Source organism: Lacerta agilis, chromosome 10, assembly GCF_009819535.1.
Source record: "Lacerta agilis isolate rLacAgi1 chromosome 10, rLacAgi1.pri, whole genome shotgun sequence".
In the NCBI taxonomy this organism is placed as follows: domain Eukaryota; kingdom Metazoa; phylum Chordata; class Lepidosauria; order Squamata; family Lacertidae; genus Lacerta; species Lacerta agilis.
This window is the reverse complement of record NC_046321.1, coordinates 5,098,053-5,602,064: the sequence shown is the minus strand read 5'-3', so window position 1 is coordinate 5,602,064 and position 504,012 is coordinate 5,098,053. Positions and strand designations below refer to the sequence as shown.

Sequence of the window (504,012 nt, the reverse complement as noted above, 5' to 3'; positions counted from 1 at the left end):
GAAGGAATTAAATAGGAAACTGTTTGAAGCTGTCATTAAACTGTCAACAAGGAAGTACGGCACAGCTAATGCAGTTTACGAGTGAAAATTTTGTATATATAATAATACAATACAATAATAAAGAATACAATGAGGGAAAGGATGTGTGGTCTGTAATTTCAATGAGTTCTGCAGTCTAAATCTGAACAATCACGTAATTCCCCCCCCTAAAAATATATTTTATATAAAAAATATACCCTTGGCTTGTACTAAATCCTATCACTTGTTTTTTTAAGGATTACTCTCCACCCCACCCCCCACTCCTCCCTAGGTTTTTAGCTCTTTCTATTTTAGCTGTAAGCCACATGTCAGGGAAGGAGGCAGAATAATAATAATAATAATAATAATAATAATAATAATAATACCTGTCTCTCCTGAGCCAATAGCGCAAATTGCTAAGTCCAGGTAATTGAGATCAGAAGTCTTCCAAAACTGCCATTGTGACTAGGGCCCCTGCCAAAATATGCGAGATCAGCGCCTTGTTATATAGATATCGGTCCAAATCTTTTTTATTACTACATTTACACCCCATCCAGAGATCTCAGGATGCCTACATGGCCCCACCTCCTCTTCATGCCACCCTCCCAGCAAGCTTGTGAGGTAGGTTAGGCAGAGAGAGAGAGTGACTAAACCCAAGGTCACCCAGTTAACTTAACGGCAGAGTGGGGATTTGAACCCTAGTCTCCTAGGTCCCAGTCCAGCAATCTAACCACTAAGCCACACTGACAAGCTCTGAAGCAGCAATGCTATATAAATGAACATAACAGGACCCACTGAGTAAACAGGCATTGGATTGCATTGCAAGGACACATACCATACATTTAAAGCACATGCATGCCCCCAAAGAATCCTGGGAACTGTAGTTTGTTCAGGGTGCTGGGAATTGTAGCTCTGTTAGAGGGAAATTACAGTTCCTAAGAACTGCAGGGGCCCATGTGCTTTAACTGTATGGTGTGGGCTGCATAAGTACTAGGGAGGAAACCCCTGTTGGACACAGTGGAACTTACTTCTGAGTAAGAATGCACAAAATCAGGCTGCAGTCTTGGGCACGCTATTGTGGCACCAGACTTCTGATTAAGCATGCTTTAGGTTCATGCTGCAGATGTTCCAAAAACAGGTCTTCTTACAGACCCTCCAGGTGTCCCAATTTTCCAGGGACCGTCCCTGATTTACAGAAGCCGTCCCGGGTTGATGCCAGAATGTCCTGCTTTTCCTTAAAGGTAAAGGTAAAGGGTACCCCTGATCATTAGGTCCAGTCGTGTCCGACTCTGGGGTTGCAGCGCTCGTCTCGCATTACTGGCCAAGGGAGCCGGCGTACAGCTTCCAGGTCATGTGACCAGCATGACAAAGCCGCTTCTGGCGAACCAGAGCAGCGCACGAAAATGCCGTTTACCTTCCCGCCGGAGCAGTACCTATTTATCTACTTGCACTTTGACATGCTTTCAAACTGCTAGGTAGGCAGGAGCTGGGACCGAGCAACAGCAGATGCCCCTTATTCTGAAGGAAATATCACTGAACAAATTGGAACAAAATTTTCAGCCTGATCCAGCGGGCTAGATCTCTTCTAATGGGACAGAAGACCCAGTTGAAAGCCAAAAATATTTGGTTGGAGTGGGTGAGACTCCTTTAGCCGTACTTCAACAGGAAAGTTTCCAAAGGGAGCTGCTGACTTGGAGCTGCTGATTTGGAGTTAATTGATAGATTTGATACTATCAGACTTGGGCTGAAGAGATACTGGAGCTCAGAGCTGGCTCTGCTCTCCTCATAAACTGAGAGGGATCTCGGTGGAGGAAAGCAAGTTGCAGGCAAGTTGCATCCTTCATCTGCCGCATAAAAGCATGGAAGGGAAGTTGGACTCATCCTCTAGAAGATGGAAAACATGCCTGTTCCTGTTTTAGGTGTATCTGCTCCCCCTTAGCCCCAGATGCACACCCATCTGCAATATGACCTAAATAATACTGGCCTCCTTTGCAGGGTTGTTGTGATGATTATGTGGTCCTGTATGCGAAGTGCTTACAAGGCTGCAACGCTGTACATACATGCTAAATACTATTTGTTGTCAGCAGGTCCCTGTTTACCAGTGAAACAAGACTGGACATTTCCCCACCCAACCTTGTTTACTGGTGTACTTTTTCTTTCTCACAGTTAATTAATTGTTTCCCCTTACACCTGTCGACCCTCTTACTGTGCTTTGAAGCAATGCAAAAAATCTGATCACTTGTGCTAACAGCACTCCATCTGTGTCCTCGATGCATTCCCAAGTCATTTTGCATTTGTTTGGATGCCGAGTGCCTGGCAGAGGATGCTTCAGCAAAGCTGCCTTCCTTGGGCCTTAAGATATTGTTGCAAATTGCATGCCACTCCAATCTCTGGTGTGAGATTCCAAGGGTTTCAGGCGCTCACCCAGGGTTCATGTTTCCTTTTGGGAATGAGGCACAGTAGAGACTGTGGTGTCTTTATGATATATGGGTATATTTACACATATATACAACCTGAGCCTTTGATGGAGGCGTTCGTAACATGAACATCTCAAAATGGACTTGTTTCTTCCATAGCCGCAGCCTTGGATTCAAACAGGAATCAGCCATTGCGCTCTGCCTCTCCAATCTGCAGCTTTACATACTAATGCATTTCAGCTCTAAACTCTGGGCATTTGTCCTTCTCACTATCTAAGAGCTGGAGGGGGGGCTCCACCCTTTTGCCATCTGGCACAGAGCCCCCTTTCCTTGGTTCTCTTAATAGCCCATCGCCTTTCCCGGTTCTTTCTGAATGGCCCATTAACCTTCCTTTGTTCTCTCTTAATGGCCCATCACCCCAAGCAATTACCTCGACACAGGAAACTAGCCTGGCTTCTTTAGGTTTTAACAGTTCCTGGACCCAGGGATTAAAGAGGTCTGGCACCCAAGCCTTGATTAAATTCCAGCATTTACTGGGTCCAGGAATTATAGGTGCCTGGCACCCGCAAACTCATATCAACAGATGCGCTGGGACACTTTACTACCACGTTTAATGTGTCTTCAAAATAAACCAAGGGCCTCTGCATGATGCCTGCATGTCTGCCAGAGGTTGCCCTTGGTGACTACTTAGCAGCTTCAGCTCATGCCAGATGCATCCGGGTGCCTCCTGATAAGGTTGGGCAGCCAAAAGCACATTACACTAAGCTACCTACCACCCTAACAGGTTGTAATGAATCAGATCTAAGTTAGGGGATGTTCAGAAACCCACGGTGTTTTAGGAGTTAATGGGCACCCCAGTTTGAGTGGCAGATGCCCCTTGGGAGGCGGGACATTCCGCTCTTTAAAAGGAGGGAGCAGCCGTTAGTGTGGGGGAGAGTGGTGACTGGAAGAAGGAGGGTGTGGGGCCAGGTTAGGTTTAGGTTAGGATCGTTGAAGGTGTGTATATGTTGCTGAAAGAAAGAGTTTACACTGTTATGAAACCAAGCTTATGAACCATCACTGAAACCGTTATGTTCTGTAAGAAATAAAGACCTCTTATTGTTGAGCTAAGAAAATATCGTCGTTCATTTGGTCCAGCGAGTTATATAGGCTCTTGAGGAGGTGAACTCAGGGAAAGGACAAAACTAACCTGAAAGGAGATAGTTTGTGTCTTGGAGTTCCCTCAGGAGGGGCTAGCAGGCGGAAACCCTGGTATTGCCACAGAGTTGCTAAGAGGGCTTAGCCAACTGGTATAGTGAGGGGATCTAATAAAGAGACGCCCCGAACTGTAGGCAAAGGAGAGGTTAACCCCTGAAGCCCAGAGCAGAGGATATAACCGGCCACGGCCGCTGGACAGGAAAACTCCCGTTACTAAGGGATCCCCAGATTATAGATAAAAGGGAATTGAAATAACAGACGGACCTCAGAGGGACAGGTGGGGTGCATTGTAATTTGACCCAGAACACCTGATTAAAAATTCACTTAGTAACGAGGGGAGAGTCTGAAGTGGAGGTTCGTTGCACAGGTACACTGCCTTCCCTGTTCTGTGCAGGAATAAGGCTGAGGGCATATTGACAAGGGCAAAAAACGGAAATGTGGGCATGAACTAATAGCACATCAAACAAACATGCATTCCAAGGAAGGAAGGAAGGAAGGAAGGAAGGAAGGAAGGAAGGAAGGAAGGAAGCAAGCAAGCAAGCCTTGGCACGACTGAATTGCAAAACGATTCCCACCCAACCCACACACATAGGCCCAGTATTACAGAGAGACCTCTCGTCAGCATAAACGCAAGGGAGTCTCTTCTTGGCACCCGGAGCAAATTGATGCATGAAGCAGGAAAGCAGGCATGCCATGATGTTAAGAACCGAGGCACCAGGTGGCGAAGATAAGGTTCAACAGAAGCTCGAGGGGGAAAACCTATTAGCGGTGGATTGTGGCATTGTGTCTCCCTCATTTACCGCAAACAGAAACCAACTTTTGATTGAGTACGAGGCCACACACACACACCCCGGCGCACGATGAACCTCTTTGGGATTTAAAGGCTATGTGGAAACAGTTCGTTTATGGTTTATGTTTATGGTTTATATGGAAACAGTTGGTTTATGTATTGAAAACACCAAGGCTTGCAGGGGTGCTAATTTAGGTACAAATCAAGGCTCTTGAAGAGAAAAGTCATAGCCAGGGGTCGGCAAGGTTTAGCTCGGCTGAGCCGGTTCACTCCACTGGAGATCCCTCCGTGGGCCAGATTGCACGCATGCGCCTGGGATTTCCGGTGTCTGCGTTTGCACAGATGCGATTTCTAGCGCCGCGGAAGCGAGTCCCCGCGCTGTGCTGTGCCACTTTAGCGCTGTGCTGTGCCGCTTTAGCGCTGTGCCGCGCCACTTTAGCGCTGTGCTGCGCCGCTTTAGCACGGCGCATGGGTACTTGCCAAGCGGGTGGCTCAGTTCGGGGGCAGCTTGTGGGCCGGTTAAACGACCCCCGTGGGCCACAGGTTGCCAACCCCTGGTCATAGCCAAAGAGCAAAGAGGATTCCACACACACCGACAGCCATTTAAACAATCAGCCAGTTTCTGGAGAAATCCAGCCCACCTCATGAGGAAAATGGTGTGTTTTTTTGTTTTTGGTTGGGTTTTTTAGGGTTCAATCTCCAGTTTAAAAAATCAAACAAGCAGCAGCTGAATGGAAAGACTTGTTGTCTCTGAGACCCTATATTTTGATGTTTTCCTCTGGTAAGTTCAAGTTTGCTTTTCAATTATAATCCCATGCCTCGAGATCGCAAAGCCTCATCCCACCAAACAATATCGGGAACCTATTGTAGAAAGTTATTTCTCTCCAGCTGCCAATTTAAATGCTGAGTGGCCTCGGCTAATTGGACCTATATTAGAGTTCTTACCTGCCATTCACCGGAAAGTCCCAGGGCTGGCTACAACAATGTAAAAATACAATCCTTTATTACTTCGGGGGGCTCCTTGGCAATCTAGAAAATCACCGGAAAAATATGAACACACACAAACCCGCACACTTGCCACGACACGGAATGGAACGGAACTTCCAAAAGTATTTAATACCTCGTGTCGCGTGCAATGACGTTTTAGCATCCAGTTGTATTTAGAAGCTGAGAACACAGGCACTTCTTGCGCTAACAAATGTCGTACGGTCCACTAAATCTTCATGCCATCATTTTATTGTCATTATTATTCGTGAAGGTGCCACGGCACTCTTTGGTGTTTTGCTGCGACCACCTAAAATGGCTACCCCCCTAGAACGTGGCAGTGTTGGCTTGAAACAGTATTTCTAACACCTTGAGCAGCATCCAGCACACTCGTCAGGGAACATTCACTGCACCCCTTTGCCCTAGACCACCCTTGTTTGAGGACTGGGACATTCGCAGGGAAACCAAAATGCTTGTTTACAAAGCTATGGTACTACCAACCTTGCTGTATGCTTGTGAAACATGGACCACTTATAAATGCCATCTCCAACTCCTCAAAAGATTCCATCAACGGCAGAGCTGTCAACCTTCCTTTTTTGCATTGGGAAATGGCCATAGCTGTCAACTTTCCATTTTTTTGCAATGGAGTAAGGGAATTACCCGCGCAAAAAAAGGAAAGTTGAAGGCTATGATCAACGGTGCCTCCGAAAAATTTTACACATCACTTTGGAAGACAGGCAGACTAATGACAGTGTACTGGAAGAAGCAAAGATCACCAGTGTCAATGTCAAAGAGATGATTCTTCAACATCAACTTCGTTGGACTGGTCATGTTGTGCGGATGCCTGATTATCGTCTTCCAAAGCAACTACTCTATTCCGAACTTGAACATGGAAAGCGTAATGCTGGTGGTCAACAAAAGAGGTTTAAAGGCAAATCTTTAAAAAATGTAGTATAAACACCGACAACTGGGAAACACTGGCCTGCGAACACTGCAGTTGGAGAACAGCCTTTACCAAAGGTGTTGTGGGCTTTGAAGACACTCGAACTCAGGACGCAAGGGAGAAATGCGCTAAGAGGAAGGCATGCTTGACAAGCCCTCACTGTGATCAATTCCCATCCGGAAACCTATGTGCCCACTGTCCATTTTGTCAGTTGTGTGAAGTGTTGATTGAAAACTCATGCGATAATAAATTCCGTAGTCTTTGAGGTGCTACAGGACTCTGTTGTTTTTGCTGCAAAAAAAAAGCTATTCCTCTGCAAATTGTTAGACTTCAACAGTATTTGATCATTAGCGCGTAACGGTATTTTCTATCAACAGTATTTAATAGTTGGCATACAGCAGTATTTTGACTTTCACAATTGTTGATATTTGGCATGCAATGGTATTTTGCATGTGGCTGTTGGCATGCAATGGTATTTAGAATTCGGCCGTACAGTACTTGATAGCTGGCATGCAGTGCTATTTTTTATCCGACAGCTGACGTACGAAACTTTACAAATATTTGGTGCCTTCCACAAATCAAAAGATGCAAGGAAAGGCAATGAATCCAAAGAACTAAAATTTCAAAGGCTTAGGCTGAAATGCGATGCGATGTGAAAAGCTAAAACCTGAACTTGGTATTTTGAATATCTACAATTATTTGAAATTTCCCACTGCCCCCACTAGGCATGGATATGGATATTAGATTACAATGCGGTCCAGGGTTAGGTAGCATGGTGCCCTCCAGTGGTCAAGGATGATGGGCTTTGTAGTCCAACAACATCTGGAAAAGAACACATTGGCTCCCCCAGGCACTACACCATTGTCCCAGCTCTGAATTAAGACATCTCCTTGTGCATTTTTGAGAGTTAAAAGCTTGTTGCTGCTTTTGAAATGCTGGCTTTCATAAACAGTCAGATTCTGGGAAAGTTAAGTGCAGGATCCACTATTGCCAAGCAGAAACTCAAAGGAGGCTTGCGGCCAGAAACCGCCCCGGACTCATCTCCCCAACGGAGACTGGAGACTGGGGCTGGCCGGCTGTGGACGGGGCCCTCCCTGCACCACAGCCAGTTTAGTAAATAGATGCTTGGCAAGGGAGAGCTCCAGCCTGTCCTGCCACTTCAGAGTACGAAGCAAGAGGGAATTTAGCATTTAACATCAATGTCAGCAGAAATGTTTCATGACCTTCAACAGGCCTCCTGCTCCCCGCAGAGTTATTCATCAGGAGGGGGGGGGAACATGACCAAGCTGTAGAATCATCTCAGACACATTTGAGGGCCTCCTGCCGAGAGCATCAAGGGCCGGCAGCAGCAGCAGGCGTGATTAGTCTCTCCACCCCAGCTGGAGCTGCAAGGATGCTCTCCCCAAAAAGACGCTTTTGATCAGGCCGTTCAGTCTTGTCTGGGAGTGGGAGAGAGAGAGAGAGAGAGAGAGAGAGAGAAGGGCCTTTCTCAGTGATTAAAAAACAGATTTCAGCACAAGGCTCCCTCCTTGGTCCAAGTAGCGTGATATCTTGCCTCTGCGTAATGGGCTGGGAATGGTAATTTGTTCTCTCTCACACACACACACAGAGAGAGAAATAGAGATGTGATTTCTGGAGAGGGAAAGGGGAGAGGCGTTTGAAAAAGAAAACCCCACAAACAGAGGGGGAATAATTCACAAAATGACAGGACGATGCTGGGCTGAAGGGGGGTGGTGGCATGGGAGACAGCCTACTGCTTTGGCCGTGTTTTAAGCTACACATCTACCCTTGCGCTTGAATGCGACAGTGCACAAGACTTACCCTGCAAAGTCTTACAATGGGGTGGGGAATCTCGGTCCTGGGGGCCGAATACAGTCCTCCAGGCCTCTCTCTCTCTCTCTAGGTCTTAAACCTCCGCCTCCGCTACCCGCTGCCAGCCAAACTCCTCCATGGCTCTGCCTCATAGACATCCCTGGACTCACATGCCAACTGCCTGCTTCCCTGGATGGAGTTTAGAGATGGGTGTGTACAGTATAGAAAAACAGCCTATTTCACAAATATTGGGGGGGGGCAGGACTGTTATTGTGAGTTTTTCAGTGACCGTTTTATTGCAGACCCTCCAATTGTCCCTATTTTCCTGGGACACCCCTGATTTAGAGAAGCAGTCCCGGTTTCTGATTTGATCCCGGAATGTCCCGCATTGCCTCAGGACGTCCTTATTCTCATCAGAGAAATGATGGAGGGTATGGAGCCATCCGACCCCTGAGCTTTCTAAAGGCAATCCTGTTGCCCAGGAAAAAAAGTCTCCATGAGCTTGGGGGGGGGGGGGAACGGTTCCCCAACATAGGGGAGGAGGTTTCAAAGGTAAGTCGAGCTGTTTAAGAACATTATCGGTTCATTCCAGGGTCTTGAATTATGCCAGTGGATTTGTGCTGAAGAATAGGAGACCAGATGCTGAAGTGCAGCTATTATGGGATATTATATTCACTACACAGTTCTGCTCAATTCCAGGAGCAAACTTCTCTGCACGGCTCTTTTTTTGACCCACTGGGGTTCTCACGTTTGTGCTGACGGCGTCTTTGCTGCTCCAGGTGTAATTCCAGCAGTTTCATCAGCTTCCACTGCCGGGGAAAGCAAGGAGTTCGGTTAACTGCTTGCGTGAACAGAAACCAGCCGGTCGGCTCCTTGCTCCTTGCTCCTTGCCTACGGGAAGTTCAGGGTTTGCCAATTCCCCTGCGAAACAGCAAATTGATTAATTGTATGTGACTAGCACGGGTTATTTACTCGGCAAGGGACCAGCGTGGCGATCGCTATCTCTTTTCTGCAGAAGCATTGTTAAGTCTCTTTGATCCGGCACTTTGATAAATAAACAACAGGTTAATGCGATTTCGGAGTATGAAGCTTGTGTGACAGTGACAGCAGATCATGCAAAATGCAGAGCAGATGGCGCCTCTTTTTCTTCCACGCTCTTGCCAGCAGGAAAAAAAACAAACAAACAGCAAGTAAATGGACAACGATGCGACGGTATGCGGCTTGCAGGCAAAATGGGAAATAGGAGGAAAGCTTTAGAGGTTGCAGTGCTTGAGCTTCCGAGGTCCTTTGCATGCAGAAGGTCCCAGGCAGGATTAGGTCCCAGGCAGGATTAGGTCCCAGGCAGGATTAGGAATCCCCTAATGTCACTGCTGGTTAGTGCAGGCAACACGAAGGGCTCCGCTACATTAGTCAGAATACAGCGTTACAAATGCTTTATAACACTGTGACACCAGGTGGCGCTGCAGAGCTGAAATCGCAACTCAGTGATATTTCAATTGTGAACTTTACAAGTTTTTCCCCCCAGAGTGTTTCTAGAGTGTATATAATACATACACACACACACACACACACACACACACACACACACACAGCTGTGTATATCTAGCCTTTGCTAGATGGACCCCAGCATCTGACTGGGTGTAACTGTAAGGCAACTTCCTGTGTTCTGTTTTGCAATGTGGAGCCACTCATAGAATCATAGAGTTGGAAGAGACCACAAGGGCCATCCAGTCCAACCCCCTGACAAGCAGGAAACACCATCAAAGCATTCCTGACAGATGGCTGTCAAGCCTCCGCTTAAAGACCTCCAAAGAAGGAGACTCCACCACACTCCTTGGCAGCAAATTCCACTGTCGAACAGCTCTTACTGTCAGGAAGTTCTTCACTGCTACAGTGCAGTGAAGGCAGCAATCCATTTCTGGACATAGCTAAGACAACCGAGCAAAAGGAGGCATTATTGGACACAGAACACTGAGTCAGATGTCCTGCCTTGGAATGCACCCCTGATTTTTACCTAGGCCACTTGCCTTTCCCCATGGGCCCAAGTTATAGGAAAACTACCTCCCTACCTGCTCCCAAATGCCTGCCTGATTTTCACCATTGTCCAGCTATCCAAGTGGCCCTGACCCTCTTCAGCCTGCAAACTGTCCACGGAGGAATGTCCCCATCTGCTAAAGCTCATGGATTCACGGTGACTCAGCTAGAAGCAACGAGGATTCTAGTATTTCATGACCAGGAACAGCCTACATTGGGGAGGCTCACAGGTGCCATAAGATGCCATTATTTTATCCTCCTCTGTGTAACGGATGCCCAGAGAGATCTCCTCCATCACGGAGGTCTGCAGAGACTCCACAGCCAGACGTTATGTAAATTCTGCATCTATTTTAATACTTTTGAGGTAGCCATCAGCAGATGGTGTGCTGAAACGCTCGTAATTTTAGCCAGTGGAATTGCAATTACCAACTGTCTTCTTTAGCGTGCCACGATTAGATATATTGCTATTAATAATCCCTAATAATGAAACGCAACGGCCGGTGCCTGAAGCCCTTGTTCCCAACAGGAGAGAGAAACTGCCATGTTGGTGCCACACTTGCTTATGACAGTCTCTGCAATGGGGAAGTACCGGTATCTGTTTGAATCAACTGCTTCTTTCGTAGCTATATTTTGAGCACACAGGAACTAAGAGACAAGGAGTCAGTGGTTTTGAACGACACCGTTTCCAAACTAAATAAAGCACCCCAGAGGACAGGATCACTCTTCAAAATGACCTTAACAGATTAGAGAACTGGGCCAAAGCAAACAAGATGAATTTTAACAGGGAGAAATGTAAAGTACTACACTTGGGCAAAAAAAATAAAAATGAAAGGCACAAATACAGGATGGGTGACACCTGGCTTGAGAGCAGTACATGTGAAAAGGATCTAGGAGTCTTGGTAGACCACAAACGTGACATGAGTCAACAGTGTGATGCAGCAGCTAAAAAAAGCCAATGCAATTCTGGGCTGCATCAATAGGACTATAACATCTAGATCAAGGGAAGTAATAGTACCACTGTATTCCGCTCTGGTCAGACCTCACCTGGAATACTGTGTCCAGTTCTGGGCACCACAGTTCAAGAAGGATACTGACAAGCTGGAATGTGTCCAGAGGAGGGCAACCAAAATGGTCCAAGGCCTGGAAACGATGCCTTATGAGGAACGGCTTAGGGAGCTGGGTATGTTTAGCCTGGAGAAGAGAAGGTTGAGGGGTGATATGATAGCCATGTTCAAATATATCAAAGGATGTCATCTAGAGGAGGGAGAAAGGTTGTTTTCTGCTGCTCCAGAGAAGCGGACACTGGGCAATGGATTCAAACTACAAGAAAGAAGATTCCACCTAAACATGAGGAAGAACTTCCTGACAGTAAGAGCTGTTTGGCAGTGGAATTTGCTGCCAAGGAGTGTGGTGGAGTCTCCTTCTTTGGAGGTCTTTAAGCGGAGGCTTGACAGCCATCTGTCAGGAATGCTTTGGTGGCATTTCCTGCTTGGCAGGGGGTTGGACTGGATGGCCCTTGTAGTCTCTTCCAACTCTATGATTCTATGATTCTATGATTCACTTCCGGAGTAATAAACAAGCAGGAACCAAGACACCAGGGCTACAATATGGAGCAGCTCCTTGACAACAAAGAATTCCCAGGTGGCATGATCCTAGGAACGTAGAAGGCTGTCTTGTATGGAGTCAAACCATTGGTCCATGTAGCTTAGTATTGTCTACACTAACTGGCAGCAGCCCTTCAGGATTTCAGACAGGATGTTCTCCGAGCCGTACCTGAGATGCTGGGGATTTGAACCTCAGACCTTCTGCATTCATAGCAGAAGCAGCAGTAGTAGAAGTAAATGAAGGCAGAGCTTGCAGGTGTAGAATCTTGCTTTGAAAATCACTTATGGGGTATTACAGCCCAGTTTTAGCTGTCCAGTCTCCTACCGTGGAAGCAAAAGCGTGGAGAGGAGTCAGAGGATGCTATCAAGACCTGCCACCTCCAAGCACGTTATCTTTGCATGCCAACCAGGCTGGAAGGTGCAAGGAGAGTGAGTTCCACCTAGCTTTTCAGCTGCTGGGAGGTGGATGCCACATCAATCAATCAATACAATAGCTAAGGGGCCCATAGAGATATAATAGGGGCACATAGAGATATAATAGGGGCACAAACTCTGAGACTTCAACTTACGTACAGATTCCTAGCAGCAGCCACCACCTTTGGATCAGTGTTTTCCGACAGCGAGAAAGCAGCAAACATGCGTCACTATGGCAAACTGATTTGTATTCCACATGGAACGCTCGGTGGAGAGTTGGAGGTAATCGCAGATGAGAGATGCTTTTTATTTTTTTTAAAAAGAAATGTTTGTTTTTCTGCCCACCCTCTCTTTTCCTGCACATCACTTCAAGGGTTTTTAATTAAGCCAACACCTGATTATGACTTTGGCAGCCAAATTATAGTTTGCAGGGTCTTTATCACGAGAGATGATTGTTCTCCAGGGCTAGCATCTATTCTGTGCTGCTCACTGCTAAAATCTAAGTGACAGGCATGTGTTTAATTCCACGTGCCCATAAGAGGGAGGAGGGGAACAGAAGTTTCTTTTTTTAAATACACCCCCCCCCAATACACACACACCCAGGCATGCATTTTTGCTTCCCTCCTCAGCATTTAACTGTAGGAGAAATTCTATATGGGATGTATACTGGCTAAGGGGGATTTAGGAATCTGCAGTGGTGCCGCTCCTTTGGGGCAACACCAGCTACAACGGCAGCACGAGCAAAACACCAACATAACACTCTCAGTGTGCCAGTATATTGACTAAAGGGAGCAGGACTGGGGTGGGACAACAGAGAAGCCCACATACTCCATATCCTTTTGCTTCTTTGCGACACCACTGTGAATGGCACCAGGCCTGGTGCTGGAATTCCTTTTCCATTCAAAAACGGCTGCCGTTGCCTTGAGGATGACACCCCTGCCCACATCGACGCCACTCAGTAATGTTTTGTTGTTGTTGTTCAGTTGTGTACGACTCTTCGTGACCCCATGGACCAGAGCATGCCAGGCCCCCCTATCCTCCACTGCCTCCCGCAGTTTGGTCAGACTCATGCCAGTCGCTTCGAGAACACTGTCCAACCATCTCATCCTCTGTTGTCCCCTTCTCCTTGTGCCCTCCATCTTTCCCAACATCAGGGTCTTTTCTAGGGAGTCTTCCCTTCTCCCTGTCTGGCATGAGTAATGTCTGGCAGCCCCCAAAATAGGGGCAAAGTGTGGGGTGGGTTTTAAGGGGTGGAAGAGGATACATTAATTGCAATATATCCCTCTAGGAGTTTCAACATCCCATCCTCGGCAGCAAAATTAAAAGCATAGGGATTGGGCAGCAAGTCCAGCTACGAAGTCCACTTACCTCTGTATAGCTAGACAAAATTTTATTTGCATCAGCTGATGGTCATAGAAACAATAAAACATTACAGTATACACAAGAAAAAGGAAGTTTAGTATAAAAGCACCGTTTAGGGTCCTGAATCAACAGTCAGAAAGTGGCCCTTATTCTGATTGCCCCTGCTAAGAAACTAGCAACCTTTGCTGTTATCTGCTCCATTTGGTGTGACAGGAGAAAAGACACTGGCACAGTGGTTGTGCGCCCTGGGGTGGTCATTACAAGAGAGGGGTGAAGATCTCGTTCCTCAGGTCTTTGTAGAGAGTGCAAGAGAGGAGGACGTGAGCCCCTGTTTCAGTGCTACCATCTCCACAGGGGCAAAGGTGTTTCTCATGCGGGATCTTTTGGAATTGGCCCTCAAGTAAGGCAGATGGCAGAACATTCAGTCTTGCTAGTGTGAAAGCATGTCTGTATTTTGGGATAACTAGTAAAGGTAATGCTTTTGAATTATGAATTATGAATTGTCCTTCCAGTGAGCACTCAGGGCTGATTTCTTTAAGGATGGATAGGTTTGATCTTCTTGCAGTCCATGGGACTCTCAAGAGTCTCCTCCAGCACCATAATTCAAAAGCATCCATTCTTCGGCCTTCTTTATGGTCCAGCTCTCACTTCCATACATTACTACTGGGAAAACCATAGCTTTAACTATACGGACCTTTGTCGGCAAGGTGATGTCTCTGCTTTTTAAGATGCTGTCTAGGTTTGTCATTGCTTTCCTCCCAAGAAGCAGGCGTCTTCTAATTTCGTGACTGCTGTCACCATCTGCAGTGATCACAGAGCCCAAGAAAGTACGGTAAAATCTCTCACTGCCTCCATTTCTTCTCCTTCTATTTGCCAGGAGGTGATGGGACCAGTGGCCATGATCTTAGTTTTTTTTTATGTTGCGCTTCAGAAAAACAGTGACTTACATAGACTTACAAAAACATACATCCTGAGAAGGCAAGATTTATAGCATGGTGGGTGTTCAGACATTCATCCCTTTTGGCATTTATGGCTCACTTCTGTGACACAATTCCTGTTTTCATCTTTAAGCAGCTGAGCCAAATGCAAGGTGGCTTCAGTTTCCTCTTTTTATTTTTCAGGCACAAAACATTTGTGCGAACTGAAAACCAATCCAAAACTCGGTGCAGCGCCACAGACGTATCCACCTGAAAGCATACCATGCATCATGGAGTCATCCGTGAGCAATTTTCACAACTGCCCTTCATTCTTTTAAGTGTCTCCATTGACCTGATGTTCCCTACACACTCATAAAATAAGGTCTTGCCACACGGCATAGAATGAATTCGGGTCCTTGTGCCCTTTAACGGCTTTTACCTGACAGGCTGGTTTCCCTGCTAATCCAATTGTCCTCGCGGCTCAGGCTACGTCTCTACGGAAATCCCGTCAAACGTCTGCCAACACCTCACCGTTCCTGTCTTCCGTTTTCTCGCGCATGCCTCGTGCAAATCACCTCACCCTTCCCACCACGAGCCTCAACAATTCCATATTAAAGTGATAAATTTATGCCATTAAACATTTAAAGAATGATATGACAGGAAAAGGAGAAATGCTGAATGCATATATACTGTTTAAGCATCAAACGCTTACTGTATATGTTCCAATTAAAAATGTTGCATTAAGCTTGATGATGCTGGGCTTTCCATATCTTACTGCTTTCGCTTTTGGAAAGAATGCTCTGTAATTACCACGTATATTAAAAAGGCACCACCTTGTCATTTTTTTGTTCCATCTCTGTTGTCTCCCCTTGAATTTTATGGCACCATGAGTTTGTCAGTGCTTCTAAGTATGCAATATTTAATTTTTACCTCTTCTGAACCCTGCTCAATTTTAAAGACTCCTTTTTCTTTCTGGATTTCCTGCAGCTTAAAAGCCTTTCAGGGATTATTCCTTGCAAACGGATAACCGTCAGGATCTGTCAGCTACCAAGGCCTGAATCAGACAGGACCAGGGCTGGCCCAGCCATTAGGTGGTGGAAGCTCCAAGGCAGCGCTCCCACAGAGAGCCGGTGTGGTGGAGTGGTTAGAGTGTTGGACCTGGGAGAGACCAGGGTTCGAATGCCCACTCAGCCATGAAGCTCATTGGGTAACCTTGGGCCCATCAGCCTCACCTACCATGAGAGATAGCTCAGTTGGTAAAGCATGAGACTCTTAATCTCATGGTTTGTGGTTTGAGCCCCACATTGGGGGGGGGGGAGAAGAAGAAGAAGAAGAAGAAGAAGAAGAAGAAGAAGTTTGGATTTGATATCCCGCTTTATCACTTCCCGAAGGAGTCTCAAAGCGGCTAACACTCTCCTTCCCCTTCCTCCCCCACAACAAACACTCTGTGAGGTGAGTGGGGCTGAGAGACTTCAGAGAAGTGTGACTAGCCCAAGGTCACCCAGCAGCTGCATGTGGAGGAGCGGAGACACGAACCCGGTTCCCCAGATTACGAGTCTACCGCTCTTAACCACTACACCACACTGGCTCTCTGGGAAAGATTCCCACTGTGATGGCCTGGGAGTCAGACTCTGATGCTGAACCTGAGGGATCCCAGCCTGCACAGGATTCCCCGCCTCCAGAACCAGCTGAGCCGGGGCCAGGGCTTGAGCCTGAAGGATCCCCACCTGTGCTGGATCCCCAGGTGCAGGCATCAGCAGAGTCTGCTCTGGCTCCTGATGGGAGGGAGGACCCATTGCCTGCAGGTGCTCCACTCCAAGCCGCTTCAGAGGAAGCTGAGGCATCCCCTGGGTCCAGTAACCCACCAGCCTCTCCTGAGCTACAGAGGCTCAGGGCAGAGAGGCGAAGGGAGTTAAGTGTCTGCAGGAGGAGTGCTCGCCTCCAGGCCCGGAGGAGAGGCGAGTATCCAGAGGATCGGGGCGGCCCTAAGCATAGGGCCAGATAAAAGCCAGCCAGACCCAGCCCAAGTTGCGTGAGCAACTTAGTTGCAAGCGTGTGCTCAACCTGCAACCTTGTGCCTGAACCTGCCTTGGACCTTGACCTGCTCCCTGCCTTGCTCCCCGCCGGACTGACCTCCTTTGGACCCCTAGACCCAGGACTGGACTTGGACCTCGCTTCATGGACAAACCCTTGGGGCCAGCACAGTTTGCTCACGCCACACCCGCACTCCCCCTTCGCTGGGGTGCGTTCGGGAGGAACTACTAGCCATGGCTGACCCAGCGGCTGCGCTGGTGGCATTGGCCCAGGAGAACCAGGCCTTGACCCACACCGTGCAGCAGCTAAGCAATGTGGTTACGGCGCTTCAGCAGCGTTTGGATGCCTTACCGGCTCCTGGGGCCGCCGCCCCAGCTCCTGGCAAGTACCCAGTGGCCCTGCCAGAGAAATTTGATGGGTCCCCAGCCAGCTTTCCCATGTTTCTCGCCCAGGCCAAGCTGTATATTCAGGGGCGAGCTCGGGATTTCCCCGACGACCGCACCAAGGTGCACTTCCTGATCAGCTTGCTGAAGGACCAGGCGGCCAAGTGGGCGCTGCCGCTGCTCCGGCAAGACTCCCCCTTGCTGACAGACTATATGGGGTTTTGCAAACATCTGGAAACCACGTTTGCCAACCCTCAGAAGGGGAGTCAAGCCAATCGGGCAATTCGGCGGTTGAAACAGGGCAAGTCCACAGTGGCCACCTACGCCACAGAATTTCGGCTGCTGGCGCAGGACTTGACCTGGAACGACTCTGCACTGCGGGACCAGTATCTCGAGGGACTTTCAGACGAGATACTGGATCAGCTGGCCACGTTGGATCGCCCTGCCACACTGGATGCCCTCATCCAACGGAGTCTGCAGATAGATGATCGGTTGGAGGACCGTCGCCAGGCCCGGGGCCGCCGGCACTCCGGCCTCCCAGCGCCGGTGCTTCCCTGCAGTTCCGTGGCCAGAGCTGAGTCATTGGAGGAGCCGATGCAGCTCGGGGCAGCGCGGCCTCGCCTTTCCCCCTCGGAAAAGACTCGGCGTCGGGAGGGGAACCTGTGTCTCTACTGCGGTGGGAGTGGACACTACGCCCGAACCTGCCCTGAGAAACGCCAGCCGCAGGTGAAACGGCCAACCCCAGTAGCCGATGGCCCAGGCTACCTGGGGCCCCAAGCATCGCATGATGGGCCCTCACCAGTGGAATTGCAACACCTCATGATACCGGTGCGTTTATACCCCCCCGGTGGGCCCTGGATTCTCACTCACGCTCTGGTGGATTCGGGGGCAACCCGCTCCTATATGGACTCTGCCTTCGCCACTCAGCATCAGGTGCCGCTTCAGAACAAGCCAGAACCAGTACAGGTGGAGGCAATTGACGGACGGCTCCTACGCTCGGGCGCGGTTACTCGGGAGACCCAGCCCTTGGTCCCGTGCTACCAGCAGCACCGGGAGGTGCGAACCCTGGACATTGCCACCATGCCCCGGTTTCCCCTGGTGCTTGGGATGGACTGGCTGGAGTCGCACAATGTTCAGATCGACTGGGTCAATCGGACTGTACGCTTCCCAGACCCGGGTCCCCATGCTCAGTCCGAGTTAGTAGCAGCTGCCCCCATGGGGCAGGCTGTGTCAACGCTCCCTGCCGTGTACCAGGATTATTTAGACGTGTTCGAGGAACAGGGAGCAGACCAGCTGCCACCTCATCGGTCCTTCGACTGCGGCATAGACCTCCAGCCTGGGGCGCCCCTGCCTGTAAGCCGCCTATATTCTCTTTCGGAGCCAGAGCGTGAAGCCTTGCAGGACTTCCTTCGCAAGAACCTGGAACGCGGGTTCATTAGGCCCTCTACCTCACCCACTGCCGCTCCTGTACTCTTCGTTAAGAAGAAGTGTGGGGAGCTTCGCCTCTGCCATGACTACCGGGCCCTGAATAAGATCACCATCCCAGACCGGTACCCCTTGCCCCTTATTGCAGAATTGCTGGAGCGGGTGCAGGGGGCGCAGATGTTCACCAAACTGGACCTCCGAGGGGCCTACAACTTGATTCGGATCCGTGCCGGGGACGAGTGGAAGACAGCATTCGGGACCCGGTATGGGCAGTTTGAATACCTGGTTATGCCGTTCGGATTATGCAACGCGCCCGCCGTGTTTCAACGGTACATCAACCATGTGTTCCAGGACTTGCTAGACAAATACGTGGTGGTGTACCTAGATGATATTCTGATTTATTCCCGTGACCCAGCCCGTCACGAGAGTCATGTTCGGTCCGTGTTGCAGCGCTTGCGGGAGCACCGCCTGTATGCCAAGCTCAGCAAGTGCGAGTTCCACCAGCGGTCAGTGGACTTCCTTGGACACCGACTCTCCCCTGACGGGGTGCAGATGGACCCTGGGAAGGTGGCTGCGGTTCGAGAGTGGGCAGCACCCCGGAACCGCAAGGACTTACAGCGGTTCCTAGGGTTCGCCAACTATTACCGGACCTTCATTGCAGATTATGCTCATCGCACCACCCCATTAACCCGACTGCTGCGCCCCAAGACGCCCTTCTCCTGGGATGAGGAGGCTGAAGTGGCATTTCAGGGGTTGAAAGCCTGTTTCCAGAGGGCGCCGATTTTACAGCATCCTGATCCCTCTCGTCCCTTCGTGGTGGAGACTGATGCCTCCAGTACGGCTCTCGGTGCCATCCTGTCTCAGCAACGCGGACCCGATGCGCCGCTGTTACCCTGCGCCTACTACTCCCGGCAGCTTCTTCCGGCGGAGCGTAACTATACCGTGTGGGAGCGGGAACTACTGGCCATCAAGGTGGCCTTTGAGGTCTGGCGCCATCATCTTGAGGGGGCACGACACCCGGTGGAAGTGAGAACGGACCACCGGAATCTGGAGTACCTCCAGACCACCCGCAAGTTGAACCAAAGGCAGATCCGGTGGGCGCTGTTTTTCTCCCGGTTCCAGTTCCGGATCCGCTACATCCCTAGCTCCCAAAACCGGAAAGCGGATGCCCTGTCCCGGAAACCCGAGGACGTCGCAGACACTGTACAGCAGGCAGTACCGACGACTATCTTACCACCAGCCACCTTCCTGGCCACTCAGGAGGCCAAGCCACTGCAGGCTCGGGTGCGAGAACAGCAACGGGTCGACGCTTGGGCTCAGGAACGGCTCCGGGAACTGTCTGACGGGTCATGCCCTCGATATCCAGGGCTGGCCCTGCACCAGGGCCTACTGCTGCACCAGGGTCGTCTATACATCCCACCAGGACCATTGCGGGCTGAGGTTCTCCAGATGTCCCACGATGCCCCAGCAGCAGGGCACTTTGGGCGGTACCGGACCACTCATCTGGTAAGCCGGGAGTTCTGGTGGCCCCGCCTGAAGGCTGATGTGGCACGCTATGTTGCTGGTTGCGATGTCTGCCGGCGGGCCAAGGGTCCTACTGGGCGACCCCCCGGTCTGCTCCAGCCATTACCAGTCCCACCACGTCCCTGGCACACGGTCTCACTGGACTTTGTGGTCGACTTGCCCCCATCTCGTCACTGTACCTGCCTCCTGGTTTTCACGGACCATTTCACTAAGATGGTGCACTGTGCCCCCTGCCCGTCCATACCCACAGCTAAGGAGACGGCTCAACTGTACTTGCAGCACATCTTCCGCCTGCATGGCCTTCCCGAGCGTGTGGTTTCTGACCGCGGCGTCCAGTTCACATCCCACTTCTGGCGAGCCCTGCACCAGACCCTTGGGACGGAGGTCTGTCTATCTTCGGCCCACCACCCGCAGACCGATGGCCAGACGGAACGGGCAAATGCGGTGCTGGAGCAGTACCTCCGGTGTTACTGCAGCTTCCAGCAGGATGACTGGGTCGATCACTTGCCATTGGCGGAGTTCGCCTACAACAACGCAGTGAACGCCTCCACCCAGCAGACCCCGTTCCAGGCCTCCTACGGCTACCATCCACGTTTGTTCCCGGACGTGCTGCCAGCTTCCGCGGTCCCCGCAGTGACAGACTGGCTTCAGGAGCTTCAGTCCCAGCAACAATTATTGATGGAGCAACTGCGCCAGGCCAAGGACGCATACAAGGCCCAGGCTGACCGACATCGTCAGGAGGGGCCAGAACTCCATGTTGGTGATCGGGTGTGGCTCTCTACCCGTCACCTGCATCCTTCTCGGCCCTCACGAAAGCTGGATGCACGGTTTGCCGGCCCATTCACCATCACTGCGCAGGTGTCACCGGTGGCGTTTCGCCTCCAGTTACCTCCATCACTCAAGGTTCACCCAGTATTCCACCGGTCCCTACTTAGTCCAGTCGCCCCGCCCGACGAGTTCCACCCAGACAATCCACGACCGCAGCCAGTTTTGGTTGAGGGGGAGCCTGAGTACGAGGTGGAGCGCATTCTCGACTCACGATACCGCAGGGGGAAGCTCCAATACCTCATCGACTGGAAGGGGTATGGGCCTGAGGATCGTTCATGGGAACCAGCGGAAAACGTCCACGCACCTGCCTGCCTCCGTGATTTCCATGCAGCTTACCCCAGTAAGCCTGGTCCGGCCCCTCGGTTGAGGGGGAGGCCTGGGAGGGGGGATGGTGTGATGGCCTGGGAGTCAGACTCTGATGCTGAACCTGAGGGATCCCAGCCTGCACAGGATTCCCCGCCTCCAGAACCAGCTGAGCCGGGGCCAGGGCTTGAGCCTGAAGGATCCCCACCTGTGCTGGATCCCCAGGTGCAGGCATCAGCAGAGTCTGCTCTGGCTCCTGATGGGAGGGAGGACCCATTGCCTGCAGGTGCTCCACTCCAAGCCGCTTCAGAGGAAGCTGAGGCATCCCCTGGGTCCAGTAACCCACCAGCCTCTCCTGAGCTACAGAGGCTCAGGGCAGAGAGGCGAAGGGAGTTAAGTGTCTGCAGGAGGAGTGCTCGCCTCCAGGCCCGGAGGAGAGGCGAGTATCCAGAGGATCGGGGCGGCCCTAAGCATAGGGCCAGATAAAAGCCAGCCAGACCCAGCCCAAGTTGCGTGAGCAACTTAGTTGCAAGCGTGTGCTCAACCTGCAACCTTGTGCCTGAACCTGCCTTGGACCTTGACCTGCTCCCTGCCTTGCTCCCCGCCGGACTGACCTCCTTTGGACCCCTAGACCCAGGACTGGACTTGGACCTCGCTTCATGGACAAACCCTTGGGGCCAGCACACCCACGTTGCAGGAGGTCAGGCTAGATGACCTGCATGGACCCTCTCAACCAGGGGCAACTTACCCTTGGAGGCTAGTGGCACAGAGCGCCAGGGCGCCAAGTTCTGGAGGACGCCAGGGAAGAGGCAGAGGCTGGACGCGGCATCTCCTGGCATCAGATCGCCGCCCTCGCCAGCCTCTGCCATGCCGGACTGCAGCAGCACCGTGCCCGGAGCCTCCGTCTGCCGTGGCCACCGCAACACAAAGCAGCCAGCTGAGCTGGGAGGCAACATGTCCAGCCTCTGCCTCTTCCCCGCCGGAGGAGCCGCCCTCCAGCTGCTGCCCGCCTCCTCCAGCCCCGACGGCAGCGCTGTCCTCCCTAAAAAAAACTCTGGGAAATGGGGGGAGGGTGCTGGAGGGAGCTTTGCACCAAGGCGCCGGATATGTTTAAGACGGCCCTGCTTCCAACTCTACAGTTCCTTCAGATCTACAGGGCCGAGGCCACTTAAGGGCCTTAAGCACTTTGAATTGTGCTCGGAAACGTACTGGGAGTCAATGTGGCCTTCTCTGCAGTGGCTCCCCGATTGTGGAATGCTCTCCCCAGGGAAGTTTGCCTGGCACCTTCATTATACACCTTTAGGCACTAGGCAAAAATGTTCCCTTTAAACCAGGCCTTTGGTTGATCTGATTTACATTTTCTGCCCTTTTAAAATGTGGGGGTTGGGGGTTGGGGGGAGGGTGTTATTGTTTTGTTATTGTTGTTTTAATTTTGATTATATATTGTCAGGATCTTCCCCAGTACTGCTCATGAGTAACGACAGAGCCTCTTTTGAAAACTAAGGCTATTTATTAAGCATTGCTATTTACAAGCGGAGATGGTCAAAAACATGACCTATCAGAATCCGGAAGTACATTCCTACGGCTACCTGCCCAACACCAAATTTTCGGCACCCTGAAACAATGTCTCCTGGGTCCCCTAGCCCCCCTGCTCTGTGCCTGTGTCGGAAGCTGTGAGCTTCTTTCCGATCTCGTCTGGCTGGTGGTGCTGGGTCTTTCTGCAGCATCACGGAGCCCTTGCTTCGCCCCCTCGCATGGAGACAATTCCTGGGATAGGCTGGAGGAGGAGGAGGAGGAGGAGGAATCCGTTTGCAAAAGGGGCTCGGGTTCCCTATAGCTTAGCGAGCTATCTTCCCTTGAAGAGCAGGCCTCCCTCTCTCACTCTCCTCGCGAGGAGCCGGGCTACTCCTGACATATATTTTGTGGTTTTATGTTCTTCTGATTTTGTTCTGTGAACCGCCCTGAGACTTCCGGGTATAGGGTGGTATATACATTCAATAAATGATAATGATGGTGATGTAGGTCTTTCAGGACTGGTGTTATATGGTCCTGGCGGCTGCTCCCAGCCACCAGTCGGGCAGCCGCATTCTGGATAAGTTGTAGTTTCTGCAGGATGAATGCCTTTCTCCATATAGGAACACAGGAAGGTTCTTTATTCCGAGTCTGACCCTTAGTCAATGTATCTCAGCATCGTCTTCACAGACTGGCAGTGGCTCTTCGAGGTTTCAGGTGGGTGTGCATTCCCAGTTCTAACTGGTGAACGAACCAGGAAACTTCTGCATCCAAACCAGATTCCCTCTCTTTAAGTTGGAGTTCTTCCCTAGGTTGCCCCCTTGCTGGAATAAACAGCCCCAGCCTTGACGAAACAATGTTATGGCTCAAAAAACAAAAAAACCCTGCTGCTGATTCTTGTTCCAGCCTGATATAATTAGGAGAGGAAAAATGTTTCTAATAGCACCAAGCGCCGTTCTCTTTCCCCTGGCCTCCCGCTAATATTTTTCTCCAGCTTTTGAACTCGACTGCTTTGCGCCGTATCAAGTTCAGTACATAGATTTAAATATAATAAGGAGGGCTGCGTGAATTGATTTTCTGTGGAGGTCAGGTTGATAAGATTATATGGGCAGCGAATAAACACAGAGTTTTATTAAAGAGGAGGGGGAGAAATCAAACGCCTATCTGTGTTAGATTAATTAAAGATCCGCTGCAAAGGAAACATCCAAAAGAACATGGAATTTTCCCCAGTGCAGGCAAGCTAATAGCTGAACCTCCTGCAAGATCAAAAGGCGAGCGCTGCGGGCCGAACAATATACAAATTCCTCTCGGAGAAATCGCAGCAGCAGGCAGTGCTGTTCACAAGCACAAAGGTTACTTTGCCCTTCCCCTATTTCAAGGAGAAACCACCATGTAAAATAAACAAACTTTGCAGCAGAACAGCCACTACTAGACTGCTTAATTTTTTACCAGCATTTAACAAGGCAGCGCGAGGGGGCAGGGAGGTTGAAAATGGGGTTTAAATGCTGAGTCACTCCTCATATTTCCAGCTATCCAGCACTATCATAGAATTGTAGAGTCAGAAGGGTCCCCAGTGGTCATCTAGTCCAACCCCCCCACTATGCAGGAATCCCAGCTAAAGAATCCCTGACAGGTGGCCATGTAAACTCTAGTTCCAACAATGTTAATTACGCTAATGCAGGGCTTGATGCACAGGTCTGGGCAGGGATTGCCCCCAAAACCTATTAACAACAACAACAACAACAACAACATTTTTGCAACAACAAGGATGCTCTTAGCCCAGAAGATGGCAAGAAGAAAAAGTACCGACCAGAGAAGAGTGGCAGACCAAGCTGATGGAATATGACGAAATGTTAAGATTGATGGGAAAGGTCAGAAACCAGGAAGACCAAATATTTGTGAAACACTGAAATAACTTTTTAACGTATCTGCGAGACCACTGTTAACAGTTGAAATCATTGGCAGGAATACAGTGACACTTGTAAAGTAACATGAACTTTGGATCCTATGGATATATAATAGATAGATTACAGTAAAACATGCAGGAATAAAATTTAGAAATGGAACCCAGGGAGGGAGGGAGGGAGGTCTGAAGGTTCGAGAGAACCTCCCCCCCCCTGTTTCTTTTCTGTTTTTTCTTTGGAATTGTTATGCTTGTGGTGTATAATCTCTATGTAAAACTAATACAAATTATAAGTAATAACAATAATAATATTTTATTCTTTTTCCATATTGAACGTTACATTTGTTACTCAACAGTTATATCCCAATTCAACAAAACTGGTGACTTCTCACTCCCTCAACATCAATGTTTATAACCCAAATTACATACAATTGTGTTATAAGGTTACGCCTTATCCAATTTCACCCTCTTCAACACGTTTCTTAATATATTCTGCTATTTTCTTACACTTCAAGCCCTGCTGTGGTCTTTGCATATGGGAAATAACTTTTTTTAATGAACTATAAAGTGTTTCTTTAAAGGATTCTAAATTTGTGTCTCTTACCAGTGACATCAGTTTTGCCATCTCTGCATCTTCCAAGATTGTCATCAAGCATTTTCCCTTCGAGGGTGTTCTCTCCTCCTTCCCTTTCTGTGCGCAGAGAATCCTTGACCCCAAACCTGTTTCCAGAGCTGCTTATTTTCACTGGTCCTGATCTTGTGCCATTAGCAGAGCCTAGGGCTTGCCGATCAGAAGGTTGGCGGTTCGAATCCCCGTGACGGTGTGAGCTCCCGTTGCTCAGTCCCTGCTCTTGCCAACCTAGCAGTTCAAAGGCACGTCAAAGTGCAAGTAGATAAATAGGTACCGCTCCGGCGGGAAGGTAAACAGTGTTTCTGTGTGCTGTTCTGGTTCGCCAGAAGCGGCTTAGTCTTGCTGGCCACATGACCCATAAGCTGTACACCGGCTCCCTCAGCCAATAAAGCGAGATGAGCGCCGCAACCCCAGAGTCATCCGTGACTGGACCTAATGGTCAGGGGTCCCTTTACCTCTAAACCAGACAGACACCTAACAGGGGAATTTTTTTCATCACCCTACTAGGAGCATGTGTGATGGGCTGCTGCCAAAGGCACAGGAGCAGAGTAAATTTTTAAAAGTGGTACCCTAATAGAAAGAAAAAAAAGAGGGGAATTCCTTTTCTCATATTCTGGGCAAGGTAAGGAAACAGGACCATGGAGAGCGACGAGTGACTCTGAACAGAAACCAGGCAAGAGGAGAGCACACATTGGACCAGTGTATCTCAACCTTTTTCCGACCGTGGCCCCCTCCCGACCTTGTTTCCTTCCTGCTCCCCTCCCATATCTATAGTCAAGGGGGGCATGGGGGGCAGCTGCCGCCCATTAAGTAAAAATCAATACAAATCCAAGGTTCTGCCCCCCCAAAAAAGTCTGCCCCCTAACAAAAATCCTGGCTACGCCCATGCCCCCGTCCCGTCTTACCTGTAGAAAGGTAGCTATTAGGACGTTTTGTCCCACTTACCAACCTGGCAGCTGCATTCTGTTAGGATTCTTTTCCCGTGTTGCAGTCATGGGATTGCTTTTGTCACGTGACGGTGTATGTTTTCATTCCACATTGTGGGAAGTGACGGAGACAGGATGTTTGGATTACTGTGTTTCTGTGATGTAGGACATTTGTCCTTTGTTCTTTCTCTTTGCTGTCAGATGCTGAAGAGAAGAAGAAGAAGAGTTTGGATTTGATATCCCACTTTATCACTACCCTAAGGAGTCTCAAAGCGGTTAACATTCTCCTTTTCCCTTCCTCCCCCACAACAAACACTCTGTGAGGTGAGTGGGGCTGAGAGACTTCAAAGAAGTGTGACTAGCCCAAGGTCACCCAGCAGCTGCATGTGGAGGAGCGGAGACGCGAACCCGGTTCACCAGATTACAAGTCTACCGCTCTTTACCACTACACCACACTGGCTCTCATAAGAGGAAGGAGCTGAGTTACGATGCTCCAAGTGTGTATATGTAAATAAACGTAGGTTAGCCAAAATGCTGCGCTACTGAGTCTGTACACTGACTGCCTATACTCTGCTGATCCTGAAGTGTGCTGATGCTTCTGAGGTATCAGTCGCTATGATGTTCGGGCTGGAGAAAGATATCCCGAACAAACAACCAGGAGGGAGAGAACATGTCAGTCGGGCATGTGTCTCTGCCGGACTCCTACTCGTGTGTAGGACCTCTAGCTGCAGCTTCCAGCCTGTCTTCAAGGACAGCCCCAAGTACAGTGCACTGCAGCAGTCAAGGTGGGAGGTCACCAAAGGGGAAGGGCCATAGTTCAGTGGTTAGAGAATCTGCTTAGCCTGCAGAACTTCCTAGGTTCATTCCCCAGCATCGCTAGGTAAGATGGGGAGGGAACCCTGTTTCTGAAACCCTGGAGAGCTGCTGAGCTTCGTGGACCAGTTTTCTGACTTGGTACATGGAAGCTTTCTATGTTCTGTACCTATTGCCACCATGACTTGTAGGCACTGAAAAATTTCTTCATCGTAAGAATTTTGTCAATGCCAACTGGACTCTCCTTCCTTGAAGGTTTTGTATGCAGAGGTTGGATGGCCAACTGTCGTTGATGCTTTGGTTGAGATTCCTGCATTGCAGGGGGTTGGACTAGATGACCCTTGGGGATCCCTTCCAACTTTACAGTTCTATGATTCTATAATTAAGTGTAGTGTTTGTTCATTTTAACACAGGCTGGACACAGTGCTGGATAAACACAATGCCACATAATCTTCATGTATACAGGGTGATGTGCATGAAAGCAGAACAGCAGGATTTCGGTCCAGCTCTCACTTCCAGAATATCTAATAGTGCTGGTCATGGGATCCTTCCAGCGGAAATGCTCAACAGTGATTAGAGGAGCTGCTCAGGGAGGGAGAAATTGCATGGAGAGAAAAAAACAAACACATTCAAAGCAGAGTCATTTTAACATGATAATTCGGGGACAATGCATCGTTTCGCATAGCCACAAGGGTACCCATACCACGTGGTTATGACAATAAATAATGTGGCTTTTGTATAGGCATTGCTAATTAATTGGAACAAATATTTGTTGCATTAGATCTAATGTGAGCATGCAAAGAGAGAAAAGGCACTTCACAGCTGGGATACAAACTAAGAATATCTTGTCTGCTTTGAGGAGCAGCTGTGAAGGGGGAAAGGAAAAGGGGAGACACGGAAGCAGTTCTTATTAAACCAAAACACCCTTGACTGCATTGAGAGATTTATTTTTGGGAATACTAACAGCATAGGGAGATAGGAAGGCACCTTGGTATAAATCAGGCTGTTGGACCACCTAGTTCAGCATCATCTGCAGTGATTGATTTTTGTTCTCCAGGGTTTCAGACTGGGGACACTCCCAGTTCTGCTGCAGATGGTTAGTTCTGAACCTGGGAACTTCTGAAGGCAAGGTTTCCTGATAGGTTCTGCCTTCCATGAAGATGTGGGGGAATCCAGAAACTTCCCCACATTGCGTAGACCCAAATCAGCAATAAATAAATAATGCCGCTTTTCCACGAAAGTGATTCCAAGTGACTTACAGAAACAATTCCGCACATACCTGACAACAGAGAAGCAGCAATGAAGTTTGCTGTGTCTTGGCTGAATCCAGCGGTCTCCATCATGCTATCAAATCATGGTGCTCTGTGTCTGCCGACACCCAGTCTGAAACTGAGAGTTTGAGACTGTGTGCGGGCAAAATGGATTTGCTGTTTGGCTGAATGCATCTCCAAATCATCCACATAGAACACACTGGTTTGAACAATCCATCCTTTTTCCCAAGGAATTCTGGAAATCGTAGCTCTGTGGGGGGAATAGTGGTCTCCTCACTAAGTTCAACATCCTAAGCAAGCTATAAAAGGTAAAGGTAAAGAACCCCCGGACGATTGAGTCCGTGCAAAAGTGACTATGGGGTTGCTGCACTCATCACACTTTTCAGGCCAAGGGAGCAGGCATTTGTCCACAGACAGCTTTCCAGGACATGTGGCCAGCATGACTAAACCAATTCTGGCACAACAGGACACCGTGACAGAAGTCAGAGTGCACGGAAATGCTGTTTACCTTCCCGCCGCAGCGGTACCTATTTATCTAGCACCACTGTGCTTTCCAACTGCTAGGTTGGCAGAAGTTGGGATAGAGCAGGGGTCCCCAAACTAAGGCCCGGGGGCTGGATGTGGCCCAATCGCCCATGGATGGTCCAGGAATCAGTGTGTTTTTACATGAGTAGAATGTGTGCTTTTATTTAAAATGCATCTCTGCGTTATTTGTGGGGCATAGGAATTTGTTCATTATTTTTTTTCAAAATATAGTCCAGCCCCCCACAAGGTCTGAGGGACAGTGGACCGGCCCCCTGCTGAAAAAGTTTGCTGACCCATGGGATAGAGCAATGGGAGCTCACCCCATTGCGTGGATTCGAACCGCTGACCTTCCGATCGGCAAGCACAAGGGGCTCAGGGGTTTAGACCACAGCGCCACGCATGTCCCTACAATCCATAACAGCGTTTTAAATGTAGGGCGTGTGGTTGTGGCCTGGCCCTCCAGACAGAGACACGTTCGGGGACCGAGGTGCTTGTTGGAACATTTCTTGCAAAGCTCCTCTTAGATTTCAGTTGGCCCTGCACAGCAGAAGTTCTCAGCCGATTGTGCCCTCAAGATTTTGGTTCATTTCAAAAACTGTGAACTTGGGACTAAGACCAAGAGAGACAAAAGTAGGATTTATTCATCCTGCTCTGCAATAAGTAAGCAACTCCTAACACTGAGGCTGCTCCATTGCACAAAGGCCACTGATGGTTGGAAAAAATTGCTGTCATTGCACTGGGCATTTGCAAACGAACATGGCTGAAATGAAGAAAGGAAGGGAATATAAAGATATAGATATTTGCCTGCAACACGCAAACTGTGGATGGCAGGGGGGGGGCGCAAGGCATTGGGTTGAAACAATGAGCATACTTGAGCCTGCGGTGGACCAAGGCAGAACACTAAATAGTTCTGATTTAACTGGAGTTGCCAGTATATCCGACTCAAAAATACACGATTGTAACAGCTCCTTAGTGTGTCTTTCCATTTTCATTTTGAAAAAAAGGGATGGCGGATAATAAACCACAGCAACATCCCATGAGCTCAGAGGGTTTAATGAAGAATTAAGGCGGTTGTAACCGCACAGCTGAAATAATAGGAAGGAAATTGAATTATTCTCCCCATATTAAATGCATATATTCTTGAGCAATTCTGCCAAAATTACTTTGCTAACCCGCGGTGTGAAATATAGGCTGTTTTCGCTGGGGTGCATTAAACAAAGAAGGCTGCTTCTGTGCAAGTGGATTTGGAGGGGATGGAAGAGGAGGAGGAGGAGGGGGGGGTGCACTCAGGATGAAGAAGCACACCCAGCTTATGGTTATATCGGCTCTAAATTGTCTCACAGCTGTTTCTGGCTCCATTAGACGGAAGACCGGGTTAATTTATGGAAGTCATTTTTAACAATTTGATTGTTGGTATATATCTGCTGAATTGATTGGTTGGGGAGACAGATCTTTATTTTTATAATAGCAATAACATCCTTTGCACATTGCTGCTCAATTTATCCCCGATGTTAACAGTGCCAGCCCGCATCTATCAATTTATAATGGGGAGGGGGGGAGAAATACGCTGCTATTTCTTAATTAGCTGTCTAATTGTGAGGGAGCAGGCCCACTGCACCAGCAGATCAGCCTGGCCGGACAAACTTGGAAGCTCACATAAAACCACTGGGTATGCATGCAAAGAGAAGGCAGTAGTCCTCACTGGACTGTGCTGGGGTCCATAGAATGCTTACCGGTATTCCTCAGTGGGAAAATCAGCAATAGGCGATAAACTGCCCATGAAAGGCAACTTATCCAGAATGCGGCAGCTAGACTGGTGGCTGGGAGTGGCCACCAAGACCATATAACACCGGTCCTGAAAGACCTACATTGGCTCCCATTATGTTTCCAAGCACAATTCAAAATGTTGGTGCTGACCTTGAAAGCCCTAAACGACCTCGGCGCAGCAGACCTGAAGGAGCATCTCCACCCTCATCGTCCAGCCCAGATGCTGAGGTCCAGCTCCGAGGGCCTTCTGGCGCTTCCCTCATTGCAGGTAGTGAAGTTGCCCTGTGGAATGCTTTCCTGTCATTTCATTCATTCATTCATTGAATTTATATACTGCCCTATACCAAGAGGTCTCAGGGCAGTTCATAAAAAAAATCATAATCTATAAAATCACAATAAAAACAATACTTCAATAATGCAGCCCCCCCAAAAAGAGACACATTTTAAAGTGTATAAGGTGTTAATCAGGTCAGCCAAAGGCCTGGTTAAAAAGGAATGTTTTTGCCTGGCGCCTAAAGGTGTATAATGAAGGTGCCAGGCGAACTTCCCAGGGGAGAGCATCCCACAGATGGGGAGCCACTGCAGAGAAGGCCCCGTTCTCGTGTTGGCACCCTCCAGACCTCTTGAGGAGAAGGCACACAAAGGAGGGCCTCAGAAGATGATCTCAGGGTCTGGGTAGGTTCAAATGGGAAGAGGCGGTCAGATGTCTAGGAGATAATAACTTTTATATGACTTTTAGAAGACATCTGCAGGCAGCCCTGTATATGAAGGTTTTGGTGTTTGATGTTTTATTATGCTTTTGTATGTGTTGGAAGCCACCCAGAGTGGCTGGGGCAACCCCAGTCAGATGGGCAGGGTACATGTAATAGAATTATTATTGCCCCGTTACTCATCTTCCCCTACAACATGCAGCCACAGGATGGTGTTGGGTGCATTCTAGGTCACACTGACCATAGGAAGCTCCTTTATACTAAGGCAGGCCATTGGTCCATCTAGCTCAGTACTGCTTACACTGACCGGCAGCAGCTCTCAGACGTTTCAGACAGGGGTGTCTCTTAGCCCTACCTGGAAACCCTGGGTGTTGTCCCTGGAGCATTCTGTGCGCAAACTTGTGCATCAGTTCTTAAACTGAGTCAGTCTGTGCAGACAGTGAGACCCAACCAGTTTGAAGAGGGAGTGTGTCCGAGCACAGAGATTTCCAAACTTCCTACCTTCAGGAAATCCTTTCCACAGTAGCTTCTGAAGAACACCTGAACATTTCCCCTAGAGCCTGCTGCATGCTGTATCTTTCAGGGCTCAAGCTCAGTTGGTAGCAAGCTTCCAGGATCTCCAGGAACACCATTTTCAAACTACTGCCCAAACTATTGCCCCATACAATGCTGCAGCCCATTGAACTATGGTTATAGAATTCAAACTGTACGCACTCTTGTAATGGGACCTGGTGTTATTAACAGGACTATAAGATATGCAGATGACACAACTTTGATGGCAGAAAGTGAGGAGGAATTAAAGAACCTTTTAATAAGGGTGAAAGAGGAGAGCGCAAAATATGGTGTGAAGTTCAACATTAAAAATACTAAGATCATGGCCACTGGTCCCATCACCTCCTGGCAAATAGAAGGGGAAGAAATGGAGGCAGTGAGAGATTTTACTTTCTTGGGCTCCATGATCACTGCAGATGGTGACAGCAGTCACAAAATTAAAAAGATGCCTGCTTCTTGGGAGAAAAGTGATGACAAACCTAGACAGCATCTTAAAAAGCAGAGACATCACCTTGCTGACAAAAATCCGTATAGTTAAAGTTATGGTTATCCCAGTAGTAATGTATGGAAGTGAAAGCAGGACCATATAGAAGGCTGATCGCTGAAGAATTGATGCTTTTGAGTTGTGGTGCTGGAGGAGACTCTTGAGAGTCCCATGGACTGCAAGAAGATCAAACCTATCCATTCTGAAGGAAATCAGCCCTGTGTGCTCACTGGAAGGACTGATCCTGAAGCTGAGGCTCCAATAGTTTGGCCACCTCATGAGAAGAAAAGACTCCCTGGAAAAGACCCTGATGTTGGGAAAGATGGAGGGCACAAGGAGAAGCGGATGAGAGAAGATGAAATGGTTGGACAGTGTTCTCAAAGCTACCAACATGAGTTTGACCAAACTGTGGGAGGCAGTGGAAGACAGGAGTGCCTGGCGTGCTCTGGTCCATGGGGTAACGAAGAGTCAGACACGACTGAATGACTAAACAACAACAACAACAAAGGTAGGAATGTTTATACAGGTTTGCCAAGCAGGGCTTATTAACAGGGCTATATGCACCTCATTGGCAGAGGTCTTCATACAGAACCACCAGAAGCAAGCGAAGGCATTTCTATATCACAAAATCTTTCCTGGGCACATGCGTGTATTTTCCCACTCCCTTATGCTGTGGATATATTGACTTCTTTCCATGTGTTACCCAGCCACCCACAAAATTGGTTTGTTTTAATGGACTCATAGAATTGTAGAGCTGGAAGGGACCATGAGGGTCATCTAGCCCAAACCCCCTGTTATGCGGGATCCTTTTGCCTGATCTTGGGCTCAAACCCAAATCCCTGTGCTCCACTGACTGAGCTATCCCAGCTGGCTTCGATTGCTTTGAGTGTGTATCTAAAGAAAGAAAGAGAGGAAGGGAGGCAGGGAGGGAGTCTAAGAGACTTCATATAACAACAAGCTTTTCGGAGATAGGCCAAGAGGTGATCTGTAAAACTGCAGGATATTAACATGTTGTTTATCTAAAGATTTTTATCCTACCTTTTCACCCTGAATACAGAGTGCTCAGAGCAAGTCACATCAGATTAAAAAACAAGATGCAACAATAACAGATCTATTGATTTGCAACGTGCTTTGTATTTGGCTTGTTTTATTGTGTGTGCAGTTTTATTGTTGATATTAGGCTGTTTGCCACCATAATAATTTTTTTATTAATTTGGGAAGTGTATATGTGTGTGTGTGTATCCCTTTAATGAACAGCAATTATTTGTGTTAGGGATGAATAATTTGTATCATACATGCATACATAATTTTATTTGCAGGCTCAAGGTAGCTTACATCATAAAAACAATGCATTTTAAAAGTAGTGAAACAATAAATAAAACATTAAAAAATACAAAACCAAACTGAACAACTGTTTACTTACAAGCTCTTCAAAGGTCAGATTCATGTGCTTTATCCATACAGCAGTCAGAAAACACAAGCAGTAAAACTTGACTTATTTACAGTGGTGAAAGTTCCTAAGTTATTGGTATAGGCACATAAGAATGGCTTGTAAAAGCTGTGTAATCTGAGCTAGGAGCAACCAGCTCAAAGCTCTTTACACACTGAGCTTCTCAGGTAGACTGAGGTACAACAATATGCATGATTACCTTCTTCCCAATGTTAGGGTGAGTGACTTAGTTAAGCCTGGCAGGACAGCTTACTCTATGGCATTAACCCCTTCATGCATTAACTACATTTAAGCATATTGGTTGCATAAGGCCATATCCCACACAAATGCCAATTCAGGATTTCAACCAGTAGCCATTTGCTCCAACTGAGCTTTAAAGAGCAGATTTTCATAGGGAAAGCTCTGGAGCTAAAAAAGAAGAAGAAGAAGAAAAAGGGGAGGTTCTCAGACACAGAGCTTTAAACTGCAGACCATGTCTAAAAGGAATGGAGGACAGGGAAGTGTGCATAAGCCCTCAGATAAGTTCAGAGCCCTTCTGAGACCTGTTCATTTAACTGCTCCCTGGGTTTCTGGCAGAGAGTCTCTCCCACCCCTACCTGGAGATGCCAGGGATTGAATTTGGGGCCTCCTGCCACTGAGCTGCACTCCCAGCAGGCTCACCTTCCCTAGAGCTATTTAAGCAGAGGCTGGGCGGTCATCTGTGCTTGCAAGATTCCAACACTGGGCATAGGGCGGATGACCCGCACGGTCCCTTCCAACTCCAGAGTGCTCCCATCCTAAGCAAACATTGGCACCTGAGAAAGCTTATACAGTCATACCTCGGGTTACGATAGCTGTGGGTTGTGTTTTTTCACGTTACGAACGCGGAAAACGCGGAAAACCGGGTTTCGCTGCGTGCGCATACACAAAAACGTTCTGCGCGGTCTGCACAGAAGCATTCTGCGCAGTTTGTGCATGCGAAGAAGCACGATATCATGCTTTTGCACATGCGCGATATCGCCGCTCGGGTTGCAGACTTTTCGGGGTGCGAACGGCACCCCGGAATGGATCATGTCCACAACCCGAGGTACCACTGTACGTTTCTGCATCCCCCTCCCCAAAGTTCTGTTGGATCCGTGTTGGCGGCTTCCCTCCCGAGCGATGCTATTATCTCTCCCTGAATATTTAGATTGGGGCCAGCACTTCTGGGGCTTGTCAGAGCGAATCAGAACTAGCCGTCCTTCAGCTTGCAATGTGTGGCTTGTAAGCGCCTCTCAAATCTAATTTATTAAAAACACATTTGTCTTTGAGAGCATCAGAACCCTGATTAATTTTCCAGCGCCCGGGCTTTATTTAACGCCGCAGGTTGGATTGTCATTTCTGATTTTTCCAAAGAATGCCTGATTGATAGAAGCTACTGAGAAGGTGTTCATGGGCTGCATTGTTCTTGTCAAGGAAGGAAAGGGGGGGGGGGGACGACTTGTTGATGAAAATAGCAGAGTGTCTTTTGTTATTGGGCTAAGTCATCATACTAATGGTTCCAGGAAGGGGAGGGGGGAGGGGGGGACACGACGATATAAGTAAGTAAGTAAATCACACACCGCGTTAATGTTGTGCAAGAGGTACGGTGAGCAATTTAATTGCTCTGTTCACACGGCACCGTTCTGTTTCTTTAATTTATCTTTACCCCCCACAATGCGAAGACATTGCTCTGTTCTCCTTGGCGCATCCTCTTGCTGGGGTGTAAATCCATGTAAATGAGGGTTTTCATCTGAAAAAATAACTCTCCGCTTTAATGGCTAGCTCCCTTAAAAGGAATTTTTCATGCCTCTCGTAGCTGGGCCCTTTAACTCCCCCAACACAAACTGCAGCAGTTCCCTTCGCTTAAAAGTGAGGCATGATGTTGTCATCGTCTGTCTCGGGGGACAATGGAGTGTGCCTCTGGGGGTCAAACTGTTGCATTAGCAGCACCAGAGTGACTTCCCTGGGGCGCAAGCTCCGACGAACCCCACCCCTCAATTACTAAAATCATGTCCAAAAGGGTACAGGGGTGGAACCAACCCCCCCTCCAACTCGGTTCGCCTCAAAACAAACCCCTCTGACTTCAAGGCCTTATTAGTACAGTGGTGCCCCGCTAGACGAATGCCTCACTAGGCGAAAAACTCGCTAGACGAAGGCATTCGTCTAGCGGGAGGCTGCCCCGCAAGACGAAAACGTCTATGGGGCTGCCTCGCAAGACGAAAATTTTTCATCTTTTTTTTTTCGTCTAGCGAAAACCGCGGTTACATTGCCGCTTCGCTAGACGAAAAACCCACTAGACGAAAATACTCGCAGAACGAATTATTTTCGTCTAGCGGGGCACCACTGTAATGAGAGTCTTTTCCCAGCTTTCGTGGCCTGGTATCCTCACTACTCTGGGTTACTGAAATGAACAACCTCTTGCCTACAGTAAAGGGCCTCCCTCAGCTCGGATCCCCACTGTCTCGATTTGCCTCACCTCTCTGGCAACCTCGTGGCACTCTAGGTTTTCACCATCTAACCCTTTTCTCTGTGACTCTAGGACACAAACTATCACCTCCCTTTCCTCAGGTAAGTTTTGCCCTTTCTTGAGTCCAAACCTCTGTGAGATTTGATACCCTGCTAGACCAATCATGATGATTCCTCCTTGGCACCAAAAAGAACTGAACTTTATTTTCTAGAGAACATAGCTGATGTAAAGATTCATGCATTCACAATCTTAGTTGTAGTAATACAGAAACATCTTTCAATCTATAGTTTCATGTTAAACTAATCCTAACCTAAACCACCACTATCCTGGCCCCACACCCTTCTTCTTCCCTGGCTCCACACACACCTTCCCTCTTCTCAACTGTCAAAACGGCTGTTCCCTCCCGTCCTGCCCCCAGTTGAAGGTGGATTAACTCCTTCTGAGCCAGGAGGTAATAACTCCTCCACCCTAGGACCAATCCGTCACACAAGCCTGGCCAGTGTGTGTGGAGGTCCTGATTTGCCCAGACAACAAGCGCTCCCTCCCGGCCTTGTTGGTGTGGTCCAAAGAAAAGCAGAGCAATACATTTGGCAGCAGCTTGGAGTTGCTGTAAGGAGGTGTACAATGCACCATCCAACCACCTTAGGGACTCCACTCCAGATTTGTGTAGGGTTTACTCCTTAGCCATTACTTCTCCTGAAGATAGCCTGCAAGGCAGCGGAGGTTTAGGACCAGAGTTTCCTTCTCCTGGATGGGATGCCTTCCCAGGCTCTTTGGCCTCATCCGGCCCTCACTTCCCTCTATGGCACGTGAAGAAACTGCCTCCTTGGCCACTGGACCCACTATTGATCTGGTCCTCTCCGGAGCCTGTCTTCACATGCAGGGGAAGTCCCTAACTCACCGAGGGTTGGGGACCCGATTAGTGGGACATAAATGTAAAAATCAAGAATGAATATAAATGAATATAAAATCTGGGATTCGTTTGATTATCGGATAATTTGTATAATTTGGTTTGATTGGAATTTTTAAAATAAATATTATTATTTTAAAAAAAGAAAGAAAGAATGAATATAAATGAATTGGCATGGAGTTGAATATAATGAATGAATTGAATGAATATAAATGAATTGGCATGGCCTACCTGAGAGCCAGGAAGGGGTGGAGCCTCCAGCTCCCACAGCAGTCTTCGCTGCTGAAGCCACACAGCTCCAAGTGGCAGTGCAAAGTCTTCCTGACCAGGGGTAGATTGAAAGGTCTTTGGGCTGATTCAGAAGAGCTCTTCTGATGTGACCTCCTGTCCGGGGCATGCCCATTTCCTCATCAAATTGGCTGTGTTGCAAAGGTCACACACACACCTGAAGCGGAATTAGGAGGGAGAGATTTCTTTCAGAAACACAGCCTAGAGATGTTTTTAATAGCAGAGGAAATAGCCTATGCATAGAAATGGGCATCTTTACAGGTAATCAGCCAGTCACATCCTGATGGGCCGCAGAAGAGAACATTTCCCCCCCAGGTAGGAGATCGCAGCGGTTTGCATAGCCTGCGGTGTGAGCTTAGTATTAGCGGAGCATGGTTCTCAAAGAGTCCGGAGCTCCGAACACTTTATAGCCTGGACCCCTGTGCTAAATGAACTCTGCAAGTTGATACAATCAATGCAAATGCCCTTATTTGCATAACCCTTTCCCTTTCATTTGCATATCCTCACCTCTTCAGAGTTGCCGTCCCTTTTTCTTAAGAACAAGATGGGTAGCCATCTATCCCAGGGGTCAGCAAACTTTTTCAGCAGTGGGACGGTCCACTGTCCCTCAGACCTTGTGGGGGGCTGGACTATATTTTGAAGGGGAAAAAATGAACGAATTCCTATGCCCCACTTATTTGCACTTATTTGCAAAGCTGATAAAGGATTGTCACATCGCCACACAATGCAGGCAAGGACTATAGGGCAAAGGAGAGAAGGCAGCTGCTGTCTTGCGTGAAAATTCTAATCTGATTAATATAGAAATTGCAGTAAGATAATCACATACGGAATCACGCCATTCGTTGTGGCTGTTGGAGGCAGCAACAGCTACCAGATTAGGGCCAAACAAGTGTTTGGACCTTCTGGTGTCTATATATATATATATATATATATATATATATATATATATATATATATATAATATTCTGTTTTCTGCTTTGGGGATGTTGGGCCAAAAAGCAATATACGAATAAAATTAAAAAAATAAAAACTTGTGATCCCCAGCAACTGGTATACACAGATAGGAAATACGAGTTGGTGCACAGGAAGCTTGATACAGGATTAGGCATTCCTCAATGTACCTGGACTCCAACCCATTGATGTGCAGGAGGAGGGGTGGCCAACTTGATGCTGCTTTCAACTTGCTGCAATAGTATTTCATTATGTTCTTTAGCTTTGGTTTATTTTGTTAATTAAAAGAATAAAAGTTATTCAAACAACAATACAGATAAAATACGAAAAGCTAGAAACATATAAAAATGTCATCTTTAAAAAGTAATTAAGCCCTAGCAGAATTAAAACAATATTTTTAAATGTTTTTTTTAAATTAAAATCCAGATAATTAAAACAGCACAGCACTATCAAAACCCTTTGCTTAAAAAACAACAACAGTCAGTTCCCATAGGCCTGCCGGAATAAAATGGTCCTCACCTGCCAGCGGAAAGAAAGCAAGGAAGGCACCAGTCTAGCTTCTTTAGGGAGGCAGTTCCAAAGTCTGGGAGGAGCCAACACCAAGAAGGCCCTCTCCTTCGTTCCCATCAAGGTTGGGACTGAGAGAAAGGTGCCCCCTGAAAACCTCAGAGTCTGGGCAGGTTCATATGGGAGACTACAGCAGGGCTTACTTAGTTGAGATTCCTGCATTGCAGGGGGTTGGATTAGATGACCCTTGGGGTCCCTTCCAGCTCTACAATTCTATGATTCTACTTCTTGTGCTGTGACTGCCTCTTTGTAGGAGAATGCATACCCCCTTTAACTTTGTGTACCCCACACATAACTTGGACCGACCGTGTTTCCTCTATCATGAGGCCCTCGGAGACCAATGCTCCTGAAGGGCCCTGCAAAATCTGGAGCCAGTCCTCACATCCTAAATTTTTCCTGGAGCTTACAGCTAATGGTACGGAAGATTAAAAACCGATGAAACAAAGGAAAAACCAAACAGCAGCATACCTTTGCTGTTCAACTAGTTGGGGCGCTGGCAAGGAACACTCTGTTTCTCTATTAACGTTAAATGAGCTCATTCAATCAGCTAATTATGCACAATATACACAGATCTCCGCACCCAGAGCAAGCAAGCATGACAAGGGCAGGCTGCTCAGCTGCATGTAGTTTGAGCAAGCCGCTTTCCAAGGTGAGGAATTCTGGAATTCTGGCCCCGTTTGATTCAATCAGATCTTGGCACGAGTCCAGGAGTCTGCTTTTGCCACTGGCTGGTATCCAACGCTTTGCAGAAATATTAATGACATCTTAGGCTAACATGGCAATATTTTCAAAACTCTCAGACAGGCTAGTAAAAATATCAAAAGTACATTTATTATTATTATTATTTTAAATAGCTGCTTGCTGATGCAAAGAACCAGCCTTGATGACCAAGTTATCTTCCCTGCACTAATTTACACTATCTTAGAAAACAAAAACAGCAAAATTAATGCAAGTCAATTTTTCCAGTGGCTATAATGTACAGAACTGCCCCTGTGATTGTGACCAAGTGTGTCCAGATTTGCCTTGGAAGTACCCTACTCACATCCCGGAATTGTTATGTGTACATTTAAAATTACTGGCATACAGCTAAGCCATACGACAGCATGTACATAGGAATAGAGGAAGAGGAAGGTGAGTCAGACCATTTGGTCCATCTTTGCCAGTACAGTCGTAGCTTGGTTCTCGAATGCCTTGGTACTCATCCGTTTTGGCTCCCGAATGCTGCAGACCCGGAAGTGAGTGTTCCAGTTTGCAAAAGTTTTTAGGAAGCTGAATGTCCGACGTGGCTGACACAACTTCTGTTGAGTGCAGGAAGTTCCTGCAGCCAATCGGAAGCCACGCCTTAGTTTTTGAACTTTTTCGGAAGTCGAACGGACTTCCGGAACGGATTCTGTTCAAGAACCAAGGTACGACTGCACTGTAAACACTGGCCGGCAGCAGCTCTCCAGGGTGTGAGGGCCATACTCAGCACTACCAGCAGATGTCAAGGACTGAACCCAAGACATTCTGCACAGAAAGCAGAGGCACTGTTACTGAGCTACTGCAGCCCTTCTGTAGGAGTCTTAGGACTTTGATAGTCCTTCTCACTTGCTGGATCTTAGCAAACCGTCCTTAGGACCAGTAGTCATGAAGGAGGGATTGCAAGGGGGGATAGCAAAGCTCCTTTTGCAAAGGGGGAAAAGCAAAGAGGAAAAGCCCCATTTTTATGGGGTTCAACTCACATTTCTGCAGCTTCTAAAGGAAAGGGAGCCTTTTCTACAGTTTCCAGACAGATAATCTAATCAGCCAGTCACATGTCGCTGGGGAAACAAACAATCTGCAGCACATTCAACAATGGAGGGCGGGGCTGAAAGGGAGCAGGGACTCTTATCTCTCTCCCGATCTCTTGCTGATCAGCTGCTGAGCGGGGTCCTTTCAACACCCCCCTTTCTCTTTGTAAAATAAAAAGCATGATCCTCTTTTGGCCCCTGGGCAATTCAGCTCCAGGGACCACCATTCGCTCCATAAGACGCACAGATATTTCCCCATACTTTTTAGGAGAAAAAAAAGTGTGTCTTATGGAGCGAAAAATACGGTATATGTAAATTCGGCACTGATTCTAAACCACTCATAAAGATTTATTTTTTAGGAATCCTTAACCCTCTCATAGAATTATAGCTCCGATAGCTAATTTGCAACTAGATGAGTAGGTGGCTGTGGAGTTATAAAATCTTGGCAGGTCTATTGTTCGCAGTGTGGGCATGTGTTATATTTGGGGGGGACATTTCTAAATGATTTTTCTCCTCCCCCTTGGAATGTTGAATTATTTGTTTTGCAAATAAATAATAATAATAATGCCCATCAAACTCACTCCCAATTCATTAACGTAAATCAATAATTCCTAAAGTTATTAACTGGTTGGATGTTATCCATCGCGTTGCTTCCCCTCACCCCCAACCCAGTCAAATGTTCCCCTCATCATTTTGCCAACACTTCCGCTGCAAATTTACACTTCCACAGAACTGTGAAGGGAAACAAATCTCATTATTATTCCCCCCCACCCGCACTTTCCTTTCAAAGCAATCGCTGTGCCATTGTGCCAGCTTACCTGGTATGCAAATGCGATTTTAAAAATCCCTGCCACAGCACCCTGCGGAGAGAACATATGCCGCAGCCTCCAAGTGTGAAGCTAGCAGCTGTGCGGCAGATCGAAATGAAGTCCAGATATGCCAAAATCGCCCAACAAACAAGCCATTGAGAGATCTTTTCAAACCCCCCACTACCGTTGCAATAAGGTTTAATGACAGCAGCTAGCAGGTTGATGCAAAGGTGGGTTTCCTGTAGAAGTTGACAGACACCTTCTTCTCTGTTGCATTCTGGGATTACTGTGTTCCAGTACGTTTCCAGGCACAATTCAAAGTGTTGGTGCTGACCTTGAAAGCCCTAAACGGCCTTGGCCCAGCAGACCTGAAGAAACGTCTCCACCCCCATCGTTCTGCCCGGACACTGAGGCCCAGCGCCGAGGTCCTTCTGTGGCGGTTCCCTCCCTGCGAGAAGTGAGGTTACAGGGAACCAGGCTGAGGGCCTTCTCGGTGGTGGCACCCGCCCTGTGGAATGCCTTCCCACCAGATGTCAAAGAGAAAAACAACTACCAGGCCTTTAGAAGACACCTGAAGGCAGCCCTGTTTAGGGAAGCTTTTAATGTTTGACGGACTATTGTATTTTAATATTTTGTTGGAAGCTGCCCAGAGTGGCTGGGGGAACCCAGCCAGATGGGCGGGGTATAAATTGTTGTTGTTGTTGTTGTTGTTGTTGTTGTTGTTGTTGTTATTCCTGCTCTGCGAATGGCACTGAAAGAGATGAAAATTCGGTGGTGGCCAACTTTTCATTTTCTTTCTACAAGTGTAGCTCCACACGTCAAGCTGAAAGTGTTAGAAAAGGGATGGGGAGGTGAAAAAGTAAAAAAGTAGAGGACCCCTGGGTGGTTAAGTCCTGTCAAAGGCAACTCTGGGGTGCGGCACTCATCCCGCTTCAGGCCGAGGCTTTTGTCCACAGACAGAGAAGTCACCCACGATGCCGAAGGATGCATGACTCTGTAGCTGACCAAAACATGAGAGGGCGATGGAGTGTTCCAAGCTGTAATTTCAGCCACATCAGGCACAGAGAGGATGGCTCAGTCAATCCTAGCACCATCTGCCAAGATACATGTGTAGGGGGGAATCCGGCAGTTTATAAGGTCAGGGCAAGAGACCCACTGACCTTGTTTGCTGATCCAAAGCATATGGGCTCAATAAACGAAGCAATAATTAAGGTTACTACAGCATGTCATTGACCTAGCTGCTTAGCACCAACACTGGGCTTTGGTTCCCTTGAAGCAAGGGCATTTGTAAGGTTTCAGGTGCCAAGAGACACGGAACAGCTAGCTGGCTGTTGCTGTTGCTTCAGTTTCAGCAGCTTGGTGGAAACATGCACATACTAAAGATCCAGAACAGGGGTGGGCAACCTAAGGCCCGTGGGCAGGATGCGGTCCAATCGCCTTCTCAATCCGGCCCGTGGACAGTCCGGGAATTGGCGTGTTTTTACATGAGTAGAATGTGTGATTTTATTTAAAATGCATCTCTGGGTTATTTGTGGGGCATAGAAATTCGTTCATTCCCAGCTCCCCCCCTCCCAATATAGTCCGGCCCCCCACAAGGTTTGAGGGACAGTGGACCAGCCCACGGCTGAAAAAGGTGGCTGGCCCCTGATCCAGAATGTTCAAGTTCATGCACATTTCCTCACGCAAAGCGAAAAGGAGACAAAAGAGCGCATCTTGCACTCATTTAACCTGTGCGATTTCAACCGTATGTGGGTTGGTTGAAATTGCGCAAGTTAAATCCAAGCAAGGCAGAGAGCTTAAAAGTTCTTTTTGCGCCAGTTACCTGATGTACGCGAGATGAGCGCCGCAACCCCAGAGTCGGACACGACTGGACCTAACGGTCAGGGGTCCCTTTACCTTTACCTTAGGGATGCGGGTGGCGCTGTGGGTTAAACCACAGAGCCTAGGGCTTGCTGATCAGAAGGTTGGTGGTTCGAATCCCCGCGATGGGGTGAGCTCCCATTGCTCGGTCCCTGCTCCTGCCCACCTAGCAGTTCAAAAGCACGTCAAAGTGCAAGTAGATAAATGGTTACCGCTCTGGCAGGAAGGTAAACAGCATTTCAATGCGCTGCTCTGGTTCGCCAGATGCGGCTTAGTCATGCTGGCCACATGACCCAGAAGCTGTACGCCGGCTTCCTTGGCCAGTAAAGCGAGATGAGCGCCGCAACCCCAGAGTCGTCCGCGACTGGACCTAAAAGTCAGGGGTCCCTTTACCTTTACCTTACCCGTTGTGGAATATGTTTTTTTTTTCTTTTTAACTCTCTGCTTTGCTTGGGAAGTAGAGGGCAAGGTCCATTTGGTACACTGGCTCTGGGAAGCTCTCGCAAGATCTCGTGGGCCCCTCTTGAGTTCCTGCGATATCTTGCGTAACCATCCCTGGCCTTCCAGAGCTGGTTTTGCTTCCCAAGCAAGATGAGATATGAAATGAAATGAAATGAAATGTGTAGACGCTATATTCTCATCCTTTGCTTTGTGACAAACCAGCCTCTGTTTATTTATTTATTTGGAGTGTTTGCTTTCTCCCGCCCCTGGGGAACAATCCTGTGCACACTCACACCTATCTTGGTGGTAAATACATGGCGTGCCAGGTTTGATCACCAGTATCTGCAGGTAGAGCTGAGAAAGTCTGAAAACTAAGGGGAGGCGCTGTCAGTCAATGCAGGAAATATTGAAGTGTATGGGCCAATTGTCTGAGCCAGTGTAAGATAGCTTCCTATGTAGGTCACTGTGGGAAACCAAGATGCAGGATTAGATGGGCCTTTGCTGTGATGGAGCAGGGCCCTTGTGCTTCCATTTCATTATTCTTCATATCCCATCGTTCCTTCCCGAAGGGAGACCAAAGCAGCTAACAGCAAAGCAGAAAACACCACGAAACTACAGCAGAGTGAAAGTCAATAACAAAACATAGTTTATATCAAGTAAAAACTAAAGGCATGTCAAACAGTCACAGATACAACTTATTAAGTCCAAAAAGTAATAGGACAAAATTCCCACTTCTGGCATAAACGTCGCACACCCCATACTTGTCTTCCTAAGGACAGCAGGAACCTTCTCCGCTGTGCAAATCTCTGCAAAGGCAGCGGCAACAGGTTGGCCTGAGCAGAAAAGAAAAAAAAGTTGCTCTTCCCTATGATTCCTGAGCCAATCTAATCACCAGAGCTTAATTTCTAAAGAAAGAATGAAGCAAATGCTTGCTTGAAAAGGCACACTTTTTTGGTAACACCTGCTCTCATTGGCTGAGGCTGAGTGGGCAGGCTGTAGTTATTTTATAGGGATGGGAAAGCACTCTGTACGTGCTTATAGCTACACCTCTATTTTTGCTTTATTAGAATACTAGCTGGCCCGGCCACGCCTTGCTGTGGCTCCCCCCCCCTGTTCTCCCCTGGTTTCCCACAGCTTATCCCCACGAACTTCCGTGTGGCCCATTTCAGTCTTCCCGCTCCCCCCGTTTTCGCCTGGTTTCCCACACGTTATCCCGATGAACTTAAGCCTGCCTCCTCTCAGTCTTTCTCTCCCGTTTTCGCCTGGTTTCCCACAGCTTATCCTGATGAACTTCTGCCTGCCTCCTCTCAGCCCCCCCTTTTCGTCTTCCTCCCACTCACGCGGCGTGATTTGTTCCCCTCCCCCGCACTCTCCGTGGTCACTCCAAAACTGAGTTGATCTCCTACCTCCCTTCTCTCCGGTCCCCCCCCCCCCAGTTTTGCCTGTCTCTCCACAGCTTGTTCTGTTGAACTCCTGTGCTGTGATTTGTTCAGTCACCTCCGCACTCTCATGTCTGTTGCTCACTGTTTTAAAATGGGAATTGGCCAAGCCTGAGGCAAGGAGTTGTTATGGCGGTGGTAGCTAAAGGTTGATTCGGCCCCTCCCCCGCCAACAGCCTATTGGCTGAGGCGACCTCAAGTTCCGCTCCCCCTCCCACCCTCTTCTGAAGTCTGTTGTTGTAAAGCGTGTGTTCCTTTGACGTCCACTGAAGGGCGCTGGTTTTTTTGGCACAAATCCACCGATTTACCTGGGAAAGGTGTGATATTTTTGCAATCTAGGTACCTAAGAACCTTCCCATATGGCCAAGGAATATTGTGTCCAAAATTGAAGGCAACCGGTCAAGCAGTTACGGAGCAAGGCCTTCGCATCCACGCACCCATCTTGAACATTTATATATACCATATATACTTGAGTATAAGCCTAGTTTTTCAGCACACTTTTTGTGCTTTAAAAGCTGCCCTCGGCTTATACTCAAGTCAACCATTCCTTAAGATGTGTACAAGAACGGTGGTTCTTTACTCTCCCCAGGCAGCTTGTTCCATTCCTGAACTGCTCACATAAATGCAAACTTTAGATCCCAGAAGGCAGAAAGCCTATCAGTTAAGGAAGTATTAAAACCCCACAGGTGCTCACTTTCCCTGGCTCCTGCTTAAACAGGACAGGATCCCAGCCTTCTCTGTATAACACAAGGGAACATTGCGCTGTGAGTTAAACCACAGAGCCCTAGGGCTTGCTGATCAGAAGAATGGCGGTTCGAAACCCTGTGATGGGGTGAGCTCCACAGCAGCAAAGGAGGAAGAGGAAGGAGCAGCCCAAAGGGCTGCTTTGGGCTGCTCGTTCCTCCTCTACCACAGTGGCAAAGGTGAACCGGCTTATACTTGAGTCAATAAGCTTTCCCACATTTTTGTAGGGAAATTAGGTGCCTCGGCTTATATTTGGGTCGACTTATACTCGAGTATATACGGTATATAGATGTGCCCCGGGACTACTGAAAAAAGGAATGAAATTAAGCAGCAACAGAGTCTGCTGCAGAAAGAGCTCTCTGCCCAGTCCCCCTAAAAAAGCTGCATTAGCAACAGCATTTTTTTCCAAAGGTTTCTGTAGCATATTTGGCTTGTAATGTCTGCAGCCAATTGACGAAGACGCGATTGAACGATCAAGGAGATGTTCATAACCCAGGGCTATGCACTTATTGCTTTTTCCCGTGGAAAATAAAAGTCAATATAGGTTTTATTACATCCTCTCCAGTCCCTCTTCTCCTCACTCAGTTGAGAAGGGGGTAAAAATCACACTGACAGTCGTGTTGTTCACCCTTGTGCTGCTATTGATTATTTTCTGTTTATCTTCTTGGATTCATGGTCTGTTACCTGCAGCTTATCTGATCTATTGCTTGCTTGCTTGGATGCTGCACGGCCCAAATAGCCCACGAGGAGGAAGGCATTGCGATGGATGCTTCCTTTCCATCAAATGGCAGCTTATACCTAAGGAAGTCACATATTGGCTTCCCCTGGGCCAACCCATCCCTGAAATGGGAGCGCAATTTGCCACTTCCCTGCTTGCTCAGAGCAAACAGCAAATGGCCACTAGGTGAAGAAAAAGTGCCTGAATTATTATAGCACTGACTGGGGGGAAGGGAGGGGGGAATGCCCTGATAAACAGTATGGTGCAGTGGTCCCCAAACTTGTTTGGGCTCATCCCCATTATTCATAATAGTGGTTTGCATGACCTATTAAGCAAGATAATAACACAATAAAATTCAAAACAGTAAGAATCAATTGCACGTTTAATCAAAATCCAATTTAAATTGTTTGTTTTAATTAATTTCAACAAAATTGATGAACTTCATCCAGTGTTACCAGGTTTTCAAAGTCTGAAAGTCTTTATACTGCAGGCACACACACACACACACACACACACACACACCCGCTGCCCCCTTGCTTCTTAACACCCCCCTAGCAATCCCATTAACCCTTGGGGAACCACTCAATTGGAGTGTCAGGCTTGGACCAGGGACGCCCGGGTTCAAATCTCCACTCAGCCATGGAACTCACAGGGTGAGTTGGAGCCAGTCATTTCCTCATAGCCAAGCCTACCTTAGAAAGGCTTATCTTGCAAGCCTGCGGGCAGGGACTGTCTTTTTTTTAATTGATTTTATGTAAACCACTCTGGGAGCGCTTTGGGCTGAAGGGCCCTGAACAAACGCTCTAAATAAATAAATAGGGAAAAAAAACTGTTGTGGGAATCCCTTGTGCTTCCCTGAGCTCCTTTGAGGAAGAGCGAGGCGGAAAAATACAATAAATAAATGGTCCTTGGTGGATTTCGCAATCGCTTGTAAAATCTGAAGAAGTACACCTCAGTTTCTGCATCCCTGATGGATTTTGCAAGACTAGTCTCTAATGCATAAAGAGAAATAATATAGATAGAAAATCCAGGGGATCAATATGGCTCAGTCAGATGCTGTAGTGCAGGGAAGGAAACCTCAGCTCTGGGGCCTAAATGCGGCCCTCCAGGTCTCTCTGTCTGGCCCTTGGGACTTTCCTCAGACCACACCCCCTCTTTTCAGGTCACACCTCTTCCCAGACCAGTTTTGCATCCTCCTTGAGTGCTTTTGCCTGCCTGGAATGTGGATTTGAACTCTGATAATGCTTCTTACTAGCCTGAATGGAGTGTGTAAGTATGTATATACCGGTACTGCACAAAGCCAAGTTCCACGTTTGTTGCTTTGGCCCGCTTTGCCTCCATCAATCCTTTGATACACACTGCTTCCCTAGTTCAAGGGTGCAAAAGCTGATGGTGTAAAAACTGACGTAGTTTGGCAACATCTGGACCAAGGCTACCCTCTGCCCCACCTCTCAAGATGAACTCAGTGCTGAAACTAGTCAGTCACATTTGAAAGATTTCTTTACGTATAACCATTTGAACAATAACTTGTCTTATTTTCTATTTATCAAAATTTATATGCTACTTATTCAAGTGGTAATTAAAAAAGCCTCTTAGTACTATATTCAAAAAAAATATAGTTTCAATTCTATTAATGTTTGTTTTTTAATCATTGTCCCCCCCCCCCCGTTTTTAGCTGTTCCTATTTTATCTGTAAGCTGCCTTGAGTCCTTGCCATGAGTCCCTGTCAGGGAAACAGGAGGGGTGTGTGTATATATATATATATGTGTGTGTGTGTGTGTAAACATCTACTACTACTACCACCACCACTACTACAAATAATAACAATTGATAAAACAGAATTAAAAATGGTAGATGTAATAACATTATCAAACTGTAAACAAAATCAATAGTTTTAAAAACAAACATTCCTAAAAAAATTGCATGTTTGTGTAGGCTCGCCTAAACAGAATAGTTTAGCAAGCATCAGGAAAGCTACAATGAAGGCAGCTGCCTAAAATTAATAAAAATGTAATATTATTAATAACGTTAATTGCTTGTTGCCTTTTTATTGTTACGACCACGAGGGGTTTCTTCTTTTCCATCTTACCTCAAAGTGTTTTATGAATTTCTCATCATAATAAAAAAATCAACAAATGCCCGCATCACCACCAGCGCTGCCCACTGCAATATGTGAAAAGCAACAACCCAAAATTGCTATTCCGCTTCTCTCGCTGCGGCCGCCTCCATCCTTGGTCCATTTGCCTCCCTCGCCTCTCCCACCTGTCAGCCTCCACCTGGGAAGCCGCTGGCAACTACAAGCCCCAGAGTGCACCGCGCGAAGTCGCGCAGCGCCCCGTAGGCGTCCTCCCCGCCTCTCCGCGGCCGCCATAGGGCGATTGGTGGCTAGCCTGCGCGCGGATTGGCTGGAAGGCGGAGCGCGCGGGGGGGGGCGAGCTCGACCCTTGTCGGAGGCTGAGCCCAAGATGGCGGCGTCCGAGGCGACTGGCCGGTACAGGAGCAGCATGAGCAAAAGCAAGGACCCTTCCGGCCTGCTCATCTCCGTCATCAGGTAGCGGGGCCGGCCCCTCTCCCCAGGGCCTGAGGGGAGGTCGGGGAGTGGGGAGCCGCCCCTCCCTCCCCCCCACCCCCTCACCTTCGCTGCTGCTGCTGCTGCACCTGAGAGGCCCTCAAAGGGGCCCGCGCGTGAGGGAGGGATGCTCTGGAGGGGGAGTGTGAGAGAGTCCGTGGCGGAGGCAGGAGAGCCAGCTGGGCCTTGGCAACGGCGTTCGTGGGTGTTTGTGTGTGTGTCGTGGGTGCTCGGGCACCCCAGGGAATTGGCACCTGTGCGGTCAGGGAGTGTGTGCCTGAGAGGAGGGAGTGTGTCTGTGAGAGACAGTGAGATTGGGATGGATTAATGCGTGTATGTGTGACAGTGTGTGTGTGTGAATGTGCCTGTGTGTCAGAGATTGTGTCTCAGAGGAGGAGTGTGTGTGTGTGTGTGTCAGAGAGTATGTCTCAGAGGTAGAGATAACGAGCAAGTGTGGTTTGTGTGTGTGTGTGTGTGAGAGAGAGAGAGAGAGGGTGTGTGTTTGAGGGAGATGTGCCTGTGTGTCAGAAAGTGTGTCTCAGAAGGGGAGTGTGTGTGTGTGAGAGAGAGAGATTGTGAGGGATTTATGTCTGTAAGTGTGACAGAAAGTGTGTGTGTGTGTGTGTGTCAGAGAGTATGTCTCGAGCAACTGTGTTTTGTGTGTGTGTGTGTGTGAGAGAGAGAGAGAGAGAGAGAGTAAGAGTGTGTGTGTGTTTGAGGGAGATGTGCCTGTGTGTCAGAGAGTGTGTCTCAGAGGGGGAGTGTGTGTGTGTGTGTGTGTGAGAGAGAGAGAGAGAGAGAGAGATTGTGAGGGATTAATGTCTGTAAGTGTGACAGAAAGTGTGTGTGTTTGTGTGAGAGAGAGAGAGAGAGAGAGATTGTGATGGATAGTTGTGTGTGTGTGTGTGAGAGAGAGAGAGAGAGTGTGATGGATAGTGTGTGTGTGTGTGTGAATGAGGGGGGAGAGATGTGTGTGAGAGTCAGAGAGTATGTCTCAGAGAGCGAGAGGGAGAGTTTGAGGGAGAGTGTGTGTGTGCAAGAGAGTGTAGGTCTGTGAGGAGCAGTCTGTGATGGAGAGTGTCAGTCCTAAAGACACAATGATCCCTGGAACCCCTTGCATTATTGGGGTTCTCCCCCTTTAACTCTGCTCTAGAGATACCCAGCTCTGGCTTTTGTCACCGAAACCCGGTTTGATGAGTATTTGTGTTACCTTCTCCCAAATGTGATCACCTGGTTGTTGGTTGTCTGTTGTTGTTACATACAGTGGAACCTTGGTTGTCGAATGTAATCTGTTCCGGAAGACTGTTCAACTTCCAAGACATTTGACAACCGAGGCACAATTGCCAGCCGGCAAAATACATTGAAAAAATGGAGAAATGTGGTTTGGAAGCCATTCGACTTCCGAAGCGCGTTCGAAAACAGAAGCATTCACTTCCGGGTTGTCTGTGTTCAAAAGCTGAAATGTTCGACTTCCGAAGCATTTGACAACCGAGGTTTCTTTATACCCCACCTTTTCCCCTGGCAGCGATTCAAGGCGGCTTTCAGATAAAAATAAGAACTGCTAAAAACCTGAGGAAACAATAATTTAAAACAATTAAACATGGCTAGAATTTAAACTGTATATATCCATGTAAAACCTATTAAAACAATACAGATAATTACAATAGAAATAACAGCACACCAACTCCTTCATTAAAAGCAGTCAGTTTTCAAAAGCCTGTTGAAACAAGAAGATCTTCTTAACCTGCCAGTGGAAAGATAACAAGGAGGGAGACAGTGTGGCTTCTGTAGGGAGGGAGTTCCAACATGTGGGAGCAGACACTGAGAAGGCAGGTGGCATGGGAAGTTGCCTAATACAGAATCAGTCCATTGGTCCATCTTGCTCAATATTGTCTGCACTGACTGGCAGCAGCTCCTCATTCTTTCAGGCAGAAGACATTCCCAGCCTTACCTGGAGATGACACTGGGGATTGAACTGGGATCCTCCCACATTTAAGGGCACTGAGCTACTGCCCCTTCCCCAAGTAAAACAGCTAAGCAAATATAAGTCATGTTTGATATGATGTCATTTAACATCGGTTTTAGGAACATAGGCCCTGTGCTGAGACCAGTAGTCCATCTTGAACAGTATTGTTTACACTGAGTGGCTCTCCAGGCTTTCAGACAGGGAGTCTTACCTGGCCCTACCTGGAGATGCCAAGAATTGAACCTAAGAAATTCAATCCAGCGTTGGTTCAGAAGTTGCTTGACTACAACTCCCCTTTGTTCCTGACCATTTGCCTTGCTGGCTAGGGTTGGTGGGAATTGGTGGGAGATGTTCCTACCACTGATCAGGTACCCTGCCCAACAATTGGCCACTTGAGCCGCTCTACCTAGCTTTTTTCTTGGGGGGGGGGGTCCTCAGAAAAGGGTGCCACAGTTGTCCGCTCTGTTCTAGCAGTATTTCTGCTTGAATTGGTGGAAGTGAAGCCAGTGTGGTGTAGTGGTTAAGAGCGGCAGACTCGTTATCTGGGGAACGGGGTTCGCGTCTCCACTCCTCCACATGCAGCTGCTGGGTGACCTTGGGCTAGTCACACTTCTCTGAGGTCTCTCAGCCCCACTCACCTCACAGAGTGTTTGTTGTGGGGGAGGAAGGGAAAGGAGAATGTGAGCCGCTTTGAGACTCCTTCGGGTAGTGATAAAGCGGGATATCAAATCCAAACTCTTCTTCTTCTTCTCCTTCGGGTAGTGAAAAGCGGAACATCAAATCCAAACTCTTCTTCTTCTTCTTCTTCTTCTTCTTCTTCTTCTTCTTCTAGCCACAGGAAAGTGTAATATTAATGCCTAGACTAGGAGTTCATTGCAGAGGGGTTGGACTAGATTACCCTTGGGTTCCCTTCCAACTGTATAGTTCTATGAGTCCAGGAAGAATAAGGCTGTATTCATGATCCTCTTCCCTCCAGTTTATCTTTACGACAACCCCGTGAGGCAGGTTAGTCTGAAAGAGAGAGCGACTGTCCCAAGGTCACCCAGTAAGCTTCATGACTGACTGCATATTTGAACTGGGGTCTCTCCAGGCTTGTCTAATACTCAGTCTAGGTGCAGCAGGGCACATGTTGATTCTTTTGTGCTGGATTAAGGGGAAATGGTGTTAGATGCAACTACATCAAACACTCCCAATTGTACAGATAAGTACCTGGAAAAGTAGAGGGCTGTGTTAGCACCCCTCCTTGGCTGAGTCTGTTTGTGTAGAAGTGAATGTTCTGAATCAAAATCAGAGTGGCTTTACATCTGCAGAGGTAAAAGAAAAAAATTAAGGGACCGGCTATAAAGGGCCTTAGCTTCTCCCATGGACTTTTAATTTGAGAGACTCCTTTCAATGCAGTGGAGAATGCAAAGTAGTAACAAGAAAGCCATTGAGTGGGCTGAGATTATATTGAGAGTGGGCATTAGTTACTCAGTGATGTAGAAAGGCAGAGGTAATACTTGCATTCATGCATTTTAGAAATGGAATGAGTCTTCTCACATCTTCTGGTCATATTCGTATATGGGTCTGTCAGGTTTTCTTTCATCTATTTCTTTAGGCCCAGATTCAACTAAATAGGTGCGTTAGCGGAAGCCAGTCCAACAAGTCCCACAAATGTAACTCGCCATTTCCCGCTTTTCTCTTCCTGTGCACTCCCCCTACAAATTGGCTTTGGGAGGGGGTCAGGAGAACCCCTAGGACAGAGTGTAGGAGGAGAGTAGATATTGTTCCATCTGGCAAGCAGAAATGCTTGCGCTGTTGAATCCCACCCTCAATTACATTTATGAATCACTATGAAATATCCAGAAGCAATTTAATAAAACCATCAACAATAAAAACATATATAAAACAATTTCATATATATAAAAACAATTTCATATCCAATACAGTTGTTGATGGAATAAAATGGTCCTCTTTGAGGGAAGCTGATATTAGTTGATTTCATCTGTGCTGCCTACGTCTTGTGAGTAGGCTGGTTGGAACCTTCCCACACTGTTGCTTTCTGAAATCAGCCTTTCCCAAATTTTGTTTTCTAATTTGTTGTCCCTGCCCACTTTTGGAGTATTGTAAGTTTCCATCTGGGGGGGACGCGGGTGGCACTGTGGTCTAAACCACTGAGCCTAGGGCTTGCTGATTGGAAGGTTGGCAGTTCGAATCCCCGCGACGGGGTGAGCTCCCGTTGCTCTGTCCCAGCTCTTGCCAACCTAGCAGTTTGAAAGAACGTCAAAGTGCAAGTAGATAAATAGGTACAGTGGTACCCCGTGTTATGTACGCGCTCCGTTCCGGGTCGCGCCACGTAACCCGGGCGTACTTAACACAAATGAACAAAAAAGAAAAAAGAAAAAACCCAGAAGTTCTTGGGTTTTTGCGCATGTGCGAAGTGTGCAGAATGCTTCTGCGCACACCCACACGTCGCGTGTGTTCCGCGTAGTACTTGTGGATCATGGAGGTGTGTAACCCAAACATATGCAACATGGAGCGTACGCAACACGAGGTATGACTGTACAGCTCTGGCGGGAAGGTAAACGGCTTTTCCGTGCACTGCTCTGGTTTTGCCAGAAGCGGCTTAGTCATGCTGGCCACATGAGCCAGAAAAACTGCGGACAAACGTCGGCTCCCTCGGCCAGTAAAGCGAGATGAGCGCCGCAACCCCAGAATTGTTCGTGGCTGGACTTAACTGTCAGGGGTCCTTTACCTTTACCTTTTTAACTTTCCATCTGCACCATGTTGCTGTTGTGTTCACATTCCTTTCTAAAATACGGGTTGATAGTATGGCACTTATGATCACATACTTGGTTGGAATAAATTCATGTGTCAGCCTATATTTATGCAGAATCTCTTAGTTATGAATGGGGGTGGATTGGTGTAACTTTTTTTTTGCACCTGTGAAGTTTCTCTCTGTTTAATTTTGCAATGCAGTAAAGTGGGAATCTTAAACTGATGTGGATAGGGTCCCCCTCCCCCACAACACCTCCAAAATCATATCCCAGAGAGTTAAGAGGATCACCCACTCTCTGGAGCTTTTTTATAGGGTAGGTGGGGATCTGGAGAAGCAGGACATAAAAAGGAAGCTCCACTATGTGTCTGTTGTGTAAACGGAGCTGCAGCGGTTGGATATATTCCTGTGCCTCCACAAGATGATCTCACCTGAACTACCTTTAATCAGTGAGACCATACAATTGAAAAAACATTCCTGGGGTGAACGCTTTATTCTGCAATAACTTTGTACAGTGGTACCTCGACTTATGAATTTAATCCGTTCCGAATGCACATTCGTAGGTCGAAAAATTCATAAGTTGAAAAAAGCGATTTCCCCATAGGAATGCATTGGAAACGAAAAATTCGGAAAAATTTGTATGTCGAGTAAACCGCATCTAAAATTCGTAAGTCACATTTATTTATTACTTTTACACAAGCCCTTTTTTCCAAGGAGACCAGGGTGCTGCTTTTAGTTACCTTGTTTTATTCTTACAGTAATGGTCAGATGGTGATTTCTGAACTGCATAAATGGACAAATTACCTTGTATTTTGCCAACCCCTGAATGTGGGGTTGAGAGACCTAATCTAAGATAGTTCATTTCTGTAGCTTGGGTTGTAAATGTAAGTTAGAAGATTATACAACAGAGCTGTTAATGAAAACTGATCTCATGAGTTCTGACATTTAGGATACAAAAGAAATCGATTGAAATAGTTCTTGTGTGGGCACTGAAAGCTTGCTCCTGCCGTGTTTGCTATCAAGGCATTGCAGTGCTGAGCTACAATATGAGGTTTTGAAAGTAAAACTGACTGGAAATGAAAGGTGACCTATTAATTTTATTGTCCAAGCTGACTGCAAAAAGTAAATGGCACAAAGGAAATTAAAGTGGATGCTCTTTTAGCAGGAGCTTGGTTTTTTTTTTTTTTTAAAAAAAAGAAAGACTGTTCTGAATAGGCACCATTTTTTCCTTCCTATTCTGAAATTCTGAAAAAAGGATGTTCTTAATCATGATTGGATTTCTGGTGGAGTTGAATGAATTTATTTGCTGCTGAGGGGCTCAGTGAAATCGAGCATATTCTGGAGGCTTGAGGATGACATATCTTTTGCTAAAATTTACTGCAAATTGGATTCATAGATGTGGCTAGACTGCTGATGAGGCAACCAGCCAAGCAACATACAACACCTCTGGTCTAAAACATCTGCACTGGCTGCCCATATGCTACTGCATCTTGGGCCCTGGGTACCTTATGTACCCTGAGCCCTTATATCCCACCTTGATCGCAGAGATGATCCGGAGGAGTGCTATTAGTTGTCATCAGTGTTATAGAGGCTTGACTGGTCTCAACTAGAAGTTAGGCGTTTGGTGTGGGAAACTGTTCCAGCAGTGATTCGTCACATATCCTCACTTTTGACTTTCAGGCATCTCTTGACCTTTTTATGCCAGCAGGCCTTTGCAGTTGTTTAATATTTAATTTATTGATTAACCAGTCACTTTAATTAGTATTTGCATTATTTTTAATGGTGTTTTTATTGTTACACTCTACCCTAGTATTTTATGATATGACGGTATAGAAATAGCTAGTAGCTAAATGAATGAATGAATGAATGATGCCACTGCTTCTTCAAATAGGCCCATTACTTTTTACTTTATCGCCTAGCATTTCATTCGGGAAAACAACTAATGACTTTTTTTGGAAACAATAATGGGGTATTTTCCGCAGCTGAGATTTTAAAGTCAGAAGTGTCTCCTGCTTTTTGGTCCAAGGGCTACATGCATCCATCTCCAGCTCCCCTGGGATCTCATTCCAATCCATAATCCTTTGTGCATGCAGGCACTCACAGCAGCACATCACCTCCCATAGCTGATCTGTACAGATCAGCTGAGGAGGGGGTTATTGTCCCACTCCACTAATTAAATAATCAACTTGATCTGTATCCCTACTGGGGTGCTGGGTTGGCAGAGAGGTGTACTTATTTATTTATTTCTACTACCAAAATTGGTGGGGGCTGGGGAGGACAGAAAAAATTGCTTGGAGGGATCAGCTCAGCTCCTGCTTTAAATTATTTCAGATAATAATGCAGGCCCCTTTTTTAGTGGACAGAACTTCTGAATAGACAGAGATTCTTGCAGATGTGCCATTTGTCAAGTCCCAAGGAAGATATAGTCATGCTACTCTTAAAAAAAATAGCAAGTGTGACAGAAGTAGGGGGGGAAAGAAAGTCAGCTCACTTCAACAATAAGAATAATCCATCAAAAAGATAAATAATCCATCAAACATAATGTAAACAAGGGACGTGTGTGGCGCTGTGGTCTAAACCACTGAGCCGCTTAGGCTTGCCGATCGGAAGGTCGGCGGTTTGAATCCCCACGACGGGGGAGCTCCTGTTGCTTGGTCCCAGCTCCTGCCAACCTATCTGTTCGAAAGCACGCCAAAGTGCAAGTAGATAAATAGGTACCGCTCCAGTGGGAAGGTAAACAGCGTTTCTGTGTGCTGCTCTGGTTTTGCCAGAAGCGGCTTAGTCATGCTGGCCACATGACGTGGAAAAACTGTCTGCGGAGTGGACAAACGGTGGCTCCCTCGGCCAGTAAAGCAAGATGAGCACCGCAACCCCAGAGTCGTTCGCGACTGGACTTCACTGTCAGGGGTCCTTTACCTTTACCTTTACCTTTACCTAATGTAAACATATATATTGCCATAAGCTCTCCCATAAGTCCAAATAGGAAATTGGCAATGCATTCAAATAAAATCAGGTAAAATCTTCAGACTATTGAGGAATGGATAGTGGGTGTTTGTCTTTCCAACCTTGAAGTATACCGTATATAGATCTCTTTGCAGCAATAAAAACTTGCAGGATCCATTTTTGTTGTCCATCTGTTAGTCCCCTCATCACAAGAATCCACAAATATCAAAGTTAATATGGACAACAATTTCTGACCAAACGAGCAACACCAGAGGACATACCCACCTCATAAGCCTCTTCATGTCACTCTTAGTGGATGCTATACTACTTAAACATCTTGCCATCCTATGTGCCTTGAGATGGTTTAACACTCTGGTAAGCAAAAAAGGCTCAGGAAAGAGGTGTGTCTCTTCTTACCCAGAGTCAGCTTTGGAGAAGAACTGAGACAGGTGTCCCCCCTCCCCCCCATCTTTCTGCAGAGAAGAAAGACTTCTTCTCTTTGCCCAGTCCTTCAGTAGGCACGGAGGGTTTGATTGGAAGGCTGCCTTAGGCTGCCGTGGGTCTAGTGCCTTTATTTTGCCCAGCTGTCTAGATCCCTCATTCTGTGTCACTTGCAAAACTAATGTATGGGGAAATAGAAAATCATAGACCTCCTGTCTTTGAAGTGTTGCCATGAATTAGAAAAAAATGCATCTTGGCAGATCCTGAAGTTGAGGCTCCAATACTTTGGCCACCTCATGAGAAGAGAAGACTCCCTGGAAAAGACCCTGATGTTGGGAAAGATGGAGGGCACAAGGAGAAGTGGACGACAGAGGATGAAATGGTTGGACAGTGTTCTCGAAGCGACTGGCATGAGTTTGGCAAAACTGCGGGAGGCAGTGAAGGATAGGGGTGCCTGGTGTGCTCTGGTCCATGGGGTCCATGGGGTCACAAAGAGTCGGACACGACTGAATGACTAAACAGCAACAAAGTGAATAATCCACTGACCATTTCTTAGGTATCTGTTAAAGTATCAACATTTCTTCAGGGATTTTTTAATGCACCAATTTACAGTGAAATAAAATTGTGCTAGGTATAGTTTTAAAAGCATGGTTGACAACTACCTAATGGATGTAAAAATTCTAAAGGCCATAATTGTAGCTGCTGTCTAAAAACCTCTTGGTGGACTGAATGTTTGAGATGCAACTTGATCTGTATTTGTATCTTTAAAATGTAGTGTACTGGGTGGAGAAATCTAGCCAACTGGTGAAGGACGAACTGGACAATATTGTCTTCTAGAGGGATATGTTTATGTGCTTCTATTGATTTCTTTCTCTCCCCTCCACCTCCTCCTAACCTTTTGTTTTGCCCATACTTGGTTGGAACGGCTTTTGTATTCTGAAACAAGCTATCTGGCATTTAGCAAATGCTATATCTAGGTGAGAGCTTGTCAGAATTTTTTTAATTGGTGAATGTATCTGCCTTTATTTATTGTTAGGATTTTTGTTATCTAGTTCAGGCTGCAGCCCTATGCACGCTTACTTGGAAGTAAGCCTCACTGAACACAGTGGGACTTCTGAAAAAACTTGCATAACGCTGGACTCGTAAGGATTGCTTTAAAAATGACAACCCCACCAACCTTTTATCTTAAAGGCCTTCTTTAATTGGGAAAACAAAGTTTGGTTGTTACGTAATGAGACTGTTTTTGTCATTGGGACACACTCTGAATGTCAGGAAGGATTATCTGGTTTTTGTATGTGGTTATGCTTTGTTTCTTCAATAAAGTTCGAATTTCAGAAAGAAAATAGTTTGTAGTTTATTAAATTTGTGAGGTCCATGCCTTTACACAAAATACCATAAAACATTATTAAAAAGATAAACAATAAAATTATAAAAATAAGCTAAAATTCATGCCATGCTGTCCCAGCAAAGGAAACTACCCAAAAACCCCCACCATTCAGGAAAGAAGATACAGCAACAGGTTAGGAGAGCAATGGGAGGGACCTCACCATTTCATCCAAGAACCATACCCTAGTTTTCATAGCCTTCACCACAAAGACCGCTACCACGTGAGAAATCCGTGGATCAGCGTCCACCAGCAAAAACTTTACTTGGTCCTCAGAGTTGACTATTGACTATTGATGTTGTATTGTCCCATCTATTCGGCCTTCAGGGATGCGATGTTACAAACTATTCCCAAATCAAGCAATAGAAAGAAAATAGGGAAATAGTATAGAAAGGTATCCATTAATACTGAAATGCACACGAGAGCAAATCCTGTTGAACTAATTTGGACTTACTAGTAAGTAATGAGCGAGTTTATATGTGTGTGTGTGTGTGTAAATACTGAAGGAGAAGGTAGTCATAGCTTACAAATACTGATGGATGTTCTTATAGGATAGTGAAAGTAGTACAGTAGAGGCCCAGTTCACTAGGCTAAACCATGGCTGAGCATGAATGCATGAGTATGCAGGGATGCACAGGAAAAAATGCAGCTTCTTTGTTCCTCCTTCATTTCTGCTGCCACCTCACTACCCCACACTAAGCCATTGTTTGGCTTACTGTTGTATCTGAAGCTGGGCTGATAGTTTGTCTTGCTCTAGAAAAAGCATGAGCCATAACCCAGGCTTGTTCTTGGCTTACCAGTTACCACTTGAGGTTAGTCTGTGGGAGATAAACCATGCATCCAGGTTGGGACCTAACACTTAAGCTACATACACTATGACTTAGCTCTTGGTGACAGCAGCAGGAGCAGAAGAATAAGGCAGCCATGTCCCCCCCCCCCCACCCAGTGAGTGCTCACGTGTTCATACTTAGCCTTGGTTTAGTTTAGCATAACGTCTGAAACAGCCCAGTTTCATGTTAAGAGCGTTTTCGGGTTACAAACGGACCTCCGGAACAGATTACCGGTAAGTTCGTAACCGGAGGTACCACTGTAATACAATTCAAGTGTTCTGTGTACCTCATCTTAATTTGGATAGCAGTCATGTCTTATCATTCCAATATTGTTGGGGGTAAGGATAGGTTGGAAGCTGAGGCTGAAGGAAGCGGCATTTTCCTGAGGTACCTTGTTGAGTATGTGGTTAAGCTGGGTTTGCTTTGCTCAGAGGAGCAAACAAGCATAGTTAGTGCCTTATAATAGAACTAAAAATTCAAGTCCATCTCTACTGACGAATCAGCTTCTCCCATTGAGCCTGATGCAACGAACTGAGAGCTTCCTAGTTTGGCAGTGTGATAACAATTGACAGCACAGCTGTATCACAAATTCCACTGAGGGAAGGATTTTAGTTGTGTCTGGGCACTTGTCAGTTCTTGCTGTTGATATCCCTGGTTCCCACAGTCCATCTCTATTAACAGGTACAAACTGATATACCTTCCAGCAAATGGCTGGTTCCCCAGGTGCATATTTTATCTCCCATATATTTTAATCTGTAGCCTTTTCAGCTCCCCCTTTTTGTTCCACATGCCCTGCTTTCTAAATAGGTGTGCTCAGCGAAATTGAAGAAATAATGAGATAATGTGTTATGCATTTTAGGTTAAATCACTAAATATCCCTATTTCATTTATCTTGAGTATATTTCAGCTTATCCCCCCGCCAATTTGTGTAATTGCTTCAATGGGATTTCAGAATGTATTATCAGATATCTATTTTGAGGTTAAGTACTGCCAGAAGCTGTAGATAATTTCATATGGGAGTTGTCCTTAAAAATAACTTTTCAATTATAACATTCAAATAAGATTTCTTACATTCTGAAAGCAGTGAACATACACATCTCTGGACACTTACTAGAATATATTCCATGTCCAAACATGGGATTTACATAATGTTTATTTATTGTTTATTTGAGAATGCTTAAATTACCAAAGTTTCTATCTAAGCAGTGTACATAAAAATTAAAAAGCACGCAGTGGAAAACTTGTGGCGATGCTACTCTTTTTGGATAAAAACCAGTGGCTGTTGTCAGTGATGACTGGTTATCAAATGCACTTTTATTGTTTAGGGTTGACAGAGTGAAATGCAGCCCTGCTCCCTAGACATATATAAGCTGAGATAAAGATTTTGGAAGGCTTGTTGAAAGAGGAGTGTCTTTTTCAGAAGCCAAAGACAATAGAGAAGAAACAGAGTTTTCCTAGTTTTCCTTTCTATTCAATTCACTTCACACATTCTCATCCAGCACAGCTTTAGCATAGTGAATGTGCTATGGTATGTAACTCCATATGTATGTTTTAATAAATTTCTTTTTTATGGATAAGCTAATTCCTGTCAAAAGGTGTTTCTTCACCCTTTTAAAATGAACGGCTAGATGGGCTTTGAAGGCTCTCTCCCAAGAGAGGCCACCACAGAAAGAATCCTGTTCTGCTTCCTCTTAGATTTTACAGCGTGAATAAATGTTGCCTGAAGTAGACCTTTTTTGGATTATCCCAACAAGCTTATATGTGAAGTGATCCTTAGGACTACCTCATTACACAAAAGCTCCATCTAGTCCACTGTTCTTTATCTCAGTGTTTTTCAACCACTGTTCCGCGGCACACTAGTGTGCCGCGAGATGTTGCCTGGTGTGCCGTGGGAAAAATTGAAAAATTACTTTATATATAGTCAATATAGGCACAGAGTTAATTTTTTTTAACATTTTCTAATGGTGGTGTGCCTCATGATTTTTTTCATGAAACAAGTGTGCCTTTGCCCAAAAAAGGTTGAAAAACACTGCTTTATCTAACAGTTCCATTAGGTTTCCAGTTTTTTTGTGCATGACCGGAGATCCCTGTCAGCGCCAGTATCTGAACTACGTAGTACTATAAATGCTCAGAATTATGTAACAAGGCAAAAAAAAAAAAAGCTCATTCAGATAATATCGAAACATTTGTTCTCCTGTGAGTTCATGTGAAGTTGTTTAGATCTCTGTGCTTCTAATGCAAAAGAAGCAACCCTGTCCATGATGGATCTTTCTGTTCTAGCAAAAAATTGATTTTATGCAGATTAAACTATGAGCCAGAGTTCAGGTAGCGGAGGAAAGAATTTAGCTGTAACTGCTTTGTGAATGGGACAGTCTTGGATAATGAGGAATATTGTTTATGGAATCAGAGACATAGGTACAGTGCCCCTAGCCAAAAATGTATTTTCTCTAATGGCCATCTAACATGGCCAAAGGCATTTGCTGAAACCTTAGGTGTGTCTTTCTGGCAGAATACAGTAGTAAGGTTGGAAAAATACACATTCATGTTTAAAGTTGAACATTAAACCATGGAGCAGATTTAACTTAACAAAACCATGCTATAGCTTGTAGAATAAATATATCTTAGTTGATGTTTACAATTGAACTTTAATGAAACTCTATGGTAAAATATGTGAAAACAAATTAACAAAAAGCCTAAGGAATCATATTCCTCCCCAATTTTCCCATTTAGATGTGGAATGGAAAGGAAAAAAATATGGCACACAAGGACAGATGACATCACATGTATGGCACATGTAGTCGGTCTGAGGATGCTGCTTTTATGTTCTTTGCGTGGTATCTTTCTCCACATGTAATTGTTGTGATGACAATCTTATGGCAGAAGTTAACTTCCAGCATGTGTTTTTTTAGAGTAGAAGGTTGTCAGGGCTGGCGAATTATCAAATTCTTTTCTGATTGATTGCCTAATATTGCAGACTGGTGCAGTAATTATCTGTTGTTCCTCTGTACCACGCAATAGAGTGGAGTCTGTAGATTTTTCTTGTGAGGTCTTAATTCAGTGTTGCTTCTCTCCACTGCTATGAATTGGGGTTGTCAACTGATCAAATGTTTTAGTCGATTAAGTGTCGTGCTTTAACTCATTAATCAAAGTAAATATTGTATTACCTCAATGAAAGTGATATTTCTGAGGACATGCAATGAAGACAGCAGTTGCTTTCAAGTAAATAAAACTGACAAATTGTTTATTCCCAGGAAAATGATTTCAGATGTCTGAATCAATTCTGAGATGTATAAAAATGGTTCAGGGCAGCACTAAACCACCCTTAAAAAACACAACCCAGCCACCTTGTTTCTTGCAACGGGCAGAGCTGCTTCCATGGATTCAGTTCCAGCTCAATTTAAAGTTCATTGTGAGTGCTGGTTTAGCCAGGCAGTCTTTGTGAGTTTTGTTCAAGAAATGATCTAACCAGACAGTGCTAGATCTACAGATTTTGCCATGGGACAGTTGTCTGCGCTGCTGTCCCCACTGTCCCTAATTATGAACTCACGATAAGGGCTGCTGTCCCCAATTCAATAAATATGATTAATTGTATTAAAGCTGGCTTTTCAGCTATGCAGGATACACACACACACACATAGAATCATATAATTGTAGAGTTGGAAGGGAACCCAAGAGTCTTATAGTCACCTGCAATGAAGGAATCACAGCTAAATATTCCCTGACCACTCAACCTCTGTTTAAAAACCTCCAATGAAGGATAGTCCACCGCCTTCAGAGGTAGTCCACAATAAAACATGCCATTCTAAACTAATAAAGGTGACCAAAAAGAAAATTAGAGGCTAACCAAGAAAAATATCATGGTGGTTTTTTTTTTAAAGTGCTGCCCACTTCCTTTGGGAGTCCCTCCATATTCTTCCCTTCTCAGCTTCCTGAGTGTGGTGATGGTATCATTCCCTGCCAGCAGCCCTACTCCTTAGCCCAATGGGATTGGCTGACTTACTCCCAAGTAAGGAGTAAGGGCAGCAAGACACCTCCTCCTACAGCAGAGACCCACCCAAGGGCACCCTTCCCCATATACTTAATTGGGTCTGGGAGTCCATGGAGCCTGCCCAGGGAGAGGTGTGGACTCCACCAGTGCAATTGAGTATGCTTCGGAGCGCTCCTTTCTGCCCGATTTGCAGTACATCCCTCCCTCTCTCCTTTTAGTGGCTACAGCTACACCGTTGAGGCAGGATGTGTGGGGGCAGTGTGCTTGCAGCAGAGAAGAAGAAGAAGAAGAGTTTGGATTTGATACCCCGCTTTATCACTACCCGGAGCCTCAAAGCGGCTAACGTTCCCCTTTCCCTTCCTCCCCCACAACAAACACTCTGTGAGGTGAGTGGGGCTGAGAGACTTCAGAGAAGTGTGACTAGCTCAAGGTCACCCAGCAGCTGCATGTGAAGGAGCGGAGACGCGAACCCGGTTCACCAGATTACAAGTCCACCGCTCTTAACCACTACACCACACTGGGGAGCCCGACTAGGATCTCACTGTACCCTCCTATCTTTTCTTCCTAGGACCCCTCATCTGCCCTGCCTGCCTTCCACAGGGCTGTGCAGAGGGGGCTTCCAAGGACAAGAGGGTCCCTCAGAGGCTCTTATGCTTGCTTCACTAGAAGAGCAGGGGAGGGCAGTTTTACTGCCCCCTCTAAACTTCAACCTGGAGCACATGCCTCTTTTCGCCTCTGCTAGATCCAGACCTGTAATCAGCCCCTAGTAGCTTGAAATTCTTAGAGGAGTTAAAATTCTTAGAAGCCAATATTAGACTTTTTTTTTTTTAAGTGCCTGTCACATAAAGTATCAAACATTTTGCTTCTAAATTGATAGGCACCCAACCACCTGAGCTGGTTTTTAGAAGGGAGTGATTGCTCTCTATGGAAATGCTGCTTCAGTACATTTACCCACATTTGTTATTTTAGGTGAATCTTGTTGTCACTAGTATTTTCTGACATGGCAAAAAGCAGCAATGGAGAGTGAGGAATCATTTTTGTCGTTTGCAACTCCCCTCTATTTGCATGAAGCACATAAGGCACATAACCTGGATCTCACCCATTCCTCCTTGATCTTACTTGGTAGCTGAAACCTAGAGACATCTTGTCCTGCCTTTTCAGCTTCTTGTCGATTTCTTGGCCTTTAACAAATTAGCCCAAATGAAAGGTACACACTTTAATGCCTTTAAAAAACAAAACAAAAACCTCAACCTTCTATTTCTTTGTTGCTACTCAGCCTGGATGAGTAGCCAAGTGGCAAATTGCATGGCTGTTTGCATGTTCTCTTACACTCCCATTAAAAGTAACTTTGTGTTTTAAAAACATTGCATCTTATTGCAGTTCTTGAGTTGGCAGGCTTGTCCCCCTTCATTTATAAATGCATATATCCATTTTTCACAAAAAGGTTTCACAGAAGAATACAATAAAATCACAATAGTGCAGCCGAAATAAACATTTAAAACATAGGGTTGTATCTAGCTAAATTCTGCTTGTAGGCCCATTGAAATTAATGGACCCAAGTTTAGTCATTCTCGTTAATGCCAGTGGGTCTACTCTGACTAGTTCTGGATGCAACCCAAATAGATTATCCAGTCTATGCAATGGCAAAACAAGAGGTATTGTTGAGAATACCTTGAAATATTTTTAATGTATTTTAATATTTGTTGGAAGCCGCCCAGAGTGGCTTGGGGGACCTAGCCAGATGGGCGGGGTACAAATAATAATAATAATAATAATAATAATAATAATAATCTTTAAAGATTAAGCATAATTAATGCTTGCCTAAATAGAAAGGACTTAAATGCCTGCCTGAATGGAGCAAGGTCCTAGATTTAGATAATGTACTAGCAGGGCATTGGAACGCGGGTGGCGCTGTGGTCTAAACCACTGAGCCTAGGGCTTGCCGATCGGCTATTCGAATCCCCACGACAGTGTGAGCTCCTGTTGTTCGGTCCCAGCTCCTGCCCACCTAGCAGTTCGAAAGCACATCGAAGTGCATGTAGATAAATAGGTACCGCTCCGGTGGGAAGGTAAACGGTATTTCTGTGCGCTGCTCTGGTTCGCCAGAAGTGGCTTAGTCATGCTGGCCACATGACCCGGACACTGTCTGTGGACAAACACCGGCTCCTTCAGCCTATAGAGCGAGATGAGCGCCGCACCCCCAGAGTTCTCCACGACTGGACCTAACGGTCAGGGGTACCTTTACCTTTACCTTTACTAGCAGGGCATTGTACATGACTTGACTTCAGTATGTACCGGTACATGCCAGAGGTAGTTTTAAAACTGAAGGGTGGCAAATAAATGTGTTTCTGAAATATAAGTTCCAGTGCATACAGTTTCAAGATACTATCCTGCTTTGGATGGCATTGCATGGTCAATGTTGTTTTGTCTTTGTGGCCAGATCTAGTCCGAGAGGGGCAGATTTAATATGAACAACACACAGTTAACCTCTCAGAGGAGCTGCAGGAGATGAGGCCTTTTGGAAAATGCGGTGCTGCTGGTTTTGAAAAAGTGACAATTGCTAGAACAATGGGGTTGCTAGTTATCATAAGATAGATTTTTGAGTGATTTGTAGTAGATCTTCAAGATTTTTGACTTACTGTTGTTTAAGAATAGTAACCCCCTCTTTTTTTTTTTAAACAAAAAGCCCTCCCTCTCTTTCTAAATTGAGTTGGCATCCCCTAGCATGGCCTTTCTGGGCCTGTGGGCAGGTTTGCAAACTGGAGAAGCTGTTGTGGACATTGTGCATGCTCTGCACCCTTGCGCACTCATTCCCTGCCCATCAGCAATTACCTAACAGGGGAATCACTGTTGTAAAGAAAGGGTTGCAACCCCTGAAATTACCGGTACTGTTCTCCACCCATGCTGCAGTTGGGCTTGAGAAAACAACAATAGGTATCTTTCAAGCCTAATTTCAGCAGTGTGGGTGGGTGGGAGACAGGACGCTGCAGGTGTCAGGGAATGTGCCCCATGGACTGGAGGGATCATGAAGGTTTGGATGAAAAACCAAGAGTGGATTTTTGTGTGACAGGACTGTCAGCTTAGTTCTGATACTGAAAGCAAATTCCTGGGCTTAATTCTAAGAGAATGGTGCCACCTCTGAACCACTTGCTGGTGAGTTTTTTTGCGGGTTCTAGTACCCCCCCCCCCAGATCCCACAAGCCTGAAGGCTGCTCACCCTTTATCTAGGTAATTAATGCAGTATAGCTTATTATTTTCTGAGTTGTGTGGTTGCCAGCAGATCAAGTTGAAATATACACCAGCTTTTTAATATTTATGTATTTATTATCCTGCCTTCTGTTTGCAGTAGTGTTTTCATAAGTTTGAAAGCAGAAAAGTTTTTTGTTTTGTTTTTTTTGGCTAGGGCAAACACTTCATTTCTCCTCCCCACCTCCTTTGCAAACATTATGTTGACTTTGCTCCAACAAACATTTTAATGGGACCACAGTGAGTGTTCAGATTCCCTTCATTTACTTTTCTGCAATCTCAGCAGGAATGTATGTAGAGTCCTGAGAATATTAAGTATCTCTTGCCTTGCTCTGAAGGAACATAATGTTTGGATCTGCTCAGGCACACCTGGTGACTTTTTCGGAGGCTTTTTGCTAGGCTCTGACTGAAAAGAGCATGGTAACAGTCTGAATGTGAAGAAAAACTTTTGTCATAATAATAATAATAATAGTTCCCAGCTAGATTGAGGGAGGATTTTTATCAATGAGGAGAAGGATAACTATTAATATGGAACAAAATATTTTGGACTAATAAAAATAGAGTCTTGTGAAAAAGGTTCATAGTTTAATGGGAGCATTGGTGGAAATGGGCCCTGGAAGATGCATGCCCCGCATAAGCCATTTCCTCCTCCCATGTAGTCCTTTTTACTGTGGGGTGGGGTGGGGGGATTCCCTTCCTTACAGTTTAAAGCAGGGGTCCCCAAACTAAGGCCCCGGGGTCAGATGCGACCCAATCGCCTTCTAAATCCGGCCTGCGGATGGTCTGGGAATCAGCGTGTTTTTTTAGTAGAATGTGTCCTTTTATTTAAAATGCATCTCTGGGTTATTTGTGGGCCTGCCTGGTGTTTTTACGTGAGTAGAATGTGTGCTTTTATTTAAAATGCATCTCTGGGTTATTTGTGGGGCATAGGAATTCATTCATATTTTTTTTAAAAAAATATAGTCCGGCCCCCCACAAGGTCTGAGGGACAGTGGACCGCCCCCCTGCTGAAAAAGTTTGCTGACCCCTGGTTTAAAGGATTCTATGGAGAGAAGAACTGGGCTTGAGTCCCATTGCTCAAACTGCACACTTCTCAGTTCAAGAAAAGAGGCTGCAACAATGCAGTTGTTACCTCTGCCTGATCCAAGTCTTTCCCCAGAAGCTTATTGTGTGGCTCTCAGGCTGAGAAAAGCCCTCTGCCTGGTCTATATATTAATGGTGCAAATGAGGAGATGCAGGATGCTGATGACACTTATCAGGAGACCAGAGGCTTCTGACTCACAACTTCCTCCTGCCAAAGAAAAGAGGAAAACATGTGTTTTCATTGTATTCTTTTGGTGACTGTTCTACAGAATAATGACTGGAGGCCTTTCAGCTCCTACATATATTGAAGGCTTCCTCTTCCTTTATAACATATGCTACTATGAAATATTGCTTAAGAGTCAGGAACCTGTTTGAAAGTGTCCTCCCTGTGTAAAAAAATAGGCACCTACAGTAGCTGAATGTTATTGACACTTGTTTCACAGCTTTTTACTTCCGTTTTAAGTCTTGCTAAGACACAAAAGATGATTATCCAGATATGAGTGTCCTCCTTTCATTTGGTCAGCATTTAGTGTCATGAGTTAAGTAGTTGTTGTTGTTGTTGTTCAGTCATTCAGTCGTGTCCGACTCTTCGTGACCCCATGGACCAGAGCACGCCAGGCACGCCTATCCTTCACTGCCTCTCGTAGTTTGGCCAAACTCATGTTAGTAGCTTCGAGGACACTGTCCAACCATCTCATCCTCTGTCGTCCCCTTCTCCTTGTGCCCTCCATGTTTCCCAAGTAGTTATTAAGTGTTTGTTATTTTCTGGTTATTGTTAATGTTCTAAGTTCTCTGATCAGTGCTGTGAGGTTTCTGTAGTGGTTTCTCATGAGTAAACATGCTGGACTCTGGTCTGTCCGTTTACAGGTTTATTGTGCAAGTATTTACAGTGCAGAGCTCAAAGGTTCATGTCCATCTTAGTCACTCTCAGATTCCGGAAGTGGCGCTTTTCTGGAGCGCCCCCCAGCAAAGGAACTTGTGCACCCCCAGTCTCCTTCTTCCCTCCTTGCATTTCACCCCTCTACATAAGTGGTGCGACGGAAACGTCCTTGCTCCCTCCTTGCTAGTCTGGCTGGGTGAGTGTCTGGGCTCTGGAACATCCCCCAGCCCTCTCCCCTCCAGGCTTCCCTCCTGCCTTTCATTCCCGCAGGATGCTGCCCTGCTCTCCTCACGGTGCTGGGGCTCTGTGTCATTGACAGCCCCTGCACCACCCCGCTGGTCTCTGACAGTTCCCTGACAATTGCTTTCTTATGAATGTGATAGGTCCAAAGCCATCACTTTGGAAGAGAGGCTTGTGCACTTGAGTATTTCTGATTTGGGACTTATTATTAAGAAGGTCTTGCATTCTGCTCCCACTGTTCTTCTTCCCAGTGTCTGTACTGAAAGCTTTTGGGCACACTTGAGAAATAATTTCCTTCTTGTTTTCTCAACCATATAATTATTATAGGCCTATTTCCATTTATTCTTCTGCAGGTACTGTTACTTCCAAAAAAAGGACTTATTATTTCACTGTAATTCATTCTCGCTTTCTCCTGTGCTTCTTCACTGTGTCAGAGGTGAAATCTACACACATATAAAAAATGTTGTGAAAATGCTTTTTAAAAAATGTTTTGAAAAATATATTGAATTTGCCATAGCTCAGTTTCGCCATCTAGTGTCACATTTGTATATTGTACTTTACAACACATTTAAAATGTTTTATTTGCAGCTGTATAGCTGAGTCCCTAGTCTTAGGTGGGCATAGTTTCAGTTGTTTCAACAAATTCAGAATTGAAAGGCAAATTGTACAAGAGTAGAGAGCTATGTTGACCTTCAGTGATTTTCCTTTCAAAACACTTGACCTATTGCTCAAAACTATCTGAGCAGACCTTGAAAAGGAAATAGACAAACACTTTTGCTTCCACACATGGGCTATTGGCAAGTCAGAAAGGTGAGAGCCAGGACTGTTCTGACATTCTATTAAAAATAGTGGGATAAAATTCTAGCTGTTTGGAATAGTTGAGACCTGCTGCCACTGCTAGTTCCAAGAGTTCAGGATCATAGTGAACTTTGGGGAGGGGAAAAATCATTATAGAGGTTTTAAAGTAACGAGAGTCAATTTTGGGGGGAAAAAACAACCAGTACAAGAGTCACTTAGGCACTTTGTACAGTTGTTGTTCAGTCATTCAGTTGTGTCCGACTCTTCGTATGTTGTTACATACGGTCAGTACCATGTAGGCAGCAAAAACCTTCTGCTGTCTAGTCTTGTGACAAAATAAATATGCTGCCTATGTTCATTTTTTCTACTCAGAAACTCTTATTTGTTTTGAAAGTTCATGCCTAATAATTAAACTGATAGGGACAGTCTTTAATGGTTTGTAACTATCCTGTATAGTAGCAATGAGACTGTTAGGGAGGAGCAGGCATGTGTGGGCTCTTAGCGTTTGCAATATATTTCCGCATGGCAAGAGAATGTATCTTTTCTTAAAGGCCCCTAAATTTGTCTGATCAGCCCCACTTGCTCCAGAGTGAAAGTCTTTCTGCATGGTTGAATGTAGGGTACAGATTCAGGCTTTCCTTTGTTCTCCCCTTTGTTTTCCCAGGATCTGATTATTATCTGTTGTACAATATGAACTCTTTGCTGGATATTGAGCCTTCCATTTCACATAATAGGGCTAATAAAACCCTGAAATCATGAGACAGAGTAGGATAAGAATGAATACATAAATTATAATAAGATACACACAGGTGATGATGGTGGGAGGTCTTTTCAGATCCGATGAGTGCTGACCTCATTAGTCCTTTCATACAATAGCTAATGAGGATTTTAAAGGACCTCTGGCTTATGCAGTGTGCGATGCTAGTGACAGGTCGTCTGCGTGCAGTTCTGAGATCTGAAAATAATATTCATTGAATTATAAGGAACAATAAAGTAGTGGCAGCTTTCCAGGATGGAGGCCTTCTGTGTTATGAAGCCATTTCTTCTATTTCTTTTCTTCTTTTTTTAGGACTCTGTCCACCAGTGATGATGTTGAGGACAGGGAAAATGAGAAGGGTCGCCTGGAAGAAGCATACGAGAAGTGTGATCATGATTTGGATGAGCTGATTGTTCAGCACTACACTGAGCTTACTACTGCCATCCGCACCTACCAGAGCATCACGGAGCGCATCACCAACTCGCGCAACAAGATTAAGCAGGTGAAGGGCTGTGCAGTGCAAAAGAGAAAATGCTTCATTTCCGCAATATGCATTTGGTTTTTCCCACACAGTGCAAGCCTGGATTTAATTTACTTACTTATTTACCTGCTGTTCTGTTTTTACAATTAACCAGAGTTATATGCACTACAAAAATCATGAAGCACTCCATTAACCATAGTGAAATCAACACCATTCCCTATTCATTTCAGGGGTGAGTCCCAATGCTTTGGTCTGCTTGCTTAAATAGGCTTGTAAAGCCCTAGGTTCACCCACCAGACTGACCAGGCCTACCTTTCCTGGGTCTGATGTTATAAGTTGTCAGGTGCTGGAAAGTTTAAACCATGGGTAAACAGAAGAAGAATTGAGGGCATGCTCTTAAATGTACTCCTGATTCTTCCTGTACATCCCTGGCTTGTGTTTTTATATTGTAAACAGTGATGTGATCTTCAAATGAAAGGTGGTGTTTAAATTTAATTAACGGAAGCAACAGCACATTTCCTTTTCAGCCATGGCTTGAACTCATAAGAAACTGCACCTGCAAAGGAAGAATAGCAAGCACACTTAAGAGTATTCTCCCAATTCTTTTGGTAATGTCATGGTGAATCAGGTGATTGACATGTAGGCAGCTTTTCCCACTTGTCAAGGGTGCCAACAGGAAGAAGCTCAGGATCTGGCCTCCTAGATGGATTCTTTTTTCCAGCACTGCAATAAAGCATCAGGAGCTGCTGAACATTGCTTCATGTGGCAAACTACTGCTTATCTAGGACTGACTGTGCCCAGGCTGGACATTGGCTCTTCCTGGGTGGAAAGGAGTATAAGACTGGTTATTGTCTCAGTGGTGCTTTGCTTGAGTGATAATATCTTGTGTTTTGATCTTACTCTTTGTTCCTCGTCCCTTCCCTGTTCTACTGGTTCTGCTCCCTGTATTGCCCCTTGATCCTGACTCTTGGCTTTTGTGGGTGTGGGCTGGTGGTGGAGGAGAAGCCAGAGAGCAGGAATTTCTTCCACCCACTCGAGGAACGTTTTGTCGCAGTGTGAAAATTTACACTCAGAAAACCAAACTAAAACTCAGCTCTAGAGTCAATAGCAGGTCCAGTCCTTGAATAGAAACCCCAACAACAGCCTTTAGGGAGCAGAAAAGGCTTCTTGAACTTTTTTTTTTACTTGGCAACAGAAACTAGTTAGGGCCGACTTTCCTTGGAGTGAATTCCATAAAGTAGGTGCTATGATAGGGAAGGCCCTCCTCACCATGCAAATATTATTTCTGTGCAGAGCCTCTCCAGTGGATAATCACTGAATAAGGAATTTGAACTTCCTCTTTTCTTGCTAGCTGCTTGAAATACTTTGATGGTGTCTGAAGAAATTTTAGCTTGGTTATTGTTTCATAATTCATTTGAATTTAATGGTTAAGAATTATACTGAAAACATCAACATGGAACCGATCTGCACATCACAGGCATGTGTAAAAATCGGGCAGCATTTTCTAAAATAGTGCTTCCTATAGACCAGTGAGCGGTGCTTACGTTGGTTTAAGAGTTGTCAGGTGGACTGTGGTTACTCAGTAGTGTGGGAAAGAGTCCGCACATAGGTTGGAAGTTGCCCATTTCAGTATTACTTTTTGTGTCCTTGGTTGAGCTTTGGGATTCATTAGAGGGAGGGAACCATACCTTGGTGTCAGAGTAGAGTTAGAATGTTCACAGAGGCAAGGGTTAAGTTATGACTCCAACTCGGGGGAGGGGAGGTACAAGCCAGTCCTCACGAGGAGGTTAGAAAAAGAGCGGGGAAAGCCTTTTGAGAGTTGCTGGTCAGGGGAGAAGCAGAGCTCAGAAGGTATCTGAACTGAATGACTCTGTGGAGTGATAGTTGAAGTTAAGAACTATTTATAAATACTGTTTGTGAATTCTTAATAAAAATTATAAAGACCAAGAGACGTTTGTGTGGTAATGTGAAGAGGAATCGACCAGCCCTGACACTTGGTGTGCAAGAACATGTCTTCCATCTTTAAACTTTTGGTTTTATTGCCTAACAATAATTTTAAAAGAGCACAGTTAGCATTGTTTCGGAAAGATCTCTCATTAAGCTCGTTGTCCAGTAGAGACCAACTAAGTTTGTTCTTGGTATAAGCTTTTGTGTGCATGCACACTTCTTCAGATACACTTCAGATACACTTGTGTGAGTATGTGTTTAAGGTAAAAAAGGTAAAGGACCCCGGACAGTTAAGTCCAGTCAAAGACAACTATAGGGTTGCGGCGCTCATCTCACTTTCAGGCTGAGGGAGCCAGTGTTTGTCCACAGACAGCTTTCCAGGTCATGTGGCCAGCATGACTAAACTGCTTCTGGCGCAGTGGAACACCGTGACAGAAACCAGAGTGCACAGAAATGCTGTTTGCCCAAATAGTTCAGGAGGCCTGACTTTTCAGCTCAGGCACATCATCATCCAGCTGTTTAACAACATGGTGGTGGCTTCTAGAATTGTAGAATTACTTCTTCAGCCTCATTAGGGCTTGTGAATAGAAATGTGATACAACCTTGCTAAATAGTGATGGCAATATTTCTTCACTCCTTTCTGGAAGCTAAGGGTGTCTGCATTTACATATATGTGCATCGGTTTCTGTGAACAAGGAATAGGATTGTGAGATTCTGCAGCTGCTTGTGATTCCTGCGGAAAATCAATAAACGTTGCAGAAAGCAGATGGATGGGTATACACAGGTGTGCAGAATGGAGTGAACCCTGTCTGGAAGCATAGGCATGCATGGTAGAGTACCTGAGTAGGTAAAGGCTGGGCTGAGCATATTATGCATATAATGGAATGTCCTGCTTCCCAGGCAGAGAGGAGGGCTCCTTTCAAACTGGCAGTCTGTGAAGAGAAGGGCATCACTCCTCTGGAGACTGTGAATGGCAACCCCTTTGAACTTTCAAATTCATTTAGTATTTTCAAAGAGGAGTGAGGCTAGCCTGATCCCTTCCAAGGGTAGGAGTTCATTTCAGGGATTTATGTACAAAGCTCAGCTCTCTGTGAAGGCAGAGATCAATTACACGAAATTTGAAATAAACCATAGTCCAGGCTTACTCAATACAATTAAGCTCTGCACAGGTCAAAACCAAATGTATAGGCGTAGTGACCTTGAGATACCACCTTAAAATAACCACAGAGGATGAAGGGCCTTTTGGTATTTACTGTTCCTGATTAGATTCAGTCAACATGTATTGAAAGAGCTTTCCTTTAACCTCTTGGAAAGTGACAGTCAGCATACTAGGTCTGATTTCTTTTCCTCTCTCTTTTTTCTTCCTGATTGCCCTGTTAAATTAGCAGTCTTACCGTTTTTGTGTCCCCTGTCTTGCCCTCGCAGATATAAGGTGACAGATTTTATAGACCTGGAGAGACTTCTTCCATCATAATACATACTTGATTCAGACTTTATTTTGTCTGCCTTTGTCCTTGGAGCGATTGGTTTGGGATTGAAAACAACTCTGATACAACTTTTTCTTTCCTTTTGAATTTTCTTAGAATTGTACACTGCTTTATCACCCAAAGGTCATTGAGGCTTATTAATCTTTTCTTACATTATTAATTTACTCATCAGCCTTGAGAGGTAGGTTAGTAATTGTGTGTATGAGAGATAGAGTTTCAAACCATGTTTCTAAGTGCTAAAGGTTGATTCTTTGTTCAAAGCATTCTCTAGTCTAGCGTCTTAAGTTTTAGAACCAGCGTGGGGGGGGGGGAATGATCTGTGAACTGGTTAAATTCAATGCTTTTTTCTGAGGGGATGCAGGTGTACACATACCCCTAAACATTTTGTGAATCTAAGTTTGGCCTCATTGAGGGGAAGTATTTCAATATGAGTAAGAAAATGAGAGTACCCCTAAACATTTTTTTAAAAGCACTGGTTAAATTGTTCAAAATATTGTTGTACTTTACTTTGCAATTATTATAACACCTGGCTTTCTTTTGAACAGAACTCAGCATTTTTTTGCTTAGGGACACGATCCCTCAGATCATCAAGGGCAACATCTGAGAAAGCTTGTGTTCCTATTCAGAATTTTCTCTTACTAGCAACAAGGATGCAAATAGCACAACACTCAGTGGAGACTGGGCTACTGGGGCATAGCTCTCTCAAGAAGAATATCAAGCAATTTAAAAGAAAACATTTTCTCCAAAATCTCACAGCCACAAACTCTTTCCTACTCCACACACATTTGTTAAGAGAACAATGGTGGCTGCTTTTTCCTAGTCCACTTGATATCCTTCCACACTTACCAAAAGGTTGGCCCCCACTGGTTTAAACTTTCTTCCCATAAATGTAGCCACAGTTTGCACACCACTAAAAACATTCATTGCAGTTGTGGAATTGGCACCTGAGTCTTGAGAGCTATGCATAGGCTAAGGTGCGAAACTTTGAAGCCAGATTAGAAGAGAACTTACTCAGCAGCTCTAAGGTTGATCTCTGGACCTATTTTCCCTTTATGTGTTAGTATTGTGTGGGCATTTGGATTTTAGCATTCTGTTACATATATGGGGCTTGTATGATTGGTGCTATAGTAGCATCCAGGGGTAGGGAACCTGTGGTCCTCTGGATGTTGCTGGATCACAAGACCCATCACCCCTGACCATTGGCCATGTTAGCAGAGGTTGATGGGAATTGGAGTCCTACAACATCTAGTGGGAGATTACTCACCCTTGCTGTAAAATCCAGTAGCTGGAATCCAAATAACTACTACGCTCCTCCACATGCAGCTGCTGGGTGACCTTGGGCTAGTCACACTTCTCTGAAGTCTCTCAGCCCCACTCACCTCACAGAGTGTTTGTTGTGGGGGAGGAAGGGAAAGGAGAATGTTAGCCGCTTTGAGACTCCCTAGGGTAGTGATAAAGCGGGATATCAAATCCAAACTCTTCTTCTTCTTCTTGTTCTTCTTCTTCTTCTTCAGGAATGTTGAGTGGAATATGTGACTCTCCCAGCCCCAAGTGCGCTTTAGATAACAGAGTCCTCTGGCTAGCAACAATCTGGCTTTGCATGTTCCTGCAGTGTTAAAAGCAGCTGGCCATGTGATATGGCTCACCTCTTGTGGGTATAAAACTAGTACTGTATAGTAGTTCTCTGAAAGTAGTGTAGTTCTCTGGATCCTGGCCAATGCAAGAGAAAGCTCTGGCCTTTTGTTTTTATTGTTGGCCTTTCCCACAGAAAGCAAGCTACATTTTGCAGGCTTTCGCAGCAGCAGCAGCAGCAGTGTGGAGGTGTACAAGATCAGATTCCCTTAAAACACATTTTTGTGCATAGACATGTCTCCATTTGTGCTTCAACCTGTTTCATTTCCCGCCTACTGATAACAACCCCACTCGGGAGGTGTTGCTTGCCTGTCAGCCACCTGTTAGAGGAGGGGATCTGCATTCTATGCAAGACCAGAAGGGGGAGAACTGAAGTTTCTGAGTTAGAAAGAATTGGCCATAATCCAGCAAAAGTTAGGGAAATCAATTCCATTGCTTGCTGGGCTTAGTACTAATTCTTAGTGAGCTGTGTACATTGTGTTGCTGCTACTTAATTAATTTATAAGAACTCTCTTAAGCAGCACATGCACAACCAACCGTCTTTGCTGTTCACTGCTGTTTGTAAGAAAAAGTGTTTGTACCATGTTGGGGATATACCAGTGTATAGCTGCTGCTTCCAGAAGTCAGTTGTCTGCATCTGTGTTTGGAGAGCAGGAATTTGCAGAGAGATGTCTGGTGTTTATGTGTGTTTTAAATCCTTCCAATGCAAATTTGCTAAAGCATAAGTTTTTTTTAAACTGTTTCATTCAGGTTTTTGTAATTCAGTTATGACCAGAAGCTTGCAGACTCAGGCTAGAAATTGATGTGTAGTTCATCACTTCTGCATCTCTACTCTTTTCTTATTCTGTTTTCTTCGAAGCCTTCCTCTGACCTCATTTTAGAAAGTAACTTTGTTTTTCAGAATGGAAGCTACCTCCATTTTTCTGAAGAACTATCTAGCTAAATTCCTACCCTTCATTTCTTAAAACTTCCTTGGTCCTTGGTCTACTGCCTTCTCAGGTCACTCTGAGCTTCTGTTTTCCTATCCTCCTGCTGCTTCAACTCTCCATTCCATCTAGACTTTGCCTGTTCTGCCTGTCTAGGACTGGAGGAACTTGGACAATGACAACCAAAGGCTGCCCCATCTCTCTGACGTAAGGGCAGCTAAGCCAACCATTGGTTTCACCTTTCTCACCTAATCCATAATCACTGGCAGTTTTTAACCCGTTGCTACCTACCCTGAACCTTCTTGGAATGGCAGGCTATAGATTTGAAAAAAGTATCAGGTGTGTGTGTGTGTGTGTTTTCCTGTTAGTCTAGGTTGCAGCATATCGTGGTCTGGAGTGTGGAGGCTGATGCATAGATAATTCTAATTTGTAGTGGCAAGTCAACCTTGATGGCCTTCATATACTTTACATGTGGGGCCTGAAAAATCATGTTGTAATGTGGAGTACTCACAGCTAGCTTGAACTCTTTCCAGGATATTACATTTCATTCACCCTCTCTCTTGGTTTTCTATAGCGTGGACCACAAACTCAGTCAGTATTCCATGACCAATGGGCATGTTCAGTTACAGGGATGTTTTGGAGGGTCTCCCCCCTGCTTGAGGGCCCACCAATACCTTTTTGTACCTTTGCAAACTTTGGGGTTCCCCCAAGCATGCTCATACCTCCCCCTTGTGCACTTGGTGGTTACTTTAGGGCTATAAAAGGGCTGGACCGTAGAACCAAAATCTCTGTTAACATATATGTTAGTACTGTGATTTGACATGGGTAAAGGTAAAGGTAAAGGGACCCCTGACCATTAGGTCCAGTCGTGTCCGACTCTGGGGTTGCGGCGCTCATCTCGCTCTATAGGCCAAGGGAGGTGGTGTTTGTCCGCAGACAGCTTCTGGGTCATGTGGCCAGCATGACAAAGCCGCTTTCTGGCGAACCAGAGCAGCGCACAGAAACACCGTTTACCTTCCCGCCAGAGCGGTCCCTATTTATCTACTTGCACTTTGATGTGCTTTCGAACTGCTAGGTGGGCAGGAGCTGGGACCGAACAACAGGAGCTCACCCCGTCGCAGGGATTCGAACCGCCGACCTTCTGATTGGCAAGTCCTAGACTCTGTGGTTTAACCCACAGGTAGGCTGGCTCTAACCAGAAGTTTGTTGATTAACTTGAGCTGCTGTGGTGTATTTTTTCCAGGTCAAGGAGAATTTGCTTTCCTGCAAGATGCTTCTGCACTGCAAGCGGGATGAGCTGCGCAAGTTGTGGATTGAAGGCATTGAGCACAAGCACGTCTTGAATTTGCTGGATGAGATTGAGAACATCAAGCAAGTGCCCCAGAAGCTGCAGCAGTGCATGGCTAGCAAGCACTACCTCACGGCCACGGATATGCTGGTAAGAGGTGATAGCTGGTGCTTGACAGACAGCTGTCCGATAAGTGTCTGCTAGATTTGCTATCTGGGTCTGAGTAATTAGATCTGCCATTTACACACCTACTGTATTGTTCTCTCTGCCTGTCTCTTTTACCCTCTTCTGTCACTCACTCCTTTTTTTATCTTCAGTCTATTAACCTCTTTGGTTGCTTTGAAAGCTCTGCTGACTTTGACCCTGTGTCCTTAACCTTGATTCATGCCTTCTCAGCCCTTGGCTGCTGTTTCTGCTTTAAAAAATTCTGTCTCACTTGTGTCCGTATTCCAGGCGTCACTCTAATAGACTATTACAGACTCTTCCATTTTGTTACCTCTCACTTTGCCATAATTGTAATTTCAGAATGACTCTTCTTCTGCAGTTGTAATGATCACATCTGCATTGTCCCTGCACTCTCTCCTGTTGCTTTCCTTGTTTGTCCCAAGATCCTCATTTGAACAGTATTTGCCTTTAACTCAGGATATATTTAGGCAACAGGCTTTCTGTAATTATGTTCCCTCAGTGATATCCTTAATGAGTATGGAAGAAGTCTAGTGTTATTGTAGAAAACTAGATTGTTGTGGTTGATCAGAAATCTGGTGCTTTCCATGGTACATTGAGAAGTAAGCCTTTTATTGATGATCCAGTTCCTCAGTGCTGCAGGTATCCTTGTGAAAAGGGAAAGTAGTAATTTGAGTGCACCACAATTTTTTGCTCCCCTCTTTACTCAATTTGCTCTTCTGTGTTCACATCTCCCGCTTTCACCTTGCGTGATGCTCCCTTCCTCTACTAAATTAACTTACCCTGTCCTCCTAATTTTGGTTTCAAAGCATTCGAAAGAATATGATGCTCAAAGAATTAAACCTCTGCTTATCCCATATGTGTCAGTGCCTTATTAAAGATCATCTATCACTGTTGTTATGTGAATTTAAGTTGCACATGTCTGTTCAAAATTATGGCTGAAGAACTCCCAGTCTCCTGATAGAGAGCAGCCATAGCACTGTCAGCTTTTGACATATCGGGAAGCATCAGATAAATTACTTAATTTTGGGTTCTCCTTTAAAAAAACAGTTTTGATGGTCACTCCATCCATTTCATATTGGAAATACTTTAAAAAATATGCAGCTAATAATGTAATATGTGGCTGCAACTGACACAGATTTTTAGACGTTTCATCATAGTACACTGACCACCAAAAATGACTGACTGAAGTCTTTGTTGAAGGTACCCTTGATGGCAAACCTGTGTAATATGTAAGATGGCCCTGGGTGTTGCAGTGTGATACTTGTGACCAGTCAACAACTGACATCTTCAGTTTACTCATTATTAAATAACACTTTTAATTTCCAAAGTTCCTTTTCAAATGTTGCTGTTTCCCTTCAACTATGAAGCTATGAAGATGTTGTGATACTGCTTAGGTGCAATGCAGATCTTCCACGTTCAAGTCCTGGTCTTAGTCCACAGTCATTAACTATTATGCATTTCGTAGCTATATATCGCCTTACCCCCACATGTGCCCACTTGGCTACTTTGATCTGCATAATTGGCACTGCTACATGTGCCACATAATAACAGCATTTGTAAGAACTCAATTGTTTAGTTACACTTTGGAACTCCCTGCCTATTCAGATCAAGCAGGCTTCTTCACTATACTCTTTCTGGCATCTGCTGAAAACATTCTTGTTTAGACAAGCCTACCCAGATGCTTAGAAAGTTGAGGTAATTTTTAGCATGTTGACTTTTGTATGTTTTACAGTGTGGTTGTGATTCCTCCCCCCCCCCAAAAGTTTATTGTTTTATCTTTTGGTAAATTCCATCAAGGCTTTTTTATAATCAGGTAGTGAATAAATTTTATGAAATTAAAAAAATAAATAGTTCAGTCAGTAGAGCATGAGGCTCTTAATCTCAGGGCCGTGGGTTCGAATTCCACGTTGGGCAAAAGACACCTGAATTGCAGGGGTTGGACTAGATGGCCCTTGTGGTTCCAATTCCACAGTTCTATGATTCTATGAAAAGTGAGGCAGACTTCAGATTGGTTTATCTCTTGGTGCTATTGTGGACTGACTTCAAATTGAACCCTTCTCTGATTTGTGGAAATGCACTTGCTCTCTACTGACTCAGCAGTGTAGGCTTGCAACCCCTTCTTTCTGATAGCACAGATACCGGTAATTTTTGCTGTATCAGTGTGTTAAATGCCTCTAGAGTGGAGCTCCTTGGCGTCAGCCTTCTTTAGCCTGCCTCTGTCTCCACATCAGAAAGATGCAGTAATTGTGCTCTAGCTGTTGGGTAGTTCCATTCTCTTTCATTGTATGATCTGAGTAGTGTATAAAATAATTATTAAACTGTCAGGAATGCATAGTGTTTCTTGTCCTTCGTCCTCAAGGTAAACAGCTGTTGGCTTATCAAAAGCCTAAAGTGATCCAACAAAGACACTGATATCTCATGTGTTGAATTGGGATTGCTGATAAATATTGTTGCCTGTAGCTCGGTGATATGTGCAGTCTAAATTAGACCTTTGCAGTCATTGTGTGGGCTTGATGCAAGCGCATTAATGGCATAATTTCTGGTTGCTGCATCACATTTCTGCAGTCTGTTCTTTGTATTCCACTCACATTAATTGAAGTAATTTTGCCACTGAAGCGTGTTTCCAACCTCTGCATTTAAATTGAAATTTTAATTCCCTTATTGTTTGGCAAAGACGTCTGAAGATGGCTTGTTACAGGTTTCATTATCACTCAAAACACTCCAGCTGGTTCTAATGTACAATGATTAATTCTGGAAAGACTTATTAATGTAAGAAAGGCAACCTTTTCCCAGAAGCAGGAGCATAGCAGCAAAGGTATTTTGGTGACGGCTGGTGTTTATATGAAGCTAGATGAAGAAAAATATGTGTTTGCTGCTGGCTTGTGATCTTTGCAGATTATCTGGGTAAAGTTCTGTACATTTATAAATGAATGGACCCAGCAAAAATAATTTTGGAATTTTGAATGTCCTGCAGTTAGGCTGGAAAATAAATCCTGAAGGACAAACTTGCTAACTATGAAACGTCATGTTATGCTGGCGTGCGGGGACAGGGACTCCATCTTTTATTACTGGTACCTCAAGGAGGAGCAGAAATTAATGTTAGGTTCCTGGTGAGTTGGATGTGAATGGGGAGGCTGGAATTAGCTAGACCATCCTATTCCCACCTCCTTACTTATTTTGTGTGCCCTACTCTCTGTTTGCACCCAATGTTCATGTGTGAGTGTGCATTCTTCTGCATATTGCTTGCATGAATCATCTTGGGCTGTTGTATCTATAACGATTTATCCATAGTGCATTTCCTTCCTGTAACACCCTGTGGCCTGGGATGCATTGACAGGGGCCTGTCTCATTCAAGGCGTTGTGTTGGACTTTTTGTGCTGTATTTTGCCGCAGGGAAGCAAGAACAAAAAAGAATGCTTGCTCAGGGCATGACTCTCAGCAGACTTGGAAGAGAAGAAAATATAAAGGCAGCTGGGGGTGGGGGGGGGAGAGGGATTACTGAGTAGGAAGTAGTGCTTCTGAAATGGGTTTGGGAACTCTAGGGGAATAACAGATGGAATATGAATCAACAGTGTGATGCTTTGGATGAAAACTCAATCTTTTTTTCCAGTTGCATCAATAGAAGTGATTTTGTTTCCAAGCCAGTTTCTCACCCAACATCTTCACTCCATAGTCAGTATACACAATGAAGTACAGCAAGGGTAGTAAACGTAGTGCCCTCCAGATGTTGTTGGACTCCAGTTCCCAGCAGCCCCAGCAGCATGACCAATGGTAAGGATTTGTAGTCCCAACAATATCCAGAGAGCACCATGTTTGCTACCCCAGAGATACAGGGAAATGTGTCATGCTCATGCATATGCCCTACCCACTGTGTGCATAGCAACATGTATATCTCTGTATGCATATAACCAATGTGCATAATCTATATTTTGCAAAATTGGGGAGGGGAATGGATAGCATGGTTGTATGATATACCGCCGTGTATATAAAGTCTCGATAACTGGGTGGATAGGAGTAGGGACATCTAGGTGAGCTGGCTCCAGAACTTAGGAAGCTTTCATACTACTCCCTTTAACCCGGATGATATTTTCTTTGAAATCCTGTTTTGTGCAGCATAGTTGGAGAATGATAATTACTGATCTGAAAGGATTCCAAGAGCAGCCAAGGTGATTAAGGGGTCTGAATCTTGTGTGGAGTTGCTAATGTAATCAGGGCTATATATAAAAATAAAAGATTTGGTGCTACATTTACCCAAGAGAAGCTAGGTTTGATGAACTGTTAAAAACTAAGCAAGCCATCACATATTTTGCATAATTCTGCTGCTTTGGTTGAAGAGGGGCAAATAATCACTGCTGCGTTTGGTTTCTGAATGATTCTGGCTGGTTCTTCAGCCTTCCTGTGTTGACTGTCATTGTTGTGGCTTTTTTTGCATCTGTACAAATAGCACATAGCTCTTTATTTCTGCATCTGAAGGTGAATAATAGCATTCAGAGTTCCCCCCTGAGTTAGATGTTTGCTTCTTGGACCAAAGCCTGCATTGCTGCCACCTTCTGTTTCATTCTCAGAACTGAACAGGTGCAGCCATCAGTTTTCTATTGCTTTCGATTGGAATGTGTTCAGCCAAAGATAATTTGTTCAGAACGGGAGCCTTGTTTGCAGTCAAATTAGCTCATTTCCTATTGTTGTGCTGACACGGCAGCCCCTGAAGCATGGCAGATTTCCCCACTGCACCTTTTTGTTGCTATATCTGAACCTTGGCTTCAGAGCCTACTTTATTAAGCTGCAAGATATTTCTACCAGTTTGGGTCAAGCAGAGTCTATTTGCTTGGTGCTGTGAAAAAGAAATTGGAAAGCGGCTGGATTGTCCAGAAGCTTTCATCCATTCTTAATGGCAAAGGATTGTTTGTTTGGGCCTGGTGGGGTCAGAGACAAATGTGTTCAGGCAGTTCAGGTTCAGGAGCAGTCAGAGGATAATCAGTCCAGAAGAAATTGACATGATCTAAGATGGCCTGGTGGTCAGGTTCTAGAGCAGTCAGACAAGAGGGCAAGTCAACACAGAAGAGCTGCTCTGACTGTGGAGCCAAGCCTAATACTTTCTTTAGATAAGATTAGTGGGTCCCCTATTGGCTCCTCAAGTCACCTGAATCTGCTGGGAGGGAAGCCTCCCTTGCTGCCACTGTTAGAAAGATGCTGTGGAGCAGTAAGGCTCAGGCCAGCCATTCCTTCCCTCCATGAGCTGTGAATTGTGTCTCTTGACACTGAACTGGGGAATGGGTGCTAGGCCCCAATTTGACCCCTCCCTTGTTGAATGTGTTGGTTGTTCTGGCCAGAGTGATTGGAGTAGGATGATAGTACCTTGTTATCCCCCTTCATGGATCACTGCCTTGTCGTGGCGAAGGGGCTTGAATTACTCAGGCAAGCTATGGACAGGTCAAGATGGACAGGTCATAGCGGAGAGTTTGGACCAAACGTGATCCACCTGGAGAAGGAACTGGCAAGCCGCTCCAGTATCCCTGCCAAGAAAACTCCATGGACAAAGACAACAGGCATATAAAAGATATGACGCTGGAAGATGAGCCCCTCAGGTCGGAAGGCGTCCAACTTGCTACTGGGGAAGAGCGGAGGACAAGTACAAGTAGATCCAGAGCTGATGAAGCGGCTGGGCCAAAGCCGAAAGGACGCTCAGTTGCGGATATGCCTGGAAGCGAAAGGAAAGTCCAATGCTGTAAAGAAAAGTATTGCATAGGAACCTGGAATGTAAGAACCATGAACCTTGGTAAGCTGGATGTGGTAAAAAATGAGATGGCAAGAATAAACATTGACATCCTAGGCATCAGTGAACTAAAATGGACAGGAATGGGCGAATTCAGTTCGGATGACTATCATATCTACTACTGTGGGCAGGAATCCCGTAAAAGAAATGGAGTGGCCCTCATAGTCAACAAAAGAGTGGCGAAAGCTGTACTGGGATGCAACTTCAAAAATGATAGAATGATCTCGATACGAATCCAAGGCAGTCCTTTTAACATCACAGTAATCCAAGTTTATGCACCAACTACCAGTGCTGAAGAAACCGAAATTGATCAATTCTATGAAGACTTACAACACCTTATACAAATGACACCAAAGAAGGATGTTCTTCTCATTATAGGGGATTGGAATGCTAAAGTAGGAAGTCAAGAGATAAAAGGAACAACTGGCAAGTTTGGCCTTGGAGATCAAAATGAAGCAGGGCAAAGGCTAATAGAGTTCTGTCAAGAGAACAAGCTGGTCATCACAAACACTCTTTTCCAACAACACAAGAGACGACTCTACACATGGACATCACCAGATGGGCAACATCGAAATCAGATTGATTATATTCTCTGCAGCCAAAGATGGAGAAGCTCTATACACTCAGCAAAAACAAGACCTGGAGCTGACTGTGGCTCAGATCATCAGCTTCTTATAGCAAAATTCCAGCTTAAACTGAAGAAAGTAGGAAAAACCACTGGGCCAGTAAGATTCAATCTAAATCAAATTCCTTATGAATACACAGTTGAAGTGAAGAACAGGTTCAAGGATTTAGATTTGGTGGATAGAGTACCTGAAGAACTGTGGATGGAGGCTCGTAACATTATACAGGAGACAGCAACGAAAACCATCCCAATGAAAAAGAAATGCAAGAAAGCAAAGTGGCTGACCAATGAGGCCTTACAAATAGCGGGGGAGAGAAGACAAGCAAAATGCGAAGGAGATCGTGAAAGATACAGGAAATTGAATGCAGATTTCCAAAGAATAGCAAGGAGAGACAAGAGGGCCTTTCTAAACGAGCAATGCAAAGAAATAGAGGAAAATAACAGAATGGGAAAAACCAGAGATTTATTCAAGAAAATTGGAGATATGAAAGGAACATTTCGTACAAAGATTACCACAATTAAGGACAAAAGTGGAAAGGACCTAACAGAAGCAGAAGACATCAAGAAGAGGTGGCAAGAATACACAGAGGAATTATACCAGAAAGATATGGAGGTCTCATACACCCCAGGAAATGTGGTTGCTGACCTTGAGCCAGACATCCTGGAGAGTGAAGTCAAATGGGCCTTAGAAAGCCTTGCCAACAACAAGGCCAGTGGAAGTGATGATATTCCAGCTGAACTATTTAAAATTTTAAAAGAGGATGCTGTTAAGGTGCTGCACTCAATATGCCAGCAAGTCTGGAAAACTCAGCAGTGGCCAGAGGATTGGAGAAGATCAGTCTACATCCCAATCCCAAAGAAGGGCAGTGCCAAAGAATGCTCCAACTACCGCACAATTGCACTCATTTCACACGCTAGCAAGGTTATGCTTAAAATTCTACAAGGCAGGCTTAAGCAGTATGTGGACCGAGAACTCCCAGAAGTGCAAGCTGGATTTCGAAGGGGCAGAGGAACCAGAGACCAAATTGCAAACATGCGCTGGATTATGGAGAAAGCCAGAGAGTTCCAGAAAAACATCTACTTCTGCTTCATTGATTATGCAAAAGCATTTGACTGTGTCGACCACAGCAAACTATGGCAAGTTCTTAAAGAAATGGGAGTGCCGGATCACCTCATTTGCCTCCTGAGAAATCTCTATGTGGGACAAGAAGCTACAGTTAGAACTGGATATGGAACAACTGATTGGTTCAAAATTGGGAAAGGAGTACGACAAGGCTGTATATTGTCTCCCTGCTTATTTAACTTATATGCAGAATACATCATGCGAAAGGCTGGACTGGATGAATCCCCAACTGGAATTAAGATTGCCGGAAAAAATATCAACAACCTCAGATATGCTGATGATACTACCTTGATGGCAGAAAGTGAGGAAGAATTGAAGAACCTTTTAATGAGGGTGAAAGAAGAGAGCGCAAAATATGGTCTGAAGCTCAACATCAAAAAAACTAAGATCATGGCCACTGGTCCCATCACCTCCTGGCAAATAGAAGGGGAAGAAATGGAGGCAGTGAGAGATTTCACTTTCTTGGGTTCCATGATCACTGCAGATGGTGACAGCAGTCACGAAATCAGAAGACGCCTGCTTCTTGGGAGAAAAGCAATGACAACCCTAGACAGCATCTTAAAAAGCAAAGACATCACCTTGCCGACAAAAGTCCGTATAGTTAAAGCTATGGTTTTCCCAGTAGTAATGTACGGAAGTGAGAGCTGGACCATAAAGAAGGCTGATCGCCGTAGAATTGATGCTTTTGAATTATGGTGCTGGAGGAGACTCTTGAGAGTCCCGTGGACTGCAAGAAGATCAAACCTATCCATTCTCAAAGAAATCAGCCCTGAGTACTCACTAGAAGGACAGATCCTGAAGTTGAGGCTCCAGTACTTTGGCCACCTCATGAGAAGAGAAGAATCCCTAGAAAAGACCCTGATGTTGGGAAAGATGGAGGGCACAAGGAGAAGGGGACGACAGAGGATGAGATGGTTGGACAGTGTTCTTGAAGCTACTAACATGAGTTTGGCCAAACTGCGAGAGGCAGTGAAGGATAGGCGTGCCTGGCGTACTCTGGTCCATGGGGTCACGAAGAGTCGGACACGACTGAACGACTGAACAACAAACAACAACAACCTTGTTATCCTCAAGGTCCCTTATTGTCCCCCATGGGCGCACACATGTGGGCAGACAAGGTGTATAGGTGCATAGAGACCCTCATCTGATCTGTGCTCTCCTCCTGTTTTCTGACTGCTGATTTTCTCCAGCATCTCCTACTCCCACCAACTTCCAACCATACTCCTCTCCTCACATTCCAAACTTCCCAATGACGAGGTGCAACATGAGATGAACCCTGTTTAACTGAGCAATCAGCACGGTTCCTTTTTGTGTGCTGTTGTGTGCTTAAAGACATAGGACATAGCCACTGCCACCTCCCACCTTCCTGCAATGAAAATAATGAGTGGCATTTCTTTTAGCTATTTGAAAAGAGATTGTAACGGATCTTAACAAGCACAGTGTGAGAGATAAATGTAGTTGAAATAATAACCTGGGAGTGGACCTTCAACTCCTCTGCCTCTGCTGCTGTTTTAATGCAATCGCCTCTTTACATAGGTTTCCTCAGTTTCCCCCATATGCTGAATGGGGATAGTTCTTAATGAGACACTCTAAATGTTCAAATAACGAACAGCCAGCAACACTTTATGGGCATGTATATCTTTAAAGTGCTCAGCATTATACTCAGCCAGATTTTTCATTATTGCTTCTAATCCCATTTTCTGATCCTGTTCAAGTTTTGTTTTGTTAATTTCATCACCGAGATGTAAAGATATTTTGAAAGCAGGAGCGCACAAGCAGAGAGAGGATTTCTTTCCCTTTGTAACATCTTATCGCCTTTTCTTCCTTTAATATACTTATCAATAACTTCATCTCTTTCCTTTTAATCTTGTAAATTCCATTATCTGAGGCATTTTGTTGCATTAAACCATTAGTGCCTCCCATTGCCTCATTTGCATTGACACGTGCTTGACCTCGGCCCCTCTCCTCTTTTCGTTAATGCATCAACAAGCACTGATATCTCTCTGGAGCATTATCATTTGGCTGTTAGCTCAACTAATAACAACCATTCATTTAAGCTGATGGAGGTTTATTAAATAAAAATGGGCCGTAATGAAGGTGGTGGAGGAGCAATAGCTAGCATCCTCATTTTTTATGGTGAGGGCTTTCAGTCTCTCCATAAAGTGTTCTAGGTTTGGTGGAGGTGTCTTGGCATTCAAAGGCAGGTGTTATTGGCGTCTGGGACAAGATCAAGATTTATTAACTTGTCACAGGGCTACTCCCCCCAGCAGCAATCTTGCATCTAGTTCTTCCTGTGAGGTTTTATAAGGAAAATGTGTTAGAAGCCACCATGGAGAGAGGGGCAGAAAAAAGTTGTGCTGTTACAACCCTGGGGCCAGGCTTCCTTTCTTCAAGGGTTGAAGCTAGACATATGAAGTGGGAGAAGGGATTTTTTTCCGGGGCAGCCACAGGAATACAAAACCAACCAGAAGAGGAGTCCATGGTGTTAGTATCTCTCCAGCTTGAGGACTTTGCATTACTTTCCTCTGACTCAGAGGACTCCACCTCAGAAGTTCTAATGGAATCATGATCTCCCTTGCTCTGTCAGCTGACAACTGCTGAAGTGGCCTCGACCCCTTTAAATGAAGAGGCTGGTCATACCAAAGGCAGAACTTTGGATATAGCAAAAGCCCCTCTCTTGTCACCCCCTGCCACAGACCTAGAATCGTGCGGGGGGGGGGGAGGCTTGCTCTGGCATAGTGCGGCTGGGGTACTCCTGACTCACGTGGAGATCCGCTGGATCCTAAACCTCATCTCAGGGGATCTTACCTTAGGATTGTGCCACAGCTATTCTTCAGACCAATATGAAAAAACGTTGTGCGATGTTTTCTAAATGTGGATCATTCAGAAGCTAGCTTCCTCTGGCTGTTTTTGTATTCCAGATGCTGGAGAGGATTGGCTATCATAGCACTGAAGCTTTCCTAACAGACTGGATGGTTCATCACTGCTGATTACTTGCATTTTAGTTGAGCTGGAAGATGTCAGATTGCTAGCCAGCATCATCCATAAGAATTTTTTTTTAATGAAAAGCCACCTTCTGCCACAGGGACTTCTGAGAGATTTTATTATGAAGTTAATTTGTTAAGGCTTCTGTTATGAGACATCTTCACATTTGTAACTACTTCAATTTCTCCTAGACTGCAGCCGAAAAAGAACATTTTCTAGAACTCTGATATTATTTTGATTGTTTCTCAAGCTCTGATTTACGGGCTTATAATTTAGTCCCTTGTAAACTAATGAAACTCTTACAAAGGGACAGGAAATGCTCATGATCTTGGGGATAATGGAGCAACAAAGAACAAAATTCTGTCAGAGAAACTAGATTGCATTTCTAAATGTAAAGTTGCACAGTTTTTATAACCCCCAGAGGGACCAGGAGAAATAGTAAGAGTTGGATTAAAAACATGTATAGAATCGCAGTTGGAAGGAGGATTCTGTGGGTCATCTATTCCAGCCCCCTTCCATAAAACAGGGTCACCCCACCCCAATGTACTGCAGATAACGGTAGTTTCTTGTGCAAACGCCTGGTTTTAATCTCTTCTTACAGAAAGGAATAATTTATCATTAGATGAGCAAATATTCCATTACCTCATCACCCTAATGGGGCATTATGTTTTCTTCCAGTGCTGATCTACTCTTATGCCAATGAAGAAATTCCTAAAGTTTAGCACATTTCCAGATGTGTATTTTTGTGTGCAGTGTCTTTTCGGCTATTCTTCCTTCCCGCTTTCCCCCTCTCAACTTCATGCTATAGTTACAAAATTCCCTTATGCCTGCTCTTCTCTACGTAAACCATTCTCGCTGTTGGTGCATTCCCACTGCATTCCTGTCCCATTGCCTTTCATGCTCACTTGTTAAGCTTCTGCACAGTTCACGAAAATGGTATGACACATGAGCAATTAAGCCAATGGTTAGGATAATCTTACTTCAATCTGGTAAAGCCAGAGCTCTTATAGTCAACTGCTGAAGTCTGTGTTTACTTCATTTCGACAACCTCTTGTGATGAATTTATTATTTATGAATGTTTTATATGTACTGATTTATCTGATAGTTATGTGTTTCTCTGTAAGGGGCAAGGGATTGGCCAGCTGGCTGTCTTTTCATTTGTGCGCCTAACTTTGATACAGTCATACCTCGGGTTACATGTGCTTCGGGTTGCATTTTTTCGGGTTCCGAACGCGGCAAACCCGGAAGTGTTTACTTCCGTGTTTCACCCAGCGAGCATGCGCAGAAGCGTTCTGTGCAGTTTGCACATGTGCAGAAGCATTCTGTGCAGTTTGTGCGTGCACGGAAGCGCTCTGTGCAGTTTGCACATGCACAGAAGCGCAATATCGTGCTTTTGCGCATGCGTGATATCGCCTCTCAGGTTACGGACTTTTTGGGGTGCGAACAGCATCCCAGAATGGATCAGGTCCGTAACCCGAGGTACCACTGTATATCATTTATCAGTAGCTGTGGTAACCCTCTATCTGTCTACCTATCTATCTGTCTAATCTCCCAAGTTGCAAAACCAGCTTTTTTAACTTTAAAGCTATTGTTTGTTTGTTTTTATTCTACATTTATACTCCATCTTTCTTACATCTTGGAACTCAAGGTGGGCTCCCAACAAAGCGCTGAGGAGACCCAGACCTGCTTAGTTACAACAAGGTGATTGTGACATGTGTCCTTCCTGTGTTTTTCTTATCATCCCTTAAAATATATTAAAACAGACAATTTTTCCTTCTTTCTCAAGTTCCAGATTTGTAGTGGCAATACTGATTGTTCCATCTTTGGATTTCCGGATGCATGTCAGTTTATGGTGGCCAAACTCAAATATTTTTTTTTGAAGTCTTTATCTAATGCAAAAATACAGCTTTCCACTTGTTTCTCTATGGGACTTTCCGACATGGAGATTCATAGTAACAATGATGGTGCCTCTCTTCTGGGAAATATAGTTTATTTTATTTATGCTTTTCAAAATTTTAATACATACAATTTACAATTTTGTTTATTTATCCCATATCCCCTGACGGGGCGCCATCTTGTCTTCAGGATTATGGGGACCCGTCGCTGCAACACGGACATTCAATGTCACACACACCACGTGCAGGGGTGTGTGTGTGTGTGTGTGTGACAGTGCACGCCCACATTGCTGCGAGCAGGGACAGCAACTCCTCTTCCTCCTACTTTCCACAACCAGCAAGGCACCCTATTCCATGGGGAGGGGCTCGGCCTCAGAGGCAGAGAGACTCTGCCTCCGCATCTGAGCCCCACCCCCTATAAAAGAGTGCCTTGCTTGCTGGCTGCGGAGGACAGAGCTGAACTGCTGTCTTGGAGGCAGCGCTGTCGTCGCATGCCAGCTTTTTAATTGACCTTGTGATGTCACACTCACTATGTGCAGGCGTGTGTGTGTGATGGCGCACATCTTGGTTGCCACGGCGGCCACTCCTCTTCCTCTCTGCAGCTAGTGAGGCATCCTTTTCCATGGGGAGGGGCTTAGACTCGGATGCATGGAGACTCTGCCTCTGCATCTGAGCCTCCCCCCCCGAAAAGTGTGCCTCGCTGGCTGGCTGCGGACGATGGAGCTGAGCTGTTTCTCTCCCCACAAATACAGTTATTCAGAATAGAATATCAGTTTTTCTGTTGTATTTTATTTGAACTCTCAGAGGAATATTAGAAGACCAGGCTGGCTGATGGGGCATCACACATTATCTTCAGGGGTTGCTGAATGTACTAAGAGCATATACCCTGTTGCCACTTCTCAGGAGGCTGACAGTCTCCTGAGCAGTAACTAGTTTTGCAGGAGAACTACTTCAAAGAGGGTGTGGAAGGAAGCTGTGAGCACAGCCACAATTTTTTCATCCACAATTTATTCTGCACAATTTATTCTACTCCTCCTGCTTCTATGTTGGCAACTTGGGGAAGATAGCTGTATTTGATCCTAAGACCTCCAATGGCTGATTCATAATGTATTATGCCCATGCAAGCAAACATAACGATAAAGTAATATTTTTGCTAGAGCCGCATTGGCTCAGTCAAATCGCAGTTTTAGGTCTGGCCTGCTGCCAAAAGTTATGAGGATCTTGTCTGTTCTTCCTAACCTTCATGAATGTTTCAACTGCCATGTGTTCTGGAGCAAAGTAGTACTACTTGTTCAGTAGCGTGTGTTACTTTGATATCTCTCAGTAAAAATACTTGACCTGTGGGATGCACTTGTGGCATTAGGATTATTCATTTCGAAAACACTGGAAAAAATAATGACATTGACTCCATTTAATATTACTATATTGCACCTAAAACAAAGACTCCTTTGTTGAATTGTGGAAGGTAGTTTTTGCTAAGTTCTGCATATCTGTAACGTCCTTTTAACATTGACTTGCAATGGTTCTGGATTTTCAGGAGAGGAGGATTGTTAGGAAGACTGTCTTCCCCTAGATTTCGAGCTGTGGGAAATATTCTTCCTCTCCTCTTTCTTCTGGAGCGGGGATATATGACATCTCTAAAGCGGTTCAGCAGAAACAGTAATCTGAATGTGGTCTGTAAGATTGTTAGTACCTGCCAGTTGGGAACCGGAAATCTTAGCAGTCTTCTGTCTTAATTGCACTACCTTTTCACTTCACAGAAAAACCCACCCTCTATTTTCTACCTAGTATGGAATCTTTTCCACCCTTATTCATTGGATCTTCAAAGTAAAAGTGATTTCTTGTTGACCAACTGTAGCAATGTGGTGGCTAGTACCTTTCAAAATAATTGGATTGTGTTTGTTTATCTGTTGCCTAAGCAACAGGTTATACTGCACTTAAGGGTTATTTTTCTTTACTGGACCTTTCCTGCCTACCCACCTGCTCCTGCTCCCTTCTATCCATCCTAGTCTTTGCACCATTCCATTTGCTTATCTCTCATATCAAACTGATCTCTTGATGCACTCTGAATACTGTTCATGTCTTTTTTCTTGGATTCTCTGCACCTTGCCTTCATGGCATAAGATAACCTTCCCCAACCCCCGGCGCCCTCCAAATGTTTTGGGCTACAATCCCCAAAAGCCCAGCAGTAGTTGTAGTCTCAAACAACTGAAGGGCACCAGGCTGGGGAAGGCTAATGTCAATCTTTCCTGTTGACATTGTGCCCTTGGTTCTGGGTATATGCAGCAGCAGCAGCAGGAGGAGGAGGGAACACTTCCTGACGACACATGCTCTTGCTGCTAATCCTTGTACTTCCTTCCAGGGCTGAAAGTGTCTTATCTTGAGATTGGGAAGGCGAAGTTCAAGAAATGGAAACTCAGCATTCTGTAGACTTCTAACTCAGTGACTAGTTAAGCAAAATGTCCAGACATTCAGTGAAACAGCTGGACTACTGCCAAACAGAAGCATTCCCTTGACAGCTGATGCATGGCTTCACTGCTCCGGAACAGCCTGTGTCTCAACTAATTCACAGGATTAATAGAACAATGCACATTCTATTTGGTACTCTGGGTACAAGAATAGGGTACCCTGAGAGCAATCTTGATGGAATTTGGTCAATGTGTCTCCATGTTTGCACAGCAGATTACTCTCAGCCAACTGGCTCTTAACACTTGCCATTCTGTGCGAAGGGGAAAATACTTGTGTCCAGGACATTATTCTTTGGTCAAGAATCTGCTGCATTTGTTATCCCTACACCATTACAAGTGGGCATGTAACTGAATACATATGCCAAATGATTTTGCACTGGGGAGAGGCAATTAAATGTATGCACTGACAGTAATGGAAGATTATGCTCCATTCTGCCATCAGAGCTACTCTTGATTGCCCAAAGGTCAGTTCTGATAGAAGCTCCTATAATGTTAAATCCTGGTGTCCATCTGTGAACTTTGAAATACTATTCTAATATGGACACCTGCTGAGAAGGGTAAACGAGTTGAGCATGTGAATCCTTTGTCTAAGTTCTCAGGATAGGATAAATATCCAGATAAAATCTTTCAAGATATTTAGGACCAACTTCACATGGCTGCAGACCAGTTGGATATGTTGCACTGGACACTGAGGGAATCAGTAACTGAAGTGGCATGTTGAGCTGATTTTTTAATTTTGATAAACCCATAAATAAACACCCATGCCTTCATCATGTGATAATTGGGAATAACAGGGTTACAAGGCCATTTTATACCTTAAGACATTTGTGGAAATGTTGAGTGGATGTATTTCAGCAGCTCCAAAACAGCTATATTTAAAAGTGGATCTAAATTATTCCACTTCAGTGTGATGATCTGAGTTCCCGAAGTAGGCTTGGCTTCCTTTTCTGGCTATCCATGTTTTCTCAAGAGAATTGTTTTGCTTTAAACATAAGTGTCTTGGTAATGGGCAGTAATGAAGAATGAAATATGTGGCTCGGGGAATAAAGAATGTTTAAATGGGGTTTGCTGAAGTGTAGCTTTGATTCTTAAGAAGCCTTCTAAGCCTGTGTAACATTGCACCTTGACTGTTTACCTCGAGAATTCAATCACTTTAAAAGCGGCATTTCCAAGGCCATAACTCCCCAGCATGTGTCTCAACAAATATGAAGTGTCACATAGGCAATTTTTTAGAAAAAAGATGGCTGCGTTTTTCACCAAAGGGAGAAAATTAAAGCTCCATTGGCGTCTCCCCCGCCATATTTTAATACTACAGTAAATGATTGACACTTCTGTTGTTGTTGTTGTTTTTATCAAGGCTTGCCTGAGAGCTTTATGTTGATATAATAGTTTAGTTTTTGTGTATCGTCATTCTAAAGCAAGTGAAAAATGGGGCGTTGGCATTTAATAGCGCTTTTGATGGAGACCACAAGAGCCTCACCTGCCTTTTAAACTCTGATTTTCCATATCCTTTTTGATCCTCCAAATCAGGGCCACTAAGAACGAGTTCAGGCACTGTAGTAACCCATTCCCAGCCAGAATGTCCAAGAAGGCCATCCTGAGTGGGGAAGCTTTGCATTGGTATCTGTGGCCAAACAGAATGCTGGACTTAATGTCGTTGGAACCCTTAGTAAGCCCTTGTAGATCAGACTTCATAGGATGAAAGAGCCTCTGGCATCCTTGAACTCCTTGATGATGCTACAATTAATTAGTTTGAATAGGGCTTGAATCAGAATCTGTGTTACAGTAATGAATTATCTCTGAGCATGTGACGTTGCATCTGAGGATGCTCATATTTCCCTTCCAAATGAGTAAATCACAGCCAGCCCCAACACCTCTGAAATTAGTGAGCAAGAATTTTTGTCAAGAAGGTCACAGCTTAGAGGTAGACTTGACAGTTCTTTAAAAAAAGAAGAAATGAGTCTCTAGACAAGAGTCTACGTTTTGGTAAATGCTCCCAAATCCAGTTTTTGGTATCTGTCTCCATTATTGTCTTACCATTGATGCTCAGTGAACTTAAAACCTGTGTGTCAAAACAAAGCTCATTTCTCACACTAACGATGCCTTGGATTTTTAAATGAAATATTGTTTAACTTGCTTCAAGCTATTTATGCTCTCTGCTTACCTCTTGCGGTTCTTAAGATGTGAGCGCTGAATTCCTGCAAAACGAGATTTTCTTTTTTGTTGCCGGTCACCTTTGTTTTAATTGCTTCGTGATGAAGTATTTCCAGTGCTGCAGGGGAATCATGAACTGATAAAATTAAACAGAATTGCTGGAGCATTTGTCAGCCATTGGTTTTATTAAACCATGTCTCATAGAAGGGCACCTTAAACATTGTGTCAAATGTACATTTGTAGTGTAATTGTAGCCACTGGTTTGGCCCTTTTCTGCGCTTGAGATTTCTGTTTACTTCCAAGGCTATAGAAATTCCTATAGATTTCTACTTCTACAAGGTGTAGAAATTCCTATAGATTGTAGTTGGTGAGCAAATCTCTTTTGCATCTTGATGTCTTTGATTGCCATGCAGCAATGGCAAAAATAGATTTAGGGCAGGAGTGGCTAACCTGTGACTCTACAGGTGTTCTTGGACTGCCGTTCCCATCAGCTGCAGCCATCACAGCCAGTGATCAGGATGATAAGAGTTGTGATTCATTAACATCTGGCAGGCCACATGGAGCTGCTCTTTGTGTAGATGTTAAGAGCAAGCCTACAGTGTGGGAAGAACCTTTTGTTCTGGCAGCCTTGATCTCTACCTCCCCAACACAGGACCAACCATCTATCAATCATCTGAGTATAGTTTCGAGTTAGAGGAGGAGATCCAGGTTTAAGTCCTGTTGCTTTGGCTGTGTGCCATTTCTTGGTGGGGCAGGCTTAACCATTGTAGAATTGCATTCATCAGTTGGTGTCACCCAGTGATGACAGTTGATTGGCAGGTGGGAAAATGGCCTTATGGGCCATCTTGGACCCCCATGGGGGTCCAAGATTATATTGCAGGCTGGTGGTTCCCCAACCCTGTTTTACCATGACAAGCAAATAAATATATTGTCAAAATGCACTTTCCCATCAAAACTTGACTTAACTCCTTGCTGCTTACTGAAATTAAGGCTTAGTATCTGTACTTGAACATCCATTTCTTGCTCCTTGGGACAGAGTCCTTCATTTTTGCTTGTTTCTCTTTAAAATATAATAATTGATGTTGGCATAATAATTTGACCAAAGGAGAAACTTGGAACACTGGGTACTGAGAATTCAGAGTAGTGGTTAAAATATATCATGGATTCTCTTCACAGGTTTCAGCAGTGGATTCCCTGGAGGGACCCCTCCTTCAGGTGGAGGGACTTAGCGATCTGAGACTGGAGCTTCACAGTAAGAAGATGAATATGCACTTGGTGCTAATAGACGAACTGCACCGCCATCTTTACATTAAATCCACCAATAGGGTTGGACAACGGAACAAAGAAAAATGGCAAAAAAGGTTAGTCCGTTCTGATGCAGTAGAGAAGGCTTTGTTCTTGTGATGAGCAGGAGGTTGTTTGGGAAAGAGCTGTCTAGACTAAGTCAAACATGAATAAATATTCAGTTGCTCAGAGAGAAACATGAGCTTGCTGCAGCTTTCAAGAGGCAATGTAGAAAAGCATTTTTATGGCTAGCCAAGTGCTCTAGGACAATTTTAAGATATTTGAAGGTAATTTAATACCAAACTGGCACACTGGTCCATCTTGCCTAGTCCTCTCTATGAAAACCAGCAGAGGACTTCCAGGGTCTGGGGCAAACTTATTTTCTCATCCTTCTATTTGAGATGTCAGGGAATGAAGCTGGGACCTTATGATTGACTGGTTATTTAATTTCTACACCTCTTAATATATTAAGAATATAAGAGGTGACAGAAAACTGAAGAAACAACAGACAGCTTAAACAAAATATTACAAAAATACAGTTGCATATAAAAATACACATTAATACAAAGTTACTAATATATGTATAAATCAACATCAATTCATTTTCCTCCTGACACACTCTCCCTCTCAGCCTCTGGGTTCTCACCCAGGGTCCATCAAACTCTCAGCTCACCCACAAAAGTCTCACAATGAGAAGAGATCATGGAAACAGTATACATCACCCTAGTCTCTCACTCTAGACTTGCTTTTTATGGGCTGGCTCAAGGTGGGTGGTACTGCCTCAGGTTCCCCACAGCTGTGTTCCATTCAGCTGCACTCTCCACACCCAGTTCCAGGTACAGCAGGTTTGATGAGTTTCCCAGGGGATCCAAAGGATGGGAAGAGGGGCCCTCTCCACTCACAGTTCTTTCTTCACCCTCTGTCCTCTCCTCCTCCTCCTCCAGCTGCTTTGCCACTGAGCCTTTTCTCTTTACTGTTTGAGTATCTATCCTATGATTGTAAGAACATAAGAAGAGCCTGCTGGATCAGCTATCTAGTCCAGCATCTTGTTCTCACAGTGATCAGCCAGATGCCTGTGGGAAGCCTGCAAAGTAGCTTTCTGCCAATCTGGAATTCTCAGCAACTGGTATTCAAATTCATAATGCCTCTGGCCATGGTGGTAGAACAATAGCCACTGTGACTAGTAGCTGTTGATAGCCTTGTTAATAAAGACAATGCAGAATTTGACAATTTTCCCTGAAATAAAGCTTCAAAGTGAGAGCCCTCCTTCATATTTTCCTGGTCATGGGATTGAGAGGGGAGACAGAAAAATGGCACTCTGTAGATTCTGGTGTCTGAAATACAGTATCTGCTTCATGTCACCTGATGGTAAGACCAGTTCTGGTCATAGAGCTTTGTACCTGAATTGGGCACTTTTACTTTTGATTCCACCATGAGTGGGGAGCGTCCATGGGGGAAGGATCTGGTTTGTGAAGAGCAGTTGTCTTTCCATTTGCACCTCCACTTGTTGACTATGTCTGCTTCAGGAGTTATTTCAAGTTTCATTTTTCTCTGCCTACAGTTTGCTTGTGAAGGATGCCTCCCCTCTGCTTGATGTGACTAGCCTGTCTACTCCTCGCAAGTATCTTGACTCCTCCCAGTTCAGCACTTCTGGAAGCTCCAGTGGTGAGTGGCAAAATAATAAAAGACGTTTCCATATGCCTTTTCCGTTAAGTATGTGTGTGGTTTTATCCAACCACATTGATAAATTTTGGAGATGGTTGAGGTAATTGTGAATATCAGGCCCGGAGATGACCCAAGCTGTAGTAAGGGGGTTGTGATAACAGTTTTCTAATCTCATGTGTTTGCTTACAGTCACTTTCAGTTGTGCTTCCAAGGCTGTCCCCAGTGCAGGCATATAACAGGAGCAGCTACATATTAGGTGCAAATGCTACAACCCTAACCCATTGTTGTTTGTAAAAAACCCTTTTTTTGGAACAAGAAGAGTTTGGATTTGATATCCCGCTTTATCACTACCCTAAGGAGCCTCAAAGCGGCTAACATTCTCCTTTCCCTTCCTCCCCCACAACAAACACTCTGTGAGGTGAGTGGGGCTGAGAGACTTCAGAGAAGTGTGACTAGCCCAAGGTCACCCAGCAGCTGCATGTGGAGGAGTGGAGACGCGAACCCGGTTCCCCAGATTATGAGTCTGCCGCTCCTAACCACTACACCACTCTGGAAGGGGTGTGTGAGATGGAGAACGAGTAGTGGAGAGGGGGAAATGAACAGAACCTTAGTTTAAATTGTGGAATTCATAATTTCTGAGTAGAACATGTGTGTGTGTTCCCAGTTTGCATCTGTTTTGGAGATGTTTTAAAGATGCTATTGTTTTATCATTTCTTTTTTTGCCACACTGGACTCCTTTGGGAGGAAGGGTGTGATATAAATGTAATAAACAAATAACTAAATAACAGTGGAGCACACTGCCACATCCTAATTATTTTGTTGGTCCCTTTCTACACCTTTTCCAGTCCCACAGTACACTTCCCCCCGCCCAGTGGGATGAGCAACACTGTATGCAGTATAGCAGATGTGGATTCAGCATTGTATAGCATAGCATTGTAGTTTTACTTAAGTCATGATAATACTGGCTGGCTCATTTTCAATCAATTTCCTAATAATCCCTTACATGGATTTTGCCTTTTTTTCTTCGCCACTTCACATTGATTTGATGTGTTCAGTGAGCTATATATAATCTCTCTATATAGATTACTGCAATGTGTTATACGTAGGGCTGCCTTTGAAGACGGTTCAGAAACTTCAGCAGGTGCAGAATTTGTCAGGCAGATGGCTAACCAGGGCAAGATGGTTTGAGCATATTACACTGATCTTGGCCCTACTGCGCTGGCTGTCAATTAGTTTCTGGTTCCAGTTCAAAGTGCTGGTTTTGAGCTATAAGGCCTTAAACAGCTCAGGACCCCAATACCTCAAGGACCACCTCTCCCCATATGAACTGACCTGGACCCTTCAATCATCATCTGAGGCCCTTCTTTGTGTGCCTCCTCCACAAGAGGTTTGGAGGGTGACAACACGAGAATGGGCCTTTTCTTTGGTGGCTCCTCATTTGTGGAATGCTCTCCCCAAGGAGGTTCACCTGGTGCCTTCATTATGTATCTTTAGGTGCCAGGCAAAATTGTTTCTCTGTAACCAGGACCCAGGTGGCGCTGTGGGTTAAACCACAGAGTCTAGGGCTTGCTGATCAGAAGGTCGGCGGTTCGAATCCCTGCCACGGGGTGAGCTCCCATTGCTCGGTCCCAGCTCCTACCCACCTACCCAGTTCGAAAGCATGTCAAAGTGCAAGTAGATAAATAGGGACCGCTCCAGTGGGAAGGTAAACGGCATTTCTCTGCGCTGCTCTGGTTCGCCAGAAGCGGCTTTGTCATGCTGGCCACATGACCCGGAAGCTGTCTGCGGACAAACGCCAGCTCCCTCGGCCTATAGAGCGAGATGAGTGCCGCAACCCCAGAGACGGACACGACTGGACCTGATGGTCAGGGGTCCCTTTACCTTTAGCTTTACCTAGGCCAGGCATAGGGAACCTTCGGCTCTCCAGATGTTTTGGACTACAATTCCCATCATCCCTGACCACTGGTCCTGTTAGCTAGGGATCATGGGAGTTGTAGGCCAAAACATCTGGAGAGCCGAAGGTTCCCTATGCCTGACCTAGGCCTTGGGGTGATTATTATTCTACAACCCTTTATATTTGTTTGTTTTTGTTTTATTATGCCTTTTGTCTTCTCAGTTTGTATATGTTGTGGACCACCCTGTGATCTTCAGATGAAGGGTGGTATACAAATTTAATTAATATCAACAACAGTAATCACAGCCCTAAGATATCTTTCTTGATTAATCACTACCACTTCTGACCCCATCAATCTCTGTGTGTGAAATTTAGGGTTTTTGCCCCATTGAATTTCCTTCTCCATTTTGCTATTTTGCCTAAGGTAAATATTATGGAGCTGATTCCATGATTCAAATTTTTTGAGAGATTGTCCTTGCATATGATTGGGCAGAGTACTGTTTAGAAGTGTGAAAAGACAAGAAATTATTGAGAGTCTTTACAGTGCTCCTTCTCCTACCTAGTTGCTTATTAGCGATGCAAATTGGTGCAAGGGAAAGTTCAGCAATGGGAATTCTGCTGGAGGTGGAGTTTCATGAACTCTCAAAGTAGCCTAGTGGGGCCCCATGAAACTCTGTCCTTTGAGATAAAAAGATGCAGTAGAAGCAGGGCATAATACAGAGAAGCATACATTATGCAGAGTGTGGCATAAAATTTTACTACCTGCTCGTAAAAAGCAGGCAGCTAGTGAAATACACTCTGATAAATAGTAGCAAAATTTGATCACTCACATGACCATAAAAAAACAAAACCCAAGAGGGTGTTCCTTATCTGATATATTCTATGATTTGGGCAGTGGGATGGGACTCGAGTGGTTTAATGCTGCCTTGCCCAAATGGTGCATCATACAGATTAGTCTGACATCGAATTAGAAAGTTCGTTTTTATGGGATGAATCATTGACTTGGGAAAGGACTTAGAGAAATCATTAGTTAGAGGGTGATTAATCTGCAGAGGTCAATGCTTTCAATTCCTAGGGTGTTAAAATTCTTTGTAAACACCTCTTGGTTCAGGTTTGTTTTGTTTATGCTTTGAAGTGGTGAAAACTGTTATTTTTTTTCCCTGAAACAACTTGTATTGAAGCAGGAATATGCATGCACGGCCCAGAGGATTTTTCTAAATTCTGGAGTGCCATTAAACCCCTGGTGCGCCCTACATATCTGTCTAGGTTGGTAAATTTTGGCAGGTGGGATGAGAAAAGAGGCAAGGGAATATCAGGTGGCAGAAAAGTTTTGAATAGGTGCCCCTTTTCCTAACATGGAAATGCAGCAGTGGCAACAAAGTTTGGCAGTTTTATTTCTGGCTGTTGTGCATCTATTAAAAGATATAGGAGTCCTTCCAGGAAATAGTTGTGTCACCACCCTCCATTTATCAGAAAAGGATAATATGTATTTTAAATAAAATAAAATGAGCACATACCCCCCAAACATAAAATAATGTTATAGGAGAAAAAGGAAAAGATGTTGGGCTCAGGCCACTTTGCTGTTTCTACTCTCTGGGTAGTCATGTGGCGAGGGGCTGGCCTGGTCTGCAGGGCCCTGGACATTGGTCCTGAGGTCTAGACTGCCCCGGGCACATAATAACCACTGAGATCCAGCACCGAGGGCCTTCTGGCGGTTCCCTCATTACGAGAGGTGAGGTTACAAGGAACCAGACAGAGGGCCTTTTTGGTAGTGGCGCCCACCCTGTGGAACACCCTTCCATCAGATGTCAAGGAAATAAGCAGCTATCCTATTTTTAAGAGACATCTGAAGGCAGCCCTGTTTAGGGATGTTTTTAATATCTAATGCTGTATTGTTTTAACATTCGTTTGGGAGCAGCCCAGAGTGGCTGGGGAAGCTCAGCCAGATGGGCGGGGTACAAATAATAAATTATTACTATATTAATTATAATAACCACCTCTTTAGTAATTCCCCCACCTCTATATTTTCCAGGGAGGGATATTAGCTTGACGGAGATCAAGGAAGATTTAGAGATGGATCCTGAGGAGAACAGCTCTATCTTTATGGGCATCCTCATCAAAGGCCTGGCCAAACTGAGGAAGATTCCAGAGACTGTGAAGGCCATCCAGGATCGCCTGGAGCAGGAGCTGAAGCAAATCGTCAAGAGATCTACCACTCAGGTGGCAGATAGTGGCTACCAGAGGGGAGAGAACATAGTCCAGGAAAACCAGCCGAGGTAAGAGCATTGCATTAAAGAAGGCCTCAAAATAAAGAGCATTCCTGGTGTTAATTCACACCAGTTTTGCACATCCACTCATTTTAATATTGATGGTTATGCTGATTATTTCATGGTGTCCTGCATAAAGAATGATTCTTGATTGTATGTATGTATGTATGTATGTGTATGTGTGGTTGTAAATGTATAAATGCATGTATGTGGCTGTAAATGTGGGATGGCATTCAGTTTTGTTGTACTATGTACAATGACAATAAAGCATCTATCTATCTATCATCTATCTATCTATCTATCTATCTATCTATCTATCTATCTATTATATGAGTGGAAGAAAACATTCTGTAACCACTTTTTCCATTCCATGCAGAATTCTTAAAACATTTTTTTATGTGCTCTCCTATTTACCTTTATAAATCTCCAATTGTTTTAGCATTTCCTCACAGGGAAAGTGCTTCCACCTGTTGATCATTTCATACCCTTTACATTTAACTTGTGGGTGTTCAGATGAACAGGACTGCTGGAATTAATACTGGGATTGAAATAAGCCAAAAGCTCCACAGGTGGGGAAGTTATTCCCCTCTCCCCCACCTGGTAGAGAAGTGCGAATTGGCTAAGATATCATAACATGCCAAGGAGAGTCTCTTTACTGTTCTTAGCAACTGCCTTGTTTCCCCATCTCACATTTTTGACAACTTTGAATTTTGAAGAGGAGGAATTCGACTCTGAATGCTTGTTTCTTCCTTTAAAAGGCTCAGATTTTTTACCTGTTTAAAGTTAACCAAGAGCTTTGCAAATGCATTCTGATTTTTAAACATCCCCCCCCCCCGCCATTTTTCTACCCTTCTGACTGCTGCAGTGTTGCTCTTTCCTGGAGCAGAATATTGTCTCATGGTTCTAACACGGGGGTGGGGGTGGGGGGAGCGGACAGCTGCTTGGGCTAGAAGAGGCAGCTGTGACAAGTGTGTTGCCCTTATGTTAATGTTTTCTATGCAAGATAGGGACCCATGTGAGAAAACAGTTTTGAGAAAAGTTATTTAGAACTTTAAACAATCAGAATATTTTGTGTATGCATATGTTTTAGTAATTGATATCTTACTAGTTTGGGCCCACAAAAAACCTTGATAACACGGCTAGATAAAAAAGCTTTAAAAATATGAAAGATCAGCACCTAACAGAGCAAAAATCTCACGACAAATGGGGCAATATTTCATTGGCCTCCAAGATAATCAGTCAACAGGAGGGAGGGCCAGATATGTTTAATCCTTGTATGCTCAAACAGAGGGTGACAGTCAAGGTACTCAGTAATGCCTCACTCATCCTTGACTCACCTATGAATGGTTAAGGAAAAATATCTGTAGTGAGGTCATGTGGGTATCTGACCTATAGGAATCTCCTGGGACCCTATTAGCATTATGTGAGTAGGCTACGTGTTTAGAAGGGGCAGGGTTGGATAAAGGATATAAAAGTGGGAATTCCTATATGAAAGGATTATGTCCCAGCGAGGAATTCTGATCCTACTGGAAGGAGTTTCCAGCAAGAGACAAGGTTTGTGAGCCAAGAGAGAGATCTCTAGGGCAGGAATCACTGCATCAAATAGAAGCAGAGTAATTGCTCTTGGAATCAAAGCTCAGTTGTGTCAAGTTTACGCTAAGGGTTTTTTGTTTCACCAGTGAAAGCTGAATTTGATATGTTAATGTTTCAAACTCGATAAGTTTAAACTTGAGCAGGGTGAACTAACACCCTCCTTGAATTTTTTAACAAGGGGTTTGGGTTTTTGGCCCTTGTGGCTAATGACCTCAAGACTTGGCAGGGTTTGAGTTTTAGATCATCTGTGAACCAGCACCCTGTGTAATGCCTCTAGGTCTTTGATAGTCAGTGAGCACATTGTCTGTCTGGCTTTCTGCTACTGTACTTAAAACCATAAAATTATTATTGGTGCCTAATAAAAATGACTAATAAAACGTGACAGACCCAAAGGGGTCTTATCACCTTGCTGAGCTGAAATCCAGGCAGCTTGTTAGCACTGCTCAGTTTGCTCCAGTCAAAATGGTACTTAGTGGTATTTCAGCCTGGTCAGTGTAGTAACTCTTTGGTACCCAGCAAACCTTTCTGGAAGGCTTCCAGATATGACCAACCTTTTGCCCCTGAGAAGGTTGTGAAAATAATTTGCCATACTGCCCTGGGGCCAGGGCATTTAAGGATGTGTCTGACCTATTCCTGCTGCAGCAGTATACTTTCCCTGCATAGAGATGTGGAGGGAAAATGCTGTTTGGTTTGTGAACTTGACCTTAGTAGGGCAAATGCTGATGCAGTGGCAGACCCCTCTGATGGTAAGAGTACATGGTTCTGACCATCGGGCTCATTCTTGGCAGTCTGTGCTGATGGTTGGGAAACTCCTTTTCTCTCCTTCCTCTGGCAGCAAGCCTGTCTGCTCCCTCAGAAGACAGAGCATGAGCTCCTATTGTGATGTGTTTGTGGACTTTTAAATAGCAATGGTCTTCTCTCATTCTGCAGTACGACACTAGTAGGTGGATGTTTGTCTAACTCCTTTCAACACATTTGGGCAGTATACAGCCTGGTTGGGTGTAAGAAGACGAACATTGAGGGAATGTGTAACCCATAGTGGTAGGCCATGTGCATGGAGTGCTTTTTAATTGGATCATTTCTGTTCTTTAATTCTATGTCTGAAGTCCAGTCCCACCAGATCTATATTGTTTATGTCACTTTGGGTTTCGGGAAGTAAGTTCACCTTTGGTTTTCATTGTTCTCATTAGCAAGTGTTAAAACCATTTTATGAGGCCAGCTTCCATTTTTATTTGCTTTCAGTGTGAAGGGACAGTAGTTTATAAAGTTTACATGGTTGAAAATCAGTTGCACACCTCTGCTCCTCTAACGTTAAGAACAATGTAGAGGTCTTCTTGCATACAAAAGTGAGAAACCAAAATGCAAAGGAAAAAAGGAAATAAAAGCAATTTCAAATGTAATATCTTTAGATATTTCACAGCACCACATACTTGTTAAGAACAACTATTAAAACAATCCATCTCCATTAGCCATAAGATCAATTTTGACTTGCCAAATATATTTATACCATATGGCCTTTGCTGTTGACTCATATTTAAATAGCTTTCAGAAAAAATGTAGAATTTGCAAAATTCACTGTGGCTGCTGATTACTTTCTAAAGTTACTCAAAGACATTGTTCTGCCTTAGAAATTTCTCAATTTTGGGGAGGGGTGCTGGGGGGGGGGGGAGAAAGCCCCATTGTGCAAGTGGATGTGCTTTTGCTGACAAGGTTCAAAAGATTGACCCCACCCTTAGTTAGCAAAATTAATGTGTATAAAGAAGTTTTTTGAAGTTTCAGTGTTGTGTTAAGAGTTACAGGATGCACATTTCATGGGAAAGGCCCTGTAGATGTGTGAGAGATATGTATACATTCACATTTTTAAGGATGCACAGTTTTAAAAATCTCAGGAATATATCAGGGGGTGGGGGAATGTAGTGTGTGAAGAAGCAGTGTACAGAGTGCCCCATGATGGCCTCATAATTTAGTTCCTTGCAACCTGGAGAGGCTGGATGACTTCATGAGTTTGAAGGGGTTGGAAAGCACACAAGTTGCTCATGTCCCCTGCTCTGAGGGGACCTGAGTTTAGTCCTGAGAGGGTCATCATTTTAAACAGGGACAGTTGTTCCAGCCGGTGCTCACAGGGTAACCATTATCCAGATGCATCAACCAAATTTTTTGCAACCTGTGTCAACTTTTTGTTACTTCTTCAATTTGAGTTATGTGCCCCTTTCCAACTTTTGTTGAGGAAGGTTAGCCTGATCCAGAAAAGCTTGTTGATGAATGCAGCGTGCGTGAATCACCATTGGTGACCTTGTTCCAAGTATCAGCAGTCATATTGCATCATGCTATGCCCACTTACTGGCCAAATATGAGCGGCCTCGGGGCCTGTGTCACTTTCTGTCGACATATTTACTGTGCTTTTGTAGTGATGCTATGAACTTGGACTGTCAAAACTGCCCAAGTGGACCTTTGTCAGTGTAGGCAGATGTGCTGTGGAGGTCACTCGTCCTTAAAAGAAATAAATGTGCCACTGGGTAGGCAAAAGAGAAGGAAATGCTGCTTTTTACAGAAGCCTTTTGTTTCCTTCTGCACCCCAACTGCATTTGGTCTTCGGTCACCTTGTCTCAAAAATGGAATAACAGATTTAGAAAAGGTCCAGAGAACAGGGACTGCAAAATTAAGCCACAAGGTTTAGGGGCATTTCACTATGGAGAGTGTTGGGATAAAGTGAGAACAGTAACAATAATAAGCTTGGCCGTAGTTCAGAGCTGCAGGATTTATAGTCTAAAGTCTGGAGTAATAAATGTTCTGGCAACACAAGCTTATGGCACCGGGGTGTGACACTTGAGCAGCACTTACAACTGTAACAAGGGTCTAATGTGACATCAGAAGGCCTGTTGCATTTGCAGGCTGAAAATGAGTTGAGATATCTCATCAGCGCTAAGTAATTTTCTGGAATTCAATTGAGCAAAAGTAGGCAAGTGGACCAAACAGAGGGACAAGGCATGAGGCAGGTAGTGCAGGGCTGTTGTACTGGTAAATCAAAACAATATTTGGAGCAGTTCCTTGCAAGTAAAAGTTACATTTCAGATTGCTCAAATTGTCTTCTTATTACTACAGCCAATTAAAATAAAGGCCTATGTGATTTGTGTACGTCTAAGCAATTGCACATTGAAACATCTGCACTAACATTGGATGCAATTCTTCTTTATGCTCACAATTCACTGTCTATACAGCTAGCCACAATAATATTGATGCCAGGTGTCTGGCACTCCATTGATATCAAAACCATTTCTGTTACCTTGCATCTTGCATCTGTCCATCTAACAATGTAAGCAGCAACAGACACTGGAAATTTTCTGTTTTCTAAGTAATGTTGAATTTTCAGTGTGGCAAGTTGCTGCCTTGGCCACAGAACAGTTATGGGTTTTGTCATGGTACATTAGTTGCAATAACTGGACCATTAAAAAGGCATAGGGACAGTTAATGAGAGAGCCATTTTGATTAGAATCTAGCCATAAGCACCTGATGTATAATAGGATATCTTGGTAATTGGTACAGTTGATGAGGCTTGAGGTTTTTTGAATTTGCAGGTTTGGTTTTAAGGCTCCTCCCCAGATGTTTCTATGGAGATACCATATAAAAGTGCAAATGGGATTTCTTCAGTTCCAGTGTAAGAATGTTATGTACTTTCAAACACTGAACTCTCTTCATAAACCTGAAGCGTAACATTTATTGCATTTGACCAACTTTTCCTGTTACCGGTAATTAAAAATGCTTTGAAATGGTGTGAAGCAACAATAAGTTATGCATAGAACTGTGTACATGAAGGTCCGGAAATGTTTTATTTGGGTGGGAGGGTGGGATGAGTTTTGTTTTGTTTTTTTGAGTGTGTGAGGACATTTTCTAATGAAAAATGGGAAGTTGGACAGAAAGTAGAAAACTAAATTTTGAATCTGGTTCATTGAATTAGTCTTCAGACTATATAAATAAGCACAGATAGTTTGAAGTAGATGGATTAATAATTACATACATCAAATAATTAAACTTAAAAACTCAGTTTCAAAATGTCCATGGTATAAGAAAACACATACATACACTTATGAGCTACTCTCTCTTTAAGAATGATGAATGAAATGCTCCATAAGGCAAGGTGTTAAAATTTGTTGTTAGCTGCCTGTTAGCCCTTCAGATTGCTTTCTAATAATTATATACAACAATTAAAGTTTGGCAACAATCTAAAGTTAGGCAACTAAAATTCTCATATACTATGAGAATGTATGACTCTCAAATCCTCTTGCTGGTTTTAGATTCTTCCATCTTCTCCAGCATGCAAAATAAATTAATCCGTGCTTGAAAATGTACACACATGTGAAAGAGCAGAGAAGCTTATTTTGGTCTGTGTAAACCTTCAGTTCTCTGAAGTCTGTCAGTAGAAAAATGAAAGTGAACTCAGACATTTATATACTTGAAATGTTCATAAATATACCAAAGAATGCATTTTTGCATGCCGAACTATACATAATGTGACAGGATGATTAGACAGCTGTGTAGTAAGGCGACTATATTCATTTGTGTTATATTCCTTAAGTAGCAAAGTAAATTTAGATTTGATCAGAAAAGAAACATTGCATATTGTGTACACACACACACACACACACTTCCAGTTTTGTCTGGGTGGGTGGAGGAGTGGAAAGGAAGAAAAAGTCTGGCTTCAGAATTTCTCCATACTACAGAAACTGCATTTTAGCAGCGTGCACAGCTTCTCATTTCCTTCAGCTGAAGTCTATTAGCAAACACCTAGAACTTCCAATGTAAGATGAGCCAGCAGAGGAGAAATTGGCTATTAAAACAACTGATGCGATTCATTGTTTTTTGACATCCTTGATGATGGCCAGTGATGGCCTGTGTTTGGTGCATGTGCCTATTTTTCTGACTCTGGTCTAGGAGCTGGAAGTGTGCATTTTGCCTCATAAACTGACTCCATCACAAGCTGTCAGGCTCTCCAATGCAGTTGGCTCCATCTGATACTAAGGGCTTCAATCTTAATGAGCATGTGCATTCAAGCATTACAAGAAAAACCCAAAGAGAAAATTTCACTGAATATCTCCATAAAAATTTCCATCTTGCTTTTGGTTGGCTTTTCACCATCTTGTGTCAATGCCCAGGTCACTGCTTGGAGTTGGGGGTCATGGCAGGACTTCCGTAATGCTGCTTTATGTATTTAATGCCCTTGAAATGTGAACAGTAATAAGTGATGAATTATATGTTTTTTCTCATCCCTCTAAATGATCATTAGATTACTTCTGGAACTTCTGGAGCTTCTCTTTGATAAGTTCAATGCTGTTGCTGCTGCTCATGCTGTTGTCCTGGGCCATCTTCAGCAGACGGTGGCTTCTCCCTCCAGTCAGTATGATGGCGATATCAAGTTATATGACATGGCGGATGTGTGGGTAAAGATTCAGGATGTCTTGCAGGTAAGAACCTTCGATGTGTATAAAGGTAAAGAGTAAAGTGACCCCTGACCGTTAGGTCCAGTCGCAGACGACTCTAGGGTTGCGGCGCTCATCTTGCTTTATTGGCCGAGGGAGCCGGCATACAGCTTCTGGGTCATGTGGCCAGCATGACTAAGCCGCTTCTGGCGAACCAGAGCAGCGCACGGAAACGCCGTTTACCTTCCTGCTGGAGCGGTACCTATTTATCTACTTGCACTGCGTGCTTTCGAACTGCTAGGTTGGCAGGAGCAGGGACCGAGCAACAGGAGTTCACCCCGTCACAGGGATTCGAACCGCCGACCTGATCAGCAAGCCCTAGGCTCTGTGGTTTAACCCACAGCCCCACACGTGTCCCATTGGATGTGTATACATCTTTGTTAATTTCACATCTGCCTTTCCTTGTGGACCAGTGACAGGGATCCAGCGTACGAGAGCAGGATTTTATTAGTTTTTAAATAATAGTGAAGATGAAGGGTTGAGCTATATAAGCCACAGAGATGCCTTTAAAAAACCCCAGCATCTTTGTGGTGAATCCCTCCTCTGCAATGTTTAGGAATACCTACGAATGCAAGAAGAGCTTGCTGAATCAGGCTAGTGTCCCATCTAGTCCATAATCCTGTTCTCACAGTGGCCAACCAGATGCCTGTGGGAAACCAGCAAGCAGGATTCAAGCACAAGACCACTTTTCCCTCTTGCGATTCCCAGCAACTGGTATTCAGAAGCATTGCTGCCTCCAACTGCAGTGACAGAGCATAGCCATCGATCAACTTGTGCTATGACTTGGTGCCTTTAGGTTGTGAACATATCTGCCACCATTCCGCTGGTTGGAGTCACGGAAACTTAACCATGTGATGATGTCACATTCTTGGTAGTCAGGATAATCCCAAGACTAAGTGATAGTTGCTGAACAAATAAGCTCACATATGTTTGTTCACTCGATTTGATATATGCCAATTGGCTTGCTTTGATGCTATGTTTATCTTTGGGCTTGAGGCGCTTGGTCATTGATCTAGGGAAAGGAGCTATCTGTAGTTCTTGGATATTTGCCACCTATGCCTTCATTGGCAGGTGGACCAATGGGAAGTTCTGGCCAAAATGATGCGTGCTGGGCTTTTTTGTATAAGTACAGGAAATGCTTGTATTGCGCTGGGGTAAATGGAATACGCAAGATAACAAAGTGTACAGTATGAGCAGATCAAGACATTCAAGCAGTGCTTCCCTTAAAGTAAAGGTAAAGGGGCCCCCGACAGTTAAGTCCAGTCACGAACGACTCTGGGGTTGTGGTGCTCATCTCGCTTTACTGGCCGAGGGAGCTGGCATTTGTCCGCAGAAAGCTTCCGGGTCATGTGGCCAGCATGACTAAGCCGCTTCTGGCGAACCAGAGCAGCGCACGGAAACGCCGTTTACCTTCCCGCCGGAGCGGTATCTATTTATCTACTTGCACTTTGACGTGCTTTCAAACTGCTAGGTTGGCAGGAGCAGGGACCGAACAATGGGAGCTCACCCTTAGAACACCCCCAAATACAATTCTGGGTCTCATTGTGGAATCACATGTAATTTACAAGCTGACACCTTGTAGACCCAAGTCTCTGTGTGTCTGGACCATAGGAATTAAATGAGCATTTCAGATTCCATCTTACATGTGGATATGTGCTCTGTGATGTCTCCTGTGATGTAACTTGCATTCACCAAGCACTGTAAATATACATGATGCAGCTGTTGTATGGAAAAGAAATGTTCAGGTTTTCGAGAGTCTTAAATGTTGAAAACTTTCCTTGATGACACTGTTCGAGTTTGCATTCTGTGCACAAAGTCTTTTGCATGTCTTTCTGAAATAAAGTTTAGAATGTGGAGAGTCCTGTCTTCTTTAAAACTGACTGACGTCCCAAGTGTTTAAATGCCCTCAATGTCTTCCTTTGCTTTGTCCTAACATCTGAAGAGCATGAGGGAAATGCTTGCTAAGTTATCAAATGTTGCATAAGCAGATTTCAACCTTCTTGTACTTGAAGGTGGGACTGCCTCTATCTCTTGTAAAAATGCCGCAGTTCAAAAACATCTGTCTCTTTCTGTCATCATGCCTCAGGTAGAGCTGCTGGATAGATTCCTGCTGGGATTTCCAGTGGAGAATTTATTTGGGCTCTTTTCCAAAATGGTTCTTGCGGAGATCCTGTGTGGTTCTGGCCAGTCTTTTCCTTAAATACAAGTGCATAACTGAACCAAGACAACAAAGGGGCATACAACCAAAGATCACAATGGGTTTATATCCTGTATAGGTCTCATTGTTCATATGCTTTACATCAAGAATGTAACATCTGTGGCCTTTCTCATTGTGGCCACAACCACTGGCTGTGCTGACTGGGACGGATGGAAGTTGGGAGTTCAACAAGATTAGGAGGGGCACAGCTTCCCCCTTCCTGCCTTTCATAAATATCTGGTCAATGGCTATAAAGATATGCAGTGAAATTGATACCAGGAGCATGTTGTTGTTGTTGTTGTTTAGTCGTGTCCGACTCTTGGTGACCCCATGGACCAGAGCACACCAGGCACTCCTGTCTTCCACTGCCTCCCGCAGTTTGGTCAGACTCATGTTGGTAGCTTCGAGAACACTGCATACTGTCTCCAATATTGGGGGGTAGTACAAAGCGGAATTGCAGAATCTTGATTGTGAGGACAGTCTGTATATGCACTTTTGGCCAGTGCCCTATTCCCTTGACCCCCACTGGTCCACTCTGAAGCCAGAGAGACCCTTAGAATAACACATCATTTCTTGCAGCAAAACAACTTGCTGCTATTAACATTATTTTAATGCAGAACTGTTAGCTTCGTTTCGAGCACTCATAATTTGAGGAAGAAGAGGAAGAAGAAGAAGAGTTTGGATTTGATATCCCGCTTTTCACTACCCGAAGGAGTCTCAAAGCAGCTAACATTCTCCTTTCCCTTCCTCCCCCACAACAAACACTCTGTGAGGTGAGTGAGGCCGAGAGACTTCAAAGAAGTGTGACTAGCCCAAGGTCACCGAGCAGCTGCATGTGGAGGAGTGGAGACACGAACCCGGTTCCCCAGATTACAAGTCTACCGCTCTTAACCACTAACTCTTTTAAAACCCTAACTCTTTTAAAAGTGAGAGTACCGTAAAGCATAGCTCAGACATGTGAGATTGGTTTTGTGGGTGTCTGAATCGTTCCCAAACACTGATGTGTTGATGCATTTTGTGAGCAGATGGGAGTAGTGGGCAGAAATTGGGTGAAGAAGCAATTGTCAAGATTAGTGCAATCACGCCTACATGGTGTGCCGTGTGCTTTACCTCATGGCTGTGTTCCTTCAGCTTAGAGATTGTTGCAAGAGATATCTTGACCTATTAATACCCATTTTATTTTTGTAACTGTTTTTAAGTGGAGGGCTTTGAGTAGTGGAAGAAACCTTAGAGTGCCGTTAAATCAAATAAATAATGAAGGTTTTAACTAAGTAACTAACAGATGGGAGAAATAATACTAGGATGAAGGAAAGGAAAACCAAGGTATTGATGCTGTTAAAAATGAATGGAACTTTTCCATCTCCCTTCTCTTTTTGTACCTTTTAATCCTCTGTGTCCCACGCATCCATGTGTGCAGTCATTTTAGAAGGAATGTTTGTGGGACCGTCCTTCTTCTTTGATTTTCTCTTTTATAGAACACTAGGTTAAATGCTTTCCAGAGTAGGCATGTTGGGTGTGCCTCACCATTGAGACTTGGGAAGCTTGGTAAACCTTCTTTGAAAATCAGGCAGATGAGAACTGATCTTCTTGATGTGTGTCTATTTTTGTTTGTCTGGAAACATTTTTATTTTATAGCTAGTGGCAGATGGATTTGGGGCAAGAGCTAATTAAATCTAAGCCCCTGTAAGTCTGGTTGATTTCAAGATTTAAGTGTGTTCAGATAGGGTTACCATATTTTGAAGAGCAGTCAAGAGGACACATTTGCCAACTTCTAGTTTTAACTATGGATTGCTTTGACGACTCTCATTTTACATACCCATGAGAAAGAGGACGTGTCCTGGAAAAAGAGGACATATGGCAACCCTATGTGGCACAACCGAAAGGACATTGGGCTCAACTGTTGTGCAACTCTAAGGAGGAGGAGGAGCAACATCTCCTGGCAGAGATTTATCTTGAAGTTTTCACTGTGATTTGCCCCAGATCACGTATTTTGCCCTTCCTAACATTAAAATAAAAGGTGCAGTAACTTACCTTTTATTCTGAGCAAATGTTCCTATGTGTTTGCAGCAGCCTCTCAGGTGCATCCCTGCATCTGCACTCTCTAGTAACAGAGACATTAGATTTCTCTCTCTGACATTTTAGGCATGTTACTAATTTAGTTCTTTAATTTAGCAGTTCGTTGAGAGCATAATTACTGCAGTACTAAATATTTGATTGAAAAGAACAATAAGACACCTCCAGTTAAAGATGTAATAGCACGTATAAGCTACTCCAGGATAAAATGATTAATGGAGTTGTAGGCTCTTTTGGCACAATTAAGGTGCTTCTCTGAAATTTTTTGCATGCCAAGTTGCAGAAAGTGCTGCTGTTTCAGGTGGTGTTTGGGGAAGAAGGATCAGATGCAGCACAGACTCAGCTTCTTGCTGAATCTGGATTTGTCTACAACAGGGTGAGGGGGTTGCTGTGTCCCTCGTTGGTTAGGGGTTTACATGTTAACAACAAAAGCTTGAACTTAGTTCAGTAGGTAATAAGCAGGCAGTGCAGCACTTTCAATCCTGGTGTATATGTGTAAACCTGGCTATCCAACGGTGCACTCCAGCAACTGCATTTTGCACTACCTGCAGCTTCCAAACTAGGCATAAGAGCAACCCCACATACAGTGAATTATGACTGACCAGTTGTGGAGTTACCAGTGTTTGCCCAGGCCTGTCCTGCATAAAATGTGAAATGACCCTTAACCAACTCCTTATTTTGCCATTAGCTTACTGTCCATTAGGTCACATATAATAATATTTTAGAGGCAGGAGAAAACTCCAAAATGGGTTACAACCCTGAGCTATTAGACATCATGATTCTTTCCTTTCCAAACCAGGTAATGGTATATTTCATTCCTCTTCTTTTCCTCTGCTTTCACATGACTTTTTGTTAAGTTCCCTTGAAATATCAAAGTACCTGGTAGAATCAGTTCTGTGAACATGGACAAAATAGGCCTTCCGGGAAAGAACAAAGGAGTCAACATCATCTAAGGCTGAGAGGACAATGCCTAATTCAGATTCCAGATCAGTCTTACAGTTGCAAATTGAAGGAACCCCTCCTTTCTAGAAGAGTGGATTTGATACCCCGCTTTATCACTACTCGAAGGAGTCTCAAAGCGGCTAACATTCTCCTTTCCCTTCCTCCCCCACAACAAACACTCTGTGAGGTGAGTGGGGCTGAGAGACTTCAGAGAAGTGTGACTAGCCCAAGGTCACCCAGCAGCTGCATGTGGAGGAGCGGAGACGCGAACCCGGTTCACCAGATTACAAGTCTACCGCTCTTAACCACTACACCACACTGGCTCTTCTAACTCAAGTATAGGGTTCAATTCCCTGCAGTGGGGTGATAGGGCGTTTGGTATTGGTGAGTTGTGGCAGCTTGGCTAAAATGTTTGATTTGCAAGCACCCTTTTGCCCATGTTGTGCATTAAAAAAACATATTGCAAAGCCATACGAAGGTATATTACCTGTGGGGGCTGATTCTGTACTGCCAATTCTGTACTGTCAAGTCAGGAAAAATTGCTCATCATGGGTTCAGGACAAAATGCCCAGAAACCCCTTGGCATTCAGTTTTGCAGGCCAGATGGTCAAATTCTGCTAGAGACCTGGATTTTTATAGGCCTGGTTTATGCTATCCAATTTGTTTTCTTGTCCTTTCCCCTCTACAATCTAGTTTTACAAAATCTCTGTTGGAGAGCTTAGGCTCTAGGCTGCCTCAATGAATCGCTCTGTGCAGTACACAACACTCTCTTCAGTAAAAATTTTGCAGATGTGAAAGGTTTGATGCACATGGGGTATATGGCCACAAAATATGTTTGATATGTATGGGAAGGGTGATGGTGGGAGACAAGGGTGACATGGGAGTGAGTTGCTTGGTGGGAAGAGCTGGGGGTGGGTGCAGTTGAAGATGAGTGGGGGCTCTAGCCACTACTGCTCACAAGCACATGTTAGTATAAATTCTAATGCACAGTTTTGTTTTGTTTTTTTAACAAAATTTTATTAGCATTTTCATAATATAACACAAACCCAACCCCACACCTACAAATACAAAAACAAATACAAATACACATAAAGTCAGGATTTTTCTTCTTGCTTATATACCTTACACAAAAAAAAAATTCTAGTTCTGGATCTTGACATTTGACTTCCCCCGCCTTTTCACCTTCGGTTTTAATTCAATATACTATTTCCTTAACAACTTTTTTCTATAAAAAGATTTAACTTTACTTAAAAAAAGAAAACATACTTATCTCGATCTTTGCATTATAACCTAAATCATGACCAAATATTCTTATAGCTAAACTTATTTCTTCTGTCCTTTATCATGCTGCTTTTAACTTAAAATTCAATATCTCCTTACTTAATTAAAATAAACTTGTAATTAACAGACTTCACACTCCGATTTCGGATACCATGGCAGACCATTTAAATTATACATTTAGTACTTCAACCCACTCCCCCTCTATCCATTGTCTTTTCCTGTCTTTCTCCACAGCCAAATCTCCCTTTGTCTTCCTCTGAGTGTCCACAGATCCAGGCAACGTCCACAACAAACCCAGCATCGAGCCTCAGGGCGTTCCTCATCTCCAATCTGGGCTCCTCCGATTTTTTTCCTCCTTCTTCTTGTAAAAATCTTAATTCCATGTCCCTTGCCCCCGAGCTGCCACCTCGGGGTCTGGATATTGTAAATTTTCCCGTTTCAAGTTCCTTTTCCTGTCGGGTCCGCCCAGCCATTTCAGACCATTCTCCAAGCGCCCCTCCCAGCTCTTTGCCAAGGCTTGATTCCATTGTGTAAAACTTTTGAAAGGCCTCCTCTGTGGAAAGTACATCCTTTTTATGAATAATTCCACTCAAGACCTGTAGTTTCCGATTAAGCAATTCCATCTGCAAGATAGTGAGCATTTCCTCATCCCTTAAATCAGAGTTCGATGCCAGCGCAATCACAAAGTCCAGCATTTTAAGAGAGAGTGAGTATCAAATTTCAGTTCCTGTCTCTTCCTTCCTTTGTTTCAATTTTTTCCCACGACAAACCAAGTCGCCGCCATTTCTCCGAAGCCGGAGGATAAAGACCAAAACTTCAAACGGAGATATTTTTTCCCCAGTTAACCCCCGAAGGGAGATCTCAACAGACTCAGTTTTCAAATTCCAAGTACTTTCTATTGATTGTTGTAGCAGCAGTCACTTAAAGGGTTAATCTCTTTCCCCACTCGAAGGGAGGGAGGCGGGCTGCCTTTCTTCTTTCCCCCAGAGCGTTCCAGGAATACAAAGAGTCAATCAATTACTCACAGCCTCTGGGTTCTTATCAGCTCCTTAATGACAGGTAGAACTTAGACGCTCATCACAGGCTTTGCCGCCGCATTTCCATCCTGGTTGGGGCATGTCCCCTATAGCCCGGCTCCGTCGTCCCTTCACCCCCACTCCCCCTTTACAGGGGGCGCGGGGGAAGGGTTCGGAGCCACAACGGACACAGCCGGGGAGCCCAGGGTGCGGGACGCTCTTCCCGCACCCCAACCGGAGCCCCGCTATGCGGCTGCAGGGCTCCTGACCCCCGGGATGAACTGGGTGCTTCGCAGCCGAAGCAACCCACGACCACCCATAATGGCGTCCGCCGCCGGAAGTCTAATGCACAGTTTTGCAGCATTCCAAGAGTTTAAAAATATTTAATGCCCAGACTGTGTTAAGCTTGAAAACAGTGCAGTTAATGTGATTAATGCCATGAGGGTATGTTGGTTTAATAACAGCACAAACCTTTTCCAGAGGCCACAAAAATCCCTGGCATTGCAGTTTCCTCCAAAACTGAAGGGTTTGTCCTCCCTGTTGCCTTCCATGTGGCCTCAAGTGTGCTGCATCAATGTCCTTGAAATTCTGATTGCAGTGGTCTCATTAACATTGTTCTTCCATTTAATTTGGAGGATAGCTGGCGGATGGTGATTGGCAGCTGCTGCGGTTGAAGGATGCTGCTGAAGGAAAGCTTGACTCGGTTGAGAACAAAATAATACTCCTGAGGCTATCAGGCTCTTTAAAGTGAGACTTTCAAACTTTTAGCCCTTGCTTCTTTGATATTTTTCATTTCATTTGTTAAAAGAACACACTTGCTTCTTTGCTTCCCCCCCCCCCATTGCTTTAGCAAACTAACAGTGATACTTAAAACAATGGCTGCTTCTTTAGATCGGGTGACTTTATTCTTTGTAAAAAGTTAAAATAGACAATGACCTTTAAAGAATTGTGTGACGTTCTTGAATCTAAGGAATACAAGTTCCCTTTAGAGAAAGATTAAAAATAAAATTTGACCCTTCCTAAAATGTTTTTCATTAACTTCTGAAGCTCCAGTATACAGAGAAGGATTCTCCATCTTCTTTTGTCCTGCACCTTGAATTCAGAAATAGTTGGTCTATTAGTTCATTCATGGACTTTAGTTTTGGGGATCACTATCATATTTTTCAAAAGTGTCCTGTACTTGCCTAGCTTTGGACACTTAGAGAAAGTTCATAAGGTACATGAGCTATGTAATATGTAATGTAATAATTAAAAAGGATGAAGTAGCAGAAGTTTATAGGAAAGACCTGCAGGAGACTTCGGACAATTGCTACCAGTTGGGGTGGGCAGTACTGGGATAGGTGGACCTAGTGGTCTCATTACAAGACAGCTTCATGTATTTCACATGTCCTAGTATAAGCCCTCCCAATTTAGATGGAATAGCTTTGATTTTCAGACGCCCATCAAGGTGAAACTCTCAGTTTTTGGTCAACCTCTGTTTCAGGCAGCAGTTGTTTTCTGTTTTTATATTTTATGTATATACCACCTTTCATGTAGAATCCCAAGGTTTTTGGAATAGTAAACATAACCAGCCTCAACACACATTTAATTGAAGAAAGTAAGAGCTGAGCCTGGCTGTGTGAGGACAAGGATAGATGGATCAATGGCTTTTTATTCAGAAATATTGTGTAAATATCATTTCCAACTGCTGCTTTGTTCCCTGTTTATAGGATTAATATTTCTTAAAATTCCCTCCCAAACCTGAATCCAAAGTGATGCAAGATTAGTCGCATGATGTAGAAGTGAAGTGTTCTTAAGGCTTTCTAAGAGTACCTGAGTTTAATTTGGCCAATGTTTAGTTGTTTTTTAATGATCATTTTTTCTATAAAAAAAAAATCCTTCTGGTAGCACCTTAGAGACCAACTAAGTTTGTTCTTGGTATGAGCTTTCGTGTGCATGCACACTTCTTCAGATACACTGAAATAGAAGTCACCAGACCCTTAAATATAGTGAGGGAGTGGGGAGGGGTATTACTCAGAAGGGTGGTGGGAATGGGTGATCAGCTGATAGGTGTGGAAAACCTGTTGACTGTTAACGACTGCAATTTTTACAGGGAAAGGCAAGGGGTGAGATGGCTAAAGATGGCTTTGTCATGTATAATGAGATAAGAATCCAGTGTCTCTATTCAGACCAGGTCTCTCCATGGTTTTAAGTTTGGCAATAAGTTGCAATTCAGCAACTTCTCTTTCCAGTCTATTTCTGAAATTCCTTTGTAATAAGACAGCTACTTTGAGATCTTGTACAGAATGTCCTGGGAGACTGAAGTGTTCTCCTACTGGTTTCTTTGTCTTGTGATTCCTGATATCAGATTTATGTCCATTTATCCTTTGGTGTAGGGTTTGGCTTGTTTGTCCAATATAGAGAGTTGAAGGGCACTGTTGGCATTTGATGGCATACACATTAGAGGTTGAGCAATTAAATAGTCCTGAGATGGTCTGTTTGATGTTGTTGGGGCCAGTAACATAGCTGTCAACTTTTCCCTTTTCTTGCGAGGAATCCTATTCAGAATAAGGGAATTTCCCTTAAAAAAAGGGAAAAGTTGACACCTATGGCCAGTAATGGTGCTTTCCGGGTGTATGTGGCAGCAAAATTGGCATCTGGGTTTATTGCAGGCTCTGGTACCAGTGTCCATGTTAAGTCTGGTTGTTGTATTATTGTGGGTTAGGAGTTGTTTAAGATTGGGTGGCTGTTTTTAGTGGTTCTTATTTTTATCTGTAAGTTGTCTTGAATCCCTGTTAGGAAAAAATGCGGAGTATAAATAGATTAACAACAAAAACAACAATTTGGCAATGGAATATAAAGGATGTTGTTGGTCAATGTGGCTTATACAAAATATAGTATTGTGAGTTGTTACCTGAAATACTTGAGACAAATTCTTCTGGGCTATGAGAAAGAAAGATGCCCCTGTGGTGAACCAGGAACTATTTGGTAACTAAAAATTAGTTGGATAAATGGCAGAATATTATAGTGGTGCAATTTAACTAACAGACATCTTAGGCTGTCTTTCCACTTACTAAATTCAGAGTCCCTGCAGTGATGATTCAGCAGCTGGCTATTTCCTGAAAGTGGTGTGCATATTAACTAAATTCAAGTTACAAATTCAAGTCTACAAATTGTAGCAGTGCTAGTCTAACACATTCTGCAATAAAAACATTATTGCAAAGAAAAAAAGACAGACAGAAAGACAGAAAGCAAGCAAAAAGCAGTAAGATGCAACAAATCCCCTTGTCAACCTATGGTGTCAGCGAGATGTTCCATTCCATTATTTATTCTAGTATCTGTTTCCCGTTTTACAAAAGTGAGGATGAGAAAGTAAATATGGAAAAAGCTTTTTGCACATTATGAGTGCTATATAAATGATTGATAATAATAGAAGCCCCTGGTTCCTTTTCATTTGAAAAGCCAGCATAGCTACAAAATGATTAACTTTTTTGTCCATTTGTAGAACCTCTCTCTCATCACGAGGGCGTCAGTGTACCATCTATGCACTGAACACAAAAGTCATATTAATTTTAAGCTCCATTAGAGATGCAAGAAGGAAGAGAAAGATGTTCATCAAATGGGAAAGGACTAAATTAGTAAGGGATTTTTTTTAATTTCAAGGTTCAGGAGAGTAGCACAAATAATGGAGTTCTTCTTTGTTTTGTTTAGGGAAAAGTCTCCATCAAAATGTATCTGTTTCTGTCCTTGTAAATTGAAGTTCATTTATATTGCTGTTGTTCCTACAACTCTCATCTGATATCAAGGCTGTACAAGCATGCAGTAAGAAATACTTTTCTTCCTGTAGAGTTTGCAGTATTAAAGGCAAATAGAGGTTTATAGTTGAGGGGGAAAGGGCCGTTCATCTGGTAATGGGAAAAATAGTTCTGGTCAATTGAATCAACTTTGTTACTCCTTCTCTGGGTTGTGTGTTTTCTGCAGAAAATGCTGTGCTTGAAATTCATTGCTGGTTGCAGTACTCAGCTTTATTTTTTAAGAGCACGCTTCCATCCCTTTAACATTGCAGTAGTCTTGTGTGGTCACTATCTGCCACAATGGAGCCTTGAATGCACAGGATAAAGGGGGATTATAAATGCTAACCAAAGAACTCTTAAAGGTCAAGTAGGACTTCCAACGCTCACTGGGTGGGCCTTCAGTGCTTATTGCTTGAAGAAATACGACTATATTCTGCAAAGTTAACTACTATGGCAAGTGTGCATAATTCACTCAAGTTGCATTTTTGGATCTCTTCTTGACTTACTTCTTGTGGTTTGGGGGGGAGAAACCACAAACGTGGGTTAGGGTTAGCACATAACGTTAAACCAAAACATGGCTTAGCTTGTGGTAGTGCGGCAGCAGTGGGTGTGGGGTAGGAGTGAAGTAGCCACAGCTTTTGCTCCATGCAGCAGTGTACTTGCTTGTTCACTCTTAGCCATTGTCTGGCTTAGAGTTATGTGCCAATGAGGCCAGTATAGTATAGTGGCTCTCAAATTTTAACAGGCAACAGGTTTCCTTGACTTCAGTTTTGCACTTGCATTTTCCTGCATACAGTCATACCTTAATCGAAACAAAATAGAAAATTCTTTTCAGTAGCACCTTAGAGACCAACTGTGTTTGTTCTTGGTATGAGCTTTCGTGTGCATGCACACTTCTTCAGATACAGTCATACCTTGTTATGCATCTGGGATCCGTTCTGGAGCCCCGGCCACTAGCCGAAAAGGATGCAGGGCAAAGCTCCGTGTTTGCGCACATGCGCGTAGCGGTTTGCGCTTCTGCGCAAGCGTGAAGCGCGATCTAGCACTTCTGCGCATGTGGGAGCAGCAAACCCAGAAGTAACATGTTCCGGTACTTCCGGGTTTGCCGTGGACGTTCGCTGGAATGGACGCTAGACAAGGCGGACGTTCGTGGAGGTATTACTGTACATGAAAAATGTACAAAGCCATAGCTTTATTCTTTTTGCATTATAATCCAGAGCTTTTATTGGCCGCAAAGATTGGAGCTGGAATCTGCAGAAGAGTGTAATTATGTTTCCTTAAAGAGGTTTTTTTTCCCTTGGCAGCCTGAGAATTCTCCTTGTTTTCCAGTTTATCAGCGTCCGTTGACTGTCAGAAAACAAACTAGGCAAGGCATTGAGCAATTAATCAGCATTTGTGGTCAGGGTTTATTAGGATCATAAAATCTCAGTCATTTTGATGGTCTGAGCTAATTCATGTTTAGGCTGCTGGTGATTAGATTACAAGGTGATGAGACCTACACTTCCCGGCATCACAAGCACTGCAGATGAAGAAATGATTCTGCCTGGCCTTTTCCATGTTGCTGTCAGCCTCTCTGGGCAGCTGACCATGTGGGCGCAATGCCCATTGAATCTCTAGCACCAGAGCTGTACAGGCAGCTGTTTTTGCTCCCCAAAATAGGGAAACTTTGTATTATCCCATCACTGTCTTGCTTCTTCCCCATGTTTGGCCATTGTTCTCTCACCTCTTCCTGTATTCCAGGTGGCTGCTAGCTCTCTAATCCCCAACATATTGTGTCCATCCTGACAGTATGTGCTATATTTGTCCAACCTACATGAATTATATATGAATTATCAAACCTCCAAATCTCTAAGTGGTGATTAATTTCTGGCGTTGTTACCCTTCATGTTGATTATTTTAGCTGCTCTGGCCTAAAAGGGGAATGGTATTTAAGAACTTAGGAAATACTCTTTATCTCACAAGGAGCCTACAGAAATTGTAATGGTATCTATTAAATTGCAGAGGAAGGTTGTTGGCTTCAAGCATTGGGTTTGCAAATGTTGATATGAACTGTAGAGTGGAATAAAATTGGCAAGGCTGCGGCAGCTAGTCTGCTTTTTTGAACTATTGCAGGACATTGATATACAGCTTTCTTCCTGCCCCACACAGCAGAGAATGGTTTAGTTCACACATGCATATTTTCAAGGGATGTCTTTCATGTAGGGTTGAGCCAGCACAAACCAAACACCATGAATATAACTTTCATATCAACTTGCATCATCTGCAACATGGTGGGCTGGTTCCCACTATCAATCGAGAGTTTCAGTTCGAATATGTAACAATCAAGGACAATTATTTCAGCCTCAAGGTAATAATTGAGGCAAATTAAATGATTTATTGATACACAATGCTTAATACAGGAACAGAACTTACCGTAAATGTGACCACACAAGAACAGAAGAGAAAATCCATCCAGGCAGTACAATGTGATAATCAACAGCATCGTGGAACAGTGAATAAATGAAGAACTAATACTATAGCAACGTGAACAAAGAAATCAGTATAATAATGGAATAAGAACACAAAACAAAGCTACTTTAAAAAAGCAGTGAGAATATAATCAATCTCTGTATTGTCAGCTCTACACTTAATGTTCCTACTAAAATGTCCTCCAACCCTTTAATTCAAAGCATGCTACGTTTGCTAGCTGTTGAAACTGCATCACATTTTAGCATTGTTCAATATAAATTCATAGATATTTCATTGTAGCTGGTCAGACAGTCCAAAGAACTCTCCAACAGACCAGAGCAAAGCAGTGAAGCGAGAGGGCAAAAGGGAGTACAATCAGAAGCGCAGTGAGACTGTGTTTCACTAGTGTCAAAAGTGGGTGGGGGAAGGGAAAACTCAAATGCACAAGAGTGGGTCACCTCAAGCTGGTCAAAGATGGGACCAGACCTTTATGTCAGTTTGGAACCAAGCCCAAAGAGGGACACCAGAACTTCTTTATTCTTCATTAATGCTCAGAATTTTTCAGGGAAACGTGTAACAGGCATTTTAACAATATACAGGCATTTCTACAATATACTTATTGTCACATATGTAATATAAAATGAACTCAGGTTAGCATCTTTTCAAAACCAAACCGAGTGTCTTATACTTTCCCCAGCTCTGATGTGTAACCATGTTCTCCTCCTCCTCTTATTGGGTACAGTGTACAATTATCACACATGAAATGCCAAAACTATGGTTTGGCATGATGGAAATGAGCCTTGTACTTGCTAACTCCAGGTCAACGAGTTGCTTCCTCTTGTGTGCAAATCATTTGCTGATGTATCTGATCTGGCAAAATGTGGTTTGCATACCTCTGCAAACCATGTTGGGACACCAGCTTTGAACCACGGTTTGTAATCCTGGCTTACAAGGCAGGAGGGAAACATACTTTGCTAGTTCAAATGTAATGGCACACTCTGGTTTGTGTTGAAGAAGTAAACAAATGAATGAAGAGTATGAAGGAGGGGAGTATGGAGACCAAGCAGTTGGTTCACTTATTTAGCATCAAGTTGTAGTTTGGCTTGACTCACTCATCCTTTCTGGATTTATAGCCCCAGCTTTCTGAAAATAAAACCACTTTAAAAAAAATGCAGTCATTTTTTAAATCTGATGTGTATAAGCTGTCTTGGTTTTTTCCATTTACGGTACTCAAAACATCCTAGTATGTTTTTTTCAGTATTTTTGACAGTGTGCTTTAATAGTCTTGACCATTTATATTACTGTTATTTTTAAGGCAAATAACTTTGGGAGAGGACAATCACAGTGCTTGTAATGAGAGCTACACTGGATGTGGTTTCACCCAATGGCGATGGGTGGGTAGGGAATTAGTTAATTAAAGTGAACTGTATGCTGTCACTGGTGTAATTAAATGACTTGCAAAGCTCTTTTGAGGTCCAGGGTTACCAGGAAAGATGGTAGGACAGCCTAATTTATTGGCAGCAGGGTCTCTCCCGAGTCACAATGCAGCTCTAGTGCTCAGAGGTCAACAGTTGACATGATTTTTTTCACTGAGTCAGCTGCAGGAAAATTCTGAGAGCATAGACGCCCCTTGTACATCACTTTCATAGACCTGATGAAGGCGTTTGACCTCACCAGCCAAAAGGACTCTTCACACTAAGCTGCACAAGATGATCATCCTTGGATGCCTTACCTATAAAGAGCGGTGTGAAACAGGGCTATGTTCTTGCCCCAACTCTCTTTGGCATATTCTTTTCAGTGCTGTCATATGCCTTCAGCATGACTGAAGACGGTGTGTACATCCGTTCAAGAAGTGCAGGGTTCTGTTCAATCTAACACATCTCCATGCCAGGACAAAAGTGCAATGGGTAGTTATCCAAGAGATGCTGTTTGCACATGTTGCAGTCTTGACAGCGCATTCTGAGGAAGCTTTACAGAATCTTGCAAGCCTGCATAGAGTTTGGCCTTACCAGCAGCCTGAGGAAGACCAACTTCCTGGGTGAGGACATCACCAGCACTCCGTGCATCAGCATTGGTGGCCACATACTTGAAGGGGTAGACTCTGGGCTCCACCATAACCAGCAACCATTCCATCAACGCTAAGTTGGACAAGCGTATTGGCAAGGCAGCTACGGCAACATCTCACATCCCCAAAAGGATATGGGAGAATGTAATGCTAATGACCAATAACAAGATGAAGGTGTACCAGACTTGCGTGTTGACTACACTGCTTTATGGTAGTGAGATGTGGGCAGCTTACACCGGTCAGGAGCAACACCGCAATGACTTCCATGTGCCCTGTGTCAGGAAGATTTTGGCCATCACAAGGCAGAACAGAGTCTCAAACAAAGATGTGCTTTCCCAAGTCCATCTTCCCAGCATGTTCAAACTGCTGTCTCAGTGATTGTCTAAGCTGGCTGGGTCATGTCTACAGAATGGAAGATGGCAGGATCCCCAAGGACATGCTCTATAGGGAGCTGGCTTCAGGCACCAGGCCCATTGGTAGACCAGCTCTGTGTTGCAAATATGTCTGCAAACATGACATGAAGGCTGGCAACGTAAGCTGTGCCATATGGGAATCCCTTGCAGACAAACGCAGTGCCTGGAGTCAAGATGTGTGTCCATAGCAGAGACGAGAGGAGGAATGACCGCTGGGAGGGGCTCAGAGAGAACAAATGCCATGGTGCACCTGCATCAGCACAACTAGATGCCTTCAGCTGCCCCAGCTGCAACAAAACATGCCTCTCCCGTATCAGTCTCTACAGTTGCAGCAGATGCTGTAACTCTCCAGTGGTTTGACTTTACAGCTGAAGTCACACTCTTTCACTGTCTGCCAAGATAGATGCCAACCAGTCTTGGTAAGCATCCGTGAAATATTGAGCTGGAAAGAGTTGGCCAAACACTATTATTTATCATTGTAATAGAAGTTGTGCTGCATCTCGGGGGGTTTAAAGGTTTCAAAAAAAATATAACCAGGATATGATCATCATCGTGATCCAGGGCACTGTTTCGATCTGTTTGTTCAATATGTTGCTATGGCCCCAGTAATTTTACTCACTTAGAACTTTTCCTAATTATATTCAGTTACTTATCTGTGGCCAAATTCAGGCTATCAATGGCTACTGGCCATGATGGCGATGCTCTGTCTCCACACTTGGAGGCAGGAATGTTTCTTTATACCAGTTGCTGGAAACCACAGGAGGGGAGAGTGCTCTTGTGCTTGGGTCCTGCTTGTGAGTTTCTCAGAGGCGCCTGGTTGGCCACTGTGAGAACAGGGTGCTAGAACAGATCAGCCGCCGGCCTGATCTAGCAGGCTCTTCTTACGTTTTTAGTCTGAAACATCGTTACTGGATGGGTCTCTGAAGAAAAATTAACAAAACACCCTGATTAAAGTGATTTGTAAGCAGCAGCAGAGATGGGAGAGGGGAACAAAGGTGAAAGAAGCCAGAATCTGGACAACTTGATTTTGTTGTCACAGGTTTAATCTTAGTCAGCATATTTGCCCTCTTGCCTTAAACTGCGGAAGGGCTTCTGCATATGGAACATTTGTATTGTCCAAATCAGATAAAGCTTCCCAGCAGGTTGGTAAATAGATAAATCATTCTCCTCCCTTAAGCATAATATTCCCAGCCTTCCCCTATTGCTCACAAAAGGCTGTAAAAAATGAACCAGCAGATTTACAAATGATTAGCTGGGACACAATAAATGGATGATCTCACTTTATTACAGTGATTTGGTGCTGCATTTCCTTGCCGTTTAATCAGAATGTCACATGTCTGATACCCTGTTAGAAAAATTGCGTTTCCCACTCGCATTAGCTGCCAAAGTGATAAATGGCGGTGCACACTTGGAATTATTCTCCCTTGCAAGCTACTCATGATAGCTTACCTTTATTGGTAGTGATGTCTCTTCCTTCCAGCCAGGGTGTCCTGTTTTTGAATAGGCTTTCATAATTTGGGGCCACATACAACTTTATTGCTAAAGATGGAATGAGTGCATTTTGGGCGCTGATTGTTTTGGGTCATGGGAATGAGAGGCTTCTCAACCTGTGCTGTCATATGCTGTTCAAATCCTATTCAGGGGCAGGAGATTCTAGATTCTTTCCTGAATTCTTAGCTTTCTACCTTTTTTTTTTTAAATGCCATTTACTTATGGAGGTATAAGTAAGAAAAAATTGGAGCCTTCTATGTTGGCCCCTTCTTTCCGTGGCTTTTGGCAAGTACATATATTCAGATTCAGCCGTTAATATGTTTTTAAAATCTGCTACCTGAATCAGGGCTGAATTCTATTTGATCAAAAGTTGATTAATGAACCAAGGATTCTGTCGCCTTCCCCCATTTCTTTGGTCCCATTTATAGATGTGTGATAACTGTTTAAACATTATTTCTGCAGATGGCCCCAGTTTGCCAAAAAGTGATGTCATGTGATCAGGATGCTTATCCTTAAACATGCTTATGCAATTTTAATATGATTAGGTTGTTATAAATTTGCACTAGGAGACATAGTTTACATTGTGGCACAAGTTCCACATTCAAGGCTTTCTATGGCATGTGTTGTGGAGTTTTTCCAGATTTCTTTCCAATGTCCTTGAAATTTCAATAGGGCCTAATCTGATTTAGCATGCTTACGTGACTTATTTCATAAGAGGATGCAATGTTATTTTTACGTGCTGTTATACAAGGATCTCAAAGAGCTTTTTATAGCCTAAACTGAAGTATTTGATAAGGGCGGGAAAGTGCACTTAAAGTGCTTTAATTGCTATTTCAACCAAAGCTTTATCTGGAAATTTATTTTTTGGGAATACAGTATTTTAAAACGCTTTAAACTAGGAATTGGGAGCTGTTGGATTGTGAAATTAGGCATAGCCTGGCTTCCAGTTTGACCCACAAAGTCATTCCCTACTACCACCACCACCTGGCATCAGGTTTGGGGCCATAGAGATGTTTCAGTATGTTACTGATCACGGTAATTTTTATGAAACAATTTATTTTTAGAAATAGAATATTCCATGGGAAAATATTGTGGCAAAGAGATTGAGTAATTAAACTTCAGTGTCCATGTGTTTGTAGGATTCCAGCCTTAATTGTGCAACATCACACCCCCCCCCGATCTATAAGGAATGATTTCAAACGTATTAATTTATTGAGGCACCGAAATAGAATCATAGAATTGTAGAGTTGGAAGGGACCACGTGGATCATCTAGTCCAACCTCCTACAATGCAGGAATCATTTGCCCTGTGTGGGTCTCGAACCTACAATCCTGAGATTAAGAGTCTCATGCTCTACTACTGACTGGGCTATCCAATGTAGTAGTTAATGTGTGGGCTTCACTTTGGAAATAGAAAATAAGGTGTATCAATTGAACCTTCTTTCTTGCCATCCTTGATAAAGTCTATCCTGGATGAATTACTCCAAGTTGCCTTTGCAGTCATATCTTCTGATTCAAGGAGGTGAAAATCCTTAGCATAGTTTTATCCACATAAGTCTGTCAGCATTTTAACTAAATCTCTGTAGAATGATATTCAGAATGAGTCTTCTTTACACAGGGGTTGCCAGGATAAAGTGTGGATCTTGAAACAGCTCCTCAGAGCTGTTTTGGGACAAATATTAGGTCCTGTTGGATAGCATGTCACCTTGTTGGTTAATAACATATTATAGGAATGCACTGATTGGCAAAAGAAACAACCCTGCTTGGATGAGGCATGTACTGTAAATCTGATCTATGCATTCAGTTGCAAATTGCTTACACTTGTTGGGAGAGTTTTTGCTCTGCACTCCAGATACAATCTGTGGCCCTGCAATAGCAGATTAAATTTATTCTCTGTGCTCCAGTGGCAGTGAAAAAGGATAACGATTTCTTACAGTCAATTTAAACACATATTGATGTTCCTTGTGAAGTCATTTGAATGAAAATCCTAACATCGCATGCTGGAGCAAAGGCACCTGCACGTGGCCAAGATTGTGAGCAGATTAGCAGACTTATCTCTAAGGTCACACAAGTGTTGCTCTGGGTTCTTGAAAAGGGTATGTGTAATGTCAAATGTGATGTTCCATCAATAGGCCCCCTTAGAGCTTTCTGGACTGACCAGTACAACCAGCTAACTCAGCCATCTCATTAATGGCCATAATGAAGCCACAGATGTTATTTATATCAGTGTGATTCAGATTTTGCCTGTGGTAATGCACAGTTACAAGGAAGGTTACAGTTTCCTGGACACATAACAAGGAGGCCAGAATTAACCATTTTTCTAAGTCTGCTACAGATTGGTAACTTCCTGCTTTATGGGATGAGATTGAACCCTTTTCTGGCCAGCTCCAGTGTTGGTTCTAAAGCATAGCAGAGAGCCAATTGGCGTTACCACCTCTGGCAAGGAGCTACAACTAGAGATGCCTACCACAGAATGCTCAAAATGGAGCATGGTATCCTAAATGTATCACGACTCGTTATGGTGTATGATTGATGAGAACAGGGCTCAGGTTGATTTTTCATGGTAGAACCATCAGTATCTTAATTGGGGACATCTTGCTGCAGACACAGCTCTACTGTATAACCAACATCAGATTTCAAGGATGAGTCCCCTGCAATATTTTTATTTCTCCAGCCTCATAAAAGTCCAAGACTGCAAATTCGGGTGATGAGCCTTTAACAACCTAGACAGCTTCTCAGAAGGTGGAACCACCCACTTTCTAATTCATGTTAGTTTACATAAGGTTTCAGTTGTCTTGAGCTCTTTGCTGAGACAGCATCCTCCTATATCTGTCTTAAGAGGCGAGAACTTAAGCTATCAAGGTCCACTTGGAGTTGTTGAAAGTCCTTTTCTTGTCTGCACTCTGTTTAAGAGACTTTTGGCTTGGCTTTGTCCACCTTTCACTTTTTTGACTTTTGACTTTGAGTTGACTTTGCTTGTGTTCAGACTTTCCTTGCTTGATCTGACCTTGCCTGGCCTTTATCTGCCTTCATTAGATGCTATTTGCTTCCTCTGTAAGCCTCAAGCGCCTCTGAAGCAAACAAAGTGAAGCATTATCCATGCAAAGTAGTGTATAATTAGTGATGGAATGAATCATTTCCATAACTAAGCACATTTACCCTGAATTATGTATATCATAGAATCTTAGAGTTGGAAGGGACCCCAAGGGGCATCTAGTCCACAAGGGTCACATAGTCTTTTAAAAGAGTAAGTCAGAGTACTTACTTGCCATAATTAGCTTTGGAAAGTAATGGGAGCATACTGGGAATGTCTCCCACACAAACTGATGAAATGAATGAGTTGAGGAAGAACAGGGTTATTTTAGTGGAGCAAATGCAGGAGACATTGCTTGCGTCTCTGTGCATGGTCAGCAGGAGGGAAAAATACCATCATATACACATGTTGTATCCCAAAGCTGTTGTTTTGCTTCTGGCATTATTGGACTGTTTATATAGAAAACAGTAAGACTGCATTTTTCTATTCACGCTCTTGAAAAACAACAATGAAGGCCATTGGTTACAGGTTGGAGGTCTCATTGAACATTTTCTCCTTTGTGTTGGTGCTTTTCCACTGACAGTGTAATTAACAACCCCCTTAAAGATCTGGCCGATAGATTCATACTTATTAACTGAAGCTATGGAATCTGGTCCTCCAATTGGGTATTCATCATGTCCTTTAGATTACACGATGATCTATTTACTCCTGATGCGTCACATCCCTGACACATTAATAACCCCCTGAATTTCTATTTCTCATCCCAAAGCACTCCATAAATTTAACACACAGGCACACAGAGATCACTGTAAGTGCCAGAGAATTTGTAGGTGCTTGCAAGCAGAGCTTCGTTGCTATTTAACAGAGTTCAGTGGAGAACAGTGTTTAAGAACATAAGCTCTTGCTGGGTCAGGCCAGTGACCCATCTAGTCCAGCATTCAGTTCTCTCAGTGTCCAACCAGATGCCTATGGGAAGCCGGCAAGCAGAACCCGTGTGCAACCCAACCGCCCACACTTGTGATTCCTAGCAACCGGTATTCAGAGGCTTACACTGACAATGAAAGCAAAGCATATCCATCATGTCTAGTAGCCCCTGATAGCCCAATCCTCCATGAATTTCACTAATCCTCTTTCAAAACTGCTCAAGTTGCTAGCCATTACTTCCTCTTGTGGGAGCGAATTCCATAGTTTACTATGCACTGTGTGAAGAACTACTTTATTTTGTCTTGGCAATTGTCCTGTTGCATATTTACTGAATACTATGTTCGTTGTTCCCAGGTCAACAACACTTGCATCTCACAACAAGATACAAAGAATGCTGTTCTCAATTTTAGCTAGACATGGAATTTAAGGAGCCTGATAGTACAATACTGGAAAAAAAGGGTTTTGCTTGGTTCCAAAAGATAATTGAAGTGTAAGTAAGGAACTGCAAACCTCCACTAGGCAGAGAACCTTGGGCTATTTAAACATCTCAAGAATATGCTTAGAAGGCTTAATTTCAAAATATTTTGAATGTTGTAGGAGTTGGAAACCTTATAGCCTAGGCAAAGGTAAAAGCTGGTACAGATAAGCACAAGATGTGCTGGCTGTTGCTTATCAGTGCCATTCTAACTTGTATCAGATAATAATTCATTTCAGGATAAAACAGTCTATGAGCAAAACTGATGTGTCATGTTCTGTACTAAACATGATAGGCTGCCACCAGTGTGTACTTTGGAGATGTGCCATCAGTTGTATTTAGATATTCAACTATGATAAGATACATTCTTAGCAAGTGATTTCAATATCTGTAATTATGGATTGATTGTATCATTGGCTAATCAGTTATATGTGTATGTATGCCTTTAAAAAACATGTTAATAAAAAACTTGCAGAAGTGGTGGAGTCCCTAACATTTGGGCACTGGAGAGGTACTGCCAGGTGTCAAAGTGGTTTTTTTTTAAAAAAAAAATATCAAGAGAGCAACAATATGATATTCCCACCCTATATCTGCAAGTCACACAATTGTCCTGTTTGTCAAGGCTCAGGGTCCTCCTTGCACCAAGAGACTATACAAAGTACTCTGTGCAGAAGAGGAGGCTTTTGCTTATCTGTAGCATTGCAGGTGGGCCAGAGCCACCAGTTGCATTCTTGGAGAGGTGTTGAATCCCAGTTCTCAGGGTTTCCCCTGCTTCTTGAGGGTTAACAAAATAGTTTGGTTTTAAAGCACTGGTAATAATATATACAGTGGTGCCCTGCTAGATGAAAATAATTCATTCTACGAGTGTCTTCGTACAGCGAATTTTTCGTCTAGCGAAGCGGCAATGGAGCGCGGAGGTTTTCGCGCCCAAAAAATAATAATTTTTTTCCGTCTTGCAAGGCAGCCCCATTGACATTTTCGTCTTGCGGGGCAGCCTTCCGCTAGCGAATGCCGTTCGTCTAGCGAGTTTTTCGTCTAGCGAGGCATTTGTCTAGCGGTGCACCACTGTACTACTTACAATACAGATGAACTCTCAGTTTCATACACCATTGATATTCCTTTTTAACATTTACTTTGACGTAAGGAAAGGATGTCCTTTGACTATTTGTCATTTTGTGGCTTAGTTCTCCAAATAAGGATGGAAGCTTTCCTGATGATCTGGGCCAGTATGTTGAAAGAATTCTTTTAAGTAAAACACATTCTTGTGGCTTTCTTTTGCAGGGGAAGTGTAAAAAGCTAGTGTGTATTGTGCTCCCTGACAACCTCAGTCTGAGCAAGTGTGCTGTGGAGTAGCAGGCTTCATTCAGCAACGGATACTAAGAGTGCATTTGTGGCGCTTTGTATTTCTATTTGGGGAACACGTTTATTCAGCATTGAACGGAAGCAACACCCGTGTTTAATTTGAATAGTCACTAGAAATGCAAGTATTTAATCTGAACAAACCAGCAGGCAACCATTATCTTGGTTTTGTGAACAGATGTGGTGTTAAGTATGCACATTTGTGCATCTCTCTACCAGTTTGGGCTTGGTTTTGTAGATGTTGATTCATGTGTGCACTCTGTTTCCAACATACCTTGTTCTGTTTTGGGACTTTTATTTAATGACTGCACCCCCCAGATGCAGATAGGAAGGTCTGATTATGCTGCTCTTTATGTTGATTGCTGGCATTCTAAGATTTATTTTTTAATTTTTGCATGTAGCAATATCAAATATTTACCACCTGCCAAGTGTCAGCTCTTGGCACAGCGTGGAGGATTGACTTTACAAGGAAAGCGTCAATTTGAGACAAAAAATAATTTGTGCAAATTATTTTTTATATGATGGCAGCACAAGCAACAACCCAGCCAATCTTACTGATTGTTTTCATCATTTGTATAGTGGGGCTGTGCACAATTATCCACACCAGGTCAGTGCAAAAGGGTAATTTTTATACAAATGTAGATTCGTATCTGATTGAGTATGTGGTAGATGTAAGCCCTACCAATCAAGACAAACTGAGAGGTGGAATGTTTTTAAAATCTCAAGTGCAAGAGTGTTGTTCGAATATCCCTCATGCAGGCAGCACAGGAAAATAATGATTAGAACTGGCTTGGTCCACGTAATCTATTTCCTTTTAAAGAACTCCTTCCCTGCGGTGGTTTGTGATGAAAAATATTTGGCACCAAGGCTCAAACCTGCCTGGAAATCAGAGCCTCTGGCCTGGAAGATTCCTAATCTGAGATATGTAGATTTAGTTTCTTGGTGCTGAAGGAAAGTGCTCTGCACAGTCTCTCTATACATTTTAACATAAATGTTAAAAACAGTGGTGCCTCGGATTATAAACACTTCGGGTTACAAACACTTCGGGTTACAAACCTCGCTAACCTGGAAGTAGTACCTCGGGTTGAGAACTTTGCCCCAGGATGAGAATGGAAATCGTGCAGTGGCGGCGCAGTGCCAGCTGGAGGCCCCATTAACAAAAGCGAGCTCAGGTTAAGAACAGTTTCGGGTTAAGAACAGACCTCCGGAACGAATTAAGTTCGTAACCCGAGGTACCACTGTACCTGATTTTTACATAGTTGCACCTTAAAGTAGTTTCATCTCATCTTGGCCTGGCCTAAAGCCAAATATATAGGTTCCTGGTTAGGAAATAAATATTAAACCAGAGTTCTCTGCTTCGTATTTAATGGAGCACCCTAGTTCAAGCAGACCAGGATTGCAGCTCCAAAACCAGTGTGGGGAGACCAGGGAAGGGGCAGTGGCGCCACACATGTTCTCAGCTTACTCAACTATGGTTTAGTCAGCTAGGATCACTATGCCCGAAAGGGTCCTGCTGTTTCATCCTTCCTGCTTCCCCAAGTGGTGGGGCATTTCAAGGGCAGCTTTTCCCAGGGTCATTACCAGAGGCACAAGGAGCACAATCCAGTCCAAATCATGCACTTCTTAAGTGCAATGGCTTTCAACGTAAGAATTATGCACACGGTTGCAATTGTCTCATTGAATTAAGTGGGACCCAAAAGAGCCCAGGGTTGACTGGATTGAGCCCATTATATTTCTGTTGTATCATGGGGTTCTTGTTGTTTTTTTACATGCCTACAAATTGGGGAGGGAAGTTAGTTAGCAAGCCAGAGAAATATATTGCAAGTTTTTCAAAGTAGAACCAGTTCTTCAAAAACAACAGCATGCAGCCTATCAGGCTTCTGTTTCCTTCAAAACTGCCAAACTCTTGTTTTCCTGCCATAGACAGAGACAACACTGGTCTTTGCTTCGTCTCCACCCATCCCTGCAGGTAGGAGTGGCTTGCATCTATGGCTGTGGAATAGTAAGTGTTCATCAGTCAAGCACTCTGTTCTTTGTTAAAAAAAAAAATTGCTATTAATGATAACTTTTAAATACAAGACTGTTCTCTCTGCAAATAACACATTTCCAGAACACTGAGGTTATTGGGTCTCCCCCTGGCTGCGCTGAGCTAGTTTGACACATTTCAAAAAGTGCTCCCCCCGCCCCAACTTCTCTCTCTCTCTTTTTTAAAAAAGAGACTGACTTTGAGCATATCATAAGCTGAAGTAAAATGACTGAAATGAGTATTTTGCCAAGATTGTGCACTGGAATGTAAGTAGCAATTAAAGAAGACAGAAGACACGTTCCTTCTAATAAAACTGGAGATAAGATGACAGGCTGACCTGACACGTTCAGGGAGCAGTAGGAAAAATCTTCCTTTGACTGCCTTTAAAAAAGAAAGAAAGAAAAGAAATAAGACAAGTTTAACAAAAGACGTTAACATGAACAATGAATTCCCTCCTGCAAATATATCTCAAACATATTCTGTTGAACAGAGTAGAATATTAATAATAGAAATGGAGAAACCCAAACGTAGTGTGGGTCTTTGCAAACATATATATTTAAAGAGTGGAATAACATATCGCATGGAATTGGGGTTTGCTGCAGAAAACGACATTTGTGTATTTAAGAAGTGATTTGTAGGACAACATTGCCTCTGTCCTTTTGTCATCCCACCATTGGCTGCTGCTGGCAAGAACAGGGGACCACGACACACAAATGGAGGACCCCAGGACCCCAAATAAGTTTTACTGCTCATAATTGTGTCATTCTACCCATAGATAACATATTAGAATTTGATGATGATGAGAAAGGAAACAGAAGATGCCAGGCAAGAACATTCTCCTCCTCCCAGGCCTTTGGCTGATTAAATACTCTGTGGCCTTTTAAACTTTGTGTGTGTGTGGGGGGGGAAATTGTTTTTGTTACTGTGTTATAGATTTTTGTGTTTTTATATTGTAAACAGTCCTGTGATCCTAGGATGAAGGGCGGCATAGAAATGGAATAAATAATAAAATTAAATAAATAAAATCTAAGATGCTCTGAACTGTGTTACAGACAATGGAGGTGGGGAAGAAGGAGAGCCTATCTGCCTGGGTTTTTTTGGGGGGGGGGAGGGGGAATTAAATATTTTGCAAATGATTTTTAATTTCAGTCAATGGGGAATAAATTAATTATGAAGCAATGTGCTTCCGGCGGTGGATGGCCAAGGGTTAACAGGATGGCAGACCGAAAAGCAATAAAAGGCTTTACAGGAAGGGATGAAGAATTGCAAGTGGAAATGAACTTTATCTAGACCAAATCCATCAATTCTTGGCGCAATCATTTTTTTTCCTGTAGGTTGGCTGCCATCCTAGTCATTGCATACTTCAATATATTTTAGGGTAAGCTTGCCCACACCTGAGCCAGTGCCCCAAGGCACTCATATATTCTGCATAGTGGAAGCAGGAACCACAGCCCTGGCGGGGGCTGCCTCTTTTTGACACTGCTCAATGACATCAAGTGGAGCTGCTGTGTATCAGGGATAGAGGCAGGAGCCAGTGTCAATGGGCGTAGAAGAGGCAGGGGAACAGAGCAAAGCGATACTCTCAGAAATGCCATGCTTAGGTTTCCTGTGATCAAGTCACTTGGGTAGGTGTGTGGCGGCGTTACATGTTTTCTACTTTCCCAGATGATAAATCTCCCTGCCTGTGGAAAAACTAGTATGCCAGGGTGGATCCATGTTGGCAGGCATTGATGACTGAGGTATTCAAAGATGCAAGGGCCTTTTTTTTTTTGCCTTCATTGCACCGGTGCCCTTACTTGGGGGCAATCAGGTGACCTGTCTCTGTGCTTCCCATCTTATGCTTCTCAGAGAGAGACAGAGACAGAGATGCAAGCTGAGCTATTAACACTCAGAAGAGAGAGTTCTGTGCTAGACTGTGACGTAGTAGTTACAATGATGGACTTAAACTGTGGTATTTAAAATCCTGGTATTCCCCAAAGTGTATAGGATGCCCTTAGTCCACTCATGGTCTCTCAGCCCTAATGTTGTTGTGAGGATAAAAGGAAGGTGGGACCATGTGCACTGTCCTCAGCTCTTTTGAGGAAGGGGTGGAATAAGTAAATATGTGATGCTTGCCCTCCCCAGCTCCTTCCTTACAGGATGTAGAAGAAAGTAGCTGAACAGTGAGTGGGAATGGCAATTCCCACTCTCCTTTGCAAGTCCTTTGGAAGTCCAGGGATGGAGGAGACAGTGAAAATTCAGAAGAGGGAAGATTTGAAGACACATACACCCTGTCAGCTTCCTGACCATATTCATTTCAGCAGGATGCTGCCAGACCACATTTTGTTCTGTAAATAATTTTGCTTCATGTTTGATGCATTTAGAACGCATCACACAAACACCCGAAATTTCTTAACTTATGATTGATAGAATGGGCGGTGGAGTGAAGTGCTTTGAGCTTTAATGGAAATGAATAGAGAATAGAGAAGCATTCAAAAATGATGGTTCATGCTGACAGTGATTTGTTTGAGGTATAGCTAAGACTGAAAATGTGTCCATTTTCTTTTTCTCAGGCAAAAATACTGCTATTTGTCAAGCAATTGAAAATAATGTGGGTTGGGTGGACTCTATTTCTTGAAATAGGGTTAATAAAAAACAACAACCTGCTTGCTGCCTGGGACAATAACTTCTGCATTTAGTCATTAGGCTATGCTGTTGGGATATCCTATAGAATGCACATGAACATTTTGATTACTGATGAAGGAGTTAAGCATGTTAAGGCTAGGGCCACCTCACAAAGGGTTTTGATATAGACCCTCTAGACTGAGATGCAGTATATCTAGGAATCACAGATGCTATAAATGATCTGTTGAAAACTATTGGCTTCATTTTCTGTTGCTGGGCCTCCCAGAGGCATGTAGTGGGCACAGGTTAACATGAGAATAGATGGATTCATAGAGTGACCCAGCAGGGCTTTCCTTCAATTCTTAGATTATGTGTGTTTGCAAGAAAAGTGGGTGAAGATAAACTAAAAACTCTAGGTTGCGTAGTACAAAAGAACTAGGAACTGACCAATGGAAAAATGACCAGGTAAATTAAGAACCTTTTAATGAGGGTGAAAGAGGAGAGCGCAAAATATGGTCTGAAGTTCAACATTAAAAAAACTAAGATCATGACCACTGGTCCCATCATCTCCTGACAAATAGAAGGGGAGGAAATTGAGGCAGTGAGAGATTTTGCTTTCTTGGGTTCCATGATCACTGCAGACGGTGACAGCACTCACAAAATTAAAAGACTCCTGCTTCTTGGGAGAAAAGCAATGACAAACCTAGACAGCATCTTAAAAAGCAGAGACATCACCTTGCCGACAAAGGTCCGTATAGTTAAAGCTATGGTTTTTCCAGTAGTAATGTATGGAAGTGAGAGCTGGACCATAAAGAAGACTGATTGCCGAAGAATAGATGCTTTTGAATTATGGTGCTGGAGGAGACTCTTGAGAGTCCCATGGACTGTAAGAAGATCAAACCTATCCATTCTTAAAGAAATCAGCCCTGAGTGCTCACTAGAAGGACAGATCCTGAAGCTGGGGCTCCAATACTTTGACCACCTCATGAGAAGAAAAGACTCCCTGGAAAAGACCCTGATGTTGGGAAAGATGGAGGGCACAAGGAGAAGGGGACGACAGAGGATGAGATGGTTGGACAGTGTTCTCGAAGCTACTAACATGAGTTTGGCCAAACTGCGAGAGGCAGTGAAGGATAGGCGTGCCTGGCGTGCTCTGGTCCATGGGGTCACGAAGAGTCGGACACGACTGAACGACTGAACAACAACAACAACAGAATGGAAATCAATCCAGTGAATATGGGCGGTTCTTGCCGATTTCAAACCGCAAACAGGACGCAATTTATTACGCTTTCCCCTCACGAAGAGTTGGACACGACTAAACAACAACAAAAGTAGAATCATAGAATCATAGAGTTGGAAGAGACCACAAGGGCCATCCAGTCCAACCCCCTGCCAAGCAGGAAACACTATCAAAGCATTCCTGACAGATGACTGTCAAGCCTCCGCTTAAAGACCTGAGGGATCACCATGGAGGCAAGAGATGAAGAGAGCAGGGGTGCCAGTGAACCAACCTAATGCCCACCAGGTTTTGCTGAACATCAATGCCCCGCAGCTCCAGTTGTCATAGTCAGTGGTCAGGGATGATGGTTATGGTTTTCCAGCAGCATCTGGAGAGGATGCCTAGGATGCCGTAGCCTAGGAGAGGAGAATACTTCTGTGGTGGCATGCTTTGATTTACAACAACCAGTCCAGCCTCCCATTGAACTCTGTGCTAAATGAATAGCCAAGAGCACAATTGGAACTTGCGATGCCAACAACCAACTTTGGGCCAGACATCTCATCCTTGTTCATCAATTCAGCAGTACTGCCTCCTCCTGAGAGTTTTCAGCCATTGCTTCTCCTGCTGCATTGTGTGATTCACATCTGCCAGGTAACAGTGTTCCTCTGAGTGCTGAGCACTCTGCTGCTGTTACAAAGGTTGTTTTGTTTCCTTTGAGTAATTTATTCTTTTTTTGGAGTTTGAAGGCTCTGCTTGCCCAAACCTTGTGTGTGTTTAACAAGTTGAAATAGCTGCATTTAATCCACTGGAGATAAATTGCTGTCACATCAATAAATAGGGAATGCTCATGGCTGCCAGCCTTATTAGATGGTGGATGACAATAAATTCATAGACTCCCCTGTGAGTCGCAAATGTCTTTTAAAAAACCTTGCAAGTAATTATATAAAACAGAGACAAGTTAATACAGGTTTGCAACCTACTCATTTTTCCATCACTTCTAATCACCATTGTCTGTGCTTAGAATCCAGTCTGTAAAGGTATCTCACGCCCCCAACCCCCAAAGTAATAGAAGAATAAAATAAATTAAGCATAGATGAGCCAAACAGACAGGTAAACCTTCAGTGGGCTGTTGTTTTAATGGTAAAGGTACATATTATATATGAAAACATTTTGGTTTTCAGTTGGAGTCGTGAGAAAAATTTAGGGCATGATTTCCCAGCTGAGTTATGTGGAGAAGGGCTGTAACTCAGATTATCTGCCTTCAAAAAGGTTCCGGGTCACTCCCAGGAATTGCCAGCTGAAAAGGATATTAGATAGGAAGGGTTGGGTTGAAGAGCCATTTTCTGCCAGACATTCATGGGTTAGATGGACCAATGGTCTGTGCTTGAAATTCTGTGACCTACCATATATGAATTGTGCAGAATTGTATAACGGTTCTTACTTTGTGGATGGTGCTTTATTATGTACAGCATTTGGCAAATGTCTAATTTTGCTAGTCATGAGGAAGAACAAGGGCTTAGGAATGACTTTGAAGCTCTACCCCCAATTATTCAGCAAGCATTTCCCATTGATTTTGAAGCATACTTTTGCAACCATGTTATTAATTAATTAATTAATTAATTAATTAAATTTGTATACTGCCCTTCATCCATAGACCCCAGGGCAGTTCACAGCATAAAAATACAAGATAAGAACAAGAACAGAAACTTAACCAACCAATAACCCCCCCCCCCCTCCCACCTTCCATATGAGCTGGAAACTCAGTGCAATACCACACTGTTCTGGTTTTCTGTACTCCAATGGAACTGTGGCATACACAAATCCCTTAAGACTTTGATCAAGAACAGCAGAGGCATTTCCCTCTGTTCTTGCAATAAAGAAATTAGAAAGTTGAGAATGAAAAATCATTCAGGTACAAAACTTGTTTTGCTTGTGGAAGTTTCCCCAGGTCAATCACTGAACTCTCCAGTTAAAGAACCTAGTAGCAGGTGATGAAAGAGACCCCATAGGATACTGGAGAGATGTTGCCAGTCAGAGTAGGCAATACTTAGCTAGATGGACAAATTTAATAAAAGGAATCTTCTTGTTTCTCAGCTACCATAGAAATCCTCCTTGGGTTTTTGTTTAGTTTTAATTGAGTGGACCATGCTGGACAGGAAGAGGAATTGCAAGTATTGCAAACCAGTGCACATTCTTGAGCCATTGCTGATGGATGGGCATTGCATTTGGACATTCCCAATTACGCTATGCTGAGTTTTTACTCAGAGCAGTAGGTTGGCTGTAGAGAGGTATGTGAGTTTTTTTTTGCAAATCAAAACAAACCAAAAGTCTGCAACAGTGATTCTCATTTCTGCATATCCATAGCAAACGGGGATTAATTATGCAGATAGCATGGATTATGCAAACGTGGTATGAAGAATTATTTGTCCAAACTCTGTTTGGCATCACCAGAAGTATAACTATTCATTGGACAACATGTGACTTCACTAGGTTACATCTTAGTGTCCTAATGGTTGATTAGTGTAATAATGAAACTCTAGAGCACCATTTATTTATTTTAAACATTTTTAGCTTGCCTTATATTGTGCCTGGGGTCGTAACACTAATGAAAATGGCAGCAGAAAAGCTAATAACATAATTAAAAATAAATTTCACATAACCCATGATCTCAGCTCTCAAATGCCCTACTGAATAAGTAGTAGCATTTTCTGAAGATTTTATCAGGGGTGTATTTTGGCAAATTCTTACCGTGCAATTTTTTCCCCTTCCAGTAGCACCTTAAAGACAAACTAAGTTTGTTCTTGGTATGAGATTTTGTGTGCATACACACTTCTTCAGGTGCTACTGGAAGAATTTTATTTATTTATTTATTTTGCTTTGACTATGGCAGACCAACACGGCTACCTACCTGTAACTTGACTTAATACAGTGATGGAAAAGGATATCTGATGCATATCTTAACTGGTGAGGAGGGGAATGTCGGAGAAGAGGTAATCCTATAGGTATGTAGGCTCCAGAAAATGTGAATATAAGAAGAGCCTGCTGGATCAGGCCAATGGCTCATTTAGTCTATCATCCTGTTCTCACAGTGGCCAGCCAAATGCATGTGGGAAGCCTGCAAGCAGGACCCAAAGACAAGTGCACCCTCTCCTCCTGCAGTTTCCAGCAACTGGTATTCAGAAGCACTACTGCATCCAACCACTGACGCATAGCCCTCATACTAGTAGCCACTGATAGCCTTTATCTTTCATGAATTTGTCTAATCTTCTTTTAAAACTATCCAAGTCGCTGGCCATCACTACCTCCTGTGGGAGCAAATTCCATGCTGTGTGCAGTACTTTCTGTTGTCTGTCCTGAATCTTCCAACATTCAGCTTTCGTGAGATGTCCACTGTGTTCTGAGAAAAGGAGGAAAACTTTTCTCCATCCACTTTCTGCATGCCATGCATAAGTTTATATACTCTCTTCATGTTGACACTTTTTCTCTAAATTTAAAAAGCCACCAATGCTGCCATAGTTTCTTAGAGGGGAGTTGCTCCACCCCCTTCATTTCCCAGGCTGCCCCTTTCTGAATGTCTTACAACTCTAGTTGAGGTGACTAGAACTGTACACACAGTATTCCAAATTTGGTCACACCATAGATTTGTTTAACAGCATTATGATACTGGCAACGTTATTTTCAATTCCTTTCCTAATGTTTCCAAGCATGGAATTTGCCTTTTCCACAGCTGCTGCATATTGGGTGATCATCTTCCTCAAGCTATCTGTTACAACCCCAAAGGTCTTATTCTTGGTCAGTATGTATTTAAATTAAAGAATTGTAGAGTTGGAAGGGACCCTGATGATCATCTAGTTGAATCCCCTACAATGCAAGAATAGGCAGCTGTCCCATATGGGGATTGAACCTGCAACCTTGGCGTTATCAGCACCATGCTCTAACCAAGTGAGCTATCCTGTTGTATTTGACATGCATCAAATGACACTTAATTACATGGATTTGCACTTGCCATCTTGGAAAGATCCTTTTGGAGTTCTTCGTGATTGTTCTTTTGTTTTAACAACTCTGAACAATTTAGTACCACCAGTGAACTGCTGACCCCCAACTCTAGATTGTTTTCAGCTGGGAAACACTGGCCTGCGAGGCCTGCAGTTAGAGAATAGCCTTTACCAAAGGTGTCATGGGCTTTGAAGACACTCGAACTCAGGATGCAAGGGAGAAACGTGCTAAGAGGAAGGCACGCTTGGCAAATCCACACCGTGATCAACTCCCACCCGGAAACCAATGTCCCCACTGTGGAAGGATGTGTGGGTCCAGAATTGGCCTCCATAGTCACTTACGGACTCATTGTTAAAACTGTATCTATGGAAGGCAATCTTACTTGGCTACGAGTGATTGCCAAAGAAGCATTGGCAAGAGATAACTTTCAGCTAACTCAAAATCGAAAATTCTTTCTAGTAGCACCTTAGAGACCAACTGAGTTTGTTCCTGGTATGAGCTTTCGTGTGCATGCACACTTCTTCAGATACGATATGAGCACACGAAAGCTCATACCAGGAACAAACTCAGTTGGTCTCTAAGGTGCTACTAGAAAGAATTTTCGATTTTGTTTTGACTATGGCAGACCAACACGGCTACCCACCTGTAACTTTCAGCTAACTGATGAGCATGGTAGGACACGGGGAAGGGGATGTATTGGGCACAAGCCATTTTTGGGCTTCATTACCTCTTTGTAATTATCTGGAACAGTATCTACATAATTGATCACCCTTCTGGCCCAGGCGAGTCTCTAGCTTGCCTTGTTGGCACTTCACTTTCCCTTGGCTTCCTGGCCTTATGCCTAACATTCTGATGTTTCCCCTTTCGTCCCAGGCTGGGCTTGTGTCACCGAATCCCTTGGCTTGGCTCTGCTGAGATGAAGCAGCGTTTCTTTGTGAGGCACAGGAATTAAATGGCAGTCGTGGGATGGATGCTGGCAAAGCTGCTCTGGAGCCATCTGCCTTACTCCTGTCTCTGTGAATTGGTGTTAAGGCTGTGTGAGTTTCACAAGAGAGTCCATTTGAACTTCACACTTGCTGGTGGGGAAATAATGAAGTTGGTTTGAATAGATTTGGCTTGCCACCTTGTCTGTGCTCCATTAATGCTGCTTTGCTGCTTTCAGCCATTTTAGCGGTACTTGTGTTTTCTATTAGGCTAGATGGAATAATGAACATAGCTGTCAAGTTTTCCCTTATTTTAAGGGAAATTCCATTATGCCGAATAGGCTTGCTCGTGAGAAAAGGTAAAACTTGACAGCTATGATAATGAATAGAGGTCCAAAGCAGTAAATGTAAAAAGAATACAGCTGCTTGTAAGTGTGCTAGCCTTTCCCTCCTTCTCTCTCTGTGTTTTTAATAATCAAGTCACTATTCTCCTCCTTGATTTTTCTCATCTCCCCGCAGTACAAATGATTGTGAGTAGAAGAGCAGAGAATGCAGTTTGAGAATATTGTGGTCAATAGGGTCAGAGTAAGTGAGAAAATCCAGCAGAGGTGGCAATATGGATGGAACTCTCTGGAATATCGGTGGAATTCAAGTGGTTGTAGCACAGTAAATATAAACTTACAGTCTTTGACAGAACTCAATACCAGGCATGCTTCATTTCAGTCTGGAAGTGGTGGGGAGCAGGTGAAGACAGCATAATTAAGTTCTGTTGAATAGCTGGGGTTGATGCCTTCCAGGTTCAGGACATGAAAGCGGGGATGCTGTGTTCAGAGCAGCAGGTGTTGCACTTGATCCAAAACATTTGCTTAATAGAGTCGGGCAGTTCCATTATTGCCCACTCCAGGTAGTTACTGCTGGCTGTGTGATTATAACCATTTATTAAATTTTAATCCAGTCCTATCCCACGAATTGTAAGGGTCTGAACAGCGGTGCTTGAAGAGCTGTAGTGGCTGCCCATTGTTTTCGGGAAACAATTTCAGAATGCTGCTTATTACTTTTAAACCCAACTTGGACGCTAGCTACCTTGAGAGACACTTTCTACCTTGGTTTCACTGAATGCCTCAATATCATCTGAAGAGGCTGCAGTTGTTGAAAGTCCAGTTGGCAGCAGTAAAGACTAGGCCCTTCTTGGCAGTGCTCTCCGACCTCTGGACCTCCCTGCCTTTGCAGGCCCATTTTAATAGTCCACTACTCTATTTTGAGGAAGTTTGTAAAAAAAAAAAAATCAACCTAGAAAAGATTTTTGCCTTTTCAAAGCAGCTTTGAGGGTATTGCTAGGAAACAGGATGCTAATACAAAAGTTTAGTAAATATAAACATGTAGCTCGAGCTTCTGTCTTTATCACAGTGCCAGAGGAAGAAAATAATAGTAATAATAATAATAATAATAATGATAATAATAATAATAATAATAATAATAATTTATTTGTTTTTTTAAATAATATTTATTAAAAATTTTAACTTAAAAAACAAAAACAACATAACTACATTAACAACAAACATAAAAACACAACAAAAACAACAACTTATTACTTTTCTTAAAAAAACAATAATACTTTCTCGCATCTTGGTGGGACTTCCTCCTGTCTCCTCCTCCTGCGTCCCTTGTAATACCTTTTTTTTAACTTCCAAAATCTTATAATATCTCCTACCTCTAAACTTATATTATATCCTTATCTAATTAATTAAATTTATATCTTATCTTAACCCTTACCATCTTCTAACTGAATCAACTATCTTCAACTCTACAACCTATCTATAGGTTGAATAATAATTTATTTGTACCCTGCACATTTGACTGAGTTGCCCCAGCCACACTGGGCAGCTTCCAGCATATATAAAAACATAATAAAACATTAAACATAAAAGTTTCCTTATACAGAACTGCCTTCAGATTTCTTCTAAAAGTTGAGTAGTTCTTTATATCCTTGACATCTGATGAGAGGGCATTCCACAGGGAGGGCACCACTATCGCAAAGGCCATTTGCCTGGTTTCCTATAGCCTCACTTTTCACTGTGAGGGAACCACCAGAAGTCCCTCGGTGCTAGACCTCAGTGTCTGGGCTGAACGATGGGGGTGGAGACGCTCCTTCAGGTGTGCAGGGCCGAGGCCATTTAGGACTTTGAAGGTCAGCACCAACTGAGATCTGGAGCTGTAGTTAAGATCCTTTTAATGATATTGCCACTGACTTCAGAAAGACACCAGGTTTGGGTTGAGAGATGGGAGCTCTCTGGGCCTCACACATATATGGGCAGAAGTTTTCAAGCACACACAAACAGCTGTGAATTTGCATTATAGTGTCCCACACTTCAGCCTTCAGGTTACCTGCAGTAACTGTGCACCCAGTCTGTTTAAACCATCATTATTGCCAATGCTTGTGGTTCCCTTCTTTGAGTGAAGCAATGCAGATATACCTCAGGAATTCAGCAACTCCTTTCAGATTGGCACGTCTATCTTTTTATTGCATGTCTGTTTAAAAGCACAAAGCGAGGACTGTAGGCAAGGCTGCACACGGTACCTTGAAACTAATGACAATGCTGCTTTTCCTAATCCCATTATGGGAAGCCCAGTATCATTAGATGCAAGTGGCGCTGTTTAGCTTCACTTGATAAGTTGATGAAAGAAAGGCTGGGGAAAAGGCTCCCCGATGCAGAAACGCACTTACACTTCTGCTGTAATGGAGCATGTTTGGAAACATTATAATCCGCTTAACGGTGGCATTTTTGGTCGCCCAGTGTTGTGCTTTTCATAGTGGAGTGTAAATGACAAAAGAAATGTGGGGTGGAGCATGAAGGCTTTTTTTAAAAAAAAGAAGGCAGAAGAAGAAAGAAATGGTTTATGTTGCAACTTCATGCATTGATATTTCCCTCCTTTAAACAGCTTCTTTGTGAATCTTCTCTTTGCTGTGAGCTCCCCCCTCTGGTATTAGTTTCTCACCTATTCATTTTTAAACTTCTCTAGTAAAGCCAGTAAAAGCTTTGCTGGCCAGGATGAATTGGAAGTGAGTATGTGTTTGGTGTTTGGAGGAGATAGGAAATGGTCTTTCCTGCAGCCTTTCTAGAAGGCTTAGAAATATAGTTGACATCTTTTCAATCAGGCTGGGACTTAGCAACACAATTCAGAGTGCTAGAAAATTGCCTTAAAAACAGCTGTGCTTTTTGCACAACACCTATTTAATTTCACTGGGGCTTGTGGAAGAGAGGTTCGAGGTAGGGGGGTGCCTTTGATCAGCAGTGCAAGTTTGTGATTCCATATGATGGCTGTTTTCTGAAAGCTTATACTGTTGTGGTCCTTCAGTTTTAAAGTGTGTGTGTGTGTGTGTGTGTGTGTGTGAGAGAGATGCTTATTTCTTTTACAATTATACTTTTTCTGAGGGATGCAGGGTAGCGTACCTTCTCCCCCCCTCCTTTATACCTGTAACAAGCCTGTAACAAACCTGTAACAAGGTAAACAAGGTTGAGAGATGGTGACTGGCTCAAAGTCATTCCAAGCGTTTGAGCAGTTATCTGAAGGGAAGCACATTCTGGTTTTTTGGCAGTGACCCGGGGACCAAGGGAGCCTGAATGCTTTGCCTCCCATAGAAAACATCATTGCAAAGGGGAGACAAGTGTGTCTCTGTCCAGCCATCCAATCATCTGAAGGAGCTGCTGCTGGGAGCTGTTTTTTTTCTGACAGAAAGATCATTCTACCCCAGTTTCTAATTTCCTGGGGCTGTGAAACTGAAGGGAAGCTGGGTCTGGTTCCATCTGCTAGCCAGAGGAATAAAGGAACAAGTTGCTAGGTTTTGTGCATATATGTGAGCTTTGGGTATGCAGGCTGGATATTATCGCAACCTGTTGCAAGCCAGTTTGAGAATCATTCACTTGAGAGCTAGGTTTTAAATCTTCTGCAGAAAGAAAGAATACTTGAAGCCTTGGTGTAGGTAGCACTTCCTAGACCCTAGCAGCTTTCATTCATGCAGGTTTAGATTTGTACAATTAATACATCTCCAATTTCTAACCTGTAGGAAAGAAGTGGTTTCTGGGTTTATGTGGAATATCTCATTTAATTCAAATTCAAAAACCCACCTGGAAAGAGCATATTATCTAAAGACATTTCTGAATTGTGCTGGCTATTCAACACCCATTTTTAGTGGCTTGCCTATAACTAGAATCAGCTTGACTATTTTACACTTTTATACTTCCTTAGGCATTTGGTTAAATGCGGCATCATCAGTTGCTACTTTTCTACTGTTCTCGACCCATCTTGCATATTGGCCAGTAGATCTAGTTGAGATTCCTGCATTGAAAGGGAGTTGGACTCAATGATTCCCCGGGTCCTTTGCAACCTACAATTCTATGTTTCTTCTTAATGTCAATATAGAGTTGACTTTCTCTCTTCTCCCTTTTCTCATTCCGTAAAATAGGCTATAATCTCAGTCACTTCTACTTTGCAAACTCCTTTTTTAAAAAAACATCAGCTTTCCCATGAACCTCATTATGGCACCAGAACCAGCCTTTGTAACAGGAGTAGGGAAACTGTGGTCTTCCAGGTGTTGTTGGACTCCCAACTTGTATTAGCCACCGTGAGGGTGGCCAATGGTCAGGCATGATGGGGGAACTGTAGTCCAACAGTATCTGGACAGCAATAAATTCCTCACTACTGCCCTTTATGGATTTTGAGACTAAGTGTGACCTTAATAGATTAAAACCTGCTGGATGCATTTTGATCCAAGGTTTCCTCAGTGGTGTTCATAGTATTTGTATGTACAATGTTTTAGCTATTCAGAATTTTCTGCACAGGGAGGTATATATGCCTGGCCTGATCTTAGGCTATCAAATATATAAAGAAAGAAGAAGAAGAGTTTGGATTTGATATCCTGCTTTATCACTACCCTAAGGAGTCTCAAAACGGCTAACATTCTCCTTTCCCTTCCTCTCCCACAACAAACACTCTGTAAGGTGACTGGGGCTGAGAGACTTCAAAGTAGTGTGACTAGCCCAAGGTCACCCAGAAGCTGCATGTGGAGGAGTGGAGACGCAAACCCTGTTCACCAGATTACGAGACTACCGCTCTTAACCGCTACACCACACTATTATTCCCAATATTTCTATTTAGACACAGTTTAGCCATTGTTTGTTGGGTGCTAACAAACTGTGGGTTAGGCAAGAGCCTTCTACGTTTTTGTGCTTCTTGCCTTGATGTCGCTAAAGCACCAGCAGTTTCAAACCTGGGACTCACGTGCCTTCATCTCTGCAAGACTGCAGGAAGGAGCTGCTAGCCTGCTCTCTGCTGCACTGCAGCAACTCGCTTTGCACTGGAGAGTATTATTGCAGTCGGCTCAGCAGGAATAAGGTGACACAAGAGGGTCTGTAGTGTTCCACTTGGTCTTGTTATGGTTATGTCTCTGGGCTAGACTCTCATTCTGGGAAATTTGTTGCTGGGACACAGACCAGGCTTTTCTTGAAATGCCCATCCACGCTTGTTACCTGAAGCCCTGAGTTATGTGGCATGGCATGGAGGACTTGTGCAGCCCAGAATTATTTGCTGTGTAGCACCTTCTGGGGTACCCCTACTTTCTTCATGTCATCAAGATTTCTGTGGGAGCTGATAGGGTTCCAACTTCCAACAGGGCATAAGACAATACATCAGAAAACCTGCAGTATTGTGCACCTTTCCCTACCCGTACCCAAACAAGCAGGGTCGGATTAAGCCAATCGGACAGCAGTGGGGCATCACAGGCTCGGTATTGGAATGTGGCGCTCCAGATCTCTTTATTTAGCCCTCGGGAATTTGAAGCCACACCAAGTAGTGAGGCTTACTGGTGGTTGGCCTCCAGTAAGCCTCCCCCCCCTATCCAAAGTAACCAGGGTTTATGTTAGCGGGGGCAGGCTTTTTGTGTGTGTGTGTGGGGGGGCAGAACCAAGTTGTTAGTTAAGTATTTCTATTTATTTACTTGATTTGGGCATGGGGCAGCTGCATCCCCTTAGCTATGCCCATGCCCCGCCCCACCACTTCCAGCTGTTAATTCAGTGCTCCCTGAAGTGCTAGACTCACCCTGGTAATGATGTTTCGGGTGGTGTTGTTGTTTTTAAATGTTTTTTATAGGCTCTTGACAGAAATACAGGAGGGATCTCCAGAGAACATAAATCCTTTTGAATCATGCCACTCAACTGTTTCTGAAAGGGAGCAAATGTACTGAGGCCTCTCTTATTGAATATTTTGTCACGTTTGCAAAATAGGATGCCAGCAATACTCCTGAGCTATAACGGCATTGGATTCTGGGAAGAGGAAGTGTGTGTTGCGTCAAGGTGTCTGAGAAAGCAATCTGTTCCCTGGAAGAGAGGATTTTTAAGGATAAGCAGAGAAGGGGAGAATCCCAAGGCATTTTGTTCCCTTCCTCCCTGCCATAGGAATATTGCGGATTTTTACTCAAGTGCCTGATTAAATTTGACATTTGAAAATAGAACTTCATGCAGAAATGAGTACTGTACTTCTGAGCATTTTAATTAAGATGTTTAGTTCCTGTCAAAGCTTGATAGTTCTTTCCCCCTTCCCCCCCCCTCCCTTTTAAGGGTGACACGTCTTCAACTTCTGAAATTTCCGAAACCTGTACTTAACCTTTAATCGTCATTCCATTTACATAGGAGTCTGATTAACAACTTTCTAAAGTTCAGGAGCTTGGAGTAAATGAAACTAAGCCCTTTTTTGGAGTCTGTTATTAAGTAGTGGCATTTAATGAAGACTGAGGGCATATACTGTTACCATCTTGACTGCAGCAGGATGTCTTAAGTAATTAGTTGGAAGGATGAAGAACATGAAATACACTGTATTATCTAAGAGTTAACATGCTTGGTATTTAAACAGTATGCCATCTCCCCCGGCCCTCTCCCCCTGCTAGTGAATTGTAAGTGCTAGCCTCTGAATCATATACTTGTTCTTAGAGCAGCGCCAGATTTAGGGTGGTTCAGGCAGTTCCCCCGCATAGGGCTTTGAGCTGAGGCAAAATAAAAATAAATAAAAAAGGAATTAATGTGAAGGTATGTAATATTTAGGGGGAGTGCTGAATTTTGTCCTTACTCCAGGGTGCTGTATTACCAAAGTCCGCCCCTGCTTATAGCACCTTAGTTTGGTACATTAACGATTAATTATGTTGCAGGCATTGAGCAACATTGTTGTTGTTCAGTCATTCAGTCGTGTCCGACTCTTCATGACCCCATGGACCAGAGCACGCCAGGCACGCCTATCTTTCACTGCCTCCCGCAGTTTGGCCAAACTCATGTTAGTAGCTTCGAGAACACTGTCCAACCATCTCATCCTCTGTCGTTGCCTTCTCCTTGTGCCCTCCATCTTTCCTAACATCAGGATCTTTTCCAGGGAGTCCTCTTCTCATGAGGTGGCCAAAGTACTGGAGTCATAATTCAATGAACATAATTCAAAGAACAACATTGCATAGCCACAATTTACAAAACTTAAGGTCTCAATAAGGAAGGGAGGGTGTGATAGTTCGTGGGCATGATATTCTGCTCCCCACCCCGATCATTGTTGATCCATTGAGCCAATCTCTTTTTGGCAGGCATTCAGCCAAGTTGAGAGCCAGTGTGGTGTAGTGGTTAAGAGCGGTAGACTCGTAATCTGGGGAACCGGGTTCGTGTCTCCGCTCCTCCACATGCAGCTGCTGGGTGACCTTGGGCTAGTCACGCTTCTTTGAAGTCTCTCAGCCCCATTCACCTCACAGAGTGTTTGTTGTGGGGGAGGAAGGGAAAGGAGAATGTTAGCTGCTTTGAGACTCCTTTGGGAAGTGATAAAGTGGGATATCAAATCCAAACACTACTTCTTCTTCTTCTTCTTCTTCTTCTTCTTCTTCTTCTTCTTCTTCTTCTTCGATTCTGTTGCACATTGAGTGGTAGCCGACCAGGATTTGCCACTATACATTAAGTTCCCTAGGAAAGCCTCACCTTCCAATAGCCCCATTTTTTAATTTTTTTAAAAAAGGTTGGGCCTTCTCTATCTTTGCATGTGGACATGCAGAGCTTAAGTTGACGTCCCTAGGGTTAGGTACCATGATCTTGGAGGTAGGCTGGGTGGCTTTGTGTACTGCATTTAGACTTGACATTTTAAAATGCATGCCTAAAAATTGCTTTGTGTCACTTGACTCTGAAATCTAAAGACCATTGGTGGCTCTCTAGTCCAGCTCTTTTGCTGTCCTTTGAGATATGAAGCAGAGGAAATACTGCACTATCCCTAAACAGCTTCTCAGCGGAGAAAAAGTGTGTGTGTGTATGGGGGGGGGGGGGGAACAGCAATAAAAACCTACCAAAATGTTGGTTTATGAATGAGGTCATGGTGAGAGGAGAAAAGGGTTTATATGATGCTTATTTTAACCTGAACATAATTGTATGTTGTATGTATAAGTGTATGTATGGAAAAGAAGTTCAGCAACTTGGTATTTACCTCTATGGGTTCATGCTGTGCTACCTGTTATCTCTCTTTGGACAAACTGGGAGCCGAAAATAATATAAGTGTAATTGAGTTTGGGAAAAGGGTCATATTTGGCTGCTCCCCCTTCACACCACAGAATTCCCTTGTTTTGCAGACTTCCAAATACATGCAGGAATATTGGTGTAGGAAATCACAGCACATGAGTTGTGCTTATTTGTGGGTGTTGCCATTAAGAATTTGTCTGGTTCTTAAGAAGGCTTTAAGAAAAATCAAAATGTATTTAATGCCCAGCTCCTATTGAATGATGATGATGATGATGATGTAATGATGATGTAATGACTCATTTGTTCATCACATCTTTGGCAGAAGTAGTTGTTTCTTTACTTGCTTTAAGAGGCTTTGTGCTTTTTATCATCCCTGCCTCCAACTGCTTTTAAAGATTTTTGTGACCAAAACTACAAAGGACACTTTGTAATTAATTATTGTACTCATGGGTCATGTTTCCAGAAGAGATCTGCAGCGGATAATACAACTGAAGGGATGTTTTGATGGGGAAAGCTTTGAAGAGTGACAGCTGACAGGTGCCTGCTGTTGTCTCTGTCAAGTTCTTTCTCCAGTATCAATTCATGTCTTCCTCTTCTCCCTCCCCATACATATTGTGTACTTAACATCCTGCTATTTATTGGCTTCATTTGCCTTGACTCGGAAACTCTCTGTGGTTAGTGAAATAGGTAAATGGTGTTGTGTTGTTTGCTTGGGGTTGATGGGAAATAAATACCTGGATGGGAATGATCATTAGGTCTGCAAACTTTCATCAGCAGATTAATCAACTAAGACTTTAGCTCATGATTGGGCAGCCTTTGGTCCTCCAACTGCTGCTAGACTTCACTCCCATCCCTGACCCTTGGCCATGCAGAGTGAGCTTGATGGGAGTTGGATTCCAACAATGTCTGAAACACCACTGGTTCCCCATCCCTTCTGAAGCTGCTCATTGGAGAACTGAGAATTGTTTGTTTATTTTTTGGAACTATTTTGGTTCTATAATGATGACCAAACAGGAAATTAAAAAAGAAAGAAAGAAAAGCAAACAGGAGCGAGCAACTTATTTTAATGAATGGTTAGTTATCTCACACTTTATTTTTTCAGTAAGGCATCCTTACTGTGGCGTTGGCAACCTGCAAACCTACTGAAATTTAATTGATTTGGTTAAAAGCCAGATTATTAATCAACTAAAATTAATGAGCTGTTTGACAGCCCTACTGATGATGCTTAATTTGTGTGTAGCATAGGAAGAATTCAACCCTGCTATCATTTTAGAGATGGAAATATTGCTGGATTTGTCACTCCCCTTGAAGTGTGCGAGGTGGGTCTACTGCATGTTTGTCAGATCTACTTTGTTTTTCATATGAACCCCAAGACTTGCCAAGCAGTGCTAGGTACAAAAGGCGTCTATTTAGAATTAAGAACGCTATTCCTCTGAGTACATTCTGAGCCTCAGATTTGAGATAGGGCCAGATGAAACTCTCTGAGTTGAGGTGATGGGGCTTCTTCCTTCCATGTAGCTCTTAACATATCCTCATGGCTATCATTCATTGTTTTCCAACAACCTCAGCTCATTGCCAATGGTTTGCAACCACCATCCCCCAATGAACCATGAAAACTGCTGAGGGTCTTGGCAGACCAGTTGCTGTTTTCTTTCTGCGCAGTGTAGCTGCTGTAATGCACTGTGCTAGATACTGTATGGTTTTTAATCATATTTTTATTGCTTTTTTATTCCTTATATTGCATTAAGTTTTGAATTCTATAGAACTCAAATTGTAAGCATAGAATCATAGAGCTGGAACGGACCATGAGGATCATCTGTTCCAACTCTTCAATGCAGTAATATGCAGCTGTCCAAAACAGGGATCGAACCTGCAACCTTGGCATTATCAGCACCACACTCTAACCAGCTGAACTACCCAGTGCTGCCAGGGTGTGGAGGGAGCTTTCATGTCTAAATGCACACCCCTCTTCCAACGAAACAAAAATAAACTCTGGACACAAACTAACAGCATCACAAGGCCAAACCCTACGCCAAAGGATAAATGGACATAAATCTGATATCAGGAATCACAAGACAGAGAAACCAGTAGGAGAACACTTCAGTCTCCCAGGACATTCTATACAAGATCTCAAAGTAGCTGTCTTAATACAAAGGAATTTCAGAAATAGACTGGAAAGAGAAGTTGCTGAATTGCAACTCATTACCAAACTCAAAACCACGGAGAGACCTGGTCTGAACAAAGACATTGGATTCTTTTCTCATTATACATGACAAAGCTATCTTTAGCCATCTCACCCATTGTTTTTTCCTTTAGGACTAATTGCAGTCGTTAACAGTCATCAACAGGTTTTCCACACCCATCTGCCAATCACCCATTCCCTCCACCCTTCTGAGTAATACCCCTCCTCACTCTCTCACTATATATAAGGGTCTGGTGACTTCTATTTCAGTGTATCTGAAGAAGCGTGCATGCACACAAAAGCTCGTACCAAGAACAAACTTAGTTGGTCTGTAAGGTGCTACTGGAAGGAATTTTTTTTTAAAAAAATATTTTGTTTTGACAAGGAGAAGGGTTTAGTGTAGCTTTCTCTCTGCATAGGCCTGCATTGTGAAAAAACTGCAAATACCTGTCAATTTGCTGCCGAATAAAGCACCACCCACACCTGTGAATTTGCCACTGACCTGTTGCAGCTCTTTAGTGAAGTAAATGAGAGGAATAGCCGTGCATATGGATTTTTTTAAAAAAGAAAAAAGTAGGAGGGTAGGGTAAGTTTGCATTGGGCATTTGGAAAGTGTGGAGTGCTGCTTCACAGCACACACAGCGAAATGGAGCCCTGACCAGAAAGAGATGTCAGTGCTGCTCACTGCACAACCCTAGGGGGATTCCCAGAGAGAGCAGCAAGCCTGTTCGGAGAGCAGTGGCAGCTTGAAGGAAGAGGAAGAGAAGACTCTGCCCCACTGCTTCTTTATACAGTGGCCATGGCAACCCCACTCCAGGTGCTGCCCCCTCTCTCAGGTGCCACCCCCACCCCCTGCCACATTGGCAGACTATTGGGGTTGCTGCAGTAGGCTAACAGCTATTCCCCCAGTGTACTTAGGTTTTAGTTTTAGCTTTTGGAAATAATAATAATAATAATAATAATAAGGCTGCTTCATTGGATCTCTTTGCTGTCTTGTCCAGATTTGTTTGTGATTAGTGTCTAATACACGGATGGCTACATTCAACCTCTGTTGAACAGGAAGTCAGAAGTCCTTGTTATAGATGGATGGGATGCTGCAAACTGTATAGTCACTCATAAATCTTGCTCTTTATGCATTTGATTAACGTCTAACAAGGATTTTGATGGATGGCTTTGCAACGAATAATTAAACATTGTAGGACCAAACACTCGTGGCCTTGCTTCATCCTCAGGCAAATATTACTAATCACTTCAGTGAGCAGAAGAAATTGGGTTGTGTAGCTGCATATTTGCAAGCCCCCTCCTTGCCTACCAGATTCCAGCTGTAAAATTTAAGTTTTGTTTTGTTTTTTACTTTTTTTTGGTTTATAACTAAATATGTAGTTTGGGAAATATTAGAAGAGACCTGCTGGAGGGACTGACGTTGATAGTGGGGTATGACTTTTACTAGCCTCTAACGGGGCACATAGAAGAGAAGAGGGAAAAATGTTCTTGATAATGTTCTTGTATTAGATGGTGGTGATTATGATAATCATCCAAATTAACAACAACAATGGTAATTGCTGTTGCTCTGTGAACCTGGTACTGAAGGATGCTAATTAGAGGAAATCTCCAGCAATTGTCCCCCCCCCTCCCCACTGTTGGCCCTCAAATGTGAATGTTTTGCCTAAAGTACTAAGAATTCTGAGCCAGCTTTGCCTCTTGTCCCTCCTACATTTTCTGTAGCACCTGGCTACTACTCCAATTTCATGTGTTGCAAGATAAAAGTTAAGGCTCTTGAACCTACTCAGAACTCATTGAAAGCAGAGAGGTGTACAAGTCAGGCAGATATGGAGACAGTTTAGACTGGACTGCTCTTCCCGTAATGCCCAGGAAACATTTTGTATTCACATGCTGGGTGCTTGTTTGCGAAGGAGCCTGGTTGGTTGTGCCCAACTCCTTTTCCTTATGAGCTTATTGACGACTTGGCTTTCTGAAATCTTTGGCTTGAGAAAGTAATTTAGGAATAACCAACTGTAGTGAACCTACCAAAGATTTAAAGCACCCTCCCCCAAGAATCTTGGGAACTGTACTTTGTTTAGGGTGCTAGGAATTGTAGCTCCATGAGGGTATAAACTATGTTTACATAATCAAAACAAAATAAAATAAAAAATTCCTTCCAGTAGCACCTTGTTGTTGTTCAGTCGTTCAGTCGTGTCCGACTCTTCGTGACCCCATGGACCAGAGCACGCCAGGCACCCCTATCCTTCACTGCCTCCCGCAGTTGGGCCAAACTCATGCCAGTCGCTTCGAGAACACTGTCCAACCATCTCATCCTCTGTCGTCCCCTTCTCCTTGTGCCCTCCATCTTTCCCAACATCAGGGTCTTTTCCAGGGAGTCCTCTTCTCATGAGGTGGCCAAAGTACTGGAGCCTCAACTTCAGGATCTGCCCTTCCAGTGAGCACTCAGGGCTGATTTCCTTGAGAATGGGTAGGTTTTATCTTCTTGCGGTCCATGGGACTCTCAAGTGTCTCCTCCAAAATAATTGATTCAAAAGCATCAATTATTTGGCGACCAGCCTTCTTTATGGTCCAGCTCTCACTTCCATACGTTACTACTGGGAAAACCATAGCTTTAACTATATGGACCTTTGTCGGCAAGGTGATGTTTCTGCTTTTTAAGATGCTGTCTAGGTTTGTCATTGCGTTCCTCCCAAGAAGCAGGCGTCTTTTAATTTCGTGACTGTAGCACCTTAGAGACCAACTAAGTTTAAGCAGAGGTTGGGTGGCCTTCTGTCATGGTTGCTTTAGTTGAGATTTCAGGGGGTTGGACTAGATTCCCTTGGGGTCCCTTCCAACTCTACAATTCTATCATTCTGTGATTTCCTAGGATTCTTTGGGATGGAGGGAGATGTGTTTTAAGTGTATGGTGTTTCTGCAGCCTGGTAGTATTCCTGGCTCTCTGATACGATATGCATATTTCTGAGCTCATGTTCTTTATCCACATTCTACGGTTTTCGGTGCACATTAGCTTGTACGCCTTGTATACCTTCCAAAAACATAATGTGTGACTCTGCCTTTAAAAGCGAACAAAGCAAGCAGATAAGTTGCCGTGAAATATGGCCACACACACGCTGCTGTTTTCTTTGCACTGGAATGAGAACACATCAGAAGTCTCTCTGCTGGTGAACTAATTGAGATATTTAGGAATAGAAATCAGGTTATCTTTATTTAATTTTGTTGTATCTTAAAAAAAAAAAAGAATTCTCAGTTGTGTCTAATTAGCAGCTTAGTGCTGTTGGCCTGGTTGTTATTTCATGCTAATTTGTTTAAATAAGATCCTTCCGTCACTGATACATTCTACTTGTTACCTACAGTGTGCTCTCTTATTACATTAAGCAGCTTCCTAACAGGGTGAATTACGGTTACCAATAATCCTGCTATGCTGTTATGGGCCCCAGGTGTTGTCAGTGTTCTAATATGTGCTGATCAAAATAATTTATTTTTCTGCTCAAAAAGAAAAAAACTTCATTTTTCACTCTAAGCCAGGGGCCTGTGCAAATAACTTGGTGATCTATACCTTGTTGTGGTTTTGCTGGGAAATCACAGGGGATCTCCTCCTTACATAAAAACATTTCCCATGGCTCTCTGCAAACAGGGAGTGGTTGTTAAATTAGTCTAGATCTGTATTGAATATGTTCGTCTGAAGACAGTGGCTTCTTTTCAAATGCTACAAAATTTGATCCAGTGTGGCAGACCATTTTTTTGTCTGTGAAGCAAACATTTGCTGAGAGGGCATCAGTAAATCTCTGTACGTTCAGGAATTTTGGTGAAACTTTTGCTGCAAATTTAAACTTTACTGCCTTTTTCAGGTCTGTCTGAATTTATAGCAAGGAGTGTCTTCTACAAGATGATTTCATTCCACATGACATGGGCTGTGTTGGCACCTAAATGTTACTATTATTGTTTAATGTGTGCATATACAGCTTTTTGTTGAAAGTGACATCAAAGCAGTTTACAAAAATAAATAAACAAACCACAAAACACAATTACAACAACAGTTAAATATCAACACCAGTAATAATATCTGTAATAAAAGCCCCCAAATCAGTACTATAAAAAAAGATTCAAAGACAGCCATCAAAAGCTAGGAAAAACAAAAACATGTTTCCATTTAAAAGTGAACACCCAACCATAACTTGGCTATCCTAGCCTTCAAAAGGAGGGTATTTCAGAACTGAGGCACCTTGTTGTTGTTGTTGTTGTTGTTGTTGTGCTGCCCCTCTGAGTCGGTTGCCCCAACCACTCTGGGCAGCTTCCAACAAATTAAAACACAGTACAACATCAAACATTAAAAACCTCCCTGAGCCTTCAGATGTCTTCTAAAAGTCAGATAGTTGTTTATTTCATTGACATCAGATGGGAGGGAGTTCCACAGCCATTCCACACCAAATGGCTGGCGTGTTAGTCGTTGAGAAATTTGCCAGGTTGATGAGTAGAACCAAAAGCTTTCTTCTGACGAGAGTTTTAATCTGATGGTAAACTTTTGTGCGAACTGTATGCATGGATTGTATGGGTTGGTTTTCTGGCTTTTGAGACTTTGTTTACAAAGCCTTTTAAAAACGTGCTTCTTAAAATGCTGTTCCTCCCTCCCTCTCTCTCCAGATGCTGCTCACGGAGTACTTGGATATGAAAAATACGCGGGCATCTTCGGAGCCATCAGCTCAGCTTAGTTATGCCAGCTCGGGAAGGGAATTTGCAGCATTCTTTGCAAAAAAGAAACCCCAGAGGCCTAAAACCTCCCTGTTCAAGTGAGTGCTGCACTGCTTCTCTTTTCCAAACTGTGCTTTGCATAGAGATTGTCCAGTCCATCTTCAGTTCTGCTCTGTGCTTGATAGTCACCCAGCTTTATTTTTAAGAGGAGAGGTGGGGGCTTAATTTAGGGAGGAGTGCTGCAAACACTTAGGTCACGTGGAAGTCAATCATAAGATGCAAATGGACTCCCCCATTTTCACATTAAATGTGGGTCTCCCTGACCTGAGTTTTCTAAAGGAGGCGTGAGAGTTGGAATCCTAGCGGAGAAATGGTGATAAATGGTAGTGGAAGGGGAGTCTGATGCTCTTCTCTTTTCCCCTGAGACACAGTATAAGACTGCGTTGTCCATCTTCATGAATTGGGGAAGGCAGAGAGGCTGGGCAAGCTCATTGTCCCTCTGAGAGTATAGAGAACATACACATGCCAAATAATGTTGCAGAGGAGGGAAAGGTTGCTGGTTCTTGCAACTGTCTGAATAAATCATTGGGGCTATTTTGGCTCCACAGCTGAAGTTCAGGCATTTTTATTTGTTTCAGAATTCTCCACATCCGACTGACTTACACTCTTAGCACAGACATGCATGGGAACATGTGTTACAGAAAGTTATAGAATGACAAGGGCAAAGCTTGATCTGTGTTGGCAGTTGTGCTTCTTCTGTTCCATTCTGTTTTGATTAACTCAAGAATTCTGTCCTTGGTCCATTGTGTGCCTTTTTCTCTTGATGCTGCTTCAACTGGATGCTGTTAATCACTGCTGTGATTTTAGTCAACATTTTAAACATGAGTGATTCTCGGGTTCATCTTTTGTACTTCAGGCTTCCAGCCTTCATACAGCAGTGGTGCTGCCCAACATTTTTTACTTTTCTTTTACCATTTTCTTGACTTTTCTTTCGGAGAGCAATAGCCCAGAATAAGCCCCTTTGATTAATTAGTGGTAAACTGGAAATGCATCTTTTAAATTAATCACTGGGACTATGGCATCATGGATTAGTTATCTCTCTTGGTCTCAGTTTCCTTTATATGTGCATACATGTCCATTTGACTGCTTCAATCTCAGAATTGGCACTTTTACAAGTATCACATAATGTTCATTCTGCACTTGCAAGGAATCAAACCTTCAGTGTGGCAGCACCTTATATTTGGAACTCCCTGCCCATTAATATTAGGCAAATGCCTCTGCTGTAATGTTTTTGGTGCCTGTTCACTCCCCCTCACCCCCAAGCAAGCCTATCCATGCCTATAATTTTATTATGTGTATGTGCTATATAGTCACACTGTTGTGTAAGGTAAAAAAAAAAAAAAAAAGGTAAAGGACCCCTGGACGGTCAAGTCCAGTCAGAGGTGACTATGGGGTTGTTGATAGCGTTTTGGGCTGGGAAAGCCTCAAAATGTGCAGCACTGCAAACACCAGTGGTGTCCAGCAGGTTTCCGTTGCGCTTTTCTGCTTACCAGCAGTATTCAGCAAATCCAGCAGAGTTCTTTGCACAGCTTCGGTGTGTGCCTTGTGTGCCTTGCCAGCAATATAAAGTCCACAGGTTCAAGCTTGTTCCTAATCTAGAAGCTTTATTTACAAGCATAAATCATTGAACATTCCTGGAGAGACGGAACACATCTTGTCCAGTCTCCGGTCAAAACCAAAAGTCAGAATGTACAGGCAGGAAAACAAAAGTGTCACATTTCACACAGTCTTCCAGTTACAGCAATAAATTCCCGGATGTGTGACATGTCATCCCTGTGGGCGGTACGTACCTCTTGAGCTTATTAACCCTGTAAGCTCCAAACCTGACAGTTGTGGCACTTACCTTGCTTCAGGCCAAGGGAGCCAGCATTTGTCCACAGCTTTCCGGGTCATGTGGCCAGCATGACTAAACCGCTTCTGGTGCAACTGAACACCGTGACAGAAACCAGAGCGCACAGAAACATTGTTTACCTTCCTGCCACGGCAGTACCTATTTATCTACTTGCTCCCCTTGTTGTGTAGGAATTGCAGGCAGCCTGCAACTTCACACTCAGCATCAATGGACTAGAACCTGGGAAGGGGGCACCTTGTTGAGATTCCCTCATAGATTCCCTGGAAGGTTTGGATTTCTTGCAGTTTCTCTGCTGATCCTGAACTGCTCCCATCCCCTGTTGCTTGGCATGTTAGCTCGTCAGCTGCATTGCTCCAGCCCCACGCACTCATTTCTGTCTGACGAAAATGAAGTAAGGCATAATTGCTTAATAAGAAGCGTGTGTCCCCTGCTGCTCATTCTCTTGTCATTGCTTTAACCACAATGACAGCCATGCTTGCTGGGATCTCTGGTTGCTTTATCTGTCAGCTGTCACTGCATCTGCAGAGATCTTGCCATTAAAGTGGCATGTTTCATCCTGTTGAGAGGTGTAGTTGTTTGATAATGCCTCGGTCGTGCTGTTTTCTTCTTCCTTTGGTGTTTGTCTCACCACACAGAGCAGCTGTCTCCCAGCCCTCTTTCCCATTTAGAGGGCCATCCACCTGCCAGAATGATCTATGTGTTTTCAAGAGCCCTCCTTGAGTAATCAGGCTAAGTTATGGAGAGGGCGCTAGCTCAGTGGTAGGGCATCTGGTTGTTTACCCCTGTCCTCTCTAGGTAAGGCTGGGTCCCCCGATTGAAGCCCTTGAGAGCTGCTTCCAGTCAGAGCAGACTATACTGAGCTAGTTGGGCCAATGGTCTGTCTTGGGGTAAGGCAGCTTTCTATGTTCCTTTGAGTAATCATATAGACAGAATAGGGAGGCCTGCTGCTAGGAAGACTTGCATGGCCACCTAAAGTGGCATTTTCCCAGGACGCTTTCTTTCCTTCTGTAATGGTTGTGGAAGGGACTGTTCTTCCTACCTTATAAGCAGAGGGCTTTAGAGCAGGGGTCAGCAACCTTTTTCAGCCATGGGCTGGTCCACCATCCTCCGACCATGTGGTGGGCCGGGCTATATATATATTTTTTTTTGGGGGGGGAGGGATGAATGAATTCCTAGGCCCCACAAATAACCCAGAGGTGCATTTTAAATAAAAGGACACATTCTACTCATGTAAAAACACACTGATTCCCAGACCGTCCGTGGGCCGGATTGAGAAGGCGATTGGACTGTATCCGGCCCACGGGCCTTAGGTTGCCACCCCTGCTTTAGAGAGTTGTGTGCCTAGGGTAAAATTATTAAAGCAGGGGTCAGCAAACTTTTTCAGCAGGGGGCCGGTCCACTGTCCCTCAGACCTTGTGGGGGGCCGGACTATATTTTGAAAACAAAAAACAAAAAACGAATTCCTATGCCCCACAAATAACCCAGAGGTGCATTTTAAATAAAAGCACACATTCTACTCATGTAAAAACATGCTGATTCCTGGACTGTCCACTGGCTGGATTTAGAAGGTGATTGGGCCGGATCTGCCCCCCCCCCGGCCTTAGTTTGCCTACCCATATCTTAAAGGAACTATTCTCGCCAGGTTCCCATGGCCAGGAATATTCAAAGAGTTGTGTTTTGTAGTCTGACATGGTAAATGGGGAGGAAGGAGGAAATGCCCATTTTGCATAGGGTGGGGTTGGAAATGATCAGTACAAAAGTGTTGCTTTGATTAAATGACCTATGTCCCTCGTTAGTACTCATGATGCCAGGGGCCCATAATACTCTGAAGAATATTCAGAGGAGTGTGAGGTACATGCCACAGGCTAAGATTTGGTGCCTTCTATTTAGGATCTTAGCAGCAGAATGAAATGTATGAGATAATTAATAATGGGGGGGGGATACGGGGACTCAGTCAAAGATCAACAGAATTAGCAACTTGTTTAGCTTTTGAATATGGCCACTTTCGCTCTCTCAGGATTATACTGTCAATATATGACCACACATATTGGAACTGGCCTTGACTTTCACATTGATTCATAATGCCTGCTGACGTGCTGTGTTTGTCTCATTGCAGGTTTGAATCATCTTCCCATGCCATTAGTATGAGTGCCTATTTGCGGGAGCAGAGGAGGGAGTTGTACAGCAGGAGTGGTGAACTTCAAGGTAGGCCAAGCTAGGTGGGAAATCTGGTTTCAAATGAACACTTGAGTAACACTTTCCACTTACCTTGATAGCTGCTGTCTTTTTTTGAAATAAATTGGAAGTAAATCGAAACTTCAAACTAGTTGTTTTCACATTTTAAGTCAGAATTTGAAATACTGAACTGCAAGATAAAACTCCATAGTAGCAATATCAGTTTTGAGTTTTGTCATGATATTTGAGTTTCACAGTACAGCCAGGTTTTGATACCCACCGACACACAAAGTATGTTTTGTAATGCTTTCAGGGTGATAGATTACGCTGGGCATGCATGCTCCTCCCTCCCTCTTTCCCTCTCTCTTTTCCTGCTTTAAAGGAAATATGAACCAAACAGCAAACAGTGACTTTCCTCAGACTAGGGAAAGAGATGAGGAGAAAATGAAAACATCAGAGCTATTGCAGGTTGCAGAAAATGTCAGTCTACTTAAATTGCTATCCTCAGATCTCCTCCAAACACTCAGTTGCATGCAGAAGTCTCATGCTGTATTGACTTGCAAGCAGACTAGTTGCACTTTTAATTGTTCATTAAAACAAAAACGAAACGAAAAAGCACATAAAGATAGACCCAAGTTGGAACAAGTGTTCTAACTATCACTGCAGCTCAGTCAGTAGAGCATGAGATTCTTAATCTCAGAGTCGTGGGTTCAAACCCAACGTTGGGCAAAAGATTCCTGCATTGCAGGGGGTTAGACTAGATGATCCTCGTGGCACCTTCTAATTCTCCAATTCTTTGATTTTCTGATTTTGTTGTTTCTAACATTTGTATTTTTAATGCTAGGCTCTGGTAACACACACACACACACACACAGAGAGAGAGAGAGAGAGAGAGAGAGAGAGAGACTAGAGATCCACTGCAACATTTAGTTGTGAGGACCTGCTTGCTGCTTATGATAGGACCATCCATGTTCCTGGACCTTTACAGCATTGTCGGAAGAAGGAAGGAAAATAGGCTTCTGGCCCAGGGATCTTTCCATTCAAAGTTCTCTCCATTTCAAAACCAGATGCTGGGTTGGAAGGGGAGAGGCAAAGGCTAACAAGGGATGAAGGCGAGCAAATGCAATTACCCAGTTATACACCGTGGTTGTGGTGTGTGCTTTAATGTGTATGCAAGGGGTGACCTGCTATAAAATGTCAATCTAATAGTGAGAGGTGAGATCTTGGCATTTTCTTGATAAAAGAGAGAGCCTGTTTGCGTTGTGTGTGTGTGTGTTTAAAATTTTTGTATTCAGATGAATTTACTATTACATCCCTAATAGCTTTCTTATACGTTACACTAATAGTATAGTTAATTCCACCAAGCGGCATGGTTGTCAAAGAGCTGCACAGCACACCCGTCACCTTCCTTGTAATTAATGAAGTGCCCTTTGCATAGCAGACACTATAGGATTTAATTACTGTCGCTACCAATGCCCCCTGCTGATTCTGACTCTGCCATAAAATGCGGAGCCAACGTGACTTGGAGGTGGATGCTCAGAGCTTTTAGAGGAACAGCCTCTCCTGCTCTCTTGCCTGCCAGGTTTCCTGCATTTAGAAACTGGCTGGGGGTGCAGCATTCACACCAGCACACTCTCACAGTTAGCCGAGAGGGAAGTGCCATTCCCTCTTTAAAGTTACCCATTAGCTGCAAAGCAGTAAACCTGACACCGCAATTCAACAGATCTGCAACAAACCCTGCCATGGTGTCATGGGGGGGCGGGGGAAGGTGTGGAGGGAACAAATATATTTAATTTTTAGCTGCTTTCACAGGAGCAAAGCCAAATTCTCTCTCGGATTGATTCAGGAGCTAGTTGTTTTGAGTGTTACAATCCAGCACCAAATAAAGGCCTAATGAATTTGATGAGTCAGTAGGCTTTTGCACATGTAGCTCTATATTGGGCTATGGCCCTTTCATTCAGAAGCACATTTCTCCCAGACTTCCACTTTGCAATGGAGGAGAATGACCTGTAAGTTGATCTGAGAATATTCAGAGTTTTCCTGTGTTCTGCTTCCTGTGTTCTGCTTCCTAGGCTGTCAGCCTCTCTGTGATGTGCAGAGGTATGCCGTTCATACATATGAGCATTCATTCTATATCCCAGTGTACTAACTAATGCTCATGGTGCTATATAATCATTCACATTTTATCCTCACTGTAACCCTGTGAGGTAGGCTAGGCTGAAAGGTAATGACCATTCCACCCAGTGAGCTTTGTGAAAGAAGCTGTTTGTGGGCCGCTAACCTGCCTCTTCTCACCCCTCCCCTCGATCTTGGTCTGGTATGTATGCACATCGAGAAAAGTATTTGGAGCTTGCCTGAAAAGAAATGTTACAGCATTTACTGCAGATGACTTGCAATATTTGGAAGAGAATGGAAGGTAACTTAGAATTGTGCAAGGGAAAATAGCCCAAAATGCAAACTTTAATTCAGATTATCTGGAGCATTCAAGAAGTGAAGAGGAACTGGTATAATGCTTGCTTATACATCCATGCCAGTGAGTTACATTAGTCAAGAGTCATGGGTAAGAACACTGGAAGAGACTTTCTGTGTCCGACCAAAGGGCTATTCCAGCATTCATTCTCATGGTGGATAAGAGAATACCCCAATGAGAAGCTCACAAGGATACAAGCATAATAGCTGGGCCAGCCCTGCTATTAGAGTGAGGCTGCTGTCTTCATCACTAGATGCAGGGAGTGTAGCAAGCTGTTGGGAAGACAGAGCTGTGTGTGCTGCACTGCCTGCTCTATGCCAGCTAAGATAGCCTTCTGCTCTCAGGAATAGTGGAGGCTATTGTCCCATCACTACTGAGGAAAACTCAGCTGCTGCTTCATTTGTGTTCTGTATGTGGAGTGAGGGAGGGTGTTGTTCTTCACTTCAGGCAGCAAAACTTCTTGTGCTGGCTCTGGCACCAGCAGTCTCTGATTGTGATCCCCAGCCACTGCTTTTCAGAGGCATATTGTCTCTGATCCTGCGGATTATATATAGCCACTGTGACTATCAGCCAATGAAGGCCTTGCCCTCCATGAATTTGTCTCATCCCCTTTTAAAGCCATTCAGGTTGGCAGGCACCACCATAATCTTATGGGGGTGAATGCCATAGTGCTGTGTGAAGAAGTGCTTTCTTTTCTCTTTCTGGAATCTTCCAACGTTTTCAGCTTCAGTGGACAGCCACAGGCTCTAATACTATGAAAGCAAGATAAAAAAAAATCCCTATCCACTTTCTCAACACCATTCCTAGTTTTACACACCTGTATGATGTCCCCCTTACACTTTTTCTAAATGAGAAATTCACTAATCTTGCAGCCTTTCCTCATAGGAAAGTTGCTCTAGCTCCTTGATCATTTTGGCTACTGTTTCCCAAACCATTTCCAGCATGACAATGTCCTTTTTGAGGTTGAAAGTTTTATTTTCAACCCCTTTCCTAATGATCCCTAACATGGAATATGCCTTCTTCACAGCTGCTGCACACTGGGTTGCCATTTTCATCAAGTTAATCACCACAATCCCAAGATCCTTTTCTTGGTGACTCACTGACAGTTTGGAACCCAGAATATTAGGGTTTTTTCTTTTGCTTCAGGGTGCATCATTGCAAAATTTGGTTAGCCAAGATTTAGATCAGAGCTTTCCAAATGGTGTGTCGCGACACATTGGTGTATTGACTGCAGTGTGTAGGTGTGTCTCATGAATGCTCCCCATGCTCTTTCTGGGGCTGGAAAGGGGTTAGTTTAACCTCCGGTTTGCTAGTAAAACTGAATTACCGTGTTGCGAAATGATGCATGTTTAAAAATTGTGTCACCAGCATGAAAAGTATGGAAAGCTCTGGTTTAGATAATAAGGATCTTAACTATTAATGGAGGCTGTGTTTATAACTTTACCTTTGCTAGATAAAAATGTTGACTAATAATTTAGTTTTAGGGCATCCTTCCTCTGTGTTGGGTTTCAAGTGAAATCAACATGCCGAAGGAGAGACCTGGTTACTAGGATGTCTCTTGCAAGCAAGTTGCATGTGTTTGTGAAAGCCAGTGTGAATCTGAGATTTTCGTTAGATACAGCAGGTGATATTTCTGTTCTAAGTCACCATAGGGAACCCAAATCATTTCCCACGCTGATGCAGTGCTCTCAGATCAGTTTGCCAACTAAGTCCGTGAAGAAAGTTCATGTGGTGAGAGAATTTGAAGAGCCTCAGGGGGGCACAAAGAGGCAGGGAAAGCAACCGGCAGGTTTCCACCAATATTTAGTCTTCCCAAGTTCTGGCAGATAATTGCAAGGTTCTCTTGACAACTTACTTCATGAACCAAGAACAGAACAGCTGAGTCTACCTGGTTGCAAAACAGTCTGCCCTTTTCTCTACCACCTTCTTGTGCTAGCTTTTTCTACATTCAGGGAATTTTTGAAGCACCTTCAGAAATTTAGTTCCCTGTGCCTGCAGTCTGATATGGTGAAGTTCAGAGCAGACACTGATTTTGCTGAGTATGTAGTTCACGCCTTGTATATAGGGAATGGCATTCCCAGGAAGAACCCACCTCTTCTGCAAGGCACAATCTGTTGTGGCTCATGCAATTTGTGTTAACCAAGAACAGCAGCAACAAAAAAAGGCAGCCTGGGACAACCATCTGTGTTCTCTGGTGACACAAACTGCTTTTGACGTTTGGAGTAATGAAAATTCAGTTCAGCACTCTTAGAGTTGCGTATGATAATACGCTGTCATTCAGAGGAGATAGGGAGGGGGAAGGAAGGACTGGCGTGTTCTTGTCTCATTTTTAAAAAAGGCATTGTGGCAGGTGGATGCCCTAAGTTTTGAAAAGGAACCTCAAAATGGCAGAACGATTCGAAATGAAGAGCTCCTTCTGCCTTGAGGAATGCAGCGAGGGGACTTTCTGTTCTCTCGGGTGTCTTGGTTGCTCCCCACCCCGTCAAAATCGGAGCTTTATTTGAGGTTGGGGCAGAGGGATTGCTCTTCTTCGCTTTGGCTGTGTTAATGCAATAATCTCATTCAGACCTTAGAAGCCCACTTATTATTTCCTCTGCGTGCGGTTTTTCTAGTGTAGCAGATTAGCAGCAACCGTCTCTTCAAAGGCTATCCAATCAAGAAGGGGTTATTAAAACCAGGGCGCTTTATGACTGAGAATTAATTAGAGCAGCATTTTCATGCAAAACATCCAATTTTTTGATTAGCAATGGAGCAGGGTCACAATTAACACTCTAGGAAGCTTAAATTTCCGGTATTTTGATTTTCAGGAAATGAGATTATCAAACAGAGGTCAGATAACTTGACAGCAAAGGAAAAGGGGGCGGGAAGGAGGAAAAGGGAAACAGAATCTATATGTAAGGAATTGAATTGTTTATCCTTGTGCTGCGGAGATTGCTATTAAGTCTGTAAGAATTCTGTCTTGATGATAGAAGAGCTCCTTCTTCCAGATGGGTTTTTTTTAGACAGGAAGTGGAAACCCCCTCTGGTGGGAGGAGCCTAACACAGCTTCTGTCTTGTTTTTGCTGACGGGCCTAGGCTTTCCTTCCATCTCCAGCCTAGAGTCCTCTTTTCTCTTTTCTGCTGTCAAGTATCCCGTTTCCCCCGGGATTCTCCCTTATTTCAAGCAGTTTCCCGCTGCTCTCCCTTATTTTTTATTTCCCTTGAATTTCCCGTTTTTAATGGAAGCAGCTCCTCCCCTGCTGGCCAGGGACTGGGTGGAAAAACCTCGCCTACTTGGAGAGAAAAGCCTCAGCCCTCAAAGCAAGTGGGAGCCGTTTCCCATGCTTACAGGGGGGTGTATTCCTCCCCCTGCATCAGCCCCTTTCCGTTGCCGCCGATAGGGTTAGCTGGTGGGCGGAGCAGCTGCTGCTTCCTGTCCTGTTTTGATGGGATCAGACAAGATGACGATGGGGCTCCATCGCACGGAGCACATGGCTGCCCTCCTCTTTGCTCCGCTCCGCTCTGAGCCCGAGCCCGCTTGGAGTTTACATTGATGCTCCGCCCACTTTTGCTTCTGGCTCCGCCCACCACTGACATGTGACTGTCCCCGGGATAGGTGAGACTGCTGATCCCTTATTTTCAAATCCGAAACTTGACAGCTATGCCTTGGCAAGAGGTGGCTGCTTGCCTTTCAGCTCTTCATTGAACTAAGATATGGGAAGCAGCAAGCTCTAGGCAGCAACCGTTCCTATCTCTTGGCCAGAGGACACAAATGCAGCAGCCATCCTGAGTCCTAGCATGGGGACTTCCCTCAGGGTGGTTGTGACTGGGCTGTAGTCTAAGGCCAGAGAGGCAGCTGAGTCCAGGAGTTAAGGGATCACATGACTTCTAGACACCACCCTCACCTCCTCCAATAGTGGTGAATGCAGCCTCCTGTAGAAATTTTTGGAGCTGTGCCTTGGAGGAGGAAAATGGCTGAAGGTAACAGCTTGGTGGGCAGCCCCTGTGAAAGCAGCCGCAACCCTCAGTGTGGCATCAGTGATACAATCCAGAAATGGGCCTGCTGTATGTACCAAGTAGGCATCTCAATGTGAGATCTTTTTTTTGATGGGGGACTATTCTCAACCCCGCAGTGATACCTGTGATACCTTTTTAATACTAATGGAACTAGACTGCTGATGCTTAATATCAAAGAGCTTTCAGAGCAACTTTTAAGCTGATTGCTAGGAGAAAAGTGACTGGAACTGGGCAGGGTATCTGGTTTGGGGGGATGGATGGGGACTGATCATTAGCGGATAAGGGCGAAAAAATTTCTGTCTGAATGGGAAGGATGGACAATGAGCTTGAGTCAAAGAGTCCAAAGAGCTGACACTGTTACCACACATCCCATTGGAGGATGTTCTCCTTTACTGAGAACATAATGTTGGTACCTGCTGTGCATATTCATTTTTTCTCAGAGCATGGAGGGTGCCTTGGTCCTTCTAGAGTTGTTTGTTTCATATGAAATTATTTTTGCCTGTGATTTCTTTGAGGCTGAAGAGAAGACCAGCTCCTTTTCTTGAGTTAGTCATCTGTAGCTGGAGTCCTGGGAATGATCATCTTTCCTGCCTTCCTGTATTCTCTTTCTTGCTGGGGCTGCAGGCTGAACAATTGTTGCAAGCCTTGCCTCCTCATAGTTCACATTTTAGAATAGCTGTCTTATCTGCAGCTCCCCAAATTAGCTGGGGTATCTGCTGCTAGAATTCATCTAGGTTTCCTGTTTTGCATACCCTTGTGGCGGAATAATGCCTGCTGATGATTCAGGTTCATCAGGGGTTAACCTATCACTCCCATGTTAAGTAGGTGTTCCCTGGGAGGCGGAGCTAGTTGGCATTCTAAAAGGAGGGGGAACAACCTTGAAAGGGAGTTGGGGGTTTGGCAGTTGGGGTGGAGGATTAGAGAGTAAAAATGAGAGGTTAGGCTTTGGGGAATGGGAGGAAAGGGCATTACCATTGCTAAAGGGATGGAGGAAATATTATAACAAAGCTGAATTACATGAGTAGAAGATTTGTACCAGTAATAACTTGAGACATCCATGTTTTCAATTTACCTAATAAAGTTAAATGTGCTTAAACGTTCACTGACTGTGGCAGTGGATCAGTACCTTAAGAGGTATGACTAAGAGGAGAGAACAAAGCTTTCCTGGGGAAGAGGAAACTGTTTGCTTATTCTCCTGTCATACAGAGGGCTGGACAGTGAAGCCAAGTGTGCCACTTGTTTGCCTAAAGGGAAGGCAAACTGCAGTAGTTGGGAACCCTGGTAGGGAGACCCCATAGGTGGCAAGAGGTATTCAAACGTAGAGCCCTGAGGTACCCCAGAGTCAACTCCCGTATGAACACTGAAGGATTCATCCTAGTTGTCAGTGAAACCTAGGGAGAGTCACTGTTGGGGAAGTATTGAAGGGGAGGGAATAGGATCCCTCACAACCCTCACCCAAAATATCCAAAGATAGCGACTGTATGGAATAAATCCATCCAAAGATGTCCACTGTGTAGAATGAATATTCATGATATCTTATTCTTTTTCTTGTATAGATTATGTTGGGAGGGCACCTGCTTTCAAAATGGCTACAGGTGTAGAGGATCCACCCTTGCTTGATAAGCAAAGCATCTTCTGCATTTTTAGCATTTGAATTACAACAACATTGCCTTATTAGACAACAGCTGCTGCTCTGCATTTTCCAGCAGACAGACACCTTTATTGAGATCCCCCCCCCCCCGGACACTCAAAATATTGATAGCCTTTTGGGAAGAAAGAGCCTTTCCATTGACAAACCGCTTTCTCTCCGTGTGTAAGCATTTATGACTTCAGCCATTTCCTGATCTGTAGTTCCTATCTGGAGCTGTTGCTTATTAAAAGCAAACAAACAAACCCCAATTCTTTCCAAGGCCTAAGTGTCTGTGATAAGGAGCAGGACAACTTAATCTCTGCTGTGTAACACACAGAGCTGGCTTAATTGCTGTCAAAAGGTGCAAGCAGTCGGAAAGCTTGACCTTGGGAGGTTTTCTGAAGTACTGTTAGTGTCTCGACTTCAGAATTTTGGAGCACAATACCGTCTGGAACAGATATCCAGTATAGGCTGCCAGAAAGTGCTGCCAATAGAGACCACCTCATGTTGCCAGAAATGTGATACCCCAACAGGGAGGAATAACTTGTTGTTTATGGTATAAGACAATACTATAGAAAGACCAAATTGGAATTTAGCCATACATATGCATTATAAAGGGACGCGGGTGGTGCTGTGGTCTAAACCACTGAGCCTAGGGCTTGCCAACCAGAAGGTTGATGGTTCGAATCCCCACGACAGGGTGAGTTCCCTTTGCTCGGTCCCAGCTCCTGCCCACCTAGCAGTTCAAAAGCAAATAGATAAATAGGTACTGCTCTGGTGGGAAGGTAAATGGTATTTCCATGCACTGCTCTGGTTTCACCAGAGCGGCTTAATCATGCTGGCTACATGACCCAGAAGCTGTACGCTGGCTCCCTCGGCTAGTAAAGCAAGATGAGCGCCGTAACCACAGAGTTGTTCACGACTGGACTTAACTCTCAGGGGTCCTTTACCTTTTTTATGCATTATAAAACTTGATGGGGTCAGGGAGGAAAGAAATGTGATATCTGAAGCAGGAAGTTAAATTACTTCAGTTTTTTAAAATGGTCACGAGTGAAGTAGCTAAGAGGCTGAACAGTGAACCACGAAATCCCGAGTTCAAATCTAGTATTTGCCATGAACTATGGGTCAGCCCCTTGGATGGTATGGGCCGTCAACGGCGGAGAGGGTAGCTGTTGAATGAAGGACAACATTTAAATACTTGAAGGTCAAATATCATTGAAAATAATTATTAGACGCTTCTAGCTGGAGGAGACTCTTGAGAGTCCCATGGACCGCAAGAAGATCAAACCCATCCATTCTGAAGGAAATCAGCCCTGAGTGCTCACTGGAAGGACAGATCCTGAACCTGAGGCTCCAGTACTTTGGCCACCTCATGAGAAGAGAAGACTCCCTGGAAAAGACCCTGATGTTGGGAAGGATGGAGGGCACAAGGAGAAGGGGACGACAGAGGACGAGATGGTTGGACAGTGTTCTTGAAGCTACCAACATGAGTCTGACCAAACTGCGGGAGGCAGTGGAAGATAGGAGTGCCTGGCATGTTCTGGTCCATGGGGCCACAAAGAGTTGGACACAATTAAATGACTAAACAACAGCCTAAAGCAGATTTTCTGGGGAGAGGGGGTGACTTATAGACAGAAGAGACCTCTGAGGCATGCAGGATTTTATTCCTTAAGTTTCTCCTTCAAGTTATCCTAGTGTTGGTAACTGCACACCTGCACGCCAGATGCATGAGTGTTTGTGGGATTTTCATAGGGCCAGCATTCGGCATGGTACTTTACAGAAGAACATAGAGGAAAAAAGGCACAGGTCTAGACCCCTTCTCCAAGAAACTTAAAATCTACGTTTAGACAGTGATAAGGGTGGTGAGGTGAAGAAAGGTGGGGGTATGTGGGCTAACATGTCGATGAATGTCAGTCAAAGCAATTCTGCATACATATACTTCATTATCATTGAGAATTATGACTTTGGGGTAAAAGCTTCATAGGAAAGAGATTTGGAGGAGGAGACAAATGTGGGACCTCTGAGAAGTTCTGGGATACAGTTGCAAGCCTAGGGGAATAATCCATACAATTTCCATTCCCCCAGAGTTACAGACAGCAGGTTAAAAAATGTTCAGTGCTAACATTTTCTGATTATGGAGGTGCTGTTGTGAGACTCGGAACTTTATGTCTCCATCCTATCTATGTTTAAATTGGGAGGCTCAGTTATGAGTCTCTGGATTTGGAAGTGTGCTATTTTGGGGTATTGAGGGTGGGCTTTCTGGTTAGGAAATGCCCTTAAATGCCCTTATTAAAGTGCTCCTGTCACACTGTTGCATTGCTATTGTGCTGTGGCTAAAAGGTGCTCCTGTTGAAACTGATTTGAAATGTTCACCATTCATTTGCCTTTTTAATGCTCTCACAAAGCATTTTGAGGTGTGTGCAGCAACTCCCCCAGAGTTGAATGTTAGACCTTCCATTTCACTCAAGTGTAGAAAAATGAAGATATTCCCCCTCACTGCAGCATTCTGTTCTTATCTCTGTCATGCCTCATGTTGTGATTTGAAACACATCCTTGGCCTTCTGGCCTCATGGGATTTAATTTTTCTTAATTAACCTCAAGGACTTGCCATGCACCACCTCTGGAGTTTATCCATGTTCCTGTCCTTTGGCATTTGTGTGAATTGATTTTCCGTTATCCTGACTAAGGCTGCAATTCAAAGCTCACTTACCTGGAAGTAAGCCCCAGTGGATTCAATAGGACTTACTCCTGAGTAGACATGGCTAGGATTGCACAGTTAGAAAAACCACAGTCAGGAAACCAGGAAACGAACAGATTTATAAAGACAGAGGCAAGGATACTTCATGCACAAGGCAGCACGTTGTTGGTTGGAATGAAAAAGCAGCATTTATGCTGATGGTGTTATATTATTCTGTGAACTGCCCTGAGACCTCCGGGTTTAGGACGGTATATAAAAATTCTATTATTATTATTATTATTATTATTATTATTATTATTATTATTATTATTATTATTTATTATTAATGTAGAAACACACACACATAATCTCTATAACCTTCATAGTCTGTTCTTCCAGCTGGTCTTGGGAGCTGGAAAACTTGCCAAGGTAACTGGGCCGTTTGAACTCAACGCCTTTTGATTTGCTTCCTGAGTCAAATCCAGCAAGTGCTCTGCGTAGCAGCAACTGTGGCAAGCCCTTCCTTTGGTCACAAGTGGCCAGTCATAGGATACAGATATTAGTGCTGATGCTGTTCAGCTTGTCCTAGACAGACAGAGTCTATGACAGACCATGTGGCGACTGCTGCTCAGACTCTTTGAGTTTGTATTCATGCTGGCTGATTTATGACTCTCCTGCTCTTTGCCTCCAGCCCTTCCTGCTCATTAATACATATATTACCAATGCATCACTTCTCCCTCCTGCTTTGCTTTCTCCTTTTTAGTCTTGTCCCTCAAGGTGCTTGGGTTGTGGGTCTTCAATTAGTAGGAATTGTTTCATGCCTGCATATGTTTGAATGTGGGATCTCTTGGTTTGGTTGAAAACTTTTCTCTGCTGTGAAAGTAGCTGGAAAATGAGTGTGTCATTCCAAGGCCCATTCAGATCTTATCCACAACACAATCCCACAGTCTTTGTAAAAAGACCCCTAGCTCTTGTGGAATCTCAAGGGGGGGGGGAGACTTTGCTTTTGTTTTCTTGTTTCAAAAAATGCTCCAGAAACTGTATCTACTCCATCTTCTCACAGATTCCCCACAATTTTCCTCCCGGAACCATAGAACCATAGAATTATGGAACTGGAAGGGACCATTCCAGTCCAACCCCTTGCAATGCAGGAATATTCAGCTGCCTCATATGGGGATTGAACCTACAACCTTGGTTTTATCAGCACCAGCTCTAACCAGCTGAGCTGCCCCTAATAGAGTCAACTGGGGAAAACTCTCTGCCTCATTTCCTATCCAAGCCAGTCATTTTTGCTTGTTTGAAAAAATTGTCACATGATGGCACAATATGTTTCTGTAAAACTCCATCCACGAACCCTGCTTATGACTATTTATTCTGAGTGACTTGCAAGGGCTGTTACTAGTGCTAGTTATGCTTCCCCTTGTGTAAGGGGAGCAGCTTAAGCACTCGTTAATGTTTCTGAATTCTGGGCTAATTGCATAACAATATTATAATAAAGACTTGATGGTCTGAAGCTTGGAATTTCTAAAATGATATCAAAACTATTGTAAGTGATTAGGAGCTTGGATTGCTTCCCGTGTTCCTCTCTGGGAGTTTTAATTGCCATGATCAAGCAGTTGTATTTGACTTAATTGTCATCCTCAGCTACTGGAGAGTCTCCCTAGTGTAAAAGCTGCATGTTCATCACAACAAATATATGTCAGCAACTGTAACAAAATGACACTTTCTCTGTGTTTATTGAATATGGAAGTATTTTTGGAGGGCCCTTTTCCTAGATTTAAAGATGCATTTCTCATTTGGTGGTAGACTAGTAAACTGTACAGTAAAACTCCGGAGGCTTTTTGCATCTGAAAGTGTGCCCACTAGTGAAGAGGCTCTGTGGGTTCATTAGTATGTAGTTACCTAGAATTCTTGTGAAAATGAGTTTTTTAATTTGGTCACCACCCTCTTGCCCATTGAGGCAAACAGGACCTGGGAGCTTATAATCTGTTTGGTAATATGTGTTTCAAATATACCCTCAAGGAGGAGATTATGCGTTGAAATATTTTAGTTGATATTTTAGAATGTAAAATGCTGTTTTATTTATTGATTTGTTTTACCTTGTGGGCTTATAGCCGAATAAAGTTAAAAAAAAAATACCCTCAGAAGACCAGTAAATAAATTTCAGTTTATAGAGTTGGAATGGACCCCAAGAGTCATCTAGTTCAATTCTGAGGGAATCTGTTCCACTACTGGACAGCTCTTACTGTCAGAAAGTTCTTCCTGATGTTTAGTTGGAATCTCCTTTCTTTTCATCTGAATCTATTGGTTTGTATCCTAGCCTCTGGAGCAGGAGAAAGCAAGCTTGCTCCATCTTCCATGTGATAGCCCTTTAGATATTTGAAGATGGCTATCATATCTCCTGTTGTCTTTGTCCATGGAATTTTCTTGGCAGGGATACTGGAGTGGCTTGCCAGTTCCTTCTCCAGGTGGATCACGTTTAGTCAACTTTGGAATGCTAAAGTAGGGAGTCAAGAGATAAAAGGAACAACTGGCAAGTTTGACCTTGGAGTTCAAAACAAAGCAGGGCAAAGGCTAATAGAGTTCTGTCAAGAAAACAAGCTGGTCATCACAAACACTCTTTTTCAACAACACAAGAGACGACTCTACACTTGGACATCACCAGATGGGCACCATCGAAATCAGATTGATTATATTCTCTGCAGCCAAACATAGAGAAGCTCTATACATTCAGCAAAAACAAGACCTGGAGCTGACTGTGGCTCAGATCATAAGCTTCTTATAGCAAAATTCCAGCTTAAACTGAAGAAAGTAGGAAAAACCACTGGGCCAGTAAGATACAATCTAAATCAAATGCCTTATGAATACTCAGTGGAAGTGAGGAAGCTGATCGGCGAGGAATTAATGCTTTTGAATTATGGTGCTGGAGGAGACTCTTGAGAGTCTCATGGACTGCAAGAAGATCAAACAGGAGTGCCTGGCGTGCTCTGGTCCATGGGGTCATGAAGAGTCAGACACGACTAAACGACTAAACAAAAACATCCTATCTCCTCTCAATCTCCGCTTTCCCAGGCTAAACATAACCAACTCCTTCAACTGTTCCTCATAAGGTTTTGTTTCCATAAAGGCATAAAAGTAACAGGGAGAAATCAAAATAAATGAATCTTGGAGAGGGGACGATATGAAAATTTATTTATTTCATACAATTTATATACTGCATTATTCTAGAAAAAACCTCAAAGTGGTAAAGTAGCTGTTACATACAAAGATCGCTATATGCAAGATTAACTTAACTGCCAATGAATCCTACATTGGCCCACCTAAACTCCACTGATTGTCTAGTTAAAGTTTACTACATAATTCCAGCTGTCCTAACTACATGGTCTTTAAGTTTGGGATAACATAGCTCCCAGTCCTGAGAAACAAGCAGTTATGCTATTAAATGCATATTACTAGAAATCAAAGTATAGGATTACTGGAACTAAAAGGCCATCTAGCTCAACAGCCCACCTGCTAAACCTTCTTCCTCCACCTTCCAAATCAACCATATGCAACTGAGGCAGCAGTGCAGTGCAGACAGAAAGCTGATGCACCAAAGACTCATGCAGCAAGAAGAAAATGATTTTGCCATGATAAGCAATATTCAGAATTTTGTACACCCTGTATGTATACTCCTCTTCCTGGTTTCTTAAGTTTAAAAGTAAGTTTCAAGTCCCTACAGCTGAGGTAGAGAACAGTAAGTTTGAGGAATTGTATGCAGTGTTTGTTAAAATCTCATAAGCTATATTGTGGATCTGAGCGGGATTTCCAGCTGCTTGAGTGCTGTTGGGCTTCAGTGCTTTGCATAGTTTCTTACCTTCCTCTGTTGCTAGTGGCAGCAGAGTGGATTGTGGAAAATAAGGAAATCTGACTTCATCATTTATTTGACAAAAAAGAGGCACATAACATGCAGCCTTATCCTTTGGATTCAGTCCAGCTGTCAAAATGTTATCCTCATGAAACTGGACACACTCTGCAAACACCACTACCCCCGCACTTTTTGTCAGAGTTACCAAAATCCAGCTCTAAGATAGAACCAAATTCTGATACCTGAATATGCACATGTTTTCTTGGATGTCGTTCAGTTATGCTCCCACCAGCCGAATGCTGTGCAGAGTGCTTCCTGAACTCCTGGCAGCACATTACCAAACTTCCACGAGATTGAATTACATGCAGGGAGAGTGTTACAGGACTTTCGCCCTATTCCTCATAATAAGGCGTTGGATGCAAATGTTAGTGGCTAAGCAAATTCAGATACTTTTAAATAAAAGTGTGTGGAGCTGAAATTATGGGTTTGATTGTATTCATTGGGAGTTAATAACAGACTTTTAGAAAGGCAATGTGGTGGAGAGGAGTGCTGGCAAAATTAAACTAACTAATTTTGAGGCCAGGAGATCCTGTTTAAAACATAATAAATAATAAATTAGCTGTGGAGTTCTGCAAATGAGTTATGTTACAGGCTCAACATTTTAAGCTCTTCAGAGTCCAGCCAAACAAAGGTGTAATAGAGAGTTAATGGTTGCCTACTCTTGTCATTAAATAGCTAACAGCTATCTACTTTATAGTGGCAAGAAAGAATAGCCTCCAGGTGGGGAGGCAGGGAACGCTTCTGAAGGCTGGAAGTCACAGGTTGCCTTCCTTTTTCAGTGTCAAATGTTCCACAGCTGACTAGCAGAGGTCTATATAGCTGCCAACATCAGTAAACACAGCTAAAATCCACAAGCATTCAGTGTCTCGTGCATTATGAACTTTGCTGGTCTTTCTTTGAGGAATTCTAAGACTGTTTCTGGGTGAATGCGTTCTTTCCTTTTCTCTTGTTCTAGTGCAGAGCTTTCCAAGCTGTGTGTTGTGACACATTAGTGTGCCGACTTCTGTGTGTAGGTGTGTTGTGTGGCGCGTCTCCCAGGGCTGGAAAGGGGTTAGTTTAATCTCTGGTTTGCTAGTAAAACTGAATCACTGTGTCGCAAAATGATGCATGTCTAAAAAGTGTGTCACAAACATGAAAAGTTTGGAAAGCTCTCTTTTAGTGCCTTAGAGTGGAGGAGCAGAGGAAGGAAAGATAGCTGAGGTGAATAGCTGAGGTTCAGCACCAAGGACAGCTCCCTGTGGAGCTCTCATCATAGTTCTGTTGGTAGCAATTAAACAGGTGAGCTTGCACCAAAATGTTGCAGTGTGGGGGCACTCCTTTTTAAGAATCCAGTCAGACAGCTATGCCAGGATAGTTCGTTCCATTCCTCACCATAAAGACCAGGCTGCTGGCCTGATTAATTATATGCTGGCTTTGCTTATCTGCTTTCCTGCCCACCCCTTATCTGCCTTGCCTTGCTTTGCCAGGTGGTGGCTCCGCTTGGTTCCAATCTGCTGGCTGCCTTTCAAGCGTCTCCTTGACTGTGCCTTCACTCTGCCAGCCCTGAAACTGAATCATCTGCTTCCCCCAGATTCATGAATGGGCAATTTTTGCATGAAATCTTAGAACAAGCAGGGATTCCTTCAGAGTCTCTTCCCACCCCCGCTCCCCTCTGTGTTTGTGTGTGTGGTTTTAAGCAGAAAAATACTACTCAGGAATGTGCAGACTTGTTGGAGAACATGCACTCATTAGTAACTATCCAGGAGTTCTATACACTAGTGAGGGTGAATTTATTATTATTATTATTATTATTATTATTATTATTATTATTATTATTATTATTATTACTATTATTTCCTCTGTCAGTTTGATACTGGCATACATTTGAGCTGGGGATCCTCAGGGCAGACTGAGCAAATCCATTGTATCTGGAGTGGTGCAAACACTGGCTCTTGTGCTCTCAGACTTAAAGTGTTTGCTGCTGCCTTGCTTCCTGTTGTGCCCCAACAGCTACAGCTGAAAGTGCAAGCACAGTCTAACACAGTCAGATGCTGAAATCTTGGGCGTTAATCGCCTGCCAGGGTGCCTAAGGTTGCACAGTGTTCCTCTGATAGCACTTGTCTGCTTGCTTTCTAGTGTTACCAAGGGAACCAGCCAGAATCATCCCCGGTCAAATTTGTGCAGCTCTGTTCACTGCAAACGAACAAGATCCTGTGCTAAGCTGAGGGAGTGGGAGGATTGGGAAGTGAGCAGGGTGTGGAGAGCGTGCAGAAGGTTTATGCTCTGGCCCTTATATTTAGGCAGGCACTGGGAGTTGGCACTGTTGTTCATGAACATCCAGAACATAATGTAGGCAGGACTACCTTATAAATTAGCCTTGGTGGCAGTCTCGGTTCAGGGTTTCTGTTTTGTTTCCGTTTTACTAAATGTAGACAGGGCCTGGAGGCAGAGGGGGCAGGTTCCTTGTTTTTCCACAGCCATCTCCCTTAGGCTTAGTAATTGACTCTTGGTGCAGAAAGCGCCATGAACAGGGAAAGGGTAAAGGGGAGTATTCATAACTTTATTTGTGTTTCACAATTCAAACCATGTGGCTTACAACATGGAAAAATTAAATGGCTACAACATAACAGAAGTAGTAATGAACAATGAATAAAATATTAAAAAACACACAACCAAACTGAACAATTTCCACATAAATCACAGGAAGATCTAAAACAAATACAGTGGTACCTCCAGTTGCGGATGGGATCTGTTCTGGAGGTCCGGTCGGATCCCGATGTTTCCACAGCCTGAGGACTGCTTACGCTTTTGCGCACGCGACAAAACCTGGTAAAATACTTCCAGGTTTGCCGCTTTCGCATCCCGAAGTTTATGTAACCAGAGGGTTATGTAACCAGAGGTACTACTGTATACAAAACAACAACAACAACAACCCCATCAAAAAATCCCAAACAGCACCCAAACCCAAGAAAATATGCACACTATCTAGTAAATAGGTTGAGCTGAAGGTTAGGCGAAGGCATACCAGCTGGGAAATGAGACAGAATTTGGCTTATGAGTAGGGTTGTGGGCATGGATTTACTGGTCCATATAATTTGACAGTGAAACAAAACCTTTTGCATGGTTATTTATTTCCTCCTGCTGCGTTTGCCTCCTCCCTCCTTCACTGCATCTCTTCCATAACCTTAAAATGTACATTTAAAAAAGCACAAGCAATGTTAAATGTAATGTAAAAGCAGGAGTGGAGCACTTTGGGAGCAAAGCAATCTCATCTTAATGTACCTGTTGATGGGCTCTAAATTGGCTTTGACCATCCAGGCAAGGCTTGTTGTTGTGAACATAGTAGAAAGCTCACTGGAAACCTTAGCTCAGTATTCTGTGGCAATGTAAAAAGGCAAATTCAATGTTGGGAGGAAAATATAAGAGGAAAATACTCTTAATACCATTATAAACCCAGTATACCCATAATTAGAAATATTGCGTGTGGTTTTGGATGCCCCACTTCAAGTTCCAAAAATAATTGCCGCAGGATGTGATGATAGCTATTACCTTAGATTACAGTTAAAAAAAAAGTTTTGTCATTCATGGGCAGGTTAGATCTATCAGTGGCTGCCATAAGGCTGACTTAAATGGATCCTCCATCTTTTGGAAGGGAGGAAATTCAGGTTGCGCCCTGCTTTGAGAGCTTCCCAGGAGCACCTGGCTAGCCCCTCTTGGAGACAACATAATTCCGGACCAGGTGGACCTTTTGATCTTGACCCAGCATGACATTTCTCACCATCTAAAAGTGCAGCATTTTACATACCTTCTGAACAAGCTAATGGAGGCTTTATATAACAGAAGCTGCTGGCTGTTGAAGCTGTCCTTGAGAAAGAATGATAAGTGCTTGTTCCAGTACTGAGAGTACATTTGATTGTCAAGGCTCTCTTATTGATTTCTGCCTTAACTTAAATCAAGATACAGTTCTGCTTGCTCTGCTGGCAGTGGAGGAAAATGACTCTTGACAAAGTGTATCTGCATAGGCTTCACTTTTGGGAAGGGGCTAATGGGGCTAAGTCCTACACTTTGGGCTTTGAACTTGCTCCTTCATGTCTCTGTCTATGGGTGGTATGTGTAGAAATCATAAGGAGGTTCCAAGGTTTTAAGGTGAAGCTGTTATCTCCGGCTTAACTCTTGTCATCTACAGTTAGAGGAAAGAAGTAGCAGATGCATGAACAAGAAATCCATGCCTATTGGGTGAAGAAATGTAAAGAAATGAAGCCTTGGATTGTAGCTTTGTGAGTTGTCTTGCGGTTGAATGCTGTAGGCGCATCTATTGCATCTGGTTATGAAGCAGTTGTTCCTCAACATAGCCAGTAGTCCTCTGAATATATCAAGCGTAATGAAATATTCATGCAAGACTTTGCTTCATGTCCCTCCACAATCAGAAGTCTGAAAGAGATGGGCAAAGGTCTTTTCAGCAGTGGCCTCCAAGTTATGGAACTCCATCCCCTGAAAGCTTCATACGACCACTTCAAATTCTTAGCTGAGCTGTAAGGACAGTTGTATTCCAACAAGCTTTTGACCCTGCTAGATTTACCCTTAATGCAATGGCATGCTCTCTTATTTTTACTTCTCTGCTTCTTAAAAAATTACAGTGGTACCTCGGGTTACAGACGCTTCAGGCTACAGACTCTGCTAACCTAGAAATAGTACCTCAGGTTAAGAACTTTGCTTCAGGATGAGAATAGAAATCGCGTGGTGGCGGCACATTGGGAGGCCCCATTAGCTAAAGTGGTACCTCAGGTTAAGAACAGTTTCAGGTTAAGAACGGAGCTCCAGAACGAATTAAGTTCTTAACCCAAGGTACCACTGTAATTGCTTTATGGTTGTGCACATGAAGAAACATAGATGACGCTCTTGAGGCAAGGCACCAATCTACCTAGCCCAATGTTGCCTATTTCAGCTGTCCATGGCTGTCCAAAGTCTCAGAAAATTGGGAGCTCTTTCACAGACCAGTTTTTGTTGAATGGACTAGATTTGAAAAAAAGTGCCATTTAAATACATGGAAAACATGTTTTCTGCAATATCCCATTGTCCATGAGCAATAAACCCTGAACTGTCATAATGAATTTTCTGTTTTTCTTCATAATCACCATCTTTTGTTACACCAACCTTCCCAAACCTGATGCCCCCCAGATGTTTGGGAGGCAGCTTCCCTCAGCCACAGCCAGCAGGGTTATTGGATGCATTGCACCAAGTGATTGCTTGTGTGAGCTCAACCTGAATCTGCAAGCTTTGTCAGAGAAAGGATATGTGAGAGCAGTCAGGGAATAAAGCTTGAAAGAAAACCTTACCTGTAAGGAATAGCTGGCTAATGGAAGCAATTCCCAAAGAAGCTGATGGAATTGATCATGGATTAGGTAAGCATACATCAGGGATGGCTGAAGTATAATTAGTGGAGGTTAAATGGCAGGGTGATGGATGAGAGGAGCTTTTAAGGCACCTTAATATTCTTGGGGTTTTTTTTTAATTAAAAATAATCTGAACAATAATATGCAACCTTCACCCATTCTGTGGCTACTTCTCATTTGTCCTTTTGAACATCTTCTAATTATGTACCATTGAGACTTCAAATGGTAAATAAAAACAACTTTACATGGGCTAATACTTCTCCACTTTTTCTGCTAAATGCCACTGTATTTACAGAGAGGTAGATATAACCTTGCTCTGTGAGTTGCTGCTTTTGTTGTCTTAAATACAGAAGCCTTTCAAGAGGAGAAGCACACCCTCCCATGTCATTTTAATCAGTTAGAGTTCTCCTATAAAAACCTGTGTTTTGTGAAGTCTGTAACTTCCTCAAATTAATTTGGGGGTAAGATTGCTCATGTTTGCTTAGCCGCCTTGTATTGATTGATTGCTACTAAACAATCATTTCAGCCTTTTTCCTTTAAAAAGTTTCAGGATTTGGGGTTCTAAGCAGTGGTGTGGAATGGGAGAGGAATCTGTACCGAGAAACAACTTCTGAGAACTTCATAGAACAGGCCATATTTTTGTTCTTAGGTGTGGACTCTGAATTACTTTTGCTGTATTAATGTTTATCCATCAAAAAACCCACCAGATGATAGGGATTTGTAAGGAAATGTTGCCCTACAGCTAACCAATGGCTGAGTGGATGAGCAAATGTGAGATGAGGATGCCAATGCAACCTGCATATTTTTTCACATAGATCCCAACCTAAAGGCATGGCAATATTTGTTCCAAGTCTAACCTGTTTGACATTCAGTTCCAATAACTCTAAATGATAGACACAATACAAAGACACTTCTCACCTGGATTAGTTTCTAGCCTTTCTCCTGTACTATGTGAACATATATGGCACAGCAGGCATTGCTTAACTGCATCTACTCCCAAGTTCTTAACTTTCATTTCTAGGTAGCTGACTTTGTTGGAACACCGCACCCAAACTCCAGGTGTGCTTAACCCACATTTGTCACCCTTGACTTCAACAGAGGTTCCCTTTTCACTAATGGTTAACCCATTACATTTCTCTGAATGTGAGACAAGGCCTCTTGAATTTACTTCCCATCTGCAAATTAGTTGGGACGATCCTAACCTTCTATTTTTGCTTATCCCCTTTTATAAACAAAATATACTTTTATTTGCAATATAATTTTCTAGATTAGCCATTATTAATATTCTTGCTTAAAAATGAATTTACATTTGAATTATCTCATTACTTCTGAACCAGCCAATTATTGTCTCTAGTGAACAAAATAATTATACTCGTGCCTCCAGTGCTCTCAGTGTTTTCCTCAGAGATCCTGAAATATTGACAGCTACTGAATGCTCTGACTGCACAGGTTGCAAAATGTGTGGGCACCTGTGTGAATTGACATGCCTGTGTACATGGCAGAAAGGATGGAGGAAATTTAGTTTAGGCGGTTAAAACATGTGCAGTTACTTGACATGAAATAGGCTGATTGCAAAATAAGCTTTTCCAGCAACTTGGCATAGGTTTTGGGCGAACTATAAGCCAAGTGTTTCGTGTTGCTGCTCCCATGCTGTGGAACACTCTTTCATCAGAGATTCAGCAAGCATTCTCACATTTGACTTTCAGGTGTCTCTTGAAGACTTCTCTTTGTGTGTGTGCAGACAGGCCTTTACAGCTGTTTAATTTTTGATTAGCCAGCCACCTTAATGATGATCTGTGTATCTAAATTAATTGTTGTTGTTGTTGTTGTTGTTGTTTTAATTTAAATGTTTTTTGTTTTAGCAGTGTGCGCTACCTTGAAATTTCATGATATGATGGTATGGAAATAAATTAAATAATTCAGCACTCTTCTCCTTTCTCACCACTGTCAGGAACTTTCAGTGTTTGAACTGGGGATCTTGAGGCAGGAGGCTGCAGCCTAAGGTAATCAGGACTGTTTCACTCAGGCCCTGGAGCCCTCCTTAGGCACAGAAGGGAACTGGAGTGTGCAACCTCAAGATGTGTCCTGGGCAAGACAGCAGGATGTGTATGGGCTGGCTAACTGTGAAGGCTATGGTGCTTGTCTAACTCTCTACTCAGTGCAGGGGAGGGAACCTCTTCTTTGCTGTATTTCAGAGTTCAGCTGAAGCTCCCAGCTCCAGCAGCAGACTGCAGGCTTGAAGAATAGACCTATTTCAGATCTGCTTTGTGGTATGGTTGGTGTTGGCACCGGCCTGGCCCTACAAACTTCCTCCTTCGCACCAAACAAAGAAGACTTTGGTTTGACCAGTTGAAGCTTTTTTTTCCGATTCCTGCCTGCCAAGATTTCATTGCAATCTTGCTTATTATGAAACAAAATAGAAAATTCTTTCCAGTAGCACCTTAGAGACCAACTGAGTTTGTTCTTGCTTATTATGATCTCACTTGCAATTCCTTATTTGCCTATACGCAGTATATCTCAAATATGTGGTCAAAAGAGGATGGTTGGAGAGTAGGGCAGCTACTGCTAAGCCCAGCCTCTAGATGAGTACGAATCAGATTGCTCAGGAGGCGATCCCCAGTCATGCTCCCCTTGGGCAGTATCATAAAGACGCCCAATGGCTGGGTGGGGTTCTGAAGACCAGTAGCAACAACAGAGAACAGTGGGGGGTCATCATGATTGGAAGAGGTAAATACGGAAAGAGACAAAAGGTTTGTCTGCCATGATTTTGTCATTCTGTGTGCTATTAGGTGATGTGCATCTGGATTCATAAATTCATTGTGATAAAAGGGAACATGATGCTTTTATTCAAGAGAGAGAGTGAACTGTACATGAGCAGGATAATTCATATAGCTGTTACTGGGGAACCTCATGCAACTTTGCTGGTGGTTTTTTGATAGAAAAGAGCATAATGCAGATGTCTTGCAGGTGTTTACAGTGGGTAATACACACACACACACACACACAAATGGCTTAATTGCCTTCCTTGTCCTGTGGCTAGTAAATGCTGTGCTTTCATCTGCAGCAGAAATACCCGGTAGATTTTAAGCTTGAAGGCTAAGTTCCTCTCTCCTCCTTTTTGTAGCCTTCCACAGTAAAAAGAAAAGAAAAAAGGGCTAATTTTAATCAAGCCTGAGCCCGTCATTCTGGTTCATCATTGTCAACGGTTGCATCATTCCCGTTCATCAATGTCGCATTAGGAGCAAATCCGAACTCTTTGATTATTAAAGTGGATGGAAAATAACAGCTCTCTGTGTGGCCAAATAGCTACTCATCAGCTGGATTTTTTTTATGGGGCCTGATAGTTAAATGCAAACCTTAATCAAGGGTTCAGAGCTGTTTTCTCTGCTGGCTTTTAAGTCTATTCTTGGAATTTCTGTCTCTCTACCTCTGTCTCTCACAGAGAGATACCCTTGAGTGATTTCACCTATACACACTTTGTATAAGTAGTCAGCTCAGTACATTTCTATATCCATAGTACATAGAAGAAAATGGTTTGTGTTCAGTATTTCATTTTTCAAGAAAAGGAAGTGTAAAGGTCAAGCAGTACAAGAACAGGTATGTGTCACAGTATTATGAGACAACAGGTGAAGAAAAGGTCAAATCAACATCGGTATGAGACCAACTCAGAATGAATTTAACCCTGTTCCCTCCCATCTAGTGGCAGTGATGATAAATAGACATAGCAAGATCAATAAGCACCTAAAGAGGGACTTCCTGTAGTCAGCTAGCCATTCTAAGGATTTGTTGACACCAAGTTCCACAGTGTCAAATTTGGTAATGAGTTTTACAGTTGAGTCTCCATTTGAAAATACTGCCTGGAGTATAATGAATTGAAGGCCTGTTGAATATTCTGGGAGACTGAAATGCTCCACTACTGGTTTCTGACTAACTGTTTTTCATGTTTGATTAGGAAATGGCAATTTTATTCATTCTTAGTTTATGGCAGCAGTGGGGTGTGCTTAGGAGCAAGGAGTCTTTGAGCCAAAATCCTTCTTGGTATTGGTTGGCATCTGTCTGTCTCGGGAGTGAAGTCAAACTGTTGGAAAGTTACAGCTCCGGCTGTGGCTATAGCGACTGATATGGGAGAGACATGTCTTGTTGCAGCTGGGGCAGATGAAGGTGTTTGGTTGTGCTGTAGTAGATGCACCAGGGCATTTCTTCTCTTTGTGCTCCTCCCAGTGGACATTCCTCTTCTAGTCACTGCTATGGATACACTACCTGACTGTCTCCAAGCACGGTGGTTATCTGCAAGGGATTCTTGGCGGGGTTGATGCTGCCAGCCTTCATGTCAGATTTGCAGACATCTTTGTAATGCAGAGTTGGTCTGCCAATGTGCCTGGTGCCTGAAGCTAGCTTCCCTTAGAGCATGTCCATGGGGATCCTGCCATCTTCCATTCTTTGGACATGACTGTGACGGAACAACCAGGGAATGCTCTTGAGTCAGGGGGAGGAGAAGAGTCAGAGCAGGAACAGTTAGAGGGAGACAGTCAGGAAATGAAGGGAGAAGAGAGGGCAGGGGGGAGTCAGGAGGCGACGAGGCTCTCTGATGCTGAAGCAGAGCCTCAGCATCACTCAGCAAGCTCAGGGACTGACGGAGAGGCTGTGCCTGTGCCGTCAGCACAGGAAAGGAGAGAGTTAAAAAACAGGCATCAGAGACGTCCCTTGAAGCTTCCCTGCCTCTTATGCTGGAAAAGAAGCAGAAGAAGACCACTCCCTGGATCTGAACCTGACGATTCAGACACATGAGTTATACAGTCCTGTCTGTACATATGTAAATAAAGACTTGTAAATATCTCTCTGAGTGAGCAGAGGGTGCTTATTGCGAAGGGCACACACACACAACCATTACAGTGACCAAGCCAGTGTAGACGTCACTGAGACAGGTGTGTGAACATGCTAGGAATGTGGGCTTGGGAGAGCACATCTTTGTTTGAGACTCTGTATCCTGCCATGTGATGCCCAGTCTCTTCCTGGCACAGCGTATGTGGCAGGCATTGAGGTGTCACTACTGGTGGTTGTAAGTTGCCCACAACTCACTTCCATAATGCAGTGTGGTCAACATGCAAGCCTGGTAGACCTTCATCTTGGTATTTGACCTTAGCATCACATTTTCCCATTCCCTTTTGGAGATGCGAGCCATTGACGTGGCTGCCTTGCCAATATGCTTGTCCAAGCGTCTGGTCACCCATGCTGGTGTTGGTCTTCTTCAGGTTGATAGGCCAGACTCCCAGCAGGTTTGGGCAAAACAGCTGGTGTGTCTCTGTAGAACTTCCTTGGAGTGAGCTGTCAAGATTGTGTCATCTGTTAACAGCGTCTCCCAGATAAGGACCTGCCACAATTTTGTGTTGGGGTGGAGGCATGCTAGGTTGAACAGACCCCCGTCGCTCCTTGAGTGAAAGTACACAGTGAAGGCATAGGAGAGCACCAGGGAGAAGAATACGCCAAAGAAAGTTGGGGCGAGAACACAGCCCTGTTTCATACCACTCTTTATAGGGAAGGTATCTGAGGATGAGCTGTTACACTGGACAGTGGTGCACACGGAAGGACACAATCACCTTGTGAAGCTTAGGTGTGCATCCTGTCTCATTGAAGAGTATGAAGTTTTCCCCCTGGTATAACTTCTGGATAAATTGCCCATGCCCTTACCCCAAGATTTGGATGCTAGCAGTAATGAGGATGCTCTGTACATTAGCTTGATGTATCTAAAAATGGTTGTGTGATTCTGCCTTCTGTTTCTGCAAGCAGGATGCCTTGGAAGGAGTGTTGGTGTGCTCTCATGGAAGCAGCTGCAAATACCGGCATCCTTTCTTGCCAATTAATTCCTGTTCTGGAGTTTTCTTCAAACACCCTGGAGATTGGGAACAAGATTTTGTTTCTTTTTTGTATTCTCCAGAGCTGTGGTTTCCTGAAATCATTTTGCTTTAAAAGGAAAAGTTTATCAGATGTCCTTAAGGCCTGCTTGACAATTGAATTTCCGCATTCTGGAACTAAACCAAATTGCCTGCAGGTATATCTGCCCTTGCTTGGGTTAGAGGCTCTTCACATTAAATTTGCATGCCTGTTCTAAAGCTCATATGGACAGATTTGAGATTACCCCTCCTAACCTTTGCACATCATTTGTCATCCTTAAGCACTGGGCTTCCTAGGCAGCTGGAGGAATCTTCAAATAGCAACAATGATCACATCCCTTTCTTTATACTTCCATGGGTGAAGTAATAACGGGGTGAACATTTGCCCTTTTCGATTTCACTAGCAACAAGGTATTTGAACGTACATATCAAGAAACAGTTGATGGTGTTTGGAGAATTTTGGATCATGGCAGTGGTGAAAAAACTGCTTTATCTATTTGGCCCAAAAAGAATATGCATGTACCATGTTTCTATTTCAGGAATGATTAGCAGTAGGAAAATTCAGGTTTTATGAAGCAATCATAAAATAAAATCACAATCACTACAACTCCAAGTCAAGCACCGGTGATTATGAATATGAATGCCTTGCAAGTTTTGAACTAGAGCTGGATCAATGCTGTTTTCTGGTGATCATTTTCCACCAGTTTTCTGCAGTCCTTGGGTGCTACCACTGAAAAGACCCTCTGTAGTATAGGAGCCCCCCCTCCCCTGCAGGTTCTTAATTCTGAGCAGTTCATTTTGCAAATGTTTATCCTCGTTTATCATTTGCAAGAATTCTTGACTTCATTTTTTTCCTTTTTACTGTGTTAATTTAGGATTAACTTGTCTAGTAAGTTTTTGACTTTCAACTATGCAATTGTAAGGTGTGTAATTAATTTTCCTTTTAATTGGTACATTACTGTCAAGGTGAAATTAATAAATTTAATTGTTATAAATCTTTTTTCTAGTGCTAGAAAATTAACATGCTGTCTTCTTAATCATCCCCCTTATTAAGCTATAGGATGTCGAGCAACTTTAGCTCTTACAGATTTTTATTTAATCTTTCGTTTTTGTTTTGTCCTCCCCCCCACCTTCCCGGCAGAATATGCTTTAGTTCTTTGCACTTAACTGTACGATAGAAGATGGATATCTGGTTTAGGTTATTAGGAAGGCAACTTTTGCCCTTCATTCTGTTCTCTCTGATTTTTCCTTAACGCTGATAAAAGCTTCAGGATCTAAGACAGAGCATGGCTTGGAAGTTTCCGAGCTGTGAAAAGGTTCTTGTTAAATGTCTATTTTGGATTAAAGTGAGATGCACAAAAAGGAATTCATGTTTTAAAAGCTGTATGTGTGCCTATTGTGGCCCCTGTTGGTTTTTCCTGGTGTGGAATTAAAGTAAAATAATTTTGGCACAATCCACTTAAAGCTAATTTTGAGAAATGCATGTGAATTGTGCAAGAATGTGGATGTTGTCTTGTTAAACTCCATTAATTTAGCAGAATTTGTACAATGGAAGTTCTGATTGATTGTATCCTATGGATGAAAGCCTCTTTTCTGGACTGCTTTGAAGGCAAAAATCAACAGACAAGGCAATGGGCGTGGGGTTACTAGCTCCAAACTTTAGTTGATATTTAAACTAAGAACCAACAAAATGTGTAAATCCAAATGTACTAAAATTTGATAGGTTTTTAAAAACATTTTTTAAATGAATATCTATTATGTACATTTGTGTCCTGCCTTTTCTCTAAGCAGCTGAAACCTGTGGATGTGGTCCTCTGTCATTTAAATTCTCAAACAACTCTTTGAAGTAGGTGAGGCTGAGAGCTTGTAACTAGCTCCAATTCACCCATAGAGCTTCATGGCTGAGTGGGGTGGGTGTATTTGAATATATCACTCTAATTTTATTGTTTCACACCGTGACTGCTCGTGTCACATTTTTTTTTTAGAAAATAGAGACCTATTTAAAGCTCAAAATAAGCTTTTGTACTGATTCCCAGGCCTGTCTTGCTTCCAGCTTGAAAGCTGACCTGCCCTGGTAGGAACACAGGTTTTATTTCATACCCCACCCTTCAACAGTTCTCCGGAGGGGGTAACTTACTAAAAAACAACAACCTTACAAATCACAATGAAGCACATTTAAAACTAAAACATTACAATGCCAGAATGTAAAATATAAATATAATCACACCGGCTAGCAGATTTAAAAGCAAATACCAAACTGTCTACAATCAGTTTACATAAACTTGAAAAGCCTGGGAAAATAAATGAAATGACATCAAGGTAGATGCCAGGGGAGCCTCCCTGGAAAAAGCATTCCACATTCAGCAAGCGACTGCAGATGTGACCTGCCATGCTTCTGATGGTGGGGGCACCTGAATAAGGGACTCTGTTGAATCCCTTCAACTGTGGGGACCAGTGGTCCTCTGGGTCTCATGGTCCCAAACCTGAAGAGCGTCAAAAGTAAAAATCAGCACTTTGCTTTGGAGCTTTTGCAGTTGGTGAAGCCCAAACCTAAACCACCCTACTTCACAGTATCACAGCTGTATTTTGGACTAACTGCTGTTCCTAAGCTATCTTCAAAGGCAGGCCCGTGTACAACATATTGCAGTAGTCTAATACCAGGGCTTCAATCCTGGAGGCTTGACAATCTTAATCCAAGGCAGCTGCTTGCCCCCTCCCTGAGCTGGTAGCAGGTACACTGTGTCACAAACACAAATTAGCCCCCAAAACAGAACATCAAGTTTTACAATGTGAATTTCAGAGTTAAAAATGGAAAATTCTGCATGGAATGTATTTGCTTCCCACCCCCACCTCCCATTTCCATTGTGCTTCCTGCTTCTGCATATCATGATAGCATCTGTTTCTTTTAAGAGCTCCAATTTCACTTTTTTTTTTAAAGAAACCAACCACCTTCAACAATCTAGGAAGTTGCAATCTTCATAAGAGTTAACAGGTGCCTGATACATCAGTCCATCCTCTGTTAATGAAGTGTACCTTCTCACTAGTAAAATGGAAGGTAATGTTTGGACTGAAGCATGGTCACTAAGGAAAAACAGGACAAAAATTCAATAAATAGGAGGAATAAAAGGTGCTTAAAATTAATATCGTGTACTTGATGGTCCTGGTGGTCCCTTCCAACTCTACAGTTCTGTGATTAAGATGAATATCATGGAGGCAGTGCTCTTTGTTGCTTTTTATTTTGTTCTTTTATTTTATTTTTCTTTATGAAGTAGGGTCTGTTGAGGGGTGTATGATAGAGCTGGGCGATACCTGGTTTTCAGCATCACGATATATCACCAGTTAAACATTGCGATATTTCAGTATATCACAATATCTGAAGTAAGGCTGGAGCTATGTAGAGGTGAACATGATAGTGTCCTGGCAACTGCTGCTACTTATGGGTCTAACTCTAACACTGATAGATTTTTACTTAACATATTGTTACAACTGTTACGTTATACAATACTATATTTTTAGTATGCTAGTTGTGATAATTTTATGCCCATTAAAATTGTCCATAGTTATATTTTATGTTTCTAAAGTAACAGAATGACTTTCAATCTGGAAAAGAAAAAAGAAGTGCTAATGTAGCATTTTTTCCCAATTTCTTTGAAAATTTCCGTTTTTTTCTGGAAAAACCCGGAAAAAAGAGCTTCAAAATTTCCAGAAATTTTACATCTCTAGTTGAGACTCACGGTGACTGTTAATCGGTTCTCAAAGCTCCGGTGATAGCTGCTGGGCGATATTTGAATCAGTGATTTGTAGCTATTTCTTGTTGCTGCAGGAGGCATTGAAGAGCTGACTGAGATGGAGTTAGCATTGGGTTCCTGGTTTTTCCAATATTGTGATTTTTTAATACCACACACAATATGTGATAAATTGCAAAGTCATTTAAAAAAAAACACCTGTTATCACAATTCGATCTAAAACCCAATATCGATATCAGATGATACATCGATTTATAGCACAGCCCTAGTGTGTGATGCTTCTATGCAGACACAAGACGGGGATCATCTCTTTGAATGATCCCCTATCTAAAATTCCTTGTAAAAAAAAAAAAAAACTAAGAAAAGCAACTCTTTCAAATGAGAGAGGATGAAGGCTAGCTCACTCCCTGACTGCTAGCTTTCTGTTTTGCAGGGAGGTATTTACAATGGCCACCCCCAACTGCAACTTTAAGTGGTAGTCCACCAGTTCATTCTGCTGCAAGTATAGACTAGGCCTGTCCAGGGGAAATCATGTTGCTTGCCTGATACATGTTCTGAAAGTTGGTGTAAAAGGGGGTACCAGCCATGTACCCATTGTTCCTCATCAGGGAGTAAATAAAACTTCTTGTTGAATAGATGAAGTTGGCTAGATTAGGAGCTTCAAGGTGTGAATGGGAGCTGGCAAGAGGACTGTGCCAGGTGTTCGGTGCAACATTATGCTTAGGGCAGCGGGTGATGACAAGCACAGGGGCTGATATGAGTGCCACTTGTTGGAACTTCTTAAAGCCTAACTATGGGTGACCTCTTAAGCCACCAGGGTCTGTTGGAGTGGGATTTTGTCACAGTCAGCTTTTATTGCTTTCTTATCCCAGGGCAGCCTCCAATATGGATGCATTGCCAAAGCATATGGATCTCCATATGGCTTCCCTTCCTGCGTTTATACCATTTTTAGTTAAGTTGATTTCCCATCAGAGAATCTTCAGCAGGGAGGGGGGAAAGCAGAGAAGGCAAAATAAACCCTGTAAGGAAAATAAGGTGGCAGTGTTAAGCCTGTGACATTTTTATGTGATTTGCCTTTATTGCAATAATTATTGCACGCAGAGAGGAAGTATTTAACAAGCATGGCATTTGATGCACAAGCTATTGCATTTCCTGGCATCCTGTGGCCGTTTGTTTCTTGGCAAAGCTGGGAATTTGTTTGGTTTTGAGTTAGGAACATAGGGAGCTGCCTTAAACTGCCTCTAGCTCAGTACTACCTGCACTGACTGGCAGTGGCTCTACAGGGTTCAGGCATGGGCCTCTCCTAGCCCTACCTGGGAGTATTGGGGGTTAAACCTCGGCCTTCTGTGTCCAAAGCAAACGCTCTGCCACTCAGCTACAGTGTTTGAGCTGAGTTACCTCAATTCAAGTGTCTTTCAGAGTAACAAAAGGCTGATGGTTTTTAAGCACAATTTCCTTGGTTCAGTAGGAATTTCATTGTAACAAACAAACTGTGGATGGTATTCAAATAAGTCATTCACCAAATAGACCCACTGAAATAAATACTTAAATTACTTAGGTCAATTGATTTCAGTGGCTCCTCTTCAGAGTATTATTAGTCCCATGTGGCTTTTCTGGCAATATTTTCCCAGAATTTCTTTTTTTATAATGTTGTTTTCATTTAATCTTATTCATAATACTAGTTGTGTTTGTGGAATTCGCATAGATATGAACATACGAAGCTTCCTTATAGTGATTCAGGCCTTTGGGTTATATATTGCCTAGCATCACCTACTCTGTCAGTGGCTTTTGAGGGGGTCAGGCAGAGATCTCTCCTCATTAGCATCTATCTTATCCCTTGCACTGGAGATGCCAGGGATGAGAAAGCTGCCTTGTATACCAAGTCAGACCACTGGTCCATCTTGCTCAGTGCTGTCTCTCCAGCAACAACTTTTTGGAGTTTCAGGCAGGGTTTCTTCACTGCCCTACCTAGAGATGTTGGGGCAGAGATTTGAACTTGGGACCCTTTTCATACAACACACATTTTTCATCACACCTACTGCTGCTCTTTGTGGGATTTTAATCCCAGGATCTGCTACCTGCTCCACTACAGAGCTGTAGCCCTTCTGAATGTGCAGTTGCATAACAAGAAAGACTCACTTGCATGGGCCCCAATCTCATTTACATTACAAGGAGATAACAGTATCATCACATCAGCTCTCTTTGCTAAAAAGTCAGATTAAGCATTGCTGCGACCGAAAAGTAAAACTTCTTTTTAAAATGTTTGAATTGTATAGCATTATCATTATTAGTTTGCCAGTTACCAAAGATTTGACATAGAGTCATAGAATTGTAGTTGGAAGGGATCTCGTGGGTCATCTAGTCCAACTCCTTGCTATGCAGGAATCTCAACTAAAGCATCCCTGACAGATGGCCATCCAGCCTCTGCCTAAAAACCCCCAAGGAAGGAGAGTCCACCACCTCCCAAGGGAGTCCATTCCACTCCTGAACAGCTCTTACCGTCAAAAAATTCTTCCTGATGTTTAGTCGGAATCTCCTTTTTTGGCACTTGAATACATTGGTTTGGGTCCTAGCCCCTGGAGCAGGAGAAAGCAAGCTTGCCCCATCTTCTGTGTGACAGCCTTTTAGATATTTGAAAATGACTATCATATGTCATCTCAGTCTCGTTGCCTCTGTGTAAGGATACCCAAGAAGACATGATCACTTACTCCCAAGGTTCCCAGTACTTCCACTTGGTTGATCAGTTCCTCCTTGTTGGTGAGGACTAGGTGCAAGAGAGATGACCCCCTTGTTTGCTTCTTTCACCTTCTGGGAAATGAAATTGTCATTGAGGCAACTGAGGAATTAGTTGGAGTTTACATTCTTGGCAGATTTACAGGTAGGTAGCCGTGTTGGTCTGCCATAGTCAAAACAAAATGAAAAATAAAAAAATTATTCCTTCCAGTAGCACCTTAGAGACCAACTAAGTTTGTTCTTGGTATGAGCTTTCGTGTGCATGCACACTTCTTCAGGTTCTTGGCAGAGTTTGCATTCCAACAGATATCAGGGTAGTTGAAGTATCCCATGACACCGATACCTCAGTGTGTTCTGGGGTTTACGACTGCTGTTCTTGCTCCTCTGGCCAAGAATCAGTGCCCGAGGTGAGGGCATGAAATTAGTTTTGCAGCTCAAGAGACACAGCATGGCTCCTGACAGTCTTGCTTTTTTGTGTAATGCTCCTCTGAGGATCTACAATCTTGTAAAGTGTATTCTAGGTTTTAATTCTAGGCAGTGATGAAATATGTAAGATGCAGACAGTATTCTGTAGATTTCTCAATAGCCAGCAGAAGACATCTTCATACAAACCATTAAAAGAGGGATGTAGAGTATTAAACAAAAAGAACATATGCTGGGGTAATCCCTTTTCTAAAAAGAGAGGTGGGAAAATCTTTATTCAGCATGCTGCTTTGTTTACATGTGTAAAACAGAGGGTAAAAATCACACCATGCAGCTTTTGCTAGTACCACAATTAGTTTCTCACTGTTAATTGTTACATATTTACACCATCTTGAATCTACTTTTTAGCCAAAAAGGAGCTGTTTTCAAGATCTGTAGTAAAACAGTCCCAAGCCTCAGGTTTCTTGTCTCTAAAAAACATGACATGGTAATGAAAAAGGGACGGGGAGACAAGTAACCCCCCAAAAAAGCTCAGGTAGAAATTCTTAAAGCTACAGCTCTTATAAGGAAGGTAAGGTAATGTGATAGCTCTTATTTCACCATTGGCTGATCTTATTAAAGAGACTGTGGTGTTCAACTTAACTGCAAAAAGGGCTTGCCTTTGATTATAAACCCTCTTGCTAAATTGGTTAGGAATGACAGTGATCCCTGGATCTGCTTCATAATGCATTATTCCCTAGATCTGAATTTGCACTCCCATTTCTTTTGCAAACTGAAGCAATTGGAAATAACACAGAAAACTTATGGTTTTTTTTAATTTGTTACGAATACTTCAGTCCCCTTTCCGACCAAAATGGTGTACTTTAAATAATTCACCTTAATGCAAACAAAGCAGTTCTGCTGCTGCAGATTGATATACCCCTGATGTTTGAGGGATTTTCATGTGTTTCTTCTTGCAGTGGTTCTGCTTTTAACACTTACCGTAATTGCTTCTAGATTGCCTTCAGAGAGGCTGCAGCAGGAAGTTACCTTTGGGACCCTGTATCTGAAGAAGTGTGCATGCACACAAAAGCTCATACCAAGAACAAACTTAGTTGGTCTCTAAGGTGCTATTGGAAGGAATTTTTTATTTTGTTTTGTTTTGACTATGGTAGACCAACACGGCTACCTACCTGTAATTTGAATGATGCAGTTCTGCTGATGAGAAAGCGTGTGGTCAAATCAAGCCCATTGTTGAAGCTCTGTATTGATGGGTGTTCTTCCTTCATCTAATAACAGGCCCTGACAGTGGGTGTCCTACAGGCAGCTGGTTGGCCACTTTGAGAATAAGAGGCTGGGCTAGAAGAGCCATTGGCTTGATTCAGCAGGAGTTGTTCATACTTGGTGTTCTACCAGTTTAGCAGCCTCCATTTCGAATTCCTTGACAGTGTCTGGACAGCAGTAAATGTCTGTTTCTGCTACCAAGCTTAATTGGTCAATGGAAAATTTACTAACAAAGCTCGTTAGAGCTGCCTCTGGGGCCAAATTCTGTTCCAGGCACATAGGCATCCTTATTACCCAGGAGGCTAAAAAAAAGAAGACGACCCAAAAGAGATAGGGTCCTCATCACCTTGACTGGTGGATAATTATTGATTGCATCCCGGCTAATTACACACATCATTTTACTTGTGTCTTCTTCTCTTACTCTTGGACTAGGGTTTTATACCATGATTATGGCTTAAATATAGGTGCTATAAAAAGCAGGCTCTTCCGAAAGCACAATCATTCTATGAATCTTAGTAACAAAAGCTGAAATATGTTTCTGGCTGCTAAGTTAAGCAGAAGAGACAATCCTCTTGAGAATAGAAGTAACAAGGCGATTTGGGGTCTCATTATCCAAAAGGCACTTGCTTTACAATGAGAGGTTTCTCATAGCACAGCAGGATCCATATTAGATTATTGATGTCAAGGTAGCTTGGATTGGGGAAGAGTGCAGCCAAGGCCTGGAGTTTGAGGTTAAGGCTAATACGTGCTACATTTTGTCTGCTTCCGTTGTCATTCATTGTCAGTTATGTTTCTGGTCTATTTAATTTCAGGACTTTTTGCCTCACCTTATTCTGACGTATTTTATTCATTTGCTATTTTTGCATGTAGCTTTTTTATTTGTTGTCTTTTTCCTACCAAAATTGCATTCCAGGCGGCTAATCAACGTCATGGAATCAACAAGTTTTTAAAAATGCAATACCAATCGGAGGGAAGTAGGCAGTAGAGAAATTCTGGTGGGTTCTGGAATTTCCAACATAGAACTATATAAAATATCAAGGTGAATAAGCTTTGAGGAGTTGTGCATAATCTGGATGAGACAGGGCAATCTCTTGGGTAAATTAAGTAAAGGTGAGCCAATCTGAGGTCAGAGAGTTTGACTGCTACAGAGTCTACAAGTATCTTCAGCCTTGCTGAATTCTGCTATCCAGTTTTCTGCTGCTTCATTTCCCACAATGCCTCTAGGCCAGTTAGTGTTTTCCATTTGTGTCTATAAGGCAAGCATTTTAATGAGCACTAGATAGACTTCAAAGAATGACAAAGTTGTTTTATTTAACGAAGGCATCGTAATGGACAATCTAAATTGCTCCTTTGGGAAAAAAAGTGCATACAAACATAAGAGAAGAATGCAGACCAATGCCAATATGTTTGTCTGCTGGTGCTGTTCTCCGCCCCCCCCCCCTTGCAGCTGCCCATAGTTAAATCATTTAAACACAGCAGCCTACCTGTACTTGTGAACAGATAGGTCCCTTAATGGATTGTTGCAGCTTTAATGAAAGCTGTTACTGCTGAATCACTAAACTTGCCTTTTTCCTGGAATGTTTGTTATTGGGACCTGACGGATCACCTCTCCAGTGCTTCCAGACGGCCTGGCTCTCTAATTCTTCTCCATAACGAGTTTTGTGCTGCATGATAAAATATTCATGTTCAAATAGGTTCTAAACTAATTATCTGCAGCCAGTAGTTGCCTCTGCAGTCATTTGCTCTTAGCTTGGCTCAACTTAATGGCTTGTATTTCAGTTTCAAAAAGGCCCTTTTGGCTGCTCCCTGTCGCTGATTCTTATCCTAAATGAAATTTCCACACACATCTAGAGCTAATTCTTCAGTTTCCAAAGGAGGCTTTCCTTCCTTGCACACTCTGGCACTTAGGAGGTGCCATGTGTGTGGTTTTTGCACAGTAGTTGTAAATACATACTGCACTGAAACAACTGTTCAGGAGGTCACTTTTTGCATTCAGTGCACTACATTTTAAATTACCACATTTCCAGAATAGATTTTACACCAAAAAGAATATCACTGGCATAGATATGAAATAGCTCTTACCTTATATTTCCTTCCCCACCCATGCTCTCTCCCTTTCTCACACGCACACATAGAAAATAACCTAATTTTGAAATTAAAGTTAAAGAAATTATCTTTAGTAATTTGATCTGGGTCAGAGGGCATTATTGAATTTAAAAAGCCATTAGAATAACTGCTGATAAAACTTTAAAAATAGAAGCTTAATTTTCTAGCATTGAAGAAAAGTTTTAACGTAACTCTTCTGTTGTTCTTATCAGGTGCAACTATTTACAGTGCAAGATTTGATGAAGAAATATAGATCTTTTGTTTATTATCAATGTTATCTGTCTGTCTATCTATCTATCTATCTATCTATCTAAGATTTAAAGAATATGACAGCCACGATTGATGTACAACATTTCTTTGTGGGGAGATGTAAAATATAATATGGTTAGAATAAGCTCAGGTTAAAAACAATAAAAAGCTGTTTGGGGGGCTATGTGAGCCCATGTGGCGTAATGGTTAGGGTGTTTTACCTGGGAGACCAGGGTTCGAATCCTCCCTCATCCATGAAGCTCACTGGGTGACCTTGGGCCAGTCACCGCCTCTCAGGCTAACCTACCTCACAGGGTTGTGGGGAGGAGGAAAACCATGAATGCCACCTTGAGATCCTTGGAAGATAAAGGTGGTATATAAATGTAATTTTAAAAAATAGATTCAAAGCAAGAGGGAGAACAAAGAAGTAGCAGTATTATCACATGGTGATAATAGAATAAATGATGCCGAAAGGGAGATTCATTGCAAAACAGGAAGAGAGGTGACAAGGAAGCACCTAGCTAAGGGTCCAGAGATGATTCATGCTGCCTGGAGTCAGCACCAAGTTGTCCATCCAAGTGGCCTGTCTCTTTCCATTTCAGCTCCTGGGTTTCAAGCTAATCCACCCCCCCCCAAGTGATCTCAGAGCTACCCCCCTCTGGCAAGCAGATTAAGAGGCTGGAGTTTATCTGTCACACTCTTAATTCAGATTTTGGGCACTTCTGTCCAAGGCAGGTGCAGGGATCTGAAAGGTTTTTTTTTTAATGCTTTGACTTTTTAGTTGGAACCAGCATTAGTGTTGTCGGGAAAGTCTTCCTGATTTCTCCCCCAGCCCTTGGTACTTTTTTTGTTTGGGGAGTGGGGATTTAGTGACACAAAGTGGAGCTGCTCTTTAATCTCCCTTGCACTTAATAGGAGCTTTTAACTTTCATTTCCCAAGTCGTCACATTTTTGTTGCTTTGCTAGCCCCCTGTGGCCAAAGCAAATGCCTCCCTAATTAATTTTAATAATAGAGAGGCTCATTAGCGACATGTGCCGGTCTGCTGGGAGAAGCCATGATTGAGATTGATACTGGGAAAGTGAGCAAAATGGTTCTCAGTGTTTCACTGGGGCTTCCCCAGGAAAATAAGGGCATGGAGGATCAGAAGCCATTGAGTGGGTGTGGGAATAAGTGGGTGCTATAGATAAGCCATGAGGGGGTTAACAGTTTATTTTTTGTATTGAGCTATCAGAGAGGGAAAGCTACTCACAATTAGATGGACACTGTTGTGTGTGTGTGTGTGCAACCAGTCTTCTGAAGCTTTTTTTTAAAAATCATTTTTTAAAAAAATTCCACTTTAACAAACCAATCGGATCACATTAAATCTGAAGCTTGTTTTATGAAACTCGTGAATTGGGCAGACTTTGGTAATCTTTCGTAATATGGCACCCTTTGTGAGGCCGAAATTTTGCACCCCGAAATGGATCTTCACAGTTATGGATCCTCTCAATGTTGCGTCCCCTTGGCTCGGCGCCCTGTGTGGCAGAACCGCCCACACCTCCCTAAATGTTTTGTTGCATGCATCCAAGGGGGTGAGGGAGGGCAACTATTTTATTTATTTATTATTACTGCCTTCTTTACCTTTTGAAATTTTGTGCCCCTAAGAATTTTGGCCCAGGGCAACTGCGCCCATGGCCCCTCCATGTTACACCATGTTACTGCCACACACATAAGTACTCTTGCAACCACATTTTGCACTAGTTGAAATTTCCAGGCCATGTTTAAGCTCAGCCCCACACAGAGCTCACTCGGCCTGGTGTAATAGATCAATTAGTGTGGAATGGACAGAGACTTGCCCAAACTAATTGCCAGATACAGTACAAAAGGGAGGAGTTTACTAACTTCAACCCCAAGTTCACCATTGCTGTACCGTTGATACTGTCTTGCTCAGATAAAGCAAGAGGCTTCAAAACCACTTCACCACATCAGTGAGATGTGTGCATACATCCCAGACAGAGTTTCATGATCTGAAAATGCACAACTGCCTTGTGTGCCCCCTTTGAGGAAAGCATGTTCCATAGAACAGATGCCTCGGAAGGAAATGTTGAGCTGAAACAGAATAGCGTCGTGTGGTTTTGCACTATCAAGATCAAGGAAAATCTATAAGATGTAGTTGTCTTTGTCCATGGAGTTTTCTTGGCAGGGATACTGGAGTGGCTTGCCAGTTCCTACTCCAGGTTGATCGCCAGGCTGATCGCCGAAGAATTGATGCTTTTGAATTATGGTGCTGGAGGAGACTCTTGAGAGTCCCATGGACTGCAAGAAGATCAAACCTATCCATTCTCAAAGAAATCAGCCCTGAGTGCTCACTAGAAGGACAGATCCTGAAGTTGAGGCTCCAGTACTTTGGCCACCTCATGAGAAGAGAAGACTCCCTAGAAAAGACCCTGGTGTTGGGAAAGATGGAGGGCACAAGGAGAAGGGGACGATAGAGGATGAGATGGTTGGACAGTGTTCTCGAAGCTACTAACATGAGTTTGGCCAAACTGCGAGAGGCAGTGAAGGATAGGCGTGCCTGGCGTGCTCTGGTCCATGGGGTCACGAAGAGTCGGACACGACTGAACGACTCAACAACAACAACAACAAGATGTAGTTTCTAGCATCTGTTTGCGGAGTGAAATGGTTAGAGTATTGGGATAGGACTGTAGAGCAGAGCTCTGGGTTCTATTTACCATATTGCCTGCTGGGTGACCTTGGGCCAGCTAGTCTCTCTTCCATGTGTTATTATGAGAATAAAACAGGGTGGGATGGAGAACTGTGTATGCTTGAGCTTCTGAAAAGAAGGACAGAAAAAAATGCAATGCAATGTAATGTTTCCTGCGTTCCAGTTGGGTAAGGAGGTGATCCGTGCATTTCTAACTACTGACATTTTCAAGAAATGTAAAATTATAAGCTCTCATTAATGCTGGGCTTGCTCATTCATCAAAGCTGTTCTTATACCCCATGCTGGCTGCTCTCCCCCCCCCATTATAATTGTCCCTCAGCTCCTTGTACCTAGTGACTTCCAAGACTGCTGACACCTCCAGAGCGACTATTTGGAGAAGATGTCTTTAACTCTTTAGCAGTCTAAACATGAGCCTGAGTTTTGCAGAGTGAAGAAACAAATTAGCCGGCCAATTCAAGAGCTGTTGGTTTTCTGTGAAATCAAACCTTGCTCTAAGGATCCTGCCGGTGACTCATCCAAATGACAAGTAGTGAATATTTTTACAGAGTGTGGCAGCTCCTTCTCCTACTGTAGCGTGGCTGCTGCATGACTCTGCAGCCCTGGCTAAATGCACCCCACCATTATGTCTGTAAGAAATGTTCCATGGGCTCACTCATGATTTGCAGTACAGTGGTACCCCGCTAGACGAATGCTTCGCTAGACGAAAAACTCGCTAGACGAAAGCATTCGTCTAGCGGGAGGCTGCCCCGCTAGACGAAAAAGTCTATGGGGCTGCCTCGCAAGACGAAAAAATTTCGTCTTTTTTTTTTTTTCGTTTTGCGGAGCACGGCTCCCATTGCCGCTCCGCAAGACGAAAACCCCGCTAGACGAAAATTTCCGCGGGACGAATTATTTTCGTCTAGCGGGGCACCACTGTACTTCCTCAATGACATGCATGGGCTGCAAGGCAATGTCCTGCAGCAGTGAGCACTTATTTGCTGCAGTTAATGCTAATACTCTTCTGATGCCTTTTCATTTGAGCAATGAAGGCTTTGTATGGAATGCTCTTGATGCAGAACAATAACTGTGAGCAAGGGTTTTAACGAAAAGAATCTTGTTTTCCAAGGCGGCTTCAAAGGAGCTTTTAATGTCACTGTTCCAGCATCTCCCTCTCTGGGTCAGGCTGTGATCATGCCCACTGAGAGGAAGACCCTTTCTTTCAGTAATACATTTTTCTTCATGTGCTCAGAATAGGTTGCAGGAAATCCAGGAAACTTTCAGAGTTGATAGATGGGGCCACTAAATCGTTGAAGTCCCCCAACAGGCAGGCATTTGGTTACTATAGAAAGCCGATTGATACTAACAAACTGGGAATGCTGCCTCCCTTTTCTTTTAAACATTTTAACCTCAAAAGGCTTCCACAGTAGCTTACCTATCAAAAAAAACACGCTGGTCCCTGCCCTCAGGCTTACAATCTAAAAGATGCAGCATCAAAGGAAAAGGGGATTGGGAGGGTAGAGGGAAAAAATCAACTCATGCACCAGTTAAGTTAACCAGGATTCCTGTTTAACCAGGAATTGAAGCCACAGTTTAATGGAAACCCTGATTAGCATCAACTATGGTGGATGTCAGTGCTGCCACTTATCATGAAAGAATAGTCTACAGTGGTGCCTCGCAAGACGAAACTAATTCCTTCCTTGAGTGTTGTCATATAGCGGAAATTTCGTCTTGCGAAGCACGGTCGGAGGAAGCGCGGTTTTACCGGGGGGGGGGGGATCGCAAAACGTTTTCATTTTGCGAGTCACGGCCATAGCAAAATTCGTCTTGCGAGTCACCCTTTTGTTAGCGAATGCCATTCATCTTGCGAGGTACCACTATATATGTCTCTACTGGCTCTCATCCTCCTTCTGCACCAGCCTAAATTTCTGGGCTGGTGGAGAGAATTATTTACTCAAGGCCTGGAAGCCATGTCAATTTGGTGGATCAGAGCCCAGTTTGGAAAAGCAAACCTGCTCAGTGCCATAGGGAGAGGGGATGAAGGAAAAACTGGAACCTTTAGTCTGCAGCTGCCAAATTTGATGGGTCTTTACCTAGTAATTAGTAGCAAAGCATGTATAAATCCATGTTTCTGCTTACTTGAGATGGTTTGTTGGTTTAAACTTGGCCTTATGTTTCTCTATCCCGCACAGCAGGAATGCTGGCCGACATCTTCTGTCAGTAGTTTCTCTCCCTGCCCACCCCTCCTTTTTGTAGTTTTTAAAATATATAAGTCAAAGAACCTACATCCTTTTGCCACCCTCATGACAAAATGACAGACACCTCCTGGGACCGAAGAATGTTTGGGATGACAATCGCCTGGTAAATTCTCCTCGTTCACCTGTTCAGGTGGACTGATCCCTACTCCCAGAAGACAGATCTGCTTTTATATTCTTTGGCCTGATGCCTCTTGGCAGCCAGACAGGCTGTGGTTGATGGCTTACGTCTGAAAAGGGCTTCGATAATTGCTCGTTCTGTTCGGCGACTTTGACAGTGACAGATGGTCACACTGAATGTTTAAAATGTTCGGGACCTCTGGATGCTCCTTATGCTTCTGTGTGCCAAGCCGTGCCAACATTTTTAACTGTTTGGTGGAGGGGGGAGAGAGCTCTATCTTGCTGTTTCTTCTCCTTAAGCCTCTTGACATGCTTCGTTTGGAACTTTTATTTCTGTAGTTAATTTTCTTTCCTTGGCCGCCCTGCCAATCCCCCTCCTTAAAGAAAGTATCAATATGTTAGTGCAAACTGGGATGGAGCAAGTGCCAACTGCTCTTGTAGATGTGTTAATGGAATTGGTGGTGTGTCCCCCTCCCTTCCTCCTGGTAACTGTACAAATGGCCCAGAGTGAGAAATAGTGGGGCAGGAGGGAAGAGAGGCTACATTTTAGCATGATAATTTTAAAAAACATTTAATATTTGGTGTTATTAGAAAATGTATAGTACTATCTATGCCTACGATGTTGTCCTTTTCCTCCCAAAGCCAGAGCATACTGTGCCCTGACACATGAAATTAATGGACCATTTTGGAAATATATTGGGACAACAGATTCACTGGAATAAAATGGAAGCCATTCCAATCAGACTAGCCCCAAGTGCCACACAAGTAGCTCACTATTCTTTTTCTTGGAAAGCAGATAAATTGTGTACCTAAGTGCCTCTATCCCCAGACAAAGTTAATTAAAACAGGCAATCTTAATTTAGAAAGTTGGCCTGCTTTATGGATTTAGACCCGATCAAATGGGCACTTACATTAATCATAGAATCATAGAGTTGGAAGAGACTCTGAGAATCATCTAGTCCAACCCCCTGCAATGCAAGGATATGCAGCTGTCCCATATGGGGATCAAACCTGCAACCTTGGAGTTATCAGCACCACGCTCTAACCAGCTGAGCTATCATATGAGTCTCAGCAGTTATCCTCAGAATAAGCGATGGCCTGCTAAGCCATAGTTTGGTCCTATGCAAATCCTGCTCCTTGGGCTCAAATGTACCACCATCTCCTGTTCTCCTATGATATACAGGTGAAACTCGAAAAAGTAGAGTATCGTGGAAAGGTTCATTTCTTTCAGTAATTCAACTTAAAAGGTGAAACTAATATATGAGATAGACTCATGACATGCAAAACGAGATATGTCAAGCCTTTATTTGTTATTATTGTGATGATTATGGTTTACAGCTGATGAGAACCCCAAATTAACAATTTCAGCTTTGGGGTTTTTATCAGCTGCACGCCATAATCATCACAATTATAACAAGCAAAGGCTTGACATATCTCGCTTTGCATGTCATGAGTCTATCTCATATATTAAACTCCAGTAGTTAATGTAAACAATTGCTTACATAAATGGACTTTCCCACGGTATTCTAATTTTTCGAGTTTCACCTGTACACCATAGGAAGAGAAACCTCAATTTATTGGTTTAAGCTAACCATGGTTTATCATCACTTTCAAATCAGGAACTGCGGTTAGTTTAAACTGGTTTATTGAAACAACTCTGGATCAGAAATTGTGGTTTGATCTTGAATTTTGCAAATACAGCATAGTTTACAACAGCCACAGATTGTTATTACTGGACATAACTGGAAGTGTTTGTTTCTGATCTCTTCCTTGTGACAGTGCCAGAAAGGGGGGCAGCATCTGAGCCCAAGGCTCATCTAGGTACATTCCATAGCTTAGCGCTATGTTCAAACTGGGCTTACAGAAGTAGTTACCTGCCACTGTCCCGCAACATTTTTTTAAAGTGGATCAAACAAATATTCTGAAAATAAGCATGGAGTCATGGATAGGGAATGCTAAACTTTTTTTAACATTGAATTTATATATCGCCCTATACCCAGAAGTCTTAAGGGGGGTTCACAGAATAAAATCAAAATATAAAACCACAAAATGCATAATCAAAATAAAAACAACAACCCAATAACCCCACACACATTTTAAACTTCCCTGAGGAGAGCATTCCACAGTTGGGTAGCCACTGCAGAAAAGGCCTGTTCTCATGTTGCCATCCTGCGGATCTCTTGAGGAGGCGGCACACGAAGAAGGTCCTCAGAGGATGATCTCAGAGTCCAGGTAGGTTCATATGGAAAGAGGTGATCCTTGAGGTATTGCAGTCCTCAGCCTCTTAAGGCTTTATAGGTCAAAACCAGCACTTTGAATTGGGTCCGGAAACTAATTGGTAGCCAATGCAGTTGGACCAGGATTGGTGTAATATGCTCAAACCATCTTGCTCTGGTGAGCAACCTGGCCACTAAATTCTGCACTAGCTGAAGTTTCCAAACTGTCTTCAGAGGCAGCCGTACATGTAATGCATTGCAGTGGAACAGAGAGGCTTTAGAGCACAGTGTTGTCTTTTACCCAGAATTTTCTGGACATGTCCGGAATACTGCAGTTGGAAGCTCAACAACTCAACAACTGTGCCCTCAAAGTGGCTGCCACAGAGGTGTGGCATAATGGCTGCCACACATCTGTAAGCTGAAAAAGAGACACAACTATATAGTAGTGCGGGCATCTCCCCCTATTGGCCGCCCCATCTTTGGAGTGGAAATGCACCAACATCATCCATTGCTGCACTTGTTCACCAAGAGAAATTTTTCACACTTCACCTCTGTTCAGAAAAGAGGGAGGCTGAGTGTCTAATCCTGGCATTCAGTGAAATATTGGCATGTCTGCAGGTGTGTGGTCAATGGAAGAGATGCTGAGCCATTGGAAACAGAGACTGAACAGGAAGAGCAAACAGCTCTTGTGTATTGTGGGTTTTTGAGTGGGTATTTACTGATATCTTTTAAAAGTATTATAGATGATACTTCATGGATCACTGCCTTGTCGTGGCGAAGGGGCTTGAATTACTCAGGCAAGCTATGGACAGGTCAAGATGGACAGGTCATAGCGGAGAGTTTGGACCAAACGTGATCCACCTGGAGAAGGAACTGGCAAGCCGCTCCAGTATCCCTGCCAAGAAAACTCCATGGACAAAGACAACAGGCATATAAAAGATATGACGCTGGAAGATGAGCCCCTCAGGTCGGAAGGCGTCCAACTTGCTACTGGGGAAGAGCGGAGGACAAGTACAAGTAGATCCAGAGCTGATGAAGCGGCTGGGCCAAAGCCGAAAGGACGCTCAGTTGCGGATATGCCTGGAAGCGAAAGGAAAGTCCAATGCTGTAAAGAAAAGTATTGCATAGGAACCTGGAATGTAAGAACCATGAACCTTGGTAAGCTGGATGTGGTAAAAAATGAGATGGCAAGAATAAACATTGACATCCTAGGCATCAGTGAACTAAAATGGACAGGAATGGGCGAATTCAGTTCGGATGACTATCATATCTACTACTGTGGGCAGGAATCCCGTAAAAGAAATGGAGTGGCCCTCATAGTCAACAAAAGAGTGGCGAAAGCTGTACTGGGATGCAACTTCAAAAATGATAGAATGATCTCGATACGAATCCAAGGCAGTCCTTTTAACATCACAGTAATCCAAGTTTATGCACCAACTACCAGTGCTGAAGAAACCGAAATTGACCAATTCTATGAAGACTTACAACACCTTATAGAAATGACACCAAAGAAGGATGTTCTTTTCATTATAGGGGATTGGAATGCTAAAGTAGGGAGTCAAGAGATAAAAGGAACAACTGGCAAGTTTGGCCTTGGAGTTCAAAATGAAGCAGGGCAAAGGCTAATAGAGTTCTGTCAAGAGAACAAGCTGGTCATCACAAACACTCTTTTCCAACAACACAAGAGACGACTCTACACATGGACATCACCAGATGGGCAACATCGAAATCAGATTGATTATATTCTCTGCAGCCAAAGATGGAGAAGCTCTATACACTCAGCAAAAACAAGACCTGGAGCTGACTGTGGCTCAGATCATCAGCTTCTTATAGCAAAATTCCAGCTTAAACTGAAGAAAGTAGGAAAAACCACTGGGCCAGTAAGATTCAATCTAAATCAAATTCCTTATGAATACACAGTTGAAGTGCAGAACAGGTTCAAAGATTTAGATTTGGTGGATAGAGTACCTGAAGAACTGTGGATGGAGGCTCGTAACATTATACAGGAGACAGCAACGAAAACCATCCCAATGAAAAAGAAATGCAAGAAAGCAAAGTGGCTGACCAATGAGGCCTTACAAATAGCGGGGGAGAGAAGACAAGCAAAATGTGAAGGAGATCGTGAAAGATACAGGAAATTGAATGCAGATTTCCAAAGAATAGCAAGGAGAGACAAGAGGGCCTTTCTAAACGAGCAATGCAAAGAAATAGAGGAAAATAACAGAATGGGAAAAACCAGAGATTTATTCAAGAAAATTGGAGATATGAAAGGAACATTTCGTACAAAGATTACCACAATTAAGGACAAAAGTGGAAAGGACCTAACAGAAGCAGAAGACATCAAGAAGAGGTGGCAAGAATACACAGAGGAATTATACCAGAAAGATATGGAGGTCTCATACACCCCAGAAAATGTGGTTGCTGACCTTGAGCCAGACATCCTGGAGAGTGAAGTCAAATGGGCCTTAGAAAGCCTTGCTAACAACAAGGCCAGTGGAAGTGATGATATTCCAGCTGAACTATTTAAAATTTTAAAAGAGGATGCTGTTAAGGTGCTGCACTCAATATGCCAGCAAGTTTGGAAAACTCAGCAGTGGCCAGAGGATTGGAGAAGATCAGTCTACATCCCAATCCCAAAGAAGGGCAGTGCCAAAGAATGCTCCAACTACCGCACAATTGCACTCATTTCACACGCTAGCAAGGTTATGCTTAAAATTCTACAAGGCAGGCTTAAGCAGTATGTGGACCGAGAACTCCCAGAAGTGCAAGCTGGATTTCGAAGGGGTAGAGGAACCAGAGACCAAATTGCAAACATGCGCTGGATTATGGAGAAAGCCAGAGAGTTCCAGAAAAACATCTACTTCTGCTTCATTGATTATGCAAAAGCATTTGACTGTGTCGACCACAGCAAACTATGGCAAGTTCTTAAAGAAATGGGAGTGCCGGATCACCTCATTTGCCTCCTGAGAAATCTCTATGTGGGACAAGAAGCTACAGTTAGAACTGGATATGGAACAACTGATTGGTTCAAAATTGGGAAAGGAGTACGACAAGGCTGTATATTGTCTCCCTGCTTATTTAACTTATATGCAGAATACATCATGCGAAAGGCTGGACTGGATGAATCCCCAACCGGAATTAAGATTGCCGGAAAAAATATCAACAACCTCAGATATGCTGATGATACTACCTTGATGGCAGAAAGTGAGGAAGAATTGAAGAACCTTTTAATGAGGGTGAAAGAAGAGAGCGCAAAATATGGTCTGAAGCTCAACATCAAAAAAACTAAGATCATGGCCACTGGTCCCATCACCTCCTGGCAAATAGAAGGGGAAGAAATGGAGGCAGTGAGAGATTTCACTTTCTTGGGTTCCATGATCACTGCAGATGGTGACAGCAGTCACGAAATCAGAAGACGCCTGCTTCTTGGGAGAAAAGCAATGACAAACCTAGACAGCATCTTAAAAAGCAAAGACATCACCTTGCCGACCAAAGTCCGTATAGTTAAAGCTATGGTTTTCCCAGTAGTAATGTACGGAAGTGAGAGCTGGACCATAAAGAAGGCTGATCGCCGTAGAATTGATGCTTTTGAATTATGGTGCTGGAGGAGACTCTTGAGAGTCCCGTGGACTGCAAGAAGATCAAACCTATCCATTCTCAAAGAAATCAGCCCTGAGTACTCACTAGAAGGACAGATCCTGAAGTTGAGGCTCCAGTACTTTGGCCACCTCATGAGAAGAGAAGAATCCCTAGAAAAGACCCTGATGTTGGGAAAGATGGAGGGCACAAGGAGAAGGGGACGACAGAGGATGAGATGGTTGGACAGTGTTCTTGAAGCTACTAACATGAGTTTGGCCAAACTGCGAGAGGCAGTGAAGGATAGGCGTGCCTGGCGTACTCTGGTCCATGGGGTCACGAAGAGTCGGACACGACTGAACGACTGAACAACAACAACAACAAGATGATACTGGTGAACATCCCCTGAGCCAAAATAAGCAGATGTCACAATCATTCTAAATACTATCTGTCATTGAAAGGGCTCTTTGACAGAAGCATTGTCCTATATTTATTTAAAGCTAATTAATGCTTTATTTATATGATTCAGTGTAAGACGGCTTGACAGTTCTAATAAACTATTGTGGTCTTTGCCCATTCAAACTGAAAAGACCTGGTTGTGCTCCAGTTTCACCATTGAAAGTTTATGTGTGGAATAGTTTATCAGGTATTTGATGTTTTGTGAAATGTATTAATGGCCGCCGTTTGCCTTCAGTGCTGCATGAAGCCGTTGTGGTCACAGGAATCAGAAGGGTAACAGTTTTATTTTATTTTTTTCAAAGAAAAATGGGAAAGCCTTTCTTGACATGGCTTCCTTTTGAGTGTGATAGTAATGACTCGTTCTTGGAGATGCAGGTAGAAGAAAATGCAATAATGAACTTATTCATTCTACCATGCAAGGCATGGAAGGTTTCCTAATATTTAGTTACCGCTACAAATCAAAGTAATATAGAATTTAAGAAGTTGGCACTTCGATTCATCATACCAAGCAATCCATTTTTGCTTTTGCTGAAGCCTTCTTGGGGCCTGAAAATGATGAAAACTTTAATAACTTTTCGCCTGCACACATTCTCCCCCGGGGCTTGTGGTAAATATCAGGTACCAAGATACTGTTGAAATTAACTTGAAAACATAAAAATGTGAGACGTCCCTTCTCCCCATTCCTGCCATCCTCAATGTCAAGGAAAACGTATGACTTTATGACACTCTTCATAATAGCTCTGCCCCCCAACTCAGAAAATGCTGGCTGCCTTGAAGAGCTCTTGTTAATCTGAAAATAAACCGGCAGGATTACATAAATAATGAAAGAGCTAAAAATGCTGTAGTTTTGTAATGTAGATGAAGGCAAGGTGTCATGTCAGGATCACATTTGCATACTAGAATGATTTAGTTATCATGCCGTCTACTCTAAAGAAGCCAAAATGGCTATGAATATTCATGGGTTTCAATTAAAATATTAATGACACACCAGTACTTTTGTGGACTCTGAGCATCCATAAATAGTTTGGATTGTGTGGAGAATGGAAGGATCAGGTGGAAAACGAAGCAACAGAAGGATGCACCTACAGATGGGGTGATGATTTGTATTTGTTCCAGAGTCAAAAGATGGGCAGTTATTTATTTGCACACCAGTATGTAGCAGTTAAACCCTTGCAAATATTGCCCATTCAAATACACAGTTGGGGGTGATGATTTATCGGAGACAGGAGATATATTCTTGAAGTTTGCTGTTCCATTTCAAATCTGCTTTAAAGACATAGAGGGGCTCCCTCCGTCTGTGCTAAAATGTGCCTTCTTGGATGTATCCTACATTTCTGATAGTCTCTCGAGCACTGGCAATGCTACTACAATGCTAATACTTCTAAGCAGCCAAGTTGCCTTGGCTTCCATTATCCCTGCTTCAGTTTTCTCGAAGTCAAACAGCATGTGCTGTATGCTAGATTCCTTGATATCCTTCTGACATGTTTGAGATACATTGATTCTAGGTGCCTAAAAGTGTCTAGCATTTCAAACGCACAGCTCCTGGAGTTGTCTGTGGAAGAACAAGCAGGAAGAATGTCAGGGCTGATAAGCAGTAGGTTAGATGAGAAATGACTGAAGCAATGTTGATTTTGCAGAAAATAAGAGGCATGACTGAAGCATAACCTGTGCTTCATGTTCTACACTGTTAAGACCGTGCTCATGGAAGACAATCTTACTTGGCTACGAGAAGAAGACTTAAAGGCTATAGTTCTCCTTCCTCCGTAGCAGACAAATTTTTGAGATCTGGACACATGTCTGTGTGCTCTGATAGAGCCCTCCTGAAGCTCTTTCATCCCTATTCAGCTAATTCTCTCTCAGTGGGATTTATTCTTTCTCTCTCAGTGGGATTTATTCTTTTGTTGGTAGAATATTTCCTGCAATTTCTTCCAAATGAATTGTTGCATTTCTGCCAATGGAGCGATCAATTGGAGACCCACCTTGCAAATAGTCATGTTTGGGGAGTGGGTCAAGTTGAAAAGGGCTCACCAAGTACAGTATATCATTCCAAATTGCCAAACGAGGGAGGTTTTGCTTTGTGCTCTCTAATTTTGGGTGGGCAGATGTTGACCAGCAAGTACTGAAACACTATTAAGCATGTTTTTCCTTGGGCACCTGAGCTCATTACCTTGTGCTTTATTGGACGGCACGTGGAGGCAAAGGAGGTATCACCCTTTGCAGTGTGCTGCACAGCACAGTGGAAGGAAAAGCATCTCATTTGTCAGGGTCAAGGGGTTGAATTGTGGCTGCAGGGGAGCATGTACCAAGCCTTCCTTCTGCATTCCAGACAATTGCTCTGCTCTAATGAAAAACCTTGCTACATTTGGCTTGTCTTTTATTCTTGCAAGCTTAGCTCAGCTTTGCCTATCTTTCAAGTTTTACCTTTCCACTTGTGTCACCTTGATCCATAGTATTCCTTCAGATTGATCCCCTGACAGTCTCTGCTCTGTATTCACCCTCTGTTTGGAGCACTCTTTTAGCACCATTTCTTACGTTGATGACAATCAGACTCATCCGCGGATCATGCTTACATGAGCAGAAAAAGCTTGCTTAGTCTGGTCTAGTCCTGCCTGTTCTGACTGGCAAAATCTTTCAAAGTTTCAGGAAGAAGTCTTTCTCAGCCTTGCTGTGATCCCTCTCCTATACCACTAAATGTTAGTCCTTCCCCTTGAGCACATGATCTGCATGCAAAAAGATCCCATGTTCAATCACTGGCGCCTCTATGTAGGTAGGGAAAAAAATAGTTTTGAAACTGTGATGGTCCCACTGCCAATCATTGTAGACGATACTGATCTAAATGAGTCAATGACCCAACTTTGATATAAGCCAGTTCTTATGCTCCGGTGCTACATTCAGTGTATGTGCTTCTATGATTGCACTGTGACTTCTCCAGGAGGCACCACAATTCATGATGAGCCCTTCTTGCTACCCAGAGCACCTATCCCATTCCTTTCCTGCAAATCTGCATGAAACGAGTAAGTTCATTTAAAGCTCATTGTCCATTGACCAAGATCTCCTTGTGCAGACTGCTCAGATTCAGATCTCCTTGTGCAGACTGCTCAGATTCCTGGTGAGTGGAAGATACAGGAAACGTCTGGGAGAAAGGCCCTACTTGTGACCCCCATCAGGAGAAATAATACAAAGAACATGGACCATGGCATTCTTCAGGAGACCACACTTAGGGTAGCACTTGCTATGGAAATCCATCCTAAGAGAAATCAGGCAATCTCTTTACCTGTATTCAGAAAACATGTAAATACTTTTTTTTTTTAATCCAGGCTTCTGGCCAATAGTTTTAAGACCTTTTTATATTTTTGGTTGTGACTGATGGTTGTAATATATTATAATCTTGTTTTGAATTGTTTTGCATAATTTCAGTTATCATCTGCCCTGGACTCCCCTTAGGGACAAATGGAGGGTTATAAATTAGAAAGAATAAATAATGAAATTAAACAAATAAACTTACCCTAGGCGCAGCACTTTTTTTTGGCTCCGAAAATCTTAAGAGCCGAGATATCAGTAGCCTGAAACCCCAAAGAACTTGTGTACCTCTGTTGTAGTGGATCTCTTTATTGGGACTAGCCAGCAGATATTTCCCTTGACTGTGCCAATTTACAGGAAAGAAATAAAAATATTCGTGAAGGCAGAATGGAAACTGAGCAGCAGATGGTCCAGCAAATGTCAATGAGGCATACAGATTGAAATTTTTAAGAGAAAAGGTCAACTTGCTAAGAGAAAGACGAATAGGAGTCTAACACAGAAGAGGGGGCACAAAAGTCAAACCATTATTTTCTATCTTTCGTAGCAATTTCCAATGAAGAAATAGGTGCTGTTGGCTTGCATGAAAATGGAAGGGAATCTTTCCCAAATTAAACCGCACAGTGAATAATGTAGCAGCTCTTACAAATTCATTGCCCTGACATAAACCATAAAAGGTTGTCTATCTTAAATGAGCCAGAGTGTTGTCCTTTTCCCTTACTGGCTAGTAGTAGCCCTACGGAAGTCTTGCATTACTTTCTGTGGTCACAATAACCTTTTCTGCCATGTTTTAATGAATACAGTTCTGTTGGTGCCAAATTAAGCCTATCTTGAAATTTTAGAACCCAGGAAAGGCTACCCAGTGTTCATAGTCAGAAATGGCAGGATTGGGGGATCAACTCAGTCTATTTACCAGAGGTAGCAAGCCCCCTCCCAGGCAGGTATCTCATCCCCAGGCCCCCATTGCTGGCTCCCTATGGTTACTTGAAAAGACCCTCTCCTTCCATTTTGGGGCAGAGTTTTAGGAAAGAGCTAATGGGGCAGAGATTTTTGTGAATGTGAGCGACAACCCAGAGGGACACTGCTTTCTCTCCGCTGCTCCCCAGAATGTTTCCTTGCTGAAATCCTCAGATACCATTGAGTCTTCCCCAGGAAGCTTATTCAATTCTACAGACCTTGCTTCTTCATCACACCAGTACCAGAGGCAATAGAAGACCTCCTAGCCCTGCCAGAGCGCTGCCCTTTCAACTGCATGCTGATCTCCTTCAGGGAAGTGAGGATGAAAACATGAACCTCCAAGCCGGGGTATTTTACCCTGGGGGTGGGAGTAGCATGTGTGGGTTTTGCCATAGCACGACAGTGAGCTGTGTCTGCCCTTACAGCTATCTGCCAGGCCAGAGAAAGCAAGAGAGTGCAAATGAATGCATGCCTTTATGCAGATATAAAGGGGAACACTGATATACCACTGACATATACATTTATAATAAAATAACTCATAGTACTGGGTGGGTGGGTGGCTGTATAGAACCAGCCTTAAAGGGGCATATCCAGGAGCTGTCAAGCGAAACCTGCGGGAAGACATTATTGTATTTATTTTGAACTTAAAAAAAAGGGCAACACAACAGTTTGATTAGTTTGAGCAGTTTCCCCCAAGGGCTGAATGTGGAATGAAACTTCATTATAAAATATAGTGCCTGGACTTCAGCTTGAATCAGGGTTGCCATTTTTTCCTCTCAGTCCTTCAGGGAATTGACATTTCTTCGCACACAAATCTCCCCTGACCAAACTCCTCTTCCAGTCTTAGGCTAGCTTATTATCCCTAAACAAAATTGTAAAATTTGCTTCCTTGGAGTCAGAAATGGCCCAAGCTAGCTTAAATTGACTTAGTAGGCAGAAAGGAAAGGCAGATCATTATGGAATAGTGGCACCTCAGGATACAATTAGTTCTAGAAAGATGATCCTGTAATCAGCTTATGGTGATATTTCCTTGAAATAGTTGTGTTTTGAAGACTAAGTGGAGGGGGAGTAGTAGCAGCAGGTTCTTAGGTATTTGCTGAAAATTAAAAATGTGTATCACAGCTATATACCACTTCCATTCTGATAATGAGTACATATTTTTCCTGATTTTTGTAGCCTCTAGCTTTCAGAAAGGATCTGAAAAATCAGGGGTTCTAATCAGGTTGTGAGCTTTAAGAAGAAGTGTGGTTGACTGGCATCCTGGTCCTTTTACATTTTGGGCCTCTGTTGAATCTACTACCATCAGCTATCCAATCTAGTGTTCTTGGCTATTTTGAACCAGCATTCCAGTGTTATTCGATTGCCCGTTGGCCTCTGTTCTGCAGCCCTGCAATTGCATTATTGTCCCACCATGACTGCCTGTATTACTGCCTTTACATTTGTTTAGTTTCAACATTGTTTATTGAGAAGAATGGGAAAAGCCGCATAGGAATGTATGTCGTGCAAATACAAGAACCAGCAAAGAAAGTATATGGAGAAGTGTTAGGAAATAATAATAATAATAATAATAATAATAATAATAATAATAATAATAATAATAATAATAAATTTATACCCCACCCTCCCCGGTCAAGGCTGGGCTCAGGGCGGCTAACACCAAATATATAATACATTAAAAACACAAAATCAAATGATTGGTTAAAACACAGCTCAAAATCAAAATTAAATTAAGTGGCCAACCCACAAATTGAAGCCATGAGGGTTGTTGTTGTTGTTGTTGTTGTTGTTCAGTTGTTCAGTCGTGTCCGACTCTTCATGACCCCATGGACCAGAGCACACCAGGCATGCCTATCTTTCACTGCCTCCCGCAGTTTGGCCGAACTCATGCTAGTCGATTCGAGAACACTGTCCAACCACCTCATCCTCTGTCGTCCCCTTCTCCTTGTGCCCTCCATCTTTCCCAACATCAAGGTTTTTTTCTAGGGAGTCTTCTCTTCTCATGAGGTGGCCAAAGTAGGAATATTAAATGTTCGCCAGGCCCAGTCACCCTTGCTGGTCCCATATGGGCTGATAGAAAGGGCCAAGGAAGCCACTTACATACAGGGTTTCATGGAAAGAATGGGGGGGGGAGTGTTGTGGGGAATCCTGGTAGTTCTGCACACCCTAAAAGCCATGTCTTTGTAACACATATCCTGGGTGTGTGACAGAGCTTGGTGGCTTGAATAATGCTTTAGTTTTACATCATCGTCGTTAGCATTAGCTAGATACTTTTGCACTTGTTAACTAACCCTGCTTAATGTCAGTGCAAGTGTACTGATGAACCAAGATTAAAGCCAGAGGAGTTAAGAGAAGCATTGGTGCTGGAGAGGGAGGTGGAAGAGTGAAGGATCATGTGAGCCAATAATTTATTTCTGATCCTTGAACCATAGTTAAGAGATGGGCAGTGTTACATTGACTATACAACTTTTTTACTAGGCACCCATTCAGTCTAGGCTGAATATCTCTGGAGACTGAATATATGACCAAAATATAGTTCTGTAAAACAGATTTCAACAAGACCTCAAAAGATTTAAGCATTCATGACAGCAAGCCCATTTACTGGGAAGTGGGAGTCTTGCTAGTGGAGAGACACTTGCAGTTTCAAGCACCGTGATGAATGCACAGATACACAGTCACAGAACCAAGCCAGTTGCCTTTGGACACTTGTCTGTTAAGGCTTTCAGATTGTGCAAAACCATTTCTTTGCAGCTCAGAGAGAAACTCTGCCACCTTTTGTGAAGCAGAGGTTCTGTTTCCATGTTCCATTCTCTCTCGCTCTCTTTCTTGCTGCTTGTCATTCAGCACAAGAATAAGCAAGGAAATTATTACTTCCTGCTCTAGCTGACATTGAATTCTCTGCCCTTCTCCTTGAAATATCACAAGGGGAGAAAAATAGCAGAAGAAGGGGGAAATTAAATCATCGTTCCTTTCTGGAAGATGCTGGTTATATACGAGCTGCGTTCTCATTGTAGGAGCGGCCTTGTGTTGCTTTTGGTATAGATCACCCAGAAATATATGGAAAAGTAAACTTTTCCTCCTTTCCCCAAGAGTCTACTAAATTAGGGTTCAGCATGTTTTTGACACAGTGACTTTTATGAAATTGGTTTTTATTAAAGTCTGCAGGTTGCTGTGGTGCCTGCCATGGCTTTGATTAAGCATGGTATTAGGATCATATCCTGGGCTAACAGTATTTCCAAATCCCTGACTGTGTTTTCAAAGAATTGTGATTAAAGTTCTGGCTGCTTTCCCACAATTGCTAATATCTGTTGAGGGGTTGAGTTACCATCTTGGTTATTGGTGCTCAGGTTTCTCCTACATATGGGTCCCTCTGTGTTTTCTCACCAATATCAGTAAGCATCGTCTTTAGGGGAACTACTTCTGCATTGAAATGCAAGGATTAAAGCTGTAACCAAATTAACACCAGGGTCTTGAGGTTTTCTAATGTGGCTGGGGAGTCAGAGTGTTGGATGCTTTCGAATGCCTAATGTACGTTTGATTGAATCTTGGGCAAAACAAAGCAATGAAATGAGGAGGTGGGGAAAAGCCCATCTGAAAAAGATTATGGATGAACAGGTTGAGTAATGCCATCTGACAGCTCGAATTCTGAACAATCTGATCATTTCTGCTGCAGATGGGAGTTGTAGCTTTGTACTTTGTGCTTTGCTGGCATAGACAATCCATTTAGGGTTCCCTCTGGGAAAAGCCCATATTATTACCCAGATTCTGTGTACACATTAGTTGATAATGAATTAATTCAGACTCCTTTTGTGTTCATTGAAGTAATGGCAACCCCCTCCCCCTTGCAGATTGATAAAGATATCACAGCTCAGAATAGCCAAGTAGGATTTTCTCTTGTTTGAGCTTTGATGTAGCAGATTTCAAGCAAGACTGGCAATGGTTTCTTAGCTTGATGGGGACCCAGCAAATTTACCAGTATCAGGAGCAATTTGTTAAACCGGCCCCTGGAGGGTTTGTTAGTCAAAGCAACGCTGGAGTTGGCAAAGCTCCTTAATCCTTAGGTATTTGTTGTACCAATATCTTAGATGCCATATTTAATCTGTCTACGACTGTTTATATATGGGGACACACTATGTATGAGTTTTATTGGCCCAGTGTGCACAATTAAGAGTAAATGATAATAGATTTGTTGATTTCAGGTCGCTATTCCGAAACAACACCTTTCTACAGCAGCATGAAATTTCAAGTTGTTTTCAGCCACACTGTGACTGGCTTTTTGGTCATTTGGAGGCCATTGTGTGTTTAGAGGCAATTCTGCCATTTGGGCATGTGATAAAGTAGGCATCCTGGTATGTGCATCAGACCCATTTATCCTGTCGTCCACTTGCCCCCAGCTTGCCTCAGCTGCTTTCTGTTGTCACTGGACAACAGTACTGGAGTTGAATTTAGAAGACCTTGTTGTTTAGCCATGAGATCTTTGAATTGTCTTGGGAAATGATATTTCTGTGGTGCTTCTGCCCTCTGTCCTGGTTCTTTATTTCATTTCAGTATGATTGCTCAAATGTTTTACATTAATTGCCTTCTGCGTACTTACAATACATCCTTTGGAAACTGAGGTTGAGAGTGTCAGGACCAAAAGGTGCAACCCTTTGTCGGAAGTCAGGAGCACTGCCCACATCAGCCCAGCTATTTAGTACATTGACTAGGGATCAAGCCCCTTTGAACACAGTGGGAATTAGTTCTGAGTAAACATGCATCATATTGCACCGTTAGCTCAGTATGTTTCCTCTGTGGCCCAGGGTTGGCAGTAACAAATAATAGCAGAGAATTGTATTCACCCAAGTCCTACTCAGAACAGACCCATTGCTATTACTGAACCTAAATTAGTAATGTCCATTAACTTCAATGGGTCTACTTTGAGTATGACTAACAGTGAATACAAGCCTAAATATCCAGCTTAAAAGGTTTGAGAGGAGCTGTAAAAGTGAGGGATGTTCACTGGATGCTCTGACAAGATTGTGGAGGAAATACTGGGAATGTAAATTCTCCCAGTAGTGGAATGGACAAAGAACTAGACTTAAAAACCATTGTTTCTGATATTTGGGGGAATGGAATAGCTCACTCTGAGTAAAAGTTGTTGGGTGTGTGTGGATGGCAGCCTTTTTTTTTATTAAAAAAAACAGAATTTATTAACATTTTCATAATATAACATAAACCCAACCCCACACCTACAAATAGAAAAACAACTACAAATACACATAAAGTCAGGATTCTTCTTCTTAATTGTAACCTTACAAAAAAAAAATTTCTAGTTCTGAATCTTGACGCTTGACTTCCCCCGCCTTTTCACCTTCGGTTTTAATTCAATATACTATTTCCTTAACAACTTTTCTCTATAAAAAAATTTAACTTTACTTAAAAAAAAAAGAAAACATACTTATCTCCTTCTTTGCATTATACCTTAAATCTTAACCAAATATTCTTATAGCTAAACTTATTTCTTCTGTCCTTTATCATGCTGCTTTTAACTTAAAATTCAATATCTCCTTACTTATTTAAAATAAACTTATCATTAACCGACTTCACACTCCGACTTCGGATACCATGGCAGACCATTTAGATTATACATTTAGTTCTTCAACCCACTCCTCCTCTGTCCATTGTCTTTTCCTGTCTTTCTCCAGCGCCAAATCTCCCATTGTCTTGCTCCAAGTGTCCACAGGTCCAGGCTGCATCCACAGCAAACCCCGCATCGAGCCTCAAGGCATTCCTCATCTGCGTTCTGGGCTCCTCCGTTTCTTTTGCTTCTTCTTCTTGTAAAAATTCTAATTCCATGTCCCTCGCCCCCGAGCTGCCACCTCGGGGTCTGGATATTGTAAGTTTTCCCATTTCCAGTTGCTTTTCCCGGTTTTGCCCAGCCATCTCAGACCATCTTTCAAACGCCTCTCCCAGCTCTTTGCCAAGGCATGATTCCATTGTATAGAACTTTTGAAAAGCCTCCTCTGTGGAAAGTAGATCTTTTTTATAAATGATTCCACTCAAGACTTGTAGTTTCCGATCAAGCAATTCCATCTGTAAAATAGTGAGCTTTTCCTCATCCTTTAAATATGAGTTCGATGCCAGTGTAAGCGCGAAGTCCAGCATTTTGAGAGAGAGGGTGAGTGTCAGATTTCAGTTCCTGTCTCTTCCTTCCTTTGTTTCAAATTTTTCCTACGACACTCCAAGTCGCCGCCATTTCTCCGAGGCAGGAGTATAAAGACCAAAACTTCAAACGGAGATATTTTTCCCCCAGTTAACCCCCAAAGGGAGGTCTCAACAGACTCAGTTTTCAAATTCCAAATACTTTCTAATGATTGTTGTGGCAGCAGTCACTTAAAGAGTTAATTTCTTTCAGCAGCCGAAGGGAGGGAGGCGGGCTGCCTTTCTTCTCTCCCCCAGAGCATTCCAGGAATACAAAGAGTCAATCAATTACTCACAGCCTCCGGGTTCTTATCAGCTCCTTAATGACAGGTAGAACTTAGACGCTCATCACAGGCTTTGCCGCCGCAATTTCATCCCGGTTGGGGCTTCTCCCCTATAGCCCGGCTCCGTAGTCCCTTCACCCCCACTCCCCCTTTACAGGGGGTGCGGGGGAAGGGTTCGGAGCCACAACGGGCACAGCCGGGGAGCCCAGGGCACGGGATGCTCTTCCCGCACCCCAACCGGAGCCCTGCTATGCGGCTGCAGGGCTCCTGACCCCCGGGATGAACTGGGTGCTTCGCAGCCGAAGCGACCCACGACCACCCATAATGGCGTCGCAAGCGGAAGTCCGTGGATGGCAGCCTTTTATTGTGTTTTGAAATGGCAGCAAACCATATGCAAATATAAGGCGACATGTTGTGGTCTAATTGCTTGCAGCATTTCTGTTATATTCCATATTGTTTTAATTTTACATCTCGACTAAAAATGCTGCTGCATTCTCTTGGTGGAGTTTGTGCCAAGGGTTGTGCCGCAACTGTGCTGTGCAGTGGCATTTGGTGTAGATAGGGAAAACAGTAAATACGGGAGATGGGAAATATATTAATCAAACCTCCTGCTGAATCATGGACAAAAACTAAGAAGAGATGGGAAAGCAGCTTGAATTTTAAACAGATTATAGAGTCAAAAATATTTTAAGTGTGTCTGACTCTGATCAAATGATAAAATGTAGTTGAGGCTATTCCCCCTTCCCCATTCTTTATATGGCGCAGGGTGGGGGGCAGATGGAACAAGAGAAAGTAATAAATCATGTTTTGGAATAACAAGCTGCAGATTAGTGGAATTGTTGTGGTGGGGAATCAGTGGTAAGTCTGGAAGATGCAGATGATGGCAGAGCTACATCTGCGAGTCGACTGCAGGACTACCGGGGTACTGTATTGCAGTGGTGGCCAACTTCCAAGAGACTGCGATCTATTCACAGAGTTAAAGACTGGCAGTGATCTACCCCCTTTTGACTGTGATCTACCCCTGTTGAGCTTTTTTAAGGAAAGAGAAAGGCCCGTTTCTTTGGGGTTCAGGTCAAAGTTGCTGAGCTTTTTTAGGGAGGAGGAAAGCCCCATTTTTTGGGGGGGGGTGCAGGGCAGAAGTTTTGAGCTTTTTTTAGGGGAGCCAAACCAGTGATCTACTACAGATGTCCAGTGATCTACCGGTATATCAAGATCGACCTGTTGGACGTGCCTTCTGTATTGGTATACATAGACTGCTAAAATGCTCAGGAATACAACCCATGGAGGGTGACATTTTTGTCACAATAAGCCTTGGAGCCCCATTGGCTTGCTGGTAACTGTTAAGATGTGATGGGTTGAAACAAGCTGTTTACTTTACTGTTTAACATGTATATTGATAACCCCTCCAATGTTTAGGAATTCAAAGTCCTGACTCAATGTGCTGTGTTTGATGATTACAGAGAGCACTCTTGGTGGGCACAGAGTCTGTAACTCAGTGGATGGAGCACATGCTCTGCATGCAGAATGCGTCAGATTTAGCCCCTGGCATTTTATTGTAATAGGGATTTTTTAACGTTCACTCTACCTCATAAAACCTTGGGTGCTAGGCTGCCAGAAAAAATAATCTCAGTAAATAAAGTCTCTGGTTGAAAGGGTCATCAGATAGAAGTTGATGAGAAAGGACCTTTTCCTGGAGAACGTCATGGACTGGCTGGATGCAGAGGAGGGAACTCCCAGGGGAAGAAGTCCAGGGGAGTGGTGGTGAGATGATGATGAGTGGTCGGAGAGAGCAGACTGGGATACCTTGGGTTGTCCCTTCACCCCCATCCATTTATACCCACCTGAATAAGGTGGAAGCAAAACTAGTACAGTTTTCTGCTTCTAAGCAGGAGTTTTAAGAGTGCACTGATGTACTTACTCTCAATAAATATTAATGTGGTTTCTTCCTTTCTCCTTTGTTCAAAATCCTTGTTTAAAACCTTGGAAATAGCAAGGTCTTCTCTCAGTGTAGAAGAATCTAGGAAGAGAGGACATCTTTTTCAGCATTGAAGGCCACATGAGCTATTCATCAGAAGTGTAGAGCAATAGTTCAAGAACAGAGAAAATTATTTGCATGTGAAAAGTATTTGGTTTAATTCATAGTATCTCCGGTTAAAAGGCTGCATGTTTCAGGGATGGCTGTGATCTTGGAGAGGAACTACCAGACGGATGAGATTGCATTGGAAATTATTCACTCAAAATTCAGAATCTTATCATTGCAGGGTTGAAATTCTGACACCCTATCACTGCCCACCCAAGCAAGGAATTCCGTGGTGTTTTGGGTGCACGCATAGGTTCTTGTTAACTTGGATGGTTCACGGATCTTTGCATTTCTCCATGAAACTGCTAGTTCCTCCCAATAGAGATAATAGACAACCACTTCTTCTGGAGTGAGAGAGAGAGGCAAGTGAAATGCTCCTGATCTTGTCATAGATAGTTGGTGATCTTTTTGCTTTCTTTAACCTCTGATTAATGTATTAATTTTTTTTAAATAAGCATCCAGAAGTTGAAGTGACTTCGTGCTTGTTTGTTTTTATTCTCAAACAAACCAGTCTTTTAAAGTCCCAAGATACTTGAGGGCGGTCAGTTCCGTCATAATATCCCAAACTGCTGCTCTGTTAGACTTAAATGTCTTGTACTGCTCAGCTATAGGAATTGCAGTCATAGTCTGAAAACCATCTCTATGTATCTATCATTATAATGGCTCATGGCACTAAACTCCTTGGCTAGGATGTTGGGTTTGCACTTTCAATGCTGCCGGCAGGTGACCAAGGAATGGCTCCTTAGGCGTATTAAGTTCCAAAAATTCCACTGCTAACAATACTATTCAGCTGCCTTATCTATGTACTGCTGGATAACTGATGTAACATTTTCTCCCTCCTCTTTTTGGTATTAAAATATTTAGAACCTCCACTGAGTTCAAATTTCCTCCAATTATTACAACCAGCAGGATATACATGGAAATAGGTTGGGCAGGTTTTTAAATTGGAAGAATCTAGATCCTTGCTGAGACAGGTGTGTGATGTTGGCTGGTCCATTTCCCAGTCAACTATAAAATAACATCTTTCCAGGCTGAGAAATTGTTCAATTATCTACAACTTATTCCCAAATTCTCTGCATTCTTGTGCATACAAGAACAAGCTTTATTTTGTGACAGGACTTGAAAGAATTTGGCTTCAAAACCAGGTGGGGTTTTTTTTGGTGTGTGTGTGTGGCTGGTCCTGCTGGCTTTTATAGTGTTGTTTAAAGGATGGCTGAGTGAATGTATGCAGTTTGGAATTTGTTGTTAATATAATAGAAACAATATTAATTTTTCTTATTTATTGCAGCAATTTCTCTTCTGCCTTTCTAAAAGCATATGGCATCATACAAATTTAAAAACATATAAATATTCCTACTAATAATTATTATTTGCTTACTAAAACAATCCGTATCAATCAAACTTTAAAACAGCAGCACAACATATGGTCTAAAACAATATTCCAGAAAATCCAGTTGAATGAAAGCAATTTTGCTGGAAAGTGAGCTATTGGAGACCAAGGGAGGTTGCCCCAAATTCAGGACTCCATAACTGGTCAAGTTCCAACCTGACATGTCTCAGGTGTTCAAGAGATCTTGAAAAGGGTGTCAGAAGGCCAATGAAGCATACTTTATTAAAAAAAAAAACACCCTAAAATTAGTGGAACGTGCTCCACTTCTACATTGTATAAGAGGAAGTATTTGGAAAATGATAATAATTCAATGGTAGTGTTTGTGTGGTGCCTGCAGAAGGTCTTGAACTGAATCCATGGTATCTCTGATATTTTTTTTTTAAGGGTAGCAGGTGATGGGGAAGAACCATCTTCCCAAGATCCTGGGGAGCTGCTGACAAAGTAGAAAAGGCTGGGCTAGATAGATCGGTGGTCTGATCCTTGCATTCCTTTCTACATTACCCGATTTAGGCTTGCCCTCTGATTGGAAGGGGGGAAGTGCAGAGCACATTCACAAACCTATTAGAGTTCTTTGAGAGTGTCAGCCAGCAATATATAGATAGAGGTGATCCGGTTGACATTGTGTATTTGGACTTCCAAAAAGCTTTTGACAAAGACTTCTGAGTAAGTCAAGGAAGAAGAGGAGAGGTTCTCTTGTGGATCAGAAATAGGTTGCAGGAAGCAAAGAGTGGGAATAAATGGACAGTTCTCCAAATGGAGAGAGGTGAGAAATGGTGGAATCCCCCAAGGATCCGTATAGAGACCTGTGTTTTTTTAACTTTTTAATAAACAGTATAGAGCTAGAACTGAGCAAAGAAGTGGCCAGGTTTGTTGTTGATACTAACTTGTTCAGGGTTGTTAAAGACAGAATGTGAAGAGCTCCAAAAGGACTTCTTCAAGCTGAGTACCGGTAAATTGGTGGTAAAATAGCAAACACAATGTAAACAAGTGTAATGTGATGTATGTTGGGGCCAAAAAATTAATTTCACAGATATGCTCATGAGATGACAGACTAGGAATAAACTCTACGAAGATGTTGACCCAGTGAGAAAGAGTGACTCCCCTTTGAAGAAAGGTTACAGTGTTTGGGGCTATTTGGTTTAGAGAAAAGGCAAGCAAGAGGTGACATGATAGGAGTTTGTAAAATTATGAATGACATGGAGAAAGTGCATAGAGAAAAGTTTTTATTTCTCCCTCATAACACTAGAACTCATGAACATCCAATGAAGTTGATCCAGGAGGCTCTCCTTAGATTCTTATACAAAGTACCAGTAGGAAACCCCTCTGAGAGTGGGCAGTTTTGCTGTGTGTCTCTGCTTTGGGCTCAGTTGGATCATTAAGTTACATACAGCAGACCTTGGTAGCAGTGAATTTTTTCTCCCCATGGAGATGCCTGTACAATATAGCACTGTTATTTGAGGGTCCATTATGAAGATATTCAGCTATATTGCTGATGGACCCCATCTCTTCACTCCTATAGTTATCCTTCAATTTATGATAAATTTTGCTTCACATCCATTCTGCCCCCCCCCAAGAGAAACCTTTTGGTTTATCACCAGGCAAATTAAATCAACATACTGGCACGCTTCCTTGATACAGCAGCTGGAAAATATTTAAAGCTTTTCTGCTTGCTGTAAAAAGTAGCCATAACCCATTTTGAACCATAAAGATATGAAAAATAAAAGAACCGTTAGTAAGAATGTGAGATTTCTGGGAATGGTGAGGAGGTCACAAAAGCTGCTGTTCCTGGAATTCATGAAAGTAAAAACAGCATTCTGTGAAGGTGAAGGTTGCTTTTCATATAGGACTTCATAGTAGCAGTTGCAGACTTATTGGCATTGCAGAGATACCATCATTTTCAAAATGGCTGAGAAGTAATGTGGCTGTGAAAGGTCCACCGATTTTATATACATGGAGGGATTTGGCTCAATTAAAAAAAAAAGGTAGCATGTAGCATCCTCCTTGGTTCTAGGGTTGGGCATTTGGGTAGGGCAGATAGCTTATCACAAAGCCAATGCAGTCATAATCAAGCTGCATTTTCCTGCCTTGGTTCCAAAGCCCTCGCATGGCAGGTTTAAACAAAATAGAAAATTCTTTCCAGTAGCACCTTAGAGACCAACTGAGTTTGTCCTTGGTATGAGCTTTCGTGTGCATGCACACTTCTTCAGATATCTGAAGTGTGTGCATGCACACTTCTTCAGATATCTGAAGTGTGTTCTTCAGGTATCTGAAGAAGTGTGCATGCACACGAATGCTCGTACCAAGGACAAACTCAGTTGGTCTCTAAGGTGCTACTGGAAAGAATTTTCTATTTTGTTTTGACTATGGCAGACCAACACGGCTACCCACCTGTAAATGGCAGGTTTAGTTGTTGGGGAGTCTCTGGCACAGCCAAACAAAGGTTTTTTTAAGTACTGTATATGGAAGTGAGAGCTGGACCATAAAGAAGGCTGATTGCCGATGAATTGATGCTTTTGAATTATGGTGCTGGAGGAGACTCTTGAGAGTCCCATGGACTGCAAGAAGATCAAACCTATCCATTCTCAAGGAAATCATCCCTGAGTGCTCACTGGAAAGACAGATCCTGAAGCTGAAGCTCCATTACTTCTCATGAGAAGAGAAGACTCCCTGGAAAAGACCCTGGTGTTGGGAAAGATTGAGGGCACAAGGAGAAGGGGATGACAGAGGACGAGATGGTTGGACAGTGTTGTCGAAGCTATCAACGTGAGTTTGACCAAACTGTGGGAGGCAGTGGAAGACAGGAGTGCCTGGCGTGCTCTGGTCCATTCACGAAGAGTCGGACATGACTAAAGGACTAAATAACAACAATACTGATTAGGTAGCAAGACCTCCTATTTTTGTTTCCAGGCCTTGGAACTTAAAATGTAGTTAACATGGCCTTCCCCTTCTAAGTTAAACTGGTGAGTTAAAATTTTATGCGTAGGAGGCAGAAGACGGTAGACAAACAAAGGAGGGCTCTTGTCCATGTCCTGCTTGTGGGATATTCACAGGCATCCAGAGGTGGAAGCCTGGTAAATCTCAGGAAAACTGTGCAATATGGTTTTGTAATAGTGTGGTTTGGCTTACAGTTTCTGTTGGAAGAAGTTTGGTTCTGTCTGTAAATTTCAGTTGTAGACTGGTGACAAAGTAGAATGTTGAATAATTACCTTAGACTAGTAGCAATTGCAGCTTACTTGGGTCAGAAAGGATTGTTACCTTCTGTCACTGGGCATCAGAAACTGGGAATTCTGGGGGGTGGGGTGGACATGGCATTAGGTAGGATGGATTTAAACCCCAATTAAAATTTCTCATTTGAAGATTCCATGAGTTTTGCTCACAGTGGTGAACCTTGGGGTCACTGTGAATTGCATAGGGGAAAGAAACACCTATCCTGGGCTGTGACTGGTAGCATGCTTCTCACTTGCGTAGTCTTGTAACTCCATAGAAGTTACCAGCCTATCTGCCCATGCATTTGTTGTTGTTCAGTCGTTCAGTCGTGTCCGACTCTTCGTGACCCCATGGACCAGAGCACGCCAGGCACGTCTATCCTTCACTGCCTCCCGCAGTTTGGCCAAACTCATGTTAGTAGCTTCAAGAATACTGTCCAACCATCTCATCCTTTGTCGTCCCCTTCTCCTTGTGCCCTCCATCTTTCCCAACATCAGGGTCTTTTCCAGGGAGTCTTCTCTTCTCATGAGGTGGCCAAAGTACTGGAGCCTCAACTTCAGGATCTGTCCTTCTAGTGAGCACTCAGGGCCGATTTCCTTGAGAATGGATAGGTTTGATCTTCTTGCAGTCCATGGGACTCTCAAGAGTCTCCTCCAGCACCATAATTCAAAAGCATCAATTCTTCGGCGATCAGCCTTCTTGATGGTCCAGCTCTCACTTCCGTACATTACTACTGGGAAAACCATAGCTTTAACTATACGGACCTTTGTTGGCAAGGTGATGTCTTTGCTTTTTAAGATGCTGTCTAGGTTTGTCATTGCTTTTCTCCCAAGAAGCAGGCGTCTTCTAATTTCGTGACTGCTGTCACCATCTGCAGTGATCATGGAACCCAAGAAAGTGAAATCTCTCACTGCCTCCATTTCTTCCCCTTCTATTTGCCAGGAGGTGATGGGACCAGTGCCCATGATCTTAGTTTTTTTGATGTTGAGCTTCAGACCATATTTTGCGCTTTCCTCTTTCACCCTCATTAAAAGGTTCTTCAATTCCTCCTCACTTTCTGCCATCAAGGTTGTATCATCAGCATATCTGAGGTTGTTGATATTTTTTCCGGCAATCTTAATTCCGGTTTGGGATTCATCCAGCCCAGCCTTTCGCATGATGAATTCTGCATATAAGTTAAGAAGAAGAAGAAGAGTTTGGATTTGATATCCCGCTTTTCACTACCCGAAGGAGTCTCAAAGCGGCTAACATTCTCCTTTCCCTTCCTCCCCCACAACAAACACTCTGTGAGGTGAGTGGGGCTGAGAGACTTCAGAGAAGTGTGACTAGCCCAAGGTCACCCAGCAGCTGCATGTGGAGGAGTGCAGACACGAACCCGGTTCCCCAGATTACGAGTCTGCCGCTCTTAACCACTACACCAAAGCAGGGAGACAATATATAGCCTTGTCGTACTCCTTTCCCAATTTTGAACCAATCAGTTATTCCATATCCAGTTCTAACTGTAGCTTCTTGTCCCACATACAGATTTCTCAGGAGACGGATGAGGTGATCAGGCACTCCCATTTCTTTAAGAACTTTCCATAGTTTGCTGTGGTCGACACAGTCAAATGCTTTTGCGTAGTCAATGAAGCAGAAGTAGATGTTTTTCTGGAACTCTCTAGCTTTCTCCATAATCCAGCGCATGTTTGCAATTTGGTCTCTGGTTCCTCTGCCCCTTCGAAATCCAGCTTGCACTTCTGGGAGTTCTCGGTCCACGTACTGCTTAAGCCTGCCTTGTAGAATTTTAAGCATAACCTTGCTAGCGTGTGAAATGAGTGCAATTGTGCGGTAGTTAGAGCATTCTTTGGCACTGCCCATGCATATCAGCATCCAAAAAAAGGGAGAGGGAGTAAGCTAGGGGAGATCCAGTTCTTAAAACACTGCAACATTCTGATCCTACTCAGATTGGTATTTATTCAGAGCAAAAGTCGACTAATTTAGATGAGCATGAGGGCAGTTCCTGAAAACAAACTTTTCCATGTTTTGTGCGTTTCTTTTTAAGGAGGACATCATGACAACTTGATAGAAGGCGGTGGGACAAAGTTTGTCTGCAAGCCAGGAGCCCGAAATATCACAGTCATCTTTCACCCGCTTCTCAGGTAACCCCATCCTACTGCTTTGTGTAGCATGAGTGTAAAATGCAAATATGGAAAATATACATTTATTTATTAGGCTGTGTTCAGACATTCGGTTTGTTATAGCAAAGCTTTGGGCTGTTTCCAGTGGTGCAGTGAAACCATATTGTTTCGTATTGTGTATAGAATTCAGAATCTTGGGACCCTCTGTTTCCTCTGGAAAGGAAGAAAATGTCAAGCATCTACTTTATTACAGCTGTGACATTGGCTTGACAGTGTGGAGGAAGTCACTGCTGAAATCTCAAAAGCCAAGAGGGGTGTGCTGAATAGGATTTCTGATGGTCTGGGGTTTCATCATGCTTCAGCTTCTTGCGCCTCTCCATAACTAGCTGAAGTAGACTTTATTGTGCAAACAATTCAGGCAAACTGGCAAAAAAAAAATCCTGGGATATAAGCATAGGCTGACTAGTATTAATTATGGTTGACACCTGTGTGGGTAAAATGAACCATGTTAAAGCCAAGAGAATTTACCAAACAGAAAGGCTAGGGCAGGATGCTCATAAAATTGCACCCCACTTCAGTTTTCTTAACTACATTAATCTACATTGTGTAGAATCTGACATTTGTTCCTATTGAAATTCCTTCGTTAGTTTTGGCCCAATTCTCCAATCTGTCCAGGTCATCTGTGTTCTGTGGCACTGGCTACCTCTCCCAGCCTGGTGTCATCTACAAATTAGATGAGCATCTGCTCAATACCTTCATCCAAATCGTTCATAAAGATGTTGAACTACGGGCCAGAACAGAACCCTGCAACTACTCACTTGTCACTTTTTTCCAGGATGACGAGGAATCATTAGTGAGCACTCTCTGGGTTTGGTCATTCAACTAGCTACAAATCCACCCAACAGTTACATCGTCCAGCCTACATTTTACCAGCGTCTCTGTAATAATATAATGGGGAGTCAAAAGTCTTACTGAAATCAAGATACGCTATGTCCACAGCATTCCCTTGATCCACTAAGTTTGTAACTCTATCAAAAAAAAAGAAGAAAAAAAAGAAAAGAAAAGAAATGAGGTTTGTCTGGCATGGCAATCCATGCTGGGTCTTAGTAATCAGTGCATCCTTTTCGAAGTGCTCACAGCCCAACTGTTTCATTATCTGTTCTAGGACCTTTCCTGGTATCAATATTAAGCTGACCGGTCAGTAGTTAGATCTTCTCACTCCACTTTTGAAGATAGGGACATTGCCAGCCTCCAGTCCACAGGGGCCTTACCTGTTCTCCAGGAATTCTCATAGATTATAGACAGAGGCTCTGAAATTACACCCACAAGCTCCTTTAGTACCTTTGGATGCAGCTCATCAGGTCCTGGAGATTTTAATTTATTTAAAGTGGCTAGGTGTTCCCTTACTACCTCTTTTTCTATCTTGGGCTTCAAGTCCCGTCTTGCATCGTTTATTATGTTATCAGCAGGTTGGGCACAGCTTTCCTTTTGGGTGAAGACAGAGGCAAAGCAGGTTTGAGCAGTTCTGTCTTCTCTCTGTCACTGATTTTTGTGCCTGAAAGTGGAAGCCAGGATTGGTTGCCAGATCCATGTTTTGAACAAATCTAATCTTTCGAACAGAACTTCAGATCAGTACCAGTACAATGCATAATGGCAGAAGCAATGGAGACAAGCGATATAGGACAAAACTGGGAGGAAAGCACAAGAACAACGTCAGATGGCAAAATTTGTTATTTACTGACCTGGGAAACAAACCTGCTGCTGCCTAGTAATTGATGATAAAAATAAAATTAATCATCATACTGGAAAGTGGAACTAGGGAGATTAAACTTGAATGGTGCTCTAATAAGCTTCCCATTTCCACCTTACTTAGCTCAGGTATTTGCAGGTTCCAGCAGCCCCTGATGAGTTTTCCAGCTGAGAATTTCTAGTGTATTTAAATAATTGACACACTGCTTCCAAAGGCAGAGGGGCCTTCATTTGCAGTCTTGTAAAGTTGGAACCTGTTTATCAAGAAATCAGCTTACCTTGCAGCGGCTGCAGTATTCGCTCGCTGCTTATTAATCATAACTGGCAGTGAATGATAAACAATTTGCTACAAGCCACAACTAAACTTTTCCCCACTCTTGATCAATAATAAATTACATTGTTTGCTGCCAAAGGGGGTCAAGCAGACAAATAAACCCGGAAAGAAAGCTATTGAGTTTTTAAGAAGCTGAGAGAGAGGGAGGGAGAGAGAGAGAGTGCATTTGCTGCAAAGTTCCCAGGAAAGTTGCACAATGATATGATAGAAGCAAGAATGGGTCAATGCAAAAAGGATGATGCATCATAACCATATAAAGTCTATTGCTCTTTGCCATAAATCTAACAAACACTCATCATGTACTCTATATCGATGCAGACAAAATGTTCTTAAACAATAAAAAATACATGAGCTCACATATGTAAGCCGTGTGCATGAATGAAATGGGAAATCTTCCCAAAGATCCAACTCATGGATTGCAGTTTCAGGATTTCCTGTGGCAAAGCAATGACCGCTGAGAGCACGTTAGGTTTGTAGTGCAGACATGTCATCTGTGCGGAGGTTGGGATAGCAGCCCCTTGACATGGCCAGATTGCAAATGATTGACCAGGGCTATGAAGAGAATGGGCCTCAGCAAGAGGGTACAGCTTGCAATTAGTTGGAACAGGGCAAGGATATATGCAAGCAAGATAATGAAGCGTTTGAGTGGCAGGGTGGATAGTACCATTGTCAGCTGCAATGGCGGCAGCATCTGGAACAGTTGCAAGTACTGAAGCAGCTGAAACATGAGAAATTGAAACAGCACGGTGGTGCTGTTGGATAGCCTCAGTTGGTGCCTGTTGCTTCCTCACCTGGACATTTCTTGGGGAACTGATAGCCTTAAATGGTTGGTGGGCCAGCATGGCAAGGATTTGAGACCCAGCACTTCCAGATGCAACCAACACACTCTCCTCTTCAGAGATCCCTAGGAAGTTCCTTCCTTAAAGATGATATTGGATGCAGCAGCTCTCCTGTGATCTGGACTCCCCAGCTCAGAGACACTGTCAGATCAGTTCAGGGGCCGGGCTGTGAGAGTCCAAGTCTTGTGAAAGAACTTGAAGGAGGGCTGGGTGATGACCTGAACAACAGAGCAGAGGAAATTGTGCTTATGGGAATAACTAGAGAAGAAAGTGCTGCTATTGCAATCACATCCTTCTTGTGGTCAGTCAATGTGAGAACAGGATCCTGGACTAGACTGGCCTTTGGCCTGATTCAGCAGGGCTGTTGCTATGCTCTTATTGTTTGAAACAGCACTTTCTTTTTGTCTGCTCTGAAGCTAGTAACAGAGACGGCAGAGAGTAGCAGGGGATCTCCAAGGTTGTGGTCAGAGGACTTTCATATCACCTGCTGCCTGATACTTTTTTAATTGGAGATGCTGGGGACCTTGTGCATGTGAAGTGTGTACTCTGCCATTCAGTGATGGTCCACTTTCTGCATAATTTAAAAAAAACCGCCAAAATGTTCACATACATTACATTATCTTACTTCTGGTTACAACAATCACTAGGATGAGCCAGGACTGGGTGTGAGGTCTGCAGCCATTGAGTAGGTTCGTGGCTGGGGAAAAATAATGCCCCAGGGACTTTCTTGGCCATACAAAGAGTTGCTACACCCAAGTGGTCCCGTTGTAAAATTTTTTAAATAATAATAATTGTTGCATGAATTAGAATGTGCGGGGCACCATGCTTGGTCCTCCTCCTTCTCCCACCCCTCAGTGCTTTTAAAGCAAGGGAAGCGTTGATTTGCAAGCCTACGTGCCTTGTTAAAAACAACAACGAAGCAACACCAGTTGACAAGCAATCTGTTTAGATTCCTTGTGTTTGTGAAGTACTTGCAGCTAATGACTCTGATGTCAATAAACTCTTGCTGGCTTAGAGCGCATTTCATAAAATCATCAGCCACCGCGTTGTGACAGGAAAGACGACTGTTAGGGAAACGCTTTCTCCAAAGTGACCGCTTCACCGCGGCGTGTAGTTCTGGCTGTTCATCTTTAGCGTTTCTGTCAGCTTGTCATGGGCGATCAGATATTATCTTCATTGCTGACATTCAACAAGCGTGTAAGGCATAATGAAAACTTCCTCTCTCTCCTCCCACCCCCCTTTCGCCTCCTCCCCGCCCCAGCCTCTGTCAAACACAGATGACACATTTTGAATAGCAATTTTCATGACACACTTTGGTTTCATTACCAGCTTGATGGGTAGGCAGTGGAAATAATGTGTGTCATAAAAACGGTTAGGGCAAGATTTACGACGGAAAGATCTCTTCTCATTGTACAATACGCTTGTCACACGGGGAGGAAAAAAGATGGCATTTGCTACATCTTAACCTATTTTTTTTCCCTTTGCCAAGTAGCACATCAATAACTGCGGGGGAGAGGAGAAATGGTTTTACAACAGAAGCCCTCCTACTCAGGCTAGACTTGTAGTGGAGGCTGATAGAGAGGAACAGGCTTAGAGTACAATGGTGTCTTCAGTGCGATGCCTCCAGCAGTATCCATCCAGGCAAGAAAACTGGCTTCTTTCCGTGACTGACACAGCTACAGCTGTTGTTGTTGTTGTTGTTCAGTTGTTCAGTCGTGTCCGACTCTTGGTGACCCCATGGACCAGAGCACGCCAGGCACGCCTATCCTTCACTGCCTCTCGCAGTTTGGCCAAACTCATGTTAGTAGCTTCGAGAACACTGTCCAACCATCTCATCCTCTGTCGTCCCCTTCTCCTTGTGCCCTCCATCTTTCCCAACATCAGGGTCTTTTCCAGGGAGTCTTCTCTTCTCATGAGGTGGCCAAAGTACTGGAGCCTCAACTTCAGGATCTGTCCTTCTAGTGAGCACTCAGGGCTGATTTCTTTGAGAATGGATAGGTTTGATCTTCTTGCAGTCCATGGGACTCTCAAGAGTCTCCTCCAGCACCAGAATTCAAAAGCATCAATTCTATGGCGATCAGCCTTCTTTAGCTGCAGCTACTGTGCTACAATGACCAAGTGCTGCATCGGTAGGAAAGACTGAGAAGGATGTTCCAGACAGTGTTCTACAGAGGGCTGAAGGGATCCTTGTCTTGTGGGTGAGAATGTAGATTCAGGTGGTGACAAATTTCAGCAGGGAAATTACTATGTTTTCCGCCTCCTTCCTCCGGTGTGGCATTTTTTCCAGAAGGAACAAACAGGGCTGTTTATCTCCTGCAACTGAACTTTCCCCCTTCAATAATTAGAGTGTTTGTGAACTTTCTGTTGTTACATCACAGTAATTCAGCCAATGACTAGGGGGGCTAGCAGACAGACACAAGCCATGATTTCTATGTGTGCGATTTTCAGAATGTGTACAGGTAGCTCACAAACATTCTTGATACTGATGGTTTTAATTGTATTTTCATTGCTTCTAATATTTCTTCTACTGTATTTTATTACTGCTAGAATTCTATGGGATGCAAATGGTAATGCAACATAAGAATTATATTACATGTATTATATTGCATTATGTAATACAACATATAAAAATACAACATAAGAAATAAAAGAAGCAATTGCACAGGTGGTCTGTTGGGGGGAAAGGGGGTGGGAACCACTGCCTTAGACCATTTTCTGGTCCCATCCTTGAAAGTACATACATTGCAAGGAATTATGCCTGCAGGGCAACAATAATGGTACAGTGCTGGAAATCCAGAACTGGGGAGCCAATAGAGGGGACCTGTTAAGAACTAGCATCTAAAGAAAAAATGACCAGCAGCATAGGTCTCTGATGGATTTGAAACTAAGATTCATCTACCGGTACTCCATTATTGTTGTTTTTCAGCTGTGGCCAGCCAGATACTTAACACAGAGATACTTTAGTGTAACACAGACTGCAATCTCAACACTACATATTGGGCAGTTTGTCTCATTAACATCACTGGGAACAACTTTTGAGTAATCCTGCATGTCAAGGATATATCAGCCTTGCTATGGCCAATGGTCCTCATTGTCATGGTACCCTGCAGGTGCCAATCCTTAGCCTACCAGTTCTTGGGTATAAGTGCTCGAGCAATGGTTCCCAAACCTTTCCCACATAGAACACTTGAAAATCGCTGAGAGTCTCGGCAGACCGTTTCTGCCAGTTGTAGCAATTGTAATGTGCTGTCCTATATGCTGTATGGTTTATAATTGTATTTTTACAAACATATTGTGGACCACTTGCATGAAGCCCACAGACCACACAGAACACAGTTTGGGAAGCCCTGTGCTAGAGAATAAGGTCAACACAAGCACTCCCATCTGTAAATATATGAATGAACACAAAGCGTTGAAGCTGTATCTCTCAACCTTTTATTGGGAACTGCAAGCCAGAAATGGGGAGTGGAGGGATGTGTTGGCTCTGAAGTAGACAACCTAATTTCCAGCAGGACAAGTGTAATGCACAAAGGCCCAGATTAATTACCAGCGTTTAATGGGGCTCACTTGCATGTAATAAATGAATAGCAGATATTATTTTCTAACGGGCAAGTGGTTCGTTGAAAGGAGTTGATTCATGGGAATAGATTTTTACAAAGTTATGAAAAGCTAATTAGACATCCAGCCTGATGAGGAATACACACACATGATGTTTCCTTGATTAGATATTGTGGGAGGTGCTGAAGTATGAAAATTAGCACTATGAAAGAAGTTTGGTCACTGTCTCTGTCATCCATTGAAAGCCAACATCTGCTCAGATGCTAATATTCTAGGCAGAGGGTGGTGTTGCTCTGTGATTGCACATTTCCCATTGGTGGGAAGGAAATGAGGTTGACCAAAACCTGTGAGCTGCTGAGTGGGCTAAGGAATCTCAGTCTGGCCAGCAAGCTGGGTGTAGCGTTTGTTCGACACCGATGAGTTTTCTTTTTGTTGGTTTCAGCTGCCGTTTGAAAGGCACTTGGCTCTTCAGGGTAATAATAATTTTACATATGCTTTATGGAGTATGTTTATTACCAGACAATTGGATAACAGATGTCTGCCGTCTCAAGGCTGGTGGAGGGAAGGCAGTGAAGGAGCTGTAAACAGGAGGGAGAGGGGTGGAGATCATAGCGTTTCAGACTGTGCAAATGCTGTTAGTCCTAATCCTTTGAATGCTGGGTGCCAAGGCTGCTAGGATATCAGTATCAGCCACACTTCATTAATATCAGGCAGCAATTAAAAATGGTTGCAGGGAAGGGAGGGAAGAGCAAAGGGGCTTATTGGCCTGAAAGCAGTAGTTCTATCTAAATCACTTCGTTTGTATGTCACAAAAGGGTGGAGAAGTTAAATGAGCCTGACACCCCAGTTTTCCTCTGTCTTGGAGGAGACGGCATCTGTCAGGCAACAGACTGCTTGGATGGAAAGCTGATGGTGGTACATCCATCACCGACTCTTGGATCGCTGCCTCTGATTTAGTGAGGGAAGGCTAAATAACCACCAATATCTTGTCTTGGATAAACTCAATGAGTGGCAGGAAGCTGCCATCTTCAGGGGTGTTAACCTGCTGGATGAGGCCAAGAAAGTGCCCCTCAGAGTCAGAACAAGCAGATCAAAGCAGACAGTCACACTTGCTCTGAAACCCTCATTTTGTAATGATCCAGAACTGCTTTTAGGGAATCAGATTCACAATATTTTACATTTGGGGGACCCTGAGTCCTTCAAATGTAAAATGACAGCTTTTATTTCACATTTCTTGCCCTTTAAATGCTGATTAAATGTTGATGGGTTTAATTTTTTGTTTTTGTTTGAGAGACCAGAGCAACCTCTGTTGCATCATAGTGATGTAATAGCAAAGGATGGACGTATTTGTGATAGGTGGGGCCACATGCCAGAGATTCTGCTCTGATTCAGAACACACTGAGCATTAATTTTAATTTTTTCAGACAGTGAACCATTTGTAATAACTGCAACTTATGTTATTTCTTCAGTATTCCTTTTGTTCTGTGGGGAGTTTTTTTGTCATATGCTGTAAATGTGGGGCTTGGCATGCAGAGATGTCATGGCCTCTCTTGCTGCCATTGGCTTAGCTGTGCTGTTGTCACAGAGGGTCATTACCCAGAAGAGCTTGAGTGATGAGTGCTCAGAGGGATTTTGAGACATTAGAACTGGATTTTGAAAGTCAATGAGAACCTTCTAAGTATTGCTTGTGTGTCATGAGCTTTTGGGTTGGTGTGGATTGGTTGAATTCATTCGGAACCTTCAGGACAGGGCTGGTTAACCCTTTTTCACCCAAGGGCCATATTTACCCATTGTAGACACTCTGGGGCATGTACTCCAGCAGGGGATGTAGCCACCTCCCACTTTCTGTCTCTCATTGCAGGAATGTTCTGGTTCTCTGTAGAAGATCAGGGGAAGGTGCTGAGGGTTCAAACAGGTGCCTCCAGATTGGGCACAAAAGGTTCATGATCACTAGTGCAAAACAAAGCAAATGGTCCCATGGTGACATAAACTGTCAAAAGGGGTTGTATCTAATTTATTGTTAAGCTAAAGTCACATAGTGTTATACTTGCTCTGCTGGCAAGATATTTTCTGCCTGCAGAAAGCTGTTGCGCAAGGGAACACAGAGGCATGTTGTTGGTGAATTTGTTGCACAATAGATTGCACAATCTGTTGTGCAATGAGTTTCTGTTAGCTCAACAGTTGCACAACGTTAAAACTTACCGGTACCTGTCCACTAGCTTTAGAGCCCTTGTACTAGTACACAGAACGTTGCAAAGAGCCCATGTTTAGTGCTTCCATCTGACCCCCAACTGCAGCCCCACATGCAACTTTAGACAGTCTATGGGAGGGAGCAACAGATGTTAGAACTGGATCATCTATTTTTTTGTTTACTCGTTCTTCTGGGTCTCCACAATTCTGTGCTGTATATAACCGAATTATAAAGGACAAATTAAACAACAAAACAACTGAGAAAAAACCTGACATTGTTAAGAAACAGCTCATTATACAATCAGTGTATGGCCTGCTTCATGTGCCACATTACAGTAAACCATAGTTAAAAACAAGCTATGGTTTAATGTGAATGTGCAAACCAGGCCACTGTGTTCATTTGTGTGCCATTGTTAATGCTTTATGAGAGCTGACAATCCTGTTGCACATGCCTTATTAGAGGTGACAGCTTATGAAAATCCTTCAGGTGAGGCTGTTCATTTCCTCCGACAGCCAATAAAGCTCCCCTTCCTTCCGCTGACACATGAGCACCTGGAAGCAGCAGAAACAAAATCCCCTTTCCTGTGTGATGCATTTGTCTTCTTCCCATCTTGTCAGGGAAGGTGCTACATCTGATCAGTCAAGTTTGGATTTTGCAAAGATGTTTTGTCTGCTCTATAAATCAAGACAGCCCGTCATCAGTCCCCTCTCTCTCCAGCTCTCTCCCCAAACAAACTTGGTGCAGAACTAAACAATATACACATTTTGACACATCCGATAATACGAGTGCCTGACAGTCATATGTGGCATTCAAAGTCTTGCCTGGTAGCTCATAAATGTAGAGTGTTCCGACATGGTGCACCAGCCACCAGAAAACAATTGAGGTTGCAATGCGTGGTTAGTTTTTCTTTGTGAAGCATTTTGCAGAGAAGTCCCTGAGCTTAACCCTTTTGAAAAAAGAAAGATAAAGACGATTGCTTTCTGGTAGGAAATCTGATGTTTCTCAAGCTTATGCTCATGTCATCTATAAATCATGTTGAGAGAAAGTAACCTTATAGAAAAGCCCTTATTTCAAACAGAAATATAAAATTGTTGGATTCCCCATATGGTCATTTAGAAAATTAGTGAGAGATTTTTCCAAGGAGTCACCTCACCACCACCACCAGTCATCTTTTCCAGTAGGGTATACCCATCATTCAGATTATTGACCGCTGTCTCATGCTGACAGCTTTTAGGAGCCACAGGTGAGAGCCAAGTGCAGGGTGGGGACCAAAGGTGGACAGACTACCCCAGAAAGAGCACAGTGTGTCCCACGCCAGAGGTACCAGTCCCCTATAACACACTATACATATATTGGTCAGATATTTCCAGATCTTGCATAATGAAAAATCAAGAATTGTTTCATAGGCTTACAAATGGAGCACTGCAAAAAATAATAATAATTGTTAAATGCTTGATTTTGACGTGAAGGTTCACATTCCACAATGGTGAATCATTTATCAAAAGACCAACCACCATTAGCAAAGGAAGTTTTATTCACCCTGAACAATATTCTTTGAACTCAGATGCATAGGTATCTTTTTGGCACTACAAGTCCCATAGTGGTCCAGATTTCTCAGCATCATGTTCTATTATCACAATGATGTTCTGCGAGAAGGCACTTTATTTAAAGTGTGCATAGGTGTCAGGTCTGCGTTAGGGTTGCTCACGAGTAACCAGGGATGAGTCTCAACTGTCTTTTAACAGTTTATTGGTGCACACTATTTACAGTGCAGAGAACGTGAAAACATGACCGCCCTAGTCGCTCGCAGAATCCGGAAGTGCCAGTTTCCGGCTGCGACCCCAACATAAGAATTCGACAAGTACTCCCGCCCTGCTGAAGGCGGTTCCCTGACAATAGGAATTGCCCTTTTAAAGCTAGGGATTTGTTAAATCTGTGTAAATTTCTCTTACACACTCCACACCAAAGGGACTTCACTTCTGATATCGCTTTCTATTTTCTCTCAGTCATTTACCTGGCTTTGCTCTTTTCCTGCAGGTAGTGTTGCCCCCCCCCCCTATTTTTGCTGCTATTGGGAGGCAGGATTCTAATTTACAACAAACCTTTTATCTCATTTTAACCCTCCTTTCAATGTAAAGTCAGGAATACAAGTCAGGGTGGGTGCAAGAACGTTATTGACAATTGAACCCGTTTACAACTTCATCTAATGGTAACTAACATTATTTAACTACTGGTAACATGGGTACCTCCTATCTCATGTTTCCGAAATTATACACCACCTGATTGGGTCTACATATACAAAGAAGCAAGATGACGGTTACGGTGCCTGGGCCAGGCCAACGGTGCCTGCTGCATTATACTGTTGAGCTAAGTCTTAATTAATGAATGTATCGAAGTGATGAGATGAAAGGTGTCAAAACACTCGCACAGCATGCAGTTTCTAACATCATGCTGGGTGCATAAATGCTTTGGGGCCCAGCTATGTAAAGAACAGGCTAATTTTTTTTGCTGAAGCTTTTGACTGAGGAACTGAAGCTGCAGGTTTAATACAATATTAGGAAAAATTTCTAGACTCAAAAGCCTCTTGGCAGTGATGAATGCTTCAGCATTGTGTTCAGTCGTTGGAACCAAGTGGCAAGAAGACACCCACTCACTGCTTGTTTGTGCCATTTTCCCAGTTCACCTTACATTGCCTAGGAAAGTTGTTTGTTTAATAATAATAATAATAATAATAATAATAATAATAATACACCACTTTTCCCCCAGACGGTGACTCAAACATAGAACAATCAATCATTATAATACATTGATAGAATTAAAAATATATACATATATAAAATCTGTTTTAAAATATACCAGTAATTACAATAAACAAAAACAGCATGGCACCATCTCTTTAATTACAAGCAGTCAATTCCCAAATGCGTGTTGGAACCAATAAAGTTTTCACCTGCCGGCAGAAGGACAGCAAGGAGGGAGCCAGTCTAGCTTCTCTAAGGAGGGAGTTCTGAGGTTGGGGCAGCCACCAAGAAGGCCCTCTCCCACATCCCCCCAAGTGTGCCTGTGAGGGTGGCAGGACTAAGAGAAGGGCCTCCCCTGAACATCTCAAAAGATGCAAGTTCGTATGAGGGAATACAATCTTTCAGATCGCTTGGACCTAAGCCATATGTAGGGTTTTACTGGCCAAACTGCGAGAGGCAGTGAAGGATAGGCGTGCCCGGCGTGCTCTGGTCCATGGGGTCACGAAGAGTCGGACACGACTGAACGACTGAACAACAAAGGGTTTTACTGTATAGGTGATATCCAGCACTTTGAATTGTGCCTAGAAACAGAGCAGTCGCCAGTGGGGCTGCTCTAGCAATGGAGTCATATGCTCCATATATAACCAGCCCCAGCCAAAAATCTGACTGCAGCTTTTTGAGCCAGCTGATGTTTTGGGGCACTTTTCCAAGGCAGCCACGCACAGGGTCTGTTATCTATATCCTCCCTGTCTTTTTAGATCAGTACAGAGGATGTTGTGAGAAACTTAGATTCCAACACAATTAGCAAATGCTGAATGGGTACACAGAGCAAGTGTCTAAAAGGTGTGCCATTGAGAATGGTTGGAATCATTTTGTGTAAGTGTATTTGCATTTAAGAGGGACATGGGTGGCCAGTGTGGTGTAGTGGTTAAGAGTGGTAGACTCGTAATCTGGTGAACCGGGTTCGCGTCTCCGCTCCTCCACATACAGCTGCTGGGTGACCTTGGGCTAGTCACACTTCTCTGAAGTCTCTCAGCCCCACTCACCTCACAGAGTGTTTGTTGTGGGGGAGGAAGGGAAAGGAGAATGTTAGCCGCTTTAATAATATTTCTCTCCTGATGGGGAGAAATGCGGTCAAAAATTAGGATTGCAGAATCAAACTGGCAGGGAATTTTACGGTACTTCTGGGCTTACCTGTCAAGGAAAGGGAGCATAGTTCAGTAGGAATGTATCTTAATGGAGAACGGCCATTGCTCATTGGTGAAGCACCAGCATCTCAGGCATAAGCTGCCAGGTTCAATCCCTGGCATCTCCAGGTAGCGCTGGGAGAGTACTCTGGGAAGGTGCTGCCAGTCAGTGTAGACAGTACTGAACTAGAGAGACCAGAGACCATGCGGCAACTTCCTAAGTAGCCACTGAAATAATATTATGTGCCCTTTGTCCCGCTCTCATTCATTTCAGTGGGGCTCATGTGAGAGGTTTCTCATCGGCTGTGGCCCAAATCTTGAAGATTCCATTTTAACTTCTTGAAAGAGCTGGTGGCTCTTTATGAAAAGCATTCCCAGAGAATCGCGCTGTATGTGAAGGACCGTAACCACCAATAAACAGTTTTCGTTTCTGTAGGAAGTCTGGCCTGTGCAACACAGCCAAGATTTAATTTGTGAAATGAACCTTTAAATTCAATTGTGCCGCTTGATAGTGGCGACTCCATGTTGTAAAAGCCAAGGAGCACAGTTTAATGTCACTGATTTAGACTTATTTATATTGTTTGGTTTGCTGTATTGCTTTTGAGTTTCTACTCTCTGCAAATACCGTGAAATAAATGAGACAGAGGGATGCAGGAGTGTCACTTTTTTATTTTAAAGAATAACATCCTAAGTGCTACTTCCTAGAACAGCACTTAGAACTAATGAAGTGGGTGCTCTGGGATGCCTTTTAAACTATGGAAGAGCATCTCCTATTAAGTTTTTATATTGGCTTTTCGTAGAAAACCTCTTATCGAATGAGTGTCCTGCTGGGGGAGAACATAGCAGAAGTGCCATTTGTATTGTGACTGTGGCGGAGTTTGCTCCTTGCATGCAGAAAAAACAATATGTATCTGCCTCACTGTTTGAATACATGAGATTCAAACCCTGCAGCATTCTTGACTTTCATGTGCAGTTTGATCTCTTGCCTCTCTGCCCCCATCCCAAAACATAGGCCTCTCCTCACTCTGCTTCCCAAGTAAGGGCTTTCATTCAGCCTCTGTTTACAACCTTGACTTCTCCTCTTTACCCATCTCTTTTGAGCTATCACCCACCCCAGTTAATTTGCTTCCCCTGTACTTTGCAGTAGTGGCAGATAGGTCTCTTCTCCCTTCCTTTCCTACAGCAGCAGCCAGCCTACATGCCCTGGGAAATACAGTCATGTAACTGGGAAATACAGTCACGACGGCTGCTCACATGCCAAGGATGAAGGCTGGATCTATCTGCTGTTGCCACAAACACCATTGTGGGGGGTGGGTTTTTAAAAGGCTCAGAAATAACCCAACTATTTTCTCCATTTTGAGTCAGAGAGCTCTCTTAGCTGCAAGCCAAATGGCTCCGTTTGCCCGTCAATGCTCTTTAGTGTGTGAATGTGGTTGCACACTTCAAACACATATACTGGATGGGGATGATAATGCTGAGTCAAATAACCTTGGACGCCCCTCAAAATTCTGGTGGTAGGAGCAGCAGCAACAATATCAAATAATAATAAGTATACTACTACTACTACTACTACTACTACTAATAATAATAATAATAATAACAACTGTTTTAGCTGTCTCCCCCCTTCCTCCCCTTCTTATTCTCTTTCCTAGTTAGTTGACAATTCTAGTATGACCCACTGGCCAATTTAAACTTGATAGTGCACCCTACATTGCAGTGCAGCAGCCCTGGCTGCTGTTAGCAATGATATAGCATTGTTGGGTAATGAGGCCAAGCTCTGGCCTGGGTTCCTGGGAAATCTTTAGTATCCTTGCAGTGCTGAAATTGTGGATAAAACGGGGAGAATGCTCTGTCAATATCATTAGTGTGATTATGAAAAGCCACTTTAAAGCCCTCTGGAAATAACACTCAAGTGCTGTGAGAGGGGAGGAAAAAATCCAAAGAACTGCCAGGTCCAGTTTTCCCCTAATAGGTCTCCAGAGCTCCAGGTAAAACTCGCTCTTCTGCCAGGTTTCATTTTGATGAAAGTGACTGGCAGCATTTTCTGAGATCCCTGGTCTAGTTAGGGCCCGAGCAACGAAGAGATCACAGCGCAGAAGATCAAAACACCCCGGTGCACAATGGAAAAGTTTTGAAATTCACCCCACTTTTGTAAGGTTTACAGAGGGAGGGGATAGCAGAAGTTTTCCTGCTTGCACTTCACCTCCGCGAAAAGGCCAGCTTCAGCCTAGAAGCAACTTTCCCTCTTTTTATTTATCATGCACTGCCGTTAAGCTTCACAATTGCAGCCCCAGACCCCTCCCCCGGCCACGTTTATCTTTAACAAAAGAAGCATGGCTGTATTGAATGAAAAGTTGTCTTTGGAAGAAATTCATTTAAAAGACTGTGCTAAGGGCCTTTCCAGACAACAGTAGAGGAAAGGAAATAATTATTTCCTTGAAAGCTGCATCAGGTTCTGTCCTCCCTTGTGCAGGCATGGTCAGAAGCTGTGCAAGGACCGGAGAGCACACCCCCCCCCTCGGCTTTTATTCTTTATTTTTTAATCCTTGTCATATACACTGTGGGCTCCTTATTTATAAATAAAAATAGGCAACCTCTCTTTTCATTCTTTTAGCTTTCTACCTTCTGTCCAACTCCCTTTATTCTACAGATTTCAATTTTCTTGTTAAACCTCACCTCCAAGTTCTTTGCCATATCAACCCATTTGGGGGGCCCCAAATACCTGAATGAGCATATCTCCCTTATTTGCCTGCCCAAGCTCTTGAGGTTACCATTCCATGATTAGAAGAGGCTTGTGTAGCCCTTTTTCATGGTGGCATCCACTGTGGAATGCCTTCCCCTAACAAGTCTGTTGGGTGTAGACAGTTGTCACGTTGGCACCAAGCGAAGATACAGCTTTTAGGTGGCTTTTTATGTTTTCAGTAACTTTTAACATTCTCCTTGATTTAGCTTTTTTTTCAAAAAAATCTTTGTTTTTTGTTTTATTAATGACAGTCCTGTTCTGGGCACCCCAATTTAAGAAGGATGTTGACAAGCTGGAATGTGCTTATCAGAAGGCAACTGAGATTATCAGGGATCTGAAAATGAGTATGTTTAGCTTGGTAAAGAAGAGATTGGGGGTAGGCATGATATCTGTCTTCAAATATCTGAAAGGCTGTCACATGGAAAATGGAACAATTTTGCTTTCTCCTGCTCTGGGAACCAATGGATTCAAGTTGTAATAAAGGAGATTCCAATTAAACATCAGGAAGAACCTTCTTCCTGATGTTTAATTGGAATCTCCTTTATTACAAGGAGAATATTATTATTCTTCCTGGGACCAATTCGGATGGTCCGCCCCCGCCACTTAATGGATCCAAATGGTTTCCAGAGAGTGGTAGGGGATACTTTATCCCATGTTGATGGCCTTTCAGCCGATTCCCTGGTGGCCCGCTGGAATGTGGAGCTAACCAGGGCTATTGACTGTTTGGCTCCGAAGCGCCCTCTCCGGTTGCATGGAGCCCGGACAGCCCCGTGGTTTTCCCCGGAGCTGAGGGCGATGAAACAATCGTTGAGACGGCTAGAGCGCCGGTGGCAGAAAACCCATTCTGAATCCGACCGAACACAGGTTAGAGCTCAACGTCGAGCCTACCAAGTGGCGATAGCGACGGCGAAGAAGACTTTCTTCACCGCCTCTATTGCATCTGCGGAAAATAGCAGCAGGAGACTCTTTCAGGTGGTTCGGAATCTATCGGAGCCACCTTCGTCATCGGGGCCTGGTAGGGACCCCAAGATCTCCTGCAATGCGTTTGCAAAGTTTTTTGCAGATAAAATCGCTCAGATTCGGAAAGAGATAGACTCCACCGTGGGAGCAGGGCCAGGGCGGGAGAGTGCCAGAGTCCTGTCTAGTCCAGTTGCGTGGGATCAATTTCAGTCTGTTACCTCCGAGGATGTGGACAGGCTGCTTGGACGAGTGAAACCAACCACCTGTCTCCTTGATCCTTGCCCATCCTGGCTTATAAAAGCTAGCCGGGAGGGGCTGGGCGATGGGCTGCGCGGGGTGGTGAATGCTTCCCTCTGTGAGGGAGCCTTCCCAGCCCCGCTGAAAGAGGCGGTCATTAAACCGCTTCTTAAAAAAACATCTTTAGACCCGGCCAATATGGCCAACTATCGCCCAGTCTCAAATCTACCATTCTTGGGCAAGGTGATTGAGAGGGTGGTTGCTGAACAACTCCAGGCACGCCTGGAAGAAGCGGACCATTTGGATCCCTTCCAATCGGGATTCAGGCCTCACCATGGGACTGAAACCGCCTTGGTCGCGCTGGTCGATGATCTCCGGCGGGCTAGGGACAAAGGTGAGAGCTGTTTCCTAGTTCTGCTGGATCTCTCAGCGGCCTTTGACACCATCGACCATAACATCCTTCTAGACCGGCTAGAGGGGTTGGGAGCTGGAGGCACTGTTATACAGTGGTTCCGCTCCTTCCTCCTGGGCCGTGTTCAGAAAGTGGTGGTGGGGGATGAGTGTTCAGACCCCTGGGCTCTCACTTGTGGGGTGCCTCAGGGTTCTGTCCTCTCCCCCATGCTTTTTAATATCTATATGAAGCCGCTGGGAGAGATCATCAGGGGGTTTGGGCTGGGTGTTCATCAGTATGCGGATGATACCCAGCTCTACCTCTCTTTCAAATCAGAACCAGTGAAGGCCGTGAAGGTCCTGTGTGAGTGCCTGGAGGCGGTTGGAGGATGGATGGCGGCTAACAGATTGAGGTTGAATCCTGACAAGACAGAAGTACTGTTCTTGGGGGACAGGAGGAGGGCAGGTGTGGAGGATTCCCTGGTCCTGAATGGGGTAACTGTGCCCCTGAAGGACCAGGTGCGCAGCCTGGGAGTCATTTTGGACTCACAGCTGTCCATGGAAGCGCAGGTTAATTCTGTATCCAGGGCAGCTGTCTACCAGCTCCACCTGGTACGCAGGCTGAGACCCTACCTGCCCGCGGACTGTCTCACCAAAGTGGTGCATGCTCTGGTTATCTCCCGCTTGGACTACTGCAATGCGCTCTATGTGGGGCTGCCTTTGAAGGTGACCCGGAAACTGCAATTAATCCAAAATGCGGCAGCTAGACTGGTGACTGGGAGTGGCCGCCGAGACCACATAACACCGGTCCTGAGAGATCTGCATTGGCTCCCAGTACGTTTCCGAGCACAATTCAAAGTGTTGGTGCTGACCTTTAAAGCCCTAAACGGCCTCGGTCCTGTATACCTGAAGGAGCGTCTCCACCCCCATCATTCAGCCCGGACACTGAGATCCAGCGCCGAGGGCCTTCTGTCTGTTCCCTCACTGCGAGAAGCAAAACTACAGGGAACCAGGCAGAGGGCCTTCTCGGTAGTGGCGCCCGCCCTGTGTAACGCCCTCCCATCACAGGTCAGGGAAATAAACAACTACCTGACATTCAGAAAAAACCTGAAGGCAGCCCTTTTTAGGGAAGTTTTTAATGTTTGATATTGTTGTATTTGGTTTCTGTTGGAAGCCGCCCAGAGTGGCTGGGGAAATCCAGCCAGATGGGCGGGGTACAAATAATAAATATTATTATTATTATTATTATTCTGGTGGTAAGAGCTGTTTGACAGTGTATCAAACTCCCACAAGAGGTGGTGGACTCTCCTAAAACTCCCCCCCCCCGCCGCCGCCGCCCTTGGATCGGTGCTGGGAACCATGTGGACCTCTGCCAGTTGTAGCATCTGTAGTGTGCTGTGCTAGATGCTGTGTAATTTTAAATTGTATTTTTGTTGGTTCTTTTACTTCTAATATTGTATTTTATTGCATTGCAATCTGAATTCAATAGAAATCTAAGCAGAACACAATAAAATACAATATGAGAAATAAAAGAAGCAATAAAAATACAATTAAAAATCAATACGAATACTGTATTTAATTCAGACACATCATGGACCACCTGAAAGGCACATACCACAGTCTGAGAACCTATTTTAATTTTTATTGTCAGCTTCCTCTTTTTTATTGGGTTGGCATCTAAATGCCATAAATAAATAAGGAAATGTCTGAATTTGAATGTTCCTACTTCTTCCACCCCACTTTCCCCTATCTGGGCCACAACTATTCTAACACATACAAATGTGATATTAGGTCCAGACTCCCCCCCCCCAAGCTGCAGCACTGAAGCCTTTTAAGAAATAATTGTGAAAGTCCATCCATCACACCCTTCTGTCCCCCACCCTTCCATCTTTGAAACCAGGAGAGCAAGGACTTGACAGTACAGATATGTACAGAGCCTAATAGGCACGAATCCTGCTCCAGCTGGAGCTGGCATGAGATAGTGAGCCCTGCATAAGGGCATGTCAGTGTCACCTGAGGACATTTGCGACGGCTTTCCCTGTGTTTCGTGGCAAGTCCCAGCAGCTCAATGCCAACAAAAGTCAAGCTGTCAGAACTGTTTGGGATTGTCACTTCAGAGACCTTCATCGGGGCACCCTTGTGGAATGGCCCTCTTTGTTGAGTTGAAGTAACTGGGACAATCAACCTTAATGCCTAGGCGACTGCAGCTGGGTGTCTGTGGCTCTGAAGTTTTGTGTTTTCCTTTCTTAGATACCATGTTTTGGTGTCACTCGTCTGAAACAAAAGAAGGACACAAGGAGCTGTGCTTCTGCAGTTTCATTTGGTTAGAAATCCTCAGAACTGTTGGATGTACCTCTGCTGAGTACGGCTTGTTAGTGTGATTCATTCATCACCCTCATTATCGGGATTTCTTGTTTGCAAGCTGGTGTCAGAACCAGAAAGGCAGAGGGCAAGCCACTGCCAACCAAATCTTTGCTCCTCTTCTGTAGCCATTATCTTGGTTACTTTCCTGTGTATAGTTTAGTTCTATTCAGAAACAGTTGAGCCACTAAGATGAATCTAGCTAAGGGAAAAGAGAGAAAGAAGTGCACACAAATAACTTTGAGCCTGACCTTGGACTGATTTCCTCCCCAGATTGGGGGCTTTAACTTTTAAAAATATCCTTATCATAACCCAAAGTGGTGATGGGACATCCTCGCTTTCTATGAGAATCCTCTGCACACAAGCCTGGCATGTCACAGGGCATTAGCTGTTCAAATTCTGTAGTTCAGCCTGGCAGGTCCTCTCCCTTTGGCAAGCTCCGTAGTGATCCCTCCTGCAAAATAAGGCATTGGAGGGGAAGGGACATCGTGAGCTTCTGTGGTTAGAGGGCCTGTCGCTTGAGCAGCATGCTGGGATGGTCATTGGCCCAGAGGGGCTTCGCACTGAGTCTTTGGAAAGCCTTTACATGGTGACACTTTGGGTCTGCCAAGAAGTCCATGTTGTTCAGAGACGAATGGAGTGCAGCCCTTTGAGGCACGAATGTGGTCAGTTCATGTGGCAATGTATGGCAGGAGGAGAGAGAGAGGCCTCTGCACCCTCCTCAGGCCACTTGGAAAGCGCAGCTGCTGTATGTGCTGGGAAGACCATCAGTTTGAGGCACTGCTGCCTCTGAGGCCTTTATAGTAACTTCATTTCAAGTTATGCTTCCCACTCTCCAGTTGAGTGCTTGTCAAATATAAAGCAGTACATTGAATTTGGAGTTGATCGCCACTGCTTATGATGTTGCTGTCCACTTGTGTCTCTCTCCACACCAGTCTCTGTATCTTGCTTGCTGTTTCCCCACATGTCTGAAAGAATTCGCTCAACCCTTAAAATAATAAAAATAAAAAGAATGAGAAAGTAAAAGTCTGCAAAACTGGTGAAAGAATGGAACTCTTCTTTATGCATGTCCTTCCACAGGAACTGAGCTTCGTGCTTTCAGTACCACAGGCTCAGTTTTGCATGGATTCTGCATTTACATGATCTGCATCCAAAGCGTGGGTAGCTTATATGGGTAACTTATATTCAGTTACCTATCTATATGAGTTCATTAGACATTCAAATATAAAGTAACAGCCTTGTAGTTCTTGTTTCCTTGGCTCCTGTTGGGCTGGACTGGGGTTTCTCATTACACTAACTTGAAGGCTGGCATGGAGTGACTTCTGGTTGGTTTGGCTTCCATCTCTGAAATAAACATTCTTCTGAAAGTTGTGCACTCTTTGGGTACCTCTGTCATTCTTTCTACAGTCGCCATCTTTTGCACCAGTGGCCCTGTTCCAGCATGCCTCCTTGTTGGTCAGCTGACAGTTGGATCCAAAGTATAGCTTCTGGTCACAGTGGTGCACCAAGAGCTTTGTGGGACCTCTGTGGGTTGGGGTTGCCTTCCCTTTTAGAACCTTAGAAGTAGACAGTTGCTCATTTCACTTCTGAAATGGTGAGTATTGATATTACATGCCCCAAGATTTGTTTGACATTTGTCAATATGAGGCTTTCCATATTGCCCTCAGGATGTGTCTGTCACAAAGCAGTGAATATGATGTTCCTTCTGCAAAGGTCAAAAAACAACATTGTTCTTTGACATTTATGGCGCCTTCAGATTCACGTTCAGATAGCTGAAGAAGAAGAAGAGTTTGGATTTGAGTGACAACCCTCTAACTGCCAGGAGCTGGATGGTGGCAGGTGGCTGAGTCGTACCATGATCAACCTATTCTTGCATGCACACTCTGAAGTTTCTGGTGTTGGCTGCTGCTACTTGCAGTACTTCCACCTACTTAAACTGGAATAGGCAAGGCATGAAAAGTGAGGATTTTTCAATGCTGCATCTGAACTTCTTGGGAGCTACATGTGCTGTGAGGATGGCAGCACCGTTGAGATAATGCCTGACCTTCTGGCATGGACCCTTGACTAGCTGGCTTGCCATTAATTGTCTCTCCAAAGCTGATATCACAGGGGCTGTTCAATAGACTTATTAGTGGGAACTTTATTTTCCTCCTCATTATGTTCGTAATTCTGGAATGGCGTTGTATATCAAATGTAGAGGAAATCCAGGGAATAGCAATGTTCTTGGTGAGAATCCACGTGCCAGGAGGTATTGGCATTAATATACACAGTACCTTCTGAATTGCATACAAAGCAGAGTGTGATCTGACACACTTCTGAATAAAACAAATGTTGGAAAGGACACGACCCAATTATCTTCCTTTTCTCTTGGCATGGGTAGCCTTTGGGCCCTTGTGACTTGATTTTTTAAAATAAAAAGCATCCAATATTGCCATTCATCTCAGGAATTTCCATAGTTTCAACAGTCAGAGGAAGAGGCTAGGAAATGTACCTGTGGCTCATAATTATCTGATGATATGCAAATAGCATCTCCCAGGTAGAAAGTCAAATATTCACTCAGGAACCTTGACTGATATTGATAAATCTTAACAAAACTTTGGTTAACCTAAGACTGTTCTGGTCCCTAGATAGGTAGTAATAACTTGTGAAACATTAGTAGATATTTAGCTTTGACTTCAAACTTATTAATCCCAGTCCCTCACTCACTCATGTTCTTTCTTCCTGCTGCATAAAGTTGATGCCTTTTAGTTCAAGGGCAAAAATGGAAGAGGAAAAAGTTTGTGATGAGCTTGTCTGTATTGAATTACAAAGGATAGACTTGAAATGTTAATTACATGCAAAGAAGAATTGAAAATGAAGTGGTAGGATTTGGAAAACAGGTTTCAGGGGAGCTAATATTTTCTCTCCCACCCTCCTTAAACAGATATGAGAAAATAAAATTTCATTGTCAAGTGTTGAAACTGAATGCGTATCGGCCTATCTTGAAAGTGCAAGACAGATTTTCACAACAGATTTTTAAAAAGCAAATGCACAGTGTTACAGAATTAGTAGAACCACTATTCTTCCACTTATTTTTATTGCAATCGTGAGAAGTGAACTCAATTAGGTTTGCAAGTATCCTGAAGTTTTTTGAGGGTTCAGCAAGTTTCCAAGGAGTGGGAAGCTCTGTACAAAGCGGACATTATTTAGTGGGTAAGATGAAGGACAGTCATCTGGGTGGCTGTCCTCAGTTCAAATGTCTCATTGGGCATGAATTCATCAGGCAGCATTCATTCCCTCTCTCCCTCTCCCTCTCCCTCTCTCTCCTGCCCCCGCCCTTATAATATGGTGATAAGTCTAGCCAGCTGTGCAGCAGTGTTGTGATTATTGAGGGAGTCTGCATGAAGCACCTTGAAAATGTAATTGTTAGTGGTTGTGATTTTTTTATTTTTATTTTTGGGCAGAAAGGGGGTATCGCTTAATATATAAACATTACATTTGGAGAAAATTTCCTAGGAGCATTGTCCTAATGTTTTTTTCTCAATGTGCTACATGTATGCTATTGATAATAGGGTGCTTGTGTCTGCACTTTAAATTCATAATGGGGACATTGAGAAGATGATGGTTTCTTAAATCCGGGCAGACCTTTTAGAGATTGATCACTTATAAATACTTCAAACCACTTTGAATTGTGCTTGGAAGAGAGAAGAAACACAGTGCAGATGTTGTTGAAGGACTGGTTTAATCCAGGCCTTTACAAGTTGTGATCCCGCCACCATGTATGGATCCCACCAAGGACTTGATCTAACATCTTTCTTTGCCACCTGTCCTCTCTGGATAATTAAGGAGGGCTGTTTAAAATAGTGACACTTCTGTCTTCTTGGAAGGAGGCCAAGCCGTAACGTAATGTAGAAGCCATGCAATTGTTCATGTTGTGATTAGAATCTCATAGTTACACAAGCACTATAGTGCTTCATAGGCTACCCGAAGTTATCGTAAATCTGGGTGCAACTTGAATGCTGGTCATCATGAGCTTTGAAGTGTGTTCACAAAAGTAATCGAGAGAGGCCAGTTTGGTTCCCCGCAAAGCAAAGAAGTACCGGTATATCTGCTTGAAAGGGGTCAGATAAGCTTCAAGGTGTCACTAACTTCTGTGATTACTTTTGGAATTGCACCAGCACTTTCCCTCAGCTGTTTTCAAGGCTCCTACCTGCCATGTGCTAAGTGTCAGACAGAATTAAAAGCACTCCAGTGTTAAATTATTTGCTCTCATATGGTTAAGACACACTGAATGTCTCTTGACATATGATTTATTCTGTGCATGTGTGTTTTGGGGATGGGGGGGGGGAATTGGCAACACACAGTTTGTTATGACATTTAAAAGCCTATATTTAGTGATGTGAGCATTATAAAGTCCAGACAGCACAACTATGGAACTCTTCGCCCCTAAAAGGTTTGCCAGATTTCTGTCACTATGTACAGATCCCACCAAAATACTTTGATCAAAAGGAATCTGATCTGTTATGAGCTAGAGCCAACACCTGTGGGACTGTGTGTGCGCGCGCATGCATGCATGCACGCACTGAGATAATAATAATAATAATAATAATAATAATAATAATAATAATAATAATAATAATTTATTTATACCCCGCCCATCTGGCCGGGTCTCCCCAGCCACTCTGGGCGGCCTCCAACAAATATCAAAATACAATACAGAGTCACAAATTAAAAACTTCCCTAAACAGGTGTTTTCTGAATGTCAGGTAGTTGTTTATTCCCTTGACTTCTGACGGGAGGGCGTTCCACAGGGCGGGCGCCACTACCGAGAATGAGATGAGCATGCAGTTTCACCTTTCTTCTCCCACCCCCAGGTTGCTCAGAGTTTTCCATAGTTGTGAGCAGAATCTAGAAACTAGGTTAGATTAGGTATCATGGGTCTGGATAGATGTGCCAATGTGCACAAAAGTAGAAATGATCAGAATATAATGGTATATTAGATTCCAAGCTGCATGGCACACTAGAGGAATAAATATCACACCCAGACCTGGCTTGAATTTTGTCAGACATTGGCCAGAGATTCCACAGGCAAAAATCAAGGCGATGCTGAAACAAAACTGCTTTGTGAATAAGAGTGAATGCCCTTCCTTTCTCTTGTGCATGCTTGCATGCTTCCCATAGGCATTTGGTTGGCCACTGTGGGAACAGGATGCTGGACGAGGTGGTCCATTGGCCCGATCCAGCAAACTCTTCAATGTTCTTAAGGATTCATTGGGCAAGGCAGTCATGCTGGCAGGGGCACATGGGAGCTGTAGTCTAAAATGTCTGGAGGAAATCAGTCTGGCAAAGACTGGGGAAGGGATATGATTTTTGAGTGTGTGTGTGTGTGTGTGTGTGTGTGTGTGTGTGTGTGACAATAAATGGTGATGGTGATGAGTGTCACTGTTTCCTTCTTTCTCCCAGCAATGCCTCAAGCTCTGTAAACAATACTCATTTAAAGTCACATACAGCAAGTAATGATCTAAATTAACATTTTTAGAAATGGCACCTGCCAGGAATGATCAAAGTGAGGGTGTTGCGTGGATAGGAGGTTACATCAGCAGGCTAGGACACAAGAGGAGTGGTGGTGAGACAGGCACACGTGCAAGGCATGTGCTCCCACGGAGTCTCCTCTTGAATCCCAGCTGCCTTGTTTGATCACATCTCTATTAGGATGAATGCCTCCCCCCACCCAACACACACACACACACACACACACAGTCTTTTATAGAGTTCCTAATAACAGCATTTTCCAAAGTCAAAGAAAGAACTGCAGCCTCTGAACACAACTCATTTTGAGGAAGACATTTAGCACTTTGAAGCTATTTATTTACTCAGCACTATAAAATGTAATGCAATAAATAATGGGTCCCACAGGGGTGTGCAGGGGGTAAAGCCAGTGATCATCTCCTCTGCAGGCAGACAAGCACAGCTCAAGCAGAGAAATAATGATCCAGATCCACAATGCTCTGCTTCCTAGGATACCATTTATATACCTGGCTGTTGATGTAAATGCAGTACTAAAACTGGGGGGTCTGGATATGAAGACGTGGAGATGGGGGGTGCACAGTGCGTCAGGGAAATTGGTGGATTTTACACAAGGGATCGAAGTCACGTGCTTACCTCTCCAAATAACAGCCATCTCACACCCATTTGGCATGTTGTCTCTCTGCACAGTACTGACAAAATGTATGGAAGGTTGTGTGCATGAAAAGCAAGGTTGGCCCAAGTTATTTTGGGCTTTGATGTGCAAAATCTATATGGCCTCCCAGCCCCTTTTGCTAATTAACAGGGGCCACATTCCAATGGCAAGTCTTCCCATGCAGGTCTCACTGAACCTGAAGAAGTGTGCATGCACACAAAAGCTCATACCAAGAACAAACTCAGTTGGTCTCTAAGGTGCTACTGGAAGGAATTTTTCATTTTATTTTGTTTTCACTGAGCCTGGACAGCTTTGTTCTGATGCCGTTCCTATTTGTTTCAGTAAGGCTTGCTAAGAAAGCGTCACTGTAGATGGTTCCCTACAGGATCAGCTCTGCGTGGTTTCCTTTTCTGCTGTCCTTAGTTGTGCCCCAAATCTGATGCCTTAAATTTTTGCTTTACATTGCCCTGTGGTGCAGCCATGTCTTGAACAGGGAAGGAAAAATCGGGTAAGAGTGGTTGGTTTAGCTAGGGTTTGTTTAACAGGCACATTTCTATTAAATGTATTGAGTGGTGGGAAATTCTGGGGAGCATCAGCTTTATTTTAACACTTTCATTCGGTGCACTGATGTTCCCTCTCTTTTGCTTTGTCGTTGGGGTCCCACAACACATCTATCTAACAATTTCAGACAGTAGACATAAACCTATCAACATTCCCAAATCTTTTGAGTGGTAATACCTAATTCACAGCCTTTCTGTCCAATTTTTTACAGCTCTACCTTAGCATAATTTTTCAACATGCATCATTTTTGTAGCCATCTCCAGTTACCTTTCATCTGCTGCTTATTTGTCTACTCTCTACAGTGGCCTTCTGAATGCTTCCTATAAGCTTATAAGCAGGGCAAGATAAATCTGACAGAAAAGAAACTCATTTTTGTTGTGGACTCCAGTCTTGAAAAATATCCTACGTTTGTTCTTAAACATTTACAGTAACTGTAATAATAATAATAATAATAATAATAATAATAATAATATCACACAAGAACTTTTTTGGGGGGTGAGGGGACCCCCCTCTACCTTCTGTGTTTTCCACCTTACGTCTCTAGAATCCGGTTGTAATGGGGGAAGTTAAAGGTCATCACACAACTAAGGAAAAGCAATTTGCCTGGAATGTCTTGAGGTCAGTCTCTCTTCACTAATGTGACTTGTTCTTCGTGAATGTTGCTTATGGGCTTTGAAAACGAGGAAAGCTTTTTCTGAGTAGTACAGTTGAGTCATTTTTGGTATGAAATCTCTGAACATAACTTTCCGTAAGTGGCCGTCCTGGAGAATAATGAGAGAAATTTGAGCGCTGGTGGATGGGGAGTTAAAGAACTTTGTTCCTATAACCACTGCCTGAAAACTTTGTTGATGGCAGCAATACATCTGCAGCTGGAAAAGGAGTAATGAAGACGAGAATCACTGGGTCATAAGTTCCATACTTTGTCTCCCTTCAGTGTCCAGTTCTGCATCACAGAGAAGGTTTATGAGCAGGACTTGATGGGGAATATCTTTTCCCTTTTCTTGGTCCTCAAAATCTAGCATACAGTGCCTGAGCATGAGGAATGGACTTATGGCTGTTGCTACTAGTATCTTCTAGGCATATCCTTTGAACGTCACTTATGCTAGTGGCTCCCAAAACATACCGTGGCACGAAATCCTGTTGCCTGACTGTGCACGGCATTTTTCTGTGGCAGCCATTGTGGTGCCCTCCTGAAGTTTTGGATAACAATGCCTATCAACCACTGGCAGCATGTCCAATGGTAGAGGATGATGGGAGTTTTAGTCCAAGACTAAATGCATGCATGTCTACTAACAGAAGTTCTTGGGCTGACTTACAGTATATTTAAAATACAATAAAATAAACAGTGATCAGTAGTCACTGCAGCAGGGTAAAGGTGTATGTATATAACCCCTCCCCCTGCCTCCCCACATTCTCTGATTTGCCAACAGATGCCATTCTGTTGCTGAATCTCCTGGCTGTTGAAGCTGTTGGATGTTAGTCCCCCAAAGGCCGGGATATCCTCACTGGATGGCTGCTGATGTCTCCCACAACTCTGGTGGCAGATACAGGAGGTGCCAGGTGGAGCAAAGCAGTGGCGTTGTTGTTCTTCAGTCGTTCAGTCGTGTCCGACTCTTCGTGACCCCATGGACCAGAGCACGCCAGGCACGCCTATCCTTCACTGCCTCTCGCAGTTTGGCCAAACTCATGTTAATAGCTTCGAGAACACTATCCAACCACCTCGTCCTCTGTCGTCCCCTTCTCCTTGTGCCCTCCATCTTTCCCAACATCAGGGTCTTTTCTAGGGATTCTTCTCTTCTCATGAGGTGGCCAAAGTACTGGAGCCTCAACTTCAGGATCTGTCCTTCTAGTGAGTACTCAGGGCTGATTTCTTTGAGAATGGATAGGTTTGATCTTCTTGCAGTCCATGGGACTCTCAAGAGTCTCCTCCAGCACCATAATTCAAAAGCATCAATTCTACGGCGATCAGCCTTCTTGATGGTCCAGCTCTCACTTCCGTACATTACTACTGGGAAAACCATAGCTTTAACTATACGGACCTTGGTCGGCAAGGTGATGTCTTTGCTTTTTAAGATGCTGTCTAGGTTTGTCATTGCTTTTCTCCCAAGAAGCAGGCGTCTTCTAATTTCGTGACTGCTGTCACCATCTGCAGTGATCATGGAACCCAAGAAAGTGAAATCTCTCACTGCCTCCATTTCTTCCCCTTCTATTTGCCAGGAGGTGATGGGACCAGTGGCCATGATCTAAGTTTTTTGGATGTTGAGCTTCAGACCATATTTTGTGCTCTCTTCTTTCACCCTCATTAAAAGGTTCTTCAATTCTTCCTCACTTTCTGCCATCAAGGTAGTATCATCAGCATATCTGAGGTTGTTGATATTTTTTCCGGCAATCTTAATTCCGGTTGGGGATTCATCCAGTCCAGCCTTTCGCATGATGAATTCTGCATATAAGTTAAATAAGCAGGGAGACAATATACAGCCTTGTCGTACTCCTTTCCCAATTTTGAACCAATCATTTGTTCCATATCCAGTTCTAACTGTAGCTTCTTGTCCCACATAGAGATTTCTCAGGAGACAAATGAGGTGATCCGGCACTCCCATTTCTTTAAGAACTTGCCATAGTTTGCTGTGGTCGACACAGTCAAATGCTTTTGCATAATCAATGAAGCAGAAGTAGATGTTTTTCTGGAACTCTCTGGCTTTCTCCAGAGAGCAGTGGCATAGGGAGCTGCTTTACCGCCCGGAGCGGCAAACGCGGGGGCACCCCCCGGGGTGGGGTGCCACTCCCTGGCGCGCACGCACACCCTGATGTCATGATGCATGCGCAGCATCCAGGGTGGAGTGTGCATATGCGGACATAGCGGGTGCAGCGGCGGCAACTTTTAAGGCTGCAGCACGCGAGCAGCAGCACAGACAGGCATCTGTGCTGTTGCTCACGTGCTGCAGCCTTAAAAGTTGCCTCCGCCGCACGGAAGGGGTGGTGGCCTAGGAGTGGGGGTGTGTGTCACCGAGTGTCACCCTCCCCCAGGCTGGCACCCGGGTCGCTCCGCCCCCATCGCCCCCCCCTTGGTACGCCACTGGAGCAAAGTTCTCACATGTCTTCTTCCCAGTTCTCAGGAGTTCCAGCTGCCCTGTGGGGACTAGACAGCTGAGAGGATGTGTGTGTATCTTTTCCCAGGCCATCCAGCGAGCTGCAAAACCAAATAAGAATATGTCTCCTCCTTTCCCTGCTGTAGCAATAGTAACTCTGACCTGTTGTTTACACTGCCTAAGCTGTCTGTCCTGTGTCTTCCTTTTATTTTGCATTACTGCCTTGTTTTGTGGACACCAACAATCATCAAATCAATATTTTACTCTGTAGGTTTTGCAAATAAATACCTGACATTTGGATACCTTCTGTATTATTTCCCATCTCCCCCGTTTTCTAGATGATACCCCACTGATTGTTTTATTTGTGTTGAACCATTGTTGGTACCCATCAAAATGTGTATGCCGATACACATCCTATTATCCCAATCTCCTCAACACACTCAAGATTGATGCCTATTCAATAAGCTTGCCCAGCTTAGATAAAGGAGTTTTGTGATATATTTTGAGATCAAGCCGCCCAAAAGTTCTGTTATAGGTCTTGGTTTTCTATATAGTTGGTGATTGAAAACATCTGTGCGGTTACCAATTCCCAGGCAATCTGAACCAATGCCTAGACCAATTTGCCATGTACAACCTGTGATTTACACTTTGAGGGTGTATGAAGTGCTGGTCGGTGTGTGGTTTTTGATGGCTGTCTCTCGGTAAAGCTTATCAGATGGAAAATTTACCGATAGTTCTCCAATGCCAAACTGGGGGAGCAGTGGTTGGGTGAAGGGGAAGTGGTTGTTTTTTCAAGGAAAAAGTGGGTCAATTGAAGAGGGGTTCGAAGTATGTAAGAGTGGTGACATCATGCAGGTGATCCAAGAGACAGTCTAGGTTGAAGGTGCAACCTGAAAATGGAGTGACCATCAAGAACACCTCTCCATATGCCTTGGTTTTTCTATTTTATCAGAGATTAATTACCCTTTTATATGTCTTTTATAAACCGTTGTACTCTTGATCAGGGGTGTGAAACCTCAGTGGCTTTTTTCTCACCCCTTTAATTTATGCTTGTTGGGATTCTGGCTCATCTGAGCTGTGAATTGGTCATTACTCCAGATTAATTAATGCTGAGTGCAAAGGCTTGACCATATGGATGTGGCACTAGGCAGCAAGATGAGACAGGTGAAGAGGAAATCATCTTTTCAAGGCTAGCTGAAAACTGCAGCAATCTGACAGCTGCACACCAGAAAAGCTATTTTGCTATGAAATGTAAGATTTGCAGCGAGGAGAAATAAATCAAGGCATCTTTTTGATGTCTACATTTCTTCTGAAACTCTTCAGTCTCTTGGCTCATTTTCTGCCAGCACTGTGACCCCCACCCCCTTGAAATTTCACCTGCATGCCCTCCAGTTCCATTTCTTCCCTTGTGGATTCTTCCTCTTCCAAACCACCTTCTCTTCCCTCCTCTGCTTTCTTAAGGGGGGGGGGGGCAGGCGCATGTTTATGCATATTTGGCCCATGCTACCTGACACCTTTTGTTTGTGGTAGCAGATGGAAGAGGCAGACCACCAGAGGTAATGAACACCTTGCAGCTTGTTTATTTTGTAGGAGCAATGTTATTTGAGAAGTAGACTTCAGAACCATACCATTGCAGGAACAAATCATCTGATGGAATTTCCTGTGTTTGCGTCTTTTAGTTGGAAACCGGCAAGAACTTACTTAAAGGAAGGAACTTTCCAGGGACGGTTTAACTATATGATGGAGCACTGGTTGACTTGGAGGACAAAAAAGAGGGAATGAGCTCTGGTGTTCTGACTTGGAGGCTCTGATAGTATTGTAAGCCAAGCATTATCGTGCTTTCTCAGCTGCTTTCTCCCACTGCTATTTCTAATCCAACAGCTGTTTTTCCTTAGGTTTGTTTATTTCATTTTAATATTTTTGCCATCTGTCAAACAAATCTCCAGTGGGGACCTGAAATGGTGGCTAACCATGTGATTTGTAGATTGTTCGGTAATGGTTATACATTAGCACCCACTGGCTCTTTAGTGCTTTGCCATTTCCATAAATCTCTGATGCTCTCAGGGGTGCTATGCATTGTGTTCTGGTCAATAGCACTGTGAGTATATTTCAGCTTCAAAATTACCCACGTTTCTGAGAGAAAAGGCCAGGTATACCCTGCCAGCTTTCACAGCTCCAATACATGAGTAACTGTCACCAGGCAGAGTTGAGTATGCCCGCAGGCCACTTTGTGCCACGTAGCTGCTGGTACCAAAGTGACTATGTTGGTCCGTTGCCAATCCAGCCCACAACTGACGCACAGAATTTTGCTTTGCATGGCGAGCAACCTGATCTGGTGACCCCTTTAGGGGAGTGCTATCATTACTATTGCAGATACCAACTAAATCCATGTGCCCATGCGCAGAGGATTTTGAGATAGAATTAAAATATTATAGGGGGCTTTTTGCACAATCTGTTTGCCTAACTTGTCTTTTTTCACCCCATTGCATCACAAGTAGGTCTGCTGCATTTACTAATGTTTTCTATTTCTGAAATGAAACTAACACTCTGGAGTTTGGTCAGTTGCTCCAAGCATCCCTAGATGTGTTGCACTTTCACAAAGGAAAAATAATGCAAGGCATTTAAAATACCCCCTAGTTCAGGGGTCAGCAAACTTTTTCAGCAGGGGGCCGGTCCACTGTCCCTCAGACCTTGTGGGGGCGGACGCGGACTATATTTTGAAAGAAATAGATGAATGAATTCCTATGCCCCACAAATAACCCAGAGATGCATTTTAAATAAAAGGACACATTCTACCCATGTAAAAACACGAGGCAGGCCCCACAAATAACCCAGAGATGCATTTTAAATAAAAGGACACATTCTACTCAGGTAAAAACACGCTGATTCCCGGACCGTCTGCGGGCTGGATTTAGAAGGTGCTTGGGCCGCATCCGGCCCACAGGCCTTGGTTTGGGGACCTCTGCTCTAGTTTCACCTATGTGAGCCATGAGGACCAAAAATATTGGAAGGATATCCAGACATGGCCTCTCCCCCGATCTCACAAGATACCTTGAGAACTTTGAAGATGACAAAGAACAGCAGATCGGATTTAGCAATAAAGTTTGTAAATAAGATTATTCAAGCGAAATCATACATATTATTGTATTAAGCCCAAGAACCACAAGTTAAGTAGCTTGTGGTAAGTTTTGTTATTTCCTTTTTAGTTTAATACTTAAATAATTGTTGTTTTTTGTTTAGTTTTTGTTCATCTGTATAAAAAAGAAAGAAAATTACTGCGAGCCAATCAAAATACAGCCCCTCTAGTTCTAACTCTATGATCCAAGAGGACCAGAAATGTTGGACAGATGACCAGACATGCATATTGTTCAGTATGGAGATGAGTTTAAAAGCTAATTTGCACCTCATTAGCAAAGTGTGAGTTGGTTGTGATTAAGTGGCAGTTATTCTCAAACAGCTTCATTCACACCATTTGAAAGTGGGTGGTGATCCCACAGTTCAGTGTCAGGATGATAGATTTGGTATAGATCTTCTGCTGGTGTGAATTGGGATAACTCTACTGATGCCAGTGGAGCAAACTTCCTTTTTTAAAACAAAAAAAACCCCAAAACCAAGGATCTGTGCCATTTATGTTGTTTCATCCCTTAGTGTATTACCTAGACCTCCTTGACTGCATGATTCGTTACATTTCAGCAAATGCAAATGGCACCACAAACAAATTGGGATCCCTAAGTTGTACCTGTTAGCTAAAAGTCTGTCTAATCTAAAAAAGAGCACCCTTGCAGGAATTGTGCCATTTAGTACTAGACCTCAGGAAAGCCCACGTCATGCTAGGTCCCTGCCATGGGTAATCCATTATGTGGGGAGAGGTGTGTATACCTAATGAGTTTATGTGTATGTTGCTCTAATCTATTTTATTTATGTGCATTTAATGTAATTGGAGAGGCTTCTACAAGAGGGAAATGGATCTTGAAAAGGGAGAGGGGGCACGCATGAAACAATAGCTCCCAGCATTTTTGCTCAGAGCCCCCGGTGGATTAGCGGTAGTCGTTTGCATTAGCAATGACAGTTCAGAGATGATTGCTCTTCCCTGGAGAGCGCCAGAGACCGAAATGGTGCTCCATTATGCTGCTCATTAGTATTCGGCACAGTAACTGTCACTGCAGGCTGCGGAGTCCAAAGAACAGAGTCGAGCAATGGCTTTTAAATGAATAAAGTTTTCATTTGAAGGGAGATGAAATTATTGACATGAAGATGGTGTTTGCTTTGTGCTGAAGCGATGAAATAAATCTTCATAACACAGGATTTTTTTTTATTGCTGGTCTTAACCCCTCCGTTGAAAAATGGTTGGGATCCCCTTATATCAGTCCTATTTAAATTTACGTAGTTTAAGGCAGACAGATGTTGGAACAGGACGTCACTTCATATGAGTTGTGAATAATAGGGGCCTCTTGGACAGTGATTTTTTTCTTAGGAAAAAATGGTGCTGATACCTTTACTCCTGGGGGGGGGGGAGGACCACCACCTTCTTTTGACTTCTTCCAGCCTGTCTCTCTCCAGCCCACCTTCCTTAAGAGTAAGGGAAGCACCTCCCTTCCCATGTTGCTGCCAGCCACACACACACACACACACACACACACACACAGTGACTTTCCTGGGGGTTTTTTTGTTTGCAGCAGGGCCCTTGCAGACCCGAAGCCTCCATTCCCAACTGCTCCCTGCCTCATCCCACAATCACCACCCCAGACTTCTTCACACTGGGATGGGCAGCAAGCGGGTCTCTCCTCTCCCCCCCCCCCGCTATGGGTAATGCAAATTTACTCCAGTGTGCCTCCTACACAACATTCCCAAGCCACGTTTAGATCCACTTAAGTGCCTCCAGGCTCCCTCCCTCCCTTGACATCTGCTCTGCCCTCCTCAGGAGAAAGCCACACTTGAAAGGCATCATCCTTGGCTTGGGTTTGATGAGTGGGTCCAGTTTCTTTATCTCCCTTTCCCACTCCTCTTTTTGGGTGCTCTTCATTCATTGTGTGTGTCACGTAAAAAAAGTGGGGGGGGGGAGGAGGAAAGAGATCCAAGCCAAGTCTCCTGCCCTGTCATTGCAGTGGCTGCTCTGCATTCTTGGAGTTCATGGGCCAGAGGCTTCTCCTCCAATCAGCTCCACATTGTGTGATAGAGAAGGAGCACCCTGTCCATGGTTCCGGTCACAACTCGTGATTCCTCCTCGCTTTATAATTGGGACTCCAATTCTCTCCCTCTTGTCCTTTCCCCACCCTCCTGGCTCCCTAACCGTCCCCTGTCCCAGCACCCATCCTGCCCTCCTTCCCAAATTGTATGCCTCCTGTCTGAAACTTCTCCAAACTTTCCCCAGCGTCACTGAGACAAACAGTTGTGTTTCTTATGGAAGTGGGAGGAGAAAGAGGAGTCACTTTCTCTTCCTTCTCTTTCTCTGTGTGACTGTCTGTTTGCTACTTCTCAATGAAACCTCTCCACCATCTCAATAAATCACTATATATATTTGGGAGAGAGGTGCCAGTACTGTGTTCTGTTGAGTACCATCAGAAAAAATCACAGCTCTTGCACATGAGAACCAGTGTTCTTTAGTGTGTTGGTCTTGTGGTTAAACGGATGGGACAATCTGATAAAGCTTTCTGCTTTATTCATGCCATGGGGCCAAAGTTGTAATTCTGGCCAGAGATATATGTGCAATGGAAACAAATAGCCAGGACAGATCATGTTCTCTTTCTTCCTTTGATGTGTGATGTGTTATTGTGACCCTTCACATGTTGCTGGACTCCAAGTCACATCAGTCCCAACTGACATTGCCAATGAATGGTCAAGTTGTAGTCCAACACAATCTGGAGGGCCACAGCTTGCTCACTCCTGTGTTAGATTGGAAGCCTAGAGGTAACACAGTCTTTACACTCTTGCTACTTGGAGAGCCTAGTACCTAAGGCTTGCAGACAGCCACTTGCCCAGTTACCTTTGGGGAGAAAGATTTGGTTCCTGGTGATCACACAGATAAACCTTTGTAAATCAAGAAAGCGTTAGGAGGCTTTCCCCCCATTTTTTGAAGTATTTTTATTAAAGAGTTCTTGATTTACAAAGGTATATGCAATATTTTTACAAACCACACACACAGCCCAACAAGGCTTTCCCCCCATTTGAGGCTACCATATACACAGTATTTTTCCTTCCCCATGTATAAGACGCCCCCTTTTGGGGGGACTCCGATTTAAGAAAATGGGGAGAGATGTATAAGTCACACCCTAATTTTTGACATTATTTTTTAGGAGGAAAACCTAGTCTTACACGAAAAAATACAGTATGTGTGGGCAAATAGGATAATAACATTTCAGACAACTTACTTGAAATACCGTGTTATATTATAGGCATAGGATGAACTCAATTTCAGTTCCACAGAATTGTTTTCTTTCCTGGGTTTTTATTTTGCCACTTTGCATATGGCATGGAGAGGACACAACCTTTCGGATAAGAATGCATCTACTTTAGACATAAAATTGGTACAGACTCCCCCTCTAGTTTATTGAAAGCTTTTCTCTAAGCTTCCGAGACACATAAAGTTCAAAAGAATGTCACCTTAAGCCCCTACAAGATGGGAAATTACTCTGGTCACCCTTCAGCAGCACTCAGTATATAATCCGTTTGAGATTGAATTGGCTCTCAGCAGAGAGTAATCCAAGTAAAGCATTCTGCTCCATGGCTTCCTGTGCTTTCAAAGCCACATAGGCACACTGCTAAGCAGACTCTGTATTTGCTTTGTTTTGTTGCGAATTGCAGTGTATATGCATTGGAACTTTATGGTGGCGATGGACAAATGCTTTATGCAATTAATAGCTGGTCCTTTAAGTTAAAGAGTTTGCTTCTTCTGTTTGCCCCAGCAGGAGAGCTTCTTCAGTTGGGGGTTGGACTCCCACATGCAAGTGAGTTATTGACATCACTTATTTATTCCAAGTTGGGTCACTGGTCTATCTAGCCCTCCAATGTTTACACTGATTGGCAGGCGCTCTCCATGGTATTCTACAGGGAACTTCCCTAGCCCCGCTACTTGAGATCCTTTTAACTGGAGGTGTTGAAGTCTAAACATGGAACCTATATGTTCCAGGCATGTACTTCACTGCTCAAGTATGGGTCCTCCCCAGGCATAGCACGTACCTGATAGAAGAACATCCTTCCTCTATCACCCTTCCTTCAAAATGCTTGTGCTCTTCCTCCATGTGGTGACTTATTAGTGTGTCCATTAACTCTTGACTACTAAGCTGCATTTAGTTGCTTACCTGTCAAAACTTTGTAACTCGAATGATAACAACATGGTCACATTCCCAATTCTCCATCACTTGCATTCTGACCTTCACCCACCCACCTCTGGTGAATGACACCATTTCTTCTGCAAAACACTCCCACTGAATCTGACCTGGTCACCGATGCCCTTCTTGATTAGTTTGGTAATACTGCCAAAGCTTGGAGGGGAAGCCTGCCAGATTTTGAGGGGAACATTACCAGCATGCATGAAATCAGAACCAGGAGTCTCCACAATATGCATTAGTAGCCCAAAGTTTTCGCAACGGCCTTGGGGATAATTTGCCCACAAGCATACCGGTAAATCCTACTGAAATCTGTGGCATTTCCTTCTGAATTGGCATGTTTAGGATCAGGCTATAACTGTTGAGTATCACTTTTCCCTGTGGTGTCCAAAGCTGAGCAGCCAGGAGCAGGCAAGAAATATATGGGGCAGTGTTTGGGGATGGCTGAATCGTGAAAGTGGTGGGAGGAGATTTAGAAGGTGATATGGCCTCCTTAGACCCCGTATTTGAACCAGCAGTGTTTAATGGCATGAAAAAATAGATATTGGACAAATATGTGAACCAAGTCTGCTCATGTGTGGTTTCTAACTCTCAGTATATATGTTGTATTTTACTTTGTGAGAAGCTTCTGATCAAGGCATATGAAAAAGCAAATAATTTTGAATACTACTTAGCTAGCTTAATGGCAAGAGCTTGTTGTTTTGCAGAGGAAAGGCTGATGCAATGAATCATTCATTCATGATCAAGCTCTATAGGGTGCTTTTTGTTATGTTGTTACTTAAAAAAAAAAAAAGACTCAAAATTTTATTCATGTTCTGTGACTAACAGTAGCTCTTTCCTTAGCCTACCACGCAGGATAAAAGTGGTTGGAGACATGTATGCATCAGCTGGAGCTTGAGGGGGTGGACAGGATAAAAACATAGTAATAATGCAAACAATATATATCTGACAATTTTATTACGAGATAAAATTTAAACTCATCTGGTGCCACAAAACACCCCCTTCCCAATGGCCAGAAAGGGAGGGATCCTATAATCATTTACACCTCGGTGAAACCGTCTTTTGATTTAAGCTGATTGCCACAGAGTTTCTATCATTGTGCTGGAGACCAGATGCCCAATCTCGAATAAATTACACCGCAGACTACCTCTTCCCCTCTCAGGGAAATAACATTGTTGTCGAGAAGAACTCTCCATGTTGCTGTGGATATGGAGCACAAGAGACAGCTGCCTGGGAGCATATGGGCCATTATATTAAACCACAATCAAAGGCTTGTGTTTAACTAGAAGCAGATTGGCCTTGTAAAAATTCAGTACCTGGCTCACAATAAAAGGCTGGAGGAATGATGAAATGGGGTAGGCCCCACAGAGGTGGAAAAGGTGGTGAAATCCCATGAATCTTTATGATGGATCAAGAACAACAGTCTTTTATTTTCATGTCAGACAAAAGACAGAACACTGGGGAAAAATTACTATGGCATTTTCTCCTTTATGAGGGAAGGCACCACCTCCTGCCACCTGATTTAACTGCAGAATGAGGGTTGTTCCAAAAGTTTGAAGTCACCTTCAAAAGCTAGGAGAAACACACACACACACACCGGTTCCAATGCCACTGTGATATTAAATTCAGGCACTAGTGGATACAATAATTGCATGGTTATTTTCTTATATGGTCTCTGTGGAAGATATTATCCAAGGCAGTTAGCTCAGTTGGTTAAAGTGTGGTGCTGCTGATAATGCCAAAGTTGTGGGTTCGATCCCCATATGGGCCAGCTGCACATTCCTGCATTGCAGGGTGTTTGACTAGATGATCTTCAGGATCCCTTCCCAACTCTACAGTTCTATGATTCTATTATTTCCTTACCAAGATTTCTCACAAGTGAAGCAGGATAAACTAGATGCTGCTTACTAATTACCAGGAATTGATGCAGGGAGGTGCCCAGCCCCTAGAAATGGGTGTGAATTGCACACACAAAAGGACACTATCTAAACCCTGGGCATCTCCAGGTAAAAGATCTTAAATAGTAAGGCAGGGAATAGCTTTTTGCCTGAGATCCAGAAGAGTTGGTGGGTGTTGGAGGTGTAAATGACTACTGGACTCTAAAAAGTTGGCATCACTAAATTGAGTTCATCAGTCTTGTTGAATTAATTAAATCGAATAGTTCTTATTGGATTTTGAATGAATGTGCAATTAATTGCTACTTTTCTGAATGTCATCATTGGCCACAGGTGGGCGTCAATTGGGAGAGCATTCCAAAGGGGAAGGGTGTGCTGCACAACCCAAAGGGCCCCCTTTCTGTTGCTGCCACCCTCTTTCATAGGGGTCTCAGAGACGGGCCTTACTGGACAATCATATGGCCGAGGTCTATTCTTGTCAGAAGAGGTAGCCGGTTAGATATTGTAGTACCGGTCCATGTACTTGTTAAGTGTATATAGTCGCTCACACACAAAACCAAGGGTTGGAATGTGCCAACTTTTCTCTTACATCTTGTATCTTGCTCTGCCTCAAGCAATACTAACTTCCCAGTTCTCAGCTGGTCATATCTTCAACAAGCCTGTTTCTTCCTCTGTTTTTGTTTTTTAAACCCCTGCAAAGCACACATCACTGTGGAGGATCACCCACTGTTTCTCTGGATTGTCCAAAGCTTTGGTTAACTGATGCCTTAGCCAGACACTTTTGAAATGCTTTTGAAATGCAATAATAATAATAATAATAAAATCTCCTACTATTCAAACACAAAGGCAGAATAATGACGAATGTGCATTAGTTGTCTGTGGTACCAGTGGGTCCCCTCAGGGGGATTTAAATCCTGCTGCTATCAGGCTCATACTCGGAGACCGAATAAACAAAAGCACTGGTGTCCCGTCCCCCCCATGGATACAGCATTGGAGGAAACAACAGCACTGTGCTTCCTAGGGCCAGAGCAAGCTTTGAAAATAGATTTTCTCCACTTTGCTTTTCTTTTATAAATGTTTTTATTACCATGTAAGACAGCACATTGTTCTGATGGCCGATAGCCAGTGCTGAATTTCATCCAATAATACATTTTGCTAGAAAACCTTTCTTCCTAATCCCACATGTGACTAAGTATAAGATAATGAATAGTAAGGTAAAGTAACTCTGCACATGCTCAAAACCCTAGTCAGACGCTTGAAGGGCTGCTGCATGGATGGTAGAGCAAATTTGTTTACTGTTGCTGTTGAATAGAGATGGGCATCCCCCCCCCTTATTAAAAGTTTTTAAACAAGATGTAGCCTCATGTCAGGGATGTGATAGCAGTAGACCTCCTTCATCAGCAGTGGATTGGGCTTGGAAGGCTTTTCATATCTCTTCCAACTCTATGATCCTATGAAAAGCACATGCCCTTATTTGTTTCATGATTCACATGTTCAAAGGTTTAAGAATGATGCTTAAATGCCCCCCCCCACTCTTAGTCCTGGTCTAATCTGAGCAAATACTACAGCCACAACTTTTGCTTTGAGGGAGGGAAAACTGTATTTGATGGGGTGAATTTAGTTAATGGCTGTTACCCTTGATGCGGGTGGCACTGTGGGTTAAACCACAGAGCCTAGGGCTTGCCAATCAGAAGGTCAGCAGTTTGAATCCCTGCGACGGGGTGAGCTCCTGTTGCTCGGTCCCAGCTCCTGCCAACCTAGCAGTTCGAAAGCACGTCAAAGTGCAAGTAGATAAATAGGCGGGAAGGTAAACGGCGTTTCTGTGTGCTGCTCTGGTTCACCAGAAGCGGCTTAGTCATGCTGGCCACATGACCCGGAAGCTGTACGCTGGCTCCCTCAGCTAGTAAAGTGAGATGAGTGCCACAACCCCAGAGCTGCTGCAGGATGCATCTTACTACAAGATATTGTAAGTTAACTGCAGGGGAATGGGAGTAGGAAGGTGATTAACACTTGTAGACCACGTCTCTCAAGGCAGAAATAAAAAATGCAGTATATAAGCACAGATGATTGAGAAACACTGGACTGTGACTGGACTGTGACTGCTCCAATTGGAGAATAGCCTCTACCAAAGGCGTAATGGAATTTAAAGAAGCACGATTTCAGGACAAAAGGGAGAAACAAGCTAAGAGGAAGGCACATTTGGCAAATCCTCACCATGATCAACTCCCACTCGGAAGCCTATGTCGCCACACGTGGATCCAGAATTGGCCTCCACAGTAATGGACACACCATTAAGACCATATTCATGGAAGACAATCTTACTTCACTATGAGAGACCCCATGTTTTGCATGCTGTTACCCTCAGACTCAACCCTTGGCAATCTCCAGTGTTAAAAGTCAAAGATAGCAGGGTGGGAAAGACCTCGGTCTCAGACCTTGGAGAGCCAATGTATTCAACTAGATAGTGTAGCTCAGTATAAAATAGCTTCGTATTTTTTCATGCCCTGCTTGTGAATTATTGTGAGTTAGTTGGAGCCAGGCCATGGCAGTTTCACCCGAATCCACCTGGGGGGGGGGGGTCCACAATTGAGAGTCCCTAAGATCACTTGTTGGACTTTAATGGTGGGTTGTAGCCAAAGCGAAGACTTGATTTGGAGCTATGTGGCCCAGACTATAAAGTTCAACCAGCTGCTCCAATACACAAGACAACTTGCTTTTTTCTGTCTTAGCTTCAGGACTGCTGATCATGGCCCCCAAGGAGCACCTTAGTCCTTGTCCAAGGTCCTGAATTTCCTTAATCTTAAACTTTCAATCTGTTCTAAAAGACTAGACCTAATGGTCTCTGTCTTTCTTGCACTATCTTACCTTGTTGGTAGACATCACAATGGATCAAGACCCTGACCAGTTTGGACAGCAGAACACCAAGCTTGGGTGGTGCAACATGGTGCAATCACAACATGCCTAATAATTTACAAAATCTGTTGTAGTTCTGGAAAGAACCAAATTTCCACAAGTTGGGGGAATTTAGCTGGAAACATAACTCCTCTCAGATGTAAGCATAGAACTGGATGGGTAGTCACTGGTCATCTATCACAGTGAACTGTGTTATATTGCAGTCTTTAGACAGGGATAGTTTCTAGCTGTGAAGCTTTTCAGTTTTATTGAAATGGTAACCTTCAGACAATATTAACATTATAGCTTTCTTTGCCAGACAAATCCTTAAGAGAGATCTTTGACATATTACTGTGTGTTTTCAGACACCTGTGCACAATTTTTAAAGGGAGTGGCTGTGGCGCTTTTTTAAACACACACACACACACACACACACACACACACACACACACACACAACTTTTAAACAGAACAGAAATCCATCAGAAGAGCTCCATATGGAAAATAAGGATAAAAGAGTGAAGGGGAGGATATTAGAAAGTTGATGAAAAAAACTGCATGGAGGATGTGCTGCACCACAATGGTTCTATTGAACAAAGGCAATAGAAAATGAACTGTATTATTTCTCACTCACTTTGTTCAGTCAGTGATTGAGGCATTTCGGAGCACAACCAGGAAAATAATAGGTTGCTTTCACAATGGTAGGAGTTTAACAAATGCTCAGTCATTCATCCGACATCATTGCCATCTTGAGCATGAGAGCTTTACCATATGATATTGATGCCGGGCTTCGTTCTTATTGCCGTATTCTTTTCAGATTCAATCTGTCTGCAATGGACCACTAAACATTTCAATTTGCTACCTGTAGAGTTGGAATGAATGGCTCAGGCGACAGAGAGAGAGGAATTATTATTTTTTGGGGGGGAGACACAGATTGAGTAGGCTCCTTGGATTTATGAATAAGGCATTGCATTGAAATGCTAAGACCGAGACACAGTTTTCTTGTGAATGTCTCTCATACACACCAAGATAGTAGACAACAGCTCAGTGATGTTTATAGAGAAATAAGTATATTCTTTTCTGCCAACTGGAAACATTTTCCCTGTGTTATGTGCTGTTTGGAAATAATTTGCACATGCTTAACAATAGGGTGAGCTTAGAGACCAACTGAGTTTGTTCCTGGTATGAGCTTTCGTGTGCATGCACACTTCTTCATATAGAATAGGGTGAGCTGTTCTATATGGTTTCTTTTAGAAGCCCTGTGGTCTTCTAATATTTGTTACATTTACAAAGCAAGAGTGTGTACTTGGGATCTCTTAACAATTAAGCGTCTTAAGTCATCTGAGCAGGCACCCTTGTTTGAGAACATAAGTTTAATATTGCAGATCTAAGAATCATTCAGTTGAAAAGTTACTTGTGTGGTTTTGAAAACTTGTGTACTTGCTTCAGTTTAAAAAACCTAAAGCCCTTTCTTTTCAAAGATTAAAACTTATAGTGTTGCATAATCCTAAAGTAGAGACCAAACAAATGCAAGGTTTTTTTGGGGGGTGGGGGGTGGAGTTACTTTGTTTTTGACCAAGACTTTCATCAAGACCGTACCTGTCTTCTCCAGGCAACTCCACTCCTGATTATCTTCTGTTCCATTCATTGTAGAGTTGGAAGGGACCATAACTGTCATCTAGTCCAGGCCTTGTTTGTCATCTAGTACTTATTTTTAAACTTTGGATTCTGCTTTCCAACTTTGCCTATCATTTATGTTTCATACAACACTCAGTTCCAGTGTTGATGCTAAATTAAATGTATAGTGATGATCATAGGAGTAAAATTTTTTGCAGGATCCCTTCTTGATGGATCCAATTAAAGAGGGAAGGAGGCCTGGAGAAGCCTGGATATAATTCACTGCAGAATTAATAGTGGGTCTTTTGTGGTTAGATGCCAGCGTGTGCACACACACACCACAACCAAAAAGGCTTTCTTTTTGCTGCAGGACTACTAAGAACATGGGTAGGCAAACTAAGGTCCGCAGGCTGGATCAGGCTCAATTGCCTTCTGGATCCGGCCTGTGGACGGTCCGGGAATCGCCGCATGGATCGCCAGCGCATGCGTTCTTTCCCTTTCCCTCTCCCTCACGCAGCAGCGCCTCCTCCCTCCCTCCTCCTGGCTTCTCCCCGCCCTGCCTAGAGGAGGAAGGGGGCTGGGCGTTGTTGGTGCCAGCAGCAGCAGCAGCAGCAGCAGCCGCCGCTCTCAAGCGGCCGCCATTTAAAGCAGCCCCTCTCCGGAGCCTTTTCGTGCGCCGCTCATCTTCCCACCGCCACCAGCCCCTGCCACTCGCAAGACACAGGTAAGCAGCCACCGGGGCTTGTGGTGCTCTTGCATCACCCCCCCCCCAAAAAAAATTAGTCCGCCCCCCCAAGGTCTGAGGGACAGTGGAAAAAGTTTGCTGACCCCTGGTTAAGAACAACCTTCTTAATTTGCACATTTATCAGCTGCTCCATCACCTTGCAATTTGCTGCTTCCCTTTGCTTGGAGAAACCTATTACAAAAAGACAAGCGGTCTCAACAGAACTAAAGGCAGGGCTACCCCCTCCTCCTTTCTCCTTTTAAACCTGCTGGGATTCAAAATTATAAACAAAGAGGCCATTGCAGAGAATGATAACTCTGAAATTTAATCCTCTTTAGGTAATAATAGTGTTTTTCTCTAACTTTCCCTCCTGATCAGGAAAAATACATTGGGCTCCCTAAAGGGAAGGTACAACCTTCTTAATGCTTGACCCCCATCACTGCAGACTTCAGCAGATTGGCAAGAGACCCCTTTGCTGCCCAATGAGGATTTCTCAGATTGAAGTCCAGAATTAACCAACTGGATCTAACAGGTCATCCACCCATTTGGCACTGCAGAATTGTTTAAATATTCCCAGGGATGGCTTTCCCTCCCTGCTTCTTGAAAGTGGAATCTCTTCCTAGTGTTTTGTGTCCTATTCATAGTGCTTAGTGTTCTATTAGTGTGTGATGTTTCAAAGAAGGAACATAACAAATTGCCTTACTGGTCTGCCTTCGTCTTTTATAATCTGATGTTGACAACCAGCAGCACAAAGGATCTGCTGGCAGTTTTGACAAGCTAAAGTACAATCAGTGCACAGAAGAATATAGCTTTCTAGGCAAAGTGGCTCTAAACCTCTGACTGGTAGAAACGTTGATTGATTAATGGGCAGCTGATGCAGTCTATGAGTTATCTATTTTGTAGCAATTGATAAGGAGCCTCGTTTACTCCTCAGCAAATTCACAAACAGGGAGCATCACAGTCTGTAGGGTGGTGGAGGGTCTCTCGGGATGTTACAGAGAGCCCCGACCCCACCTGACCAGCTGCACCTCCTCTCCCAGTGGAGGAAGCAGTGATGTCTCTAGTGGGGAGGGGCATGCTGCTCAGAGGCTTGAGAGCAGAGGCTCTGGAGATGTTGGAGAGACCCTGCACCCCCCCTCATCCAGCGGGCGAGGAGGGAGACACGCCATTTCTGTCGCCCCACGTGCGCAGAGGGGTGAAGCGCAAGGAGGGGCGGTGGAGATTTCGCATACCGAAGCTCTTATGTTGGGGTCCCAGCCGGAAGAGGCCACTCCCGGATTCTGCTCTTGACTGATACAGACATGAACTTGTAGCTCTGCACTGCAAAACTGCTAAAAGACGGGTTGGAGTCTTGCCTGTTTACTCACGAGCAACCTCCCTGAGAACCTTAAAGGTGGCATCAACCCTTATTTGCAGGAGGGAATTACATTGGTATTGTAAGTGTGCTCTGAAAAAAACACTAACCTTGTTTTAAAATTGGCACGTCAGGAGCACATGCACTGTTGTATCTGAAATTGTGGTAGGGGAGATGCTCAGAAATGTGTTTATCATAGAGTTTGAAGGGACCCTGAGGATCATCTAGTCCAGCCCCCCGCAGTGCAGGAATATACAGCTGTCTCTTATGGGGGTTGAACCTGCAACCTTGGTGTTGTCAGCACCACAGTAGCCCACTGAGCTATCCTCCTCCTTTTTTGTTTTAGGATATTGAAGTGAAGCTTCACTTTGACGTGGTGCTGCTCCCTTCCCTTCACCCATCAAGGAAGTTTCATACATGCCACTGCCCACTGTAGCCTTTTCTGACCAGGGTTTGAGCACGCCACAATCATATGCTCAAAGATGCATTCTGAATAGTATTGGTACATCTGTGGCTTTAGATCTCCAGTTGGTGCATACACAGGTTTCTCCTTCTTCTTAGGAGCTGTTCCCCTAAAACAATTTCTATAATATTTTGTTCAGGCTAGCTTATTGTCAAGGAAAAGCAATCAAATGTATTCTGTGACAAGGAAGAAAATGCCACTTTGGAAGGGAAAAGTGGTACTCTTAAACAGAGATTTGGGTAATTAAGTGTTCCCATCTCTTGCCTGCAAGCTTTTTGATAGGTCTTTCAAAGCTTCAGCTATATTGGTAATAAGATGGTTGCCACAAGCAGAGGTGAGAACCATTGTACTATTTAATGCAACTTTCCTGAGCTACGAAGAGGTCAAGAGAAGGAAAAATCCATGCATGAGGAATGGTTTACTAGCCAGGTTATTTAAAGATCAATGTTAGCATTTCTCAGCTGATTGCAATGCAAAATGGCACATAATACCACTGCTCTAAATTGCACCAAATTGTGGCATATACTCCCCCCCCCCCATTTTTTCAAAAGAGAGAAATCTGAAATGCCTTTGTTTGAATAATAGCTTCACCAAGTGTACTCTGTCTTGTCGGTTGGATTATTTCAACTTTGGTGTCATAGCAAGAAAAATGAGTGCACGTCAGTGTGAATTGCAAGTTTACATATATTATTTAAGAGTGTGCTAAACCTTTTCCCCAGGTCAACCATCATCTGCTTTCAGAATGCTTTTATTCTTATCCCATTGAGGGAGAAGATGGTTTGCTTTATGGATATTATTTATGAGCCAAATGTTGCTTTATCATTTACATTTAATTCTAATGCATTATTAACATGTTTAGGAATGTGAGTTTAGTATGTCAAAACTGATCCAAGGCATTCCTGATATTTTACTAGCACTGTTTCTAAAGGGGGGGGGGTACTTTTAGAATATCAGCCTCACCCATAGAGTAAATGAACTGGGTGTATGAGGTTTATAGGTATTTTCTCCCCATCCCGGTATTGTGAACTGGTGGCATGTAGAGACTAAAAGCATAAGCTCTGAGCCAGAAGGTCTCTGGTTCGAATTTCACCTTGACTGTGACCTCTCTAGGTGACCTTGAACAAGCCACTCAGCTGCTCATCTGAAATACAAAGTTGACAACAGTGGCCTTATCTTATCCAGCAAGATGAACCAAAGGTGGCAGTGGCAGTATGTATGCAGGCTTGTATGTATAAATGTATATGTTACATATATCTCAGACTTTTGTGGTGCACCTCACCTTTCCATTTGAAAAATCCAGACGTCATCTCACAAAAAAGCAAAATATTAAAACAATCCAAACAAAATGGTAAAACTAGCAACAGCATCAAAAATGTCAACAGGAACAGGAAATACAGAACAAAAATCAGGTCAATCCCAGAACCCCAAAAGCTTAGCATAAGAACAGGTTTTGGCCAACTGCCTAAAAGACAGACGAGAGTTTCAGTTTTGGTGCCACTACTGAGAATGATGTATCCTACATAGGCATCTACTATATTTTGATCAAGTATGTATGTATGTATATTTCTTACCAATGTAGTTGTAAGGTTCCTAAGATGATGTGTAATGCTTACAACATTCAAGAAATGCTATCTACATATCTACCCACCTGTAACTGGAGCTATATACATTGTTCTCACTAATTTCCTCATTAGTATTTTGAATATTACTTTCTTCAGGTGGAATTCAGTGTAGTGTTTATCAGGGTATGTTTGGGTGGAACAAGGTCTGCTCCCAAAATGGGACTTATCACCACTCTCATCTCCCTGTGTTTCCCCAAAACCTGTTCTAGGGTTTTCCCCAACCCTCTAGAATAGTTTTAAGGGGTGCGCACAGCTATAGGAGGCTGTTGATAAAATGTAAAACTCATATTGAGCTTTGAATACCCGTATTTACTTTTTTGGCTTATCTCTAACATGTATTTATTCTATAATATCTTAAAAACTGAAACTCTCTTCTGTCTTTCAGGCAATTGGCCAAAACCTGTTCTTATACTAAGCTTGTTGTACTGCACTCTCCAAATTATAGATAAGCCCAAAGCATCACGCAGTGTAAATACCAAACTTAAACATCATGCAAATGATAAACAGTAATCAAAGTAGAAAACATGAAACAAACTAGTAGTGAGGAGAGCAATGTTACTGCCATTGTGACAGGGGGAAAACACAGGACTAAGCAGCAGTGTTACAGCATTGCATTTCAGAAGAAACTCTTTTCTTGATGACTACACCCATGGCAATGTGCAAAGAGAATGATGTCTGACAGGCTGAGAGCTGCTTTGGTGACAAAGCCCCTTGGACAAAAATGTTTTGTTGACATGGGCGAAAGTAATCGATTGGTGCTGGCATGTAGATTCTTGCTAGGCTGCTGTTTGCACCAACAGCATTAATCCGTTCTTGGCAATTGGGGGGGGGGTTAATATTAAAATTCTGCATTGTGGTCCCTCGCTGTCTTCTCATGGAGCATGGCAAATGCTGTCCAGCTGAGTCACATTATTTAATTCAGAGTGAGTTAAAGCCCACCCCATCTCCAAGGGTGCACCTCTCCAATAGCTCAACATATTCTCAATTCAGTGTGTTAGTGTTCAGCCTCTTGCTGTACAGTTCATCATGTAGGGACAAGAACTCCTAATAGAACAACCTCTGGTTTTTGTGTATAATTCAAGGAGAATCATGTCTCTTTCATCCTTGGGGAAAAAAGATGAGCATGCAGAACAATAGTGGGGTTGTCATCTCTGGTGAGATGGTGTTGACAGTGGCATAGAGAGCAGCAAATAAGTTAGTGAACAAGACTTAAACATTATGTTCTTGTTCATATGCTTGATTTCTTTTACATATCTAGAATTTACATAGTGTTTTCACCAAAGAAGTTCACAGGGCAGTTTACAAAACTAAGACAGTATAGAACTTAATACATGATAATACAATTCTTATAAATGACATAAAAAAACATTATTAGAAATGACTTATCAGCTTCTGAAGCCACTTTGGTCACCTGGGCCACTAGTGTATACAGAAACACCCCCTGACTAAGAACCTGCTATTTAAGAGACAGAGTGACCCCATATAAAGCAACTAAACCACCCACCCACCGTGCTTTCATCTTTCCAGGTCTGAGAGTCAGTTTATTGGCCTGCCTGCCTTTTTTCTTCTACAGTGATCCAGTGTTTCAGCTCCATCAATTCAGTTCTTTAAGTCTTCATTTCTCCACCTCTAGATACCCTACTTTCCAGCTGGACTACACAAGATTTTCACTCCCCTCTCTAAACCTTTTGGCCAATCACAAGAACAGTTGCCTCCTGCCTGCATATCCTATCTCCCCATCATTGCCGGGTTCCTAGGGTGAACTTTTGACCTTCCTGTGCAAACCTTTCTCCAGTGACCTTCTATACACCACTTTCCTCTGTGCAAGACAGCCTCTGAAATCAACCATTTTGCACCCCAAATTCTACAACTAAAAATGAAATGTCTGAAAGTCGTGTTCCTTCACAATTAATCATGCCATAGATTGAACCTGAGATATTCTACATGCAAAGTATATAGGTCTTCCACTGAGCTGAAGGTCCTCCCCTAAACTGAAGCGCAAAGTGCTCAAGGAGGAAGCTGGGGTTTGTTTTTTTTGGACAGAAATGTTGTTTTAAGTCACAAGAGTGACAAGGCTTCCCCCAGGTGATAGAAATGTGCTGTTGCTTCTGAGTGGAATTAAAAATCCCAACAAAATACGTGGAACCCTACTTTCAATTAAAACTGCCTATTGTTGGCTCCTGTATTGTTGACTTTCCAATAACAATGGTTGGGATAGCTCATTAAACCTTCTAATTGCACCAAGAAATGGTTTTGGAGCAGTCCATTAAAAGCCACTTAATAAAAACCGGAAAGAATATTAATATTGAGCTTTTTAAAGATTGTTTTCCCTCTGGGTTCCTAGTGTAATTTATATATAGCAAATACCCTTATGTATAGGTTCGTATTAGAGGTTTTATTCGGCAACTATAAAAACCCAATTTTGCAGCTGGAATTTAATATTCAGAATGGGGAAATTAGCATAAAATTCATTATTTGAAATGGTTATTATTAAATTAATACCAAATACTGGAATTACTCTGGTAGTGGAGTGTTGGTTCTTTCTACCGCCCTGCACTGTACTGGCAGGCTAGAAAGGCAAGACCATGATGCAGCTCTCCTCACCCTCCAGTGTGGTGTAGTGGTTAAGAGTGGTATACTGTACTTGTAATCTGGGGAACCGGGTTCGTGTCTCCGCTCCTCCACATGCAGCTGCTGGGTTACCTTGGGCTAGTCTTTGAAGCCTCTCAGCCCCACTCACCTCACAAGAGTGTTTGTTGTGGGGGAGGAAGGGAAAGGAGAATGTTAGCCGCTTTGAGACTCCTTCGGGTAGTGAAAAGCGGGATATCAAATCCAAACTCCTCTTCTTCTTCTTCTTCTTCTTCTTCTTCTTCTTCTTCTTCTTCTTCTTCTTCGGGATATCAAATCCAAACTCTTCTTCTTCTTCTTCTTCTTCTTCTTCTTCTTCTTCTTCTTCTTCTTCTCCTCCTCCTCCTCCTCCTCCTCCTCCTCCACCACCGCCTGGTCATGGCAAATCTGGGGCGTTAGTGTCTCTGCCAATGTCATGGCCAGATCTGTGCAGCTCACAGTGTTGGGGCCTCCCAGGACACCACCTTGCTTACTGGGGCGGCTGGGCAACAGGGAGGTGGCTGAAAATGATGCTTACGCTGCTGATCATCAGCTCGGGGTCCAAACGAGGAGAGATCTGGTGGTTTTTTTTGCTTTTTGCTTTTTGCTTTGATGGCTACAGGCTTTGAATTGGCAGAAAGTAGGAGAGGAGGTTAGCTGGCTGCATGGGGGATTTGTTGCTTGTGCAAGAGGACAGATTTGACCTGGAGGGCAATGCGGGGAGGTTGCAGGTGGGACTTGGCCTTCCCAGCCAGCCCTCCTCTTCTGGGGATGACAAGGTAGGGCTTTTTCCAGTCAGAACTCACCGGAACTCAATTCTGGCACCTCTCAAGTGGGCACCATTGCCATTGTAAGAGAACAAGGGAGGCATTCATGGTGAGTTCTGGCACCTCTTTTTCTAGAAAAAATAGCACTGTACAAGGACGTGTCCATCCTGACAGGTAATGAAGAGAGCAGCAGCAGAGGGAAGGGGATTGAACAGAGCCAGGGATGTGTTGAAGGGACAGCAGCAGACTGTGGCTCAGTGGGTAGAGAGCACTTGCTTGGCATGCAGAGGGTTGCCGGTTCAATCCCTGCTGGCACCTCCCATTCAGACAGGGGTGGTATACTTTCTCCCCACAGCATGAGGGGCACATTCCCTTCCGGGGCCATATGCTGGAAGCAGTGGGCACAACCAGGGGCCGAAGTGAGTTCTCTGATGGACATTGGTTGAATTCAGGTGCTTTAGTTGTGATTCCTGCATTGCAAGGGTCTGGATTAGATGACCCTTTGAGTGTCCCTTCCAACTACATTCTTCTTTGTAAATTGTAGGACCCAGCTTAGAGATGAGAGGTGGGATGAAGGATGGTGGCATGCAGACCATGAAGGTGTCTGTGGGTGTTAGCTAGGGACTTTGATGGCATCTCGTTTCTCAGGCTGTTTGCATGACATTTAAGTCCAGCCTGCCTTATCAGGTATTCCTGTTTTATTTATTAGTTGTGTTACACCCCACATTTAAATGCAAAGTATCATATTGGCAGTGTGGTCATGGCTGTGCCCAGATTGCTAGTCACTGCAGCTTCCTCCTTTCTCTGGAAAAAAAAATGCGTAGCAGTGAGAAACGTGTCCCCATTCTTCCATGCTTCCTCTGAGGTGATAGACACCAGTTGCTCGTGGGGAACACAGTGCAAGATTAGATTAGTTTGATTCTCCCTTTTGGCCCTTAAATACAGCTGTAGTACAATGGAGCGAGCTGTTAAAATGCAGCTTCACCTGATCTCAGAAATTGCTAAAGTGAGCCACCATGAAAATAAAAACAAAACAAAAATGATGAAGGTGGTTGTACAAGCCCCCGTCATTGACATTCTGTCATGGCTGGTGCTTTATTTTTGCATCTGCGGGGTTCAATATATGGATTTTTATCTGAACCATTTACCAAGCTCCGGAGAAGAGCACCTTTGGCAAATCAGGCTGGAATCAGTGGGTGAATTTGTTTATTTTAGGTTGTAAGAGAGTGTCATCATGACACCAGAGTAGCTTGCTCCCTGCCCAGTGGCTTGGGTTAGGACTTTATTGAATAAATTTACTTGTACGCTTTTATGGGGCAGGGGGGTTGGGGAGGTGGTGGAACAGTTTGAAATGAGTTTTCATCTCCTACAATCATTAGCACATTAAGCAAGACGGGAGGACTGTGCTTCATAAATGCCAGCTTCATTTTACTTAAACAAGAAGTGGCAGAATTTAAATGGGATCTTTTGGAGCTCACTTACCTGAGAATAATTCGTCAGGCGTTTTTTGCTTGCACACCGACAGCAAGTGTTGACCCTGCTTATATATGACAAGTGGGGTATTAGCATGAAAGGTGAGTGAAGTGGCCTTGGGTGCACCTGAGACCCAGAGGGCTGTTGTAGCAAAGAGGAAACAGATCAGTGGGACACATTCCCCAGATGTCCCTCAGTTCTCCCCTGCGGACCGGAATAACAACATTTCCACATTCCAGCCTGATAATCTCTTCCCATACCTAGCAGTTGATGTCTGTGGGTGTAGGCCAGCTTTTCTTCCTTTATCTAGCCATAGAGCTACAAATGAGGTGCAGAAGCTCACCTCCCTTTAAGCATCTTTCGCTAGGTTATACCAGGGGGTGGGGTCATAACTCAGCAGTAGAGCAAGTTCTTTGCATGCTGAAGGTCTCTGGTTCGATTCCTGGCATCACCAGGCAAAAGGGTCTCAGTAATGGAAAAGATATTTACTTGAGATCTCATGGAGCCATTGCCACACAGAGTGGGTAGTACTGACCAGCTGTCTGGCTTGGTATATGGCAGCTCGTTTAAGATTTTAGGTGGTGGGTGAACATTTGAATGTTTCCCTACATGGTGGCATTTATAGTGTACCATTGATGTGCACGGTGCTTTGCAGAATACCCGAGGGCAGCCCTTTGCTGTGTTTGCACTCTGTAATTTGATGAGGGGGAGATCATCGCTGCACATAAAGAACTAGCATCCCTGGGAGGTGGTTCTAGATCTGTCCCTCACATGTATTTTTCTTATGTGCGGAGAGGTGTTGGGATTTCGTGTGTGAATGCGAGAGACGGGAATTTAAACATTCTGTGCTCTATTTCTTAGCACATCCATGAAAGTTTGCCCCCTAGTGGTGATGCTGCTGTGGCAATAGGATGTCTTCTGAAAGCAGCACCGCATGCAGCCAGATGGAGGCCATGACACACCGTCTGTGAAAACTCAGCCCCGTGGTGATGTTTTATGCAGTTTATTTTAACTTTGCAGAGGGGTAGCCCAGTTTTATGGGTCATTTAATTTCATTTTGTTTCCCATTGGCTGCTGTTCTTATCGCCATACTGGCAGGCTGCACGAGTTCAGTCAATAATTGTACGTTCGCTGGAGGCAATCAATGCAAAAATTAAAAAAGAGAGTTGGGGTAATTAGGCTAAAGCTGTGGCTTATGAGTTTTCAATAATTACTTTTAACTTCCTCCCTCCTCCCTCCACCGCCCCGCCTGAGCCTTGAGAAAAATGGGGCCTGATTGAAGGAGTGGATAATGTTTGACTGAGGACATGTCAACGTTCCCACAAAGAAAAGCAGGAAGTAAAATCAGTGTCTTTTTGTTTTTGGCACATTAAATGGGGGCTGCACAGGATGGCAAGGAAACAATAGGCTTGATTTAGGCTGCACTGGTTTGCAGCTGTGCTGTTCTTTGTTACCTGTTTGGCCTCCTCTTTGACCTTGATGGTTTTCAGATGTCTTAGCCCTAATGATCCAATTCCATTTACCTGCCAAGGAAGCGCCATGTTTCTGAAGGTTGGTGAGCTGTTCAGGTTCCATGGAGGAACGCTCAAAGCAAGGCTGGTCAGTTGCCACAGATCCGTGGAGAGCTTCTGAGGAAGCAACTTCCTCTGACAAGGGTTGGAAGTGAACTGAGACCTTTTGAGCCTCTGCCTCTGGCCTCCTCCTTCTCTACTTTGCCTTCTTTTTTGGCACTAGACACCTTAAAGGGATAATAATAATAATAATAATAATAATAATAATAATAATAATAATTATTATTATTATTATTATTATTATTATTATTATTATTATTATATGCCGCCCATCTGACTGGGTTGCCCCAGCCTCTCTGAGCAGCTTCCAACAAATTATAAAACCACAGTAAAACATCAAACATTATTTAGTTTTGCTGCTGAGAAGATTGGCTCAGATTATGTGCAAGATTGTCAGCCCTCCAGTTTGATGGGAAACTGAAATACCGGTATACTCGGAGTCAAGTGTGAATTTCATGCTCTTTATTCAGCTCATAGTAGTGAGGAATGCAGTTCCCCCAAAACGTTTGCTTTATATACACTATTTACACAATGGGCCCCACGTGATTGGCTAATTCTGGGATACTCCTGTATGCCAATCGGAGTGCGGATTCACTTCCACCTGGAGCTGGATTGGGTGGCTCCTGCGGACCAATCAGACTGCTGCAATCTCAATCCTATTGTTCTGGGACCAATCAGACTGCTGCAATCTCAATCCTATTGTTCTGGGACCAGTCAGACTGCTGCAATCTCAATCCTATTGTTCTGGGACCAGTCAGACTGCTGCATTTTGGATCCTATTCAACTCAGTACATAACACCAAACCTAGGACACTGTGTTATAGATAATGCATCTTAAAACTCATTTTCTGAGCCACTAGTGGAGCAGAAGCCAGACTCATATGGAAGGTGCCTGATTGATGGTCTAGAGCAGAGATGGGGAACCTGTGGACTGAGGGTGATGGGAATTGTAGCCCAACAACATCTGGAGGGCCACAGGTTCCCCACTCCTGGTCTAGAGCCTTGGAGCAACAATAATGCCCAGTGGGCAACCCCAGTATCAGCAGAGTATGGCCTCCCAGTTGTTTAAATCCTTCTTATGGTGCATATGCATGTTTGAACTGTGGATAAAAAACAATCTCTTCTGGAATGAGAGCACAGAATTGGATTTCAGCTGCGTGACTGGTCTGCTGTCACCCCAAGAATTAGAAAAAAAAAATGTGGTTCAACGAAATGACTTGGCTTTCTTTCTACATGAGAGGGCTGTTGCTGTCTTGATCATGTGCATGAGTTAACTGGTAAGGACCACCCTTTCAAGACTTGGTAACTCCATTGCAACAGCAGAATTTTAAAGGTACTGTAACTATTAATTTTTTACAGGTGAATCACATGAAATATTCTTCTGTGGGAGGGAGATTGCTTGCCTGCTTCATTCATTCATTCATTCATTCATTTTAATTTCACCTTTCAGCATGTTAAAGCCTCCCTAAATAACTACAACAATAAAAACAACCTTTAAAACATAGCAAAGCAGCCTAATAAAAGCCAAGTACTGCAATAAAGTTAACAGTAGGGTGTCATCTTTTCAGCCTCCCAGTTCTCAGGGCCTGGTGGAACAAGAGATTTTTTTCACTGAATGTCCCACAGCACAGACTTGCTGGGCTTCTCCATGGAGGGGATTTTATTGGGGAGATGGCAGAACAAATAAGGCCCTATCTTTTCCTATGTGCCTAAGGCAGTATTCTTAAAAATGTGTCCCATGTGACTGAAAACTGGAACTTAGTTTCTTTGCAAAAAATAGGCATGCAAATTCATGCTTAGCAAAATCTGTTGTAGTGGCAGCTCAACCTCTTGACAGATGCCTTATCGTCTGTCATCCTCCCTTTAACCTTTTCATTCCAAGGCCATTAAACTTTCCTGCAAGTTGACTGTAATCCCATTGCCAGGCTCTCTTGCCTCATCTTGCTCTGCCTCATGTCTCTCTTCAGCTGCCACTAGACGATTCTGAAAGAGGATGCCGTTATCTCTTGCGGAGAACGGTGAGTGACAGGTTCTCCCAGCAATAAAGAATAAGTATTGTGGGAGCTTCTCCCTATCAACGTGCCTTGCTCAGTTATCCTTTCCTTGAGCCAATAACTGCACAGGAAGGGCAGCCCTCATCAACAAAGTGACTACGCATCCCCAAAAAGGACTTTAGATCTCAAACCCTTTCCCAGTGTGTAGTGTATCAACTTTCCTTTCACATGGCACGATCTGTTCCTTCCATCCTCCTTCTCCAGCTCTCTCTGTGACTTCTCCCTTTTGCGGTATACCCATGTCTGCACTGTGCCACTTAAGGGAAGCAGAAAGAACTTATTATGATGAAATTGCCCTTCTTCCATAAGCATGTTGAGGACAAGCAGCTAAGCCTTCTCCCTAACTTCAACCTTTCTGTCTGAGGATGAGATGATGATGATTTTAATCATCAGAGCATTCAGCCGCATGTCCACCTACACTACAGTATGAGCAACGGATTTCCAACTGAGCAGCTTGCAAAAGTGTGTGAGATGCGGGCGCTCGGTGACTCCCCACCCAACATCTTCCTGGCCTGGTACGTAGGGAAGGGTAATAGACACTGCTGGGAGGCAGTTGCATCACAGACGCCCCAGGAAACAGCCATTCACTCTTCCTCTCCGTCTCTCTTGCCCACAACCAACGTTCCCCTTGTCCAATCAGCGCCCATCCCTAACTCCGTGGAAATAAGGATAAAGGTTTCCAGTGTAATGGTGGTGGGGGGGAATCATTTAACCTTGTGTTTAAGGAGAGGGCTTTTTGTTTTTGAGTGGGCTGAACAAAAGATGGCCGCCAGATGAGCTGGATTCATGCAGTCCCTGTGTCTTATCTGCCAGTCACCGACTCCATCCACTAACAGGATGACGTTTTATCTCCCCCCTCCTTATGTGCCAACCCCGATTGAAGGCTGTCTGTCTCGGAACATATAATATGTGTGTGTGTTCACACAGAGAAAAGCCATGTTTCATTACCGTACATGGTTTTTTTTTTACTTCTCTGTCGAAATTGACCTGTCACTCCAGGGTTCACAGAAAGGGTCTTGTATTCCCAAATCTCATTTCCCAGGCAGGTTGCATTGCAAGAGAAACACAAAGCTGCTTGCCAAGGGACTGATAGTGGAGCTAATTCAAAAGAAGCGCGCCGGGTCCTTTTCATTTTCTCTCCAATATTTCAAAGTCGTTGGGGAGGACGGGTGGGGGTGGGGGGAAGCGACCAAGCTGCCTATCCTCTTTATTATCCCTCCCTGAGCGACAGCTGCCGATCTCTTACTGACTGTGTTTGGGGCCATGAAATGGAACATGTTGCTCTAAGGGTAGATAGCTCTTAACTGGAACTGATTTAAAGGGGAAAGAGGTTTGCAATATCTCTATTTATTATATTCCGCCGTTCCAACACCCCCCCCCTCGCCCCTCCCACTTCCGAGCACTTCTGCTTCTGTGTGGGAAGTGTCAGAATTAATTTAAAAGTGGGAGTGAGAAGTGTGTTGTGCAAAAGGGACTCGAGGCTGCCAGAATGTAGACATCTGTGGAGAGACGGTCAAGGCTTTATTATTTCATTTTATTAATAATACATTCTCGCTCCCAAGTTTTAAATTGGAATACCAAGTCCAACCTGAACTCGTTGCAGCTCGGGGGGGGGGGAGAGAGAGAGCACGCACATGCTCTGCATGCCAAGGGTCCCAGGATTCATCCCCGGCATCTCGAATCTCTGCTGGCAGTGCTAGGAACAGCCTCTCTTTGCCTGAGACCCATGAGAGTTGTTACCACCGACTGGGCTCTGTGGGCCAGTAAAGTCAGGCGGATTCCTCTGGTCATGTGAGAGCTAAGATTCTGCATGGCAGAGCACAGCCAGCCGGCTCTTGATTCTGATGACAAAATGTTAGGGGGGATGCAAGAGAGCAGCTTAATTGATTTGTTAATGGCCACATTAATGTCAACACTAGCTACGGAACTGAAGGAAGCAGGACTTCCGCAAGCAACCATGGTTTTGAAAAATTCAGGCCTCCATTTATTCAATAAATGAATGTTTCCCCACCCACAAAGGTTTTAATAAAAGTGTGTGAGTGTGAGAAAGAGTATATATTAGCTTCCAGAACATACTTCTTCCCCCACTTTGCAATGCCATGGTCTACATAGATAATAAGCAAATAAACGGTATAAATAAACCTTCAAATTCAGCTTTCTGGTTGCCGTAGAAATTTATTAACCCTTGTGAGGGTATACCTCATGTCTCCCATTTAGAATGAAAGAGGTGGTTTTTTTTGTTATGAATGTTGTCGTCTCATACTTTCCACTTGGTCCATTTTGGAATATATATATGTAAGAAATTTCAGCTTTTGCGGTGGTATGAAGGCGGGAATGTACTTCATGTACTCCGTTTTATGGGAAAGATGATTCGTTTTCAGGATGCCCTGCAAGGCATTCCAAATTTCAGCATTCTTGAGAGTGCTTCATATCCTCTGTTTTGAGGGGAGAGATTCAGGTTTGCAACATCGTAGTAACTTGGGTGCTAGTCTAATGTCTAAAGTGGCAACAACAGAGCAGCCACAGTCAGACTGAGTAGAATAAGCATTAAATCTATATTTAATGGTAGACGCTGAGTTGCCTGAACTGCAGCTTGAAACACAGCAGGCCTGATCCACACTGAGGACTAAAGCGCATGTTGAACATGAGTGTGGCAGACAGTGCAACCATGCTGACTTTTATGTGCAAATGGCACAACGTGACTCTATTCTTTTGCAAGTTTCTCACATGAGGGATATCCCTCCTCCTTTACCACGACTACCCCGATTTGTCAGGCAGCCCCCTTCGGAGACCTTTTATTTTATGTACAAATGAAACCGTCAAAATGTTTTGAAGGCCAGTTCATTTTCCAGCGTACAGCGGGCCCTTGTAATTGCTCACATTGAAACAGTCTCTTGTCTTCCTCCTCCCTAACAAAGCTGTGTCTATTAGCATTTCTATGGTTGTTATTTGTAATTGCCTTGCCGTTCCTGATGCCTGCGCATTATAATTAAATCATTTCAGATTCCTACTTAGAGCCCTAAAACAGCTGCACCAAATTACAGCCAAAGACTTATGCTGGAAATATGCAGTTCCAATTAGCTAAATATCTGGGGCATGATGGTGCAGGGAGGGGGAGGAAGGACCAAAATAAAACAAGAGGCCAATAATAGGTTACAGCTTTTCCTCTCCAGATTTCTCGAAAGTGCTAGGTTGGATTGGGAGACTATTATTATTACATTTTTATCCCACCCTTCCTCCAAGGAACCCAGAGTGGCTTACAAGTTATTTATCTGTTTACCGTATATACCCGAGTATAAGCCGACCCGAATATAAACCGAGGCACCTAATTTTCCTACAAAAACCTGGGAAAGCATATTGACTCGAGTATAAGCCGGTTCACCTTTGCCGCTGTGGAGGAGGAGGAGGAACAATCAGCCCGAAAGCAGCCCTTTGGGCTGCTCCTTCCTCTTCCTCCTTTGCCAGGTTTGCATTTATGTGAGCAGTTCAGGAATGGAACAAGCTGCCTGGGGAGAGTAAAGAACCGCTGTTCTTGTACGCTTCTTAAGGAATGGTTAACTGGGGAGAGTGGGTGGCGGCACGAGCGGAGAGAAAGGGCTTCTTTCTCGCTGCCCCCACCGCCCGCCTCACTCAAGTATAAGCCGAGGGCAGCTTTTTCAGCACAAAAAATGTGCTGAAAAACTAGGCTTATACTCAAGTATATACAGTATTTGAAACCTGCCCTTACGCGCACACTGACATCACAAGGCGACTTATAAGACTTTAAAACACATGAACATAAAATTATGAAATTCTCACATTTGCCCAGAGCAGCTAAATACCGGTATTTGTTTTCCAAGTGCAGCATAATTCACGCAAACACAGACTTGAATAAGGTGATGGGATTGGGAGGGAGATGCAAAGGTTTGGGGCCACCACTGAGAGAGCCTAGCACCTTGCCAGCCTAATGACTGTCACTGGCAGCCCAAATAACAGGGTATCTGAACAAAATAAAAAATAAAAAAATTCCTTCCTGTAGCACCTTACAGACCAACTAAGTCTGTTCTTGGTATGAGCTTTCGTGTGCATGCACACTTCTTCAGGTATCTGAAGAAGTGTGCATGCACACAAAAGCTCATACCAAGAGCAAACTTAGTTGGTCTCTAAGGTGCTACTGGGAGGATTTTTTTATTTATTTTATTTTGTTTTGACTACAGCAGACCAACACGGCTACCTACCTGTAACTGGAACTAGGGTATCTGAAGCCAATCTTAATCCTCCCCCCGATTTTATCCTCGCAACAACCTTACATGGTAGTTTAGACTGAAAAATAGTAACTGTTCCAAGATAACCACTGAGCTTTCAGCCACATGGGAATCTGAACCCGAATCTTCCAGTCCCAGTCTGCTGCACTGAACATTGCACCATACTGACTTGGAGCTTCTTCTCTCATTGTAGCCGAGATCCTACCAACTGAGAGTTCCACAGAGCATGAACCACTTATTTTTGCTGTAAATTCTTTTCATTTATGATGTAGGTTTGATGAGGCCCTAAACTACCGAAGGTAATGGGACCCTTTATATGTCCAGTTGTCCTTTGTCAACAACAAATTGTCGCTGTTTTTTGTGTTGAATATATGCTATATATTTTATTTATGGACCTAATAGGTATCTAAAGCCATTTGCACATAACAAAATATGTATTTTATCAAAGTAATTGTTGAACTGAAATACAATTAAGAAGTATATTAATAATGATTTTTTTTTGGGGGGGGTCAGGCAAGAGAGTGGGGCCCTAAGCTATAGATTTTTAGACGTATGGTAAATCCGGCACCGATGTTGGGGGATTACCACCAATATCTCTAGCTTTATTTAAAGTATTATTTAACTGTGCTGATGGTATTGTTAGCATCTTTAAAAAAAGCAGAACCTAAAGCGGCTCTTTCAGCTTAATGCCTTTGTATAGTATATTCTTGCTTTTGAAAAGAAGAAAGGATGCACATTCTTTGCATCCGCCTGGTGGTTTTTCTTAAAGCGTATTTGTGCTAAATTGTGTATTAAGTGGTTTTTGCCTCGTGCAAGGGAGAGGATAAGCAAGCACTAACATCCTGGCTTAGTGCAGATGAGACTAGTCTTCTGGGATGAGTGTCTTACATAGAAAGATAGCAAAATCCCAACTCTAGAATTAGATTAGGGCCGGGAAAAGATTTTGATACTGAAAGTCAGTCATTGAACATAACAGTACTTTAGAGCTGTGGTTAAGCAGCTCAGAGGTTTTCTCCAGCTGCCTTTCCCCCTCTTTTTGGAAGAGGAGGAGGAGGAGAAATGAGAGGAATAGCAGTGAATGGGTTTAGGCTTGAGGCTTCCCATTTTCATTCAGCCCCTCACTCTGCTTGCTGCTTCTGTGGTTCAGAAATTTGACAGGTACCGGGAGGATTCTGCAACACGTAAGCGATGCCCAATGTTGGCAGAGGCACAGAGCAGGAGAAATTCTCTTGTGACACCAGGTTTAAAATCTGCTCGTCAGATTTCTAGGCAAAAGAGGAATTTACAAAGTGATTTTCACTTCTGAAGTTTGAGAAGGGCAGAGCCAGCCTAGCAAGGGATTTGAGCTGAGGTCCCATGGTGAACATGAAAACCACAAATTCTGCAGTTGATAAAAACTAATTCTGGGATTCTTGGCTCACCTGTAAGATTGCAACAGCCTCAGCCCCTAGCCCTATCTATTTCTCCTGAATCTTAAGATGAGGTGTTCTTCCCCATCAGTAAATGTCTGGGGGTGGGATCTTGGTTACTTCAGATGTGGATGGAAATTTATTGTAGGTTGTCGGTTGAAACCATGTTCCGGGTCTGATTTGCTGGTTGCTAGGACAGTTTTCTCAAAACAGTTTTTGATTTTCTCATGTTTGGGGGTGATCTGAGTTTTTAGTGGCCGGAACTGATATTGCAGTGTGAATTACCATCATTATTATTTATTAAATTTATATACCACACTTAATTCAATGGTTTACAGCATAAAAACAAAAAATGCATAAAATAATAATAATAATAATAATAATAATAATAATAATAATAATAATAAACACCCAACACATTTTAAAGGCCATAGATTGTTTAACAGCCAAAGGCCTGGTTGGGGGTTGAGTGGCATTGCCTCTTTGCTTGTTGTTGGGTTCTCACATTACCTGCACAGCTTTTTAACATTTCTAAATGAATAGGCCCTTGCAATGATACAGTACGTCTTAAAGTGAACTTTCTGTGAAGACTACCCTGTGCTCTTCACCTGTTGGAAAAGGGCAGAGCAAAAAAATATATAACCATTTCTCATATTCAGATTTTGGCCATGAGAATGAGTTGCAGGAAAGTACCGGTAATTTAATGTTAAAATAAATGAATGAAGGGGACTCAGAAAGGTAGTTTTAAAGGAAACAATATGATTGCTGTCTAAATAATCTGTAATAGACAATCCTAAAGAAGGCTTCCAAATGTAGGGTACAAGTCACAAGTGTTGCCCAGGTTGTCCAGTGTTGGATGACCACCTTCATAGGAAATAAACTAATTTTTACCTTTTAGACTCAAAGTGGGGAGGCAATGACAGGGGAAGACATTACACCAATCAGAAGTAGCTGTTATGACATGAAAATAGATTTCTTATTCCTTTGAGCATTCTTCTAGTAAGTCATAATATTTTTTCCAGTTCTACTGCAGGGATCACTGAGTACTTTCAGTATATTTAATCAGGAGAAGTTTTTTAAAATTTTGTATCCATCTCTTGAAATCTTTGTACCTTATCTCATGAAATTCCACAAGACGTGCATGCGCAAAAACCATTCGGGTGTTTATTCAATCTTAGCCCTACAAACCCATAATGTAGCGTGACTATGAATAAAAACATGCATGCGCTTCCTCAACCCCCAAAGAAAAGCAGAATTGAGGGCTACTTGGAAGAATCAATTAGCCCCTTAGAATCATAGAGTTGGAAGAGACCACAAGGGCCATCCAGTCCAACCGCCTGCCAAGCAGGAAACACCATCAAAGCATTCCTGACAGATGGCTGTCAAGCCTCTGCTTAAAGACCTCCAAAGAAGGAGACTCCACTACACTCCTTGGTAGCAAATTCCACTGCCGAACAGCTCTCACTGTCAGGAAGTTCTTCCTAATGTTTAGATTACAGGTGGGTAGCAGTGTTGGTCTGCCATAGTCGAAACAAAATAGAAAATTATTTCCAGTAGCACCTTAGAGACCAACTGGTGACTTCTGTTTCAGTGTATCTGAAGAAGTGTGCACGCACACAAAAGCTCATACCAAGAACAAACTCAGTTGGTCTCTAAGGTGCTACTGGAAATAATTTTCTATTTTGTTTCGACTAATGTTTAGAGGAAGAGTTGTGGAATTAGAACTTGGAATCAAAGAACTGGGATGGCTGAGGGTCGCCTAGTCCAACTCCTGCAATCCAGGAATCCTGCCCACAGCCATCCCTGGGTGGGCTCAAAACATCAGCCTGCTGGTTAACAGCCAGAAACCCTATGCCACTGGAACCCATACTTCAGACAGACAGATAAATTTGTCACAGAAACCTGCTCTTTCAGGCCAGGGTAGGATATCTGCTGATAAAATTCCACCTGCAGGCTTTGCACATCCTGATATAAAACTGTAAATGGTTCAAATAAAAATAGTTACTCCAGCACTTCTCATGCAGGCATAGTTGATGTGCCATAATGGTGCTGTATGGCTTTGCAGAGAGGTGCCAAAGATGCCTCCAGAAAAAAGCAGTTTGCCATTGAAGGCACATTAGAGAGAAGTTTATTTATAGCTACGGCTCGTGAAATGCTTTGCAAATGCAGCAAGGATGCAAGAGGCAATTTTCTTACCTGGTGCCAAGAAATGATGAGAAAAATTAAAGCTCTGTACACCTAAAAGCCCCTCAGGCAATATCACACTCGAAATAATAAACAATGCAAATAATCACAGGGAGCTCATTGTGCAATGCTGGTACATAGCCCAAGGCTGAAAATGAGCAGAGAGCTCAGCATGAACAATGCATCTTTGGGGGGTTTGGCCTTTGCTGGCTGCTGAGCATTCCATGAGTAAAATTAGCATTTTGCTGCTACTGTGGAGGCACTTGTTTACCTCCAAAGCTCAGGGGGACAGCCTGTGCGTGAGTTAGAAGAGAAGCCCCAATGAGCATTTCAAGAGATGTCCAAGCACCACACAGATGAATTGATTTAATTAGCCCCTGGAATGCTTATTGCAGCGAGGAAGTGCGGGAGAGATTAGCTCCACAGACAGCATTTTCTCTCCTGTGGAGGTGGCCCAGGAGCTGCATGATAAAATCTTCACATGGCTGCATCCCACAGAGCACTCAGGTCTCCCACTTGAGCAGCCCCACGTGCAACCCATGTTGCATCTCTTCACCACACACACCCCCAACAGCCTTCTAATCTTCCTCAAGTGTTGTGTCTCCTTCTGCCAAGTGTTGTGTTTCATTGTTAGCCAGTCCACAAACCTGGGGGAGTTCTTTCATTTCTAGGAACTCTTGCTCACCTCCCTGAGGAAGGAAAGCAAGGGGCACACACCTGCTTTCCCAGGTTACTTTCAAATTCAGGTGTTTGTTTAAAGCCAGGGTGAGCTATTGTAATATATTGGTAAAGGGTGCTACTCTTAGTGATGTTTCAGCTGGCGGATGATGCTGAGCCCACTTCCTGATGGGGATGGATTGCCAGGAAAACATAGCTCAAGGTTCTAGCACCTGGACTGGTTCCACATTGTCTCCTGGGCACAATTCCAAGGTGCTGATTGACCTATAAATTCCTAAGCATCTGGGACCCAGCATTCCTTAGAGTCTGCCTCAGTTCTTATGACCCATTGTTGCCTCCAATCCCTCTTAAGTTTAGCATCCACAAGCCAAATTAGGTCTGTAGGAGAACACGGAGAAGTGTTTTGTTGGCGGGCCCTTTACTTTAGAATTTCCTCCTGCATTTTCAGAAATGTTTGTGCGAACCATTTCTTTTAAGGTTTTACTGTTTCGTATTATTTTGTTTTTCTTCGGAAGGCAAATGCAAAGTATGTATGCCCGTCCTTAACAAGTAAATGCTAGTAACTGAAATATTCAAAAGCAACTCATTATTTGTGTTAAAAGGGGGAATTCAGTCTCTTTGCTTCGAAATTTCTTGGGGGTGGGGAGGGAGAGGCAAGTCCAACACCTACACTCTGAACGTTCAACACTTAACTGGCTGAGCAAAGTGTCTGTTTTCTGGCGGTGCTCAAATCAATCTGTTGTCTAATTAAGTGCTACTAATTAAGAAGTTGACCTTAAAACATCTTTGACATAAGTCTTGAGGGCTCCATTTTCTTGCTTGTACCACTAATTTAAAAACTATGAAATATAGCCAACAGACTTTTCAGAATTTCATCTGTGGGGGAGTCATCGTTTTATTCAAGGAAAGACAAAAATAGTTTGTTGGAGTAGCACAGTTACATCAAAACAAATGAAACAAAAACAAGTAGCAGGGATGTCTACCGTATTTTCCGGCGTATAAGACGACTGGGCATATAAGGCGACCCCCAACTTTTCCATTTAAAATATAGAGTTTGAGATATACTCGACTGCAGATTCTCCACCCGGCGTATAAGACGACCCCCGACTTTTGAGAAGATTTTCCTGGATTAAAAAGTAGTCTTATATCCCAGAATATACAGTACTTCTTTTCTCATTTTTAACATTTCCTTTTCCTTACTGGTCCCTGCCTCCTCTTTCCAAAAACAGTGCCGTTAAAAAAAACTTTTACACATTTCATTCACCTCCCAATTTGACTGAAGATTAGGGCACCTCTTCCCTTCTCTGCTATTTTTGAGAAGAGGCAATATGAAAGAGACATTGTGGTGCTGATGACACCCAGAACAGCCTGTCTTTTTATATTTTTTATTTATTAAATTTCTTGACAACTTCCTTTCTCCCTTTCTCTCTCTCTAATCTGGAACACAGATGAAACTGTACAATATGTTTATTTATGACATGCTTAAGTACCTGTTGTTCATGCCTGAGAAACTTAAAGGTATTTTGAAGACACCTTCCATAAAGGAACGTGTGTGTGTGTGGGTGGGTGTGGGTGTCAAACCCCCCCCCCCATTCTAGGGATCATTAGGAAAGGAATTGAATATAAATCTGCCAATATCATACTGCCATTATATATGTGTGTGTGTGTGTGTGTGTGTGTGTGTGTGTGTGTATATATATATATATATATATATATATATATATAATCCATGGTGCGGCCACTTTTGGAGTACTGTGTACGTTTCTGGTTGCCTCACCTCAAAAAGGATGTTGTGAAGTTGGGAAAGGGTCAGAAAAGCGCCGCCAAAAGGGGATGGAGCAACTCTCTTATGAGGAAAGGTTGCAGCATGTGGGGATTTCGAGCTTGGAGAAAAGGCGAGTAAGAGATGACATGTTAAAAAAGTTATAGAACTATGAACAGCAAGGGACATGAATAGAGAAAGGATTTTCTCTCTCTCTCATAACACTAGAACTTGTGGTCATCCAGTGAAACTGAATGTTGGACGATATACGACAAATAAAAGAAAGTGCTTATTCCCCCAGGAGGCAGTGTGGTATAGTGGTTAAGAGCGGTGGACTCGTAATCTGGTGAACCGGGTTCCCGTCTCCGCTCCTCCACATGCAGCTGCTGGGTGACCTTGGGCTAGTCACACTTCTCTGAAGTCTCTCAGCCCCACTCACCTCACAGAGTGTTTGTTGTGGGGGAGGAAGGAGAATGTTAGGCGCTTTGAGACTCCTTCGGGTAGTGATAAAGGGGGATATCAAATCCAAACTCTTCTTCTCTTCTTCAGTGATGACCACCAACTTGGATGGTTTTAGAAGAGCAATTAAACAAATTTGGCTATTAGTGGCTACTAGCCATGATGGCTAGTACAGTAGGAGGCAGTAATGCTTCTGAATACTACTGTACTTTTCTGTGTATAAGACGCCCCATTGTATAAGAAGCCCCCTATTTTGGGAGACTAAAAATTTTAAAAATGGGGGGAGATTGCCCAGAGTTGTTGAGCTTCCCAATGCCTGTCCCCAAGCTGGCAGAAGCAGCCTATTGCCTGCCCAATTGCCGCAGCAACACCCAATCAACACCACCCCTTGCAGCAGACACCAATAACATGTTGCAAACCATCTCTGGTTCGCGACATCAACCAATCCCATGTTCCCCCCCAATGGCATTTCCCATGTATAAGACAACCAACCCCCTATTTTAAACATAATATTTCAGTTAAAAAACAAACAAACACCCTAGTCTTATACACGGAAACATATGGTAATTGCTGGGAACCACAGGAGGGGAGAGTGCACTTGTGCTCAAAACCACCTTGTGTGCCTCCCACAGGCACCTGGATGGCCCCGTGAGAACAGGATGCTGGGCTAGATGGGCCATTGGCCTGATCCACCAGGCTGTTCTTACATTAATATGTTCCTCCTTTTTCTCCTCTGGAGTATGTGTCTTTGTGTGTTTTGGATGTGCCATGTTAAGCCTGCTTTCAATTTCTTAAACGTTTCCTCAGAGTTCACATTGCAAGACCCATAGAACAAAGCAAACTTTGAAGTAGCATAAGAATATGCCAACATGACAAACCACAATTACTTTGTCGTGCATCTTGTTATGTTGGCATAGTAGTTTAATTAAATTCCTTGTTAATTAGTGCTGTATGTAGTAGTGTTAATTATTATTTGCTTACTACAATCAGCAGTTTACTTCTTCTCAGAAAAGCGGCAGGCTTCCGAGTTAATTTTCTGAGTTCATGCACTTAAAGAGTGGTTATATCATTTTTTCCCAATGATGTGCTGCTGCTCTTTAATGTATGCAAAATTCACTCTAAACTATCTAGGGTTTCAGACACAGAGTTTGAACTAACAGAAATTATTGGATCCCTTTTGTTGCTCAGAAAATCAAATCAGAAAGTCATTACAGATTTTTCCTTTGATGATGTTGATGTTGATGATTTTATTATTATTTATACCCCACCCATCTGGCTGGGTATCCCCAGCCACTCTGGATGGCTTACAGCATATATAAAACATAGTGAAATATATAATCTGAACAATACATTCAAATATAAAAGTATTGCAGCAGCATCTACACTTGCACAAAGTTATTTTTTATTATGCTGTAGAGTCTCAACAAAAAGGTTTTCCATGCACCTTAGAGTGTTGTTGTTGTTGTTGTTGTTGTTCATTCATTCAGTCGTGTCCGACACTTTGTGACCCCATGGACCAGAGCACGCCAGGCACCCCTATCCTCCACTGCCTCCCGCAGTTTGGCCAAACTCATGCCAGTCGCTTCGAGAACACTGTCCAACCATCTCATCCTCTGTCGTCCCCTTCTCCTTGTGCCCTCCATCTTTCCCAACATCAGGGTCTTTTCTAGGGAGTCTTCTCTTCTCATGAGGTGGCCAAAATACTGGAGCCTCAACTTCAGGATGTGTCCTTCCAGGGAGCACTCAGGGCTGATTTCTTTAAGGATGGATAAGTTTGATCTTTTTGCAGTCCATGGGACTCTCAAGAGTCTCCTCCAGCACCATAACTCAAAAGCATCAATTCTTCAGCGATCAGTCTTCTTTAGCACCTTAGAGTACTGTAGTCTAAAGAGGAGGTTACCTGGACATGCATCACAAGTGTCCAATCCCAGTTAGAGTTTCAATTGCTTATTGTCACTCTGGTTTGAAATTGTCATTTTATTCCCTTTGCTGTCAATTTTATGGTTATTTTATGGCTGTGTGGATCGTATTCTTCTTCTCCACCTTGGGAACCTCTTATTGTAATGCAGATTTAAAAAAAAAAACATATGAAGAAATATAAATATTTTTGCATATTATATTTCTGAACATGTGATTTGTTGATGGTGTTAATTCCATTCTTTTAACATTGTTAGAAGTGGCATGTGCCTAGTTGGTCCTTTGTGGTAACAAAATCCTGATGCTTCTTCCTCTTCCATGTTATATTCTTTCCTTTCTGCACAACTGCTAAGAGCCTTATTGACATTCTGGTCATCTCCCATCTCAGCTCCTTCATGCTGATCTTCCACCTTGCTATGCCTCCCTTTCCAGGTGATTTAGAGAAGACATTTTCTCATACTTGCTTTGCTGTGTTTGTATTATCCCATCCTCCTTTGTCAGCTATTCTTTGCTTCTGTGCATCTACCCCTCTCAGTCTCTCTGCCACAGCTCCTGTCCCTCTATTTGACTCTCCTATTTTTTATTTATTTTGTGTTTAACAAAATGTACGCAATACTTGATTGTACTGCAACCTCAAAGCAGTGTACAACTCCTGACTCCTGTATTTCTCCACCCACCATCTGTGTCAGTCCCAGTACTCTCCCACCACTCCCATCTTGTCTGTTGGATGTAGGCTGCAAGCCTTTGGATAGGGACTAAGGGATGATCCACACATGCCCTTTTCCCTGCTCTTTCCAGGCACAGGTATGTGCTTGAAAGCTCCATGTCCAAGCATTTCTTTCTTTTTCATTTTCTTTTGCCCCAGAGCTTTCCCTGCAGAAACCTGCTCTTTGGAGCTCAATGGGAGCAAACATCCATTTGGGCTTTCAGTGGAGTGACATTTGCTCCAATTGAGCTTTAAAGAGCAGGTTTTTACAGGGAAAGCTCTGGAGCAAAAAAAAAGGTGCCCAGACACGGAGCTATAAAGCATGAACTATGCCTAGAAAGAGCAGGTGAAAGGTAAGTGTGGATAAGCCCTAAGTTACATCTCTGTTTTGTATAGCACCCAGCTGCATAAGGAGTACCAGTGTGGTGCTGCTGGGGTAAGACATAGACTAAGGAGACTGCTTAACCAAAAAAATTATGGGGGACCATTGGTCTGCTGGACCCTCTCAGCCTGCCCTTCCATACATGGTTGTTGTGTGGGTGAAATTGGGGAAGGAAAATCTTGTAACCTTAAGTTCTTCAAAGGAAAAGCCAGCTAAAGTTTTGTGGAAACTGTTGCAGGGAATAATGGAAATATGTTGTTGGCTCTTTGGCATGGGATTGGCACATAAGCAGGGTGAGTCTGGCACAGACAGGAACTGTCTCTGAGTTTGAGGAGACACCAGTGAAATGGTGTTGATGTATTAATTACTGCAAATTGGGGCTTGGAGATGGTGGTTGGAATGCTGCGGTCTATGTTGGAAGAGCAAAAACTGTTGCTGCACAATTAAACTTGCCTGGCAAAGGAAGAAAATCTCCAGATTGAAAAAGGAGTAGTGAAAGGGGAAAGCAGATATGGCCTTAGGAAGAAGAAGAGCATCGAGGGAAGGAAGGAGGGAAGGAAGGAAGGAAGGAAGGAAGGAAGGAAGGAAGGAAGGGAAACAGACAGCTTTGAGAGCCTTGTCCTCTTCTAGACCTCCCTTCAGTTTGGGAGTTGCAGGGCTCCCTTCTACTGAACCTTCCATCCAGAACCAGCAGCAAGTTAGGGCTCATCCTGACTACCTTTTGTTCCACACTTCCCAGGCACAGCTCAGCGCTTTAAAGCTCTGTGTCTGATCAGTTGTGGGCTGCAAAATCGCAGTAAAGCTTACTTCTCCACCCCTGTTTCACCATCACAGTATATTCCAATGGAGCTGCTGCAGGAGGCAAAACAGGAGACAGGTTGTCCCATTTAGTAGTTACTTCATTTCCAGTTCCTGTGGAAGTGAGCCCCAAGGCATGCTGGTTAATTGAGCGACTGTTCTGGAACTTGTGATTCCTCTTCTCACCACTACCTCCCAGCGTGGCAACGGGATTGGTCAGCATTCTGGGTGACCTCATCCAGCAAGGGAAGAGAGTGAAATGGATTGGTAATTGAAATGTGAAACAGTTCCCAGTCCTACCAGCCACTTGAACAGAGACAGAGATTGATTAGCGTCCCCTTTCTCCTAATTAATAACAGAGGAGAAGTAAGGTCTAACCGTGCTGTGCAGTACTGCGAAAATAAGCCCCGTAAGCGGTTGCGGTGGCTGTTTGGGTATAATTGTTTCATTAGTCATCTAATAGTTTTGCAGACAGCTTCCCCTTTCATGTCATATCTGCGCTCTGATCCTCCTCCAAGTCAGCAGAGTTGGGAGCAGGCATGAATGTGGTTTTAAATATCCATCACCCGCCTGCTCCCCCCCCCCAAGCAAGCAGCAGGGAGAGAGTTTGAGGAGGGGATGCAGGAGGAGGGGTGCAAAAGGAACAAGTTGTTTAATAAGACAACAAGATTCATTCACCAGCTTGGCAAAACGAAAAGGGTCCTTTTTAATATTCTGGAGCTAAACTAGACAGCAGATCCAGCATAGGCCTCAGGCTTTGACATGTGTTTTATAATGACAGTTAATTAGATGTTGTCTACTGCAATCATAGGCTGTCATTTCTAATACATGTCTAGAAACTTGAAGGACAGGAGAATCACCCTTCTTCCTCTCCTCCGCCCTGCCAATAGCTTCCCCCACCCCACCCCCCGCACCGAAATGAAATCAGTTGGTAAAATTAACAATGAATATATGAAGTGTTAACTTTGACAATTAATCTAGACTCCCTTTTGCATGCCAGCCAGTGGGGGCCCCTTTAATCGGTCTCTTTCAAGCTGCTTGTGTGCTCTTGGGGATAAGAGTACCTTGCAGCAAGGCAGGGTATTGTGCTGTCCCCACCACACCTTGTTCTCAGGTTTGTTACCTGTCATGGAGTTTTAAAATTCAGGACCATTGAGTCCAAAGAAATCTCTTCCAGTTGAACTGCACTTCTGCACAGTCATGGGGCAAAGAAGTCATTACCATTGGGATTTTGGCTTAAAACCATTCAAATTCCGAAACAATTTTGCCATCAGCCATGCTCGTATGTATCCCAATTCCCAACCATTTTTGCTATTTTTCCTGTGCTTCAGAGGAACAGCTAGCATCCTATTCTGATATGCTTAAGGTGTTCCCAATACATGGGGCGAAACCTGTTCTCTCTTTTCCTCTCTCCCCTGGCAGGCCATATTGAACTTATGACTAGCCTTGGAAATTTGTTGGTGCAACCAACAGATGCAACCAAATCATGGGTCTAGATAGGCCTGCAGAAACAGAACAGTTTTCAGCAGGCATCAAAAAAGGCAGAGAGGGATTTCCAAAGGACAGGTGCTGCCACCTTAAAGGAGTAACTCCTTACTAACACAGAATGGAAGTGCAGATTGCACAGATGGAAATGATCAAATCAGAACATTTGGAGTAAGGTGATCCCTTCAACTGGTCCCAGTCTGTAAAGGGCTTTATGTATCATTTGTAACACCTTGAACTTACTATGGTAGCAAACTGGCAGCCAGTGCAGTTCTTTGAGCACATGTGTAATATGTTAACAGAGTGTTGCAGTATTTTGCATTTTCTGAAAACAAGCGCAAGGGAAGCCCCATGTAGAGTGCATTGCAGTAGTCCAGTCTTGAAGTTGTTGTTGTTGTTCAGTCGTTCAGTCGTGTCCGACTCTTTGTGATCCCATGGACCAGAGCACACAGTTTGGCCAAACTCAGGCTAGTCGCGTCTTGAAGTTACCAATTCCTAAACCACTGTGGTCAGGCTGTCCTGGTCCACAAACAGATACAGAGGTTTTACCAGCTGAAGCCTATGAAAGACACCCCTAGCCACCAAGGCCACTTGAGCCTGCAGCAGCAAAACTGCATGCAGGAGCATCCCAAAGGTGCATGTCTGCTATGCGTGCCTGATATGGAGGCAACTTTATATTGTTCCATGCAGCAAGCATTATTCCACAGAAAACTGCTCATATGCAGCAACTGGTTCAGACATTGCACATATTTTCTTTTCTTTTCTTTTCTTTTCTTTTCTTTTCTTTTCTTTTCTTTTCTTTTCTTTTCTTTTCTTTTCTTTTCTTTTCTTTTCCTCCTTTGCAATATTGTTGAAAGAAGTCTATGTGACAAGTTCCTTCATTCAAATAGCTAATGTGGTAATAGCCATTGCACAAAGCAATTTAAAGAAAATTTCCCTGTGGCAACCATAATATGTAATCTAGCTTTTAAAGGAGTAAAATACTGCATAGCACCCGTATCAGTCATGGAAGCAAAGAACTGTCTTGATTCGAAAACAGTTGGATGCAGCGTTGACACTTCGATTGGTTCCAACTAAGGTCAAGAAAAGCCTTTAGTGGAAATGTCAGCCAAAGTTCTGAAGGCTCACCCTCTCCCTTGTTCTTCTGGCAGACTCATAAAGACAATAGGCATAAAGAGGCTGGCACAGTGAAGCCCCTCCATATGGCACTCAGAAATTTTTAGGAAGCTGTTCAATAGCACAGCATATGCCAGTCTCCTGTGACCAACATGATTATAGCAATAGAGCATTGGGCACCATTTACAGCCCTCAAATTCTGGAAGCATTATGTACCTGTGAGTTAGCACATCGGGCCCATCAAAATATATTTTGCTGGATCCTCATTGTTGCCCCTTAGCTATTACTAACATTGTTCCCTTTGTTCAATCCTGGTCAATCTTTCTGCAAGTGTGCCCAAAATCTAGTCCACAGTTTTGGATTGCGCCACCCTATCACCCGCTATAGTGCATACAATTCCTCCCTGTCCCTTGGGTTGAATTACCCCCTGATCTACTGAGTCCGCGGGGCTATCCAGGCATTAAACCACCAGCAGCAACCTCCCTACCTCTGGAGCACATGCCACAAATTGCCCCTCCATGCCTAAATTCATAGAACCTTGCATCCAGCTCCTAAACCATTACACTTGTTTGCACATGCGCCCTGGAGATTCTCTCTCAGAAACCAGACCATTAGTCATCTCAAGCAAGGTCATAGGAACATAGGAAGCTACCTTATACTGTACTGGGCCATTGGTCCATCTAGCTCAGTTTTTGGCAGCAGTTCTCCAGGGTTTTAGGACAGAGGATGTTCCTAGCCCTACTGGGAGAAGCTGAGGGTTGAACCTAGTGTCTCTTGCAGGCAGTGCAGATGCTCTGCCACTGACCCATGACCATTCCCCACTGTATAGTCAAGGAGTACCGCGCTGTTGGCCTATAAGGCTTCTGCTTCACCATGGACCTTCACCCTCTTCCTCAAGAGGAATCCCAGCAACTATGCAGAGCCTCTCAAACTAAGGCACTGATCCTCTTCTTCTTTCCTACTGATCACCACTTCTCCTGGACGGTTTCAACAGCTGCTGGTATACAATTCCCATTTCCTGGGTGTTCTTATGTATCCTGCCCATTGCGGGCCTTACAGTCGCACACAGAAACCTAACAAACTACTGCTTACACCTTAATTGCTTCATCTGATCCCTTTATTAGTCTGTAACACGATTTGCGTTCTGTCAGAGACACTTCTGTTTAATTTAAATAAAATGCTAACAATATTCTGCTCCTAATTTATCCCCATCTGGGCCGCTTTTGAGGCTTATAAGTAGATTGTTACGGTATTAATTATGATTTCACGGCAAGGACCGTGTTCCTCAGTAGGACTGATGGGATTGTGTCCCCCACTGTGCTTTCAAACAAGGAATCTACATTCATCTCTGTGAAGTCCCCTTCCCCCTTCAGAAGATTTGAAATAATGGAGGGGCGATGAAGCAATCAAGCCCAATCCTATTTACCCATCCCTGCGAGTGTAATTCACGCATCACCGGGCATAGTCAATGGAAAATTACCTTGGGAGTTTAAATTTCCATTCCAAAGTTGCATTATAAAATTATTGTTTTCATGTTTCCTGATGGGCTACAGGATGTGTGTGTGTGTGTGTTGCCTTTGCAGACACTGTGAAATTTCTATCCACTTAACATTTCTTCCATTGTGTGTATGAGTAAAAAGTTGAAATACAGTTGTTAGAATTTCACAGTCTCTGAAAATGAGCCATTTACAAATTATATAGTCAATGTAGTTCCTTCTTGTTTTTTTAACCTCTTTTCTGGGCGTTAACAACTAGGTTGGACTTTTAAAAAAAAAAAAAAAAAAGCCTTGCCTCTGAGGTCCAACCTTAAAAAAAGGTTTTGATTAAGTCATTTTATTAAAATACCCATGGCTTATGAGAAAATCAGTAGCTTACAATACATGATAGTGATAGGGGCAAAGGAACTGCTGCAGGGTTTGTTTTTCATTTCTTTGGCACACTGAGAACAAGGCCAGGTTCTCATTAACAGCATGTAAACGGGCAAAAAACTGTTCTAGGTCTCTGCCACATCAGCTTGCAAAAGGGTGGGAGGAGACCACATATCTATATGTTTCCTGGGGTGGGTGTGTTCCCTCCACATGTAAAAACTCAGTATATCAATGCAAGGCAGGGTCGGGGGAATTGGGCAATAATTATTTTTGCATGCACAGAAAATCTGTGGTCCCCCCCCCTTTTCTTTTTTTAAGCAGGAGCAATCTCTCCTTTGCCTTCCTTCCACACAACACATTTCAAAATGGTTGACAAACAGTTTTACCAACATACCTGCTATTTCTATGAAGGCGGTCAGTATTTCTTCAAGCAACCTTCCAAGGAATGGGCAACACAGTATTTCGCTACTATACTTTCCCCCAAAGGGTCATAGTTCTTTCTGTATTATATAATATATAATCCTGTCCACTGAATACAGGACAAGATTCAATAATTTTAAGTTACTAGGAAGTCATTCAAATTGCACATTCTTAGGACTGAGCCAAACTGCCTAAAGGATGTTGTGAGATCATCCACCTTGATGCTCTTGATGACTGGACAAGCAATTTAGGAGCAATAAGATGTATATTCTCTTTTAGGACAGGAGACACGACCTGGATGATACTCTAAAATCCCTTCCAGCCACACTGTTCTATGGGTACAGATAGCAGTGTATTCCATAATGCACTGAACATCTCATTAACCTAATTGTCAATTGTAATTGGCCACAGGCAGATTAGAATTGCAGATCTTCTAAGAGCTGGGCTGAAGCTCTTTTGAACCACTGCATCTCTGTAGAAAACCATTGGCCCTTCCTTGCCCTTGTGCAAATGTCCCCTTTCTGCTAGCAGACTTTGGACCAAACCAAATGTGTGCAGCTGTAGCCTGGTGGTATTGAGCTTGAAAAACGTTGGAGAGAGAACAGTTAAGCATGCAGAAGCAATGTAGACTCTTAACACTTCCTCTATCTAATGTTACAAAACATTGTATCTGATGTTACAAACTGTCCCATTTTAAGCGGGGCACCCCAGACGGAGACAAGCCTCCCCGACTTCTGATCTCAATCCTGGATGTTCCATTCTCTGGCTATGTCAGAGCACAGGACCAAAAGACGGGTGTTTTCTCATCCTGCCCTGTAGTGCGAGTCAGTTGGCTCAAAGCAGAGCATGGAATTAAATGGTAGAAAAAGCTTACTTTGCCTCTACATGTTGCCATTCTTCTTCCTCCTTCCATCGCGGCACTTCCAGAAGCTGCCTTCTGGGTGTATGTCTATCCCTTTCTCAAAATGACTTTGAAAAGGTGCTGTCTGTTTTTGCAGAGCTGAGTTGTTGTATATAAGATGTAGGGACTACAATTCCCATCATCCCTAGCTAACAGGACCAATGGTCAGGGATGATGGGAATTGTAGTCCCAAACATCTGGAGGGCTGGAGTTTGCCTATGCCTGACCTATAACATGCAGCTTACATATAGGTCCTGTGAAAATGCAAGCCCTTTTCTCCTCCTCAAAGGCTCTGACCATGCAGAGATGGGCACAGGGATTCCTTCAATGTGTGACAGTGGTTTGCAGGTAAACCGTGACTGTAGAAATACTAGGATTAAACATGGCGGAGAGGGGAAAGAAACAGGAACCTTGGAAGTGGGGGAGGCTCTCTTTTGCTGTTGAAGTGAAGTGGAGACTTTTGTACTTTCTTCAGAGACCTAAAATAACTGGAGGCCACATTCCACAATTCAGTGTGATCCAGACAGTGCATGTTACTAAACAACAGGTAGAATGATAGCCAAGTTTCAATTCCTATTTAAGCAAAAGATTTTTAGAATAGAACATTGCCCTCCCCGGCCCTGGGGAAAGACAACAACTTTAGCTCCTGGTTTGTCTTTTCATTTACAGACTTCCCCCCACCCCACCCCACCCCGAGGCATTCCCAAGCAATATGGCATAGTTTGTGTTCTCCATCTGGAGAGCTGTGAGCGCCGGCTGGTTCCAGCCATACTTTGTGCTTTCTTCCTTTTCAGCCTGTAATTAAAGCAACATTGCTGAGCTTTAAATGTGTTGGTAGTAAAAGTTAGGAGGCTAAAATGTACCGTCAAAGCCAAAAAACTGTTACTTGGTACTAAAAAGAAGCACAGGTTACTATGCTGCCACCGGAAAGCCACAGGGTAGGGTAAACCTCGATTGATGATTATTCATTTCAAAGAGATTTAAGGGTTGAGTATGTGATGATGCAGGGCAGCAGGTTAGGGGGGGCCTGAAAGGGAGTTTTTTTTAAAAAAAAAAAGCTGTGGGGAAAATGTTAATAAAGCCAAATATCTAAATGACTGCAATAAATTATCGTACTATATTTTTTGGAAGGTTGATTATGTGCTCTGGATATGTGAGTCAAAGTGGTTGTGTGGTTGGCATTCTCAGTTTACATGTCTGAAGTGTTGTGAGTTCAAGGCTTGGTTAGTTTCGCATCTCTGATCCATCCCTTGTCATTGTCTTAGACTAGGTCCATTGAGTAGCTTGCCAACCTACTACTCATTTCTACTGCTACTACTACTGCTACTACTAATTTTCTTATTTTTACTCCGTCCATTTGGCTGGTTTGCCCAGCCACACTGGGCAGCTTCCAACACATGTAAAAACACAATAAAACATGAAACATTAATAGTAACAATCTGATCCAATATAAAAAAGTCACAATAACTTTGAAATAAACAACTTGTAACAAACAAAGCAACATTCAGCAATCCATCAGAATGTAATAGTAAACAGTAAAATTAAACACCTGCAAATAGTTATTAGTTTACACTTATCAACCACAATAAAGAATTACCAATCTGTAACAATAGATAGCAAATTGCAATGCATAAAATACCACAAAACATACAAAACCATGTAAAAGGATCAAACTGAGAAACAAGGAATGCTCTCCTCCCACCCTGCACCTGGGAGCTTCTGAAGAGGCTTTGCTGTGGCTTCCATCTGATGTCGATTAGCCCCAACAACTGTGTTTCTTGTGCATTCTGTAGTACTTTTACTCTTTACAGGATAAGTAAGGCCATGCATCACTCTTCACTCTTTCTGAACAAGGAAAGTGGTACCGTAAAACAGTGGTCCTCAACCCCCGGGCCACGGACCGGTACCAGTCCGTGGATCAAATGGTACCGGGCCGCCCAAGGAACATTAAATTATTTCCATTTTATTTACTGTGGTGTATTTCTCTCAGGTTTGTGCGACATTGCATGGGCGAGAGGTTAACTGGGTGTAACTGTATTTTATTTTGAAGGCATGTTTAAATACAATTAAATTAAAATTATTAAATCTAAACAATCTAAAATATAAACAATAAACGTCGTCCCCCCCTCAGCGAGCCGCGGTAAAATTATCAAACGTTGACCGGTCCGTGGCAATGAAAAGGTTGGGGAGCACTGCCATAAAAGACATGCCCTTGATTCCTGCTGTTGCAGCAGAATGTTTATTTTTTCTGGGTTATGCCGCCTAGTCAGTCACCAGAATCATTTTACATTAGGACTGGCCTTACTTAAGAAAATGGCAATTTTCTCTCATTCATAAATGAAACCGCATGGGCATAAGGTTAGGTCAGAGGCCCTTCTGTTGAAGTTCCTGGATCATTAGTGGCAAGAATGAGTGGCGGCATTCCCCAGTTACTGCAAGAGACCCACTGAGTGTGGGATTTGATTGGGCCAAGACATTGCTTACTAAGCTGTGCTCTAAAGAAGATGCTGCATGAGGCATAGGGAACTTGTGGCCCTGCAAATGAAGCACAACTCCCACCATTCTTGACAATGCCCCGTGCTGGCTAAGACTGATGGGAGTCAATGTCCAACAACATGTGGAAACGCACATTTTCTATATTGTAAGAACGTAGCGAAAAACTGTGATGGATCAGATCAAAGGCCCATGTGGTTCCACCATTCTTCTTTTAGTGCATGTTACACCTTTGTGCACATTCAGGACTTCTTTTTTTGCTTCATTTGAATTTCTTCCATGGGTTCCTTGTAGTATGATGGACCACTGTTACTTTCCTTTAAGCAACTTGCACCTAGGTTGAAAAATTTGCAAATTGTATGAATACTGCTCCACTGCTGCAGTTTTTTCTGGATTTGGCAAGAGTTCAGTCTTAAATTCAGTCTGATTTTGAATAAACATATGAGGAGCCCCTCTGGTCATCATCATCAACTTTATTGGTTTAGCATGTGCTGCCTCCTAGGACAAGCAATAAAATTTGATGGTGATGCTCAACCTCCAGAATTTGCTGGATGAGAGGCCTGCTCAGCTGAAACTGTAGTGTGGGGCGCAGCTGTTTGCTTTAGATGGGTTCCCCCTCCCTCCTTAAAGCACAATATTGCTCAGTGCCATTGAGCTGCATTGCTCTGCCAACCCAATAATGAGTCTGATCTAGGTTCAAATAGTACTTGGCTCAAGCATAGCTTAGCTTTAAAGTGAAAGATGGATTTTGGATTTGGTGAGTACATGTCTGCCGCCATCCAGCTGTTTCATGTACCTAAACATCAGGTGCAGTTCCCACATTATTATTGTTATTTATTAAATTTGCATACCGCCCTTCATTCAAAGTTGCCAGGGTGGAAAGAAAGATAGAAGCATGATAATGAAAATGGAAATTAAGAAAAAGATTAAATATAAATGATGATTATATAATGTTAAGAAGTTACTAATGAACATATACAGTGAACACAGAAGGAGAGGACGTGAGGGAGTCAACTAACAATGTTAAGGAACAGGATGTTGATTGCTATTTTTCTGTTTTTCTTTTCTGTATTGTTTTTCTTTGTATTTTTTAGTCATTGTTTGTAGTGTTTATTTGTAAGGTTTTTGTTTTTTGTTTTTGTGTTTGGAGAATTTAATAAAATTCTTTTTTTAAAAAAACCAAAGTTGCCAGGGTGGGTCACAATAGGAAAAAAACAAAATGAGAATACAAAATACATAATAAAACAAAAACAAACTGCTAATCTGTCCGCCCTATATCTGACTGGTACATAAAGAGCTAAAATAAAAAGGATGGCCATGCTGCTGATGTTTTGGGTTGTATCCAGTGCTAGTCCTACTTAGAAATTGATGGACCTGACAGGTTCATTAATTTCAGTGTGTCTCCTATGAGTAGCTCTTTGACAAATACAACCGTTTGGACGTATTTTTCCAGGGTGGAGTTGCAATTGGATTATATCTTGATTAAGACTGATCTTGTCATGTAGCAGCATTGAGCAGCTGCTGCTAGCAGCATCACATTCCGAAGTACTTAGCATTTTCCTGCCTCCAGTATTAACAAATAGGACTCCAGTGCTAGAGAAGAGAGAGTATCATTCTGTTTCAAATGTGAAAATGTCAAAGACTAGCATTGCTTCCAGTTTTGTGGTGCATATCAAAGTTGAATCTAACACTGGAATATAACCTTAATCTATTTCTTTAGCTCCTAGAATACCATTTTTTCTTGCTTTGGTACCAGATCTTCTGAAAATGCTAGAATTTCATTGATGGCTTCCAATGCAAGAAAAAGGTATAGATTTTTGATAACCGAAATATAAAACTATGTGCTTTCCAACTTTCCAAGTCCCACAAACATTAATAATAATAATAATAATAATAATAATAATAATAATAATAATAATTTCTTAGTCCCACAAACATCTTATCCTCATGGAAGGAGATGGTTAATTCTCTTCACTTTTCCCCCTACTATAAAGAAGTGGTCTCTAATATAGTACTCCATTTTTGTGAATTCACCTGCTCCCTCCTCTCCTTTTGTCTGTGCTCAGAGATGTAACACAGGGCTCTTTCCAGTTAAGGCTTTTTATTTCACTGGAGCTCTGAGATGTGGAGAGTGCAGTCATGGCCTCAGGCAAAGCTGTTGTGCTCAATTCTGATTGTAACCAGCTATGGAACAGAATTAGTCCTGGACTCCTATATTTCTCTAAAGAGAGTAGCCAGACTCTGAACCAGTAGAAACCAAGTTAATAGACAAAACAGCAGCAGCATTGTGTCATCAACACACATGGAATCCTCTGCTTGTTCTGCGTATTAGAAAAAGTAAACCAAGACAGTCAGGTTGGTCAAAGGATTAGCTTCTGTGAATAATGTTGTAAATTGAATGACGCGCTTCCTGTTTTGCAGATCAAATAAGCAGAGTTGTTGATCCCTTAAGGAATCGTTCCTGTGTCCAGGGGTATTTGTACCTCTCAAAAGAGAGGCAGCTTGCTTGAGAGCTCTACATGAAAGTCAGTGTGTGTGTGGTACTTGGGTGATGTGGGAAAGAGGTGCAGGGTGGTGCCATTGCTGCAGACTGGGATGTGGGTTGGGAGTGTTTACGTGCGATGCAACAGGTAGAGCACAGTGGTATGCTACCTCTCTGGCATTTTATCCACTACTTTCTATTCATATTAATAAGCTGTTGGTTACAAAAAGCAAGCGGCGGCCCTGCATTCCTCAGCGCCAGATGTGTGAGCATGAGTTGAGAAGGGGCCACAGAAGGTGTTGGAGCTCAGTTTTAACTGTGTTGGTATGCAGCTTTCATCCCTGCCCTCTGGCATTTGCCCTCTGGAGCTTTCCGCCGACGAACACCTGATTGCATTGATTTCTGCGCTCCTGTGCTGCGCATAAGCGGCTAATCAGTCAGTTGAACGATAATGAAAGATCTTGCCATCTGTCGGCTTTATTTAATGGAGTGTCAGCACATCCCAAATAGGAAATAATTGGATTGACAGACACACAGCCAGTTATTAGACTGTTTGTTATCTGATTAGAAAAGGGGGGAGGCATGAAGTGGGAAGGGGGAGCAGCAGGCACGGGAACTGGGAGCAGTAATTGAGTTGATCTGATCATGTCTGGCACTGTAGGCATTTGTGGCCCACCATGGAGATGGTTGCCAATTCGAACTTCCCCAGCCCTTTTGAGTTTGTGCAATTTCCATTTCTTCTAAATGCATGGATAGAGAATTTCGTTTGGACCACATTTTTCAGGAAATGACTCTAATTCACATCTCCCAAACTAATACATTGATCAGAAAATAATTATTTTATAGTTTTGACTCAAAAAAGCATTATCAAAAGGTATAAAACAAAAATCCACATTTGAGACTAAAATACATTTACAAATTGAAATAATTAAATGTTTTGTTTTAGGTACATCTTTACATACGGTTTTTGGGGGGGTACAGTTTAGTTTTAAGAAAACAACTGTAGATTATTGAGGAAACAGGACAGAACAGATTTAAAAATAAACACATGTGAAACTGACCTACCCTGGAAATAGTCCATTCCAGCCATCCCTAGATGTCCAACATGTTGTTATGCTCCACATTCATTGAACATCCGCTGCATAATGATGGCTCCCATTTATAAAGATGATGCAATATCTGACACGTTAAAATGGAGCCCATTACTAGAACAATAAACAAACTAGGAAACAGAGCAAAGCAGTTTCAAGGGAAAGAGAGACCCGTGTTTTTGGCTGCAGCCTTTCGTATGATGGGCATTAACTTCACAGCACATCGGAACTTCTCTTTCCAAAGTCAGTGTGACACTGGACATGACTTACAATCCATTACTCATCTCCCTGAAGTATGTCTGTGCAGGGGCGTAGCAAGGTAAATTGGTACCCGGGGGCAAAAAAAAATTTGTCAAACCCCCCCCCCCCAGGCATTGGAAGGTCAGGTGGTACCCGGTGCGGAAAATTTCTTGTCAACCCCCCATTGATTCCCCCCCTGCAAAAAATGGTTTTACATTGTTTCATATTTTCTTACAAAGGAATAGTAACAAGTAATAATAATAAAAAAAACTTTAATTTATATCCTACCCTCCCCGGCCAAAGTCGGGCTCAGGGTGGCTAACATCAGATACATAACATTGGTATAAAATCAAACAATAATTAAATTACCTCCTAAAAAACATCTCAAAATCAAATTAAAGTCTAATTAGATGACTTTCCACAGGGTTAGGGTTGGGAACAGTAAAGTGGTCTCTGAACTGAAATTTCAGCCTTTATGACATAGGAAAACAGCCAAGTGAACAGCTATTTTGGTGGAGGAGGGTCAAGATATAAACCGATATGCACGGAATTTCATATATAGCTATATAATCCCTAGTATAGTAAGATAAGACCTTCAGAGCAGGCATTTTCAAAAAAAAAATATCATTTTTTTTCCAATTCCCCCCCCCAAAATAATTTTCCTTCATAATTTGTCACCCTCTCCATTATGGAACCCAGGGCGCCCCCCCCCCTTTGCTACGCCCCTGTGTCTGTGGTGGGTGGGTGACCTTCTTTATTATCTTTTAGGTAATCTCTTCTTTTTCTTTTACTCCTCCTTTTGATACATGCATTTCTTATTTGGTTTTTCATGTTGACGTTACTCAGCTATGTTTTGGTAGACATAGAAAAAAGTAACTACAGTTCACCAATCATTAGTTTTTAATAAGCATTAGGGATATGATCACAAGGATGCAAAAAAAACAACAACAAATAAACCCCAGCTTCCATAAAACATTAATGCAGTGAAGTTGTGTAATGCACAAGTGTGAGGGCAGGAATGTTCTGGGGATTGAGTAAACTCAAGGATGCGGTTGTGTCTGCCCACAGGCAAACAATTGTGCTGCTTCTGGCCTGTGGAACAGGTTCCTGTTGCACAGCAACTTTGCCAGTTTTCTCCATATTTGCCAGTTACCTGCAGAAAAATCATCAGAGTTTGCTTGTATGCGCTAAGTTTCCTCTTAATGGCGTTTACTGACAAGAATATAACTAGGGCAAAGCAAGATCTCTGAAGGATTAAAAAGCCTATGGCCTCATTTTCTTGGTTTCTCCACCATTGGTCTTGAGCCCTCCATTTGATCCTTGGTACTGCCATCTTGAATCATACCAGTCACCTGAGTGATGGTGTAGAGGGAAATTTTTTATTATCATTATTATTGGGGGCAGGAATTGAGTCTGTAGCAAAGGGAGGGTGGGATATCTAGGTTGGATCTTGCTAAAATCGCAAGGCACTGATTTCTCTGTGCAGGCTCCATTACTTCTGTAATGAAGCTACCTCCAACGCTACTTTCAAAGAGTCTTAGGAGGAATGCTGCTAAAATAGAAGCCATTTGCTCTGGCACCTGGGCCACAGCCTCTTAATGAACATTTCCTATGGTAGGAGAAGTGGACCGAAAACTAGCTTTACCATGAGCCAATTCCTTCTTTTTATGAAGTCCTTTCATGCTTCAGTGCATGCGCTTGACTCTCATTAAGGCTAACTGAAACGAATTGAGTGCATGGGGAAGGGAACTGGGCCATCTGCTGGCAATGCTGTGGGGGACATTTTTGGTAGCATTAAGCTACAGGTAAGAGGTGACACTGTGGGTTAAACCACAGAGCCTAGGGCTTCCTGATCAGAAGGTCGGTGGTTCAAATCCCCGCGATGGGGTGAGCTCCTGTTGCTTGATCCTAGTTCCTGCCCACCTAGCAGTTTGAAAGCATGTCAAAATGCAAGTAGATAAATAGGTACCGCTCCGGCGGGAAGGTAAACGCTGTTTCCGTGTGCTGCTCTGATTTCGCCAGAAGCGGCTTAGTCATGCTGGCCACTTGACCTGGAAGCTGTACGCCGGCTCCCTCGGCCAGTAAAGCAAGATGAGCGCCGCAAACCCAGAATCGGACACAACTGGACCTAATGCTCAGGGGTCCCTTTACCTTTACCTTAAGAGGAGGCTAAAAAGGCTGGCATCTTCAATAGATCAGTGTGATGCAAGGACTTGGGTATGGAAGGCACTGGTTCAAACACTTATTTAGGCTATGGAGAAAGTATTATGGTGGACCAGATCCCTTTCTGTGTGTATAGCCATTCACTTTTTTCCTTTAGGATTAAGGAAGTTACTTCTAAGATTGAGAGGTTCAGGCCAAAATGGCTCCTCAGTGATTGCTTGCACCATTGCAGCTCTGAGAAGGAGTGGGGCCCTCTCTCTATCAGCCTGGCTAGGCCAGGTGCTTGACTGTTCACCTTTCATGAATTTATTTAATCCTATTTTAAACCCTCTTCATGTTAAATCTGTGTCTGTGTGTATTCAATCAAAGATTTACTTGATATTGGGCGCAGCAGCCCAAGAAAGATCCATTGTATTTCAGTCCCATTAACATCTGTGCTCTGTGTGGCATTGTGTTTTTTCTTGTGGTGTGCTTGCTGTCTTAGAAGCTGCGTGGTGACGACGACAGTTTGTATCTTTGAAAACCTCAGTGCTCCAAAGCACTTGAGTTTAGTTGCTACTCAGCTTAGCTAGAATTGCCATCTCATGTTGCTCCCCAGGCTCCATTTTTGTTTTATGCACTACAGTTGTTTATTGTTGCTAATAATATGATAGCTCAGCACTCCCCTTGTCAAAGGGAAAGGCTGTAGTTAGAGATTTGTCTAGAAAGATGGATGAATTCTACTGCAGCGGTTGGCTTGACACATCATACTACTATGACTGTTGGGTATAGTCTACACTACAGTGTTTCTTTAAAGCAACTCTTAAATATGCAGCTCAGGCTTATCACTGAGCCTCTGAATATTGGCAGCTTGCATTCCACACCACCGTCTTTGGATTCCTTCTGCTGCTCCCTGAGCCTTTCTCAAAACAGCCAAGCCTTACCTTGCCACTTCCTGACCTCAGCTCCCTGACCTCAGCTCTACTCCTTATTCAGGGCACTTGAGAAAAGTACTGCTAACAAAATGTGAAATATATGTTTAATTAACAGCCAGCCAGCCAGCCAACCAACCAACCACTGGATAAAATCAGAAAACAACAGTTACAAAAAGAAAGCACAAATGAATACGGAGCGCAACAGCAATTCAATAAAAAGGATGTACTCAAAATAATATGCACCCTTCTCGTATAAGGAAAATCATCCTCAAGGAAGAAAATGCCCTTGAAAAATCAAAAGTGGTTTCAGTTTGAAGCTAGTTTGAAGAGAAATAGTCAAAAGTTCAAGTTGTAAACTTTTGAGTGTTAGATTTGTCTGAGCACTTGGCTCAAACCTCTGTTTCAAAGAAATCTTTTTCACACATGTGTGAGCAAGCATATTATAAAAGGAGGTGGCAGCGTATCTATAATATATATTATAAAATATAGCATGATACCCTTTATCAGTCCCTGACTCCTCTGTCCCCAGTCTAACATAGATCACAAGCATTCTGAGTTGCTTTTATGTTCTGTTCACCATCTAACATCATTGGACCCATTAAAAATTGCCAGCAGGTTTGTCTTGGACACTCAGTGGGGCAAATTATTGGATGTAGGCCATGTGGACCAGGGAGACCTGGAAAGGGGTGTACCTCAGTGGTAGAGCACCCGCTTTGCATGTGGAAGGCCCTGGGTTCAATCTCTGATATCTCCAGGTAGGGCAAGGAGAGATGTCTGCCTGAAACCCTGGAGATTACTATCAGCCCATGTAGACAATACTTGTATCTGAATCCCTGCTTAGCCACGAACATCTCTTAGAAGCCTTAGATAAGCTGATCTCTCCTGTCCTATCTACCTCACATTGTAGCTATGGGGATACGTCTTGTGTGCTGTACCCCATGCATCTTGGATAAGAAGTTGGGTATACCCATCATGGCTGAATGGTGGAGTAGTAGTAGTCACCTCTGGTCTTGTCTGGTATGATTTCATACGCTGTATGAACGTTATGAGCCCTTTGGGGATTTCTTGGCAGGATTGATTAGAGCGGGAGGAGGAATGGGATGGGATCAATGGGACTGTTGGCAGGCCACAGGGAGCATCTGAGTAGTTCCACTAGACAACTTCCTTGTCCTGTTGGTGGCGGATGTCCCAGCAGAGGAGGGAAAGCTGAGCAAGTCAGCCCCATTCCACCTCCTGGGAGTGAGGTTGCTCCAGCAACTGGGGAGGGGTGTGAGCTTGGGTCGCTCAGTGAGTCAGCTGGGCAGACTCAGACCCTGTCTCCAAGGACATCCCATTGGATGTGGCGGCATATGCAAACCCAGCCTATTCCCGAAGTGCCCTCTTACTTGCTTAGCCCCATCACTTGGGAGGAGAACCATGGGAGGAGAAATGTCTGTGCCCATCCCATGCTTCAAAGGGGTTTGTCAGGTGTTGAGACAACGTCTTGGTTTGTGCCAAGGCATGTAGCTTAGAGCTCTACTTTGAACTTCTGAACTGTGTAACCAGAATCTATATATGTTTAAACAGTGCAGTGGAATTTGTGGGAAGAGTTGAGCCGAAAGTCCTAGTACTGCATCCGAGGGACGGAGCCAAGAGAGTGATCCACATGGTTGACAGCTCATCCACAACAGCCCAAATTGGGTTGCAAGCATACATGGTCAACCTTCAAGCAAGGTGTTGAATTCAGAGAATTGTTGGTTTTCTTTCAGCTTTATGACTTCGTGGTAGGAAAAGCTGGAGATTGAAAAGATTGAGAGCTGCTAGGGGGGAGGGGGAGATTTGTGAGCACACAGTGCAGACAGAATGGTTTATCTTTCTATACACCAAAGTATTTGTCACCAGCTTGTTCTTAAAAGCAATATCTGTTCTGTAATAAGTGATAATACTGTAGCCCAATTCCCAAGTGTCTAGTTTCCCTCTTCAAATGCTGTGCATTTCTCCTTTTAGTACCTCCTCAATGACTGTGTCTTCAGTAGCAAATGATCTCTGGCGCATCCAGTAAGGTGGATGCTTTATGTTCATTATATGCATTAAGCTGCCTGCATGTTTAATCGTCGGCATCCTCTGACACTTTCAGAGCTTCAGTAAGATATCTTTTCTGCAAAGAAAGGGAGGGAGGCTGCGGGAGATGATGTGGGAATGTGATGAGAAAGAAGCTTTCATCAACTTAGTTTTGCCAAATGCAGCTTTGTCCACTTGAAATGGCTGCTGTATTTTTGGAAGAGAAAAAGAGCAATATGGTGTTTTCATTCTACACAAAGGGGGCCATTAGCACTTTGGCACTTCTTGGATTGGACGCAGCCATTATAAAATGCTTAGATCAATGTTGGACTCAGCTGCAGCCATTCAAGGGCCGTGAGTTGACAGAATATTTTAAAGACATCCATAAAAAGCAGAACTCCTTGATATTCTGGGTTTGTAAATCCACTTAATCATGATCGTGAAAGGCGTGTTATCCTGAAGATAATACTTTTACTTCTATCTGCACAACCAAGGAACTCCAGAGTGTTTCATCCCACATATCATTGAAGGGCATGGGCAGTAGCGAAGGCAGCCAGGAGGGAATGACCCATACTGGGCGGGGGTCTGTAGGGCAGTAGTGTTTTATGTTGGCTTATGGTCAGCACAAATTGGTGTCTACCCTAAAAAAAGCTTGACAACTTTGATTTCCTCAGGAAAGCTCAATAACTTTGGTCCGCCCCAGGTGCTGGCAGGGGTTGCTACGCTAGGGAATGTTAAATGCTATCTGCCATAGATAATAGTTACAGGTATATTACTGTTCACAGGACCAAATAGGCAAAGGATGCCTCTTGGGTTTGTAAGCAGTTCAAAAGCTGAAGTTACTTTCAAGGGTTTTTATTCCATGGTAATGGATCGTATGAGCTGCCCCTTGGTTCTTTCCGTAGAACTGTTAGCTTTCAGTAGGAAGATCTCCTAGGCTCATTCAGCCATCCGGAGGATGACTCCTGAAAATATTTATGTGGCTGAATGGTGTCAAATTCTGCCCCTTGCTAAAAGCAGTCTCATAGCACAAAGCCACTGAAACAGTGTACTAGATAAAAGCAGAATAAAACGCAAGTTCTTGAAACAAAAGCAATAATGACCAGGAAGGAGGAACGGCATGGTCTCAGGCAGACACAGTAAACTAGGTCGGCTTACAGCCCAGAGTGGCCTGCTCTCTGGTGATGGAGAACAGGTCATTTTTCACATAAGCTTGTCTGAGGTTCATTGCGGAATGGCTGGTAACTATCCCAAAGTACTGCAAGGCTTGCTGGAACAAACTTTGAACATCACTGGCCTCATAAAACGCAAGTTGTATGATCAGGTTGGCAGCTACCTCAAAATACTGGTGCTGGGATAGAAGAGGAATTCTTCTAGAATCATAGAATTGTATAGTTGGAAGGAACCCCAAGCATCATCTAGTCCAACCCCTGCAGTGCAAGAATATCAGCTAAAGCATACATGACAGATGAACATCCAACCTCTACTTAAAAATCTCCAAGGAAGGAGAGTCCACAACCTCCCAAGGGAGACCATTCCACTGTCGAACAGCTCTTACTGTCAGAAAGTTTTTCATATGTTTCATTGGTATCTCCTTTCTTGTAACTTGAATCGCACCACCCTTCTGAGTAATACCCCTCCCCACCCTCCCACTATATATAAGGGTCTGGTGACTTCTGTTTCAGTGTATCTGAAGAAGTGTGCATGCACACGAAAGCTCATACCAAAAACAAACTTAGTTGGTCTCTAAGGTGCTACTGGAAGGAATTTATTTATTTTTTATTTTGTTTTGAATCCATTGGTTTCAGTCCTACCCTCCAGATCAGGAGAAAACAAGATTGTTTCCTCTTCCATGTGACAGTCCTTGTGATATTTGAAGATGGCTATCATATTTTCTTTATTATTGCAATATTCTTTTACAATAATTTAGCAAAACTGCGTTTTTTAACATCTCTTGTATAAGAAGTGTTGCAACAGAAAAAGCAAAGACTGACATAATTTGCGAAAGATGCAAAAGTCATCTGTTTCCTTAACAAATCTGTATTACAGGCTAGCTGAGGCAATAAAGTTGGGAGTTAAAATTACTTAAGTTTTCGGAAACAAGTTGTTACATGAATAACAATAAAAATACAATGACTTGTCTTGGGGGGGGGGGAGGGTGGAGAGAAGCAGGAGAAGAGAGAAACCTGATTTTACCTAAAGTGCTTTTCTGCCTAGAGGGACTGCTTAATTGTAGTCACAAATCACCTTGAATGCTTTCCTAGAAAGATAAAACAAGTTAAATTTGTATATCACTCGGCAAGCGCTTGCTTCTGAATTCGATATGAGATGGAGATTTCAGCTTTTCTTCCTGCATTTTTAGGGCTTCCTCCCAGACCCTGTTCTTCTCTTCAGCCATTTCATAGCAGTATGTGAACAGGCAAGAGATTCCCCCTCCTTCCCACATTCAGCTTCATTAAGTTTTTGGACTCCCCCCCCCCCAGCTCCCCTCATCAACTGGGGCCATGGTCTAGCAACTCAGAAATGTTCCTTGCTTTGCATTTTGATTTGCAGAAATCTCCTTAGCATTTTACAAGAATAAGCACTGCAGTTGTTATGTTAAATAAGTGTAATTACCATGCGTTAAGGGAATTTTCCATCCTTGACTTGCCATATGACTTGCTCTCTCACACTGAGAAAATACACCCCACAGGGCTTTTTACCTTTATGGGTTTTTCCTCCCGTTTCCCTCTGCCGGTGCGAGATAGTTTCAGATGGGACCACTGAGAGCAGAGTTTGATTCCCTTGGAAATTTACATCTGGATGGTTCTTTTCTTGATGAAATGGTTTAAGAAAAATTTCCCGCATAGACCTGCATGTCACGTTGGACCCACTCAGCCATATGCGGGATGTCAGCCTCAAATTGCAGCTGCCAAGTAATTGAAAGGGACTTTAGCTTTGTCATCTTCTTCTTCCAGGCAGTGATGGGGCGTTCTGATGCACTGGCTGTCCTCTGGGTGTACCAATAATGCAACTTTTACCCTACCGCTTGCCCCAAGCCAATGTATCCAAGGAGTAATCCCAGTTCCCATGGCAGGATTTTTTAAAATAAACCCTCTCTGTCCAATCATGCCATTTTAGGTAAAGGTAAATGACCTGGAAGCTGTACGCTGGCTCCCTTGGCCAGTAAAGCGAGATGAGCGCCACAACCCCCGAGTCGTCTGCGACTGGACCTAACAGTCAGGAGTCCCTTTACCTTTAAGGGACCCCTGGACAGTTAAATCCAGTCAAAGGCGACTATGGGGTTGCAACGTTCATCTCGCTTTCAGGCCGAGGGAGCCGGCATTTGTCCACAGACAGCTTTTCAGGTCATGTGGCCAGCAGGACTAAACCAATTCTGGCGCAACGGAACACCATGACAGAAGACAGAGTGCACAGAAACGCCATTTACCTTCCTGCCGCAGCGGTACTTATTTATCTACTTGCATTGGCATGCTTTCAAACTGCTAGGTTGGCAGGAGCTGGGACAGAGCAACGGGAGCTCACCCCATTGCGGGGATTCGAACCGCCAACCTTCTAATTGGCAGGCCTGAGAGGCTCAGTGGTTTAGACTGCAGCACCACCCACATCCCTGATGCCATTTTAGGCTCAGACTACTCATTATAAAATTGTATGGAGTGTTAGCGGAGGGGTAGCACCTCTGGTGGGGGTCATGTCACACTCCTTCTGGATTAGTTTGTCCACCTTTGGTCCCCACCCTGCACTCAGCTCTCACCCGTGGCTCCTAAAAACTGTCATCAAATGCATCTGGCCCATGGGCTGGTGCTTCCCCAGCCCTGTTTTAATGGGAGCTGTACAAATGATAAGCTTTTTAAGATAAACGAACTTCTAACAATTCTAGTAGGAGCGTGTTTCTGAAAGATAAGGTAAGGATTCACCCCTTGTTCCATAAAACGTCTGGAAACCGTTAGCTTAAATCTAGTTTCATTTGACTCGGCAAACGTACCGGTAGTAACAGTGCGTTTCCCCTGCTTCAATGTGTTTCAGATTTATTCAAGAGATTGAGCACGCTTTGGGACTCAGCCCAACTAAGCAGTGCCCACTCCGGGAATTCCTCACCATGTACATCAAAAACATCTTTCTTAGCCAAGTCCTAGGAGAAATCAACAAGGAAATTGAAGGAGTCACCAAGATAACTGAGCCACTGAAGATACTGGCCAGCGCAGACACCATGAAGATGCTGGGGGTGCAGAGGCCTCTCTTGCAGGTAACAGTGCTGCAGAATTTCAGAAAGGGGCCTCCCCGCGAAGGCACTGGTGAAGCTTCAGTGTTCGATGTTCCAATGCTTGTTTAAAATAAGTTGCGATTCCGATATGCCCTTGAGAAGCCTTGCTTTCAGATTCATCATACATGGTAGAATGTAAGCATTTTTGACAGAGGCATCATGATAGCGGATAGCCCAGTAAAACTCATTCTGAAGGCTGCCTGCACAGCTGCTTCTGCCATAATGAGTTGCTTATGATAATGAGGCCATTCCTGGGATTGGCCTCCTCTCTCGCTTCTGGGGGAGATCACTTGTGGCTCTCCCAAGAAAATGTCATTACCAGCCGCGATGGCATACTGTTCTCATCTTGTCAAATTACTGTACATTAATCAGATGGATGTTGGTGACGAGAGATGTTCAAATGGCCACGGAGAGCTGCCAAGTGAGTTTTGTTGTTTAGCGCCATAAACAAATGAGTTTTCTTTCAGGTCCATTTGCAGCCATAATCAGAAACTATTAGGCTGCAGTCGTAGCCGATCAATTGTGCATTCCATGCTTCTCAAGGGTGAACGTGACCTTTGAGACACAAGTGAAAATCCTGATCAATAGATAATACTTTGCGCAATGTAGTGATTTTCAGTCTCATCTGAAGTGCTTTTTTATATATTTGCACCCCTATATATATATATGCGTAAGCGGGCCCATGCACGGCCTTTAAATTATTAGTGGCTAAACTGAGACACCAAGAGGTTGCTTAAGACTAGGGGTAACCAGGATGCAATCACAGGCATAGCTTGAGGTTAACCCAAAGTTAAGGGTAAATTGAGAAATGCAAATTTCTTTCTGGTGTTTATGCCTTCAATTTCCCCCATTGATCCCAGTTTGAATACCCATAGCAAGTAATTGCACTATCAGTGTAAAAATAGTACATTTAAAAGCAACCATGTTCACTGGTTGTTGCTAATTTATAAATACAGTTTTGTTCTTCGTATTCCACCTACAATTATTTGGTCAACTTAGGTAGGTTTTTTTTTTTTTTTTAGAGTTGTGTGCTTTCTTTGGCACCTTGTTGTTAAACCAAGATAAATAATTTACAAGTACATTCAATAGGGAGCATGCAGAACATAGTACAGGTGTGTTAATGAGACCTGCAAAATCTTTCTAAACCTTTCTGCTGGCTCCCTACAGAATAAGAGCTAACCCAAGGAGGGAAAAATACCTTCCTCATACAAGAAAGGAAAGGGATGTTTCTTTTTAGTTGTGACTTGGACTGAACCTAGACTGCCTGGACATACTGATGGATTGTATGTGAGCTGAAATATTGAGACTCAATCCAGACAAGACAGAAGGGCAGTAGGCAAGCCTGTTCTAGATGAAAAAGAAGCACTTTTTCTAGATGAAAAAGAAGCCTGTTCTAGATGAAAAAGAATGGGCGAATTCAGTTCGGATGACTATCATATCTACTACTGTGGGCAGGAATCCCGTAAAAGAAATGGAGTGGCCCTCATAGTCAACAAAAGAGTGGCGAAAGCTGTACTGGGATGCAATTTCAAAAATGATAGAATGATCTCGATACGAATCCAAGGCAGACCTTTTAACATCACAGTAATCCAAGTTTATGCGCCAACTACCAGTGCTGAAGAAACTGAAATTGATCAATTCTATGAAGACTTACAACACCTTATAGAAATGACACCAAAGAAGGATGTTCTTCTCATTATAGGGGATTGGAATGCTAAAGTAGGGAGTCAAGAGATAAAAGGAACAACTGGCAAGTTTGGCCTTGGAGTTCAAAATGAAGCAGGGCAAAGGCTAATAGAGTTCTGTCAAGAGAACAAGCTGGTCATCACAAACACTCTTTTCCAACAACACAAGAGACGACTCTACACATGGACATCACCAGATGGGCAACATCGAAATCAGATTGATTATATTCTCTGCAGCCAAAGATGGAGAAGCTCTATACACTCAGCAAAAACAAGACCTGGAGCTGACTGTGGCTCAGATCATCAGCTTCTTATAGCAAAATTCCAGCTTAAACTGAAGAAAGTAGGAAAAACCACTGGGCCAGTAAGATACAATCTAAATCAAATTCCTTATGAATACACAGTTGAAGTGAAGAACAGGTTTAAGGATTTAGATTTGGTGGATAGAGTGCCTGAAGAACTGTGGATGGAGGCTCGTAACATTATACAGGAGACAGCAACGAAAACCATCCCAATGAAAAAGAAATGCAAGAAAGCAAAGTGGCTGTCCAATGAGGCCTTACAAATAGCGGGGGAGAGAAGGCAAGCAAAATGCGAGGGAGATCGTGAAAGATACAGGAAATTGAATGCAGATTTCCAAAGAATAGCAAGGAGAGACAAGAGGGCCTTTCTAAACGAGCAATGCAAAGAAATAGAGGAAAATAACAGAATGGGAAAAACCAGAGATTTGTTCAAGAAAATTGGAGATATGAAAGGAAGATTTCGTACAAAGATTACCACAATTAAGGACAAAAGTGGAAAGGACCTAACAGAAGCAGAAGACATCAAGAAGAGGTGGCAAGAATACACAGAGGAATTATACCAGAAAGATATGGAGGTCTCATACACCCCAGGTAATGTGGTTGCTGACCTTGAGCCAGACATCCTGGAGAGTGAAGTCAAATGGGCCTTAGAAAGCCTCGCTAACAACAAGGCCAGTGGAAGTGATGATATTCCAGCTGAACTATTTAAAATTTTAAAAGATGATGCTGTTAAGGTGCTACACTCAATATGCCAGCAAATTTGGAAAACTCAGCAGTGGCCAGAGGATTGGAGAAGATCAGTCTACATCCCAATCCCAAAGAAGGGCAGTGCCAAAGAATGCTCCAACCACCGCACAATTGCACTCATTTCACACGCTAGCAAGGTTATGCTTAAAATTCTACAAGGCAGGCTTAAGCAGTATGTGGACCGAGAACTCCCAGAAGTGCAAGCTGGATTTCGAAGGGGCAGAGGAACCAGAGACCAAATTGCAAACATGCGCTGGATTATGGAGAAAGCTAGAGAGTTCCAGAAAAACATCTACTTCTGCTTCATTGACTACGCAAAAGCATTTGACTGTGTCGACCACAGCAAACTATGGCAAGTTCTTAAAGAAATGGGAGTGCCGGATCACCTCATTTGTCTCCTGAGAAATCTCTATGTGGGACAAGAAGCTACAGTTAGAACTGGATATGGAACAACTGATTGGTTCAAAATTGGGAAAGGAGTACGACAAGGCTGTATATTGTCTCCCTGCTTATTTAACTTATATGCAGAATTCATCATGCGAAAGGCTGGACTGGATGAATCCCCAACCGGAATTAAGATTGCCGGAAAAAATATCAACAACCTCAGATATGCTGATGATACTACCCTGATGGCAGAAAGTGAGGAGGAATTAAAGAACCTTTTAATGAGGGTGAAAGAGGAGAGCGCTAAATATGGTCTGAAGCTCAACATCAAAAAAACTAAGATCATGGCCACTGGTCCCATCACCTCCTGGCAAATAGAAGGGGAAGAAATGGAGGCAGTGAGAGATTTCACTTTCTTGGGTTCCATGATCACTGCAGATGGTGACAGCAGTCACGAAATTAGAAGACGCCTGCTTCTTGGGAGAAAAGCAATGACAAACCTAGACAACATCTTAAAAAGCAAAGACATCACCTTGCCGACAAAGATCCGTATAGTTAAAGCTATGGTTTTCCCAGTAGTAATGTATGGAAGTGAGAGCTGGACCATAAAGAAGGCTGATCGCCGAAGAATTGATGCTTTTGAATTATGGTGCTGGAGGAGACTCTTGAGAGTCCCATGGACTGCAAGAAGATCAAACCTATCCATTCTCAAAGAAATCAGCCCTGAGTGCTCACTAGAAGGACAGATCCTGAAGTTGAGGCTCCAGTACTTTGGCCACCTCATGAGAAGAGAAGACTCCCTAGAAAAGACCCTGATGTTGGGAAAGATGGAGGGCACAAGGAGAAGGGGACGACAGAGGATGAGATGGTTGGACAGTGTTCTCGAAGCTACTAACATGAGTTTGGCCAAACTGCGGGAGGCAGTGAAGGATAGGCGTGCCTGGCGTGCTCTGGTCCATGGGGTCACGAAGAGTCGGACACGACTGAACGACTGAACAACAACAAGTTCACTCACAACCTGAAGGGTATTTTGGATCCAGCATTACTCCTGGAAGGCCAAGTGGCTACATTGACTGGTACTCCAGCTACAGCCCTTCCTGGAGGAGGAGGAGGAGGAGGATTCAGTGATTCATGCCTGAATCATCTCTTCCTTTAGGTTATTGCAGTGTGCTCTGTGTGGGGCTGCCCTTGAAGAGTGTCCAGAAACTTCAGCTAGTGCAAAATGCGGCAGCCGGACTGTGACTGGTGTGCACTTTATGGACCAAATGGACGATATCAATTACCCTGCCTTTCCGTCTGAGCACAATTGAAGCTGCTTGTTCTGTTCTATAAAACCCTAAATGATTTGGGGCCAGGATAACTGGAAGCTACTTTCAAGAAGAGGCTGGACTTGGACACTGTTACTTTCTACAGTGTTTGTACTCCTGCTTACTGCCTTAATTTTGGACCCAGGGCAGGCAAACCTTGGGGATGCCTGTGCAGTTTCACACAAGTGTTTTCCAGTTATCTGGACATATTACCCAATGCAACTTGGATGGAACAAAATATGTCATTTCCCCTGTCCAGTGACCTGGTCTCAGAGCTAGGGGCAACCAGATGGAGAACCAGGTCTAGGTCAGGTTCCAGAGATTCCTGGATTGCAGGGGGTTGGGCTAGATGATTCTCGGGGTCTCTTCCAACTCTACAATTCTATGTTTCTATGATCCTTTAAGTAGAAAGAAGGCCTTCTGCACACGGCATTGCAGCTGCTGTTGTTGCATCATTGCAACTGTTTTGGAGTGTTATTTAGCAAACAGTTACTGTAGGCAGAGCAGTAAAACCAACAAAACATTCTCACAATCTGGTACTGACACACACAGGTGTGCGTGTGCAAGCTCACACACAGATATTCACATACAAATATGCTTTTCCATCGGCACATCTTGACATTTGGTTTATACCCAGCTTTTCAGCTGACCTGGCCTCAGACACACACTGTGTGATGGATTATTTTAATTAGCCCAACGGCATGGACAAGCTTGCCTTCACAAGGCAAATATTGTGCTCATAAATCTTCATTTTTACCCCTTCGACCATATCTGTGTAGCTGCTCTCATCCCCTTGTCCACATCCAGGAGTCGTTTTGCTGGGAACTGCTTAAATTTGATTAAAGGTGTTTCTTGGTTCAGACCAAGGCTGAAATTCTGAGAATGAATGAGCAGCCTTAACCACATTGGGCCAGATGCCCACCCAGCTCATTGTCCTGCCTTGACCAGTGTTTGGTATTGGGTGCCAAAGGGAAATATTAGTAATCTGCATCCATCAGCTCTAGATTTTAAAACTCTGAGGGTTAACCTTTCATCAGCAGGTATTGATATTTCTGCCCTCAATTTCTGGATCTGAACCCCATAGCCACAACGTCCTGCTATTGGTTCTAATGACCAGTGGTGCATCCAGTTGTAGGAGTATCCTGCTGGTTAGTGAAGGCAGTAATTAATCAGTGCTATACTCTGTTGTTGGTAGTTGTGAATTTCGATCTCATCTGAAGTTTTCAGAGGGTGATGGGAAATACAGAACAGATGTCTTCCATGGTAGACTGGGAACCAGTTAGAGGAGGGTACCCACAAATCTGGAGTCCTCTTCCACACCACCACCCTCAGTCTTCCTTCATTTGTTCGGTTTCCTTTGATGCTTGATTGTATATCTCTGCATTGTTCAAAAACCAGAACTCTTGCCAGTTACATAAAATGCTCATAACATAAAACAGCATATATAAATGCAGAGAGATACATTCGTTTGGAAAATTGCCTGAGATAAATGAGAAATTGTGCATGAAATCAAGGAAGAGGCTGGACAGCAGCACCAACCCCAGAGTAAACATTGGTTGCGTCACACATTCAGTCGATTACTCGTCACTTGATGACTATCAGCTGAATATGTGAAATGTCTTACTCTCAGCTGAAAACTTGTGTTTGAGTTGGCATCAGGTGATATCATAGTTCTCACAGCAGTGATTCATCTAATAGCTCATTTGCACAAAGAAGCCATCACTTGGTGCTGTGGTCAAGTTTCAAACATGCATGCATGCATAGTCCAGCCCTTAAGGGCCTTTCCATACATTGCACACTGGGAATCCTGGGTTTCCCATTAAAGCCACAGTTTTCAGGCACCCTGCTATGGCTTCCTAATGAGGGGTTCTGCATGAAAAAATGTTTGCAAGCACAAGTTCATATTGTTCACACTTTATTTTTATTTTTCGGTTTTCCAAGTAGTTTTCAATGTGAAGTAGAAGGCCGGTATAAGGACTTTTGCGAGTCTACAAGTTGCAAAGCATCTGCTACTACGTAGCTTCAGGTTTCCAAGTTCCTCCTAGCTCATAAGGCACATAATTATACCTAGTTGTTTTGTGGGCTTTGTTTTTCAAGTAATGTGAAATCCGACAGCAAATTCTTACAGAGACAAAAGAAAGATTCATCACTTTTCAAACAAAGCTAGATAAGTTGTCTTTTGAAGCAACCCCCCCCCCCCCCCCGCACAACTGAGCATTCCCTGTAGGGAGGATTTTGCCAAGAAAAACCAAAGCTGAGATTGCACAGGCACTGTGGTCCCAGTGTTCATTTCTAACATGTTGGTGCTAAATAGCATCTAAGGAATGTGAAGTCTGCCAATTAAAAAAACCTGCCTCTTATTTTCTGTGGAAGAAAATAAATAACGTCTTTTGAAATTAAAAGATTGCACACATACATCATGACCACATGGCTGCACTCTTGAAGATTCAAAATTTGGTGGAATCTCTGAGATGCTTTGATGAGTGGGATATGAGTTCTTGATTTGTAAAGAGGCTTTAATGCAGTGTTTTTCAACCACTGTTCCGCGGCACACTAGTGTGCCGCGAGATGTTGCCTGGTGTGCCGTGGGAAAAATTGAAAAATTCAAGAGAATTACTTTGTATATAGTCAATATAGGCACAGAGTTAAATTTTTTAACATTTTCTAATGGTGGTGTGCCTCGTGATTTTTTTCATGAAACAAGTGTGCCTTTGCCCAAAAAAGGTTGAAAAACACTGCTTTAATGGATGTAGTCAGTAGAATAATCAAGCAGGACTGTAGGGTTCAGAGCAGCTCCACCAGGGCCCCAGTGTCACCTTACCCACCCACCCACCAACCACCCAGTAAGTCAGGAGCTCATTGCTTTTCCAAGCATGCTGTTACTCACCTGAGACCCCACCACTGCCACCATGGCAGTCTGTAGGCATACCTGATTAATCTGTTGGGTGGCCAGTTTTATTGGGAGGTCTAAGACAAGATGCACACTTACTTTTCAAGGGATACAATGTATGTGGGGAAAATAGGGGGGGGGGACTTTTGCCATTTCTAACCCTCCACTACAACTTGTGGAAGCAAATTACATAGTTTTAACTCTTTCCAGTAGCACCTTAGAGACCAACTGAGTTTGTTCTTGGTATGAGCTTTCGTGTGCATACACACTTCTTCAGATAGTGGCTTACAGTGCAGGTATCTGAAGAAGTGTGCATGCACACGAAAGCTCATACCAAGAACACACTCAGTTGGTCTCTAAGGTGCTACTGGAAAGAATTTTCTATTTTGTTTCGACTATGGCAGACCAACACGGCTACCCACCTGTAATAGTTTTAACTGTCAGGGGATTGTCCCAGGCTCAGCGCAGGGTGGTGGAAGGGCTCTCGGGATGCTACAGAGAGCTTCAGTCCCACCTGACCAGTAGCACTTCCTCTTCCAGCAGGGGAGACAGCAATGTCTCCAGTAGGCAGGGGGAGGCAGCCCAGGGTACTGAGAACTGAGATGTTGGAGAGTCCCTGCACTCCCCTCACGCAGAGGGAGAGGAGAGAGACACACCATTTCCGTCTCCCCAAATGTGTAGAGGGGTGAAACGAAAAGAGGGGAGGCGGGGATTTCGTATACTGAAGCTCTTATGTTGGGGTCAGAACCGGAAGGGGCCACTCCCGGATTCTGAAGACGTTTGATACAGACATGAACTTTGAAGCTCTGCACTGTACATAGTATGCACAATAAAACTACTAAAGGAACGGCTGGAGTTTTGCCTGGTTACTCATGAGCAACCATCCAAGGACCTTACATTAATTATGTAATATGTGAGGTATTTTCTGTTTGTCTGTCCTGAACCTCCCAATATCTAGCTTTGTTGAATGTCCCTTAAGTCTAGTATAATTTAATGCACCTCTATCATGTCCCCTCTTACCATATAACGACAGGTGTTGTGCCTGCCTTGATTAGTAATATAGACAACACAGGCCAACTTAAAACTTTGCCCCAACTTATGGCAAACCTGTAGTCTAGATAGGCCCCCAACCTCTAGCAAAAAAATCCCACTTTGGTTTTATTTCCCCCCGTTTATTCATGGGGACATACAACTCACTTTTACTGTTGTTGCAAAAAATTGAAACTAAGACTCTCAAATCCTGCATTTTTGCACTGAAGGCTATACAATATGCCCTATAATGTAGAAAACGCCATGAAGGCTCCAGATCCCTTGACAGTAAATATGTAGTTAGTGTACTTCATTGCCAGCTGTCCGACTCTGGTGACATTTCAGTGTTGACAGAATATCTGTCCAGTATAAATAATAATTTGACCTTAATAACTGATCATGAAAAAAGTCCAGAAAAGGTCAGCCAGATGGACTGAGATGCAGACGTTAAAGGCCTTGAACAGACGTAGGAGGTTCCTTCAAATATGTAATTTGGAATCTTAGAAACCTTCATATGGTCAGAAGATGCTCTGTGACTATATTTGCTGTTGATTCTGACAGCTGCTACAGCTGCCTGGATTTTGACTTCCAGTCTGGTCTCCATGCCACACACACACACACACACACACACACACGCCAGGAACATGCCTGCCCATTGGCTCACTCACTCTTCAGAAACACCTGGCAGCTTCCAACAGTAGAAGAGGACTAAGAAATATGCTACAGTTTCTCTGTGACTTTTTGTTCCTTGTGTGAGTGAAGACGCCAGTGGCATTACAAGAGGTTGCAAGGGGCTTCTCCACCAGTGGCTCCATACGAAGTCACCAGAAGGCTTCCAGCTACATGGAGACTCCTTTGTAGCTACTTAACCTGCATTGCATTTGGCTTACAGTGCAGTGGTGATGCCAGTCGGATTTTAGTTGGGGCTAAGGAAGATAATCTACCTTTAACGTGGCCTAACAGTGCTGCCATACGTAGATGCAGATGTCACTTAGGCGCATGTTATGTTTTAAGTGGGCAAAATGAAGGTGGGCAAAATGAAGATGGAGTGCCACTCTGGTCTTGAGCACCACCAGGCTTCGCAGGAAGCATTTCTTTCGTGGTGCTAAGTTGCTGTTGGATCTCTCCCCTTTATTGCCAAGGAGCACTTTAGAAAGATGACTAGCTTCTGAAGATGAATTACCTCCATTCCAAGTTAATTTCTGTTTCCCAGCAGGAGCCCAGCTGAACCCCGCTGGGTTTGGAAATGCCACTGATTGGGTAATGGATGAGTGCTCTGCGGATGGCTGTGCCCGCGCTCGCCTGGTGCCAGCTTAGGCTTCCCCGGTGCCCTTCATTTCCCGCTTTGCAGCCAGCCTCGCTAGAGCTAAATGGATTTTTTCACAGGACAGTAACTTGACTGTCGTTAGCATGGGGGAAATAATGTATGAGAGCAAGACAGAACTGAAATGCTTACTCTGTGAAATCCACAACTGCCTGGGAGTTCTGTGGAGCAAGATCGGCAGGAAGCCATCTGCACTGGTAGCAGACATAAATCAGGAAGGGAAAAGGCCAGTCTGTCTAGGGGCCTTCTTCGAATAGCTACACGGTTCCATAGGCACCGTTGGCTCAGACCAGTGCCAAAACTCAGGACATTTCGACATACTCTAAGGAGCATAAGAGTTGCCCAATTGGGTCTACCAAGGTCCATCTACCTAAATACACATTCTGTTCCTGAAAGATTTTATGGGCTTTTGTTTCTAGACTCTCATTATCTGCCTCAGGGTCGGAACTGTATGAGATAAATATTTTAAATAAACAAATGGCAAGTCAGATGCCCTGGGAAACTTGGAAGCATGGTGATAATCATTCTTTGCTTCATCCCTGGCATTCAGTGCGCAAGGTATGGTGCCTTTGATCATTTTGAACTTTTGTGGCTACTGGCTTTGGAGAGGTTAGCTCTGAGCGAAAATCCTACCTCAACTTCCATAGTGAGTTTGGCCTCCACAGTTCCGCACCACCACATTTGCCAAGGAACACCTCCAAAATTTAAGTCAACTGTGCTGACTGGGGCCAATGGAAGCTGCAGATCAAAACATCTGGATGGCAGCAGCTTGGTGAAGCTGGTCTAATACTTTAAAAAAAGAAAGTAAGAAGCCATGGGGTAGGCTCAGCCGGTGGTACGTGAAACTTTTAATTTCAGGGTCATGGGTTGCAGCCCCATGTTAGGTGAAAGATTCCTGTATTTCAGGGGGCTGGACTAGTTGGCCCTCATAATCCCTTCCAACTCTACAATTTTATGAATCTAAGTGAGTTCCACAAATTGTGTCGTACTATGTGAAGCAATTTTTCTGCTCTTCAGCCTACTGCCTGTCCATTAAAGTCATACATTTAATATTTATTCTTTCCACATAAACCTGTATCATGTTTCTCCCTCAGTAATCACTTAAAAAAATAGTACAAATTTGCAGCCAGTCTACAACCTGGAAGTTCAGAGAGCAGTAACAGTTTGCTAGGGGGGAAATACTGATTTTATATATATATATATATATATATATATATATATATATATATATATATATAGAGAGAGAGAGAGAGAGAGAGAGAGAGAGAGAGAGAGAGAGAGAGATATGAGGCAGACACCTCTCTACTGTTTTCTGCTCCTGTTTGTTGAGGCAAACCTAACCAACCATGTAGATGCTGACATGGTTTAATCTATTTGACTGTTAATTTTAACTATTAATAAAGTGTGTTGATCATTTTTACCTTTTTATTGATATTCTTGTTTTTCTTTTAAACGCCTTTGAGGTTTTATTACAACCAAGAGGTATATAAATTTTGTTAAATAAGCAAATAAAAAATAGACTGCCTTTGTGCATCCAACCTTGCAGCATTATAGCTGGCAGTGACCCACCAGGATCACCCAATTCCCAGGATTCTGGTATGTGTTGTTCGTACCTTGATCTCAGTGGCCTGCAGACCACTCTTATGGTCACTGCAAACATTTTTAGTAGTGTTTTTCCTGCAAATGAGCTTTTGCACTACCACACATGAATTATGGAGGCTCACTAGATTTCACACCAGGAAAATAATCCCAGCACTGCAACTGGCACCCAAGTGTGTTTGAGTGCCAGATGATGGGGGGTGGGGGAACCTAAAGCATTGGCTTCCTTGACCCTAGGTGCCTGAACTCAGGCTAGGCATGTTAGCCAGATAGACTGATGCAGATGTTGTGAAGGCAATTTTGCCTCTGGTGCTATCTTTCCTAGCAGTGTTCACACCAGTGTTGAAATCCTGTCAATCTCTGTGAGTATCACAAAGTAGTATGGCCTTAGGCTCAAAGAGAGGGCTGGGGAAGGCTGCTTGTCTCTGCCCATAATGAAATGACCTTTGAATGAATGACAAGTGTGAGGAAGATTGGAAGAGAAATTTAGTGTGCTCTGTACCAGAAGCCATCCCATTCTGCACCAGCAAGCAGGCCTTCCCGCCTGGATTCTGTGATCAGAGTGAATTGTGCATGTGCTGCCAGTTCTGTATGTATTCAAATAGAGTGTAAAAACAATAATGATGACAAATTCTATGAAATTACAATCTTCCCCTGTTCCTCTTTCTATTATTATTTCTATTATTATAGGAATATAATTTTTTATTGGCCAAGTACATTTTCCAACATACTTGGAATTTGCTTTGGCGCCTCTTAAGATGTGGTGGTGAGTGTAGGCTTGATGGAGATGGCCAGAGGAGAGAGCGGTCTTCCCAAGCACTCACAGGAGCATCAACAGCAGCAGTGTCCCTTAGACCTCTCTCCTCTGGCCAACTCCATTGAGCCTACACTCACCACCACATCTTAAGAGGCGCCGAGAAGGGCAGCCTTGGCTCTTGCTCTGTAATGTACTAGTGTTTGTATATTTTTACATTGCAATGTAGCCAAAGCAAATTCCAAGTATGTTGGAAAATGTACTTGGCCAATATACATGTAGATGGGTGGTACATTGGGCATTGGTTTATGTAACGACTTTCATTGGTTGCTCATGAAGAATCAGCCAAACGCAGAACTTCTAAGCTAAGTTCTTTATTATGCACCTTATTTACAGTGGAGCAAAAGTTTCAACGTCCATCTCCGCACTCTGCAGAGTCCAGGAATGACCTCTTCCGGTTCTTTCGCCAGCAAAAAAGGTGCGGGATCCTGAACCCCAGCCTGCCCCTGCCACGTCCTTCCTGCCTCCCCCTTAGGAGCGTGGGAACCTGACCCCATTCCCCACTATCCCTGCGATGCTGAGGCTCTGCGATCCTGTCAGAGCCCCTGCACCGCCTTCCTGCCTCCGACTCCCCCTCCCCACTGGAAGAATGGTAGCTTCCGGAGGAGGAGGAGCGGGAGGAACTGCTGGTGAAATGCACAGGGGGTTCCCTATATTGCAGACCCTCCCGCGATCCCACCGAGCGCGGGGAGGGGGGTTTCCTGACAGTTTAGAGTAAAGCAAGTCCACCCATGTTTTAAAAGTTCCTTTTCTTTTTTTTATTGTAGCATCCTTGATACAAATTTCCAGTTCATTCTTATCAAAGGCTTTTTCCACATCCAGGAAAATAAAGGCTGGTAGTTGTTTGTTTATTACATAGTTCTGTTCAATCCACTGCTTTCTTGGCACTAGATAGTAATTTTCTATTTCTTATAAACATTGTTTGGTTCCGGTGTATGCATATTGGAATAATATTGCTTAACTTGTTTGCCAATAGAGGGCTCCATATTTTTACATCTTGATTAAGGAGGGAAATCGGTCCATCTGATTGTGGTATCGTCAAATCTTTTCCTGCTTTTGGAAGTACTTTTGCAATCACTTCTGACTATGATGTTGGCAAATTTCCCATTTGCAAATACTTATTTATCATTTTCTCATAATGTAAGTGCTCCCCCCTCCACCCCCGGAAAAGATTTGTAAAAACTCAGCCCATCTGGTCCTGATGCTTTGTTATGAAGTCAGCTATTATCTGATTAATTTCCTTTTCCGTTATTAGGACTTCCAGCATTGCTATATCTCCATTAGTAACTTTTGGCACAGTGATTGTAGTAAATATTCTATTATCTGTTTTGTTGATGGGTGTTTCCTGGTACTTGATAAACTTGCCAGATATGTTCATTTATATCTTGTGAGGTTTCAACTGTTTAGTTCTTATACTTAATTGATGGTGTTAGGCATGACACTTGTATTCTTTTAAGTATGTTGATAATGGCGTTTATTAATGCCATTGATAAACCTTTAAGTTTTGAAGGTTTATTCCCATATTGAAGGCATTTTCGTTTGATATTCTTAGTATATTTTTCTGCTTTACTCAGTTGCGTTTGTTGTTACAATGCTCTTAAGAGGTTCAGTTGTTCTTCCCTTCCTGTTTCTGTTTCTGTTCATATTCTTTTCTTGGGTTTTTAAAATAAATTCTTCCGCTGATTGGCGGCGCTTCAGAAGCCCCAAGCATCCTGCTCCTGAAGTCTTACTGCTCAGCAGGATTTCAAAGTTCAGGGCAGGGCTCTTTGCTCTTTGCAAATCCTTCAAAGGGGCTTGCAAATAACTTTGTGTGCACTTTGAATTCCTCCACTGATTTGGGGGACTTCACAGCACCATATCATGTGAAGCCCACCTGCCAAATTTGGCCCAGAAGGGTAGGGGCAATAGAGACCTGATGTGCTGACCAAAGCCAGTTTTCTCCTTTCACTAAGGGGGCCCCATAGAGAAGGGTCTTTGGCTTTGGTACAGCCTTTCAAAATGGATGCAGTTTTCCTCAGAGCGGTCCTTCAGACTTCAAGCTCTTGTTTTAATTGAAGTTGCAGAAGCGTTTGGAGCCTCTGGTGTTTTTCTCTGCTTCAAAGCAAGGATTGCAAGCTCTGGAAGTTCTTTTCTGGGCCCAATATCTCTAGCCAAGAGATAACGAGAGGTAGTTATGGATAGATAAATATAATAGATATTGATTAATCTATATGATAAAAGTCCCAAAAAGCGGAATGGGTGCATAAGAAAGATTATGGACTGGCAGGCCAAGTCACACACTTATAATCTAAAGAGAGATACAACATGTAAGGACAAAAAGGTAGAGTATGGAAGGCATGCAGGAAGCAAATCCTACAGGAAGACCCGAAGTATGTTGGAAAATGTACTTGGCCAATAATAAATTATTCCTATTCCTATTCCTATAAGAAGATGAGTCCTGTCTCTCTCCTGGAAAATGTGGAAAAGAGTAAAGCAGATGTCAAAGAAGGGTTGTTGCCCCATGGTAGAGCCTCTGCTTTGTATGCAAAAGGCTCTAGGTTTAATCCGTGGCATCTCTAGGCAGGACTGGGAGACCCCGGTCTCAAACGATGAAGAGCTGCTGCCAGACAGTACAGACAATACAGAACTAGATGGATCAGTGGCCTGACTCAGTATAAGGCCATTTTCTGTGCTCCTGTGTGTCAGGATGTTCCAGTGGTCAGTACCAGCTCAGGAAAATGCCCATAGACAGGGCAGCTGTGGAAATGTTAGGCTTAAAGTGGAGATCAGTGGCAGATGAGCAAAGGGGAGGCGGAGAAAGGAAGTAGGAGGTAGGAAGGAGCAAAGTAACAGAGACATTTAAGGCCAATAGTAAACGCCATAGTTGATGTTGGATTTTAATTTAGGTCTCCCCAGTCCTGGTTTTGTAACCAAAATCTTAGTTTCCTTAGAGTTTGCGCAGTTGAATTTTGTGTCCCTTACGTTGAGGGAATAGTCAGTTTGTGTGAATTAAGTTATGCAAGGAATGTTTGCGATGACACTAACGAGGATTTGAATCCCCTTTTGCTTGTCCTCCTAAGTGTGCACTGAAAGGACAGGAAAAAATCCACCTTTCTGCCACTTTTCAACCACCTTCCCTGTGAATATATATCAGGGTGGCTCAACCAACCTTTAAGTGATGTTGAGTTTGCAGCCTTGGTCTGTCTCCCGAAGCCTTGCCTCTACCCAGCATAACAGTTCCCCTGAATAGTTCTTATAAAACATACTGTATATTCTGGCGTATAATACTACTTTTTAATCCAGGAAAATCTTTTCAAAAGTCGGGGGGGGGCGTCTTATATGCCGGGTGGAGAATCTGCGGTCGAGTATATCTCAAACTCTGTATTTTAACTGGAAAGGTTGGGGGGCCGTCTTATACGCCCGGTAGTCTTATATGCCGGAAAATACGGTAAGAGCCCTGCTGGATCAAGCCAGAGGCCACTCTAGACTAAGAAGAAGGAGAAGAAGGAGAAGAAGGAGAAGAAGAAGGAGGAGGAGGAGGAGGAGAAGAATTGATGCTTTTGAATTATGGTGCTGGAGGAGACTCTTGAGAGTCCCATGGACTGCAAGATGATCAAACCTATCCATTCTCAAAGAAATCAGCCCTGAATGCTCACTAGAAGGACAGATCCTGAAGTTGAGGCTCCAGTACTTTGGCCACCTCATGAGAAGAGAAGACTCCCTGGAAAAGACCCTGATGTTGGGAAAGATGGAGGGCACAAGGAGAAGGGGACGACAGAGGATGAGATGGTTGGACAGTGTTCTTGAAGCTACTAACATGAGTTTGGCCAAACTGCGAGAGGCAGTGAAGGATAGGCGTGCCTGGCGTGCTCTGGTCCATGGGGTCACGAAGAGTCGGACACGACTGAACAACAACAACAACAACAACAACAACAATAATAATTTCTATATCACCCTTCACCCAAGGATCACAGGGTAGTTTTCAGTTTGAAAACACAAAAATAAATAGCATAGCAACAAACAAAAACAGCCCTCTCCTTGTCTTTGCTCCCTAACATTCAAAGGTACCCTGTCTCTGAACATGGAGGCTCCATTTGGCTGTTACTGTTAAGAGGCATTGATAGAGCAACACTCTGTGCTAAGCTTTACAACTGCTGCTTTCTTACAGGAGAGCACCCCTCTCTCTCCCTTTAGCTGCAGCCTCATTTCTCTGTGCTACACCCTAAAGGCACAGGAGGAGCTGGAGCTAAGCCGATTTGTAGAGAATCTTGTCAGCCTAATTGATTACTGCGCGGTACACGCTGCTGACGACAGGTGAAATGGCATGGAGTGGAACAAATCTGTATGTATCGCACATTCCCGCTGGGTCGGGCCAGGGCTCCTTCCTCTGACATGTTGATTTATATATTTGCAGCTCCCTTCCCTAATGAATAGTGCCCCACCACGGGTCACTGGAGCCCCCTGCTGTATAGACCCCATCAGTGCCACATCGAGGGAATGAATCACGCTTCCCAAAGCCTTATGCTGTGAATTTAACAGCGCTTGAACACTTGCAGGAGGGTAGCCAAGGAAAAGTAATTAAAAACCCCAGATATACACAGGACACTGACACAAACACAACCTGCCAAATGTCCCAGCAGGAAAATTACACATACACACATGCATACAGGGTGCTGGTTTCTGCGAAATTTTCATCTCTAGTTTGCTTGATTTTTAAGATCCACCATCATGGTAAAGCACGATATCCGCAAGGCTGAAATACTTTCATCTGGCCTATACAGATTTGTTGTGTGATGGACACCAGAAGTCTGCATACAAGATCCAAGACCAGAAGTTTCCTCTCTTCCATGGGCCAGTCAATCAATCCCCGTTTCTCTTGTTTGGGCAAATGTTATCCAGGAAATCATTTCAAAGCATGATACATGCGCTCCAGACAAACAATATTTTCAGTATTGCAAAGCTCTTTATTTTTATTTTTCCTGTGTGTGGTCCTCCCAGTTTTAAAACCACAACAACCCATGCCTTCAGCCTCTGAAGTCCAAGCAATTTGGAACTCAAATACCTAAAAGAGCAGCACCCTCGGTATCAGCCATTTCGGGCCCTACAATTGGCAGAGGAGGCCCTGTTGGTGGTGCCACAGCTGGGTGCTGCTTGGTTGGCACTGACTCATTGACAGGGCCTTCTTGGTGGGGGTTCTCCATTGGTGGAATGCCCTCCCTGGTGAGGTGTGGTCTTCCCCATTAAGGAGCACACAAGGTAAGCCTGCTGGATCAGGTCAATAGCCAGTGTAGTCCAGCATCCTGTTCTCACAGTAGCCAACCAGATGCCTGTGGGAAACCAGAAATCAGCATACATAGATGCATGTGTACGTCATTGTATTTGTATGCCGCCTTTCCATAGTGAAAACCATGCTTAAGGCATTTTGTAAGCTTAAGGCAGCTTACAACATGAAAAAAATACATATAATAAAAATAGCCGTAAACAATAAATAAAACACATCGGAAGGTACACAACCCAATTAACAGTTTCCTCATTCAATCTTAATAAGATCTAAAAATAAAGATACAAAAAGAATTGATGGCAGCAACAACCTCCTTCTAGCCTAGAATGCCTTCTTTGGTTGGCAGCAGCTCTCCAAGGATGGGTTCAGGCAGAGGAGGGTCTTTCCCATAACCTGCTTCCAGATCCTTCTAAACAGATACTTCCAGGGTTGAACCATGGTCTTACAAAGCAGATGCTCAGCCACTGATCTGTTGTTGTTGTTTAGTCATTTAGTCGTGTCCGACTCTTCGTGACCCCATGGACCAGAGCACACCAGGCACTCCTGTCTTCCACTGCCTCCCGCAGTTTGGTCAGGCTCATGTTGGTAGATTCGAGAACACTGTCCAACCATCTCGTCCTCTGTCGTCCCTTTCTCCTTGTGCCCTCCATCTTTCCCAACATCAGGGTCTTTTCCAGGGAGTCTTATCTTCTCATGACCAGTAGTCACACTCAAAACATAAGTTTTATATGCAGTAGAGCTCTAACCTGTGGTGTGCTCAAATCCATGCCCGTTGCCAATGGAAGGGCTTCTGAAAACAAGGAAGCTTGAAATTTGGTCAGTTTTACCTTCACTGTGAGTCCGCGAAACCAACGACAGGTGCTCGAGTGCATAAACCAAATTTCTTTTTTTGTGATTAACAAAGGCTCTATTTATTTCTGTACAGATCCAAGAGTTTCAGGTTACATCAGTTATTAAATTAATATGCCTATTGTAGAGGCCTGGTATTTAGTTTGGTGGAGATTTAGGTGTAAAGTGGGAGTCTGGTTTGCCACCTCAAGGCTGCCCCCGTAGTGCAGTGTAGTAGAAGGAGAACAGAGATCTAGGAATGTCTATATATTTAGAACAGGAATGATGCATCATCAAGATGAGCATTGAAGTTCAAGACTTTTGTTTTTGGATGCATCATCTCTCACCCTTATTGTAGCATCTGGTGACTTTCATTGGGGCAATTGTTACAATACTAGACATTCCTCCAGGGACAATTGAACACGACACACAAACACGAAGTTGGATAAAGAGAATATGGAATGTTTTGAAGGACGGTAGAAGGTCTGTGGCTCAGTGCCCAAAAGGACCTGCCAAAACCCAGGAGTGGGATCTGTTAGTCCTTCTAGCTGGTCTGTGATTCAGTCCAAGGCTCAGTCCCATCATATATATTTTTAATGTGCTAGCTGGCCATGTGCTTGACCAGCCCTACCTCCTTCACCCCCAGGCAGCCTCTGAAAGCTTCCTCAAGCCCCAGGTGGACTGAGGCTATGACCGATAGGATACCTTCAACTCAGAAAGTCATGATTTGTACAGGGCAGCTGTGGAATATCAGTAGATGTGCAGAGCTGAAGTGTTTTTCACCACCACCCTATATTCCCAGCCAAGGACACTCTCTGCAAAGTGCCTTTGACGACTGTCAAGCTTCCCTCGGAATAACGTGCCACACATGCAAAGGGCCGGGTTGCAGCGCTGAGCGAGGGGGAGGCTTCCTTATTCTTTTTAGCAGCTTGGAGAGCAGAATCAATTCCTGTCACTCACCGGTAAATCTGCAGGAACAGGATTATGGATCTGGGTCCTTCTTGCAGTACTTTAATCTTAAAATCGATGCTGAGAAGGAAGCCAGGCTTGGGGGAGGGTAGCGGAGAGGCTCCAGCTTTGACTCTGATGAGGTTTTGCAACTTCAAATGCAAAAAAAGTGTCCAACTCTCTTGCAAGGGAGGCGGGGAGAGAATGCCTCACCTGTCGCAGTCAATGGAATCAGTTACACGGAGGACTTTAATTCAATATGTAAACCAAAGCAGGGCTTGGAAGATGCTTCAGCCTCTTGCTTTTAAGTGCACAGCTCAGAAAATAATCCTGCTATTCTGTGAAGCGAAATATTACCTTGCAGCGTGTTAAATTGGTTAGTAATTTTTAAGGCGCCACAAGACCCTTGTTTTTGCTGCAAGAAGCTAACACAATTGCCCCTCTGGAAGTTAGTTTTACCTTTCTTTTTCTTTCTTGCACCCATCAGTAAGGCTTACATCAAAGAGAAGTGTGCAGATTACCCAGACAGCACACAAAATGCTGTAATAGCAAACCAGCTGCGTTGAGATAACATGTGGGGATGTTGGCTTACGCCACTGGCTCTTCAGGGCCAACACAAATGGAGAAAGGGATGTGGAGGTTCTCATAGAAACCAACTTAAAAAAAAAAACATTGCTTACCTGGAAAAGATATAGAGTAAAGCAAAATGATTGGGGGCTGGAGCACTTCGGCAACAAAGAAAGGGTGGTGCGTTTTGGGGAATGGGTTAGTTTGGGAAAGAAAGAGAAACCTTTTCTCGCAGTGACCAACCGGATGCCTATGGGAAGACTGCAAGCAGGACCTTAACACAAGAGTGCTTGCCCTACTTGTGATTCCCAGAAACTGGTATTCAGAAGCATATTGCATCCAACAGGAGAAGTTGTACACAGCCATCATGATTAGTAGCCATATCCTTACCCTCCATGAATTTGCTCGGAAGGAGAGGATTGGCGGCCATCACTACATCTTGTTTAAAACAAGAATCTTATGCCATTGTATCGACTATTGCTTTTAATTAAAACTAAGTATGGTGTTCTTGATTTGCTTGCTTGTGCCAAATAAACTTGGAGAGGCTTGAAAAATGTTTTTCTTGGCAGGGGCCCACCATGACAAGCCTTTAAAAAACTTCTTTCTTTCTTTCTTTCTTTCTTTCTTTCTTTCTTTCTTTCTTTCTTTCTTTCGGCAGAGCACAGTGATTGTGGAAAAGACCGTCCAGGACCTCATGAATTTGATGCATGACCTGAGTGCCTACTCTGACCAGTTCCTCAACATGGTATGTGTCAAACTCCAGGAATACAAGGACACCTGCACTGTGGCCTACAGGTAAGGCTTGCTTGAGGGCCAGGTGGCGCCCTTCAGGTGTGCGTATGTTGTCCTTCCCTTCAAGGACGGACTAAAGCATTTGGAAGTTTTCTTCTTTAGGAGGAAAAAGGCAAATAAAGGAATAAGTTTAGATTTATTTTACTTATAATTGTATTTCTACACTGCCAACTCATTCAAAAAGATTTCATGGCAGTGTGCAATAAAACCATTAGGATGTCCTAAAATTGTAAAATACAGACTACCACTGTATTGTAATTAGTTTTGACTGTTTTTAATACTGCATTTTAAATTGCTGTAACGTGCCCTGGGATCTGTTGGTGATGGATGGGTTTGATGGTGGTGGTAGAAGGAGGAGGAGGAGTAATGCTCCATCCATGTAATTTTCATTTGCTTTATTAAATGCAGCAAGTTATTTGGAATTTTCCAAATTATTAAATTATGAAGTAAAATAGTGTCAAGATCAAGGGAAGTAATAGTCCTAATCTATTCTGCCTTGGTCAGACACTACCAAGAGTCCTGTGTCCAATTCTGGGCACCACAATTTAAGAAGGATTCTGACACGCTGGAAGGTGTGCAGAGGAGGGCGACCAAGATGACCAAAGGCCTGGAGACCATGCCTTATGAGGAACGGTTGAAGGAGCTGGATATGTTTAGCCTGGAAAAGAGGAGACTGAGGGGGGATATGTTAGCCATCTTCAAATATCTCAAGGGCAGCCACATGGATGATGGAGCATGTTTGTTTTCTCCTGTTCTGGAGAAGGACTCAAACCAATGACTTCAAGTTACAAGAAAAGAGATTCCAATGAAACATATGAAAAACTTTCTGACAGTAAGAGCTGTTTGAAAGTGGAATGGTCTCCCTCAGAAGGTAGTGGAATCTCCTTCCTTGGAGGCTTTTAAGCAGATGCTGGATGGCCATCTGTCATGGATGCTTTAGATGAGATTCCTGCATTGCAGGGGGTTGGACTAGATGGCCCTTGGGGTCCCTTCCAGCTATGATTCTATGAAATGGTTACCTTCATTCAGATAGGGTAAAAAGGTTGTAGAACAGTGGTAGAATGTGCGCTTTTCATGCCCAAGGTCCCCGTTTCAATTCCCAGCTTCTCCAGGTAGAGCTGGGAGAGTTACCCTGCCTGAAGCCCTGGAGATCCACTGCCAGTCAGGGTAAACAATGAGCTAGGTGGACGAATAGTATGACCCAATATAAGAGAGCTTCACATGTTTCCCCAGGAAAACTGCTTTTACTGAACTATGTAGATGCATTCAAATGTAGCTAACCAGTTAAAACACAGCTAATCATCTGCTGAATTATATTAAACTGGTTGACAGACCTGCTTTTAAGATAACAAGGGCCTCACACATGAGATGCCAAACTTAGTGAAAGGACAGATAGAAAATTCCCCAGAAGACCAAATTTTCCTGTTCCCAAAGCAGATGGAAATATTAGAGGAGAAACCCTGCTGCTTGCTCATCAGATCTTCCTCTATCTAGCGGTCATTTGTGAATCCTACTTCGTCTATCAGCCATGAGTCCCATAATCCAGATTTCATTGAATTACTAACCAGAGAGCAGCACCAAAAAGGGGTGGGATGCAGTTAGCATGAAGAAAAGAACTCTGTGCCACAGATAGTGATTTCACTATCGTCATCAGTCTTTCTAGGAATTCATCCGTTCCTGCTATCCTTCCCAGGAGACAGCACCTGCTGTGGTGTAATTAGCAATAAAACAATGAACAGGGTGGTGATACAGTGACTACTGTAATTGACACAAGATAATACCTCCAAGGCAATTATCTGTAAACAAACAATAAATGCCCATAAAAAAGGCAAAAGTAGTTTCTTTCCAAAATAGGTTTTATCTTAAACAATTGCAAACACAGTAAATAAAGAGTCCACTTGGTTCAGTTCTGACATCGTTCCGGTAATCAGACGTTTTGTTGCTAAAGATGTCCCAGCTTTCCCTGTCATATGAAGAACTCAAACTCATACCTCCAGTGCATGAGAGGTTAAATGCACCTAGGGGACACGGGTGGCGCTGTGGTCTAAACCACAGAGCCTAGGGCTTGCTGATCAGAAGGTTAGCAGTTCGAATCCCTGCGACGGGGTGAGCTCCTGTTGTTCGGTCCCAGCTCCTGCCAACCTAGCAGTTCGAAAGCACATCAAAGTGCAAGTAGATAAATAGGTACCACTCCGGTAGGAAGATAAACAGTCTTTCCGTGTGCTGCTCTGGTTTGCCAGAAGTGGCTTAGTCATGCTGGCCACATGACCCGGAAGCTGTACGCCAGCTCCATTGGCCAGTAGCGCAAGATGAGCACCGCAACCCCAGAATTGGACACGACTGGACCTAATGGTCAGGGGTCCCTTTACCTTTAAGTTTAAGCTAAGGTGTTGATCCTACACTTCCCTTTTGAAGTGTGGCCTGGGCACAGCTATTTGCACGGCAAGCAGTTGGAGTCCCATGGCTGGAGAAGCAAGCAGACACTCCTTGCGGTTTGGCTAGTGAAGTTTGTTTATGCTGGCACTTCCGTGTCTGTGGTGCCCCCCTGTCCTAATGGCCATGTTTTCCAAGGGTGATGTGCTACATGTCCATGCAGAGTATTAACTAGGGGATGTGGAGGTCAGCCCTAGGATGCCAGCAGCTGTCTGAAGTGGCAGAGAAAATGCAAGGACCATTTAAGGGGTTGGGTGGGAGAAACACAGACACCACAGACTTGAGGAGGTGGCATTCATTGAAGAACAGAGCTGTCAACTGATACTGGAATCCACCCACCACCACTATCTCAAAGCAGCTAGCTATGCAATTTTTTCCTGTTCTGGTAATAGGGTTAATCATTACCACCAGCACGACAATCTAATAATTAGTTTTTGGCTCATTGGGCCACAGACAGAGCCATCTGCGTTGCTGTGTTGTATCTGGCTCCCAGGAGGGGGCTAGGAAAGGGGTGTAACAGACAAACAGGTGACAGGGCATTGCAGAGAAAGGCCCGATTCCCTTCACGGCTCAGTGCGTTGAGTGCATAAGACATCTGCTTGAGATGGCATAGCAGCTCCAGAACCTGCACTGCTTCCAAAATTCAAATGGCTGCTAATAACCCCTGGAAACAAAATAGCAGAGTGGCTTGGGACTTTGATTAGGGAACATCTGGAGGCCGCTGGGGCTAATTGAGACTCAGGTATTTAGCAACAGAAGCACCCCAGGAGTCGGCGACACATATTTCACTTTCAGATTCAACGTGTCTGAATATGAGAAATTCATGCTCATCCACAAATAGAGCAGGTCTCTTGCCCCAAACACATATCATGCACCAAAGCATGGAATTGCAAGGAGGAGACCCTAGCTAAGTGGTACAGTGTCTGCTTTGTGTCCAAAAGGTCCCTTGTTCAGTTCCTTTTATCTCCACCTAAAGCAGGAAGCAGGGAATAGGAGAGTACCAGGTTGACTACGTCTGTATCATAGGAATGCTGAGGGTGGGTCTCACCTTCAGAGACACATTTACTGTATACTGCCATACATTATGTCACCCAAACTGGAATCCTCGAGGGGACCAAAAGCACAACCTTCCATCATGCAGTGGAATGATCATTTGCTCACCTCATCAATCCACACAATCCAGACCAAGGTTTGCCACAGCTGATCACATAAACAGAGCAGCTTGCTCTAGGTGGCACAGGCAAGGAGTGACAAAACTGGGGTGGAGTTCTGTATTAAATATGGCATCCCCACTGCTGTGACAAATAACTGTTTTATTGTCTTCCATCCTACGTGGCATGGTGACTTTCCAGGGCTCTCATTTTCATTACTCTCTGGAATGTCCCCCTTCTTGAATTATTAGATAAAAGTTTGAAAACACAGAGAGAGTATTGCAAGGGCTTATGCCTAGGAGGTGCATAGGATAAAATGAACCTAAGACTATAATTCTGAGGTGCAGGATTGAGAAGAAAACAGTTGTATTTGTTAGACTGTGAAATAAACGCCCCAGAGTAGTAGCAGCCTCATTGCTGTTGTCATTTCAGACTTGAGTGGTCAAAGCATACTGGTTAACGTAGTCTAGCAAATAGGCCCTCGATGAGAAGGAAATGGGGGAAATGACCAAATTCTTCTCTTCCTTCAAAAATAACTATGTTTTCCTGATATTTTTAACAGAATACTGGGCAGAACCATTGGATTTTCTACAGTCTGAGCTGGAGGGCTATTTGTTGTTCAAGACAGCTTTTACTTTTATCTGCTTTTCAATTTTGCGTTGATTTTTGATGCAGCTCAGGGGTTGATAGTTTAGGAAATGGGAAAGCACATTGTTCCAGAGAGTAGTGAAGTCTGAAATGGAGATTTAGGCTCTGGGATCCTGCAGCATTTGAAAAATCAAACTGCGTCATTTTGCTTTTGGCAGATTGAATTTAGAAACTAAGAAGTATCTCCCACTGAACCAACCTGTTGATTAAAACCCTTTACGAGCTTTTGAGTTGCAAAGAATTCTTCATCAACACTGCTGATTTTCAATTATGCAGAGATCAGAGTTGATTATAACATATATTAAGTAAAATAGAAACATCGACACCTGCCCCTGCCCTACTCACCTTTCTCCCCTCCACCTGTTTCCCCCCTTTTCTTCCTAATGTAACACTAATGTCTCAACAAATGAAACTGATCTGTAAAAATGTAACTTGGGTGGGGGGGAAAGAGAGACATTGTAAACCAAGAAAATCTTTAATAATAATAAAAGAGAATTGATTAGAATTGTCTCTATGGTATATAGGGACACACTTTATTCCACAGCCTGGACACCCATCACATTTGAGTGATGGTTTATTTATTTACTTATTTCATATTGTGAGCTGGAATATCAAATAATCAGGAAATACACCTCACCTCTTCCTTACATCACCATTTCTGATTTTATGTAGGAGCATTGTTCAATCTGATGAAAAGCTGGTCATCAGTGCGTCTTGGGCAAAAGATGATGATATCACCAGACTCCTGAAGTCTCTTCCCAACTGGATCAACATGGCCCAGCCCAAGCAATTGCGACCAAAGAGGGAGGAAGAGGAGGACTTCATAAGGTAAATTATTCCTAAAATGATCCTAAATTGTAGTGGCAACAACAGGTAGCCTTGCCATGAATGGGTTGTCTTATCTTTCAGGGCACACATGCGTAGTCCTCAAATTCCTTTGAATGTGCAGGATGAATTTCTTCAGGGTTGCCTGTTACCAGGAAATAGAGCTGGACTGTGGAGGGTTCCCTTTGGGCATTGTAAGTTACTTAATAATGTGTGTTCCTTTAGTGGATGACTCAGTGTTTGACCGCCTGACCCCGTGATCAATTTCACTAGCCTTCTCTGTCCAGCCGCCCAGCCCCTCCCTCTGGGACATCCGAAAAAGCCTGTTCATGAGCTACTAAGTTGTTTTAGAAATCCCTCGTGATGAATGAGAGGCTTGTTATTACAACTTACCGGAATCCATTAGGAAAATTATGTTAAGGAATTCTTCACCCTTCCTTGTAGTCTGGAGCCAGCCTGGTCGAGCTTTGAAATGGGCCAAACGCCTTCACATGATTTAGAAGAAAGCACGGATTGTTTCATTGTTGTGCCACTTACCGTACTTTATTCTATTTTTTAACTTGGGGGGGGGGAATACAACTCAAAATGATATAACATGCAAAAAGAAATACAATGCAAAAAAGGGGCTGTTTCCATCTTGACAATACATACATGTTAACTTGCTGCAGGTATAAATTCTGTAGTGAAGTTGTGTCATTATTATTATTATTATTATTATTATTATTATTATTAATACATTTATTGTCAATGTACAACCTGTGTACAATGAAATTAACCGAGCCTCCCCCCCCCCCCCGGCAAACACTCAATCTCATTGCACTCTGTGTGCTTGTCACACAACACACCAACCCTGAAAGTCAGTTGCAATATATTGTTTTCCGTTCAGCAGCCTAACAGCCCACGGATAGAAACTGTGTTGTTGTTGTTGTTGTTAAAAACACATTTATTCAAAAGTTACACTACAGCTTTGTCCATTGCCATAATACTACAGAACGATCACTCCAATCTTGTTTTGACCTACTGTTGTTTGATTCTTGTTTTTAATGTCTGGCCATGAGCTGCTTCTAGCTGAATAGTGGGATCAAATAATTTAAAATACATTAAACTTCAATAAAAATGGGTCAGATCCAGACTTAGTTGTGCTTTAGTCCTGTTAGAAACAGTGAGGCAAGTGAATCACGACTAGCATGGATTTCAGTGAGGCTAGTATTCAGATTATCCTGGTGTCTGATCTTTTCCTACTCTGTGCAGATCTAGCCTTAAAACTCCTTTGTAACGTCGCTGGTTGCACTGATTAATAATACATTCAGGTTATCCCAGTTTCAGGAATGAAGAGCACCTAACAGGCTGATGTGGGAGCAGCATGGGCTCAGATAGATGTGTAAAATCCCACACCAGGAAAAGCCCCCCCCCCTGACAAATCTGACTGAGGAGGTCCTTTTCCTTACACTATTGTTGGGTTCTGTGTTAATTTTATATGTGCCTTGTGTTTTTCTTGTTCTAGAACCGCCTTTGGCAAAGAATCTGAAGTGCTCATTGGGAACCTGGGTGATAAACTGATTCCCACGCAAGAGATTCTCTGTGATGTCAGCGACCTGAAGGCCTTGGCCAATATGCACGAAAGTTTGGAATGGCTCTCCAGCCGTATGAAGGCAGCTTTCTCCAACCTTCCAGTGGCACAAAGTGAGTCATCTCCAGACAAGCAAATCCCTCTTCTCCCAGGCCTTTGACTAATTAAACAATCGATGTCCTTTTAAACTGTTGGAGGTATTGTTATTGTCTGTTACTACAGGACGGGGGTGGGGAGGAGATGTGGGTGACGCTGTGGTACAGACCACAGAGCCTAGGGCTTGCAAATCAGAAGGTCGGTGGTTTGAATCCCTGTGACGGGATGAGCTCCTGTTGCTCGGTCCCTGCTCCTGCCAACCTAGCAGTTCGAAAGCACATCAAAGTGCAAGTAGATAAATAAGGCACCGCTCTGGTGGGAAGGTAAACGGCGTTTCCATGCACTGCTCTGGTTCGCCAGAAGTGGCTTAGTCATGCTGGCCACATGACGCAAAAGCTGTACACCGGCTCCTTCAGCCAGTAAAGCGAAATGAGCCCCGCAACCCCAGAGTCGTCCGTGACTGAACCTAATGGTCAGTGTCCCTTTGTTGTTGTTCAGTCGTTCAGTCGTGTCCGACTCTTCGTGACCCCATGGACCAGAGTACGCCAGGCACGCCTATCCTTCACTGCCTCTCGCAGTTTGGCCAAACTCATGTTAGTAGCTTCAAGAACACTGTCCAACCATCTCATCCTCTGTCGTCCCCTTCTCCTTGTGCCCTCCATCTTTCCCAACATCAGGGTCTTTTCTAGGGAGTCTTCTCTTCTCATGAGGTGGCCAAAGTACTGGAGCCTCAACTTCAGGATCTGTCCTTCTAGTGAGTACTCAGGGCTGATTTCTTTGAGAATGGATAGGTTTGATCTTCTTGCAGTCCACGGGACTCTCAAGAGTCTCCTCCAGCACCATAATTCAAAAGCATCAATTCTACGGCGATCAGCCTTCTTTATGGTCCAGCTCTCACTTCCGTACATTACTACTGGGAAAACCATAGCTTTAACTATACAGACCTTTGACGGCAAGGTGATGTCTTTGCTTTTTAAGATGCTGTCTAGGTTTGTCATTGCTTTCCTCCCAAGAAGCAGGCGTCTTCTAATTTCGTGACTGCTGTCACCATCTGCAGTGATCATGGAACCCAAGAAAGTGAAATCTCTCACTGCCTCCATTTCTTCCCCTTCTATTTGCCAGGAGGTGATGGGACCAGTGGCCATGATCTTAGTTTTTTTGATGTTGAGCTTCAGACCATATTTTGCGCTCTCTTCTTTCACCCTCATTAAAAGGTTCTTCAATTCTTCCTCACTTTCTGCCATCAAGGTAGTATCATCAGCATATCTGAGGTTGTTGATATTTTTTCCGGCAATCTTAATTCCGGTTGGGGATTCATCCAGTCCAGCCTTTCGCATGATGTATTCTGCATATAAGTTAAATAAGCAGGGAGACAATATACAGCCTTGTCGTACTCCTTTCCCAATTTTGAACCAATCAGTTGTTCCATATCCAGTTCTAACTGTAGCTTCTTGTCCCACATAGAGATTTCTCAGGAGGCAAATGAGGTGATCCGGCACTCCCATTTCTTTAAGAACTTGCCATAGTTTGCTGTGGTCGACACAGTCAAATGCTTTTGCATAATCAATGAAGCAGAAGTAGATGTTTTTCTGGAACTCTCTGGCTTTCTCCATAATCCAGCGCATGTTTGCAATTTGGTCTCTGGTTCCTCTGCCCCTTCGAAATCCAGCTTGCACTTCTGGGAGTTCTCGGTCCACTTACTGCTTCAGCCTGCCTTGTAGAATTTTAAGCATAACCTTGCTAGCGTGTGAAATGAGTGCAATTGTGCGGTAGTTGGAGCATTCTTTGGCACTGCCCTTCTTTGGGATTGGGATGTAGACTGATCTTCTCCAATCATCACTTCCACTGGCCTTGTTGTTAGCAAGGGTTTCTAAGGCCCATTTGACTTCACTCTCCAGGATGTCTGGCTCAAGGTCAGCAACCACATTTCCTGGGGTGTATGAGACCTCCATATCTTTCTGGTATAATTCCTCTGTGTATTCTTGCCACCTCTTCTTGATGTCTTCTGCTTCTGTTAGGTCCTTTCCACTTTTGTCCTTAATTGTGTTAATCTTTGTACGAAATGTTCCTTTCATATCTCCAATTTTCTTGAATAAATCTCTGGTTTTTCCCATTCTGTTATTTTCCTCTATTTCTTTGCATTGCTCGTTTAGAAAGGCCCTCTTGTCTCTCCTTGCTATTCTTTGGAAATCTGCATTCAATTTCCTGTATCTTTCACGATCTCCTTCGCATTTTGCTTGTCTTCTCTCCCCCGCTATTTGTAAGGCCTCATTGGTCAGCCACTTTGCTTTCTTGCATTTCTTTTTCATTGGGATGGTTTTCGTTGCTGTCTCCTGTATAATGTTACGAGCCTCCATCCACAGTTCTTCAGGTACTCTATCCATCAAATCTAAATCCTTGAACCTGTTCTTCACTTCAACTGTGTATTCATAAGGAATTTGATTTAGATTGAATCTTACTGGTCCAGTGGTTTTTCCTACTTTCTTCAGTTTAAGCTGGAATTTTGCTATAAGAAGCTGATGATCTGAGCCACAGTCAGCTCCAGGTCTTGTTTTTGCTGAGTGTATAGAGCTTCTCCATCTTTGGCTGCAGAGAATATAATCAATCTGATTTCGATGTTGCCCATCTGGTGATGTCCATGTGTAGAGTCGTCTCTTGTGTTGTTGGAAAAGAGTGTTTGTGATGACCAGCTTGTTCTCTTGACAGAACTCTATTAGCCTTTGCCCTGCTTCATTTTGATCTCCAAGGCCAAACTTGCCAGTTGTTCCTTTTATCTCTTGACTTCCTACTTTAGCATTCCAATCCCCTATAATGAGAAGAACATCCTTCTTTGGTGTCATTTCTATAAGGTGTTGTAAGTCTTCATAGAATTGATCAATTTCGGTTTCTTCAGCACTGGTAGTTGGTGCATAAACTTGGATTACTGTGATGTTAAAAGGACTGCCTTGGATTCGTATCGAGATCATTCTATCATTTTTGAAGTTGCATCCCAGTACAGCTTTCGCCACTCTTTTGTTGACTATGAGGGCCACTCCATTTCTTTTACGGGATTCCTGCCCACAGTAGTAGATATGATAGTCATCCCTTTACCTTTACCTTTACAGTGTCCCTTTACCTTTACCTTTACAGGGCGAAAATAGGGAAGGGTCATAGCTCAGTGCATTTGCCTTGCAGAAGGTCCTGGGATCAATCCCCAGTGTCCCCCGGTGGGGCTGGGAATGTCCCCTGCCTGAAACTCTTGAGAGCTGCTGCCAGTCAGTGTAGACAATACTGAGATAGATGGACCCAATGGTGCAACTGAGCACAAAGCAACTTCCTATGTTCCCAACACCTTGAGATCCTCAGCTCCAGCAGTTTCCCTGGCTTGGTCAGGATTTTGGGTTAAGACACTCTTCTTTTTTACAGTATTTGTACAATATACAAACTGGGCTGAGTGACTTTATAGTTAATCTGTCAAAGGCCGCCCCTTCCTAAAGATAAAAATTCAATAACCTTTTTTTCTGTGTCTCTGCCACAATTATCACTCATTTAAAACCAGCCCAGCTAATGGAGTGTTTTATCACACCCCACAGTCTCTCCCTCGTTCATTATTTAGTGTTTGCTAAGCTGATGGCACTTCCACAGCTCTCCCCTTATCTGTGCTTCTTCAGAATTGGATTTTTGTATTTTCCAAACCAGTCAGATATGACACAGTCATTTTTGTCTTCTCCTGGTTTGTTTTCCCTCTTCCTCTTTCTCTTCCCCCGCCCGCAAAGAATGCAAACTTTACTCTTTGCAATAACTGTTTGGTTGCTAAGGTTGTAGCATGTAGCTAAATTCACCGGAGTGCTCAAGCAAATTCTTTTTCATTCATTCATTTCAATTTTGAGTTCACCACTTCCTGAGGATTTGGGTCTGGTGGTGATATTTGAAAACAAAAACTATGTCAAAGAGCCGAAGTGTATTGCGTTTATGGTGGAGAAGCCTCTGCTACTGACTGACTGGCTGAGCAGGAGTGATGTCTTAGAATGTTCAGTTGCTCAGGAAGCAAAGCAGTTTGCAGGCCAACAACTGTGAGGAAAGGGCAAGCTGTCGTTTCTGCTGGGAATGAAAACTTCTCACAGATTCAGGCTAGAGACTTAGAAGAGGTCTCAAGGAGTAGTGAAGCTAAGGGACAGGGAGATAAGAGACCAGGAGGCTGAAGGCAGAGGGGAGAATAAGATGTGGACATTCCACAAGCAAATTAGGATGAATACTGAATGAGTAGAAATCGAATGTGAAACAATCTAACCTCCATGTAAGCTTTGTGCAAGCAAATCAGAGCGAATGCTCAATAAATCTAGGCTAAATGTAAGCAGCTTTTAAGCATTTCCCTCTTTGTTTCAGGAGTGTGTCATGTTATCTGCACTCTTTGGAATTCTGTGCTAATACAGCATTCAGAATATTGTCCTTGTGAACTGCCCCTGCATAGTGTGGAGATCTCTACTCTCCTGGACTGTCCTTCTTTGGCTTTCATCTAGACTGTATTTTGGTGTGGCACCTTACTGTGCAAACACATGAAGAGTGTGAGCTGAGCACAGTGTTCCCCAGATTTCTAGTGACTGGGGCAGGCTTTTTCAGAATTAAAACTGGCAGCATGGTGGAAAGGTATTAGGAAAGCATGTGGAGGTAGGAATTGCCATATGTTTCTGCAAGAGATGCTGTTCTGCAGTGCTCTTGGACTGGATGGCCCTTGTGGTCTGGATGGCCCTTGGACTGGATGGCCCTTGTGGTCTCTTCCAACTCTATGATTCTATGATTCTTCCTCCAGATTTGTAGCCCTAAAATGCAGAGATGCAGCAGGCAATCTTGGAGGCTCAACACCAGACACACACACACACACACACACACACACACCCCACATGGCATACAGAGGCACAACTCATCATCTTTAAAGGAGAATAAGATTTTGATTCTTTATCTCACAGACCTCTTGCACCTCTTCTTTTGGGGCCTGGGGCACTAGTTTTAAAATTACCCTTTAGTAAATTTGAGCAGCCAGTTAATGCAGAGTGGGGAGAGAGAAAGAGGGTTAGCACAAGAACAGAAATGCCTTTTCTCCCCAGAGAAACCGTCAGGAGCAGGGTTGGGGCAGTTGCTTCGCATGGTGCGTTGATATGCATAATCCTGTGTATACCCAAAGATTTATTGTGCCCAGCATAATCGCTCATTAGGAGTGTTGTCTCTGTCTCCTGTCCCTGTTTAAGGAGGATTACAGGTTGATTCAGGTTAATAAACCTTGAATATTTCTTGGTATTTAACATTGGCTGACTGGCTACCTGAAAGCTTTACCTTTTCTAGAATTCCTGTTTTTGAGCGCAGGTTCATTTTCTGAAGATCTGGGAAAGAAGAGCTTATGGAAAAGTTCAGGCTCTGTGCGGAGAATAAGTCCCTACAAGAAACATGATGAGTTGGCTGTAGTGACCCTTTCCCTTTGCTCGCACAGCCATTTTTCCAGTGGGCAGCTGGGCAGCAGCTACTTAGCACCTGTCCACAACTGCTCCTTTACCATGGCATCAGGGGCGTAGTGAGGGGGGGCGGGGGATGTGCTGCCCCGGGCAGCGCCCTGGGGTGGGGGTGACACTTGGGGTAGGGGACACCGCCCCCCGTGATTGGCAGTGTCACGCTTGTCACCAGGGTGACACCCCCATCCTCGCTGGCCCGCCCCGCCCCTCGCGCCTGTGGGCGGCTCTGCCCGGCAACGGGGAGAAAAGCCCTTTTTAAAAAAGAAAAGCCAAGGCGAACAGGCTGCTTGCCTTCGCTTTGCTTTTTTTTAAAGGACTTTTTTCCCGCTGCCGGGGCTGGAGCTGCAGTGACGTTGCGGCGTGATGTCACAACGTGACATCACAATGCCCCGCCCCAGGGGTGCCTCCGGTCGCCGCCCTGGGTACCGAGGAGCCTTCCTACGCCCCTGCATGGTGTGCTTCCATGACAGAGAATCCGAAGCGCAACCCTAAAACGCTTCAAGATGCTATCTTGTACCTTCACATTGTGTTTCTAGGCCATAAGCAGTCTGGGGAGCAGGAGATAGGCAAGTGGGCAGGGGAACAAGGCAGACTGCTGCCTGATCAAAACCTAAGCCAGACTCAGGAGCAGAGCATAGTCCCAAAAGTTCCTAGTTCTATCTCCAACAGCTCCTGACATTTCTAAAGAAGAGGCAGTGTGTGGCATTAACATGCTTTGTGTGTGCATGCAGATCACCCCAGAATATGTTTATGTTTTTTTAAGTCTCCGTTCATTACAATTTTTCTACCTTCTGGGATTTCTAAGCCCATTATGTGAATGTTGAGGCACTGATATCAAGATTTAAACCAGCACAGCTAAATTCACCAAGAGTGGTGGGGGTGATTAATCCATGATTTGGGCCGTGTTGGGAATATTTGTGGACACTGATCCTTGATTCTCTTTTTTATATTTTCTGATAGCAGATTTTGTATTGCAAACCACCGCCAAGAATCTGCAAAGCCAGGTGCCCCACTTTGGGTAAATGTTCTTCCACTGTATTATTTTGTTTTTAAGAGATTTGATAGTACAGTCCTTTCCACCCAAACTCAGCCCTACATCAGCTAAAGGGGGAGATGGTTCTTCAGCTGGTGGATTCGTCTTTTAACCAAGAAACCATTTTCCTTCCCATCCTTGTGCAATCAAGGCCCTGATTATGTTGATTGCCTCTGCATTAATAAGCGCTGATCATCTTGTGTGTGTGTGTTATCTGAAAGAGGAGCACATCCAGAGCTGCTGGCTTTTTAGGAGTTTGCCGCCTTTGAGTCCTACTTTTACCTCATCTGGCTGAATTAATATTCTTCTTTTTTGTAGCAGAGGCTCCTTATCAGTAGATAATTGTCAAGGGTGCTTCTCAGCCCAAAGAATGCACAAGGCAGATAGTTAAGTATTTATTGTCCAAGATAACACTTAACAATTCTACAGCTCTGGAAATCTACGCACACAGATCTAACAACTAGGCTGCTGTGGCAGTTCGCTCAACCTGCACAGGTCCCCCAGACGTTTAACGGTCCGTTGATACCTGCACTCACCACTTTATTAATTAACCGCTGCCACCAACCAGTTTGTCTGGTATTTACTTCACTCAGTTCAGGCAAGGAGAATATTGGAACAAAACTGTTTTATTTGAAGTTTAGTACATAAGCATGTGGTTTCTGAATAAACAGTACTTTCTTGGTTGTGTTCTTGTTAACAACAGTGCCCAACGAATTCTCCCACCTCTGCTCCTACTCCTTCCCTTGCCACCCTTCTACCAGGCTCTCAATACCCACAACAAGCCCCCTAGCTAAAGACCAACGACAAGCCTAAAGACTAACGAACCAAAAATACCTAAGAACTAAGAACCCCAGACCAAAGAACTAAGACCTAAAGAACTAAAGAACTCTCTTCCTTCCCCGGGAGGGGTTTATATAGCCCACATAACTCCGCCCCCTCAAGGTTCTTACTGGTTATTCCCTTTTAACACCTTCTATGCCAATCCGAAGTGTGGGTGAACGCCACATACCTCCCCCCTTTAGAAAGTTTGATTCAGGAGGGTACACTTTGCCAAGTGACCTCCTGATCAACTGTCAGTTGCAATACATGAACATACCTCATTATTCATGGGTGTCCACCCCCCAAAACAACATATATACACTTTTACTAAGGTTATTTCCAGTAGTTCACTCTTCTTCTTCAATTTCCGGTCTCCTGGATAGGGCATCGGCGACGATGTTAAGGGAACCTTTTACGCTTTTGATGGTGAAATTAAAATCCTGTAGTAACAAAGCCCAGCGCATTAACTTACTGTTGCCTTTCATAGTTCGAAGCCAAATCAATGGAGAATGGTCTGTGCTTAGGGCAAAGGCTCGGCCCCAGAGGTACGGTTTTAGTTTCTGTAGAGCCCATACTATTGCCAGGCACTCTTTCTCAATTGCAGATAAGTGCTTCTCCCTCGGTAACAGTTTCTTGCTGATGTAAGCGATAGGATGGTGGTTTCCTTCCGGCCCCGGCTGACATAGGAAGGCCCCGATTCCTACGTTGGATGCATCCGTAAACACCGTAAACTCTTGCCTGTAGTCTGGTGCTGCCAAAATCGGTCCTGTTGTCAAAGCATTTTTCAAACTGTCAAAAGACTGCTGACAGTCCGGCGTCCACTTCACATGGTCAGCCGTTTTTTTTTTTTTTTTTTCTTGTTAGGTTGGATACTGGTGCTGCTATGTCACTAAAATTTGGGATAAATCTTCTGTAATATCCCACTAATCCCAGAAATGCTCGCACTTTTCTTTTCGAGGTTGGGGTAGGCTATGTAGAAATGGCTTCTACCTTTGAGGTTAATGGTTTTATTTCCCCACCTCTCCATGTCACCAACAGCTGCATACGAACTGGTTGTCTGGCTTTTAAATGTACTGGGAACTGTTTTCATAAGTTTATGGATAGCTTCTTTTTTAATCAGCTTGCTGAAGCTTTCTATACCAGCGTGATCACTTAATGAAAGTAGGCTAAAAAGCTCCGATTGCTTATTGCTCATAGCAATCTCCTTTGCTGTCATTCCACCTTTGCTCTGTATTGATTTATCAGTTCCCACTTTGAGCCATTTGAAGACTACTTTTTTATGTCTTTGCTGTGGTGGCCACATTAATGCTGTGTAACCACGTTTATCTTGGACATTTATTTGTGTTGCATAAGCAGCAGGGTACCCATCTTCCCACCACACAATCTCTAGTGTAGGAAACACTTTCACTTTCATAGAAAGTTGATGGGACACCATGCCAGCTATAACTTCCAGGACGTTTTTCTTTCTATATTTCCAATTGCTGAATGGTTTATCATAAATATGACTAGTTGTTCTAACTGATCTCACAGATAGGTCACTGATCACATTGCAGGTATACCCTCCTTTACCAATTTCACAGGCTTTTTTAACAACATGACTACTATAGTCTAGATTGGGTTGAAGGTTTAGTGACTTGACTGACTTTGATGCATTCAGTTGGACACTACGCATTTCATCGTCCATCCTGAATGTCAGGTATTTTGTGCTATTAATCCCCATGGGTGCACTAAACACACTGTTGTGTGTGTTTTGCAGGATCTTGCCCCTATATTCAGTTGGAACCACCAATCGTGGTTGTATCTCACCACCACCCCTTGCTGGGTTGATAAGAATTTCTCTATATAATAAACCTTGGTCCAACTTAAATTGTTCTGGACTCTCAGGAGTTAAGGTTTTATTTATCTCTGCCGCCTCAAAATAGGGTTTTAACTCTAAATCCTCCTTTTGTTTTTCCACAAAGTTTGAGGCTTGACTATTAGTCAGGGGAAATAATGTAGCGTCTCTTGTTTCCATAGACACCCTTCCCCCCAGCTGCTCTGCTTCCTTAGTGGTTTCAGCAACTGTATCACTTTGTTCAGGCCTGGGCAACAATAACTTCCCTTGTGCTCTGGTGACTATAAAAGCACTTCGCACATGTTCTACTAAATCCCAACCAATAAGAACTGTGGTGGGAATCTCTTCAGAGATCGCTACTTCCCACTGTCCTGACCAACTCTGATATCCAATATCAACTTTTGCCATCGGTAGTACCTCAGGAGGTTTGAAAATTCCCTTTATTCTTATAGTCTTCCCGGGAATGATGGCCTCCGATTTTACTATATCGGGGTGAAGGATTGTGATTTGTGAACCCATATCCTTCAGCCCATGGTATTTTTTCCCTTCTACCCAAATGTTTTCCCCAGCACTTTGTAATAGGTGTCCATCATGTTGGATTGTATTACAATGTAGCACCTTGGCCTCAGCTACCTCCTTAGGCCCCTGCTCAACTGTATTCCAGTTGGTTGCCATGACAACCGAGTCAGTTGGGCCCTGCTCTACAGCCTGGACACAAAATGTCTTCTTTGTAGTTGTGGGACTTTTTATTTTCTCTTTTCCTTGCCAACATTCATCCCTCCGATGTCCCTTTTCCCCACATTTCCAGCAAAAGATTTCAGGGGGATCTGTCTTGTTGGGTTTATTAACTTTTCCCTCAGCACTCCCTGACTGTAGGGATATCTTTTCATGGGGCCCCTTCTCTGAGGAGTAATTCCCCTTATTGGAGTCTGAGGTAAATTTTCCTCGATTTTGTTCAGTTTTATTTTTATGGTTCTCCCAATTCCTCCCCCCATATCTGGGTCCATCATACACATAGTCTCGGATTTCATTAATTTCATCTCCTAACCGTGCAGCTGCTGCAATGCTTGTGGGGTATCTATCTTTATATTCTGGGAAACGTGTTAACTCTATTTTCACAAGTGTTTGCCCATTGGTATTGTTACTGTTATTCTGCTTTTTTATTGCAGTCACTTCCAATCTCCTCATCTCCAATTGAAACTGTATTTCTTTTTCCCTCATTCGCTCCTCTTTCTCTGCTTCTAATTTTTTCCTTTCCTGCTCAGCTTTTAATTTTAATTCCAATTCTCTCAGTTTATATTCCTGCTCTAGTTTCCACTTTTCAAAACTCTCAGAGATTTTAGGACTCTCTCCCGCAGGTGTGGTTTCAATAGAGCCTGGTTCCCCTTGCAGGTCCCCATTTTCCTCTTCAGCACTTTCTATAGGTGATTCCCTCACCGGGTTCTTAGTCTTTTTGGGTGGCATTTTCTTAAAAATAGGAGTTCAAACAGTCTATTAAAGAAAAGAACGTTTTTCTCTGTCTGTTTTCTGGGCTAGGTTCTCCAAGACTATGGTCTCAAAGTCACGCCTAAGGTTCTTTCTCTAACCTTTTCCAGCGTACTTTGCCCCGACCACAACTTAAACCTTTCTGCCAGAATAACTTTTGAGATCACCAGTTCTTAATTCTTTCTCAGCCTCACGGTGATCAAGAGTCTCCACAATTACACCCTAGGACGGGATAATATCCTTTCCAGATTTATCCTCTCCCCCCTTCCAGGTGTATTGCTCCTCTCTTTCCAGTCACTGGACTTTTTGATCCCACCGCTGAGCCACCACTTGTGGCAGTTCGCTCAACCTGCACAGGTCCCCCAGACGTTTAACGGTCCGTTGATACCTGCACTCACCACTTTATTAATTAACCGCTGCCACCAACCAGTTTGTCTGGTATTTACTTCACTCAGTTCAGGCAAGGAGAATATTGGAACAAAACTGTTTTATTTGAAGTTTAGTACATAAGCATGTGGTTTCTGAATAAACAGTACTTTCTTGGTTGTGTTCTTGTTAACAACAGTGCCCAACGAATTCTCCCACCTCTGCTCCTACTCCTTCCCTTGCCACCCTTCTACCAGGCTCTCAATACCCACAACAAGCCCCCTAGCTAAAGACCAACGACAAGCCTAAAGACTAACGAACCAAAAATACCTAAGAACTAAGAACCCCAGACCAAAGAACTAAGACCTAAAGAACTAAAGAACTCTCTTCCTTCCCCGGGAGGGGTTTATATAGCCCACATAACTCCGCCCCCTCAAGGTTCTTACTGGTTATTCCCTTTTAACACCTTCTATGCCAATCCGAAGTGTGGGTGAACGCCACAGCTGCTATTCCCAGGTCAGCGCTGTATGGAACAGTTGCTGTAACAGGGGACCACTCCCCCTCCACCAATTAATGTACCTCCCCCCCCCCCGATAGTCTGCATGCATGCAGCAGGAGACTGTGCCTGCGTGGAAACTTCTTCTGTTCATCCTTTTTCACCCCCCTCCTGGCTCTGTGAGTCAGTGGTGCAGGAGAGTGTGGGGAAGCCCTTCACTTCCTCCTCTCCTTCCATCCTCCAACTCTGAAGCTTCCCCTGCCTGAGTCTTGCCTCCTGGCTGATACAGGCCCCCACAAACCACTGCCCTGAGTCAGACTCCAGCCCCCCTGCCCCTGGCGCACACTCGCCAGCAGCCTGCCAGTCCCTGACAAGAATGTATAATGAGAGATGTAGCTTTTGGATAGCACTTGCTTTATGCGCTGCATGAGTCTCCCACCAGAACAGGAATCTGTAAGAATATTGGAAGATCCCTGCTAGACCATAACATAGGTCCATCTAGTTCAGAATTTTCTTTCCCACCTGGTTGGGGTAGCCAGTCAGGTGCTTCAGGGAAGCCAGTAAATCCCTATGTCCAGTTCTCTCCAAAACAAAATAAAATAAAAAATTCCTTCCAGTAGCACCTTAGAGACCAACTAAGTTTGTTCTTGGTATGAGCTGAAGTGTGCATGCACACTTCTTCAGATACACTGAAACAGAAGTCACCAGATCCTTAAATATTTGTTTTGACTATGGCAGACCAACACGGCTACCTACCTGTAACCAGTTCTCTCCAGTCCCTTTTGTAAAACGCAGCTAGTTTCCACATGTTGTGAAAAGGCCATTGTTGGGTGGTAGAACATATAAGGCAGCTTCCTGTGTTTGAGAAGGGCCTTAGCTCAGTGGAAGGGCATCTGCTTTGAATGCAGAAGGTCCAAGGTCCAACCCTTGGCCTCTCTAGGAAGGGCTGGGAATGCCCCTGCCTGAAATCCAAGAGAGCTGCTACCAGCCATTATGTACAATGCTAAGACCCAGCCTTATGCAGATTCCTGTGTTTCTCTTTCTGCTGCACTGACTGATGTTGGCAGGAGAGAGTAATGCACAATGCAATGATATCAAAACACAAGCTCTGGAAAGTAGCCAGGTTGCAGGCGGTAGGGAGAGCACAAGCTGTAGATGCCAGCTCCATGTTACACACTAAACACCAGTTTCCTTCCAACTGCCTTTGCTAAATGCAGGTTAGGTCCTTTGAGTGTGATAAAAATTCTCAAAGAGGCTTGCAAAAAAGACCCGCGCCATTATTAACACAACGTAAAATCCAAATAAAATGATAAATAGGAGAAGCATAAAACCGGAATAAAATGCGAAGAGCCGCAGTAAAATTTAAGAGCAGTGGTTAAAATGAATCACCATTCAGTTCAAAGTCCAAGCAAATGAAAAGAAAAGAAAAGGGAGCCCTGGACTCCTTTGGGAAAAACAGGATATAAATTGAATTATATTAAAAGTAGTAAGCAGTAATTGGGTTGGCACCAGGCAAAGAACCCTGGAGAAGAAGTTTTTGTAACTAGGGGCCCAGCCAGAAAGAAGGCAGCTCAGCTGAATAATACTGATCAACTTTATGAGGTTGTTGTAAGGATGTGAAGCAGTCAAAAACATTCATTTTTACCTGGGGTTTTGTCCCTTAATTTGGAGGACTTTAGATGTTTGTGGCTTCTTCCAGTTGGGAGAGGTTAGATGCATAGGCAAACTAAGGCCCGGGGGGCAGATCCGGCCCAATCGCCTTCTAAATCCGGCCCGCGGACAATCAGCATGTTTTTACATGAGTTGAATGTGTCCTTTTGTTTAAAATACATCTCTGAGTTATTTGTGGGGCATAGGGATTCATTCATTCCCCCCCCCCCAAAAAAAATATAGTCCGGCCCCCCATAAGGTCTGAAGGTCAGTGGACCGGCCCCCTGCTGAAAAAGTTTGCTGACCCCTGGGTTAGACCTACCTTTTGTATAAGTATGGATATGTTTTTAGGTTTTTGTTGTTGTTCTAGTTTCATACTGCTTTTACACTGTATTGTAAATTGTGTTGAGACGCTTTTTGTGAAAAGGCAACAAATTAGTGCAATTTAATACTGTAGTAGTAAGTTGTTGTTGTTAACAACCCTGACCATTTTGGGCTCAAAGGGGCCATAGCTCAGTGATCGAAGGATGTGCTTTGCCTGGCAAGGATCTTAGGCTCAATCTCTGGTGTCTCCAGGTAGGGTTAAGAATGGTCCTTGTCTGAAACCCTGGAGAACTGCTGCCAATCTGTGTAGGCAATATAGAGAGCTAGCTGGATCAACACTATAAAATGTTATAGAAGTGCTTAGTAGTAGCAGTAGTAGTAAATTGTATGTGCCAAATGCAGACCACTCCTTCCCATGGAAACTTAGCAGATCCCGCCAATGTTGTGCTATGTGCCAATGGTGCCTTTCATTGCTGAATGAAGAAGAAGAAGAGTTTGGGTTTGATATCCTGCTTTATCACTACCCGAAGGAGTCTCAAAGCGGCTAACATTCTCCTTTCCCTTCCTCCCCCATAACAAACACTCTGTGAGGTGAGTGAGGCTGAGAGACTTCAGAGAAGCGTGACTAGCCCAAGGTCACCCAGCAGCTGCATATGGAGGAGCGGGGAAGCGAACCCAGTTCCCCAGATTACGAGTCTACCGCTCTTAACCACTACACCACACTGGCTCTCATGCACTTCTTGAGCTGTTTTATTCTGAACTTACTGTGCTGTGCGTGTCCATTGCCTTGAAATTCTTTGAGAATCACACGTTTGATAAATAAAATAAACATGGCACAAGAAAAGCACCTGGTAGGTTGCTTCTGGGTCATGGAAAGGGGCTGACAGTTCACTCAGGAATGGACCGAATTTTAGAGAACTTAGAAAGTGTTTATGGAGTCTCTGCAAGAGCCGGAATTAACTGCTGAGAAAAAAATAAGGTATCATTTCTCCCTTGCCACACCACACTCTGTAGTTCGCGAACCTGTCACCCTGAAGTCCAGCCGCACAGTTTCTGCAGCCAGAGTTTTGATTACACCACCAACTCAGTTGCATATATTTATGTGATAGTTCTCCACATACATGGAGGGTTAGGAGGTTGAAGGGTGGGGAGGGGGGTGGGGAGGAAAGTAGGACATGGAGCAATTAGCGTAATCATAACCTCAAGCGAAAGCGTTGATCCCAGGACACAAGATCAATCTCCAGGAGAGCAAGATGTGCAGTGTCTGGGAAGGAAGGCTATCAACTCTGTGCACTGGAGGCTGGAGAGCTGCTTTCTAATTCTCTGGCTGTTAAATATTTGATGCAGAGTTCAGGAGGGCTCCGGCTGCTAATAACCTCTGCATCAATCTTTTTTCTAAGGCCCCACTAAGAAGTTGGACCATTGCTGAGGGAAGAAAAAATAGAGAGGAACATTCTCTGCCCAGTGTCCTTGGTAGGATCTCTGCAGGTTCCGCACCAAGCCATGCTGGAAGAGGATATGGTTTGGCTTCTTTAGTCACTGTCCCAAGAACATAGCAGCCAAGAATAGCATGCTCATGGCTTTTAAGGGCCAGCAGTCTCTGAGTCCAGATTGCACTGAATCCAGTGTGAACAGTTGGAACTGAAAGAAGAAAGGTGCAAGTGGAACAGTGCTAAGCATTTTCAGTTTCCTGCTTGGTGGCAATGCAACTCAAAGCCTTGCTTTTCTTGCCCTGCCCTGCCCTACCCATCTATCTATCTATCTATCTATCTATCTATCTATCTATTTATTTATTTTGCATACCACTCTATACCCGTAGATCTCAAGGAGGTTCACAACATAAAATTACAATGTAAAAAACACAGAATACATAATAATGATAATGATAACAACAACAAAGACAACCCAATAACCCCCCATTCCACAACACATTTAAAAGGGTATCAGATGTCAATCAGCCAAAGACCTGGTTAAATGGGAGCATTTTTGCCTGGTACCTAAAGGACGCGGGTAGCGCTGTGGTCTAAACCACAGAGCCTAGGGCTTGCCTATCAGAAGGTCGGCGGTTCAAATCGCCACGACGGGATGAGCTCCCATTGCTCGGTCCCAGCTCCTGCCAACTTAGCAGTCCGAAAGCACGCCAAAGTGCAAGTAGATAAATAGGTACCGCTCTGACGGAAAGGTAAACGGCGTTTCCGTGCACTGCTCTGGTTCGCCAGAAGCGGCTTAGTCATGCTGGCCCCATGACCCGGAAGCTGTACACTGGCTCCCTCGGCCAGTAAAGTGAGATGAGCGCCGCAACCGCAGAGTCGTCCGCGACTAGACCTAACAGTCAGGGGTCCCTTAACCTTTACCTTTACCTAAAGGTGTATAATGAAGGCATCAGATAAGCCTCCTTGGAGAGAGCATTCCACAGATGGGAGCCACTGCAGAAAAGGCCCCACGGGACTCACAGCAGATAAGTCTTCCAAGTGCTGGGCGGCCTCAGTCTTTTGAGGCTGTGGTGTGTCAGGGCAAGCAGGGGGTTTGTCCCACAAGACTCACAGCAGATGCGATCTTCATCATGTGACGCTACATCAAAAGATCAAGCAGGGCCAAATCAGATGTCACCATAAGCACCTCTGTCATCCCCTTGGTAACATTCGAGTGAAGAAAACGCACAATTTGATGCCATTTTGTTCAACAGTTTTCTCTCCCAGCCGAGTCCCCACAAGAGGCAGCTTCTGAAGTGGAACTGAGGGTGAGGAGAGAAAGCTGATTGCAACAGCAGCACGTCACAGGTAGTCTATAAGCGCTTCTCAGGAGACACAGCAAATGTGGGTCAGTGTCAGCCATATATTTATGACAAGGTGTAGTTTGGCCCTCCAGGATAGCCAGTTAAAATGGAGAGAAGCTGAATGAACTTGCTTGTGGCTTTTAGGAGGTTCAAGTAAACCGAACATATATTTGGGAGATACTTGTAAGATTTATCATCTGCCTGTGAGAGCTCTGGGTCAGTCCGTGGTGTCCGTGGAAAAGAAAAGCACTTGAAATCTATTAGTTTAAAATACTAATAGCCGACTTACATTGCGGGGCGGCAGGGAGACGCATAAAACTTCTCTTAAAATCCACATTTATTGCAGTAATGAAACACCAACATTCATTAAGACTGGCTACTGCTGTCTGAGGTCAGGCAGACACTAAAGAATTTGTAATTCTGGCTCTAAACCAAATTATGTATTAATAAAAGATCTAATGAGGGAGAGAAAGGGAGCAAAGTCCCCTCTCAGTGGGGACTTCATCGTAAGTGAAACAAGGTAGGGGGTTAAACAAAGTCATCTCCAACTTGAGAGACTGCAACTTAGACGCTTAGAGCACCCACGTTAAAATTGGTGTCAATTTGCAAACTTAAGACAGGGATAAGGATTCATAGAGAATAAGACTGCTGATGGCTACTAGCCAGGATGAACTTGTTCTACTTCCTCTGTCCAAGAAAGCATCAGTTTATGTGAATAACAAGTGGGTTGATAGCTGCTGCGTTTGGGTTCTGCTAGCAGGCTTCCTGGAGGCAGCTAGTTGGCCACTGTGAGATGGGCCTTTGGCCTGATCCAGCTGCAGGTCCCTTCTGATGTTTAAGTGTCATGTGATTTGGAAGTGTCTCCAGATTTGGAAGCAGGTTACAAGTAGCTTTTCCTACACCTTGGTTTCCTTTGACTCTCGGTGGTGGTGCCCGCCCTGTGGAATGGCCTCCCTTCAGATGTCAAGGAAACAAACAACTTTCTGACTTTTAGAAGACATCCGAAGGCAGCCCTGTTTAGGGAAGTTTTTAATGTTTGATGTTGTTGCTTTTTTATTATTGTTATTGGTGTTCTGTTGGGAGCTGCCCAGAGTGGCTGGGGAAATCCAGCCAGATGGACAGGGTATTATTAGTAATAATAATAATAATAATAATAATAATAATAATAATAATAATAATAATAATAATAAATTGTTGTTGTTGTTGTTGTTGTTGTTGTTGTTGTTGGATTCATTTGTATTTCAAGCCTGTCTAGGGAACCATTCTGTTTTTCCAACCTTAGTTCACAATATACAGATTGATATGAGTCCTGTGCTTTTCTCTCTCTCTCTCTCTCTCTCTCTCTCTCTCTCTCTCTCTCTCTCTCTCTCCACTTTTCAAACTTTACTCTTTCTTCTCCTTACCCCACTCCCTAGCAATAAACCCTTTCTTGGGGCTGTATATATGCAGAAACGGGCAGAAAGCAAACCACTTTTTCAAGGAGTTACTGCCTTTTTAAAAAGTGCTAATTTCCTTGTGAAATTTATGCCTGCCAGCAGAGGCGGCTGTGGAGCACCCCAGGCAGTTCTAACGAGACAATTCATTAGCTGACGAGTGTACACACGCCATAAAGAACATTAATTCGCAAAATGAAAAACTAATAGAGTGTTTAGCCGGCTCTTTATCACCAGTGACAGTCGGCACTCGCCCAATCATTAGTGTTTACTGAACGGATGGGGGCCGCCGCCCTGGCCTGCCTTATCGCCACTCATCTCAAATGAGATCCTTGTGCCTTTCCGGCTCAGCTGCTCTGCCTCTCTCCCTCACCTTAAACGTTTCTTTTTTTTTATAAGAATTTATTGACATTTTTACTTATAACAACATACAACCTTAACCACACCTACATTTATACACATACAAAACAAATACAATTACACATCTAATACAAAAATTGCCATGATTTTTCTTCTTAATTAGACATCTCAAAAAAAAAAATTTCTTTTTCCAATCTTGACAGTTGACTTCCCCTGCCTTTTCACCTTCGAGTTTATATCCATAATCTACTTTTTAACCTCTTCATTTAAAGAAATTAAACTTAATTATATATCTAAAGTAAAACATTCATCTTAATCTTCATCTTAGTCTTAATCATCTTAATCTATAAACTTAAACCACTTAAAATGACTTCATTTATACTACATCCTCATAAATCCTCACAAATCATCCTCAACAAATCTATCTCTTCTGTCCTTTGAACTGCTGCTAATAACATAGAAACTTGAAATATCTCTTTTCATGTTCAAACAAATAATAAAACAAACTATTGTTGACAGTGTTCACCCTCCGATTTCAAAATACCATAACAGATTACTTTAGATTTTACTTAATACTTCACCCCACACCCCCTCTGTCCATTCTTCTTCTCCTGATGGCATCAGCACTGAACTTCCATGCAACTTCCCTCTCCCAACGTCCACAGATCCAGGCACAGTCCAAAGCTCTCCTTGCCACGAGCTCCGAGGTATCCAACTCTCCCTCTCTCAGCTTCTCCGGTTCTTTGTAGCATTCCTTTTCTTCTTGTAAATACCTTAATTCTCTGTCCCTGGCCCCCGAGCTCACACCTCGGGGACTGGATATAGCAAATCTTGACATCGCCTTGGGGCTGCCACCCCCAACAAGCGAATTTCCTCTCCGAAGTAGCTCATTCATTTCTTCCCATCTTTCCATCCATCCTCTCAGCTCTTTGACAAGATTTTCTTCCAAAGTGTCAAAAGTTTTGTTAGCCTCCTCTGTGGGCAGTTGGTTCCATTTCAGACCCCCACACAAGACTTTGACTTTTCTGTAAATTAGTTCCACCTTCAAGGCAGTGAGCCTTTGTTCATCTGTTAGTCCAGAGTTCAATACCAGTTCAAGGACGAAACCCAGCATACTGGCAGAGGAGGAGGAAGTAGGTATCATATTTCTTCTCCTGTCTCTTTGTTCGTCGCCATTTTCCTAAGCTGGAGCGCAAACACCGCAACTTTAAATAGAGATATTTTCCGCTAGTTAGCTTCCCAAGAAAAAAGTTTGCCAGTCTCATGTATCAATTTTAGATACTTTATAACCAGTTCTGTGGCAGCAATCCCTCAAATTGGTTAATTTCTTAGGCTCGAAGGGAGGGAGGCAGGCTGCCTTTCTCCTTCCCCCCGGATCGTTCCAAAAACACGATTTCTGCCAAGATTATTTACTCACGACCACCGGGTTCCTTTAGCTCCATTCTTCACAGGTAGAACTTGGACGCTCACCGCGGGCTTTGCCGCCGCATTTGCATCCCGGTTGGGGCATATCCCCGTAAGCCCGGCTCCGTTGTCCCTTCACCCCCACTCCCCCTTTACAGGGGGGCAGGGGAAGGGTTCGGGGCCTCCGCGGGCGCAGCCGGGGAGCCCAGGGTGCGGGACGCTCTTCCCGCACCCCAACCGGAGCCGCGCGCTGCGGTAGCGCGGCTCCTAACCCCCGGGATGGACAAGGCGCTTCAGACCCGAAGCAGCCTTCGACCACCCGGCGATGGCGTCGCCGCCGGAAGTCCTCCCTCACCTTAAACGTTTCAACCTGCTGTACTTAGCTGCAGAGATTTATGGGCTCCTACTCTCAGTGCTGGAAGGGGAACAGCTTTCTCTGTTGTAAACATTTTATCTGCCTCCTGCAACACCTGGAGAGTCTCTCTCTCTCTCTCTCTCTCTCTCTCTCACACACACACACACACACACACACACACACACACTTTCTGCAGGAGAGAGAGAGAGCCAGCATGATGTAGTCATTCCATGTCTTGGACAAGGACAAGGACAACCCAGGTGCATATCCACACCTCGGCACAAAGGTGACCTTGGGAGCAGCACCTTTCTCTTTCTCACAGGGTGGGGATAGAAGTGGGGACCATGTACACTGCCCTGAGCTCCCTAGAGGACAGAATGAAATCCTGTATATGAATCTGAGTGTTAATCCTTATGTAGCCAAAATGACATAAGCCTCCGCACAAGAGAAAAGTTTCTGCTAGCTTGGGAGAATCCTGGAAGAGCCAGTGTGGTGTAGTGGTTAAGAGCGGTAGACTCGTAATCTGGTGAACCGGGTTCACGTCTCCGCTCCTCCACATGCAGCTGCTGGGTGACCTTGGGCTAGTCACACTTCTCTGAAGTCTCTCAGCCCCACTCACCTCACAGAGTGTTTGTTGTGAGGAGGAAGGGAAAGGAGGATGTTAGCCGCTTTGAGACTCCTTCGGGTAGTGATAAAGCGGGATATCAAATCCAAACTCTTCTTCTTCTTCTGGAAGTACCAAAGCAAAGTTAGGAGGAAACAACCTAAGTAGGGGAAGTATAAGTTGTATAAGATTCAAAAGGGGGGGGTTTGGTTTACCAGATTTGAAGTTATATTATTATGCGGCTTATCTAGGATGGATTAAAGATTGGGTAATGCTGAGTAATACAGAGATCTTGGATATGGAGGGGTGGAACAACCATTTCGGTTGGCACTGTTACTTGGTATATGATAAAGTGGTTGTAAATAAGGACTTTCTAAATCATATAATTAGAAAAAGTCTCCATAAGGTTTGGGTAAATTACCGATGGTTATTGGAACAAAAAATACCCTGGTGGGTCTCCCCATCAGAAGTATTAGGAGTAAGGAAATTAAATATGGGAAACTTTTGGCCAACATACCAACAGTTATTAATAAAAGAACAGGATGTAGTAAAATTAAAGCCGTATGAGGAGATTAAAGAATATTGCATTATCTGGCTACAATATCACCAAATAGCAAATTTGCTTAAGGAAGACAGAAAGATTGGTTTTGAACAAGGAACCTCCAAGTTGCAAAGCGAATTGTACAACCAGTTAAAAAGATAATATCGAAAATGTATAAATTATTACTCGAGTGGGAGCTGAAAGACAAGGTCATAAAGGAAACAACGATAAAGTGGTCATAGGATCTGGGTAAGACAGTTTATTTAGACAGATGGGAAAAATTATGGAGTGAAGATATTAATTCTACAGCATGCTGTGTGATAAGAGAAAACTTAATGAAAATTTGCTACCGTTGGTACCTTACTCAAGTGAAATTGGCTAAGATTAATAAAAATTATTATGTTGGAGATACAAGGCAAAAGTGGGTACATTGTTTCATATGTGGTGGGGCTGTAAGATAATCAAACAGTTTTGGACTAAGATTCATGAAGAACTGAAAAAAATATTTAAAAGCACAATTCACAAGAAACCAGAAGCATATCTGTTGGGCTTATTAACTGATGATATTCCCAAAGATTAAAAAATATATATTTCTTTATGGAACAGCAGTGACGCGGCTATTGGTTGCAAGGAATTGGAAAACAGGAAAAATACCAGAATTATTGGAATGGAGATCTAAGATTTGTGAATTTATGGCAATGGCAAAATTAACGACGTTAGTCAGAGGGGGCTCTTTCCAGAAAGAAAAGAAGGAGTGGGAAAGTGTAGAAGCGTACATGGACAAATATGGAAAGGAAAATCAACTAATTGCAAATATAAAAGCTTCACTCGCAAGGATACAGGATAACATTATAATAGACAATAATATCAAGCACAAAAATAGATAACACAACAGAAAAAAGATAATATGTCTCAATAAGATTGCACATGGGTGGGGGAAGGAGGGAGGGAGGGAGGGGTGGGGGAACAAGATAGCATTTGAAGATGTACTAAGGAAAACCAAGAATGAGATACAAAAACAGACCGTTATATGTAACATGTAATATGTAACAGAGATTGTAAGTTTTCTGTTATATTCGTTTCTTTGAAATAAAATCTGGGAAAAGCTTTCCATACAGGACTGCTTTCAGGTGTCTTCTAAAGCAGTGTTCCTCAACCTTCGGTCCCCAGATGTTACTGGCCTACAACTCCATCATCCATAGCTAGCAGGACCAGTGGTCATGTAGGCCAAAAACATCTGGGGACCCAAGGTTGAGGAACACTGTTCCAAAGGACATATAGCTGTGTATCTCTCTGATATCTGATAGGATGGTGATCCACAGGGCGGGCACCACTACCGAAAAGGCCTTCTGCCTGGTTCTCTTTAACTTCAGTGGGTCTACCGTGATCAAGACTAGCATTGAATACCACCCCATTCAACTATTTTTAATGGTACAACTGGGGAGTTGACTGGAAAAGAGAGGTGTTCCTGGAACATGTCATTGGGTTGGTGGCTACTGGAATCAACAGCACCAGAAGTCTTTGGAAGAGGTTTAGGTTTGGGTGATTCTTTGAGGACGCAGCTTTTCATAGTTGCAGGAAGCAATTGAGGGCTACTGCTGTACTTCCCATGGGCACACGGATGCAACAGAACAGGTGAGAACAGCCAAAATTAGGAAATTAAGTTGAGACATAGAGGGGAAGCACTCTTTCAAAGCTTGCCAGAATGTAAGCAGCTCATTCATTATGTGTTAGGGGTATGTATTGGCTCTATGTGTACCTTGAATAACAAGAGTGGTTTTTTTTTAATAATGATCTCACGTTCCCAAGTCAGTTTGCACCATTAACAAGGTTTCTCAAGGCAGATGAGAGACCTCCTAAGCTTTTCAGTCACTCCATGACCTTGGTTTTTACAAAAACGTTTTAAAAAAACAGCCTTTCTCCTCCCACCTCTGCTGCATTTCTTTCTTTTTTCCCCCCAGGTTGCAAAATCAAGCTGACTGAAACTAATTCCTTTTCAAGAGGGGAGGGGGGGTATTGTTTTGATAGGCAGGTCTAGCTTTTAATGGCAGCACATTATTTTATTAGGCCACTCCAATCACAGTGATTTGGGGAAGGGGATATTGAAGTAAATAGAGTTCTTCAACAGGGGTCAACCTTCTTCTCTTGAGTTCCAGCTGTGAGAGCAGGTATATATGTAAGCTGAGGAATTGGACTATTGGGGTTGCCTGCTGATTTCTCAATTGTTCTTTTCCCCTCCAATAAACAATTAAAAATCCTATTGCTCTCTTTTTACTTCATATGGGGAGGGGAAAAAGTGTGACTTTTCTAGTATTTTCCTTTTTTCTTTTTTAAAAAGGTAAAATAAATTAGCGCGGTAGCACCTAGGCCTACATCTCTGAACTTTGGCAGGTTTCCTCCCTCCTTCATGACCTTAGTTTTCCAACTGATTGCCCAGCAGAAAAAGGAGGAGATGTGATTTCTATTTTCTCACCCAAAGCTGAACAACACGGAGCAGATCCAAAGCAGATTGGGGTCTCAGAGCAGCTTACAATAAAGTAAAATTTAAAATCAATTAAAAAATAATACTAAACAAGCAAACTGCTGCAGTCAAATAAAACCAGTATGGAGCAGAGGCAGAAAGTCACCAGCTGAAGAGCTGAAAGACTTAAAAGGCCTGGGGTTAGCCAAAATAACGGGCAAAATAAGAGGACAGACCAACCAAGAGGTTTGGAAGGAATGGAGGATATTTAAAGAATACTTATTGGAAAGTGGCTTGAATGGAATCCTGGAAGCAGATTTAGATTGAACCTTAGTAAGCAAATGGGAAAATTTGAGATATGAATATGAGAAATAAAAGGGAAAAACAACTGTACGTTATGTTAAAGAAAATATGTCAAGAAATGCGAAGAGGATAATTGGAAGTGTTGAGAGTGAATGATTTTAAGTGATGAAAGAAGATGTGTAAAGTATGTGAGAATAAATGTATGCATGTAAGATGTTTGCTGTATATATGAAAGGTATGTATATGGGTTAGATATTGTTTGATATTGTTTGTTGAAGTTTTATTTGTAACGATTTTAATCAATAAAGAGATATTCTTTAAAAAAAAAAAGGCCTGGGGTGGACAGAAAGGTTTTCAGCTGGCACCAGAAAGAGAATAAAGGTGTCATCAGGTGGATTAGTCTGGCAAGGAAGCACCAAAGTTAGGGTGCCACACTTGAAAAACCTTGCTTCTCATCACCACTAGCCTTACTTCAGTTTAGAGCTTTGTAAGTTAAAAATGGCACCTTGATTTGGGCTTGGAAAACTCTGGGAAGCTGCAATAGATGTCAGAGTAGGACTAGAGTGTAGTATTCACCCAGCTCAAATCTTTCCAGAAGTCCCTGGACCCAAACACTGGTATTTGGGTGTTGAAGCGCATGTTGCTGTTGTCAATAAAGATGGATGGATGGATGGATAGATGGATAGTTGGTCTTCAGCACAAGAAATGTGTCAAAGGAAAGGGAACAGGATCCAGGAGGCTGCAGAGGGGGTACTTTGCTTTTTGCTCCAGAATGTATGGAGACTCCTGGAATATTATATGAATCTAGATTGTCTCTTACCAGAGCTGTAGCTGAGAACTCTCTCAGCTATAGTACAACTTCCTTCTCACTGAGAGCCAGTGTGGTGTAGTGGTTAAGAGTGGTAGACTCGTAATCTGGGGAACCAGGTTCGCGTCTCCACTCCTCCACATGCAGCTGCTGGGTGACCTTGGGCTAGTCACACTTCTCTGAAGTCTCTCAGCCTCACTCACCTCACAGAGTGTTTGTTGTGGGGGAGGAAGGGAAAGGAGAATGTTAGCCGCTTTGAGACTCCTTCGGGTAGTGAAAAGCGGGATATCAAATCCAAACTCTTCTTCTTCTTCTCAAATGCCAGCTTTCTCTCGTTGTGAGTTTCAGAACTGTGTCAGGGGGGATTCCAGAGAACAATTTGTGTGCATGTACAAGATGACATGTTATACTTTTAAAAACTCACACACTTCGTGTTGCGCTGCAACCAAGCCAGAATCTGAAACCCCAAACTGGTTTTCTTCTCACTGCGATTAAACCATTCAAAAGTCTTCCCTGACATTCTGTTCAATCAGGAAGTGGTCCGCAGACTTTCACAATGGGCCTTGATTTGCTACAAAGCATTATGTTTCAGGAGCACCTCAAGTCCTGTTTCCTGTTCCCGAGTTCTTGTCATTTGCATGCGTTGATTTGCAGGAGTCAGTTTTTCAAGAGGCACTGCCATCCTTTCATGTAACAAAATGATTGAAATCGCTGGTGACAACCAGTGCAAATGACTTAATTTCCACACACCCCACCCCCCTCCACTTCGCCAGAATGAATGATTCCTCTGTTTGTCAGAACAGGTTATTGTAAAAAGCGTTTTGAGCTGTCAGGAAAGGAATGGTCCACCTCCCAAATCAGTCCTATTAGATAAAATAGTTGACCCCTAAACTACTTGCTAGATGGAAACATGGAATGATAAGCAATCCTTGTAGTTGGGGTAGTCATACAAATTGTGTGCAGTCTTGGCAATCCTGTGTGTATGTTCCTTAAACAGAGCATTTTTCTAATCCTCATTGTTGCAAGAAAAGGCAACATGGTGCAATGAAAGTGTCTGATAAAAAAATAATTGACTTGGGGAGTCTTTTCCCCAAGGGAGGATTTCATTCTTTCTGTCCTGGATCACAAGAGATAACCAAGATCAGTCAACTCATGTGGGGATGTTCAAGAGTTCCATGAGACTATTCCTCGTATTTATGGTAGTAAATAAGTATTTTGCATGGAGAATATTTTTATTGGGTGGCTCATAAATTGAATGACTAAATAAATATGATAGGCATTTCAGTGAACTCTCTGAAGAGTCCATAAACCAGCCTTGCCATGTAAGCTTTTCTTTTTTCTTTTTTAATGCTACATTGCCTTTCCTCTCAACCTGGTGCTGCAGCTGCTTAAATCCTCCATGGCTGTTCACCACCAAGAATTGCTCTGCTGGGAGGCATTTTGCAGCCACGTCATTGGAAGCAAATAAGATTTCAAGGGCCCAGTCTGTTGCCCAGGAACGTTGACACAACATCTACTTCAAGAGCTTAGTCCATGAGACCTTTCCTCCCCTAACTGGGCTGACAATTCAGTAGATGCCAGGTGCTGTGATGGAATGTCCCAGGCAGTAATCACATCCCACTTTCTCTTTTCATCTGCAGTGTCACCCGGCCAAGATGGACATGCCAACATGGATCTCCCTCCCGTGTCCGAGCAGATCATGCAAACCCTCACTGAGCTGGCCCGATCCTTCCAGGAAATGGCTGACCGCTGCTTGCTGGTTCTGCACTTAGAAGTTAGGTATGTATTCGGCTGGTTATGCAGAGGCCAGTGTGTGCCTCCTTCAGTCTCAGTATTGCCTTTGCAGAACTCAGCAGGGAGGAGGAATTGGTGGCGGAGGAAAAAAATTAGCTGGCTCTGCCTGTTGTTGGGCATTTCCTTGACTGGTCCCAATGGACACGAGCCTCCATTGGACTTTAGGGATACTTTCCAAGATGTATCACACTTGCCTGAGGATCCATAAAGCAATCGTACAAGGGAAACCAGAACCCAGAAGCTTCTCTAAGGCTGACTCCGTGACTGAGCCCCAGGGGCTTCCATTTCACAGCAGCGAATGTTTCTGACTCTCTGTGCCATTAGTTGTTTTTGAGGGCCAGCGCTTGGAATGAAGTAGTTCCCATAATGGCTTGGTGAACTGGACACGAATTAAGTTCATTTTGGGGTGCAACTTTGAATGATTCCTAGTTCATCTTCAAGCTCATTTTCTTACATGTGTTTTTTACTCTTCAGATTCTTTGGACCTTTAAGCTTCATTATCACAATTATTAGGGGAAATATTGACAGTTCACATTTTACTATGTGTGTGTTTTGATGTTTTCTTAAACCTTTTAAGTTCATTTTATACCTCAGCAAAGCAGTTTATTACATTCTTAACACTAAAAGGTTGCTACTCTGCTGATGATCATTTGGATGAACTTGAACTGTTTGAACGAAACTGGCTTGTTTGTAAAGGGATAATGTGAACTGGAATTAATTCCTCTTGGGACATCTTGAACCAGTTCCTTTAAGAAATGAACTTTTCAGTCTATGAGGGGGGAGTGGTTAGTGTGGTACAGTGGATCAAAGCGTTGTCTTTGAATGTAAGTAATTGGGCTCAAATAATAATAATAATAATAATAATAATAATAATAATAATAATAATAATAATAATTTATTCCCCACCAATCTGGCTGAGTTTCTCCAGCCTCTCTGGGTGGCTTCCAGCAACATATTAAAATACAACAACAACAACAACAGCAACAACAACAAAAACACCCATTCAACCAATGTTTTGTGCTTTTATCTGATATTTTCTCATCACCATGGGCTGGCTATTTCTTTATTGTAATAAGGGAGCTGGGCTTAAACTGAAATTCCATAGTGTTTTGATGCTGGAAGAATTTCCAGAGGGATGTTAGTCTGTTGCAGCAAAAACTGCAAATGGTCTTGTGACCAACGAAGCTATCGGAGCAGAAGCTTTTATGGACCGGACGCCACTTCCTCAGAAGCGTGAAGTGTAGCAAAGTGGTCTCTGGTTCATGAACACATTTGCCAGAATAAATTGGTTAGCCTTCAAAGTGCTACTGTTGATGATTCTAGAAGGAACCTCATTAGTTCCTATTTTTTAAATAAAGCTTTTAAAATGATGTTTTATCTCTAAGAAAGCACCTGGGTTTGAAGGTGGGGAGAATTCCAGATTGGGGGGGGAAACCTCTCCATGGGGGCAAAGGTTTAACATACACCCTGCCAATCCTCTAGTCAAAGCATCCTTCATTCGCCTTAAAATGTAAAGATTTAAAAATGAAAGAAAAAAGATTGGTCATTGTCTCACGTCTCTTCTTCACCGCAGCTAATTTGGCTGCTCCAGCTCTCCAACCCACATGTGGATGTAGAACGGAAGTGAGTGGATAAAAGGAGAGCAAGCCTCCAGAATCTGAGACTTCAGTGGGCAGGTCCAGCGCTGACCTACAAATGCTTGTTCCGCATCCCCCAAGCTCTCATTAGCCTGGTTATCACTCCAGACTCCCGTGTCACCACTTGAGGGTTTCATTTGAAATGCTTCCAAAGGACGTATTTGCTGAACCAGCATATACTGTGTCGGGAGAGCCAAAAGAGAAGGGACATTTGGCATTTTACCTGTGACAACTTGCGCTGTATCTAATCAGCACAGGCCTTTATATGTATTTTCCCCACAGGGGGGCGGGAAATAACAGGATGAAATGGCGGTTACATTTAAAGCAGAAATCACCTACCAGGTTTCTTCCCCTGTTATTATTATTATTATTATTCACCTATTTGAACTTTAAAGGGAAAATACTACGTTGTCACTTTATTTTGAGAATGTCACCTTTATCAGGCAGTTTCAATAAATAAAAGGTCTGCCGTGGGGTGGGGGTGTGGGGGTTAGTGATTTGGCACCAGCCAGGGATCACAGTTAACAGTCCCGAAGAAGCATTTTGCAAAAATCAACCTCCCTGCTGTGCAATCAGCAATGTTTTCAGAAAACCTTAATGCCAAAGTTGCATCAAGGTCATCGCAAACATGTCAGCACAGAGACGGGGGAGACTCTGGGGGCGACAACTTCATGATTTGTCTTTTGCACTTCATTACGTTTTTCAACCAGCCGTGCCATGGGACGGCATGGATGCAACTGGGTCTCTGTCTTAACTGCAGTTAAGTGCTCCCTCCCTTGACCAATTCCTTCTCACCCTCGGAATAAGCAGTTTGCCACCTCCGTGATTAACTGCTGTTAACGGGGCCCCCCTGTTTAACCAGAATGTGAAATTATAGGTTTCACATCCAGGGTTAATGGAGAACCCTGGCTAATGGTTATGCTGCTGACCTGCTGAGATGTACAGGTGAAACTCGAAAAATTAGAATATCGTGGAAAGGTTCCTTTCTTTCAGTAATTCAACTTAAAAGGCGAAACTAATATATGAGATAGACTCATGACATGCAAAGCGAGATATGCCAAGCCTTTGTTTGTTATAATTGTGATGATTATGGCGTACAGCTGATGAGAACCCCAAATTAACAATTTCAACTTTGGGGTTTTCATCAGCTGAACGCCAAAATCATCACAATTATAACAAATAAAGGCTTGACATATCTCGCTTTGCATGTCATGAGTCTATCTCATATATTAAACTCCAGTAGCTAATGAAAACAATTGCTTACATAAATGAACTTTTCCACGATATTCTAATTTTTCGAGTTTCACCTGTATTTGAGGAAGTGTGCTTCAGAGAGAAGGTGATGAGGGCTACGGAGCCAGCATTCTCATGGCTAGCTCTTGATTGGTCAATAGGGTGACAACACCACAGCTAGCTCGGCCTACAGTTGGACAACCCAAGTGGATACCTTGTCCAGCCCCCCTCTGTATGGTAGAGCCTCACCCACATCAGTGCCCAAAAGCCATCTCCATAGTTCTAGGCCTGCCCAGGGCACTGCACACTGTGCCTTGCAACCCGGGAGCATCAGGGACTCCAGTGTTTGAACCAGGAGGTTCTGAATGCAAAGCTGAAACCAAATATAGTGTCTTCTTCACCTCAACAGGATAATGAGCTTCAGAGCCTATTCTAGGAGCAGAAAGGAAATAGGGGTTTGCAACAGCACCCTCCGTGATTGGCTAGCAGTATGAAGCCTCTGGATCAGCAAAGTATAAATACTAGCATCCTGGCCTTCTGCCCACTGTAGCTCCAACTCCAGCTCCTGCCACTGATCTGTGGCACCCTAGGCTGGTGGCCAGATGGTCTGGGAGGGGCTGTGGCACAGCTTCTTCTGAGTGTCTGCTTGCCAGTTCTCTGCCTCCCCCAGCTTTAAGTCCTTGCCTTCAGAGCTGCCTTATTCAAGCAATCAAGGCAACCACAAACCCCATAATCTGCAATTGGACTGCATTATGGAAATTGGGCCCATTTGCATAAATGTATGTAATTGACACACTTTACAAAATTTGCCTTTTGTACAGTTCAGTTCTGATGCTCTTTGGGTGCTCTCCTGAAGCCATGGGGAAGGAAGCACAACCGACTTCTTCTTAATTCTATATCTCTGAGTCTTCAGAGGGGGAGAAATAGTTCTCTCCCCGACCCCCTTTGGACACAGCCCAGGCCAGTTTGCATATTCAGTAGAATCAAGTGGTGCCACCTTTCCTGGACTCTACCACTTCAGACTTCCAGTTTGGGGCAGGACAGTTTTCGATCAGAAATAGTGCAAGGGAAGAGAGGGAAATGGGTTTGTGAGGCACAGGAGATAGATGTGATATATAAAATACCACAATCATAATTCTGTAGCTACATACCGGGAAGATTCCAGTAAGTAGGCAAGACTACATTTCTTACTTTGTTGTTAAGATGAATACTAGCCAGGTTTTAGAGAAAAAACAAAAAATCACTACTCCACACCCCAGACGCCATTGCATAAGTGTTCAGGAAAAGATGTACTAGTGGTTGACGTTTCTTCTTGGCCCAGGCCTTAATTCTCCCCTACCTTGGAGCAAGAAGAATAACGGATGGTTTTCAAACCGAGTCTTACAGTACACCCGTTGAAAATAATGAACCCAAGTCTACTCTGGGTAGGACTAGCATTGACTACCACCCAGTGCTACTATCTTTTTCGGTATAAAGAAGGCAATATGACGTTTGGCACATCCATAGATTCCCCATGTCTTGTCCAAGGGATCCATGGAAGATTTGGATTTCCCCACATGCAAATGTACACCCAACCATTGGGTCTTGGCAGCTGTTGATTAAGCTAAATATTTTCTCTGATTCAGTAGTATGACGTCGTTGCACAGCTATCATTGCCTTCTGTTTTGCAGGGTTCACTGCTTCCACTATCTGATCCCCTTGACTAAGCAAGGAAATTACGCCATTGTTGCCAATGTGGAGAGCATGGATTATGACCCTCTGGTGGTGCGACTCAATAAGGACATCAGCTTCGTTGAAGAAGCCATGAGTGCCAGTCTTCAGCAGCACAAGTTCCAGTATATCTTTGAAGGTCGTTTGCTTTCCAGCGATTTGGGGATGATGAGCCCTATACAGTCCAGCAAGCGGGTGGTGTGGGGGAGATTTCCATTTTCTGGGTGAAAGCAGGCCTTACTGAGTCCATATATGGAATTGCAGGCTGTCTTAGGTTAAAGACATGAGCTTGTGAGTCTTGTTGCTAAGCCAATATATGACTCCATGAGAATGAGCAAGCATGTGAGTGCCCCGGTTAGCGTGTTAGACTAGGACCTGGGAGACCGGGGTTCAAATCTCCGCTCAGCCATGAAGATCACTTGGTGACCTTGGGTTAGTTACTGCCTCTCAGCCTAACCTAACTCACAGGGTTGTTGTGGAGGTTAAATGGGGAGCGGAAAGAACCATGTTCACCGCCTTGAGCTCTTCCCCCTTGCATTTCATCAGACAGGGCAGCCAAAACTAAAACGTTGCAAAAATTCTGTGCTATGGACATACGTTGGAAAGCTTTTGTGAGTGCCCTGAAATAAATGGGACCCAGGAAAAGGTCAAAATGTTGCCTGTTGTGGTCAAAATGAGAGCCAGTGTGGTGTAGTGGTTAAGAGCGGCAGACTCGTTATCTGGTGAACTGGGTTCGCGTCTCCGCTCCTCCACATGCAGCTGCTGAGTGACCTTGGGCTAGTCACACTCCTCTGAAGTCTCTCAGCCCCACTCACGTCACAGAGTGTTTGCTGTGGGGGAGGAAGGGAAAGGAGAGTGTTAGCCACTTTGAGACTCCTTCGGGTAGTGAAAAGCGGGATATCAAATCCAAAAACTCTTCTTCTGTTTGATGTGCCTCATTAATCAGAATCAAGTTACTGTTTTGTTGATTTTACCTCTCTCTCTTAATCCTTGCTTCTTACCTGTTACCTATATGTGAAACTTTCCTTTTCGTTCCTGCTCCTTCCAGGTTTGGGCCACTTGATTTCCTGTATTCTCATAAACGGGGCCCAGCACTTCAAGCGCATCAGTGAATCTGGCATCAAGAAGATGTGCCGAAACATCTTTATCCTTCAGCAGAACCTAACCAACATCACCATGTCGCGGGAAGCAGACCTGGACTTTGCAAGGTGAGAGGGGAACTTGCGCTGCTTCCAAAACGTGGACTGCAAAAGTTTAGCACAGGAGGATGGGCTCAATGTCTGAGGGCAAGTTTTGCATGTAGAAAGACCTCACTTCTGTTGGATTTTGACGCGGTGGCCCCATGATCATTAGCATGCAGTGTGGGTGTTATTTTGTCACAAATCCAGCCTTAGGGCAAGAGTTTGGCCTAGATGACTTTTCCAGACACAATTCTGCTGTAATTCAGTGTGGGCCGTGGACTGGCGCCCAGGTTAATGAAAGCAAGCATCAACAGCCCCCCCCCGTCCACCCCCATCAGCACCAGAAGGATTGCATTGATTTTGCAAAGAGATAGGAGAAGTGCAGGCTGCCTCTCTCTGGCCGATTGTCTCTTTAATCTTGGCATTAGTTATTTCAGCAATGGACAGCTGAATGTATGAAATATTCATAAGGATATTTTTGGGGTCAGGAATCAAAATGCCTGTCTGGACCGAGCAGAAAAAGCTTTTGTGTCTGTCCCCCCCGTGCCTTGGACTCGGAATAATCCACCAATAATGGAAGGGGAAGCTCACAGTCTTTTGTCCCCTTTTTTTCCTTCCCCGAGACCGAATTAGATGGGTGAAGAAGTCTGACTTGAGCAGATTTAGGGGGAACAAAGTCCGCTGGTGAGCTTCAATTATTTGGATTCTCATATGGGGAATGATCTCATTATTGAGTTAGCCTATTCATAATAACATTGACATGGGGAAATTACAAAACCCCGAGGCAGAGAGGGGGGCTCCATTACCAATTCTCCCCGGAATATAATTCTCAAATTCAATCATTTCCTTTTTAAATGATTTAAAACACACACACAACTTGAAATGTTAACTAAATTAGCACAGGTTTTTGGCAGGCGGCACAGGACACGAACATGTGCTGACAGCAACTGGCACCCACATTGGAGACCCAAGTGTAAGAGAAGGTTGGCAGCGGAAAGAGCCATGGCAATGAAGAGACAGTGTTTGGGGCATGGAGGGCTACACTTGCTGGGTCACCCCATGTTGGTCACCACCCTGCACTGCCTCCTGCCCTGGCCTGGCCTTACGAATGTCAAGGCATCAGTTAAAAACCAGGGGAACCACATCCACATGCTTTCTCTTCACCAGCCCTGTCTGCCCCACTGGATGGGCTGCGGCTCATCTCTTCAGCTGCCGCACAAATGAGGTTCTGCCCAACCACTTTTGGTGCTTACACATAGAATCATAGAATCCTAGAGTTGGAAGAGACCCCAAGGGCCATCCAGTCCAACCCCCTGCCGAGCAGGAAACACCATCAAAGCATTCCTGACAGATGGCTGTCAAGCCTCCGCTTCAAGACCTCCAAAGAAGGAGACTCCACCACACTCCTTGGCAGCAAATTCCACTGTCCAACAGCTCTTACTGTCAGGAAGTTCTTCCTAATGTTTAGGTGGAATCTTCTTTCTTGTAGTTTGAATCCATTGCCCCATGTCTGCTTCTCTGGAGCAGCAGAAAACAACCTTTCACCCTCCTCTATATGACATCCTTTTATATATTTGAACATGGCTATCAGATCACCCCTTAACCTTCTCTTCTCCAGGCTAAACATACCCAGCTCCCTAAGCCGTTCCTCATAAGGCATCGTTTCCAGGCCTTGGACCATTTTGGTTGCCCTCCTCTTTGCGCAGGGTAGGCCACACTTCTTGCTGGGCGACTCTCCTTCTCCTGCTAACCCCGGTCAGAGGAGCCCCACCCTTTGGAATCCCGTGCCTTTTTAAAAATAAAATTAATTTTAATTTAAAGTTTTCGGCATAAAATGCAGTCAAAGCCAAACTAATCTGGAGAAGAAAAATGTGAAAAAGCAAGAATAATAAAAGGAAGGAAACAAAGAATAATGAAAAGAACAGAAGACGAGAAAGAGAATGAAAGCCCAGCCTCTATCACAATTATGTGTTGACTCTTACCCCACACACAGAGGAGTGAACCCTCCCAGCTCTCTCCTGGGAGCTTCCCTCTCCAAGTCGATCTCCCATCCCGGCATCTCTCAGGCCCAGCACTGCTTACTTACTGCTGAGGACTCCAATCTGATTGCCCTGGTGCCATGTTCTGTAGCCATTTGAGAAGCGGGAGCAACTCTTGACTGTGCTTCCACTTACAGTCTCCCCAAGGAGATTCACATAGCTCAAAGGCAGTTTGTTTCAGACTTGTTTTAATAAATCTACCGCTTCTTTGGACTTGCACGGAGTGCCAAATGCATTTGGACAACTGGGCAGTGGCCCTGCCTCAGAACAGCGCCCTCAAGACTGTTCTTTGGCCCAGTGCTCTTCGCATTCTTGCACTGGAGCTCTGATCTTCTCTAGCTGTACAGTTTCCAGTCTACCTTTTGCACATATCTCAAGTCAGCTTATGAAACGTGTGAATCACATAGCTGCCATTAGATTAAAGCCATGTTCTTCAAACAGCAGGTGAAGGTGGGGGACAGCTGCAAATGGGTTTCAGCCATCCAAGTGTTATTTAATTATTAAAAAGACCAAGCAGGACTGGTGAGGAAAGGGTTCTGTGATGAGGGTAAAGAGACCCCTGACCATTAGGTCCAGTCGCGGACGACTCTGGGGTTGCAGCACTCATCTCGCTTTATTGGCTGAGGGAGCCGGTGTACAACTTCAGGGTCATGTGGCTAGCATGACTAAGCCGCTTCTGGCGAACCAGAGCAGCACACAGAAAGGCCGTTTACCTTCCTGCCAGAGTGGTACCCATTTATCTACTTGCACTTTGACGTGCTTTCGAACTGCTAGGTTGGCAGGAGCAGGGACCGAGCAACAGGAGCGCACCCTGTCATGGGGATTTGGACTGCCGACCTTCTGATCAGCAAGCCCTAGGCTCTGTGGTTTAACCCACAGCGTCACCCGTGTCCCTGTGATGAGGGTACCATCACTGAAAAAGCCCTGCTCCTTGCAGCTATTGGCTAGGGTTCAGAGCAAGGCTTCATTCACGGGTTGTAGCAGTGGAGGACAAAGAGACCCACTGCAGTCCTCGCCTTGAGCTTGCCCCTTCCAAGAGCTTTCTCAAATTGGCACTAAAGCACGCTCCCATGCCCAGCGGCATCTCTAACGTGGAGTCATCCCCCAAGGTGAGTTTCCCATGTGTGTGTTGGGATGCTTCTGTGACAATGACAGTCATATTCAGTGCAGGGTTTGGAGTTTCTCAGACCTCTTCATCTCGCAAAACCTCACAAGATGAGGGGCTGGGGGCTGGATGGTGTATGTACCTCAAGAGCCATGATGCACTCAGCTCTAGCTCACAGGCCCTGCATGCATGAAGTTGCTGGGCCCCATGCTGGGCAAAAGATTCCTGCTTCGCAGGGGGTTGGTCTAGGATGAGCCTTGGGGTCCCTTCCAACTTGTATGGTTCTATGACTCCAGAGCAATAGTATATAGCAGTGAGATGGACCAATGTTCTGCTCTGGTTTAAAGCCTTTAAAGCTGGTGTGTGTGTGTGTGTGTGTGTGTGTGTATAACAATTTTTAAATGAAGTAAACTGCAGTCCCTGAAATGCTGCTGTTTAAATGGAACCCCTTCTGCAGGATATGATGTTGTGATTGATAAGCAGCAACCTGAGCATTATAGACGCTGAGATGTTTTGGATTCGATTCAGCTCCCCTTGAAATATTTGGCAACACACTGCTTGCTTTCGACAAGGGCCGACTCAGTGGCACACATCCAGTTGGGATCCGGCTCTGTTGAGCTGGTGCTGTGCAGCAAATTGCACCCGGTTGCCAAGGGTCCCTTTTATGCTGTCATTGTGTGGTTCTGTTGTTTTTAATTTTGTTCTGTAGCAAGCTGCAGGGGTTTTCCTCCCCAGACTACTTGTAATGTGTCTGTGTTCCTGCAGCAGCAATTTGGTAATATAATGCTGCCATCTACTGGTGTTTTCTGGCAGGAGCTGGACATTTATTTACTTACTTCCCCATTTATGCGCTGCAATTTCCCCCAGCGAGCTCATAGCAGGGTGCATCATACCATCACAAAGCCCCTGTGAGGTAGGCTCCATAGAAAGCATTTCCCACAAAGCTGTACTTGAAGCTGGAACTCTGCATTCATAATGTAATGTAATAAATAATAATAATAATAATAATAATAATAATAATAATAATAATTTATTTATACCCCGCCCATCTGGCTGGGCCTCCCCAGCCACGTCTGGGCGGCTTCCAACAAAATATTAAAATACAACAATCCATCAAACATTAAAAGCTTCCCTAAACAGGGCTTCCTTCAGGTGTCTTCTAAAAGTCTGGTTGTTGTTGTTCTCTTTGACATCTGGTGGGAGGGCGTTCCACAGGGCAGGTGCCACTACCGAGAAGGCCGTCTGTCTGGTTCCCTGTAGCTTGGCTTCTCGTAATGAGGGAACTGCCAGAAGGCCCTCGGCGCTGGACCTCAGTGTCTGGGTAGATCGATGGGGGTGGAGACGCTCCTTCAGATATGTAATGTTATTATATTATATTATATTATATTATATTATATTATATTATATTATATTAGTTTAGTTTAGTTTAGTTTAGTTTAGTTTAGTTTAGTTTAGTTTAGTTTATACATTTTAGCTAATTTACTAGGGGTTAAATACCACCAGTACAGCATGCTGTAAATTTTAAATCTACATTCCATAACTGTGGCAGAGGACTTTTTTTCAACCTGAGGGATGCATTCCCCTGTAGGCAACCTTTCGGGAACCACATGGGTGGAGCCAGAGACAAAAAGTGGGCGGAGCAACAGATAGGACTCTTAACATTGCCCATTAGGCTACATTCCAGGTGTATGTTTACACATACACAGCCCTCTCAGTCCTCCAAGCAGGCAAACAAGAGGCAAGATCACAGCCCAAGGCACATTCCAGGCAGGCAAGAACACTCAGGGAGGGTGTGGAGTAGAGTCTACAAGGGGTGTGGCCTGGAGAGGCTGCCAAAGACCAGTTAGATAGGCCTGGCGGGCCACGTGGGTTGAGGTTCCTCACCCCTGGTCTGGAAGTTCTCCACCCTTCCTCTGCTTCCTTGTGACAGTAGAAGATTTTGTACAGCTTCAGCCCCATCCCACCACTGCCTGCAGGATAAAGGTGATAATACTGACTTACTTTCAGAATAAAATAAAAAATTCCTTCCAGTAGCACCTTAGAGACCAACTAAGTTTGTTCTTGGTATGAGCTTTCGTGTGCATGCACACTTCTTCAGATACACTAAAACGGAAGTCACCAGACCCTTAAATATAGTGAGGGAGTGGGGAGGGGTATTACTCAGAAGGGTGGTGGGAATGGGTGATCAGCTGATAGGTGTGGAAAACCAGTGGCTGCAATTAGTCTTGCAGGGAAAGGCAAGGGGTGAGATATGTAAAGATAGCTTTGTCATGTATAATGAGATAAGAATCCAATGTCTTTGTTCAGACCAGGTTTCTCCATGGTTTTAAGTCTGGTGATTAGTTGCAATTCAGCCACTTCTCTTTCCAGTCTATTTCTGAAATTCCTTTGTATTAAGACAGCTGCTTTGAGATCTTTTATAGAATGTCCTGGGAGATTGAAGTGTTCTCCTACTGGTTTCTCTGTCAGAGTTACCTTTCAGAGTTGTTGAAAGGGTTGGTGAAATGATGTGCATTAAGCACTTTGGGCACCAGAGAACAAAATGATACTTGCTGTAAACAATGTCATTCTACTGTAAAGTTCCAGTTACAGGTAGGTAGCCGTGTTGGTCTGCCATAGTCAAAACAAAACAAAAAATAAAAAAATTCCTTCCAGTAGCACCTTAGAACAAACTTAGTTGGTCTCTAAGGTGCTACTGGAAGGATTTTTTTTATTTTGTTTTGACTACTGTAAAGTATTACTGGTTATTTCTTCTTTGTGGTGGTTTTATTTTATTGGGAGTTACAATTTTACCATACGTACTGTAGCTTAAAAAGCAAAGACTTCACCTTGCCGACAAAGGTCCGTATAGTTAAAACTATGGTTTTCCCAGTAGTAATGTATGGAAGTGAGAGCTGGACCATCAAGAAAGCTGATCGCCGAAGAATTGATGCTTTTGAATTATGGTGCTGGAGGAGACTCTTGAGAGTCCCATGGACTGCAAGAAGATCAAACCTACCCATTCTCAAGGAAATCGGCCCTGAGTGTGCACTAGAAGGACAGATCCTGAAGTTGAGGCTCCAGTACTTTGGCCACCTCATGAGAAGAGAAGACTCCCTGGAAAAGACCCTGATGTTGGGAAAGATGGAGGGCACAAGAAGAAGGGGACAACAGAGGATGAGATGGTTGGACAGTGTTCTTGAAGCGACTGGCATGAGTTTGGCCAAACTGCGGGAGGCAGTGAAGGATAGGCGTGCCTGGCGTGCTCTGGTCCATGGGGTCACGAAGAGTCGGACACGACTGAACGACTGAACAACAACAACTGTAGAGGGAAGTGAGTGGCAAATGGGGCTCGCCAGCCTGGGAAGGTAGCCCATCTAGGAGAATGAAAACCCTGATTCTAAACCTCCGCTGCCTTGTGGGGTATCTTCAGGAGAAGGAAATGCTAAGGAGAAAACCCTACACAAATGCAGAGCGGTTGGATGGCACTTTGTATGCCTCTTTCTGGCAACTCCTGTAACCAAGCTGGAGCCAGATGTATTGCTCTGCTTCCCTTTGGACCACATCAGCCAGGCCGAGATGGGGGTCTTACCGTGTTTCTCCTAAAATAAGACACCGTCTTATATATATTTTTGCTCAAAAAAACACAGTATGGCTTATTTTCAGGGGATGTCTTATTTTAACCGTGTCACATCGGTACGCTGCATAGCCACGCCTCCCCAGGCTGTTTTAATGGGAGGTACCACGTCACTATGGCTTATTTTCGGGGTATGGCTTATATTTCGCAAATGCATAGAAATCCTGCTATGGCTTATTTTATGGCTATGTCTTATTTTAGGAGAAACAGGGTATTGTCTGAGCAGCCCAGGACCCCCAGACACACTGCCCAGGCTTGCGCCCCCAAGGAGGTCACTCGGGGGCTGCTAATGCAACTGTTTGAGCCCCACGATCTCTCAAGACAAACGGATGCCAACCACAACAAAAACAGTTATGATTTTACTGATACGTTTTTATCTGTTTAGTTGTGTGTGTGTTGAACTTTTCCCCACAATGGTGAAATTTGAAGTTTGTCTCATTCTGTGGAATAGTGGCTTCAGTCCATCGTCGAAAAGGTGGCAGATTGCAGCTGTCACTGCAAAGGGGTTGTATTCTGAAGAAATGCTTTCCATGGGAAGTTACAGGGCATGCACGTACATGCACGCACTCCTGGTAACTTCCTGCATGTGCCAAACTGAAATGGGAATAAAGACTTGAGCAAGTCTGGTCTGTTACCATCCTTTGGCTGTCACTCAGGACTTGGAATACGAGCGGTTTGGAGTGAGGTGCAGGCTCATTTAGGAATCTTCCTTATTTATACTGAGTCAGATCAGTGGTTCATCTAGCTCATTATTGCCTTGTGCTTGTTTGTTTGTTTTTGTTTTCTTTTAAAAAAAAACATTTATCCAAAAGTTACAATACATTTTCAATCAATATGTTTCCCCTTGTGCTGACCAGCTGCAGCTTTCCAGAGTTACAAGCAGGAATCTCTCCCGGTCCTCTCTGGGGACACTAGTGGGGGTCGATTCTGAGACCTCCTGGAGGCAAGGCAGGTGGCTCTACTACTAAGGCCCTCCCCAAATTAAATCCATGAAAGCCAGATGAAACTATCCAGCGAGTGCTGAAATATAAGTTTCTCCGTATTGCATGCTTTGTTTTATTTCTTCATCTCAAACATTAAAACTGATTTTCTTTAAAACTGAGAGCTAGTGTGGCTTAGTGGTTAGAGTGTTGGGCTGGGACCTGGAAGACCAGGGTTCAGATCTCCCACTCAGCTATGAAGCTTCCTGGATAACCTTGGGCCAGTGACTACCGTATTTTCCGGCATATAAGACGACTGGGCGTATAAGACGACCCCCAACTTTTCCAGTTAAAATATAGAGTTTGAGATATATTCGACCGGAGATTCTCCACCCGGCATATAAGACGACCCCCGACTTTTGAGAAGATTTTCCTGGATTAAAAAGTAGTCTTATACGCCAGAATATACAGTGCATCTCCTCTCAACCTAAGTTGTTGTGAGGAAGGAAAGTGAAGGAAAGACTCATCGATGTCATCTTTAGTCAGAGCCGTCTCATCCATAGAGGCCGGTGGCGCGGCGCGCCAGGGCGCTGGGCACCCCAGGGGCGCCCCCGCGAGCCCGCCGGCATACCGGGCTCCCCCTCCCCAACCCGCCCCCGCCCCCACCGGCAGGCGGGCGGGCTGTAAGCCGCCCGCCCTCGCCTCCCGGAGCCCCAGCTGGAGCGCTGGAGCGGCGCGGGGCTTTGCGCGACCTTCCAGCACTCCAGCTGGGGCTCTGGGAGGCGAGGGCGGCCGGCTTGCAGCCCGCCCGTCCGTCTGCCCGCCCCTCATCCTACGCCCGCCGGCGCGCGAGCGCCTGCTCCAATGCCACGCCCCTCATCCCCCGCTCGCCCACCCCCCCTTCCCGAGGGGCGGCCAGCGCGGGAGGGAGGCGGGCGGAGAGGCAGCAGGCTGGGGGCGCCGAGGGATCGCTGCGCCAGGGCGGCTGATCCCTCTAAGACGGGCCTGTCTTTAGTTCCTTAGTTATTAGGTGAGAAATACTGTAAATGCACGAATTAATGAATAAACATTGATGCACCATTTATTTATTTATTTATTTATTTATTTATTTGGGTTTAAGCAACCTTTCAATGACATCTATAAAAGCCATAATATTTTTAATTCTTTTTGTAAAAATATATATATATATTTTTGCATTTCTGCAGAATCTTATCAAATATCCTTTTATACATTTAATATTGATGTTGATATTAAATGTATAAAAGCCATAATAAAAACCACCCGACTAACACAGAAAGATATTAAAATATTGGGCAAAAAAAAAAAAAGAATGTCTTCACCTGCTGCTGAAAAGAGAACAGCATTGGCACCGATCCTGGGGAGCATGTTCCAAAAGTGAGGTCTTCAAGAGAGGGGGCCCCTTCTTGGGTTCTACCTGCCTCCGCCTTGGACTGTAGTGTAGAGGAACCTACGTAAGGTCCTCTGCTGGGGCCCTTAATTGCCCAGGCAGGCTCAGGAGAGAGGAGGCACAGTCCTTGAGGTCTCCTGCTCCTAGCCGGTTAGGGCTTCAAAGGTTTAGAATGATTAAAGGCAGCTTTAATGGCGCCTCCTTGGGTCCTGCTTTATGTTGGTGCTTAAGAACACATGCTTTGCTTACTTTTCAATTAAGAACTTGGCTCCCAAAAATATTTCCTTTCCCTTTTAAATCAAACACCCCCCCCCCGTGTCTTGTTTGTCTTCTTCCCTGTAGTTTCTGCTGAGCTCTGATCTCAGCATAGCTTTAATTAGTTCTAATTAGCACTTGCGCTACATTGACAACAACAAAAGCCCCCAAACATGGTGGATTAAGCCCGAAACCCCCCCCCCCCCGCTTTGCTGTGCCTTTCCTCATTGTGGTTCCCGTTTGCATGGAGCGATCAAAGTCTGGGCTTCCCTTCTCTTCTGTAGAGGAAGCAAGAAAACAGATCTGCCAGATTCAGTCTGTGGAATAGGGTGGTGGAGTCTTCAGTAGCTGCCTCGGCAGGACAATCTTGGGCAAAACGCAGGTTCTCCTGCCACCGTTGCTTTCACTATCCTTGTTCCAACATGTGCTGCTGTGCCTGATGGGGGTTGTAGTGCAAAACATATGGAGGGCACCTGGTTGGGGTAGGGTGCTTAAGGGCACAGCCAGCATAGGAGTGTAAAGCAGGCATAGGCAAACTCCAGCCCTCCAGATGTTTGGGACTACAATTCCCATCATCCCTAGCTAACAGGGCCAGTGGTCAGGGATGATGGGAATTGTAGCCCCAAACTACTGGAGGGGCCGGAGTTTGCCTATCCCTGGTGTAAAGTGTTGGGGAGTCTAGCAGTGTCTTCCTCCCTGCACCTTGCGCCAAAGGATAAAGGGACATAAATCTGATATCAGGAATCACAAGACAGAGAAGCCAGTAGGAGAACACTTCCATCTCCCAGGACGTTCTATACAAGATCTCAAAGTAGCTGTCTTAATACAAAGGAATTTCAGAAATAGACTGGAAAGAGAAGTTGCTGAATTGCAACTCATTACCAAACTTAAAACCACAGAGAGACCTGGTCTGAACAAAGACATTGGATTCTTATCTCATTATCCATGACAAAGCTATCTTTAGCCATCTCACCCCTTGCTTTTTCCTTTAGGACTAATTGCAGTCATTAACAGTCGTCAACAGGTTTTCCACACCCATCAGCCAATCACCCATTCCCTCCACCCTTCTGAGTCATACCCCTCTCCACCCTCTCACTATATATAAGGGTCTGGTGACTTCTGTTTCAGTGTATCTGAAGAAGTGTGCATGCACACGAAAGCTCATACCAAGAACAAACTTAGTTGGTCTCTAAGGTGCTACTGGAAGGATTTTTTGATTTTTGATTTTGTTTTGACTATGGCAGACCAACACAGCTTCCTACCTGTATCTAGCTCAGTCACTCTGGCCCACTCCTCTTTTTTTCTGAGCTAGGCCTTGGATAGGCCACTCTCCCCATAACTAAGTCCCGGTCCTTCTGAAGCCCTTCAGGCCAGGCTTCTCAGACTGCCAACTCTCACAAGCCATGCACCTCCAGCTATCTCCTGGGCAAAATGGCCTTTGCAGCTACGTCTTGCAGGCCTCTCCTCTCTGACAGCCCTCCTCAAACTCTGGCTGCTCCAGGCGCCAACCTTCTAAGAACACCAGAAGAGCCTGGCATCTGGATCAGGTCAAAGTCCCATCTAGTCCATCATCCTGTTCTCACAGTGGCCAACCAGATGCCTGTTGGCATTCAGAGGCATAACTGCCTCAGACAGTTGAGGGACATCGTGGCTAGCGGCCATTAGTCTCTGGCTTTTCTTCTCAGGCATGACCCTCCTGCTTTGAGAATCAAAGTATCCAGCATCTCCTTGCAGCATCTCCTCGGATGGAATAGGGTTCAAACAGGTCAGAAGCACAAGTTGCCAGAAATAATGTTTGTGTTTTTTACTTTCATTGGGTAGCCTGTCTCGTTCTGAACAAGTAATGACATGCAAACACATGCCTGTGCACCATTAAAATGGCAAGAGAGCCACCTCAAAATGCTAAAATTGGTTGTTGGTTGTATTCCAGCCCGCTGAGGACAACCCAGAGAGCTCAAAATGCTTCCTGTAGGGAGTGTTCCCCCTGAGCATGCAAGCTGAAGATGCAGAATGAAGTCAGGCATACTATAAAAAGAGAAGCCACAGCAGGCTTTTTGCCCGTGGTGTGAGCTCAGCTTCCTCTCAGCTTCACAGTTTGCATGCTAGACATATATCCCAGTGTCAATCTTTTTAAAGAAAATAATAAAGTGCCATATGTACATTTATCTGTTCATCTTTCCATCTTGAGAGGAAGAAAAAAGAAGCCCTGCAAACATTTTTTTTAAAAGAGTTACTAAAGCTGCTCTAGGGGATGGTAAGGGGAGGTGGGTTTGTGACATTACAGGCATCCGCCAATAGGCGCACTCCACGAGGGGATTCCCCCCTTTCGTCATATTGAATGAAAACCCCGCACAACCACTTCTGCCACCCCACCACCCCGACCGTCGCGAAACAGAAATATTGTGCCTGCTTATAAAGAAGCAAAACTTCCACTCTTGCAGAAGTACATTTCTGCACACCAGGGCTGAGACAAAAAATGCTGAAATGTTAATGTTGGCAATTTTTTTTCAGAGGGAAGGAAAATTACATGCATGCACCGAAAATACCTCCCTGCCCCCACCCACATAAAAAACACAGTCCTTGGTTTTGCTTATTTTCAGGGAGGTGACAAAATTCATCCACATTCCTGGAGGTGGGCTTACTATCGGTGGGGAATTAATTTTGCCAATACCACGGGGTTCAGCAGCAGTCCACTGTTTTCCTTCTCCGGTGCCCTGTATGCCTCCTTCCGACAACTTCTGCAGCCAAGCGTCTTATTCTGCTTTCCTTTGGACCACATCAGCGAGGCCAATAGAGGGAGGGGGGTCTTGTCATCTGGGCAGCCCAGGATCTCCAGACACACTCCCCATAGAGTGCCCCCTAGGTGCTGCCAACACAGTGGTTTGGACTTCACCCCCAGAGGCACACTCCCTTGTCTTTCAAGACAGACTGATGCCAACAACAACAGAATGCACTGAAAGCAGCATCCTTCGAAGTGGACTGGGGATGTCAGCCCCACAGGGTCTGCCCACCCTGTACTGTTTTCCTGATTTAAATCAAGCAACCCAATCTATATGGGGAAATGGGGACGGGGATTTTCACAGAAAGGAAGGGTTCACCACTCTTCTTCTTCTTCTTTGGTGATCACTCATAGCCAAGTATGATTGTCTTCCATGAACATGAACAGTGATTCTGTAAGTGACTGTGGAAGCCAATTCTGGATCCACACTTCCTTCCACAGTGGGGACATTGGTTTCTGGGTGGGAGTTGATCATGGTGTGGATTTGCTAAGCGTGTCTTCCTCTTAGCACATTTCTCCCTTGCATCCTGAGTTAGAGTGTCTTCAAAGCTCATGACACCTTTGGTGAAGGCTGTTCTCCAATTGGAGCGCTCGCAGGTCAGTGCTTCCCAGTTGTCGGTGTTTATACTACATTTTTTAAGATATGCCTGAGAGAGTCTTTAAACCTCTTTTGTTGACCACCAGCATTACACTTTCCATTTTAAAGTTTGGAATAGAGCAGTTGCTTTGGAAGACGATAATCAGCCATCCGTACAACATGACCAGTCCAACAAAGTTGATATTGAAGAATCATTGCTTCAAGACTGGTGATCTTTGCTTCTTCCAATACACTGGTATTCGTTCACCTGCCTTCCCAAGTGATGTGTAAAAAATTTTGGAGACACTGTTGGTGGAATCTTTCAAGGAGTTGGAGATTGCACTTATAAGTGTTCCATGCTTCACAAGCATTTTCACAGAAAGGAAGGGTTCACTACTATCCCCAACAGTGTCCCACTCCCGATTAAAACAAAATAAAATAAAAAATTCTTTCCAGTAGCACCTTAGAGACCAACTAAGTTTGTTCTTGGTATGAGCTTTCGTGTGCATGCACACTTCTTCAGATACACAGTGTGCATGCACACGAAAGCTCATACGAAGAACAAACTTATTTGGTCTCTAAGGTGCTACTGGAAAGAATTTTTTATTTTATTTTGTTTTGACTATGGCAGACCAACACGGCTACCCACCTGTAACTGGAACTATGGAAGGCACCACTCCCGATTGTATTGGGTCGGGGGGGGGGGTACTCTCTGCAGCTGTTAATGAATTGTTTGCTTTTAAAACAACAACATCAGCAGAGTTACAGGTCTCTTGCCATTTCATCCTTATTATCCCAAAACAGCAGATGCAGTGGAGGGAGGGTGGTCCTGGCCAAGTGGTTTTTTTGGTGTGTTTTTTTTTGGAGCCAGGAACATCCTGATTTTGTAGCTCAGAGCTCCTTCAGGTGACCTGCTAGTGGAGACAACTGCAGTCTCCTAGCTGCTCCAGGATATAAGTGTATCAAACAAATAAATGAGCTGCACAAACTTTCTGAAATAATCAACTTTATTCTTCTTCTAAGCAGCCTGTTCAAAAGTGTAGAGCACTTGCAGTAAGTTGGGCATTTAATACTCCAGCCTGCCTGCCCTCTGCACACCACTGCCTCTCTCTTCTAGGTGGTTTTCCCTTTTGCAGCAAAGATTTCATGTAGATCCGCCATTTGAACATTTCCTAGGGGCACTTTTAATCCCTTTGCTCTAACCTTTTAAATATAAAGGTGTTCGTGGCCTTGGTAATGATTTTCACTGCCTGAATGTGGATGCTATTTGGTTGCTCTAAATGAAGAGGTGCAATTCCATTTTCTTCAGCTAAAAATACCATTGGGGGGGGGTACATTGACGGGTGAAAATTTAAGGGCGGGGAGGACCTTTTCTCACCTGGTAATTTTTGAAATTGAAGGGGGGCATTGACTGTTTGATGACCTTTTCAGTCTACAGGAAACCTGTTTTCACATTCTCAGAGACAGGAAATTTCACACAGGAGCTGAATCCAGCACTTTTAGCCTCTTCTTCCTCCTCTGCTAAGGGGTGTGCTGGCAGAGTAGGAATACAGGCACCGGAAATTGGCAGTCTCTGGGCCAAATCAAAACTCGTCCCCTCCAACCAACCCCTGAATAGGCATGGGGCTTGGTTTCACCACTCAAAGAACCTGGCCCCTTGGTTTCTTCCTCCTCCTCTCTGAGTGGGACACGGGTGGCACCCTGAGCCTCTTGGGTTTGTTGTTCAGAAGTTCAGCAGTTCGAATCCATGCGACGGGGTGAGTTCCTGTTGCTCTGTCCCAGCTCCTGCCAACCTAGCAGTTCGAAAGCAGAACAGTGCAAGTGGATAAATAGGTACCGCTGCGACGGGAAGGTAAACGGCATTTCCGTGCGCTGGCAGTCATCACAGTCCTCTGTGCGCCAGAAGCAGTTTAGTCATGCTGGCCACATGACCCGGAAAACTGTCTGTGGACAATCGCCAGCTCCCTCGTCCTGAAAAGCGAAATGAGTGCCGCACCCCATAGTCGCCTTTGACTGAACTTAACCGTCCAGGGATCCTTTACCTTTTACCTTACCCTCTCTGGGTATCGCCCCGAATGCAGCATTGGACCCAGAGGGGTGCGGCAAATCCAGTGTTGGAATAACAGACCAGGTATTGTAGGCAGATCAGTCAGCAGTGCTGGCAGGTTGGAGGACCATTAGGCGGAAGGAGCAGGCTGGGGGCAGCAGCAAGGCAGAGAACAAGCTGGGACCTTGGCGAGGGTCACACTCTGGTTGCCCCCTCAAACAAAGCACCACCTGGGCATGTGCTGCAATGCTCTCCATCTCTCAGAGGTGGCCTTAAGGCCATGTGTGTATCAACCCTCCTTGAACCATTCCCATTATGGAGAGATGCCTGGGGACAAAGGGAGTTGCTTCCCTCTTGCACATGGAGATGCCGTCCTTGTCCAGCAGACAGAGGTGTCAAAAAGAGATAGGAGGGTAAAGAGGAGAGGAGTGTAGGATGAGACAAGGGCTGGATCTAGACACATCAGTTAAATGCGTTGCAAACTTTGTATGAGAAATTCGGTTGGCAAAAACAGAACTCCACAGCGCCATCTGGTCTCACAGTGTTAGAATGCATAAACAACGCATATGAAGCACTTTTTCTTTGCCAATGTAGCTGAGTCCAAGATAGAAGCAGGGTGAGAAGAAGCACCTTCTGCTTGCAAATTCTGCATCCCTCCCATCTTTTCCCACAGCCTAAAAAGAAAGGCAGGCAAATATTGAATTGTCAACTTGAAAGTAGAAGTCTGTCACTTTGTTCTAACCCCTGAATGGGAGGAACTCTTTTTTTTCTGGGCTACGTCTTTGTGCCAGGAAGCCCTTCTAAAGAAGATGGGGAGACATTCTGCCACCAAGGTGTTTTTCGCCTCCCCATAGGAGGCTATGCTGCTTCATGCTTGCCTCTCCGTAGACAGTAACGGATATCTCGCAGAAGGTGGTATCATCCTGTTCCACTGTACACCTCACTGGGACCACTTAATCCCACGTTTTGCATATCCCATTGTCCATCTCTCCCTCTTAATTAAATTAAGCTGGTGCGGTGAACTTTTCAGCTGTCAGGAGAGGCTTTTGAAGCTGTTCAGAGAACAAGATAAGCCAGCAACAGCACTTCTCTTCTATCCAGAGTCACTTGACCTTGGTTGGGGGAAGCTGCGCCCGCCCCCTGCCCCAATGCTTACAGTTCTCTATAGAGCACAAAGGCATCACTTGGGAATGGCTAAAATAGACCAGCTGAGCACTGTGCACTTTTTGTGGAGGCTTCTTCCTCTTCAGATTCAGATTGTAAGTGTGAGGTGTGGGGCACTTCCACACAGGGAGGCAGTTCTCCAGCCAGGTGAGGTTTCGCTTCACCCCTTACGTGTTTTCTGCATTCCGCCTTCCTCTGTTTCCCAAGAGATCCCACTATAGCAGTGGTTGGGCACCTCCGGCCCGTGGGCCCAATCAGGCCTCCCCATGTGGCCTGTGGAGCACTTTGGACAGGCTGGGCCACACACCCCTGTCCTACCCCTGCCGTCATATAAGATCTGGGTGTGGTGCAGGTGAAGATGTAGCTCTCCGATCCATCAGGGCTTGCACGACACCATGCGCACTGCTATGTTCCAACCCAGAGTCTATGTGGGTTTCTCTCCAGCCTCTTCTATTTTGCTGCCCATCCTGCTCCCCACTCTCTGCTTTAATCTCGTTTGCATCTGGTTCAGCCCTCTAATGGCCTTCCATCTACGGGCTAAGACCTTTCTGTTTCCAGGGGACTTTGATTGATTGCACTGATGTTTTTTCTACATCGTTGCACTGCTCATATTTATTTATCTTTAGCTCAGAGCTGGCTGCTGGTCTTTATCTGTGGTGTTCATCGTTGTAGTTTTCGATGAGCTATTGTGCTGTGTTCTGTATATCTTGCGGTTTTCTTGTTGACTGCCTTGGGCATCTAAACATGGAAAGGCGCAATAAGAAGTAAATAGGGAGGGAAGCCACCTTCAGAGCTCATCTCTGGAGTAAGAGAAAACGACCCCACCAAGCAAATCATAGCACTCAATGGGGCCCATCCCACAGCTCAGATGGCTTTGTAAGAAGGGCAGCGCCCCTGCTCTGTTCTTTTGCCGCAACTTTGAAACATTGTGCCAGAAAAGCAGAGAGCATGGCACTAAGGAGGGAGATTATTGATTTTTGCCGTTGGATTAGCATATCTGGCAGATGGAGGCTGTCTAAGAACGGTTCAGAGTGGCATCTGTGAGCTGCCTGATGGGAAGCCCTGAACTTCACACATCAGATGTGGGATTTCAGCAGTGTGTGTGTGTGTGTGTGTGTGTGTGTGTGTGTGTGTGTGTAATGCAGCAGTCCAATCCACCACCGCACCATCAACCAGCTCTGTGCGGCCAAGAATAAACATTTGCCGCTAGCAGAGATTTAAGAGCGCAGATTTTCATTTTTGGCATGGAAGGGGAGGTGCGGGGACGGGGGAAGTCGAATGCAAAATATATTGTGCTGTGCAACTGAACATTACTTGGCAGACCCGATAAGCTAAGCTAGATCCTGATATGCATCTGTCTACCTGACAGACACACTGTGACTGTATTAGCTTAAATCTAATTACTTTTTGAGTAAATTGTGGATAAGCCTATATTTGTCAAATAAAGCCCAGTCCACAATCCAGTTAGCTGGTTTCGCTCTTTTCTTTCTATTCTTCCTTCAGCCCTGTTTGTGGAGAACTGGATTAGCTGGTGAACTGTTCTTGGGGCCAAGATTACAGGCACACATTGCATGCCTCCCAAAACACTCCCTGTGTGAACGGGGGTGGGGGGTGGGGGAGTCTGTTGTTCTGTGTCCAGTTTGGGGCACCACAGTTCAAGAAGGATACTGACAAGCTGGAACGTGTCCAGAGGAGGGCAACCAAAATGGTCAAAGGCCTGGAAACGATGCCTTATGAGGAACGGCTTAGGGAGCTGGGTATGTTTAGCCTAGAGAAGAGAAGGTTAAGGGGTGATATGATAGCCATGTTCAAATATATCAAAGGATGTCCTATAGAGGAGGGAGAAAGTTTGTTTTCTGCTGCTCCAGAGAAGCGGACACGGAGGAATGGATTCAAACTACAAGAAAGAAGATTCCACCTAAACATTAGGAAGAACTTCCTGACAGTGAGAGCTGTTCAGCAGTGGAATTTGCTGCCAAGGAGTGTGGTGGAGTCTCCTTCTTTGGAGGTCTTTAAGCAGAGGCTTGACAGCCACCTGTCAGGAATGCTTTGATGGTGTTTCCTGCTTGGCAGGGGGTTGGACTGGATGGCCCTTGTGGTCTCTTCCAACTCTAGGATTCTATGATTCTCCCTCCGTAACACACATGCTGATCAGCCACCCATAATGGCTCCCTTTTGTATACCTCTTAGATCAGGCATGCCCAAAGTCCGTTTTGGGGGCTTAATCTGGCCCCTGTGGCAGTTTATTTCCTGGGGTAAAATCCTAAAAAAAAACTTAAATCCTTAAAAAAGGTTAACAACTGTGGTTGGCCCTTTGGTCGGCCCTCACAGCCCTTCACTTCATCAAATCTGCCCTATTTGAAAAAAGTTTGGACACCACTGTCTTAGATGGTTTTCTGCCAATATGAGGCCTCTTCCAGGAAGGAGCAGAAAAAGGTGGGTGCTCTTGTGGCTTGCATCTGAGGAAAAGATGACTCCCGTACCCTCTCTAAATCTATGTCCTTCGACCTTGGGTCCCCAGATGTTGTTGGACTACAACTTCCCTGAACTGTGACCATTGAGTAAGCTGACTGGGCGTGATAGAAGAGTTTGAAGAGTTTGGATTTGATATCCCGCTTTTTACTACCCGAAGGAGTCTCAAAGCGGCTAACATCCTCCTTTCCCTTCCTCCCCCACAACAAACACTCTGTGAGGTGAGTGGGGCTGAGAGACTTCAGAGAAGTGTGACTAGCCCAAGGTCACCCAGCAGCTGCATGCGGAGGAGCGGGGACACGAACCCGGTTCCCCAGATTACAAGTCTGCCGCTCTTAACCACTACACCAAACTGGCATTGTAGTTCAATGACACCTGGGGACCCAAGGCTGAAGACACTGCTCTAAATGATCCTTCTGTACCTCCTTCATTCCTCTCTTTCTTTCTTTCTTGAAAATAGATATAAAGACTGAGGGAGAGCAGCAATATGTTCCAGAAACTTCTCTCCTTCTGCAGTTTTCTCCTAATGTATTATTGCAATCTGCAGAGGTAGTTTGCAGCTGTTTTCTTTTTTAAAAAAACAACAGCAACTGACCAGAGATCTAATCTATTAAGGATATAGAACTTCAGTGCAATCTGCTGTGCGTAGCTGTGTTAACATCTGACACTATTAAGCTCTGTGCCTTGCATACAATAGACATCTACTCCGTATAAAATTGTATCACCGCTGCAAATAAAGGGCAACAGCCAGTAGCAAAAGAGTCTGAAGTGAATGGAAATCATGTTTAAGGATGCAGACTATGAGGCCTTATGGGGAATTGTGGACGCAGCAGACTCGTCCCCCTAGGAACACCAAGTGCTGATACCTTCCAGATGTTTTGGACCTACAAGCCCATTGGGATTGCACTGGAGTCATTAAAAGTAACCAGAGCTGCCCCAGACCAAGGTTGGTTCATTTCAGTGAAGCATGCATGGCAGACGGCCCTAGAGAGTATTCCCAGATTTTTACCCATGTTCATTAGTGGGGCCATTTGGATTTCCACCCCAGGTGCCAAAATGTTTTCTTCTGCCTTTGCCCATTCAGAATCTTCTCTTCTGTCCTGTCCTGCTGCTTGGAATGGGGCACAACTGGGGTTCATTTGGCTCTCCAGGCCTTTACACCCCTCAGCTCCCCCCCCCCCGAAGATACCATTCCCAAGAAGACAGTTGGCATTGTCTGCCCAGAACAACTTACCTATTCCTCACCCCCATCTTCATCTTCCTGCAGCTGGTTTGGGGTCTTTGGTCCTAAGTGACCTTCAGCCTCTATGTGAACCTTTCCTTGAAGCTCGCTCTACAACCCTTCTTCCTTGCCTTCCCATTTCCCACCCCCCTTCTGTGTGCTCTCTTATATTGAGCCTGATCCCATCTCTGCTGTCCAAGACCTGATGTCAGGTTCTGCCTACATCTGGGCAAGATGTTCGACCCTGGTTTACCTGAGACCTTGGGAGGGTCCCTTCTTGCCAGAGAAGACCATGCTGAGCCATATGGCCTTCATACAAATCAGCTTCATCTGCCACCAAGCTATCTCTCAGCCTCAGTTCCCTGTCTGTGAAATGGGATCATGGTTTCTTCTGAAGGCAAAGGCGCTATATATAATAAAGCACCCAGTGATTACAAGCGCTGTATACATGATAAATCACAATAGCCCCTTTGTTTCAGCATCTGGGTCCACTTCCCACACTGTTCGTGTTTCGCACGCCAGGCTGCTCTCTGCTGCATTTGTTCTTCCCAGCGGGCAGCTAAAATTGTATTTTATTTTGTGCTGACTGGCGCACTCTTGTCGTTTGCCTTTTTCCACCAAAGTGCTGACTGTCTCCTTCCTCTTCTTCAGGGAGGCATTGCATTTCCACCTCTCCCCCCTTATTTGCAAGGAGGGTAGTCGCTTAATATTCTTTATAAAGTGGCATCCAGTTCAGATAATTTTTGTCCTTTGTGCAGTAAAAATGCAAATCTGCCTGACTTACGTGCAATGGCAAGCATTAATAAGTGATGTTTAAATTGACTGGATTAGCAGTTTTACTGATATATGAACAAGATCCCAGCTCTCTCTTTCTCCTCCCTCCCTGCCCCTCCTCCCGAATAATTTGCACATGCAAAATCAATTTGAATACAACACACTAAATTCAATTTAGTTTTTGTGTAGGAAATTGCACTTATCGGCCTGAACCATTAAATTTACTGTTTAATATGTACTTTCCAGCTCACTTGGTTAGAATTTCATTGCCCTTTATCTGTATAAATTTAATTAGGCCTGATATCATCAGTATATTATAGAACTAATTAAAGATTTAGATAAGTGTGGAGGGTGTTTCTTTAATGCCCTATAAAGTTCCACTTGGCAAAGGAGGGGATTTTCCTTCCTGCTTTGCCACAGCACTTTGTGGGAGGCTAAGAGGACCCTGTCGAGTCAGAGAATGCTTTTGGAAGCAACATGCAGCAAGTTTGAAGGTGTTCAACCTGCCTCTCTCATACTCTTCCTTAATTAACCTGTAGTGTCTAGTTTGGGGTAGGGGGGAATTTATTTATCCATGAAATAAATTCCCTAGGAGAAGAGTGTAGACACAGTATGTCTGCTGCTGTGTGACATGACTGTTTGCTGATTCATTGCCCCCCCCCCCAGGTTGCTTATTATCCCATCATAGTCATGTGATAATCCCTGGCCAGGCATTTCCTGCATGTTAGATGGGCTTTGTCTTTGCAGAAATGGCAATGAGTGCCTGTTTGGAAACTATGGCCAGCTCAGAACGATTGATGAGGGCCGGTTATTTGCTCCATTGCTTTTTAACCTGCATTGTCTCCTGGTGGGTTGCCAACCCCATTCAAAGTTCTGGTTATTGCCTTCAAAGTCAGGTCCATTTTGGATCCACTATGTCTGAAGGACCAGCTTCTCCAGCATGATTCATCCTACCCACCTCTTAAGTTCTTCTAGTGAAGCCATTCCTCTGCATCCAACCAGTCCATGACAGCCACACTTAACCACAGTGTGTTCATGTTTGTACACGTTACTCATCTGCAGAACCCAGAGAAGTGTGAATTTTGAAGAATGGCAGCTTTGTGGTTTGTGTATTGTTTTGAAAGTGTGGATTTGGTAGGTTGACCTTTAAATGCACGCAGAGTGGATGTATTTCTCTTCTATCCCTGCTTGGAAGGTTGCTTTTGACCAGGGGTCAGCAACCTTTTTCAGCCGTGGGCCGGTCCACCGTCCCTCAGACCATGTGGTGGGCCGGACTATTTTTTTTTGGGGGGGGGGGGGCGATGAAACTAATTCCTATGCCCCACAAATAACCCAGAGATTGCATTTAAATAAAAGCACATATTCTATTCATGTTAAAACACCAGGCAGGCCCCACAAATAACCCAGAGATGCATTTTAAATAAAAGCACACATTCTACTCAGGTAAAAACATGCTGATTCCCAGACCATCCACAGGCCAGATTTAGAAGGCGATTGGGCTGCATCTGGCCCACGGGCCTTAGGTTGCCTACCCCTGCTTTAGCCCCTTCTCTGTAGCCTTCAGGACCGCTAAAACTGTTTCATTCAGTTGGGCTGCCGGTGCTGTCTGATCCGTGGAGTTTGTTTATGATGTTGCCTTTTTATTAAGTTAGTTGTTTGTTTTCAATTAATTTTACTGCTCAGGTTATGTTTGTGAGCTTCTGCAATGATTCCTGTGCTTTGGGCCTCTTCACACTGCAATTTCTGGCTGTGGGACTTATTAAAGGTCAATCCATCCAGCCCATTGCCATCAGCCATTGAGTAGCCAAGGGTCTCGAGAACAGAACCCAGCTCTCCGGTCCTGTTGTCTTTTTCCTGCCCTGTCACTGAGACAAGATCAGAGACAAGTCTGAACTCTGCAGCAACTGATCCCTCAACTTCCTTCCCATTCAGAACATACAAAATGGAAATCTTGAACCAGAACCACACCTTTAAAAGATAAATAATAAAATATTGGTGCAATCCTTAAAGCCTCTTTGGGTGGGGGGAGCTCTGTGGGGAGAAGCAATCCTATCTTGAACTGCTGCCTTGGAGGAAAGTCCCTAGATATTTAAAAATAATATAATCTCAGTGGAAAGGCAGCCAGATGAAACAATCTCCCATGAGTGCCATCAATACTTTCTCCATTTAAATGCTAATTTTCACCTCTAACCCTGGCTAGCCTGCATAAAGAAAACAAAACAAAACAAAATGTTTCAAGGGGTAGTCAGGGGAAATTCCTGATTGAATCCTGATCTGTATAAGATTGATTTCTTCTCAAGATGGTGGCGGGGGCTTGCATTTAATTGAAGGATGCAGCTCCTCAAACGTTCCTGAATCCGTCTGCGGAAAGTAGCTTGTTGCCTTTCCCTTTGCCACTCCAGCCTCCTCTCTACTTATATCCCCTTTTGTGTCTCTCCCCCTCCCCAACCCATGCACCCCCTCAGAATGAAAAATTTCTTTGGGGCAGAATTTCTTTCCCTCTTGCTCTTCTTGTTTTTCTATGTACATCGATGGTGCCAGATAAATAAACAACAGTAGTAGACGTTCTGTGTAGGAATTGGAATGGAAGTTGCTTGTCGATCGCATCCTTATTGCATATAAACAGATTGTCTTCCACCGAGTCCTGGCATTGGTCCATCTAAGCCCTGTCAATGGTTCTACATACAAGGTCTGAAACAAAGGCTTTTACCCATTGTCTCCTTCCTGATCCTTTTAAGCAGGGCTGATTTCAGACCTGGAGAAGCGCTATGTGTTTAAAATACTTCTTGGTTATTTGGAGGCCACCAACCGCACAAGAGCATGGCAGTCACTACCCCTAATTTTTTTCCAATGCTGCCTCTCTCCCCCCCCCCCACAAGCTGCATCAGTGTCCCCATTGGCTCTCTGACCCCAATGATTGGCCACAGGTCACTGCCACTCTCCTTTGGGGGACCTAAAATGATGTAAACTCAGATGGCAGTCAGCTAGACCCCTTGGCTGTTGCTGTTTTCAGAGTCATTTGGGGTCATAGGGCCTGGTCTGCACTCTGTCCCTGGCATTGCCATTGGTCCCATGTTACAGGGGATGCAGCAACCAGAGTGAGTTAGGGGAGCAATTTCATAGAGTGGCGTTCACTATATATATACAGAGTATACCTGCTGAAATTAATGAACATGGCTTCAGTTGGAGAATGCCCCACACATTTGCCTTGCACATATCACTGCTTGGCAGTGGGCATTCCTCTGCCATTGTGGAACTGCACCCTTGATAAATGCACACGTAAGCTCATACCAAAACATACTTAGTTGGTCTCATAAGGTGCTACTGAAGAGAATTTTTTATTTTTAATTTTGTTTGACTATGGCAGACAACAAGGCTACCTACCTGTAACTGTCTAGAAACTGAAAGCAAACATTTCTGATGCATTGTGGATCCTACAACCCCATTGCACAATACGGGGTCCCATCACATCAGGTCCACCAAGTCTCTCCAACTAGCCTGCCAACCTTCATCCTCCTTCTCCAACAAGTTGCACATACATACGAGCAGTGTAAACTTGGGCGGGACCTTTTGGAAAGAAAAATTTGGCTGCATAGGAAGTGAGGGGAGGTGGTAAGGCTGGAAGGAACCCCTTTTCAGATGTGCTTGTTTGTACATTCAAGTTTTCATTGTTGGAGATTGAAACTTTGATCTCTCACCTGCTATCTGCAAATAGCAGTCAGGGAAAAAGAAAGGTCCATCCACTTTGAATGTCTGTGGTTTCACATATGAAGACATATAACATCATCTGTTCCTTAGCAGGTCTTAAAATTAGGTAAATACAACCTCAGATGTACAACAACACATGGCATATTACACTGTGTCATGATTTATTTAACAGAAATAAAGCCAAAATAGAAAAGTCATGTGTGAAAAATAAGTACACCTTCCTTATGATTCAGTAAGGACAGATCCTGAAGCTGAGGCTCCAATACTTTGGCCACCTCATGAGAAGACGCCCTAGAAAAGACCCTGATGTTGGGAAAGAAGAAGAAGAAGAAGAGTTTGGATTTGATATCCCGCTTTTTACTACCCGAAGGAGTCTCAAAGCGGCTAACATTCTCCTTTCCCTTCCTCCCCCACAACAAACACTCTGTGAGGTGAGTGGGACTGAGAGACTTCAGAGAAGTGTAACTAGCCCAAGGTCACCCAGCAGCTGCATGTGGAGGAGTGCAGACACGAACCCGGTTCCCCAGATTACGAGTCTGCTGCTCTTAACCACTACACCAAACTGGCTCTCCAAAGATGGAGGGCACAAGGAGAAGGGGACGACAGAGGATGAGATGGTTGAACAGTGTTCTTGAAGCGACTAGCATGAGTCTGACCAAACTGCAGGAAGCAATGGAAGACAGGAGTGCCTGGTGTGCTCTGGTCCATGGGGTCATGAAGAGTCGGACATGATTAAATGACTAAACAACAACAACAAATTATTCAGTAGCTTGTAGAACTACCTTTAGCAGCAATAGCATGAAGTAATTATTTTCTGTAGGACTTTTATCTGTCTCTCACATCATTGTGGAGGAATTTTGGCTCATTCTTCTTTACAACGTTGCTTCAGTTCATTGAGGCTTGCTGGCATTTGTTTATGCACAGCTCTCTTAAGATCCCACACAGCATTTCAATTGGGTTGAGGTCTGGATTTTGACTGGGCCATTGCAACACCTTGATTCTGGGGTTTTTTCGGTCATTTCGTTGTAGATTTGCTGGTGTGCTTGGGATCCTTGCCTTGTTGCACGACCCAGTTTCAGCCAAGCTTCAGCTGTTGGGCAGATGGCCAAATGTTTGTCTGTAGGAGTTCATGGTCAACTCAATGACTGCAAGGTTCCCAGGTCCTGTGGCTGCAAAACAAGCCCAAATCATCACCCTTCCACCATTGTGCTTGTTCTGGTTCCTGTGTTTGGTTTTTGCTAAACATGGCACTGCATTAGGGCCAAACATCTGCACTTTGGTCTCATCGTCAAAGGACAATTGCTCTAGAAGTGTTTTGTTCAGATGCAACTTTGCAACTAAAGCCATGCTGCCAGGTTCTTTTTAGAGAGACGATGCTTTCCTCCTGGAAACCCTTCCAAACAAACCATACTTGTTTGGTCGTTTCTAATTGTATTGTCACAAACCTTAACATTTAACATGCTGAGACCTGTAGAGCCTGAGATGTAACTCTTTTGAGTTTGTTTTTTTGTTGTTGTTTTTTTTGCAAATTTTCTGAGGCATTGCACAGTTTTGACCTTGGCGTGAATTCGCTGGGATGTCCCCTCCTGAGAAGATTGGCAACTGTCTTGAATGTTTTCCACTTTTGAATATCTTTCTCAGTGTAGAATGATGGACTTAAAATTGCTTGAGATTACCTTAGAATCCTGTTTCTTGGGCGGCAGCACTTGCTTCTCTAAGAGCGTTGTGTCCGTCTTTCCTTCTTAGCCATTGTGTTAAAACACACCTGAATGCTCCTGACCAGCAAACTGCTAAAACTCGGCTTTTATAGAGGTGGGCACACTTGCTGATGATCAATTAAGCAAGGGCATTTGATTAGCAGCCCCTGTCTGCTACTTAGCCTCTTAATTCCTATGGGAGCAGTAAGGATGTACTTAGTTTTTCACACTTGATTTCTCCATCGACTTTATTTCTGTTAAATAAATCATGACACGGTGTAATATGTCATGTGTTGTTGTTCATCTGAATTTGTATTTGCCTAATTTAAGACCTGCTAAGGAACAAATGATGCTATTATGTCTTGGTATGTACTACCACAGAATTCAAAGAGGGCGCACTTTCTTTTTTCCCATGACTGTAGGTACACCATGTGATTTTCCTGTTTGGAGGGGGTTGTTGGCTCCCCAGAAGCTGAGAATGAAGCACCTACACCAGAAAATGCAGTGTGTGTGTGTGTGTCTGTGTCCTGATGATTTAAAAGTTGTCCTGTTGGGCAGAATGCCTCTCTCTAGCCTCTCCTAAAAAAAAAAAAAAATCAAACAAAACATTTCTGATGGCTGGAAGCAAAAACTATGAAAAGGGAACAAAGGCTATCAAGAGGCGAATTCTTCTCCCTCTCTTTCATATTTCATTATTTGATAACATCAGGAGAGCAGGCCTATCAGAATTGCTTTGGCAAACGCAAACAGGAAGCCATGCCTGATCAATATTTATTAATACTTTCAAAGACAGGGGAGGCAAACCTTGAGCTGAGCAGCTAATCGAGTGAGTAATTCCACATGCGTGAGCCGGCTGGCCAAAGGCAACACACAGGCTAAACAAGGCAGTGGTTTTTAATTACCAGCCAATTAAAAATGCAGGTTTCTCTCTCCCCAGCCCCCACACCACTGCCTTTATATTAATTGTTTATTTTAATTAGAAAATAATCTGATTCTCTAAGGAGTGGCAAGTAACTCCTGAAAGCAGTGAGTTCCGGATTCTGGTCAGAATGTTCCTTTGAAACTTCAGCCATTTGGCCTCCTGTGGATGGAGTTTGTGGGCTCATCCAGTCTTCTACTTGTCCTGCGACTTTCCCCTGGGAGAACACAATTTTTGCCGCTGAATCAGAGCAAACGTCAATTGGGTTTTCTGCAGATTGCCGTTTGCTCTGATTCAGCACGAAAGAGCGGGTTCTCCCAGGGAAAAGAACTTGGACCCGTGCCTAGAAAATATGGGACAAGCAGAAAACCACTCAAACCTTGCTTTCTAGGCAACGGAACAAGTGAAGCGTGGATGAGCCCTCCGTCTACTCAATACAGTGTCAGATCATGGCTTCCTCGTTTCAAATAGGCTGGGTTGCACTGGCTGAGTGGGAGAAGGTAGGCATAGTCTAAGCACCTGTCCATCTAGTGCAGTGTTGCCTACACTGACTGGCAGCGGCTGCCCTGAGTTTCAGAGGGAGGACATTCCCAGTCCTACCTGGAAATGCCAGGGCTTGAACCAGGGACCTTGTGCATGCAAAAAATAGACCCACCACCATTGAGCTACTGTCCTTCCCGCTAGGACAGCTCTTCCTCTGCAGGCAGATACATATTCTTGAAAATGGCTTTCATTCATTCTAGTCCCAGAAACCACTGTGAACCCTAACTCCTACACAGAACTCATTTAATTTTCTTTCTTATTTTAATCTCTTACCTTTCACAAGTCTCCATATGTCCCTTTCTCTCTTTTCTAATTGTCAGTGCGATTCCTGTTGGTCAGCTGACGGCATAGCTGAAGTGAACGTGGAACTTTCTTCTTTGCGTGCAGGCAATACTACGAGATGCTGTACAACACCGCCCAGACGAGTTGCTGAATCTGGTGGTGGATCAAGGGGTGAAATACACTGAGCTGGAGTACATCTATGCCCTGAGCTTATTGCACCGCAGCCAGACCGGCGTTGGGGACCAAACCACCCAGAACATGAGGCCTGCAGCGCCTGAAAGAGATATCTGTGAGCAGGCAGCTATCAAGCAAGCCACCAAGGACAAGAAAATCACCACGGTTTAATTTATGCCGTTGTGGTCCCTTTTGCAGTGGGGCGGGGGGGGGGGCAGCTAGCCAGAGCAGCTTCATGCTTGCTTGCAGCCAGCAAGAATTGCATTGTTTTGGGCATTGCATTGGGTGTGCGTTTGTTATTTGGGTCTTACGCCCTTTTCATGAAATATTATCCATTGGGTTTTGGGGGGGTTGGTATGGGTTAGAGGCCAGTTATGTGGCAAGGTGAGATTAAGAAATGTCACCAAGATGAAATTGAATGCAAATGACTGGTGTGTCTGTCACTTTAGAGCTTTGGTGGTTTAGCTGGGCGTGAGGGAGGGAAGTAGTAGAAAAAGGAGGGGAACCTGTTGTTCACTTGATCTAGTTGGATCTACGGCATTGAGAAGACTGATGAGTAATTTTGAACTAAAATTCAGTTCTAGCTGTCAAATGAGAGGGACGGACCTCGCTGAAATTCCTGCCCCCTTCCTATCAAGTGGTTTTTTTTATTGTGCCCGTACTATCATGATACACAGCTGCCCCTATTTCCAAGATTCTCCTTTTCCCAGGTAAGCTGCAGACGAAGCTTGTCCGCCATCTTGAATAGCATTTAACTGGTTTGTATGGGAAAGGGAGAGAGAGCAAGATGCCCACATGGGTCCACTGCTTTGGATTTATACCATTTCTCATGGTATACAGCTGGTTGTCTGTACCATCTCGCCAAGCAGTGATGAAATGTTTGTCACTCCTTTCCCCCCAGTATTTCAGTTGCTTGTGGAAATATTCTCATGCACCACTCAGCAGTCGACCAGCTCAGTAAATGCCTTACATGCTTACTCTGTGGTACGTTACCGCTTGATTAATAGAGAAGACCATTGGCCATCCGTAACCAATATCACTGGGTCTCCCTGGAGATGCTGGCTCTAATCCGCAAAGCTCATTAGCTATCTAATAGGGGATCATTGGTTTCTTTCAAGGTTTTCTCTCAGCTCAAAAGCGGAAGTTGGATTGTACAGTTTCTTCAGTGACTGCAACGCAAGGACACTTCTTACATTACAGCAAGCCTGAGAGGTTGTGTTTGCTCACACAGGACCACTTGATCCCACGCAGCCCATAGGTAGCTAGTTCTGCAAGAGGAGGGGTCTGCTACCTTTTTTTGGCCGAGGTAGCTATAGGACCATTGTGTGGTCAGCAGGGCAGACTCCAAGCTGTCATTGCAAGAATATCAGTTTGCTGTCCTTCAGGCTTCAGGTTGAGCACAACTAGTCAAAGATGATGTCTGAAAGTTGCCAAGTAACCTTCCTGTAAAAGTTTAGCACATTGCTGCCACAGCTAGCTCAGATCTCTCCTATAATGATGAGGTTTGCATATCACATGAAAACCATAGTTAAAATAAGCTGTGATTGGGCTGTGAATGAGTATCATGGCTGGTTCACACTACTCAGAAGTCTGCTTTCATTCTCTCCCCCCACCTCCTTCTGTTGTTGCACCAAAGAGGAAAGAAACCAGTATTATGCTTTGCTTTATGTGTGAACCAGCACTTGTGGTATGTTTCTCACCAACACAAACCACAAATTGGAAGCCATTTCCCCCTAGACTTACCACTCATGGTTTGTTTAAGGGAAACAAACACAAGTGATGGTTTGCACATAAACCACAGCCAGCCTTTGGTTTCTTTATCCCAATGCAACAGCCACAGAAGCAAAACCTTTGAACAGCTTGCACCCGAATGCTGCTCATTCGTATTACAACATTGGGTTTATTTAAGCTATGGTTTCGTGTGTTTTCCAAACCGGGGGCCAATGTCACATTCCGGCTATTGACTTAGGTCAAGGCCATCTTCTCTTCCCTTCAACCTTGGAAAGCCTAGAATATTGTCTGCTTCTCTATAAGGGTCAGGTCAGAGGGGAGGGGCGAACCAACGCTGACACTGGTGGGTTTTGCCCTCCACTGCAGGACAGGCTGTGTTCTCTCCTCTTCGCACAAGATTGCCACACTCTCTTTGCCTACAGCTTGAAGCAGAAGTTGCCCTCTCCGAGCCGGTTCTTTCCCCTTGCTGCTTGCGTTGCTTTCCTCTTGGTTCGACTGGAAAATTAAAGGATAATTTTGGAGCCCTTAATTACTGTACAGTGGTTTGCTTGGATGCACTGGTACTCTCCAAGGCTTATTCAGCAACTTCCGTGCAATGATTTTTAAGGAGGTTGCAAGTCAGGCTTTGAATTCCCCGAGGAGGTAAGACTTTCCCCACCCATCGTATGAACAGCAACATTTCAGGCATGAAGAGGAGATACACTTAACTAAGGTCACAGGAACCCAGGAGGTCCCCTGGAAGATATTGCCGTGCCTGTTCAAAATGGCTCTGGGCTGTTGGTGAAACTTAAGAACAGCTTTCACCAGCTCTCTCCAAACTTCAACATTTTCCCCAAGCCTGCCTGCAAGTAGCATGTGGAAGAAACCCATAAAAAAAGCATTTGACTTCTTAATCCACAGGAGGAATAACGCAGAATAGGATTTGGCCAAAGACAGTGAATTAGATCTTATAAGGGAAATGCAGAGTTTCCAGCCCCACATTTCCCTTCTAATGCTAATGGGATGAGCAGATGCTTGCGATACAGGATTGGCAAGGTGGATGGATGATCATTCTCACCTTCAAGTACCCTCATGCCATTTATTTTTAAATGTTTATTTCCAGCTGGAAAACCTGAAGTAAGTTATTTTGAGGGGAAACTGTCCAGGGGGGAATATTTGTGGTAGGTAGAAAAGAACCAGCAGGTGCAGGAGGAGGGGTTAAGCACCTCCATCCCCCTGTAAGTGCCCTCCCACCTGCATCCTTCCATTCCTGTTAACTCAGCGCAAGCAAAGGCAGTCAAGGAGGACTGCTGCCCAGGTCTGCATAGGGTGCCAGAAGCAGAGGCCACTGAAATGAAGGAAGACACCAGGAGCTTTTTTTTCTCCAGTCCTTGTATGCACACAACCCTAGTTCCATGTGAGTTTCTCCCTTGAGATGCTGTTGGCACTGGATCACACCATCTAGAATAAAAGTACTTGGGCTGTGGAGAGGGAGGATGATGTGAACTGAAAAGATCCTTTGTGCATGATCTGAGACAAATTGATAGGCGGCGCTTGTGCATATTCTATATTGGTTTTGCTATTAAATATTAACACATGTATACATCCTGCTTTGAGCTTAATTTGTTCTTTGAGCCGCATTCCAAACATAAAGGCCTTCCAAACATCGGAAAGAGGCAAGCCTCCAGGAAAAAGGAAATTATGCAGTAGGCAGATGTAGCCTCCTACAAACTGGTGCATGGGTTATAATCAGGAGGACTCTCTCCGCTGCCTTCCGATTCTACGCAATCTAGAAATATTTGCTGAGAGACCTAGTCTGTGATGACAGTGTACCAGCCAGACGTAGTGAGAAGCAGCTTTGGCTATTAGAAAGCCCAATTTCAGGTTCATCCAAGAACAAGCAAGGGCGACTTTCTAATAGAGCAGCTGATGATTTGCCAAAGGTATTTTGCTGCACAGCTCAGTGGAGGAAATTGCAAATGCTCGCGCATCCAAAACCCTAACAAGCCAATCTTCCCCCTTGATTGCCACTTGCTCCTGCACCTAACAGAGTGAACTGTGAACACTGATGCAATGAACATCCTCATAAATTGCCACTGATGAAAAACAAATTTGATGATTACGGCTGGGCAATAAGCGGCCTGAATTGTGTTTATTACTGCCTCCTCCTCCACCCCCGGCTCAGTTGGATAGATGAAAGCAGCAAGAGACGGGAGGAAGGCAAAACATGGCCCCGCGATCACAGTTATTAAGCCCGCCTCTGCGCACTGGGGGTCTGGATGTGGACATCCACGTTCCCATCTCTGCTCAGCCATAAAAGCTTATTGTGAGCCAATTACATACAGGGCAGGGGCTCTGTGATTTTATCTCCCAATGTCTGTCTCTTTTCCTAAAAGCAGCTACTTGGGCGAGGGACACAGGATAGGATGCTTAACCTCCCCCCCCCCAAAAAAAAATTCCATTATGCAGCTCACATCCATGCACAGTGCCAGTTTGCCATGATTCTGTTTGAATCTCCTGCACCTTGCATTGCCTGGCCCCGGGTGCATGTGGCCTGATAGAAATCACTATCTCTGGCTCACTTGTTGTTGTTGTTGTTGTTGTTGTTGTTCAGTCGTTCAGTTGTGTTCGACTCTTCGTGACCCCATGGACCAGAGCACGCCAGGCACGCCTATCCTTCACTGCCTCTCGCAGTTTGGCCAAACTCATCTCTGGCTCACTAGCCTGCTTCAAAGGATGCTTGCAAAGGCAGAATAAGAGACAAGCTGTTTGGCATGTTGCTTTTGTTCTCAGCCATCTGAAGGGGTGAGGAAGCACTTGTTACCCCAATTGACTCATGTATACACATGTACATTCATACCTCATGTTACGGCCGCTGTGGGTTATGTCTTTTCGGGTTGCGCTCCGTGCCGAATCCGGAAGTACCAGTACAGGTTACTTCCGGGTTTTGACGCTCGCGCATGCACAGAAACGCTAAACCGTGCTTTGCGCATGTGCAGAAGCACCGAATTGCATTACGTGCGTGCGCAGATGCAGTGGCGTGAGTTGCGAATGCGCCTCCCGCACAGATCTCTCGTTCACAACCCGAGCGTATCTTACTTGCAAGTTCACAGCACTACTCTTTTGGTGATGAGGGGGGAGTTTTTGCTGGAGACGACTGCACGCCACAGACACTGTTGGAATGGGCACGATTATTTTAGGCGCACACATTTCACCTTACTTAATTGGGTGAAATTAGCACAATCAAAACAGTAAATCCCAATATTAGCTTGCTTACGGGAGTTAGCAAAACAAAACAAAACATGCAATTACTGTGATTAAAAATATTTAGTCCCACAGAATGGCTCGCAGAGAGTAAAAATTAGTTTTGAGGCTTGAACAGAAATATGAAGAAGTAAGCTAGTTAGTTGATATAAATAGCTAGAGTTCAAACTAATGTTTCAGGCAGAAGGGAAATAAGGTAGCGAGGATGAGGAAGAAGACACCAGTAATTACCTCTCCCAAGAACGGGAGGACAAAGAGAAGCAATCTCCTTGGTTTCACCATGGGTGCCTGGTCACAATTCAGTGTAGGCTTCCTACCACTGAGGGGTTGATTTGGCTGGTAGAAGAGATCCAGACAATAATGTAGAATTGGATTAAATTTGTCTTTGCTCCCTGTTACAGACTACAGCCAGCCCAATAAGGCTTTTCCCCAGTCTTGCCACAATTTCCATAAAACAGACTGCTGCTCTTCCCATTTTATGGATGAGGAACAAAGGCTCAGAGAAAGAGACTTGCTTAAGGCCACTCACACCTAGGTTTGGACCTCTTTGCCACCTTCTGCCTCGCCCTGCTTGCCTGAACCTCAGCAGCTCTAAAATCTCTCAATCAAAAGTGGATTTTAATTGGCCACATCGCAAAGCAAGGACGCCCAAAGCTGAAATTCGTGGGGCAGGGAGGGGGGAGCAAAGAACACAACTCACAAAAGGCACTTGTGTGTTTTGAGTCTACATGTGGGAGCAAGAGAGCGCAGCTATCTCCATCCTGTTCCTCAGCCTGTGTGATTTGATACTCTCTCTACCCCAAAATTAAAGCCTACTGAGATCTTAATAAGGAACAGCCTGTGGGGGAGATTGGAAAATTATTTAGATATAGATAATTAGGGCTTGAGAATGCAGCAATAGCAGCAGCAGCAGCAGCAGCAGCAGCAGCAGCAGCAGCAGCAGCAGCAGCAAAGGAACTGATAGAAGCTTCTGCTTGTCGACTTTTGAGTATGGAGCAGCCACTCATTACAATTCTGTCAAATTGAATTGGCTTGACTTTGTTGCATATGTATACACACACACCCCAACGTTTTACAGATCATATACTGAGCATTGAATTTCAAATGAGTTTAATAGATAGATAGATCCAGATTGTAGCTTTGCAACCCAGCTCAGTCACTTTAAAAGAGCCAGCGTGGTTCAAAAGTGTGTGTGTTCAGCTGAGACCAGGAAGACCCAAGTTTGCTTCCTTGCTTGTCTTATTTTATTTTATACCACCCATTAGCAATAAGTCCAAATCTCCACTCGGCTTACCCTGCTCCTGAGCTATAGCCCATCCCTCCCTGAACAAGGGATAGGAGATGGCTTCCATGTCCTGCTTCTGTGATTCCAGAGATAGGGTTGCCATATTTTGTATTTATATTTTATATTTTGTTTTCATTTTAGTAAGTCTGGGGTGGGAAATTCTTCAAGAAGGGTGCCTGGGGTGGCCAAGCCAGTCTCTGGCTACCCCAGGCCACAAATGCAAACAAAAGGTCTTTGCTTAGGCGTAGTCTTTCAATCTTCCAGAAAAAACACGGCACATATTAAATATGCATCCTTGATAGCTCAAAGGAGTGCAGCCGCGATTGTAAGATATCATCGAACAACCGGGGGAAATTATATCCCGGCAGCCCTTAAGCTTTTTACGGCCAAACCACTAGCCCAATTACTATATGGCGCACCCTTCTTGATAAATTCCAAATTGGATGCATACGAGAAAGTTCAGTCGGGTTTTCTAAGGTCTTTGCTTATTTATATTTGGAGATACTTTTGAATTCTTTTTTTAAAAAAGGAGCCCATCTTCGGGTGGGTGTCAGCTTCAGTTTTTAGAAGGGGCTATTTTGCCCGTTATTCTCCTGCTCCTTCTCTGAGTCATATATATATATATATATATATGCCCTTTTCCTGCGGCAGTGATGATGCATCCAGCATCCGAAATACATATGGCTAATGTGATCAAAATGGAGAGCCATTGCGGCGAGGTGCCGTCAAGGAGCCATTCTGCTGGAGATGAGCAAAGTGCCAGCCATTCCCACCATGCCAAAGTGGAGCAGATGGCGGTGGCTGCTGCTTCTTTTTTTTCCAGTCCTGAAGTTTTTAATAATCCCTTCTTTTGGCTGAACGCTTGTGAATCCCAGTGGAAGGGGCAGGCATTTTCCAGATGGTGGGAAATAAACTCTGGAACACTTCAGTGCGGAGAACTCATTAACCTAGGCTGGCGAGGTGCCAATTTGCACAGAAGTTCATGGAAGCTACCCTGGCACCAGCCCGTCTCTTCCGTGCGCTCCCACCAAGTCAGCAGCTCAAGTCTTCCACGGACGGTTTGCCAGCCTAGCCGTTAATTTGATTACGGGCGGTGCTTTTTGCACAGGGAGCCTGGCTTCTCCAGCTGAATTCTCAACAGGATTTTAAGAATGCTTATCCCCGTGGCTGTGCCTAGCCCTGGAACTGAAATTCCTATCAGCTAAACAGTGAGATGCATCCCATATCAACTTTTATTTGAGAAGAGTGAACCAATACAATTTGCTATCATATATAAACACACGCAAGGATCTCAATTCTCGGAGTGCCAGAACTTACACAGCCATAACTACACCATCCAAACACATGGAGAAGGTATCTGTGAGCTCAAGGGAACCCTGTGGTGTGATAAATAAAAATGAAGCCCGAGCATGCTCAGTGGACACAGAAATGCCGAGTGACTGGGGGTGGGTGGAGGAATTTAATATCTTAAACAGGAGCACCCCACACTGCAAGGTTTTGCTACAGTCCCCACCCCTCCAGGTTGGTTAGTATTTCCTCCCATTCCTTATCACAGTAGCTTGTTGTTGTTCAGTCGTTCAGTCGTGTCCGACTCTTCGTGACCCCATGGACCAGAGCACGCCAGGCACGCCTATCCTCCACTGCCTCCCGCAGTTTGGCCAAACTCATGCCAGTCGCTTCGAGAACACTGTCCAACCATCTCATCCTCTGTCGTCCCCTTCTCCTTGTGCCTTCCATCTTTCCCAACATCAGGGTCTTTTCCAGGGAGTCTTCTCTTCTCATGAGGTGGCCAAAGTATTGGAGCTTCAGCTTCAGGATCTGTCCTTCCAGTGAGCACTCAGGGCTGATTTCCTTCAGAATGGATCGGTTTGATCTTCTTGCAGTCCACTGGACTCTCAAGAGTCTCCTTCAGCACCAGAATTCAAAAGCATCAATTCTTCAGCGATCAGCCTTCTTTATGGTCCAGCTCTCACTTCCATACATCACTACTGGGGAAACCATAGCTTTAACTATACGGACCTTTGTCGGCAAGGTGATGTCTCTGCTTTTTAAGATGCTGTCTAGGTTTGTCGTTGCTTTCCTCCCAAGAAGCAGGCGTCTTTTAATCAAAACAGTAAGTGAACTCATAGCCCCATCAATTAAAATTGGCTCTTTCTACCACCAATTCAGCCACTTGGCTGTGTGTTGGATTAATACCAGCCACATAGTAAACACAGCACATATTAACACATATGCCTGGCATATGCTCCTAATTAAGATGACTTAACTTACCGGTTAATTTAAAGCTGCATCCTTAGTATTTCAAAATAGTAGCAACAGTGAATGGAAGTGAGATCAAGGGGGCTCAGATCACAGCTCCCCCCCCCCACTGCAAAGCTGACACACACCAGTGATTCACAACCTTGCATGCCGTGTTGGTTGTGAGAATCGGCTAGTGCAGCCCGGTGGTTAGAATGTAAGACTGGGACTTGGGAGGCCAGGGTTCAAAACTCCACCCAGCCACGAAGCTCACCAGGCGGCCTTGGTACACTCACTGCCTCTCAGCCTAACCTCACAGGGTTGCTGTGAGGTTGAAATCAAGACAGGGAGAACAATGTACACTACCTTCAGTTTCCTGGAAGAAAGGTGGTGTACTGTAATTAATTTATTTATTGGTTAATAAGGAGGACTGTCTAAGACCACCATCACCCTCTTTCAGTGGGACTTTGAGAAAATGTTCCAGTTACAGGTGGGTAGCCGTGTTGGTCTGCCATAGTCGAAACAAAATAGGAAATTCTTTCCAGTAGCACCTTAGAGACCAACTGAGTTTGTTCTTGGTATGAGCTTTCGTGTGCATGCACACTTCTTCAGATATGAGCTTGGTATGAGCTTTCGTGTGCATGCACACTTCTTTCGTGTGCATGCACACTTCTTCTGTTTCAGTGTATCTGAAGAAGTGTGCATGCACACGAAAGCTCATACCAAGAAGTGTGCATGCACACGAAAGCTCATACCAAGAACAAACTCAGTTGGTCTCTAAGGTGCTACTGGAAAGAATTTCCTATTTTGTTTTGAGAAAATGATACTCCATGAAAAATATGGAGGCCCCTGTCTCTGCATGCGGCTGACTCAAGCTAAAAAGTTGGTATCATCCTTGCCTTTAATCTGCTGCTTTCTTAATATTCCCCAGGTGCTTTGACGCAACCCAGGCTTCACTTTAATGTCTGCTTCCCCCCTTTCAAATGGGCTTAAAGAGGTATACGTAATGTGGTTTCAATTTATTTTATCATTGCTTCTTTCTGTAATTTGTCCCAAGTGCTTGTTAGTTAGGGCTGTATGATTATAAATAACATTATTATGATCATAGTATATTCTAATTGTTCTCTTTGCTTTAGCTAATGGAGGAGAGGGAGAATTACTTTATTCCCCAAGCGCATTGAATTGTATTTAATTCAACAAAGTTTTCTATCAAGAAATCGGTTATGGACAATTATTGTTTCCCAGCCTATCCCAGTCGGGATTATACACACACGCATCATCAGCGCTTGTTGATTGCAGACTCACATGGGTGATAAGTCATCATAGATGAAATCTACTCTTCTTGAACCAATACTTGAATAAAAACACATTTGTCTTTAGGAATCTGCGCTTCTGTGATATTCTGTGAGATGTGCTAAATAATGTATACAAAAATACATGTATATATGTGCATAAAAATGCATATATTAAGAGAATGTCTCCATAAAAAGGCATCTGTTAGAGAAAACGACACACAAAAGATGCATTAGGGAGAACTGCTTGCAAGAATGTGAGTCAAAACTGCATTTAGGACAGAAATTTACACTACAATGAGGTGTTGTTTTTTTTAAGATGCAAATTGCTTGGGAACCATAGAGAACAGAATTCATTTTAGATTAGAAAAATGAGAAACTAAGAGTACTGAAATTGACAGATTCATCCATCCACACTACGGGCACCCAGGAACGTACTACTCATAGGACAACTCCCCAAAGTTGTTGCCAGCCCAGCCTGAGAAGCAGCACAGGGCCACTACAGTGGTGCCTCGGAAGTTGAACGGAATCCGTTTCAGAAGTCTGTTCGACTTCCAAAACATTCGGAAGCTCCTGCAGCCAATTGGAAGCCACGTCGGACGTTTGGGTTCCAAAGAACATTCGCAAACCGGAACACTCACTTCCAGGTTTGCGGCGTTCGGGAGCCAAAACGTTTGACTCGCAAGGCATTCGTGAACCAAGGTACGACTGTACTTGGACTAGCCAGATTTTGGGGTCTCCAGGCTTACCGGAGAACTAGGTTAGCATAGTGGGAAGTGCTCAGCTCAAACATCATCTCTGCTCAGCACTCACAAAGTAGCCTTAGGATTGTCAGCTTCAGCCCCACCATCTGCAATATGGGGGAATAATAATACAGTGGTGCCCCGCTAGACGAAAATAATTCGTTCTGCGAAAATTTTCATCTAGCGGGTTTTTCGTCTAGCGAAGCGGCAATGACAGCCGCGCTTTCGCTAGACGAAAAAAAAAAGACGAAAAATTTTCGTCTTGCAAGGCAGCCCCATAGACAAATTCGTCTTGCGGGGCAGCCTTCCGCTAGACGAATGCCTTCATCTAGCGAGTTTTTCGTCTTGCGAGGCATTCGTCTAGCGGGGCACCATACTGGCTCACCATACATGGTTGATGTAAGGAGGACAACTAAATATGCAAAGTGATTCGAGCGCCTAAAGTCTTCTGCAGATGTTAAGCATTCTTACTGGGTGGAATTCAGCAATAGTGATAAGGGAGTTCTGTGTGCGGGGAATGAGGTCTACTCATACAATAAGACTTCCCCCCTTCCTCCCCTGGCCCGCCTCCCAAACTTGATCTTGTACAGACTTATGGTTGCAAGGGGCCAGTAGGAAGGGGGAGTCTCAGTATGTGACCGGACCTCATTCGTTGCATGCAGGAACTCAGTTGATTCCTGCCCATTGTTGTTATTTTGGGAAATCCTTGGGTGCCTGAGGCAGAGAGTGCCCTCAGATACAGAGGCCCAGCTGGCCTCACCTGGAAGTTGGGCATTTGGTGTCTCCAGCAGGCTTTTGGCTTTCAAAGACCGTTTTGTGCCAATTGGCCTTTGTAGATCTTTAATATTTTCTGATGAGCCAGTCACTTCAATGATGATGTGCATTGTTTTTTAATGGTGCTTTATATTTTAATGCATGGGACGTGGCTGGCGCTGTGGGTTAAACCACAGTGCCTAGGGCTTGCTGATCAGAAAGTCGGTGGTTCGAATCCCCGCAACGGGGTGAGCTCCATTTGCCCGGTCCCTGCTCCTGCCACCTAGCGGTTTGAAAGCATGTCAAGTGCAAGCAGATAAATAGGTACCGCTCCGGTGGGAAGGTAAACGGCGTTTCCGTGCACTGCTCTGGTTCGCCAGAAGTGGCTTAGTCATGCTGGCCACATGGCGCAGAAGCTGTACGCTGGCTCCCTCGGCCAGTAAAGCAAGATGAGCGCCACAACCCAAGAATCGTCTGCAACTGGACCTAATGGTCAGGGGTCCCTTTACCTTTACCTATATTTTAATGCTGCACACTTCCCCACTATTTGATGGCATGGCAGTATAGAAATACTTTTATAATTAAAATAAATATTCAAAATTGAGGGGGAACAGTGATTTCTCATATACTGTGCGCTGGCTCTTTCTTTAAAAATAAAAATAAACTTTTAATACCTCACCCCCCTCTTTCCTTCTGAAGTTCCAGGTCCCCTCCAAATTTCCCAGAGTGCATGGCTTAGATAGACACATATGGATGAGAAGTCTTCCTGAGGCAACATCTGAAGTAGGCAGAAGGGTGCTTAGTTGAAAAGGAGTCACTCTCACTAAGGGGCTTTTGCGTTTATTGCCGGCGAGATAATGAAAGAAAGCCATTTGGGTGACTTTTATTGCCGTTGTTATAACATTTCCCTGAAGCACAGAGATAAAAGTCAGCAGATGATGTCCATAAGAATTACTTCTTCTTTTTCTTCTTCTTAACTGATGGGCGCAGCAATCAGAGATTATTCTGACATTATGATTGCTTGGTGGAAGGAAGAGTGAAAAGAGAGAGGGGAAGAAAGACAGCCCAAGTGCAGCAATCAATGGTCCAAAAAAGGGGAGGAAATGGAATTTGCAGCAAAGATTTGTAGATCCCCAAAGGGAAACGGTTGGGGCTGACTGACAAATAACAGACGGCACTAAGTACAAAAATGAGCATCAGAATCCACACATGGGAACCAGACATGGGATTTGACCTGTCCCCTGAGAGTAGCACTATAATGTAGATTTTATTTATTACATTTTTATCATGCACTTCCTCCAGGGATCTTGGGGTAGCATATGTGGTTCTCTCTCACACAGCAACAACAGTCCTACGAGGTAGGTTAGCCCGAGAGTGACAGGATCAGAGTCAGCAAACTTCATGGCTGAGCCCAGTCCTCCTGCTCATCTTGTTGTTCTTTAGTCGTTTAGTCATGTCCAACTCTTCATGACCCCATGGACCAGAGCACGCCAGGCACTCCTGTCTTCCACTGCCTCCCACAGTTTGGTCACACTCATGTTGGTAGCTTCGAGAACACTGTCCAACCATCTCGTCCTCTGTCGTCCCCTTCTCCTTGTGCCCTCCATCTTTCCCAACATCAGGGTCCTTTCCAGGGAATATTCTCTTCTCATGAGGTGGCCAAAGTCTTGGAGCCTCAGCTTCAGGATCTGTCCTTCCAGTGAGCACTCAGGGCTGATTTCCTTCAGAATGGATAGGTTTGATCTTCTTGCAGTCCATGGGACTCTCAAGAGTCTCCCCCAGCACCATAATTCAGAAGCATCAATTCTACGGCGATTAGCCTTCTTTATGGTCCAGCTCTCACTTCCATACATCACTACTGGGAAAACCATAGCTTTAACTATACGGACCTTTGTCGGCAAGGTGATGTCTCTGCTTTTTAAGACGCTGTCTAGGTTTGTCATTGCTTTTCTCCCAAGAAGCAGGCGTCTTCTCATTTCGTGAGTGCTGTCACCATCTGCAGTGATCATGGAACCCAAGAAAGTAAAATCTCTCACTGCCTCCATTTCTTGCTCATCTTAGTCCGACACTAATCACTACACACCATACGGATCTTCCCATCAAAGAAAAACTTGGCTCTGTAGACTTATTGAAATATCAAAGCAAAGACGACTACAGAAGTCCAATCAATTTATGGAAATCAGTGCCACAAGAAATGGTGATGCCTGCTAACATATAGGTTTAAAATGGGATTAGATCAGTTCAGGAAGGCCAAGTATCGGTGACAGCTAATGTATTAGCTCCAGAATCGGATGCAGTGCGCTTCTGAATACTAGTGGCTGGGGGGAAACAACCATGGAAGCTGATCGTTCCCACCTTCTCTCTGCAGGAAGGCAGAGATGCTAAGCTACAGCAACCTTTGGTCTGATTGAGCTCCTCTTATATAATATGAAACTTATTAATTAACTAAGCAAAACCCCCACCCCACCCCCCAGACAAGATGTCCTTCTAGGAACCAAAGCACCCTGTGAATGAAGGAATAAAGCTGTTTTCAGCTGCTGAAATTGACTCACTGCAGAATCTTATATCTGAGAAGGCTAGACGCAAATGTTGAGCGCGGAGAAATGAGGAAGAACCTGTGCCAAGTTTCTAAATGAGCAATAATGCTTAATTTGAAATGTTTGGTTTGGTCTCCGGGGCGGATTTCTGTCTCACTCCCCCCCCCCTTTTTTCCAAACAGAAGCAAAGCAAGAAAGTTGAGTCATTCCAGTGAGACATTATTTTCTATTGTAACACTAGCAGAATCAAGTGGCGAAGCTGGTCCTGGCTGAAGCAGAGGCTGGAATCTTCCATCAGGAAGAGGGCTTTAGGTTAGCGGTAGGGCCTCTGCCTGGCATGCCAAAGCTTCAGTCCTGGCATCGAGCCTCACCTGAAACCCTGGGGAGCTGCTGCCAGTCAGTGTAGACAATACAGAGCTAGATGGACCCAAGGCAGCTTATTCCTATCAATCTTATCTTTCATTCATTTACTCTTCACATGTGTTTGCTGTAATTAATTTGCAATTAAGAAAACTGGAGCTGGAGCCAGGGTTTTGGAGGCTCCCCGAAAGAGACTGCAGCTTCACACACCACTTTGCCCTGTGCTTCCCTACTGCCACTTGTCATCATGAGTCGTGGCCATTGATAGACTCAACCGCTATGAATCGCTAGAATCCCTTTGCAAAATCATTTGCGGCAGGGAGCTCCTTGGAAAGAAGCCCCTCCTTTGTGCAGGCTTCAGGGTTCCACAGAGCTCTTCCTCAGGCTATGGACTGTACACAGAGACAATTTGGCTGATGCCATGAAATTTAACAAATAATAATAGATCTATGTTTATGGGGGTTGTTGTTTCTGTTGGTTACAATGGTATGTATTTTTGTGTTTTTATATTGTAAACTGCCCCATGAACCTCGGCAATATAGAAATTAAATAAATAAGTTAAGTAAGTAAGTATGTCTTCATTTGGAAGGAGTCTTAAAGCAGAATGTGAGAGGACGGGGAGGATGTTTCTGGCTGTAGCTTAAAAATACTTTTAACTTCTAAAAATGCATGTGCTTTAATTTGGGTTTTTAGCTTATCATTGATTTAGCTCAGTTCCAACCACATATAAAATGGTCTGGCCTTTTAAAAGGGAAAATAGGATTAATTGAAAAGTTAGATTGATTGATTGTTTATAGTCTGCTGCATTGCAGCAATATATCAACGTGGTTTACAGTGGTAAAAATAAGTTAAAATTAAATGTGCATCTAATTAATGAAGTCATTTGGTTTGATTATAGGTTTAGGTTATAGAAAACAATGAATGTACAGAGAACATTTGATATTATGGAGGATCAAATATAAAATAATATAATAATATTATAGAGGATCAAATACAACATTTGGGGTGTTGTTGTTTTTTGTAACATAGTTTTTATTCAATTTCAACTGTGATACATCTCTGCTTACATTAGAGCCTATGACACGCAACAGTTAGGTGGAATAAAGATAGCAATGCAATGAAAGCATTCAGATAAACCTTTCTGAATACTAAAAATGTTTCAAAGTGTAAACATGCCAAAATTATTAAAGATAGGAAATGATGTGTCCGCATTACTTTTGTAGTACAGCTTAGTGTGGTAAAGTTAATTAATAATAAGAATAAAAGTGTGGGGTGAATTCGTTGGTTCTGATCCTACTTTAAACGTTTGTAAATCCCTTATGATCTCTTAATGGCTTTTATTCTTTCTGTAAACCTCGTCATTGCAATCGAGCGGTTGTTTTTGTGTGTGTGTGTGTGGAAATAAATAAGGAACCATTCAGAGATCAGTTTCGTGGTAATAAATAAATAAGCCACCATTCAGAAACCCGCGCGCTCATTTCTTTTCGGGCAGGCCGAACTACACTTCCCGCGATGCACCGCGCGCGGGCTTCCCGGGCGCCGTTTTCGCGCGGGGAAGGCGACTACAACTCCCGGCGAGCCTTGCGCCGCTTCCCCCCCTTTTCCGCCTTGTTGCCGGGCAACGGCAGGGACACAAGATGGCGTCTCCCAGGCGGCCTCTTTTCCCCTGAGAGAGAGAAAGAGAGACCGAGGCCCCCCACCCCACCCCACCCCCGCCACGCTTCAGAGAAGGACCCCCTTCGCCGACATGCATTCCCGCAGCCCTTTCTACGGGCGCAGCGCGATGCGGAGCGAGCACAGCGGCGATGACGACCGGTCGGCCCAGCTGCGCTCCTGGGCGACCTCGCCGTCCGTCACCTTCTCGCTCCTCCTCAGCCGCTTCGACGAGCGCTTCCCGAGGGGCCCCGGCACCGAAGGCCAGGACGCCAGCGCCGCTTTCGACCAGGAGGAGGAGGAGGAGTTCGCCGTCGAGGAAGAGGAGTCCACCGAGTCCGAACCGGAGCCCGAGCCCATGGAGGTGGGTGCAGGAGGAGGAGGAGGTTGGGGGGGGGGTTCGACGCCCCTAACATGGGTTGGCATCTGTATGTCTATAAAGGGAAGGGGGCGCTACTCGGCGAACTACGGGCACGGGTTCGTTTGGGAAGGGCGCCCCTACAAGGAGAATTACGGGAGCGCCCGAGCCTTCTTTCCGCGGGGAGGGGTGGGCGGAGTCGACGTGCTATTTGGAGAAATTACGGGAAGGGTCGGGAGAGCGGGGTCGGTGGGTGGGGGTCTCCCTTCTCGGGAACCTATAGGGAGAAATACGGGAGAGGCGCGCCTAGAGGGAGAAATACGGGAGGCTTATTTGCATGGTGGGGGGAGGACGGGTTCGCGCTACACGAATGATTACGGGAAGTTTTGGGTTAAGGGAGTGGAGTGCCCTGCCTTCCTTCCTTTGTTTGTTTGTTTGTTTGTTCCAAATTACTCCAAAGCAATTTGCTAAAATAAGCAGAATCCCCCTGGGTTGTGCTGGGAGAAATCCCGGAGAGCTGCTGCCAATCTGTGTAGAAAACATTGAGCTAGATGGACCAATTCATCTGCCCCAGCTGCAACAAAACATGTCTCTCCCATATCTGTCTCTGCAGATGGTGTAGCTGTCTATGGTTTGAGTTTGACTTCACCCCAAAGGCGCACTCTTCCATTTCCAATCAGGGTTGGAAGGGGCCATGAGAGTCATTCTGTCCAACCCCCTGCAATACAGAAATCTTTTGGCCAACATGGGGCTTGAACCCACAACCCTGAGATTAAGAGTCTCATGCTCTACCTACTGAACTTTCCCAGGCTTTGCAGGCAGAAGGTCCCAGGTTCATTTCCAAGCAATATCGCACAGCAGGACTGGGGAAGAGCCGTATCTGGAACTCTGGAGAGCTGCTGCCAGTCATTGTAGGCAGTACTGAGCTGGATGGATCAATGGTCTGCTTCAGTTTAAGACAGTTTCCCATGTTTCTGTTTGGGAAAAGCCATAGCTCAGTGGTTGAGCACCTGTTTGGCATGCAGAAGGCTCCAGGTTCTGTCCCCAATGGCATCTCCAGGTAGGACCAGGAGTGGCTGTGCTGCCTCGGACCCCAGAGAGCCACTGATCTAGATGGAGCACTGATCTGGCCTCGTTTTTTAAATTATTATTATTATTATTATTATTATTATTATTATTATATTTCTACCCTGCCCTTCTGGCTGGGTTTCCCGAGCCACTCTGGGCGGCTTCCAACAGAAGGTTAAAAATACATTTATGGCGGCTTCCTATTTGTTTTTACTGTTTAATACAATTGTTAAATTAACCACTTATGCTTATATAAAGCGAAACATTCATTCTCACGAGGATTGCCAGATGGAGCCTGCACCTGTCGGTATGCTAAGGTATCTTACCTCTACACTGAAAGCTTCAGGCGAGGATCTAGCAATGCCAGTATAGCTCTTGTTTCATGTGTTACATCATCCAGCTGCATCCCAGGGCCCCAGAAGAGGCAAGGGGGGTGGTTACTGGAACCAGGATTTTAGTGAGCAAGGAGCATCTGTGTGGCAAAATAATGTTCTTAGCGTACCAACCACTTTTTTGCTGTTGCACCGACCTAAATGTGTGGAAATGATCGACGACTTGGTGGGGGATCCCTGGGGCCTCGTGCCATCCATTCTGATCTAATGCTTTTATTATATAAATAAGGTGACCTACTAATTATCAAAGATAAGAATAAAATATTTGCTATCCTCCCAGTTTCTGGGTTGTAGCCCAATGATGGCAGCATTCCCTATTAAAAGCTGCAACCTCACCTCACCCCTGGCATTGGATCGCCTTCTCTACTGGGCTGTAGCTCATCACTTTTGCCTGGCCGGTGGCCTTACAAGCCAGCGCTGAGGCTGCTGCGTGCCTCACTTGGAAACAGTGTTAGAAACCCAGATACTGTATATAAGCTAATTGCCAAATGGCAGGTATGCCGAAAATGGAAATGGGCTCCTGATACTTCTAGTCTGTAGTCCTCTGTTTATTTTGCACTGATTGAGCATAGGTATTTGTCATGTTCCTCTAGGGAAATGACCCAGCTGGAGCCCTAATCTTCTCTCACAGTTGACCATACCTCTTTAGGGAGGTTGTCCGGCTTTGCTTATTTTAGCCCAACCAAAACTCTGCCTTTCTCTCTCTTAGGAGGAATTTGATGGCGTGCTGACTGAAGAAATGATTGCTGAAGTCCTGCAAAAATTGGGGCGTTCAGCCCCGGGCACAGAGCATGTCTACCTCGATCTGTCACTTTCGGTGAGTTAATAGCAAATGGTTTTGCAGTCAAGCTACATCATCTCCTACCTGAATGCTTAACTTGGCCTTACTGGCTGGACTGATGACCTTTTGCTCGAGTTCATGATCATGTGCTTCTACCCCTATTGTATATGTGATATTTGAGGCATTAGGTCTGATGCTGCTTTAAGAAATCCCCTCTGCCCACTAGAACTCAACTGCTCCAAAGGACCAATGATACTTGAAACTGTTCTGATTTTGAAATGATTGCATGGTAGGGTGGGAAAAGAGTATCCAACCTGGTCCAAAGGCAGGGTTTGGTTGCTAAGTTGCTTTGAGGCATTTTATAGGAAGCAGTTCATAAGTGGAATGAATTAAATAACTAGGAAATGTTTTGCCCAGCTGCATAAAACAGTAATAGTGTTTCTGTCTGACACATCTCATTAGGCAGCCTCATTTATTATTATGCTATGTGCTTTGGTTTTTTGTAAACCGTCTGATGGCAAGTTAGAATTCTTAAATAAATGATGTCCAGCAGCTGATTTCAGATCACATTGAGAATGTAACAGAAGAGCCTGCTTCATCAGGCCAGTAGCGCATTTGATCCAGCATCCTGTTCTCCCAGTGGCCAACCAGATGCCTCTGGGAAGCCCACAAGCAGGGGATGCGCTCAGTAGCCCTCTCTTGATTATCACCATCATCATCATATTTATACCCCCCCCCATCTGACTGGGTCACTCTAGCTACTCTGGGCAGATGCCTTTTAAAGGTTGTATAGTTACTTATAGTTGCTCTTACTCTTGATCCCCATCCCCTGGTGTTCAGAAGCATACTGCCTCTGAGGGTAGAGGTTATGTATTATTTGGGTAGGGAGAAGGGGGGGGGAGAGACAAGCAAAGATGGCACCAGGACCTGCTACAGTGGAGCTGGTGGTTTTGGGTTTTGAGCACATTGCTTGGGGAGTATCTGTTGTGTTTGGTAACTCTTGTCAGCCGCTTTGAGGACTCCGGTTGAAAAGGAAGGATGCAAATAGAAGTTCACAGAAGGTAACTCTTCTGAACAAGGAAACCTCTTCACATAAGGCATGGGCTGCAGTGTCTGCATCTGGTGTAGGGTCATGGAGACAGGTTGGGGATCCTGTTGGTGTATCCCCGCTCCCCGTACCTGGACACAGACATGCTCCCATATACCATACGTTAGTAGAACTTGAACATTAGGTTGTTAATTTGCCCCAGTGGGTGAGAGGATGGTGACCAAATGGGACTCGAGGGGATGAATTCTTTTTGGAAAGACTTTAGGGGGTTAATGAAGAACCTCATTTTCAGAACTGTGCCTTGGTGTCTTCTTGAAAGAGAAGGCAAGTGCAGCGTTACACAGGCTAACTTCTTCCCCCCCGTTTTCTTCCCACAGGACCACAAATTAAGTGACATTAGCATTCTCTGCAGATATGTCCACCTTGAGAAGCTAGATCTTTCTCACAATAAAATTGATGGTACGTAGCTGCCACTTTTGTAAGTCTCTTGGCTGTAAAGCTCTTTCAAGTATAAGGAAATCAAGAAGGAAGGAGGAGAAAACAATGTGAATGATAGCATCACAACGTGGCTTGGAATGAAAATAAGAGTGGTCCCTGCAAAGGATGTAAGGAGGGATGGGAGACGTCCTGAGCACTTAAGAGAGAATGGTCTGTACAGAGGCCTGTGAGTGTACAGGAAACCTGCAAGGTATGGAATCTGCCAATTGTGGAATTGGCTGCAAAGTTCAGCTCCCTAAGTATCTCAGCCTCCTTTTTAAAAGGAAAAGAAGAAGAAATTTCTAGCTCATATTTTTTGCAAAGGCAAACTTATGCGTGTGCGGACAGCATTTAGTGAAATAAACCAGAATTGCTGAATAACACTTCCAGCCGTCATCAAGCAGTGTTTTTGAGATCCTTGTCTCTCCCTGCCCCACCACCTCATGGTTAGCAGAGCAGGAACATGTATAATGGTGAAACACCACAGGATAACATATGCAAATTGACTCATTTTGCATAGTGTATCCTGGGCGTGTGACATTGTTCTTTTAATAGCAGAATAGGTATGTTTTCAAAGCTCTGAGTCCACACAGCCCTGACATCCAGTTTCTGCGCTCCATGTATTTTTCTTACTTCTTCCCCCTGCCCCGTGTTCTTTCGTTTCCAGATATTTCATGTGTGAGTTACATGCCTTACTTGTTGGACCTGAACGTTTCCCATAATGAACTAACCACATACTTTGACTTCAAACCACCCAAGAATCTTCAAGTAAGAATTTTGTGGGTTCTGTTTGAGTTCAGGTCTCCTCAGTGCAACTGGCTAGCCAATCAGATTCTAAGCAAGTAAGGAAAGGAATGATTTCATTTGCCATTTCTTAGAAATCTTCAGCCAATTGAGCCTGTATGGAGTTGAGCCTCCAGTTTTCTCTGAACTTCCATGCAGCACCAACGATCTTGTTCTGCCTCTGGTCCCCATGTAAGGTTTTTCCTTGAATCGCCTAGTTGTCCGATGCAATTTTAAGCCAATGTGGCAAAGGTATTTTTCTATTCAAAATGTGTCGGGAGCAAACAAAGCCATCTTTAGAGGGAGTTGTGATCCAAAATTTCTTTGGGGCCTCAAGCTGGTATATTAATAGAGAGCAGAGAAGATTGACACAGAGCATATAAAAGAAATGAAACTAATGCCGAGATAGTGGTGATCTTGTGGCAACTGTCTTTAGTAGCTGAAATTGGCAAGAAAAGGTGCTCTGTTTGCTCTCTTCCCTTGAAGGCACATCTCAGGGGTTCCTTTCAGAACCTGTCATGGCATGGAGAACTCTGTGTGTGTTTATTGGTGCTCCAGCATGCATGCTGAAGCTAAGGTTCAACATAGATGTGTGCAAGTGGAGCAAAACAGTGTTAGAAAATTTCCAAAGTTCTGTTTTGCAAAATATTTTTGTTGTTTCTAAACAGGCCTTGTTACTAAGCCCCCAGAAGTTGCTAGTCTGCAAAGAATTTGCTGCTAGCAGGCTAGTGAACGAATTTCCAGGTTGGAAGAAACTCAGCTGTTGTTAAGCTTCCCCTGCTACCTTTCTTCGTCCCCATCGTCACTCTTCTCATCTCTTCCCCATCCCCTTTACAAAGCTGTGGTATTTCTTCCTTTCATGTACAAGCTCCAGGCACACCCACTGTCTTCTTTTGCCCAGGGTCCTGTTTCAGGCACAGTTGGAGCTGCATCGGGCAGCACTTAGGCGCAGGAGCCAACTGGGCTGCCCTGTGCAAAGAAAGACAGAACATGCTGCTTTGCCAGCCCTGTCAGCTAACTGGCTGGTGAAGCCGAGCAGCCTCTCTCCACTTTGTCAGCTGGATTCCTTAGTGGCTGCAGAGCAGTGGTGGAGCCTGATCAACTTCTGTACCAGCCACAAGGGAAGTGATGCGACTTCCATAAGGCATTTCCCTGCTACCAGCACAGAAGCAAGTCAGGCTGGTAAAGCCAAATGCTCTTCCTCCAATTTGCAAGCCTGATCATTCACATACAGGCAATTTCACACATACGTCTACCAAAGCCTCATCATCAATGACGACCAAGCAAGTGGTTAAATGCAGGCTGTTCTAAACACACGCACACCCCTTGTTTGTGCTCCAGCCGTGTGTCCAATTCGACCTGAAGACCTTTTGGTTCCGCAGAAAGAACAAACATACAAATAATAGACCCTATGATGGTATCTTTATGTATTCTCTCCACCCACCCCACCTCCAGGTAGCAGATTTTTCGCACAACAAGATCCAAGCGATGCAAGATCTTTCTGCCTACCTGTCACTTAAGAAGCTCATACTTGACGGTATCCTTTTGGGAGTGAAAGATAAATTCTGGAGAGAAGTGGGATATGGCGGAGTGTTGGAAGATCAAACCTGGGGGCTTTTAAACAAACACACAAATCTTCCTTCTGTGAGCGAGTTTGGTCCAGGATGCAATTTAATATTGATTTTGTTTTCATCGGTGAGCAGCCCTGTCCAGAAGGCTGGAATATGGTTTCCATGTGTGTGGTTTAAAAAAGAAAAAGAAAAGAAAAATCCATACCAAAAGATGGAATGATAGAGCATCATATGCTAAATGCGTCTTTCTAATTTTACTCGAGTAAAATGCAACAACAGCAGATCCCAAAGGCAACAAGATTGTAATATTCTTGTGGTATATATTCAGTGCAAGAGAAATCGTGGTGAGTTGAACTGTATCTCTCTTGAATTACCCAGATAGTGAGCCTGACCAGCTGAAGTTTCCTTTGGGGCGATACTTGTTGTGCCCTTGGATTAGCTGGATAGGTTTCCCAAAAAGGTAATTCTGGATTGGGCCTTTCAGACTCATGTACTGTCCTAATCAGTTGCAAATAGGTTCATTTTCTATCTCTCTTCTACACACACATATTCTGTTGATCTTGGTCACTGTGATTCTGGATGAAGGAGAAGTGACTTCTTGGGCATGTAATCAAAAGAGAGGGGTGGGAGCTGTAGAGCAAAAGAATATTGACTTGTGAAACCTGAGTACTTCTAATATCAGTATGAGGAATGCTTGCTAAGAAAATGTTCGTTTTCCACAGGGAGGCTGGCCCTGAGTCATTCTCTCTCCCAAGGGACTTAGAGGGAAAGGATAAACAAGCCTGCTGGTCTCTCTGCGTCACCTGGATACGAAACACTGGTGCTTTTACTCTTGCTTCCCTGGTCTTTGAAGTGAATTTGGTGGAAACAGTGCCCAAGGCAGCTTTAGGGCCCACTCTCTTCAAAACTGCCCAACTGCAAGAATTTTTACGATGTGGTAGCAAGGGAGCTGTCTAGTAGGGCAAGATCGTGTCCTGGCCAAATTCCCACTCCCTCATACAGTTGCCCTCCCAGCAGAGTGCAGGGAGGCCTCAACTTCATGTGGCTCAAGAAGTGAAGCCAAGCAATGTACTAATGAAGAACATCTGGAATATCTCCTGTCAACCTGTATTCATTCTCTTTCTTTCTCTCTCTCTCTCTGTCTCTCCCACCCACCCTTATCTGACTACCTCAAAGAATCATAAGAGTTGGGAGGGACATTTGCCCAACACGGGGCTTGAATCCCTAACCCTGGGGTTAAGAGTCTCATGTGCTACCAATGGACCTTTAGTCAGTGCTGGAGCCAGGCTATTTTGTGCTCCAGGCAAGGCTAACCTCACAGAGTGTTTGTTGTGGGAGAGGAAGGGAAAGGTGAATGTTAGCTGCTTTGAGACTCCTTCGGGTAGTGAAAAGCGGGATATCAAATCCAAACTACTCCTCCTCCTCCTCCTCCTCCTCCTCCTCCTCTTCCTCTTCTTCTTCCAATACTTGCACCCCTGCTCCCAAATCACTCACTTCAGTTTTCAAAAACGAATTGCTTCAAAAATGATGAAGTTCTTCAGAATGTAAACTCAGAGTCCAATATCAGAAATTTGTAAGATGCAACAAAACCTAATCTCTGCAAAACTGTGTCCCTCAAAGGTCAGTTCTCCTGCCCTCTGAGGTCTGTGCCCTCAGTGGCTGCCTGGCTGGGCTAACAGCCCCAGAGCTGCCTCTTTTTTTATTCCCATGTGACATCCCAACAAGCACAGGGACCCAGATCACCCCTGCCCTGCCATGGCCAATCTGCTTTACACCTTTGCCTCCCTTTTCCAATTCAGATCACAGTCCCATCTTTCAGACTGCAAAACTCTATACCCAACAGAAACTGGATCTGCCCAAAGGGCTGGGACCCTTGCCTTGCTAGATTATGTCAGGCTGGGTGTGGTGGCAAGGAACTTTGGCTTGACTTGCACCCCACTAGATAGGCCAAGGCAAGCATATCTCCTGCCCCTGCTTCCTGGCACACGTGGGCAGCCTGTGCTGCATTTGCCCCTGGCTACTCCCTAGATCCTTGGCAACCGCAGAAGTGTGGCTGGACATTTTCAAAGAGAAAAGGTGAATAAGAAAAAACTAAAATGGCTCTTCTTCAAAGGAGAGCCTTGCTGGAGCAGGCCACAGCTTTCCATCCAGCCCAGTGTCCTGTTTACAACAGCGGGCCACCATTTTTTCTGGGTGGCCCCTAAGAAGCAGAGCAAGAACAAAAGAGCAGTCCCCTGTTACTTGCCCCCCCCCATTCCAAGCAACTGATCAGCAAGCTAACATGGCTAAGAGCTGTGGGAAAGGCTGAGCTCAATGAATATGCCAGATTTATGTGTTTTGATTCCATTTATGAATTGCTTCCCGTGAAATGTCTCAAAGCGATTTTGCAATAAAAGCATCAGCAATGAAGACAATTAAAAACATGTCCAGACAGTTCATATGTAAAAAAACAATTTCAGATTCAGCACAGACACAGACTGGGATACAGATCTCCACTTGAGAGACTTTTTGGGAAAGAAGGGTTGCCCCTTTTCAAGGCAGTGGTGACCGGCTGATGCTGCCCTTTTCTGCTTACCCTCTTGCCTCCAGTGCCGGCCCTCATCCTGCCAGCTTGCACATGACTGAGCAGAATATCATGCCTGACAGGTTCCATTTCAGCTGGGGGGTTTGTTTTTTCTCCAGCTTGGCAATACAGAACTCAGTCCTGGCTGTTCAGGTTACATTATTTGTGTGTTTCACAAGGTGTTTGGGTGACATCGCTCTTGTCAGCCGGTGGCCTAGCAACTTGCTCCCTTTGCAATTATAATTCCCCATAGCAGAAGCAGAAATAATGTGACAGGAATGAAATGCGGGCCAAGGCTGATTATTGCTCATCTGAATGGAAAGAGGATGTGTGGGGTTGGGCGAGGGGCGGGGGAGAAAGGAATTGCTTTGCATGCGACAAGCACCGGGCTATCTCTGCTTCGCTCATTTGTATTGTCTCTGGCAATGTGATGTCCACGGAACAAAAGGAAGATTGCGGCATACTGAGCTAAGAAAATATTCTGTGCACCCTAAACAGGAAAGCTTCACTTGGGCGATAGGACCATGATGGAGAGAGTGGGGCACAGAGATTGGAAAGAGCTTAAGTTGTCCAGGTTGGATATTAAAATGAGAGCCAACACCGGCCATGATGCTCTCCGGACACCAGCAGAGGTGTTGTTGCTCTTTCCCTGCATCTCTGTGGCAAAAGCCCTGGTTAAGCTTGCATTGAGAACAGAACCAACCCTCTATTCAGCTTTAACTGAAGCCATAATAAGCTGCCTTATCCTGAGCCAGACTTCTGGTCCATCTACCTGTAGGTCAGTGCTGCTCACACAGACAGGCAGCGGGTCTCCAGAATTTCAGGTGGAGTTCTCTCCCAACCCTTCCTGGAGATACCAGGAGCTGAATCTTGAGACCTTCTGCACTCCAAGCGGGTGCTCCACCACTGAGTTATGGTTGCTCTGTTTGTTAGGGTCAAAGCGTGTGCTTCGTCTCTGAGCTCTGGGTCCTCCCACCTAGAGAAAAAGAAAACTGGGAAGTTAGCAGGAGTAGAACCTGCACCTCCCACTCCAGGTAGCAACAGTCGAACCACGGATCCACAGGAATAGAGAAACTCTGTGATTCTTGTCCAATGTTGTTGTTGTTGTTCAGTCATTCAGTCGTGTCCGACTCTTCATGACCCCATGGACCAGAGCACGCCAGGCACGCCTATCCTTCACTGCCTCTCGCAGTTTGGCCAAACTCATGTTAGTAGCTTCAAGAACACTGTCCAACTATCTCATCCTCTGTCGTCCCCTTCTCCTTGTGCCCTCCATCTTTCCCAACATCAGGGTCTTTTCCAGGGAGTCTTCTCTTCTCATGAGGTGGCCAAAGTACTGGAGCCTCAACTTCAGGATCTGTCCTTCTAGTGAGTACTCAGGGCTGATTTCTTTGAGAATGGATAGGTTTGATCTTCTTGCAGTCCATGGGACTCTCAAGAGTCTCCTCCAGCACCAGAATTCAAAAGCATCAATTCTACGGCGATCAGCCTTCTTTATGGTCCAGCTCTCACTTCCGTACATTACTACTGGGAAAACCATAGCTTTAACTATACGGACCTTTGTCGGCAAGGTGATGTCTTTGCTTTTTAAGATGCTATCTAGGTTTGTCATTGCTTTCCTCCCAAGAAGCAGGCGTCTTCTAATTTCGTGACTGCTGTCACCATCTGCAGTGATCATGGAACCCAAGAAAGTGAAATCTCTCACTGCCTCCATTTCTTCCCCTTCTATTTGCCAGGAGGTGATGGGACCAGTGGCCATGATCTTAGTTTTTTTGATGTTGAGCTTCAGACCATATTTTGCGCTCTCCTCTTTCACCCTCATTAAAAGGTTCTTTAATTCTTCCTCACTTTCTGCCATCAAGGTTGTATCATCAGCATATCTGAGGTTGTTGATATTTTTTCCGGCAATCTTAATTCCGGTTTGGGATTCATCCAGTCCAGCCTTTCGCATGATGAATTCTGCATATAAGTTAAATAAGCAGGGAGACAATATACAGCCTTGTCGTACTCCTTTCCCAATTTTCTTGTCCAATAGCCTGGATGTTTTCCAAAGACAGCGCTGAACATTTTTGTGTTTAGGATGGCTTTGAATGAAAAAGCCAGAGAAGAAACGGATGATGTGCGCTGCCATTATATTGCCCAAGGCTAGGGCCGTTGCAAAGCTTCCCTTCATTTCACTGTGGTGGATTCCTCAAGAGCAATTCCTCGGCGGACTCCGGACTGCTAACCACTTTGCGGTGCAATCTTTTTCCTTAAGTCTTGATGCTGATGCACAGATAACGAAATTGAGGAGATCCAAGGCCTTGAGAATTGCCAATGCCTGACCTACCTGAGCCTGGCAGACAACAAGATCACAGACATCAATGGCCTGAAAAACCTGCCCATCAAAACACTCTGTCTGGTGAGTCACAGAATTTTGGGGTTGGAAGGTGATGCTGGACAGCCCCACATACATGTTGCATGCAGTGACTGGGCCATTGTGAAATCCTTGAGCAGGGATGGTGTGGGGACCTTTTTCAGCCCCAGGGATGCATTCTTTCATGCAGGTGCCAGGTGAGCCTCTCCAGGGAGAACATTCCACAGCCAGGGAGCCACCACTGAAAAGACCCTCTCTTTTGCTACTGCCCTCTGTACTTATAGAAGGGCTTTACTCCCCCCCCCCCGGCCCTTTGATCCTGTGTACCTTTCCTTATCTGTAGTTCCCACTTTCGTGTTTCCCGTCTTTCCCCCTTCCCAAAGTGCCTTGCACTGTCGGGGATGGAACTATTGATAAAATATTAGATGCAGACGGCACCAGATGTAGGATGAAAATAATCTAGAGGCGGGGCTGGGGGGATGTGACTCAACCCAACCTGGAGAGGTTCATTTGACAATAATGATAAACCAAACTTTTAGTTTCATTAGCCCAGTCCTGTGGAACTCTCTGCCACTGGAGATTCAGCAGGCACCTTCTGTGCCAACTTTTAAACCCCTGCTGAAAGCTTCTATTCCACCATGCCTATGCAGGCAATTAAGAACACATCTTTCAGCAATGGTTAATTGACATCTTTTTAAAATAAATAAATAAATACCATTTTACTGTATGGTTTTATTTTTTTGCTTTGTTGCAAACAGCTGTGATATATTTTCACGATACAGTGGTATATAAATATTGTTTCTAGATTAACAAACAAACAAAGCCTCATATTATACCAGAAACTCCAGTTCTAAGTAGGACTAGTAAACGAAGGTAGAGAACCAAGAGGGAACTGAGGAGTAAGCAAAAGAACAAATGTAAAATGTAATCAAACAAAGCTTAAATTAAAATTGAATTAAATGACAGTACATGAAAAATGATTTCAAAATGATGGGTCTGGCCAGGTACAAGGGAGGGGGCTGTTGATGCCCCAGCATTTTCTACCTGAGGCTCCAACCTGGTTCACTCCTCCTTATGCAGAAGCTCCTGCCAGCCCTGGAGTATCTGAACCAGGTCCAGGTGTAGAGAAATTAAGTGATCCCCTCCAGCACATGTGAAGGAGATTGCAGAGTGAGTCAGTCACCCTTAGAGACAGTGGTTTGCCCAAGGGATAGTCGTGTGCATAGCTGTCAACTTTTCCCTTTTTATAAGGGAAATTCCCTTATTCCAAATAGGATTCCTCGCAAGAAAAGGGAAAAGTTGACAGAAGAAGAGTTTGGATTTGATATCCCTCTTTATCACTACCCGAAGGAGTCTCAAAGCGGCTAACATTCTCCTTTCCCTTCCTCCCCCACAACAAACACTCTGTGGGGTGAGTGGGGCTGAGAGACTTCAGAGAAGTGTGACTAGCCCAAGGTCACCCAGCAGCTGCATGTGGAGGAGCGGAGACACGAACCCGGTTCACCAGATTACGAGTCTACCGCTCTTAACCACTACACCACACTGGCTCTCCACACAGCTATGGCGTGTGTTCATAATTCTTTTTCTCGAGGGCTCCCCAAGCTTCCGATTACTTTTGCAGAAATCAAACCAGATAGCGAAGGCTGTTGGCTTGGAAGAGCTAAAAGTTCTGCAGAAGCTGGACTTGTCTGACAATCAGATCAGCAGTTTGGAAGGTCTGGAAGAGCACAACCTGCTTGAGGAAATCAACCTACAAGATAACCAGGTAAGATCTTGCACACTAAGCAATATTGTTTGGACAGTTTCAGTTTGCACTGAAGACCAGCCTCCTTTGCAAGTTAGTATGATATCTCATGACATGGCAACTGTGCAAGGGCAGTGAAAGAGCCAGTTTGGGCATGCGGAAGAGCTTTTTCAGGGTTCCATTTCAGGCTGCCAGGGGAGGAGGTTCTGTGCCTTTTCTGCACATTCACAGAGCTCTGGTCATGGAATGGATCCCTAGAGTAAATGCTATATTTTCCTGCATCCTATCTAGGTGGCTGAGCTGGGTGAACTGGAATATTTTGAATCCCTGCCTCTCCTCAGAGTGCTTAATTTGATAAACAACCCTGTGCAGGTACGTCACAGTCGAAGTAAAGGAGGCACAAAGGAAGAAGGTAGATAACCGTTCCATGAATGGAAAGCTATGTGTTGCTGCTGGGCTGCGTCTATATCAGGGTGTCCAGCTGTTTCCGGACTACAAATGCCACAATCCCTGTCCACTGGTCCTGCTAGGGATGATGGGAGTTGTAGTCCAACAACAGCTGGACACCAAAGTTTGGGAAACCTTGGTCTATATTGTTTTGCCAAGATGGTGCGGGGTCAACCTGTGGTTTGCTGGCAGATTTATTGCATTTCATGATATTTTGTCACAGGTAGGTAGCCGTGTTGGTCTGCCTTAGTCAAAACAAAATTTTAAAAAATCCTTCCAGTAGCACCTTAGAGACCAACTAAGTTTGTTCTTGGTATGAGCTTTCGTGTGTATGCACACTTCTTCAGATACTGATTCTTCAGATTCTGAAGAAGTGTGCATGCACACGAAAGCTCATACCAAGAACAAACTTAGTTGGTCTCTAAGGTGCTAATGGAAGGATTTATTTTTTATTTTTTATGATATTTTGTGTCCTTACAAGTACACCAGCAAATACCCCATATCAGTATTGGCGTATTTAAACTGAGTAACTGCGCAACAAAAGGCATTCTGAGGAGACTGCAAAGTATAATTAGGAGTTGTTTTAATTAAAGAAAAAGAACAGAAGTTACATTAACTACAAGAACGCTACAGTAACATGACCCATCCAGTGACCCACCACCCAGGGTACTGAGAGAGGTACGCAGACCTCCTTATATACTGTATCCGATTGCTGATACGCCTTAAATCAATACAAACTTAACATCACCTGCTGTACTGCCCCACAGCTGCAAAACTAGGTCAGTTCATTTCCTTCTTTCTTTTAAAGAGATACACATTTCTGTGGAACAGTAATGAACCTTAAACTGTAAACCACTCAACAATCAGAACCACAGAAAGGAGACTTTGGGCCTCAAGGGGATTTCTGACTGAAGATTAAGAAGAACTTTCTGATGGTACGAGATGTTCTTCAGTGGAACAGATTCCCACGAAAGGTGGTGGACTGTCCTTCCTTGGAGGTTTTAAAGCAGAGGTTGAATGACCGCCTGTCATGGATGATCTAGTTGAGAATCCTGCATTGCAGGGGTTTGGGCTAGGTGGCCCTCAGTGTGCCTCTGTGATTCTTTGCTCAGCTCAAGAAGTTCTCAGCTGGGCCTTGGAATGCACACCGGGGTGGTGGGGTGGGAATCATCTAAAGATGCAAAGGGGAAAGGATGGATTTTGAGCGGCTGCTTTCCTTTGGAATCTGGATGCAATTTCCATGAGGTGGACTCGCTTCTCATTCAAAGGGCTTGACAATCTCTCGTGATTAACGAGCTGCAGCACCCCATTTGTCAGTGACAGCAACATTTGGAGCAGAGTCAAACCTTGCGCATCGGCCTGATACGGCACATGTTGATAACTTGTCCCAAGCAGTGTGGAAGATTAACAGCACCGGCATCTCGCTTTTGATGGGTTTGAGATACCCTTTGAAATGATTTCCAGAGATCTGGGAATGTAATATTGCACATTTCTCAGCACCGTCTTCCTTGGTTGATGTCAGTGGTACAGTCCACCGGGGATTGCTCTTTAATTTTGATGGAACCTGTATGGGGTGGAAAAAACCATTCCATCTCTGTAAACCTCTGAACCTTTGCCAAAAGAAGACTAGATAAGCATTGGCCATTGGCCCACATGGCATCTTCGTAAAAGCAGATCAGCACCAGAGTTTCCCAAACTTTTTGTGTGCTGGGCAGACATTCGGAGATCTCAGAAACTGTTGTGGGCCCTGTGAAATACCCATTCCATGGAAGGAAAACTGGTGGTGCTTGGAACCCTCCCCCTGAAATAGGCAAAACAAGTACACACACCCCCAACAAACAAACAAACAAAACAAACAAAACACAGACAAAAAGTGGGCCTTACTCCAAAACTGGACTCCCCCCCCAAACCAAAACAACCCCTCGTGCAAAGCCAGAAATTGCTTCAATTAAAAACATTTTAAAATAAAGAAGGGACGGGATGCAGGTGGACACCAAGTGGGATGTTAGCATCTCTAACTAAAAATCAGGCTGTTTTCCTCTTAAGCTCTCTGAAGCCTTGCTAGGCAGTGCTCCTTAGATAAGGATTTGGTCGTTTTTAAAAACGTCTCTCCAATTAATCTGCATGGCTTTTTAGTGATTTTATGAACGGAAGTGGCAATTATGTTAAGACAGCATTGAATCGGTTTGAATGTCAGTGATTTGGCGTGACTTGGCTTTCCTGAGACAATGCCTCCAATCAAGCTGCCAAGACGTTAGTTTTCTCTTTGACGGTTAATTATTGTACATCTTAAAGTTATCCTTCAGACAACTAAACTTTTTTTTTTTATCAATTTACAGTTCCGTTTAGCATCTCTCCCCTTATTCTTTATGCCCTTTAAGTTCCTGTGACACTTCACTTGCAATTAGGGGGATCATTACTCTGACCAAATTTGAGTTTGGATAATTAAACCTCATCTACTGCATTCTCTTGAAAATATTCAGTCCCAGATGGTATTTTCAGGCCTTTATACACACTTAGTTGTCACAGGATTAAAAAAAACAATAACCCATAAATTAATTTAACACATTCAGGGAATGAAAACCTCAGTAAGAGGGTGAATTTGAAAAAGAACCAGCACATTTCTTTTTTTTCATGTTCCACGAGATTAAAAACAAACTTCAAACAGAAGTGTAGCTAAGAGCCAGTGTGGTGTAGTGGTTAAGAGCGGTAGACTCGTTATCTGGGGAACCGGGTTCGCGTCTCCGCTCCTCCACCTGCAGCTGCTGGGTGACCTTGGGCTAGTCACACTTCTCTGAAGTCTCTCAGCCCCACTCACCTCACAGAGTGTTTGTTGTGGGGGAGGAAGGGAAAGGAGAATGTTAGCCACTTTGAGACTCCTTCGGGTAGTGAAAAGCGGGATATCAAATCCAAACTCTTCTTCTTCTCTTCTAACCAGGAGGAAAACCTTACAGTCCAGGCTTTGCCAGCAATGCAAGTTTTCTATCTGCATTGAGCTGTTTTATAAAAGAAAAGAAAAGAAAAAGATTCAAAACTGACAGAGAGAGAGAGAGAGAGAGAGAGAGAGCAATCTGAAGAGATACACTCCATTCCAGCGTTTCCCAAACTTGGGTCTCCATCCATTTTTTTGGACTACAACTCCCATCATCCCTAGCTAGCAGAACCAGTGGTCAGGGATGATGGGAACTGTAGTCCAAAAACAGCTGGACACCAAAATTTGGCAAATCCAGCCTCATTCTACCACTTCACACTGTTAACCGCTTGATTTACTGCCTGTGTAGAATAGGTCTATGATCCTTAACTTCCCAGGAGCAGGTTTGTGTGCATCCTTGGAGTTGCACTATTATGTTCAAGCTTAGCATATGTATACCTGAAGGAGTGTCTCCACCCACAGCGTTCAGCCCAGACACTGAGGACAAAGTTCCGAGGGCCTTCTGGCGCTTCCTTCACTGCAAGAAGTGAAACTACAGGGAACTAGGCAGGGGGCCAACCTTGCCCATCTTTCTCTCTGCCTGCTGTGTGGCTCAGTTTCCTTCTCCCCTTTGGAAGAAGGCATGTTATTTATTTATTTATTTATTTATTTATTTATTTATTTATTTATTTATACATACCCCGCCCATCTGGCTGGGTTTCCCCAGCCACTCTGGGCAGCTTCCAACAGAATATTAAAATGCAATAATCTATTAAACATTAAAAGCTTCCCCAAACAGGGTTGCCTTCAGATCTCTTCTAAATGTCAGGTATTTGTTTATCTCTTTGACATCTGGTGGGAGGGCATTCCACAGGGTGGATGCCACCACCGAGAAGGCCCTCTGCCTGGTTCCCTGTAGCTTTGCTTCTCGCAGCGAGAGAACCGCCAGAAGACCCCTGGCGTTGGACCTCAGTGTGCGGGCAGAACGATGGGGGTGGAGACGCTCCTTCAGGATAAAGAGGGTTGTCTGCCTGTTCTTTTGGTTGGGTTGCTCCCTCATTTTCTGTGGCTGACTTCTGCTTTCCTAATATCCTGTGTCAAAAGAATGATAAAATGGCTTCTCGTGTATTAGTTTGAAGAGCTGAATTTAAACACCGTCCATTCAAACGAATCTTCAACCTCTTTGTTATATTGATATCAGCAACACAAGGATTATCGGCTCCTGGTCATTTTCATGCTGCTTCGACTCACAGAGCTGGATCATAAGAAAATCTCTGTGCAAGAAAAGGTAAGTTTCAGTTGATTCATCAGTACCGTATTGAGATATAAACTTACAAGTAGGGCCCCCGCAACAAAATGTTGCAGTGTGGAGTTCAGGAAGGAACATATTGATTAATCAGGAGGGAATTTTAACCACAAGCTCATTTGGGCCACCCTTGTTCAAGCTGAAGGAATTCATGTAATTAATGAATTGATCCCTCTCCTCTTAATCCTTGGGAGCAGGTTGCTGCTGTAAACAAGTACGACCCTCCTCCCGAAGTGGTGGCTGCCCAGGATCACATGACCCAGATCATGTATAGCATGATACAGCCGCAGCGGATTTTTGACAGGTAAGCTGGGCGTCAGTTCCCCTTCCACCCTGTAGGTGGTGCTCAGGTAACGCTGTCACAGGGATGGGACATTTTCCATGGGGCGGGGTGGGGGGGGGGAGAAGACTCTGTTGTCGTACACCATGGCTGCTGGGATGGAAATCAGGCAGAACTTGCTTGGCTGAGCAGATTACGAAATGAAGTTAGTCGCTCACCTCGGAGCTCCAAGACAGATTGCCCACCACCCCGTTCCTTTTAAACAATCTGTCGGAACAGATGGCCACTCACATCACAAACGAAGAGATGCGAAGAGGCAGCAATCCTCTTATCGATACCCAGCGACGATTACGAACCCTCCAGAGGGCGACAAGTGCTTGCAACTGTAATTTCTTCAGGCTGTCTTTAACTCTCTCCCGTCAATAGTGTTGGCATCTCGTGGCGGGCAAAATGGCCACGCCTCCCGCTGTGGATCACGGAGGCTACAAGAGGAGCGCTCACAAGGCCTCCTCATTCTCACTCTCTTCTAGCATCCATCTGTACCCATCAGTCTCCTTTTCACCAGCCCTTCTCTCATTTCTCAGGAGACAGTTTCCATTGGGGGGCATCCATTATGACTGTGTTGGCATTTTCTAGGCAATTTTCCCCCTTGCATGTGCTTGGAACTTGATGGCTCTGGAGGCTCCGTTCCCAAGCGGCTCAGCCCTGCTCGTCTGCTGCGTTGCATACAAGGCATCACATAGGATTAAATTAACAGCTGCCAGCCCACTCCTTCTGTTGAGTCTATAAATAATGCTCCAAGTCATAGGAAATATTTAATTTGGGTGATTGGGTGAACCCATCATCTTCATCTAGTGCAGAGCTTTCCAAACTTTTCATGTTGGTGGCACACTTTTTAGACATGCATCGTTTCGTCACACAGTAATTCAGTTTTACTAGCAATCCGGAGGTTAAGCTAACCGCTTAAAGAGTGCCGGGGGGGGGGGAGGCGTTTGCATGACACACCTGCACACTGCAGCCAACACACTAATGTATCGTGACGCACAGTTTGGAAAGCTCTGATCTAGTGAATAGTGGCCTTAAAATATCCAAATCATTTTATCTGTCTGTCTGTCTGTCTAAAAGCAGTCTGTTCCACCGTTTCCCAAAAAATATTCATTTATTTATTTTTATTAGACTTATATGCTGCCCTTCCTCATAAAATCTCAAGGCACTTCACAAGATAAAAATCCAAGGTAAAAGCACAAATAAATAGATAACCCAAAAAGGCAAAAACATTATCCCCCCTCCCGCAAACACATTTAAAAGGCTTTAGAATATTAATCACCCCAAGGTCTGGTTGAAGAGGAGCGTTTTTGTGTGGCGCTTAAAGATAGCTAATGAAGGAGCCTTACAAGTCCCAAACACAACGAGAGGTTAGGACAGGCACCCCCAAACTCGGCCCTCCAGCTGTTTTGGGACTACAATTCCCATCATCCCTGACCACTGGTCCTGTTAGCTAGGGATGATGGGAGTTGTAGTCCCAAAACATCTGGAGGGACGAGTTTGGGGGTGCCTAGGTTAGGAGATACCTACAGGTGAAACTCAAAAAATTAGAATATCGTGGAACGGTTCATTTCTTTGAGTAATTCAACTTAAAAGGTGAAACTAATATTTGAGATAGACTCATGACATGCAAAGCGAGACACGTCAAGCCTTTATTTGTTATAATTGTGATGATTCTGGCGTACAGCTGATGAAAACCCCAAATTAACAATTTCAGCTTTGGGGTTTTCACCAGCTGTACGCCATAATCATCGCAATTATAACAAACAAAGGCTTGACGTGTCTCGCTTTGCATGTCATGAGTCTATCTCATATATTAAACTCCAGTAGCTAATGAAAACAATTGCTTACATAAATGGACTTTTCCACGATATTCTAATTTTTTGAGTTCCACCTGTAGAGGGGGACTGTGTACATTGTGCATCACATCCGAATTCCTGTGAGGAGGTTAAGGGCGACATCTTTTTCCTTCTCTCTGTGCAGCACCTTACCCAGCCTCGATGCTCCCTACCCCATGCTGGTGTTGACCGGACCCCTGGCCTGCTGGAAGCGAGAACTTTGCCATAGGCTCTGCAGAAAATTCAACAACTATTTCAGATACAGGTACCTCTGGTCCATAAACATTCCGGAGTCCTTGGAGACTTGCTGGAAATCAAACAAGGCAGGTTTTCTCAGAAAGATTAAAAAAAAAAAAAATCTTTATGGAAGGCAATTATGCCCTTCTCTGTTCTACCAATTTTAGTTTCCCCCTTTTATTTTCTTCTTATCATCTTATATTGCCCTCCCCATCAAATTCAGGGGAGAAATCATGTGGTTTGTAGGATTCTTCCTGCAAAGTATCCAAATCTCCGATACTGTCCATCTCGCTGTGGACCAAACGCAGATTGATGTTAATTGTAGGACTGCAAGCTTTAATCAGTACATTGTGGCTGCTTTCGTACCACTGTTGAATTGGGTGGGACTTACTTCTAAGTATTTAGAAGTTTGATTGTCAGAGGCCAGTTTTAATTTCTGAGTGCAAATTTTAATTGAGTTAAATGCTCTCTCCTTTTTGAAGCTATTTTAGTTCTGCTGTGTTGCTCTAAAAGGACGGGGTGGGTGTGTCCAAAATGACCTTTCTTCTTAACAATGAACAGTAACTACGTATTTATAAAATTGTGAGTTATCCTGCTTTTTGTTCAAAATAGCCAAAAGGCAGCTATATTAAGCGTTTGGTAAAATAACCACATTGATTAAGTTAATTGGGGGGGGGGGTTAATTGAGCAGCGTGAAACCATTCCCAGCTAGTTCCTCCAGCCCCCGTGGGTCATTTTGACGGGTGGGCAGGGACCACCCATCTGTCAATCATTTGATGTCACAATGACACCAGGTGACATGTTTTACTTTGCCTGCGGGTTCCTGTGGGTTGGCCAAAATGACCTCATAGGCCAAATGCTAAGGGCTGCTTCCCTGATTCATTTGGTTGGTGAGCTAGAGGTTCCTTGCCACTGGTTTAATTGGTTGTGATGGACTTAGCCACTTGCAGACTGCATTGAGCTGTCCAGTCACCACTGCAAATATATGTACACCCAGACTTTCATGACTGAGCTACAAAACCTGGCCCATTCATGTTCAGTGCATGGCAACTTGTATTTGTGTAATGCCAGCTCTAATCCCAGGGTGGGGTTTCATTTCAGTGCAGAGAGTCTGTCTAGGATTTGTGTTGGCTTTCCAAATATTACAGTATTGGACTGATGGCCTGAACAGAAGGGAAGGCCAAAGATGTAGTTGAATACAATATTATTTACCATTTCAGTTGTAAGGAAAAGATACAGTGGATCTCGCTGTAAATTTCACTGCTCTCTCACGCACATCTTGGCATCCCTGCCTCTCGGGTTCTTTGTGGGACCTTTCAGAAGGCAAACCTGTTCCTTGCACTCCCCCTGCCTCTTATGGGTGGGCGATGCCATCTTTATGTCCGAGTCTGAATGTACACAAGGATAGCTCCAGTTCCTGGGTGACCCATTTGGGGCATCTGACCGGCTCTCCCTGAGCTGTCCAAAGGTTAGCGGTTCCTGATCTACAGTGATCTACAGGTATCTGAAGAAGTGTGCATGCACATGAAAGCTTATACCAAGAACAAACTTAGTTGGTCTCTAAGGTGCTACTGGGCAATTTTTTGTCATAGAATCATAGAATTGTAGCGTTGGAAGGGGCCCCGAGAGTCATCTTACGTCAATATTAGCAAGCCTGGAGACTTCCAGATGCTCTTGAACTACAGCTTCCATCATCCTAAGAACATAAGAAGAGTTCTGCTGGATCAGGCCAGTGGCCTCTCTAGTCCAGCATCCCGTTCTCACAGTGGCCCACCAGGTGCCCATGGGAAGCCTGGAAGCAGGACCAGAGCACAATGGCACTCTCCCCTCCTGGGTGTTTCAGTGTGTTGTAAATCAAAGTCTTTAAAATAAATCTCCTGGCTGAAAGGGAGTAGTGGCTGGGGAGAGACATCAAATACAATACATATTAAATAAATTACACAGTTCGAAAAGCCTGGCTGGAATTTCCCAGTAATTGAAAACTTCTGGGGATTTTCCAAATATTTTCAGTTTTCCAAGAGCCTCGTTGTGTTTCTATTTTATATTTTATTCCCTCATAAGCATCACGCATGTGAAGAACAGAGAGCAAAGCAGTCTTAGCAGAACAGAAAATTGCTACCATAAAGCAAAGTTGCATTTTTATTATTCAGAGGAGGTTTCTGTAGCTTTCGTGTGCTGCTTTTAGAATTTTCAACATGCCACTTGTTAAAACTGTATTTTATGGAAGATACTGGACCACTTCAAATGTAAGCATGACCTTGCTGTTAAAAGGAGCTTGTAACATGATTTTTTTAATGCCATTCAAAACATCTGGTCAATGCCCAGAACTGACCTTTTAAGATGTGTATATTTATAAAAATTGCTGAGAAAATCAAGCCTTTGAAGTTTCAGCTTTATAGGGTCCGGGTGCCTCATAAGGTTCTCATTTGACACAGTTATTGAATAAGATGGTTCCTGAATACCTTTCCCTGGAGTGTTGTGATAGGATTGGCTGGCCTTTTAAGGCCTCCCCCCCCCACAGGCACTATAACATCTGAAGGACGTGGGAGAATCATACACCACTCAACATTTCACAGATGAAAATAGGGAGGGACATGCTCTGAATTTGTTTTTTTTAAAAATGCACACACAAACACCTGCCAAATTCTACCCCTAAGCATCACTCTGCAAGTTCCCTTCTCCCATAATTCACATGGATGATGCCTCTTCTCTGATTCATTTTGTTCATTTACTCTGCAATGGCCTGTTGGCTGCATCTAGCATCAGTGTGTGAAACAGTGAGTGATGTTTTGTCTTCAATCCAAAATCTGTGTTCTTCCAGTTAATCAACAGCAGTCTTTTGGCCATGGTTAGAGCATGTAGAATCCACTTTTGTTGCCCATTTGTCAACTTCCATTCATACCAATAGGTATAAAATTCAAAAGAATATTTTCCTCTGAAACTTTTTAAGTTTTTCTGCATAGTCATATTTATGCAGCCAAGCACATTCCCCCAAAACTTAGTGAGTACAGGAAAGTGTAAGAACATATGTTTCAAGGTGGCATTATCCTTATTACATCTCCAACAAAGATCTGCATTAGACAGTCCTTTTCTATACAAAAGTAATGGAGTCCAGTAAATTCCAAGTATTATTTTCTGATGCATTGTGTGGCTTTCTTTTCTCTGTCCTGGATTTACTGCCAGTAATCTGAAGGGGGTAGATTTCTGTCTCCACCGCATTGTCATAATTTTATCAACCTTTGCTGTGTTCATATGTATGTATATACACAAACACATCCTTTTCAGCCTAACACTATGCATGCAGAGATCAGTGGGATTTACTCCTGTCCTGAGTAAATGTGCACTAGATTGCCCTCGAGCTCTTGAATAGTGTCCTCTCCCTTCACTTGCTTATTCTGTTTTGTCTCCGGCTTATCTTTCAGTCCCTGCCACACCACGAGGGCTGCTTATTTTGGAGAGGAAAACAGATTAGATTACTATTTTGTTTCCCAGGAGGAGTTTGACAAAATGGTGACTACGGTAAGGCACGAGCTGATTTGCCCTCCTTTGGCTTGAGGGGAGGATGCCTGGCAGTTCATCACAGCTCACGTTTAAAGGGGGGGGGTATGGAAATCCCTTGAGGCTTGAGCTATGGGAGAAAAGAACGACCTTTGGGACCGTTCGTCTAACTTGCCTGTCAAAAACCATGTACTGAATAGTTTTTAATCTGTCTAGCTGTTCCTTAATTGCTGAAGAGCCTCCAGTTCACTTTTAAAGGGTGCCGCGCTCTCCATTCTGTGAGAGGGTTATGCACACGAGCAACAAATCTGAGCTTTTAATCTTTCTTTCTTTTTCAATGCGTTCCGTCATCCCAGAAAATGCTGGTTCAGCAAAGTAGCCCCTGGTCAAGTCGTAAAAGTGCTTCTTGCGGCCAAGTCGGATGGGCTGCTCCTTGTGACCTTCATGCTCTGCTTTGTGAGATTTCCAAGATCATGTGCCTGGCTGATGCTTAGAGCCAGTGGTGGTGTGGCTCCCAGAGTGTCAGACTGGGACCTGGGAGACCAGGGTTCAAATTCCCACTTAGCCATGAAGCTCACTGAGTGACCTTGGTTCAGTCACTCAGCCTCTCAGCCTACCCTACCTCGCAGTAGGTTGTTGTGATAAAATGAGGAAGGGGGAGAACCATGCTCTCTACTTGAGCTGCTTGGAGGAAAAGGTGCAGTGTGAATGCAGTAACTAAACAAAATAAAACAAACTGAATGCTGGACTTGAGAGCCCAACCTGACCTGACATTCTTTTCCTGTGATCCTGGCCAAAGGGAATTTTGTCTTTCCGCTGTGCGGGTCTCAGATAGTGCGTCTTGAAAAAGTGCTGGAGGAAGGAGCACAAATGGGCCGTCTTTTGTGGCACTCCTAGGGTAGCGTGCGAAGGGGAAATTCATGTGACTTCCCTGCGGAGAAATGCCCATAGGCTGAGCTCACACATCTCGTCGCCACAGGAGTGCTTCTCTTGCGTGGGGAGCACCCAGATGGGCTGTTTATTGAGCATGCATGCCGATATACTTGCACAAAACTTGGGACGAGGTTATACAACTTTGCCTCTTCCATGAGCATCCGTCCCCATCTGTTCGCACAGACTTTGCATGGCACTGCCAGCTAGCTGTTGTCAACCTGCACATTTCCCAGAAGTGCAGTTTCCCGTCACTTTCCTTGTCTGGCTTTTTGTGGTTAGAAGAGTGATGGGATAACTGGGGTAGAACAGTCTTCGTCAACCTGACACCCTCCGGGTATTTTTGGACTGCCACTCCCATCATCCCTACCTGGGCTGAATTAGAAAGCGTGGCGCAATTTTGTGTGTGTGTGTGTGTGTGTGTGTGTGTGTGTGTGCGCCAATAACCAGTGCTTCCTCCTAACATGCAGATCCAACCTAACATGCAGATCCAACCTTCGTGTCCCAGACGGGCTGGAACTTCTGTAAATGAAATTAACGACAACATCACTTTAGTATTTATCAAGTGCGTTGCAATGGTCACAGAGTGACTGATACTTCCTTGCTGTTTTTAGAAGGTGGAGATAAATTCAGGGGTACGTCGGCATTGCTTCTCCCATATTTATTTTGGCCCTCCCAGTTGCTATAACCCATCCTGGGACCTGCTGGAGAAGAGGATAGAAATAATACTTTAATGGTTGGGTCTTCTGGTTCATAGTTCCATCTCTCACCCACTCTTTCGCACAAGCTCCCAGCCAGCACATGTGTCAACCCTGCATTTCCTGCCTACAGCAGGAGAAATCAAGCTACCATGTATCTGAGGTGAGAAACGGCATGTCAGAGTATTAGATTCTGGGATCTAGATTGTGGTTTCTGGCGAGAGCTTTCCCCTTGGTCTTTCTTGCCACCCAGGCTTCATTCTTTTCATTCCAGGGGAAATTCATTGCAACTTTTAAGTACAGCGGCTTCTACTACGGAATGGGCCGGGACACGATTGAGTCCATCGCTAGGGAGGGACTTGCAACCTGCATTCATATGGAAATAGAGGTAACGGTGGGGATGGAAGAACCTTAAGCCATAGCAAAGTCCATGTAATTACCGTATTTTTCCGTGTATAACATGCCCCCATGTGTAAGATGACCCCTAATTTTTGGGACCACAATTATTATTTTTTTTAGGGGGATTGCCCAAAGTTGTTGAGCTGCATCAACGCAGCCAACAATCGTCTGCACGCTCGCCACCAAAAGCCCACCTGTCAACTCGATGAAACCACTCGTCATTACAGTAAATCACCGTCCAGTTGCCGCAGCTACAGCCAATCGTCAGCAGGCCTTGCCACAGCAACCAATCACACACCCAATCACCGCTGCCAATCTCCTGCTGGCTGCTGACACCAATCGCCCGTCCCCCCCTCTAGTGTCTGTGTATAAGACGACCTACAATTTTTGCCTATTGTTTTTAAGGAAAAACTATTCTTATACACGGAAAAATACGGTATGTTTTTATCATAAACCAAGAGCTGGGCCTGTGTCAAGCCCTAGATCCAAAGCTGTGGTTCATAGAATCATAGAATGGTAGAGTTAGATAATAAGTTAATTATTAGTTATATAATTAATAAGTAAGTTATATAACCAGTAAGTAATTAATTATTTATATAATTAATTAGATGCTTTCCCCCCCAGAAACATGAACTCAAAGCAAGAACCTCGTTTCAGCTGAAACAATTTTCCTACTCCTTGCTTCACTGCCCCACTAAAGAGGTTTAAGATCCATATAACAAATGAATATTACTTATTTGTGCAGCCGAAGGCATTAAAAAAAAAGACAAGATAAATAAATCAGAATACAATACATTACACAGTTAAAATAATTATTAAAGCCAGGCTTTCTGTAGGATAAGAGTGCTCCCCAGAACAATTTAACTTAGCATTCCACAATATTTTCGCCTTAAAATTGTTGCTCCAAAACAGGCTGTTTTTCAGAGGTGTAAGGAGACCTGTCCTCTAATAAGAATTTAATCAGATGCCCGATCAATCTCTCAACTGAGAGATGCCCACAATCCAGACTGCTGGCTCTGCACCTAAAATTAGGAGAATCCAGTCTTGACAGTACAGTTGTACCTTGGTTCTCGAATGGAATCCATTCCGGAAGTCCGTTCGACTTCCGAAAATATTCGCAACCCAAGACGCAGCTTCCGATTGGCTGCAGGAGCTTCCTGCACTCAATTGGAAGAAGCGTCAGACATTCGGCTTCCAAAAAACATTTGCAAACCGTAACACTCACTTCCGGGTTTGTGGCGTTCGGGAGCCAGAACGTTCAAGTCACAAGGCGTTCGAGAACCAAGATACGACTCTACTGGTTAAACAGTCCTTATAGCCTTTGCGCCAATCTGGGGTACTGTGTGTGATTTAACAACTTCAGCCAAGGCCTGTGAAGCCTTGAAGCGAATGACGACCGAGCACCTCCTTCTTTTTTTTAAGGGTGTTAGAAGCTTGAAGAATTCCTACTTTCAACCTCGGTACATCCTACTGATCCCAGTGAACAAAGAGAAATACAGGGGTCAGCTGCGAAGGATGGGGCTGTTCAGTAGGGCAGAGATCGAGGAAGCAGTCCGCAGGGTGGACCTGTACATCACACTCAACCAGGACTTCCCAGGGTTCTTTGACGCGGTCGTCAACGTAGGTGAGTCCATCCCTTTGGAACCCGAGTCTCCTCTCCTGGCAAGGTAGGGCTGCAATCTTCCTGGCAAGGCAATCAAATGGAAGAAGCAGAGTTTGCGCAGTCCATCCAAACTATCATAGCAATCACTCCTAACTCGCCTAACTCCTAACTTTCCCGTCCTGCACGAGATGCTCATGGGGTTAAAGGAGATTGCCAGGACATGCGCCAGCATCCATGTGATTTGGGGTGGCGGGGAGAAAAATTCCCTGTACATGCATTCTCCCTTTCTGTATCTGGGGGTAGGGGAGAAGTTACCAGAGTAGCTGGTGCCCACAACAATCCACAAAAATCCAGATGTGCCCAGGGGCCTAAACAAATTGAGTGATCTCTGCCATAGGTGATACTTCTTTTCTCTCTCTCTCTCTCATATTTAATATTGCACTGATTTTGTTAAAAAGTTCAATCTTTTTAACACAACAAATATCAGCATTTTTAATGGCTCTTGATAGACGTGGTTTCAATTCTGTTAGTGTTTAATTACTTTTTAATGACTATGTTTTTAGTTTGTTTTTCTATTTTTTCTATGTTTTGTATTTTTATCTGTAATCTGCCTTGAGTCTCAAACTGCAGGAAAGGTGGGATATAAATAAATAAATGTAATAATGATGAAGTGTCATAGCCCGGAAGGACAAAATTACCAAGTTATAGTGCAGCTCCAAAGGGATAAAGAATTGAAACTCCAAATTCCCTGTTAGCTAAACAAGCCTTCTTAGCCTTCACCGGCAGCAACACCTGGTCAAGGGGCATGGAGACCACCTGTGATCGCTACTCCCTTCCAGATTTCGCTGCCCTATCCTCATGGGACAAAGACAAAATTCACGACTGGATTCTTGCTAGGGATGCTGCCCTTGATCAAGAACTATCTAATGCGGCCAGACTCTCCCCCGCGTGAAGGTAGTTAGATCTCTGGCCCACTATCTGAGTGATCTGATGGATCCTACGCTGAGAAGGGCCTTTACACTAGCTCAATTTCATGCCATCCCCACAGCATTCTTACAGGGTGTATTTTCCAATACTCCTCTGGCTCTTCCACTCTGCTCATGCAACAAAGGAAAGATAGAGGCCTTTATTCACTTTTTCCTCTACTGCCCACTATATGTCTCAATAAGACCTAGGCTTTTCCCTCTAATCCCGCCGACTATCGCCAGGGACGTTCACCGCATGAAATACTTACTGGCAGATGCCAACCCCTTGATTTCACGTGGAGTGGCCATTATACATTACAGGCCCTGAAACTCAGGACCACCTTTTCAGCTATCTTGCCTTAGCCTTAGTCCTATGTCTCTTCCTGACATGGACACTGTTGTCATGCCCTGCTGTTGTTCTCTATTTTATCTGTATTATCCAGCACGATTTTACATCCAATGTTTTAACTGTATTTGTAGTATTCTTTGTATAATCGTGCCAGGCCACTGCCTGGTCTTTTACTATGTGCTATGGCCATATGGCTAATGCAATAAATTGATTGATTGATTGACTCATACATATAATTCCCTTTTCAAATAATATACGAAAAAATAAAAGTACTGTCCATCTGTGAGTTCCATAATTACTGAAAATAAAGATTCTATAAAGTCTTAGATGAGCCAGATGTTTGCATATACTGGTGGTGCCAAGTGACTGGGCACCTTAATATAAGAAATAATATATAATATAATAAATCAAACTGTGCCATTTAGCAAATAAATGTGCTCATGCAAACTCTGCCCTTTAGCTACTTTTAGTTTATGAGATACCTTTTCAAGGAGGGCAATTTGCCACATTCTAGAATACCAGCAATCCAAATGGTTACGACTGAAGGTCTTCCAGGATTTGGCTGTGTTAATTCTTTTCTTTCTCTCCACATGTGCATCCCTTCACGTTCAGACGATTTTGACGAAGCATTCACCAAGCTGAGCAAACTCATCGAGGAGTTCCTGGGGATAAAGCAGCCGTCAGAAACTGAGGTCAGAGTTTCTGCATCGTACACCAACCTCCTTTCAGGTATGGCATTGCAGATCCCCCCAGGTGTGGCCTGACAAGTTGTGTTGTTTCCGGGAAGCGAAATGGGAATTTGCCCACAGATAGCTTGCTCCTCGCAAGCATTTCCACTCATCATTGAAAGACGATGTCCTGTGCTAGGCTTGCCAGCCATTTGGCTTTGAAGTTGGCATTTTTACAGCATTAAATCCAGGATCACTGCCCCTCTGATTGGTTTCATGCCCAGGTATTCTGGGCTATCCAGAAATGTTACCACTTTTGGGTGCTTGTATATCAAGTCGATTTGCGGGAAATTGAGCTCACCCATTTCTAGAGCACTTTTCCTGTCCAATGCCTGTTTGATCTCATTCTCCATCTCAAAATGCATTTTGCACCCACAACGATTCCATGGAGGAGTCTGCTTCTTGAGAATTTTTATCTTACTGGCCTCCAGATCCTCTTTGATGTACAGACGGACGCCACCTAGACCCGGTCCTTCCTATAGAATTTGCCTCAATTTGTTCTCTCCATCCCACCAGGTTTCCATTAGGCTTCCTATATCTTGTTCTGAGACCAAGCACTCCAGCTTGCCCATCTTGGTTCGGAGACACCCGGCATCAGCATCAAAACACCTGTACATGAGGAGTATGTCTCCAGGTGTCTTTGCTGCATGTGTTTTGCCCTGTGGCACTTTGGCCTCTCCGAATTGCTGTCATACGCCCCTGCTATCTTTCGTCTGAATGCTCGTAATCATGAACCTGCTGGTGTAGTGGTTAAGAGTGGTAGACTCGTAATCTGGTGAACCAGGTTCACTTCCCCACTCCTCCACATGCAGCTGCTGGGTGACCTTGGGCTAGTCACACTTCTTTGAAGTCTCTCAGCCCCACTCACCTCACAGAGTGTTTGTTGTGGGGGAGGAAGGGAAAGGAGAATGTTAGCCGCTTTGAGACTCCTATGGGTAGTGATAAAGCGGGATATGAAATCCAAACTCTTCCTCCTCCTCCTCTTCTTCTTCTTCTTCTTCTTCTTGTTCTTCCAAGTGCTCAGCAGAAAGTCATCTTCAACAGAGGCCTTTGGGCATGCGAGCCAAAAGTTCACAAAACGTGAAAGGCTTTTTTTCTTTCTTTCTTTTTCTTTCTTGCCTCCTTGGTGGATGCAATGATTAAGGAGGGCAGAGGAGTTAGAAAAGGCCCCTCCTCCCCCTTATCATTTTATGCTGTGCCATAAACCATCTGATATTCCTTGCAGGAGCTCTTAATGGCCTCTAATGTCTTTGCCGTCCTGTCAATTTGCATTTCTTCGTCAGCCACAGCAACTTCATTATGAGCGCTGAGTTTGGGCAATTCCACCATCCATAAAAGTAACTTTGAAATTTACTACGCTCCATTAAATTCATTTAGAGTTTCATTTGTAGGTGTTCCGAATTAAAGTAATGATCCTATTTTGGGGGAGAGATTGCTCTTTCCTTATGGATGAGGGGAAATTGTTTGTTTGTTTGTTTGGGAAGGAGGGGGCGAAATCTTGCCTCAAGGTTGACTCTTTAGTATGAACATTTGCAGTAAGATCGTAATAGGGGGAGATTGGATGTTTGATATAATGGGAAGCTATTAAAAATCTTCTTCTTCTTAATGAACAGGCATCCGTGAGCTTTTGCTAATGGACAGAGAGAGCAGAGAGGCAGCTGTGGGTGGAAGTGGCATTCAAGCAGAGCGATGGAGGTGCCATAATTGTTCCCCTTGGTCAGCTCCAGCCCAAGACATATTTTGGGTCTGGGAACAGCAATCCTAAATGATGTTCAGAAATGCCATTTTCCTGCACAAGGCCCATTTGCACATTTATTCACAGTTCCTGGTCTTTTTAATAGGGCTTTCACAGAAAACCTTGTGGGCCCACGGAGAGCTGAAGTTTTCTGGGCCCAGGAATAATGAATATTCAGGAAGTCAAGAGCTAAGCTTAAAACCCATTCCCATGAGGGGGAAAAACCCAGTAGATAATCCTTGAGGGTGTTTATGAAAACCTGCTTCCAGTGTCCACAGATTCTAGGCTGAACTTCATTAGCCATTTTGGAACAGAGCAAGCAACGTTCTTAACCCTGGGCTCAGCATCCCTTCTCCATTTCTTGGAGGGAAGCAGAGAGAGAGAGAGAGAGAGAGAGAGAGAGAGAGAGAGAGAGAGAGAGATGTTGTATAGTTTATGTGGGGACCTGGGGACCCTCCAGGTGTCTCTGGACTAAAACTCCCATCATCCCTGGCTGCAGTGGTTGATGGGACGCACAGTCCCATAGCATCTGAAGGGCCACAGACCCCCACCTTCCCTGCTGCAGGGGGATTCTAGAACAGGCCGAGAGGCCCGGAGGTGGGTGTCGTCTTCTGTGAAGTGCTTTCTCAAGAATGGAAAGTCCCTAGAACTCCTTAATTCCCGCTGGTCTTTCTGCCAATCCCGTTTGCCGGGCTAAGTGAGCTGATCTTCTCTCTCTCAGCTCCAAACGGGATGCTCACAGTGCCTCCAAAAACAGCCTCCATCAAAGGAACCGATGGGGTAGCGCCATCACCCACCCCCAGTGAGTTTTTGGACTCATCATCCAAAAATTATTCTGCCATCATATCGGCCAGACTTTCAGCACAGAAAACACCAGTGGTAAGTGTGTGTGTGTGTGTGTGTGTGTGTGTGTGTGAGAGAGAGAGAGAGAGAGAGAGAGAGAGAGAGAGAGAGAGAGAGAGAGACTATGACTAATCATATCTAAAGCCTTACTTACTCCAAGGGTTCCCTACATGATCATTACAACCAGCTGATTCTGCTTGTGTTGCAGCCCATGGAAGTGGCAGTCACAGGAGAGAGGGCCTTTTCTGCTAAAGTGTCTCTAAATTGGCAGGTGCCGACACTGACGATGCTCCAGTGTCTTTTAAAAGACCTAAAGGTCCGCTCCCAGACCTTTAGATCTCACTATATTAGAATTTTTAACTCTGTCCTATTTGATAGAGAAAAAAACTATAGCCAAACGAAATCGTGAGCAGGATTTGAATAATAGACAAGGGAAGGAGAATAAATAAATGATTGTAATATAAGTTACAATAGAATAGAAAATAAATGGCAGTTATGGCAGCAGATAAAGGAATACAACAGGAACATCACGGACGTAAGGATGGGAAGCCAAAATGTAAGGAATTATTATACTGAAAGTGAATTGAATAATGTCAAATTATGAAAAATATATAATATCAAATTATTTAAGATTATTTAAAAAATGAATTTTAACTCTGCCTCAGTTTTTCCCTTTAAAATTTCCTTCCTGTATTTTAATATTTCAATATGTAGTTTAATGTTTTTGTGCACGTGGCTTTAACTACGCACTCTGCGAAGCAGTACCACGCCTGCTATCTGCCCTGAATCCTCTGACATCCTGCTTCCTTGGATGGCCTCGACTTGTAGCATTCTGATCAGAGAGGTCCCAGGTTCAGTCATTCCCCCTCTAGTCAAAAGGATCAAGTAACCTGAAGAAGTGTGCATGCACACGAAAGCTCATACCAAGAACAAACTTAGTTGGTCTCTAAGGTGCCACTGGAAGGGATTTATTTGTTTGTTTGTTTTTTATTTTTGTTTCAATTTAAAAAAGTGATGGTAAAACAACAACTCTGTCTCGGACATGGAGAGCCACAGCCCACCAGAGTAGCCAGTGTTGAGCTACAAGGATAAATGACCCGTTATTAGCCAGCTTCCTATATATTCCTATGCAACTAATGCTCCCCGTATGACAACCGGAAGGAGTTGGAAATCCAATGGAAGCTTTTTAAAAACAAACAAACACACACGCTGAGGTTCTAGAATGATGGTGTGTAATAATGCTGAATCTCAGCTCAGCAGGCCTGGCAGCTATGGAATTATTACCACCATGCCTTATTGCTAAGAAGATTGGTTCCCCAGTTTTCTGGAGTTCGAGTTCCAGATGGAGAAGAGAAGCCGCAAACCAACCCGCTACCCACCAATTAGCAAAAGGCTTTCGTTTCTCAGGAAAGAGGTAGGGATAGGGGGAGGGCAACCGCCCCCACCCCCTTACCCACGCCTTGAACATAATAGTTACAATAATAATTTATCATTTATACGCTGCATATCTGACTGGGTTACCCCATCCGCTCTGGGCGGCTTCCAACAAATTAAAACAACAGTAAGACATAAAAACTTCCCGATACAGGGCTGCCTTCAGATGTCTTCTAAAAGTTGTGTGCTTGTTTATCTCCTTGGCATCTGATGGGAGGGCGTTACACAGGGAGGGCGCAACTACCAAGAAGGCCCTGTGCCTGGCTCCCTGTCACTTTACTTCTCGCAGTGAGAGGACCACCAGAGGGTCCTCGGAGCAACAACAGCATCAAACATTAAGCAATCAAACATTGTGATTAGCATTGCCAAAAACGACAGCCTATAAGTACTTTAAAAATAACTAAATATACAATAAATAAATAAATCCCTCCACACAGAAAATTAGGTGTTAGGGAACAGGGCTACTCATTAGCCATCTCCCTGATAACCTAGGTTTCTGTGTTCAAGGACTGATTTTGCGTGAGCCCCCTCTCACCCAGAAACAGTTCTTGCCTCCTTGCTGTCTCTCTCTGGTTTTAGGCAGAGAGGGGCTTCTCTGCTGTTTTACCCCCCCCCCCCAATTTTTATTCTAACAAGTTACCTGTGATTCCCACACGGCAGGGGGTTGGACTAGATGACCCTCGGGGGTACCTCTACAGTTGTACGATTCTAAGTTGATTGCGCTTCTTTTTCAGGAGGAGGCTTCTCTTCAGAGGCGGCAGCGCACGGCCAGGCAGGGGCTGACAGGGAGGGCTGTGAGTTCCTATAGCCAGCTGTTTCAGAGGTAAGGAAAGGCACGCGAAGGGGCTGCAATAAGCTGGAGTGGGAAGGAGGCTTCTTCCGTGATCCCAAAGCTCTATGAAACCAGGAAGTAAAGTATTTAAGCCCATTGACTGGGGATCTTGGCAGCCACACACCCCAAGCCTCGCTCTGCACCATTAGTTCCCGACTAACGTTGTAATTAGTTCCGACTAACGTTGGAGGTGCTGAAGTCTTGATCCCTCCCAAGGTTTTTGCAGGCAACAAACTGGTTGTTTTCCAAATATCTTTCAGAATTCATGAATTCATGGTGGGATTTGTTTCCTTAAAAGATGTATTCAGAAATAACAACAACAACAACAATTATCAATGATGGCAATTATATTAAGAACAACAACAATTAATTCGTTCCCCACCCATCTGACTGGGTTGCCCAGCCACTCCCCGCGTTGGATTCTAACACAGAGGAGTCTCCCTCGTCTGTCTATCCTATCATTTATACATTTCTTGCTTGGGGAAGAGGGCTACATTTCATCAGGAGGGATGGAGGAGAAATTCAGCTTCGTTTGCATTTTCATGAGAAACTACCTGATCTGCACTTTCCAAATGCAATAGGTGAAACAGCACACAGCCTCCCTTCGAAATGTGCACTTATCCGAATTCTGCAATGCCGTTCTCCAGTCAAACAATGTGTATTCTTTGTGAACGTTGGGGGTCAGAGAGGAAGTCCGTCTCTCTGAAAAGTAATTGCAAAAAGCCTCAATAGATTTCTGCCTCCCCCCCCCCTTTCCCCTTTCCCTGGCTGAGCTCTTGGGAGGGAGGGGGGGAGAGGGGAGAAAAATCACCTGCTTTGATTTAGAACACAATGGCCTCTTTCACGGAAAATAGCTCTTTGCTCCTGGAGTTCAGCGGCTGCTCCCAAACGAGCTTCGCGCTTCTCCATCCAGCCACTCTGTTGCCAAGAGACAGAGGGGCGGCTTTCTTTATCGAGAGCTCTCTGCAAGACAAGGTTTGAGTTCCTTCTCCCTGTTCCTTGTGCGCACCGCAGCACAGAACTAACCTAACGTCACTTGATTAGCAAGAGTGCTAATGGGCTAAAGAGAAGGCTGCCTCGGCAGGGTCATGTCTACTTCAAAGTGAAAAGTGAAAAACATTTTGCACGCCTATCTGAGAAATGGCATTACTTGTCAGCTTAATGTATTTGCTAGTAATTATTTCTTTCTCCCACGGAAAGAAGCTTCCCACAAGCATCTGGTTGGCTCCTTTGATGTTGGACTAGATGGGCCACTGGCCTGATCCAATGGGCTTATATTCTTACATTTAAAATCCATTTCTGTCACCCTCTGGAAGGGTGTTTGTGTCACCAACATGGCCCTGTAATGTTTTGCCTCCATGCAGGGCAGTGATGGGGAAGCTGAGCCCCCCTGGATGATGCTGGGCTCCCCATCAGCCCCAGCCAACATCACCAATAATCAAAGACAGGAACTGCAATCCAGCAGCATTCAGAGGCTCACGGGTTCCCCATTCATGATGTTGTTGGCATCTGTCTGTCTCAAAATACAATGGAGTGCGCCTCCAAGGGCGAAGTCAAACTGCTGTGTTAGCATCACCAAAGTGACCTCCCTGGGGCGCTAGCCTGGGCAGTGTGTCTGGAGGTCCTGGGCTGCCAAGACAACAAGACCCCCTTCTTTGCTTTGCTGTTGTGGTCCAAAGGAAAGCAGAGCAAGGCGTTTGGCAGTTGCCAGAAGGAGTTATACAAGGCACCATCCAACCGTCTTAGGGACTCCACTCCAGATTTCTGTAGGGTTTGCTCCTTAGCCTCTTCTTCTCCCAGTGATGTCCTGCAAGGCAGCAGAGGCTTCCTTCTCCTAGATAGGCTACCTTCCATGTGGACGAGCCCTATGTAAGGGTTCAGAAAAATCACTTTTTGGAAAGAAGATGGCCATGCTATCCAACTGATGAGAATGATGAAAACTGCTCCAGCAGAAAAGCTTGGAGAGGCATAGAGCACCCATGATAAGTCCTGGGGATGTCATACTGCAGCCCCTCCATAGGCCCCCTCCACCCCCTGCAGAAAATGAAATTATCTAGTGAATCCCAGTGCTCTGAGAGCCAGTGTGGTGTAGTGGTTAAGAGCGGTAGACTCGTAATCTGGTGAACCGGGTTTGCGTCTCCGCTCCTCCACATGCAGCTGCTTGGTGACCTTGGGCTAGTCACACTTCTCAGAAGTCTCTCAGCCCCACTCACCTCACAGAGTGTTTGTTGTGGGGAACAGAAAGGAAAATGTTAGCCGCTTTGAGACTCCTTCGGGTAGTGATAAAGCGGGACATCAAATCCAAACTCTTCTTCTTCTTCTCTGTTCTCCCAACAAAAGCTGTCAGGCTAAACGTGTCCAAACTTTTTGATCTCTTTAGCAGTATTTCCCTCCTGCAGAATCCAATACAACACCTATAAAATCACTGGGTTGTAGGAGATCCTGAGAGCCATTTCATTCAACACCTTTGGTACAACATAGGGAAGAGAGGTCAGGGTTGACAATGTGAAGTGGGGGTGCTATGCTAAGGTGCCATCACAGTGGAAAGAAGGGAAAGAATCTCGACTTTCTCTCTGATGCATAAAACAGAGAGAAGTCCTCATATACTTCCTTATGTGTCATTCCAGCTATTTTGACGGCACTTCCCCAGCAGTTGGCATCTCACACGCTCGGTTTTTGGAACCCCCATCTGAGGTTTCCACATTGTCAATCGGAAAAGACACCAGCCCAGATCGTGGTGTCCCACCCGCTAGCCCAGACCGAAGGTGAGTAAGGCAAAAGTGTTCATTGACAAGGAGCCAGATGGGCAGGTTCCCCATCTGGCAGGTTCTGCCATAGAACCTTGCCTGGAGTGCATGCCTGGATCCTAATGGCTCCTCTGGTTTCATCAGGGACTGATTTCTTCCCTGCGGAAACCCCTTTCAGAGGAGCAGCCCAGCCAGTCTGGAGGAGCAAAAAATAAAAAGGGCTTTGGCACAGACACCAAACTGGCTTAGTGTGGAATGAGCTGTCACAGACAGTATCCAGTTTCATCCGACGTGTTGCAACCCATGACTTGGGTTGTAATTGAATATAAATGCATTATGTAACCTACCAAGGCTAATGTAACAGCACCTGGAAGGGCTGGCAGGGTTCTTTTGGCTTGGTTGAAGCTGCTAGCCTTAAGGGCAGGAAGAGTGCCCAGGGAAATCCCTGGTGATCCCCACATCTCCATGACAGCTCCTTTCCCTGGCCCATTCTGCCTTCTTGCTCCTCTTTACTCAGTTTAAATTTGCCAGCTGTAAAGATCTCGGAGAAGCCTGGTGTTTTGGGGGCTGGGTTAGCATCTTCCCTGCTGTTACTGCCAGGAGCTGGAATCCACCTTGACACTTCAGAAGAGGTGAAGCCTGTGTCATGCGGGAGGTTCCTGCATTCGTTTGTATTTGGGGAAACAAAACATTCCTTCCTTTCCATTTCCTCACGTTAAGGTGTTTTAACTCTGCAAGCGCCTGCACTTAGCACTCTTAATTGTGCTTGTGAGAAATCAACTGTGAGCCAAGCTTGCAAGAAAGCAGGCTGCTGTGTGTGCATGCACTCACATTCATCCATTCATTCATTGTGTGTGTGTGTGTGTGTGTGTGTGTGTGTGTGTGTGGTGTGTGTGTGTGCGTGCCCCGACTGCTGTGTGAACTTGTGCTCCACAAAGTGAAGCTCTGCACCCTAAGGTGGTACAACAGCTGGCCAAAGGGATGCTGAGGAGGAAGAGAGGGTGGGTCATCCCATTTGAGAACGCAGGGAGAGCCATGCTGGATCAAAAGTGGGCTCTGCAGTCCTGCCTCCTGGCCAGCCAGGCACCACCAAGCTCCCTGCAAGCTGCCAGTCAGAAGCATTTTAGCAGGCTGAGTAGCAGGGGGGCCCCTTGGGGAGTCAGCCCAGCACTACCCTGCACCCCTTTCCTAATCAATATATCCACCCTTCGTTTTCAATTTCATGCTTCCATTTGCTTGGGACTGAAGAGCAAGCAAAACAAAAAATCAGTCCTGGTAAGTTTGTGCAAAGGTGTGAGCATGCCGAGATGTGAAGCTTGTTAATAGGGGTGTGATGTTGTTATATTGTGAACTATTTTTATCATGCCTGAGCAGCTTGCCTGGGGAATTGTGGGCCTGCCACCCTCCCCCTCCAATCTTGGAGCCTCCAGCATTTTCTAAACCAAAGAGTAGTAATTCCAAGCCTGGTGTCCCTGATGCAGAGAGCAAGGGGTGCAGCGTCCTATGGGTGCTGCATTGCTCCTGCGCAGCACGTGTACTAGGGATGGGGAGGGAAATTGATTTAGATTGCATTTAAGAGCACACCTAATTCAAACTTTCCAAAGCAACGCACAAGTCAAAACACAGCCATGTGTTTCAAAACTTGCATATGTTAGCAAAAATATGCAAAACTAAGTGCTACATTAGGGAACGTTGCTTTGCAAAAATGTGCTTATTAGGCAAAACTCCATACAGAAACATGTGCATTAGGAGAAATTAGCACTAGAATTCTGATAAATCTTTTAAAAAATGGAAAGTGGCGTGGATTCCTGGAGAACTGAGCTTGCGATTGGAAAAAGTTAAGATCCTGAATGAAACCGAAATTGCCAGATTCACCAATCTCCATTGGCTCAATATGATGGGAAATGCAGGAAGGAAAAAGGAGCTGCAGGCACTGAGCTGGGTGATGGTGGGAGGGAGAGACTGGCTTTGAGGTATCCCTGCCTGTGGCACTTGCTCATTCGACTTTACGAAGGCTTGCAGTTCTACATCTGGCGTCAGCTCGACTGCAGAAGAAACCTCGGCACTCACCCTGGTAATAGATCTGGGGGTGCCAGTGAAGCAGAAATGAACCAAGGAGTCCACAGCAGGATCCCCTTGCTCTGCTCCCCAGCCGGCTGGAGCATATCTCTTGGTTATGCACAGCTGATCTAAGTATGGAGTGCCTGGCGCCTTCCAGCTGTTTTGGGCTACAACTCCCATCAACCCTGCACCATGTGCTTTGCTGGGCCTGATGGGAGTTAGAGGCCAGAGCATCTGGGAGGCACTAGGCTGGCACAGACTGTTCTGAGCACATCCTGGCACTCATGTGGCACTTCTAAGTCGGAGGGGTGAAACGTCTCAGGCAGACGGGTGTTGTTGTAAGATCCGCTTCCTGATTCTGCAAGTCGCCCGAGTTGCAAAGTACATATCGGTTTTCTTCTTCTGCTTGCTTGCTTGCTTGCTTTTTTGTTCATGAGAACCAAATTTTCCTTTCCCAGCCCTAAAGAGGCACAGGGCACACCGAGACATTCGCTCAGCCTTTCGCCGAGAACACTCTCATCTAAAAGCACGGCTTCTCAGCTGCCGCCCCCTGCCCCGGTACCATCAGCCGAGGAGAAGGATGGTGAGCAGAAAGGTGGGAGTGGAGGAAAAGCTTTGGCCATGAGCTCTGCTGGGCCAAGATAGAAACAGCACACCTACAGCCCACAGGGGCCGGTTAGGCAGCCCTTTCACCTACCTGTGATCCAGACAGAGCCCCCTCTGTTGTTCTTAAGCTCTAAAGCAGGGCTGGGGAGACTTTTTTTAATCGGAAGGACACATTCTCAAAAGGGCAACTTTGTGGAGCTCAAAAGCAGGCCTTAAATTGCTTCAGTGTGGATTGCATGCCAGCCATACCAAAGTTTCTAGTCCAATTCACACACATCTCCAGAGGTATTGCCACAGTTCCAAGCACATTATAGCTATGTGAAGGCAGTCAAGGACAGTGGGAAAAGGGTTGTGGCAGAAGGAAAGAGGAGGCATGGCTTAGGGAGGTGTTCCAAGGGCCAGGTAGAGACCCCAAAAGGCTGCATTTGGCCCCCAGGCTTCCCCACCGCAGCTCTAAAGATACCAGTAGCGAAGCCAACTATTGGTAGGATGCCCTGAAGCAAGTCCTGAGCCTTCAGAGCGGTTTTGCATAGTATGTCCCTGACTCAAAGCTATAGTGATGCAAAAAAAGAGAAGGAGCAAATGGCAGGGAAGGGAAATATTCCCTGCTGCGCTGTGCTTGTGAACTTCTGCAAAGGAGTTGGCAGACCAGCCCCAATATCAAACTAAACACATCTCAGGACGGATTCAGCATAGCAGTTAGGTGGCAGTGAAGTGTGCTGCTTATTGTGAATGACAACGTCATGCCCAAGTCCATGCATCAGAAATGCTGACACACAAACCCCAATTCACCCATGGTAAAGATAAGAACGAGCAGATTTCATGGCGCTGCACAAACGGGAAGACCCTTTGTGAGGCGGTTCTCCTTGAACAGGGTGTTTTGTTAGGGTTCTCGTCTGCCTAGAACCAGGACTCTCCTTCCATCTTCCCTGGCCGGGGCTGATGGCAGCTGGAGTCTTAACCCCGTAGCGGCTACCCTCTGTTCTAACGCCGGCTGCCGCCTACTCATCGGAACCGCTGACAAATGCCATTTTCCTTTCTTGCAGAGGCGACCCTTTCTCCCGAGCCCAAAGAGAAGAAAGCGCCCAAGCCCAAGCCTCCTTCTCCCGCCGTCCACCCACTCATGGACCGGCCAGGTTCCAACACCAAGCCAGTACTCCCTCCCATTCCGACCGGGAGGAAAAGAAACAAACCGGCGGAAGGGCAACCCTCTTCTCTGTTTTCTAACCCAAAGCCTTCGTCGTAGCCGTTGTCCCCACCCCCCACCCCAGCCCCTTCTGGGAAAATGTCGCACAAGACTCCTTCGCTTCCAAGTGTTTCTCCCCGCTGATATCTGCCTGCAGCTTGCTTGGAACGCCTCTTGCCGGAAACAAGCCACTCATAACAGAATGCTTGTTTTGGGTGACCTAGCACCGGCCTGGGAGCCATTCAGAGGGCAGTCAGTGGGCTATTCCTCGCAATTTATATGTACATCTTGGAATATCCAAGTCCCCCCTATGGTCAGCCATTTGACAGGGTGTTTTAGTTTTGGTAGATATTTCTAAATCACAGGCTTTATGGGGGTGACGGATGATTGTGATGCATATCAGAGCTCTTATTTTTCCCCACGCACCCAAAGAACAAAAGTCACTTCTCATTTCACTATAAAAGATCTGAATAGCCAACAGGTCTAAATTATTTCAAGCAAGCGTTGTTTAAAGTTGGTAGCCCTTGAAATACGCCATTTAGTTAATTTATTACTCAGTTAAAACATTGACGCAGAATCATCTGAGATTGCTTTAGGTGAGTGATAGTCCTAAAAACACTCCACATTCAAATGGCAGCTATTTGGAAATTGTGATGGGATCCCTCGGACCCGAGTGGAAAGGTTAGGTCAAAATGGCTTAGCTGTGTACGATAATGGGAAGTAGACTCTAAGAGGCATGTAATATATAAAGTAGTCCCATTTACCTTGGAAGAAGGAAGACCATTTTAGCATCCAAATCAAAAAAATAAAATGCAATCTTTTGACCATTCTGTTTGGGACGTTCTTTTTGAAATGTCTGCAATTGAAACACCCCACAAAAAATAAATCACCACTTAGGCTAAGCACCCAATGCACTGGAGACATGTCTTTAACCCTCTGAAAGACCAGCTTCATCTCCCAGAAGCCGAGAAAGAGACATAAATCTCCAGCGGCCAAGAAAAGAGTTATAGATGAACCAGCTGGGAGCCATTAGCCAAGCAGGTTGCTTTCGGATGTGTGAAGTGGAAAGCACCCAGCAAACTGGAGAGCTTAAAAAAAAAAAAGCCATCTGCACCTGCTCTGCACCTCACTCTCATTGTAGGCATGATTCAAGGCCAATGAGCTTGTGCCAGCTGGCACCTGAAACCTTGGGAAAAAATGCTGATGCAAATTTAACTGTTTTGCTATAAAAAAGCTCACTTCACAAATCTATCCGGTAGAGCGGTATGGGTCAGACTGGCACATTGTAGCGCGTTAAAAAGAAAAGTGCTAATTTGTTTGCGATCATAGTAGGTTCCTGTTCCTCCACAAGTTTTTTTTTTGTGTGTGTGTGTGTGTGTGTGTGTGTGTGTCCTGGGCATTAACAGCTTACAGCTAGCAAGTGATGGTCTGCAAAAATAAAAAACAAAAACCAACACACAACCGTGTACGTAACACAGTGGCTATTGCTGTCCTCTCGCTTTCCTACACTGCAGCACCCCTCCTAAGCCGTTCAGCTGCTGCTGTCCCCAGTATTGGCTGTGGTGGCCATTGGGATGGGTGCACATTCCGAGACACCAGCTAATAGGTAATGAGGGTTCAACTTCATTAAAACAGACCAGAGCTCTCTCAGCCAATTCTTGGGAGCTTCCCGAACATTGCAACTTGCACATCCATCAGTTTTTAAATTGACATTCCCATGATTTGGCCAATGAATCAAATTCTCATCTAATTTACTAGAATGTTGTTTCAGGAATTAATATTCTAGGTTGTTGGGGGTTTTTTTGGGGGGGGGGGGAGTATAGCCATCCCCCACATCCTGCACACTAAATGCACTTCTGTTTCAGTGTATCTGAAGAAGTGTGCATGCACACGAAAGCTCATACAAAGAACAAACTTAGTTGGTCTCTAAGGTGCTACTGGAAAGAATTTTTTATTTTGTTTTGACTAAATGCACATGTTCATCTAAACAGTATTTGCAAGACCCACAGCTGAAGACCCACAAAGCTTTATGATAGTAGAGATTTGCAGGAATGCCCTAAAATATCCCAGTTCTGCAAGTAAGTATCCCTGAAGGTCACTAGGTTTGGATATGGGTACAGTTGAAGGCATCAACAACTCCACACCTAGATTTAGGTTAAGGATCCATCTGTCAGGGATTCTTTAGTTGTTCTTCCTGTTTGGACTAGATGACCCTTGGTGTCCCTTCCAACTATGATTCTGTGACTCTTTACATCACAGTGCCATGGGAGGCACCCAATCTGATGCAGATTCAGCATCCCTCAGAACAGCTATAAAAATGGTTGCCAAAAACAGGCAAGGAGTAAGGCGAAACGGACACATATATGGTCTATATCAGGGTTTTCCAAGCTTGGGTTTCCAGCTGTTTTTGGACTACAACTCCCATCATCCTGGACCACTGGTACTGCTAGCTAGGGATGATGGGAGTTGTAGTGCAAAAACAGCTGGAGAACCAAGTTTGGGAAACCCTGGTCTATATTAATCAGTATTGTCTACTCTGACTGCTGCAGTCTCTGAGGATCTCAGGGGCAAAGAGGTCTTTTCCCAGCCCTGTCAGCCGAGTCACCCAGGAATGAGCCTCGGATAAAAGCACATGCTTTTTACAACTGAATTATGACTCCTCCGTTTCCAGACTCCATTCTAGTCAAAGCAAAATAAATCCAGCGTCAAAGCTTGCTGATTAGAATACCATCAAATGCCACTTAAAGTTCTTTGTTTCAGTGTATTGGAGACCAGGCCAACAGCCAAGAAAAAACTCAATATCCCTCACATGAGCCAGAAAACTAATTTCCCTTTCCACCCGAATTCTCTTTTTAACAGGGATTCCCCCCCCCCGGCCCCGCTTTGCCTTATCCTGGTTTCCATAGCAGACGATTTATGCTTACTGTAAAGGGGAGAGCATCCAGGAAACTTGCCCAAAGTGTGTTTGGTGATTTACAAAGACATCTTTACAGCACCCCAAAGAGCCCCTTGCCATTCCGTCTAATTTGGGTGACAAAAGCGTCTATCTTGCACTTTGAAAGCAACAAGGATTCAACTAGACAACCAAAGGAACTTGAAGATCTATCTTCCAGCAGCCCCTTCCTCTTTTCTCAAGCCCACTGAACAGGGCAAGTAAGATGCCACAAAAGGGACCTTATAAGCAGTCCAGCAGAGAGAGGGACTCTGAAACTATGTTACACCATTCTTAACTTGCACAACAGAATGTGCCTAGAGCTGCTTCGATCTTTACAAAAATGAAAAATTGTAAAGTGAAATTCTGACTTCCAAAATTTGGTATTCTTGCGATGGTGGGTCTCTTTCAGTTTGGCAAGCATTTTTTTAAAAAATGAAAAGTATTAAGCTGTCAAATACTAAATGCAGCTGTATTTCGTTGATCAAACACCATCACGTAAAGGTAAAGGGTTAGGTCAAGTCTCAAGACGACTGGAGTTGCAGCGCTCATCTCGCTTTATTGGCTGAGGGGGCCGGCATACAGCTTTTGGGTCATGTGGCCAGCATGACTAAGCCACTTCTGGCGAACCACAGCAGCGCACAGAAACGCCATTTACCTTCCCGCCACAGCGGTACCTATTTAACTACTTGCACTTTGACTTGCTTTCGAACTGCTAGGTGGGCAGGAGCTGGGACCGAACAACGGGAGCTCACCCCGTCGCGGGGATTCGAACTGCCGACCTTCTGATCTGCAAGCCCTAGGCTCTGTGGTTTAACCCACAGCGCCACCCACGTCCTGTCAAAATATCACATATCCACTCCCAAATATCAAAAGTTGCACTCATGTATTATAGGATGCCATGTGTAGATACTGAATGTTCTGCGGTTCTACGGATACTGGGCAATCTGGTAAGACGCACATTTTCCAGGCCAAGAGAAAGATGGGCAGCCCCCCCCCCCAACCCCAGCCAAGAGCAGGAAAGGGAAACAGATGGGGATACAACAATGTAGTCATTTCCCCATCCCCTTTATTTGGTGAGACTTGTTAGTTTAAAGACATACCTTAAATCTGAGCTTTCCAAACTTTTCACGTTGGTGACACACTATTTAGAGACATGCATCATTTCTTGGGTTCCATGATCACTGCAGATGGTGACAGCAGTCACGAAATTAGAAGACGCCTGCTTCTTGGGAGAAAAGCAATGACAAACCTAGACAGCATCTTAAAAAGCAAAGACATCACCTTGCCGACAAAGGTCCGTATAGTTAAAGCTATGGTTTTCCCAGTAGTAATGTACGGAAGTGAGAGCTGGACCATAAAGAAGGCTGATCGCCGTAGAATTGATGCTTTTGAATTATGGTGCTGGAGGAGACTCTTGAGAGTCCCATGGACTGCAAGAAGATCAAACCTATCCATTCTCAAAGAAATCAGCCCTGAGTGCTCACTAGAAGGACAGATCCTGAAGTTGAGGCTCCAGTACTTTGGCCACCTCATGAGAAGAGAAGAATCCCTAGAAAAGACCCTGATGTTGGGAAAGATGGAGGGCACAAGGAGAAGGGGACGACAGAGGATGAGATGGTTGGACAGTGTTCTCGAAGCTACTAACATGAGTTTGGCCAAACTGCGAGAGGCAGTGAAGGATAGGCGTGCCTAGCGTGCTCTGGTCCATGGGGTCACGAAGAGTCGGACACGACTGAACGACTGAACAACAACAACAACAAAATCATTTCACGGCACAGTAATTCAGTTTTACTAGCAAACCGAAGGATAAATTAACCCCTTTCCAGCCCCGGGAGGAGCGCAGGGAGCATTTGTGTGACACACCTAGGACTCAGCTACATTAGTATATATAAGTAAAAATGTTATAAATGCGTTATAACACTGTGGCACCAGGTGCCAGTGTAGACCTGAAATTCTCCATTCTGAACTTTAAAACGGTTTTCCCCCCCAGAGTATTTTCGGAGTGTTTTTTTTATAGCTGTGTAGATGCAGCCTTACACAGTGCAGCCGATACACTAGTGTGTCGTGACATACAGTTTGGAAAGCTCTGCCTTAAATTGTTTCGGGTGAAGCAAAGTGTGGGAAGGGGTACATACCTTCAAGAAGAAACCCAACTCATGCCTTCATTTAAAGCCAGTTTCAAGCCTCCTCCAGACTGTCAGTATTTTGCAGGAGCGATTCAAGAGGGCTTGTTGAGAAATGTAGGTTTGAGCAATTAATGTGTATTCAAGCACTCTGCCACTCTAACACAGGTAACTTCAACCTTTTCAGACCCAGGGCCCACATTTAACCGAAAATGCATTTGGGGAACCATTTCTTAATCTTTTACTATATATTTGCAGGGTGGTAGTGCTCCTGTTGCGACCCAGCCGTGGGCCACCCCCAGTGAGTCCGTACCCCCAGTTGAAGGCCAGGCCTCTAGCACAATTTTTAAAAGGAAGTGGACTTTCTGCAGCTGGAAAAGTGATGGTAAAACACACTGAGAAGAGTTGAATGAACAATTGGGACAGGCAGAAGAATAAACATCCCATAACCAAATCTGGATGAGTGCTCAATCAAGACTGAATATAGTCCAACCTCCACTAAAACTTTGCACCGGCAAATCTGGATGAATGCACAATAAACAAGTCTAGAGGAGTCCTCAAACATATCCAGGTAAAATTTATTTGGGGGGAGGAGGGGCAGGAGGTACATGAAATAAACTAAAGGAAGTCATCATCTCTCCATAAATTTTTTTTGTTTGTTTAACCCTTCAAGTTATCCCCATTTTCAGTAAGCAAGCAGGGAGCTGATATCTCCTCTGTACACACATTTGTCCAAGTCACGATAACATTCTCAAATGTCTAGTAAAGCTTGTTTCTTGCCAAAAACACTGGGGGCGGGGGTGGGGTGTTCACCCTTCAAGTCCTTCACCCGGTGCCCCCCCCCAGCCCCTCCAGAATGGGATTTACGTGAGGCAGAGGTAGGACTCGCTAAAGAAACTTCTAAAATCCTAATCCCACTGGGGGAGAGGAACCCCTAGCAAAAACAAAACAAACAAAACACAATAATGATAAAGAGACATACCCTTTGTCCTTGTCCGGCAGCCCCTAAATTGAGAGGCTACCTGGGGGCACTCACCTGTGCACCTGCTGGTGACAGTGACAGCTGGCACCCCAAAGGTCAGGTGATCCTGTTTTCATTTTGAAGCTGCCAACACATCAGCCCTTGTGTGGGCTGAACAAAATGGAGGGCACTGCGGGCGCCCAGAGCGATTCACACATTCTGCTCCTGCAATCGCAGGAGGCTATTCCAGCCGCAAACACACACATGGAGATGCATCTCTTGAGAACTGAAGCAACCCCCACATCCACGTCCAGATTTCCAATAAGCCCTGGATCCAAAAATGCTGCCCCCCTGGCACACCGGGATGCCAGAGACACTGAGTACAGCATGCAAGACAATGCATAGGGCTCCGTGGGAAGCAAAATGCGATATGCGGCCAAGCATTCGATGGGCTAAGCGTGGGAAAGGAAAGCGACTGCTCTTATCTAAAAGACAGCGTTCAAACTGATTTGCAAATACGTTTACCGATAAATATGCGCACACACGGCAAGGATGTTACCTGGGAGGGGGGAAGCTTAACACAGACAGAAACCTCTAAGAGAACCAGTGCAGAAGGATGGATCAGGCCGAGGCGCAACCCAGACATTTTAAAACAATAATTCAAGTTCCCGTTCATTGCACATAATTGTCTGAGGGGGGCGGCCTGTAACAGAGGGAGAAGCTTCACAGCTTAACGCGACAGGCGGATGCCGTCGCACTAAATGTTCCTGTCAACGACAATAGCTGCTTTTAGAGTATAATTTAAGTTCGTTTTAATCGCAAAGGCTTCCCATTAGCATTCCTGTCCCTCCAGGCCTGAGCCTCAATATTGGCAGGGTTTCAAACTTTTGAGTGAACAAACAAACAAACAAAAAGCACCTGGGAAGTAGCTGCTACTTTCAACACGGGATTAGGCCCATCAAACCAAGTTAGTGGGCCTGGTTCTGGCTGCCCCCTCAAAGGCCATGCCTCCTCGTTGTGGGGAAGGCCTGCCCCGCTCCCATTGGCAGATATGGGCCACATCCGCACCACACATTGAAAGCAGTATCATGCCACTTTGAACAGTCATGGCTGCCCTACCCATCGGCCCGAATCCTGTGAACTGTAGTTTAAGGGCGCAGAGAGTTACAAGGAGGCCCCTATTCTCCTCGGAGAACTAGGATTCCCAAAGTGGCTTAACAAAATCAATCCCCTCTTCCCAGGGAACTCTGGGGACTGTAGGGGACTGGGGGGGGGGAATCCCTGACAACTCCCAGCACCATAACAAACCACAGTTCCCAAGTTTCCTTGAGGGAAGCCACAGCTGTCAAAGTGGCACAAGTTCGTACCAGATGCACGGTATGGATGTAAACTGCTACTCTAACACTGGATTGGGCCTGCACAGTCTCGCTTTTGCCCAAGATCAGCCTTCTGAGCGCATTCATGCCGTAAACTGTGACGAAGGGTTCTGAGAATTGTAGTTTTGGGGGGATGTTCTGCATTAAAGACTGACTAACCCAGGGGGGACTAATATTGCAGCTTTCCAGATGTTCAGCCCCAGCCAGGGCGGCCAAGAAGCAGAGACGATGAGGGCTGTAGTCTGGTGACATTTGGTGGTCCGGCAAGTTCCCCACTCCTATGCTAGTCCTTCCCTTGATGGCATCTTTGCTTGTTAAAACAAGCTGGATAACCATTTCTTTTAAAAAAAACAAAAAAACCCACATTTTTAAAAAGGTAGTAACTGTGTTCCCCCACATTCCAAGCTTATCATACATCTCCAGTGGCTTCCCCGAGGAGGGCCTGGTTGTTCAAAACTTTATGGTGTCCAGTTTCTGGGGTTACCCTGCAAGGCAAACTTGTCCTGGCAAGCGTTTGGGTAAACCATGGTTTGGCGCTGCATGAATGAAACCCCAGGCTTGTATATTCCATCTTTCCCTCATGGGCTAAGATTTTCTTCCTGCTCCGCCCCTTTTTTTAAGCAGGGGAGCTGCAGCAAAACATCAGGTGCTTGAAATAATATTTATTCCAGGCCTGAATAAAACAAAACCTTCCCCTTCAGGCAAGGGAATATACAAACATAGCAATCAAGATGCACAGGGAACGAGACAGTGACGTACAATGCTTTTACAAAGTCTGGGGCTAATAAATAGGAAACAAAATCATCAAGCTGTTTTGTAAAAAAAATAAATGTTTTTACAAAGAAAAAGAAAGAACTTTGTATAAAATATTTTTTTTCAAGCAGCTTTGTTTTGTGGGTGGTTTCTCCCCCGCCACCCCTTTTGTCATGAGTTTGCCTGAAAACCAGAACAGGAAACCAGTTAGATTGCGGTTTCAAATCTCTGATGTGCAATCCATTTGCCACATTAAGAGGAAGCACGGGGTGCAACTGGAGTGCGCTGAGAGGAGGCAGGCGAACAAGGCTCTTTCATACAACGGCAAACCATGGTTTGTTGTTACATGTGAGCCAAGCCTATGTGTCACTTGTTTACTGAGGAGAAAGGCAGGGAAAGTGTCGGCAGGGCAGAAAGCAGCAATACGAGGGGGCATAGTCGGGCAACTCTGGCAGGGACAACCCCTGAAGCATGCCTCGAACCCTTCTTTTAAAAAGCAGCTGGCTCTGGGAGCTTCCAGTTTTATTTCCCACAATGCCCCAGAGAGATGCTAAGTCAGAGGCACTGTGGGAAATGATAATGGTGGCTTGCTGTGGCCGTGTCCTGATTTGGAGTGCTGCTGTAGCCGCAGCCCACCGTCAGAAGCCACCCAGCTAGAACGGGGGGTCTCACCAACAAACCTGGAGCTGGCCTGACAAAAATCTCACTCTGGGCATGATCTTGCTGCAAGAGAGGTTATCCACCGCCATGGGTATAAGCCTGAAATTGAGAGCTTGAACTGGCGTGTGGAATGCCACTTGGCACTCCGCGAGGCTCAGTTCCAAACAAAGAATCACGCACGGTTATCGAAAGTCACCTCGTGGCGACTTCCCCGTGTCATATCTTAGGGATGTGGCCATTTGGCCTTCCTTGCCCTTTGCCGTTTAGGTGTTTCAAGGTAACAACTGGGGCTACGAGACAAGAGGAGGCCTCTCAACCCAGAATTTGCGCTTTGTGTGAATCGCACGGCGGTTCGTCAGACATGGAGCTGGCACCAAAACACACAGGCGCATCTCAAGTAGAATGGTGGCAGGCCTCACCTCACCCAAGCTTGTTACCTCAGCAGCCAGACAAAAGAAATAAAATAAAAGGGGGATTTCCCCATTCCAGGGAATCCATTCATCCGCTTGGCATAGCCAAAACCAGTTATTTTTGTATTACAAAAATCAACCCCTCGCTTCCATGAGAAGGGAATCTTCTGTTGCTCGGCACCGTATAGAGTAAACTCAACTGAAAGCCATGGTTCTCCGTGGTTCAGTGGAGAAGACATCCGCTTTCCCAGCCGGGGACATCTGCTGTCACTCCTGCTTCTCCTCCTGTTTCCTCTGCTTCCGGTCCAGCAGAGGCCCCAGATTGTTCCACACTTCCGTGTACATCAAAGTCCCCACGAAGACAAAGAGGGTCCCGATCCAGTGCCAGGCAGTGAAGGGGTTCCTGAAGTACAGGATGGAGAAGATGAGGCTGATGAACTTCCTCAGGGTCACCACCAGCGTGACCGTCAGGGAGGTGCACTCTGTGGTCAGGATGAAGACGCCCCGTATGCAGACGTATCTGAGGGAGGAGTTAAGATGGGGAGAACGAAAGAGAAGAAACAAAGGACTTTGGGGAAAGGGATACAAGCTTTGAAGCCAGCGAGAAAATAAGAGGGCTGTAGGAACGTTTATATATAGTATAGCAGGGTTAAAGGTTTCCTTGTTTAAATTTACACAGCAGCAAGTGGATTGCTGACTCGTTCGAGTCCTTATTAATAATTATGTCTTCTACCTACCTGCCTTCTTGGTTGTTAATCCCTTTTTGATAAAAGGCACGGGTCACAGAGAGTGCTAAACCATGGACAAGCAGCAGCAAACTTCAGGCTCGTGTGCCCCAACGTCCATGTCCTTCTCTGGCATGGCTGCAGGCAGTTTGGAAACATAGGCTTCCATTGCAGATAAGCTACAGTTTAGTGTAACATCTGAAACCTCAGGTGCCATCAACCTGAAGCAATGGTTTGTTGAAACAAGCCGGTTTCGTGAGCCTGCGGATGCTTCCAAACCCCTCTATCCCAAAGGATAACAGGGAAAAGGGCAAGAGTGCAGGAGCCCAGGGCTCAGAGAGGCTCATTCCCATCACAATAAACCACGGCTTGGCATTACACAGGAACCAACCCAATGCATTACATTGCTGTTTCCCACATTCTACCGTATTTTTCGGTCCATAAGGCGCTCCGGACCACAAGACGCACTTGTTTTTTAAAGGGGAAAAACCAGGGAAAAAATATTTTCCTGGTTTTCCTCCTCTAAAAAACACGGAGGGGAGTGCTGGAGGGGAAGCCCCTTCTCCCTTCACAGCGGCTCATCCCCGCTTCCTTAAAGGGACATGGGGACGAGGGGAGAAGATTTCTCCCCTCCTCCCCATGTCCCTTTAAAGCAACAGGGGATAAGCCTGCTTTTGGCGTCGGGGCACAGGGTGGTGGAGAAAGCAGCAGCATCCCCGCTGTTTCCTCCACCATCCCATGCCTTGCACCGATCCCAAAAGCCTGCTTTTGGGATTGGCGGGCAGCGCGTGGGGTGGTGGAGGAAATCCTCTACCAACCTCTCTGCCGCCCACCGATCCCAAAAGCAGACATCGCAGCTGCCTCCCCCCACCTCCCGCCGAATACGGCGGGGGATGGGGGGAGGCAGCAGAGATGTTGGTGGTTCGTGCAAGCAGCTCCGTTCACGGAGCTGCTGGCACGATCCACCAACATCCCCTTCGCTCCCCGCCGCCTCCCCCCATCCCCCGTCGCGTTCGGCGGGACGTGGGGGGAGGCGGCGGAGGTGTTGGTGGATCGTGCTAGCAGCTCCGTGAACGGAGCTGCTGGCACGATCCACCAACATCCCCTTCGCTCCCCACCGCCTCCCCCCATCCCCCGTCGCGTTCGGCGGGACGTGGGGGGAGGCGGCGGAGGTGTTGGTGGATCGTGCTAGCAGCTCCGTGAACGGAGCTGCTGGCACGATCCACCAACATCCCCTTTGCTCCCCGCCGCCTCCCCCCATCCCCCGTCGCGTTCGGCGGGACGTGGGGGGAGGCGGCGGAGGTGTTGGTGGATCGTGCTAGCAGCTCCGTGAACGGAGCTGCTGGCACGATCCACCAACATCCCCTTCGCTTCCCACCGCCTCCCCCCATCCCCCGTCGCGTTCGGCGGGAGGTCGGGGGAAGCGGCGGAGATGTTGCTGGATCGTGCTAGCAGCTCCGCTCGCCGAAAGAAGCTTCTTTCGGTGAACGGAGGTGCTGGCATGATCCAGCAACATCGCTGCTGCCTCCCCCCACCTTCCGCCGAACGCGACGGGGGATGGGGGGAGGCAGTGGGAGCGAAGCCTTCGCTCCATAAGACGCACAGCGATTTTCCCTTCCATTTTAGGAGGGAAAAAGTGCATCTTATGGAGCGTAAAATACGGTACTTCTTCTTCTTTTACAATGAGATGCTTAACGGTACAGATATTATATCTGTATATTAACAAAAAGAATTTTTTTAAAAAAAATAAAGGGCACAGAGCTCATTGATGAGCCGGGTGTAACTTTCCAAATGCAAAACATAATAGTGTCTTCTTAACCACGTAGAATCAATGATTCATAATACGACGTGAGCCATCTTGGGAATAGATCATCTTTCCGTCTGTGTCAGAACGTGTGCATAAATCATGCTGCGCTGCGTGGCCACAGGAGAACGTGCATCCATTAATTTGCGCGGTGGGGGAGAACACAAGATATCAGGCATCAGCTCAGTGCTCCACATTAGTAGCCTGTGTGCTCGACCTCCTTCCTCTCCCCCAAGCCCTCCTCTTTTCTTTTTAAAAGGGGAAATTAGTTCATCCTGGCATTGGCATAGCTGTCAAAGCCACTCCTCAACCTTGCAAAAGGACAAGCAAAGGCATCCAAGCAAGAGGTCCATCTAATGGTGGACCCCGTACATGGTCTGTAAAAAGGTTTTAAAAGGTAAAGGACCTCTGGACGGTTAAGTCCAGTCAAAGGCGACTCTGGGGTTGCGGTGCTCATCTCGCTACAGGCCGAGGAAGCGAGTGTTTGTCCATAGACGGCTTTCCAGGTCATGTGGCCAGCAGGACTAAACCACTACTGGCGCAATGGGACACTGTGACGGAAGCCAGAGCGCACGGAAACGCCATTTACCTTCCCGCTGCAGCGCTACCTATTTATCTACTTGCACAGGCATGCTTTCGAACTGCTAGATTGGGACACAGCAACGGGAGCTCACCCCGTCACGGGGATTCAAACCGCCGACCTTCTGATCGGCAAGCCCAAGGGGCTCAGTGGTTTAGACCACTGCACCATACTGATAAGCAGGGGAGAGATGGGGGAGGTCGGCAAATCCATCTTTAGCCCCGCTGACCTTGAGGCCTGCACTCTGTTGAATTGGAAGCATTAATTTTCATTGCTGCAATTTTGCATGACCTTACGACAGAACTGTGAAGTTCCTTATTATTCCCGTTTATATGATATTGCTGTTTTTGTATATTGCTTTCCTCCATTGAAAACGTTCAAGGAAGGGGTGTGCTACCATTTACTGCAAACAAACAAACTTTAGTTCTCTAGGCAAAATGCAACATTCAGACAACCCGTGCACCAGCCTCTGAGAAAGTTAAGCCCGTCACCCGCTGAACCTGTTCCAAAAAGGATACTGAGTTATGATGTTCATGATGAGGTAGAACCACAATATGGGCAACGTGAGCCCAATAACTGGGACTTGGAACGGTTCTGCAAAGTAAGGAAGAAAGAGAAAGGTGAGGGGTCCTTTGCAGCCCATGTCTGGCCTTGAGCAGCTGACAAAACGACCTGCACTGGAGCTGGCAGGAAAATAGGGTTGTCCCAGCTCCAGGTGTATTCTCTAAAAAAAAATACTTCCTGCCAGGCAGACAACCCATTCCAGTGGTGTAGCGAGTGCAGGGACACTGGGGCGGTTGCCCCGGGTGCAAAATTGTTAGGGGTGCAAAGTTTTAGCACCTGGCGCTGCCTCAATACAACTGTGCGCTTCCGTCGTTGGGTTCCAGGCAAACCAGGAAGTGACCTCTCCAGACAACGGAAGGACTCCTCTTATCTCTGCGGCTGCAGTGACGCAGACGCTGTTAGGGTAGCTGAATGCGCATGCGTACTCCATCCGTTTCCCTCCCTCCCACCCCGGTTCGCACAGCCCCGGGCACTGGCAACCCACGCTATGCCACTGCCACATTCCTCCACTACAGGAGAATGGTAGCTTGGGGGGGGAGAACAGGGGCCTCCTCACACCTCCCAGTACCCCGAACGAAGTACAGCTCCCAGAATTTGTTAGGGGAAAGCCATGACAAAGTGGTACGAAAGCTGCTTTGAATGCATGGTGCGAATGTGGCCTAAGGCAGGCACCCCCAAACTCGGCCCTCCAGATGTTTTGGGACTACAACTCCCATCATCCCTAGCTAACAGGACCAGCGGTCAGGGATGGTGGGAATTGTAGTCCCAAAACATCTGGAGGGCTGAGTTTGGGGGTGCCTGGCCTAAGGCAACACATCCTCCTCTCTGTGTAAGACACACACTGCGAGAACGTCATCTCTGGTAACTGGAGAGTTTACGGAGCGTGGGCAGGGTGGGCAACTTCTGCTAGGCTGTCAATGGTAGCCAGCCATGATGGCTGCACTCCCACTCCCTCCATGTTGGAGGCAGTATGGCTCTGAATATAATTTTTGGGGCATTACAGGTTGGCGGTTCTGCTGTTGTGCTCAGGTCCTGCATGCGGCTTTCCCATAATGGGCAGGATTATGTAAGAAGAGGATTCTGGACTAGATGGGCCATTGGCCTGATCCAGCACAACTGAACTTTTTTCCTGGCCAACAGCAGGAAGCTGTCCAGAAGCAATATTGAGAAATGCATCCAGCTTACCAGATTGGCTGAAGAGAACGGCGTGTCTGTAGATGTCGGGAGCCAGAAGCAGGAAACCTGGGATGGGGAGGGCGTGCTGTCAGGAGGAAAGAAGACCTTGAGAGAGATGCCCCCAGAGGAAACAGGGACAGGACTTGCGTACTAACAGAACCACCAGCATTTCCTTTTTTAAAAATAAACCATTTACTTATTATTCCAATTGCTTCCTGCCTTTCCTCTAAGGCAGTGGTGTCAAAGTTGTTGACCTTTTTTTAGGATTGAAGTAAACTGCCACAGGGGCCGGATAAAACTGACCGGCGGGCCGCATTAGGCCCCCAAAGCGGACTTTGGACATGCCTGCTCTAAGAAGCTCATGTTTTGGTGTTCAGGGTTCTCCCTCTCCCCATTTTAGCCTCACAACAACCCTGTGAGGTAGGCTAGGCTAAGAGACAGCGACTGGTCACCCGGTGAGCTTCATGGCTGAGTGGGGGTTTGAACCTGGTTCTTTAGGATACAAGTTCAACACTCTAACCCCTACACCACACTGACTGCCAAGCACTGAATCTTAATTTTCTTGTATTTTACTCTGCAAACTGTCCTGAGATCTTATGATGAAAGGTGGTTTATAAATTTAATAAATAATCATCATCATAAATGATCAGCCAACCTTTCTAAGAGCTGCGAAGGAACAGAAGAGAATGTAAACATGGAATCGTGTGCATTTTCGAATGGATGACTTGCTTTTAAGAATGGATTTTAAGACACGCCAGAGGCAGCTTAGCTCTTGGCCCAGAGGTGTGCTTCACCCCAAACCACAAGTCTTGGTTTGGGTGCAATGCCAAGCCAAAATGTGGCCTAGCTCAAAGCAGCACAGGAGCAGGAGGACTGGAGGAGCCACAGCCGTTCTCACTGGGAACCTGCACGTTTCTGCCAAGCCACGGTTTAGCTAAGCATCGCATCTGAACTGGGCCTGTAGTAGAACGCAAAAGCTTCATGGACGACTGCAGGAAGCTGTTTTGCAACAGGCAGGGCATCCCATCAAGATGGAGCAACATTTTGACATGAAACACACCCTGTTGCCCCATGCCCCCCCCCCTCCAACAGCCTGAGGTTGTGTATTACTGTTTTAATCTGCTGACTGCACAAAGTGGGTCTACACAACCTGTTAAGCACACACTCAAATCGGCGGTTCCCAAAAGGAGTGGTACCATCTCCTGGGAGGGGGGGGGGGAGAAGAGAAATACTGGGGTGGGTGTGTGCTAAGAGGAAAGGGGGGGCAGGGGCAGTGCAGGTATAAATGACTATCAGACTTTGAAAACCTGCTATCATTTGGTCATGTTCATGAATAAGCAAAACAGTTTTCCTTGGATCTTGAAGAAGAAGAGGAGGAGGAGGAGGAGGAGGAGTTTGGATTTGATATCCTGCTTTATCACTACCCGAAAGAGTCTCAAAGTGGCTAACATTCTCCTTTCCCTTCCTCCCCAACAACAAACACTCTGTAAGGACAGTGGGGCTGAGAGACTTCAGAGAAGTGTGACTAGCCCAAGGCCACCCAGCAGCTGCATGTGGAGGAGCGGAGACGCGAACCCGGTTCCCCAGATTACGAGTCTACCGCTCTTAACCACTACACCACACTGGCTCTCGTGTGGTGAACAAACGTGCAAATAATTTCAAATTTTATTGTGTTGTTATCTTTCGAAGTGGATTGTGCAAAAGCACTATTCTGAATACCACTTTTTATAGGGTAGGGGGCACTGAGAATGAGCTTATGGAACCAAGAGGATGGTGGGCAGAGAAAGTTTACTGCTCCAATCTGCACTGATTTCAACCGAACACCTAACTTTCCCTGAACTTCATCGTCCCATGTCCAGCGCCTGTGTGGATTTGTCCGGTTAACCTTCTATTGAGAAAGGAATGAAGTCAATCTGGTCCACAGAGACTTACGTTGTAGAAAAGGGCTTCCTTGGAGTGCTTGCCAAATCTCTTATAGAGAGTCTCTTGGAAGATCCCCATCCGAGCCGACATGAGGAGAGCAAAGGTCAGAGCGAGGATACCTGCAAACACAACAGTGGGGTGAGCAGGCTGGGCTTAACTGCTTACGGTGCTTTTCTCTTCATACAAATTTATAAATTATTATTATTATTATTATTATTATTATTATTATTATTATTATTAATAATACACCGCCCATCTGGCTGGGTTTCCCCAGCCCCTCTGGGTGGCACCCAACAGAATATTAAAAACACGACAAAACATCAAACATTAAAAACTTCCCTAAGCAGGTCTGCCTTCAGATGTCTTCTAAAAGTCAGTTACAGGTAGGTAGCCGTGTTGGTCTGCCATAGTCAAAACAAAATAAAATAAAAAATTCCTTCCAGTAGCACCTTAGAGATCAACAAAGTTTGTTCTTGGTATGAGCTTTCATGTCTGAAGAAGTGTGCATGCACACAAAAGCTCATACCAAGAACAAACTTAGTTGGTCTCTAAGGTGCTACTGGAAGGAATTTTTTATTTAATTCTAAAAGTCAGATAGTTGTTTATTTCCCTGACATCTGCTGGGAGGGCGTTCCACAGGGAGGGTGCCACTACCAAGAAGGCCCTCTGCCTGGTTCCCTGTAACCTCGCTTCTCGCAGCAAGGGAACCACCAGAAGGCGCTCGGAGCTGGACCTCAGCTGAACGATGGGGTTAGGAGATGCTCCTTCAGGTATACATAAAGTGTTAAGGCAGCACCTCCGCCAATAAGTGTTGCAATTTGTGGTTAAAGGCAGACAGTCGAAGGGAGAAGCCTGCCGAAAGGAACGAGGCGGGCGACAGACGAGCGAATCAGCGCGTCTGTCGAATCCATGATGAAGGTGGGGAGGGAAATGTGGGCTTGATCCACGGGAGGGGAAAAAAGCTTCAGGCAACTTCATTTATGGGAATGCCTGAACATTACGCAATATTTACAAAGGGTTTGTATGGCTGAGTCAGGCTACGGAGTTTGGCTCGGAGTCTGGGTTCCACTCTGGCGCACAGCACAGCACACGTTGTTCCCAGCCAAGCAGCCTCTGAATTGGAACAACTTTGCCAAAACAGCAACAATCCAGCTCCTGTATCCTGGTGCCATCTAGATGTTTTGGGAAGCTGGGGCTGATGCGAGTTATGGCTCAAAACTTCCGGAGGGACTGCAGATGCAGAAGGCTGAGCTGGCCCAGGAAAAGGTTTTCTAGCCTCCTGTCTGCACATGTTAGTCGTTTGTGGCATAAAGGAGATTTAAAAAAAACCTATACCTGTTTTTGGGTATATCTTTCCAGCTTAGTAACATAAGAGGCGATTTTTACTCAGCCCACATTAAATGGCAAACAGCTTGGACCATTTGTTTGCCATGTTATTTAAAGATTAAGGTGGAAAAACCATTTAAAAAGAAGGGAGAAGTGTGGGGTTGCAACATCCCAAGTGCTGGTCAATCAGTGCTATGCACACCGGGCTTTTTCCGCTGAACGGCAAGCCAGTTCTACCACAACCACAGAAGTATTAGCAATTACAGACCTAGCAGCCACCAGAAGAAAGCAGAGACGTTCTCTTCATCTTCACTTGGGCTTGACATAGAACTCTGAAGACGGAGAATTGGGAAAGAGAGAGAGAGAATTTCAACCTGTGCATTTAAATAAGAGAACATTTCTACCAAATCCTGCTTGGCTGAGCCCAGCCTTCCTCTGAAATGGGAGACAACTTGCAACTCAGGGTCGGACAACTTGGTGGAATATTTTCAAGGCCTGGGGAATGGAAATGTATTTTGCCGTAGAACCAGAGGACCTTAGCAACAGGCTCTAAAACACAGCCAACGCTACCTTAGGTGTGTGGGATTCACAGCTTTGAAACACATGTGTTTGAGCACCAAGGGACATGATGCACAAAAACTAAAGACTCTATCCCTTTATATGTAATCTCTTTCCCGCTTTTCCTTACAAGTGGGCAAACGTTTTACCATATATAGGGGGGGAAATCCATGTTTAAAAAGGTGGTAGTGGCAGGGAAACACTCCAAAGGAGCGAGGCGAGTTAGTGACGTCTCAGATGCTGGCCAATCAGTCCTGCGTGTAGCAACCTGGCAAAACAACCAGATTCAAAGCAGGCAAGGCCACAGGGGCCAGATAAAACTGCTTCAAGGCCCACAGGCCGCCAGCTGCCCATCCCTGGTGCCACAAGGAATCCGGTGGAGGCCGGATATGGCCCATCCTTTGGTCATTCCTGCTTTAGAGAGGGAATATCCTGCTTTTAAGCCAAGGAACTGAACTGCGCTCTTTCCGATGGTGATTTACATACAAGAGGAAGGGGAAGTGCTGGTGGCTATGGTGAAGGAGGAGGAAACATGGCGGTCCTTACCACTTGCTTTGCTGACATGAAGGTGCAGGTGAAGATCCCCAGAGACACCAGAGCTATGGAGGTGTATTTGGAGATGGTGTACCTGTGCAGGAGGAGGACAGGGAGGGTTTCAGCAGAACCAGGAAAGCCCAGGACCATGCAGTAAGCCCACCTCACAGGGAACGATGCCCTTTGTTGCTGTTGGGGGTGTCATTGTAAGAACCCGTGTTGCAACAATCATTCCATAGACTGGGCTTCCGCGGCAGAACCCGACAGCTCTGGCAAAGCCTTGAGGATCTCGGCTTCCAGCTAGTAAGCCAGAAGAGGAAGGAATAAAACGCATCATTCTCCTAGTCCTCATGGTTCGGAGAGATCACATAACCAAAGCAAAACCTAAAACCTTTGTGCAATAATTTTACAGTGATCTTCCCCACATAAACATGTGCACATGCATGCACACACACTCATCATCTCAAGAGCAGGAAGGGACCCCAACGGTCATCTAGTCCGACCCACTTGGGCTGCCCTCCCCAACCCGGTGCCCTCCTGATGTTGCTGAGACTACAACTCCCATCATCCCAAGCTGCTGGCCGTGCTGAATCGTGACGGATACGACGGGTGGTGCCTTAAGAGTTGCAGCCTTACAAGATCTGGAAGGCCACCGATTAGCCACCTGTCTTTCGAAAGGCCCCCTCTTCCAGAAGAAACACACACACACACACACACACCTATTTGTGGGCCAGTCGCTAGTGGGCGAAAGGGAGCACGCCAGCTTCCCTTGCCACCCCATGCGCTGCCTCGACTCTGGACTATTCTCAGCACCAGCAAAATAAATAAGATGTACCTTTTTTTCAGGATAATGATGCCCAGAGCCATGTTTGCTATCAGAGATCCCTGAAGAGGCCAGGCAGCCGGAGAGGGTCATGGAAAGAATTAAAAAGCAAAGTGGGTTAACAGTAAACAAGAGCTAAAGTGATGTCAGTGATTATAGACAGGTAAGGACAGGGGTCACCAAACAAGGGGCCGGGGGCCGGATACGGCCCGAGGGACTCATTTATCCGGCCCCCGGCAACCCCCGCCACCCACTGCCTGCTCTTATCAGCGCATCGCTTCCGGTGCACATCTGGGTTGGAGGCCTGTGCACATGCACACAAGCTATTTCCGGGGCTCCTCCGACCCAGAAGTGCGCCGGAAATAGTGTGTGCGCACGCGTATGGCGGTGCACTCCCTCGCCCTCCAGCCCGCCGTGTGATTGGTGCTGGAGACACCGGCCCGAGGCGCGGTATGTTTGCTGACCCCTGGGTAAGGAGATTTCAGGTGAAGGGTTCGTATAAGGCAGGCATCCCCAAACTCGGCCCTCCAGCTGTTTTGGGACTACAATTCCCATCATCCCTGAACACTCGTCCTGTTGGCTAGGGATGATGGGAGTTGTAGTCCCAAAACACCTGGAGGGCCGAGTTTGGGGGTGCCTGGTATAAGGCAAGGCCCTGGGGTATCAGAGGCACAAGACGAATTGGCTGATCCTGTTTGTGAGATGTGAGAATGGAAAGTGCCTCGAACCTCAATAACAGAATATGCCACGTAGAAGCTGGCTGAAGAGAAACCACAATAGAAAAACGGTTGAGTTTGTGGTCAGACAGTCAGAGCAGCTTCAGTACCCCTCATCCTGTTGCTTTTGCAAGCAAGCACTTCCTTCTAGGTGTGCAAACCAGGCAAGCTTATATTCTATATAAGGAAATAGACTAAATGGTTAGTGTAGATTGGCTATGTATTAGTATTGTACTGTTAACTAGGTAGATTGTAAGCCAAGCCTCCAAAAGAGGGGCGGCAGCTAGGGCATAAATATTGAGCACACCTTGTGCTCGGGGCTCTTCGCACCACCCGGGTCGGGGAGCCCGCCTTTGCAAACGCGTTACAATAAAGAGGAAGTGGTAAGCCTTACTTCGGTGTCTCCTTGTCTAATTGCAAGTCCACGTAAGGGACTTCTCACAATTTTGGCGCCCAACGTGGGGCCCTCGACGGTCTGCGCGGCGGGGTACTGGAAGAGGGTCAGCCGGCACTCCGGTCTTTTCGGAGAGATCCGCTGTCCGGACCCCGTGGTGACAGATTCCGAGGGCTGAACGACGGAGAACCGACTTAAGTGTACTAGGAGAACTAGCGGTCTGGGACTGCTGCAGTCAGGGACTGCCTTGCCCTGCAGGGACGCCTGCCAGTTCACCAGCCAGAGGGAGAGAGTGGCACTGAGCTGAAAGGGGTGAGTATTGAGAGGGTGTGAGAAACACCAGGGTGAGTGAGTGTTCTGTCTCTGAGGTGAAAGAGAGGTTCCATACGGACGCGTGAGTGGGGACCGGGACGTAGGTCTCGGCGGGAGGATTAGCTTGCGGTTCCGTCCTCCCGCGAGGGAAACGGCCAGGCGATTCCGTGCAATTGTGTGAGTGATTGAGAGACAAGAAAATGGGGAAGAGTCAGAGCACATGTAGGAAGGGTCCGGAGGGGAGGAATAAGGACCCCATTGATCCTAATAGTCCTACAGTGGGATGATAAAGACATTAAGCCCTATAGCCGGGGGCTTCCAAAGTAGTATTAATAAACTTTTGCCGGGTAATATGGCCAGAATATCCTATAGGGCCAGGAGGAGAATATCGCTGGAATCCTAATGTTCCGGCCCATAGAGAACACATGAAGGATTTAAAGGAAATGATTCTGGAAGGGATCAAGGGAGCGGTGCCACAGAGCATCAATTTGACTAAAGCGTTTGAGGTAAATCAACAGAAAGAGGAGTCCCCTGGTGACTTTGTACAAAGGATTAGGGACCATCTGACTAAATACTCCGGAGTAGCACCGGATTCGCCAGCCTTTGACAATCTGCTAAAAATGCAGTTTGTCACCAAGGCATGGCCAGACATCCAGAAAAAGTTGCAGAAGATGAATTGGCAGGATGCAACCATAAGTGAATTAGTAAGGACCGCGCAACAAGTCTTTGTAAATAGGGAAGCGGTGAAGCAGAAACAGAAAAGCCAAATGATGGTGGCAGCGATGCAGAAGGCAGGAGCGGGGGGGGGGGGGGGCAGAAAGAAAGCCTCATTTTAAAGAGCACAGAAATTTCCTTCGCAGCAGCCTTTCCCCTTTCTCTACCTTGGAAAGGGGGGAAAGAGCTAGAACTGTGTCAGGCTCTTGGGCTCTCCACCCAGCTGGGGAAAAGGAAAGAGAGGTCAAACAGGACTCCATCAGACTGCTGAATTGGCTGGGGGATTTAGGGGTAAAGGTGTCAAAGACAAAATTGCAGTTCACTAAGCGTAGGGTGAAATATCTAGGCCACATTTTGGAGGGAGGCACTAGGCAGTTAGACCCAGACCGGGTGAAAGGGATTATGGAACTTCAACCCCCTCGAGAAAAAACGGATGTACGGAGGATGTTAGGACTATTAGGGTATTGTAGATTGTGGATTGACCAATATGCACGGCTGACCCAGTTCCTGAACAAGAAACTGACGGGGAAAGAAGAAGAAATACAGTGGGAGAAAGAGGATAGGGATCGGTGGGAAGAAATAAAGAAAACGTTAATAGCGAGCCCCGCACTGGCACTACCTAATCTACAGCAGCCGTTTCATCTATATGTGACGGTAGCATCTCAGACGGCGGTAGGGGTCTTGGCCCAAAAGAGAGGGGGGCGGTACCAGCCGGTGGCATATCTGAGTGCAACTCTAGAACCAGTGGTTAGGGGATGGCCGGCGTGTATCCAAGCTGTGGCCGCAGCGGCCGAATTGGTATTAGAAAGCAGGAAATTAACCTTTGGGGGAGCATTGATAGTACACAGTCCTCACCAGATAGGTGCAGTAATGACTGGTGCCGCACCTACTTGGATGACAGATAGGCGCTTGGTGCAGTACGAGGGAATTCTCAGGACTGGGTCAGACATAACTATTGGAACCAACAGGAATTTGAACCCTGCAGAGTTTCTAAGGGGAGAGAGAAAGGAGTGGGAGCCAGATGAGCATGATTGCTTAAGGGATATAGAGATGATGGCGAAGGTAAGAGAGGACTTGAGGGAAGAGCCTTTAGGGAATGGGGAAAGATGGTTCATAGACGGATCCAGTTATGTAAGGGAAGGAAAAAGAAGATCGGGATATGCAGTGGTAAGGGAAGACGGAGAGACAATAGAGAGTGGGGCCCTCCCTAGCACTTGGTCAGCCCAGAAATGTGAGGTGATGGCTCTAACCCGGGCACTGGAGTTAGCAACAGGGTTAGATGTGACGATTTGGACAGACTCAAGGTATGCGTGGGGAGTGGTGCACACCTTTGGCAGGACATGGAGGGAAAGAGGCTTCATAAAAGCGGATGGGAAACAGATTGAGCATGTTGCTTTACTCGAGCGGCTACTAGAGTCCCTGATGGGGCCCCGGAAGATAGGCATTGTGCATATCCTAGCTCATACCAAGGGACAGCCCAGAGGAACAGGGAAATGCGTGGGCTGACCTCCGAGCGCGAGAAGCGGCGGAGAGAGAACTAAGAGAGGAAGTAATTAGGCAGTGTGTTTTGCAGATACCGGTGGTGGATCCGCAGGATTTGAAGGATCTAGTGTTCACTCCAAAAGAAAAAGAGTACATGGAGAAGGAGGGATGGAAAAGGAAAGGAGATGGTTGGGAAACCCCAGAGAGACAGATGGTTCTCCCTAAATCAGCAATGTTGAATGTTTTAGAGAAAATACACGAGGAGAGCCATCTAGGCACTGAAGGGATGGTGAACTTGGTGAAACCCCTGTATTGGAGTCGGGATATGTGGCCCATGGCACACGCCATTGCATGGAAATGTCTGATATGCCAAAAAGTTAATAAGGCAAGGGCAAAGAAAACTGAGAGGGGCGGGCGGCCCCTGGCGGTGTGGCCCTTCCAGAGAGTACAGGTAGATTTTACCGAGTTGCCAGAAAGAGGGGGGCAGAAGTATTTGTTGGTGTTCAAAGATCATCTCACAGGATGGGTTGAAGCCTTTCCCAGTCGCAGAGCCACAGCTCAGGTGGTTGGCAAAGCCATTCTGGAACACATCCTTCCCCGTTATGGAATAGTAGAGGCAATAGACTCAGACAGGGGAACACATTTCACCCAGATGGCAATGCAGGAGGTGATGAAAGCTGTAGGGATCACCTGGAACTTTCATACCCCCTGGCATCCTGAGAGTAGCGGAAAAGTGGAACGGGCAAACGGGGAAATAAAGAAGCACTTGACCAAGCTGTATTTAGAAAATGGGCTACCCTGGACAAAGAACCTCCCCTTGGCATTATTAAGAATGAGGGTGGCTCCCCGGAAGGACACCGGTCTGTCCCCATTTGAAATGATGATGGGTCACCCTTATTTGGCTGCCCTAGGAAGCCCTCAGATTGAATTCAGGGACCAGTTTACTAGGAAATATCTGCAGTCGCTGTCCCAGTCTCTGTTATCTTTCCACAGACAAGGCATACTAGCACAGCGGCCCCCGCTCCTGGAGCAACAGCATAATTTCCAACCTGGGGATCTGGTCCTGATAAAGGCTTGGCGGACGGAGAAACTCAGCCCGAGCTGGGAAGGCCCATACCAGGTCCTGCTCACAACTGAATCAGCAGTGCGGACCAGAGAACATGGATGGACCCATTACCACCGGGTAAAAAGAGCTCCACCTGAAAGTTGGACGGCAACGACTAGTCCAGACAACCCGCTGAAGGTGACACTCACTAAATCAGGAACCAGGACCCAGAAGGACATTCCAAGACTGTAAAACAAATGTGCTTGTTCTGTATTTGTGTGTGCTTTTTCGAATGCTGTTGCTGTCAACATTGTGAGGGGTGTGTGCTGTGTGTGCATTGTACAGAAGAGTGTAGCATCGTTTTCATAGAAGACATCATACTTCAACATTGTGAGGTGGGACTAGGAGGGGAGGTAAAGTGCCAGTTAGTTGAAACCCCTACGGTAAGGCAAGCCCTCGGCTATCTGAATCCCGACCATGAAGGGTAGCTTGCAAGTATTAGGGATGGTAATAATGGGATATGTCACCTCATGGGCTGCCCAATCGGAACCTCAGTGCACTGAATGCATTCAGACAACTCGGACAGGCAATAAGGTCACACAGACTCTAATGTATTATAATGTCGCCCCAGAATGTGTCCAACAATTAAGTCCTTGTGTCCATAACCAAACTCAGTACTATAGGTGTAAGGTAAAAGGGAATAAGACGGAATGTTATGAACCCCTGGCTGTGGGACCCATAACTTCCAGTATATATGTATATGGATACAAGGGCGGAACCGCCAACAAAGCCAGTGAGAGGAGTAACATGTTTTCATTGGCCCAGAACCGACAGGGATACATAGCACACAATATAACAAGAGGAGAGGGTAAGATCATGGTTTGTTTTGATGCCTGTACTGCAATAGATAAGGGACAGGGACCAAATGGGGGAGCCGGAGTCTGGTGTGGAAGTCATGGATGGGAGCAATCCTATTTACAAGAAAGGAAATACCTGTTCAGGCACATAAAGGGAGGAAATGTGGGGGCTGGAAGAGGCACCTATAATTATTGGTACACAGAGGGGGTTAATACGCAGCCCACTTATAGAGGACCAGGGGGGTAAACCTCACCCGAGGGGCAGCCTCTACCGATTGCCCATCAGGAAAATGCAACCCTGTATGCCTATGGGCGAAGGAGATGCCCTCCACCTCGCCTAAACTTGTGCATGTAGGCATAGGAATAGATGGGACCGGGAAGGATCCTTATGGATATCTCATCATACAGATACACACAACTAAGGTAACGAGACAACCCATATCAGTATTCGAGAACTTTGAGGAAGAAATACAACGCTTAAATACTCTTCCCCTACCCCCTAAGGCTCATAACATGTTTTTGAGTCTGGCTGAGACCATTGCCAAAGAATTGACGATCACAAATTGTTTCGTATGTGGGGGAACGAACATGGGGGATCAATGGCCCTGGGTGGCCAATGAGGTAAACTATACAGAGGTATATAGGTCTCAGTAAGATATACTGAAGCACCTACCGAAGAAGAAGGAGAGTGTCATGAATTATTATGTGAGTTCGAGGCAAGTATGAAGAAGAGGGGGGATTGTGAGATGTGAGAATGGAAAGTGCCTCGAACCTCAATAACAGAATATGCCACGTAGAAGCTGGCTGAAGAGAAACCACAATAGAAAAACGGTTGAGTTTGTGGTCAGACAGTCAGAGCAGCTTCAGTACCCCTCATCCTGTTGCTTTTGCAAGCAAGCACTTCCTTCTAGGTGTGCAAACCAGGCAAGCTTATATTCTATATAAGGAAATAGACTAAATGGTTAGTGTAGATTGGCTATGTATTAGTATTGTACTGTTAACTAGGTAGATTGTAAGCCAAGCCTCCAAAAGAGGGGCGGCAGCTAGGGCATAAATATTGAGCACACCTTGTGCTCGGGGCTCTTCGCACCACCCGGGTCGGGGAGCCCGCCTTTGCAAACGCGTTACAATAAAGAGGAAGTGGTAAGCCTTACTTCGGTGTCTCCTTGTCTAATTGCAAGTCCACGTAAGGGACTTCTCACATGTTGGAGGTTTCTAAGCAAAGGTTGGAGGGCCACTTGTCAGGGATTCTGCACCTGTGATTCCTGCATTGCAGGGGGTTGGACTAGATGACCCTTGGGGGTCTCTTCCAACATTTTATGTGCTGCAGCTCTCTAGGGGACTCCTGCAAACAACCTCGTGGGGAAATGCTGTGCTGATGAGAACAGCACTTGGCATTTTTAGCTTTAAATAAATTTTGTTTTATTGGTAAACAAAACAAACTAAGTGTAAAGAGCACACGGAATTCCTCTATGTTTCTTTTTTAAATTAAACATTATTGCTCGATACCGAGATAGCTCATGGCCTTTATCCTTGCAAAACATAATAAGGGCCTTTGCTCCATAAATTTCTTCAGCTGTTAATTAGCGCCGCTCCTGAAATATGTTGTTATGATTGGCTGCTGTTGAGAAATGAGAGGCAGGCTAGGTACAGATCCAGCCGGGCAGTTGTGATGTTGAAGAGTAGCAATGGGGAGCCTGCGATCCCCAAGGTGTTGTGGGGCTCCAACTCCCCATCAACCCCAGCCAGAATGGCCAACGGTCAGGGATGACGGGGGCTGTATTACAACAGATTGGAAGATTTGGGGTACAAAATGTGAAAACGAGCAAGGCCCCAACTAAAGAAGAATGGCAACTTAAATTGATGGAATATGTGCAGCTTGCGGACCTAACATATAGAATAAGAGAACAAGACAAACACGTGTTTAAAGAAGTTTGGAAAACGCTTATTGAATATATGGGGGGAAATTGTGTACACTTGAAAACGTTGCCAGCATTAAGATAAATTCACCTCAGTCAGCCATTTTCAGACAGCAGGGACAACCCCCTATTAATTTCCCTGGCCTCAGCCTCTGCCAAGGGCCTTACCGCCAAAAAAAACAGTTAAGAGGAAGGCCTAAACTCTTCTTAGTAGTTTCAGCTCCAGGCAGAAAAAGGTTTTTAGGCCCGGGCCATACCATTCCTTATGGCTGGGGGGGGGGTGTAGGATGAGAAAGCTCAGCAACTATGCTTTGCTCCCTATCCTGTCTCCACACACAATCCTTTCTGCACTGCTGTATTGCTTTACAAACGAAACTCCAGTTATCAGAAGAGGAAAAAGCGCCGCACACAAATGTATAAGGACCCTACCAGTTCCCCACCACCCCTCCTTGCATCGTTATGGTGCCTTCTGACCCCAGGCTCAATGCCAGAGCGGACTGTACCATGTATCAGGTTTCCGGAGGGGGGGGAGGAGATAATAAATCTAGGGCAAGGGTTTAATTCCATTAAAGGGGCATTTAAGAGAGAAACCAGGGTTCGAATCTCGCTACTTAGCTCGCTGAGTGGGGACAGAAAAAAGGGTAATTGAAAACGGGGGGGGGGGAGAGAAGGGGCAGGTGGAAGTTGAACAGGGGAACTTCTTCAATTTCACTAAATCAATACAATCATTAAAAAAAAACCATAAAAAACCACAGCAACGCGTGGCCGGGTCAGCTAGTATACACAGACACACACACACACACACACACACACACACACAGTGGTACCCCGTGCTACGTACGCGATCCGTTCCGGGTCGCGCTACGTAACACGGGCGTACATAATGCGAACGCACAAAAAAGAGAGAAAAAAACCAGCAGTCTGCGGGTTTTTGTGCTTCTGCTCATGTGTAAAGTGCGCAGAACACTTCTGCGCACCCACGCATCACACGCGCTCCGCAGAGGACTTCCGGGTCGCGGACGTGCGTAACCCGAACGTACGCAACACAGAGCGTACGCAGCATGAGATATGACTGTATACAAAAGCAAAAGGGCTCACCGATCTAAATATCATGTGCAGAGGCATCGCGATGTTCAAGTTGAGGGCGTAGTTGTTCACCACACTGACTGTGAAGAACATGGCCACCATGATCAGGTAGTACCTGCAAGGAGAACCGCAAAGGGATTTTCCCCGTAAGCCCAGCATGGAGGAGGAAAGAGCATTTTCACGACAAGCAAGAGGGCTGCTTCGATGTCCCTGCTCCCTCCAAGCGGGGAAGCAGCGGCGTCAACAATGGGGGTGGGCAGCCTGGGAATATATCTGCCCCCCCCCCCTTTGGCAAGGTGACCTGTGGCCCACATGCAACCCTTGTGCCTGCGGGGCTCCAGAACTATGGAAGTCACCAGAAACGACAAACCAAAGGCAATAAGATGCAAATCGAACACGTTCAGGCAGGGGCGATGGAAATGAATGCCTTCCTTCCACAATCTCTGCAACCAGTTTTGGCAGCAGCCCCATGAAGACCGCTCCCCCCCCCGTAAGCCAGGGATGGGGAGCATTCTGTGCTCCCCCCCCCAGGTGTCACCGGACCCACATAACCTTGTCTCCCATCTTGAGGACAGTGGCCGTACCTGATTGGGATGGTGGGCTGCTTCCTTCCAAAATTGGCTTCGAAGATAAAACCCTCGATGGCTATGAAGAAGAACTGGGCAAAGGTGATCAGGTTCCCACATCCTGGAAATTCCCTGTGTTTGAAGCGGAGAAGGGAGGGAGGGAGGGAGGGAGAGAGAGGAAGGAAGGAAGGAAGGAAGGAAGGGAGAAAAGAGAAGTTATATTTGAAAACTTTGTCCCTAACCACACATAAAACAAAGGGAAAGCTTGCACCCTTCTAATTTCTTTTGCAAGGGCTTTGCTGCGCTCAGATTTCAGACCCTGCCTTGCCAAGATGGATGGGGTCTTTATAAGACTCCAAAACCCAAATGTGTACTTGTTTGTGAGACGTGACACAGCAGTGAAAGGCAACCAGACAGGCAAAATGAAGTGATTGAATCCTGGGTTTTGTGCCATGTTAAATGTTTTACATTTCCTTTTCTTTAAAAAAAATCTCACACCCTTTTCTAATTACGGCAACAACCAAGAGTTAAAACAATTGTTGTTCAGTCGTTCAGTCGTGTCCGACTCTTCGTGACCCCATGGACCAGAGCACGCCAGGCACGCCTATCCCTCACTGCCTCCCGCAGTTTGGCCAAACTCATGCTAGCAGCTTCGAGAACACTGTCCAACCATCTCATCCTCTGTCGTCCCCTTCTCCTTGTGCCCTCCATCTTTCCCAACATCAGGGTCTTTCCAAGGGAGTCTTCTCTTCTCATGAGGTGGCCAAAGTACTGGAGCCTCAACTTCAGGATCTGTCCTTCTAGTGAGCACTCAGGGCTGATTTCTTTGAGAATGGATAGGTTTGATCTTCTTGCAGTCCATGGGACTCTCAAGAGTCTCCTCCAGCATCAGAATTCAAAAGCATCAATTCTTCGGTGATCAGCCTTCTTTATGGTCCAGCTCTCAGTTCCGTACAATACTACTGGGAAAACCATAGCTTTAACTATACGGACCTTTGTCGGTAAGGTGATGTCTTTGCTTTTTAAGATCCTGTCTAGGTTTGTCATTGCTTTTCTCCCAAGAAACATAAAACAATAAAACGATTGCATTTTCATGGAGGGGAAAAACCAAGGACCTGGAAGGAATTAAGGTCACTTTATACGCAATGCAAAACGCGGGTGGTGCTGTGGGTTAAACCAGAGATCCTAGGGCTTGCTGATCAGAAAGTTGGCGGTTTGAATCCCCACGACGGGGTGAGCTCCTGTTGCTTGGTCCCAGCTCCTGCCCACCTAGCAGTTCGAAAGCACATCAAAGTGCAAGTAGATAAATAGGTACCGCTCTGGCAGGAAGGTAAACGGCGTTTTTGTGCACTGCTCTGGTTAGCTAGAAGCGGCTTAGTCCTGCTGGCCACATGACCCCGAAGCTGTACGCCGGATCCCTCGGACAGTAAAGCGAGATGAGCGCCGCAACCCCAGAGTTGGACACGACTGGACCTAATGGTCAGGGGTCCCTTTACCTTTACCTTTATACGCAATGCAACGTGGCTAAGAATTAACCTATGTAAGAAGAAGAAGAAGCAGACCAGTCTTGTGTGAATCCCAGAAACTTCTCCCTCCCGGGGGGCCTTCTTAAACAGTCCAATCTCAAACTGCAAAGGTTTACAAGCTCTTAAACATATTTTGAAAGAACCACCATCCGCTCCTGTGTCAACACCCAACACAAACAATCCAGGCCGTCAGTCACATTCATGCAAACATAAAAGCAGCTTTGTCTACCCAGTTACATCAAGAGTTATTTTAAATGAGGACTTTTACTGCTGGACGCACCTCTTCCCTATGGCAAGAGAGTTTATAGCGTGATCTTCCACGACAGAAACGGGGGCCGTCCTGGCTGCAAGCACTTTTAAAGGGCCGATTCAAAATGACTTCTTAAATCTGAGAGCTATCTCTCACAGAGCGGAAAGGGGATCGAGTGTTTACAGCTTGTGGCGCAAGAATAAAACTGCTAGCACGTCTGCAAAGCTAAGCAGGGTCCAGTCCAGTTTCAGACTAGATGGGGGGCGCCGTGTTGAGGTTCCTGCAAGGCAGGGGGTTGGGCTAGATGACCATTGGGGTCCCTTCCAACCGTGTGATTTCTATTCGCTTTGGGAATTGTAGCTTTCTGAGGGAAAGAGGGGTCTCCTAATAATTCTCGGCACCCTTAACAAACCGCCGTTCCAACTTCCTGGGATTCTTTGTGGAAGGCCGTGGATGCGAAAATTGGCACGATGCTGCTTTAAATGTAAGATGCAGACAGAGACTTTGCAAGCTGCTAAAATAATCTGCACACTGGCAACTTTGGTGAGCTTATTTACAACGCCGGGCTAAAGAGCAATATACCTGTGCAGAAGTGATCCCAAGGCGATACTCGTATCTAGGGAGCGCCACACGGCATCTTACCAAAGTCCACCTGCTCCTCCCTTCTTGGCAAGAGCTGAAGGGAAGGGCTGCAGCTTTGAGCACAGGAAGTCCCAAGCTCACCTTCCCAGCATCTCCAGGTAGGGGCTTTGAAGAAAACGCCGCCTGAAATCCTGGAGAGCTGCTGCCAGTCAGTGTAGGCAACACTGAGCTAGATGGGCCAATGGTTTGACTCCACATTAAGGCAGCTTCCCATGTTCCCCCTAGGGAGTGCCAGCTCCATTGGTTAGAGCGTGCTGCTGGTAACACCAAGGTTGCAGGTTCGATCCTCGTATGGGACAACTGCAAATATTCCTGCATTGCAGGGGGTTGGACTGGATGACCCTTGGGGTCCCTTCCAACTCTACAAATCTATGGTTCTCTCCGGTCAACTGGAAAGCAACCAGCAGAGCACTTTCTGTCCATCCAGGTAGGATGGTTGCCACTGCAAGGCAACGGGCCCACTCCTGACCTATTTATTTATTAATCCCCACAACAGCCCTGTGAGGTAGGTTGATTTGAGAGGCAGTGATGGGCTCAAAGGTCACGCAGGGAGCTTCGCGAACAAATGAGGATTTGAACCCTGGTCTCCCAGGTCTGAGCCCAACACCACGATGGCCCTCTCTACGATAACCAGGCATCCGCACAACATGACCAGTCCAACAAAGTTAATGTTGAAGAATCATTGCTTTGACACTGGTGATCTTTGCTTCTTCCAGTACACTGGTGATGGTTCGCCTGTCTTCCCAAGCAATGTGTAAAATTTTTCGGAGACACCACTGATGGAATATTTCGAAGAGTTGGAGATAGAATTTATAAGTGGTCCAGGTTTCAGTAAGGTTGGTAGTACAATAGCTTTGTAAACAAGCATTTTGGTTTCCCTGTTCCTCAAACAACTACTCTATTCCGAACTTAAAAATGGAAAGCGTAATGCTGGCGGTCAACAAAAGCGGTTCAAAGACTTTCTCAAGGCAAATCTTAAAAAAAAGTGGCGCCTTCCATAGTTCTAGTTACAGGTAGGTAGCCGTGTTGGTCTGCCGTAGTCAAAATAAAATAAAAAAAATCCTTCCAGTAGGACTTGCCAACAGTGCCCTTCAGCTCTCTATATTGGACAAACAGGACAAACCCTACGTCAAAGGATAAATGGACATAAATCTGATACCAGGAATCACAAGACAGAGAAACCAGTAGGAGAACACTTCAATCTCCCAGGACATTCTATGCAAGATCACAAAGTAGCTGTCTTATTAAAAAGGAATTTCAGAAATACGATTGGAAAAAGAAGTTGCTGAATTGCAAATAATCACCAAACTTAAAACCATGGAGAGACCTGGTCTGAATAGAGACATTGGATTCTTATCTCATTATACATGACAAAGCTATCTTTAGCCATCTCACCCCTTGCTTTTTCCTATAAGACCAATTGCAGTCGTTAACAGTTGTCAACAGGTTTTCCACACCCATCAGCCAATCCCCCATTCCCACCACCCTCCTGAGTAATACCCCTCCCCACCCTCTCACTATATATAAGGGTCTGGTGACTTCCGTTTCAGTGTATCTGAAGAAGCGTGCATGCAGAAGAAAGCTCATACCAATAACAAACTTAGTTGATCTCTAAGGTGATACTGGAAGGATTTTTATTTATTTATTTTTTACTAAAAAAAATGTAGTATGAACACCAACAACTGGGGAACACTGGCCTGCGAGCGCTCCAGTTGGAGAACAGCCTTTACCAAAGGTGTCATGGGCTTTGAAACAAAATAGAAAATTCTTTCCAGTAGCACCTTAGAGACCAACTGAGTCTTGTTCTTGAAGAAGTGTGCATGCACACGAAAGCTCATACCAAGAACAAACTCAGTTGGTCTCTAAGGTGCTACTGGAAAGAATTTTCTATTTTGTTTCAACTATGGCAGACCAACACGGCTACCCACCTGTAAATGGGCTTTGAAGACACTCGAACTCAGGGGAAAACGTGCCAAGAGGAAGGCACGCTTGGCAAATCCACGTGATCAACTCCCGCCTGGAAACAAATGTCCCCACTGTGGAAGGACGTGCGGATCCAGAATTGGCCTCCACAGTCACTTGCGTACTCACTGTTCATGGAAGAAAATCTTACTCAGCTATGAGTGATCGCCAAACAAGGGAAGAAAGAAGGCCCTCTCCAGCCATTGAGCCCCAAAGGGATCACGATGGCAGTATTCACAGCAACTGAGAATCCAAGTAGGCCACCCTGCCTCCTTCCCAGAACATGTGAACCCATAGGGCAACCAAAAATATGAGGGCGGAAGCAATTTATTATTCATATCTGACTGAGCTGCCTCAGCCACTCTGGGCAGCTTCCAACAAATTAAAGCACAGTTAAGACACCAAACATTAAAAACCAAGCCGGTTTTGCTGCCACGCCGCAATCTGAAGATGGATGACTCACTTTCACCCAGCCAGACTTGCACCTCAGCTTCCCTAGGGAATCCAGAGTGCATTCGCAGGGGTATCCCTGCTCTTTCGCCCCTCATCCAACAAGGAAAGGGAGTCAGAGATGCTGTACACAGAAATTTAATATCCTGAAAACCATTTCGAGGACACAGGCCTAGCTTGCTGCTATCGTCACAGCTGAAATGCCAATGCCTGCCTTCCACCCTTAAAAGGTAAAGGGACCCCTGAACCATTAGGTCCAGTTGCGGACGACTCTGGGGTTGCGGCGCTCATCTCGCTCTATAGGCCAAGGGAGCCGGCGTTTGTCCGCAGACAGTTTTTCCGGGTCATGTGGCCAGCATGACTAAACCGCTTCTGGCGAACCAGAGCAGCGCACGGAAACACCGTTCACCTTCCCGCCAGAGCGGCACCTATTTATCTACTTGCACTTTGATATGCTTTCGAACTGCTAGGTGGGCAGGAGCTGGGACCGAGCAACAGGAGCTCACCCTGTCGCGGGGATTCGAACCGCCGACCTTATGATCAGAAAGCCCTAGGCTCCATTAGATGCATTTAAAAAATAAAAATAAATCTCAGATTCACCTGTTCCATGGAAACAGAGGTAAGCGGCCTTACACCATTAGTCAATTTGCTTTAGTACTATCCACATACTGGACCTTCCCCAAGAAGCACTGAAGGGCACAAAGCCATCTCTTTCATTCATTCATTCATTCATTCATTCCATTCATACGCTGCTTGGTTCTAAAAAGTCTCAAAGCGGTTTACAAAACGGGAAGGGGGGGGGAATCACAAACCTACTTTTAAGCATGCCAAAGTTAACACACTAAAACAGATTAAAATCACCTCGACTTTCTAAGCATCTGCTCAGGCTTCTCTAAACAAGAACGCTTTCAGCAGGTGCTGGAAAAGAGCACAGTGAAGACGGCTGCTTGATCTCAACAGGCAGGGAGTTCCAAAGGGTAGCAGCCGCTGCCACACTAAAGAACTCAGTTCTTACAAATGTGGAACGGTGCAAATTCCGCTGAGTGGACACACGTGGGGAAATGCGACCTGGGAGGTAAACTGGTCCCAAGTTGTTAAGGGCTTTATATACCAATAGCATGGGATGCGGGTGGCGCTGTGGGTTAAACCACAGAGCCTAGGGCTTGCCGATCAGAAGGTCGGCGGTTCGAAGCCCCGCAACGGGGTGAGCTCCCGTTGTTCGGTCCCTGCTCCTGCCCACCTAGCAGTTCGAAAGCACGTCAAAAGTGCAAGTAGATAAATAGGTACCACTCTGGTGGGAAGGTAAACGGCGTTTCTGTGTGCTGCTCTGGTTCGCCAGAAGCGGCTTAGTCATGCTGGCCACATGACCCGGAAGCTGTACGCCGAATGCCTCGGCCAGTAACGTGAGATGAGCACTGCAACCCCAGAGTCAGACACAACTGGACCTAATGGTCAGGGGTCCCTTTACCTTTATACCAATAGCATAAAGATACTGAATATACCCCCACCTGTCACCACCCCCTGCCTGGCTCTGTCTAGCAGATTCAGAATGAGATGTCTCCGCAAACAGTTGTTTTAAATTACTTTCTTTTGAGCTCAGCCAGCGTTCCAATTCCAATCATTCTATTTATTTCTACTTTTAATTAAGTATTTTTGTTTATCTTACTTGATTTTGGGGGTGGGGAGGTGGACAGCTGCCTCCCTGCCCTCCCCGGATACGCAGCAGCAAATAGTCAGCCGCTCCTTTTGCTTCTATGAGGCTTTAAACGAGAGGTTGGGTGGCCATTTGCCAGGGGCTGTGGGGCTGCGATTCCTGCATGCCAGGGGGGTTAGGATGGATGACCTCTGGGGAACCCCTTCCCAATGCACAATCCCACGGTTCTGCGCCTCTTGGGATGCCCACCCCACCCCGATCTTGGCAGGTGGGTTCCCTATCGCTGCCCCACTCCTTCCTCCCCCCAACATCTCACCTGATCAGCAGCTCCAGGAAAACCACGTTGCTGCAGCAGCCGCCGAAGACCAGCCCCACGGCCAGCCCGGGATGCATCCTGCGGAGAGACCCCGCTCCGGCTTCCAGCAACCCGGCCCCGTGCACAGCCGGCGCAGGCAGCCGCTCCTCCGCCCGCGCTTCCTCCTGCTCCAAATCCCCGCCCGCCCGTCCACCGCTGTAGTTCCCGGGCGTCTCCGCCGCCGCGCAGCTCTATGGCTGCCCCCGCCCGACGGGGACTACGACTCCCAGGATGCTCCGCGCCGCCTCCGCCGGGGACGCGTGGCCGCCGCTCCTTGTGCAATGGCCCTCGCGCTCGCCAAGGGGGTTCTGGGAAGCGTAGTCCCCGCCTCTTTGGTGCCGGGCAGGTTGCTATGTAAGCAAACCTGGGGACGGAGGAAGGAGGTTGGTCGCTAAGCCCTTGCAAGAGATAGAGAGAGAGGGTTGTTTTATTAAGCTGCGCCAGGTAATTGGCCTTTTATTTCGGGGGGGGGGGGGGCTTTTTCCCTGCAAAAGGGGCAAACTCTCGGGGATTTTTGTTAATTCGTTTCCTATGCGCCCAAGCATTACAAATATATTGCACGAACTTGTAACAAACTCAGTTGGTCTCTAAGGTGCTACTGGAAAGAATTTTTGATTTTGTGGTTTTAAGTTTGCAATGCTATTGGCTCTGCCTTGGGTGGTTGTTGTTTTTTCAAACTCTTTTTGCCGCTTTATTTTGCATGCTTCAAAGCAATGCAAAGGTGTTGCACAAACTTGCGGTTTAAGTTTACAATGCCATTGGCATTGCAAAAACTGCTTTGGGTTTTTGGGTTGTTGTTGGGTTGTTTGTTTGTTTGTTTGTTTTTTGCAAACTCTGGGGGCTTTTCACCCCGTTATTTCACATGTGCCAAAACAATGCACAGATTTTGCACAAACTTTATTTGCACTTTAAAGTTATCTAAGTGCTGCCTTCTATGAGGTTATGGCCCTCAGAAGGTAGCCTACATTGAAGGAGATCTGGCTGACGTGCCATTCTTTTAACTACAATTGTTGTTGTTCAGTCGTTCAGTCGTGTCCGACTCTTCGTGACCCCATGGACCAGAGCACACCAGGCACGCCTATCCTTCACTGCCTCTCACAGTTTGGCCAAACTCAAGTTAGTAGCTTCAAAAACACTGTCCAACCATCTCATCCTCTGTCATCCCCTTCTCCTTGTGCCCTCCATCTTCCCCAACATCAGGGTCTTTTCCAGGGAGTCTTCCCTTCTCATGAGGTGGCCAAAGTACTGGAGCCTCAACTTCAGGATCTGCCCTTCCAGTGAGCACTGTCTATAATAGGGAATGGGAAAATCCCAGAATCGTAAGGGAGCGGTAGAATCATAGAATCCTAGAGTTGGAAGAGACCCCAAGGGCCATCCAGTCCAACCCCCTGCCAAGCAGAAAACACCATCAAAGCATTCCTGACAGATGGCTGTCAAGCCTCCGCTTAAAGACCTCCAAAGAAGGAGACTCCACCACACTCCTTGGCAGCAAATTCCACTGTCCAACAGCTCTTACTGTCAGGTAAGAGCTGTTCGACAGTGGAATTTGGTCTTGGAAGTATGACATTAAAGAAGGGCAGGCGAGAGGAGAGGAGCCCTTGTCATCATAGGGTTGCTTATGGTTCCGAAGGGAGGGAGGTTGACATCTGTGGAGCCACCACCCTAAAGGCCCTGCTGGTCCTTTTTGCCACCTGGCTAAGAGATTGTGCTGGGCGGCACTTGACTAGGGCCTCTGCAGTTCTTAATAACTGGCCAGGATCATACGGGCGATACTTTAGATCAGGCACATCCAACTCCCAAGTGAGTGTGATCTACTCCCAGTATAAAAAAAACTGGCAGTGATCTACCCATTGTCATTCCCAAGAGTTGTCGAGCTTTTTTTGACAGGCAGTGACAAAGTTGTTGAGCTTTTTTTCGGGAAGAAACACCAATGTTGTTGAGCTTTCCCTTTTTGGGGTGGGGGGTGGGAGGGGGCACAATTGGCCCGCGATAGACCAGAGGCACCTCAGCGATTGACCGGTAGGTCGCGATCAACCTGTTGGACATGCCTGTCCCTAAACCCTTTAGGGTTTTAAATGTTTGCACCGGTGCCTTGAGGTGTGCTCAGAAATGCCCTGGCAACCAAATCTGGCACGATGTACTTGGCCCTCAATGGCATCCGCGCAGCTGTATTTTGTACCCAGTTGAAAGTTTTAAAACTGTCTTCAGGGGCAGCCCCTGTGGAGAGTGAATTGCAGAAGCACATGCAGAACCGCTCCCTGCACACCCCCTTTGAGCACTCAGGACTGAAAGTCCAGGAGATTTTTGCAGGCTCCCCTTTAGTCCAAATAGTTCTCAGTCACACAAGCGAGGTGGGTCAAGGGGTTACTCCTGTATAAAGTCACGGACTGCAAATCCCTTTCCATTAACATCTGTCTTAAACTGTCCATTCTCAAGGGTGCTTACATTGAGAGCCAGTGTGGTGTAGTGATTAAGAGCGGTAGACTCATAATCTGGTGAACCGAGTTCGCGTCCCCACTCCTCCACATGCAACTGCTGGGTGACCTTGGGCTAGTCACACTTCTTTGAAGGAGACTCCTTTGGGTAGTGATAAAGCGGGATATAAAATCCAAACTCCTTCTTCTTCTTACATGCCAGTCTAACAGTCTGGGGTGCTCACCCCATATTGCAAGGGCTCAGGTGGTGCACATCAGGGGAGCAACTTGCCAGTAAAGGATGATAAGCTCTGGATAGGTTGGAAGGCCCTCTGTCGGGAATTCGTTTGCTGCGATTCCTGCATTGCAGGGGGTTGGACTAGATGACCGCTGGGGTCCCTTCCAACTCTACAATTCTATAAAACCTGGGCTTTAAGTTTGCGACGCAATTGGCTCTGCCTTGGGTTTGTTTTTTTAAAATGTATATACTGTCAGTCTATACCTGCTCAACAGTCAACACATAATTCCAAAATAAGCATCTATTTAATGCAGACGCTACTTTATCTGCATACATAGAAGCCAGTCGGCTGGAAGAAGCAATCCCAATATGTCAACCACAGCTGTTTCTGTTGTGGCTGGAAGTGCTATCCACATTCAGGTGGCAGAAAGGGGTCTGTGGCTTGACCCTTTTTAACAGGAGATGCTGAGATTGAACCCCGGGACGGCCAGCATACAGAGCAAGCGCTCTATTTTGCCCAGTTACAGCCCT

The 504,012-nt window shown here is 44.4% G+C and overlaps 3 protein-coding genes across 3 annotated transcripts; 2 read left to right on the top strand and 1 right to left on the bottom strand.

The window, feature by feature from the left end:
- Positions 1–48,912: 48,912 nt before the first annotated feature.
- On the top strand, positions 48,913–409,218 carry EXOC4 (exocyst complex component 4). The gene is given in 19 exon segments (XM_033162287.1): positions 48,913–49,047; positions 70,689–70,878; positions 78,093–78,287; positions 96,523–96,707; positions 98,192–98,295; positions 102,222–102,465; positions 109,331–109,508; positions 159,133–159,278; positions 163,209–163,297; positions 230,471–230,567; positions 321,787–322,006; positions 342,367–342,503; positions 347,405–347,560; positions 349,062–349,240; positions 375,399–375,537; positions 380,093–380,271; positions 381,181–381,340; positions 408,946–408,976; positions 408,979–409,218. Coding segments are annotated over 19 exon segments (2,922 nt in total). The 5' UTR covers positions 48,913–48,961; the 3' UTR covers positions 409,186–409,218.
- Positions 409,219–424,917: 15,699 nt separating this feature from the next.
- On the top strand, positions 424,918–465,728 carry LRGUK (leucine rich repeats and guanylate kinase domain containing). Its single transcript, XM_033162548.1, has 20 exons — positions 424,918–425,213; positions 427,377–427,484; positions 428,874–428,955; positions 429,641–429,741; positions 431,212–431,293; positions 436,167–436,291; positions 437,868–438,011; positions 438,282–438,362; positions 442,550–442,636; positions 442,852–442,958; positions 444,963–445,082; positions 448,477–448,573; positions 450,455–450,568; positions 452,002–452,203; positions 454,109–454,225; positions 456,681–456,838; positions 458,971–459,059; positions 461,696–461,833; positions 464,335–464,459; positions 465,529–465,728. Exons 1-20 carry the CDS (start codon positions 424,944–424,946, stop codon positions 465,726–465,728), a joined length of 2,547 nt encoding a protein of 848 aa, XP_033018439.1. The 5' UTR covers positions 424,918–424,943.
- A 9,215-nt stretch (positions 465,729–474,943) lies between these two features.
- SLC35B4 (solute carrier family 35 member B4) lies at positions 474,944–500,941 on the bottom strand. Its single transcript, XM_033162868.1, has 10 exons — positions 500,791–500,941; positions 494,009–494,122; positions 493,437–493,539; positions 484,912–484,961; positions 484,089–484,170; positions 483,253–483,316; positions 481,668–481,777; positions 479,745–479,820; positions 478,514–478,589; positions 474,944–475,406 (listed from the first exon to the last, which is right to left on the bottom strand). The coding sequence occupies exons 1-10, from the start codon at positions 500,865–500,867 to the stop codon at positions 475,154–475,156; spliced, it is 1,005 nt and encodes a 334-aa protein (XP_033018759.1). The 5' UTR covers positions 500,868–500,941; the 3' UTR covers positions 474,944–475,153.
- Positions 500,942–504,012: the final 3,071 nt, after the last annotated feature.

What these genes read in the sequence shown, in the direction of transcription:
- SLC35B4 (XM_033162868.1), bottom strand. Translation starts at nt 500,867, where the DNA reads ATGCATCCCGGGCTGGCCGTGGGGCTGGTCTTCGGCGGCTGCTGCAGC. An exon ending in TGCACATGATATTTAGATCG is followed by an intron (nt 484,962 to 493,436) that starts GTGAGCCCTTTT and finishes TGGCCTCTTCAG; the next exon opens with GGATCTCTGATAGCAAACAT. An exon ending in AGGAAGCCCTTTTCTACAAC is followed by an intron (nt 479,821 to 481,667) that starts GTAAGTCTCTGT and finishes TCCTCCTGACAG; the next exon opens with CACGCCCTCCCCATCCCAGG.
- LRGUK (XM_033162548.1), top strand. Translation starts at nt 424,944, where the DNA reads ATGCATTCCCGCAGCCCTTTCTACGGGCGCAGCGCGATGCGGAGCGAG. An exon ending in AACCACCCAAGAATCTTCAA is followed by an intron (nt 429,742 to 431,211) that starts GTAAGAATTTTG and finishes CCCCACCTCCAG; the next exon opens with GTAGCAGATTTTTCGCACAA. An exon ending in GCATTCATATGGAAATAGAG is followed by an intron (nt 450,569 to 452,001) that starts GTAACGGTGGGG and finishes CTTTTTTTTAAG; the next exon opens with GGTGTTAGAAGCTTGAAGAA.